Source organism: Balaenoptera borealis, assembly GCF_965194805.1.
Source record: "Balaenoptera borealis genome assembly, chromosome: 8".
NCBI lineage: Eukaryota > Metazoa > Chordata > Mammalia > Artiodactyla > Balaenopteridae > Balaenoptera > Balaenoptera borealis.
Genome location: NC_138865.1, coordinates 32326572 through 32903287, shown reverse-complemented (window position 1 = coordinate 32903287; position 576716 = coordinate 32326572). Strand labels below are relative to the sequence as shown.

The following is a 576716-nucleotide window of genomic DNA, read 5'->3' as shown; positions in this document are numbered from 1 at the left end:
AGCCCACATGTCTGCCCCTCCACTGGCTAGCTCTGTGGTCCTGACCAAATCACTAAGACCTCAAACCTCCATGTCCCCCTGTGGAAATGGGGATTGAATGGCTCTCTTGAATCGGGGCCATTCCTCTCTCCATGACAGGTCCCACCAGCAAGGAGACAGGTGGCAAGGCAGGAGGTGGCCAGAGTCCAGGATGGCTATCATGTTTCAGTCCTACTGGGCTGCTGGACGCCTGGGGATTCCTTTAGCGATTCTTTCACAACCCCGGGAACTGGGTGCCACCACCACCTGGTGACTGAGGAAACTGGAGTTCAGAGAACTTAATTAATGAGTTGAAGGTCATGGCCAACGGGTGGTGCCAGGATTTGAATCGGATCCATGCCTCTAGACCCTTGCTGGATCAGCGTGCCCCTCTTTCCCAAAGACACGGGCCAGACATTAGGTGGAGTTGCCTCTTGTCCAAAGTGCAGAAAAATGCACAAAAGCAGAAGCATCCACTGTTAACATTTTGGTGTGTTCCCTTCCAGTTTTTCTCCTGTGCACTGTCACTTCAGATTGTCTCCTGTCTCATTATAAAACTACACGAAGAGCATTTAAATGGTTTCATCATATTTGACTACGTAGGAATAACACAGTTTACTGAGCCATATTCCAATTGCTGAAAATTTACGTTATTCCTAATGCTTATTATAAACAACCCTTCAGTGAACATCTTTATGCACCACTATCTGCATAGCTGGTCACTTCACTTGTATAAATTCCCCAAAAGGGAATTACTGACTTAAAGGGTATAAACATTTTTTAGGTTCTTGCTCCAACTGCGAACTGCTTTCCAGGAAGCCTGTGCCAATCTGCTCAGTGATTCCACTTGGGCAGCAGGATGACACAGAGGCAGTGGATCCGCGGTGAGCAAGGGCTGGCGTGTGCCATCAGGACCAAGAGGAGAACATGGCCCAGAATTTGGGGCCTCACCGGTATGTGGCTGCTCTGGAGGGCAGTGGATAGATGTGGTTGGGCCTGAGGTCAAGCTAGAATTGGGGGAGTGTCCTGACTCCTCGGCCTGCCCATTAAGACGGACCCCCTAAGAGGAAGGAGTTTAGAGTTGAGGAGAGAGCTGAGGCTGGGACTGGGTGGAACATCCATTCAATACCAGGGGTTCGATGCCAGGTGCTGGCAGGGCTGAGTGAGCACAATGGGGGCTCTGCTCCCATTGAAACCCAGACTGCAGCGCACACTCTGTGTATGGACAGAAGGAAGCTGTGGAGCTTGGAGGGGCAGCCACCCCAGGGGATGCTCAGCCCCGGGGATTGGGAGCGTAGAGGAGGAAGCTGCTGTGCTCTGGCTGCTTCCTTGAAGGGGAGCAGAGCTGTGTGACTGGCTCTGGGGACCAAAAGAAGCCTGATGGAGAGCTCTTTCTACCCCCTGCCCAGTGGATGTGGATGGGAGCCCCTTCCAATCTGCTGCCACCAGCACCTCCTCTGGCAATGCTTCCCTGAAGCTGCTGGGGGCTGGGAGAGGTGGAGCACAGATCCCCATCCCCAGTGCTATATGGGGTGGAGCTGGAGGTGGGCTGGGTCACGGGCATGTGACAGCAGAGCCAGCAGAGCTAGAGCTCCAGGGGCCATGTGGACAGAGGTGCTAAGAGAGGATGAGAGAGAGCTGGCACGATGGAGAATGTGCCAGCTTGCCGAAGACCGGCCCCTGTAGCTAGCGAAAGTCGATGGGCAAGGACTGGCCACAAAGTCCTGAAAAGGCTGGATGGCAGCAGTTGCAGGCTGAGAGGCAGCTCCCTGTGGGGTGTGGGTAAGTTGGCCTGGTTCACCTCCGGGCCTACTGCCTGCAGTCGACTAACTCAGGCAAGTCTCTTTGCCTCTCTGCTGCTTCCCATCTGATAACAGGGCCCTCGAGGACAGTGTGGGGCAAGACAAGAGAATTCCTGCAAAGACTCAGCTCAGCACTGGGGATCATCATCATTATCATTATGTCAGCAGCATGACTTACTTGAGGCCCCACCACCCACTGGGCTCAGCGACCCACCCCCATTTTGGATGGCTATCAGTTACTCAAGATCCCTGGGTCAAATTCCTGGGGCTTTAGGAGAGACGAAAACGTGGAAAATGACCTGTGTTTTCTTCTGCCTGTCTCCATATTTCGTGATCCATGCAGGTCTCTAGGACCACTTGGCCCTTCTCTTTGCAGATCAACTTCAATTCTGCTCTGAGACACTAAAAGAGGGCTCACTCAGTGGGTCTCAGGTGGTGGACACTGGCATCATCTCTTGTGAGCAACCAGAGGAAGTCACACCCTGTCTACTTCTACCGAGTGCTGAAGAGGCTGAGAATGAAGGGCAGGCTGTGACCAAGGATGACAGTCAGGGTGAACGCAGTGCTCCAGCTCCCGAATTTACCGCAACTCCTGCAGAGGTCGAAGGCTGGTCTGAAGGTGTGCAGGTGCCCTCTGTGCCCACCTAGCAGTTCCCCACTGAGACTGATCTGCACCCCCATGGCTCAGGCCACTGAATGGGTAGGAATGAGCACTGAGTGGTCTTAGCTGTTCTTCTTCAGACTTTCAACCAGAAAAGTTTAAAAGTTGTTTCTAAAAGTTGTGCCCATTAAAACAAAATTCCTGGGGCCAGGAACTGAGTGGTGCAGTCTGGGAGTGGTCCCTGAGGGGACCCTGAGTGTTGATAGCATCCCCCACACCTGGCAGCAGGCTCACTTCAACAGGGTGATGGGTAGAGGATTTCAAACATCTGCACATTCCAGGACATCTGAGGGCTAAAGCTGCATTCTCTGGACTGAACCAGCTAGGATATGAACCTAGCATCTGGTGCGAGCCTAACTGTGTAAAATTAAAAGGTAACTTGTTGCATAGGAAAGAAAAGGTTTGAATCATTATTTGGTATTATTATTATTTTTTATAAATTTATTTATTTAATTAATTTATTTTTTGGCTGCGTTGTGTCTTCGTTGCTGCTCACGGGCTTTCTCTAGTTGCGGCGAGTGGGGGCTACTCTTCGTTGCGGTACGCAGGCTTCTCATTGCGGTGGCTTCTCTTGTTGCAGAGCATGGGCTCTAGGCATGTGGGCTTCAGTAGTTATGTCACATGGGCTCCGTAGTTGTGTCTCATGGGCTCTAGAGCGCAGTCTCAGTAGTTGTGGCGCATGGGCTTTGTTACTCCACGGCATGTGGGATCTTCCTGGACCAGGGCTCGAAACCATGTCCCCTGCATTGGCAGGAGGATTCTTAACCACTGCGCCACCAGGCGAGTCCCCATTATTTGGTTATTTGATGCAAGCCTGCTGAGCTTCTCCTGAGTGGACAGCTGCACATGGAAAGACATGTGCCTGCCACGGGAGGTGCCATGGGATCACACTTGGGTAACAACTTAAAAAAGTTTTTATTTCTACTTTTTCTATCTTAAATTTCTTTAATGAGTACTTGCTCCTAAAAAATCAATATGGCCACAAAAAGAAGTGAAGTACTGATATATGCTATAATGTGGACTAAGTGAAACATTATGCTGAATGAAAGAAGCCAGTCACAAAGGACTGTTGTATGATTCCATTTATATGTGATGTTAGGAATAAGCAAATCTATAGAGTTGGAAAGTAGATTACTGCTAGCCTGGGGCTGAGAGAGGGGTAATGTGGAGTGACTGATAATGGGCATGGGTTTTTTTGGGGGGTGATAAAAATGTTCTGGAATTAGACAGTGGTGTTGGTCACACAACTCTGTGAATATACTAAAAACCACTGAATTGTACACTCTGAAAGACTGAATTTTATGGTATCTAAATTATATCCCAATGAAGCTGTTATTTAAAAAATCAACACGTTTTCAAATTTTTACAGAGAACAGAGTAAAAGAAATCATCTTTTTATACATCATCTTATTATAAGAGAGGAAAAAAACTGTGTTATAGAACTTCTTGGCCCCCACTGGATGGGGAGACTTCCTCAAGGGGCCAGAGCCCCAGGGGCCCCATTATTTGCCCAGCCAGTTGCAGGAGCTTCCAGGGCCTAGGAACCCAAGCTTGCGAGGTCCATATACCCCCACTCCATCTGTCTGCCCCAGCACCCTTCCTTCTGTTCCCTGAGAAGCCTACCCTGCCCCCATCACCCCAGGACACTCCTGCTGCCCCCATCACCCCCGGATACCCCTGTTGCCCCCAACTCTGCTCTCCTGGCACAGTCCCCCCATTTGCCCCTGTCCCCTTATGGGACCTGGGTTCTCCACTGTTTCACCTGCCCTGGGGTGGGCCACATAGTCGTCAAGTGAGGAGCCACCTCCCCATGTAGTAGCCTGTGGAGGGCACTCAGGGAGGTGGCCCGGCTGCACTGGGTCTGACCACTAGACTGACCCCTGAGCCCACTCAAAGGCAGACCCATCCTCAAAAGTACCTCTTGACTGGGGCTCCCTGGGGGCAAGGCCAGACCCTGATCTTCCTACCAGTGGGCTTTGCTGGGGACTGACTGGAGCAGAGGCAGAGGGTAGGCCCTGTCTCCTTTCCTCCCTGCCTCTGTAAGCATTTGTTGAACACCAGCTGTGCACTGACCATTATGTCCATCTCATGGATGAGCAAACTGTGACCTAACTGCTTAGCTGTGTTCTCATGGGTCATGGGTCAGCATAGAGAGTGAGCTCCCTGTCATGAGAGGTATGCAAACAGGGCTGCCCAAAACTACCTCTAAGGGCTCAGAGAGCACATAGCGCTGAGTCAAGTACAGGTCCTCTCCAGTCCCCCAGCACCTAGGTTGCTGCTGCAATGTGTGGGGATACTGCTGCCGTATTATGTACATCTGCCAGCTGTGGGTGGGCAGCAGTCTGCCGGCAATGACGTGAATTGCCAGACATCTCCATTACCAGGCAGGCATGATACCCACATGTCACCAGCATGTCCCAGGGAGCACGGAAGAAGCCAGACTGGCTTGCATGCGTCTGTCTGGAACATGCTTAGCTCCATCCCTTCTCAGTTTTCCCTTTGATAGGCCTAGGCACGTCATCATGGACAGGCTTGAAACGGATAGGCTTGCAACTCAGGGTGTCTTCCTGGACTGACCGAGTCTTGGAACTGGCAGCCTTTCCAGGTGGACAAACTAGGATGGCCAAGCCAGGTTTGCAGGGGGGATAACAGACCATCCGCGGCCAGCAGCCGCGTGGGGCATTCCAAAGATCCTCAGGCGCCAGCAGTAACATCCGGAGGGGGAGCATGAGGGCCGCAGTGGGCCTGCGCGGCCCCGGGGGCTGGCCCGCAGGTGGCCTCGCGCGCGCCCGAGGACAGGTGGGCGTGCCAGGCCCCGCCCCGCCGCGCCGGCCGGGGGCGGGCAGCCGAATGCCCCGCCCTCCTCGCGCGCAGGGTCTGAGCCGGTGCGGGAGCGCAGCCGCGCGGAGCTGAAGCAGCACTCGGGAGCGCTGCCCCGCCGCGGGCCGGCTGGAGGAAGTAGCGCCGCGACCCGGCGCCAAGGGTGACCCGGGTCTGGAGCGCAGACCCCGGCCCTGAGAGCGACCCCGGACCGAGCGCAGACCCCAGCCCCGAGCGCAGATCCCGGCCCTGAGCGCGGCCTCGCCCGCCCGGGCCGCCGGGCCGCGGGCATGGACGGCGCCCGTTCGCCCTGTGAGTGCCGAGCCCGCCGCCTTTGTGTGCGCGCCGCGCCGCCGCATCCCCCTCCCCGCGCGCCCCTCCTGCGCCCCAGGCAGCGTCCTTTGTGGAGCCGCCGCCGGGCCAGTACCTCCTTCTTCCCCAACCTCCTTCACCCCTCCGCTGCCCAGGGCACGGCATCCCCACTTCCCCAGCCCCAGGCCTCCCGGCCCCGTCTTAACCACCCCCACCTCCCAGGGGCATCCCAGTAGGCCCCCTTCCCCGGGGCTGGGCAGGGCACAGGTGCCCCTCTCCCCGGCCTTCCGGCCCCCTCTGCAGCCTCCCTCGTGTCCCCCGGGACAGCCCAGCAGGGCTCCTCTCTGGCCCAGGCCTGAGCAGGGAACGGCTCCCTCCCACCCAGCCCGGCCTCCTGATCCGGTCTGCAGAACCCCCCACCCCCACCCCCCCCGCCCCAGGCACAGCCCAGTAGGCCCCTCCGCGGCCGGGGCGGGCAGGCCGCGGGCCCTGGGGCGGCACTGTCTCATCCCACGTCCCGGGCAGGTGCGGCGAGGCCCGCGCTCACACGGGCCTGTGTGTCCTTGCTCGCAGAGATGGACGACGATGGCGGCCGCCGAGACGCCCCCGGCGCACTGATGGAGGCCGGGCGCGGTGCGGGGCCCGCGGGCATGGCGGAGCCGGCGGCGGTGCTGCGGGCGCGGGCGGCGCGGCCCGGGCCCCAGCGCTTCCTGCGACGCAGCGTGGTGGATTCTGACCAGGAGGAGCCGCCGGGCCTGGAGGGGGCCGAGTCGCCGGGCGCGCAGCCCCCGCAGCCGCTGCAGCGAAGGGTGCTGCTACTCTGCAAGACGCGCCGCCTCATCGCCGAGCGCGCCCGCGGTCGCCCGGCCGTCCCCGCGCCTGCCGCGCCTGCCGCGCCGCTGGGCGACATTGCCGACCCCGGTCTTGAGCCCGCGGGCGCTCAGGAGCCTGGCCCGGACCCCGCGCCCTCGCCCGCGCCTGCCCCCGAGGGCGGCCCCCGCGAGGAGGAGGCGGCGGCGGCCGCGAGGAAGGAGGACGTGGGGGCTCTCGAGGCGAGGCCAGAGTTCGGGCGCGCACGCCGGGAGGAGCCCGAGGAGGAGGACGACGACGAGGACGACCTCAAGGCTGTGGCCACCTCCCTGGACGGCCGCTTCCTCAAGTTCGACATTGAGCTTGGCCGCGGTTCCTTCAAGACGGTCTACAAGGGTCTGGACACGGAGACCTGGGTGGAGGTAGCCTGGTGCGAGCTGCAGGTGAGGGGCGAGATGGCCGTAGGTGGGTGGTGGGCGAGTGCGTTCTGGCATCGGGCCATGCCTGGCCTTAGCCACCCCTGGCAGCGGCCATCTGTGTGTCACCCTCTGGGTGGGTGGTTGGTTGTGCTGGCGGTCTGTGTGGTGACGGTTGGGTGATGGAGGTCGGACCTCACAGTGTGTGGTGTCTAAGTGTGGCACGATGTGGGCCCATGATGGAGACTGGGCACTTGGAGGGCGTGTCTTTCAGTGCTGATCAGTGCTGCTCCTTCTTCTGGGCTGTACTGACCCAGGCTGTCTGGATCGTCCGTGTCTGTGCAGAAGCAGTGTGGGGGCTGTAGGGCCCTGTGTCCAGGTGGTCACAGGGTGGTTTGGGGGACTCTCAGCTGCTCTTAAATGAGCACCTTACTGCGTCTTGCAGAGTGTAGATGCCCCAGTTGGGGATGTCTGAGGGGCTTTTCACCTGGGGTCTGTTTATAGTGAGGGATGGTGGGCCCTGGGGCCTCTGGGGCAAAGCCTGTAAGTGTTGTCACTGTGTCCTGTTAGTTCACAAAATGGATATGTGAGAAGTCTTAAAACCCAGTCATGTAAAATACGGGTGGCGTTTGGTTTTGTCTTGTTTTGGTTTTTGTGGATGCAAAGGCTCTGAACTTGCATTTTTCATAACCTTGCCCTCATGTTGGCTATATCAGCCCCAGCCCTGGAAGATTATATAAACGGTAACTCAGGCTGTCCTGGGCCGGCCGTGGAAGCTGGGGCAGCGCCTGTCACAGTGGGTGTTTATTGACCCTCCCTTGTTTGGGGGAACAGCTGTCAGGCATGGGGCTGGACTCTGCGAGAGCTGGCCATGCAGATGTAAGCCTACCCCAGCGCCCTGGAAAGTTAGCTGGGCCTACCAGTCCTGACGCAGGCCGCCTGCCACACTGCAGGCAGCCTGCCTTTTTGGCTCAGAAGTGGGATTTGGTTGCTTTGTCCTCTGGGCCCCTGCAGGGTGGCCTGTGTGTGTGTGTATATGTGAGCTGGCTAATTTGTCCAGTGTCCACCTGTCCTCAGCCTTTCTTCTGAGACAAAGAGCTTTAGAGACCACCCCTCCTCACAGCTCCTTGGTTCTCTTGTGGAAATAGGGACTTTTCACGGTGGAGCCAGGGGTGGCCTATTGAGTCCCTCACGAGGGACTGAGAACTCCCCTCCCTCACGGTTGCAGGTTCTGGGACCTGCTGAGGGGTGGCCTCAGTGGTCTGTGGTCTGGGGCCCTATGGATGGTTTGCTGGGATGGCATAGGAGTGAGCTGGGCATCACTGCTGTGTGTGAACGCACAGGGGAGAGAGGACCCGGAGAGGGAGAAGAGGATTCCTGATTCTAGAGTGTGGCTGTGTGCCTTCCCTCCCCACCTTCTCGCTCTTGCCAAGTGACCTGGTGTGGAACTCCAAGCACCCACTGGTGCTCTGCTGCGGAATGCCTCTGCGGGTGGAGGACAGGAGTGGGGGTGCTGCAGCAGGCAGGAGCTGAGTTAGACCTCAGCAGCAGAGCCCAGCTGATCTGGTTGAGGCATTGCAGGCACATGTGACCCTCGGAGGAGGTTGTTAATTCCCATTCCCTTTAAGGCAAGGCAAGCTGTTTTGCCTCTGGGTCCCTAAGCAGAGCGGCACCAGCGTGGACCCTGGCTGCTGTCCAGGGGGCTTTTACTCCTGTACTCTGGGTGGGAGTAGGAAAGTGGGAGATGGCTTCTAATCTGTCTGGTTTTGCTTCTCATACAGTAGTTACTGGGGGCCCCATGCCAGCCGGGAAGCTGTTCCTGTATCTCCCCCAACAAGAGGGCTGATATGCAGCATTTAGGGTCAGCTGCCTTCTGCTGGGTGGGTCTGAGAGGGTTTTACACCAGAGGGGGCTGGGAACCAGCTTAGGACAGCAGCTGAGAGCCTGCTGTGTGTGCACTCTCCTTTTCACCAAACAGGAGGCTGTTGTTTCCCCCATTTTATTGTTGAGAGCCCACCAAGGTCGCCTGTGAGGATACAGATGGTAGAGGGGGATTGCAGCATCATGGGAAGAGGCCACCTGGCATGGCCGTCCTTAGGAGAGGAGATAAGCGTGGAGGGCAGGGCACCAGGTTAGTCCTCTCAGACCACCAAGCACCAGGGAGGGCGACAGGTGGCATGCTGGCTTTGCGCCTGGGGAGGGGGTTTCCGAGTGCACAGGGTGGAGACGTTCATCCTCCACCCAGCCCCCAGAATTCCCAAGCATCAGGGCTCCCACTGGAGGGTGGGTTGCCAGGAGCATTGCCTTCAGTACGGGGAGCTCTGCAGTATTCCTCCTGCCCTCCAACCCTCCCTTCCCCAACCCCCATAAGCTCCTCAGCTGGCATCTTTGGAATGCCCTGGAAATCAACCCTCAAAAGTCTGTTTCCTCCTCTCAACCTTGGGACCATAGGGGATGTTGGGCACCTGCCTGCCTCCCCCAGAACTGAGACAGTGTCACCCGCTTGCTTTTTCCAGGGTTCCCTGCCAAGGGGAGGAAAGGCCGCATTTTTGGACCTAATAAGTCTGGCTTGGAGGATGTAAGATCCCCATGACTTCCAGTTTCCTTCTATAATTTAGTGTCGAAAGAGCTTTGCAGAAAGCGCAATATGCGTTCATATCACAGTGAAGGGCAGCGAGGTGTTTTCACCTCCTGAATTCTCCAGACGTTTGAAGCTGACATTGATTTTTTGGGGGAAGCCATTTTAAAATATTACCTCCCCTTCTGTTTTCTTTTGAATGAATGTTCATTTCTGGCACCAGGACACATTATAATAGCAACAGGGAAAGTACAAAATGCACCCAGAACCACTGCCTTTACTCTGGCTCACATTTCCCACGTCCCTGTGGCCAGCTGTGGCCCCTCACAGACCCCATCCTGTCAGACAGTGCACGGGATAGCTGGAGGCTTCTGGTTGACTCTGGGTTGCCTGGGGTGGGGGTAGGTGTGGACCACTGACATGGTCTCAGGTGACTCAGGCACCCTCTCTCACCCGCTGATGCCTCTGAGCCATGGGTGGGGCCTCTGAGCAGAGAAAATGCGGCCAACCCAGATCCCAGCCAGTGTCCAGAAGCCTCGTTGGAGGCGGCCTGTTGGCCTTTCCTGGACCACCTGCTTAAATGTCTTCTTCGAGAACTTGAAGAGAACCTTGGTTTTCAGCCCCCTTGGTAAGTGCCACCCCCTCCCGTCAGCAGGCCCCTGTCTCCAAGTGTCCTCTGTGCTGCCTCCTCCTCACAGAAGGCTGCTGTGAGCTGCGGTTACAGGGTTGGGCACGGCCTCTTGGGGGATTCCACCATCAACTCATGTTTCCCTCGCTTGTGTCCTGGCCTGTGCCCAGTGTGGGAGTCATTTAGCCTCATGGAGGTATCAGTCCTTGACCCTCTGCCTGGAGTACTTGCAGGGGCTTTGAGGGCCATGAGAGTCCTGAAGAGGTACCATGGGGCCTGAGCCCCCATCAGCCAGGGACAGGTGTCTGGACCCCTCAGGTGTCATCATGAAGCTGTCCTCTTGCTGCTCTGCACTGCCCAGAGGTCGCTGGGCTCCCGTGGGGTGGTGATGGCCTGGACTCCAGGCCGGGGAGAGGCTGTGGATGTGGGCACCACAGGATCTGCTGATGTCTCCTTCGTGTGGCCATGGAGGACTCGTTTGTTCCCAACTCACCCACCCCAGCCAGACCTCCGTGTCACCTTCCTGCGCCCTGGCAGCGGATAATGCCTGTAGGGGCCTGTCGTGTGCAGCCGTGCTGAGCGTGCCGGTCCCCTTGCTGTCCTCAGAGGGTGGCCAGGTCTGCCTGCTATCGGTGTGGTCTGGCACCTCTCCCATGTCTGTGGGTGCCCCACCTGTACTGGGCGCTGAGCTCACACGCCTGACCACGCAGGTGCACCATCGCCTTTCATAGACCAGGCACGTGCCTGTGGTGCTGGGCAGCCGCAGGCCCGGGGTTGAGAGGTCTCCCCTGTGGCCTCATGTGGGAGGGTCAGGTGTTGCTTTCAGAGGAGCCACAAGCAGCCCAATCTGGCTGACATGCGGAGATGAGGGGATGTGCGGAGGAGATGGTGCTCACTTGCTGGAGCAGGATGCTTAGAGAGGGCTCAACTCAATTTGGCTGGCGGTCACCCTGCTTTTATATTTTTATTTAAAAAAAATCTTCTTAGGGCGCAATTTTGTTGGAAGAGGTGTAATTTGAAAGCAGTTGGGTGTCAACACTGAACTTGCTTTCCCAAATGATGTTTCATGTGTCATCTTGACCACAGTTATGGTTTGGTTGGTGAGAAAGGTTGGTGCCAACTTCCTGAGAGGCCTGTGAAATGCACTGGGGAGGGGCCCATCAGTGCAGAAGGGTGGGCATCCGGAACCCAGAGGCCCCTCCCCTATCCCCAAGCTTTGTTGGGGAGGTGAGTGTGGTCAGCAATGATGAACAAGCAGCCCGAGCTGTGGGTCACCACCGTGGGCACATTGGGCATTGCAGCTCATTCCCTGTTGGAAGCAGGTGCTCCTGTGGCCGAGTGTGTGCCTTTCAGGGTATCCTCAGGGCCCTGGCGTGTGAGGGTACCAGGCTGAGCGTTTCAGGCCTGAATTGCCCAGTGACTTGGACCCCAGAGGGAGGCTCCCCAGACTGTCTAACTTGGGTGGAGGGCTAGTGGGCATCTCCCCACCTCTCGTGCCATTTCCAGGTGGTGACTGGGTAACTCTGAGGTGGGTGAAGCTTTGCTGGTGGACTGTTAGCTGGAACATTATAGTGGCAAGGGAAAGAATTGATAAGAGGAGGGTAGAGAGTGGACGTTCCCTAGGCTTCCCAATGCTGGGTCTCGTGTCCGGGCTCAGCAGCGCAGGCTGGTGTGGTTTATTGGCTCAGCAGGCATTTTTTTGAGCATGTGTCCTGGTTCCAGCCCTGGTGTACCACAGTCAGCAGGAGAGTCATGGTGGGAGAGGCAGGTTCTCACAGAGGAGGGGTGTTTGCAAGAAGCCTGCAGGAAGCAAGGGAGTCAGTCTGTGGAGAGACTGTCCTGCGGTCCTGGGCTGGCTGGACTTGTTGAGTGCCTGCCACTCACCTTCCAGAATGGCTGACTCTAGCAGCCCTCTGCCTGGCTGTAGGCATCTCCTGGGGCCAGTAGCTTGGGCTGGCGTCAGGCCGGAGCTGGATGGTGCCGAAGGTGAGAACACACAGCTGTAGGTCACCACTTCGTTGGAGAGGAACTTGACTCCGTCCTGCAGGGGTTCAGGCCACAGGCTCGGGTCTCCTGTGTGGTCTGCCTTGGCTGAACGGTGCCAGCATCTGCCTGAGGCGGGGGGAGGGGTGCTTGGGAGCCTCGCCGCCAGGCAGGGCACACTGTGCAGTGCGTACAGACACTCGGGGTGTCCTGCTGCATTTGGGCCCCAGCCCCACAGCTTCCCAGCGGGGAGGCCGTAGAGAGGGCACCTGCCTTTCTGAACCCCGGTTTACCCATTTGTGCGATGGGGATGGTGCTAGCCAACCCTCACAGGGCCATGGGGACTGTGGAGAAGCACATTCAGCACCGAGTATGCAGCACTGCTGAGAGCGGGCGCTCAGAATTAAGCCTCTTCTCACCCTGCAGATAAACAGTTTAAGAAGCTGAGATTGAGGTGGAGAGCACGCTGAACCTGGAGGAGCAGGGAGGCCTGCCTGAGGCTGGAGGTGGGCCCCTGGGGTGGCCCAGGGGCCTCCAGGTGCAGGCAGGCTGAGGGCCTGTGCCCCCGAGCACCTGGCTGCTGAGCTGCAGATAAGGAAAGGGTGTGAATGAAGCAGGTGGAATCTCTAAGAAGCAGATTAGGATCTGCTTCTGGCCAGGAGCTGTGTTTTGGGTGGAGAGGCCCCCTGGTGAGGATGCAGAAGCCCAGCCTGTCTGAGGTTGGCAACCTGAGTCAGCTGTAGGTTTCCCCGCTTCAAGTATTTTTCATATCCGGTTCTGTTCCTGAGAGACTTGAATTCTAAGATTTCCTGGAATACTTGATCATTACCTCCAATTTATGTCAGTGTTCTTTAAATAAATGTTAAAGTTTTGGAAAAGAATAAAAGAAGAATGATCAAGGCAGTGTGGTATAGAGAAATAGATCAATGAAACAGAATAGAGAGCCCAGAAACAGATATACATAAATATATGACCTGACCTTTGACAAAGGAGCAAAGGCAACACAATGGAGAAAGGTGGTCATTTCAACAGATGGTACTGGAACAACTGTACATCCACATGCAAAAAAATGAATCTGGACACAGACCTTATACCTTTCACAAAAGTTAACTCAAAATGGATCATAGGCCTAAATGTAAAATGCAAGACTGTAAATTTCCTGGAAGATAACATAGGAGAAAATGTAGGTGACCTTGGGTTTGGCAGTTACTTTTTAGATACAACACCACAGATATGATCTATGAAAGAAAAACTTTCTAAGTTCAGCTTCATTAAAATGAAAAACTTCTGTTCTGCAAAGGCCTATAAGCAAATGAGAAGACAAGATGCAGACTGGGAGGAAATCTTTGTCAAACGCATATCTCATAAAGGGCTGTTACCCAGAATATACCAAGAACTCTTAAAACTTAACAATAAGAAACCAGACAACCAGATTAAAAAATAGGCCAAGACCTTTTCTGTGGGTCACGGAAGGGGAACACAGAACCATGGTCCCCTCCTTGCCTCTGACCTTGGCTTCTTGAACAGAGGAAAGCTCGGGGAGCGGGCGGGGGGCGGGTGGGGGGAAGTGGGCTAAAGACCTTAACAAACATCTCATCAAAGAAGATATACAGATGGCAATTAAGCATATGAACAGACACTCCACATCGTGTTTCACTGGGGAAATGCAAATTAAAACAATGAGATATCACTACACACCTATTAGAATGGCCAAAATTCAGAACACTGGCATCACCAAATGCTGACAAGTATGTGGAGCAACAGGAACTCTCATTCATTACTTGTGGGAACGCAAAATGGTACAGCCACTTTGGAAGACAGTATGACGACATCTTACAAAACTTTACATACTCTTACCATATCATTCAGCAATCATGCTCCTTGGTATTTACTCAAATAAGTTGAAGATTTATGTCCGCACAAAAACCTGCACACAGATGTTTATGGCAGCTTTATTCATAATTGCCAAAACTTGGAAGCAACCAAGATATCCTTCAGTAGTTGAACAGATAAACTGTAGTACATCCAGACAGTGGAATATTATTCAGTGCTAAAAAGAAATGAACTTTCAAACAATGTAAAGATATGGAAGAACCTTAAATGCACATTAGTAAGTGAAAGACGCCAATTTGAAAAGACTGCATACTGTATGATTCCAACTATATGACATTCTGGAAAAGGCAAAACTGTGGAGACAGTTAAAAGATCAGTGGTTGCCAGGGGTTAGTGGGGAGGGAGTGATGAATAGAGCACAGAGGATTTTTAGGGCAGTGAAACTATTCTGTGTGATACTATAATGATGGATACCTGTCATTATAAATTTGTCCAAACCCATAGAGTGTGCAACAGCAAGAGAGAACCATAATATAAACAATGGACTTTAGTTAATATCAATATTGGCATGCCAGTTATAACAAAGTACCACACCAATGCAAGATATTAATAATAGGGAAAACTGTGTGCAGGTGTGAGGGAGTACAAGGGAACTCTGTACTTTCTGCTCAATCTTTCTATAAGCAGAGAACTTCTTTTATAAAAATAGTTCATTAATTAAAAAGCAAAACAAAGCAGTATAACAGCTACATTAAAGAAGTATGCAGAAATGAAAAAACTACTCATAAATCAAGTGAATATAACTACTTACTATTTTTGCACATTACCTTCAAGTTCTTGTTTCCCCATGTATATCTTTTATAAATACAGCTATAGTCACTAAGTGTCACAGCTTTTATTTTTAATCTATTTATATATTTAAAAAATAAAGTTATTTATGTATATATGTACGTATGTTTGGCTGTGTTGGGTCTTCCTTGCTGCGTGCAGGCTTTCTCTAGTTGCGGCGAGCAGGGGCTACTCTTCGTTGCAGTGCGTGGGCTTCTCATTGTGGTGGCTTCTCTTGTCGCAGAGCACGGGCTCTAGGCACGTGGGCTTCAGTAGTTGTGTCACATGGGCTCAGTAGTTGTGGCTCATGGGCTCTAGAGAGCAGGCTCAGTAGTTGTGGCGCACGGGCTTAGTTGCTCTGCGGCATGTGGGATCTTCCCGGACCAGGGATTGAAGCCATGTCCCCTGCATTGGCAGGTAGATTCTTAACCACTGCGTCACTAGGGAAGTCCCATCACTGCTTTTAAAATTTATCTTTTTATTTGTTTCTAGAGTGTCTCTTAATGCAATTTATTGGTTTGCAAGGAGAGGCTGTGGTTTGGGGTCCATTCCTGTCTTTGTGCTTTGTGTTCCGGTCCTCTTGGACGGGTTTTCCAGAAAGCCCTGCCCAGCCGTGCTCTGGGGGGAGGCTGCAGGCTGGGCAGAGCGTCCTTGGCCATAGAGAGGTGGCCCTGGATTGTGGGCTCCCTGAGCATCTGCTTCCAGGGGCTTCTGTGCCAAGCGGTCCTCATGCCTTCATGGCACAAGTCAGGAGGACTGGCCAGTGGTCCCCCTCATGCACCACCTCCCTGAGGTCAGCCCTTGAGCTGGGCATATTTCCCAGGTGTTCAGGAGTGGGGTCTCTCTGCGGTGGCTCCAGAAATTAAAGATGGCATGGCATGAACCCTGCCCAGGCACATGCGCAGAGGAGCCAGTGGAGTAGAGAGTGGTGCTGGGCGAGGCTTGGTGCCCCCGAGTCCTGGTGGTTTGCACAGGGCTGTCCTGACTTGGCTTCAGGGGCCTCCTTGGCCCGGAGGTTCAGGCCTGGCTGTCAGCTGGCCATGGGCAGGAGGGCAGGAGAGAAGCTGTGGTATGGTGAGGACTTTCTTGGATGTCTGGACCCATGTGTGAGTTTTATCAGGTCCTCAGAACCACTTTGAGAAGTTTTGGGACTCTGTTTTCATAGATGAGAAGGAGACTCAGGGAAGGTGGCTCACATCCAAGCTCACACTGAGAGACAGCAGCTGGTGGCACGCTTCCTGCCTCTCCCTGGATTGTCATTTTCCATGTGTGATCAGAGGGTTGCTTTGAAAAGGGGTGTTACTAAATAGGCTTGAAGAGTGCTGGGTCAAGCATGAATTGGTGTTGTGGGACTTCTCAGAGCCTTTAAAATACTCACTGTGTTGTGAAGCTCTTGACAGGGTGTGGGAGGCCTTGCACCCCTTCCACCTTTTCTTTAGTTTTGCGAACATCTCATGGGACCAGGATGGGCTCCGAGGAGTGTCCTGTTGGCTGACTGTTGGTAGAGTTCCAACAGTGCCAACATTGGAACATAGAGTTCCAGTGTTCCCATGGCATGTCTTGGCTGTGTTGCAGACGTTGCGGACATGGGGGTTCCCATCTCACTTATTGGTGGTGCTGTTGGCAGCACTTGGATCTAGACATGGAAAGCTGGCCTTGCCCTTGAGAAGACTCTCTACCTGTCTCAGGCCAGAAGCTGCCCTGGAAGGACCTGTCCTCCTGATGTCCACTTTTTCCCCCAGGCCTCCTGCTTTCCTGGCTGTCTGTGTGCTTTCTCAGGAGTGGATAAGCTGGGAAAATTCTTAGCTGCAAGCCAAGTATGGCTAAGCAGTGCAGACTTTTGATCATCCCCAGAATCTGAAATCTGGGGATGGCCTGTCCAGGGCCCTAGTGACTCAGCAATGTTGGCAGGGAGAAAGGTGCTGTCCCTCTTTCTCTTCTACCTTCCTCAGCCTTGTTGGATTTGTCCCCAGTCTCGTCACCTCATGGTGGCAGAAAGGCTGCCATAGTTCCAGGCATCACAACCATATTTGAAGACAGGAAGCAAGCAGGTGGTTAGGTGGAGGTTAAGTAAGGTGTCCATATTTTAATCCATAAAGGAAAACGTTTACCAGTAAGCCTCTTTGGTTTTTCTGGTTACAGTGAGATTGTGTGGTCTCCCTTAGCTGCAAGGGCATCTGGGAAAGGCTTGATGGCATAGATGGGTTATGATCTATTCCCTGGGGCTGGGCACAGTGGGTTTTGTTGGTAGACAGGGGTGGCAGACAGTGGGCGAGTGCGAGGGGTGCCTGCCCGTGTCTGTCTTGGTTACTTTATCCCCCCAAGGTCTTATTGGTGCTCATTACCTCATCCCTCCAAGATCTGATTGGTGCCCATGTTTGATGAGGCCCTCTTCCACCTGGGCCCGTCTTCCGAACAGAACAACCCACATACCCTACTGCTTCTAGGTGCCTCCAGGGGCTGCCGTGCCCTGCTCCTTTCACCTCTCACCTCCGGGAGTCTGTGGCTGGGACCCTGTGACATGGCCTCCCAGCTGTCTACCCGCTGGCCCTACCCTCTCCTCTTTCCTCTTCCTCTGAGCTTTCTCCTTTCTGCCAGCAATCTAGTTTACACTTCCCCACAAACTTTTTATTTTGAAAAACATGGATGGGAAAGTTGGAGTTACCAGTTGTAAACATTTTGCCACATTTACTTTATCTCTGTACCTCTGCATATGTTTTATTCTGGCCCATTTCCACCTTGCCCTGAAAACTTCAGCACACATCTTGTATAGGAGTGCGGACGTTTTCCTACAAAACCATAGCTCAGTGTCACACTCAAATCTAACTTGGGTGCCGTCAGCCACACGTCTGGCGTGGACTGTGCCTTCCTGATAGTTTTCCTGTTTGGATCCAGGATCCAGTCAAGAGTCAGGCATTGCATTTGGTTGTCATGTCAGTTTTAATCTAGAACAATCCCTCCGCCCAACGTGCTAGCCCTGGACCCCCTCCAATGAGTGGGGGTTGTGAGGATGGAGGGGGTGGTGGATGATGGATGGGGAGGCCACTGTGGGGTTTTGGGGGGGTACGTTTCAAGCTACCTAAGTTAGGGTTAGGGTGACGGACATGACAGATGCTGAAACCTGAAAAAGAAAAAACTGCCCCAAATCTCTTTCCTCTGACATAGCTGTTTTCACTTTGGTACATGCCCTTCTTGTCTCTTTTTTATGTTCTGGGTATTTTGCAAAGTCATAATTGTAGCATTTGTGCTAACGTGTGCAGTGATGATGAATCACCACGTGGCCTGCAGCTCCCGCCTCCTTGAGCTTTAGCGAGAGCCCACCACTGGGACGAGTGGATCCACGAGCCTCCCCTTTCCCCTGGGGGGTGAGTTCAGGGTGGGCTCACCCCCAGCCCTGCCCACAGCTGGGCCCAGGTTTTCTCATGTTCCTCTCATCTCCAGACTGGGGCCAGACATGTCAGGGTGCTTCCCCCTGCACCCTGTGGGATGCAGCTTCTCAGCCTGTGTGCTGCTGTGGTCCCCCCAGAAGGAGCTGGCTGTTGTGCTGTGTCTTCAAGCCAGGAAGTCCTTTTGCTGCATTGACCAGCAGCAATCCACTGACACCTGCCTTGACAGGTTTTGAGGCATTTCTTCTCTTTAATTAAGAGTTTCAAGCAGGAGAGTAAATTTGGCTTTTTTGGAAGAACGTTGAAAGCTTGAAGGATGGAGGAGACTGACTGGATGAGGAGCAGGGCAGGGATGCGGTCACCAGGTACCTTCCTGGGTGTGGTGGGGGCCCATGTGTGCTTGGATTTTGGAAATACTCCATCCTCAGGTGTTTTTGTGCAACAGCAGTAATTGACATAAGGGGACTGCAGGGTCGTTGGTTATCAGCATTGCGAGGGTCCCCTGCCACTGTTGAAAGACCCCCTGCCTCCTCTCAGGTCTCTGGGGCCATCCTGTGTTCCCAGTTGGAAGCATGTTCGCAAAGGTCTGGGTCTGGGTGGCCACAGCCACAGGCAGAGTGGGCTGGTTCTAGGGGACCCTCTGGAACAGTCTCGATGTCTGCACATTCTCGGGCCCTGGGGACCCAAGCAGCACCCCGCCTCTCCCTGGCTATGCACTAGACCTATGACATATGTGAATGATCTGCTCTAGCTTTTGCTTGGGATGGTTGCCCCCACCCTGCATGATGTAGGTCTTGGCCTGGTCACCTGGACTGTTGGGCTCCTAGGGGGACAAAAGCTGCCCTCAGTGGTGGCTGTCTGTGCTTTGACAAGCTTCCAGACATTTCCCTAGGGACATCTGATTGGGGTGGTTCTGCCCCATGATAGCTGCCTCTGAGCGTTCTGGGTGAGGACTCTGGGTTGAGGGCATGGGGCCTGGACTGTGGGCCTTGTGTGTGTGCTGAGTGGTTCTGAACCTGGGGCCACCATGTGGGGAGAAGGTTATCAGGTGGGGAGGAGCCATTTTGTGGAGAGGGGTGGGGGCTGTGTTGTGTGGGGAGCGTGGCTGGCTCTTGGTGTCTTGGGTGGCCAGGCTGGGCAGCTGGGGGTTCTGGTTTTACCAGGGGGTGATGGGGAACACTGAGGCTTCTCTGTTAGCACAGGTGTGGTGCTGTGAGTGATTTGGAGTCACACAGAGGGGGCTGGTTCCTGGGGGTGGTCGAGAGCCTGAGGCAAGGGTGTTCCCACGCATTGGTGGCCCTGACTGTGAGTGGGATTCTGGGCCTTTAGATGCCAGTGGACCCACCTTCCCCACCTATACTGTCTCCTGGGGTTTGGGGCCCAGCCTCAGAAGGGCTTGCCTGCCCCCTCCCATCTTGCTTAGTTGCTTTTGCAAGTTGGAGGTTAACATCCCCTGGACAGCACCCCTGGGGTACATACAGGACTGGTGTGGGTTTTGGGGCCCTCAGGTGGTCTGCCCGGGCTGGGGTCTGGTTGCTGTGGCCGCAGACCCGGCTCAGCCTGAGAGGAGGTATGCACAGATGACTGCGTTTGCTGTTTGTGAAAAGAAGGTTAAAAAGGAGACTGGAAGTGCATAAACTCAGCTAGGCGTACTTCAGAGGAAGAGGACAGGATGAGCTTAGGGAAAGTGGCAAAATACATTAAAAGCTATCAGTTAGAAATAAAATGAAACAAAAGCAGATGAAAATAAACAGTGAAAGAGTTTTTAAGAAGAAAGGGATAGATGGTATTCTTTGAAAGTAAAGGAAAATAAAATGCTGAACAGTAGAGGGGCGTTGCTTTATTATTGTGGAAGTCAAACTGCTGGAGCCTACAGAGCAGGTCAGTGCGTTGTGAGCCCTACCTGGCAGAGGTAGACATTTCCCTGTAACCCTGGCCCCAGGTCCCGTTGCCCGCCTACTGTCCTGTAGATCACCTGCCTGCCCTAGAATTTCCTGCACGTAGATCACACAGTGTGTGTTCAGCCTTTTGTGTCTGCTGCCCACACGTGTCAGTATGCCCTTTGGGACTCAGCCCTGGCTGCACCGATCAGCGGTCGGTCCCTTTTCTACTGTGTAGGTGTTCACAGTCTGCCTGTCGATCCATGGACAGACTTGGGTGGTTTCCAGTCTGGACTGTAACAGATTGGAGGGAGGAGGCTGAGGTGCACGTGGGGGTCCGGGGCTGCTCTCACCCTGTCCTTGGCAGCTCTAGGCCTCTGCTTGCCTGGGCTGGAGTGGGTGCCCGCTCACTCCCTTGCTGTTGACTTCCTGGGAGTCCTGAGTGTGGGGAGCCCTTCAACCTGTGCCTGTGTACTTCTTGCAGTGGGGACAGCATAGAGGCAGCCTGCTCTGGGTTCTACGTGCAGACAACAAGGACCCAGACCCACGGTGGGCGTGTTTGCTCCGGTCGGAGAGAGCAGCGGCTGCCCTGCAGGAAACCTCACCCCTCTGGCCGCCCTGCCTACTCGCCTGCACCTCCGCCTGTCCTGGGAAGTGTGGTGTTTGGCTCACGGCTGGCCTGCCTGAGATGTCTGTCAGCCTCTGTAAATATTTGATGACGGTGATGATAAAAGACAAAGCCCTGCCTGCTCTGTTCCTGGAGGGGAGCAAGATGGTGACTCTGGAACGTTCTGGCCCTGCTGGCTGCTTCCTGGAGAGCTTTATAGATGCACTTTTGAGGCAGGCCCTTTGTGTCCTTGATCTGGCAAGGCAGAGCGGAGGCAGCGTAGCCAGCTTTCCACCTGGAGCCAGGCTGGGCCTCTGTGAGTGGGGCCGGCCAGGCCAGAGGTCACAGTGGGATCTTGCCCTTCAGATGTGACTTGGGATAAACCCCTGGCCACAGGTCCTGGGGAGGAGCGCAGAGGAGCCGGGAGACTAGGGTTTGGCACAGGCGCCAGACTGTATAGCAGAGGGGTCCATGGCTGGCCAGTACCGTCAGGTCCTGGTGGGCTTAGCTGGGCTCTCATGGCTGTTATTGCATGCCTGCCCCCATGGCCCTGCCCCCATGACCCTGCCCCCGTGGCCCTGCTCTTGTGGTCCTGCTTCCATAGTCCTTCCCTTGTGGCCTGCATGTGGCAGCAGTGGCACCTGACTCTGGCTTCCCCACCACTGGCTGTTGCTTATGCAGGTTGCGTGTGCGGTGAAGAAGCCCCATCAGGCCTTGCTGGCCTTGGTGTGCATTCCTCTCTGTCGTCTTGGGTTGGTGTGCCCGAGAAGAGGCCTGCCTGCCCCGTGGGTGCCTCTGTGGGAAAGACAAGCCCTTTGAGGCAGCCTTGCCCCCGGGAGCAGGCCTCCAGGGTTCTGGAGTCAGGGCCACCGCCCTACCAGGCAGTGAAGCCTTTCTTCTTGGGTGGGGCAGGAACTGCCAGTGGGCCTCTGTGCTCCTGGGGAGGGGGGTGGGTGTTCCAGGCGGGTGTTCTGGCTGATGGCCTTTCAACAAAGGGTTTCTGCTGGGTTTTCTCTTTGGAGGAAGGAAACTACTGTGGGTGGAGCGGAGGGTAGGTGTAGTTTGGTGGAGGTTGGATTATGAGGGTTTCAAAGGACCTTGCCTCTGAGTATAATTATTAATGGTCGTGATAACAGCTACAGCAACTTCCTGAAAGCTCACTGAGGCCCTGTGCTAACGTGTGTGCTTACGTTTCTCACTGAGTCCTGGGTTGCTGCCCCAGGAGGCTGGCTCATCTCTGAGGCCCACGAAGGCTGTGCGTGCTGGAGATGTCCTCCACTGCCCTGGGCTGCCTTTGCTTGGGATTCCTGTTGGCCACTCAGAGTACCCACAGTCTTGCTGGGGCGGGGCGAGGCTGGAGCCCCCACTGCAGGGCCTGGAAGGGCCTTTCCTGGGGGTTGTGGGAAGGGCGCCAGCCAGTCCGACTCAGGCGGGGGGCCCTGTCGGGGGCCTTGAGCATGCGTTGCTGAACCTGGCTTGTGACATGAAGCTGGAATGAGGGCACTGGGCCTGGTGGGTGAGATGTGGCCCAGAGAAAGGTGGGGTGGCCAGGAAGGGACACAGGCGTGGCAACGTGGACAGATGGCGCCTGTGTGGGCAGTGATAGTCGGGATGTAGATGAAAGAGGGCCCACGTGGGGCTTCCTTCTTCATTTTGAGAGGGAAAAGATGAATTAAAAAAGATGGCATTGCCGCCTCAACATCAGGCGTGAAGCTGGGTGACAGCCGGCCCCAAGGAAGGTTGGAAGGGAGCCTGAAGTAGGCGGCTGCTGGGTCCAGGCCCAGGGTCAGGTGGGCCAGGAAGGGGTGTGGGAAGCTAGATGATGGAGGCGTCCACGGCCTTATACCCTAACCTCTGAATATGCCACCTGTGTGGCTAGAGGGACTTTGCAGATGCAGTTGGATTGAGGACCCTGAGGTGGGAGCCGATCCTGGATTATCCAGGTGGGTCCAGGGTCATCACTTGGGTCCTTTATAAGAGGGGCCAGGAGGGTCCCACGGAGACGTGACTACAGAAGACGGAGGATGGAGCCATGAGCTGAGGAACATGGTGGCCTCTAGAGGCTGGACAAGGGGATGGATTCTCCATGGAACCCCAGAAGGAAGCAGGGCGATGTGTGACACCTTGACTCTGCCCATGAGTCTGCCTTTTTGCTTCTGGCCCCCCAGAACTTTGAGAGAATGTGTGCTGTTTGGGCTGTAGTGGTGGCAGCTTGTACAGCAGTGACAGGAAGCCAGCCAGCCTGCCTCCTGGTGGACAGAGCACAGCTCGGGGCTGGACACCCAGCAGGCCAGGAGAGGCCACCTGTGGGAGGAATGTCCGGGGGTTTATGGGCTGTGGGTGGAGCCACTGGTGGTGCCTCCGGACCGTGCTCCCCCAGGTGGGTGTCGGGGAACAGCTGGCTTGGGGAGAGATGTGTCTGGCATGAGTGCTGGAGCGGAGGGGCTCAGGTCAAGGAAACACACTGGCAGTGTCAAAACCTGGTCAATGTGTATGAGGGGCTGTTGCAGGCTCTTGGGGGCTGATATGAAAACAGGGTTCAGGGACACGGGCCTGACAGCTTCATGTGAGGTGGTGGGAGCAGTAGAGACAGAGAGTGGCCGTGGCGCCTTCCTGGGGACCTGTCCATGCAGGCAGCCTCCTGGCTCACATCACTGCTGGGGGAGGCAGAAAGCAATGAAGCCTCCAACTGTGACATGTGATGAACAGCCTGTGGCCCCACGGAGGGGTAGGGAGGCCTCTGGGGAGAGTTGGGAACAGAAGCCTGTGCGCAGTGGGGAACCTCTGGGCAGGGGTGGCTGAGCAGCCAGCCCATGGGCCCTTAGGGTTCTATTCTAAAAGCTCCTGCCCAGGACCTGCCTGGCTCTGGGGCTGGTGGCACATGTGCCCCCATCTGCCCATCACAGAGCTGAGGGGACCTTACCTGCCAGGTGGGATCTCCCAGGGCTGGGGTCTCCATGGCAGGGAGAGAGGGAGTGCAGGAGAGGACACGGCCAGCTGTCCTGTGGCCATTCCCTCGGGCTCCCTCCTGGAGGGCTGTCCTGCTGCTCGCCACAGGCCGAGAGTAAACTCAGCCCATAGGAGGTAACAGTTTTAGGTGAGAGAAGTCAGTGAATAGTAGGAATCAAGGCTCTCTGGAGGAATATGTTGGACTTGTTGCGCTCAAATCAGAAAAGCGTTCACGTTTGTGGGAGATCCTGTTTTCCTCCTTCCATTCTGGTACAAATATTACTGTTTAGCGACCTCCCTCCCCAAAGTCTGTATTTGCAGATCAGCTTTACCAGTGATGGGGGGCATGAGGGCCAGGGTTGGCCAGGTCCCTCCCTCCAGCTGACCAGCCCGTCTCTCCTGCCCCCTGCTGGTACCTCTCTGTTCGTCCCCCCCATCTCTGTCCCCCCATATCCCATTGCTGTATTCCCCTCCCCCACTAGTCCCCCTCCCCCATCTCTGTCCCCACCCCTTTCTGGCAGGAGCCCTGTATCCATAGCAACAGTTGCTGCTGTGGAAACCGGTGCCTGCCTCCTCATCCCGTGGGGAGGTATTTTTGGCACTGCAGAGAGATTTTTATTTTATCTTTGGTTTTGACTTTTACTCTGAGTGAGCACTACGCAGACAGAGCTGGGGCCAGCATTCAAGGAGGCCTTTGCACTGGGGGGCACTGGGCCTGAGAGCCACCCTGTGGTTGTGTAGATGCAGGCCCTTCCCCATGGGATCCTGTAGACTCGGTCAGAGATGCTGGCTCCTTTGAGCAGCCTCTGGGGCCATAGATCATGGGGTCCACAGATTGCACTGGGGGCTTTAGGCAGTGACTCTGGACAACAGGAGAAACCCAGGGGGTGAGCCTGTACATGTGAAGTGGTTTGACTGAAGCCCTTCAGCCTTGGGCCTGAGCCAGTGGTCATAATAATAGCTCACTGGGAGTACCCGGGGCATTTGCTTTTTGGGCACCAACCCAGCTCTGGCCCTGTGTGGAGCCTAACGCTGCAAGTTCCTGTGATGCTGCCCAGGGCCCATTTTACAGATGAGGATACTGATCCCACCAGGGTGGTTTTGGGCACCTCTGCTAGACATCTCCTTCTGAGACGTCTTCCTGTCCCCCCAAGGCCCATGGATGGCATGATATCTGGGGTCAGCTTCTTCCATCATCTCTCTGGGGGCTTGGACTGTACCCCTCCCTCACCCTGGTCTTGGCAGCTGCGATTATAGGTGACCCCAACGTGTGGCACCTGCCCTGACACAAATTCGCCCCTTGCCGGGGTTGCTACTGGGATGCCCAGGAGACCCCAGGGGCATGGGATCTGCCCTGTCTGGCCCTGGCACACCCTGGCATTGTGGCTGGGGGCTGTGGGTTCCCAGGTGTCCTTGATTGGGACGCCAGGGAGGCTGGCAGCCACGTGGCTGATGGGGTGGACAGGTCTTCCCGTGAGCCAGTGCTGGGGTTGACTTGACGTGTGCCGGGCCTGCCCTTGAGGAACAGTCACTGAGGATGGTCCACAGTGCATCTGCTGCCATTGGTGGGGAGCTGTGGCCCCTTGGGGAGGGAGTCCAGCCCCCTCTCCTGGTTTCCTTGTTGGGGAGGTGGCTTGGGCGTGCTGCACCCCAGGGTGACTAAGAGCTGCTCCCTGACCCATCATCTCTTCATCTTCCAAGTGGGGGTGATGGCAGCTTGCAGGGGGCCGTGGCATTGCCCATGATGCCCATGCCTGGCCAGGTCTCCCTGGAAAGGTCATGCCCAGGGCGTCTAAATCAGAGGCAAGGCCACTGGTACTGACTGAGGGCCAGAACATCCCAACTGTTATTGCTGACTTATCATCATGGAAATTCCAAATAGAACAGAAAAGTAGACTAACAAACCTCATCCCACCCTGAATTATTATCAGGAGTCTCTTGTACTTTATCTTCTCAAATAAACTCCCAAATGCAGACCTAGGGGGTTAGACCTGCCCAGATCTCTGGGGGGACCTCAGTTGCCATCCCTGACAGGCAGGACCCTAGTTCCCCCCAGCTCCCGCAGAGGGTCTCATCTCCCGTTAAGCAACACACAGTAAGTGCTCAGTGCACACTCAGGGGGATTGGACTGATCCCTCTTCTTTGCCCCCTGGAGGAGATGGAGCTCAACAGGAAGAAGCATTCAGGGTTTGTGGGTTTTACAGAATCAGGAATTCTGTCTCCAGTGAGTGCGTCCGGTGCAAACCCAAAGCCATTTATAGAACAGATGCCAAAGGGAGCATTTGAAATAAACGCCATGGTAACCTCACTCTAGGGAGGAAAATAGCCTTGCAGTAAGCATTGCTGCTGCCCAGAACATGGTCCCGGGGTGTAGCCGGTGAGTGCTTTTTGTTTTTAGTTTCATGAAGTTCAGCAGATTGCAGAGAATGGGGGAAACAGAGGGAAGGAAGAAAAAAAGTCCCTGTGCCCTCCTCCCTGAACGCAGCCCCCATTCTGGTTGGCTGTTTTGTTCTCACTGTGTGAATTTTATTAAATCCCAGCCTGGTGCTTTTCACCCTTGCCTGTCTCACCACTTTCCTCAGTAATCGGGGTTTGTAACTGCCCCGTGGACCACATGACCCACATCACCGCTGCCAGGCCTGTCCTGGGATGTCTGGTTATTTCTCGAAATTATAAATAACCATCCAGTGAAGAATTCCAGACACACACACACAGGCATCATGGTCTTGGATGACTTCCCTGGGGGGGAGCACCAGAGTGAGAGTCCCAGGTGGGAACTGCAGGGCTCAAGACAGGCTGTGGGTGCGCTTCCTGGGTTGTGGTGCCTGCTGGCATGAGCAACTGAAAATGGAGTTTTTGTGTTAACGTTATCTGCTACTCTCTTATGCTGTATCCTCTGAGAAATATTTTAAATACAGTAGAGGAAATAGCTTTTTACAGGGGAGAAACACCCGACTCCTGTCACTGGTCCAAGTGTGAGCATTTGCTCCTGCACGTGTCCCTGCAGCTCCTACCCGTGTCCTTTTGCGTGTGCGCCTTCACACACGTGCAGTCGGGCTGTGCTCAGCACTTGCCTGGCTGCTCAGACGTAGGGTTTGGGGTGCGTTTCTGAGGAGGAGCAGCTCAGAGGAGACAGCTGTGCCCGGCAGAGGCAACAAATCCTGCGTCGCAGGGAGCTGAGCGTCCGGCTGTGTGGCCTCGGGCAAGCACCTGCCTCTGGTAGTCTAGTGAGGGTGGTATGAGCATTGGGGGTCACCACTGCCCAGTGGCCTTGCAGGGTACCCTCCGCCAGGCTTCTTCCTGGGTCAGGGGTCAGAGGGAGGATGGTTGCAAAGAGTTACGAGATGATGGTGACCCTGGCAGAGAGGGCCGTGAGCGAATGAGTTGGCTGTGTCCTGTGGTTTACATTGACTGAGTATCTACACCTGTCTTAGGCATTTCCTGTGCTGCCAAACCACACAAGGAGGTTCCCCATGTCAGTGGCAAGGAAGCTGATGGGGCTGGTTCACGTGGGTCACGTGATGCCTAAGCCCTGGCCCTGACCTAGGGAGTTGTGGGTGCCTTGCGGCACAGCAAGGGAGGAGCCCACGTGTGGTCTGAGGAGTGAAGGGTGCTGGAGGCCACTGAAGAGCACTGTCACCTTCTCAAGGCTCTGGGCTCTGGTGGGGAGGGGAGTTGTGCTGTGAGGATGGTGGAGTTGGGTAGAGTCAGGGCTTTGACCCACGTACCTGGGTGGGCAGGCCCCGTGGCCAGGTGGCTGACGTGCTGACTGCTCTGGGCACTGTCCCTCATGGGGAGTGGCATCCCCACCTCTCCCTGCCATCTCTCCACACTGTGATGTTCCTGCCTGTGTATTTGGGGAGAACCAGGGGTCTGGGGGAGGGGGAGCTGTTTGTGCTCCTGGGGCCAGGTAAAGAGACTCTGGAGTGAGTGCAGCTGGGATGGGTGTGGGGGAGGCCAGGTGCCACATGATTCTGTGCTGGTGGCTGTGGTACCTGCCACAGCCTGGGTGCTGACTGGGGCAGGCTGTCTGGGAAGGGGTATGAGCAGGACTTGGTGATCTGCAGAGCAGCCCTGGGAAGGGTGAGCTGGAGGGTGAACTTCGGGAACTCACCCTGCTCTCTGCTTGTACGTGCGTCCTGGGTTCTTTCAGGCCTCCCCACCTGGAGCGATGTGTGCACCGCACTCTGAGATCTGCCCGTCTTCTGCAGCCGTGCTTCACCCATGTCAACCATGTTCCCAGCAGCCCGCACACACCTGGAGGCAATGGGAGCCAGGTTGGCTGGGTGTCATGTTCTGACCTGCTGCTTGTGGAGGTGTTAAGCTTCTCTGAGCCTCAGCTTCCTCTTCTGTAAAATGGGGGCAGCACCGACTTGCATGGCTCATAGGGTTGAGCACCAAAGGCAGGGGTCTTGTTTTAAGGTCACCTTAGTGAGGCCAGCGTGTGGCTGTCCAGCAGGTCATGGCTGTTGGTAAATGTTTGCCTGAGGGAGAGATAGATGCAGGTGTGGAGGAGGTGGAGGCATTTCTTCACCCATTAGGGTGTAAGTGACAAGGAGAGAGACTCACTGACACCAGCTTTCCCGACCCTGAGTTCACAGGGTGTCAGACCTCAGAGTTTCGCTCCTGGGCCTCAGGAGCCTTTCCAGCTGTTGGAGGTGAGACATAACAAGTGGAGGCAGAGAAGTCCATGTGGGATGCCAGACATGGCATCTGTAGGTCTCGGTCGTGAAATGGGGAGGTGGCTTTACCATCCCCCAGGGAGCAAACCCTCCTACAGAAAGGAGCTAGTGCCCCATTGAGCACTAGCTCTCTACTGGATTTGGGATTCTGTTCTGCTCTTGGGAAGACCATACGATCGTCCCATAGGTTACTGGGGCCACAAAGATGGTTGTCTTTTGCAGGTATGCCCTGGGGAGACCTGGGCTATAGGCCTGGATAACCCAGGAGGGCAGGATGGAGGGTGACAGAGAGCAGGATAATTGGGATGGTGTGCTTATTTCACCTGTCATTTCATTTTACTTCATTTCACTGTGTATTTGTAATTTTTGGTCATTATTTCATTGCATACTTGTGTATACACATAGTGGTAATTTTAACAACTGAGGTGTGGTTTCAGGTGTGTCTGCCTTGTTATTGGACGAACCAATCGTAGAGCTCTGGACTTTGGGCAGTTTAGAGTTTGTACTTAGAAAGTTTGTTATGCATTCTCTTCTAAGTTTTTTAGTAGTCCAACTAGAGATTACAACAATGTATCCTTGGTTATTAAAGCCTGGTATGAAGTAGAACTTCTACCACATCCTGGGCAAGGCAGGGGTCTTGCAATGTCGAATTTCATCTACCCACCCCTGCCTGCCTTTTGTGATATTGTGTCTAAGATTTTCCTGTGTGTCTGAATTTGCAGGAGTTTTGTTTTGCTGCAATGTGCCCTGGTGTGATTTTCCTTGTATTTAACCTGGTTAGGGTTTATAGTACTTACTGAATCAATGTCTGGATGTCTTGTTTCAGTTTTGGAAAACTTTGGGCTGCTATTTTATACATATTCCTTTTGTTCCATTCTTTATGCCCTCTTGTTCCAGAACCCCATTTATGCATAGGTTGGACCTTTTCACTGTGTTCTATGAGTTTTTAAAAATCCTCTTTCCTGTATTGCCCATCCATTTGCCTCCATGTTTCACTCTGTATATCTTGTACTCACCTATTTTCCAGTTTGCTGATCCTGTCTTTAGCTCTGTCTAACCTGCTGTTAAACCCATATATTGAGTTCCCAGTTTCATTTCTTTCTTTTTTTTTTTTTAAATATCTATTTATTTATTTATTTATTTTTGGCTGTGTTGGGTCTTCGTTTCTGTGCGAGGGCTTTCTCTAGTTGTGACAAGCGGGGGCCACTCTTCATCGTGGTGCGCGGGCCTCTCACTATCGCAGCCTCTCTTGTTGCGGAGCACAGGCTCCAGATGCGCAGGCTCAGCAATTGTGGCTCACGGGCCTAGTCGCTCCGCGGCATGTGGGATCCTCCCAGACCAGGGCTCAAACCCGTGTCCCCTGCATTGGCAGGCAGATTCTCAACCACTGCGCCACCAGGGAAGCCCCCAGTTTCATTTCTTGGTTTTAGTTTCCATTTGATTCCTATTCCATAGATTTTAGTTCTGGTGAAATTATCTGTCTCACTATCTATTTTCTAGACCACACTAATCAGGATTTTACAGTCTGTGTCTAATAACTGTAATATTTGATTCCTCTTGTAGTTCATTGCCATTGTCTTTTTTTCTCTCTCAGTTTTCTGTCATTTGGCTTTGTCTCCTAGTCTGCCTGGCCATTTCAGATTTATGTGTTTAAAACTTATGGAGGTATTTGAGGGAGGTTGTGGGTGATTTTGTCTTTCTCTAGAGAAGATTTACTTTTGTTCCCAGAGGTAGTTAGAATTAGAGGAGATCATGTTAATCCAGTCTGAAATTGAGCTAATTCAAAGCTGAGCTTCAGCCTTTGTGAGGGCTGCTCTGTTCCATTTTATCCATTTGCCTAGCTCTTTGTCCTCCTGGGGGGACTAGACTAAAGCCTGGGTGTTTGCTGAGGCCTCTCTTCCTCAGCAGTCCCTGTCAGACTGCTGAAGCTCTGCCCAGCCTTTCAGCGTCTAGTCTACTGCATAGTGCCGGTGCTCTAAGGCAGAGCAGCACTGGTCCTACAGAAATGTATTGTGAGCCATATGTGCAATACATAGTTTAACAGCCACATTAAAAGTGTAAAAAGAGCATGTAGATATTTTCCTTACCTCAATATACCAAAAATATCTTTTTAACATGTACAGTTGACCTTTGAACAACACGGGTTTGAACTGCGTGGGTCCACTTAATACATGGATTTTTCCCCCAGTAAATGCATGCCACAGTATTACACGATCCCGTGGTTGGTTGAATCCATGGATGTGGAACCATGAATATGGAGGGCCAACTGTAAATTTGTATGTAGATTTTCAACTGTGTGGAGGGTCAGTGCCCGTAGCCCCCGTATTGTTCAAGGGGCAGCCCTAATTAATGTAAGATTATTAACGAGACTCAAAAAAAATTCCTTTTAAAAATGCTATGTCTTAGAAATCTAGTGTATATCTTACACTTAGATTACATCTCAGTTTGGACCAGCCTCATGTCAAGTGCTTCATAGCCACATGTGGCTTGTAGCTATTGTCTTAGGCCACAGGACTCTAGGGGAGAATGTGCTGAATGTGGGGCTCCCTTCTCTTCAGAGGAGTCAGACCCAGACCTTACTGCTCATTTCACATGCATGTGCCCCATGTGCCTGCTGTCTTGTTTTGATTGTGGCCCCAGGGCTTTTGCTGCCATCTTGGGGAGGAACCAAGGAGTTGGTTCACAGGATTGGGGCAGATGGGAGCCACTGGGCTTTCCTTCGTTCCAGACGACGCTGAGCCTCTGTGGTCCTCTGTGGCCTTGATCGCATGTATTGTCCATCTGTCAGGGCCTCCCCCAGCCTTGCGTTCTGGTGCAGCACCTGGCCCAGAGGGACAGCCCCAGCTTCTTGTCCTGCAGCCCTGGTACAGCGTCTGGCCCAGAGGGACATCCCCCTGCCCTGTACCCTGGCGCAGTGTCTGGCCCCGAGGGACACCATGGATGTTTCAGTCTTGGGAGCATGTTCACTCAGCAGACACTAGCCTGAGGCCATCGGTCTGCAGCCTGGCCAGTGCGGTCATCTTATCTCTGTTGGTTGGATTACTTGGGCTGCCCAGGGCCTCTAGACAGGAGGGGAGTGAGTCTGGGCCACTTTTTTCTGGGGTGGGGCTTAGAGGACTTGGCTGGATGGGGCCTTCTGCAGTAGGAGGCATTGGGTTCTCCCTCCTCTCTGCTCCTGAGCAGCCAGCGCTGCAGGTCTGCATGTTCCCAGGCTTGGAGGTGTGTGGGGGAGGGTAAATACTTTTTACTTTCTGGTGGAGTGTCCATAGCATTCAGCAGATTGTTACAAGGACCCTGCACCCCACTGCTACCCTAGGGTGCCCCAGCCACAGGGGGACCCTGTACAGGAAGTGGGGCCAACGAGGAGGCCCCAGAGGAGTGACTGGTCAACAGCCCAGCCCTGGTGTTGGGCAGTGTTTGCTGTCCTGCCCGCTCCTCCCCACAGGCTCTGTCCTTGGTTGAGGTGTTCATCTCAGCTGACCCACGTCCATGGTGCGTCCATATCTATCTATCTTTAGGTGTCCCTGTGGGGAAGTGGCCTGGGGTGGGGCCAGCCCTTCCTAGAAACCAGACTTGTGGTGTGGTCAGGTGTAGGGGTGGCTGCCGCCCAGCCTCTGCTTGCTGGGCCTTGGGGCCACCTCAGGCTACTGCTCCTGGTTGGGGGGTTGTAGGGGAGCCAGGGCTGGCGCAGGGAGTGGCCAGTGGGATTTCTCTTGCTAGCTCCCATGCTCACCAGCCTCCTGTTTGCATTTCACACCATGATGACCCACTGCTCTGGCCCAGGGTGCCAGGGTTAGAGCAGATGTTCCCCTGAGAAGAGCAAAGCCTTCCCTCCTCTCCCTTGGCTGCCATCGTCCTGCATGGGTCTGCTCCCCTGGCCTCCTGGTTTCCCTTGCCCCACTGCCCTGTTCTCCCTTGTCCGCCTGCTTCTAGGAGAGAACGGACCTGAGTTTGGTACCACCCCCATTAGATCTCCATCCTTTCCCATTGTATGGAGGGGGAATAAGTGCGGTGAGACCACAGCTGTAGAGTCAAGACCCCATGGCCAGGCCAGGAGTGACTATAGATGGACCGTGGAGGGCTGACTCCCCAGGCCTTGCCAGGGAGGCCTGCTCAAGGCCGCTGTGACGGGAGGAAGTGTGTCTCGGCCGTGGCCATCTGTCATTACCTGGGACTCTCCGTGGGCTGATTCAGGTCTGACTGGCCCGTGTGAGGCCTGAGGTCCCATAAAAGGTTTTGTGGGGTGGAGGGTTTGGGGGTGGGTACTGCAGGAAGGCTCGGGCCTGCCCAGCGAGTTCCTGCCCTTGGGGATGCTGGTGGGCTGTGGCTGTGTCCCTGATCAGGTGCTGCCTCCCCCCCCCCGCCCCCCCCAGCCTGTCTGCTCTCTCAGAGATATCCCCCACCCCCCATCCAGTCCTCTTCCTCTGTTCGGCTCCTTTCCTCCACCTGTCCCTACCAAGTGTGGCAGCTCCTGCTGGCTTCTCACCATGGCCTGGTCTGTGTCCTGCGATGAGGAGGGTGGGCGGGCCTGGGGTGGGTGGGGTCCTGTAGCTTGCCCATGACCCAGAGCCTGGGATGGGGCATGGGGCAGAGGCCTCCACCCCAGGGGTGCCCAGCACAAAGGGCCTGTCCCAAAACTGACCCACTGTGTTCATGCCAGGGATAGGGGCTTCCTAAAGGGTAGGCAGGGGTCACCCCCCACCCACCCTGGACCTCACCTCTGACCCTGCCCAGAGTAAAAAGCAATGCTAGACCCTAGTGAGGGTCTGGAGATGGGGCTCCCACAGACGGGGTGGCACACTCTATGTCCATAGAAATGGAGGAGGCCCTGATGGGGCTGCCAGCTGGTCCTGAAGAACTGCTCTGTGCTGGAACCATAACTGCTGCCTCGCCCCATCTGCTGGCTGATGTGAACCAGAGATGAACAGAACTGATGCTGGCTCAGCCTCAGTCGAGTGATAACTAAGGTTCACCAATGGAGAATGTGTGAAGTGATAGGGAAAAGGCTCCACCTGGCTCACTAAGATCTGCGTGTTCAGTCACGTTTGTTAACTGTTTGATCAACTACGCACTACTCTTTTGTAATAATAACTCAGTGCAGAAGAAAAACGTTTGGCCCTCAAAGCTGTATGACCATAGGAAATACAAACCCTAAATTCCAACATGCATCATTTTATGACAGACAAATGTGGCCAGGTGATCAATAAAGACTTTCAGGAAACACTGTATTATATTAGGTTTTTGGAGTGGAAATAAGAATTTGCACTTGTGTATTTTTATAATATAGCTGGAAGACCATGAAGTTCCATGGAACCATTTCATAGAGCATTAAAATAATAACGGTATTTATGCTGGAGATGACGGTATTTATGCGGCTGGTCCAAACTGAGATGTAATCTAAGTGTAAGATATACACTACATTTCTAAGACATAGCATTTTTAAAAGGAATTTTTAAAGTCTTGTTAATAATCTTACATTAATTAAGGCTGCCCCTTGAACAATACGGGGGCTACGGGCACTGACCCTCCACACAGTTGAAAATCTACATACAAATTTACAGTTGGCCCTCCATATTCATGGTTCCACATCCATGGATTCAACCAACCACGGGATCGTGTAATACTGTGGCATGCATTTACTGGGGGAAAAATCCATGTATTAAGTGGACCCACGCAGTTCAAACCCGTGTTGTTCAAAGGTCAACTGTACATGTTAAAAAGATATTTTTGGTATATTGAGGTAAGGAAAATATCTACATGCTCTTTTTACACTTTTAATGTGGCTGTTAAACTATGTATTGCACATATGGCTCACAATACATTTCTGTAGGACCAGTGCTGCTCTGCCTTAGAGCACCGGCACTATGCAGTAGACTAGACGCTGAAAGGCTGGGCAGAGCTTCAGCAGTCTGACAGGGACTGCTGAGGAAGAGAGGCCTCAGCAAACACCCAGGCTTTAGTCTAGTCCCCCCTAGGAGGACAAAGAGCTAGGAAAATGGATAAAATGGAACAGAGCAGCCCTCATGGAGATGCTGGAGTTGACGTCTTTTACAGCTACTTAAACTTATGACATAGTTGGATCCCAGCTCACACGTGGTGAAGGCACCTAGTTTTACATAGTCCTTCTGTAGGTGGCAGAAGGGGCAGGGCCCAGTGGGACCCTTGCTGCTGCTGGTGGCTCTGCCTTTTGTGGGAAGGGCAGTGGCCCTGGTGGCCTTAGAAGAACAAAGGCCCTTAAGGACACTAATTTTGAGCCATTTGTGCACCTAAATCTACCACACCACACCAAAGAAGATAGTATTATTTATGAAAGCAGTGAGGGGCTGGATAGTGATGATCATGTTTCCTCCTCAGGGAATTACAAGCTTGTTGGCACCCATGAGAAAGAATGTGTAAGTGTTGGAGTGCCCGACCCTCCCTGACCTGTGTGTCCTCTGAGATTTTACTGTCAGCCCGTGCCCAGTGGGATCTTCCTTTTTCTGTGACTCCATAGACCCTTCATGTTGCGTCTACGCTTCCTCAGAAGTGGGATACCATCTTAAGGCAGTGGTAGGAGGACTTTACACTTTAATAATGATGCCTTTATTTTAGTTTAGTTTAGTTTAGTTTATCTTTTACTTTTTTATTTTTTATTTTTTCAGAAGCAAAGGAAAGCTGTATTCTTTGATCAAAGAATGGAGAGGTGTGAGCTCTTGCTCTAGAGTACATGCTCTCTGATGCCTTTGTTTTAAAATGAATTAGAAAAAGCATACTTCCCTCTTCTGTGAGTTCACATATTTTATTGCTTAGATGTGGCTAAGGAGAGCACTTGAGTTTAAAAGAAGTGAATGTATTTTTAAAACTACAGTAAGGGGGGGGCCTTCAAGATGACGGAGGAGTAAGATGGGGAGATCACCTTCCTCCCAACAAATACATCAAAAATACATATACATGTGGAACAACTCCTACAGAGCACCTACTGAATGCTGACACAAGACCTGAGACTTCCTGAAAGGCAAGAAACTCCCCACATACCTGGGCAGGGCAAAAGAAAAAAGAAAAAACGGAGACAAAAGAATAGGGACGGGATCTGCACCTCTGGGAGGGAGCTGTGAAGGAGGAAAAGTTTCCACACACTAGGAAGCCCCTTCACTGGTGGGGGCGGGGGTGGGTGGGGAAGCTTTGGAGCCAGGGAGGAGAGCACAGCAGTAGGGGTGTAGAGGGCAAAGCGGAGAGATTCCCACACAGAGGATCAGTGCTGACTAGCACTCACCAGCCTGAGAGGCTTGTCTGCTCACCTGCCATGGTGGGAGGGGGCTGGGAGCTGAGGCTCAGGCTTTGGAGGTCAGATCCCAGGGAGAGGACTGGGGTTGGCTGAGTGACCACAGCCTGAAGGGGGCTAGTGCACAACAGCTAGCCAGGAGGGAGTCCGGGAAAAAGTCTGCAGCTGCCAAAGAGGCAAGACACCATTGTTTCAGGGGGCGCCAGGAGAGGGGATTCAGAGCACCGCCTAAATGAGCTCCAGAGATGGGCGCGAGCTGTGGCTATCAGCTCGGACCCCAGAGACGGGCACAAAACGCTAACGCTGCTGCTGCAGCCACTAAAAATCCTGTGTGCAAGTACAGGTCACTGTCCACACCCCCCTGGGAGCCTGTGCAGCATGCCACTGCCAGGCTCCCGTGATCCAGAGACAACTTCCCTGGGAGAACTCATGGCACGCCTCAGGCTGTTGCAACGTCATGCTGGCCTCTGCTGCCGCAGGGTTGCCCACATTCCGATTATAACTACTGTACCCCTCCCTCTCACCGGCATGAGTGAGCAAGAGCCCCGTAATCAGCCGCTGCTTTAACCCCTTCCTGTCTGGGTGGGGAACAGATGCCTGAGGGCGACCTACATGCAGAGGTGGGGCCAAAACCAAAGCTGAACCCCAGGAGCTGTGCGAACAAAGAAGAGAAATGGAAATTTCTCCGCGCAGCCTCAGGAGCAGTGGATTAAATCCCCACAGTCAACTTGATGTGCCCTGCATCTGTGGACTATCTGAATTTTTTTTTATTTTAATAATTTTTAAAAGTTTTATAATCTTATTTTTATTTTTTTAATTTATTATTTCTTTTTCTTTCCTTTTTTCTCCCTTTGCTTCTGAGCCGTGTGGCTGACAGGGTCTTGGTGCTCTGGCCTGGTGTCAGGCCTGAGCCTCTGAGGTGGGAGAGCCGAGTTCAGGATATTGGACCACCAGAGACCTCCCGGCCCCACATAATATTAATTGGCGAGAGCTCTCTCAGAGACCTCCGTCTCAACGCTAAGACCCAGCTCTACCTAACAGCCAGCAAGCTCCAGTGCTGGACGCCCCATGCCAAACAACTAGCAAGACAGGAACACAGCCCCACCCATTAGCAGAGAGGCTGCCTAAAATCATACTAAGTTCACAGACACCCTAAAACACACCACTGGGCGTGGCCCTGCCCACCAGAAAGACAAGATCCAGCAGCACCCACCAGAACACAGGCACCAGTCCCCTCCACTGGAAAGCCTACACAAGCCACTGAACCAACCTTACCCACTGGGGGCAGACACCAAAAACAATGGGAACTATGAATCTGCAGCCTGCGAAAAGGAGACCCCCAAACACTGTATGTTAAGCAAAATGAGAAGACAGAGAAATACGCAGCATATGAAGGAGCAAGGTAAAAACCCACCAGACCAAACAAATGAAGAGGAAATAGGCAGTCTACCTGAAAAAGAATCCAGAGTAATGATAGTAAAGATGATCCAAAATCTTGGATGTAGAATGCAGAAAATACAAGAAACGTTTAACAAGGACCTAGAAGAACTAAAGAGCAATGATGAACAACACAATAAATGAAATTAAAAATTCTCTAGAAGGAATCAATAGCAGAATAACTGAGGCAGAAGAACGGATAAGTGACCTGGAAGATAAAATAGTGGAAATAACTACTGCAGAGCAGAATAAAGAAAAAAGAATGAAAAGAATTGAGGACAGTCTCGGAGACCTCTAGGACAACATTAAACACACCAACATTCAAATTATGGGGGTCCCAGAAGACAAAGAGAAAAAGAAAGGGTCTGAGAAAATATTTGAAGAGATTATAGTCAAAAACTTCCCGACCATGGGAAAGGAAATAGTCAAGTCCAGGAAGCACAGAGAGTCCCATACAAGATAAATCCAAGGAGAAACATGCCAAGACACATATTAATCGAACTATCAAAAATTAAATACAAAGAAAAGATATTAAAAGCAGCAAGGGAAAAGCAACAAATAACATACAAGGGAATCTCCATAAGGTTAACAGCCGATCTTTCAGCAGAAACTTTGCAAGCCAGAAGGGAGTGGCAGGACATATTTAAAGTGATGAAAGGGAAAAACCTACAACCAAGATTACTCTACCCAGCAAGGATATCATTCCAGTTTGTCGGAGAAATTAAAACCTTTAGAGACAAGCAAAAGCTAAGAGAATTCAGCACCACCAAATCAGCTTTACAACAAATGCTAAAGGAACTTCTCTAGGCAGGAAACACAAGAGAAGGAAAAGACCTACAAAAACAAACCCAAAACAATTAAGAAAGTGATAATAGGAGCATGCATATCGATAATTACCTTAAATGTAAATGGATTAAATGCTCCAACCAAAAGACATAGACTGGCTGAATGGATACAAAAACAAGACCCGTATATAGGCTGTCTACAGGAGACCCACTTCGGACCTAGGGACACATACAGACTGAAAGTGAGGGGATGGAAAAAGATATTCCTTGCAAATGGAAATCAAACAAAAGCTGGAGTAGCAATTCTCGTATCAGACAAAATAAACTTTAAAATAAAGACTATTACAAGAGACAAAGAAGGACACTACATAATGATCAAGGGATCAATCCAAGAAGAATATATAACAATTGTAAATATTTACGCACCCAACATAGGAGCACCTCAATACATAAGGGAAATGCTAGTAGCCATAAAAGGGCAAGTCGACAGTAACACAATCATAGTAGGGGACGTTAACACCCCACATTCACCAATGGACAGAGCATCCAAAATGAAAATAAATAAGGAAACACAAGCTTAAAATGACACATTAAACAAGATTGACTTAATTGATATTTATAGGCCTTTCCATCCAAAAACAACAGAATACACTTTCTTCTCAAGTGCTCATGGAACATTCTCCAGGATAGATCATATCTTGGGTCACAAATCAAACCTTGGTAAATTTAAGAAAATTGAAATCATATCAAGTATCTTTTCCGACCACAACGCTGTGAGACTAGATATCAATTACAGGAAAAAAAAACTGTAAAAACAAACGCATGGAGGCTAAACACTATGCTACTAAATAACCAAGCGATCACTGAAGAAATCAAAGAGGAAATAAAAAAATACCTAGAAACAAATGACAATGAAAACACTACGACCCAAAACCTGTGGGATGCAGCAAAAGCAGTTCTAAGGGGAAGTTTAGAATCCTACTTCAAGAAACAAGAAACATCTCAAATAAATAAACTAACCTTACATCTAAAGCAATTAGAGAAAGAAGAACAAAAAAAACCCCCAAAGTTAGCAGAAGGAAAGAAATCATAAAGATCAGAACAGGAATAAATGAAAAAGAAATGAAGGAAACAATAGCAAAGATCAGTAAAATTAAAAGCTGGTTCTTTGAGAAGATAAACAAAACTTGTAAACCTTTAGCCAGACTCATCAGGAAAAAAAGGGAGAAGACTCAAATCAACAGAAGTCGAAATGAAAAAGAAGTAACAACTGACACTGCAGAAATACAAAGAATTGTGAGAGATTACTGCAAGCAACCATATGCCAATAAAATGGATAACCTGGAAGAAATGGACAAATTCTTAGAAAAGCACAACCTTCTGAGACTGAACCAGGAAGAAATAGAAAACATAAACAGATGAATCACAAGCACTGAAATTGAAACTGTAATTAGAAATCTTCCAACAAACAAAAGCCCAGGACCAGATGGCTTCACAGGTGAATTCTATCAAACATTTAGAGAAGAGCTAACACCTATCCTTCTCAAACTCTTCCAAAATATAGCAGAGGGAGGAACACTCCCAAACTCATTCTACAAGGCCACCATCACCCTGATACCAAAACCAGACAAAGATGTCACAAAGAAAGAAAACTACAGGCCAATATCACTGATGAACATAGGTACAAAAATCGTCAACAAAATACTAGCAAACAGAATCCAACAGCACATTAAAAGGATCATACACCTGGCTTCCCTGGTGGCGCAGTGGTTAAGAATCTGCCTGCCTTTGCAAGGGACACAGGTTCAAGCCCTGACCCTGGAAGATCCCCCATGACACAGAGCAACTAAGCCCGTGTGCCACAACAACTGAAGTCTGCGTGCGTAGAGCCCGTGCTCTGCAACAAGAGAAGCCACGACAATGAGAAGCCCTCACACTGCAATGAAGAGTAGCCCCCGCTCACTGCAACTAGAGAAAGCCCACGCACAGCAATGAAGACCCAACACAGCCAAAAATAAATAAATTAATTAATTAAAAAAAGAAAAAGGATCATACACCATGATCAAGTGGGTTTTATCCCAGGAATGCAAGGATTCTTCAATATATGCAAATCTATCAGTGTGATACACCATATTAACAAATTGAAGGATAAAAACCATATGATAATCTCAATAGATGCAGAAAAAGCTTTCGACAAAATTCAACACCCATTTATGTTAAAAACTCTCCAGAAAGTAGGCATAGAGGGAATTTACCTCAACATAATAAAGGCCATATATGACAAACCCACAGCCAACATCTTTCTCAGTGGTGAAAAACTGAAACCATTTCCTCTTAAGATCAGGAGAAAGACAAGGTTGTCCATTCTCACCACTATTATTCAACATAATTTTGGAAGTTTTAGCCACAGCAATCAGAGAAGAAAAAGAAATAAAAGGAATCCAAATTTGAAAAGAAGAAGTAAAGCTGTCACTGTTTGCAGATGACATGATACCAAACATAGAGAACCCTAAAGGTGCTTCCAGGAAACTACTAGAACTAATCAGTGAATTTGGTAAAGTAGCAGGATACAAAATTAATGCACAGAAATCTCTTGCATTCCTATACACTAATGATGAAAAATGTGAAAGAGAAATTCAGGGAACACTCCCATTTACCATTGCAACAAAAAGAGTAAAATACCTAGGAATAAACCTGCTTAAGGAGGCAAAAGACCTGTATGCAGAAAACTATAAGACACTGATGAAAGAAATTAAAGATGATACAAACAGATGGAGAGATATACCATGTTCTTGGATTGGAAGAATCAACATTGTGAAAATGACTCTACTACCCAAAGCAATCTACAGATTCAATGCAATCCCTATCAAACTACCACTGGCATTTTTCACAGAACTAGAACAAAAAATTTCACTATTTGTATGGAAACACAAAAGACCCCGAATAGCCAAAGCAGTCTTGAGAAAGAAAAACGGAGCTGGAGGAATCAGGCTCCCTGACTTCAGACTACATACAAAGCTCCGGTAATCAAGACAGTATGGTACTGGCACAAAAACAGGAATATATATCAGTGAAACAGGATAGAAAGCCCAGAGATAAACCCACTCATATATGGTCACCTTATTTTTGATAAAGGAGGCAAGAATATACAATGGAGAAAAGGCAGCCTCTTCAATAAGTGGTGCTGGGAAAACTGGACAGCTACATGTAAAAGAATGAAATTAGAACACTCCCTAACACTGTACACAAAAATAAACTCAAAATGGATTAAAGACCTAAATGTAAGGTCAGACAGTATAAAACTCCTAGAGGAAATCATAGGAAGAACCCTCTTTGACATAAATTGCAGCAAGATCCTTTTTGACCTACCTCCTAGAGAAATGGAAATAAAAACAAAAATAAACAAATTGGACGGAATAAAACTTAAACGCTTTTGCACAACAAAGGAAACCATAAACAAGACGAAAAGACAACCCTCAGAGTGGGAGAAAATATTTGCAAACGAAGCAACTGACAAAGGATTAATCTCCAACATATACAAACAGCTCATGCAGCTCAATAGTTCCCTTCTATTTCTAGTTTACTGAACGTTTTTGTCATGAATGAATGCTGGATTTGTCAAATGCTTTTTCTGTATCTATTAATAGGACCATATAGTTTTTCTTCTTTAACCTGTTTATATGATGAATTACACTAGTTGGTTTTCTTATGTTGAACCAGCCTTGTATACCTGGAATAAATCCCACTTGCCCATGGTGTATAATTCTGTTCATACATAGTTGGATTTGATTGACTAATATTTTGTTCGGGATTTTTGCAACTATATTCATTTGTCTGAATTTTTCCTTTTTTTGGTAATGCTTTGTATGCTTTTGGTGTTAGGATAATGCTGGTTTCATAGAATGAGTTAGAAAGTATTCATTCTAGTTCTATTTTTAGAGAATAAGCATACATTTTCCCTAAAATATTTGTTAAAATTCACCAGTGAACCAATCTGGCCCTAGTGCTTTCTTTTTGGCAGGTTATTAATTATAGTTTCAAATCCTTTAACAGATACAGGCCTATTGAGATTGTCTGTTCCTCCGTGTGTAATTTTGGTGCTGGAACAACTGGACAGCTACATGCAAAAAAAAAAAAAGATGAAGATGTGGCACATATATACAATGGAATATTACTCAGCCATAAAAAGAAATGAAATGGAGGTATTTGTAATGAGGTGGATGGAGTTAGAGTCTGTCATACAGAGTGAAGTAAGTCAGAAAGAGAAAAACAAATACAGTATGCTAACACATATATACGGAATCTAAGGAAAAAAAAAAAAAAGGCCATGAAGAACCTAGTGGCAAGACGGGAATAAAGACACAGACCTACTAGAGAATGGACTTGAGGATATGGGGAGGGGGTGGGGTGAGATGTGACAGGGTGAGAGAGTGTCATGGACATATATACACTACCAAATGTAAAATAGATAGCTAGTGGGAAGCAGCCGCATAGCACAGGGAGATCAGCTCGGTGCTTTGTGACCACCTAGAGGGGTGGGATAGGGAGGGTGGGAGGGAGGGAGATGCAACAGGGAAGAGATACGGGAACATATGTATATGTATAACTGATTCACTTTGTTATAAAGCAGAAACTAACACACCATTGTAAAGCAATTATACTTCAATAAAGATGTTTAAAAGATGTTTAAAAAAAAATGAATCTAGACAAAGACCTTACACTTTTCATATACATTAAATGGATCTCAAAATGTATCATAGAACTCAATATAAAATGCAACAGGACTTCATTAAAATAAAATAATAATAAAATAAAATGTAATGCCCCCAGTAAGCCTTTTTAGATTCTTAAATCATGGGTTTCTCCCTAATTATGCCTTAATTTCACCTGGTTTATACCTCTGCAATATTTATAAAAGAAATCTTGCATGTTATATGTACATGCCTATCAACTCCATTGGACTGTGACATCGTTGAGGGCTGGTAGGATGTGTCATTCATCTTTGGTGCCAGTTCAACATTTGTTCTGGTACAAAATAGTAAGTAGAATATATCCTTTGAATTGAACAATGCAGAGTTTTTGTTAATTTAAAATTCAGTTTCACAGGCCTACAATTACTAAATGGTATAGGGACACAAAACTCTTTATAACTAAAACATTCACGAGTCCATTTATGAAATCAGTGTCCTCTCAGCTCTCCTTTGCTCATCATAGTGGAATTGATCCCCACCCACCAGGTCAGGTGTTTGATTATTTCTTTTTGATAGGGGAATGGTGCCAATAACCACTAATCAAAACAATTGCAATGAAGTTGATTGCAAGGGAAATAGTCCCATCAAAGGAGTATGATTAGACTTGGTAAAAGAGGGGCAAAGGGAAGGGAGAAGGAAAAGCAGAAGTGTACAAGCAATCTCCCCAAGTAAGGGAGAAGACTAAAAAGAAGGAAGAGTGGGGCAGTGGTGGAGGTTCTCCCCAGGGTTCTCTCCAGGCAGACAGCGGGAACAAGCAGGGCAGGGAGGTGGTGGTGAGTAAGGACACCTCAGTGTTGTAGGTGTAAGGACACCTACAGTATGGAGCTGCAGGCTTAAACTTTCCAGAATAAATCTCAGCTTTGGATAGGAGCCTGTTATCAGACCCACCCTCAAATCACTAGGCACTAACTATCCTATGGAAAAGGGCAGAGTCCAAAATTTTGATTAAAAATAATGTATGAGCTTAAAACAAATATAAGCCTACATATTTTTAACAGAGAAACTTAACATATCTACTAGATATTGGGAAATCTGAGCTCTTATGAACCCAAATAAAAGCAGGGAAAAGATAGCAGAGATACTGTTTGAAAATGACCGGTTTTTTGGTGTGTATGTCCATGCAGGTAGCCCTTACTTTGTGTGCCCATGGTTTGTTGACTGGTGCACATTGTGCTACTCACAATTGCTCCTTGTCAAAGTATCATTTTCATAAATTAAATTCATGACTCTCATGCAAATGTAAAATGAGTATATGTCACAGATTTAATGAACCCATTAATAGGAGAACTGGCATGATGGTAGTGCTGATTCAAAAGAACTAAATGGGGTAGAAGCTTTTAGAGTAGCTGGAAGAATTCTTAAATAGGATTACTGATTTTAGAGAAAAAATAGCTAATGTTCTGTAGGGAAAATCAGCTAACATTCTGAATTTTGGAAATTGTATTTTCCATCAGAAAGGAATCATTTGCATCCCTACTGAGCAGACATTATTTGTATTGCTATCTGACAGAAATCAAGGTACATCAACCCCTTCAGAATTACACCATACCTTTATCAATAGTAAATAACAAGTTAAACAAAGATGCAAATCTCTAGATGCCTAGAGATTCAGATAATCCGAAGGCAGGCCTGATAATCAAACCCTAGCATAACTAAGAAAGAACAGGCAAAAGTCCCTTTAGTTTTTTTCAGGCTTTTGGATAATTTTCCTTAACACCATTTTACAAAGGTTTTTCTCTTCCGTATCTTACTGATGTCAAGGAGACTAGAATTACTGGGAAGGGTATTCTCAGATATAGTATCAAGTTATCCCATTGTAAAACATACCAAAAACCAAAAAACGAATCTTGAAGCTATCCACATGATTAAAGAAAAACTATACCATGTGGGGGACAATTTTGAGTGAGAGCAGAAACTGCTCTTAGAAAGCATAGTATTAGTGAGTTCTTACAGGCTCCCAGGTAGCTACATCATCAGAGAGAAGGAAGCACCAGAAGAGGTATTTTACCCATGTTTGGTCAATACGAGGGAGTGCAGAATTGCTTTTGACACAGTCTAGAGGCTGACATTGATACCGTGCCAGAGACCCGTAAGCATGTTGTGCTTTCTCAAAGGTCTTCTCTGTGAGCTGAGCTGCCTTCGAACTTAGAACATGAATTGTATGGTTTTACCTTGAACAAGATTCTGGAAATAGTTTATAAAGTAATATCTGCATATAGGCCTCACCTTGGAGAGAGCTCATGACATTCCTGGGCACTGCAGTGCTACCAGATACCATGAGAAATAGAGGCAGGACAAGAATACCAAGGGAGGGTTGCTCAGCATAGATGACTGATGTGACCATTGTGATGATCTGACCAACTCCAAAGTTCATTCCCATGTCACCACTAAAACATATTTTCCCCTTCATTGCTGATGTCTGAGAGGAAATTTCTTTCCTCTACCCTCTTAGGTTTATTCGTAGGGGCCTGCAAAGTAAACTGACAAACGACAGAATAATGGAAGAAAAAACATAAATTATTTTAATTAATATTTTCTGTGTGAAAGAGTCCAACAGGAAGGAAGTGAAACTCAAAGAAGTAGTTAGACTTGGGGGCTTATATTCCATTTTTAAGAAAGGAAAGGGGGTTTGGAGGAAAGTGAGTAGGAAATATATGGGGAAACCGATGGGAGATAAGCGCTATTTTCATAAGGTTTGTTTATGTAGACTCATCTCAGTGCCCATTCTCCACCTTTGGTGACAAAAGTCACTGTCTTCTTCCTGGTTCGGGAGAGGGGGCCCCGGTCTCAGGGAAAATTCATGCCCTGCTTTTAGGGAGAAAAGGGGAGGGAAGATTTCTTCCTGCATCTGCTGATTTTCAATTGCTTTCAGCTCAAAACCATATTTATGCCAAAGTGGCATATTTTGAGGTGGCTTTTTTTTTTTTAATTTATTTATTTTTGGCTGTGTTGGGTCTTCGTTTCTGGGCGAGGTTTTTCTCCAGTTGCGGCAAGTGTGGGCCACTCTTCGTCGCGGTGCGCGGGCCTCTTATTATCGTGGCCTCTCTTGTTGCGGAGCACAGGCTCCAGACGCGCAGGCTCAGTAGTTGTGGCTCACGGGCCCAGTTGCTTCGTGGCATGTGGGATCTTCCCAGACCAGGGCTCGAACCCATGTTCCCTGCATTGGCAGGCAGATTCTCCACCACTGCACCACCAGGGAAGCCCTCCCCAAAGATTTTTATTGTTCCGTTATAAACTTGCCCTCCCACCCCTCTTTGCTCTTCCCATCAACTGACCATTAGACATGATGCCATTAGACATGAGGTTAATTTGCATAGAGAATTTTATATAAATAGAGTCATACAGTATATATTGTTTTTTGCCTGGTTTCTTCCACTGCATAATTATCATGTAATTAATCCACATTCTTGCACTTATCTATAATGTATTTATTTTTATTATCGACTATTCTACTATATGGATTTACCACAGTTTGTTTATCCTTTCCCTTACTGATAAATATTTGTGTTGTTTCCAGGTTAGGCATTATAAATAAAACATTTGCTGTCATTAATCTTTTTAATTTTAGCCATCTAACAGGTGTGTAGAAGAATACCATTGTGACTTTTGTTTGCATTTCCCTAATGACTATCATATAGAATAGCTTTTTATGTGCTAAATTGTGTTACATATATCTTTGGTAAAGTGTCTATTCAAAATTTTTGGCCACTTTTTCAAAAGGTGGGTTTTTTAATTTGTATTATTATTTTAAAAAATTAAAGTATAATGACACACAACATTATATTAGTCTCAGGTGTACACATAATGATTCAAAATTTGTATATATTGCAAAATGATCATTGCAATAATTCTAGTTAACATCCGTCACCATACATAGTTACAAAATTGTTTTTTCTTGTATTGACAACTTTTAAGATTTACACTCTTAGCAACTTTCAAATATGCTCTACAGTATTATTAACTATAGTCTCAGTGCTGTAGTTGACATTCTAATGACTTATTTATTTTATAACTGCAAGTTTGTACCTTTTGATCCCCTTTACCTATTTCATGCATACCACCATCCCCCACCTCTGGCAACCACTAATTTGTTCTCTAAATCTATAACCTTGTTTTGTTTATTTGTTTGTTTCTGTTTTCCTTAGATTCCACATATAGGTAAGATCATATGGTATTTGTCTTTCTCTATCTGACATATTTTTCTTAGCATAATGCCCTCAAGGTCCATCCATGTTATCTCAAATGTCAAGATTTCTTTCTTTTTTTATGACTGAATAATATTTCATTGTGTATATATATATATATTTTTATACATTCATTCATCAGTGGACACTTTGTTTCCATATCTTGGCTATAGTAAATAATGCTGCAATGAACATGGGGGGTGCATATATCTTTTCGAGTTATTGTTTTTATTTTCTTTGTCTAAAAACCCAGAAGTGGAATTGCTGGATCCCATGGGAGTTCCAGTTTTAATTTTTTGAGTAACCTCATACTGCTTTTCACAATGGCTATACCAATTTACTTTCCCACCAAGAGTGCAGAGGGGTTCCCTTTATTCCACATTCTTGCCAATGCTTATCTCTTATGTTTTTGGTGATAGCCATACTAACAGGTGTAAAGTGATATCTCCTTGTGGTTTTGATTCCCATTTCCCAGTAATTAGTGATATTGAGCATCTTTTATGTGCTACCTGTTGGCCATTTGAATACCTTCTTTGGAAAAATGTCTTTTCAGATTCTTTGTTCATTTTGTAATTGGATTATTTGACTTTTCTGCTATTCAGTTGCATGAGTTCCTTACATATTTTGGATATTAACTCCTAATCAAATGTGTGGTTCGCAAATATTTTTTCCCATTCCATAGGTTGCCTTTTCATTTTGTTTATTATTTCCTTTGGTGCTCAGAAGCTTTTTAATTTGATATAGACTCACTTGTTTGTTTTTTATTTTGTTGCTTGTGCTTTAGGTGTCATATCCAAAAAAATCATTGCCAAGATCCTTGTGAAGAAGGATTTTTTTATGTTTTCATCTGGGAGTTTTATGGAAGCCTGGTTTCAGAGCTTACATTCAAGTCTTTAATCTATTTCGTGTTAATTTCTGTGTATGGCGGAAGACACTGGTCTTGTTTTATTCTTTTCCGTGTGGTTGTCCAGTTTCCCCAGCACCATTTCTTAAAAAGACTGTCCTTTCCCCATTGTATATTCTTGGCTCCTTTGTTACAAATTAATTTACCATATACATGTGGGTTTATTCCTGGTCTCTCTATTTTGTTCCATTAATCAATGTATCTTTTTTTTATACCAATGTATATCATAGTTTTGATTACTATAGCTTTGTAATATAATTTGAAATCAGGGAGCATGATGCCTCCAGCTTTGTTCTTCTATCTCAAGACTGGTTTGGCTATTTGGGGTCTTTTGTGATTCCATACAAATTTTAGAATTTTTTGTTCTATGCATGTGAAAAATACCATTGAAATTTTGATGAGGACTGCACTGAACCTGTAGATTGCTTTGAGTAGTATGGACATTTTAACAATATTAATTTTCCCAACCCATGAGCACAAAATATCTTTTTCTTTGTTTCCTCTTCAACTTCTTTCATTAATGTCATAGTTTTCAGTGTACAGGTCTTTCACCTCCTTGGTTAATAAAAGTGTGGGCATCCTTGTCTTGATCCTGACCTCAAAGGAAACTCTTTCAGCTTTCCACCATGGTGTATGATGTTAGCTGTGGACTTGTTCTATAAGCCCTTTATTATGTTGAGCTATAGTCCCTCTATACCCATTTTGTTGAGAGTTTTTCTTAAATGAATGTTGAATTTTGTCAAGTGCTTTTTTTCTGCGTCTATTGAGATGGTCATGTGATTTTTATCCTTCAATTTGTTAATGCAGTGTGTCACATTGATTGATTTGTGGATATTGAACAATCCTTGCATCCCTAGAATAAATCCCAGTTGCTCAGGTATGTGATTCTATTAATTACTGTAGAATCTTGTTTGCTAATGTCTTGTTGAGGATTTTTGCATCTATGTTTACTGTTCATCAGGGATTAAATCTTTGGGAAAGAAATGGGTGATCCAAAATGATTAGGTTATAAAACATGTTCTTATTAGATTCTTGTATTTATTTTTATTAGTCATTATATGAGCCATTTATTGATTTTATTTTTTTGGCATCCTTTTCTGGTTTTGGTATCAGGGTAATGCTGGCCGCCTAAAATGAGTTTCAAAGTGTTTCCACTTCTATTTTTTGGAAAATTTTGAAAAGGATTGGTATTAATTCTTCTTTGAATGTTTGGTAGAATTTACCAGTGAAGTCATCTGGTTCTGGACTTTTTTGTTGGGATATTTTTGATCACTAATTCAATCTCTTCTTGGTTTGTTCAAATCTTATTATTGGGTTTTAAGAGTTCTTTATATGTTCTTTATAGATACCAGTTCTTTATCAAATATGTTACTTACAAGTATTTTCTCCAGTCCATGGCTCCTATTTCGATTTTCTTCACTGTGAATGCTTTTTTCAAAGAGCAGACATTTTTATCATGATGAAGTCCAGTTGATTGATTTTTTTCTTTTATGTATTGTGATTTTAGTGTCATATCAAAGAAATATTTGCCTAACCCAAGGTCACAAAGATTTTCTCCTATGTTTTCTTGTAAAAGTTGTATAATTTTAGGTTTTACAATTAGGTCTACAATCCATTTTGAGCTAACTTTGGTATAAAGTGTGAGATATGAATGAAAATTTATTTTTTGTTTACACAAGGATCAAATTGCTCCAGGACTATTTGTTGAACAGACGATCTTTTCTCTACTGAGTTGCCTTTGTAGCACAAAATCAAAACTATTATGTCATATGAGTTTTGCCCAAACCCAGTCAGATTCCCATCTTGAAAATCCACCTTAAACCATTGGAGTTCAGACCCCTAATCTTGTAAATATGTTCCCACAACTCCTGCTTCTGATAACTGCTAAGATTCTGCCAAGGTGGTGTTCTCACTCGCTGATGGAGGTTTAAAAAACTTAGCGGTGCCTCATGGAGAGATAACCAACTGACAAATTCCAACCCAATTTGATAATTTCTTTATTTTAAATTGAAATAATTATTTAAGAATGTGTTTAGATAGGAGATATTATACTTTATTAGGGTTCATTTTGTCAGGTGTGATTTCACAAGGAATTTTTTTATCATAACTTAAGACTTACTGTTGTGAAAAATATTTGACAGTAGCTTTTGAAAAGCACAATTAGTCAAATTTGCACTTAAAATTATAATTCTTTTATTTTTAAATTAGAACTGTTTATCCTTTAATATTTAATAAGGACTTCATAGGAGTGCTTCTCACTTTTATTTGTTTATTCATACAAAAATTACTTTTGGGAAACATTAGTTTGTAACACTGCAACAAGAAACTACAGGAACTATAGGACTAAAAACAGTAACATTTGGTCACAGCAACTCGTGGCAAACATAATATAAACTACAGCTTAGAGACCACGATGGTATAGATTAAATCTTTGGGATAGAAATGAGTGATCCAAAATGCATTAGGTTATAAAACATATTCTTATTAGATTCTTGTATTTATTTCTGTTAGTAATTATAAATATAAGCCATTTACTGAAGTCTCATGATATTTCTAGCCGTGACCATTTTCCAGGAAGTGTTTTTATAAAATACACGTGATTTTATTCTCATATTAAAACTGTGGATACTGAGGGCTTCCCTGGTGGCGCAGTGGTTAAGAATCCGCTTGCCAATGCAGGGGACACGGGTTCGAGCCCTGGTCTGGGAAGCTCTCACATGCTGCGGAGCAGCTAAGCCTGCAAGCTACAACTACTGAAGCCCGCGCCTAGATCCCGTGCTCTGCAACAAGAGAAGCCACCGCAATGAGAAGCCTGCGCACCGCAAGAAAGGGTAGCTCCCGCTTGCCGCAGCTAGAGAAAGCCCACGAGCCCAAGGCAACCAAAAATAAAATAAATAAACATAAATAAATTTTTTTTAAAATGTGGATACTGAGATTTAGAGAGCTCTGGTGAGGAGCAGAGCTCCAACGCCTTCCTTGTCTCCTATCCTGTTGGGCTCTGTACCCTCTCCTTCCCTAGGTCCACAGAGCCTCAAGTCTATTGAAACTGATTTGGTCCTCTCTGCTCAATGTCAACCTGCCTGTTTTCTTTGTTACTTCTTTGCTCTAATACACTACCCAGATCGTGGCTTGGAGGATTTGTATGCAGGGTTATTTACCATCCACAATTAGGAAACCCCTCCCCGTGTGTTCTTCGGTCTCTGGCCATGGCGTTGGCAGTAGCCTGGGCTCACTCTCACTTATCACTGAGCCTCTGATTGGAGTCCTGGCGGCCGAGGCACTGTCACTCATGACAGCACAGCCTTTCTCCTTCGATACTTTCATAATCTGAAAATGAAATGCACATCTTTCACTGGTAGATTAGAAATAGAATTTTCTTCTCTACTTTTCGTTTGCAGACTAGGTTTTAAAGCCTCAAGTGACTGTGTGAACTTTATCTTGTCTCTGCCAGCTGTCTGCATCAGCAGCATGGGGTGACTTTGGTTGCCAGACCTTTCTCATGCTATCCACCCATCAAATGGCTTCAACCCAGGGTCCCAGGAGTGTGTTGGTTTCCTGAGGAACAAAATCCTATCTTCCAATAGAACTCTTAACTTCCAGCTACTCACTGGCACATACAGAGTCATACAGAGTTTGTAAACCTAGCTTTTCTTCTTACTACTTGGAGATTAATCCTATAATGCCCTCATTCTTCCAGAACAATAGTTCTCCACATGAGAATTAAACAATTGCTTCTTTAAGCCACATTGAGCCACATCTGGCAGGAAATGTTGTACTGAAAATTGGAAGATCTAACTGGTGGCTGGATTTGACATCGCTGAGTCTTTTGTAATATCCTCTGCTTCATTTTGCTGAGAAATGAAAGTTTGCATTAGGTGGTCTGGAGTTGTGAAACACAAATGTGGACATATGGAAAAAATTCTCAAAGCTCTTTTTATTTTTCTTGAAGTGACAATATTGCCTTATGTTTAAATCCATTGAGTAGAATAATATTACTTATTTAAAAGCCTACATATTTTCAGCTTTATAATATCAGGCATGCCTATGGAAAGAAGCCTTTCATCAGAGAGGGGAAATAGTGAGTATTTAGAATGACGATTGTAATTTTAGCAGTTTAACTGGGATTTTTTATTTTTTATTATTTGGTTAAAGGGCCAGATAGTAAATATTTAGGCTCTGTGGGCCTGCAACTACTGAACGCTGCCACTGTAGAGTGAAAGCAGCCTTGGACTGTACTTAATGAATGGGTGTGGCAGTGTTTCAATGAAACATTGTTTAGACAGGAACAAAGCAGATTTGGACCTCATGCCAGTTTGTTGACCCTTACCGTAGAAAAAACTCTGAGTTTCACATTCTTTTTTTATATCCCCATGACCCTCTTTTTTAAAATCATCTGCCATCTATACGGTGCAGTGCAATGTTAGGTTGCCAGATTTATGTTTGTTGATTGTAAGTATGTCTCCCAAACTATATATTTATATGAAATTCAAATTTATCTGGGCATGGTGTATTTTACCTGGCAACCCTATCCCAGTGACCTTTTTCCCACATATTCCACCTTAATTTGGAGCTTGATGTCCTTCCCTAGATCAAAATCTTCTTTGGAAAATGTCTGAAGTTCTTAAAGATCAGCTGAGGGGGAATTTAGGGCCACACTGCCTTTCCTACAATTGCCTTTGTTGCATGTTAGGAACAATAATGAAGGAAAAGGAACAAAGTTTTTGTCTCAGGCTAAATACAAACACATCTGTACTTGTGCAAGAGAGGTTTGGTGGAGCCGTAATTTCCTTTCCATTCCCTGAACATCCGCCCTGGTCACAGGTTACCTATTGTTTCTAGGTAAGTGAATCCTGATGGAGTCAACATGGAGGACGATATTCAGAGAAGAGGGGTCTTAAAGGGACACCTATAAATAGTTTTAAATTTTAATGTTTGGTGGCATTATGATATGATACAGAAGAGAACCTACCTAGTACAGAGCAAATGCTTCAGTGCATACATGTTCATTATCATCCCCTAGTCCTTTAACATCCCAATTATTTCAATTCATTCAATATAAAATATTCAAAGAAAAATTCTGCCCATATACTTTGTACTTGCTTAATAAATAAGCATCATTAAAGTTAAAATTTAGAAGAATGAGACTATACAAGTCACAAAATCAAGGTATTATTTCAGTCATTCTAAATGATGTTGGTATTTGAGTTCAAGTTACATTGCACGCTGGCTCTGAAAGTGGCAGAATTATTTTCCAGAAAATGTTGGCAAAGATCTGCTAGGCTGTGAGAAGTTGGTTCTCATGTACTCTGGGCTGTGAGAGAACACTGTGTCTTTTCCCATAAACACGAGGGAAGGTGAACGGGCTCTGGGGACTTCTGATGGGGAAGATAATGAAAGGTGCCTTCATACCTCAGCTGTTCAGCACCATTAACCTTCCCAGTAATTGAAACACACAAAAGGGGGTGGTAAGTGAGAGGCCTCCCTCTCGTCTATGACCTGGCAGGTACAATTACTTAAGCCTTCAAATAAAGGAACGACTTTAGGTTCCTTTTCAACCATTCTTTACACAAAAATCAACCAAAGCTTTTTGTTTTTTAACTCTAATGTTATAATCATTTCTTTCTTTTGATTTGTGCCTGTGGATTAAAGCATACCCAGCTCAATAAGGTGGGCATTTGTTATTTAATTAATGTAACTAATAAAGTCCACCATGTAGAAAAGGTTACAGCAACAAAAAAAAGAGGTCTTAAAGGTTTACCATAGGAGACCAATTTACGATTCAAAGTGGTTTTAGACTGACAGGCAAAAGTAAGATTTCATTTTCCACATGGAAATGAAAAATACAAATGCAAAATTTTAATCTAGTTCAAGCTGAGGAATAACATCATATTGTAATTACAATACAAGGAAAACGAACCTAATCCTATAAATGTGTGTATGGACATGAAGGAAACTAGTTTTCATCAGTTATGTCAATGACATAACAATAGAGCAATGGAAGTGTGTGTGTGTGTGTGTGTGTGTGTGTGTGTGTGTGTGTGTAGGGAGTTGTTATTAACACTTCTCTATGCGAATTATACATGTACATATAAGAATGTATTTCTGTGGTAAGACAAGAACATCTAGAAAAGCATTTTAAAAAGTAGTTATCTTTGCAAAAGCTAAAAGTTCCTATAATTAAAAAGCAAGTCATCCAGCTCATGTCACATACTCACAGTATCATCCAGTGGCATTTATATCAAAACTTGCTATTATAAGTTAGATTCTATTTGCCTTTGAATCTACTTGAATTATGCAGCCATTATTTAAGCAAAATTACAAAAATGTTAAATGTTTCTATTATCTAAATCAAGATGAAACAGAAAGATATTTCAAAGTTTCTGATACAATTTTTTTTTCTTTTTTAAAGGGGAAGAGGAGGAAATGAGTCTTTTTTGTTTTAAATTGATTGTTGATTGATTGCTATGTTGGGTCTTCGTTTCTGTGCACGGGATTTCTCTAGTTGCGGCAAGCGGGGGCCACTCTTCATCGCGGTGCCCGGGCCTCTCACTATCGTGGCGTCTCTCGTTGCGGATCACAGGCTCCAGACGCGCAGGCTCAGTAGTTGTGGCTCACGGGCCTAGTTGCTCCGCAGCATGTGGGATCTTCCCAGACCAGGGCTCGAACCCGTGTCCCCTGCATTAGCAGGCAGATTCTCAACCACTGCGCCACCAGGGAAGCCCTCTGATACAATTTTAAGTGAAAATGGTGAGAAAGTGAAGCTGCCAGATGGCAAATATTTAATTTCTGCTCAGTTTTCTTCCATCACAAATACCCTGTGCTGGGCAGAGACTGAGGTCTAAATGGTCCTCATTCTTCACGCTCCTGGATTCACCCTCTTTGCCACATGGCTTTTCAGCTCCTTTTACTGAAGAGGCAGAATCTGTTCTCCCGACCCTTGATCCCGAGTTAGGTTATGAGATTTACTTCGGTCAATGGAATGCCAGCTGATGTGACACACGAAGATCAGAACAGACTTGTATTTTTCTGCTTCTTCTCTTAGTTCTGTGCCACCGCGGTGAGAGGTGCCTGGGTTTGTTTGCTGCGCAATGATACACAAGTCCAGTCATCTCAGATGGGGCCATTCTCTATCAGCGGACAACAGCCTCCCCAAGGCAGGTGTGCAGGAGACCAGAACACCTGCTGAGCCAAGAGTGTGGTCTTGAGACCCCTGAGCTCAGTAAAGTGGTGTCTGCCACTGAGGTTTCTGGTTGATTCACAGCATGATTATGGCAGTAAATAACGGATATTGCTGCTTATGTTTTTTAACTCCCATTTTTCAGTTACATTTCTATTTGGAATAGTGTGGTAAAGTAGATGTCAATGGATTCAATGTTTTTCTAGAGTTTCTGTATTCCTTTTTAAAAACAGCTTTGAGATATAATTCACCTACTGTACAATTCACCTACTTAAAGTGTCCAATTCAATTGTTTTTTTGTATATTCACAGAGTTGTGCATTCATCTCCACAATCTATTTTATCAATTTTATTGATAAAAAAAATTTTGGAAATTTTATCAATTTCCAAAAAAAGAAATCTTTCTTTTTCTAGCCTACAAGTCTCCCATCTCCCACAGCCCCAAGCAAACACTCATCTACTTTCTGTCTCTATAGGTTTGTCCTTTTTGACATTTCATATCAATGGGCTCATATAATATATGGTTCCTTATGACTAACTAATTTCACTCAGAGTATTTTCAAGATTCCTCTACATTGGAGTACTTCATTCATCAGTACTTCAGCCTAAAAAAATATCACTGGAATTATGGAATAAACTTAATCCTTAAGGGTGTATTTTTTTAATTAACCAGCACTATTACGAGTTCTCAGTCTTGTTTTCAATTTAAAAAGACTTTTAATGATAATCATGAAAATGCTTATGGTTGAATTTAGATTCAATTCTGTGCAATAAACTCAAATTGGTTATAACACAATAAAGGCCGTATATGAGAAGCCCATAGCTGATGTCATACTCTGTGCTTTTCCTCTAAGATCAAGAATAAGAGAAAGATGCCCACTCTCGCCACTTTTATTCAACGTAGTATTAGAAGTCCTAGTCAGAGTAATTAGGCAAAAAAAAAAAAGGAAATCAGCAGCACCCAGCTGGAAAGGAAGAAGTAAAATTGTCAATATTTGCAGATGACATGATATTATATATAGAAAACTCTATAGACTCCACCAAAAAAACACTGTTAGAACTAATAAACAACTTTAGTAATGTTGCAGAATACAAAATCAATATACAAAAATTGGTTGCATTTCTATATGCTAGTAATAAAACAATACCACTTACAATTGCATCAAAAGAATAAAATACCTATGAATAAATTTAACCATGGAGGTGAAAGACCTGTACATTGAAAACTATAAGACACTGATGAAAGTAACTGAAGAAGACACAAATAAATGGAAAGATACTCTGTGGCTCATAGATTAGAAGAATTAATATTGTTAAACTGTCCATACTACCAGAAGCAATCTACAGATTCAATTCAATCCCTATCAAAATTCCAATGGCATTTTACACAGAAACAGAGCAAAAAAATCCTAAAATGTGTAAGGAGCCACAAAACACCCTGAATAACCAAAGCAATCTTAAGAGAGAACAAAGCTGGAAGCATCATGCTTCCTGATTTTAAGTTATATTACAAAACTATGGTATGGTATTGGTATAAAAACAGGCACATGGATGAATGGAGCAGAATAGAGAGCTCAGAAATAAACGCACACATATATGGTCACTTAATTTATCACAAAGGAGCCAAGAATATACAATGGGGAAAGGACAGTCTGTTCAACAAATGGTGTTGGCAAAACTGGACAGCCACATGCAAAAGAATAAAACTAGACTACTACCTTATACCATACAAAAATTAACTCAAAATGGAATAAAGACTTGAATTTAAGACCTGAAATCATAAAACTCCTAGAAGAAAACATATACGGTAAGCTCCTGGACATTGGTCATGGCCATGATTTTTTGGATATGACACCAAAAGCAAAGGCAATAAAAGTAAAAATAAACAAGTGAGACTACATCAAACTAAAAAGCTTTTGTACAGTAAAGGAAACCATCAACAAAATGAAAAGGCAACCAATTGAATGGGAGAAATATTTGCAAATCATGTATCTGATAATGGGCTAATATCTAATATATATAAAGATCTCGCACAACTCAATAGCAAACAAACAATCTAATTAAAAATGGGCAAAGGATCTGAATAGACATTTTTCCAAAGAACACATACAGGGCTTCCCTGGTGGCGCAGTGGTTGAGAATCTGCCTGCCAATGCAGGAGACACGGGTTCGTGCCCTGGTCTGGGAAGATCCCACATGCCGCAGAGCAACTGGGCCCGTGAGCCGCAATTACTGAGCCTGCGCGTCTGGAGCCTGTGCTCCACAACAAGAGAGGCCGCGATAGTGAGAGGCCCGCGCACCGCGATGAAGAGTGGCCCCCGCTTGCCACAACTAGAGAAAGCCCTCGCACAGAAACGAAGACCCAACACAGCCATAAAAAAATTAAAAAAAAAAAAAAAAAAAAATTAAAAAAAAAAAAAAAAAAAAGAACACATACAGTTGACCAACAGGTATAGGAAAAGATGCTCAACGTCACTAATCATCAGGGAAATGCAAATCGAAACCACAATGAGATATCACTTCACACCTGTTTGTATGATTATCATCAAAAGATAAGAAATAACAAGTGTTGGCAAGGATGTGGAGAGAAGGAGACACTTGTGCACTCTTGGTGGGAATGTAAATTGGTACAGACAGTATGGAAAATAGCATGGAGTTTCCTCAAAAGATCGAAACTGGGACTACCATATTATCCAGCAATTTCACTTCTGTGTATTTGTACAAAGAAAATGAAAACACTAACTCCAAAAGATATATGCACACCCATGTTTATTACAGAATTATTTGCAATAGTTGAGACATGGGAACAACTTCAGTGTTCATTGATGGGTGAATGGCTAAAAAAATGTGATACACACACTGGAATACTATTGAGCCATTAAGAAAAAGGAAATTTTTCCATTTGTGACAACATGGAGGGACTTCGAGAGCATTATGCTAAGTGAAATAAGTTAGAGAAAGATAACCTATGGTCTCACTTATATGAGTAATCTTAAAAAGAAAAAAAAGGAGCTCATAAATACAGAGAAGAGATGGTTGGTTGCCAGACTGGGGGGGTGGGGATGGGGGTGGGAAGTAGGTGACATGAGTGAAGGGGGTTCCAAAGGTACAAATTTCCAGTTATAAAATAAATAAGCCACAGGGATGTAATGTATAGCATGGTGAATATAGTTATTAATACTGTATTGCATATTTACAAGTTGCTGCAAGTAAATCTTAAAAGTTCTCATCACAAGAAGAAAGAAAAAAATCTGTGACTGTGTATGGCGATTGATGGTAACCAGACTTACTGTGATGTTCATTTTGCAATACACACAAATGTCCAATCATTGAATTGTACACCTGAAACTAATATAGTGTTCTATGTCAATTATACCTCAATAGAAAAATTCTTAGGTCAAGATCAGATGTTGATTTTAATTTTAAATTAGAAAAGGACTTTTAAGGATCCACTCAACTCTGCCTCCCTCTTCCTACCCCAAAGAAGTAAAGAAAAATTGTGACCTTTTATGCCTTTCATAAAATTAGAAATTTTGTTTAAAGGGTATAATATATCTCAATTTTAAAAGTTTAAAAAAAAAAAAGAATTTTTTTTCCTGGACACTCATGTAGTTGATTCTGTGAATTTATCCTTCTTTGTGATATGATAGAAGGAAGTTCTAGAATCTCCCTTTTCTCTATATGTGTGCACCTCAGCTGCTGCCATCAGTGGACATGTGTGCAAGATGATATTGGAGACTGTGGTGCTTGAATTGGGTAGAATGCTGGACAGCTGACTCTGCACTTCATTTTAACGTTAAGCCTCTCTGATTCTACTTGTGCCAGAATGTCAGGAAAAGTGTGTTGTTTATGCGCAATCCTGTGAAATGTTTATTAAGCACTTTTGGAAATACCATGCAGTATTGCTTTTATACTTCAAGTTCTTAGTTGTGGTTTGTTCTATCTTAGATACCAGTGTTTGTTAGTCCCCAAAAGTCCTCCTGGGTTGAAATGGGCTGAATTGGAAAGAAATATTATAAGCAGAATAAGGTAGGGGGTCTATGGAGAAAGAAAACCAGGCATGGCTTTCTGGACATAAGAGAACACCTATTCATTTAGTACAAGCCATTTTGTGATCTAAGCCTGGCCAGAGTGCTTGCCCTTGAACAGGTCTCAGTAATTAAGGATCTTAAGGGAAAACAAGAATGCTGACTGTTATCAGGCAAGAGAAGTAGCACTAGTAATAATGTATCAGTTGTAAAGACTTCCAGTTCTGTTTCCATGGTAAAGATGAGCCTGAAGCGCTCAACCACCAGGTCAGAGGGAACCTAAGGGATGATGGCGTTGACCTTTTCTGATCCTCCGGATTTCAATCAACTAAAGCCTGGGCTCTGCCTACCTCCCAAGTCCTTTCATGAATATACATGTACCCTTAGCTTAAAACTTCCCCAGTTTTGCTGTTTGGGGAGACACTGCTTTGGGAAAGATCCCTGGTGTTCTACTTACTTGCTGCAAGTAACAAATCCTTCCTTCTCTCACTCTTTGTCTTGGTTGTGTCTTTTGGCTCGACACCCACCAAGAGGCGAACCTAGTTTTTCGGGTAACAATATGAGGCTGACTATTCTCTAGCTGAGATTTATGTAATTAGGTGCATAATCCTTTGGTTGTTAAAACCGGGGCTTCCAAGGGCTAGTTATAGGGAACATAGCTCATCAGAGATAACCTGCAAAGACACCGTGCAGTGTGTTTTTTATCACACATGTGACAATCCTTCTCCCTGCAGTCTGTCTCTCCATAATTGTTCTTCAGGATTTGTTGCCTGGGGGCTTATGGGAAACATGACTCCTAATAGAAATACTATTATATTTTATTCACAGTGTTCTTTCAGAGGATTTAATGATAAATCTGTTCCCATTACAGGAGTAAAGTTAAATGTATTCCCAGATTTAGATAAAACACGCAGAAATAATTTACAGGGAGAAAACTGCTGAATAAAGAAGAAAAATGAATGGAGTCATGTTTTGATCTGTGGAGAGCATTGAGAAAGGATTTCATTTGGGTGGGGTGAGTTGATCCTTCCTCTTCTCGGTAGGGAATCCTGAGTGCACAGACTGCTCCCAGGTGAGCAGGAAAACAGAAGACTTTGGTCAGGAAATGCCAAGGGTGTAGTTTCACTTAGAATATACTTTCCTAGGCAGCCTGTCTGCACTTACACATATGAGGGTCCACACACTTCTGAACATCGGCAGTTGATTTCTTGTCTTTTATTTGTGACGTGTGCTGATTTCAAGTTCTCTTTTGTGTTTGGTGTGAACTCTGCAGACACATACATATATGCGCGTGCGTGATTTGTGGGGTTTGAATCATCACTTATAGAAATGTGCAAGATTAGATCTACACATTTTCTTCACCTTTCCTTTGTTTTGATTTTTTTAAAATTTAATTTAATTTTATATTGGAGTATAGCTGATTTACAATATTGTGTTAGTTTCAGTTGTACAGCAAAGTGATTCAGTTATACATATACATGTATCCATTCTTTTACAGATTCTTTTCCCATATAGATTATGACAGAATGTTGAGTAGAGTTCCCTGTGCTATACAGTAGGTCCTTGTTGATTATCTGTCATCTTTCTTACATAAAAGAGCAAAGGGCTGTGGAAACAGGTCACAGAATGCAGCGGACTGCCCCTGGCCTGCAGGGATTTAGCTTGGAGGCCTTGGCGGTCCCGTTAGGCATCCTTTCTCCTCTGAGCCTGGAGCTCTAGCATCAGCCTACCTGATCCAGCACCCTGTGGATGAGCATGGTGTTAAGTACTTGACATTCATTTTCTCCTGTAACCCTTGGATCAGTTCTCTGCTGGTCAGACTTCTATTATCTTATGAAACAGACAACGAAGCTGAGGATCACAGATGCTGAGCAGCTGCCGGGGGTCTCACGGGTGGGTACCAACTCCCAGGGCAGCTCTGGGGCTGGTACGTGGAATGCTCAGCAGTTTCCATCCCTTTGTGGGGGTTTCAGGCCTGTAATTTCATCATGGCTCTATGACTGGCTATCATCACCATTCTACAAACAAGAAAAGTGAAGCACAAAGCCACGAAGTCTCCAGCGAAAGAAGGCAGCTGGAAAGGGGTAAAACCAGGAGTCGCCTCAGCTGTCTGCTGGCAAGTCCCTGCTTTGGGCCCTGCTTTGCCTGGTCTCTTCAAGCCTCCTCACCTGGGGCTGCCCTTGTCTTGGAAGATCATGTAATAGCCCCAGTGCTGTCCAGTGGTCAATGCTGTGCACTGCACAAGGACATCTGCCTGCAAATCTCAATCCCTCATGGGCTGTTTCATGTCTGACTTGGAAAATCCATCCTGAATGTCTGCTCAAGTAATTTACCAGCATTGTCCTTTTTGGTTTTAATTGACATCAATTATTGAGGCGCCTTCTAACCCATTTTAAATGGATTTCCCATGAACAACTGAATAGAGTTTTCCCAGGTGACAACTTTTCTGTTTCAGAGACCTGAGGGCCAGTGAGAAGGGGTTTCAGAGCTCAGCTGACCTGGTCCAAGTCTGGCTTGCTTTATGACACATCCATTAAACTCTCTGAGGTTAGTCTGTCTATCCATTAAATGGGCAGAGTAACATTTACTTCAAAGGAATGCTGTGACCATTTATTTAGATTACACACACACACACACACACACACACACACACACACACACACAGACTGTCTGTTGTATAGGCTTTAAAAAATATTAGACACTTAATGTAAATCATTAATTTATATTCGCTTTAAAAATTAGAAATACCATATTCAGGTTCTGGGACATGTATTAGGCACTAGGAAAATGTCTGACTAATAAATGAAGGTCACTCTACCGCTTGTGGCTTTTTTCAAGGTTCTAAATGCACCCTCCGAGCAAGCTTTGCTCAGTGTTTCCCAGGACTGCTGATTGATGGGGTGGGTGGGAAGAGTTCCTGATTCCCAGGGGCCCTGAGTAGGAGTGGAGAAAGCTGGAAAGTTGGGATCAGAATCTACGTATTTGGGTCAAATTCTACTTGTAAATTCTGTGGCCTTGCCAAGCTATTTACATTTTCTATTCCTGTTTTTGTTTTTTACCCAGGTTGCAGAATAGAAATAATAAAAACAGCTTTTCTGCTTTGTTCTCAGGCATATAATGCCCTACTCAAGGTTAAAGTTACTTTCATCTTCTGATCACTTTGGATGGTGCAAGAATGCCTGGACACTGTTCCTAAGTCTCAGCACATTTGTCATGAGTCTGGTCACAGTTTTAGGAGAGTATTGATCCTAGTGATGCCATGCTCATACCTCCTTCATTTACATCTGCTGGCAGCCTCTTTAGGAAGTAGAGGAGGCCATGTGACTTACCTCAAGGTCATGGATCTTGAAATCCTTCTTCCTCCATGGGCCATCAGGCCTCTATCTGTATACTCTGAAACAATTTATCTATTTATCTGCTTATCTATCTATCCATTTATTTATCTATCCATTTATTTATTTATTTAAGATGCCTTTTAGATTCCATCATTTTTCAATATGAACTTTTGGGTAATTGTATTAAAGAATTTGAATGGAAAGGAATACACATACAGTATATAGAAGTTGATTCAAAACTCTTCATTCTTCAATTAAGTGTATTCAGTTTACCCACTTAACATAACGTCACTTCCGTGATGATATTTGGAGTAAGATTCCTTCTCCCAGGATGCCAGTTTTTAGTTTTATATTCTCCCAGGATGCCAGTTTTTAGTTTTATATATCTGCTGACCACAATTCTCAAATCTCCAAGTAGGAATATACATAATAAAATGCTGACATTATAGTAGAAGTCGGGTCGGTGTTTTAATTAATTATTTTTTAATTTTAATTTTTTCCAGCTTTATTGAGATGTATTTTGACACATAACACTGTATATATAACCGTATATATTTCGAAATGATTACCATAATAAGGTTCTTTAGGTTTTTATTTTTAAATATGAATCATTAAATGAGTTGGGAAAACAAAAGCAGTCTTTTTTACAACAGTTCTCAGTACATGTAAATATTTTCTTCAAACCAGATTAGTTACTTGTCCTAACTTCTTTTCAACCAAAAAAAAAAAAAAAAACTTACATTTTTCCTAGCATCAGTGTTAATGCTCAAGCATCATCAGCGTGGTGAAGCTCGGTCTGAGACTTAAGTCCACTGAACTGCTCAGCTGTTCAGAGTGGGAAACCTGCCGGTGAAGGAGCTAGGACCGCGGATTCGGATTCAGAGCGAGCGCAGGTTGAAGACCTTCACCGATTTGACTCGCACTTCCTCCCGCCACCGCCAGGAGCGCCCGGGACGCGTGGAGCTCGCAGCGCGGCGGGAGCGTATAGGGGTGTGGCTGCAGGTTGGGGCTCCCGTCCCGCCGGCTGCGCGGGTTCGCCGAACCCGGAGGAGGGAGCGCTAGCTACCCCGAGCGGGAGGGAGCTTGCAGACTCCGGCTCAGAGCAGCTGTCTGGACACCTTGGGTTTTGGGGTGGGGAGCCCCGGCGACTGTGAACATGGACTCCGCCGCGGGAGCCTGTCTCAGGATGCTCTTTCTTTTGTCTGCCCAGCCCTGGAGTACATTAGCAGCAGGGAATACTTGTGAGTACAGCAAATCTTTTAAAACTTATACTGACAACTGAGAATTCGTGTTTTTTAAAAAAAATAATTGAATTTTACAAATGGAATCACTGGTCTGCTTCTGAAAATGAGGCATTTAAAAAACATCGCAAAGTCCCAACGCTTGGATAGGATGGTTTACAATGGTTTTTCCACTTGTCAAGTCTGTAATACACAAAGCCTGTTTTGACTTGTCTGTGAGCTGAATTTTGTCTGTGTGCTGTTGTTTTGAAGATTCATTGAGAAAGCTCAAATTCTAGTAAAACCTAAAATTAGCATGAGAATATTGAGGCGGAGAGAGACCTGAGAGAGAATAGCAGGAGATGAGGAGAGAAGAGCATGCCAATATGTCATTTATTTCTTTTTACTATGAATACATTTTGGAGGATTTATGTCAGAAAGGAAATCGTTGGCCGACCTGGCCGGGTCCTGCATTAGCGTAGATGTTTGCAGTCGGCGCCCTGCGGAATCGGGTACCAAGAAGTCGGGCGCTGCAGCGGCGGGCAGGCTCCGCAGCAGAGCCCAGGCGGCAAACCTGGTGAGTCCGCAGAATTACGAGAAGGATCGACCCCTCAGAATTAGAAGGCTTTTGCTTACAGGAAAAACATACCCTGCCATTCAGGTTCATTTGCAAGTGCACATGCTTGTATATCGTGATGTGCTGTGTTTCTCATTTTGTTGGTTCAGTGAAGATGTATTAACCTCTCAGTTCTGGACTGGCAATGTGAGTCTGATCTAAAGATGCTAGCCAAATTGATTCAGCCGACCTCAAGGCATTTTAATCTGGAAATCGGAAAAAGTTTTCGAAGTGTTATTCAGATTGAAATCTCCATCATAGGGCTTTTCTTTCCTTGAGGGATTGGAAGAAAGCCCCCTTAGTCCTACATCCACACCCCATCCCCCTCAAGAATTTTTTAAAAATCAGGTTGTAGGGAGTAAGGCAAGCTATTATGCATTTCAAGAAAGTGCTAGTAGGCACGTTAGAAACCGACCTTGCTGCTGGGGGTGGGGTGGGCTGGGGAACTCTGCCCTTACCAGGAAGTTTGTGCTACAGTGAAAAGCATTTTGTACAAATAGTTACCCTTCCAGCATTCATCCATATATGCCCCGAGGCTGTGATAAGTTTGTGTTGTCATCATTTAGTTTCAGCTCATTTAATGCCATATTATATGAGTCACTCCTGAAAATGAGCCTTAGTCTCCTTTAAGAAAATACTGCCCCGTGTTTCAGACAGAATTTTAATTTAGCTTTGGGCACAGTTTCCATGAATTAATTACAATGGAGGCATTTACATGAAAGCCTTAGGTCCTGCAGTAAAGCATTTATCACTTTGCTAAGAAATTAAAAATGTAGTACTAAATGATTTGCTAGTATAAAAGAATTGTAGAATAACTTAACCTAGTACACTGAGGTGCAATTAAAAAGTCACTAGAGGTCACTCTTACTTAAAGGAAACATGGCTTCAAAAATCCTTCCCTTATAAGAGAAGCAGAGTGCTGTGCTGCCTTTCTTGTCTCCTTAGTTGTGATTACAGGATATTGCAAGATCGGTTATTTTGATATTTCTTTATTTTCTGTTTGTATTTTATTCCCTGAAATCCACAGAGGTATCATGTTCTTCATACTGAGCATCTTTTTTAAGAGTCACATGCTCTGAGGTGCTCCATGTCTGAATCTCCAGGCAGATATCCTTTTCTGAATTGAATATATCTCTAAGCTCAGTTCGTCTGGGTCTCTGGCTGACTCTTCAAATGTCAATGCTAGTTTTCACTTTTCAGCCTCTGTTTTATTTAGATGTGTTTAGTACTCTGATGAAAAGTTCAGTAAGTTAAAAGTACCTATGTAAATTTGCATGGCTAAGAACATTTTAGATACTATAGAGTCCTTGATCACCGCAAAGCTGGCTACTATAGTTGTTCAAGTGTCAAGTATATATTTAAATGTCTTTGCAGACTTAAAGATTCATAGAGGGTACACAAACTGTGTTTGATAATTGCTTGCTAATCTCATTTGACAGTATCCTTTGTGGCAGTAGAGGTAATTATAGTCTAGATTATAGACTATTATATTCTATATATTATAGTATTATAATATAGATTATTATATTATAATAATCTATATTACAGTATAATATTACATATATTACTATCGTATTATAGTCTAGATTACATATTATAGTAATATGTAATAGTCTAGATAGTCTATATAGTCTAGATTACATATATAATTACTATTATATATATAATATATATATTATATATATTACATATATATAGTAGTCTAGATAGATAGTCTATATAGTCTAGATTACATATATAATTACTATTATATATATAATATATATATTATATATATTACATATATTATTATTATTATAATATTACATATAATACTATCGTATTATAGTCTAGATTAGCTAATTTGACCAATTGGATTTTTCCTTAACTCTCGAATATTTGGGAGGTGTTTGTTTGTATGTGTAGATGTATATACAAGCAAGGTATTTCAAACCCATATTTGAAATTTGTTACTACATAAATCAAGGTAGAGGGTTCTTTTAGTCCTGTCCCATCATTTGAGAAATTCTAAAGAGGAGTTTGCCAGCCGGATGGGATTTAGGCTACCAACAAGAAATCACGAACACCAGCATTTGCTCAAGCCTTTTGATCGCTAACCTTTTATTCCTAAGAAGTGTTTTAAGAACTCAAGTAATCTTTTCAGACAAGACTTTAAAACTAACAAAAATGAAATATTCTTAAGCCCTGATAAAATAATGAGAACTGTATGTAAATTTTTAAAAAGGTAAAGATCTTCTCCCCAAAAGGATACAGTGACATTTTTCCTCTATTTACAACTGGTTCTCAGTAGTAAATTAGTCAGACGGGGGGGCGGGTGGGGGTCAACCTGGGTGAGGTTCTGGCATAAGACATACTCTCATACAGGACTTGGCTGAAACATTTGACATCTCAGAAATTATCCATGTTTTGACATGAATCTTTATAATTAATGGGAAATTTTAAGTCCGGAGGAGTCTACACAGGGCGAGAGTAATGTTTCTAAATAGCCAAAAACATGGGCTTTATTTTTTTTTCTCTTATTCTCTGTCTTTTTGAAGATAAAACAAGTTGAATGGACAGCATCCTCTAGGACCTGATATTTAAAAATTGTGCATCTCTACTTGGTCTGCCTTCTAGAACTCTTTGTACTTAGTCAAGATGAAAGTGTTATTCTAATGGAGTTATCCTCTTAAATGGAATGCAAGAGGAAAGTTAGAATATAGATTCCAAGTTAGAGCCCTGTTTTCCAGAAGTTGTTGTGCAGACAGTGGTTGGTTTGCTCACTTCCTACCATGAGCCACAAGTGGAAGAGGGCAGTAGCTCTCTGTTTTAGGATTATCCCTGTGAATCTACTATTTGTTTATGAACTTTCAGATCTTTTTGGGGGGGGGGGAGGAAGAAGAGATATAATCTGAATAAGAAAATGTCAGTATTTTGATTGCATATTTAGTATTGTAAATCTGTCTCCTGGATCGCATGTCACTTTAAGGAGTAATGTTCACTCTTTCCCGATTAAGGAACAACACAATTGGAAGTTAATTTACAGCTGAATTATTTTCCCCATATAAGTAAAGTACCAGCTATAGCTAGTAGCTGCTGTCCTCCCTAACTCTACTCCCCAGTGAAAAGAAAAAGGACTGAAGTCTCTGAAAAGGACTGAAGCCAGTGTTAGACATTTCAGCCGCTGTTGATGGTGATTATTTGACGTAAATGATGATATTTATAGACCCAGGGGTTCAATTTAGTGAGTGTTACACACTCATCCGCACCTTGTTAAATCTCAGTACTTGTAATTTTCTCTAGAAGTCTTCTTTTGTTTCCTTCCCCTGTCAAAAGTGCCCTTCTTGTTGTGAGAATAAAAGATGTATTTCTGGCCCACTCCAGGTGGGGCACACAACTTGAATCACTGTTCTAGGAGTGGTAATCAGGATTTGTTTTTATCCAACAATGTCTCCTCCCTGTTACGTCCTGCATATGTGTGAGAGGTCTCTGCCCTTGGTTGGGGGAGCAGATCAAGCCCATTTTGTTGGCCAGCATGGGAGACAAACATGTGCTCTTCATGTAATACCTAGTGCTTGATCTAGGCAAATATATTAGCACCTCAATTTGAAGATTTGTATCAGATTTGAATCCTTTCTTCACTGGAGCAATGGCTCCTTATGTGCTAAAGTGTTACTGTATCATCTTTAATGAAAGTTTATTAATATGATCCTCTAATAGATATTATCACACAATATTATTCTTTGAAAAGAAAAATAACATACACAGTATAATAGTGAGACACTTGTTGTATAAATGATCCTAACCCAATAACATGATTAACCTTAAGAATTTGGGATAAAAATACATGAATTGCAGAATGGAGGAACTGAACATAATGCTACAACTGCTAAGAAGTATAAAATCGTGAGAATTGATTTAAGTGAATGTCTAATAGTGTGTTTATCCAATGTCTCTTCTCAAGGGTATTGTTTGTCAGAACTCCTGTCATTTCAATGGGCACAGATTCTTTGTAATTATTTGCTAAGTGTCATCAACATATTCTATTGCTATGTGAGCACAGTCAATCTCAAGTAATGCCATGTGTGCTAAGACAATACAGTCCATAAAGAAGTTTTCACCTTGGGTAATATGGACTAAAATCCTGCTACTGTTTTAATTGGTGCAGGCTTCTTTTTGTCTCAATAGTGTGCTTAGTGGTTTTCTAGAGTGAGTCGAATCCTCCAAGTTAATCAGGATTATCCGTGTGAATCTACTGTTTCTTTATGAATTTTCAGATCTTTGGGGAGGAAGAAGAGATATAATCTGAATAAGAAAATGTCAGTATTTTGGTTGATATTTAGATTGAATTACTTATGTCTACCTATTTCTGAAAGGCATTAGACCATATGTAATAGGTTCCTTGGTTTAGGGAGGGAGCCTATCAGAAGATGTGCCCCTGGAGCAGGTGAATGGGGAATCCATTCGTGATTAGTGAAACATGTTGGGGAAAATGAGCATAGAATATGGAGAGAGGTATTTAGTAAGCACTGGAGCTTGGACTTGTTGGAAAGAGTCTTCAACAAACTGGTAAACGGACCGTTTTTTAAAAAAAATCATATTTGAATAAACTTCCCAGAAATACTGAGGTCAGAATATTTTTGAAAACTTCGGGAAAACAACAACATTTTTTTCTCCAAAAAAACTTACAAAGTCCATGTGACTATCAACACAGAGTGACAGGCAAGGCTAGAGCTGTGAGGGTCCTGAAGCTTATGCAACTGGGGGAGACTCTTCAAGCAAACAAACAAAATGACCCTAAAGACACATTATCAGTGGCCCTCCCACGCCTGAAAGCCTGTTCTGGGGAGAAGACTGGAGCTCAAGAATGTCTGCTCCTTTGAGTTGATTTGGAAAAAAAACCCCAAATCATTCAAGAGTACTAAATAAAGGACATATTCACGGGCAAAAATCTCAATTAACTGAGCAAATTTGAATTTGAATTTTTCCCTTTAAATCAAAATCAGAATTTGAATATAAAAGTATACTTATAAAAGTATAAAAGAGTTCAAACAATTTGGAATGAATAGATCCAGGGTTTGCCTGCAATTCTAATTCTAATCCTGAAAAACATATGAAATTAACCTCTGGATCTTCTTCCCACTTAACTTTTCAGAGCCTTTAAAGGCTTGGCTTCAACATACAAAGTTCTTCAGAGTAACTTCCAAAGTGTCCCCACTCAGTCTGCCTACCTGGGGCCCGTTGCGTTGCTGATTGCTATAGGCTCTGTTGCATCATATTGAATAACTTTTAAAAACTGAATTATTTATGTCTACCTATTTCTGAGAGGCAGGAAACCATATGTAATACGTTCCTTCAAAATATCATACTTGTTTTTTCCAGTTTGAGTTCTATGGCATAAGGTTAAAATCTGTGTGCTAATTAAAGTTATACACAACTTGTAAATACTGTAAAAACTAACACAACATTGTAAATCAACTAGACTCCAATGTAAAATAAAAAGTTAAAAAAAGAGAGGGTATGATAGAGTGACCTTTTGACATTATGCAGGAACATTGTTTAATAGGCCCACATGATTGTTTAATTACCTAGAAGAATACACCCATGTCTGACTTGGTCATTTACCTTTTGATTGGAGTTTAGACGCTGAAATTGATGATTTCTTTTTTTTTTTTTTTCAGGTACATATGGTAACTACAAAGGTTTTATTGCCCTGTAGGACATTGATCAGTTTTTTTGTAACCTAGCAATCTCATTCTAATGTTCTTCTATAAATGCCTGTAAATTCCTAGTTTCTCAAAATGCTCTTTTACTGGATTAGTCATTAATGAGTTTATGATTCTTTGGCATGCATTTGTTCTATATTTGTACGTGTTGTGTTTTTAACTTTTTGAAAATAATGCTTTGACATAGAGATTGCACATGTCTGGTAGGTGTACACATAACCTTGTGTGATAATACATGTGCTTAGTTTGAGTGTTGCTTTACAATAAATTTCCTTTCTGGTTCATTAGAAACTTTACTTTTCAATAATAATATAGGGAGTCTGGCTCGCCATAAAAAAATAAAAATATTCTCCTTAGTTTCCAGGTAATGGGTATTTTCAGTGTACTGATTTGAAATAGAATTGAAACATAAAGTACTTGAAATTTTGAGTAGTTTAAAGTTAGAAACTATATAATTTTTATTTCAATATATGCCCGTTTAATGGACCAGTTTAAAAAAAAAACCTCCCTCCAAGGCTGTTAATCACAAATGAAAAAATGATATATTTTATCTAGGCTATGGCTTTTATTAAGTTTTTACTCAGTAGTACATCAGGAAAAGATACTCATGGAGGATGTGCTAGTTATAGCTAACTCATGGAGAGAAACTTGAAAAAAGTTTGTTTTTTAAACTGGCAAAAATGATCCTTTCGAATGAGTCATTTTAGGGATATGGTAAATGGTGTATCAGATATTTAAATTTATGTGTTCCTAAGTTGTATCACCTGTGGTTCCATCTCTGGCCTTAGTGGCTGTCACCTGTGGAGAAGGAATTTTTATGCCACGTGTTCACTGGACCACTGTGGGAGGAAGGGGCTGGTGAACCTTGTTTGGCATCAGTGGCAGTTTCGATAACCTCAGAAGCCACTTAACGCTGTGGCGTAGACCTAGGGTCCCCACATGCTCGTTTCAGTAGCATCTCATTACTTGGGGTGTTCGAGACCCAACAGAGGGTTTCTCTGGAGCTTAGGAGCAAGCAGTGACATTGCTGCTTGGATGATGCAGGAGCGACCTGCTGCCTTGAGACATAAGACCAGGTGCCACCTGCAGTTCTCAAGGTGGTAATTAGTTTTTATTTTAACATTTCTAAATCCTCAGGCAGCCAAAGAGCTTGCTAAAGTTTAGCTAAATACACTCTTCCTCGGAGTGGTGAATTGGTGGGAGAAGTGGCAGAATGAACCATGTGTGTGTACGTAGGTTTGTGTGTCTTAAGGGAGGCTGGTTGGGTAGAGAGACCTGCTGAAGGAATTAAAAACCACTGTCAATAGTTGTAAGAGAGGCACAGATTGGATTAGGTGACGATCCAGTTACGTGGGATTGAGCTATTTCTTACTTGTTACCATGCAGAACGGATATTCTCCACTTTGGATTTCTGAGCATGTGAGCAATCAGGAAATACAAAGCCATCTGCCCTGACCCAGTTGAAGCCCAGTTGAAACTATTGGCTTCACGTGTCGGAGGGGTTTTGTGTTCTAGGGTATTGCTGTGCCGCCACCGTTAGAACCAGCAGCACTTAAGCTGCCTCTGAGGCCTTGCCAGGTCCTGGTTCCTGTTACTACAGTTCTAAGGAATGGCTGGTAGGATTTTGATTTAAAGGCGAGTAGATATAATAAAGGGAATCTGATTAGCATGCGAAAATAATTCAGTAATTTGATTCAGGTCAAAGAAAGTAATTTTCATATAAACTTCTATTATGGAAGAAAATATTTTAAGAACTGTTAACTATTTTAATGTCTCAGATTTGGCTGATGTAAGAAAAAGAATATGTTTCTATAGACATCTGTTCAAATGTTTGGAGATTATCAAAATTAAGGATTAGTCATATAGCTTTACGTTTGCTGTGTCTTTGATGATCAGAAACTTGAGAATAAGGACATTGCTATACACTAAAAGTATAATAATACAACATAAAAAGAAAAATATAGCTGTGTAAAGTCATCAAGCTGGCTACCTGCTGTGTGTCTGTGATTCTTAGGCTTCTCTGCAACGTTGTGTTAATTCATGGAAGTTTTCTATTTTTAATTAATTAATTCTTTCATTAATTTTTGGCTGTGTTGGGTCTTCATGGCGGCACTGAGGCTACGGGCTTTCTCTAGTTGCGACCAGCGTGGGTTACTCTTTGTTGTGGTGCGCGGACTTCTCATTGAGGTGCCTTCTCTTGTTTCGGAGCATGGGCTCTAGGCGCAAGGGCTTCGGTAGTTGTGGTGCGTGGGCTTAGTTGCTCCGCGGCATGTGGGATCTTCCTGGACTAGGGATCGAACCCGTGTTCCCTGTATTGGCAGGCGGACTCTTAACCACTACTCCACCAGGGAAGTCTCGATTCACGGAAGTTCTGATAAGAAAACCTGTGAGCCTTGACATTTCAGAGCACATCCTTTTCTATGGTGTGAACCATGCCGTCATTGCGAGGGGTTAAAAAAATTGGGGGACTGAAAGAGGATATGTTGACTAGAGTTTAGTTAAGGTACGTATAAGAGAGTTTAAGGGAGCAAACGCCAAATTACTCTTTGCTTTCTTAAAGTGACAAGGAACATTTCTGAAAAATATTTTTTCTGGCCTAAAACACAGTAGAATTGACAGATCTCAGAGTCAATTACCTATTAGAGGTAAGTCAAATGATCTATTTTGAACTATGGTACAAGGTTAACAAACATATTGATTTTCCAGTTTATAAGAATAAATTTTGGATCATAATTATTTACTATTCTTTTGTCATGATGAACTACTGATCTATTTTAAGAAACCTGAAAACCTGATCTTTGGGAGATTTGCATCACTATGGACTGATTTCACTTGTTCTTCTTCTAAGTGATAGGATTCATTTGTTGGAAGATAGGCTGCATGTTTGCCTAGGAAAAGTTCCTTTTCCTCATGGATATTGCTGCAAGGTGAAGCAGGAGTGGGGAGATACATCCTGCAGGCTATTGCGCATTTGAGCATGAAAAGGACATATGTTGTATCTTAATCGCCATCCCAATTCCCTAGGGATGAGACTGGCTTACCCACCCTCCCAAGGCCTCCTTGCCAACCCCCAGCATCAACATGCCCAGAGCCTTCATGAGCATCTTCTTCCATTTTCTTAGATGGAGGTGATGCCGAATGACTTCCTGGGTTGACTTGCGTGGATTTGGCCAGCCAAAGAGGTGTCCTTCCTCCTTCACTACTTCCTGTGGGATCCATCCCCCTGAGGTCTTCCACTGTTATTCCATTTCCCAGGTGTAAGAGGGACTGAAGTGGGAGGATGGCGGTGAGAATGAAAAAGTGACACTGCACACAAAGAACACTTTCAGGACTTAATGGTTGTTTGATTCTATGTGGAGTAATAAGAAATGGAAGTGTGAAGGACTGGGGTATTGGCAAGTGACTTAAACAAAACGGGGAATTGTTGGTTCACATCATTTCATTTCAGGCAAGGTTAGATCCAGATGAGGCTGTGCCATCAGGATCAGCCTCTCTTCATGTTTCCGCTCTGTCTTCCCAGTGTCAGCTTGATGCTCAGGCAGGAATCTGCTTGGTAGCTCCATGTCCAAGGTCGACCTTCCTAATCACAGTGATAGAGAGAATGCTTTCCTCTATTTGGACTTTGGTCCTTATTACCCTGAAGCACTAAGCATGTATTTATTTGTTTATTCCCTCAACTCAAGCTCCAAGAAAGCAGAGACTTCCTCTTTCTTTTTTGTTGTTATTCCTACTTCCTAATCCCCAGAGCACAGGGATGGTCCTGGAAAACAGTGGGTTCTCAATACATATTTGTTGGATAAGTAAAAAGGTGAATGATTCTCTTTCCCCAAACATCCAGCAAGATCCCCAGATCTGACTTCCACTGTTTTGTCTGTGTTGTGACTGCTCTTATCCAGCTACTGTGACAGGAAAGGTTGGCCCTCATGACCAGTGGTGGAGCCAGGAAGCGATCGCAACTTGATCCTTGACCAGGTGCTTTGACTGCATCACTTTGACAAGAAAGCAAAATGCACAATCCATTTAGGTAATTAGTTTAACATCTATTATGAAAAGCACTAGCTTTCAGGCTCTTACCGGCTTCATAGAACAGATGCTTGGTTACATGTCTCCCTCCTTAATCAGATTTTAAACTTCCTGAAAACAGAATCACGCTTCTTTGTTCCTGCAGTGCTTTGCTGATGGTACTCAGTAAGTACCAAATAAATGGAGAAATTAATATATTTTAAATATGCTACCTTGAAAGTATATAGAATATCTGCAGAATCCCCCTGTGTATTTTATAATCATTTTTTAGGTGGCCTAATAAAAATGAATTTTTATGTGACTATCCCTGAGCTCTCTACTAGCCACCTGATTTGTTCATGGAAGGATCCATTGGCTGATTTTGAGTGTTTTGTTTTCTTCCAGTAGGAAAATGCCTGACATAACTTCTGACCCAAGGCTTTGATAAAAAGCATGGTGCCTGTTGTAAAAGTTGCTGGGAAGCCCTGAGGGAGAGCTTGAAAAGGCCAGGTGTCAGGGGAACTACCAAAGACCAACAAGCAGCAAAGAGGAGGCCTTCTGGCAGGTATTATTAGGCAAGATGACTGTTATCTAGGGAGATCTTGATCAAGTCTGATCTCAGCAAGGCTCCATATTCAGGAGGAGCCTGAAACAGAGGTGCCTGGGGGCAGTGTGTAATTGGCATTCTCCACAGCCTGGTTCACAGTGTCTACCTGATACTGGAAGCAGCATCTAATCCAGGTGGGAAAGGCTCACTGCACATCAGGGCAGAGGGCCTGCAGGTGCACAGGTGGCCATTGCACTTCAGTGTAGGTGTCCAGTTGTCTCCTTGACACCCATGAGGCTAAATTCATTTGGGTCACAGCTGCCTCTGGGAGTGAGAACCATGGACTCTGTGTCCAGTAACCTGCAACATCAAGTGGAAGCTCCCGTTGTGCTTGCAGACTTGACCCCCTGGTCTAGGGTGAGGCATTTCTGAGTCTGTTTATGGCTGGCCATTATTGTCAACAAAACCTGTTACTATCTTTGAGAAGTTTTATGACTAGCTAGCTCAAAGGCATGACAAAATGCACATGCTATCACTTAAAGACTACCTCTATTTTCAAACAAAGATCGTTCGTATTTTCAGAATTACATAGAAGGGCCCAGTGGAGGTATATAAATGAAGATGCTTCCAGCAGCACTCCTTCAAACAGCATAAAACTATAAAATTCAACAAGATGTACTAACATAATGAGTCACACTTTCAGATAGGCAGTGGAGTGGAGTGGTTATGAAAGGAATGTTTGGATTAGGTTTCTGCTTCCACTGATTAATGCCAGCTGTGTGACCCTGGGTAATTTGCTTATCCTTTCTGTGTCTCAGCTTCCTTGTCTCCAAAAATATAAATAATAATTATAACCCATCTCATAGACTTGTTATGAAGATTAAATTAATTAATATATATAAATAATGCCTGGAACATAGTAAGTCCTCAGTGAATTTTAGCCATTACTATTGCTCCTGTTGATCTCAAGTGTAAAATCAGAAATGTGACTTTGGTCCATGACCTTGGGTAGAATAATCAGATAAGGAATTTTAGGGAAAGGCATTTATACTGGGTATTTCCATTATTCAAAGTATTATCACTAATACTGCAAGATTAAGACAATATCACAAAAGAAGAATATTTAAAAATAAGTTTATGTCATAGAATTAGAAACTCTAACAGTACATTGATATGTTTCAGCTTTCTGTAATATTATATCTCTCTAAGCAATAAAGCTTTTCAGATTAAGCTATTTGGATTAAATTGTCACTAGCAACTTTGACTTCTTTCGGTTTTATATATTTTTCCATTAGCTGAAAAGGACTCCCCAGATCAAGACAATATGCTCCTGAAACATATACTGCTTGTTATCTGGCTGTTTTTTATGAAGTCTTCTAAGACATATAGTATCTGACCATCAATATGGGTTGTTTGACATTTACGATAGTGAAATGAGTGTTAGTGTCCAAGTCAAACATATTTTGTATGCTTTGGAATGTCATCTCACTTAGAATGGGTATGAAAACTTTGGTGTGGATCCTTGGAAAGAGAGCATTACTGTTTGATTGTGAAAGGTTAGGTTTAGCCCCATCTCTTGAATTTTCTCATGTCCCCTTTTCTTCAGTCATCCCATCACTGACTTATTCAAACCCTGTAAATCTCTGGCATTTACTATTGTTGTCTTCATGATTTTCCTGTCTCTACCTCACCTCCTTCTGATCCATTTGCTATTCTGCTCCCAGAATAATCTTTCTAAAGACCACTTACCTGATGATCTTGCTTTTCTGGGTAAAGATTTTCGAATCTTCCCTCACATCACACACACACACACACACACACACACACACACACACACACACATTTATTCCTTGAAAGGTCCCTTCCCTTCACTTACTGTTCCTAGTCCCTCCTTTAACTGACCCTAAACTACAACCACCACCTAGCTACACTGGCATTCTTCCATCAGGACTTTCAGTTACCCCTCCCTCTACTTCTGGCACTTTCTCTCCATGTCTTGTCTTCCTGTTGAATATAGTCATCTAGGCTCTTACAGATCCATTTCCAGGAAACATATGCTCACAATAAAAATAAAAACATAAAATGCAAGAGGAAGAATCATCAGAAATAATAAACTACAGAATTAGACCAAAATAAATGTATATATTGAAATAGATTTAGGATATAAAATTTGTTTTATATGTATAAAGAAATAAAAGAGTAGAAGAATGGAAAGAATAAGAGACTATCAAAATGATCAAGTAGAATTGAAAAAGAGTAGTATTGAGAAATGAAAAATGTAATCACTGAAATAAAGAATTTAGTGAATGCTGAAACAGCAGATTAGACACAGGTGAAGAGAGACTCAACAAATTAGAAGACACATTTGAAATAAATAACCAGCATGCACCACAGAGAGATGAAGAGATGGAAAATATGAAAGCCAGGTTAGGGGACAGGGTAAAGCGATTGATTTTTGTATCTGATCTGAGTTCTAGAAGGAAGAGCATGTGGGAAAAAGAAATACTTAAGAGATAATCTATGGGAATTGCCCAGAATTGAAGAGAGTCACCACTGTTTAGATTCAGGAAACCTCTCAAATCCCTAGTGATACAAAGGAAAATAAATTCCCACCCAAAACAACACTTTATATTGGAACTGTAGAACACCAGAATCAAGAGATGTTAAAAGCAGATAAAAGATAAGTATAACAAATAAACAAACAAAATCAGAGACAAGAACTGTTCAAGTTCTGAGAGGGAATAATTACCAACCAAGAATTGTAGACTCATTGACTTTCTCTTTCTTTCTCTTTGAAGGATGAAGGTAAGATAAAGCCATTCACAGAAATATAAAATCAAAGAGCATTTAAGGCCAATTAACCTTCACTAAAGAAGTGTTAATGGATATACTTAGCAAGAAAGAAAATTATTACAGAGGTCAGTTATGAGTACTTATAATCTAGTAGCTAGAAACAAATGGCAGGTCCTCAGGTAGAATCACATATTTGAACAGTAATAAAGCTGTTTGTACAACAACATCTTTATGAAGTTGATGGAATTCAAAGGAAGAAGACAAGATAAATCTAAGTGAACAATTGAAAATATAGTTGGAAAAGGCTTACCAGACTTAAAGCATTCTAAGGTCCCTGCATTATTTTGTTTAATTTTAGGCTTTGTTAAATTGTTTAGCAGAATGCAGTGTAAAATTTTAAGGATGACCACTTAAAGAAGAGTAATAAGACATATACATTTCAAACCAGTAGGAAAAATGGAATGGGATGGGGGTAGATTTCAGTCTGTTCAACAGAAAGCAAGAAGAGAGGGGAGGAGAAAATAACTGAGAAAAATAGACAAGCATAAAATAGAATAAAGTGAAGTGATAAGGATATAGAGATTTGAATAAATTATTTCCAACTTTGATTTTAAGGATATATATATAACAGAAAATATTATGCAGGCTTTTCAATTACATGTGGAATATTGACATTTTTACTTAACCATAAAACCAGTTTCAATAAATTTAAAAGAATTAGTAACATAAAAATAAAATTTCTTAAAACTGAAAAGCAATAATGTATCTCACTTATAAAAGCTCATATTGTGCTGAGTTAGATGAATGGAAAACAATAATTTAAAAAAAAATACCTAGAAACATGGTCACATTTTAAACCACCAAAAATAATGATGATATAAACTTATTTGCTATAATGGAATGAGAGCTAGTTTAACTTCAGCAGAGCTGTAATACAAGAAGCAAAAAGAAATATAGAAACAAGTATAAGTTCTGAAGGAAAATAACTTTTTTAAGAGAAACTATTATTTAAACCATCGTAAAACATGAGTGGAGAGGATGAAGAGGGAGACTAAAATCTTGCTAATGTTCTTTGAGACATAAGTAGAATTTAACCATGGACATTGTTTAAAAATTGAGATAAAGTACTGCGTTATAAATAGAAGGATGATCAGTAGAAAATAAATTAAATGTGATATTTTGTGTGCTTTTCAAAATCATGAAACTGATTTTCCTCCTCAGAAAAAGTCCTGTTTTCTGTTTCATGTTTTAATATGATTGCATGTTTTTTCATTCGTTGTTCTTTCATCTGATAGTGAGAATATTCTTGGTTAAACAGTGAAAGTTTGTTTGTACTTTAGAATAGGTGTATGAGGCTGTTTAAGCATGTGGATTTTTTTACCCAATCTATTTTTTTTATAGACTACTGTTGGCTTGCGGAAGCAGACCTGTGAAAACTGTTAAGGATGATGAGTAGCACCACTGGGTGGATTTCGGTGACACAATATAATTCATGTTCTTAACATCTTACTATTATTATACATAGAAACTTTCACCAATTATTGTTGCTGATAAATAACTGAAACATTTTCCTGTAAGTGATTAAAATATTTGTCGATTTCTCAGATTTTTAAATAGAATGAAATTGGATCTTATCATGAATTTTCTATAAAAATCTGGAGTTCCTTTTAGGTTAACAGATTTGTATCTTTTATAAACTAATTTTAAGTTCTATAATCTTATATAATGCTTATATGTAGTCTTATGTATAATATACATATAGTCAGGTTTACGAAAGAGAAGGCCATTTCCATACCTGGTATAATTCAACAAATTCTGTGAATTTTTAATTTCCACTTGCTGTGGAATTAAAATGTTTCACCTTCTATTTGACATGAGTGCTGTACACCAGCACAGTTTGGAAGTTTTGTACAGAAAGAGAAAAAAACACCCTCTTCAGAAAAATTTTTAAAGAAATGTTTAGTTGTACCTTGTGAAAATAATACCAAATAGCTATTTTATCTTTTTTTTTTTTTTTTGAAATATGGACATTTTTTTTATCATCTTTTTTGGAGTATAATTGCTTTACAATGGTGTGTTAGCTTCTGCTTTATAACAAAGTGAATCAGCTATACGTATACATATATCCCCATATCCCCCATATCTCTTCCCTCTTGCGTCTCCCTCCTTCCCACCCTCCCTAGCCTACTCCTCTAGGTGGTCACAAAGCACTGAGCTGATCTCCCTGTGCTATGCGGCTGCTTCCCACCAGCTATCGGTTTTACATTTGGTAGTGTATATATGTCCACGCCACTCTCACATTGTCCCAGCTTACCCTTCCCCCTCCCCGTATCCTCAAGTCCATTCTCTAGTAGGTCTGCGTCTTTTTTCCTGTCTTGACCCTAGGTTCTTCATGACCATTCTTTTTTTTTTTTTTTTTTTTTTTAGATTCCATATAAATGTGTTAGCATACGGTATTTGTTTTTCTTTTTCTTACTTACTTCACTCTGTATGACAGACTCTAGGTCCATCCACCTCACTACAAATACCACAATTTCGTTTCTTTTTTAGGCGGAATAATATTCCATTGTATATATGTGCCACATCTTCTTTATCCATTCATCTGTCGATGGACACTTAGGTTGCTTCCATGTCCTGGCTATTGTAAATAGAGCTGCAGTGAACATTGTGATACATGACTCTGTTTGAATTATGGTTTTCTCAGGGTATACGTCCAGTAGTGGGATTGCTGGGTCATATGGTAGATCTGTTTTTCGTTTTTTAAGGAACCTCCATACTGTTCTCCATAGTGGCTGTATCAATTTACATTGCAAGAGTGTTCCCTTTTCTCCACACCCTCTCCAGCATTTATTGTTTGTAGATTTTTTTTATGATGGCCATTCTGACTGGTGTGAGATGATATCTCATTGTAGTTTTGATTTGCATTTCTCTAATGATTAATGATGTTGAGCATTCTTTCATGTGTTTGTTGGCCATCTGTATATCTTCTTTGGAGAAATGTCTGTTTAGGTCTTCTGCTGATTTTTGGATTGGGTTGTTTGTTTTTTTGATATTGAGCTGCATGAGCTGCTTGTAAAATGTGGAGATGAATCCTTTGTCAGTTGCTTCATTTGCAAATACTTTCTCCCATTCTGAGGGTTGTCTTTTCGTCTTGCTTATGGTTTCCTTTGCTGTGCAAAAGCTTTTATGTTTCATTAGGTCCCACTTGTTTATTTTTGTTTTACTTCCATTTCTCTAGGAGGTGGGTCAAAAAGGATCTTGCTGTGATTTATGCCATAGAGTGTTCTGCCTATGTTTTCCTCTAAGAGTTTGATAGTGTCTGGCCTTACATTTAGGTCTTTAATCCATTTTGAGTTTATTTTTGTGTATGGTGTTAGGGAGTGTTCTAATTTCATTCTTTTCTATTTAAACATCTGAGAAATCGACAAATATTTTAATCACTTACAGGAAAATGTTTCAGTTATTTATCAGTACCACTTATTGAAGAGGCTGTCTTTTCTCCATTGTATATTCTTGCCACCTTTATCAAAAATAAGGTGACCGTATGTGCTTGGGTTTATCTCTAGGCTTTCTATCCTGTTCCATTGATCTATATTTCTGTTTTTGTGCCAGTACCATACTGTCTTGATTACTGTAGCTTTGTAGTATAGTCTGAAGTCAGGGAGCCTGATTCCTCCACCTCGGTTTTTCTTTCTCGAGATTGCTTTGGCTATTTGGGGTCTTTTGTGTTTCCATACAAATTGTGAAATTTTTTGTTCTACATCTGTGAAAAATGCCAGTGGTAGTTTGATAGGGATTGCATTGAATCTGTAGACTGCTTTGGGTAGTATAGTCATTTTCACAATGTTGATGCTTCCAATCCAAGAACATAGTATATCTCTCCATCTATTTGTATCATCTTTAATTTCTTTCAACAGTGTCTTATAGTTTTCTGCATATAGGTCTTTTGTCTCCCTAGGTAGGTTTATTGCTAGGTATTTTATTCTTTTTGTTGCAATGGTAAATGGGAATGTTTCCTTAATTTCTCTTTCAGATTTTTCCTCATTAGTGTATAGGAATGCAAGAGATTTCTGTGCATTAATTTTGTATTGTGCTACTTTACCAAATTCATTGAATAGCTCTACTAGTTTTCTGGGAGCATCTTTAGGATTCTCTATGTATAGTATCATGTTACCTGCAAAGAGGGACAGCTTTACTTATTCTTTTCCAATTCAGATTCGTTTTATTTCTTTTTCTTCTCTGATTGCTGTGGCTGTAACTTCCAAAGCTATGTTGAATAATAGTGGTGAGAGTGGGCACCCTTGTCTTGTTCCTGATCTTAGAGGGAATGGTTTCAGTTTTTCATCATTGAGAAAGATGTTGGCTGTGGGTTTGTCATATATGACCTTTATTATGTTGAGGCAGGTTCCCTCTATGCCTACTTTCTGGAGGGTTTTTATCATAAATGGGTGTTGAATTTTGTTGAAAGCTTTTGCTGCATCTATTGAGATGATTATATGGTTTTTATCCTTCAATTTGTTAGTATGGTGTATCACATTGTTTGATTTGCGTATATTGAAGAATCCTTTCATTCCTGGGATTAATCCCACTTGATCGTGGTTTATGATCCTTTTAATGTGCTGTTGGATTCTGTTTGCTGGTATTTTGTTGAGGATTTTTGCATCTATGTTCATCAGTGATATTGGCCTGTAGTTTTCTTTCTTTGTGACATCTTTGTCTGGTTTTGGTATCAGGATGATGGTGGCCTCGTAGAATGAGTCTGGGAGTGTTCCTCCCTCTGCTATATTTTGGAAGAGTTTTAGAAGGATAGGTGTTAGCTCTTCTCTAAATGTTTGATGGAATTCCCCTGTGAAGCCATCTGGTCCTGGGCTTTTGTTTGTTGGAAGATTTTTAATCACAGTGTCAATTTCAATGCTTGTGTTTGGTTTGTTTATATTTTCTATTTCTTCCTGGTTCATCCTTGGAAGGTTGTGCTTTAATAAGAGTTTGTCCATTTCTTCCAGGTTGTCCATTTTATTGGCATAGAGTTGCTTGCAGTAATCTTTCATGATCCTTTGTATTTCTGCATTGTCAGTTGTTACTTCTCCTTTTTCATTTCTAATTCTGTTGGTTTGAGTCTTCTCCCTTTTTTTCTTGATGAGTCTGGCTAATGGTTTATCAATTTTGTTTATCTTCTCAAAGAGCCAGCTTTTAGTTTTATTGATCTTTGCTATTGTTTCCTTCCTTTCTTTTTCATTTATTTCTGATCTGATCTTTATGATTTCTTTCCTTCTGCTAACTTTGGGGTTTTTTTGTTTTTCTTTCTGTAATTGCTTTAGGTGTAAGGTTAGGTTTTTTATTTGAGGTGTTTCTTGTTTCTTGAGGTAGCATTGTATTGCTATAAACTTCCCTCTAGGACTGCTTTTGCTGCATCCCATAGGTTTTTGGTGATCGTGTTTTCATTGTCATTTGTTTCTAGGTATTTTTTGATTTCTTCCTTGATTTCTTCAGTGATCTCTTGGTTATTAAGTAGTGTATTGTTTAGCTTCCACGTGTTTGTATTTCTTACCGATTTTTTCCTGTAATTGATATCTAGTCTCATAGCGTTGTGGTCAGGAAAGATACTTGATATGATTTCAATTTTCTCTAAATTTACCGAGGCTTGATTTGTGACCCAAGATATGATCTATCCTGGAGAATGTTCCATGAGCACTTGAGAAGAAAGTGTATTCTGTTGTTTTTGGATGGAATGTCCTATAAATATCAATTAAGTCCATCTTGTTTAGTGTATCATTTAAAGCTTGTGTTTCCTTATTTATTTTCATTTTGGATGGTCTGTCCGTTGGTGAAAGAGGGGTTTTAAAGTCCCCTACTATGATTGTGTTACTGTTGATTTCCCCTTTTATGGCTGTTAGCATTTGCCTTATGTATTGAGGTGCTCCTATGTTGGGTGCATAAATATTTACAATTTTTATATCTTCTTCTTGGATTGATTCCTTGATCATTATGTAGTGTCCTTCTTTGTCTCTTGTAATAGTCTTTGTTTTCACCTCCAAATAGTTATTTTATCTTTATATATGTATCTAATGAGATACCTGAGAATGCACTGCTTTATTCAATAGTAATCTAATTTTTTATTTACTTGTTAAATATGTGCATGCACGCATGCGTGTGCATGTGCACACACACACACTTCCTAAAATGATTGGGTTTTCTACTCTTGTAACAGCAGTGGCCTGTATTTTTGAATAAACATGAACAATTAAACATAATGATTGTTTTATGGAAACTTTTTGGTCAGAGACCCAAGTTTTCAGTGAACTGTTGCTATTAATCATTAAATAATTTTTAGGTAAACATTACATTAAACAGCAATGCTATATTGTAATAGTGTACCTCAGTAAATTAAACCTGAAAATATTTACCAGGAATTAATTGTTTTAAAACTTTAGGTGTCATTTGGATCCAAATTCTAAAATATAAAATTTTCCTTTTTCCTCTATATATTTTGTGTATATTCTTGGAACTCTACAAAGAAGTTACTGTCTTGTTTTTTTTCCCCTCTGGCAAAATGAGAAAAGGGGTATTTTATGGAGGGATCATTAACAGGTACTTGTGCTTTGAATGGATTGATTGTACTTGCTGCCTTTAGCTATGAACATCTTTTTGACAACTGTCCCCTGTTGAATATCTTGGAGAAAAGAAGGAAGAGAGGAAAGGAGGAAGACAAGGAAGAAGGAGAGGGTGGGAGGAGGAGGGATGGATGGACAAAAGGAAAGTATTTCCAAATTGCAAGACAGCGTATGAATGGAGTTTTATCCTAGTTAGACAAGCTTTTTGAAACTCCCAGTTGATTATTTAAAGCACCAAATACACATTTGTTTGCAATGATGTGTATTCTCTTTTCTCATTCTACCACAAAGCAGTGAATCTTTAGCTTTGGAGTATGTTGGTTATTTTATTTTAAATTTTTTCCAATGAAAATGCCCAAATTACCAAACATAGTGTAAAAATTTCTTGTGTAACTTAAATCTTGTCCTAAAATTTTAACAATTGTTATAGCATTTATGGATCAAATATTATAGTATAGGTGTTATTTTTTTGTTAAATTTTGTAAGTTTTTAAAGTTACATGGACTTTTAGAAGAAGCACACCTGTAAATATAAAGGAACATCTAACCCTTTCATGTTCATCACAGGTTTTTAAAAAATTTGTGCAGCAGTTTTTAACTCTTCTACAATCATATAATACAGAAAGAAATACATAATTTTGTCTCCAATTTTTAGTGGAGAAAATTGAAGGATAAAAAAAATCTCTAAAGTTTCAAAATAAATTATTCACTCAAAAAATATTTATTAGGGGGCTTCCCTGGTGGCGCAGTGGTTGAGAATCTGCCTGCCAATGCAGGGGACACGGGTTCGAGCCCTGCTCTGGGAGGATCCCACATGCCGCGGAGCAACAAAGCCTGTGAGCCACAACTACTGAGCCTGCGCGTCTGGAGCCTGTGCTCCGCAACAAGAGAGGCTGCGATAGTGAGAGGCCTGTGCACCGCGATGAAGAGTGGCCCCCGCTTGCCGCAACTAGAGAAAGCCCTCGCACGGAAACGAAGACCCAACACAGCCAAAAATAAATTAAAAAAAAAAAAATTTATTAGGTCCTTGCTCCATGAAGCAACTTATATAGCAGCAACATTTGTAGAAGAAAATTATGTGATTTTGGCAATTACAGTAATTTGGTAATTCACGTGAACAATGTATGAACAGAAAAATATAAAATTGCACACTTTTTTATTGAGTAAATTTGACTTGTAACATTGCATATGTTTAAGGTATACAGTATGTTACTTTGATACATTTATATATTGTTAATGTGATTGCTGAAGTAATACCACATTATATAATTATAATACACATGATCACGTTATATAATTATAGTATAGTATTACTGTCTATTTATTATACTGTTCATTAGATCTTCATGGCTCATTTACCAGTTCGTACAAGTTTGTACCCTTAAAGACCATCCCTCTTGTCCCTGTCCCTGGTAACCACCGTTTTATTCTGTTTTTCACAGGTTTAACTTTTAGATTTCACATGTAAGTGACATCATACAGTACTTGTCTTTCTCTATCTGACTTACTCTCTTAGCATAATGTTGTAGCAAATGGGAGGATCTCTTCCTTTCTCATGGCTGAATAACATTTCACGGTGTATGTATACCACATATTTTTTTACCCATTCATCCACTGATGGTCTTTTGGGTTGTTTCCGTATCTTGGCTATTGTGAGTAATGCTGTGATAAACATGGGAGTGCGTATATTTTGTCAAAATCCTATTTTCATTTTCTTTGGTTGTATACCCAGAAGTGGAATACCTGGAGTATATGATAGATCTACTTTTAATTTTTTGAGGAGCTTCCATCTTGCTTTCTATAGTTGTTAGACTAATTTACATTCCCACATCCTCACCAGCATCTGTTGGTCCTTGTCTTCTTGATGATAGCCATTCTCACAGGTGTGAGGTAATGTTTCACTGTGATTTTGATTTGCAGTCCACTTAGGATTAGTGATGTTGAGCATCTTTTCATGTGTCTCTTGGCCATTTTGATGTCCTTTTCGGAGAAATGACTATTTACTTCTTCTTCCCATCTTTTAACCAGATTGTTTGTTTTCTGTTATTGAGTTGACTGAGTTCCTTATATATTTTGGATATTAATCACTTATTCGATAAATGGTTTGCAAAATTTTTCTCCCATTCTGTAGGGTGTCTTTTCATTTTGTTAATTAATTAATTCTTTTGATGTGCAGAAGCTCTTGAGTTTGATGTAGTCCCATGCTTTGATTATTTTCTTTTATTGTTTGTTCTTTTGGCATCATGCCCACCAAATGATTGCCAAGACCAATATCAATAAACTTCTCCCCTAACATTTTCTTTTAGGATTCTTATGGCATCAGGTCTTATGTTTAAGTCTTTGACCCATTTTGAGTTAATTATTGTGAGTGGTGTGAGATAGGGGTCTACTTTCAGTGTTCTGCATATGTTTCTCCAATTTTTCCAGCACCATTTGTTGAAGAGGCTATCCTTTCTCCACCGGGTATTCTTGGCTTCCTTGTTGAATACTAGTTGACCGTATATGCCAGGGTTTAATTCTGGGCTCTCTATTCTGTTCCGTTGGTCAATTTGTCTTTTTTCCCCCCAAGTACAATACTGTTTTTCTACTATGGTTTTGTGGTATAGCTTGAAATCCAGAAGTGTGGTATCTCTGGCTTTGCTCTTTTCTCTCAAGATTGCTTTGGCTGTTTGAGGTCTTTTGTGGTTCCACACACATTTTAGGATTGTTTCTTCTATTTCTGTGAAGAATGCCTTTGGTATTTTGGTGAGGACTATGTTCAATTTGTTGATGGCTTTTAGAACTATTGATATTTTAAGAATATTAACTCTTTGGATCCATGAACATTTGTTTGTGTCTTCAATTTCTTTGATTTTGTTTGTGTCTTTCCATTTGTTGGTGTCCTTGATTTCTTTCAGCAGTTTTGCAGTTCTAATTGTACAGATCTTCCACTTCCTTGGTTAAATTTATTCCTAAGTATTTTATTGTTTTTGATGCTATTGTGAAAGGGATGGTTTTCTTTATTTCTTTCTCAGATGCTTTATCATTAGTGTAGAGGAATGAAATTGAGTTCTGTACGTTGACTTTGTATCCTGCCAATTTACTGAAATTGTTGATTAATTTCAATAGTTTTTTGGCTGATTCTTTGGGATTTTCTATATATTCCATCATATCATCAGCAAATACTGACAGTTTTACTCTTTCATTTCTGATTTGGATCTATTTTCTTTCTTTGTCTTGCATAATTGCTCTAGCTAGGACTTCCAGTACTATATTGAAGAAGAATAGTGAGACTGGGCATCCTTGCCTTGTTCCTGGTCTCAGAGGAAACACTTTCCATTTCTCTCCATCAGGTATAATGTTACCCTTGTGTTTGTTATACATGGCCTTTATGTTGAAGTATGTTCCTTCTATACCCAGTCTGTTAAGGGTTTTTATTATGAAAGGCTGTTGTTTTATGTCAAATGCTTTTTCTTTCTGTATTGAAAAGATCATGTGATTTTTATTTTTTCTTTTATTGATGTGATGTGTTGGATTTATTGATTTGCATATGTTGACCCATCCTTTCATCCTAGGAGTAAATTCCGCTTGGTCATCGTATATACTTCTATTAATGTGTTCTTGAATTTGGTTTGCTAATATTTTGTTGACAATTTTTGCACCTATGTTCATCAGGGATGTTGGTCTATAGTTTGCTTTTCTTGTGGTATCCTTATCTGGCTTTGGTATCAAGGTAATGCTGGCCTCATAGAACAAGTTTGGAAGTGTTTTCTCCCCCTCAATATTTTGAAAGAGTTTGAGGAGGATTGGTAGTACTTCTTTCAATGTTTGGTAGAATTATCCAGGGGAGTTTTCTGGTCCTGGAGTTTTCTGTGTTGGGAATTTTTAAATGACTGATACAGTGTCTTTACTCATTATTGGTCTGTTCCTACTTTCTATTTCTTCCTGATTCAGTCATGGTAGGTTGTGTGTTTCTAGAAATGTATCCATTTCTTTTAGGTTGTATAATCCATTGGCATATAATTGTTCATAGTAGTCTCTTATGATTCTATGTATTTCTGTAGTATCAGTTGTAATGTCTTCTCTTTTCATTTCTAATTTTATTTATTTGACTCTTCTTTTTTTTCCTGAGTCTAACTAAAGGTTTGTCAATGTTGTTTATCTTTTTGAAGAAACATTTTGTAGTTTCCTTGATCCTTTCTATTGTTTTTCTGGTTTCTATTTCATTTATTTGCATTCTGATACTTACTATTTCCTTAGTTCTGCTAACTTTGGGCTTAATTTTTTCTTCTTTTTCTAGTTCCTTGAGGTATAAAGTTAGGTTGTTTACTTGAGATTTTTCTAACATCTTAATGTATTTATTGCTATAAACTTTCCACCCAGATCTGCTTTTGCTGCATGCCATGATATTTGATATGTTGTGTTTTCATTTTCATTTGTTTTGAGATATTTTTTATTTCCTTTTTGATTTCTTCTTTGACACAATGGTTGTTTAGACGTGTGTTTACTTTCCACATGTTTGTAGATCTTCTCATCTTCCTCTTGTTGTGGACTTCTAGTTTCATACCAATTGTGGTCACAGAAGATAGCTGATATGATTTCAGTCTTCTTAAGTTTGCTAAGATTTGTTTTGTGACCTATATCATATGATCCAGCCTGAATGTTCTATGTGCACTTGAGAAGAATGTGTGTTCTGCTACTGTTGGATGGAATATTCTATATGTGTCTATTAAATCCATTTGTTCTAAGGTGTGGTTCAAGTCCAACGTTTCTTTGTTGATTTTCTGTCAAGACAATCTATCCATTGCTGATAGTGGGGTATTGAAATTCCTGCAATTACTGCATTGTTGTCTGTTTGTTCCTTAATATCTATTATTACATACTTGTATATTTCAGTGATCAGGTTTTGGGAACGTAGATATTTATTATTGTTATATCTTCTTGATGTAGTGACCCCTTTACTGACCTTCTTTGTCTCTTCTTACCTTTTTTGGCTTGAAGTGTGTTTTGTCTGATACAAGGATGGCTATACCCACCTTCTTTTCGTTTCTATTTGCTTGGAATATCATCTTCCATCCTTTCACTTTGAGCCTATGTGCCTTTAGAGCTGAAATGAGTCTTCTGTAGAGAGCATAGAGTTGGACCTTGTTTTTTCAGCCATCCACCCACTATGTGCCTTTTGATCAGTGAGTTCAATCTGCTTACATTTAGGGGTGATTATTGATATGTAAGAATTTACTATTGCCATTTTATCTTTTGCCTTCTGCTTATTTTGTCTCTCTGTTGTTCCTTTTTTCTTCTCTTTCTGTCTGCCCTTATAAGTTGGTGGTTTTCCATGGTGATTTGCTCACTCTCCCCTTTTTTATGTTTATGTTTCTGCTCTAGATTTTTGCTTGTGGTTACCATGAAGTTTACATAAAATATCCTACAGGTAAAATAGCCCCTTTCCTGCTGATGCCAGTTTATCTTCATTCACCTATAAAGGTTTCATCTGCTTACTCTTCCCCTTTTCTATTTTTAATGTTAGAAATGATCTCTATGCTGTGATTTCATTACCAAGTTGTAGTATCTATAGCTATTTTTAATGTTCTTTTCCTTTAACCATTATATTATAGTTAAGAATTTAATATAGTGTTTTAGAAAAGATTTACAGTATTCTAATTATGAGTATTTATCATCTTAATCAGAGTTTTGTGTACTTTTGTCTTTTTGTTTCAGCTTGAAGAGCTCCTTTCAACATTTCTCATAAGGCAGGTCTAGTGGTGGTAAACTCCCTCAGCTTTAGTTTGTCTGGGAAAGGCTTTAATTCTCCTTTATATCTGAAGGATAACTGCCACATATTCTTAGATGGAAATTTTTATCTTTCAATATTTTGAATATGTCATTCCACTATCTATCTCCTGACCTTCAAAGTTTCTGCTGAGAAATCTACTGTAGCCTAATGGGGGTACCTCTGTAGGTTGCTGTCTTTTTTTTTTTTTCCCCCCCCTGGCTGCCTTTAAAATTGCTTCTTTATAATTGAATTTTGACAGGTTCATTAAAATGTGTTTTGGAGGTCTTTCTGTGATGAGATAACAAGATATTCTGTTAGCTTCGTGGATCTGTATATTCATCCCTTCCCCAGATTTGGGCATTTCTCAGCTATTATTTCTTTAAATAAACTCTGTCCCCTTCCCACTTTCTTCTCCTTCTGGGATGCCCATTATTCTTACGTTTCCCTTTCCAATAGAATCAGATATTTCTCATAGGCTTCACTTTTTAAAAATCTTAGCTCTCTCTTTTCTTCCACCTGAATTATTTCTATATTTCTATCCTTGAGCTTGCTAATTCCTCTTCTACCTGATTTGCTCTATTTCCAGTGCATTGTAATGCATTCTTTATCTCATTTATTGAGTTCTTCAGCTCCCGAAATCTGATTCTTTTTTAGAATTTTCATCTCTTTGGTAAAGTATTCCTTGTGCTTGTTATTTTCATTCCTAATATCATTGCATTGCCTTTATGAGTTTTCTATTCAATTTCTTCATAACAGCTATTTAAAACTCTTTATCAGTTAGATCACAATATTCCATACCTTTGGGTTTGGCTACTGGAAAATTGTCTTGCTTTTTTTTGCAATACCCTATTACCATGATTCCCTAAATAAAAAATGGAACACCATTTTTATTTAGGTAAGACTTTGTTTACTTTGATCCTAAGAATGCAACAGGGTGGCAGTTAGGAGCCTTCCTTTCCAGAAGGTGGCGCTATGGCACAAGTTTTTGGTTTCTCTTACCAGCGTTAACTAGCGGCTTCTAAGATTGGGAACCCACACAGTTAAAACAAAACAAAAACAACAACAACAAAAACAACGCGTGGTGGCAGAATGTGGGCGCAGGGGGGAGGTGTGTGTACTTAGCACTTGGGGCTTTGTGGGTGTCCATGGCCTGGTAGAGGTATCCTCAAGTTGGGATGGGGGCGGTGTCCCGGGGGTCCTTGGGTGGCTGGTCCCCTTGCCTCCAGGGGCAGACAGCAGGAGACATTTTACTTCAGTTCTCTTTGTCTGTCTACTTACCTTTCCTTTCCCTCTGCCCATTCACTGCAGTCTCTCCTCAGAGAGAGCAACTGGTCCCGCCAGCTGTAACACACGTGGCTGGGCAGACTTCCAGTCACTGCCTTCATCCTCCAGCTCCTCTGCTGGAAAGGTGGTGCTGGCTCGCTGCCAGAACAGCAGCCGCCTTCTGTGCTGTCACAGCCTCCTGCCACCAGCTCTGCAGCCACTTACCTCAATCCCTGCTACCTACTCCATGGTCCAATCCACCCACTTTGGATGCACAGGTGGATGGACCTCTTGGATGTCGTTGTATGCTGTGGATAGGTGCTTTTTTTTTTTTTTTTTCTGGTTATGGACGTCCTAATAGTTGTAAATCAAAGGAGAGAGAGAAAAAAGGAACGATTCACACTATCATGATACTGACGTCACCCCAAAACTGCATATTTCATTGCTCTGTGACTATTTCAACAATTTGAGTAAGTTGTGTGGAATATTAGACTTTGCCCCTTAAATGGATATTTCAGATTTATATACAAGCAAGGAAGTTTTCCAGTTAATGAGCTATGGATAGTGAAAGTCTTTTTAAACTAAATATTTAAAGTAATATCAATACTAATATGAGTCAACAGCTGAGTTTCCCAAGTGCATCTTTCTGGGCACTAGCGTGATAGGGCTTCAGATTTTTGAAAGTATGTCTTTTACACTGCCCAACTCTCCAATTCTGGTGTAATAACCACAGAACCTAATACAGATACCAGGGCTACTCATATGAAAACTGCAATTTAGTGCACACTCCTGGTGGCTACGTTGAGGGTCTCTCCTGGCACAGTTGAGGTTTTCATCCACTGCAGAGATCTCTCAGCTCCTGTCCCAAGCGTTGTACATTTCCTTCTCTGAAGAACAGAATGTGTCTGCCTTAAGTACACAAATAAATCCTCTCACTAAATCAGAATTTCAGGGGCACGGATGGGGAATTGCCCCTTGGGTATCAGTGTCTGAAAAACTGCTGTGTCTATTTCTCCCCTGAATTTCATTGCACAAAATTATACAATCTTGATAAATCTAGACGTGTTACTTCTAACACAGACATGTTCTCATCTTTCCATTTGTGAATTATTTTTGAAAAATATCTGAGTGTGTTGGATTGCTGAATTTTACTGACATGCCCTGTTTAAGCAGGAATGAGAATGCCTTCTGAAATGAATACTTCATTGGCAGTCCCTTCCTATTAGTGAGAACCCCTCTTCTCTATCTATATTTTCCTGGGTCCCACTATCACATACCTACCCCACACCCAGCCTGGAAATTAAGACCGCATGATTTTTCTGTTAGGATGTACTTGGCTGTTTCAATGTTTTAAGCTCAATATATGTCAGGGTTGAAATATAACTTAGATATGGAGATTTAAGAAAGTTGCTCTCGGACTTGTGATCAATTTAATTCAGCAAACATTTATCAAATGCTTACCATGTGCCAGCCACTGTGATGGAAGCTGAAGAAATAAAGATAAATAGTGGTTCTTTAAAAAAAAAAAAAAGTGCTGTTCCTGTATGAGAAGCAGTGTGATTCATTAAACTGGCACAAGTTATAATTTTAGAAACACTCCCACCACTTGGAATCTGTTCCTCTTGTCGAATATAATTTTTCAGCAGTCATGAGTGAATAATAATTGGGATAATTAAAATTGACGTTTAAAACAGATCTAAATCCTTGTCTGCTTAGGGTGCTGAAGCAGGACAATCCATGAAAAAGTACAGCCATTCTCCCTCCAGATATTTGATTCCTCTGAAGGCTGGTAGAGTCGCACACCCTTGCACAATTTTAAAACCATGAAGGGATAGAACTAAGTTTTATAAATGGGCTCCAGGATGTATAACTGGGGAAAAAAAACCCTGAAAGTTTCTCTTCTTTCTCAGTAAGTTATTTAAATCATAGCACTTATTTTTAAGTGAATACTCAGGGTAGTTGATAAAGAGAAAGCCCCCCTGCCCTTTTTGAAAAATAAACTTTATTTTTTGAGCAGTTTTAGGTTTATGTAAAATTGAGCAGAAAGTACAGAGATTTCCCATATACCCCCTTCCCTCACACATGCTTAGCCTCTGCCATTACCAGCATCCTTCTGCAGAGTGGTGTTGATACTTTTTTTAGTTTACAATTGGTGAACCTGTGCTGACACATGATAGTCAGCCCAAGTTCATAGTTGATGTTTCCCTCTCGGTGTTGTACATTCTGTGGGTTTGGACAAATGTATAATGACATGTATCCAGCATTATATTATTGTACAGAATAGTTTCACTGCTCTTAAAATCCCTTGTGTTCCTCTTATTCATTCCTCTCTCCCATCTAAACACTGGCAACCACTGATCATTTTACTGGCTTCACACTTCTGTTTTTTCCAGAATATCATATAGCTAGAATCGTATGGTATGTAGCCTTTAAAGACTGGCTTCTTTCACTTAGTAATATGCATTTGGGTTTCTTCTGTGTCTTTTCATGGCTTGATGGATCATTTCTTTTTATTACTAATGTTCCACTATATGGATGTACCACAGTTTGTTTATCCATTCCCTACTAAAGGTGTCTTGGTTGCTTCCAAGTGTTGGCGTTTAATGACTAAAGCTGCTATAAACATTTTTGTGCCTGTTTTTGTGTAGACATAAGTTTTCAACCCCTTTGGGTAAATACCAAGGAACAGATTTTGGATTGCATGTAGGAATATGTTTAGTTTTGTAAGAACCGGCCAAACAGTCTTCCAAAAAGGCTGCACCATTTTGCATTCCCACCACCAATGAGAGTTCCTGTTGCTCTACATCCTTGCCAGCATTTGGTGTCATTAGTGTTCCAGATTTTGACCATTTTCATAGGAGTGTAGTGGTATCTCATTGTTGTTTTAATGTGCATTTCTCTGAAGACATATGATGTGGAGCATCTTTTCATATGCTTCTTTCTCATCTGTGTATCTTCTTCGGTGAAGTGTCTGTTAAAGTCAGCTTCGGACCATTTTTTAATTGGAGTTGTTTGTTTTCTTATTGGTAAGTTTGAGTTCTTTGCATATTTTGGATCAAAGTCATTTGTTCGATGTGTATTTTGCAAATATTTTCTCCCATCCTATGGCTTGTGTTTTCATTCTCTTGACTGTCTTTTGCAGGGCAGAACTTTTTAATTTTAATAAAGTCCATCTTATCAGTTCTTTTCTTCATGGATCGTGGCTTTGTATCTACAAAGTCTTTGCAGAACACAAGTTCATCTAGATTTTCTCCTATGTTATCTTCAAGGAGTTTTATAGTTTTGTGCTTTACAGTTAGATCTGTGAACCATTTTGAATTAATTTTTGTGAGGGGTAAAATGTCTGTGTCTAGATTCATGTTTTTGCTTATGGAAGTCCATTTGTTCCATTACCACTTATTGAAAAGACTATCTTTGGTCTATTGTATTGCCTTCGCTACTTTGTCAAAGGTCAATTGATTATATTTGTGTAGGTCTACTTCAGGGCTCTCTGTTCTGTTTCACTGATCTATTTGCCAGTTCTTTTGCCAATACACTGTCTTAATTACTGTACCTTTATGGTAAGTCTTGAAATCAGGTAGTGTCATTCCTACCACTCTGTTCTTCTTCAATATTGTTTTGGCCATTCTGGGTCTTTTGCTTCACCACATAAACTTTAGAATCAGTTTGTTGATATCCACAAAATAACTTGCTTGAATTTTGATTGAGATTGCCTTGAATCTATAGATCAAATTGGGAAAAACTGAAATCTTGACAATATTGAGTATTGTCCATGAACATGGAGTATCTCTCCATTTATTTAGTTCTTCCTCGATTAATTGCTCAGAGTTTTGTAGTTTTCCTCATATAGATCTCATGCATATTTTGTTAGATTTATACCTAAGTATTTTATATTTCTTAGGTGCTAATGTAAATAGCATAGTGTTTCAGATTCCTAATTCCACTTGATCATTGCTAGTATATAGAAAAACAATTGACTTTTGTATTTTAACCTTGTATCCTGTGACCTTGCTATAACCACTTATTAGTTCCAGGAGTTTTTGCATAGATGATCTTGTCATCCATAACAAAGACATTTCTTTCCTAATCTGTATCCCTTCTATTTCCTTTTCTTGTCTAATTGCATTAACTAAGACTTCTAGTAGGATGTGGAAAAGGAGTGGTGAGAGGGAAAATCTTTGCCTAGTCTTGATCTTAGTGGGGAAAGTTTCCAGTTTCTCACCATTAAGTGTGGTGTTAGCTGTAAGTTTTCGGTAGATATTCTTTATCAATTTGTGAAAGTTCAACTCTATTCCTAGTTTACCAAGAGTTTTTACCATGGATGGGTGTTGGATTTTGTCAGATGCTTTTCTTCATCTATCGATAGCACCATGTGATTTTTCTTTGTTAGCTTGTGGATGTGATGGATTACATAAACTGATTTTTGAATGTTGAACCAGCCCTGAATACCTGGGACAAATTCCACTTGTTTCGGTATGTAATTCTTCTTCTATTTTTTAAAAATCTGTTAAAATTTTTATTTTATTTTACTTTATTATTTTGTTTTTGGCCACACCGTGTGGCTTGTGGGATCCTAGTTCCCTCACCAGGGATTGAACCCGGGCCCCCTGCAGTGGAAGCATGGAGTCCTAACCACTGGACTGCCAGGGAATTCCCTGTAATTCTTCTTATACATTGTTGGATTTGATGGCTAATATTTTGTTGAGGATTTTGCATCTGTGTTCGTGAGAAATATTGGTCTGTAGGTTTCATTTCTTGTAATATCTGTGATTGGTTTTGGTATTATGGTACTATTAGCCTCATAGAATAAGTTAAAAAGTATTCCTCTGTTTCTATCTTCTAAAAGGGATTATGGAGACATGGCATGATTTCTTCCTTAAATGTTTGGCAGAATTCACCAGGGAAGCCCTCTGGACTTTGTGCTTTCTGTTTTGGAAGGTTATTATTATATTATTAAAATAATTATTTGAATTATTGTTTTAAATTTTTTAATAGATATTTGTCTTTCTCCGTCTGACTTATTTCACTTAGTATGATAATCTCCAGGTCCATCCATGTTGCTGCAAATGGCATTATGTCATTCTTTTTAATGGCTGAGTAATATCCCATTGTATATAGGTAGCACATCTTCTTTATCCATTCATCTGTCCTCAACAAAATACTAGCAATCCAAATCCAACAATACATTAAAAGGATCATACACTATGATCAAGTGGGATTTATCCTAGGGATGCCAGGATTTTTCAGTATCTGCAAATCAATGGCTGTGATACACCACCACAAGTTAAAGAATAAAAACCATATGATCATCTCAATAGATGCAGAAAAAGCTTTTGACAAAAATTCAACACCTATTTATGATTAAAGACTCTCCAGAAAGGGTCCTAGAGGGAACATATTTCAAAATAATATAGACCATATACAACTAACCTACAGCTAACATCATACTCAACAGTGAAAATCTAAAAGCATGTCCTCTAAGATCAGGAGCAAGACAAGGATGTCCACTCTCACCACTTTTATTCAACATAGTTTTGGAAGTCCTAGCTGTGGCAAACAGAGAAGAAAAAGAAAAGGAATCTAAATTGGAAAAGAAAGAAGTAAAACTGTCACTGTTTGCAGATGATATGATATTAGACATAGAAAATCCTACAGGTGCTACCAGATAACTACTAGAGCTCATCAATGAATTCAGTAAAGTGACATTTTCTTTGCTGAGGAATTTTTAGTCTACTTTAGAACATAATGCATATTGAAAAGATGCCATTTATATACAGTTGTGTATAAACTGGATTTGAAAGTTCTGAAGAAACTAAGAGCATGCATCACCAAGGAGCTGTAGTAATCCAAAGAGGTTTGTCTGGGTCTGTTTTTTATTTATGGAGAGGGTAGATTTAAGTAGTTTTAGGAGGAGGTCAAGGGTCTGGAAAACACTCAGATAGTGTCACTTAGATTGAGGGGATTAAGGCAATTATGTTTTCCCCAGCTATGGGAAGTTCCAAATTTCTAAGATTTTACCTGGAGAAAAGACTATATATATAATTTTTAAAAACAGAAGCTGAAATATTGTTTAATAATTTCAGTATAAAGCTGTTCTGTTGGCAGGACAAACAATAGGCTATTGATTAAAATGATGTTACAATAGGTACAACTACTGAGACAATGTTTGCTCATTTAATACATAAGAACGTATTATAGAAGCATGCACACAAGGATGTGCCGAGCACTCTGATCTGAATCATACATAAATCATGAACAATTACGGTGTGTCTGTATTTTCTATAAGACACGTTACAATGGATCCTCAGTTTCCCTTTAGAGTTCCTAAGCTTTTCTGAGAACATTTGAGCTTCTGAGTACATTTGCACTTTTGAAGGAATAAGTGCATTTCAAAACTGAGATTATTTCATAGAATAATTTCTTATTAATATGAGTGTTATTATGAAGAGAAATAAACTTACTTTAGCCTATTGAACTGTAATATTATCTGTCTATTTTCATTTGTTAATTCTTACAAGATTATTACTTGTACTCACCTCATTTTCCCCCTAAGTGGTAAATAGTTGTACTTTTCAGTTGTTTTGCCATCTCGTTTGTTAAAAACAATTATTTATGAATAATTGTTGTAGCTTTGAAGCATTTCAGGATTCATCTTTTTTTTTTTGGATAGAAATAGTATGTATCAGACTATTGATAAGAATAATATTCAGTGGAAATCAAATATTTTTTAATGATTCCAGAAAAAGAAAATTAAGTTGTGTCTTAACAATTTTGGCTCCAGGAATCGTAGTATAAAATATAGACATTTCAGATGGAAAACAATGGTTAAGGAGATTTTTGGATGGCATCTGAGACTTCACCTAACTTGAATGTAATTTAGTTAAAACCACAGTGAATGTACTGAAAACACTGTCCAAACACAGAGCTGCTCTTTTCCAAGTACCTTATTGGACATGGTCACGTTTTTTGATCACGTGCATTCTCAAATTTGACTGTGTGGAAGTGAATTGGAACAACCAATTAGGGTTGTAAAGAAAATGATCACTTTTAAAATTGTTTCTCAAAGGCAAAGATGACTTCATAAGAGCGAGTACATCTTACTCTTTTTTTTTTTTTTAAAGACTAAGATTCATATGCCTTCTTTTGAGGAAAGAATAAAAAATGAGAATATGGCTTGGAACGTTGAATGCTGCCTTCTATATCTCTCTATAGGGAAAACGTCCTTATAGAATATTTTGAAGAAGCTTATGTGATGACTTGTCTTACCATACTGAAAATAATAAAAGCAAACACTATTAATCCTCATAGAAACCCTATGAATTATGTGATTCCCCTTTGTCCAGTTGTGTGATTCAGTTGTGTGACATCCTCATTGTACAGATGAGGTAACTGAGGCTTAGGGAGGGCCAGTGACTTCCCAAGAGTAGGCAGCTTGGTAAATGTCATGCCCACACCCTGTCTGGCTCCAGAATCTACACTTGGTCCTCACTGTTTCCAACCCAGAAAGGAGAGACCCCAATACGGTGAGATGAGAAAGATGTGAGCAGAGGGGACTGAGTGGGGAGCGTCTGGGGAGACTCAGAAAGGAAGGCGTGCTGGGGGGGGTGGGGGAGGCTGGGAAAGGAGCAGGCTTCCCAAGCTAAACAGTTGATGGAGATAATCTTCACTTACCCTCCACCAGCTCTGTGACTTTGAGCAGGTTACTTAGATCCCTGGGACCCCTTTACCTAAAGGGGGAATGATGCAGGCCTGGTCTGCTCAACAGGCAGAGAAATTGTCCCCTGAGAAATTGTCACGTTAACATTCGAGTTAGCACAGCTGACTGTGGATTGTGGATGATCCCAATCTTCTGGAATTTTCTGAATGGCTAATAATGCCCCAGTAATGTCTCAACAGCTTTGTACTTGCAGTGCACACACAACGGGAGCTTCTTTGCTCTTCCTTGTTCCAAGGACCCTTCGGGCACTTTGCTGAAGCCTGACCCCTTCTCACAGCAATGCTTGTAAATGCATAAAATGTATACATAGGGTTACAAAGTAAATAGTTATATTGAAATGCTGATATCAATGTACTAGAAATTGTAACAGTGGTTTCTTAGTTATTAGCGCATTAAAAAACAAGATCTAGTGGTGACTTTAATAAATACTGTTATTTTGAAGTAAAGGGGACCATAAACAATATTTCTAGATGTCTTGGACAACGATTGCTATTAAAATATCTGTAACTTATGTTGGTAACATATGCACGGGCACTGGTGAATATAGTCTGGTTTGTCTACATTTGTGACTGAAGAATATGCTAAATTTTAGCTAGAGGTTAGTGAAAATAAAGATGTAATTTTTTTCTATTCATCTCAACAGACCCCCTATATCATATTTGTACCACACGTTAAGAACCCCTGAGCTGTGTGGTTCACTGCTTCAAGTTCTGTGAAAAACCCTCCTGAGCTTTGATTGAACTTCTAATGAATCTTTAGATCAAGCTAGGGAAAACCAGTACCTTAAAAGTAGTCTTCCTATTTGCAATCATTGTAGTCTGAATTTATGTAGTTTTTCTTTAATGTCTTTCAATACAATTTTTATAATAATCTCCATAAATGTCCTGCAAATTCTGTAAGATTCATTCTTAGATACTTTATATGTTTTGTTAGTATTTGCTATCCTATTTAATTTAATTTCTAACTATGGATAAGTTTAGAAATACTATCAGCTTTTGTATAATGAATTGTTAAGCTAGCCAATGACTTTCAGAATTTCTACCTCCATAATCATATCATCTGGAAACGATAACGGTTGCTCTTTTTTATCCAATTTTGTGCTTTTAATTTTTAAATTTTCTCTTACGTACTGATAGGACTTTCAGTGCAATGTTCAATAGAAACGGTGGTGTCTGTGAAAGTGTTCTTTCTGATTTTCAAGGAAATACTTTTAATATTTTCCCATTTAGGAGTGACGTGCTGGAACCAATTTTTAGCAGCTAGCAAGAGCCAATCATTAACTTTTCATGAATTTTGCATGAAAATACAATCATTATTAAAAATTAAATTATATAAACATAATTAATTAAATCATATTAAAACAAAAGTAATACATTCTGAAAACTCACCACTTCCTACTTTATTTTATGTCATCTTGCTGTTATCAGTGCTCTTGAGGTTATTTACATACCTTGTGTCTGCGTGGTGAAAATACTATATAATGATTCTTTTTCCAACTTCCTGGTCAGTGACATCACGCTGCTAGCTTTGAATTGGCCATGGTACGAGTATTTACACCATGGAAAGTGGCAAATGCTACCAATCAGGGTTTTTAATTTTCCTTAAGAGCCTGTTGTTCAACGTTTACTAACACACCTCTGATCAAGACTGATGTTTGCCACAGGCTCTAGCATTTTCCTAGCCTGTTAACTAAAAAGAAAGGAAATTAAGGAAGAAGAGAAGGGAGGGTGGCAGGGAAATAGGAAGGAAAGGAAAGTAAAAGGGAAGGAAGAAGAGAGGAAGAGAGGACAGGAAAGCTTTAATCAGTGTATTAACCCGCACGTGGTGTTTCCCCCCAGATAGCTGTGACGCTCCTCTGGCGTCTGCCCTGGCCCGGGCTTCCTTCAGCAGCTCCTCAGAGCGGTCCAGCAGCCACGGCCCTGGCTTCGCAAGCCTTAATCGCAGAGACGGTGAGTCTGCAGCTGTCTTCTTGTCAATCCACGCTGATTCTTTCCCAGAGAGAATTATTTTCATTTTTAGTTCATATTCCTTCTTATAGGTCAAAACTTAATTATATTGAGTTTAATGAAACTGAAGAAAGCAGCAGGTTCATCATATCTGCTAGTATTCCTCTGCTAGCTTTCTTCTTGCTTATGATCCATTTTTTGGTTTGTTTTGATATCTTCCTTCCCTATTGATTGCCAGCAAATGATCATCAATAAGATTTATGAGAAGGGAATTATTGGAGTCTAGATTTTTTCCAGGGTTATCATCCCTTTTTAGTTTTAGGACCGGCGACAGAAGGGTGACTAGTCAAGTGCGCTGGTCATGAATAACTACAACAACACAAGAAGGAGCCAGTGCTGCAGCCACTGGGGAAGCCTGATGTTTGCAAGATGTGAAGCTGCCAAAGGATGTCATGGGAAAATGACTCCATTCCCAGGACTTGGCCTGGGAGGAGACCAGGTGAAGGCTGCTACTGAAAATAAAGATTCCCTTCCTATTAGTGGGAAGGGAGTTAATGACTTACTTTTTGGAAAGATCCGTTTTTGCTACTTGAATGTTGTCGAGTGAATTACCTCTTCTATTGCACAAATACTAATTCAGTGGATTAAATAAGTGAATACATACACTTCAAATTCAAATGCTTTGCTACTTTTTTTGATTAACTTTTATTGGAGTATGGTTGCTTGACAATGTTGTGTTAGCCTCCACTGCACAACAAAATGAATCAGCCGTACCCATACAGATATCCCCTCCCTTTTGGACTTCCCTCCCATTTAGGTCACCACAGTGCATTAGGTAGAGCTCCCTGTGCTATACAGTATGTTCCCATCAGTTGTCTATTTTATACATAGTATCAATAATGTATATATGTCAATCCCAGTCTCCTAATTCCTCCCACCCCACCCCTTTCCCCCTTGGTATCCATACACTTGTTCTCTACGTCTGTGTCTCTATTTCTGCTTTTGTTTTGCTACTGTTTTAAGGGATAGATTTTTTAAATGAAAGATGAATTCAGAAAGTAAAAGTTAAAATTAACTGTGTCCCATGTAAACGCACTGCTGTAAATTCTGGAGATACTACTAAGGAATTGAGTGTTTTCCTCCCTTTCTTTGACATTTCTAAGATCAGAGTTAAAGTCTAGCTTGAACTTTACTGTGTCCTTAAGGATCAAATTTGGGAACCTAGTAAGTGATCAAATAGATTGGCAGGGAAGGGTAAGAACACAGGTGAAGAAATTCAATGAGCTCAGGATGGGAAGGCATGTCCATTAATTGTCCACCTTCATGGTCTTTTCCCAGGAAAAAGCATTTTGTGGCCAGATATTTACTCCTCAAAGCATCATTCATAATCATTTTTAGCACCCCAGTAAAAATATATTCTCATTGAAACCAGATTTCAATGAGATCAGTTATCAAATTACCCATTTTCGGTCTGGTGGTTATTCTAATATCAGCTTAACATCTAAACTTTCCAGTGGTTTCCCTAAAATTGTAAAAACTAAATAAGCCATATTTAATTAGTTTAAAGTGGCCCGAGGGGCTTGTGTGTTGTGTTTCTAATTTGCATGTGTAGAGTATCTTTATGATTCAGGCCTCCAGTGCTATCAATATAGTGGCACTGGGAAGTTTATAAACATTAGAAGGGAAAATCCTGAAGCTTAAGATGAACTTATTTCCATTATATTTAATTAAAAAACTAATAACTCAGAATATTATAAGCCATCATTATAAAATGGTAAGTACAAAGCTTATCTTTTATATTTAAACTACTCTTTGCAAATTTAAATTAATTATTTTAAGAGTGGCAATCAACTGATGAGGGTTTTTTTTTCATGGTTGTTGCTACTCTGATTGCATATAGTGTACATTTCACTAAATATCCCTAGATATTACCACCTGATTTCAGACCCATTTCTAAAGCATGCTTTAGACAGCACAATTTATCAATATTCCTTCTGAAGGATTATCTATATGTGTTTTCTGTTAAAAGCCAGCATCCCAGAGTCTTTATTGACATTTCCTTTGCCTTGGTAAATGCTGGAGAACATATTAGTTCACTTTAGTTTAGATGATTATGATGTAAAATGTGGATAGTATGAAATGTGGATGAATATAATGAGGGCGATGATTCTTCATATATAGTAGTTTTAGCTTTTTGGAATATTTTGTGTATGATCTAGTGAGGAAAATCATGTTCGACTCCCTGATTGTATGGTTAAAATTTCCTTGGTCTGTGTTGTGGTATTTGGAAGTTTTAAAGAAGGTGGTCTGTCTTACACCCCTAGTTTCTTATTTTGCCCATAAGGCATTGCGCTTCTAGAATGTTCATTAAGAATTAGAAATGTCTCAAATATCACAGCTTCCACCAAGAACTTTATACATAGCAGCTGATCAATTCATCTACCTGATACATAAAGGTAGTAAGAGAATAGTCTATACATAATTTTTGATTGTATGTGTGTGCATATATATAAATTTGACCCACTGTATATAACCCCCCAAAGCCAAATAATTCAAACTTTAAGACATTTTATGATTTTAAAGTACTTCATTGATTCAACACATAACAAATGTTAATTAATTGACTAGAACTTATTGCACATTTCATGTTTTCTCTTTTACATATTTTTTACTTATGCAGTTTATGTATTTATTTTGTTTTCTATTAATTTATGAAAAGTAGTAAGATATTTCTTAGAAAAGACTTTGCAATAAATAGAAGAAAGAAGTCTATGAAGGATATTAAGAGGAATGAGCGGAGAAGTTAGGAGGGATCCAGGCGTTTCTAGGGACAGGTGGGCCAAAGCAGAGAGATGCAGACCTTGCATCTTTGAAAACCATGATTCCTGAGCATGTTACCACCTGTTTGCCAGTGTTTTCTGTGAGCTCCCTAATGGAAGTGTTGGTTATTGTAGAGATAGGAATGGGCTAGTATCATCACTCAACATTGGACTAAGTGCTCCTGGAGTTTACTTTTGAAATTTCTAGTCTGGTTCCTCTAGCATTCCCATTTTGAAGTCTGGGATTGGGTTCCAGATAATACATTTAACAAAGTATCCCCTCTGAGGTCATACACCTTACCTTTTTATACAGAGAAACACAAATTACTGGAAATGCCTGAATGTATAATTTTTCTGAACTGATGGATTTTTTTTAAGGGGTAAAACACAGACACGTACATGTATTCATATACCTATTCAAGAAAATTGATGCCATTAGATAAAAATGTAAAGTTCTTGAAGCTTTACATCTTTACAGTCAAATTGGGTTTGACTATTCATATTAGCTGAATTTGTTTCCATCAATATTAAATTGATATTTCCTAGAATTACAAGTGACCTAATATTTCTCATATAAAATCAAGATTGCTGAAATCTGTGTATTCTAAATAAGAACATGCTATAATATTGACTTCATTTTTTTCTTCTCAAAAATCTCCTAAAGGAACTTTATGCAGTTTATTCAAGTTTATTCAAAACAAAAGTTAAAAAACCAAAACCAAAAGTAAAAAAACTACCTTAGAGTAAATCATGCTGGACTTTCATTCTAGATCTTGCATGTGAAAATAACCTTTTGTTTTTACAATTATTGTTACTGGAGGTGACCCTTCATGAAACTGGCTTTAGCATTTCAGATGCTGCTTTCCAACTCCGGATAACATGTTCTTTTTAGCCATGTGACGTGTTCTCTTTAGTCACCGCAGGCATGGTGGTGAGATAAGTGGTCTGGCCAGAGCTGATTGAGATTGATTAGGAGGAAGCGTACACACATTTTGTTCTCCTTTTTTGTTCCCCCAAAGTGCTTGCATAAACAGTCATCCCCAGAAAGAGGGACAACTCCATTCATGGCCCAGATGCTGAAAATCACGCCCTCTAATGCGGCAAGCCACTCATCACTGACAGCACAAATGAGACTGCTTTAAATTTAACTTGATCAAAAATGGCATATCAGATTACTATATTGTGTATTGCAAACAGAAAGTAGATGGAGACAAGCTGAACTGACTGGATGTTTTCTTTTCTCTTTGTAATTCTTCACCTTTCCCGTACCGAGACGTTGATCATATTTCCTCACAACAGACTTATGTGTTGGTGGAGCCAGGAAAGATTTTGTCTAATGCTCCCAATACAATTGATGGCTGAGCATATTAGCAACAATTCTCAGCGTTAAGATATTTATTTCTCACTTTAGGAAGTACATTTACTAGTACAAGTTAATACTCCAGGTTTTAGCAGGAAATAAATACACATGATTAGATTAGCAGAAAATGCTTAGGCCTGGGCATCAGACACTAAATATTTTCTTATAACCTGGAACGTCTGATTATTTGGACTCTGCAATATCCCAAATAAGCTGTGATGTAAAATTCACTGTTTTTTACAAAGAAATGTTAGAAAATGGAAAGAGTGAATAATAATTTAAAATATCTAGACGTATATCAACTCCTGATATAAATCAGAATATTACTGAATACATCAAAAATGTTTGATGCAAATCTTATAATAATAAACTTGTCCCTCATATTTTTTCATAAAATCGTAGTTCTCCAGTCTTTCTATCTTTTATTCACAGGCTAGGTGCCTGGTAGAACTGGTCAGTATTCCCAAATACTAGTCTGAGCAATTCAGATGGCAATAAAAGGGCTTGCAAACCAGATTTTTATAAAGGCATATGAATGTACTGGGGAATTTTTGCCTCTGGATGTCAGATTTTTCATTCTGTTTATCTGTGCTTCCTAAAAGTTTTTAGACCTATTAGGGCCAAGACACATTCTTTATCCGAATTTTCTTAACAAATGATCCTGCAGATGCAACTGTGGGTATTGAGTGCAGTGGACAGGCCAAATGTAATAGCATCCATGTAAAATACACCCATGTACTAAAGCACAGAGCACTGTCTTGGTGACCAGGCAACTTTATTAAATCACGGCATGATGGTAGCATGTGAGAGGAGAAGCCCCCAAATCCCAGGGTTCGTGCAGACCCTGCCGTACAGTTGTCACACAGAACTCATCTGCTCAGATTTTCCCATGGTCCTTTTCAAGGTCTGGAGTCTCCAGGTTACCTCCATAGAACCTAAGATGCTAGATGAGACAAACCAGAACAAACCAAACGTGTTTTTCAGCGTTGTCAACAACCTTCAGGGAGGCAATGTTGTCATTTCTCTCTACCAAGTAGCCCAAATTATAGCACTACCCCCAGAATAAGGCAATCCTCAGTCTCTTTTGGATTCAGTGGACTCTTTTGAATGGGTGAGCATCTTCCAGGGATGCTCAGATTTCTTTGTTCCTGCTTCTTTCCAAGACAGTGTTTGGGTTTACAGAAGGGCTGGTGCCCTCATGGAGCTGGATGGTGGGGCTTCTCACGTTGGGGCTCAGCTCCTTGCTATCTGCTGAAGGCAGTTTGTCTGCTTTTAACGCTGAGGGTTACTTGGCACCTGCTCCTGAAGCCTGTGGTGGATTTACCTCTTGGTAAGACCGTGTTCCCAGGGAACAGGTCATTGTCCCCTCCGGGATCTTTGCGATGTCACTTCTTGCCTCCCTGAAGGCTGACCATGAGTCTCATTTGGTTTCCAGCCTGAGCAGCCTTGGTTACAGGTTTAATTTGCCTTTGCCAAGTTGACCTTCTGTTCAGATCCAGTCAGACTCTCATCTCACTTCTGTGCCCCCTTTTGATGGCCTGTGGGCAGTCTGGTTCACCATGCCAAGGGGAAAAAGATCGTCAAATGGTTTTGTCCTGGCAGTTTAGTCCAGAAGTAACGTATCACTTCCACTCAGAGCTTGTTGGCCAGAGCTGGTCACATAGCCCCACCCAACCACCAGGGGGCGTGGAAATCGCAATCCTCCAAGTGCCTGGAAGGTAGAAGAAGGGAAATAGTTGGCAACCATTAGTAATGACTACACAGCCCCCTACAAGGTGATCTCCCAAAATTCCAAATGGAAGCCAAGACAAAGCCTTTCCACAGCTTGCTTATTCCTCTCACTTTTCTGATCCCCCTGGGACTTCGTTCCTGAGCAAGGTGTCTGAATCACCCTCCCACCACCTTTTACCCTTCCTCCATTTCCTCTCTTTCCCAAGATCGTCTGGGTTCCCATCTCTTCTTCCTGCCAAAGAGGGAGACATCACACGTCCTGTTTCCTATTTTTCTCAGTTGGTTTTTGCCCTCCCTGGCTTCTCTAGGGCTTCATGGGATAATGATCACTGGCTAACAGGATTTACCAGAGAGGAATGAAAAACACAACAGTTTATCCTTGCAAAATTATGTCTGTGTTTATAATCTGCCCAGTAAGTATCTTATGGTGGCCACAATTTTGCCATAGTATTTTTCCAAGAGTAAGTACTGCCTATGACGTACTTGGCAACTTCCCAAAAGGTATGTGGAAGCCCTTCTAAACACTATCCAAATTCAAAAATAGTTGTCTAGCAAATTCCACTCTGTTCTTTTCCAAAGTAATCACTTTTATATCATGTATAATATACAGAAATGTTCATGAACGTTATTTATTTAACAGTATGTATCCTTGACATACACCGTGATGTCTTTGTGTACTCCACTTTTAATAAATATTATTGGCATCCCTATGGAGATATATTTTATCCCATTACGTACTGCTTTACTCATCCAATGCAATTACATTGCCTCTTGTAGGGATAGTCCCTTTTTCTTGTTTGGAGTCACTGATGAAAGACGTACCAAGTGAGGTGACCTTCAATCCTGCCAAAGGGGTGAGGTTCAATTAGCAACCTTTCATGAGGCATCTGGGATCACTAATGATCAAAGCACACAGGAGTCTTGAACTTCTGGTTTAACTTGTGGCACAGAGACTGGTCCAGGAAGGCCACAGCCAGTGACAAAGGCTAATGGAATATCTCAGTGGACCCTGTGGTCAGCTACTCCCACCTTTGCTCTGAACATTAATGAGGAGCTTCTGGACTAGGGGCTGACTGGAAGATGGTATTTCAGGGGTTCCCTGTTCTCTCTGTCCTGTGATCCTTGCAGTAGACTCTTCCCTTGTTGCCATGTTTCCTCCAAGGAAATCCAGTGGAGCAGGCTTTTCTCCGACACAAAATAATGCCATACTTTGCTGGGGATGAATGCCTACACCCCAAAAAAATGCACCTTTGTCAGTAGTATTTACATTTTGTGATGCTTAGACCTCATCCTTTTTGCATTCTCATTTTACTACTCTATTTTGTATAGCAGCTCGTCTGTACATATCTCTTTTTATCCAAGGCTTCCACAGTGTGCTTACAAATTGTAATGAATTCAGCTACATAACATCACTAAAGAAAATGGTAAGTTTTACCATCAATGGACTTTTTTTCCAAAGGCTTCTGGCTAACTGAGCAGTCAAGTATGGATGGATAATTTAGTACTCATGGTTTTATTTCTAAGCATGTCACCCTTGCATTTCCTGACATGATCCTACACTGAATTTAATTAAAAAGAAAAAGGAGCTCTTGCCTTAAGAAGAGTAACGGTGTGTCCCTGGGAAGTGGTGGGGGCCTTGGAGCAGAGCGCCTGGCCTCCTGCCCTTCTGGGCATCCTGGATTCCCCACTGCTCTCTACATATCAGAGGGAGATGCAGCTATTCTGAGTGGCCTCAACAATGATCTGGAATCATATCTGTTCTGAATAACTCAGGGGGCCTCTGAAAGATGCACAATGATGCTTTTATAGAATTAGACCAGATCTCAGAGCTGCATCTCTCATAAACATGAAGATTTCACGGGAGATGCACAAATAAACTTGGTCATACATTTTATTCAGTCATGCATGAGGTATTTAGCACATGTTCGGATGGTTTATAGGCTTGCTGGGCAATTCGTATTTTATTTCTAAGGTGAGAAATGAGCAAAATCATCTTATAGTCTTGTCAATACAGAACTTCAAACACATAAGAACTGCAAAGCCTGAGATCAGTTCAGATCTGAATGCCTCTCTACTGTGTGTTTCTTTAAAACTTGGTCAGGAGTGTCTATGAGAGAAGCAAAACAAAACACACAGTAGCAATGGATTTTTGTTTATTTTATGCAGAAAGAGCTGCAGCGATGAATGTTAATTGCCAAGGGCATTGAAAGTTGTCCCTCGGGACACTGCACACAGAACTTAAGGGAGTCACGTGTGAACAGTCACACTGTACTTTTTTTCTTTAATATCACTGGCATTTAATTTGAATCACAAATTAACAAGTATACACTTATTTTTTATTTAATTTTAAATTGTCTGTTTACAAAACCATTATAGGGTATGTCTGCATTTAGTACAGGAATCTGTTTTACAATTAGGCAGCTCTGTGTGATTTTTTCATTATGGATACACTTTTTGGAAAACTACCTGTTGTCTCCTGCTCAGGCTGCTAGCAGACTGCAGGAAGCACAGCAGAAAGGGAATCAGAGGTTACCTAGACAGGTCCAGAGGGAGGATTTCTGCAATTTTTACATCCTGATAGCCAGAAATGGTATATGTAGATAGTTGGAATTGCTCCTTAAGAAATCAGAGCTGGAGCAAATGCTTAAATTTCCCTCAGCAATGTAGGCAGGGTTGTGACAAAAACACCAATATATAAATCCCAGAGATCTCTGAGTGGGATGGTCAGGGAGCATCCCCAGGGCCTGCCGCCCTATGGCCCCTTTTTCCTGGGAACATCTGTTACTCCTGCTTATCTCACCCTCTCCCCACTCACCCAGCCCCGCCTGGAATCTGGAATGAGTTTTCTGTGAATTAAGATGCATTTAAGTGAGGAAAGAAATACACAGAGCTTGATGAGCTCCCATTTGAGACAATGTAATGGAGATCTTGGAGGGAAACTTCCCTTGGTTACAATTTCAATTTAGCCATTTACTTGCTTGACATTTAGATGCCCTGGAGATAGGTTAGTCTGTTCACTTCAGATTATCCCACTTGACTTTGCTCCCTTTGGTATCTTTCTGCTCTGGACCTTGTTCCAACTTGAAGAAGGCATGAGCTATTCTCCTTTTCAACTCTGGGTAATTTCTACCTCTGGGTAATTTCCCCCTCTGCACAAAGCTGACACTCATTATGACAGTGCATGCCCCGTGGCCACCAGGGGCAGGGGTCATTTTCATCTTGATCAGTGACCAGAATAATTAAGGCCCTAGCTGAGAGTTTCCTGTTCAGCCTTTCCTCTCCCCAAAGACACAAGTCACTGCCTGTGTCTGAGCCAACGAAAGGGGGGGGGAAACAACCACACAGGGATAACTAGAGACAGAAACCTTCCAATATATCTGCCAGTATATCAATATAAAAGACAGTCTGGTATTGATAAGCAAACAATACTGAATAACTGACAAATCGCAGGGATATGTTCTTAGAAGGGGTAGAGAATGAAAAGGGAGCTAAGCTTTAATAAAATACCCTCACCCGAACCTAAAATGATTGTTTTTTGCTTGTCTGCAAAGCAGAGACTGTAACACCCGTCCCACTTGCCGGGTGCATGGAGGAGTTGTGAGGTAGCACTTAGAGCATCAGGGAGGGTCCTGAACACATCACATGCTTGTGACAAGTTTTGGCTTTCCTCATTTTCTCTCCTTTATCTAGTATAAAGTGGCAGGTAACGGGCCATTCAGTAATGAAAAGACTGCAATGCCCCACACTCTGGATGTCACCCCTCTTTCACCATGACTGTCTCCCGTCTTGCGATCGTGTATGGGAGAGAAAGTATTGTGCTAGATGCTCTAACACAGCTTCTTGTTGAATTCTCATTGCAGCCCTAAAGCATACCTATCACACTTTGCTGGGAGGGATGTTTTGTGTTCAGTGTCCTAAGCTGTGGAACCTTGTTCTGTGCAAGTCAGACCCTCTGGACATGTTTTCCTTTGTATGAATTGTGACACTTTATTCAACTAAGGGGCTGAGGCAGGAGACAGGACGGTGACAATGGAAAAAGACAGTCTGTGGTGTGGTCAGGGGAAGAGCTGGGTGGGAGGGCAAGTGCCTTTCTTGTGGGTTCAGCGCTGGTGACTCCAAAACAGTAATTGCAAATCCCTGGGCTCTGTTTCAGGGGGTGTTGGTTCCCAGGGGGAATTTACTGAAGATTTGCAACATTGAATAATGCAGGCTGATCAGTTTCAGAACCACTGCTCTGCAGCTAAGAGCTGGTGGGGCGGCTGTGCTCAAGCGTACCCACTTTAATGTTGTTTCAGTGTATTTTGTTTTGTTTTCCATTACAGAACAGTGATCTCCCTTACCCGTCAGTAAAACTGTTCGGGGCTCCCTAACAGTCCTCAGGTTACATTTGTGCATTTCCCACTTTTTCCAGTCATTAGAAAAAAGGGCATCTACCCCGGTGGACTGCGTGCATGGGCGAATGCACAGTAATTCAGCATCATCACCCTACAGGGGTCTGGGGATTACGCCGTGGCTGTGTTACCCAGCTGAAATGAATTGCTTTGCAGCACAGGGAATTCTGCAGTTTCATTACTTTATCAGAGTACCTACTTAATCACATAGCTTAATTTGCATACCAGTAGCACCTTCTCACCACAGGTAAGGAATATGAAATGTTCAAGGTTGATTACCAGCAGATGGTGAAGAGTGGTTGACAGAGACGTGGCTGCATCATCTGTGGGAGAGGCTGGTCCCAGGGCAGATGCTGGAAGCATGCTGACGCTTTTTACTCTGTTGCATTTCTGTCCATGTGGTACCCGTGTTGATGATACTTCCCGCTTCAAGAGAGATTAAAGATGACAGAGAAAGATTGTGAAATGCAAAAAGAAGAAGTTATCTTCAGTACATTCTTTACAACCTTGATACTAAGAATACAGGACATTTAGCAGTTTCGCAGAGATTGAAACTGATTCATATAAAACTTCAAATGTAGAACCTTTAAGTTAAAATGATCAGCTAAATGCCAACACCTAATTTCTGACTTCTTTTGGCAATTATTATAAAATTACAGGCAGTTGCAGAGTAATGTTACTTGGGACTGTTAGTTAACCCTCAGCTAGAACCCAGAAGGACTTAGCATTCATCAAACATTAGATGGGACCTTTGCACAAATCAGTAGAAGTAGCAGGGAGGTGTTGGGTGGTGATCAATCTTGTTATTAAAGACAAAGAAAGACTGAAAACTATCACAGGTTGGAAGACTCTAAGGAGACAAGGTGACTAAATGCAATGTGGGGTTCTGGAACAGAAAAAGGGAGTTAGTGGAAAAACTGGAGACATCAAAAGAAAGTTTGTCATTTTGTTACCATTGTACCAGTGTTAATAGCTTAGTTTTGATCAAAATACCATGGTGATGTCAGATATTAACATTAGGACACACTGAGTAAAAAGTAGACAGGAACTCCCTATCCCATCTTTGCAACTCATTTGTAAATCTGAAATTATTTCAAAATAAAAAGTTTAATAATGCATTACAGAACAGCCAGAGTTGTGGCACGTTTAAGACGTGGATCAAAGGAAAAGACATTGTGCTTGTGGTTGAGAGGAAATTTTGGAATTTTGGAATAAAGATTGCAGGAAATGAGGAAATCTTAGAAAGAATTTGAGTTTTAAAGAATTTGTAAGCTTTCAATTTTGCTAAGGGTTATACACGTAGTGCCGTTAGCAGAGGACATAGTGAAGCAACAGATGTGCCCACTTGCTAGTTTCACCTCCACACCCTGATGTAAGCGCTCCACTTCCATTTTCCTTTGAGCTGTCTTGTAACCATGTCACACACCTCCTGACATGTACTTGGTCGTAACAGCTTTTGTAAACAGGACATGGATGTTAATAATAGCCCCTAATAAAAAAGATAATAAATGTTGTCTAAAGTGTCAGACCTTATTATGAGAGCCTCCAATTAGATGTCAGGACAATGGGGAAAATTTTTTTTAAAGCTAGTTTTTTTGTGTTAGGGACTGTTTACATGACACTGTGTTTTCTAGACATGGATAATTAGCAAAATATCAGTTCCAGAATGCATTTCAAACCTGTTTCCCAATTTTTATATTGCATAATAATTTAAATTCAGAAAATTTAATATGACATCTAAATCCAAATTCAAAACTCATGTTTCTGTTAAACTAGAAGAACAAAATATATCAATAATACATTCACAGATATCCCTAATTCTTCGGTGTCTCACAGGCACTGGAGAAAACAAAGCACAGTAATTTCCACTCTGTGCCTATTGTCTTGAATACCTGAGAAACTCCTCCCCATTCACTTCCTCTGGGTTCTCGCTCACGCTCCTTGCTGACTTTTTAGAACTCTCCCTCCCTGCACAGAAATCACTTTCACCTCCACCCCTCCCATATTGCATTTCAAATCGTTCTTTGAAATGTCTGCTTCTCCTATGAGTCTGTAAGCACCATGAGTGTAGGGCTATGCCATAGCCATCTTTGTTATCCCAACATTCAACATTGTACTTCCTCATGCTGGGAATCCACAATTAAGGTTTTCTAGCTTTATTTTCCAACAAAGGAAAGTTTGTTATTTTCCAACAAAGGAAAGTTTGCCCTTTGTTTATGTCCAACAAAGGGCAAGTCATGCATTGAAGCCAGTAACGACACTAGTTCCAAGCACTGATGTAATGGCATGGTGTTTAGTTGTCCACCTATTACATTAAGCAATTTCACTTAGCGGGACACCCCAATACCAGAGAGTCAGGGGTTATGAACTAAGAAACAAAATTAATATAGGCTTCATCCATTTACATTTAACCTGTGTTTTTATGTTGTGTTTGTGTATGTGTATGTGAGTGTGTTTGTAAAATTCTGAGGCATTATATAATGCAGAATTTGAAACTATGATTTTCATAAATCTTATTTATGACCCCATTCTTACAGGTTAATATAGATTTCAAAGATTTCTCTGTCTTTACCGGTTTTCTTCTTTTTATTCCCACAAAAAGGAGCTGGTGGCTGGTCTCCCCTGGTGTCAAATAAATACCAGTGGCTGCAGATTGACCTTGGAGAAAGAATGGAGGTCACAGCTGTGGCCACCCAGGGAGGACACGGGAGCTCCGACTGGGTGACCAGCTACCTCCTGATGTTCAGCGATGGCGGGAGGAACTGGAAGCAATATCGACGAGAGGAAAGCATCTGGGTATGTGCTTTATTGAAAAGCAGTCTGTCGGAGGATGAATTATGCCAGTTACTGCATGTTGCTGCCCATCTGTCGGATCAAGTATAGAACCAGAGCCTCCTAAGTTACTTGAAAGTGTTTCCACTGAATGTAAGCCACATGTGACGTTCCAGAATACACCGTCCATGGCTAATTTATGAAATAAGTAAAACAATTTTATAATGTAGCGAAATATTGAAAATGTCTTCCCATTCTTCCTTTAAATAGTGTGAAGTCTAAGGAATAAATAAGTCACATACGACTGATTTTATTTTTGTTTGATAACAAACACAATAGTTTATATTGCCTCAGCATTTTTAAATAAAGCGAATTCATTTTCTCTGTGCCCTCTGATAAACTGAAATTTCTGAAAGACCCTGAACATGTAAAAATAGATGTAATGGAGAGTCTCTCTGTGGAGGACTTGTTGAGGGATATGTTGAGTTCCTGCTCCAACAGGAACTTGGGCACCATGTGGCCCCTTGTAATTTATGGACAATAGATCCCTAGGATTCTTTGGAATCATAACTATTTTACATCAGTGACATAGTTTCTACTTCTGATTACATATCCATGCTTCTTTTAGAAGAATTAAATTTTGTTTGCTTAACTTTTTGAATATTAAAATTTATGTAATTTATTCTATATTTAGCATTTCATATCTTTAAATCACAGTCTGCTGTGAATGAGAAGCTCTAAAAGTAGAGTGTTGTAAAGGTCTGCAGCAGGTTTGCAATTGGCTGATGGGGTGTGGCCTGAAGAAGATTCATCAGGTGGAGAAGAAATTACTTTTTTCTTCTTCTTAAAAATATAATTTAGATGGTTGCCAAGAGCCAGGGGAAGGGAGTAATGGACTGTAAGTGTTTTAATGGAGACAAAGTTTCAGTTTGAGAAGATGAAAAAGTTCTTGAGATGGAAGGTGGTGATGTTTGCACAAGAATGTGAATGTTAATGTCCAGAACTGTACACTTAAAAGTGGCTAAAATGCTAAACTTTTTGTTATGTATATCTTACCACAATAAAAAATACACAGTGTATCTTCCATTTAATTTAGGCTAAGAATGTTGTATAACTTAAGAAATTTTTTTTCTTAATTGTCAGAGTAAGAAGAAAATTGTCAGCTAAAAAGCCGTTATGTCTTAGCACATAGCTTATCTATAAAAGTAACAGGCAACAAAATGATAATATTCGTTGTGTAACAAACGGCCCTCATTTGAATTTCCTTAGAACTCTGTAACTTATTATAACTTAATAGATTGTGGTCTACTTAATTTCTTATCCCTGGAGCTTTTATTAGTTAGTCAATAAATGTTGATGCAAATTGAATCAAGAAAAACTAGTTAGTTGTCTAATACTAGATAAAAGAACAAAGTGGGAAGGGCTATGTGAGTGTTTTTAGGGCTGGCTGACCTAAGGTTTCCAAACAAGTAATTGCCATGTGTATGATCCGAAGCAGATATTAATGTTGTGCTTATTCTAAGAACACCAAGTCCAAAGCAGGGTTAAGGTCAATATTGCTTAAGTGAGTTAAAGCTTAATGAAACATCTACTTACATAGAGAACTTTTGTTCAAAATTAAATATTATTTTTCAAAATTAGTTAACTAATAGTTAATGCCTACTTATTCTTCATTGTATTAATTAAGGTTCATATTTTCGCCCCGCTCCAATCCCATTTGATTGAGCAACTCTAACAATTCTTGTTTTTAGTTAAGCAGGTTGGAGAGGAATCATATGTAAGCATCACCCTCTGCTGATTTCTTTAAAGGTCAGGCACCCTTGGGGAAGTAGGGTCAAGAATATAGTGGCATTATTAACCCTAGATCATGCAGGTGAGGACAGAAGTGGACCCCTCAATCCTATCCATCCTATCACACAATAAACATGGGTAAAGTGGCCTGCCTTACACTCCTGCTGAGCTTGCATCCCTCCCTGTGTCCCCAGCACTTCCTGGTGCCTGGGGCCGAGCACGTTGGTAAATGTTTGCTGAATTAAAACGAATGAGTGGAAGATCCTCACATCTTCTGCGTGCACCACCGTGGGTTAAGTGAATTCATCTCCTAATCTGGGCCCGACTATACACAACTGGCATTGACAGCAGTAAATCACACTAGTGGATGATTCTGACATTATCCTCACAGTTTCTTTAAAAAGATTGGGCTGGTTTGGCTGCTTTCCAGACCTCTCACAAAATGTCAGCTGCTCTTAAAAATCAACCATACACCTTACCAGAGGTTCTACCCCTTCTTCACGTGGTTGTTTTAGATATGAATTGCTGATGTTAACTTGAGAATGAATTTAAGATTTTAAAAAATGTCCTTGAGATATTATACTCTTCATTAGTGAAAGTAATATGTTTATTCATGGTGCCATTTACTTAATTTCCTATCACTGCTTTAACACATTTTCATGGATTTAGTGACCTAATACAAGACAGAGTTATTATGTCATAGTTCTGTAGGTCTAAAGTACAGTAGACCTGGCTGGGTTCTCTGCTTAAGGCATTTTTCCTGGAGGCTCTGGGGAAGACTTGTCCTTCAAGGTGTCTGGAGATTCCCAGAACCTTCCCCAGGTTCCATGATTTGCTGGGAGGATTCACAGGACCAGTGTGTAGTCATACAGCTATGATTTAGCACAGTGAAAGGACACAGAGCAAAATGAGCAAAGGAAGAGGGTGCTTGGGGTGAAGCGCAGAGGAAATCAGGCCCAGGTTTCTACAGTCCTCTCCCAGGGAAGTCATACGGGACTAGCTTAATCCCCCAACAGTGAGTTATAGAAACCCACATGGAATATAACCAACCAGCTGAGCTCATGTACTGGGGGCTGGTCATGTAGGCACCCTCTGCCTTGCATGTAACAAAATCCCAGGCTCCCAGAAGGAAGGCAGGTATTGAGTATGAACCACAGTGTTTGAACAAACATTAGGCACAGTAAGCCACCTTTATCATTAGAGTCTTGGGAATGGGCCAGCCTTGCAAGCAGGCCTTTCAGAGGGCAGCAGTCAGGACTGCCCTCCTGATGCTTCTGCATACACACTCACTCACTTCCTTGTGGGTGTAGGACTGAGACACTGATCTCCTGTAGGTTGCCAGCTGGGGGCTGGTCTTTGCTCCTAGAGGTTTCCCACATCCCTTATGCTTTCTGTGTGGCCTGTTCTTGCAGCAGCGGGTCAAGTCCCTTTCATCTTTAAATCGCTCTTTGTTCTTGTTCTCCTTCTGCTGCACCTCTCTGATTTCCTCTTCTTCTAGCTGGAGAAAGTCCTCTACTTTAAGGGCTCCTGTGGTTAGACTGGATCGACTTGGGTAATCCAGGACAGTCTTCCTAACCATAATCCCATCTGCAGAGTCCCTTTTGCCATGCAAAGTAACATATTCACAGTTCCTTTCTTTAGGGCCTGGACATCTTTGAGGCCTTTCTGCCCACCCCACTGTATTTATACATCTCTGATTTTTTTTTTCTTTCTGCATTTGGTATCCTTTCCTAGCAAACACATTTCTCATTGGATCTGAAGATGTTTTCCAGAGTCATATGAAGTCATGTTGCAGGGGTATCTGAGCACCTGCTTGCAGTTGGTGTGTCACAGGTGTCCCCCCTGAGAGGCTGCTGCCCCGCCATCACTAGTGTAGCTGTCACCCACAGCACTGTCCCCAGCTTGTGGCCTCGCTGATGTAACCTTGACCCCCAGCAAGAAAGACTGTGTATTGGCTTTCTTCTCAGGAAGCCTCCTTCTACTTTTATAAGAAAGTCCAAATCAAGCACTCCTTCTCTGGCCTTAAAAGTTTTGTGGATGTTCTCCCTGTCATAATTATTTTAAGTGACTTTTCTTGTTCTTCTGGGTCTATCTGCTGTCTGTGCTAACTCTGTCCGCTAATACATGTTAACTCTTTCCAAATTCCGAAAACTCTCAGAAAAAGGTCAATCCTAACTCCTTACTGAAAATGGACATGAGATGGTAATAAGACAGAAGATCTTTACTTATGTTACTTTGGGCAAGTTGTCCATATGCTTTGCCACATGTTTGCCATGGAATATTAATTAATATGTGACATGCAAGGTATACCTCTCTAAATTCTCAAAATTATGAAATTGAGACATAGCTGGCCACAAAGTCTTTTACTAAGGGATTTGAGGACTGCAGGTCCAGTTACTGAAGGTTAGTTATCCAAATTGACTTTCTTAAAAAAAGAAATTATGTTCTTCACTGGTGATATGTTCCACTTTAATATTTTTTCTTAATGAGTGACTGCTTCCATGGCTGAACTGGATTTCTATGTGAAAATAACCAAAAAAATTAAACAAATACTCAGATCTGTGAAATACATTCCAAAAGGGTTTTATTTAAATGGAAATATAGGCATGTGTCTTACATGACAGAAAAGGCATCACCATCTCTCACCAAGGAATGCACTACATCTCAGGACATACAAACTCTTTTGATGTGCAGAGTAAATGTCCTCACTTGAAATGTAGTGGAAGAAGTATCACTGAACAAGTTTAGAAGGGGTGCATTTCCTATACGATGTGAACAATCATGGTTTATATCTGTCATTTAGTAAACCAGGTGGCTTGACCAAGCTTGGTGCTAAACGTCCATAGGACTTAGAAGATGAGTTTGCAGCTTCAGCCCAACTAAATCAGGAAGTGGCCAGAGTCTTAGGACGCTGAGGATCATAGACCAGCAGTGCAGTGAGCAGTGCAGCAGATCGGTGGTCACTGACAGAGCTCACTAATGTTGAGTTTCTACTGTTTCCCTGAGAATATGTCAGCCAACACTTACATCAATCTACTGTGACTCTGAGATTCATTACAAGAATTTTGTGGGGCAGCCCTTGCGAACCAGGATTCTTACCTGCAAGCTAATGTGAGCTCTGAGCTCCCTGGGGGCCTCTGGACCGGGCTGGGGAGAGGTGTGGGCGCCAACCACTGTCCTGCTCTGAGTCTGGGTCTGTGAGCATCCTTGGTGGGCAGGAGAGGTCTGTGAGTGGGCAGCCTAGAGCGCTGGCAGTATTCTAGAGGGGTGTTGGGGCAGCTCCATCACCACCCTCCTGGGCACCTATTTGGTCTTCTTGGGACCCTATAGCAAGCCTTGTCCTTCCCAGACCACCTGCCTGCCCTGACTCTGTCTCTTCTCCCTCCCCGTTCCAGTTGTTTGGGAACAATGGGCTGACTCAGTGAGAGCCAGGCCAATACCCACCTCTCCTCTCGGGAGACCGTGCCTAATGGTGTCCACTGCAATGGTGTCCTCTGTTGAGGCTTATCTGGCCCAGGGACCACTGGGTCCCTATTGGCCATGGGGACCTTTCCTCCTGCAATTCCTGGGTGTTTTTTCTTCTATTTTATCAATACTTTGTCTTCATTCTCAGCTCCTTACTATTTCTCCCTCTTCTCCTCTATCCTTCTATTCTTTCCTTATCTATTTTTTCACCTTTCATTACATACTTTTCTCCTTATTTCTCTCTTCTCTCTCCATTTTCCCCTATATCCCTCTTCTATCTGTATTGCTACAAATTCTAGAAAATCAACTTGAATCAGTCTAGGTAATTTGGGAATCCGACCACACGGAGAAGGGGAGGATTTAGCTGGGTCTCTGGAATGGCTGTAACTAAGAGGCAGCCCTGCCCTGTGCCTTCTGTGGATTAGCTTCTGGCATTCATTTTCCTATATTGGTTCAAAAATCTGAGGAAATGCTCGGACTTACTTGGCTCTGGCTGAGGGGAGTCTCAGATCTCACTACCTGTGAAGAGCTGATCTGATCAGGACGGCTCCCAGGCCACCCTACACTTAGCACCGAAGCCCTTGGATTGGGGGGTGGGGCCATGTAAAGACTTGATGTCCACCCTAATGGGGGCACTTAGAAGGGAGGGATGCTGGGAGGGCCATATTATCAAATTTCCTGTTCTTTGTCTCTCTCTCTCTCTCTCTCTTTCACTCTCTCTCCATGACCTTTTGCTTTCTTTTCTATTTCTCTGCTTTCCTCTTCTTATACATCTTATCTTTCTACTCCTCACCTTCCTTTTTTCTCTATGAATTAAAGGACCTAGATTGCTATGAGTCCTGCTACTCAACATGTAACCTACGGACGAGCAGCATCACCTGGGATCTTGATACAAATATGGAATCTCAGCCCCCACCCCAACCTATTGAATAGAATCTGCATTTTAACAAGATGAGCAGGGGATTCCAGTACAAGCTAGATTGTGAGAAGCACTGACTGGGATGAACCAAGTCCCATCTGTGGGGGAAATTGTTTTGCCCCTTAACTATCCTCCAGCTGCCTGGATCAGAGGAGACTGTGCCGCCTGCTCTAGGATGCAGCTTATCCCACGCACGTGTTAGCCTGAACAGGTGATGCTCTCTGTAACAGGGCCTCAGGAAGCTTGCTCCAGTGCCCTCTGACTGCAAGACACCCTCTTTCTCCCTGATAGTCACCAACCTAGGGGGGCGGAGCCCAGGTATTTTCTCATTGTTATCAGTGAATAACAATCAAGTGGTTAAAGTTAGTCCTATCTTTGAGAACTATAATATTTCCTGAATCGCTATACTCTGCATTCATTAGGAGTTTATTCTTCATATTAAAAACTCATCAGAACTCTAATTCAGAAGTTATATCCTTTATGAATTTAAGATGGAAATTGTTATTCAAAATGCATTGAATTCAACTTAGAATTTAAGTGCATTTTTCTTCCTATGCAGGCCCTTTGTGTGAAAAAGGCATTCTTCTAGGAAAGGACTGGCAAAATATATTTGAGAAAAATAAGAAAAGAAATTACTTGAAATAAACATAAGTTCTAGTATAAATAATTCTATTTAATAGGTAGCAGTAGGTCCTTAAATGAATATAAAATAGACATAGCAAATCGTTTGAACCTTTGTTCTTCTTTAGATCATTTCCAACCTAGAACACCAAGTAGACTAATTAATAAGGCTAATTAATATTGTATTGAAAGATTCACAACAGTCTCACAGTGCTCTAAGGGAGCAACAAAGGTGACCCCGAATTTGCAGGGCAGAAAAAAGACACGGAAATACATGGGGGTTGGGAAGGGGACTGTTTGTTATACCTGCACCACTTCATTTATTTAAGAGAAAGAGCTGATGCACATATGGCAAAATATTTACCTTGTTAAAATAAATCTAGATTATCAGTACATGCATATCTGTTTTGGGGGGGATGTTTGAAATATTGCATAATCAAATTACTAAAGAATATTGGATTCAGGTTTAAAAGAATTACGTTTACTTGGTATAAATAGAAAGATCATATGACTGTGTAGTTTCAGAATAAAGAGGGGTAAGAACAGTGTCAAATCATAATAAGAAAAACTGGACTCAGATAAGGAGGGTTTGTATGTAAGGAAGCAGACACTCTGCTAAGTGTGAAGCTCTATTGGTAGAAGGAGCAGAAATTCTCTTGACAGAGATTCCTGCTAATTCAGTCATTTAAATATATGTTGGTTTATTTCAGGTCTAGGTTAATACATTTATTGCTAATGAGTTGATGACTCAACAGAGCCAAGCCCCACATCAGGTAGGAGGTTGCAAAGAAGGGTCCATCCTACCACATCAGGTAAGAGGTTGCAAAGAAGGGTCTGCAGAGTGTGCCTTGGCTGTCTGAGGCTTGTGCCAGCTCCAGGCTTGCCGATTTCAAGTTTGGCTCTGAGACTGGGTGGTTTTGGGCAGAATAGGAGCAGCATTTCAATGATTCTGTATCGATCTCTTCCATGTACTTGGCCTTGTCAGGGACACGGCCCTCTCCTTCCTAACCATTCACCTCATTACGTCAAGCGCATTGATCCCCGAGGCAGTGACTTTGTACCATGGACAGTCTTGTTGATTGCACTTACCATTGTGGACCACAGTTGAATTTTCTGTACATGTCTCCCCCTTCTGGGCTCTGAGAGCCATTAGGTCAGGGATTAATCTCCTCAGAGGGCCAGGCCTATTACAGATTCTCGATAAGGAGTTGTTAGATTGAGTTAAGGAAAAGTTGCTGTTCTCAAACAGACCTCAACCCAGATGGTTAGTTAAGTGAAAACTTAGCCAACTGTGTGATGCTGCTTGTGTGATGGGAGGCTTTTGGTGCCAAGCCTAAGTGTAACAAGAGGCTTAACACTTCTTCCCCACAAAGTTGTACAAGGACGATGCCCTACTGAACCTGAGAGAGAGGTGGTTCCATTTGCCCTTCATTGCAGGTCTCAGTGACAATAGAGATAAAAGCTGGATTTGGTCTGTCGAAAACTCTCAGAGCAGCTGAAAAGGTTGAGGCAGAGAAGTGAATGAGACACCTGAGCTGCTACCACAAAGTAGCCGATGGGTCCCTGGAAACCCAGGATCCAGTAACAACTGCCTCTTGCCAGGGCCAGCTGCATTCGGTGGGTGTGGAGCGTCCTTCCTTCCATTTGTCGATTACAATCCTTCCCAACTTGAAAACCTTCACTCAAATCCCTTTTACTCTGTACTAAAATTGTGTAGACACGCCCTTCTTTTTCTACTCCTAGGATTGTTCATTTTTATTTCTCAAGTATTACTTTTCTTTTGCCATATTTATTCACCTCGTGCTTATTTCACATCAATTCTGGCATCAGGGACTACAGCTTGTTTATCCCGATATCCTTTGTACCTACTTTATTGCTTTGCAAAAGTAACGATTTTGCTCATTTGAATTGCCAGGTGTTATCAGGTTGGGAGGGAGGGGTGTGGTGGTGAGGAGAATTTTAAATATGCAGCAGGATAAATAGCAACTCTTGAGACATCTTACAAATTACAGTTTTACTTTTCCTGGAATGAAGTAGTTCCAGAAGTGGTGTTATTAGAGATATATGGAAATTAGGATATATTTTATGAAAAAGGTAAATCTTAAACAGTAATATGAACAGAGTATGGCAGAGTTGTGGGGGAAATAGCTTTAGAAGTAGACTTTTTTATTCATTTGGGAGATGGCAAAAGTATTGTTTTTGATCAAGAAAAGTAAATGATGGAAAAAGTGAATTTTTACCAAAAAAGGTGCTCCGGCAGCAGACTCATTGAAAGGAAGTGCTGCAGAGCCAAGTTTTGGGAAGGTGGAAGGCAGGACAGCCCAGGGAGCATCTCACCAGGCTTTCATGGAAATTCTTCCTCGTGACTGCAGTTCTGGCAGCTTAGCTTCATAGGATGTTGTACTAATAGTGGGTCTCATAGGGAACGACAGGCAAAGTCTACAAATTCTACAATTTGCACACATAATGTAAATGTACAGAAGGCACAGATATGGTATGTACTTCAGGCTATTCATGGGTGATTTCCTGGGTCTGTTGTTTTGACATAAAAGACTCAAGTGGTTTGGTACCAAGCTAATTGGGATCTTGCGAAAATGGCCCCCAGCAGAGGTGGAGTGTTTGGAGCACTGCTGTGTTCACAGCCCTTGATAACTCCTGTGGTTTCTGCACTCTGCAGTCCTATGCCACTTAACACTTAGAACAATTTTCTGCCTTTGATGCAGACCACATTTTATATATTTGTATAGACAAAAGCAATGATGAAAGTTTAAAATTTTGCAAAACAGGAAGACAGGCTTTGAGTACTTTTTTTAATATTAATATCACAGTCTCAAAACTCTGAGATGTTGAGAATTTCTGATCAGCAAACCTCAAACTTTCAGAGTGGCTAAGACTAGGGCAGCAGTTGAGAAGCTGGATGCTGTTCAAGCATGTTTAAGGGTCTCAGACAGAGAGAAATATTGGTTTAGACCAGGGGCCAGCCAACTTTCTCTATAAAGGGACAGATAATAAATAGTTTTGGTTTTGTAGACCATGCAGTCTCTGTTGTGACTGCTCAACTCTGCTGTTGTGTGAAAGTAGCCAGAAGCAATATGTAAATGAACGAGTGTGGCAGTGTTCCAATAAAACTTTATTTAAAAAGCCACCCAGCCAGCTGGTTCCGGGTTTAGGTTGCTTACCCCTGGTCTAGTCCACTTTGTATCTATTTAAGGTATGATGTACGGATTCAGTATGAAGAAATGAAAATTACAACATCAGTGTGACACAATGTAACCTCTCACACTTGAACTCCACAAAACCTTTGCTAATACTCTTGCTTAGGACAGTCCTTTTCAAACTGTGTCCTAGAAAAACTTTCTTTTCATTTTAAATGTATGCATGTAATTTGATGTCTTTCAGAATAAGATATAGATAGTATACATCTGATCTATGATATTATTACATAGCATTTAGCATAAAACTAAGGTTAAAAAGAGAATCAGGGCTTCCCTGGTGGCGCAGTGGTTGAGAGTCTGCCTGCCAATGCAGGGGACACGGGTTCGAGCCCTGGTCCGGGAAGATCCCACATGTGTGGAGCAGCTGAGCCCGTGAGACACTATTACTGAGCTTGCGCGTCTGGAGCCTGTGCTCTGCAACAAGAGAGGCTGCGATAGTGAAAGGCCTGCGCATCGCGATGAAGAGTGGCCCCCCCCTCACCGCAACTGGAGAAAGCCTTCGCACAGAAACGAAGGCCCAACACAGCCAAAAATAAATAAAATAAATAAAATTAAAAAAAAATTAAAAAAAAGAGAATCAATTTAAAGAAAACTATTAAACCAATAAGAAGTGTTATACTGAGTACTTAGTGAGTGCCTGACACTGCTTCATGCGCTTTATACATATTTATTAAACACATCCTCACAACAGCCCTCTTATGCCCAGTTTACAGAAAAGGACACTGAGGCATGAAAAGTTCAAGTTCACTATCCTCAAATCACAGAACTAGTTAGTGATGTAACAAGGATTTGAACCCTAGCTGTCTGGCTGCAGGGCCCACACTCAAACCACCTTAGCACAGTAGAGAGGATTCATGTTGGAGGTGAATAAAGTGATGATACAGGATGGGGATCCTCTTCCTCAGGGCATGGGAAGCAAGCACTCTCAGACAGTGCTGGTAGGAGCATAAAATGGCATAAGATGGGGATATGCCCAAAGCATATACCCAAAGCGGGATCTTGAAGAGATGTTTGTACACCCATGTTCATCACAGCATTATGCACGTCCTTGGAGGACAATTTCTATAAACCTAAGTGTTCAAAAGCACCCGCTATTTAGAGCGCTGAAGATGACAGCCCAAAAGGAGTAATGCTTTTAAGTCCTGTCAATATATCGTCTACACCAAGTAACAATTCCACTTCTAGGAGTTAGTCCCACAGGAACACTCAGAGGTACGCAGAAAGTGCCTGTAAGAAAACTAAGTGCATTGTTTACAGTCAAGATCCAGTTTTCTGTCAATAGGTGAACACAAAGAAATTACGATACTCCATTTTATGGAATAATATAGTATTATATGGAATTCATTCCTTTGAAAACAATGAGGTTATTTAATTAATTGATCTGTTTATTTATTTGAGGTAACGTTGGTTTAAAACATATAAGTTTCATGTGTACAAGATTATCAAATGCATTTATTCGTAATGAGATTTAAGAAACATTTTTTTTTTTACAGCTAGGAAAAGGGATGTATTTATTGTGCTTCCATTAGAAATTTCCAAGATGAACATATACGTATATGTGCATGTAAATATAATTAGACTATTTCTGGAAGCATACAAGATAAATTATTAATAGCATTTCTCATTCTGGGTAAAGATATGCCATGAGTACGTGATGAATGGTATTTTTAAACTACATGTGTATATTGCTGTTCAATTCAATACCAGGTTTTGAAAGGATTAGAGGAAAAAAAGCAAAGGAAATACAAAATAGTTTTTTAATTGTGGTAAAAAAACATAACATTAAATTTACCATCCTTACCATTTTTAAGTGTATGGTTCAGTGGTGTTAAGTATATTCACATTGTTGTGGAATAGATCTCTAGATCTTTCTCATCTTGTAAAGCAAACTTAAACCCACTAAACACAAATTTCCCTCCCCATCCCCTCAGCCCTTGGCAAGCATCTCTCTACTATCTGTTTCAATGATTTTGACTACCGTAGATACTTCATATTAGTGAAATCATACAGTATTTGTCCTTTCGTGATGGTTTATTTCAAGTAGCATAATGTCCTTGAGTATCCATATTATATAGCACATGACAGAATTTCCTTCTTTTTAGGGCTGCATAATATTCTATTGTATGTATATCCCAGATTTTGTTTATCAGTTGCTATGGTCTGAATGTTTGTATCCCACCAGAATTCATACGTTGAAATCCTAACCCCTTAAGGTGATAGTATTAGTAGGTAGGGGGTTTGGGGAAGTGACTAAGTCTTCCACTAAGAAAGGGCTTAGTGACTCATAAAGAGGCTCCAGAGAGATCCCTACCTGATTCCAACATGAGAGAATGCAACAAAAGTGTGAGACCCAGGGCTTCCCTGGTGGCGCAGTGGATGAGAGTCTGCCTGCCAATGCAGGAGACACGGGTTCGAGCCCTGGTCTGGGAAGATCCCACATGCCGCGGAGCGACTAGGCCCGTGAGCCACAATTGCTGAGCCTGCGCGTCTGGAGCCTGTGCTCCGCAACAAGAGAGGCCGCGATAGTGAGAGGCCCGTGCACCGTGATGAAGAGTGGCCCCAATTGCCGCAACTAGAGAAAGCCCTCGAACAGAAACGAAGACCCAACACAGCCATAAATAAATAAATAAATAAAATTAAATTAAAAAAAAAAAAAAGTCTGAGACCCAGAAGAGGGCCCTCACCCAAACTTACTGGCACCCTGACCTCAGACTGTCAGCCTCTAGAACTGTGAGCAATAAATTTCTATTGTTTGTAAACCACCCAGTCCGTGGTATTTTGTTATATCAACTTGAATGGACTAAGAGATCTATTCATCCATCTACGGGCAATTGGGTTGTTTGCACCTGTTGGCTATTGCGAATAATGCTGTGATAAACATGGGTATACAAATATCCCTTCAAGATCCAGATTTCAGTTGTTTTGGACATATACCCGGCAGAGGAATTGCTGGAGCTTATTATGCTAATTCTATTTTTACTTTTTTTGAGGAACCTTCATATTGTTTTTTATAGTGGCTGCACCATTTTGCATTTCCACAAGGGTTCCAATTTCTCTGCATCCTCCCCTAAATAGTGTTTTTATTTGGTTCCCTTACGCACTGAAATAGCCTCAAGATATGTGGGGAGATGCAATCCACATGGACCCTGAGTGCTTGTGTGCTCTTTCTAGATAGGCTAAGAGTGAAGGCTCTAGCTGCATTTTATCCAGGCCATTCTCAGGGTGTGCTAGAGAAACAGCAGTCCTGAGAGATGAGAGGCCAGCCTCCCCCAGGCAAGGAGCAGGTCTGCATCTTCTCATTACAAGAGCAGTGAATCCCCCGAGCGTGGTGCTCGATCCTCTAAGGCAGCCCACTGCCTGCAGCATCATCCGTCCTGGACCCTTTGCATTACCTGTAGCACATAGGGAGGTTCATGGGAAACCGAGGCAGTATTCACTAAGCCGTGCCTCTGCCACGTGAACAGCTTCCAAAATGGTGCCATTTCTCAGATGTCTTTCTGGATGACCATGAACTATACGACGCTCAGTCTCTCTGTGCTGGTGTTTGGAATGCTTTCAGTTATCGTCTTTTCTCTTTCATGGTGCTTTTGTGCTGATCTTGTTTCCCAGATTATACACTCGACCTAAATTATGTCAAATATAAGATCTGTGTACTAACTGTTAGAAGTCAAACCATTTATATGGCCTTTTTATTCAACATAAAAAATATAAAAATATGCTCATTACTTACTTGAGATTTTCAGCTCAAATTGGGATTTAGACTTAAGTTTCCTTCATGTAAGTAGATTCTAAGTCATTTCCACAGTGAATATATTCCTAATACAGGCTTTTAGATGATAGAGATAAGAGTAAGTACTATTTCAACTTAAGAAAAACCTTTTTGGGTGACTTTCTTCTTTTTTAAAAATTAATTTTATTGAAATAGAGTTGATTTACAATGTTGTGTTCATTTCTGCCATGCAGCAAAGTGATTCAGTTATGTATATATACACATTCTTTTTCATATTCTTTTCCATTATGTTTTATCACAGGATATTGAATATAGTTCCCTGTGCTATACAGTAGGACCTTGTTGTCTATCCATTCTATATATAACAGTTTGCATCTGCTAATCCCAAACTCCCAATCCATCTCTCCCCCAGCCCTCCTCACTCTTGGCAACTTCAAGTCTGTTCTCTATGTCTGTGAGTCTGTTTCTGTTTCCTAGATAAATTCATTTGTGTTGTATTTTAGATTCCACATAGAAGTGATAGCATCTGATATTTCTTTTTCTCTATCTGACTTACTTCACTTAATATGATAATCTCTAGGTCCATCTGTGTTGCTGCAAATGGCATTATTTCATGCTTTTTATGGCTGAGTAGTATTCCATTGCATATGTGTACCACGTCTTCTTTATCCATTCATCTGTCGATAGACATTTAGGTTGTTTCCATGTCTTGACTGTTGTAAATAGTGCTGTAATGAACATTGGGGTGCATGTATCTTTTCTAATTATAGTTTTCTCTTGATATATGCCCAGGAGGGGGATTGCAGGATCATATGGCAACTCTATTTTTAGTTTTTTGAGGAACCTCCATACTGTTTTCCAGAGTGGCTGCACCAGTTTACATTCCCAGCAACAGCGTAGGAGGGTTCCCTTTTCTCCATACCCTCTCCAGAATTTGTTATTTGTAGACTTTTTAATGATGGCCATTCTGACTGGTGTGAGGTGGTACCTCATTGTAGTTTTGATTTGCATTTCTCTAACAATTAGCAGTGTTGAACATCTTTTCATGTGCATGTTGGCCATTTGTTTGTCTTCTTTGGAGAAATGTCTATTTAGGTTTTCTGCCCATTTTTCAATTGGGTTTTGTTGTTGTTGTTGTTATTGAGTTGTATGAGCTGTTTGTATATTTTGGAAATCAAGCCCTTGTTGGTTGCATCATTTGCAAATATTTTCTCCCAGTCCGTATGTTGTCTTTTCATTTTGTTTATAGTTTCCTTTACTGTACAAAAGCTTGTGTGTTTGATTAGGTCCCATTTGTTTATTTTTGCTTTTATTTCTATTGCCTTGGGACACTGACCTAAGAAAACATTGGTACTATTTACGTCAGAGATTGTTTTGCCTATGTTCTCTTCTAAGAGTTTTATGGTGAGGTGGCTTTCTTCTGGCATATATCAGGGTAAGCTAGGGCTTCCCTGGTGGCGCAGTGGTTGAGAATCTGCCTGCCAATGCAGGGGACACGGGTTCGAGCCCTGGTCTGGGAGGATCCCACATGCTGCGGAGCAACTGGGCCCGTGAGCCACAACTACTGAGCCTGTGCGTCTGGAGCCTGTGCTCCGCGATGGTGAGAGGCCCACGCACCGCGATGAAGAGTGGCCCCAGCTCACCGCAACTGGAGAGAGCCCTCGCACAGAAACGAAGACCCAACACAGCCAAAAATAAATAAATAAATTTATAAAAAAAATAAAAAGATAAAATCAATCAGTTCAATTTAAAAAAAATAAAATAAAAAAAAAATAAAAGGATAAGCTGTCTCTGAGATTATATTACATTGGTTTGGATGCATGGACAGGAGTGCATCTGTCTGCCATGCACCCTAAATACCTATAGGGTGAGCTCCGGACCTGAAGCACATGACTCATCTTCCAGTCATTTTCCCAATTACCCTGTGGTATGCTTGAAAACCTCTGCTTATTTTATTGGCATACTCTACCTTTCACTTTGTCCTTGAGGAGGGATCAGTTAAGAGCTAAGGAAGAGCAGTTTTGAAGAAGAGTCGAAGGTCAGGGCATTTTTCTAGAAGGAGCTGTGCATAAGAAAGAAGAAGGGCAGGTGGTGGAAATACCAGAACTTAGCCTCACACTACAGCTATGGCCAAGGGAGAGAAGTTCAAAATAAATAATGTTTGATGTGCATTAGACAAATGAAGTTTATTTGGATTTGAACTCCTGCCTTCTCTTTTGTGTTTTTTAATGTTCTTAATCATTAAACCTGAATGGCTTATCTTCCTCTCAGAGCTTTGAACATTTTAATGATTCAGTATCCTTCTTTTTTAGAAGAGAGAGAAGAGAAAAATCCCTTGAGCAGTGGAAAGAGATCCCTGGGGAGCTCTTGTGTACGCTGCAGCAAATGCTTTATTAGCTAAAGTTCCCACTGATGGAAAATTCAGACATAGGAAAAGCTCCTACATATTGGAAGAAAATTTGAGAGTTTCCAAAAAATATCGTCAGAATGGAATGCAAAATTACTGTGGCAACACTCTTTCATCCATATGTACCCAAGTAATAATAAGTGAAATGGTCAGTGAATTACATCGCCAATAAGTTTTCTATCCTTAGATGAAATAAATAATAAATACATGAGTCACTTATTAAAGGAAGCTGACTGTGATATCTAGGGTCTTTTGAAAACCCTCCCCTGTCAAACAGTACAGGGCACCTTTAAACTGAAAGGAATTAAATCTCTCCCTGTATGAGTTTCCTAGGGCTGCTGTAACAAAGTACTGGAAACTGAGGGGCTTAAAACAACAGAAATTTATTCTCTCATAATTCTGGAGGCTGGAAGTCCAAAATCAGTGTCTTGGCAGGGCATGGGCAGGGCAAGGGTCTCGGGAGAATCTCTTCCAGGTCATTCTCTTAGTTTATGATGTTGTCAGTAATTCTTGGAGTTCTTTGGCTTGTAGATCATCACTCCAATCTCTGCCTCCACTGTCATGGGGTGTTCTCCCTCTGTGTCTTTATTTCATCTTCCCTCTGTGCATGTCTCTTCTCTTCTTGTAAGGACCCAGGTCATATTGGATTAGGGTCCACTGTCATGACCTCATCTTAACTTGATGACTTCTGCAAAGACCAGATTTCCAAATAAGTTCACATTCACGGGTTCCGGAGTAAGAACTCCAATATATCTCAACGTGAACATGACAGTGGCCTGGAAGGACAGAGGTGGCTATAGTCAAACGATGCTTATCGTAAAGGAAAAGAGGCACTTTCTCATTTTGTTTGTTGGGCCCACTTTTTGTAAGGGAAGAAGAAGATTAATCTGGAATTGATGAGAAATTGATAAGAAATGCTCTGGACACCATGGCAAATGGAATGTGAGAAAATGAGCAAACAACACCCCTGAGTACTACAAGGAGTGGCATCTAGAAAGGGAGGCTGGAGTTTGTGTCAAGGTGAAGAACCGTGGTTGGTGTCTGACATTTACTGAGTGTTTATTGTGAGCCAGGCATGGTTTTAAGCATTTCAGGTGCATCATATCATTTAATCTTTCTCCATGAGTGTCTTCATTTTACAGACGAAGAAACTGAGGCTCAGAGTTACACAATGGTCAATTTCTGTGTTACTCTGGAATATTCTAAGGTATGATTGAAGTAGCCCTTTATTTTCCTGTTTATTATTATGATTAATTACGTGCAGTGAGATAGATTCCCAGAGCACAGAGAAGAAAGAGAGGATGAGAGGGAGGAAGACTGTACAACGCAATCGTGTTCTTGGTGGGGCAGAGGCAAGTCTGGGTCACCTTAGGGCTGGGTTTAGGAGGTGAGGGTGCACCCAAGGGCAGTGGTCAGAAAAGACCTGGAGAACTGCTGACCTCAGGATCCTGAATGGACACCTATGTGCTGTGGTTTTGCTGTTGTCCCAGCCCAGGCTGTGGCTCTGTTCTTAGGGATCTGCCATCTTTGCTCAAGGTTCCACATAGAAACAAAGATGCTGGATTGTTTGGTGCCTTTGTGAATTCTGTCTCCCTACTGGGAGTGAGATGTAGAATAGACACAGATGTTCCTGCCAGGTTTGGAAGCCAGCGATGAGGAGTTCAGCGTTGGACAAAACGCATTCCCTGCTTCATAAAGGGGTGTGGACTTGCTCAGCTCAGGACCTGGGGCGTCTTGGTTCAGGGAAATGAGAGACAGAGCAGTTCCAGGCCAGGCTTTGCTTTTCTGCCCTCTTATCTGGACACAACCTCTCTGAGCATCAGTTTTTCCTGAGTCTTTGTCCTTTACTGGTCCTTTCCTCAGTCATAGGAAGCCCTCAAGATGCATCAAGATGTATATTATTCCCTAAATCAATCTGAACCCAATGCTTGGTCCTCAAGAACTACCTTAGGCCAAGAATCAACCAGGGAAGGGGAGGAAGGATGAAAGGAGGATGCAGGGGAGAGGTGCACAGGTAAGGGTCCTAGCTCAGCTGTCACCTGCAGAACAGAAGCAAGTGGCCTTGATTGTTCACACCTCACTTTACCTGCCTCCAGGTTGGAGCCTGAAGAGCTTGACTGGATTCACTTCTCTCTATTAGAAAGTTGTTAGGTCATTTTCAAATTTCATTTTAATTTATTTTCTCATTTACACTTACTTTGGTTTTGCTTTCTGCTTTTTTCTCCTGATTTTGGCTTTATTACTTTCAAGTAACACTTTTCTTTCAATCACCATTTTCTTCTTCTTAATGCCAGTTTACGTTGTTTGCTAAGGGCTGATTTTGTTACCTTCACTCCTGTTTTGTCTATTTGACAGCCCCCTGAGATGATCTGTTTACTGCACTGTGTTCCCCAAGAAACAGTGGGGAAGCTGCCTAACAGACAGTCTCCTGGGAGACTTTCCGCTACCCGTTTTCAGTGGGAAACAGTTTCAGTCAGAACTGGCTCGCTCATCATAGCTGGGTAATATAAGCATCCGAATCACAGGGGGTGGGAGCACGTGGCCTCTCGGCGTTTATCTTGATTGAATCATGGGTGTGTAACTTTCCGTCGTTCAGCTCTTGATTTGTATTAATGATTCAGAGTTCATTACCTTAAGATAAAAAAGGTGTTCCTGCTGGCAAGAGCTAGATAAGATTGTGGGCAATTTGAGACTCTCACTGTGTGAAGTTGATGATGACTCTATTCCCTGGTAAGAACTGAGAAATTCTGTCCTGTCCTGCCACCGCGTGACACCAAACAAGGTACAGTCGCAATGGGCTTTGTGTCACTGACATGAAATTGAGGGTGGGCGTGGTGGCACCCACCCAGAGTGCCCAGGAAATCTGCAGCAGTGGCTGGGACGAGTAGAGTTTCCCAGTACCACAGGGAGTTCATAGGCAGGAAACTTTCTGTTTCTCATTGTATCAGTCTGGGTCTCATTGCTAACATTTCACCTAAATGAAAATGCACTTTTACTTTGTTTAAATTTTTCTTGTGGTAAAATATACATAACATATAATTTATCCTTGTAAGTATTTTAAGTGGCATTAAGTGCACTCACATTGTTGTGTCACTATCACCCCACTATTCATCTTCAGAATTTTTTTGAGAGGTAAAACAACTAATATTTACTGTGTATATTTTTTATACAATTTTTAAAGGTTACACTCCATTTTCAGTTATTACAAACTATTGGCTATATTCTTCGTGTCGTACAATGCGTCCTTGTAGCCTCTCTTACACCCAATAGCTTGTACCTCCCACTCCCCACCCTTTTTTTGCCCCCCTCCCCCTGCTAAACACTAGTTTGTTCTCTATATCTGTGAGTCTGCTTCTTTTTTGTTATATTCACTAGTTTGTTATAGGTTTTAGATTCCACGTGTAAGTAATATCATACAGTGTTTGTCTTTCTCTGTCTGACTTCTTTCATTCAGCACAATGCCCTCCAAGTGCATCCATCAGAACTTCTTTCATCGTCCCAAACTGAAACTTGCTACCCATTAAAATCTAACTCCCCATTTCCTTTCTTTCTCCAGGCGCTGGTAATCACCATGTTACTGGCTTTATAAATTTGAATAGATACCTCATATAAGTGGAATCATATAATTTTTGTTCTTTTGTAACTAGCTTATTTCACTTAATGTTTTCAAGGGTCATCCATTCTGTGGCATGTGTCAGAATTTCCTTCATTTTAAGGCTGAATAATATTCCACTGTATGTATATCCCAGATTTTTTTAATCCATTCATCTGTTGGTAGATATTTGGATTGTTTCCACCTTTTGGCTATGGTGGATAATGTTGCTGTGAACATGAGTGTACAGATATCTCCTTGAGACCCTTCTTTCAACTTTTTTGGATATATACCCAGAAGTGAAATTGCTGGATCATATGGTAATTCTATTTTTAATTTTTTGAAGAACTGCCATAACGGTCTTGCAAGTGGCTGCACTGTTTTACATTCCTACCAGCAGTGCACGAAGTTTCCTATATATCCTTGCCGACACATCTTATTTTCCATTAAAAAAAAAAAATAGCCAATCTAAAGGGAGTGAAGTAGTATCTTAACTGTGGTTTTGATTTGTATTTCCCTAACAAACATCTTTTTCTGTGCTTATTGGGCATTTGTGTATCTTCTTTAGATAAATGTTTATTGCAGTACTTTGTGCATTTTAAAATCAGATTGATTTTTTTGTTGTTGAGATGTACAAGGTTCTTTATATATTCTGGATATGAACCCCTTATCATATATATGATTTGCAAATATTTTCTGTTGTTCCATTGGTTGCCTTTTTCACTCTGTTGATAATGTTCTTTGATGTATCCAAGTTTTAAATTCTATTGTTATGTTTTGATATTTCTTCTTTTTCAATGTAAGCATTTATAGCTATATGTTATATTGTTATCTATTTTGGCTTATGTTGTCTGTACTTTTGGTTTCATATCCAAGAAATCATTGCCAAATCCAATGTGATGAAATTTTTATACTATGTTTTCTTCTAAGTGTTTTATAGTTTTAGGTCTCATGTTTAGGACTTTGATCCATTTTGAGTTAATTTTTGTATATGGTGTAAGGTAAGGGTCCAATTTTATTCCTTTACATGTGAATATCCAATTTTCCCAGCACCAATTGTTGAAAAGACTGTCCTTTCTGAATACATGGTACCCTTGTTGAAAATGATTTGTAGATCACTTTGTGAAACATTGACATCTTAAAAATATTAAGTTTTCTAATCCATGAACACAGAATGGTTTTCCATTAATTTGTGTCTTTAATTTCTTTTAGCAATGTTTTGTAGTTTTCAGAGTACAAGTCTTTTGCCTCCTTGACTAAGCTTATTCCAAAGTATTTTATTCTTTTTGATAATGTTGTAAATGGAATTGCTTTCTTAATTTTATTTTTGGATTGTTCCTTACTAGTGTATTGAATTGCAACTGATTTTTGGGTATTGATTTTGTATCCCGAAACATTGTTCCCTGATTAGTTCTAACAATTTTGGGGGGGGGGGTGGATCTTTAGGGTTTTCTACATATAAAATCATGTTGTCTGCAGAGATAATTTTACTTCTTACTTTACAATTTGGATGTCTTTCATGCCTAATTTCTCTGGCTAGGACTTCCAGTATTATGTTGAACAGAAGTGACAAAATCTAGCATCCTTGTCTTGTTCCTGATCTTAGAGGAAAAGCTTTCAACCTTCACCAAAAATTATCATGTTCAGCGTGGGTTTTTCATATATGGCTTTTTATTATGTGGAGGTAGTTTCTTCTATTCTTAGTCTCTTGAGTGCTTTTATCATGTAAGTGTGCTGACTTTTGTCAAGTGCTCTTTCTGTATCAGTTGAGATGATCCTGTGCTTTTCCCCTTCATTTCATTAATACTGTATATGACATTGCTTGTTTTCTATATATTGAACCACCCTTGCATTCCAGAAATAAATCCCACCTGGTCATGGTGCATAATCCTTTTAATATGCTGCTAAATTTGATTTACCAGTATTTTGTTGAGGATTTTTGCATCATTGTTTATAAGGCATGTTGGTCTACAGTTGTCTTTTCTTGTAGTGTCTATGTGGCTTTGGTATCAGAGAAATGCTGGCCTCAGAATGAGTTAGAGAGTGTTCCTTCTCCTTTAAGTTTTGTAAGAGTTTGAGAGGATTGGTGTTGGTTCTTCTTAGTTCTTCTAAATATTTGGTAGAATTCATCCATGAAGTCATCTGGTCCAAGGCTTTTCTTTGCCAGGAAACTTTTGGTTACCAATTAAATCTCCTTACTAGGTCTATTCAAATTTTCTGTTTCTTTTTGATTTAGTTTTGGTAAGTTATGTGTTTCTAGGAATTCATCCATTTCACCTGGATTATCCAGTTTTTTAGTGTACAGTTCATAGTAATCTCTTATAATCCTTTTATTTCTGTTAAATATGTAGCCATGTCTTTGTCTTTATTTCTGATTTCAATTATTTGAGTCTTCTTTTTTTTTATTTTCCTTAGTCAATCTAGCTAAAGATTTGTCAATTTTGTTGATTTTCAGAGAACCGACTCTTGGTTTCATGGATTTTTTCTATTGTTTTTCTAGTCTCTCTTTGTTTATCTCTGCTCTAATCTTTATTATTTCCTTCCTTCTTTGAGCTTTCAATTTAATTTGTTCTTCTTTTTCTAGTCCCTTAAGGTGTAAGGTTAGGTGGCTGATTGTGATATGTTTCTTCTGTTTCAATGTAAGCTTTTACATTATATTTTCCTCTAAGTACTGCTTTCCCTGCATCCCATGAGTTTTGGTAAGTTGTGCTTTCATTTTCATTTTCATTTCATTGTTTTCTTGATTTCCTTTAGTTCTTTGTTGGTGTATTCCTTTAACGTTTTGAGCATACATAAGATAGTTGTTCTAAAATCTTTTTCCAGTAAGTCCAAAACCTGTTTCTTGAGGTATGGTGTCTGGATATTTATTTTGTTCCTTTGAATGAGCCTAGTTTTACTGTTTCTTTGTCTGCCTGGTGATCTTTTGTTGAAAACTGGGCATTTTACAAAACAGCCACCTCTCCCAGTCTTCTTATACTTGCTCTACACAGGGGAAGACCTTTGTAATCAGCCTAATGTGATGTCTTAGGGTCTTTTCAGACCTGTGTTGTCTCTGGACCAGTGCGTGTGTTTTTTTTCCCCAGTTCTCCTATTTATACATCTGCTTTTAAATGTCTTGCTTTTCTAAGAGTCTCACTCTTGCTTACTCTTGGGGCCTTAGCTGTCCTATTGTACTCCTCAATCAGTAATCTCTTGTCCTTGGTGTCTGTGGGTCTATAGTTACCTTTGCAACCGTTTTTACAAATCATACCCGCTGCTTCCCATGGCTCCCTTATTCTGAGATCTGAGCCATTTTTGTTTGTCTGAACTCTGAGTTAGGTGTCAAAAGACCAGTCCTTAGGCAGCCCACAGACAGGTTAGAACATTGCAGATCAGTCTGCTCTCTCTCAGGTTTGCAAAAGGGGGCTGGGGATCTGGCTGCCACTTTCCTCAAGCTGCACTAAAAAGTGACTAAAAAATGCCACAGGTTTCCTACCCTTTTAAATGTGACATTTTTTTGATGGTGCGTTCGCTTGGTTGTGGTAGATCTTTGACTCATTTCTAGAGTTTCTATAATGCCTTTTTAGTCTGTTTCTGGTTATGTACTTCAATCAAAACAGGAACATATTCTCGTCACTGCTGGAAGAAAAGAGTCTTTACTCTGCCAACCTGTCATGTGTGATGGATCAAAGGGCCCTTAGGACTGCACGTGGACACTGTCACTTTTTACAGAGAACCAATTGACCTTGTATAACTGGAGATGCTTCCCCTCAAACACAGCTCTGCTCCCTCTGCTGAGGGTGGTGTCAGTCTCTCCCGATGCTGCTGGAAATGGAACACTGCATGCCTGGACACCCCACAAAAATAAAGGGTACTGACGTGCTCCCAGGCCAATACTTGTTCAGGAAGTGAGAGAAGTACTGTAGATATAAAAACATGCCAGTTTCTAAGGCAGCCTTCACTCCACATAGGAAGTACATGGCCAGGATTTGATTTGATAAAAAATTAGTATCACAGTTAGAAACCAGACCTGACCCTGAGCTCCCTTAATGACTTCCTCTAATGTCTCCCTGTTGACCCACCCAGGCCTTATCTTATCCTGTGTCTGGCTATCATTGGCTCTGCCGGTCCCCTAAGCCCTTCCCTGCCCCAGGATCTCCTCTCTCTAGGTGCATTTCAGGTGACCTACACTTACCAATTTCTATCAGATGTTTCCTGAGGGCCATCTGGATGTGATCCTAACAACCCGGGCTGAGTGATGCCACTTTGTGGATTCACTAAATGACACATTTCTGTGGGTCACGTCCTCCCAGCCCAGCGGCCCTAACAAGCACCAGCATGGAAGCTGCTGGCAAACGCTGGGAGGAGCCCTTAGTACCGCAGGGAGCTGCCGGGGGCAGCCTCTCAGGGCCCCACACCCAGGGCTCATCCCAGGAGACACTCCTGAGGAGGGGAAGGCAGGGCTGTGCCCTTGAGGAAGGAGGGACCGCTCACCTCTCTGACCTCGGGCTGGAGAAGGACGAGGGCTCGGGACCGCGGAAGACGGCAGGGAGCTCGCCCTCCTCCCTGAGAGCTCGGTGAGCTGCATCCAGGCGAGGAGGTGAGACCCTGCTCACTGCCCCTCCCTCCGGAATGCAGTCACTGCTGCTGAGAACTCTACCCCAGCCCTGATTTCATTGTGGCTGGTTAGAAAAAAGGGAAAACAAACAAAACTAAAACCAAAACCTGACTCAGCACCAGAAGATAAAGGAACTTCCATGTGTATGTAGCACCTTTTAAGGATTTGTCTAATTCCAAATGAAATGATCTCTATTTTAACTCATTACTGATTACTAATTTTCTTCATTTCAGATACAGTCTATAACAGTAGATTCCCGTCTGTGTTCTGAAGCAAATCCCCCAGCCTCGCCTCCCACCCCTGTGGGGCCTGGGGAGGGGGGAGGCATCTTCCCCCAGAGAAGGTGGGCATATGCCCCCCTCTCCCCCGTGCCTCCCTGGGCACCCCCTTGCCTGGGGACTGCGGTCTCCCTTCCTTACTCTCACACTCAGGGCCCCTCACAGAGTGGCCCTGACCTGACTCCCCAGACTCTTCTCACCATCCTGTTCCCTAAACTTCAGCCAAGTTCCGCCCAGCATCCTGCTTGTCCGGAGAGTGTACCGCCTTCTTCCAAGTCCAGGCCTCTGCATGGAGGTTTGCTCTACCAGAAATGCCCCTCCTCTTGTGGCAACAGTTTAAATTCCTCGTTATTAAATTACAAATCTGCAGCCTCCTCCTCCTAGAGCGTTGCCTGATTTCCCAGCAAACGTATCTGCTGCAATTCCCTGCAGAATCACGTCAGGTCAGGGGCCACTTGGTGCTAGTTTCGGTTCCTGCATCCCAGCCCGTGCATCCCTGAGCGCACAGCTCCGTCTCATTTGTCTCTGCCGTGGGTGTTTCCTCATCAGTTAGTCTCCGTAAACGTTGTGAGTGAAGTATTTTCTACATTTCCAGGTATAAGCAGCTGCCATCTCATAAGATAACTTTCTTAAAAGAAGTGATTCACGGTGTATAGAGCATATTGTAGTTTAACCAGTGGTGGGGGGCAGGGTTGATACAAGTTTCTTCTCATTATTCCTAATACCAGCTCACCAGAGTGATGCTTAAAGGCAAGGACAGTTATGCTAATTTTTGCAGAATAATTTTTAATTCACAAAAACCATTAATTCTAAGACTGAAAAGTTGTATGTGAGATAAGCGTATGGTTACTACATCCACAAGCAAATTTTTACAGCCCTGGGACATTATGATGCCCTTAAATCCTCCTGGAACAGGTTGAAAGTTAAACTGCATTGAGGATTTCTGAATTGCTGATACTATGATATACTATAGTTTTGTTTTTTTTTTTAATTTTATTTATTTATTATTTATTTATTTATTTATTTATTTATGGCTGTGTTGGGTCTTCATTTCTGTGCAAGGGCTTTCTCTAGTTGCGGCAAGCGGGGGCCACTCTTCATCACGGTGCGTGGGCCTCTCACTACCACGGCCTCTCTTGTTGCGGAGCACAGGCTCCAGACGCGCAGGCTCAGTAGTTGTGGCTCACGGGCCCAGTTGCTCCGTGGCATGTGGGATCTTCCCGGACCAGGGCTCGAACCCGTGTCCCCTGCATTGGCAGGCAGATTCTCAACCACTGCGCCACCAGGGAAGCCCCCATAGTTCTATAGTTCATCTAAATTAATAAAATGAGATTTAAAAATCACATTCAAAATTGAGCAAAAGCCAAACTAACTCTTTTCGTATTAATTAAATGATAATAAAGAGAAGTATGATTGTCCCTTTCGTAAAACATACCAAAATTATATGTTAGATTACATTCACTTAGCACAAAATGTCTTTCAAAAATAAATTCTAAGCACTAAACAATCTGAGGGATACACCTGTACAGTTTTAGTTGCATATCTGCGTGTGCATGAGTGACATGCCTGACAGCTTGTAATTCATGTTTTAAAAAATGATTCAGTATTTTAAAAGAATATAGCAGAAGGATAGCTTCTTATGCCTAAATCACCTGTTGTGCAAGGTCCTCACTCTAGTGCATTTTACACAATAGGGTTTTATTAGTCATAAACCATGGCTGACAGTCATAAGCGCCAGTGTAAATGGGGAGAATGAAAATAAAGATGGGGCCTGAGAAACTGAGCTATTGTGAGCCAAGGTCCAGGAAGCAGACTCTCTAATAGCTTATTGGGTGTCTAGGAGCCAACAGAACCTTCTAGATAGTCTGTATAGGAAATCATCTAGCTTTCCCAAACTACATACATTTGGAATTAAAATTCCATTTGCTGCCAGTATCATTGTAAATGGGGGAGTAAGTCCCCCTTGTAGGGTCTTTAAGGGCCACTGCAATATTTCTGCAGAAGAAATTACAGGGTTTATTATACTCACAGGCCCTAGAGGAGAAGACAGGGCGCACCTCACCATTCAGCAGCCACCTAGCAGGTGGGGAGTCTAGAGAGAGTGAGGACCTTGGGCAAGTCTGGGTGGAGCAGAAACAAGGCTTGAGGAGATGTCATTGTTTCTTGGAATGTCTAGGTCACAGTCGGGGAGGGCAAAAAGGGAATCTTGCGGCAGGAACCAGCTTGGGCACACCCACGCACCTGGTCCCCTGGGTGTTGAGGCAGCAGGAAAATAGGAAATTAAAAAAAAAATTTACAATCCAATCATCTTCACTCTTTATTCTCATTTTCAACCTTATTTTCCAAAATATACAATCCTTAGTTCTCCGAAAGTTAGGGAGAGGAAACTGGCTTCCTATTAGTTAACGGTGATGCAACATTGAAACACTGGACATCCTGCTGAGGTTTCCATGGTGTCCGCTGGGCTCTGCAGCACCCAGCTCCTGGAACTTTTCAGACTCCTCAGTGAATTCATTATTGTTTAAAAGAAAAGAACACCCCGTCTTTCTGTTTTTGTTCCTTCTGTCACTGTTTTTATTCTACCTTGCCTCATTCTACAAACCGTCGGCCATGGAACTCCTGTATAGTTTTTCATTGTACGTAAAACACCAATACATCTTCCATCGTGGAGGTAGTCAGGGCAATCACTGTTACCTCTCTTTTGCACAGAAAAATGGAGGTTCATGGAGATTAAGAGATGTATACAAAGTTGGAATCACAACAGATCAGGAACTCTAATTTAGTTCCTTGGACTTGAAAAAATATTGTTTTCTCCACAAATTCCTCACTGCCTCACTAAGTTTATATGTGCAGCAAACATGGACAGAAGGCTCTTAGGTCTGGGCATTCATCACTACCTCCAGGGAGGGAGCCCAGGGGCAGCGGTGCTGAGAGCTCTCACTGCCCTCAATCTCCCCCTTTGCTCCCCTGAGCTCAGGTAGGACCCTGCGGGCAACTCATGTGGTCCCCCAGGGCTCTCCTAATGGGTCCAACATTGAAGCCAGGACACAGACCCCGTGGGGCCTGTAAACTGCCTGCCCATCTGCACGAGGATGACAGGCAGACTCAGTGATGGGACAGGCAGAGCCCACACAGAAACAGTAAGGAAGTCACCTGCTCCTCTGTGCTTCATTGAACCTTTGAGAGACAGGCACGGAACCGAAAATGCCATCCTTGTATCAGGACACCTACCACACTTATGTCACTTTCAAACACAAAGTCAAAGAGACTTTATGTCACTCAAAAACACAAAGTAAAAGCTTCTTCAAGACAGGAGGTGAACAGGAGAATTCTATCTTTGAATATTCCTACAATATTTGTAGTGAGTATTTAACATGAAAAAAGTAGTCAAAGTATTTTTCTTAAAATCACCTCCTATGCATCTATAAAAATCTTTAAGAAAAATAGTCCAGGATAGAAATATAATAGAGACTGCACACATTCATGAATTTATCTGCCTCCTAACAAGTCCAACTTGTGAAGTGTAGAGCATTTTATATGTTAGAGGCACAATTATAAATCGCTAAAATACCCGCTTGATCACACTGCAGTACATTGTCATTGCTTTACTTGAATGCTCACCTAAGATTTTTCTCTGAAATGTACTCAGAGCAGAGACAGTTATACAATGAAAGTGAGAAATTGTAAGAGCATAACACTGTCTTAGAAATAGTCCATGTAGAAACCACTTACCCCAGCACAATCTTGCCACATGTTTTATGTTCTGTCCACAGAGCCAGCCCATGGCAGCTCATAGTAAGGCGGTCAAAGAGAGTGTTCTGTCCTTTCCCTCTTACCTACTCAGACATCAACATTTTCTCCTGCTCTTTCTGTGTCAGCTGCTCTCAGGTGAGAATAAAGGAGGTGAAAATGTGAGCTTTCCTAGGAAAGCTCTGCCTCTGTCTCCCATCCTCTTCAGAGCCTTACACGGCGCCTGCTGGCAATTGTGGTTCAAGTAATATTGTTGGATGAATAAACGGATGAGAGACCCTGACTTAAAAGAGTCACTTTGTTGTACAACAGAAACTAACACAGTATTGTGAAGCAATTAGACTCCAATAAAGATCGATTTTAAAAAATAATTAATTTTTTTAAAAAAAGAATGCCACAAAGGGTAGTTCCATTTCAGAAAGACACTTCTTAAGATTGAAAAGTCTTTGAGATTCACAGTAAATCAATATTTCAATGCCATGGTGGCCCCTTCGACACTATGGGGAAGACTAGAAGGGATATTTTGAAAGACACTGACCATTTCTAGTATATTTCAAATCGTACCTCATGGTTTGCCCAGTGATTATAAATTTGATGCTGTTCATCATATATTCCTTCTTTATAGTGAGGCGAGCGGGGGCTACTCTTCGTTGCAGTGCGCGGGCTTCTCATTGCGGTGGCTTTCTCATGTTGCAGAGCTTGCGGGCTCTAGAGCACAGGCTCAGTAGTTGTGGCGCACGGGCTTAGTTGCTCTGCAGCACATGGGATCTTCGTGGATCAGGGCTCAAACCCGTGTCCCCTGCATTGGCAGGCGGACTCCTAACCACTGCGCCACCAGGGGAGTCCCTGTAGTTTGTCTTCTATAGACATTTATTCATCTGTAGTAGCCTGTAGTAGTCAGGTGTTAAGTTTAAAGCATTAATTCTGCTATCTTGCTTTTTTAGCATTTTTGTGAATGAGATAAATCTTTGCTTTTACTGATTTGTAAAGAGTATATTATATTACATTATATATTTGCATTTCTGAAATTTTTATAGCTAAGACATCATAAACACATGGGAAGATCTGCTAAACTAAAATGGGGAATTTTCTTCTAAAACTTCGATGTAATGTCTGTGAAATAATCCAGAAGAGAAGTAATAACAAGCAGTTTTCTTTATAAACCAGGGAACATCAGTGAACTCTTCCTTGCATTTCAACCAGTCAGACTGATTGAATTCATATTTAGATGAGAGTGATTACGCTGTCGAGACAATTAAGTGAGGTGATCTAAGCCAAGTGCTTGGCTCAGGGCGTCATTTATGGGAAGCTCTCCACAAACACACAACATCATTATCATTATTATTTCATGAATAATTTGATAATATATTTGCTCCTGGCTTGGATTCTTCTCTCTTGGATACTTTTGCTAGCACAAAATTTTTTTTCAATTATTGTAAATTTCACTAAATTTTGGAAACTGATGATCTTTTGTTGCCTAATGGTAAAATACCATCGGATTCTGATTTGAAATGGTACATAGAAAAACTCCTCTCTCATGCAGTTAAGAAGTGACTAGTTAGCAGTGTGCAAAACATTCAGGTAGAAATAGTGCCTCCAGGAGTCTCTATTTCAGAATTCCCCAGATAAGGGTCAACTCCCTACTCCCTCATGTAAACCGACATGTTCATGTTATTGTAGCATGGTTTGTCATCCCGTTGGTTTGGAAGGAAACTAGGATGGTAGAAAGAAATATGCAGAAAGATGCAGTCCAACTTAAGTAGAACCTGTTTTTAAAAAGTGACCCTGTGATACTAGCCCATTAAAAGCTCCCTTAGAAACCTCTGACATCCCCAGGGTCAAACGTGCCTCATTCAGTGGCTGTTTCATTATCTCAGTCCAGTGGGTGTCATCCTAGGCACAAGCTCCACCATCACCTTTATTTTTGTTCTTCACTCTGCCCAGATCAGAAGCTGCAAGTTGTTAGGGAACCAAAAGTGCAGCCCCACTAGAAATGGGTAAAAAAAAACCCCAAATGTTTGTTTAGGTGATATTATCTATCAGAGCTGGAGAGACACGAAGCCGATCATGAGAGAAGAGTCTCTGCTGTATATTAATGGGAACTTTTCTGGAACAACATGCTCTCTTTAGCTTTTCCACATGTCTAATCACTAAGAGCTTGTCTAGCTACATGAGAAAAACAAAACCAAAAGCCCCACAACTGCCTAGAAGCTTATCAGTATCAGAAGGGTACATCATTTTAAGTCCATTCAGTATAACACCATGCAGCTGTTAAAAAAGAATGAGCAACACTGAGATGTTCTAACATGGAAAGATCTATAAGACTTGAGTGGTTTAAATGGAAACAGGAGGTTGGAGAATAATTTGCAAAATATGATTCCATTTCTGTTAAAATGCATGAAGACAGCTCATGAGTGCACAGATTAAAAATATGTATGACTATGATGGTAAAGGACTAGAAACACATCCACTGATGGTGACCCCTGGGAAGAGGGTGGGCAGGTGGGTAAGAGATGATTTACATGTTTTACTCTGTACACTTAGGCTTGGAATATTTTATAAGAATGTGTTGATGTCTATAAAGTAAATAATAATAAGAGCAGATACTTAGCACTTACTACGTGCCTGGCACTGTTCCTCAAAGCATGCTTCTGAAGTGAATACTGTAATCATTTTACAGATGGAAAAACCGGGACACAAATGGGCTGAGAAAATTGTCCAAGACCCCCCATTTAGTGATTGACAGTGAGGTAAACAAATTTCTTCAATAGCATAAAGAGGGTTGGATCACATGAGCTCTAAGATCTCTCTTATTTTTTTTAAACGTTTGTTGTTGTTGTTCTATTTGATTTTTGGCTGTGTTGGGTCTTTGTTGCCACTCATGGGCTTTCTTTAGTTGCACCCAGCGGGGACTACTCGTTGCAATGCACGGGCTTCTCATTGCAGTGGCTTCTCTTGTTGCGGAGCACGGGCTCTAGGCATGTGGGCTTCAGTAGTTGTGGCCCACAGGCTCAGTAGCTGTGGCCCACGGGCTTAGTTGCTCTGCGGCATGTGGGATCTTCCCGGACCAGGGCTCGAACCCGTGTCCCCTGCCTTGACAGGCGGATTCTTAACCACTGCACCACCAGGGAAGCCCTCTAAGATCTCTTGAGTGATCATGTCTCAAAGGGCTAAGAGGCTGGGCTATGGATTCAGATGTCCCTTGTAATAATCCAGCTCTGAAACTGGCTAGTTGTTCACCGGGGGCAGGTAACTGAGTCCTTCTGAGCCAGTTTCCTTATGTGTACAAGGTAGAGTAGGCACTGCCTCACAGCATTACAAGTGAGGACATATAGGGAGGAATGCCTAGAGACCCAGTTGGACCCTCAGAGTTGGTATGGAGATTATTTTAAGCTCAAAACATTTGGGAATCAACAGATGCAGAAAGAGCTTTCCTTATTTGACTAAAAGCAGACATTTCTGAGAAATGAGGCTTCTATGATTCCCTCTTCAAGACAGGTCTACTCCCAGGAGAGAAATCAAGAGTAAACCTACCACAAATCCCCTCTCTGGGGAGATTCGCATAGAAGAAGGAAAGACCCCTTGAACTTGCAGACACAAAATAATCACAAAATTACTTATCGTTCATTTATTCTTCTAAAAGAATAGAAGTCCTTTCTTCCACTTTCCTTTTCTCTGCTAAGTTAGATATATAAACCTCTAACTTTAAACATTTAGTGAGATAGTTACTTCTCTTGTTAGCTCCCATATATATGAATAAACTTCTTCTCCTGTTACACTATCTTTTGTCATTTTAATTTGCAGGCCCCTAATTACTAAACCTAATAGGGCAGAAGAAAAGTCTGCTTCCTGACACTAGCAATTGGTTGGTGAATGATACCATCATTGCCTGTGACTCTGAAATCACAAGATCATAGATTAATCTGCATATCTAAAGAGTCCAACCTGTACTCTGAGGTTAAAAATAAGATCATCAAAGCATACTGAAGTATGGATATAAACATTTTGAAATGATAAAGATCTGGCTGTACACATAACATGTTTCTTCAATTCTGTAAAATTTTATGTAGGTGGAAATTTTACTGCAGAAACAAACTCAAAGACTGAAATTACATTAATAGAATATGGTGTAGCAAAATTTAGAGCTGAGCAAATGTGACATATAGTTAACGAGATGCATGCTTTTTATTATGTCACATTTTAATTAAAAATGAATGGTAATCAGTTCACAGTAGTGACTTCAGTTGATCCTGCTTCTAAATGGTTAAAGCAAAAATAAGCTCCTGATCTGCTCTTCAGAAGATTAACTATGGCCATGGTAGGTCTTTTTCTCTTTCCCTTTTGGAAGAGAAAAGGGGAGGGTGTCCCCAGGTGACAGGGACTGGAGTCTTGTGGGCCCAGCACACTTCCCTGTTGGGAAGAGGAAGGAGGAAGTATTTGCTTACATTTCCCCCAGTGCCTGGAACCTAAGCTGCAGCTTCCCTAGAACATTGTTAATGATGAGAAGGATCTCATGGCAGAGGGATGGTGGCCGCCGTGCCTAAACCAGGAACCTGATGCCTTCCCTGTCTTCGATTGTGGACTTTCCTACCAGAAAATCTGAAAAGAAAGGATTTATGGGAAGCAGTAAATGCAGAAGTAAAAGACAATTTTTTTTAAGCAGATATTCATTTTTATTTATTTATTTATTTATTTATTTATTTATTTATTTATTTATTTTTGGCTGTGTTGGGTCTTCGTTTCTGTGCGAGGGCTTTCTCCAGTTGCGGCGAGCGGGGGCCACTCTTCATCGCGGTGCGCGGGCCTGTCACTATCGCGGCCTCTCTTGTTGCAGAGCACAGGCTCCAGACACACAGGCTCAGTAGTTGTGGCTCACGGGCCTAGTTGCTCCGCGGCATGTGGGATCTTCCCAGACCAGGGCTGGAACCCGTGTCCCCTGCATCGGCAGGCAGACTGTCAACCACTGCGCCACCAGGGAAGCCCAGACAATTTTAATAAACCATAAAAATGGTTAAGTTGGTGCTGGGGGAAAGAGTGGCTTCTGTGTTCTTTAAGCTTTTCTGTACTATTTGAATTTTCTAGCCAAGTGTGCCTATATCTATTATTTATTTTTTATTTCACCAGGGATTTTCTGACTAGTGAGACCACAGACTACATTTTTTTTCATTGTTATTTTCTATCACAAAACAATGCAATACATACCATTTTTAAAAAGGAAACAAAGAAGAATTTCTAATCATGCATCAATAAAAAACAAAAGAGCACAAACATACATATATATTTTAACATATTGAGCAGATCAATCTGTTAAAATATATAAATGTTTGCATAGTGACCTGAAATAAATAGATTATTTAGTCATAGACCTTTTCATATGCATTCTATAGTAAGTCTTCTGAGAGATGAACTTTAATCTTTCCATCCAGAACTTTGGAGTATCTGAGATTTTGCCCTATTTGCAACAAGTTAAGCTGCCGTTTTCCATGGATGCAGGTAGAAGACAGAAGACTTATGGGTCAGAAACAAAGGACTCTATTACTTACTTGGTTACTCATAAACCACTGCAGCCAGCATGGGCATCCGAATATTTGCCTTGGTTCTCCTTGACCCTGAGTCACACAGGGGCTGTGTGGATAGGCCCGGATGGATGCCTGCACACACAGTGGGTTATAATACAAGAGTTCAGGGCATCAGAATCTTTTGGGAGGGAAGCATGCTTGCCCTTACCTCTGGAAGAAGACATTATCTTACAAGGCTGTTTTCTATCTAAACATCCTTGGCAAGATAGCTGAGAATAAAGGGCTGTCGGTGCTTCTGTTTGTAAGATGTGCAGAAATGTGAGAAACCCATGGAGAATTGTCTTACCTCTGCTCTGACTAACACACAGCCTTTTACTTTTCTTCTGAAATGGCAATTACATGTTGCAAAGGACTTATTTCACATTTACTTAAACTTAGTTTTCAAATATATATTTCTTTGTCCTATTCTAAGATTAACTTCTCTTGTGTGAGAGTTAATTTTGAAATTACAGTGTGAACCGTATGACCCTAATCATTTTGGTTTAACAGTATTGCTAACTCAAATTTAAAATGCTGAGAAAAAAGCATCTCTATTTTGTCACTAAAACTACCAAAACAGCTTTAAATACACAATTAGTTTCAAAACAGCTGTTTGATCTTGACATATTTTTTTTAAAGAGCTTTTTGATGTGGACCATTTTTAAAGTCTTTATTGAACTTGTTACAATATTGCTTCTGTTTTCTGTTTTGCTTTTCTGGCCCTGAGGCATGTGGGATCTTAGCTCCCTGACCAGGGATTGAACCTGCACCCCCTTCATTGGAAGGCAAAGTCTTAATCACTGGACCACCGGGGAAGTCCCGATCTTGACCTATTTTTAAACATATTTGGCTAAATCCTATTTAAGTTAACACTTCCTCTGAAATCGGAATTGTGACAAACACTGTAAGAGAGCTACTATTTTTTGCATAAAGGAGAGCAAAATCTTGTGATAGTAAGTATGTTTCCCTTACAAACATAGTATAGGATAAATCTAAATATTCTGATTTGAGAAGAAAATTTTGAATGGAGGAATTTTTCATTCCACTGTTGCAGGATTGTCTACTTTTCCCTAATATTAAAATGGACAGTTAGCCTCTTGAAAGAGGTTAAAAATCCATACGGAATGTCTCAGAAGGGTTTAGTTGTTCAGTGGCTTTCACTCTTCCTCACAAATTATTTAAAAATGGAATTTTTGTTCAAGATGTCTACCATTAGCGTGAAATATATTTTCCAGTTTTATTGAGACGTAATTGACACATGACATTGTGTAAGTTTAAAGTGTACAACATAATGATCTGATGTATGTATATATTGTGAAATGATTACCACAATAAGTTTAGTTAACAAACATCACTTCACATTGTTACACATTCTTTTTCTTGTGATGACAAGTGTGAAGTTTGATGCTTACCTGGTTCTCTTCTTTTGGACTTTGGCAAATCTAAGAATTAATCCTACCACACATAGCCTATACTAGTCTATCCAAATCTAACAGTTAGTAAAGACATTAACACATTTATCTGTTTGTATGTTTTATTGAGCACAAGATAATAATCTCATTCTCAGAAGCAATGAAATCACCGAAAGGGCCAAATCTTGAGAAAGCCTCGTAGAGTTGCCCCGTTACTAGATAAAGCGCTTGGAATATATAAGTATGTTGTGTCACGCGTCTTCCTGTGACCTGTGATTGTTACTTGAAAGTGTGGAAATGCAGAACAGATCTCCTGTTATTATGAAAGGCCCATCTGTGACAGGTGGAAAGGAGGACGCTATGTTAAGAGCTTGTTCTGTGCAGTTCTCATGGAGGTGACTTGTGTCCTATAGGGAATGTCTCCAGGCTGCATTCCACTCTGGGTTCTTTGCCTCTGGCAGTTCTCCGTGATCACTCCTGTATTGGGGTCCCCCACGCCACTCCCAGGCTCCATGATTCACTGGAAGGACTCACAGGAATCAGCCTAGCGTTATATTCACAGCTGTGATCTATTACAGCAGCAGGACACAAAGTACAGTCAACAAAGGAAAAGGCAAGTGGACCAAAGTCTGGAGGAAACCAGAGGCAAGCTCCCTCGAGTCCTCTGCCAGTGGAACCACACAGGACACGCTTAAGTCCTCCAGCCATGAGGACAACATGTGTGAAATGTTGCCAACGAGGGGAGCTTAGCCTCAGCCTAGGAGCCCAGGCTTTTATGGGGGATGGTCATGTAGGCATCCCCTCCCTGGTACATATCAAAATCCCAGATTCCAGAAGGAAAGCAAGTGTTCAGCACCAACCACATTGTTTGCATAAACATCTTAGGCAGCAGTGAGCCACTCTTATCAGTTCTGGGAGTGGTGAAAGCCCTCCCAAAATTCAGGTTCCTAGACACCAGCAAGCCTTTCTCAGGATGGTGACTCAGGCCTGCGATGTTATCACTGTTATCTCTTTTGGTTCTGATTTTTTTTCTTCCTTTCCTTCAGTCTTTCTTACCTTCAATCTTATATTCTATTATTTTAATAAGATGATCTGATTTAACACCCTTAGTTTCTTACATGAAAATACCAGCATGGTCCTGCGCTAAGGTGGACAGAACACACCAAGTCCTTCTGAAGCTCTGGAGGCTCTGCTCCCGAGGAGGGCACGACCAAGGCCCTTCATTCATTACCTAAGAAATGGTCATTCCCTAGTAAGGCGCTTAATCTGTCCCATTTCAAAAATAAGTGATGCCACATTTCAAAAATAAGGACTCAGGGTAATTTCCCTGAGTCCTTAAGAGCGATGACTCATAGAGGACACCTCTGAACTGGCCCTCTCTATAGGAGAAAACAAGGAGCCTGCGCTAGAAAGAATGGAAAGGCCTAGAAATGACCAATTGGCCCTGAAAATTGAGTCAGTGAACAAGTGTCTGTTAGGCACGGACGGTGTGGAATGTGGTTAAGGATGGTCTGAGTTAGCTAGGAGGTACCATCGTGGTCCTTCTCAGACACATACTCTTCCGGGAATTCAACTGGCAGACACAATTAAACTTGAAAACTTCCTGAATTTCAACAATGCCACCGAGTGCCTTCTGCTTGCCAGAACTAGACTGGTCAGTGATGGTCTGAGGAGAAACTTAAACTACTTTGAAAATAAGGCAGACTTAGAGAGTGGTAGCGAACATGGCACCCACCTAGCATCCAAACCTTGTGAGACCCTGAGGGTCATGAGTATAACGGATTGTGGCTGAGCCGTAAGGGACTCACCGATCCAAGTCACTCAGCAAGGCCACCACAGGCCAATCCAGAAGCTAAGAGTATTATTTTCCTCGGGCTGCAGTAACAAAATGCCACATTCAGACGGTTAAACAACAGAAATTTATTTTCTCACAGTTCTGGTAGCTAGAAGTCCCAGATCGAGGTGTTGGCAGGGTTGGTTTCTTCTGAGGCCTCTCTCCCTGGCTGACAAATGACTGTCTTCTTGCTGTGTCCTCACATGGTCTTTCCTCCGTGTGCACACTTCCCTGGTGCTTCTCTGTGTCCAGATTTCCTCTTCTAGTAAGGACACCAGTCAGATTGGATTAGGACCCACCCTAATGGCCTCCTTTTACCTTAATCACCTCTTTAAAGACCCTTTCTCCAAATACAGTCACATTCTGAGGTACTGGGGGTTAGGGCTTCAACATAACAGTAGGTTAAAGGAATTCCCTACCATTTGAAGTAGTTTAATGTTGAACTAAACACATATTGGTATCACTTTAAGTCAATGGAACTTCTTAATGAGAAATCTTCCTAAATTTTGTACAAATGACCCAATTTGCATATTACTATTTTCAACATATACAGGAGGCCACTGGGTTAGTGCTATTCTCCCAGTAGTCCTAAAACAGTCTAGACTCACAGTTAAATACTTTAATTCCTTTAATTTCATTGATTTATTTAATTCCTTGAAGCTGCTAATAGAATATGCCCACTACCCAGCACTCCTTTGAGGCATTCCTTAATAACACTAACCATACTTCATTTTCTTCTTTTGTGTTACTCTTGAAGTTTAGAAGCCAATTCATTTGTCAGAACTAAATTTGTGCCATGTATCAAATAACATACTTTTATTTGCAGTGTTCTAGTATTGTTTTCAACAGCCATATATTGATTTTGAGACAGGCTGGGACCTGGGGCCCTTTGCTGGGACCTGGGACCCTTTGCTGCAGTGTTGCAGTGCTTGCACCTCGACACACCTCTCCTCGAGCAACAAAATAACAAAGAAACTGTATGGGACTAAAAATAACGACGTGCACGCCCAGTTGGGGCAAATTCTGGACAAAAGATACAAAGAGACCAAAAAACCCAACTGCCACTTTCGAAGATCCCAGAGCAAAAGCAGGGTACTGCACATGCCCCCTGCACACAACACCACCTAAGCGGTGGGCAAACCACCTAAGCCACCCTTCTGGCCCGACCCCTGGACACACCCCTGCCCTCACGCCATATAACAGGGGTCCCCAACCCCCAGGCCGCAGCCTGGTAGGAATCAGGCTGCACAGCAGGAGGTGAGTGGCAGGGGAGCGAGTAAAGCTTCACCTCCTGCTCCCCATCGCTCACATTACTGCCTGAAACATCCCCCCACCCCACCCCCTGCCGGTCCGTGGAAAAATGGTCTTCCATGAAACCGGTCCCTGGTGCCAAAAAGGTTTGGGAACCGCTGCCATATAAGCAGCAAGCTCGCCCCCGCTTAGGGAGCACGCAAGCAAAGGAACCTGTTGTTTGTTCTCGCTGCCCACTGCTGCAGCAGGGGCCCCAATAAAGCCTTGCCTGAATTTCTTGTCTGGCCTTTGATCAATTTTTATTGTTTAAGGACGCCAAGAACCCTGGTCGGTTACAATTTCAAAATACGGTCTTGATGTCATTGGAAGTAATTTTTTTCTGACTTTTTCTCTGTTTTCAACATCTTTGCCAGCAAAAGATATGTTCCCAGATGTCTTCTAAAATGTTTTCTTCCTGATCATTTAGAAAGATTGGGAAAGAAAGAGTATTGAGAAACTTGAGCTGTACTTTTGCTGCACAGGAAGGGTGAGCTGTGTTCCATCCTAGATTAATAATATTTCAAGCAGGAGGGAAAAAAAAAGGAAAAGCCTATAACTTTAGCAATGTGTTTGAAAAAGACTTGATTTCAACAATGTTTCTATCATGCTTACGTTGCAGCTGTCTAAACAATACAGGTAACAAAAGCATGTCAATTAAAAGCAGCATTTAGGACCCAGTTTCACAGATCTGCATTGGCCCTGGGTTTCGGATGATTTCAGGGCCAGGCGCTGGGAGTTCCTGTGTGGTGTAGTTGTGCTCAGCCATGGGGCAGGTGGGTTCCCTCTTGCTGTAGGAGAAGGTGGTGGGACACACGGAGATGGTTATCTCTTTCTGCTTTTGACTCTCCTGACTTGCTTCCACCAAGAGGCCATAAACCCAAACTGGAAATACTGATTAAGTGCATACTTTTTCCAACACATTGACCACAACTTGAGATTTTCATGGCGGAATATATTACATAAATGTCTGGAAAGCAAATATTTTAAGTGCACTTTAGGTAGATGTTTGCTTACTTTAATCAAGTAGAAGGAGAGATTATTCTTTTACCTTCTGGAACGTGTTGAGGTAAACTTATCTACAGAAGGGAAAACTTTAGAGTTCACCTGGTACAAAGCACCCGCATCCGGATAAACGAAGGTTGTTCCCGAGTCCAAGCTTGCTGTGCTTGCCGCACGACAGGCCAGTGAATCAGACATGACGCATTGAGGGAAAGAATACGACGTTATTCGGAAAGCCAGCAGACCGAGAAGACGGCGGACTAAAGTCTCAAAATAACCATCTTATCGGGGTTTGGATGCCAGTTTCTTTTATAGCACAGAGATGGGGAGGAGATGAGGAGGTAAAGTAAAAGGGCCATCAGTTTTGCGAATATCCCCTGGAATGGCCAGCCTCAGGGAGGGGATGTGTTAATTTCTTTTTAATTGCAGCCATCCACAGGTGGGCAGAGTCCGTATGTTTCCCTGAACAAAGGCACTTTGGTTTAACATTCAGGCAGAGGAACAGGGTTCCCCAGGCAGGCCATTATGTACAGACAGTATCCTTTTAGTGAACAAAAGCAGCGGAAGGCAAAGGTTAAAGTCAAAGAAACAGATCCACCGTGTAGTCAGATTTGGTTCTTCCCTGTAACAAGGTCTCAAAGAGTGAGTGGCTCCCTCCAGGTCACATATAATAATAATATATATAATAATAAAAATTATTCTGGTAGAGAAAAGAATGCAGAACTCTAGCCACTCTAACTCCTTAGTTAAAAAATGAGATTTATTTGCAGGATAAGAATGATGCTGCTATTAAAAATAATAATAGCAATAGCAAGTTTGAAAAACTTTCACGTGGACCTGTTCAGGTGCTTCATTGGCATTTAAGGCCTTCTAAGTATCTGTACTAGCCTCCTTCAGGTCAGCCTGTGTTGCTGGGAAACTGCTTTTCTCACTACTCTCTGGACAAAACTCTGGGTCTAGTTTCCATTATTCCGTGGAGTGTTTTTAGATCCCACCCGTTGTTAAACACACACACTTTTGTTATTAATACAAGAACAGATTTTTCAGAGTTTTTTCTTTGTCTTTTATTGTTAAAATTTTTTTAATTGAGGTATAATTGACGTAACATTACATTGGTCGCAGGTGTACAATGTCATGATTTGATGTTTGTATATGTTGCAGAGTGATCACCACAATAAGTCCACTTAACATCCACCACCTCACATAGTTACAACACTTTTTTTCTTGTGATGAGAATTTTGAAGAGCCACTCTTCTAGCTACCTTTAAATAGGCAATACAGTATTATTAACGTACATAGTCACCATGCTGTGAAAGTTCCAACCCCATGACTTACTCATTTGATAACTGGAAGTTTGTACCTTTTAACCTCCCTCACCCAGTTGGCTCACTCATCCCCTGCCTCAGGCAGCCACCAGTCTGTTCTCTATCTGTGAGCTTGACATTTTTTTGTTTGTTTTATAAGGTCCCATATATGTGAGATGATATGGTATTTATCTTTTTCTGTCTGGCTTATTTCACTTAGCATAGTGCCCTAAAGGTCCATCCATGATGTTGCAAACAGCAAGATTTCATTCTTTTTTATGACTGAATAATCAAAAACATATTTTTTATTGGTTCTTTAGTAGATGCCAGCTTCTGATATCAGCTTTTAGGTGAAATTATTGTTAATCTTTTTATGTGTGATTTTATGAGTCAGAGTTCAGAAGACCATTTGGATTTGCTATTGTAGGCAGATGTTGAAAATTCAGTTTTTTAATAGAATCTTGTACTGTTTTGTAGATTTTACTTTTTGGATTTTGGACTTATTTCACTTAGCATAATAACCTCTAGGTCAATCCATGTTGTCACATCAAAATCACAAAAGATCTCATTCTTTTTTACGGCTGAGTAATATTCCACTGTGTATAATATACCACATCTTTATCCATTTATCTATTGATGGACACTTAGGTTGTTTCCATATCTTGCCTCTCGTAAGTAGTGCTGCAATAAACATAGGGATGCATATATTTTTTCTAATTAATGTTTTTGTTTTCTTTGGAAAAATACCCGAAGTGGAATTGCTGGATCATATAGTAGTTCTATTTTTAACTTTTTGAGGAACCTCCATATTGTTTTCCATAGTGGCTACACCAATTTGTACCACCAACAGTGCACAAGGGTTCCCTTTTCTCTACATCCTTACCAACACTTGTTATTTCTTGTCTTTTTGTAATAGCCATTCTGACAGGTGTGAGGTGATATCTCATTGTGGTTTTGATTTGCATTCCCCTGATATTTAGTAATGCTGAACATCTTTTCATGTGTCTGTTGGCCATATGTATGTCTTTGGAAAAATGTCTATTTAGGTCCTCTGCAAATTTTTCAGTTGGTATTGGGTTATATGAGTTCTTTTGGGTTATATGAGTTCTTTGTATATTTTGGGTATTAACCCCTTATTGGATATCATTTGCAAATACCTTCTCCTATTCAGCATGCTGTTTTTTTCATTTTGTTAAAAGTTTCCTTTGCTATACAAAAGCTTTTTGGTTTGATGTAGTCCCATTTGTTTATTTTTGCTTTTGTTTCCCTTGCCTGAAGACACATATCCAAAAAAATATTGCTAAGACCAATGTCAAAGAGTGTACTGACTATGTTTTTCTAGATGTTTTATGTTTTCAGGTCTTACGTTTGAGGCTTTAATCCATTTTGAGTTTTTTGGTTTTTTTTTTTTTTATGGTGTGAGAAAGTAGTCCAGTTTGATTCTTTTTCGTGGAGCTGTCCAGTTTATCCAACACCAATTAGTGAAGACACTATCTTTTCCCCATTGTATATTTTTGCCTACTTTGGCATAGAGGAATTGCCCATATAAGTGTGGGTTTAATTCTGGGCTCTCTATTCTGTTCTAACGATTTATGTATCTATTTTTGTGCCAGTACCATACTGTTTTGATGACTGTAGCTTTGTAGTATAGTTTAAGATCAGGGAGCATGATACCTCCAGCTTTGTTCTTCTTTGTCAAGATTGTTTTGATTATTCTGTGTCTTCTGTGTTTTCATACACATTTTAGAATAATTTATTGCAGTTCTGTGAAAAATGCTGTTGGTATTTTGAAAGGGATTGCACTGAATCTGCAGATTGCCTTGGGTAGTATGGTCATTTTTACCAATATTAATTCTTCCAATTCATGAACACAGTGTATCTTTCCACACAAAAGACCCAAATAGTCAAAACAACCTTGATAAGAAAACAAAGTTGGAGGTATCATGGTCCCTGATTTCAAACTATACGAAAAAGCTATCATCATCAAAATAGTATGGTAAAGATGGATCTTTTCAGTAAGTGGTGCTGGGTCAATTGAATATCCATATGAAAAAATAAGTGTGACCTGACACCTCATACCATACATAAAAATCAATTCCATATGGATTGCATACCTAAATGTGAAGAAAAAACAATTAGGCTTCTAGAAGAAAATCTATGAGAACCACTTCATGACACACATCCAAAAGCTGAAATCTAAAACATGGAAAAAGCAAGTGTTGGTATGAATGTGGACCAACAGTAAATCTCATACACTCTTACTGGGAGCATAAATTGGTCCAACCACTTTGGAATACTGCTTGGCAGAGTCTACTAAAGCCAAACACATGCATATCCTATGACCCAGCAATTCTGCTCCTAGGTATATATCTATCAGAAATATGCACATTTATTTACCAAAAGACATGTACTAGAATATTCATAGCACTAATCATAATAGTCCCAAGCTGGAAACTAAATACCTGTTAAAACTGTTGTGGATAAATGAGTTGAGACACAATAAAGTACTATGCAGCAATGAGAATCAATTACCTATAACTACATGTAGTATGGATGAATCTGACAAATAGAATACAAAGGAAAATAAAACTACAGTTGACCCTTGAACAACATGGGAGTTAAGCCATGTATAACTTATAGTCAACTCTCCATATCCCTGGTTCCTCTGCATCTGCAGATTCAACCAACCACCGACTGTGTAGTACTATACTATTTACTATTGAAAAATACCCACATATAAGTGAACCCACAGTTCAAAGCAGTGTTGTTCAAGCGTCAACTATATAATATACCACATAACATACTATATGATTTCACGCATGCAAAGTACCAAAAAAAGCAACATTAATCTATGTTCTCAGATGTCAGGATAGTGGTTACTCAGAGAAGTTTGAGACTACAAGGAAGCTGAGAGGGCTTTGGGGGTTCTGGCCTTGTTCTCTTTCTTGATTAGAATGCTGATATCATGAGTATGACCAGATAGTGATATTTCTTTGGGCTTTATGCATGCAATATTGCACTTTTCTGTATGTACACTATTTGTCAATAGAAAGTTTTAAAAATGTTTTCACATCATGGATGTGTCATAATGTATTCAAACATTTCTGTACTTATTGGTCATTCCATTTGTTTCAGATTTTTTCTTCTACAAATAATGTAAAATAAACATCTCCATACATATTTTATACATATTGGTCCCTTTTTTTAAAAACATCTTTATTGGAGTATAATTGCTTTACAGTGGTGTGTTAGTTTCTGCTTTATAACAAAGTGAATCAGTTATACATATACATATGTCCCCATATCTCTTCCCTCTTGCATCTCCCTCCCTCCTACCCTCCCTATCCCACCCCTCTAGGTGGTCACAAAGCACCGAGCTGATCTCCCTGTGCTATGCGGCTGCTTCCCACTAGCTATCTATTTTACGTTTGGTAGTGTATATATGTCCATGCCACTCTCTCACTTTGTCCCAGCTTACCCTTCCCCCTCCCCGTATCCTCAAGTCCATTCTCTAGTAGGTCTGTGTCTTTATTCCCTTTTAAAGAAATAAATTCTTCGTATATTAAGTGGTTTAAGTCTCCACACTAATATACAATATACGTGACATTTCTTCCAGAAAAGCTGTAAAAACTCAGATTTTCATTTTCACTAGCAATGTTTATATTTTTCCTCTTATATGCTCATTAGAATTTTTTCATGTCTTTTTTCAGTGTGTATATTGAGTTCTTATCCTCATTTATAATAGATTAAGTCATTTTGCTTTCCTATATGTTGCAAATACTTTTCCTAATATAGGTACTCTACATTGAATTTGTTTATAGTAGACTTCTGATAAAATTTATGGTGATTTAAAATATGTCCACAAATACTCTGATACCATTCCCTTGAAGAGATGGAGTTTAATTCCTCTATCTTCATCATGGACTGGACTTTAATGACTTCCTTTTAATGAATAGAATGTGGCAAATTGACAATGTTTGACTTCTGATACTAGGTTATGAAAGGCATTGCTCTCTTCTCTTTCTCTCTTGAATCATTCACTCTGGAGGAAGTCAGCTGTCATGTGGTAAGGAAACTCAAGCAGCCCTGTGAAGTGGCCCACATGGTAAGGAGCTGAGGCCCCCAACCAACAGACATGTGTGTGAACTTTCATGGAAGTGGATCCTCCGGCCCCAGTCAAGCCATATGACTACAGCCCTGGCCAATGGCTTGACCCCAAGGCCACCCGGCTAAGACACTCACAAAGGCCTGGCCTTCAGAAAATGTGTGAGATAATAAGTATTTGCCTACTTAAACTGTTGAATTTTGTGGTAAATCTTTTTACAACATATAAGTAATATATAATTTAAAAATTTTTATTGTTAAACACAATGTATGTGCAAAAGCAAACAAAACATAGATGTACAATTTAACAAAGTATTATAAAGCAAACACTAATGTAATTACTACTCAGCTTAAGAAATTAAAAATTGCAGGTCCCCAAAAAGAATATGAGTGTTCTTTCATGATCAAAACCCTCTTGCTCCAGTTTATGTGCAATCACAATCTTGATTGTCATAGTGATCATTTCTCTGCTTTGCTTTATGATTTTATCTCCTATGTTTACATCTCTAAACAATACAAGTTAGTTTTGCTTATTTCTGAGTTGCATATAAATGGAATCTATGGAATCACAGATTTACTTTTTTATGCCTTCTTCTGTTCAACCTTTTGTAAGATTCATCAATGTTGTTGTATGGAGCTCTAGTTTGTTTACTTGCATTTCTGTAGAATATTTCCATTGTATGACTCTACTGCAGCATATTTATCCATTTTACTATTTATGAATACTTGGGTTGTTTCTAATTTGGGACTACTATGCTTGCTTTTATGAACAATCTTGTTCATACTGTCATGGTTCATGTGCGCATGAGCTTCTCAAAGTTATATATTCCTAGGGGTGGTGATAGGAATATCACCACTTTACCATTTAATAACAACTTGTTTTCCAAAGGGACGGATTAATATGCACTGCCTCCAGTGCTGAATGAGTTCTTGTTGTGACATATCCTCAACAACACTCATAATTCTAAAGGTTTTTAATGTTTGCCAGTCTGAGGGGATAGAGTGGTATCTCACCATAGTTTAATATGCACTTCCTTGAATAATAATGATTTTAAGTAAATTTTCATATCTTTTTGGCCATTTTTATTTTCTCTATTATGAAGCACCACCTATTTTCTATACATTGCCTGCCTTCCTATTGAATCAGAGATTTAAAATTATATGTTTAAATTTAAAAAAATATATATGTATATACATTTTAATCCTTTATTGTTTATAACTTTAGAAAATATTCTCTGACACTCATTACTTTATCTTTCAATTTTTAAATAGTGTTTTAATGTACAGAACTTTTACATTTTAATGTAGTTAAATTATAAATCTATTCCTTATGGGTAGTTATTTTCTGACTGCTTTAACCAATTTTATACCACAAAGTATATATATTTTTATATATAAAAAATATATATATTATATAATATATTTATATATATATAATTATAATATAAATGTATTTATTTTATATTTATTATATAAATAACATAATTATGATATATTTTATATTTATAAATATATCTAACTCTAATATATTATATATATAATACATACATATATAATTATATTACTCGAGATATATCATGTTCTTGGACTGGAAGAATCAACATTGTGAAAATGACTCTACTACCCAAAGCAATCTACAGAGTCAATGCAATCCTTATCAAACTACCACTGGCATTTTTCACAGAACTAGAACAAAAAAATCTCACAATTTGTATGGAAACTCAAAAGACCCTGAATAGCCAAAGCAATCTTGGGAAAGAAAAACGGAGCTGGAGGAATCAGGCTCCCTGACTTCAGACTATACTACAAAGCTACAGTAATCAAGACAGTATGGTACTGGCACAAAAACAGAAATATAGATCAATGGAACAGGATAGACAGCCCAGAGATAAACCCAGGCACATATGGTCACCTTATCTTTGATAAAGGAGGCAAGCATATACAGTGGAGAAAAGACAGCCTCTTCAATAAGTGGTGCTGGGAAAACTGGACAGCTACATGTAAAAGCATGAAATTAGAATGCTCCCTAACACCATACATGAAAATAAACTGAAAATGGATTAAAGACCTAAATGGAAGGCCAGATACTATGAAACTCTTAGAGGAAAACATAGGCAGAACACTCCATGACATAAATCACAGCAAGATCCTTTTTGACCCACCTCCTAGAGAAATGGAAATAGAAACAAAAATAAACAAATGGGACCTAATGAAAGTTAAAAGCTTTTGCACAGCAAAGGAAACCATAAACAAGACCAAAAGACAACCCTCAGAATGGGAGAAAATATTTTCAAATGAAGCAACTGACAAAGGATTGATTAATCTCCAAAATTTACAAGCAGCTCATGCAGCTCAATATCAAAAAAACAAACAACCCAATCCAAGAATGGTCAGAAGACCTAAATAGACATTTCTCCAAAGAAGATACACAGATTGCCAACAAACACATGAAAGAATGCTCAACATCATTAATTATTAGAGAAATGCAAATCAAAACGACAATGAGATATCATCTCACACCGGTCACAATGGCCATCATCAAAAAATCTACAAACAATAAATGCTGGAGAGGGTGTGGAGAAAAGGGAACACTCTTGCACTGTTGGTGGGAATGTAAATTGATATAGCCACTATGGAGAACAGTATGGAGGTTCCTTAAAAAACTAAAAATAGAACTACCATATGACCCAGCAATCCCACTATTGGGCAGGTACCCTGAGAAAACCATAATTCAAAAAGAGTCATGTACCACAATGTTCATTGCAGCTTTATTTACAATAGCCAGGACATGGAAGCAACCTAAGTGTCCATCAACAGATGAATGGATAAAGAAGATGTGGCACATATATACAATGGAATATTACTCAGCCATAAAAAGAAACAAAACTGAGTTATTTGTAGTGAGGTGGATGGACCTAGAGTCTGTCATACAGAGTGAAGTAAGTCAGAAAGAGAAAAACAAATACCATATGGTAACACATATATATGGAATCTAAGAAAAAAAAAAAAAAAGGTTCTGAAGAACCTAGGGGCAGGACAGGAATAAAGACGCAGATGTAGAGAATGGACTTGAGGACATGGGGAGGGGGAAGGATAAGCTGGGACGAAGTGAGAGAGTGGCATGGACATATATACACTACCAAACGTAAAATAGATAGCTAGTGGGAAGCAGCTGGATTACACGGGGAGATCAGCTCGGTGCTTTGTGACCACCTAGAGCGGTGGGATGGGGAGGGTGAGAGGGAGATGCAAGAGAGAGGGGAAATGGGGATATATGTATACATATAGCTGATTCACTTTGTTATACAGCAGAAACTAACACCTTGTAATTATGCTCCAATAAAGATGTTTATAAAAAAAAAGAAATTAGATTTACTCTAAGTGCTCAAAACACACACACACACACACACACACACACACACACACACACACACACACACACAAAGAATTAATATGTAAATTTAGCAAGGCAGTTGAATACGGGTCAATATACAAAAATCGAATGCATTTCTATTTATATTTATACACAAATGATTTCTACGTATGCTACATATAGTATGCACAGAAATTTTTTTGTAAATACAAAACTATACATACCCCTATGTATTACTGTTGCGTTGCACCCTACAGGCCTGCAAGCCCTGCACTTGCCCAGCCTCGAGACCGAAGAAAGAGCCTGAAGTGAGCGACATAGACATCAGTGGTTTAATGGATGGAGGAGCTTACATGTCCTGGAGCAACACTCCACGGTGTGCGGCAGACAGCGGGCAGGACATGGTAGTAGTCTTTGCTCCCAGGGCTCGGGGAGGTCACCGGTTATAGGGGGAATTGACATCAGGTTGGCTCATCGGTTACCAGGGAAACAAGCAGAGGGGCACGTCCCTCACCGTCCCTTTGATAAGCTATCACCGTGGAGGTGCTCTGATCTAAAGATTAGAACAATCACTAGCTGGGGCCGGGGGCAAGTATGTATTAGGAGGGAAGGTTGGTGATGTGAGTAGTGTGTAGATGAAGGAGGACTGGTCGGGCAGGGGTTGTACAGCGAGCAAGAGAAGAGCCATCTTGGGTGGCTTGATCATACAATTATTTATGTATTTCTATATATGCTGTATACTAGCAAAGAAAATATTGGAAAATCAAATTTTAAAATAACATTTAAATCGTATAAAAATACTTATGAATAATTTTAACAAAATATGTGCAAGCCCTGTTCACTTAAACCTACAAAACTTTGTTGAGAGAAATAAATGAAGGCCTATATAAATGGGGTCATATATGCCATGTTCATGGCTTAGAAGACTAAACATTAAGATGTCAGTTATCCCCAAATCAATCTATAGATTCAAAGTAATCAAAGTCCCAGTAAGCAGTTTTGTAGAAATTTCCAAGCTGACTTGACAAATTTTATGGAAATGGATATATTTTCCAAAAAAGAAAATGCTGGAGGTCACGACTTAACTGTAATCTGCGGGAAACAAGACCCTGTGTTACTGTCATGAGGACAGACAAACAGATCAGTGGAGACTGACCCACATGTTCAACATATAACACATATAACACATACAGTCATTTGATATTTTGACAAACGAAGGTGATGATATAATTTGATGAAGAAAGGATGGTCTTCCCTACAAATTCTGGATACCCATTTGTAAATAAAAATGAACCCTGACGCTGACCATGCACACAAATATAATTTAACTTGAAATGAGCCACAGACCTATATGTAGATCATCTTCCCAATAACCCGTGAGACGAAGTCACACAAAGCTAAGCCAAGGCGTCAAGGTGCTGGGTTCTCATTGGGGCCCCATTCAGGTTGTTGGCAGTCCAGGACATTGTGGCTACAGAACTAAGGTTTCCCTGCCTGCTGGCTGGTGGCAGAGACTATTCTTGTCCTCAGGCCCACCGACAGCCTGGCAGCCAGCACGGGAGGCCCCCGCACCCGTGAGTCTCTGACTTCCTCTTCTGTGACCAGTCAGAGAAAACTCTCTGCCTTTGAAGCACTCATGGAATTAAAGTGGGCCCGCCCAGATCATCTCTCTTTAGCCAGGTAACAGAAATTTCTCGTGATGCTTGCAACTTTAACCATTTCTCCTTGAAATTCCACACATTTTTGTTCCATATATATTTTAGGCCATACTTTAAAGTGCATTCAAAATTAGCCTCGCTGTATCTTTCTGGGAGGCTGATCAAATTATTATTTTGAAATGACCCCTAAGATCTAGTAAAAACTTTCATCTTCCGGTCTTCTCGTCTAACATTACCAGCTGTGTGAGCTTGCTTCTGGTTGGCATCTCCAACGCCTATCATTTTCCCATCCTTTTAATTCCATCCTCCTTAAGTGTTCTGTTTTAGATGAGTCTTGTATTAATTTCCTAGGGCTGAAGTAACAAAACAGGGTGGCTTAAAAAAACAAAAATTTACTCCCTCACAGTTCTGGAGGCTAGAGGCCCAAAGTCAAGGTACCAGCAGGGCTCTGCTTCCTCTGAAGGTTCTAGTGCTTTCCTTGGCATGTAACAGCACACTCCAATGTCTGCGGCATCTGCACATGGCTTCTCTGTGTGTGTCTCTGTGCCCTCTCCTCTTCTTAGCAAGATACCGTTAGATTAAAGGCCCAGACTAAATCCAGGATGATTTCATCTTGAGATCCTTAACTAAATACATCGCAGAATAGGGAGGGTGGCAGGGAGATGCAAGAGGGAGGAGATATGGGGGTATATGTGTATGTATAGCTGATTCACTTTGTTATAAAGCATAAACTAACACACCATTGTAAAGCAATTATACTCCAATAAAGATGTTAAATAAATAAATAAATAAATAAATAAATAAATAAATAAATAAAATACATCGCAGCAGCACCGTTTCCAAAGAAGGTCACATTCTGAGGCTCTGGGTAGACCTGAATTTTGGGGGGATACCCTTTTCCGTACCCCACTGGTGCATGTGTAAAGTCAGCAGTCTCCAAATCTGAGCCAAATTTTGTGTAGGGGGTTGATCCTGCCCCATCCTCCGACAGGGCAACCTCAAGAAAATCAGTGCTTCTGATACAAAACCTACCGACCTCAGCCCCGCACAACGCACCATCAAAGTGAAAGCTGCAGGCTACATCTGGGCCCTAGCGGTGACAGAGGTGATCACAGGTTCAGGTTCAGATCACAGGTGACTCTCTGTTCCCAGGTACGTATTATGCCTTGGGACGTGGAGGTAGCATCCTGCAGGCTCCACACAGCCACTGAAGCCTCCTTGCTAAGACAGAAATGACATCTTCAGGATGAAGGCAGGCCTGGCCATCTGGTGCAGGAGGAAGTAGCTTCCTGTTGTCCTCAGACCCTTGCCACAGGCAATGACACTAGAGCAGGCCACCCTCTGAGTAGACAAGAAAGGGAAGTCTCTCGTGGTGTAGACAGCACTGACACTGTCCCATGCCACACAGCCCACCAGAGCACTGCTGCTGCCCGTACCTTACCAGGTGTCCCTGATAAAGGACAGACACAACAGTCCACACAAATGGTTGACCTTCAGGCTGTCATCTCAGTCACCTTAGCCCTTGATGCCCCAGCAAACAACCAGCATGTTTACACTCTTTGGCCATTGCCAGTGGCATGGCCATGTGGCCAGCCAATGCAGAAACTAAATTCTCATCCAAGCTTTCCCGTTTGGGAGGAAGACCTCAGGACCTCTTGCCCCCCAAACACCCCAAATATAAATGATAGTCACACATGTCTGCACATAGCAGGCACTCCTATCCCCTTTGGAGACCCAGACATTACCAACAGTGACCAAGACTCTCATTTCACTTTAAAAACACACAACACCAAGCTCTTGAGCAAGTCATTCAAGAGAACTTCCCTTCATCTGCCAATTTAGAACGCAGGCCTCACAGAGGACCATATGGCCTACTTATACAAGTTCAGGTTCGGGGAAATGAAACATGCACCTGTCAGTCATCAAACATCAGAAATGCATCATAATAACTTACTCCATTTTTGATGTTTGACAGCTGATAGCCTTTAAGGACCACCCCCCTCTCTTACCCCAGGGCAAGCTGATAAGAAAGGGGCACCTGCAGAGAATTCACACCAGTAAACCCTGGCCCAGGGTAAGAACCCCACCTCCCAAACCACAGGGAAAGCCAGAGTCAGTAACTCCTCCCTGCTTCCTCAGGCCATTTCCAGAGCTGCCTCCTGGGAGCCCACCCTGCTCTCCCAGCAAAGTCTCATTATGTGAAAAATGGACCTTTTCACTCCCACTCGCTGCATGTGTGGCATCATCAGTCTTGATAATGAGAACTAAAATGTTGCCTGCCATATCAGTAAACAAAGGATGTTGCAGCCATCAAGCCATCATATTACAGCCACCGGAGGGTGAGCCCTAAGGGAACCCAGGATGTAGACAAACGGGCTGCTCACTGCCAAACCCTCAGCCACTGCCACACCCCCTGGTTCTGCCAGTGTACCCTGAGGAAACTCAGGATAAGAATACACAGGATACTGGCCCCAGATATTTAAGGTGCATATCAAAGGAATGATTTCAGTGAGCCCAGGCTCTTGCATCTTCCCCAACATAGAAAAGTGCTAAATTCCATAACTTGAGAAATCTGGTTTTCTTTTATTAACAGTAATCTTTTGATGTTCTGACTACCTGGTCTTTTGCTGAGAATCTCCTATATATACTGGCTCCCCACCCTTGCCTCTTCGGAACAGTTTCTGCAATGTCATCTGAGATGCCATGTCCCGGGCCTGAAGTCCTCAGAAAGTCCACCCAATAAAACATAACTCTCAACTTTTAGGTTGTGCATTTTTTTTTTTTCAGTCAACAATAACCAAGCCACATTTTGGGTCAGGTTGATCCTGCCCCCTATGGTGCAACCACAAGACACATTCATCTTCCTCTTATGATTTAGAAGCTATATGCTGTATACTATTCTTCTAGGAGTTAGACGAGAGATTACTATTTGCAGCCTGCCTTATAAAGTATACTGCTAATTGGTACATTTAATCTTCTCCGACAATTCAAGGAGCTTAGACCTTTTAGTTCCTCATAAACCTCCCCTAGCCTAAATGCTAAAGTCATGCATTTTATTTCTACATATAGTTTAAAGTCCACAAGGCATTGTTGTTGCTGTTTTATACAGTCAATATTTAGATTTCCTCATATTTACCACTGTTGCTGCTCATCGATCTTTCCTGCTTCTCTGACATTTCGTCTGTGATCATTTTCCCTCTGCCTGAAGAAGTCTCATTAGTATTACACGAAGGTCATTTTACTTCCTCTCGCTGCTATTAAATACATTTTTCTTAGTCTTCAGTTATCTCAGTTCACTCTGATGGGTCTATATGCAGATTTATTTTTATTTACCCTGCTTGGGGTTTGCAGGGCCTTCTTGATTCCATGGAGTACTGTCCTTAGTCTATTTTGGAAAAATATCTACCATCATCTCTTCAAATGTTTCCTATGCGTCCCTGCCTCACCTACTCCTAGGATATAAAATAAAAAAATACTAAAATTTTTTCATGGATTCTTTATGGCCTCGCCATTCAAAGTGTGGTCTATGACCTGATAGCATCAATATTCTCAAGAAGCTTCTAAAAACTCAGCATCTCAGGCATCCCCAGGGATCCACTGAATCAGAATCTTCATTTAAACAAGATCCACAGGTGAGTCACATCCCATTCAAGTCTGAGAAGCACTGGTCTCCATCTCTTAGCCTCTCTTCCACATTTACCACTCCTCGTCTCCCCATTCCATTGTAGATAATTACTTTTATCTTCCAGTTCACTAATTCTTTCATACTCTTAACTTCTTAATTGATGTATATAATACACATAGAAAATTGCACAAGACATAAACATAAGAGCTCAGTACATTTTTACAAAGTAAATATTCATGTCACCACCGAAGTTAAGAACACTGCCAGTGGCCCAAAAGCTCCCCCCACCCACCCCAGACTTTTGTGGGATTCAACTGTCCACTCTGCTATTAAATTCATCCGCTGAGTCCTAACGTTTGTTATTCAGTTTTGCTACTCCAGAATTTCTTTCTACTTGGTTCTTTTCCAAATCTGTATGTCATTTTTCACGGCTTTAAGTTCTCTGTTGAAATTTATCTCCTTGAGCAGGGCAACCACAGGTGTGCTAGTGTTTGTGTCTATTAACTACAATATCCAAATCCCCTGGGGCTCTACTGACATTGTCAGCTGTTTATCCTGCAGGTTCTAGTTCATGTTATCTTTTTTTCTTTTTTATGGAGTATAGTTGACTTACAACATTGTGTTAGTTTCAGCTGTACAGCAAAGTGATTCAGTTATACATATACATATATTCGTTCTTTTTTACATTCTTTTCTCATACAGGTTATCACAGAATATTGGGTAAAGTTCCCTGTGCTATACAGTAGGCTCTTGTTATCTATCTTATATATAGTAGTGTGTGTATTCGTCCAAAGCTCCTGATTTATCCCTCCCCACCACGTTTCCCCTTAGGTAACCATAAGTTTGTTTTTGATATCTATTAAGTCTGCTTCTGTTTTGTAAATGGGTTCATTTGTATCTTTTTTTTTTAATTAGATTCCACATATGAGTGATATCATATGGTATTTGTCTTTGTCTGACTTACTTGACTTAGTATGATAATCTTTAGGTTTTAGCATCCATTTTGCTGCAAATGGCATTATTTCATTCTTTTTTTATGGCTGAGTAATATTCCATTGTATATATGTACCACATCTTCTTTATCCATCCCTCTGTTGATGGACATTTAGGTTGCTTCCATGTCCTGGCCATTGTAAATAGTGCTGCAATGAACACAGGGGCGTATGTATCCTTTCGGATTATGGTTTTCTCCAGCTATATGCCCAGGAGTGGGATTGGTGGATCATATGGTAGCTCTATTTTAAGTTTTTTAAGGAACCTCCATATTGTTCTCCATAGTGGTTGTACCAATTTACAGTCCCACCAACAGTGTAGGAGGGTTCCCTTTTCTCCACACCCTCTCTAGCACTTACTGTTTGTAGACTTTTTGATGATGGCCATTCTGACAGGTGCAAGGTGATACCTCATTGTAGTTTTGATTTGCATTTCTCTGATAATTAGTGATGCTGAGCATCTTTTCATATGCTTTTTGGCTATCTGTATATCTTCTTTGGAGAACTGTCTGTTTAGATCTTCTGCCCATTTTTTGATTGGGTTGTTTGTTTTTTTGACATAGAGCTCCATGAGCTGTTTGTATATTTTGGAGATTAACCCCTTGTCAGTTGCATTATTTGCAAATATTCTCTCCCGTTCTATGGGTATCTTTTTGTTTTGTTGATGGTTTCCTTTGCTGTCCAGAAGCTTTTAAGTTTAATTAGGTCACATTTGTTTATTTTTGTTTTTATTTTCATTACTCTAGGAGGTGGGTCAAAAACGATATTGCTTCAGTCTATGTCAAAGAATGTTCTGCCTATGTTTTTCTCTAAGAGTTTTATAGTGTCTGGCCTTACATTTAGGTCTTTGATCCATTTCCAGTTTATTTTTGTGTATGGTGTTAGAGAATGTTCTAATTTCATTCTTTTACATGTAGCTGTCCAGTTTTCCCAGCACCACACATCAAAGAGACTGCTTTTTCTCCACTGTGTATTCTTTCCTCCCTTGTCATAGATTAATTGATCATAGGAGCGTGAGTTTATTTCTGGGCTTTCTAACTTATTCCATTGATATATATTTCTGTTTTTGTGCCAGTACCATACTGTTTTGATTACTGTAGCTTTGTAGTATAGTCTGCAGTCAGGGAGTCTGATTCCTCCAGCTCCATTTTGCTTTCTCAAGATTGCTTTGGCTATTCGGGGTCTTTTGTATTTCCATGTAATTTTAAAAAAACTTTGCTCTAATTCTGTGAAAAATGCCAATGGTAGTTTGATAGGGATTGCACTGAATCTGTAGATTGCCTTGGGTAGTTCATATCATCTTACCTCATGTGCCTACTTATCTCTAAGTGAGTGCTGAACACTGTATTTGAAAAGAGAGGCCTTGGGAGTTGTTAACCTTCTCCAGAAAGGATTTTCATTTACTCCCAGCCAGTAACTGGGCAGCTGCAGCCAGTTCAGGGACTGTTTACTTTCAGACCACCCTCACTCTTAGGCTGAAACTTGATAACCCACCCAACCTAAGAGGATTCACAGGGCTCCATTCCTTGGTGGCCCTGCAGTCCAACTTTTGTCTACTTGGCTATTAAGCTCTGCTCAGCCCCTTAGCTTTGTAGTAAACATCTCCAGGGCAAAAGCAGCCCCATTGTTAGGCTCAGCACTTTGATTTCTGCCATCTTCTGAATCTTGGCCTAGAAACCGTTTGCTCTTTTTAGCTCTCTCACTTGATATATATTCTAATTTTTCTAATTGTCCTTCACTGACAAGTATGTGTGAATCATGTGCTCTACCAGTCCCAGGAGAGAAACTTAGTGGCTTCCTCTTCATCTACACAATATATTCTCAAATTGCTCTGGAGATGTTAATTACACTTATTCCAAAGTCTTCTTTAAACAACTAGAGTTGTTTATGTGAAATCTGTTTCATCAGGTTTTACTTTTTTTGTTTACGAGCTTAGTTCTTTTACAGAGTTAGTTCTGTTTACATATGAAACTGTTCCTGGATGTCTGCTCATCTTGATATTTGGGATGCCAGTTTGCCCACACTTGCAAAGACCTCCTTCCCTCCAGGAGGAGGATACTGCCCCCAGGTGAGAGCTACTTCCTCAATCTGCCAGCTAACACCCACTTTTGCCATTTCTCTCTGGCCAAATGCTCCCTCCCAATGCGCAAGAATCACCTCTAAAACAAATGTCCTGGCAGCAGAAGGCCTTCATCATCTGAGGCAAATGCTTGCATTCTGTCGAACATGCCTCAGTTTTCCTTTGAGTTGGGCCCTCGTGGAGACTTGAAAAGGGGGAAAGAAGGGTGAGAATGCAGTAGTGAGAAGGAACTGCAAGGGGAAGAAAGACTATGAGTAGGACCAGGAGACAGGAAAGCAGGGGCCCGTGGACAAGAAAACACAGGCAGCCCACAGGGCTGGACCTCACTCTGAAAGGGTGAGAGGCTGCAGAGATGGGGCCAAGGAACAGGCTGTGGCACACTAGAGCCGAAGGGGGATGAGGAGTCTGCCCTCCACATGGCAGGCAAGGAGGAGCTTGGGGGACCGAGCAGAATTATGTGGTCACTTGGTCTGCCATGTGGAGGGCCTGGCTTGAAGTGCCACCTGGCACAGTGGTCTGGTGCCAGGTCCACAGACCCTGGGAAACAGCAGAGGTTCCTGAGAGCTGGGTCACTCACCAGCAGGAGGGGGCCTTCTGGAAAGTCACAGGCCTCCAATGAAGACGAGTATGTAGGCAGGCAGGAGGCATGCTCACACCCGTTCTCTGCTTTCCATACTTTGATCAGTCCCTGCTCGTCCACGGTGACAACCAGTTGCAGCCGAGGGTAAGTCACCAAATTCACCAGAGCTGCAGGCTGTAGAGGGCTCGACAGATCTCCGTGCCCTAGGCAACAACAAAATTAATGTAACAACTCACATAGGGCCCATTTATTTCCTAAACACTTATTATTTTCATTCATTCGACCATCACCCAGTGCACACTGGGGACATGTAGGTGTAAAGGATATGATGCCCATCCTCACAGGCCGCACAGCATGGTAGGGAACACAACACAGAAGCAATGTTCCACCAGAGAGGAGACAGGTGTGTCCTGGAGGAGAGCAGTGGCTGAGCGTGGGTGTTGAGACTGCCTGGGGTTGGTGCCATTGCAGGGGGATTGAGGGTGGGGTCCTTCATGTGCACTGGGCACAGGATGTCTGAAGCACTCCCAGTGGTTACCTATGGCTCAACTGAAGAAGGCTGGGCAGGGAGGCAGGACCCAACACTACCCACCCTGCCCGGGATCTGGGCTGTGCTTGGGACCTAGGCTGTGCTGGGGACCTGGGCTGTACTCAGGACCTGGGCTTTGCAGGGCTGCATAAAGTGAACTTCCACGTGGAACGTCTCACTTGGTCCCCAAGGAACCCAGGTTTACAGATAAGCTAATTCAGCCTTGTGGTTGTAAACAGTTTCTGTTGCATATCTGCAACTGCCCTGCTCAGAACATGCCCTTCCCAGTGGTGTACCCAGCAGTGCCACCGCGGGCCAGGCCTGGCGAAGGCCCATGCCCTGTCACGGCCATTAGCACAGAGGAAAATGACTGGTCCGATATGGGCTGATTCCCAGATACATGGTCTCTCCCAGGATTCTGAAAGCTACAACAGCGAGGTAAAGAGCCTGGGTCCAGCAGGCCCACGGTACATTAGGATAGGGCGTCAGAGAACCAATCCTCTAATTGCTGTTTCTGAGTTTCTCAGAGTTGCCACATGGGGTTTCTTTCCAATTTGGAGTTATTACGGTCCTTTTTCTATCAGGTGTTATCATGTTAGCATGATCTTTTTCCAATCATGATATCCCAGTATTCTTCCATTCTTTTCTTTCTTCCCCCTCACATCAACAAATCAACAGTTGATTTCTGTTGCTTAAACAGCTAACAAGACTATTACTAGTAGGAACTTGGCACCGGTGACTGGGTCATGTCAACTAGGTCTCGGAGAATACACATTATTCACCAGTGGCTAGTAGTATGGAAGTGGGCAAAGAAGCAGTGAAACTCCCCTTCCCATTTCAGAATAGAAAGTAGCAACCAGGGGAACAGAGCGCAGAAACAGGCTACATACTGCATGACTCCAACAAAATGATTGAGCTTTCTAAAAATAAAATAAGATTGGAGATGTGTTCACAAAGAGGATTCAGGTTGGCAAGCCAGGCAGAATGGGTGCAGAGGGGTCTAGCCCTGTCTAACAGTCCCACACTGTGACCAACGGACCACACTAGAGTTCAACAAACCACAGCCTACAGCCAAACCCAGCCCACTAACCATTTTTGTATTTTCGTTAAAAAAAAAAATCAAAGAATATTTCATGACACATGAAAAAAACAAGAAACTCACATGTGAGGGTCCATAAGTACAGTTTTATTGGAACACAGCCACTCCCTTTTTGTTTACTTCTTGTCTACAGCTGCTTCTGCATTTCAGCCACATAGTTAAGTAGTTGCAACAGGACCATGTGGTCTGCAAAGCCTAAAATATTTGCTCTCTGGCCCTTTACAGAAAAGGTCTGCCACCCCAGCACCAAAGCTCTTTATGTTCAAGTCAAGACCTTTTTGTTTTGGCAACTATGGAACCTCCCAGCCTTCAGGTCTTCTTCCTGCCCAAGAGCCCCTCATCTAAGCCTGTGTGGTCTCATGTCCACAGCCTAAGGTGGGTCTCTTTCAGGGCAACACAACTGCAATGAAACAGAGACCAGCCACCTGCACCCATCAGTCACCAGAGACCTTCACTCGAAATTATAATGTCAAACATCACTGTATATGAGGAAAATAAAGCACGTGGAAAAGAAAAAAAAAAACATGATAAACAAATGAAAAACTGACCACGGAGGAAAGACATATGATGCAAATAACTGTATCCTTTAAACAACAAAAAAGAGCAATCAGAGAATATGAAAATGGATAGGAAAGCTTTTTAACAATTAGTACCAACCAAGTCCAAAATACTAATCAAGTTATCGAGGTTGTAACACTTAAGTTTGCAAGTGGGGTGAGTAAAAGCTGCATTATCTGGGCAAAACCACCCAGAGGCTGGCATTGGCTCCAATGTGGACATCACAGAACTGGGCATGGCAGCTGTCATCCCCTTGCATAAACAGCCTCCATCAGGCACTGCAAAAATGCCCATCTCCCTGAGGCAGGACAGCAGAGAGTCAAGGGCATTTGCGATCAATCAGACTCAAGTCTGAAGTGTGACCTGGCACAGCGACTGAGCCTCCTGCAGCTCAGATTTCTCATCTGTACAATGGGGCTCGCACTCCTCACCTCACAAGTTGGCTGTGATGGTTAAAGAGAATAAAGGCAAAGGGCCTCGCTAAGACTGAGGACATAGCAGCATCTGGTCACTTCTCCTCCTGGCCCCCTCCTGGACAGCTCACCTCTTGCAGATCCCAGGCACACACGGTGCCATCTGACGACACGGTGCACACCACGGACTCCTCCCGCCCATCAAACCAGTACTCTGGTTGAGATGTAGGCCAGCTCATCTATCTCTCCTGAAAGAGAACACAGACTTGCCTTAAGCACACACATGGACGCCTGGGATGTGAACATTCAACTTGGTGAAGGGGAGGCAGGCAAGTCATTCCTCTTCTCTCTCAGGAGCATGACAGGTGCTGATTCTGGGGACAGTGGTGGACAGAAAGAGCTGGGACTTCAGACTTACAGTTTGGGTATCATGCCCAGGACTGCCTACCACCCACCAGCCATGTTACTGTGAACAACAGTTACAACATCCTTATCTCTTAGTTTCTGTTTCTTTCTACTCTGAAATAGATGTAATGATCTCTGTGAGGATCAAATGATAACACAGGTATAGAACATAGCAGGGTATGTCCTCATTATGTGGCATTTTCCAACTAATTGGCTGAAAAACCAAATCCCTAGAGATCTGACCAGGGAAAGAGTGGGAATGCACAGAGTTACCACCTTCCCCACCCCGTACCTTTGTGCCCAGCAATGGCTTTGCAGATAAAGTCCTTCTCTGGCCACCCAGATTCCATTCGGAACTCCAGCTCGGATCAGCAGAGATAGTACTGTTTCCATGTCTGTGTGCCCAGGGTCGTCTGGGAGGCTTTACAGGAGGACCAGCGTCTCAGACACAGCTGCTTGAAACAAAGACCCACAGTCCCAGGCAGAAAAGGAGTCATTAGAAGGTGTTTTGGCATCAATAGGCCTAGCTTTGATTCCCAGCTTCACCATCTACTAGCTTGGACAACTCACTTTGCCTATGTAGGCCTCAGTTTCCTCCACTGTTAAATGGGGATAATGATATGACACTGAACGAGTGCTCACCACATGTCGGGAATAGGTGCTTTTCGTGTTTCCAGTCAATCTATATAACAACCCCATAAGGTAGGTCCTCATCTCCATTTTAGACATGAGAGAGAGGTTAAACAACTAACCCAGGGTCATGCAGCCTTGGTCATGCAACTGGAACTCAAGAGTCTGCATTTTTTTGAAGCCGCCAACTATTGTTGAACTATTTCTCCCTTCAATTTTGTCAGCCCTTCATGCATTTTGTTGCTTTGTTATTAGGTCCATTTACATTTATAATTTTTAGATCTTCTTGATGGATTGATCTGTTTATTATTATAAAATATCCTTCTTTGTCCCTAGTAACACTTTTTGTCTTAAAGTCTGTTTTGTCTGATATTAGCATAGTCATTCTAGCTCTCTCTTGGTTGCTGTTTGCATGGTATATGTTTCCATTCTATTATTGTCAACCTGTATCTTTGAATCTAAAGTGTGTCTATTGTAGACAGCATATACTTGGATATTTTTAATCCCTTCTGCCAATCTCTGCCTTTTCATTGGAGTGTTTAATCCATATATATTTAATACAACTACTGATAAGATAGGATTTACATGTCATTTTGCTTATTTCTATGCATTTTTCCTTCTATTCCTCTATTACTGCCTTCTTTTGTATTAAGTATTTTCTTGTGTCCTATTGCCTTGTCATTTCTTCAACTGTATATTCTTTTAGTTCTTAGTGGTTGCCTTGGGGATTACTGGATAAAAATCTCAATTTATGACAATCTAGTTTTGATTAATAGCAACTTAATAGTATCAAAAAACTTAGCTCCTGTGTAGCTCCATTTTATGCCCCTCTCATTCATGCCGTTATTGTCATACAGATTACATCTTCATACATTATGTACCCAATGGAGAGTCACAATTATTGTTTTATGCAGTTGTCCTTTAAATCACATAGGAAAAAAGGAGTTACAAACAAAAGAATTCATTTATGTTGCCTTTTATATACACCCATATGGTTACTTTACTGGTGCTACTTCTTCACGTGGATTCAAGTTCCTGTCTAATGTCCTTTCATATCAATCTGAAAGACTCTCTTTAGTATTTTTTGTAGGGCAAGTCTACTAGCAACAAATTCTCAGAGCTTTTGTTAATCTGGGAATGTCTTAATTTTCTCCTTCATTTTGCTAGATATAGAATTATTTATTTATTTATTTGTTTATCTATTTATAATCAGTCATCAATTTTATACACATCAGTGTATACATGTCAATCCCAATCGCCCAATTCAGCACACCACCATCCCCACCCCACCGCGGTTTTCCCCCCTTGGTGTCCACACGTTTGTTCTCTACATCTGTGTCTCAACTTCTGCCCTGCAAACCAGTTCATCTGTACCATTTTTCTAGGTTCCACATACATGCGTTAATATACGATATTTGTTTTTCTCTTTCTGACTTACTTCACTCTATATGACAGTCTCTAGATCCATCCACGTCTCAACAAATGACTCAATTTCGTTCCTTTTTATGGCTGAGTAATATTCCATTGTATGTATGTACCACATCTTCTTTATCCATTTGTCTGTTGATGGGCATTTAGGTTGGTTCCATGACCTGGCTATTGTAAATAGTGCTGCAATGAACATTGGGGTGCATGTGTCTTTTTGAATTACGGTTTTCTCTGGGTATATGCCCAGTAGTGGGATTGCTGGATCATATGGTAATTCTATTTTTAGTTTTTTAAGGAACCTCCATATTGTTCTCCATAGTGGCTGCATCAATTTACATTCCCACCAACAGTGCAAGAGGGTTCCCTTTTCTCCACACCCTCTCCAGCATTTGTTGTTTGTAGATTTTCTGATGATGCCCATTCTGACTGGTGTGAGGTGATACCTCATTGTCGTTTTGATTTGCATTTCTCTAATAATTAGTGATGTTGAGCAGCTTTTCATGTGCTTCTTGGCCATCTGTATGTCTTCTTTGGAGAAATGTCTATTTAGGTCTTCTGCCCATTTTTCGATTGGGTTGTTTGTTTCTTTAATATTGCGCTGAATGAGCTGTTTATATATTTTGGAGATTAATCCTTTGTCCGTTGATTCGTTTGCAAATGTTTTCTCCCATTCTGAAGGTTGTCTTTTTGTCTTGTTTATGGTTTCCTTTGTTGTGCAAAAAAAAAAAAAAAAAAAAAACGGAGCTGGAGGAATCAGACTCCCTGACTTCAGACTATACTACAAAGCTACAGTAATCAAGACAATATGGTACTGGCACAAAAACAGAAACATAGATCAATGGAACAAGAAAGCCCAAAGATAAACCCAGGCACCTATGGTCAACTAATCTATGACAAAGGAGGCAAAGATATACAATGGAGAAAAGACAGTCTCTTCAATAAGTGTTGCCAGGAAAACTGGACAGCTACATGTAAAAGAAGGAAATTAGAATACTCCCTAACACCATACACAAAAATAAACTCAAAATGGATTCGAGACCTAAATGTAAGACTGGACACTATAAAACTCTTAGAGGAAAACATAGGAAGAACACTCTTTGACATAAATCACAGCAAGATCTTTTTTGATCCACCTCCTAGAGTAATGGAAATAAAAACAAAAATAAACAAATGGGACCTAATGAAACTTCAAAGCTTTTGCACAGCAAAGGATATAGAATTCTTGATGACAATCTTTTTCTTCCCACACCTTCAACATATCAGCACACTCCTTTTTGGGCTCCATGGTTTTTTATGAGAAATCAACCATTACTCTCATTGGGGTTGTCCCATACATGATGAGTTGCTTCTCTCTTGATGCTTTCAAGATTCTGTCTTTGGCTTTCAAGTTGGATTATAATGTGTCTCGACATGGAACTCTTTTGACTTTATCCTACTTGCAGCTCACTGAGCTTCTGGATGTGTAAATTAACATTTTTCATCAAATTTGGGAAGTTTGCAGTCATATCTTTAAATACTTTCTACTTTCTTTCTCCTCTCATCTGGAACTCCCTATTATCTGTTGCTTGCATGCTTGATGGTGTCCCACAGGTCTCTTAGGCACTATTCATTTTTCTTCATCTTCAGCTTCATTGCATTCCTCAGACTGGATAATCTCAACTGACCTATATTCCAGTTTACTGATTCTTTCTTCTGCCTGCTCAAATCTGCTCTTGAATTTTTAATTTGATATTGTACTTTCCTACTCCATAATTTCTGTTTAGTTATTTTTTTTATAATTTTTCTTTATTAATATTCTCTATTAAATGAGACACTGTTCTCATACTTCCCTTCAGTTCTTTTCACGTGGTTTCCTCTAGTTCTTTGCACATACTAAAATAGTTGATTTAAAGTCTTTGTCTAGTAGGTCTGATGCCTGGGCTTCCTTGGGGACAGTCTTTATTGTTTGCTTTGTTTCCTGCATATTAGCGACACTTTATTTCTTTGCATGACTTATAACTTCTGTTGAAAACTGAACATTTTAAATAACATAATGTAGAACTCTGGAAATCTGATTCCACCCCACCCCCGGTTTGTTATTATTGCCGTTATTATTTTTGGTTTGTTTAGTGAAGTAACTCTGAAAAGTTTCTGAAGTAACTCTGAAAGTCTGTATTCTTTGTTATGTAGGGCCACTTATGTCTCTGCTCAGTTAAATTAATGTGCAGTAATGAGAGGACAGAGATTTCCTAAATTTCTGGAACCACTAAGTTTCCTAGTCATTGCCAAAGGCTCTATGTGCAGGTTGGGGCATGTGTGCAACACTCAGCCAGGCAGTTGACTTCTCTGCCTTAGTCTTCACTTCCTGCTTCCACAGAACCTCAAGGTTAACCAGAGGTAAAAGTTTAGAGCGCTTTTATATCTGCCCTGAGTTAGCACACAGCCCTGCACAAGCACTTGGCCTTCTAGATTCCTAGGAATGTGTTGGAGCTTTCCAAAACCCCTAAGGACATCACATTCCCAGCTTTTCCTTTTAAACTCTTTGGTTAGCCTATTGTTTCCTTAACTATCATTCATCAACTCTGATTAAAGACTAATTAAAAAGTTAATCAATTCTCTTTAGTTGTTTTGACAAATGCCCCAAGGTAAAGGTTTTTCACATTGGATGAACACCAAGCAAGGTAAAATAAAGACAGCTTACACGTGAGCTCTTCCAGGAAACACCAGACAGGTCGAACAATGACAATTCTCTGGGAATAAGGCTTTGAAGAATCTCTCATTCCATTCTTACCCTTCCAGTGACTGCGGCTCCTGCTTTCACTGTGATTGTGAACTGTTGGTATTCAAGGCTAACACAAAGCTGGAAGGTTGTTATGGGAACAGGGCAAGTGAACACTTGCTGCTCTTACTGAGAATAAGCCATTTTTTTCTTGAATAAACATTTCCCAGACTACTGTAAGTCTCTGGTTAATTTCCAGAGTTCTGTAAAAGTTGATTTTGACAATTTATGCCAGTTTTCTCATTGCTTTTACGGAGGAGAAAATTTTCAGAAGTCATTAATCCACCATTTTCCAAGAGTCTGCATCCTTAACTTGTATGTATCAATAACTACTGTCAATTCTATGACAGCAACTCGCTTATAAGGTTGTTGAAGATAAAACATTAGCTCATCCACACTATGGAGAATACTGAATCCCCACCTAGTCTGTGGACCCCAAAGTGAGTGAGACATGGTCCTTGCCCTATGAGTACTCGCAGCTGGTGGTTAGGAGGACAAGTAAAACTAAAATTCTGGAGAGAATTGCTAGGTTTCAGAAGGGGCAGCCTATGGTGCCATGGGAGTAAAACACAAGGAGAGTGAACATCTGGAGAGGATTAGGGAGGCCTCATGGACAAAGGCTTTCAAAATTTACAGTCACCAGAGTTGATACAGCATCAGAGGACTCCAGTCATATCTCACAGAGGAGAAAAATGAGGCTGGGTGGGAAATAAGTAGCTCACAGCCCATGGTCCCAATAAGTACAACACAAAGAGTTTCTCTCCATTCAAAGCCTGTACACTCACTGAGCACCTATGTGTCAGGCTCTGTACTAGGCACCAGTGACCTTCTAACACACTGTGAAGGATCCAGTGCTTATGTTGGATATGGGTTTTCCTGTACCCACTGAAACCCTGTTCCTTCTACCAGAAGTAGCATACTCACAGCCTGCAGGCAGAATGGGCATCCAGTTTACCTTGTCTGGCCTGCATAGGATTGGCCTATGTGAACTAGCTGCCAATACTTAAAAATCAAGAGATTTCACATACTAATTAGGTAAAAGAAGAAGATCTAACTATACTGAAATCAAATTCTCACCTGGAAAAATTTATCTGGGGCCACACAGAACAGTACTCTTCAGACAAGAATGAGCTTTCAGGGAATTCCCTGGTGGTCCAGTGGTTAGGACTCTGCGCTTTCACTGCTGAGGGCCTGGGTTCTATCCCTGGTCGGGGAGCTAGGATCCTGCAAGCCGCATGGCACAGCCGAAAAAAAAAAAAAAAAAAAAGAATGAGCTTTCAGCTCCACCGTGGCCTTCACCATCCCTTTTATCTCTTGGACTAAGAGGCTGAGTATCAGCTGCCTCACATCATCATTCTTATGTTGTTGATTTTCTTTTAGTTGAAATAATCAGAAAGGGAAATTTCTTGTACCCATATCTCAACCTAAACAGTGTGAAAATAAAAGCTAGACTAAGAAGATAATGTGGTTTAAGAAAAAGGGGGGTAACATTTCTTTGTGGAAGTGAAGTCTATTTCTACATATTTAAGGCCATTATACATCAAACCATAAGTAGGAACCATGACCAATATTCAGAAGAAATAACACCAAGTGATTTGACCAAAAAAAGGGCAGACTGTCAACAAGGCTAAAGTGTGCACATGAGTAAAGTATGAGAAATACAAGCCTCTGAAATACAAGGATGTATCAAGTGAAAAAACACCATGGCACCAAAACCTTTCAGATAGCAATTAACAGCAAAACAATCTACTGTACACAAACAAAAAAAAAATATTTGTACCTTAAACAAAAGCAAATATTTGCAATTTTCCTTTTAACCAAAAATCTAACACATAGTGTGTTAAAGAGATGGCAGAATTTAAAAGGTCATGAAGCATTTTAAAGAAGTAACTTGCAGTGTTTTAAATTAGAATTATAGAGTACATATTAAAAACATATGACCGGTTAACCATGTTCATTTACTGTGTCCGTAAGAGTTCCTATGGGCCTGGAGAGTTTTGGGGCCTAGTACTCATGACAGGTACAACATTAGAAATGACACGTGCATGTGACGATGCTCCTGGAATGCTGTTGCAGTTGTCCCAGTTCCAGAAACATAAACCCAGTGTTTTTTTTATGAACATGGGTCAAGGATACCATCCCAAAGAATGACTGTATGCCAAAAAGAGTTTAGCACCAAAAACTATAAAATAGTAATGAACCGAAAACCCATTCGTGACTTGGCTTGCAGACAGCTGAAGAATCTGCTTGAGGAACCTGGAGGTACACACAATATGGTAACACATGTATGTATGTGGGGGTTAGGTGATAAGCTGCACAAGAGATTTTTTGAACTGCTGAAAGAAATATATTGCTTATGTTACTCAAAGGGAAATTCCTACCCCAGCTTATCCTACCCCAGCTTAAAGATGAGAACAAAGACTAGGGTTTAGGGTTGGCATCCTACCCATTCCAACTGTGAGAACTGCCCTCCAAGGGCTTCCACAAATAGTTACACCAATCTATGAGTCAACTCATTTATTTCTAGTGACACAATGTCTTTGAGAATCACATTTGGCAAGACATTCTCTTGTCCACTTATCTACAGAGAAATCAATTTCCAGAATTGAATGTTCTATCTAGAGTACATCCCCCAAATTGTAGAGATAAAGACTGAAATCCAATAAAAGTTCCCTTACTTCAAAATTGACTAGAGATTAACATCATTTTTCTAATTAATATTATTAGCAATAAAAAAAATGAATAAAAAGCAACAAACAGAACAGTGCTGTATGATACTGAAAAATAAATATGGTAAGATTGGCATTCCACAATTCTCAAATATATCAATTCACAGTTATTCTAAAAATAAAAACCATCAAGCAAAGATTCCCTCCATGTTTGGAGGAAACTTCATGTGAACAGTTGTTTTCCATCAGGAAAGACTAAAACTAAATATAGCTCCTAGTTGATAGTCAAGGTTATATAGTCTGTCCTATATTCTGCAAGAGGCAGAAGATCTGACACTTACCTCTTGGGACAAAAGAAAAGATGTCAGGTTCCAAAGGAGGAATGAACAGAAAAGAAAAATTTAATAATTTAATGATTAAAATATTTTTTATTTTCTACTTTTAATTTTTTGAATTTTATTTAAGTTCTAATATCAAACATGCTTATATAACTATGTTGTTACACCAAAGTTGAAATCAAATAAAAGTGGTTTATTTGTCTATTGATTTGTCTATCAGCCAGCTGCATTCAATTTGCTGTACATTTATGCCCCTGAGTTTGGTACCCCCACCTACATCAACCTCCACTTGATTAACAAAATCGCTTATATTTCAATATACTATAAAAAAAGTCTCACACCCCCAACTAGGGAGGAGTTTCCTGCTGGTAAGGGCTGTGGATTGTCCCTTCTTGTCTACTTAACAGAAACGCAGTGAGTGCTGAAAAGTACACCCCTCTCTCCTTTGAGGGATACTCTCCTGAGCAGGCCTGGCTCTTCCTCCACTCACCTCCACAGTTCCTTGGTCCTTGAAGCCTCATTCCAGACCCAGAAGAGTAGCTGGTCAGTCAACATGCAATTAGTGCCTAGCCTGCCAGGCCCTGTGGAGGGGACAGAGAGCTAAATGAGACCCAGTGCTTGCACTCAAGAACACTCACCCTGGGGAGTTAGAGACAAATTCAGACCATCAAATAAAACACACCAAATAATGAATGACAAAGGAGAGAATGACCAACTCAGTTGGAGCCAAGGGGTTCAGAAGTAACTACTGATCAACTCCTGAAGGATGAGTAGTTATCCTCTAAGAAAACGGCTGAAGCATTTCAGGGAGAGAAAGATCCGCTTGGGCAAAGATTCAGAAGTATGAAAAAGATGATGAGTAAGTTGCCTTAATCAGAACATAGAGAAAGGAGCTGGAGACAGGCTTAGACCAACTCTTGGAAGTCAGAAGGGCAAAAACAGTGAGAAGTCACTTGAGAACTGTGAATGGAAGAGTGGCAAGTCAAACTGTGTTTTAGGCTGCTATGAGAAGGAAGGACTTGGAGACTTTCCTGGTGGTCCAATGGTTAAGAATCCGCCTTCCAATGCAGGGGGCATGGGTTGGCTACCTGGTCGAGGAACTAAGATCCCACATGCTGGGGCAACTAAGCCCATGCACGCTCTAGAGCCCATGCGCCACAACTAGAGAGCCCGTGCACTGCAACGAAAGATCCCACGTGCCACAACAAAGATCCCATGTGCCGCAACTAAGACCCGATGCAGCAAAATAAATAAATAAATATTTAAAAAAAAAAAAAAAGACTCTGAGCTTCCACTGTAGGGGGCACGGGTTGGATCCCTGGTTGGGGAACTAAGATCCTGTAAGCCACGTGGTAGGGCCAACTGAATAAAAAAGAGAGAGAGAGAAGGAAAGACTGGAAACGAGGGCAGAGCAGCAAGACCCATAAGAAGGCTGCTGCAATGGAGTAAATTAAGGCTCTGGCTAAAGGGATGTCCCAGAGATGCCAAGGTGGAGGAACAGAACTGCTACCTGGGGAGGGCACACAGGCTGCTCTCTGCAGAAGTATCTGGAAGAGGCTCAGGTGGCCCTGGGAAGGGATCACAGTACCCTGCCTCCCCCTCCCTCAGGCCCACACCTGCATCCTGGAACTTCTTGGCCTCTCCAGCTGGGCCACCCTGGGTTCTGGAGCCTATACAGCTTCAGTAGAAACCACTCTGGAGCTTTCTGTGGCCCAGACCTACTGAGGGTCCCAGCCAGATACGTGGCTTTCCAGGCCCTGGCAGAAATAACAACCACCCTGTCTGAGCCCAGGTTCCTACTTCCACAGCCCTCACTCACCCGAGATCAAAGTTTCTCAGTCCTTAAGAAATCTTTTTGGCTAGTAGGAATGTAAAGTTGATATTTTGCAATAATCAAACCAGGTAAGAAGATTTCCGCATTCTTTTTTTCTATAGTTCCCAGTTCAAAACCCAACTGAGATGTTCTTACTTCCCTAACATAAAATTATAATATGTAATATAACCTGCAAAATGGGTGTTACCCACCTTGGAGAATGCCTCTGTTAGATGCTGATCTTCATGATGACACTGTGAGGCAGGGTTTATTGACCTCATTTTACCTAACAGGGAAACCAGAACCTGGAGAAGTTGCTGCTATCAAAGGGTAAAAGGCACCTCCCTTTCAAAATCTGCTGGGAGACTACCTGGGTGACCTCAGCCAATTCACTCTCAGCACGATACTCACTTTCCCTATTGGTTGGTAAAAATGGGGATAACAACCCAGTATTTTACTTGATACATTTAAGTTATAATTACACAATTCAGGTAAGGGTCTGTTTATTAATCTTTTTGTCAAATGATATAATAATGTATTTTAAAAGTAAAGAAATTCATTTACTCAACAAACATTTACTTAGAGTACACTAAATATCAAGCCATACGCTGAGTGTATACACACAGTGATCATACAGTGGTTATACACACAGTGATGCAAGAGACAAAAGAATGAGTCTAGCGGGGGTGGGGGGGAAGCAAACATTTAACAAGCACAGTATGTGATCATTTAGTCACAGTTGTGCTGAGTAAGAGCACAGAGGAGGAAGAGCTCGGAGCACAACAGGGGCAGAAGCGCAGATCAGACTAACGCACTAAACAGGCACTTAGGGAGCACAGCCAGTACAGGAGTTCGACTGGCTGGGAAGGGACAGGCGGAGCCCGCAGGAGGAGGTGCCACTCACAGGGAGGGCACGGCTTTCCAGGCAGGCCCCAGAAGGGAAATTCCAGAATATTCCAGAAGAGGTGGGATCCCTAGGCCAATCTTAGGGGTGAACCCTGTTCACAGGTGCCCAGTGCAAGCCAACCGCGCAGGGGGCTCTGGACACACCGACAGACGGAGGAACAGAGGGATAAGAGGTTTTCAGAGCAACCCCTTCATAGGTCGCCGAGGTCGCCACCCCGGGGGCCAAGAGCGTCCTCTGCAGATCGCGGATTCAGGGCCGTCCGACGCCCCCTCCCAGATTTGGGAAACGGAGGCTCCGAGGGGACGGGCCGACCATGGACACGCCAGTGACCAGGAGCCCAGCCCTGCCTCCCGCCTGGGACAGGACGCGCTACCTTATCCACCTGGGCGACGCAGAGCATGTCTCGGGCCTCCAAGAAGGAGAAGACGTGCAGCAGCTCGGGCAAACCCATCTGCGGCTCCACGGCGCCAGCCCCCGTGGTTGCCTGGGTCGGGCTACGCCTTCGCTGCGCTTCCGCCCCCGCAGGCCGAGCCCCGCCCGCTCGCTTCATCCTCGCCCAGCCTCCGCGCTTCCGTTCGGAACACCCACTTCTACTAATCCGCTCACCAGCCCCGCTTCTACTTGGCCTTAGACTGGCTTCTAACCCTTGTCCTGACATTCGCTGAGACCCTCGCCCACCCCCTTATACTGACATTCATCCTCGTTCTGACCTTCGCCCTGACCCTCACGCGGGACCCTGTGGTGCCCCTGAACCCAGCACCTCCCGAGCCCTTGCCCTGGTGCTGGCCCTTATCCAGACCTTGACCCTCTTCCTCAACCTCGCCCTAATCATCACCCTTGATTTCATTAGCATCTGACATCTACCATACTCCTGTCCCTACCCTCACCTGACCCTGACTCACCCTAATACACACCTTCATCCTGAGCTTTGCCCTAGCCCTGACCCTGGCCTTCACAATCACCTTCAGAATGACCCTCAGCCTCCCTCTTACACTGGCACTGGCCCTTGCCCAAGCCCTGGCTCTAACCTGGTACTTCCCTCATCAGGGCCCCTGCCCGGGCTCTCACCCTACCTAGCCTTAGCCCCAACCCTGGACCTCACCCTGGTTTTGGTCGTGGCCCTGGCCAAGATCAGATCAGAGTTAGTGTAAGGGGGAAGGTCATGATCAAGCTCAATGTCAGAGCAGCCAGGGTCACAGTCAGGATGAGGGTAAGATCAGAGACAGAGTGATGAAGATCAGAATCAGCGTGAGGGTGAGTGTCCAGTTCAAGGTAAAATTCTATGTCAGGTTAAGGATCAAGATAAGACAATGGTCAGGGTCATGGTGTCAGAATCAGGTTCAAGGACAAGATCACTATGAGGGAAATTTTAGATCCAGGGTTAGGTTCAAGATCAAGTTCAAGATCAGTGTGAGAGCCAAGGTTAGGATCAAGTTGAGGCTCCATTAGAGAGGATCAGTGAGAGGATGAATGTCAGGATTAGGATGATGGTTATTGTCAGGGTGAAAGTAAGATTGAAAGTTGGATTCAAGTTGACAGTGGATGTCCAGTTCCGTGTAGGATTCAGGGTCAAGGTGAGGGTGAGGTTGATGTTCAGGATTAGAGTCAGTGTCAGGTTCAGGGTCAAGATCAATGTGAGGTAGTGTCAGGGTCAGGGTGAGCATGATGGTCATTGTGAAGGTCAAGGTCAATTAAAAGTCAAGGTGGGTCCCTTTTCTATTGCTGCTGGAAGGAATTAAGTCCTCCTCCTCCAACTCTCCCTCCCCCCAACCCCCATTACATTGGCCCAATCTGCATAATCCAGGACACTCTTTCCATCTCAAAGTCTGTACGCTTTAATCACATTTGCAAAGTCCCTTTTGTGTGTAAGGCAATGTATTCATAGGTTAGGACATGGGCATCTTTGGTGGGGGGGGGGGGACATTATTCTGCTTACCACAGAGTGTCAGAGTTTGGTTTATAGTCAAAATCAAGTTCAAGGTTAAGTTTCAAAGTGAGGATGGGTCAAGATGAAGGTGACGATCAGGCTGAGGACGAGTCATCATAATAATGAAAGTCAGTGTCCGTGTGAAATTCAATTCAGGGTCAGGGTCTAGATTAGGTTCAAGGTCATGATGGGATTAGGGTGTCAATGGTGACAGCCAAGTGTGAGTCCATGTTCTGTGTGAGGCTCAGCATTAGGATGAGGACCCAGGTCAGGATGAAGTTGAGGTCTAGGTCAAGATGAGGGTCAGGATCAGGATCATGGTCAGGCTTGGTGTGCAGACTAGTTTCAGCTTGAGTGTACAGTGTAGTTCAGCATCAAGGCGCAAGTTCAAGGGCAGGGTGTGTCAGTATGATGGTCCTTGTCAAGGTGAGGATTCAGTCTAGGGGCAGAGTGAAGTTGAGGGTCAGAATCAGATTGAAGGTGGTGAGTATCTCATTTATCACAGTATTCACAATCAGTGTGAGAGAAGCTGTCATTGTCAAAGATAAGTCAAGCTCAGGGCAAGTGTCAGGGACATGTTAATGGTCAGGATCAGGATCATAATGAGCATCAAGGTAAGAGGAATGTCAATTAGAGACTCAGGGTTAAGGTTAAGATGAGAGCCAAGTTCATGGACAAGGTTTAGTTCTAGGTCAAACGGGGTCAGAGTTTGGGTGAGGGTCAGAGTCAATGCCAAGATCAAAGCCAGGCATGGGTGGGGAAGGGGCTGGCAAAGAATTGAGTGAGGGTGAGAGTCAGTGTATATGTCAGGGTCAGGGTGACAGGGTCAGGTTAAGTGTAAGGTTTAAGGTAAAGGTGAGGGTCAATGTCAGGGTGGAGTAAGCGTTAAGAGTCTTTGTGAGTGGAACTGGCTGAGGGTCAGTGGTCAGGGTTTGGGTACAGACTTGCGTTCATAAGAAGGTGAGAGACACCAGAAATTGAGCTAGACTGAAGCTTAGAGTCTACAGATGTGGCTGGACAAACAGGCAGAGGCCAGATCCTTAAAACATCTTTAAAGACATATGGGACACTCAGACTCTTCCCTGAAAGCAACAACTAGAGTTTACTGTGCTGTGCCCTCTAGGAGCTTGGAGAGCAGTGACTGTGGCACTGTTAGTCACCTCTGTGACTGCAGTGCTTACAGAATTTTAGCCACATGAGCACAAAATGAATATTTTAAGAATACAAGATTGCTAAGAATAAGTTTCTCTGACTTATCTGTTTTTATCTATCTGTGAACCAATACCACATTGCTTATTTATTACAGCCCTATGATAGTCTTGGTATCTGATAGGGTAAGTCCTTTCATCATTTTTTGCCTTTTCTTCTGCTTCTGCCTCCTCTTAACCCTTTCATTTCCGCATATATTTTAGAATTGGCTTACCAAATTATTTAATAAGAAAAACAAGAGCCAGTTCAGATTATATTGGGATTTACTGAATTAACAAATGAGTTCCAGGAATGTCTGTCTTCTTATTGCCCAGTATCTCTGAGTAAAGAGGAGGCCCATGTGGTCCAGGCTCACCCGTATCCTGAGGGTGATGTTGGTAAACCAGCTCAAGGTGTGGAGGGTCACTTATTGGGTCCCCAACTTGAGCCATTCCTGGGTCCTGATTTCTGCCAACTCACCTCCAAAAGGGAGCTCTGTCACATGAAGCACCTAGCAATCTCCCAAGACTAAAGTCGCCATGAATGGGGCCACTTTCCCAGTGACCACAGAGAAGCAAGGGCCAGGGGATGATGCTACCTCAGCCACTTCCCTCAACTGGAAAGGAAGAGGGGCATACGTCACGTAGAACTACCGGGCGTTTTTATAATAAATCTCAAAAGTGAACTAGTGTTTAATGTCTCTGAGAACAAAATCAAACCAAACTTTCCTTCCCACTTGGATTTCCGACATGAGGACATCCTACACTCAGCGCTCCCCCAAACGGCTCCACCAGGACTGTCCCTGACCAGGAAGGCAGCAACTAGAGAACCAGCCCCATGGCAGGCACGGCAGCGGAGCTCACCGCCTCCTTCTGATGGATCTGTTACCAGCAACAGACGGGAGGCCGACAGCACAGGCCGAGGGTCCCCTCTGCTGAGGCTGGATGGCCTGGCCAGGAGCAGGACCACTGTGGTCGAATCAGGCCGGAGCAGAAGAACAAGAGGCCTGGCTTGTCCTGGGGAGGGAAGGGGGGGACACGCCTGTGGGGCCTGGCCCAACGTCTCAGCGTCCAGGATGAAGGGCCGAATCAGCTCCGGGTTCAACAGCGACTCCTCGAGAGGCCGGTCCACGTGGAGGTCATGGACGTGGGGGGGGTCCTGGGGGGGCCTTGAGGGCAGGTCCCCCTGGGCGCTGAGGAATCGGCAGCTCCGAGGGGTGGGCAGGCAGGGGAGCTGTGAAGAAGTACTGGTGCAGGAAGGCCTGAGGGTAGCAAGCAAGGGGCAGCAAAAGGAAACTGGTCACTTCCCCGTCCCAGCTTCAGCCACTTCCCTCCGAGGAGGAGATGTGAACATTGCCCTGGAGAGAATTTTTCCTTCATCTGCTCATCGTTCAGGTGACTCCAACACCTCGGAGCGCTCACTGTTTGAGCACTGCTCCAGAGACAGGAGATGCAGCGGTAAACAGAACAAAGAGCTCTGCCTTCAAGTTTTCCACATAGTGAGGGGTGGGGGTAATAAACACGATAAAGAAGTAAGACAAACAGTGCATCAAATGATTAGTGCTGTGGGAAAGAGAAAGTATGAGGGGGGGATGAGGAATACTGGAGGGGCTGCAGGCCTGAAGAATGGTGAAGGGAGGCCCCTGGGAGGTGGCGCTCAAGCAGAGACCTGAAAGGTGAATGAGTGAGGCCTAGGGACAGAAATGCACAGACCCCCAGGACATGGAGAAGCCCTGGGGCCCGAGGGGAGTGAGCAAGGGGAATGGGAGCTGGCAGAGTCACAGAGGTGATGGCCCCAAATGTGTGATGGCTGTGGGCCACTAGGACCTGGCTTCTCCTCTGAGGGAGCCCCAGGAGGGCCCTGCAGGCGAGGATGCGACAGCCTACCTGGACAAGGTCCCTCTCTCTGCCACGTGGAGGAAAGACTAAATGGGCAGGAGAAGCAGATTCTGGGAGGCAATGGGGGGGGGGCGCTTAGAATGGGGGCAGCAGCAGGGGGCTGAGAGGTGGTCAGTTGGCCTCAGTACACTCTGAAGGTGCTGCTGACATGGGAACTCGCCAGGGGCATGTGTAAACACACACTGCTAGTGCCGAGGGCAGGGAGGGGAGGCTGCCATGAGGCCAGATGGACAGATACACCTGACAGAGGCCCTCACACCATCAGCCATCAGCCCATGGTCCTCCCCTCCTCTCCTGCCTTCTAGCCACGACCCACCCCTCCTGGGTCCTCCTCTCCAGGCCTCTGCTCATCATTTCTCTTGGGAAAACAGCTCCCCATGCTTAAACCTGCCCTTCTCCAGGAAGCCTTGCATGACCCCAAAGTCAGTCCCAACATCCCTCCCCTCGGCTCCCACAGACTGACGGCCCTGCCTCACCACAGGGTGGAGACCCCACAGGCACAAGCCACGTCTGTTCACTCTGGATCAGGGTCCAGGACAATGCTCAGCACGTGCCAGATGCTAGTAAATTCTTGTTGAAGGAATGAAGGGACGAAGAAGTGAGTCACCAATAACCCAAGACTCGCTCTTCTGCGACGTGTGCATGCCCTTCTAATGGGCCACCCCTGGCCACCTGCCCTCTAGGGTCCGCTCTAGGGTCCACTCAGGAGAGGCACACCTGCCCTGCACCCTCCTAACCCTGGCTCCAGGGGTTCTGGTCCCAGCCCATCACAGGTTCTGAGAATCTCAACCTGCCTGGTCAAAAGGACACGGACGAGGAGGGTCAGGGCAACGGGTGTCACCCTACCTGGGAGGCTGCAATGCGCTGGCGTGGAGGGTAGAGGAGGAAATGCCCCAGCAGGTCCAAGGCCTGGGGAGAGGCATCGGGCAGCACCTCCTCCAGGGGCACGGGAGCCTGCTCCTTGAAGGAGATCTTGTTGTAGTCAGGCAGGTCCTTGATCTCCTGGAGGAGAAGGGGGTCCATCAGGGCCGGCACCCACCCCGCCAGCCCCCTTAAGGTGTCAGTTCTCGCTCCCTGTCACCTACCTGCTCCCATTCACTCATCACTCCCCCATCCATGCACCCCTGCTCACATGTCACTCATGACATCACGTGCTCACTCAGTCCTTCAGTGCTTCCTCTACATCTCAGGCGCCTGCTCCATGCCCAGCTCGGTTTGGATGCGTGTGTGCTGGGGACGGGTGGGAAGGGATAGAGCTTGGGCCCTGGCCCTCGCACCTCCAGCAGGGCAGGGGAGGAGGAGACCCCACGCTGGGCCAGGACCGAGGTCCGGCAAGTCAAGGAGGCATGGGGCCACGAGAGAGAAGGTGCGGGGCAGGGGAGTCACTAGCTATTGGGGTAATAGAAGCCACCCGCCCCCACCCCCTTCCCACTGTAGGCCCCTGCAAACCGGCCAGACTTGAGGACTGGGGGTGCCCAAGATTCGAAGCACACAGCAAAGCTGTTCAATGTCATTCTCCCCTGGGAAAAGGGGGGACCCGTTCAACAGCTCCCCCAGGATGCAGCCCACAGCCCTGCAGATACAGAACCCAAACAACTCAGAGCTCTCACACCATGGAAACAGATCTCCCCACACCAGCACCCACACCTCACACTGTGGTCAAGATACCCACAAAGTAGCCTTCAGGCTTCATAGCTAAGGATACAGATCCCCAAACAGTCAAAGACTTCAAGCCTAGAACACAGAGCATATCCCCCTGTCTAAACAGCTCTCAGGCCTCAACTCTGGAACACACATCAACCCCTCAACCGTTCTGAGACTTCTCAGAGCCTCACATTCTGGGACACACTGCCACCTCCTCCCATTCTGGGGCAGACTCCAAAACGGCCCCCAAATCTCAAACTCTTAGGCATATACAAACCATCCTACCCCAAATAAAGGTTCAGGGCCTTCATATCCAGGGACCCAGGCCTCTAGATAGCTCAGGAACATTGCATCCTGGGATATCACCCCCTGCATAGCAGCTTAGACGCCCCATGCCTCGGACCACCTCCCCGACCTCAGCCCAGAAGCTTCCTACTGGGACAACCACTCTGATCCCACTTGACCCCTCCCAGCTCAAAACTGTCATGGGGAGGAACACTGATCCCAAACTCCTCAGAGATACTCTAACCAGGGGAGACACCCCCATGGCAACCTAGAGCTCACAGCAGGAAAACCCGCAAATGGCTTAGAGACCTCAATGCCCAGGAGGAAAAGGTGACCCAACGACCCACACTCCCCCTTGCCCAGCCCATAGGCGTCTCACCACAGGTCGACACCCTGATCATACTGGCGGGCACCATACAGGAGCTCAGGGGCTCGGTACCACCTGTGAGAGGAGGGCAGGTGGTCACAGCCAGGTCACCGGTCTGTCAGGAAGCTGCCTCGGAAGGTCATCCTGGCCCCCACACCAGCCCCAAGAGCACTGTTTGGACAGAAGGTCCAGAAGCATCTCTTCCCAGCAGGAGGGTTGGGGCCTGTCTATTGCCAGGTCCTGCTTGGGAACTGGTCCTCCCTACCTGGTGGCCACCTGGTGCGTGTAGAGACGGCTGCCATCTGGGGAAAAGACCCGGGCCAGGCCAAAGTCCGCTATCTTGAGCTGGCCCGAGGCACTGATAAGCAGGTTGGCTGGTTTCAGGTCCTGAGAGCACCCAAAGAGGCATCAGTTCCTCCAGAGCCCCCACAGGACCTCGGGACAGGAGGACTTGGCAGGCTGGGCACCCAGGTCAGCGCAAGACCTGACCTCCTCCAGGGCCCCAGCCCTGGCCTCCTACCCATAGGCCCTGCCCCCTCTGTCCCTTTTCTAACCATGCCCTTCATCAAGGGCTGGCCTACCCACAGCCCAGCCACCCCCCCGGTCCCACCCCAGCCCATGCTGGAACTGACCCGATGTACAATGTTGTTGGCATGGCAGAAAGTGACCCCCTTGAGCAGCATCTGCAGGTAGCTCTTGACCTGCGCCTGGGTCAGCGGCCTCTGGGCGTGGTGCACCACCTCAGCCAGATCTGACAGCATGAACTCGAAGGCCAGCACGAAGCCTGCGCCATGCGGGAACACGGCCTTCAGCTATACCACCTGCAAGCGGGGCATCCCGTCAGCCTCCAGACTCACATGGCTCAGACTCTCTCTGGGACCCTCAGCCCTTGCACCAACAGAGGACCAGGCAGGCAGAGATGGTGGCATGAGATCTGAGCTCAGAATCAGGGAGCTTGGTGATCTCTTGCTTCCCTCTCCCAGGAGAAGGCGAGTCCCTACTCTAATGCTCCAGTAAACACTCAGGGAAAAGGAGGTCTAAGAAAGGCGACTTAGGGCAGTGTCTGGTCCCCCACCCAGCCCACGAACTGGAAAATCACCTGGAAACACACACACACACAGGTGATCACAACTCCCAGCACTGGGAGAGCAGGAGACATGTCACATATACTTCCTGAGGGCCCACGAGGTCACAAGGGCAGGCTGCACAGTAGTGAACAGGAGCGAGGGCTGGTGGGTCCCGAAGGACTTGAAGGAGCTCAGGGGACAAATGACTGACAAATGACCAAACAACAAACGTATAGGGTGTTTTGATGAAGATTCTGATGAAGAAAGAAGAGAAGGCGTCTGGGAAGGAGCTCTGGGCCAGGGGACAGCAAACACAAGGCCCGGAGGCAAGAACAGGAAGGAGGCTGCTCTGTTCTGCACTCCTGGAGCCTAGACAGTGCTTATCACGGGCCAGACACTTAAGAAGTTGTGAATGAAAAAAGAGGCTGGAGCGGGGTGGAAGCAGATGGTGACAGTTCTTTCGGAGTGAAGAGAAGCCTCTGGAGCTTTTCAAGCCAGGGAGTGGATGATTTCATGTACATTTTTTGACTGTGGAGTGGAGGCAGTGGCGGGGGGGCGGGGGGGCAGGGGAGCCTGCTGTAGTTGTTCTGATGAGAGGTGAGGATGGCCTGGGCCAGGGTAAGATCTGGAGTGTTTTAAAGATAGACTCTTCAGGCCTGCTGATGCACAGGACATGGGACCGTATCACCAGCTTCCTATGGGCCCTCCACCTCTCCCACACACAAGCTGTCAGCAAAGCCCTTTTACTTTCCTCAAAAAACAAGAATGGCCATATTGCTGTTTTTCTGATGTTGAGGGTAGTAGACACTCATTTTACAGATTGGGACAAACAAATACATTTAGATAATACCCAAAATTATAATGAAAAAAACAGCAAGAGAAAAATCCTATCACCTACAGTCAACCTTAGGAGTCTATTCCACCAGACTTTACAAGAGACATGGCACACACAGGCATGTATTCGTATATATATACAAAATATTTTCATACAAAACCAAGATGACACACACAGTTTTATAACATGCTTGTGTCACCCAATATATCAAGGACATCTCCAGAGAATAAGAAACAAGTCAGAGTATAACCCACCCTTAGGTGGGTGGACCTACCCTTGTCACTTCCCAGGAAGTTAAGCACATCCTCTACTCAGGACATGGACAAGAGAGAATACCACAAAGAGAATGAAACTGGGTGTGTGAGGTGTCTCTCCTCATGTGCCCACAGCCCCTCCCAGGCCTGTCACAGCACAAACCACGCCAGATGGGCGCTGTAGCCTTTGGCCATCTCCCCTACCACACTTCAGTTCTCAAGAGCAGGGTAGGGGCTGGTTTCTGTGTTGCCAGTAGCCAGTAGAGGGTAGAGTCTATGGGAGGCCCCAGTGTTAAACCGTCCTGATTCTGCGATCAGACCTGGGCCAAAGCCTCCACAGACAAGCGGAACAAGCTGAGCACCCGTAAGCTGGTGGCTGCGCCTCCTCCCCTGGCCTGAGATAGGGAGAGCCTGAGCGTGCCTTGCGGAGCAGAGGGCGAAACTCAGAAGGACAATATACATAAAGCAGTTAACCTGGCATGCAGAACATAACAGGAGCTCAATAGGTGGCAATTATCATTATCATCAGAAATCACCAAGTGTTTTGAGAAAAAAGGAATAAGTTAGTGAATGAGCGAATGAGTACGCGAAGAAATAAGTGAGTGAACGACAGGGAATGAATGAGTGAAGTAACTGAGTGAATGAGGGTGAACAACAAGTGGAGAAAAAAGGGAGTGAGTGAGGGGTGAGGAAGCAAATGAGTGAACAGAGTGACTGCAGGACCTCAGAGTGGGAGTGAGTGGAGGAGGGCGGGAATCAGCACCTCAGAACACCAGCCCCACTCACATACTGACTGTCCTCGATCTCCTGCAAGGCCTTGATCTCCCGCAGGGCCTGGTTGGGGATGCCATCCTCCAGCCGCCGCAGGGCCACCTTCTTGAGGGCAACGATCTCTCCAGTCTGTTTGGGACAGGACGCAGACACTGCAGGCCCATCCCCGGCTGGAAAAGGGGATGCGACGCCGAGGCCTGAGGCCCTCGTGGGGTTGGGACGCGCCCCCCACCCCGGGCTGGAGGGAAATCAGGGCCAGCAGGCGCAGCGCTGAGCAAGCAGCTCAGAGACATCCACGCCACCCTCCTAGGGGGCACTCGCCCGAAGAAAGCACCGCTGGTTGCTGGACGGCCTCCACTCAAGAGAGCAAAGGAGGCGGGAGCACGCCACGAAAAGCTGCGGGGAGGCAGGAGCCCAAGCGTGGGTCGGGACAACGGGTAGATCTCAATGGAACCGAAGGAGGAAGGGCTGGGTGCTCATCTCCACGTGCTCGGCCTTGAAGACGATGCCGTGCGCGCCCTCCCCAATGCGGTCCAGGATGCAGTACTGCTCCATAGCCCTCTGCCAGACACCCGGACCCTCTGCAATCACAGCCCCTCCCCGGCACCCGTACCTTTCCGCATTAGCCCGCCCTGCCTCCCGCGCCCAGATGCGGCTGCCTAGCAACGGCGCAGGAAAGAGCGCAGAGGCCGGGAGGCCGAAGGCAGCTACAGGCGGCGTCCAGGCCTGTCTGCGCCTTCCCCTAGGCCCTCGCCATCACGCCTCAGTGCGCTTCATTCGGCGGGAATCACCCGTGCACACACCGTGCCAGCGGGAGCGAGAGCCACCGCCGACCCCTCGCGGCACTGCCGGGCGTCACGTGACGAGTGACGCCAGGTTACGCAGAGGGGCGGGGGCATGCAGGCAGCGAGCAAGGCGGAACAGCCTTGGGAGCGGGCTACATAGGCGGGAGGGTGGAGCCGCTCTCCGGGGTGGAGGCGGGGCACTCAGTGAGGCGGGCGGGGCACTCAGCGGGGCGAGCTGGGGCACGGGGCGGGGCCTCACAGCCGGGGGCGGGACCGTGGCGCCGAGGGCGTGGCCGAAAGGTGACGGGGCGGGGCCGGCTGGCTACTCTGGCAGGCCAGGGTACCCTCGCCCCCATACCTAGAGGTGCAAGCTTCCACCTGTGAGAACGTACAGGTGCCATTTCCACCTATGAGCCCCAAAGCCAATGATGATTGAAGCGAGACGGGTTCGGGTCTGCATTGTGGAGGGAGCGTCAGCTGGCAACATGTAAAGACAACGTTTAAAGAGTAAAAAGTCTGACCCAGAAAGTCCATGTCTAAGGGCTTCTCATGAGGAAACATTTGGAGGAATTTGCAGCCTGAGTGATTTTTAAGAAGTTCATGCCATGAAAGGATGTTGACAAAAAAACACAATTAGCTTTTTAAACTTCTGAAAAGGTGCTCAATCTCATACACAATGAGATAAATGTAAAATAATCTACAATTTTCCATCTTTGGGATAGCTAAAGATCTCAGATCTAACAGTCCATTTAATCTTGGAGAGGCAGCAGTGAGTGGTGGCGTGAAGCAAGATCTTAATTCCGTGCCCAGGAATTGAACCTGGGTAGCCTAGATGAAAACCAGGAATCCTAACCACCACCCCTTGGCTCTTGCCCCCTGTGAAAAATGCATTTCTCATGGAGGCAAAACTGTAAAAACAGGTACAAAGTTTATTAATAGAGACACAGCACAACAACAACAAGTGGGAGAGCACACAGAGAAACAGTTTGTTTAGTTAAGATAGAAGCAAGGCAGAGATGCACACCTGGAGACAAAGGGTGTGGGTGTCCTCCCTAATGAGGAGGAGCACAGTAAAGAGGAGGTTAAGTCATTTATATAGGGCAGTTCTTCTGGGTCTTTGTGTACCTTTGGCCAATTATCTGGTTTCCTTTTCCACACCTGACCTGCCCTAGGACCCTCCCCAACGTGCATGTGCAACTTTTTTCCAAGATGGATTACAGCCCAGAGGCCTATGGGATGACCTTAGCATCACATATTATGGGGTGGTGCCCCCTCCCTTTTGACTCCCAACGAGCCTTTCTGCACATGTGCCCCAAGGGTGGGAAATGTATGACCCCTTGATCTTTTCACAGGGTTTAGTCCCACTCTGTCCCTGCCATAAAAATGTCCAGTGTCCAGTTATTTACCCTATTTCTGTTGCTGGTTTTTATACTGAGGTGCACATCTCAAAATATAGACAGGAGTCCAGTCATAAATATGTAGTCCTGGAGCCCATTTATCTCTTGCTTCAGGAAATGTAAACAGGGGGCTGGTTATGAATGTCCGGCCTGGAGCACAACTTCTTCTCACCCCAGGAAGGGCAAACAGGAGGCCAGCTGTAAATGTCTAGCCTGGAGCCCCTCTATCTCCTGCCTCACATTGGCCATGCTGTGGGAAAACAGGAGCTTTCATATATTGCTGAAGCATTGGCACTGCTAATCAAATTACATCTGCATATCCCCTTGGACCCAGCAAGGTCTCTTCTAGAAGTACCTCCAACAGATATATTGCACACAGCGAAATGACATGTTCAAAGTTATTCATTGAAGCATAGTTTGAATAGCAAAAGATTAGAAACACCATAGATGCCAATCAATAGGAGACTGTCTAAATTCTGATACACCCATCAAATGAAAAATTATGCTCACTACCTTAAAAATGAACAAGGATGCTTTTTTATTACAATAATAGGAAGATTTCTAAGATGTATTGTTAAGTTAGAAAGGCAAGATGAAGAACAGAGCATATACAGTACCGCTAGCCGTGTAAAAAGAAAAGAAGAAAAGAATATAAAGAATGAATTTTTGTGCATTACAGGATATCTGGAAAATACTCTAGATTTCATGACTGTGCTTACCTGGTGAAGGGACTGGGAGGGTTGTGGACAGGGTAGGAGGCAAATGTTTCACTGGGGCTCTTCGTATTCTTTGAGATGTGAACTGTATAATTTATTAATTCTTTAAAAAAGTAAGAATTTTCAGGCTCAGAAATTCTACTCTGTTCTAACAACTTCAGAAGAAGGCCTTGATGTCCATACAAAGATGTTCACCCTGTTTGATGATGGCAGAGACCAGACAATAACCCAAATATCCCATGGAAGAGTGGCTGAATAAGTTATGAGAGTAACTTAGAATGACATGCTTTACAGCTATTATAAATGGTGAGGGTAGACACAGTGGTGGAATTGGAAAAGATGGTCTTCAAAAAATAGTACGGGTCATTTGAAAAGTCATATGAGGAAGAAATGTCTATTGACCCAAATCTGAAATCATAAACGAAAACTGATTCCAGATGGACTGCATACCTAAATATAAAGGTAAACAATGAAGCTCTTAGAAGAAAACATGATATCTTAATGACTTTGGGTTAGGTAAGCCTTTTCTAAATAAGGTTACAGAGAATACTAAAAGGGAAATAAAAATTAGAAGTCGGACTTCGTCATTAGTAAGAACATCTGTTCATCAAAAGAAACCATTTAGAGAGTGAAAAGCAAAGCCACAAAAAGGGACATGGTATCGTAACACATGTATCTGACAAAGCACTCATATCCAGAACTTATAAAGAACTCTTACAAAATCATAAAGAAGAAGCAAACCTTCAGAAAAATTGGCAAAACCTGTGATAGACACTTCACAAAAGGTGATACCCAAATGGCCCATAAGCATTTGAAAAGGTCTGTGCTAACTCCACTAGTCATCAGGAAATTTCAAATCAAAACTGTAATACAATATTACTATAATCACCAGAATCATTCCACTCCTAGGAATTTAACGTGGCAGAAATGTGTAAATATATATATATATATATATATATATATATATATATATATACACACACACACATATATATTCACCAGAAACACACAAGAATATTCATAGCAACACTCTTTTTAATAGCCCAAACCTGGAAACAACCCCAAAGTCTATAGTAAAATAAATAAATTAATTGTGGGATTTTTACCCAATGGAGTGCTACACAGCAATGAGAATAAACAAACCATAACTACTGGCAACAACATGGATGAATCCCAAACACAATGTTCAGCAAAGAAACTTGACAGAAAATAATGTAAAATGGTGCATCTGCTATGGAAAACAATATAGCAGTTACTCACAAATTAAAAATAGAATTACTCTGTGATCCAGTAATTCCACCTCTGGGTATATATCAAAAGAATTAACAGCAGGATCTTGAAGAGATATTTGCACACCCATTTTCCTAGTAGCACTGTTCACAATAGGCAAGAGGAGGAAGCAACCCAAGTGTCCATAGACAGAGAAATGAATAAACAAAATGCAGTATATACATGCAATGGAATACTATTCATTCTGAAAAAGGAAGAAAATTCTGACACTTTCTACAATGTGAATGAATCTTGAGGACATTATGCTAAGTGAAATAAGCAGGTCACAAAAAGAAAAATACTGTATGATTCCATTTATATGAAATATGTAGAGACGTCAAATTCATATCAACAGAAATTAGATTGATGGTTACTGGGTCCTGGAGGGAGGATGAAATGAGGTGCTGTTTTTTAATGAGTATAGAGTTTCAGTTTTACAAGATGAAAACTTCTGGATATTGGTTGCACAATACTGTAAATATACTTAACACTATTGAAGTGTACACTTAGAAATAGTTCAAATGGTAAATTTTATATGTGTTCTTTTCCACAATTAAAACTATTTAAATAAAAAAAATTTTTAATAAACAGAATATGAAGGGCTGGTAGGAAAATAGCAGTAGATCTAACATCTAGGAGAGGAGGAAGAGGGCAAGGCTGAAAAATAATATTTGAATAAATAATGACTGAAAGCTTCACAAATTTGGGGAAAGGCACAACCTACAGATTCAAGAAGCTGAGTAAGAATAAGCCCCCAAACATCATAATGCCCAGAAACAACATAATCAAATTACTGAAAACTAAAGGAAAAAAAAGCAAAAAAAAACAAAACAAAAAACAATAAAAACCTTCCTGAACACATCCATAGATAGATGACACATTGCCTCCTGGGGCAGATTGTCTCTAATTCCTGTGATTTCTCATTAGAAGCCATGGAGGCCAGAAGGAAATAGCACATTTTTCAAGTGCTAAGAGAAAGGAACTGTGAACAGAATTCTATATCCAGTGAGAATATCCTTCAGAAATGAAAGTGAAATGAAGACACTCTCAGATGAAGGAAAACTGAGTGAATTTGTTGCCAGCAGACTTAATTTGAAAATTGCTAAAGGAAGTTCTTGAGACAGAAGGGGAATGATAACAGAAGGAAACAGGGAATGTCAAGAGTGAAAAAGAAGAATAGAAAGGGTTAATATTGGTGAGGATACTAGATTATTCTCCACTGAGGTTTTAAAAATTATTTGCTATTGAAAAACAACAAAATATATAGCGTTGTTTGAAGTAGTTCTCAGTGTATTCAGATAACATTTAACACAAACAATATTTAAAACAGAAAGCAAGAAACTGCTAAAAAAAAATCAGGATACAAAATTAATGCACAGAAATCTCCTGCATTCCTATACACTAATGAAGTAAACTCTAAAAGTGAAATTAAGGAAACACTCCCATTTACCATTGCAACAAAAAGAATAAAATACCTAGGAATGAACCTACCTAAGGAGACAAAATACCTGTATGCAGAAAACTATAAGACACTGATGAAAGAAATTAAAGATGATACAAAAAAGAGGGAGAGATATACCATGTCCTTGGATTGGAAGAGTTAACATAGTGAAAATGACTATACTATCCAAAACAATCTACAGAGTCAATGCAATCCATATCAAACTACCAATGGCATTTTTCACAGAACTAGAACAAAAAAATTCACAATTTGTATGGAAACACAAAAGATCCCAAATGGCCAAAGCAATCTTGAGACAGAAAAACAGAGCTGTACCAGTCCCTCCCATCAGGAAACGTGCAAAAACCTCATAGATAACCTCGTCCACCAGAGGGCAGACAGCAGAAGGAAGAAGAACTACAGTCCTGCAGCCTGTGGAACAAAAGCCACATTCACAGAAAGATAGACAACATGAAAAGTCAGAGGGCTATATATCAGATGAAGGAATAAGATAAAACCCCAGAAAAACAATTAAATGAAGTGGAAATAGGCAACCTTCCAGAAAAAGAATTCAGAATAATGACAGTGAAGATAATCAAGGACCTCGGAAAAAGAATGGAGGCAAAGATCGAGAAGATGCAAGAAATGTTTAACAAAGACCTAGGAGAATTAAAGGACAAACAAACAGAGATGAACAATGCAATAACTAAAATGAAAAGTACACTAGAAGGAATCAATAGCAGAAAAACTGAGGTAGAAAAACGGTGAGTGACCTGGAAGACAGAATGGTGGATTTCACTGCTGTGGAACAGAATAAAGAAAAAAGAATGAAAAGACATGAAGACAGCCTAAGAGACCTCTGGGACAACATTAAATGCAACAACATTTGCATTATAGGGGTCCCTGAAAAAGAAGAGAGAGAGAAAGCACCAGAGAAAATATTTGAAGAGATTATAGTTGAAAACTTCCCTAACGTGGGAAAGGAAATAGTCATCCAAGTTCAGGAAGCACAGAGAGTCCCATACAGGAAAAACCCAAGGAGAAATATGCCGAGACACATAGTAGTCAAATTGGCAAAAATTAAAGACAAAGAAAAATTATTGAAAGCAGCAAGGGAAAAATGACAAATAACATACAAGGGTACTCCCATAAGGTTAACAGCTGATTTCTCAGCAGAAACTCTACAAGTCAGAAGGGAGTGGCATGACATACTTAAAGTGATGAAAGGGAAGAAACTACAACCAGGATTACTCTACCCAGCAAGGATCTCATTCAGATTCGATGGAGAAATCAAAAGCTTTACAGACAAGCAAAAGCTAAGAGAATTCAGCACCACCAAACCAGCTCTACAAGAAATGTTAAAAGAACTCTCTAAGTGGGAAACAAAAGAGAATTATAGGACCTACAAAAACAAACCCAAAACAACTAAGAAAATAGTAATAGGAACATACATATTGATAATTACCTTAAATGTGAATGGATTAAATGCTCCACCCAAAAGACACAGGTTTGCTGAATGGATACAAAAACAAGACCCATATATCTGCTGTCTACAAAAGACCCACTTCAGACCTAGGGACGCATACAGACTGAAAGTGAGGGGATGGAAAAAGATATTCCATATAAATGGAAATCAAAAGAAAGCTGGAGTAGCAATACTCATATCAGATAAAATAGACTTTAAAATAAAGAACGTTACAAGAGACAAGGAAGGACACTACATAATGATCAAGGGATCAGTCCAAGAACAAGATATAACAATTATTAATATATATGAAACCAAAATAGGAGGACCTCAATACATAAGGCAACTGCTAACAGCTCTAAAAGAGGAAATCAACAGTAACACAATAATAGTGGGGGACTTTAACACTTCACTTACACCAATGGACAGATCATACAAACAGAAAATTAATAAGGAAACACAATAGACCAGATAGGTATAATTGATATTTATGGGACATTCCATACAAAAACAGCAAATAGCACTTTCTTCTGAAGTGCGCAAAGAACGTTCTCCAGGATAGATCACATCTTGGGTCACAAATCAAGCCTCAGTAAATTTAAGAAAATTGAAATCATATCAAGCATCTTTTCTGACCCAAATGCTATAAGATTGGAAATCAAATACATGGGAAAAAAGGTAAAAAACACAAACACATGGAGGATAAATAATACGTTACTAAATAACCAAGAGATCACTGAAGAAATCAAGGAGGAAATGAAAAATTACCTAGAGACAAATGACAATGAAAACACGACGATCCAAAACCTATGGGATGCAGCAAAAGCAGTTCTAAGAGGGAAGTGTATAGCAATAGAAGCCTACCTCAAGAAAGAAGAAAAATCTCAAATAAACAATCCAACCTTACACCTAAAGAACTATAGAAAGAAGAACAAACAAAACCCAAGGTTAGCAGAAGGAAAGCTATCATAAAGATCAGAGCAGAAATAAATGAAATAGAAACAAAGAAAACAATAGCAAAGATCAATAAAACTAAAAGCTGGTTCTTTGAGAAGATAAACAAAATTGATAAGCCATTAGCCAGACTCATCAAGAAAAAGAGGGAGAGGACTCAAATCAATACAATTAGAAATGAAAAAGGAGAGGTTACAGCAGACACCACAAAAATACAAAGCATCCTAAGAGACTACTACAGGAAATTCTATGCCAAAAAAAATAGACAACCTGGAAGAAATGGACACATTCTCAGAAAGGTATAACCTTCTGAGACTGAACCAGGAAGAAATAGAAAATATTCACAGACCAATCACAAGTAATGAATTTGAAACTCTGATTAAAAATCTTCCAAGAGACAAAAGTCCAGGACCAGATGGCTTCACAGGTTAATTCTATCAAACATTTAGAGAAGAGCTAACAACCATCCTTCTCAAACTCTTCCAAAAAATTGCAGAGGAAGGAACACTCCCAAACTCATTCTATGAGGACACCATCACCCTGATACCAAAACCAGACAAAGATACTACACAAAAAGAAAATTACAGACCAAAATCACTGATGAATATAGATGCAAAAATCCTCAACAAAATTCTAGCAAACAGAAGCCAACAACACATTGAAAGGATCATACACTATGATCACGTGGGATTTTCCCAGGGATGCAAGGGTTCCTCAATATACTCAAAGCAATCAATGTGATACACCATATTAACAAACTGAAGAATAAAATCCATATGATCATTACAATAGATGCAGAAAAATCTTTTCAAAAAATTCAACACCTATTTATGATAAAAAAGCTGCTAAAAGTGGGCATAGAGGGAACCTACCTCAACATAATAAAGGTGACAAACCCACAGCAAACATCATTCTCAATGGTGAAAAACTGAAACCATTTCCTGTAAGATCAGGAATGAGACAAGGATGTCCACTATCACCACTGTTATTCAACAGTTTTGGAAGTCCTAGCTATGGCAATCAGAGAAGTAAAAGAAGTAAAAGGAATGCAAATTGTAAAAGAAGAAGTAAAACTGTCACTGTTTGAAGATGACATGATACTATACATAGAGAATCCTAAAGATGCCACCAGAAAACTACTAGAGCTAATCAATGAATTTGGTAAAGTAGCAGGATACAAAATTAATGCACAGAACTCTCTTGCATTCCTATACAATAAGGATGAAAAATCTGAAAGAGAAATTAAGGAAACACTCCTATTTACCACTGCAACAAAAAGAATAAAATACCTAGGAATAAACCTACCTAGGGAGACAAAAGACCTGTATGCAGAAAACTATAAGACACTGATGAAAGAAATTAAAGATGATACAAACAGATGGAGAGATATACCATGTTCTTGGATTGGAAGAATCAATATTGTGAAAATGACTATACTACACAAAGCAATCTACACATTCAATACAATCCATATGAAAATACCAATGGCATTTTTTACAGAACTAAAACAATAAATCTTAAAATTTGTATGGAGACACAAAAGACCCTGAATAGCCAAAGCAGTCTTGAGGGAAAAAAACGGAGGTGGAGGAATCAGAATCCCTGACTTCAGACTACACTACTAACCTACACTAATCAAGAAAATATGGTACCGGCACAAAAATATAAATATAGATCAATGGAACAGGATAGAAAGGCCAGAGGTAAACCCACGCACCTATGGTCAACTAATCTATGACAAAGGAGGAAAGATATACAATGGAGAAAAGACAGTCTATTCAATAAGTGGTGCTGGGAAAACTGGACAGCTACATGTAAAAGAATGAAATTAGAACACTTCCTAACACCATACACAAAAATAAACTCAAAATGGATTAGAGGGCTTCCCTGGTGGCACAGTGGTTGACAATCTGCCTGCCGATGCAGGGGACATGGGTTCGAGCCCTGGTCTGGGAAGATCCCACATGCCACGGAGCAACTAGGCCCGTGAGCCACAACTACTAAGCCTGCGCATCTGGAGCCTGTGCTCCACAACAAGAGAGGCCACGATAGTGAGAGGCCCGCACACCGCGATGAAAAGTGGCCCCGCTTGCCGCAACTGGAGAAAGCCCTCGCACAGAAACGAAGACCCAACACAGCCAAAAATAAATAAATAAATAATAATTTTAAAAAAATGGATTAGAGAGCTAAATGTAAGACCAGACACTATAAAGCTCTCAGAGGAAAACATAAGAAGAACACTCTTTGACATAAATCACAGCAAGATATTTTTGATCCACCTCCTAGAGTAATGGAAATAAGAACAAAAATAAACAAATGGGGCCTAATGAAAGTTAAAACCTTTTCCAAAGCAAAGGAAACCATAAAGAAGACAAAAAGACAACCCTCAGAATGGGAGAAAATGTTTGCCAATGAATCAACTGACAAAGGATTAATCTCCAAAATATATAAACAGCTCATGCAGCGCAATATTAAAAAAACAAACAACCCAATCAAGAAATGGGCAGAAGACCTAAATAGACATTTCTCCAAAGAAGACATACAGATGGCCAAGAAGCATATGAAAAACTGCTCAACATCACAAATTATTATAGAAATGCAAATCAAAACTACAATGAGGTGTCACCTCACACCAGTTAGAATGGGCATCACCAGAAAATCTACAAACAAAAAATGCTGGAGAGGGTGTGGAGAAAAGGGAACCCTCTTGTACTGTTGGTGGGAATGTAAATTGATACAGTCACTATGGAGGACAGTATGAAGGTTCCTTAAAAAACTAAAAATAGATTTACCATATGACCCATCAATCCCACTACTGGGCATATACCCAGAGAAAACCATAATTCAAAAAGACACATGCACCCCAATGTTCATTGCAGCACTATTTACAATAGCCAGGTCATGGAAGCAACCTAAATGCCATCAACAGACGAATGGATAAAGAAGATGTGGTCCATATATACAATGGAATATTACTCTGCCATAAAAAGGAACGAAATTGGGTCATATGTAGAGACGTGGATGGATCTAGAGACTGTCATACAGAGTGAAGTAAGTCAGAAAGAGAAAAACAAATATCGTATATAAACGCATATATGTGGAACCTAGAAAAATGATACAGATGAACCAGTTTGCAGGGCAGAAATTGAGACACAGATGTACAGAACAAACGTATGGACAGCAAGGGGCAGAGCAGCAGGGGTGGTGGTGGTGGTGTCATGAATTGGGAGATTGGGATTGATATATATATACTAATATGTATAAAATGGATAACTAATAAGAACTTGCTGTATAAAAATATAAATAAAATTAAAATAACAATAACCAGGACATGGAAGCAACCTAAGGTGTCCATCGACCGATGAATGGATAAAGAAGATGTAGCAGATGTATACAATGGAATATTACTCAGCCATAAAAAGAAACGAAACTGAGTTATTTGTAGTGAGATGGATGGACCTAGAGTCTGTCATACGGAGTGAAGTAAGTCAGAAAGAGAAAAACAAATACCATATGCTAACACATATATATAGAATCTAAAAAAAAAAAAAAGGTTCTCAAAAACCTAGGGGCAAGACAGGAATAAAGACGCAGATGTATAGGATGGACCTGAGGACATGGGGAGGGGGAAGGGTAAGCTGGGATGAAGTGAGAGAGTGGCATGGACATATATATACTACCAAATGTAAAATAGTTAGCTAGTAGAAAGCAGCCACATAGCACAGGGAGATCAGCTCAGTGCTTTGTGACCACCTAGAGGGGTTGGATGGTGAGGGTAGGAGGGAGATGCAAGAGGGAGGATATATGGGGATATATGTATATGTATAGCTGATTCACTTTGTTATCAAGCAGAAACTAACATACCATTATTGGAATAAAGCAATTATACTCCAATAAAGATTTTTTTAAAAAAAGAAAAATAAATAAATAAAATAGTAAAGACAGACTTTCAAAAAAATAAAAAGACACTTCTAAATAAATAAATAAATAAATAAGGTCTACATGAGCCAACTAAAAGAGCTTCCAATGGCTAAAGCTGAAGCAATTTGACCAATAAAATAAATAATTTAGTATTGGGTTATAACCCAAAGTATAAAATTAATATCCATGAATCCTTATTAATAAATAAATGAGTAAGAAAGAAAGGAAGGAAGGAAGGAAGGAAGGAAGGATAATAGAAAGTATCCTGTACAGAAGAATTCCAAATAACTTATATAGATACTCTGCTCTCAGGAGGTGCAGTATAACTCCCCACTTTTTAACTGTGGGCTGTACATTGTGTCATACTGTCAAAGAGGACAATATGGAAAGGGAATAAACAGACTATACAGCGAAGAAATTTGACAGGAGTCCACCTCAGCCAGGAGACTAAGGTCAACAACACTAGGGATAAGTCATGTTGATAGTATGTGCCATTGATATGTGAAGAGAATGACACTTTACATCTGTGGTCTTCCTCCCCAAATCCTATAACATCCATCTAATCATGAGGAAACATCAGGCAAATCCCAAATAGGGGACATTCTACAAAATAGGTGACCAACACTCCTCAATACTGTCAAGGTCTTCAAAACCAAGGAAAGTCTGAGAAACAGTTCAGCCAAGAGGAGCCTAAGGAGACTAAATGTACCTTGGTATCTTAGATGGAATACTAGAAACAGAAAAAACACTTTAGGTAAAAACTAAGGAAATCTAGGGACTTCCCTGGTGGTGCAGTGGTTGGGAGTCCACCTGCCAGTGCGGGGGATAAGGGTTCAAGCCCTGGTCCGGGAAGATCCCACATGCCGTGGGGCAGCTGGGCCCGTGCGCCACAGCTACTGAGCCTGTGTTCTAGAGCCCGTGAGCCACAACTGCTGAGTCCATGTGCCACAACTACTGAAGCCCGTGTGCCTGGGGCCTGTGCTCCACAATAAGAGAAGCCACCGCAATGAGAAGGCCGTGCACTGCAATGAAGAGTAGCCCCCGCTTGCTGCAACTAGAGGAAGCCTGCGCACAGCAACGGGGACCCAATGCAGTCAAAAATAATAAATAAATAAATAAATTAATTAATTAATTAATTAATTAATTTTTAAAAACTAAGGAAATCTGAATAAAGTGTGGACTTTAGTCAATAATAATGTATCAATATTCATTTATTAATGGTCATAAATGTGCCATACTAATACAAAATGTTAATAGAAGAAACTAGATGTGAGGTATATGCAAGCTGTATTATTTTTGCAATTTTTCTGTAAATCTAAAACTATTCTAAATTTTAAAGTTTCCTCTAAAAATATATCATTAGAACAGTAATGTCATTATTGTGATTTCTGTGATTAATATCATTAATCACAGAAATCTGGAGTGGTTATATTAATGTGAGACAAAATGGACTTCAGAACAAAGAAAATTACCAGCGTCAAAGAGAGAGATGATAATGATGAAAGGGTCGATTCACTAAGAAAATATAATCCAAAATGTGTATGCACCAAAAAACAGAACTGATAGGACTGAAAAGAGAAGCAGACACATGGTCAATTATAGGCAGGGATTTTGACACGCATCTCACAGTCATCGATAGAACCACCAGATAAAAGCAGCACGGGTATGGAAGAACGACACTATCAACAAAATGCCTACAGTATTTTGTGTAGGTGTCGATAGACTGATTATCAGATTTTGTGGGAAGGCAAAGAAACTGGAACAGTTATTTTTAAAAGTTTTGAAAATGAAGAATAAAGTTTGAAGAGTCACCCTACCCAAATTTACGGAGTTGTGTATATCTATAGTAATCAAGACAGTGTGATACTGGCAGACAAATAGACCCATAAATCAATGGAATAGAATACAGTCCAAGAATAGACCAACTCAAGTATGGTCAAATGTTTTTGTTTTAAATTGAGATATAATTCACATACCATAAAATTTCCCCTTTTAATGTGTACATTAAGTCGTTTTTTGTATATTCACAAGATTTTTAATATGTCCACAAGACTGCAACCATCACTACTATCTAAACCAGAATATTTTCATCACCCTCCATAAGATCCCATACCAATTAGCAGTCACTTCCCATTCCCCTCTCGCCCCAGCCCCTGACACCCACTAATATACTTTCTATTACTGTGAATTTTCCTAGTCTGGACATTTCATATAAATGAAATCATACATATGTGACATTTTGTGTCTGGCTTCTTTCACTTAGCATAATGTTTTCAAGGTTCATCCATGTTGTAGCATGCATCAGTACTCATTCCATTTTATGGCTGAATAATATTCCGCTATCTGGATATACTTCATTTTGTTTATCCATTCATCAGGTGATAGACATTTGTTTCCACTTTTTGACTCTGACGAATGCTGCTATGAACACTCATGTACAAGATTTTGTGTGAAATTATGTTTTCAATTTTCTTCGGTGTATTTGTAGGAGTGGAATTGCTGGATCATATGTTAACTATGTTTAACTTTTTGAGGAGTTGACACATTGTTGTCCAAAGTAGCTGCAACTGCAACAGTTTACATTCCCACCAGAAATGTATGAGATTCCAATTTCTCCACATCCTTACCAACATGTGTTATTGACCATCTTTTTTATTCCAGCCATCCTAGTGGTATCTCACTCTGCTTTTTATTTGTATTTTCCTAATAACCAATGATGTTGAACATTTTTTCTCGTGCTTTTTGGCCATTTGTATATCTTCTCTGGAGAAATTTGTGTTTTGGAGCAATTTGTGTTTGGGATATTTGTGTTTTTATTGTAGACTTGTAAGAGTATTTTATGTATTCTGGATGCTAGACTCTTATCAAATATATGATTTGCAAATGTTTTCTTCCACTCAGGGGTTGTTTTTTTTTTGTGTTTTTTTTTTTTTCACTTTCTTGATAGCGTCCTTTGAAGCACAATTTTTTTTTATTAAGTTCAGGTTATCTATTTTTTTCTTTGGTTGCTTGTGCTTTAGGTAGCATATCTAAGGAATCATTGACTAATCCAAGATCACAAAGATTTATGCTTATATTTTCTTCTAAGGGTTCCACAGGTTTAGCTCTTACACTTAGGTCTTTCATCCATCTTTTGTAGATAGTGTGAGGTAGAGGTCCAACTTCATTATTTTGCACGTGAGGATATATAGTTGTCCCATCAGTGTTTGTGAAAAGACTATTCTTCTCTTTTTGCATTGTTTTAGAACCCTTGTCAAAAATCAGCTCCCCATAATGATTGGATTTATTTCTGGAGTCTCAATTCTACTCTGCTGATTTATATGTCTGTCCTTATGCCAGTATCACCTAGTCTGGATTACAGTAGCTTTGTAGTAAGTTTTGAAGTTGGGAAATGTGGATCCTTAAACTATATTCCTATTTTTCAAGATTGTTTTGGCTATTCTGGGTCCCTTGCATTTCCATCTGAATTTTAGGATCCGCGTGCTAATTTGTGGGGAAAAAAGTCAATTTTGTAGAGATTGTAGTGAATCTGTACATAATTTGGGGAGTATTGCCATCTTAAGAATATTAAGTCTTCTAATCCATGAAGACAGGATATCATTCTATTTAGTTAGATCTTCTTTAATATCTTTTTTTTTTTTTTGGTAGTTTTCAGTGCATAAGTCTTGTGCTACTTTTGTTAAATTTATTCCTAAGAAGCTTATTCAATTTATGCTATTGTAAATACAATTGTTTTCTTAATTTTATTTTCAGAGTGTTCATTGCTACTTTATAGAAATACAACTGATTTTTGTATATTGATCTTGTGTCCTACAACATTGTTGAACTTTATTAGCTTAATAGTTTTCTTGTGGATTCCTTAGTATTTTTTATCTACAAATAGAGATAGTTTTACTTCTTGCTTTCTAATCTGGGTAGCTTTTACTTCTTCTTCTTATCGGATTGCCCTGGCTAGAACCTCCAGTAAAATGTTGCCTGTAAGTGGAGAGAGCAGACATTATTGTCCTGATCCTGATATTCGGGAGGAAATTTTCAGTCTCTCACCATTAAGTATGATGTTAATTGTGGGGTTTCCATAGACGCCTTTATTAGGTTGAGGATGTTCTCTCCTATTTTTATTTTGTTGAATATTTTTATCCTGTAAGGGTTTCGATTTGTCAAGTGCTTTTTTCTGTGTCTATTGAAATTAGCATGTGAGATTTGTCCCTTATCAATATGATATATTACATTTATTGATTTTCTTATGTTGAGCACTTTGCATTCCTGAGACAAATCCTACTTGGTTGCTGTGTATAGTCTTTGAAACACACACACACATACACAGACACACAGATACTTTATTTTTTGAGAAGATTTAGGTTCACAGCAAAACTGAGCAGAAAGTACAGAGAGTTCCCTTATATTCCTTGTTGCTCTGCACACACAGCTTCCCCCACCATCAACATCCTGCACCAGAGTGGTACATTTACTACAATTAATGAACCAACATTGACACTTCATTATCATTTAAAGTCTATAGTTCAAATTAAGGTTCACTCTTGGTGTTGTATATTTTACAGATTTTGGCAAATGTATAATGGCATGCACCCACCACTATAGTATCATATATAATTATTTCACTGCCTAAAAGTCCCCTGTGCTCATTCTATTCATTCCCTTCACCCCAGCCCTTGGCAACCACTGAAATTTTTACTGTCTCCATAGTCTTGGTTTTTCCAGAATATCATGTAGTTGGAATCACACAGTAATTGGCTACTTTCACTTAGTAATATGCAATTAAAGTTCCTCTATGCCTTCTCATGGCTTGGTAGCTCATTTCTTTCTAGCACTGAAAAATATTCCATTGTCTAGATATACCACAGTTTATTTACCCAATCACCTACTTAAGGGCACCTTGGTTGCTTCCAAGGTTTGGTAATTATGGTACAAAGCTGCTATAAACATCCACGTGTAGGTGTTTTTGTGGAATTAAGTTTTCCACTTTTTTGGGTAAATACCAAGGAGCACAATTGCTGAACTGAATGGTAAGAGTATGTTTAGTTTTGTAAGAAACTATCAAATTGTCTTCCAAAGTGGCAGTATCATTTTGCATTATCACCAACAATGAATGAACATTCCTCTTACTCTCCATCCTCACAAGAATTTGGTGTTGTCAGTGTTTTGGATTTTCACCATTCTAATATGTGTGTAGTGGTATCCTCATTGTTGTTTTAATTTGCAGTTCCTAATGGCATTTGATGTAGAGCATCTTTTCATATGTCATTTGTATATCTTCTTTGGTGAATTGTCTGCTCAGACCTTCTGCCCATTTTAAAATCAGGTTGGATAACAGTGCTTTATCAGCTGTCTTTTGAAAATATTTTCTTCTAGTCTGTGGTTTGTCTTCTCATTATTTTGATATAATCTTTTTTATACTTTCTTGATTTGCTGTGCCAGTATTTTGTTGAAGATTTTTAAAGTCCATTTTCATTATCCATATCCACTTTATCTATAAAGGATACTAGTTTATAGTTTTCTTCTGATATCTTTGTCTGATTTTGGTATCAGGGTAATACTGGACTCATAAAATATGTTGGAAAGTGTTCCCTTCTCTTCTATGTTTTGAAATATGTGAAGGAGTGGTGTTAATTCTTTAGACATTTCAGAGAATGCACCAGTGAAACTATTCCTGGGCTTTTCTTTGTGGGAAGTTTTATGATTATTAATTACTTGCTATGTATATATTCAAAGTTTCTTTTCTTCTTGAACAACTTCAGGAGTCCATGTCTTTCTGTAAATTTGTCTATTTCATCTGGATTATCTAGCTTCTTTTGCCATGCAATTGTTCATAGTATTCCAATATAATCCTTTTTGTTTTTTACATCTGTTAGGTCAGTAGTGATGTTTTTCATTCATTTTTTTTTTTTTTACAGCTAAGATTTTTTATTTGTTTATAGATTTTGTTCTTTGTGGAATAATATTGAATGAATCTGGTTTTATTTCTGGGTGCCAAAATGATATATTCCCATACTTAGTGAAAACCTAAGTAAGGGTCATAGAAAATGGGGAAATGGAAATCTCTCCTCTCCCTTTTTTTATTTATTTACTTATTTATTTTAGTGATTTTTTTTTTTTTTTTTTTTTTTTTTTTTTTTTTTTGCCTGCGTTGGATTTTTGTTGCAGCGTGCGGGCTTTCTCTAGTTGCGGTGAGCAGGGGCTACTCTTCCTTGTGGTGTGCGGGCTTCTCATTGCAGTGGCTTCTCTTGTTGCGGAACACAGGCTCTTGATGCATAGGCTTCAGTAGTTGTGGCTTGTAGGTTCTAGAGCGCAGGCTCAGTAGTTGTGGCCCACTGGCTTAGTTGCTCTGTGGCATGTGGGAATCTTCCCAGACCAGGGCTCAAGCCCATGTCCCCTGCACTGGCAGGTGGATTCTTAACCACTGCACCACCAGGAAAGTCCCCTCCTCTCCCTTTTTTTAATTCTCTGGAACCTGACAGGAAATTCCTAACAAGCACAAGGTAACATCTGAAGTCACAGTTTGTAAATAAATCAGCTGTGTCAGAAAAAATTTCAGGAAGAATGAGTCAATAATTAATTAATTCCAACCAATGAGTAGGTTATAAACTCTTGGTATAATTTACTTGCCCATAATGGGGAATTCAGTATAGCCCTTAGGTCCGTGCTGACTTACAGGGTCTTTTCTATCCATTAGGTGGGCCATCTTCTGCACAACTTATGCTTCTGTACTGCTTAAACTCTACCCCTCGTAAGTGTAGAATTGGAAGTGTCTTAGTATACAGGAGGGGTCCAGACCCATCACGCTGTCCAAGGGCCACTTTTTAGGACTTTTAATTTATGTGGATTTATAATACTCTTCTCATTAAAAGAAACTTATACTTATTTGTACTTGCAATTTCTTAAGGAAAGTCCAGGCTGCTTTTTTCTTTTGTTACTTATATACAGTAAATTCACTCCTTTTGGTGTAGAGTTCTAAGAGTTTTAACAACTACCATCACATTCATTCTTGATTAGAGTATTTTGAATTTTCTCTCTTTTTCCTGGTCAGGCTAGCTGTACTAAATGTATGGTGGGCATGTCCCCTGCCATCTCCCCCAGCTCCAAGTAAGACCAAATTTTTATCTTCTCTCCTGGAAGGAGCTTGTCCACACCTCTAGCACACCAGTTTTCAACTGCCACCTAAGGGACTAGCCCCCAATTCACCTAGCTCTGGGAGCTGAAAGGGCTCAGCCTTCATGAGTCCCTGGGACCACTAAAAACAAAGGCTGTTTTACTTGGACAGAGAAGCATTCAGAGCAACTATTTCCCTTGGCTCAGCACAGAGTGAGGAAGAAAAAACTCTTCCAGCTCTGGATTCTTCTTCATAGGGGCTAGACTACATATGTCATATTCTGACTTTTCCAACTCCTGCCTGATAATTGGGCTTCCAATTAACCTGCATCAGGGAGTTAAAGCGGCAGGCAACTGGCAGTTGTCCAGAAGCCTAAACAGGCATATGAGCATTAACCACATCTTTGAGGACACTGATGGGTCTTGGAACACCCTCAACTACTGGAAGTCACTAAGAACAAAGACAATGGTTTCAACAACCAGGCCAGGCTGATTAAGGAGGTTCATATCCTACACAAGGCCAATCTGTCAAAACTGGGAAAAGTGGCTGTTTTATACAAAAACCAACACAGAGAGTCAAGGAAAGTAAAGAAACGGGGATGTTTCAAACAAATAAACAGACGTCTAGGAGCTGAACTTAATGAAGTGGATATAAGTGAATTACCCAACAGAGAGTTCAAAATAATGGTAATAAAGATGCTTACTGACGTCAGGAGAATAAAGCATGAACAAAGTGTGAGTTTCAACAAAGAGACAGAAAATATTAAGAAGTACGAAACAGAAATCATAGATTTCAAGAATAAATGAACCAAAAAATTCAATACAGGGCTTCACAAGCAGACTGGACCAAATGGAAGAAAGAATCAGACAAGGCAGTGGAAGTCATCTAATCAAAAGAGCAAAAAGAAAGAAGACTAGAAAAAGGTGAAGATCACATAAGGGACACCAGTAAGTGGATCAATATATGCGTTACAGGTCTTCAAGAAAGAGAAGGAAAGAAAGGGCAGAAAGCATATTCAAAGAAATAATGCCTAAAAACTTCCCTAATGTGGGGAAAGAAAGAGATATCCAGATTGAGGAAGCCCAAAAACTTCCAAAGAAGATTAATCCAAAGAGATCTACACATAGACAGACTATAATGAAATTATCAGAAGATAAAGACAGAATCGTAAAAGCAAGAACAGAAAAGCCACTTGTTTAATACATGGGAATCCTCATAAGATTAACAGATTTTTCAGCAAAAAATATTGCAGCCCATAAGGGATAGGAACGATATATTCAAAGTGTGCAAAGAAAAAAAAAACTGCCAAGAATACTCTATCCAGCAAACTTGTCCTTTAGAATTGGAGAGACAGAGTTTTCATAGACAAACAAAAGCTGAAGGAGTTTATACAAAAGTTGTTAAAAGTTCTTCAATCTGAAATGAAAGCATGTTAGTTAATTAGGAACATGAAAACACATGAAAGTATAAAACTCATGGGTCAAAAGATAGTTAAGTTCAGAATACTCTAATATTGTGATGGTGATGGGTAAACCTCTTATATCTTTAGTATAAAAGTTAAAGACAAGAACAACTATAACTGCAATAATTTTTTAATGGATTCACAATATAAAAAGATGTGAATTGTGACATCAAAGCGTAAAATAAGGAGAGTGTAAAATTGTAGCGCTTTTGTATGTATTCAAAATTAAGTTGTTATCACCTTAAAATAGTATGTCATAAGTCTAAGAGGTTGTATGAAAGGCTCACGATAACAAAGAATCAAAAACCTTTAGTAGATGCCCAAAAAACAGAGACAAGAATCAAAGCATACCACAACAAATTATCAATTCACAAAGAAAGACAGCAAGAAAAGAAGAAAGGAGTAAAAGAATGACAAAAAAGCCAGGAAACATTTAATATGATGGAATTAGTAAGTCCTTACCTGTCAATGATTCCTCTATATGCAAATGAATTAAATTCTCGCATTAAAAGACATAGAGTGGTTTTATGAATTTAAAAAGAAGACCCAACTGTCTGCTGATAACAAGAGTCTCATTTCAGCTTTAATGACACACTTACACTGAAAGTAAAGGGATGGAAAAAGATATTCTATTCAAATGGAAAACAAAAGAGAGCAGTGGTAGCTATACTTATATAAACTTGAAGTCAAATACTGTAACAAGAGACAAAGAAGGTCATTATATAAAGATACAGAATAAATTTAGTTATAACAGGACATACAATTATACATTTGTATTCCTCCAATATCAAAGCACCCTAAATATATAAAGCAAATAGTAACTGACCTGAAGGCGGAAATAGGCAGCAAATCAGTATTTCGGGACTTCAATACCCCATTTTCAACAATGCATAGATCATCATCCAAAAAGAAAATCAATAAGGAAACATTGGACTTAAGCTACACATACTACACATAATACCAGATGGACCTAACAGACATATGCAGAACAGAAGAATACACATTCTTCCCAAGCATACATGGAATACTCTCCATGATAGATCATCTGTTAGGTCATAATATAACTGAAATCACTGTATCGTTTCCGACTACAATGGTTTGACACTAAAATACATTATAGGAGGAAAATCAGAAATATCCCAAATATGTGGAGGTTAAACATCAGGCTCCTAAACAAAAGGGTTGAAGAAGAAATCAAAGGGTAATTGACAAGATATTTTGAGGCAAATGAAAATGAAACACAATGTACTACAACTTATGAGCTGCAGCAAAAACAGTTCTAACAGGGAAGTTTATAATGATAAAAGTCTACATTAAGAAAAAAGAAAGGTCTAAAATAAACAACCTAAAAAAAAAACAACTAAAAAAACCTCAAGGGGGTCTTCCCTGGTGGCGCAGTGGTTGAGAGTCTGCCTGCCAATGCAGGGGACACGGGTTCGAGCCCTGGTCTGGGAGGATCCCACATGCCGCGGAGCAACTGGGCCCGTGAGCCACAATTACTGAGCCTGCGCGTCTGGAGCCTGTGCTCCGCAGCAAGAGAGGCCGCGATGGTGAGAGGCCTGCGCACCGCGATGAGGAGTGGTCCCCGCTTGCCACAACTAGAGAAAGCCCTCGCACAGAAACGAAGACGCAACACAGTCATAAATAAATAAAAGAACGTTAATTTCTAAAAAAAAAAAAAAAACCTCAAGGAACTAAACAACATACTAAGACTAATGTTAACAGAAGGAAGGAAATAAAAATTAGGGCACATATAAATGAAACAGGGACTAGAAATACAAGAGACGACCACTGAAACTAAGAGCTGGTTTTTTAAAAGTTAGAAAAAAAAAAAAAGATGTGCAAGCCTTTAGCTAGACTAACTAGGCAAAAAAGAGAAGACTCAGTATTATCCGAAGTGAAAGGGGATATATCACCACACGTAACAGTAACAACAAAGATAAAGGATCAGAAGAAATTACTATGAGCAATTTTATGCCAACAAATTAGATAACCTAGAAGAAATGGATAAATTCCTAGAAACATACAACCGACCAAGACTGAATCATAAGAAAATAGAAAATATGAACAAATTACAAGTAAGGAGATTGAATCAGTAAATAATAAACCTCTCAACCAAAAATAGTTCCAAGACCAGATGGCTTCACTGGTAAATTCTATCAACACTTTAAAGAAATTAACCATTCTATCTCAAACACTTCCAAAGAACTGAAGAGGAGGGAAAACTCCCAAACTCATTTTACAAGGACAATATTACCCTGCTACCAAAGCCAGGCAAGCACACTACAAGAAAATAAAATTAATGCTCAACATCCTTGATGAACACAGATGCCAAAATCCTCAACAAAATATTACCAAACAAACTTCAACAGCACATTACAAGAATCATACACCATGACCAAGCAGGTTTATTCCTGGGATGCAAAGATGGTTCATCACATGTAAATCAATAAATGTGATATAGCACATTAATAAAATGAGGGATAAAATCATATGATCAGCTCAATGGATGCAGCAATAGCTTTTGACAAAAGTGAACATTATTTCATGATAAAAACTCAGCAAATTGAATGGATAAAAAAACAAGACCCATATATATGCTGTCTACAAGAGACCCACTTCAGATCTACGGACACATACAGACTGAAAGCGAGGGGATGGAGAAAGATATTCCATGCAAATGGAAATCAAAAGAAAGCTGGAGTAGCTATACTCATATCAGATAAAATAGACTTTAAAATAAAGAATGTTACAAGAGACAAGGAAGGACACTACATAATGATCAAGGGATCAATCCAAGAAGAAAATATAACAATTATAAATATATATGCACCCAACCTAGGAGCACCTCAATACATAAGGCAACTGCTAACGGCTCTAAAAGAGGAGATCGACCGTAACACAATAATAGTGGGGGACTTTAACACCTCACTTACACCAATGGACAGATAATCCAAACAGAAAAGTAAGGAAACACAACTTTTAAATGACACAATAGACCAGATAGAGTTAATTGATATTTATATGACATTCCATCCAAAAACTGCAGATTAAACTTTCTTTACAAGTACGCATGGAACATTCCCCAGGATAGATCACATCTTGGGTCTCAAATCAACCTTCAGTAAATTTAAGAAAATTGAAATCATATCAAGCATCTTTTCTGACCACAACGCTATAAGATAAGGAAAAAATCACAGGGAAAAAACAGTAAGAAGCACAAACACTTAGAGGCTAAACAATACATTACCAAATAACCAAGAGATCACTGAAGAAATCAAAGAGGAAATCAAACAATACCTAGAGACAACTGACAATGAAAACACGAGGATCCAAAACCTATGGGATGCAGCAAGAGCAGTTCTAAGAGGGAAGTTTATAGCTATACAAGCCTACCTCAAGAAACAAGAAAAATCTGAAATAAACAATCCAACATTACACCTAAAGGAACTAGAGAAAGAACAACAAACAAAACCCAAAGTTAGCAGGAGGAAAGAAATCATAAAGATCAGAGCAGAAATAAATGAAATAGAAACAAAGAAAACAGTAGCAAAGATCAATAAAACTAAAAGCAGGTTCTTTAAGAAGATAAACAAAATTGATGAACCATTAGCCAGACTCATCAAGAAAAAGAGGGAGAGGACTCAAATCAATAAAATTAGAAATGAAAAAGGAGAAGTTACAACAGACACTGCAGAAATACAGAGGATTATAAGAGATTACTACAAACACCTATATGCCAATAACATAGACAACCTGGAAGAAATGGACAAATTCTTAGAAAGGTATAACCTTCCAAGAGTGAACCAGGAAGAAATAGAAAATATGAACAGACCAATCACAAGTAATGAAATTGAAACTGTATTAAAAATCTTGCAACAAACAGAAGTCCAGGACCAGATGGCTTCACAGGTGAATTCTATCAAACATTTAGAGAAGAGCTAACACCCATCCTTCTCAAACTCTTCCAAAAAATTGCAGAGGAAGGAAAACTCCCACACTATTCTATGAGGCCACCATAACCCTGATACCAAAACCAGACAAAGATACTACAAAAGACGAAAACTACAGACCAATATCACTGATGAATATAGATGCAAAAATGCTCAACAAAATACTAGCAAACATAATCCAACAATACATTAAAGGATCATACACCATGATCAAGTGGGATTTATCCCAGCGATGCAAGGATTCTTCAATATATGCAAATCAATCAATGTGATACACCATATTAACAAACTGAAGAATAAAACCCATATGATTATCTCAATAGATGCAGAAAAAGATTTTGACAAAATTCAACACCCATTTATGATAAATGGGTTTTCTCCAGAAAGTGGGCATAGAGGGAACCTACCTCAACATAATAAAGGCCATATATGACAAACCCACAGCAAACATCGTTCTCAATGGTGGACAACTGAAAGCATTTCCTCTAAGATCAGGAACGACACAAGGATGGCCACGCTCACCACTATTATTCAACATAGTTTTGGAAGTCCTACCAAGGCAATCAGAGAAGAAAAAGAAATAAAAGGAATACAAATTGTAAAGGAATAAGTAAAACTGTCACTGTTTGCAGATGACATGATACCATACATAGAGAACCCTAAAAATGACGCCAGAAAATTACTAGAGCTAATCAATGAATTTGGTAAAGTTGCAGGATACAAAATTAATGCACAGAAATCTCTTGCATTCCTATACACTAATGATGAAAAATCTGAAAGAGAAATTAAGGAAACACTCCTATTTACCACTGCAACAAAAAGAATATAATACCTAGGAATCAACCTACCTAGGGAGACAAAAGACCTGTATGCAGAAAACTATAAGACACTGATGAAAGAAATTAAAGATGATACCAACAGATGGAGAGATATACCATGTTCTTGGATTGGAAGAATCAATATTGTGAAAATGACTATACTACCCAAAGCAATCTACAGATTCAATACAATCCCTATCAAATTACCAATGGCATTTTTTTACAGAACTAGAACAAATCATCTTAAAATTTGTATGGAGTCACAAAAGACCCCGAATAGCCAAAGCAGTCTGGAGGGAAAAAAACAGAGCTGGAGGAATCAGACTCCCTGACTTCAGAATATACTACAAAGCTACAGTAATCAAGACAATATGGTACTGGCACAAAAACAGAAACATAGATCAATGGAACAAGATAGAAAGCCCAGAGATTAACCCACGCACCTATGGTCAACTAATCTATGACAAAGGAGGCAAAGATATACAATGGAGAAAACACAGTCTCTTCAATGAGTGGTGCTGGGAAAACTGGACAGCTACATGTAAAAGAATGAAATTAGAACACTCCCTAGCACCATACACAACAATAAACTCAAAATGGATTCGAGACCTAAATGTAAGACCGGACACTATAAAACTCTTAGAAGAAAACATAGGAAGAACACTCTTGACATAAATCACAGCAAGATCTTTTTTGATCCACCTCCTAGAGTAATGGAAATAAAAACAAAAATAAACAAATGGGCCCTAATGAAACTTCAAAGCTTTTGCACAGCAAAGGAAACCATAAACAAGACGAAAAGACAACCCTCAGAATGGGAGAAAATATTCGAAAATGAATCAACGGACAAAGGATTAATCTCCAAAATATATAAACAGCTCATGCAGCTCAATACTAAAGAAACAAACAACCCAATCCCAAAATGGGCAGAACACCTAAATAGACATTTCTCCAAAGAAGACATACAGATGACCAAGAAGTACAATGAAAGCTGCTCAACATCACTAATTATTAGAGAAATGCAAATCAAAACTACAATGAGGTATCACCTCACACCAGTCAGAATGGGCATCATCAGAAATTCTACAAACAACAAATGCTGGAGAGGGTGTGGAGAAAAGGGAACCCTCTTGCACTGTTGGTGGGAATGTAAATTGATACAGCCACTATGGGGAACAGTATGGTGGTTCCTTAAAAAACTAAAAATAGAATCACCATATGATCCAGCAATCCCACTACTGGGCATATACCCAGAAAAAACCGTAATTCAAAAAGACAGATGCACCCCAATGTACATTGCAGCACTATTTACAATAGCCAGGTCATGGAAGCAACCTAAATGTCCATCGACAGACGAATGGATAAAGAAGTTGTGGTACATATATACAATGGAATATTACTCAGCCATAAAAAGGAACGAAATTGAGTCATTTGCTGAGACGTGGATGGATCTACAGACTGTCCTACAGAGTGAAGTAAGTCACAAAGAGAAAAACAAATATCATATATTAACACATGTATGTGGAACCTAGAAAAATGGTACAGATGAACCAGTTTGCAGGGCAGAAGTTGAGACACAGATGTCGAAAACAAACATATGGACATCAAGGGGGGAAAACCGCGGTGAGGTGGGGATAGTAGTATGCTGAATTGGGCGATTGGGATTGACATGTATACACTGGTGCGTATAAAACTGATAACTAATAAGAACCTGCAGTATAGAAAAAAAACAAAAAAACAACTAATACGAAACTTTCTTTGGGTTATTTGTATGGAAATATGTTAATATAAATGTTTCAGACAGTACATGAAATTTCTAAAAATCTTATATGTTCTGGTATAATGTTATAAGTCATAATTCTAGTTATTACTTTAAAATGTATATCTCAGGAATAACTAAATTTCCTTGTCAATTGCATTATTATAAACTTTCATCAAATCTTTAACCGTGGTCATTTTTAAGTCTTTTGTCATTTACAGACAGTTCTGGGTGTACTCTGATGCTTTCGCAAAAATGTTCCTATAAAAGGGTTTCATATTCAAGGCATTCATGGAAAAGACTCTGACAAGTACACGTTTCTGGTAACTAACTATACTGCTGACCTGAATGAATAAGCATATTCGGAACTCTAATGAAAAAATGATGAATTCATAAAAGTGCTAACAAAAGATCAAGATAAAAAAAATTAATTACATGGAACTGAGTGAACTGATGAGGATGATTATAATTTCTGTGACTTTCTGTTTGAATAAAGAAAAAATCCCACAAGGACTCAGAGGCAAAAAATATACAAATCAATTTTCACTGCAAAGTAAAGGAGCTGTTACAGTGGAGGATTGCTGGACTGAATGTCAATATTATGACACAGTATGAGTGTGTTTCGTGTTTGGTAATTGCAATCATTGTTGCTTTTGTTGTGGTCATCCATTTACAATGCATCGTGTCAGTTTAACTCTTGTAAAAATAAAATACAGTGTGTGTGTGTGAAAAAAAAATTCAGCAAATTATGTATAGATGTTCATTATCGTAATAACGGCCATATATGATAAGACTACAGCTAACATCACACACAACAGTGAGAAGCTGAAGCAAGGAACAAGATCGTCTAAGATCAGGAACAAGACAAGGATGCAACTCTCTGCACCTTCATTCACCATATGAATGTAAGTCCTAACCACAGCAATTAAGCAAGAAAAACGAATAAAAGGCATCCAAATTGTAAAGTTATAAGTAAAATAAGTCTGTTTGCAGATGACATGATAGTATATGTGGAAAACCCTAAACACACTGCAAAAAAAAAAAAAACCTGTTAGAATAACTGAATTCTGTAAAGTTTCAGGATCAATATACAAAAATCAGCTGCATTTGTATATGAACGAATATCAACTAACAATGAATTATCAGAAAGAAAAATTAAGAAAATAATCTCATTTACAATAGTATAAAAAAAGTAAAATACTTAGGAACAAATTTATCTAACGGGGTGAAAGATCTATACACTAAAAACCATAAAACACGGATGTAAGAAATTGAAGAAGACACAAACAAATGGATAGATATTCTGTGTTCATGGATTGGAAGGGTTAATATTGTGAAAATGCCCATACCATCCAAAGTGATCTACAGATTCAATGCAAGCTCTATCAAAATTCCAAAGCATTTTTTAGAGAAATAGAAAAAAAATCCTAAAACTCATATGAAACCACAAAAGACTCCAAAGAGCCAAAGCAATCTTGAGAAAGAAGAACAAAACTAGAGACATCACACTTCCTGATTTCAAACTATAATACAAAGCTATAGTAATCACATAAGTACTGTATTGGCAAAAAACAGAAACACAGATCAACAAAAAGGAATAGAGAGCTCAAAAATAAACCCACGCATATATAGTCAATTAGTTTTCAGCAAGGAAGTCAAGAATAAACAATGGCAAAAGGAGAGTCTCTCCAATAAACGGTTTTTGGGGAAACTGCATAGCCACATGCAAAAGTCACATTACGCCAGACATAGAAATAAGCTCAAAATTAATTAAAGACATGAACATAGGACCTGATCCTTAAAATTCTTAGTAGAAAATACAGGGGGTAATCTCCTTGACATTAATCTCATCACTGTTCTTTTGGATTTGACACCAAAAGCAAAGGCAACAAAAGCAAAAATGTACAAGTGGGACTACATCAAACGAAATAGGTTCTGAACAGCAAAGGTAACCATTCAGAAAAAGAAAAAGCAACCTATGGAGTGTGAGAAAATATTTGCAAATCACGTATCTAAAAAGAAGTTAATATCCAAAGTATACAAGGAGCTCATACAACTCAGTAGCACAAACACCATATAACACAATTTAAAAATTGGCAAAGGACCTAAAAAGACATTTTTCCAAAGATGACAAACATTTGGGGAACAGGTATATGAAAAGGTGATTCACATCACCAATCATCAGGGAAATGCAAATCAAAACCACAATGAGATATCACCTCACACCTGTTAGTATGTGTATTATGAAAAAGACAAGAGATAAATGCCAGTGAGGATGTGGAGAAAAGGGAATCTGTGTGCACTGTTTTTGGGAATGTAAATTGGTACAAGCAGTACTGAAAACAGTATGGAGATTCCTCAAGAAAATAAAATTAGAATACCATGTGATCCAGCAACTCCACTTCTGGTCATATAGCAAAAAGAAACCATATTTTTTTAGGAGTTCCCCGGCTGTCCAGTGGTTAGGACTTCATGCTCTCACTGCTGAGGGGAGGGCCCGGGTTCAATCCGTGGTTGGGGAACTAAGATCCCACAAGCCACGTGGTACGGGAAAAAAACAAAACCAAAACAAAAACAAACTTTGAAATGTTATTCACAGTAATGGTATGGAAAGAACGTGCCTGTCTCTCACAGATGAATAGATAAACAAAATCTGATACACACACACACACACATACACACAAATATACATACATAACATACACAATGAGATATTATTCAGCCTTAAAGTAAATCCTTACACTTGCAAGAACATGAATGAGCCTGGAGAACATTATGCTAAGTGAAATAAGCCTGATGGAGAAAAGACAAATGCTGCATGGTATCACTTATGTGTGGAATCTAAAAAAAAGTTGGAATCATAGAAACACAGAGCAGGAATTGTTGCCTGCAATTGGGCATGGGGGGGAATGGGAACACGCTGGTAAATGGATACAAATTTTCAGTTATAACATGAGAGATAAAATGAAGGAATAAGGTCTGAGGAGCTAATGTATAACATGGGGACTAACTGATGATGCTGTATTCTGTAACTGAAAATTTCTGAGAGAGTAGAATTTGTGTCCTCACACACAAAAAGTAAATATATGACAGGTGATGGGTATGTTAATTAACTTGATTGTGAGAATCCTTTCACAATATATACGTATATCAAATAATCATGTTATACGTTTTAGATATATTACAGTTTTGTCAGTTATGCCTCAAAATAGCTGTAAAAAGAGGAAAACGATCAACAAAATTGACAAAACTACTTGGATTGACTATTAAAAAAAGAGATAAGAACAAAATATGTAAAATCAGAAATGAAGAAAGGGACGTTACTACCAATTTTGTAGAGATAAAAAGGCTTACAATAGAGTACTATTGACAGTTGTATACCAACTAATTTGATAACTTAGATGAAATGAACACATTCCTAGAAACACACATCCTACCAAGAAATACAAACTCTGAACAGATCTAGAAGTTAAGATATGGAATCTGTTATCAAAAATCTCCCAACAACTGAACGCCCAGCACCAGGTATCTTCATGGTGAATTCTACCAACACCTTAAAGAAGAATTAACACCAATCCTTCTCAAGTTCTTCCAAACAATTTAAGAGGAGAGAATGTATCTTCACTCATTCTATGAGGTTAACCTTACATCAATTACAAACCTAAAGACACTACAAGAAAAGTACACTACAGACCAATATCCCTTATGAATACTGATGCAAAAACCCTTTAAAAAATAATAAGAGACAAAACAGCCCATTATAAGGATTATACATCATGACCAAATGGGATTTATTCTTGCAAGGCAAGGTTGGTTCAACATATGAAAATCAATCAATGTAGTATAGCATGTAAACAGATTGAAGGGACTAAACTCCATGTGATCATCTTAATTGATGCAGAAAAAACATTTGACAAAATTCCATGCCATTTTATGATTTAAAAAAAAAAACTCAACAAACCAGGAATACAAGTTGATGACTTCAACATAACAAAGGTCACAGATAGAAAACCAACAGCTATTATATTCAGTGGTGAAATCTTTCTCCCTAAGATCAGGAACAAAGGAAGGATGCCTGTTGTCACCACTTCTATTCAGCAAAGTACTGGAATTCCTAGCCAAATAAATAAGGCAAGATAAAAAATAAAAGGTATCTAAATCGGAAAGGAAGAAATGAAATTATATTTGTTCAGAGACAACACACATGCACCAAAAAAACCCTGTTAGAATTAATAAATGAATTTCAAAAATTTGCCAGATACAAAATCAACACTCAAAAATCAGTTGTTTCTCTATACACTAAGAATGAAAATTTTGAAAAGAAAAGTAAAAAAAAAAAAAATACCATTTAAAATATCATGAAATATAGTAAAAAACGAGGAATAACTTAACCAGCGGGACAAAAGACATGTACATTGGAAACTAGAAAACGTTGCTGAAGGAAATTAATGAAGATACCAATAAATGTAAAGGCATCTTGAGTTCACAGATTGGAAGACTTAATGTTGTTAATATGTCAACACGACTTAAAGGGATGTACGGATTAAAAGCAATCTCTTTAAACATCACAGTGAGGTTTTTTCAGAAGTAGTAAAATTCATCCTAAAGTTCATATGGAATTTAAAAGGCCTGAATAATCAAAATAATGTGTAAAAAGAACAAAATTTAAAGTTTCAAATTTCTTGATTTCAAAACCGACTACACAACCACAGTAATTAACATAGTATTGGCATAAACACACATACAGGACGGAGACTAGGCCAGTGGAACAAAATAGAAACCCAGAAGTAAACCCGTATATACATCACCAAATGATTTTCAACAGGAGTGCCAAGACCACCTAATGGGGAAAGGATAGCGATTTCAACAAATGGTACTGGAAAAACAATATCCACATTCAAAAGAATGACGGTAGACCCTTACCTTACACCACATACAGAAATTAACTCAGTGAATCAAAGACCTAAATGTGAGACCTAAAACTATAAAACTCTTAGAAGAATGTTCTGGGAAGAAAACCATGACATGAAATTTGGCAAAGAGTTCTTGAATATGACACCAAAAGTGGAGGTAATAAAAGAAATAGATAAACTAGGTATTCAGAATTTAAAAATACTTCTTTCATCAAAAAATAAAACGAACCTCCTGAATGGGAGAAAATATTTGCAAATCCTATAGCTGATAAGGTTAATATCCAGTATGTATACACTTGTACACTGTTGGTGGGTATGGAAAATGGTGCACACAGAAAGGAAAACAGTATTGTCATTCCTCAAAACATTAAAAATAGAATTACCATATGATCCCATAATTCGAGTTCCTATTAAATACTCAAAAAGAATTGAAATTATGAACTCAAAGAGTTATGTGTTCACCCATGTTCATAGCAGAATTATTCGCTATAGGCAAAAGGTGAAAAAACTCAAGGGTCCATTGAGGGATGAAGGGATATACAAAATGTGACCTATACAAACAATAAATCAATATTCAGTCTTAAAAAGGAAGGGAATTCTGACACATGCTACAACATGGATCAACCTTCAGGCATTACGCTAAGTAAAATAAGCCAGTCACAAGAGGACAAATACTGTATGATCCCACTTATATGAAGTACATAGAGTAATCAAATTCACAGAGATGGAAAGTACAATGGTGGTTTCCAGGGGTGAGGGGGCAAGGGAAATGGAGAGTTGTTGTTTCATGAGTACAGACTATTATAGTTTTGCAAGATGAAAAGTTCTGTGGATGGATGATGGTAATGATAGCACAGCAGTGTAAATATATTTCATGCCTCTGGCCTGCACTCTTAAATTGTTAAGATGATAAATTTTATGTTATGTATATTTTACCAGATTTTTTTTAAATAAAGGAAAATTAAGACATTCATATAAAGAAACACTGATGAAGTTCATTACTAGTAGATCTGCTCAATAAGAACTGTTAAAGGAATCCTTCAGGCTGAAATGAAACGAAACTTGAAATCATATGAAGAATTAAAGAACAATGGTAAAGGTAACTACACTAAGTTTAAAAGGCCAACACATTTGCAGTTAGGGTTTGTAACGCCTCTTTTCAAAATGTGATTTAAAAGACAAATATATAAAATAGTTATTATAAGGCTATTAATGGGCACACAATGCATAAGGATGTCATTTGTGACAAGTGCAGTGTAAACGAGGATGCGGGATGTAAATAAGCAGAATTTGTGTTATTATTAAATGAAAATGTCATTACTTCAAATTTGTTTTTTCATAAACTTAAGATGTTTACTTTAACCCCTAGGATAAGCACTAAGAAAACTACCTCACAAATATACAGAAAAGAAATAAGAAGAGAATCAAAATGGTAAACTGGGAAACACATCAACCACAAAAGAATGTAATAATGAAGGAACTGAAGAACAAAAAGGATATAAGATATCTAGAAAATAAATAGTGTAGCAGTAGAAGTAAGTTCAAAGGGCTCAATATAGGATCAACACAAAGAAGACTACACGCAATCACGTTATAATCAACTTGTTAAGTGTGAAGTACAAAGAGAGAATATTGAAAGGAACAAGAGAAAAGTGACTTGGAACATATGAGGGAACTCCCAGAAAACAATTTGTGAATTTCTCAGCAGAAACCTTAAAGGTCAGGAGAAAGTTGGATGATATATTCAAAGTACCGAAAAAAAAAAAAAAAACCTGTAAGCAAAAATGACCATACCTAGCAAAATTATGCTTTAAAAATAAAGGAGAGATAAAGTCAACAAAATCAAAGTGAGTTCATCACTACTAGACCTTCCTTATAAGAAATGCTTAAGGGAGATCACTTTGAAATGAAAACATGTTAACAGAAATGCAAAAGCAAACAAAAGCATAAACTTCAATGGTAAACTCATACACACACAGACAAATATAGCATAATAACACTGTAATGGTGCTGTATAAAGTACTTTAACCCTGAGATAAAAGTTAAAATTTGTTAACAATATACAAAGAAGGAAACTGACTATAAGGACACAAAGGTTGGGTGGGAGTAAAAGAATAGATGTTTAGAACTACAAGGTTTCTATGTAGCCTTCAGTTAACCACAAAGAAAAGGCCTACTATAAATAAACAAAAGATAAAGAGAAAAGGATCAAAGTAAATCATTCCAAAAAAAGATCAAACAACAATGAAATAAAGCTACAGAGAAAGAGGACAAAACAGCTGCAAAACACACATAAGACAATTAACAAAACAGCAATAGTAAGTCCTTACTGATTGATAATTAGTTTAATATAAATGGATTAATCTTCCCAATCAAAAGGCATAGAGTGGCTGAATGGATAAAAAAACAATATCCAACCTTATGTTGTCTACAAGAGACTCATTTTAGATTAAAAGACAAATACAGGCTCAAAGTGAAGGGATGGAAAAAGATACTCCATGCAAATGGCAACCAAAACAAAGTGAGAGTTCCTATATGCATAACAGACAAAATAGACATTAAGTCAAAAATTGTCTGTATAGACAAAGAAGGTTTCTATATGATAATAAAAGAGTCAACTCAACAGGAGGATATAACAATTATATATGCATCCAGCATCAGAGCACATAAAGCTCTAAAGGAAATATCGAAATTAAATGGAGAAATTGATTGCAGTACAGGAATAGTAAGGGACTTCAATAACCCACTTACAATAATGGATAGAACACCCAGACGGAAAATCAATCAACAAATATGACTTGAACAACACTATGGACCATATGATCCTTACAGACATATACAAAACATTTCATCCAACAGCAGCACATACACGTTCATTTCAAGTACACACACAACATTCTCCAGAATAGATAATATGTTAGGCCACAATCAAGTCTTAACAAATTTAAGAAGTCTGAAATAATTTCAAGTATCTTTTCTGATCACAATGGTATGAAACTAGAAATCCCATAATAGTAACAAAACGGGAATATCTGGACGTCCCTGGTGGCACAGTGCTTTAAGAATCTGCCTGTCAATGCAGGGGACATGGGTTCAATCCCTGGTAAGCAAAGATCTCACATGATACAGAGCAACTAAGCCCGTGCACCACAACTACTGAGCCTGCGCTCTAGGGCCCATGTGCCGCAACTACTGAACCCGAGTGCTGCAACTACTGAAGCCTGTGCACCTGAAAGCCTGTTCTCCGCAACAAGAAAAGCCACCGCAATCAGAAGCCTGTGCACCACAACAAAGAGTAGCCCCTGCTCACTGCAACTAGAGAAAGCCTGCATGCAGTGACGAAGACGCAACACAGCAAAAAATTAAATTAAAAACAAAATTCTAATAAAGAAAAGAAAACAAGAAAATTTACCAATATGTGGAAACTAAACAATATACTCTTTTCCCTCGTTCCACTTTTATTGAGATATAACTGCCATAGAGCCCTGCATAAGTTTTAGGTGTACAGCATAAAGATATGACTTATGTACATCAAGAAATGATTACCACAGTAAGTTTAGTGAACATCATCTCATATGGCCACAAAATAAAAGAAAAAGAAAAAAATGTTTTCCTTGTGATGAGAACTCTTAGGGTTTACTCTCTTAACCTTCATGCATGACACAGAGCAATGTTAATTATATTTATCATGTTGAATAATACAGTCTTGAGCAACCATTGGGTCAAAGAGAAAATCAAAAGGGAATTTTAAAAGAATCTTGACACAAACTAAAATGAAACACAACACACCAAGATTTATGGGATGCAGCAAAAGCAGTACTACAGGAGATGTTTGTAGTGATAAATGCATACATTAAAGGAGAAGTAAAACCTCAAGTAAACAATCTCACTTTATGCCTCAAGGAACTAGAAAAAGAAGAAAAAAGTAATCTCAAATTTGGCAGAAGGAAGGAAATAGTAAAGATTAGAGCAGAAATAAATCAAATAGAGAATAGAAAAACAATAGAAAATAGAAACAAAACTAAGTGGTGTTTTTTGGAAAGATAAACTTGAAAGACTCTTGACTACACGAATTAAGAAAAAAATACAAAAGACAACTCAATAAAATCAGAAATGAAAGAGGAGACAATACAAGTGATGCCTCAGAAATAAAGGAATCATAAGGGTCCATTATCAATTATGCCAACAAATGTGATAATCTAGAAGAAATGGATAAATTCCTACAAACATACAACCTACCAACACTGAATCAAGATAACACAGAAAGTCTGAACAGTCCAATAACAAATATGGAGATTGAATCAATAATTAAAAAAAAAACAAAATAGAAAATCGAGGACCAGATGGCTTCCCTGGTGAATTTTGCCAAATATCTGAAGAATTACTACCAATCCTTTTCAAACTCATCCAAAAAAATGGATAGGAGGGAACACTTCCAAACTAATTTTACAATGTTAGCATTACCCCGATACCAAAGCCAGACACAGGCACTAGAAGAAAAGAAAATTAAAGCCAATATCTTTGATAGACATAGATGCAAAAATCCTCAACAAAGTATTAGCAAACCAATTTTAACAATAAATTTAAATTATCATACCCCATGCTCAAGTCAGATTTATTTCTGGGATGCAAGGATGGTTCAACATACACAAATCAACCAATGTGATACACCACACTAACAAAATGAAGGAAAAATCATATGATCATCTCAATAGAGGCAGAAAAGGATTTGACAAAATTCAACATCCTTTCATGATAAAAACTCTAAACAAATTAGGTGTAGAAGGAATGTACCTCAACACAATAAAGGCATATGAAAAAGAAAAGATCACAGCAAACATCTTACTCAACAGTGAAAAACTAAAAGCTGTCCCTCTAATATCAGGAAGAACGCAAGAATGTCCACACTTACCACTTCTATTCAACATAGCACTGGAAGACGGAGGAATTAGGCAAGAAAAAGAAATAAAATGCATCCAAATCAGAAAGGAAGAAATAAAATTACCTCTGTTTGCAGATGACATGATCATACATGTAGAAAATCCTAAAGATTCAACAACAACAGCGATAAAAACTGTTAGAGGGGCTTCCCTGGTGGTGCAGTGGTTGACAATCTGCCTGCCAATGCAGGGGACACGGCTTCGAGCCCTGGTCTGGGAAGATCCCACATGCCACGGAGAAAATGGGCCCGTGAACCACAGCTACTGAGCCTGCACGTCTGGAGCCTGTGCTCCGCAACAAGAGGCCGCGATAGTGAGAGGCCCGCGCACCGTGATGAAGAGTGGCCCCCGCTTGCCACAACTAGAGAAAGCCCTTGCACAGAAACGAAGACCCAACACACCCAATCATAAATAAATAAATAAATAAAAACCAAAAAACTGTTAGAACTCATAGGTGAGTTTAGTAAAGTTGCAGGATATAAAATCAGCATATAGAAGTCATTATGCAAAAGGAATGACCTACCCAAAAAAGGAAATTAAGAAAACAACCCCATTCTTAATTTCATTACAAAGAATAAAATACTTAGGAATAAATTTAGCCAAAGGGGTGAAAGATCTCTACATTGAAAAGTATAAAAAATGGATGAGGAAAATTAAAGATGACACTGATAATATGGAAAGATATCCCATGTTCATGAACTGGAGGATTTACTATCATTAAAATATCCATACTACCCAAAGTGATCCACAGATTCAATGCAATCCTTATTAAAATCCCAATGGGGGACTTCCCTGGTGGTGCAGTGCTTTAGAATCCACCTGCCAATGCAGGGGACACGGGTTGGAGCCCTGGTCCAGGAAGATCCCACATGCCGTGGAGCAACTAAGTCCACACGCCACAACCACTGAGCCTGCGCTCTAGAGCCTGTGAGTCACAACTCCTGAAGCCCGCGCACCTAGAGATCGTGCTCTGCAATGAGAGAAGCAACTGCAATGAGAAGCCCGTGCACCACAACAGAGTAGCCCTCACTCGCCTCAACCAGAGAAAGCCCACGCTCAGCAACAAAGATCCAACACAGCCAAAAATAAATAAATAAATAAAATAAATTTAGTTTTAAAAATGGGCAAAGGACTTGAATAGACATTTCTCCAAAGGAGGCATATAAATGGCCAACAGATGTATGAAAAGGTGCTCAACATCACTAACTGTCAGAGAAATGCAAGTCAAACCACAATGAGATATCACCTCACACCTGTTACAATGGCAATTATCAAAAAGACAAAAGATAACAAGTGTTGATGAGGATGTGGAGAAAAGGGAACCCTCACGCATTTTTGTTGAGTACATAAGTTGATACAGCCACTAAGGAAAACAGTATTGAAGTTCCTCAAAACATTAAAAATACAACTGCCTTATGACTCAGCAATCCCACTTCTGGGTATACAGCAAAAGGAAATGAAATTGGTATCGTGAAGAGACATATGCACTTCCATGTTTACTTTTCACAGTAGCCAAGATATTGGATCAACCGAAGTGTCTGTAGATTCATGAATGGATAAATAGAGTGTGGTATATAAACAGGCATATCTCATTTTATTGTGCTTTGCCGATACTACGTTGTCTACAGATTGAAGGTTTGTGGCAATCCTGCATTAAGTCCATTGGTGCCATTTTCCCAATTGGCATTACTTTAAAATTAAGGTATGAACATTGGTTTTTTAGACATAATGCTATCGCATATTAACATACTATAATATAGTATACACATACGTTATTTATTTATTTATTTATTTATTTATTTATTTATTTTTGGTTGTGTTGGGTCTTCGTTTCTGTGCCAGGGCTTTCTCTAGTTGCGGCGAGCGGGGGCCACTCTTCATCGTGGTGCGCGGACCTCTCACTATAGCGGCCTCTCTTGTTGCGGAGCACAGCCTCCAGACGCGCAGGCTCAGTAATTGTGGCTCACGGGCCCAGTTGCTCTGTGGCATGTGGGATCTTCCCAGACCAGGGCTCGAACCCATGTCCCCTGTATTGGCAGGCGGATTCTCAACCACCGCACCACCAGAGAAGCCCTACACATAAGTTTTATATGCACGGGTAAACCAAAAAATTCATGTGGCTTGTTTTGTTGCAATATTTGCTTTATTTTGGTGGTTTGGAACCAAACCTGCAAGATATCCAAGGTATGCCTGTATACGATGGAATATTATTCAGCCTTTAAAATGAAGGAAATGCTGCTATTTGTGACAACATGGATGAACCTGAAAGAGATTATGCTAAGTGAAATAAGCCAGATACAGAAAGGCAGCTACAAACACTTCAAGATGCTGCTTTTATGTGGAATCTGAAATAGTCATAGATGTGGGGTGCAGAACAGTGGTTGACAGTAGATGAGGGGATGGGAAAATTGGCAGATATTGATCACGAGGTACAAAGTTTCAGTTATGCAAGGTGAATAATTTCTGGAAATCTAGTGTACAACAATGTGCATATAGTTAACAATGCTGTATTGTGTACTTGTAATTTGCTAAGAGGGTAGATCTGAAGTGTTCTCACCATAAAGAAAGAAAAAAGAAAGTGGTAATTATATGAGGTGATGGATATGTGAATTGGCTTGATTGTGGCAATTATTTCAAAAATGTATATGCATATCAAAACATCAAGTTGTATATCTTAAATATATATTTTTATTTCTCTATTATACCTCATTAAAGATGGGAAGAAGAAAGAAATGAGGTAATGATACATACTACAATATGGGTGAACCTTGAAAATTATGCTATGTGAAAGAAGCCAGACATAAATGGTCACATACTGTATAATTTACACTTATATGAAATATCCAAATAGATATATCTATAGAGACAGAAAGCAGATTGGTGACTGCCCAGGGGTTAGGTAGAAGAAAGCATGGGTAGGTCTTCCCTTTACAGCGATAAAAATATTTTTGAACCACGTAGAACTAAGGGTTGCACAACATGGTGAAGGTACTAAATGCTATTGAATCGTGCGAGTTAAAACGGTTAATTTTATCTCCGTAAAAAGTAAAACTTCTCCCCAAGTTACGTTTAGTTAATTTACTGTGTCCTGACAAGTTTTAATATGAATCATATCGCTAGGAAGAAACAGCCTCAATTCACAACAAATAAACATTCAGTTTAAAGAGGTATCTGTTTTCTAATGGTTTTTTTAATGCCCTAACTTTAGCATACTACCCCATCCCTATTGTTGTGGTAGAGCAAATGGCATGAACCAGAGGTGGAAACCTAAATCAGACCTTAGAACTCTAACTGAATTTTTGAGACCGTGCAACGGCGGGGTTTACGTGTTTTTGCTTCAACATGTTTGTACCTACAATTTCTTATCTTGTTCTACCTGACTTTTTAAAATCTTTAATTCATTTACCTTAAAATATGTAAATGGTTTATAAAAAGCAAGTAAATATCTATGTATTGCTAGAAAAGAGATAATTTAATGATCAGCTTTCTTTATTCGTCATATTTTATACTGTTAGAAGAATGAGGCTAGCAACTGAATTCTGTCCCCCCAAAATTCATATATTCAAGCTCTAACAAAGTGATGGTATTTGGAGATGAGGCCTTTGGCAGGTAATTAGATTAAATGATGTCATGAGGATTAGGCTCTGTTAGTGCCCCTGTAAGAGGAAACCAGAGAGTTTTTTCTGTCTCTCTCCACCATGTGAGGACACAGTGAAAAGACAGTTGTCTGCAAGCCAGGAAGAGAGCCCTCACCAGGCACTGAATTGGCCAGCACCGTGATCTTAGACTTCCAAGCCTCTAGAACTGTGAGTTGTTAAAGTCACCAAGCCTATAGTATTATGTTATGGCAGCTTGAGCTATAAGAGTACTAAATGGAAGAGACATGGAGGAACCCTAAACACATATTGCTAAATGAAAGAGGCCAAACTGAAATGGATACATACTGTATGATTTCAGCTATATGACATCCTGGAAAAGGTAGGGCACTTAAACTATTCTGTATGATACTGTAATGGTCAATGCTTGTCATACATTCGTCAAAACCCATAGGATATGCAACAAAGTAAACTGTAATGTAAACTATGGATATTAGTTAATAGGAATGTATGAACTTTGGCTCATCAATTGTAAAAAATGCCCCACACTAATGCAAGACGTTAATAATAGGGGAAACTTTGGTTTGGGGAATAGATGTGAGGGGGTGTATGGGAACTCTATACTCTGCTCAAATTCTCTTTAAACTTAAAACTACTCTAAATATAGGCTACCCATTTATTTAAACAAAATAAATCTAAGTTGCCTCATCATATTGTGAGGTTATTACCATCTTACAGTTTTTCTATTTGATCTACTTCTTTAATGTTCATTTCTATCTTCTTTTATCCTTGTAAAAAATATATCAAATGTTTTGTATTATTTCACCTCCCAGCCTATTATCTTTTTAGTTATATGTCTTTCCCAAACTTTCATTGGAAACTACATTAGATATCCTTGACTTATTACACTCTATGCCCATTACTATTTTCACCACCTCCCTAGTAATGCTTGAACCTTGGCTATGACCCATTGTCACCTCTGGACAAATAGTTTCTGCTCTATTTTCTGTCTTCTGTCCTTCTGGGCCACTTCTATCTACCATCATTACCCAAAGAACTGACTTGACAGATTCTATATGCCAGTGGGTAAGACTTGCAGTGTTTGAAGAAGTATCCCAACTTCATGATGATGATTTGGGGTCATTACCAAAGCACTCGGGATCATACATATTATTTTAAGGTAGTTTTATAGGACAACGCACATTGGTATTTTCCTCCTATTAACAGAGTAGGAAATTGTGGGTTGATCTGCAGTTATTTTGATTAAGAAAGCAGGATATGAACTCTGCTTCTTTGCTGGGGTACTTGGCACTGCTCCTTCTCTTGCTGGGACATATTTTGCGCCTTTACAGCCTGGCATCTAGGCGTACTGATCAGACTAATGTTTGGCTTTATTGGATACGTTGACCAGTCTGATTGATATTCTGGTACATACAGGGTACTTGGTCATGGTTGCTCACCTCTGAACCTCAGCTTCATCACCTGCAAAGTGCAACTAATAGCACACCTGCTTTGTGGGGTTTTTATGGATTTGGCAAGCGTCATAGTGCCTGGCACGTGCTAGAGACTCAGATGATGCAGTAATTACCCAAATTTGCATTTTCAGTGGATCCTTCCCACCTGGAGAAGGTGACTCACAGCCTTGGGGGAGGAAGAGCAGGACAAACAGCAAGGGCAGCATGGGCCAAGGGAAGGAGGTGAGAACTGACATGCAAGGGGGCCTCATGCTGCTATCACCAGAGGGCCCAGAGTGAGCCAGGATGTGGGGAGAGACTGGTCGGTCAGTAAGACCAGGCCAAGAAGGGCCGTATGAGGGGGCTTAGCTTTTACCTTGTGGTAGAGGCCATCCAAAGCAGAAAGTGGAAGATGGGTAGGTATAAACTTCTCCCTTAGGAATTGTCCTGGGGGTCTGTTTATCTCCTGGCAGGGTCCGTTCAATGAGTTGGCCCCTCCAGCACATTCTAGAGAGGACTGGCCATGTCTGACCCTCTGGAGATACAGCCCTGACCTCCTGGCCACCTCACTGAGGAGAGGGCTCATGGGGGAATGGGAATCAGCCTCACTCTGCATCTGTCCACCAGTCCTGCACCCTGGACTCCAGGACCACTCACTTGCAAGAGACACATCCAGCTGCCAGAGGAAGTGACATTTCCTGACTCATCTGGCTAAGAATGAGCAGAGTATTGCTGAACATTCCAGGGGAGTAGCTGCCACAGAAGATCAGGATGGGTCCAAGCCATAGAAGATCAGAAGGAACAAAGGTCAGTCCACGTGGGAGTTCACATGGGCGCCTCACAGTCACCAACATGCCCTCGAGTTTCCCTTCCAGCCCAACACACACTCCACCTGCCCACAGTCGCCTGTGCCACCATCACACAGCCCCACAGAGCTCGAAACATCCTCAAACACACAAACTCCCTACCTATAAGCAGATGCCTGTGTGCCCAGAACCCTCCTGCTCCAGTATACATGCACTACTAACTCCAATAAAATCACAGCCACAGTCTTGAATACAAAAACACACCCCCAACGGCCCCTGATAATCAAACACCTAAATCCTCATATCTCACAAAAATCCACCCAACCCCATATAACCCCCCAGTGCAAACACACAAACCCTTCAACAATAGCCAAATACATTCAAACCAAACTCACATACTTCTTAATATAAGACACAACCCCCAAATCCAAATATAACACATACAGTCCCCCCACAGCTGTAAACATCCACGTATGTACAATGCCTCAGAAGCTGAGACAAACACAAAATACCATCAGAGAGACACAATGTTTCCAACTTTCTCCTAAATATTCCCCCCACAACACATGATGAACTCACACCCCCAATACAAACATACACCCATCTCCCTCTTGAGATACTATAAACAGCCTCTGTCACATCCCCTGATTATACACACACAGCTAGCAACCCCAATTTACACTGACAACCCCAGTCTCTGCAAATTCCTCCACACCAAAAATACACTCCTTAAACTCTTACCCTACAGGATGAGCATATGTATAACCCCTATACTCTGAATACACACAGATCCAACACACAAAACATTAAAATGCATACCCTTACCTCTTCTCAAATGCCTGCACACAGAGCCTCAAAACACCCAGAACCAGCCCCACCACCCAGCCGCACAATGCTACACCAACCGTACACTCATAAAGGCACTCAGGCCCCCCATCTCTCCCCAGATCACACATACACAGTCTCTACACAGCTTTACTATTACCCCAAACCGTCCTATACCCCAAACATACATCCATGAGTTCCCCACACAGCCCTAACCCATGACAGAGGCAGCTCTACCAGGGGCATCATGGCACCCCGAGCGGGCAAATGCCGCTGAGGTAAGTGCCTCCTATGTTGCTGCAATTCTTGCTGCTGTTGCAAATCATCCCTTGACCCCACCGAGGCTGACTGGGACACCCTAAACGGGAAGTGGCAGCATATGAGTCAGGGAAGAGGAAAACTCCCTTCCAGGTATTCCCTGTCACCATCCACTGCACCAAAACATCGGATGACCAGCATGAACAAGAAACAGAGACGTGTAACTATACCATGATAGAAATGCAAATTTTTCTAGAAAACATTTCTCCAAGGGAAGGGGGAGAACTGTGTTCCCCCTAATTATAAAGCCATGCTGTTACAATTCAAAGAAACGTCAGATACAGTACCACAGGCATTGGACTGCATCCATGTTGTAGCTAGATATGAGAAAGATAATTTTTCTGAAGCCCCAAATCTCGCTTGCCAGTAAAGGCACATGGGCCCCGCTGCCCCATCGGCCAGGAACCCAACAGAGGACCCTTAAGGGATAGAGGGACTTCTGGGACCCTTACTGGTCTCCACCAAGGGGTGGTGCTTCACCCAGCTCCATCCTTCATGGGATGACTAACAGACCTCCCTGTATTGGCAGCTCTGGAGATCGGGGTCCCTAATGACGTAACCCTGGGACAGCCCAAGCACAAGGTAGAAATTTTTGCTCAGGCGTTACAGACTCTTCAGCAGACTGGAGTGATGGGCAGCTGTCACCTCTCCGAATCCTGTACCCTGACCTCTGCCAAGGCCTCTGCCTTAGGGACCTGGCAGATCCCTGGAGCATGGCCCTCCTCTGGGACAACTGCCCATATACTTCTCTAATTATCCTTGGGACACACATAAACAACTTTTCTTATGGCTCTCATTGACAACTGGAGCTCAAATTACAGTGCTTCCTGGGAAACCCTTCAATTATAAGCAAGGGCCACACGTTAGATTACAACGCATAATAGTCAGGGGAGTGGAAAGCATTCAGCTTCCATTGACTGTCACTACTGAAACAATCTTTATTAAACATCTTGTAGTGGTGGTAGCCCCTTTGGCCCTACCCTTTCCCGGTACAGCTACGGATGCCTTGATGTACCGCAACGCCATTTGGAACAAACCCAAATCCCTGGTCTTCCTGGTGGAAGCTGAATATTGGGAGCCCATACGACTGCCACCTAAGACAGCAAATATCCCCCAATAACATGTATGACAGGGGGCTGTGGGATTGCAGCCCAAAATTCAAAATTTAGGACAAGAAGAAGTCATTAAACACACCATTTCTCCTTTTCAATTCCCCCATTTGGCTGCTATTAAAGCCTGCTATTAATGAGTGGCGCCTTATAAGCAACTACGGAAATATCAATGCTGATCCCCACTATTAAGGCTCCCATTTCCAACACTGTCCAGGTAATTAAGGATATCCAAAGGGCTCCAGGGAATTACTTTGCTGTGACAATCTAGCTATTATGTTCTATTCAGTACCAGTTATTGAGGAGTCCCAGCTGCAGTCTACTTTTACTGCAGAAGGCACCCAGTATGTTCTAACCTGTCTGCCTACTGGCTATCTTAACAGCCCAGCTATTGCCCACAGTCTTTGCTGGCAAGACCTGGTGTCCCCTTGCACCGTCTGGCACTATACTGATGTTCTAATCCAGAGCCCCTCAGGAGATTGGTGCACGAGGCCCTAACATGGTTGGTGACCCATCTATAACATCCAGGTGGGCTACTGCCCCACAGAAAATTCAAGGGCTCTCCACAACTATTACATTTCTGGGCATTAACTGATCCTCTAAAAGCCAGGAAATTCCTCTTGCAGCTAAACCTCAGCTGTTAACTATTCAGCCCCCCAACACACTGTAGCAAGCCCAACTCGTCTTACTTAGGTCTCTTCACACTCCGGAGGCAACAAATACCACACTTGTCCATCATTCGTAGACCCATTTATGCAGCCACGTACAAACCCTCCATATTTTACTGGCGAAGAGCTAAACAATAAGCTTTATAGCAGGCACAAAGGTCAGTTAGTCAAGCCCTCCCACTGGTTCCCCCTGGCTGCTCCTTCTGGGCTGAGAATGGACTATGTGTCCCGGAGCCTTTGGACTAACACAGCTCCTCCTAGCTGCCTGTGGGCTTCTGGACCAGACGGCTGCTCTCTACACCACTACACCCCCTCAGAACCGATTTGGGAACTGGTTCGTTGGTTTTGGTCTTGGTTTGGTGTGCACTGATGCCAGAGTTTGCTTGCGTCTTTTGCGTTTTGGTGTACACAATGGGAAATACTCCATCTACCCTGAAGGAGAGCCCTTTGGGGCCTATATTAGATAAATGGGTGAAACATAGCCCTGAGCCTATGACTAAGAAACACATGATATACTATTGTAATAGGGTGCGGACCCAAAATACAGGATCAGAAGAGCGGTAGCCCCTGAATGGCTCACTCAACTTTTATAGGATCTCGCAGTTACAAGTGTTTTGCAAAACAGCAAGCTGCACCGGCAGTTGTTCCAACTGCCCACCCTCCCCCCATGCCGCCATCATATTCACCACCTCCTGTTTCCCCTACCCACGGGGATCAAATAGAAGTTTCTGTGTTAACCCCCAGAGCACAGGAGCCGGATTTAGTATCACCATCTAAGACTCCACAGGCCACCAATTTGGACCGGGAGCCACTTCCACAGCAGGGCAATTTCCCTTGTGCTGACAACCTATAAGAGGCCAGGCGACGCCCTTGGACTTGAGGCGCCCCATTCTAATTTCCCCACAGGAGCCCCAGGGAACTTTGACAGTGGGGAACGAGTTGATTGACTCTCCAACAGATACCACTCCCCAAACCCTCCCTGTTTATCTTAAGAGGCTTGTAAATATTAAACAAAGGGGAAACAAAGTCATCCTAGGAAAAACTTGCCTGTATCTTTGAGATGCAAACGTCCTTTCTGGTCTTCTCCGGAACCTTCATCTCTGCCATCTTTTTAAAATGCATCTTTTTAAAAGAGGGTAAAGTAATTTAGAAATTGACTTATCAAGGATAAATAAAAAACCTAAGTGTCTTTTCTGTAAAAATTCAGCCATCTAGACAAGTGAGTTTGATTTTTTCCATCTGTCAGAAACCTAATTTGAATCCAACCTCTTTTTGTAAACTGAGGGGTTTCACATGGCTGTATCTGACTCCCTGCTGAAATTTGGAAATTTTGGACAACTATGGAATTTGGACAACTATGACGTCTCTGTATGTTTGTGTCCTTGTATGTGTCTTTGTCTTTGGATAACATTGCTGAGGTTGATTTGTGGATGAGCTCTATTTAATTGGCTTAAAGAAAAGTGAGCACTTACAAACCAAACTATTCTAAATACAAGAGAAATTGAGCTAAATGAGCTTCAGGTTCATGTGAACTGGGAAATAGTCAGTATTAATTAAGACCTGGTACTAACGGTCGTTTGTTGATCTAATTAATATAGACATGCTGTTAGAGTCATCAACATTAAGTATAATACTTTTATTGTGCCTAGGTTTAATATAAGCTAAATAAAATCTTGTTATATCTATTGCAAATTTGTCAGCAAGGAAATAACCTGATGTGAAGAAACTTTTAAGGAAAGAAAATGCAAATGAAATAAGAGCTTTAGGTGAACTTTTTAAACTACTTATCTTTTAGGAAGGTCTATCTAAAATTAGTCTCTCCAGATATTTGACCACTTGAAAGTCAGAATTGTGCTAAAATAAGTGACAGAAGGTTTATGGAAAGTGGACCCTGAAAAAAAGAGTTCTGTACGTGGTCAGGATTGACTAAGTTTAAAATAAGTTTAATTGAGTCAATAAATTTTAAAAGTAAGCTGGTGCAAAACTTGAATTTCGCTTTTCTCTCTGTTAAGAAGACAAGGCTTTTTAAGATTTTGGACTGCCTTTGATGCCAGATTTTAAGTTTTTCTACCTTTTCAGAGATCTGTTCTGTACTTGCCTTTGAAATCTTTTATTGTTCCTTTGGCTAACTGAATAACTATTGTTTCACAGTGACATGTGATCCTGACTGTTTTAAACCCTTTCCTTATTTTTCGGACAAAACTTCCCAAATCAAATTATAATGAAGTTCCTTTGAGCTCTAGCTAACTTTGGGGTGCTTCAAAGCGCCCCTGAAACATCCCAAAGAGAGATATTAACTAATTCGGTTGACTTGGTATGTTGAATTACACGGGAAGTGTTGTCAAATAAGCAATAAATCTTCTTAGGTTACATTGTATGCCAAATGATACAGGTATTCTACAGATTATATGGAGTTCCTAAAATTTGGTATGTCCTGGTAAAATGTTACCAGTCAGAATTCTCTTTATTATCGGAAAGTGTTGCATGTCACCGCAGTAACCACGTTACTTTGTCAACTGCATCGTAATCAGATTTAAACGTGCCTTCTCTTTGTTTCTTTTCAAGTAGCCAAATGTATGTCTCAGCCCACTGATCTTTGTAAAAATAGACATAGAAGTCTTTCAAATGCTGTTTTAGCAGGAAGTTACTGATGCGTATGTGCCGTTTACAGTGATTCTGTATATACTCCCCAGCTTCAAAAACACTTAGAACTGCTGCTGTGGTTTCTGGAAGAGTCAGTTGTTGGTTCCTCAATTACACCTGTGCAGCTCGGGTCTGAGTTTTTAAAGAATAGTTAACTTTTAAAGAAGTTTCTTTATCAAAAGAGTAGTTTGAGTTATAGCCATGGTTTTTGCTGGGTTAACATTGGCTTCAGTTAAATCGTTTCAATTATAAAGTAAGTATAACTATGGTGAAGAAGCTTGTCTCATTTTAAAATGCTGAATCACATTTTATTTCTTGAATTAATGCGATAGAAACGTCAAAATTCCGGACCACTGGAATATGCCAACTTTTTTGTTTTGGGGTTGTGTGTATAGATTTTGTTGTGCTGATTTGTTTGCTTGTTTTTTAAAGAAACGGAAACTGCTATGTCTGCTAGTGGAAGAAAATGCTTTGTTTTGCTCTGAAGATTCTGAAATTATTCAGGCATATCGTGGTTCCTAGATTACAAGGAATAATGCTAGTTAAATGCCAATGAACTATTTTTACTCTTTTTACACGAAATGTACAAATTTCGGGGGGAGGATGATGGTGGCAGCGGTGCCTCTTAACTACCTTATGTAAAACACTTGAACATTTTCATCAATATTGCCATCATCTGTTTAATACTCCCAGTATATTTTCTCAACGTGTTTACCTAAAGTTGTATGGAATGACATAATAAGCAATAAAATCTGAATTACACCCCCCCCCCCCAAAAAAAAGTGCCTTCTTAAGTCTTTCGTCATTGTACACAGTTATGGTTTCACTCTGATGCCTTTGCAAAAATGCTTCCTCTTCAAGAAGATTTATAGAAGGGACCTTCGGATAAATACAAGTTTCTGGTTTTCAGACCATAAAGGTGAACTGGGTAAGATCTTGAAGAATTCTAATGGGAAACCTGATGGCTTCATAAAGCTGTTAACAAAAACGATTAGTTGCACATAACTGGGTAAACTGGTGACTATGGTTATAATTTTTATGGTTTCTATCTGAAAAATGACTGTTTTAAATCTGTGTTTTCCAGGTGTAAGCAAAAGTCTCCCCTTAAACTAATTATGACTTACAGTAATTTGTTAAATTATACCCTTGTAAGCAGAATTGAAACATTTATCTTTTTCTCTCTACCTGGTTGATCCTGCCAGTAGCGTATGCTTGTCTCAAAGATGAAGCCGTGCATGTCTAAGTATGCACTGCTGGTACACTGAAACAGCGGATGGCTCACTAACTCAGTTATGGTACCTCTGGTCGCTCGCTATTGCAATTGGATTACAAGTAGTTATACTGATCATTGTTCTTTGTTTCCAGATTGTTTGCTCTTTGTGTCTCCCTGCTGCACTGTGTCTTTGTTAACGTTACTAGCTGCATTACTTATATCCTGTCTATTTTATAAGATTGGTGTCTCTTACAGTACCCAGTATGTAACCAGGCCTCCAACAATACTTCTATGGCTAAACATCTTGAGGAAATAGATCACATTTATAACATAAAATAATTGTAATAGTGTGATTCTAGGTATGGGAGGAAGCAACAAGGGAAAATGTCTCCTGGATCATAATTAGATAGAGGATCCAGAGGATCTTTAATTATCAATAGGGCCTAGTCCAAAAACTAGCACCTGGAGTGGCATATCAAGAATTCTCCCCTGACCTGGGATAAGCCTCCCAGCACCGTGGGACAAAATTTGATCCTGAAATGTCTCCCAAATATTGGTCAAAATCCTGACCAAGAGGAGAGGATCTGAGAAATGGAATATTGCCTGACACATCAGTCATTAGCGATTGCAGCCCTCCAACGTGAGCCGGTGAGCCCTGACGAAACTCAGGATAGGAGAATATAGGATACAGGCCCCGGGTAGCTGAGGTACATATCAAATGAATGATTTCAGTGAGCCCAGACTCTTGCATCTTCCCATACATAGAAAACTGCTTAATTCCTTAACTTGAGATGCTGCTTCCCAGGCTTGGAGCTCTCAAAATTCCCGTCAAATAGATCATAACTCTCAACTTTTAGGCTGAGAATATTTTTTTAAGGCTACAGGTGTAAAGGAGACACTTTCCAGAGAGGAACAAAAAAAACAAACAACGTTTGGAACACTGGCACCGATGGTGGACACTCCCGGAAAGTTCCATCTGACGAAGCAATTAGAAGGGCCGTCACCCCTTTTTCCACAAGACTGTGGAATGGACATTGACAGTAGGGAATTGGAACAGGGAGGAGCCAAATCTGACTACACGTTGGATCTGTTTCTTTGACTTTAACCTTTGCCTTCCGCTGCTTTTGTTCACTAAAAGGATACTGTCTGTACATAATGGCCTGCCTCGGGGAACCCTGTTCCTCTGCCTGAATGTTAAACCAAAGTGCCTTTGTTCAGGGAAACATACGGACTCTGTCCACCTGTGGATGGCTGCAATTAAGAAGAAATTAACACATCCCCTCCCTGAGGCTGGCCATTCCAGGGGATATTCGCAAAACTTATGGCCCTTTTACTTTACCTCCTCATCTCCTCCCCATCTCTGTGCTATAAAAGAAACTGGCATCCAAACCCCGATAAGCTGGTTATTTTGAGACTTTAGTCCGCCATCTTCTCGGTCTGCTGGCTTTCCGAATAAAGTCATATTCCTTGCCTCAACACCTCATCTCCGACTTATTGGCCTGTCGTGCGGCAAGCACAGCAAGCTTGGGCTTGGTAACATCTTTACTCAGGACACGGTGTCACAAAATGGGACATTGTTTTCTCTTTGTTTTGTTTTTGTGTTTTGTGTTTGTTTTTGTTTTGGGCTGCGCCACGTGGCTTGTGGGATCTTAGTTCCTCGACCAGAGATCGAACCCGCGCTCCCTGCAGTGGAAGCTCAGAGTCCTAAGCAATGGCCTACCAGGGAATTCCCATGGGACACTGTTACCTTGCAGTCATGGTCCTCACCTTTGTGAGACAGAGGTAGTAGTGTAGCAGGATTGAGAATGTTGTAAAGTTTAAGATAAAGATTAGGTGGTGAAAGCAGGATTTCACAGGAAGTGAAGCTAGTGACACTTGCAGTGAAACGTTGTCAATTCAGAGTTAAGAAGACTGTGGACAATGTGTGGAATTTGCAAATAAACTTCATTTTCTAGAGTCAAATCTGCCAAGGCTTCCACTAAATTTGCAGTTGTGGCTATAACCTTAAGACAACTGAGATAGGCATAAGCAACTGACTCAAGTTGCATGCTATAATAGGCAAAAGGCCTATGTTTACTACCATGCTCACATAGTTCCGCGGGGCCTGATTATGCCATTCATGCACAAATCAAGTAAAAGGCTTTGAATAACCTAAAGTTAATCTATTAGGTAGAGATCTCTTTGCTAACTTAAAAGGGCTAATATATTTTGCCTCCAGTGGAGATCTCACCTTAAAGTTTCCGGATCAACCTGAACCTGATCATTTGGGTAACCCTAAGGCAGGCAGCTCTTGCAGTGCTTGTTTTAGCCTTATAAAAGCCTGCTTATGTTTATCTTCCCAAGCAAAGGATTCAGGAACTAAATCTTTAATAAGTTCATAGAGTGGAAGAGGTAAAAGAGAAAAATTTGGAACCCAGAGCTTGCAATAACCAGCTAAACCTAGAAATCCACAATGCTAGCACTTAGTTGTGAGTCTAGGAAATTCTTGTATCAGCCTAATTCTCTCTGGAGATAGCTGAATTCCTTCAGTGCTTAGATTATGTCCTAGGTAATGAACAGTGTCTAGAGATAATTGTAATTTTTCCTTTGTGTTCTTTCTCAGCTAACTGTTGCAGCAAATCAATGGAATCTTCTATGCATGCCTTATGGAATCTTTACAGTAGCTGAGTACAGCAGGAGGTTATCTCCATATGGTAAAAAGGTTGATTTCTCAGGGAACTAGAGGGTACTTAAATCTTGGTGAGGTACTTGGGAGAAAAAAGAAGGGGTCCCAGTGAACCCTTGAGGCATAAAAGTGCAGGTATATTGTTGATTGTTCCAAGTAAAGGCAGATAGATATTGGCTGTTGGGTCTCCGGGATGCTGAAGAAAGGTGAACAAAGGTCTCCAACAGTAAACCATTCCAAGTCAGTTGAAACTTGTGACAGAAGGGTGGCTAGGTTTGGAACAACAGGAAAACAGGGAATAACTATTTTTATTAACAGCTCCCAAGTCCTGGACAAATCGCCATCCTGCCAGGTTTCCAACCAGGCAAGATTGGCATGCTGCAGGGACGAGTACAGGAATGACTACCTCCCGGGAAATTAAGTTTTCTACAATAGGTGTGAGACCTTGTATGACCGCAGGCTTTAATAGTTGTTGAGGAAACCTAGGGAGAGGTTTAGCTACATCTATCTGAATCTTTATAGGTTTGCATTTTTTTTATTCTTCTGATGTTAACACTGTCAGAAGTAGCCCCCAAATTTGCAGGCATCTCCACCAAATTAGAGAACTTGTGCTGAACTTCCTCTTTTATGTCCAGGACAGATTGTAAGGAACATAAATAATCAGGTTCAGGTTGATCAGGAAAGTTTAAGGTGAGATCTCCACTGGAGGCAAAATGTACTGGCCCTTTTAAGTTAGAAAAGAGATCTCTACCGAATAGATTAACTGGGGCTATACTGCATGGCAAAAAGGAATCTTGGTTGAGATAAAAATTCTCTCTGAACTTTATTAGGTACTCCCACTATGGAAACATCCTCTTGACTCAGAGGGACCTGTTGTTCTTTGAGGGTGGGATTTAGACTAGAAAGCACAGCTCTGGTTAGGGCTAGGGATAGGGTGTTAAAGGGTTAGGTAATTATGTTTACAGTTAGGGTTAGGGTTTAATGTAGATTTCAAAGTAAAATATGAGAGTGGGGTTTAAAGTAGAAAGCATAGCTCCAGTATCAACTGAAATTTGGCAGTTTTTCATCAATTTTCATTCTATTTTCCTCTGGGCTGTTTAAGGTAATTGATGGTAATAGTTTACCAGAGACCCTCTGGAGTTCTGCCAACTAGGGGAGAGGGTCATGGGGGGGGCCCTCCCTTTGAGACAGATACGAGAGCATTTGTGAAGAGTTTGCATAGGACCTTTGAGGACACCTTTTTTTCTAGTGTCCTCACTGATTACAAATGAAACATCAACTTTGGGTCATCGAATTGATCATGGACCCCTAGGAGGTTGTAATGGGGGAGGCCTAGGTGTTATTTTGTGTCTCTTGCCTTAGAGCTGTTGTAACTGTAAGGCTATGAGCTTGGTGGATTTCTGTTTGTGATCTTGCTCCAAGGTCCTTTCAAAATGCTCAGCTATAGTCAGGAGTTCAGTCAGGCCTACAGCCTCCCAGCCTATTTTCTGCCCTTTTATCAATCCAGTAATCTCAGAAGATAATCCATTTACAAAGAGGGCAGTTAAAGTAGGCTGAGTGGCCTTTTTGTTGCTTGCAACCCCAAATGCTGTAAAAAGAGAGCCTACAAACTGGCTCTAAAGTCTTCCACAGATTCACCCCTCTTTTGTTTGTATGAGTGAATAACAGGCCAATCATTATTAGGCCAATTAATAATAGACCAAGTGTGAGCAGGGAAGATTTTAGGAATAGCTTATAAAAGGTTAGTTGTTATTCTGCAAGCCTTTTTAGGTTGAGGATCTTGAATATCATCCTAGGGATATGTCATTTTGCTTCCCGCGTCCATTCTGGGGCTTCCCCCAGTCCTACCAACATGTGTACAAGCGGATAAAGATCTAGCAGTTTGGGGACATAGGCCGTGACAGTGACTCTAAATTCTTCAAAAAATGTTGGGAGTTCCTCCCTAGGTTTAGAGAATTCTTTGACTATAGCTCTCAGTTCAGTCTTTGACCAAGGGGTAAAGGACACCTGAGGGGGCTCACCTACAACCTCAGCTAGTTTTACTTTAAATGGCAATTGTTAAATATTCTCTTGGGAATAGAAAAGTATTTCAGACAGAAAATGAGTAAAACAAGAGTACTCAGGTGAAAAAGGAAAGAGGGGGACAGTAGGAGTTAAATCTGCAGTCACATCCGTCCTATGGTCTTTTGTTTCAGGTACCTTTTGTCTCCTTAATTTTTCATTAGCTTTTTGTTCTAAGTCTCTAAACGAAGCTATTTTGGAATCTTGAAACCTTCTGTAAACTTTTACATACCAATTAAAGCAGGCATCTCATTCTCCCTGTGCAATTTGGGAACCCTTGCTCTCCAGTGTTTTCCTCAAATGAACAATCTTGTCTAACTGGAACATTCCCCACAATGACCATTGTAATTCTAGATCAATATTAGTATAATTTTGCCATCTTTCTAAATATCTACAGCCTCCAGGACCATAGTTCTCAAAAATAAAATAAGCAGGTGTGCCAGAAGCTGGCATTCTCAACTCTTTGGTGATAAAGGATCTCATTTCCTTAGCTAGCCTTTGTCAACCCAAAAGAACACACAAAAGAACTGCGCCTTAATATATCAGCAGTAACAAAGAGATGTTACTATGTCCTGGCCAAAAGAAGGCCTGGTATGCACCACCACCAATTCCCAGGGATCCTTGGACTGAGGAAAAAGATCCAACCAGCAAATCCCAAGGAATGGGGACTGCAAACTGATGCCTAACAAAATGGAGAACTATAGCCGCCACCAACAGTTCCAAGCATGGAAACTGAGGGCTGATGCCAAACAGATGGGGAAGTGCAGACTACACTGCCAGCAGTGCCCAATGTGGAATCCAGGGAACAAAATTAGGGGCTAGGCTTTACCACTCAAAAATATACTGGCAATAACCAAGAGATGTTACTGTGTCCTGGGAATTTCCCTCTGAAAGGCTAGGGGTTTGGCCTCAGGGAGAATCCTCTACCAGCCAAACTGACCTGCCCTGTAAAGGAAAGCCAATTAGATTGCGAGCACAAACTCAATCAAAGAGAATGGAGCTCAAACCAAGAGGAGCTTACCAACAACCTTCAGGAATGGCAAGAAAGACAGTGAACGCAAAGGAGTTGTGGGCACCACACCTGTTTCTCCTTGTCCCAAATGTTATCAGAAATTTGCTTCAGATCCCATCACTGCCACCAATATATTTATCTTTTTCTTTTTAAAAAGATAAGCATTTAATCATAAAATCATCCTGTTAGCAAGAGGAATCATAAGAGTGGATCTTAGAAAAGTGCACATACATATTTTTATACAGAACATTTCTGGAGGGATACATATTCAGCTGTTAGTGGCCACCTCTGAATGCCACCAATGTATTAAAAAACAAAATTTAACTGAGTAAATTTGAAGATTTACTTTGAGGTTTGAATAAATTGGCTTTATTAAACGATTCATGAATCAGGCAGCATCTCATCTGATAGAAAGGGAGATACTCCAACGGGTTACACAACATGTAAGGCTTTTTGTTTTTTGGCCACGCCACATGGCATGTGGAAATCTTAGTTCCCCGACCAGGGATCGAACCCATGCCCCGTGCATTGGAAGAGCAGAGTCTTAGCCCCTGGACCACCAGGGAAGTCCCAGAAGGCTTTTAAAGTAAAGAGGGTGGGACAAGGAAAGAAAGTCATCATCAAGGGAAAAAATGAAAGTTCACTGGAGGAAAGTGAAACTTCAGGTGACAATGGCTTCTCATTGGCTAAACTGCGGAATTTTCTATTAGCTCTTTCTATTTTCTTTTTCTTGTTGCTGGCCAGGAAGGAAGTCTTCCCTCCTCCAGCTGGGGTAGTAAAGTGGTTGCACTTCCTGTTTGGGGTCAGTAAATGACCTCTTCCTGTTGGGGTAATTGATGATGAGTGACACGGCATGAGAGCTCCCTCTACGGGCCTTCCAGACTCCAATTTTAGTTGAGGTTTCCTTTTGTTAACATTCACAGCATGTCTCATTGGCAGGAGGATTCACAATGAGGGAGAAAAGGCCACAAGACTCACCATAAAGAAGGCTCAGAAATTCCTGGGTGGGTCCAAGGGAGCCACAAGGTGGCTGTGGGGTCAGCTGGTGGCCACAATGATCACGTGGTTCCATCTGATGGGTTTGCAGCTCGATGTGGAATAGTGAATAAAAGGGTCAGTTCATCCTATCAGAGAAGCATGAAACTGAGATAAGCTTCCCACTGCTAGAAGCATCATGAGCCTTCAGAAAAGAACAGAGAACATGTCTAAAGGGTTTGGGAACATCAGAGCCATATCTCCTCAGAGTGGGACTCCCCAGGCTCTCCAGGTCTCAGTCCCCAACTCTCCCTCGGGGACAAAGCCTCCCCACCTCTGTCCTTGTCAGCTCACTGCTCCCTAGAGGTCCTGCCTATCCCTGAGGACTTAGGTTTCCACGGAGACAGGTTGGTTGAGACCTAGTGATACAGTTGACCAGCCTGATACGCAACAGTTCCCACCACCCTGGGGCAGTCGGGCTCAGGGACACGTGGCTCTGGACCCCATGTGGAGGGTGTCCTTGCACGTCAGCTGTGCCCCAGAAGAGCCAGTAACGCCTGTAGCTGTCCAACTGATTCTCAGGGTATTTTCCTGGGAGAGCCCTTGGTCATCTGACCTCGTATCCAGGAAGCCCCGTGACTTTCTGACTGCTGCCTGTCACGCCAACAACACACCTGTGAAGGTTCTGCTCTGCATGGCCATCTGTCCACCAGGCCCCCCCTTCTAGGGACCCAGATGCTAGGACCACCCAAATGCTGAAGGAGTGTCCACCTGCCTAAGGTACAGACACCCCTGTATCCATCTGCATGATTTCTACTGGGAATCAACAACATTTAAGGGGATTCTTTGGCCCTAAAGAACAGACAATAGAAGCAAAACTGATAGAAGCAATGCAATGATTCACAATTACCAGGGTCAATGCACATATACAGGGGCCCATAGCCCCAGATGCCCCACTCACAATTCACATGGGTGTCCCATACGTACCCACCGATGCCCAAATATTCTTGCTTCATACATACATACATCCAAACACGCACATCAGTGGTGTGCTGGTAAGTGCTAAAAAACTCTCCGAGAAAGGTGGGAAAGACTTCACCTATGCTATCTACGTGGTATAAATATTCCCAGCATGACCAATTTCAAGCTACCCACCTGACATCACTGAACACAGAGCTGGGAAGAGATATGCACCATTGACTATCCCAGGATAGTATGAACCAGTTCCAGCACATCCCATACCTTTTCCTATGAATTTGTGCACACAATCCACTTACACCCCAAGTAGAACCCTCAACTCCCATCACAGATATATAACCAAAAGGATACCACATACACATATGTGTTTGTACATATACACACATATATATATATATATATATATATATATATATATATATATATATATCCTGAACACACACGTACATTTCCACCCTCACCCTGAATAAATACACAAACAGACCACCTCTTACTACCTAAATTTTTACAGACAAAACCTTACTCACCCTGAATATTCACATTCCACTCTCACAACTATATATACACACACAACATGGGCCTGAAAACAAACACGTGCAACCAATATGCCATCCAGATGTACACACTGAGTACCTAAACACACAGGCTCACCAAGTACACAACTGTCTCATGGGCAACCCAAAAAAGACCCATATGCAGTCCCACAGCCCTAAAATACATATACTCCAGGATTCCTGCACACACACATAACCTACACCGTCTACTGGTTTCCAAACACACAAACTAAACTCTCACATCCCCCAGAATACATACCCCAGAAGCCCCAGGAACTCAAAAACACACACAGCCACAAATAACCTATTCTTATCAAATACAGCTGACCCTTGAACAGCTTGGGGGTTAGGGCGCCAACCCTCCATGCAGTGGTTCTGCATCCATGGATCGTGTAGTAGTCCTGTAGTATTTACTGGAAAAAAAATCCACTAGAAGTGGACCCGTGTGGTTCAAACGTGTGTTGTTCAAGGGTCAACTGTACATATAAGTCCACCTCACTAATACTGAGAACACACATACAAGCAACACCACTACATTCTTCAGGCATTACATTTTGAAATAGACACATAGAGGACTCTAAGCCTCCTGATATATTCACAAATCACAAATACACACACCCACAAACTACTCATGACTATACACCCCAAATGCTCAGACACACTCAAAACAGAAAAACACCGACAACCTCTGCAGTCTTACTAATATACATACACAATTCTCACACACCTATGGACACACACATGCAAATATTCCCAAGCCCTGAACATACAGATCCCCTCCCAAACACTATACGTTATGCTACCTCTCCAGAATACAAGCTCCCCACCACCACCCCAACATATAAACTGTATATGTGGGGGGGGGTGTTTATATATATATATTTCTACCCTCACCCCGAATATATAGACAGACCACCTCTTACTCCTACCAAACACATGTATAAACACCCTAGCATTCTCCAAAGAAATACACTTTGAATACTCCTAACAACTCCATACCTTATGAACAAACTTTGATAATGCATGAACCTGATGATGGACACACACACAGATTAGAATACACAAGTAAGATACATGGAAGTGGCTCCAGCAAACCATTTATGAAACAACTTCCATATATCAAATGATCCCTAGCTATTAGGAGCCAGCTCACACATATGCAAGTACTAACAAATACCCGTATCACATATTTCTAATACATAGAAATGCAATTGTCCAACTTCCCTGTAGAAACATAGAACCCCACCTCTTTATCAGATACACATATACTCACTTCCCAAAATACATAAGCTTCAGAGGCTCCTACTGAAAATTACAAATGCACAGCCTCAGCAAATATTCCTCCAAGTGGCCATGCCCCTTGAATACACACACAAACTCATTTAACACATAACTCTCCACAAGTCCCAAATGCAACCACAATTACCCAGAACACTACAAATATGCAATAATATCACCCTATATGCCCTTTGTTCCAAATACACATACAGTACCACACTACTGGCATATACATAACCCCACATTCCCAACCTCTCACACACAATTAACTCTGCCATCTTGCAGAATACAGAATCATACAAACACAACATACCTACATATACAACATCCACCAGTCCCAGTAAATAGTCACAGACTTGCCCTCTACACATCCAAATATACATAGACAGCTCCTGAAAATGCACACACAGAAACACCCCATAACCATACAACATGCCCTGAATACACAAATGATCATCCTACATTCCCCAAATATACAAAATAAACAGACTGGACACCCAAAGTAATATACACCACTACTTTTCCTGACATTGCCCTTACGCATATGCAGATAATCCTTCCAAATCCACCATTAGACACACATAAATCCCCAAATTCATGGGTGAAAAAAACACATGTAAACATATTCCCCAAACACCTAATTACAAACACCTAACCACCAACTCCTTGAGTATGCCTGCGTCACATCTCAACACCCTCCAAGTACAACACTCACTCTTACACACTCTCACAAAAACACAGGCATGACCTCCCTTCAGACACAAACATCCACAGACAAAACCAACCCACACATTTGACTACATATCAGATTCCCACCAACCAATTAAATATGTACAGACCCCATCTATGCTTGCAAATCAATCATGATTTGACATCAGACTACAAATACATGTTTATTACCACATTCAGCAAAGTTGCTCCCATCACTGACAAAAGAATGCAGTTTGGACATAAGTGGTGATTGATGTTTTTATGATAAGAAGGAAGACACTAGTGAAACCATGGGTGTGTTCCTTCGATCTTCCCTCATTTTCCAATCACCTGAGCTACACCTTTGGAACCAGATGAGGGTTTTCAACTCGCAAGAACGTCCCTCTAGCTTTTGGACTCTTCAGAACGCGCAGCCTAGATCGGCACCTGTTTAATAGCTCACACACACTACTTACCCCCCACTGTAGGCCCCGCAATCACTGAACCCTTCATGCAGCCGGCTCCCCAGTGGTGCCAATAACCCTGGGGTAAACCCCTCAAGGGAATCGAGCTCTATGGGGGCGTGAATCCACATTGTGGGGAGTCTCCTTACACGGACAAGGGCACAAACAACCCACAGGGTGAACAACAGCGCAGAGCGGTGACACCTGAGGGGTGAAAAGTCCCCGTACCCCTTACCTCAGGGTTCCTGGAATTGACTCTCGAGGCCGCCATGACAGGCCCCGCCCCCGCCGGACGGCCGTTGGGGCCCCACCCTCCACGCTCGCGCATGCGCTCCTGTCTTCCGGAGCCGAGCCAACTGCCCCAACAGACGCCAGGAGCCGTGGGAGGACGGCGGTCCGCGTGCCCGAGAGCCCCGCCCCAGTGGGCGTGCGCAGGCGTGCAGGCGCGGGGCACGCGGGCATCTGGTCCTGCAGCTCTCTGCCAGAGAGGAGAGAGGTGGAGTGTCGGGCACGCTGCGGAGCGTCTCTGGCGACGCTCCTCGCCGGGAACTTTCGTGCTGGTCTCTTCTTAAAACCAGCTCTTGTGAGATGTGCACTCGTGATTTTTCTATTGCACACGTGAAACCCATGCACTTAGCTACAAAGAGTTCTGGAGAGCTCCGCTCTAAGCACAGTAGCCTCAAATTGGGGCAAGTGCTTTCATGCCCTTTGGACTGCAGTTCCTTGGTTCTTCTTTATGCCTTTCAAAAAACAGTAGGTCCTTTTTCCTAGCAAGCCTGAAGTTTCCGTTAAAGAACGATTCTAGCAAAGAATTCAGACCTGGGAAACACTCTTAAGATACTGTCTCCTGACTCCGTTCCTAGAGTTTTTCCAAACGCATTTACTCTACTAGAATATTTTTTCTCAGTGTATTTAATACATGGAGGTTTTTCAATAAATGTTGATTCACAGGTGTTTCCTTTGTACTTTTTTTTTTTTTTTTAATAACTTTGAGAGAGAGTGGACAATCTGGGCCATTTTCAACACAGGAGGTAGTATGGGAAGAATTTTCCTTTCCCTCCCTCCTTTTTTGTAATATCTTGCAGACTTTCAGTTGGCATTAAAAACAACAACAACAACAAAAATAGTAGCGGGATCAATTTACTGACCTGACTTTGTAATACTTCCCAAAGAAACTTCAATCATCAGATCCTCTTTCTGGTCAATTGCAAGATTAGAGCATTTCTCACTCAACAGGATGCCCCTGAAGACCCCTCACATCTAACAGCACTAAGCGCCTCCAAGTGCACAGACTTGAAAACTCCACAAGACACAAACATGGTATCTCTTCGTTTCTTTAATGTTTCGTGATTGAGTGGAAGATGAACTGTCTTCTGAGGCTTGTGATGCATGTCCAGAGTTGTTTTTTCTCAGTAGTCAATGCCTGCGCGCAGCCTCTGTGCAGGAATAGTCAGAGATCATGATCCAAAGGACTTTTAGATACTCCCTTCTGTGACTGCTCTTCCCAAATTACATTTGGGCTAATTTGATTATCTCTGTCCCTGGGGTGTAGGATTTTGAAGTATTACAAAAGTGATTGCAGAATTGGGACTGGCTAATTTTTACACAGTGCAATTTTTGTATCAGTGGCCTTGAGAAGAGTCCTTCAAATACTGTATCAGAATTATGAGTGAGAATCTTGTAAATAATTGGTTGAATGACTGGACAAAGGGAGGAAGCAACAAGGAAGCCTGCCTTTCTCAAGTGCCTGGGTACAATATTTTGCCTCACCATCCCTCTAGTATGAAGTTATTGGTTGAAAATCATATGAGTTTTCCTTCATTGTAAAAGCTCCTGTACTGAGCGATATTTCCAAACTGTTTATTTTTTTCAGTCCCCGACAGGAGTTTCTTTAGATATAAAGTTCACCATGATGTTGCTTGAAATATTCTCACCTTATCTTCTCATCTTCTTCTGAGTCAGTTTTTCCTGACAAGGGGCAAGGAACTTCTTAAACACCAACAGGAGTCTTTTTCACACTGTGGAACAGTCCTTCGAAACCTCTGTTTCCTTCCCCAACACCCCACAATCAGTTGGAGTTCTACTGCAGCTACAGCAGTGAGAGAATCTCGTCTCGCAAGAGATTTGGTTGCCATCCTCTGAGGTTTTCAGCCTTCATCTCCCTTGACAAGTTTCCTAACAGTCCCCTCTTCTCACAACACAAACCACAAATACTCTTTCATATCATTTTGATAGTGGTTAACTGACTGACATGGATTCTCAATATGAAAATAATAATCAAACAAGTTTTGTAAAAGGAATGCTACCATGATTCCCATGCAGATGGGGCCATATGCAACGATGAGCCTAGATTGTAAAGAGCAAGTGTATGTAATGCAGACAGGAAATTAACAAACTTGTAAGCAGGGCTTGCAGGCTAGGATTTAGATGCAAGTGGGCTTGTCTGAATGGGGATTGGACACTGGTGGATAAACTCTTGGCATTGTGTCAAGGTGCACATCCATCTCATGGGTAGTGGACTTTTAACACCTAGAAAAACCAGGGCTCTAGGATGTTTAGTCCCTTTAACATAAGGAAAGAGAAGAAGATTTTCTGCCTTCTTGTTCCTTACTTCTGTCCTTACCCCTACTAAGCCAAGATGTTCAGTGCTATATGATGGCTCTTCCAAATCCATTTCATCCAAAGAGCCTGCAGATTTTGTGTATGTTTACAGTTGTGTTTTCTGTTGGAGCCAAGGTGCACACTTGAGTCTCATCACTCCAAGTTCTCTTTCTCATGAGGATGAGTAACTGATAATAGCTTAGTATGTTCTGATTTTTTGGTAGTGTTGCCAGATAAAATACAGATTTCGAGTTAAATGTAAATTTCAGATAAACAGGGAAAGAATTTGCGTAAAACTATGTCCAAAATGTTGCATGGGACAAAGTTGTACTAAAAATGAATTCATTGTTTATGTGAAATTCAAAAGTCAAATTCAGTTAGGCATTTGTTACTTTTCTTTACTAGATCGAGCCACCCTATTCTTTCAGTGCTTTGAAATTTAAGAGACTAGAAAGTCTTGTTCTAGGAATCTAGTGCAGAAACAGAGGAGCCACGATACCCGTACAAAGACAATCATTGGAAATATCCTCAGATATATTGGAACATATATGAATTTTCATCCATAAAAAAAATGAAGGCATTTTAAAAACTGAAAACAGATTGCCTTCGTTTTTAGTTGCATGACGTATCTCTGGGAAGATTTTAGTGAAAGAGATAACACTGGTTTCCTCCGGGAAAGAGGATTGGGTTGACAGGGGAAAGAGGTGGGAGGAGGACTCGCCACTGCATATTCCATTTTGCACAATTTAATTTTGAACCATGAGACGGTGTTGCTCGCTTAAAATATTATACTAAAATCATTTAAAAGGTAAAAAACTAAATCTTTTACAACCATGGAATACTATGAGAAAGACATTTAGTGAATGTCTTGGACATGGGGGCTGCATGACGGTTTTTTGATGGACGGGGGCTTTCCAGCACAAAGGATCATTAGTAAGGCTGGTCCTGCTGGATGTTGGTTGGAGCACAAGGACCACTCCCTTAGGAGTGATGTACATACAGCAGTCAAAGACACTGGATCTGCTGAGACAATCCTAATTTCAAATACTCAGTTCCATGTGGCCATAAATACCCAAGTGTTTATCAGACTAACAGTTCTGAATTTTGTTCAGAAAGTCTAGTCTCTGTTGAAGTAAGTCAAGAGCCAGGTAGGAAGCAGAGTGTGTTGAGGGACACAAAACTAGGTTGATGGAAAAAGAAGTGAAAGGAAGGGACCGTCAAGTCCAACCTCGGTGCCCTGAATCAAAAAAACAGTCTGTAAACTGCGTAAAGAGGCACATGCCAATTGTGTTGCCACTGTGTGAGGTGGAAGGAACTTCCGGTTCTTGCCTACCTGCCAGAGTCCTCGTGGAATGTCTCCCCACCCCCACCCTACCCAGACCCACGTGCCCTCTGCCCCTCCCCCACTGCAGAATGTTTCAGCCACATTCTACTGTTATGACTCAAACCTGCCCCTCCTTCACTTGGATCCTGAGCGTCTGCTGAAGCAGGTCACTCTCTGGGTCCTGGTCTTGACTTTTCTCATTGAGGCTACCAGGCAGCAGTAGTCCGTGCCCAAGCCTGCAGGATGGCTTCAGAAGGAGGTAAGCCTATAGGCTGGGGGTGTGTTCTCAGAGACCCTGCCATCCCTCACATCCTTCGGGTTCACACGTGACACTTCACGGTGGGCACACAGTTGGACTGAAGTAGAGGGAGAAGAGAGCCCTGGACACACGAGGACATTTCACCTGGGGAGACTGGGGAGCCTGAAGGAACCCGAGATTGCACTGGGGAGGAGGGGTCATTGGAGGTGGATCAAGAGGAATTGCCCTGGCTATGGAGAAAGGATGGCAGCAGGCAGGTTGATTCTTTCTAGAAGGGAGACAAGCCACTTTGAAACGTGAGTGTAAGGATGTGTGTGATGTCCTGGTGGTGACACAAGGAGGGTCATGAGGAAAGCCTAGACGTGTCTTGTGTTCCTGAGGCACCTGAAGCTTGCCTCACCATATCTTTCTAAGGGATTTGAACAGGAGCATACTGTATCTAAGGGGGCCGTGGGGAGAGATGGTCTTGGTGAGAAAACTATTCAGTGGGGCTGTGTGTGGCCACACCTGCAGTGAAGTGTCCTCTCCGAGAGCTAGGCAGGAGGTTACTCTAACTGCCGCAGCCCACACCTCGTCCACTCCTCCCAGCCCAGAGCTCACTTCTCAGTCCAGGCAACTGTTGCTTTGGATTCAACAGGGGATGGGCAACCGTGTAACTTCAGCCAAGAGAGGGCTCAGGTTCCTGAGTTGCTCTGAATTGTTCTTCCTTTTGTGGAATCGCAGTACTTCAGACCTACTTCATCTCGTCCAGTATCTCATGGTGGACCCTCAGGCTGCCTTGAGAGGAAGAGTTTGTTCATATTTCCTGTCACTCCTTCATGGACAGGGGACAGATGTGGAGTGGGGTTGTTTCGGGTGGAATGTCTGTGAAGGCTGCTTCCTCTTTTAAAGGGGGAAGGAGTGTAGCCCAGGGGCAGGAAGACGATCTTCTGTGTTATTATTAAACGTCCTATGACACCTGTTCTGGTTAATTAGGTGCACCGTGGTGTGTACCTTGTTCTCCTGAACAGGGATGTGATCCAGACAGCTTGATCGCCATGGCAACTGGCTTCTGCCTGCTTCTCAGATTGTCTTTCCGTTATTGGGAGCTGGAGGGGGAAGGACCACAGGCGGTCTGTAGTCCCATGACCAATGTAACATGACAATTCCCTGGCCCTTGTTTAATCCTCTGCAGCCATCACTGGCTGTGAAATGACAGAATCTAAGGGACACGCGCCTACTTCTCACACACCACTCCCCCCACCCCCGCCACCTAGGAACAGAACTCCTGAGTGATGACAGTGACTCTGGGCACTGGGGAGGGGGTGGCAGGACCTGGCCCATGTTACGTGTCTGCTGTGGGTTGTTCTGAGATGCAGGTGCATTCTGGGCCAGTGTTATGGGTTTGTATCAGGATTCCATTAGAGAGATATTTTCCAGCATTTTGTTTTGTTTTGTGAGGCTAGGAAAGAAAGAGGGGATTTCTACTGAGCATCAGGAAAAGGAGGACTGAGGAGGAGGTGGGGCCCTAATATTTTACACAATACCTGTCCACAAAGGGCTTTTGGGTGCCTAGAACTTACCTTGGAGAAGGTCCCTACCTGCTAGTACGCCGGCTGAGGGGCATTTCTCACAGAGCGGATGTCCACACAGTTCCAGAACTTGGGAGACAGCCTGTGAGGCTTAGGTGCCAGGGGGTGCCTTAGGGAGGCTCTCCAAGTCAGTGCTTGCTGAGGCGATTTCTTCTCGGCAGACAGGGGTCAGGGACCTTGGTGGATGGGCGCGGGGTCACCAGTGGAATAATTCTCCACTGGAGGTCAGGGCATGAAAATCACTTGAAGACATTTGCACGCTGCACAGTTTCCCTTGTCCAAGTGTCCCTCACCTGTGGAGATTTACACTCTGATGCCACAGAAAGCCTCAGTCCCACTTGCCCATTCTCCTCCTCCATTCACTCCTTTCCTTTGCCTCCACAGCATGGCCAGTGCTGGGAACGGATGTGACCATGAACCCCGGTGCCTCCTTGTCTACTTTCACGGCAGTGCCCTTCCCTCCACCCATTCCTGGCGCCCAGCACCGGCCACCCTGGCAGCAGCACCTGCCACGTCCCATCACCCCAGCATTCCCTCCTGGCAGCAGCCTGCTGCTGCCAGCTTTCCCCAGGACGCCTTTGGTGGCTAATGGTGGCCGTGGCCCCAGTGCCCCTGGGGCTTGCAACCTCATTGTCCAAGTCAGGTCACAAGGGAGGACAGTGGAGGCCCCCCAGACTCAGACCTTTGTCGTTACTCAGGCCCCCCTCAACTGGAGCGCTCCAGGGGCCCTCAGCAGGAGTGCTGCATGTCCTGCCCCCGTATTCATAGCAACCCCTGTGATGGGGACCGTTGTCACTGCTCCAGCTGTTGGAGTTAGTCAGGCTGGCAAGGGAGGCTGGACCCCAGGCTTTCCTCCTCAAGCTCCACCACCAGCTGCCCAGCTGGCCCCTATCATTCGCCCAGTGAACTCTGGGCCATGGCCACATGGCACTTCCAGGGAGGGCCGCCTGGCCACCAACCAGTCCAATGCCTCGCAGGATGGCTCCTCTAACACCCAGAGAGAGTACAGTAACTTCCTACGTTGGCAGCACATCAAACCCCTGGCCCGGAGACACTTTCACCTGAGTCCTGATGCAGAAGCTTTTTCCTGCTTTCTCATGTGAGTGAACGCTCAGGGGGTCCTGGGCTTATGGGAGCTTTTAGATAAAGAGGAACTGGGGATGGACTCGCACGTTAGCTTTCTAGGGATACTGGAAGGAAGGTGTGAGGGCGATGTCCATGCTATGAGAGGGCACATTGTCGGTCACATGGGTGGGCCTGCCAGTCCGTGACATCAGGACTGAAATGTGCCCTATCTCAACTGGCCCCACCACCCTGTGAGTCTGGCCAGCTTGCTCTTCCATGATTCTCATGGTAATCTGGACTGAAGACTTGCAGTCAGAGAGGGTCGTGGTGTAAGGTGAGGAGCCAAGGAGTGGATGCCGCACTCTCCTGTGGTGCCGTGTCCTTCATACAGGACTTGAGCGTACATGGCCAGGGGAGGTCACTTCAGAGGAGGGGGAGGAGCGCGGGGCCCAGGAGGGCGCTTTATGCATGCCTCCACTTCGTTGTGGAGAATTCCACGAGGAACAGGGTGATGGTAGAGCTCTCCTAAGGGCGTGGGCTCTCTCCCACTAGACTTGTGAGCCTGGCAGGCATTTCCATCCTAAACCTCCGGTCCCTCGTAAAAAGGGGACAATTACACTTCACTCAGAGGACTGTGCAGAAGACGCCTTGGGCTAATCTATGAAGTGTTAGCAGATTGCTTGGCACATGCCATGCCTCATTGATGATGGTCACTTTTATTATGAAAATGCAGCCTTGAGGAAGAAAAGAGCTCCCCAAGGCACAATGTCCCAGCTCTAGCCTGGGAGTGGATGGTCATCCTTGAGTGAGTGTGAGGCGGTGACAGCAGTGGCCGGGAAGGCTTGTCTTTGCCCTCCCAGACGCCCGCCTCTCACCCTCCTGTTGCTCAGTCATTCTGGGTTGAGTGAAGTGTGGTCCACATGGGCGGGTGGGGTCAGGCAGGTGGGGGCTGGGCCCGGAGACTGACCCCGAGGGCTTACAGCCCAGTGCTTCGATCCGTGGCCCGCCTGAATCCCTACATGCCGCTGGAGGAGGGACTGTGGAGGGCCGTGCAGGAATGGCGGCGCTTGAGCAACCTTGACCGGATGATCTACTACGAGAGGGCGGAAAAGTGAGTCAGCGTCCTGGGCCCAGGGGCTGCGTGGAGGGTGAGGCGAGTGGGTGAGGGCAGGGTCTGGCCGTGGGGGTGCTCATCAGAGAGGACAGAGGAGAAGGGCTGTCACCCAGCACAGGGTCCCCGCAGCCCAGGGGCCCTACTGTCCCCCAGAAACCCCTCCCTCACCTTGAGAGTTTGAGACTTCTGTCCTTCCTCCACCAGGAGCTCTGCCCTCCCCTGATTTTGACCTACCCTTGCCTTGACATGAAGGTCTCAGGACAGGGCAGGGTGAAGCTGTGAGTCCAGTAGGGGTCCAACTCCGGCCATATGGGCTGGGCCGGGGAAAGAGCTCCACCCGCCAGCCTGCTGCTTCCTTAGTGGTGGGTGGCTGGCGGCCACTAACATAGATTTGGGACCACCTCTCCTCATGAAAAGTGCCCTGTGTGGGTACCCTGGCATCCCTGAAGAGGCTGGGGAAGCCAGCTGTCGTCGGCCCAAGGGTCTCCGGCCCTTCCAGTGTTTGCTCCATGGTAATCCCCTTGGTTTAAGAAACAAAAGCAAACAAACGAGCGCCTCTCAGAGGAAGGGAAGGCCTCTCCTCTAAGCTCAGCATCCACATCGTCCAGCCTCTCCTGGGCCCTGTCTCCAGGTCTATGTTCCAGGAGTCTCAGTCCTAGCCCAGGGTCCTGGATTCGGGCAAGGACCCCTGTGGGGAACACATGCCTGTTGCAGCCTCTGGCTGTCAGCCCTTCATGTGGTTCTGGATGGGGACGGGGGCATGAGGAGGGTGCCCCCTGGGTCAGCCATGTGTCCCGTTGACCTGGTTCAATTCAGCGACCTGGGTCTATGCTGTTGAATGCCCTCCAGTGCTGGTGAGGCAGGAAGGGTCCCAGATCTTGTTATCACTTCCAGGAGCAGCTCTCTGCTGTGGACAGCACCTCACAGGGCCTTGACGGCCCCAAGGCACATCCTCTCCGAGTGCCTCATTCTTGGCTGCCTTTGTTGGGCTCCAGAACCCAGGCCTTTTTCTCAGGGTGGCCTGTGCCTCCGTCACCCCCCAGGTTCATGGAATTTGCGGCCGAGGAGGAGACGCACATTCAGCATTTGCAGTGGATGCAGTGCGCGCAGGACCTGCCTCCTCCAGCCCCACCGAAGCTGGATCCTCGGGGGCCCCCAGCCCCGAAAGTGGGCCTTCAGCCAGGCACCCAGCTTCCCACTGGAGCTGAAGGCACAGGTAACAGGGCCTAGGCTTGGCCACCGTCCCCATGTGGATCCTTTTCCTTCAAGACAGGGGCATTGGTCTTTCAACCAAAACAGCCACCGAGGCGGGGGGTGGGGGGGTGGGGTCTCAGCTGCCCTTTGTCACTACGGGGTATTGACTTGGTCAGTTTTGTAACTCCTCTCACACCTCCCTGTCAAAGGACCCCACACTAAGTCTGCCTAAGAAGTGGGCTTGATGGGGAGACCCCTAGAAAATTGGAGGTTCCCCACTTCCTTACTTGTGACTCTCTTAGATGACCCCCTAACCTCCCCTCTCCAACTGTGCATGAGGCTTCAGATGGTCCTGACCCCTCCCACACCCACATCAACGTCCCCCAAACAATGCCCTCACCAACGTGCGCTCGGTGGTCAGGAGGTGGACCGGGAGTCCCTCACCTTCCTTCCCTTCCTCCTGCTCTGCCGCAGCCTGTGCTCCCAGGATGTCCGGCCCCAGGGCCCAGCCCTCGCACCCGAAGCCACACAGATCCCAGTGGCCCCCGGAGCCCAAGGCGCCCAAGGAGATTCCCCCTGAGACTGTGAGGGAGTATGTGGACAGGATGGAGGCGCTGGTGGGGCCCGTCCACTCAGCCACAGGCAAGTCACCTGCAGAATGTGGAAAGGACGGAAATGAGCTGAAGCAGGAAGAGGACGACACCTACTTGGACCCGTGTCTCTTGAGCTACACTGACGAGCTGCGTTCCCGGGAACACTCTGTCACCAAGGTAGGCTGGGCCTGGAGCCTGGGGTCTACAAGATGCCAGGGCATGGAACTCTCAGCACCCAAGATCTGGGTTCTGCTCAGGCCGATGGGACTTAAGCTCAGCTCCTTGTTCCTGAGCCTGGTGTTAGGGGAGGTTTACGGAGATGTATGTGTGTATATGTTTGTGTCTGTGTGTATGCCTTTGTGTGTCTGTGTATGTGCATCTGTATATGTGCTCTTTTGTGTGTGACTGTGTATGTGCATGTTTGTGTGTGTGTGTGTGTGTGTGTGTGTGTGTGTGCTGACCATCCCCGCCTTGTGGAGGAGAGTGGGGGTGGGTCTCTGCTTTTCACTTTCCCTCCTGGTCTTCTTGTGTCACAGGCCACTCCTGGCCAAGGATGCTCACAGCCTCTTCTTTCTGTCCGAGGTGGAGGCAGCCATTCATCCTCGATTCCCGGCAGAATTGTTTTCCCCGGACCCACAGCTGGATGTCTTGGCCCTTGCTGAGGAGCTGAAGCAGGAGGAAGGACTCACCCCTGAAGAAGTGAGCCAGGGGAGGGAGAGGGACACTTAGGGAGCCAGGGGACCCCAGGGGAGGGGGGACCCCAGGTGATCCAGGGGACAGGGGAAACCAGGTGGCCCAGGGGAGCCAGAGGAGGGAGGGATCGCAGGTAGAACAGGGGAGACAAGGGACACCCAGGAAGACCAGGGCACGGAGGGACCCCAGTGAGCAGGGGAGAGGTAGGGCCCCAGAACAGGAGGCCCACATGGCTCTGTCCGTCCCTTCCCTGCCTCGGAGGCCTGGCATGGGGAAGGGCCCTCTCTGGGGTGGGTGCAGCGCAGGGTGATAGGAAGGAGAGGATGGGGAGCCGGGAGCGGAGGGAAGGACACACAGCTGGGAATAAGGTGCAGGAGGATGGCAGGAATGCCACCGTGTCTGTATTTGGAGTCTAGTCCTGGGGTCACCCGTCCCCTCCTCCCCCCCAGGGCCATTGTCCCACTGCCCAGTGCTCCTCCTCTCACACGTGCGCGTGGAGCCATCACTGTCCTCCTCCCTCCTACCAGCTGGTGCAGAAACAACTCCTGGACTTGAAAGAGGAGGAAGGTGGGCCGGCAGCCCCGAGCCACAGTGCACCCGGAATGGGCTCAAGTCCATCTGAGTCCCACACCGGCCAAGGTGCCCAGAGGCACGACCAAGACCGCCATCGAGGGGTCAGTGATGAAGCCTGCCCACCAGAGAGTGATTTTGAGGCTCTTCATAGGCCCATCCGAACAGACACTGGCCCGTTCGTGCTCAGAGTCTTTGTTCCCTCTCGAGGACGTCAGGCTGGCAAGGGAGGCTGGACCCCAGGCTTTCATCCTCAAGCTCCACCACCAGCTGCCCAGCTGGCCCCTATCATTCGCCCAGTGAACTCTGGGCCATGGCCACATGGCACTTCCAGGGAGGGCCGCCTGGCCACCAACCAGTCCAACGCCTCGCAGGATGGCTCCTCTAATCCCCAGAGAGAGTACAGTAACTTCCGACGTTGGCAGCACATCAAGCCCCTGGCCCGGAGACACTTTCACCTGAGTCCTGATGCAGAAGCTTTTTCCTGCTTTCTCATGTGAGTGAACGCTCAGGGGGTCCTGAGCTTATGGGAGCTTTTAGATAAAGAGGAACTGGGGATGGACTCGCACGTTAGCTTTCTAGGGATACTGGAAGGAAGGTGTGAGGGCGATGTCCATGCTATGAGAAGGCACATTGTCGGTCACAAGGGTGGGCCTGCCAGTCCGTGACATCAGGACTGAAATGTGCCCTATCTCAACTGGCCCCACCACCCTGTGAGTCTGGCCAGCTTGCTCTTCCATGATTCTCATGGTAATCTGGACTGAAGACTTGCAGTCAGAGAGGGTCGTGGTGTAAGGTGAGGAGCCAAGGAGTGGATGCCGCACTCTCCTGTGGTGCCGTGTCCTTCATACAGGACTTGAGCGTACATGGCCAGGGGAGGTCACTTCAGAGGAGGGGGAGGAGCGCGGGGCCCAGGAGGGCGCTTTATGCATGCCTCCACTTCGTTGTGGAGAATTCCACGAGGAACAGGGTGATGGTAGAGCTCTCCTAAGGGCGTGGGCTCTCTCCCACTAGACTTGTGAGCCTGGCAGGCATTTCCATCCTAAACCTCCGGTCCCTCGTAAAAAGGGGACAATTACACTTCACTCAGAGGACTGTGCAGAAGACGCCTTGGGCTAATCTATGAAGTGTTAGCAGATTGCTTGGCACATGCCATGCCTCATTGATGATAGTGATTTTTATTATGAAAATGTAGCCTTGAGGAGGAAAAGAGCTCCCCAAGGCACAATGTCCCAGCTCTAGCCTGGGAGTGGATGGTCATCCTTGAGTGAGTGTGAGGCGGTGACAGCAGTGGCCGGGAAGGCTTGTCTTTGCCCTCCCAGACACCCGCCTCTCACCCTCCTGTTGCTCAGTCATTCTGGGTTGAGTGAAGTGTGGTCCACATGGGCGGGTGGGGTCAGGCAGGTGCGGGCTGGGCTGGGCCCGGAGACTGACCCCGAGGGCTTACAGCCCAGTGCTTCGATCCGTGGCCCGCCTGAATCCCTACATGCCGCTGGAGGAGGGACTGTGGAGGGCCGTGCAGGAATGGCGGCGCTTGAGCAACCTTGACCGGATGATCTACTACGAGAGGGCGGAAAAGTGAGTCAGCGTCCTGGGCCCAGGGGCTGCGTGGAGGGTGAGGCGAGTGGGTGAGGGCAGGGTCTGGCCGTGGGGGTGCTCATCAGAGAGGACAGAGGAGAAGGGCTGTCACCCAGCACAGGGTCCCCGCAGCCCAGGAGCCCTACTGTCCCCCAGAAACCCATCCCTCACCTTGAGAGTTTGAGACTTCTGTCCTTCCTCCACCAGGAGCTCTGCCCTCCCCTGATTTTGACCTACCCTTGCCTTGACATGAAGGTCTCAGGACGGGGCAGGGTGAAGCTGTGTGTCCAGTAGGGGTCCAACTCCGGCCATATGGGCTGGGCCGGGGAAAGAGCTCCACCCGCCAGCCTGCTGCTTCCTTAGTGGTGGGTGGCTGGCGGCCACTAACATAGATTTGGGACCACCTCTCCTCATGAAAAGTGCCCTGTGTGGGTACCCTGGCATCCCTGAAGAGGCTGGGGAAGCCAGCTGTCGTCGGCCCAAGGGTCTCCGGCCCTTCCAGTGTTTGCTCCATGGTAATCCCCTTGGTTTAAGAAAAAAAGCAAACAAACGAGCGCCTCTCAGAGGAAGGGAAGGCCTCTCCTCTAAGCTCAGCATCCACATCGTCCAGCCTCTCCTGCGCCCTGTCTCCAGGTCTATGTTCCAGGAGTCTCAGTCCTAGCCCAGGGTCCTGGATTCGGGCAAGGACCCCTGTGGGGAACACATGCCTGTTGCAGCCTCTGGCTGTCAGCCCTTCATGTGGTTCTGGATGGGGACGGGGGCATGAGGAGGGTGCCCCCTGGGTCAGCCATGTGTCCCGTTGACCTGGTTCAATTCAGCGACCTGGGTCTATGCTGTTGAATGCCCTCCAGTGCTGGTGAGGCAGGAAGGGTCCCAGATCTTGTTATCACTTCCAGGAGCAGCTCTCTGCTGTGGACAGCACCTCACAGGGCCTTGACGGCGCCAAGGCACATCCTCTCCCAGTGCCTCATTCTTGGCTGCCTTTGTTGGGCTCCAGAACCCAGGCCTTTTTCTCAGGGTGGCCTGTGCCTCCGTCACCCCCCAGGTTCATGGAATTTGCGGCCGAGGAGGAGACGCACATTCAGCATTTGCAGTGGATGCAGTGCGCGCAGGACCTGCCTCCTCCAGCCCCACCGAAGCTGGATCCTCGGGGGCCCCCAGCCCCGAAAGTGCGCCTTCAGCCAGGCACCCAGCTTCCCACTGGAGCTGAAGGCACAGGTAACAGGGCCTAGGCTTGGCCACCGTCCCCATGTGGATCCTTTTCCTTCAAGACAGGGGCATTGGTCTTTCAACCAAAACAGCCACCGAGGCGGGGGGTGGGGGGGTGGGGTCTCAGCTGCCCTTTGTCACTACGGGGTATTGACTTGGTCAGTTTTGTAACTCCTCTCACACCTCCCTGTCAAAGGACCCCACACTAAGTCTGCCTAAGAAGTGGGCTTGATGGGGAGACCCCTAGAAAATTGGAGGTTCCCCACTTCCTTACTTGTGACTCTCTTAGATGACCCCCTAACCTCCCCTCTCCAACTGTGCATGAGGCTTCAGATGGTCCTGACCCCTCCCACACCCACATCAACGTCCCCCAAACAATGCCCTCACCAACGTGCGCTCGGTGGTCAGGAGGTGGACCGGGAGTCCCTCACCTTCCTTCCCTTCCTCCTGCTCTGCCGCAGCCTGTGCTCCCAGGATGTCCGGCCCCAGGGCCCAGCCCTCGCACCCGAAGCCACACAGATCCCAGTGGCCCCCGGAGCCCAAGGCGCCCAAGGAGATTCCCCCTGAGACTGTGAGGGAGTATGTGGACAGGATGGAGGCGCTGGTGGGGCCCGTCCACTCAGCCACAGGCAAGTCACCTGCAGAATGTGGAAAGGACGGAAATGAGCTGAAGCAGGAAGAGGACGACACCTACTTGGACCCGTGTCTCTTGAGCTACACTGACGAGCTGCGTTCCCGGGAACACTCTGTCACCAAGGTAGGCTGGGCCTGGAGCCTGGGGTCTACAAGATGCCAGGGCATGGAACTCTCAGCACCCAAGATCTGGGTTCTGCTCAGGCCGATGGGACTTAAGCTCAGCTCCTTGTTCCTGAGCCTGGTGTTAGGGGAGGTTTACGGAGATGTATGTGTGTATATGTTTGTGTCTGTGTGTATGCCTTTGTGTGTCTGTGTATGTGCATCTGTATATGTGCTCTTTTGTGTGTGACTGTGTATGTGCATGTTTGTGTGTGTGTGTGTGTGTGTGTGTGTGTGTGTGCTGACCATCCCCGCCTTGTGGAGGAGAGTGGGGGTGGGTCTCTGCTTTTCACTTTCCCTCCTGGTCTTCTTGTGTCACAGGCCACTCCTGGCCAAGGATGCTCACAGCCTCTTCTTTCTGTCCGAGGTGGAGGCAGCCATTCATCCTCGATTCCCGGCAGAATTGTTTTCCCCGGACCCACAGCTGGATGTCTTGGCCCTTGCTGAGGAGCTGAAGCAGGAGGAAGGACTCACCCCTGAAGAAGTGAGCCAGGGGAGGGAGAGGGACACTTAGGGAGCCAGGGGACCCCAGGGGAGGGGGGACCCCAGGTGATCCAGGGGACAGGGGAAACCAGGTGGCCCAGGGGAGCCAGAGGAGGGAGGGATCGCAGGTAGAACAGGGGAGACAAGGGACACCCAGGAAGACCAGGGCACGGAGGGACCCCAGTGAGCAGGGGAGAGGTAGGGCCCCAGAACAGGAGGCCCACATGGCTCTGTCCGTCCCTTCCCTGCCTCGGAGGCCTGGCATGGGGAAGGGCCCTCTCTGGGGTGGGTGCAGCGCAGGGTGATAGGAAGGAGAGGATGGGGAGCCGGGAGCGGAGGGAAGGACACACAGCTGGGAATAAGGTGCAGGAGGATGGCAGGAATGCCACCGTGTCTGTATTTGGAGTCTAGTCCTGGGGTCACCCGTCCCCTCCTCCCCCCCAGGGCCATTGTCCCACTGCCCAGTGCTCCTCCTCTCACACGTGCGCGTGGAGCCGTCACTGTCCTCCTCCCTCCTACCAGCTGGTGCAGAAACAACTCCTGGCCTTGAAAGAGGAGGAAGGTGGGCCGGCAGCCCCGAGCCACAGTGCACCCGGAATGGGCTCAAGTCCATCTGAGTCCCACGCCGGCCAAGGTGCCCAGAGGCACGACCAAGACCGCCATCGAGGGGTCAGTGATGAAGCCTGCCCACCAGAGATTGATTTTGAGGCTCTTCATAGGCCCATCCGAGCAGACACTGGCCCGTTCGGGCCCAAAGTCTTTGTTCCCTCTCGAGGACGTCAGGAGGTCTCTCCATTCCGGGCCGGAAGGCCCTCCCCTCCCCAGGGTCAAAGGCGCACTGGCCCTCTACTGGGACCCAGGGATGCGTCTGTTCTCAGAGAGGCTTCTCCTGTTCCGGAGGCCCGAGGCCCCAGGGACGCGTCCAGTGAGAACGAGGAGGCGCTCCCCAGCCTGGCCTCCCTCTTGGCCTCTCCGCAGAGCCTGCCGCCTTGCGGGCTGTCCCAGAGTCCTGCCCCTGCCTCAGGCCTGGCCTCCCCTGGAGGTTGGGGGGCCCAGAGTGCTCCCCAGGACCCCTCCCCTCAGAGAAGAGGCTCCAGCCCAGCTCCACCAGCTGCTCCCAAGTCGAGGAAGCGGGCTCTGTGTGGGCGCCCAGCCGCTGCTGAGAAGCTGTCCATCCCCGGGGCTGGCCACGGGGTCTCTGCGAGGCCAGCCTTGGCTCTGGGGCTGGCTCGCCCCTCACAGCCGAGAAAGAGAAAGCGTGACCCGTTTGTCACAGGGAAGAGGAGGAAGAAGAGGAAGCACTGCAGCCAGTAGGGAACAGCCGGGCCGGCCCTCCAGGGCGAGCCCCCCAGGGCGGCCCCCAGGGGAGCCTAGGGGCTCCTCCTCACCCCAGAGCTGATCCTGGGATTGTGGGGGGTTAGGGAGGTGTGGGAGGTGGGTGTGGGCAGGACCTTTGGAGTGATGTATGAAAATTGTGAATAAAGATAGTTTTGGTGGGAAATGCTCTCAGGCCACTGTCATCTTCTTCGTGTGGAGCTGCTCCACAGAGAGCGATCCTGAGAGGAAGGAAGGGTGAGGGAGGTCACAGGAGCTATGGATCTACAGGTGGCCAAACCTTTCCTCCACATAGACAAGGACTCCTCAGGCTGCCCCTGGGAACACATAGCTCTCACTTTCCCCAGGGACCCCCTCACCATCCGCTTCTCTAAAGCCTGCTTGGCTAGGGGCCTTCTGGGGCATCTGTAGCATCTTCTGCATCCCTGAACCGTCTGGGGAGGGAGAGCTGCTTTTGTGCCTCTCAGCCCTCTGGACACTAACCAGTTTCTAGGACGGAGCCTGGAGACGGCCCTTGTCTTTATGGAGCTGCTCTCTGCTTCCCTGAAGTGGCCAGGCGATGGCGCTGGGGTGACCCTCCGCTCATCCAGGGTTTCCTGTGTGGGTGGCCTGACCAGACAGGAAAAGTCTTGGCCATGGGGACAGGACTGTCTGCCTCGTCATAGCGGGAGCGTTCTCTAGTCCCACTGGGATTATTGCAATGTGGAGAGTGGTTGAGGCAGCTACCTCTTAATCCCAGTGAGGATGCAACGAGGGGAATGGGCGCGGGGAAATTCATGGGGCACCTGTTACAGGTGTGTCTAAGGGAAACGACAGTTGGGCCCCTTTGTGGAACTTGTGGGATTTCTGTGCAGCAGCATCTCTTTCAACTGAGGGAGGAGGACCCATCTGGCTGTGGCTGTGGGGACTGGCCTTAGGGGCCTAGGGGTGTGCAAAGACACCCCAGAACTACTGTCCCTTCCCTTTCCACCCATGGCTGGACATGTGTGTGTATTGGTATCAACACTGATTTGTATTCCCATAGAAAACAGTTCCTCCTGACAAACTATGACTGTGTTTCACAAGAACAGCTTGCTCACAGGGGCAGCAGGGGTGGGGGAGAGGTGTCTGCGGCCCCAGATCTGGGTGGGAGCTGGGATCCATGCTGAGGAGTGTGGAGGCCTCAGTCACCGTCCTGCGGTTGCCGGCAGAGACTTCGAATCATCAGAGCAGGGGAAATGACCCGCTCATAAGGGTGAGACGAGCAAACAATGAGGGGCAGGGAGCAGACCCCTGCTGTCTCCCTGAACTGCCCCCCCTCGCAGCCTGCTTAGCCCCCGTCATGGCCTGTGCTGGCCCACCTCTGAAGCCCCTTCCTCCTAATGCACTCAGATGCTCTGATCCTTTGTGGACCCGCCCTGGGCCTCACCCCCCCCTTCCCTGATGGCCAAAGCCTCTTCTCCCGGTTCTGAGTTCTGACTCCTTCCCCAGGACCCAGGCGGGGGTTGGGACAGCAGAGACTCCCTAATTCTCCCTCCTCCTCCCTGAGATCTTGACAATCACCTTTGTATGTTTCTATGATTTTAACTACTGTAGATACTTCATGTGAGTGGCTATGATATGTCCTTTGATGAGTGGCTTATTTCACTTAGCATAATGTCTTAGAGGTTTATCCATGTTGTAGCATGAGACATGGTTTCCTTTTATTTCAAGGAAGGAAATATTTCCTTGTGTTTTTAGACCCGCATTATCCCTTCATCTGTTGATGGACACTTGGGTTTCTTCACGTCTTGGGTATTTTGGATAATGCTACGAAGAATGTGGGTGTGCAAATATCTCTTTGAGATCCTGCTTTGAATTCTTTCGGATACATACCCAGAAGTGGGACTGCTGGATCACATGGTAGTTATAGTTTTAATTTTTTGAGGAAACTTCATATTGTTTTCCGTAAGGGTTGTCCCATTTTACACCTCTCACCAACAATGAGAAAGATAGCCACCATCAAGAAGTTGGTATATATCCATCTTATAAAAATGTTTATGCTTTTAGCAGAGCTGTAGATAATCAAAATTATGTATAATAACAATATTTTTGGTTATATATGGTGTCATGTAAATCATATTGCCTTTGGCTTCTTCTTTCAACATTCTTACTTTAAGAAAAATGGATATATTAGATGTTCTTTAATTTTTTAATTATTTATAATTTTGCATTGTATGCATACATTAAAAATAATTTATCAGTTCCCTTGTTGGTGAACTTTTATAAATTATAATGTGACAGGGTAATCAGTTCCAGAGGAAAAGTTTTTCCTTTCAGAACTTTGAGTATTTATTCCATCGAATATGGCTTTTGTTACTGTTTTTTTCAAATTATGCCATCAATACACCCTTTCATGGTGGGTGATCAGTTTCCTTGCTAATTGTTTTTTGGAAGACTGTCTGTTGTCTTTTGTGTTCTCCAGTTTCTTGACGTGTGATTAGTTTCAGGTTAAAAAAATGTATCCTCCATGTGATCTATTTTGCTTCATTCACTGATAATACACATTCTTCATCTCATCTAGAACATAATATTATCTTTTTCATATGTTACTTCTACTCATTCTCTCCTGTCTCTACTTCTAGAACCCTGGATATATGTATATTAGACCATCTTATATATTCTCTGTGTCTTCATCAGCTTGGACGGCTATAACAAAATGCCATAGACCTGGTGGCTTGAAAAACAGATGGTAATTTCTTAACAGTTCTGAAGGTTGGAAGTCCAAGATCAAGGTGCCATATTCAGGTCCTGGTGAGAGCTCTCTTCCTCCTTTTCAGATGGTTGTCTTCTTACCGCGTCCTCACGTGGCAGAAAGAGGGATCTCTCTTGTGTCTTTTCTTTTAAGGGCACTAAACCCATTATGAAAGCTCCATTCCCATGCCCTAATTACCTCCCAAAGGCCCTATCCCCAAATACATTGAAGGGTAGGGCTTCAACATAAGAATTGGTGGGGGGGCTATACGTCCATAGCATTCTGCCCCTGGTACCCAAAATTCGTGTCCTTATTGTATGCAAAATACATTCATTCTATCCCAACAGCCTCAAAAGCCTTAACTCATTCCAACATCAACTGTAAAATTTAAAGTCCAAAGTCTGATCTAAACACCATCTAAATCACATATGGGTGAGACTGGAGGTACTATTCATCCTGAGGCAAAGTTCCTCTGTAGCTGTAAATCTGTGACCCAAACAAGTTAAGTGTTTCCAAATACGATGCTGGGACTGGCATAGAATAGACAGCCCTACTCCAAAAGGCAGAAATAGGAAAGAAGGAAGGGGTGACAGTTTCCAAGCTAGTCCAAAGCCTAGCAAGGCCAATCCCATTAGATCTTAAGGAACGAGAATAACCCTCTTTAGTTTGATGCTTTGCCCTCCAGGCCCGCTGGGGTGGCAACATCATCCCCACAGCTCGGTGGGGCAGCCCCACTCCTTCAGCTTGGTGGGGTGCCACCCACACTGCAGCTCTCTGTAGGGCCTCCACCTACACCATGACTCTCTGTGAGGGCGACAATCTCACACTTTGAAACTGAGGCCCCCTGGGCCTGTGGTGGGATTGACAGACCCGATGACCTCGGAATCACCTTTGGGGTCCTTCTTCCCTTTTCGTCAAGAGGAGTACACATTCACAGCCAAATGGCTCTAGTCTCCCATTCTGTAGAATCCAAGAATTCTGACAGCCTTCCTCATTCTGCCTGGCTTTCTCTGTCCCCTTTAGTTCAAACTGGCAGTGTCCCTTCTCTACTCCTGGCCTCTGCTGAGATGACTAATTAAATTAATATCACACCTATGATCTCTTCTTCAAAGGGTTGCTCAGCTGCACCCTTAGAGTTTCTTCAGAACAAGCTTTCTCACTTTCAAATATGGATAGGCTGAGAAGTTTCCAAATCTCTAAGTTCTGATTTCTTTTTGCTTAACAATTTGGTCTTCAATTTATCTTTCTCCTGATGTGTTTTACTAGGAGCGGTGATGAGGAACCAAGCTACGTCTTCCAAACTTTGTTCAGAGATCTCCTCAGATGAATATTCAATTTCATCACTTACAAGGTCTACCTTCCCCAAAACGCCAGAACACAGTTCAGTCAAGTTCTTTGCCACTTTATAATAAGAATTGCCTCTCCTCCAATTTCTAATAATGTGTTCCTCATTTCTGTTGGAGACCTCACCAGAATAGCATCTAACGTCCATATTTCTATCTGTTCATGATTATTTCTGTATTCTCTACAAAGATGGAGACTTTCTCTCCAGTGTGCCTCTTTGCTTTCTGAGCCATCACCAGAATCACTTTTAATAGGTATAGGCTGAAAGGACTTTATGGCGATTTCAGCTCTTTTTTAGCATGCACTTCAAATCTCTTTCAGCCTTTACCTACTATCCAATTCCATGGCCACTTCCACATATTTAGGTATTTGCTACTTCTTGGTACTAAAATATGTCTTAGCTCAAAGGGCTATAACAAACTACCACAGATTGGGTGGCTTAAACAAAAGACGTATATTTCTCACAGTTCTGGAGGCTGCAAAGTCCAAAATCAAGCCACCAGCAGACTCTAGGTCCATAGATTTCTCATTCATAATTTCTGACCGTTTCTTTTCTGTGCTACATTTTAGCTAATTTTTCACATCTATCATCCGTGTCATCCACTTCCTCTTTATCAGTATCTGATCTAACTTTTTCCCACTCCCTTTGATATACAGATGTGTGATGTTTGTATGTTGAATTTCATCATCCGCTATAAAATATTCAATTTCAATGGTCAAGATTTACTAACATCAATCATTTTTACTGTTGAAGACAGAACATTCTTAACTGGAACTGGCACTGTTAATACAAGTGTATGATAGTGAATACAAGCCCAACTAGTACAGTTTGCTGCTACTCCTTGATTTGGGTTAAGGTGCCAGCACTTCTGCCACCTTTGCTTTTGCACCATCAGTACCTATGTCAACACAATTGTTCCAGAGTAAATCATGAGATTAAAAAAGTTTCACCAACAGTTTGAATATTACAGCATCATGTTGTTTGTGATCAAGCGTGAAGATCGTCAATATTATCTAGTGCTAGTACTAGACAAATTCAAGGAAAACGGCAAACCCAGTCACTGTTTGTTTCCTTTTCCATGTGAAAAGCTGTAAGCAACATGTTTTCGCCCTTTAAAGGGCTCCTATGTCTCTGTTTAAAATATTCCATTCCTCTCTCTCTGTTTTCAAATTCATTAATTGACTTATTTGTTTTTAGCTGCGTTGGGTCTTCGTTGCTGTGCGCAGGCTTTCTCTAGTCGCGGTGAGCAGGCTTCTCATTGCGGTGGCTTCTCTTGTTGCGGAGCACGGGCTCTAGGCGCGCGGGCGTCAGTAGTCGTGGCACACGGGCTCAGTAGTCGTAGTTCGTGGGCTCTAGAGCGCAGGCTCAGTAATTGTGGAGCACGGGCTTAGTTGCTCGGCGGCATGTGGGATCTTCCCAGACCAGGGATCAAACCCATGTCCCCTGCATTGGCAGGCGAATTCCCAACCACTGCGCCACCAGGCAAGTCCCAATTCCTCTCTCTTTAAACATAAAGTGATTGGACTTAAAGCAGTGCTTAAAGTTTACCGGTACTATAATCCTTGTTCAAAATTGCTCTGTGGCATAAGCCACAATGCAGTGAATTGTTGACACCTCCAAATCCCAGGGAGGCCCCTGAGTGCTCTCTCAGGAGGAAATTGAGGTCAGGTGTATCTGATGGCCTGTGTGCTCTCTGTGCTCCTGGTGATATGTGGGGGCTTTCAAGTGAGTGCAGTGGGTAGACTCATGGACTCTTAGTCTTGGCTGGGGGAGACAGCACTGTCGGGTTTATGTTTCCACATTTGCCTCCTTTTGTGTTGCCTTTCTCCCAGTTGCATTTAGCCTGATGAGAGGGAAGGAGGAGATGTCGGTAGCTGGGCAGGTGGTTCTCCAGGAGCAAATGTCAGGGACGGTTGTGTGGGCAAGATCCCTAGGCCCCGTCCTGGCAATCTTGCTGTGCACTGAGCAGTCCAGATGAATCGGGTCCTGGACCAGAAATCCATGAATCTTTTGGCAATCTGGGCAAAATTTGGGATCTGAGGATGGGCTCAGAAATTTCAGCAAGGATTTGGCGGTATCTCACCCTCGGGCTGTTTAAGAGCCCCTGGATTTGAATGGCATGAAGCACCAGAGAGCCTTTGATCACATTCTACACAGCTGTCCTGTGTGTGGCCCTCCAGCAGCAAACCTTCTCTGCTGTGACCTCAGGGCAGGCCCCATTCCCCCCCACCCCCACCCCGAGACTCCTGCCCTGTGAAACATGAGGGTGTAACGCAGGCTGCTTGTCAGTGCTGGGCTCCTGGCTTGCCTGACGCAAAGGATGGAGCATCTGTTCACCTTGTGCTGGTGCCCTTCCCAGAATCAATGGGCTCACAGCCCAGACATTTATGCTGATTCTGGGGGCAGCTGTGCCCTGAGAAGCCATGTCTTGTCACTTGGCCCAGGGAGCACCTCCGCAACAGACCCCACTTATCATATGGGCCTCCTGCTCTTGTGCCCTCTTGTTTTGTTCTGAGGCAGGTGGTTGTGATGGCCAGTACTGTGGGGTCTTGTGATCTCAGAGCAGACACTGGAGGTTGACTGACCCCACAGAGGTGGACAAGGATGTGGGCTCAGGCGATGGGTCCTTTCTTGGGTTTCTGCCTCTCCTCCCTGCCTCCTGACCCTTGCTCTCAAAAGCTCACCTTTCTGTTGTAGTTGCCTCACCAGGGGGCAGTGACGGGCTTTGCCCCGCTGAACTATACCCTCGGGGTAGGTGGCCACAGCCTGGCTTGTCACACACTGGGGAAATCCTACACTGGGGAAGTCAGGATTGTGCCTTGCTGGGCTTGGAACCCAGGTAGAAAGGTAGATGGTGTGGGTCTGAGGGACTGATGCCCCAGCCCCAGGGCAGGTGACTTCTCCTGGGAGAGGTTGCCCATGGCCCCCTTTGGCCCCTCGACCCTGCAGAGGTGCTGATACACGCCCCCTGCAGGCCACAGCCTCTGTGCATAGGATCTGCCCCAGTATCACATGAGAAGCCGGGGCCAGGAGCCTCGCTCTCTCGGAGAGCAGCTGGTCATCCCACACTGAGGGGCGTCTTCTCGGACACAGGGCACATAGCTGACCTGCAACTGACATATGGACTCTTCCCTGGGCTTTACCCCTGAATTTACCTCCATTCTTGTCTCCTGTCTCACGGCCCCTGCCTTTTCCCCCAGACACCGGAGATCTCCAGGCTTGGGTGGAGTATGGCATGTTGTCAAGCTCAGTGGTGTCCACCTCACCAGCCCACTGGAATCAAGCCCCAGGGAGCCTTTGAGAGAGCAAGACCAAGGACTTTAAGAAGACTACGGTTAATGTTAAGGAGCAGAGATTGTAAGATGAGGAATTTCACTAGTGTTTTTCAATCCGTAAGAAGAAGGAAATAGAAATTGCAGAATTGAAACTTGCACAGACATCAAGAAATAATAGTTTACAGGCCTCAAGAAATAGTAGTTTAACAAATGCCCCATTCACAGAATCAAGGAAATGAGCACCATCCACAGGGTGTGCAAAGGAGGTGCCTAATCCCAGGAGCAGCATGGCCACGGCTCGGCTGAGAGCAAGTCATGTGCTGGGCAAGCTTTTGTATGTAATGTTCACCAAAGGGAACCTTGGCCAGTGATACCAGGGAAAGGCTATCATGGTGAAGGCCCACTCATCTCCACCACCCTCAACTTGAATCAAAGTATTGGCTGAAGAAACAGACTTGACAGAGACTTTGGCCACCTGGCCTGGGTTCTCCCTACAAAATGTCATGTTCCTCCAAGAACAGGGCAAGGAGTCACAGTTGTCCGAATCACAGACGGCATATCTTAACGGTGCAGCTATTACAAATTTGCACCTTTGTTTGAAGGGAATTGTTAAGTGGTGGGTAGGGAGTGATGTGTTCCAGGGAGGATTTGGGCCCTCTGGCTTGCAGGTGACCCTCTTATCAGACAGGGCAATTCTGCCAATAACTCATCACTGCCTTCATTCCTCAGGTGGTAGGGATACAAAGGGATTAAAAGGGGTGCGGGCAGAGGACAGCCCTCACTGACAGCACAGAGCCATCACCTACTGTCTCCTCAACTCCTCTGCCCATATAGCCACCGAGGGTGCCAGCTGCTTGCGTTCACAGCAGCTGTTGATAGCACACCATCATCCAAGGAGTTCTTGACCACCAACTTTGCACTACTCAGCAGCATAATGGAGAAATCAAGGATGGTCCATGGAAATAGCTAAGGGTCTTGTTTTAGGGCCAACGAGCTTATTCTGCAATATGTGCTTCTTAGTTAATTGGGGTTCGAATGTCCTTTCTTGTATGAAATGATGTTGATAATGTTTGAAAAATAAAAGGTTGGCCACCCCATGAGAAACTATGCTTTTATCTGAGTGGGGTTGGGGAGCAAGAGGGAGTAATGAAAATTTTGGTTGTTGAAGTAGTGACAGGGCAGGGCTAACTTGTTCAAGACTGCCTCCCTGCAGGAGGAAGGCCGGCCTTCCTCAAGACTTCATGGACACTACCCATAGCCAGGGCTTACGGCTGTCACAGCTGGTGACTCAGCCATGGGTCTACTGAGCAATACAGCTGCAACCGCAGCTTGGCTCAGCCCTGACCAGCAGGAGAGAGGCTGGGCCTCCCTCAGCCTGACTGCTCGTTCCATGGAGAGGGACTGGACCTAGGTCCTGTGTGTCCCAGTGCTGGTCCTAGTTCCTGCCCACACGGGACCTGGGCTTCCCTGATTCTGCAATATAAACACCAGAGCCCAAAGTTTGGGTCCCTCTCCTGGACCCTGGATCCCTACTGGATCCCTGTGTGCTGGCCCAGAACAAAGTGTGCAGTGGGGACCCACAAACTCCCCACTATTCCTGTGACTGTGAACTGCCCCTGATAAACATGGCTCCAGCAGCCAGGGTTACATATTTTTAGGGAACTCTCTTATGGTTACAAGTGCAAAAGACTGAGAACTACTATGTAAAACTAATATTTGAAAACTTCACTCCAGTGATATTTGAAGAACCTCTATAAAATAACTAAACAAACATAATTGCATTTTATTCCACTGTGTCCAAAGTCTAAGCTTTAAATTGTATAAAAATGAGAACGAGAAGTAGAATGCCTCCAAACATTTGGAAATTAAGATGCACACTTCTAAATAATCCATGGTTAAAGAGGAATTTCAAGGAAAAATTTTAAGATAAATAGAACTGAGTGAAAATGAAAATACAACACATAAAATGTGGAAGGATCCAGAGAAAACATTATTAAGAGGGAAACGAATGGCACTAAATGCTTATAATAGAAAAGAGGGAAGGTCTCAGATCAATAATCTAAGCTTTCACACACGGAAACGGGAAAAAAATTGCACAATAAAATCAACACATGAAGAAGGCAGCAAATAACAATACACTCTGATCAACTGGAGTCTATTCTCGGAACACAAGCTTGGTTTACTATTCAAAAATCATCAGCGTAATTTGCCATATTAATAGATTGAAGAAGAAACTCTACCTGGCCACATCAATTAATGAAGAAAAAGCATTTGATGAACTTCAACACACATTCATGTCAGAAACTCTCAGGAATAGAAGGGCTCTACTTCAACCCAGTAAAGAATATCTACAAAAAACCGACAGTGAACATCATACTTAATGGTGAGAGAATGAATGTTTTCCTCCTAAATTCAAAAGAAGGCCAGAATGTCCTCTTTCATCTCTCCTTTTCAACTTAGTACTGTAGGTACTAGCCAGTGCAGCATGGCAAGAAAAAGAAAGAAAGACACACAGATTAGAAAGGAAGAAATATTACTGTCCATACTCATGGATAGCATGACTGTCTGCATAGAAAATCCCAAGAAATCTCTAAGAAGCAATTAATAAGTGGCAATTACTTTAACAAAGTCTCAGGATACAAGATCAACACAAAAACATTAGTCATATTTCCAAATATTAACAATGAACAACTGGAAACCAAAACTAAAAACACAATGCCGGGGCTTCCCTGGTGGCGCAGTGGTTGAGAATCTGCCTGCCAATGCAGGGGACACGGGTTTGAGCCCTGGTCTGGGAAGATCCCACATGCCGTGGAGCGACTAGGCCCGTTAGCCACAACTACTGAGCCTGTGCGTCTGGAGCCTGTGCTCCGCAACAAGAGAGGCTGTGACAGTGAGAGGCCCGTGCACCACGATGAAGAGTGGCCCCCACTCGCCACAACTAGAGAAAGCCCTCGCACAGAAACGAAGACCCAACACAGACAAAAGTAAAAAAAGAAAAATTAAAAAAAAACAAAACAACACAATGCCATACACAATGCTTCCAAAACATGAAATATTTGATTATAAATATTTTAATAGAGGATCTGTATGATACAACCAAACAAGACCTAAATCAATGGAGAGACATATCACATTCATGGATTGGAAGACTCAACATAATAAAAGGTCAACTTCCAACAGAATTTTTTTGTCAACATGGACAAGTTTATTCTAAAATGTATGAACAAAAGGTAAAGGCAAAGGAACCAGAATAAGTAAAACAATTTTGAGAAAGTAGAATATAGTTAGAGGATATTAAGACCTACTGTAAAGCTATAAGTAAGACAGTGTGGTATTGGTGGAAGGATAGATACATGGTTCAATGAATAGGATAGAGTATACAGAAATAGACACATGCCAATACAACAAACTGGTTTTTTTTTACATAAGTTAAAAAGCGATATAAAAAGCAAAATCTCTAGTCCTTATAATAACCCTAAAAGGAACACAAATCTGTTAAATGACTAAGCAAGACCATACAGTTAGTGGCAGCACCAGAATCAGAACACAGGTCTACCTACTCTTGCTATGACTGAGCCTCTTCCTCTACATCTCCTAAATGTCACTCTGAGTTGAAGAGGGGAAAGAAATGGGAGACCACCGTGATGCCACATCCCTGTGCTTTAACAAGTATGTTTCCTTTATATCCTGGACCATCTAGTTCAGATTTTATTTGAAGCAAGTTTTGGCTTGCTTCAGTATGTATTTCATTTTCTATTTATTACCCTCTTCCATTCATGGCAGACAGGCTCTAGAGGTCCTGAGAATGTCTGAAACAAAGAATGCTATAAAACACCTTAGTAACTCTCGAAAATGCTAAGTGGACCCTGAATCAAAACTTCAAGTTTCAGAGAACTTACAGCCACTAACGATCTGCAAAACAAACAAATAAACAAACAAACAACCCCACACCCTAGCAACTCTCAACCTTGGATCAAACTACAATATGTTGGAAGAGGTATTACTGAAAAGAGCTTGAAAGGGCAGCCTAAAAGGCAGAGGGTACAGAACATGGGCCATGTCCCTGTAAAGGGGACATGGTTCATAATATTGTGAATCAAGGGGCTGGTTCACAATACTGGTTATGATGTTCAAAACTGTCAATCAAAGAGAGGTGCATTATTATATATTTGCTTGTTGCTATTGCTTTTCTGATTAGAAGATACAGAGTCACGTTAGGTAACTTCCATTTAATTTAATATTCATTTTCATTTTATATCCAGGTCACATTTTCTACATTAAAATATAATCATGCTGACTCCCCCCACCCCCTACACCCTCAGAGAAAAAAAGTGAAGAACTTTACACAACTTGAAAGAAAGATGGAATGCACAGAGAAGTTGCTACTGCACCCAAGTAACAAAGAACACAGAGAGACCAAACAGTAGACATGTCAGAAGTGCACAGAAGACAGCTCAGGGCTCGCAGCAGGAAGGAGGAGGAATTAAAAGACTAAAGCTTTTAAATGCTATCACTTGTGCCACAAGATTACCCTGAAAAGGCAGATAGGTCAGAAAGCAGGACCAAATAGGGGATTTTCCAAAGGCTGCTATCTAACAGAGTTTAAAATATCCATAGATTATATATATATATAAAAGATTCCATACACAGAAGAGCTTTCTCTTCCCCACCTTGCCTTTAGCATCCGGTCAACACTTTAGAAACTTAAAACCACTGTTAGCATGTCCGAATGTAGAACCGATATAGGTTTTTTCTTTCTTAAAAAATTGTATCCCAACTCTTTCCAACCAAGAATTCTATTAATTATTTTCATTATGATTCCTCTGCATGGAAACCCAGTAAGGGATCATCAAGACAGGGCATCTCACTACTATCAGATCAATGCCAGTTGGGCAAAAGCTGCATGATTCTGTGTTACTCAGAGGGAGGGAGAACAGTAAGACACAGGAGTTGAAACTTATCCGCACCAAAGAGGAAAAGGAAACTCCTTTTCTAACCTATTCATTAAATAGGAAACAGCAGGTGGACAGGAAAAGCCGTCTGCTTAGAGCAGACCCAGAGGCACACCAAAGTCTAAAAACAAGCGCTCAGGAAAGCGTCTCGGCTAGGAGAGGAAGCGTCTTTCAGACCCTATCTTGTCCCTAGTTTGGAGATCAAAGCATTGTAACTTCAGATAGTGATACTCTGGAGGGGGTGGACAGGGAATGTCTGAGAGACCCAAATAATGAGGACACTAGGCAGCTAACTACACCACTACGTACAAATACACACATCAGTAAGAAAACTTCACCTCCAACCCTCAGCTACTTTAAACAAAGCGCTGCAGTTCCAGGTTTTCGGAACAGGGGATATTTTAAAGTCTGTTAGCAGTTTAAAACATTGCAACACTGGCACAATATGTTACCTATTCTTTGTTTTTAATTACAGGGTAACACAGTAAACTCCAACACAAAGGTGGGGATGGGGGAGTGCAAAAGGAATAAAGAAAACAGAACCAGTATTTCACAAGAGCATCGAGCCAGCGATGAAGTAGCAGCTAATGCTTGGCAGAGTCTCGAGGGTAGAATTCGCTCAAGGTGCTCTGAGGGATTCTCTTCAGCATTTCTTTGGGGAAGATTCGGAGCAGTTGCCAGCCAATGTCCAAAGTCTCATAGACAGTGCGGTTTTCCTAAGGACCTTACAAAATATTGAGATTAGATGAATAAAGGCCAAGTACTTCCAACTTATCAGCGTTATTCAAAATTTATTGTTATGGGTCTAGCACTGTGAGCATGAAATATAAAAAAGAAACACAAAGCAGTCAGGTCTCCCAGGACTGGATGTGACCAAATGTGGAAACGAGGGTCTAGACAGTAAGTACCCCTGGGAATCAGAGAAAAGGGAGAAAGCCCGCAGGCGAGACGTTGGGCGCGTGCGTGCGTGCGTGTGTGTGTGTGTGTGTGTGTTTAACAACGGGTGGGATCTAAAAACACTCCATGGAATAATGGCAACTAGACCCAGAGTTTTGTCCAGAGAGTAGTGAGAAAAGCAGTTTCCCAGCAACACAGGCTGACCTGAAGGAGGCTAGTACAGATACTTAGAAGGCCTTAAATGCCAATTAAGCACCTGAATAGGTCCACGTAAAAGTTTTCAAACTTGCTATTGCTATTATTATTTTTAATAGCAGCATCATTCTTATCCTGCAAATAAATCTCATTTTTTAACTAAGGAGTTAGAGTGGCTAGAGTTCTGCATTCTTTTCTCTACCAGAATAATTTTTATCTTTTTAAGATATTAAGGTTCTGCATAAATTTTTTTTTTTTTTTTTTTTTTTTAGAAAACCCAACAATCATATGTTGTGGGGATTTTAATGGTACTTAAAAAATGTATCACACACGGGGTTCCCTGGTGGCGCAGTGGTTGAGAATCTGCCTGCCAATGCAGGGGACACGGGTTCGAGCCCTGGTCTGGGAAGATCCCACATGCCGCGGAGCAACCGGGCCCGTGAGCCACAATTACTGAGCCTGCGCGTCTGGAGCCTGTGCTCCGCAACAAGAGGTAGCAATAGTGAGAGGCCCGTGCACTGCGATGAAGAGTGGCCCCCGCTTGCCACAACTAGAGAAAGCCCTCGCAGAGAAACAAAGACCCAACACAGCCATAAATAAAAATAAATAAATAAATTAAAAAAAAAAATGTATCACACAAATAGAAAAGCGCACAAATCCTAAGTGTGCAGCTGATGCATTATTCCAAAATAAACACATCGTTTGTAAGTATCAGTGAGGTCAAAAGTAGAGTTTACCAGCATTAGCAGGGGTGGTAGGGAAGAGACCAAACAAAACAGCTTGAAAGCCCTACACATGCTATGTAATAAAAACCATTATAGACTTAACAGAAGGACAATCAATAAAATTAATACTAAATTTACCCCGGCAATGGCACATAGCGAGTCAGGGAGACTGGTGAAGATGCTGGCACTAACGGCCAAGGATGATGGGACAAAGGTCTGGACTAGGTCTTGGGACACAAAGAGTGGTCAGAGATCAGCAGCTTCAACATCGCCCAGGAACTTGTCAAAATACAGGCTCTCTGGCCCCACCCACACCTACCGAATCAGAATCTGCACTTCAACAAGATCCCTGGTAGATTCAAAAGCATATTCAACTTTGAGAAACACTGGCCTAAGTTTTTTTAATAGGAATGAAAAGAGAACAGGATAAGATGTTTCAAAGGAGAACAATGCAAATTAGCAAATATTTGATGACTGGAGAATAAATGAAGAGGCTTAAGAATGCCCAATTCCTGAGCTTGGGCTAACTAGGGTAATGGTCATGCCAGAGGTAGACAGAAATTGAAAAGGGAATTGCTAGGCAGGTGGTCAGTTGGGAAAAGACTTTGGTTCTCACCACGCTGAGCCAGAGAGGATGGTGGCATAAACACAGGCTTCCTAGCTGGAGATGTGGGATTAGAGCTTCAGAAAGAGGGTAAAGGCTCATACATAGCAAGTTAGTCATCAGCATAGGGGGAAAAAAGCACAGAAAGAACAGGTAATTAAGCCTTTGGGAACATTAACAATTAAGAAGCAGGAAGATAAGAAATCAGGAGGATGAAAACAGAGGGACTGGGAAAGTCCAAAACCCCCAAAGCCAGAGGAGAGCATTGCAGAGAGGTTAAGAGCGAGGAGAAGTGGCAATGGAGGTAGGAGAGCAGAAGGCCGGTTGTAAGGAAGATATAAAATAAGACAGGAGCTAAATAAATGGATAAAGAAATTGAAGGTAGAGGGGAAGGAACCAGAGGGCTAAGAACAAAGACATGGCAGGCGGCTGGAAGAACCTCTTCTCTAATCAGAAGGAAACTTGTATGGCGACCAATGTAAATTCTCTCAGACTAGGAAAGAAGTCCTCAAAACTACATATGATGCTGTTTCTATTCATAGGAAAATAGTAATCTTACCCTGAGCAATGAAGTTCCTCTCAAACTTCTGCAGAAATTCCAAGTAAAGCACATCATCTGAGGTAAGGGCTTCTTCTCCAACTACGGCTTTCATGGCCTGCACATCCTTACCAATAGCATAGCATGCATACTAAAGAGAAAACGAGGTTTACATGAACCTTTATAAATGGTAACGGTACTCTGGGCATTATAAGTGTATTGCTGTAGCTATCTTCACAGTATTTCACATTATTTCCAAACATAATTCACATATGCAAGTATTGGAAAGACTTTATTATACAGCAGTCTCACTAAGGAAGGAGTCTTCAGGCATGCAATACATAGACATTACTAACACTCTACAAAAAATACACTCCCTCAATATATCAATGAGCTTCCATTTTGTAGAGCATTTAAAAATCACAACTTACGCAATAGGAGAAATCCATCTCTAAATTCTATTCAAAAAAAAAATCTGGGTTATCAGTAGGTTTATTTATCATTTCTACTTTAAGGTCAAATGTATTTTTCTTTAATTATGCTTGGTATACAATCTCAGAACTATAGAAACCAAGGATTTCATAGAATATACACAGCTGTATCCCTTAGCGTTCTGGTGATTGCCTAATATGTTAAACAAAAAATTAGTTGGAATAGTCTTTCAGAAATACTCTCTAATAAAGGTTACTAATAAAAACTTAATCGTCTTATGCCTTTTTTATTTAAAAACTACCTCATACAGCATTAGAGGTGGGTTTCAAGCATGTGATCTTTAATCTTTGTCATGAGCAGTTATCCTTATGAAAAAGACTGTTTGGCTCTAATGAATGTTTCTGTATTCCAGTATTCTATATTATATATTCTATATTAAAATTCTACTTTGATGGGGGGAGAAGAAAAGTGATATGGAAGAAAGACAAGAGGTATAAGACAGCAGCATGAACTGAGAAAGTATTCATTTCTTTAAACACAATCCTGGAGAAAACATACGTACCAGCTGGTTAGATACATCGGCGTGATCCTTTCTGGTCATACCTTCTCCAGTAGCAGACTTCATTCACCGAGACAACGAGGGCAGCACATTAATAGGCGGGTAAATCTTGGGTAAAAGGGGAAGGGGGAAAATATTATATTTAAGTACAAAATTCAAGCTTTACTGGTAGTAAAGGAGGATTTTGAAACTCATTTTTATTGCTTAAATTGCATAAAACTGCTACATTTGTTTCCTAGATGATTCCTAATATCTCTTCCTGGTAAGAAAAGGAAGTAAGAAACATTTTACAGGTTAAGATTTCTTTTTGAGAATCAAATCCAAAAAGTAAAATCTACAAAACAGTACAAGATTCTATTAAAAAACTGAATTTTCAACATCTGCCTACAATAGCAAATCCAAATGGTCTTCTGAACTCTGACTCATAAAATCACACATAAAAAGATTCACAATAATTTCACCTAAAAGCTGATATCAGAAGCTGGCATCTACTAAAGAAACAATAAAAAATCTGTTTTTGATTATTCAGTCATAAAAAAGAATGAAATCTTGCTGTTTGCAACATCATGGATGGACCTTTAGGGCACTATGCTAAGTGAAATAAGCCAGACAGAAAAAGATAAATACCATATCATCTCACATATATGGGACCTTAAAAAACAAACAAAAAAATGTCAAGCTCACAGATAGAGAACAGACTGGTGGCTGCCTGAGGCAGGGGATGAGTGAGCCAAATGGGTGAGGGAGGTTAAAAGGTACAAACTTCCAGTTATCAAATGAGTAAGTCATGGGGATGGAACTTTCACAGCATGGTGACTATGTACGTTAATAATACTGTATTGCATATTTAAAGGTGGCTAGAAGAGTGGCTCTTCAAAATTCTCATCACAAGAAAAAAAGTGTTGTAACTATGTGAGGTGGTGGATGTTAAGTGGACTTATTGTGGTGATCACTCTGCAACATATACAAACATCAAATCATGACATTGTACACCTGCGACCAATGTAATGTTACGTCAATTATACCTCAATTAAAAAAATTTTAACAATAAAAGACAAAGAAAAAACTCTGAAAAATCTGTTCTTGTATTAATAACAAAAGTGGGTGTGTTTAACAACGGGTGGGATCTAAAAACACTCCACGGAATAATGGCAACTAGACCCAGAGTTTTGTCCAGAGAGCAGTGAGAAAAGCAGTTTCCCAGCAACACAGGCTGACCTGAAGGAGGCTAGTACAGATACTTAGAAGGCCTTAAATGCCAATGAAGCACCTGAATAGGTCCACGTGAAAGTTTTCAAACTTGCTATTGCTATTATTATTTTTAATAGCAGCATCATTCTTATCCTGCAAATAAATCTCATTTTTTAACTAAGGAGTTAGAGTGGCTAGAGTTCTGCATTCTTTTCTCTACCAGAATAATTTTTATTATTATATATATTATTATTATATGTGACCTGGAGGGAGGCACTCACTCTTTGAGACCTTGTTACAGGGAAGAACCAAATCTGACTACAGGGTGGATCTGTTTCTTTGACTTTAACCTTTGCCTTCCGCTGCTTTTGTTCACTAAAAGGATACTGTCTGTACATAATGGCCTGCCTCCTGGAACCCTGCCCCTCTGCCTGAATGTTAAACCAAAGTGCCTTTGTTCAGGGAAACATACGGACTCTGCCCACCTGTGGATGGCTGCAATTAAAAAGAAATTAACACATCCCCTCCCTGAGGCTGGCCATTCCAGGGGATATTCGCAAAACTTATGGCCCTTTTACTTTACCTCCTCATCTCCTCCCCATCTCTGTGCTATAAAAGAAACTGGCATCCAAACCCCGATAAGCTGGTTATTTTGAGACTTTAGTCCGCCGTCTTCTCGGTCTGCTGGCTTTCCGAATAAAGTCGTATTCTTTCCCTCAATGCGTCATGTCTGATTCACTGGCCTGTCGTGCGGCAAGCACAGCAAGCTTGGCCTCGGGAACAACCTTCGTTTATCCGGATGCGGGTGCTTTGTACCAGGTGAACTCTAAAGTTTTCCCTTCTGTAGATAAGGTTACCTCAACACGTTCCAGAAGGTAAAAGAATAATCTCTCCTTCTGCTTGATTAAAGTAAGCAAACATCTACCTAAAGTGCACTTAAAATATTTGCTTTCCAGACATTTATGTAATATATTCCGCCATGAAAATCTCAAGTTGTGGTCAATGTGTTGGAAAAAGTATGCACTTAATCAGTATTTCCAGTTTGGGTTTATGGCCTCTTGGTGGAAGCAAGTCAGGAGAGTCAAAAGCAGAAAGAGATAACCATCTCCGTGTGTCCCACCACCTTCTCCTACAGCAAGAGGGAACCCACCTGCCCCATGGCTGAGCACAACTACACCACACAGGAACTCCCAGCGCCTGGCCCTGAAATCATCCGAAACCCAGGGCCAATGCAGATCTGTGAAACTGGCTCCTAAATGCTGCTTTTAATTGACATGCTTTTGTTACCTGTATTGTTTAGACAGCTGCAACGTAAGCATGATAGAAACATTGTTGAAATCAAGTCTTTTTCAAACACATTGCTAAAGTTATAGGCTTTTCCTTTTTTTTTTCCCTCCTGCTTGAAATATTATTAATCTAGGATGGAACACAGCTCACCCTTCCTGTGCAGCAAAAGTACAGCTCAAGTTTCTCAATACTCTTTCTTTCCCAATCTTTCTAAATGATCAGGAAGAAAACATTTTAGAAGACATCTGGGAACATATCTTTTGCTGGCAAAGATGTTGAAAACAGAGAAAAAGTCAGAAAAAAATTACTTCCAATGACATCAAGACCGTATTTTGAAATTGTTACCGACCAGGGTTCTTGGCGTCCTTAAACAATAAAAATTGATCAAAGGCCAGACAAGAAATTCAGGCAAGGCTTTATTGGGGCCCCTGCTGCAGCACGGGGGCGCGAGAACAAACAACAGGATCCTTTGCTTGCGTGCTCCCTAAGCGGGGGCGAGCTTGCTGCTTATATGGCAGTGGTTCCCAAACCTTTTTGGCACCAGGGACCGGTTTCATGGAAGACCATTTTTCCACGGACCGGCAGGGGGTGGGGTGGGGGGGGATGTTTCAGGCAGTAATGTGAGCGATGGGGAGCAGGAGGTGAAGCTTTACTCGCTCCCCTGCCACTCACCTCCTGCTGTGCAGCCTGATTCCTACCAGGCTGCGGCCTGGGGGTTGGGGACCCCTGTTATAGGGCGTGAGGGCAGGGGTGTGTCCAGGGTTCGGGCCAGAAGGGTGGCTTAGGTGGTTTGCCCACCGCTTAGGTGGTGTTGTGTGCAGGGGGCACGTGCAGTACCCTGCTTTTGCTCTGGGATCTTCAAAAGTGGCAGTTGGGTTTTTTGGTCTCTTTGTATCTTTTGTCCAGAATTTGCCCCAACTGGGCATGCACGTCGTTATTTTTAGTCCCATACAGTTTCTTTGTTATTTTGTTGCTCGAGGAGAGGTGTGTCGAGGTGCAAGCACTGCAACACTGCAGCAAAGGGCCCCAGGTCCCAGCAAAGGGTCCCAGGTCCCAGCCTGTCTCAAAATCAATATATGGCTGTTGAAAACAATACTAGAACACTGCAAATAAAAGTATGTTATTTGATACATGGCACAAATTTAGTTCTGACAAATGAATTGGCTTCTAAACTTCAAGAGTAACACAAAAGAAGAAAATGAAGTATGGTTAGTGTTATTAAGGAATGCCTCAAAGGAGTGCTGGGTAGTGGGCATATTCTATTAGCAGCTTCAAGGAATTAAATAAATCAATGAAATTAAAGGAATTAAAGTATTTAACTGTGAGTCTAGACTGTTTCAGGACTACTGGGAGAATAGCACTAACCCAGTGGCCTCCTGTATATGTTGAAAATAGTAATATGCAAATTGGGTCATTTGTACAAAATTTAGGAAGATTTCTCATTAAGAAGTTCCATTGACTTAAAGTGATACCAATATGTGTTTAGTTCAACATTAAACTACTTCAAATGGTAGGGAATTCCTTTAACCTACTGTTATGTTGAAGCCCTAACCCCCAGTACCTCAGAATGTGAGTGTATTTGGAGAAAGGGTCTTTAAAGAGGTGATTAAGGTAAAAGGAGGCCATTAGGGTGGGTCCTAATCCAATCTGACTGGTGTCCTTACTAGAAGAGGAAATCTGGACACAGAGAAGCACCAGGGAAGTGTGCACACGGAGAAAGACCATGTGAGGACACAGCAAGAAGACAATCATTTGTCAGCCAGGGAGAGAGGCCTCAGAAGAAACCAACCCTGCCAACACCTCGATCTGGGACTTCTAGCTACCAGAACTGTGAGAAAATAAATTTCTGTTGTTTAACCGTCTGAATGTGGCATTTTGTTACTGCAGCCCGAGGAAAATAATACTCTTAGCTTCTGGATTGGCCTGTGGTGGCCTTGCTGAGTGACTTAGATCGGTGAGTCCCTTACGGCTCAGCCACAATCCATTATACTCATGACCCTCAGGGTCTCACAAGGTTTGGATGCTAGGTGGGTGCCATGTTCGCCACCACTCTCTAAGTCTGCCTTATTTCCAAAGTAGTTTAAGTTTCTCCTCAGACCATCACTGACCAGTCTAGTTCTGGCAAGCAGAAGGCACTCGGTGGCACTGTTGAAATTCAGGAAGTTTTCAAGTTTAATTGTGTCTGCCAGTTGAATTCCCGGAAGAGTATGTGTCTGAGAAGGACCACGATGGTACCTCCTAGCTAATTCAGACCATCCTTAACCACATTCCACACCGTCCGTGCCTAACAGACACTTTTTCACTGACTCAATTTTCAGGGCCAATTGGTCATTTCTAGGCCTTTCCATTCTTTCTAGCGCAGGCTCCTTGTTCTCTCCTATAGAGAGGGCCAGTTCAGAGGTGTCCTCTATGAGTCTTCACTCTTAAGGACTCAGGGAAATTACCCTGAGTCCTTATTTTTGAAATGTGGCATCACTTATTTTTGAAATGGGACAGATTAAGCGCCTTACTAGGGAATGACCATTTGTTAGGTAATGAATGAAGGGCCTTGGTCGTGCCCTCCTCGGGAGCAGAGCCTCCAGAGCTTCAGAAGGACTTGGTGTGTTCTGTCCACCTTAGCGCAGGACCATGCTGGTATTTTCATGTAAGAAACTAAGGGTGTTAAATCAGATCATCTTATTAAAATAATAGAATATAAGATTGAAGGTAAGAAAGACTGAAGGAAAGGAAGAAAAAAAATCAGAACCAAAAGAGATAACAGTGATAACATCGCAGGCCTGAGTCACCATCCTGAGAAAGGCTTGCTGGTGTCTAGGAACCTGAATTTTGGGAGGGCTTTCACCACTCCCAGAATTGATAAGAGTGGCTCACTGCTGCCTAAGATGTTTATGCAAACAATGTGGTTGGTGCTGAACACTTGCTTTCCTTCTGGAATCTGGGATTTTGATATGTACCAGGGAGAGGGTGCCTACATGACCATCCCCCATAAAAGCCTGGGCTCCTAGGCTGAGGCTAAGCTCCCCTGGTTGGCAACATTTCACACATGTTGTCCTCATGGCTGGAGGACTTAAGCGTGTCCTGTGTGGTTCCACTGGCAGAGGACTCGAGGGAGCTTGCCTCTGGTTTCCTCCAGACTTTGGTCCACTTGCCTTTTCCTTTGTTGACTGTACTTTGTGTCCTGCTGCTGTAATAAATCACAGCTGTGAATATAACGCTAGGCTGATTCCTATGAGTCCTTCCAGTGAATCATGGAGCCTGGGAGTGGCGTGGCGGACCCCAGTATAGGAGTGATCACAGAGAACTGCCAGAGGCAAAGAACCCAGAGTGGAATGCAGCCTGGAGACATTCCCTATAGGACACAAGTCACCTCCATGAGAACTGCACAGAACAAGCTCTTAAGATAGCGTCCTCCTTTCCACCTGTCACAGATGGGCCTTTCATAATAACAGGAGATCTGTTCTGCATTTCCACACTTTCAAGTAACAATCACAGGTCACAGGAAGACGCGTGACACAACATACTTATATATTCCAAGCGCTTTATCTAGTAACAGGGCAACTCTACGAGGCTTTCTCAAGATTTGGCTCTTTCGGTGATTTCATTGCTTCTGAGAATGAGATTATTATCTTGCGCTCAATAAAACATACAAACAAATAAATGTGTTAATGTCTGTAGTAACTGTTAGATTTGGGTAGACTAGTATAGGCTATGTGTGGTAGGATTAATTCTTAGATTTGCCAAAGTCCAAAAGAAGAGAACCAGGTAAGCATCAAACTTCACACTTGTCATCACAAGAAAAAGAATGTGTAACAATGTGAAGTGATGTTTGTTAACGAAACTTATTGTGGTAATCATTTCACAATATATACATACATCAGATCATTATGTTGTACACTTTAAACTTACACAGTGTCATGTGTCAATTACGTCTCAATAAAACTGGAAAATAAATTTCACGCTAATGGTAGACATCTTGAACAAAAATTCCATTTTTAAATAATTTGTGAGGAAGAGTGAAAGCCACTGAACAACTAAACCCTTCTGAGACATTCCGTATGGATTTTTAACCTCTTTCAAGAGGCTAACTGTCCATTTTAATATTAGGGAAAAGTAGACAATCCTGCAACAGTGGAATGAAAAATTCCTCCATTCAAAAGTTTCTTCTCAAATCAGAATATTTAGATTTATCCTACACTATGTTTGTAAGGGAAACATACTTACTACCACAAGATTTTGCTCTCATTTATGCAAAAAATAGTAGCTCTCTTACAGTGTTTGTCACAATTCCGATTTCAGAGGAAGTGTTAACTTAAATAGGATTTAGCCAAATATGTTTAAAAATAGGTCAAGATCGGGACTTCCCCGGTGGTCCAGTGATTAAGACTTTGCCTTCCAATGAAGGGGGTGCAGGTTCAATCCCTGGTCAGGGAGCTAAGATCCCACATGCCTCAGGGCCAGAAAAGCAAAACAGAAAACAGAAGCAATATTGTAACAAGTTCAATAAAGACTTTAAAAATGGTCCACATCAAAAAGCTCTTTAAAAAAAATATGTCAAGATCACACAGCTGTTTTTAAACTAATTGTGTATTTAAAGCTGTTTCGGTAGTTTTAGTGACAAAATAGAGATGCTTTTTTCTCAGCATTTTAAATTTGAGTTAGCAATACTGTTAAACCAAAATGATTAGGGTCATATGGTTCACACTGTAATTTCAAAATTAACTCTTACACAAGAGAAGTTAATCTTAGAATAGGACAAAGAAATATATATTTGAAAACTAAGTTTAAGTAAATGTGAAATAAGTCCTTTGCAACATAAAATTACCATTTCAGAAGAAAAGTAAAAGGCTGTGTGTTAGTCAGAGCAGAGGTAAGACAATTCTCCATGGGTTTCTCACATTTCTGCACATCTTACAAACAGAAGCACCGACAGCCCTTTATTCTCAGTTATCTTTCCAAGGATGTTTAGATAGAAAACAGCCTTGCAAGATAATGTCTTCTTCCAGAGGTAAGGGCAAGCATGCTTACCTCCCAAAAGATTCTGATGCCCTGAACTCTTGTCTTATAACCCACTGTGTGTGCAGGCATCCATCTGGGCCTATCCACACAGCCCCTGTGTGACTCAGGGTCAAGGAGAACCAAGGCAAATATTCGGATGCCCATGCTGGCTGCAGTGGTTTATGAGTAACCAAGTAAGTAATAGAGTCCTTTGTTTCTGACCCATAAGTCTTCTGTCTTCTACCTGCATCCATGGAAAACGGCAGCTTAACTTGTTGCAAATAGGGCAAAATCTCAGATACTCCAAAGTTCTGGATGGAAAGATTAAAGTTCATCTCTCAGAAGACTTACTATAGAATGCATATGAAAAGGTCTATGACTATGATCTATTTATTTCAGGTCACTATGCAAACATTTATATATTTTAACATATTGATCTGCTCAATATGTTAAAATATATATGTATGTTTGTGCTCTTTTGTTTTTTATTGATGCATGATTAGAAATTCTTCTTTGTTTCCTTTTTAAAAATGGCATGTATTACATTGTTTTTTGATAGAAAATAACAATGAAAAAAAATGTAGTCTGTGGTCTCACTAGTCAGAAAATCCCTGGTGACATAAAAAATAAATAATAGACATAGGCACACTTGGCTAGAAAATTCAAATAGTACAGAAAAGCTTAAAGAACACAGAAGCCACTCTTTCCCCCAGCACCAACTTAACCATTTTTATGGTTTATTAAAATTGTCTGGGCTTCCCTGGTGGCGCAGTGGTTGAGACTCTGCCTGCCGATGCACGGGACACAGGTTCCAGCCCTGGTCTGGGAAGATCCCACATGCCACAGAGCAACTAGGCCCGTGAGCCACAACTACTGAGCCTGCGCGTCTGGAGCCTGTGCTCCGCAACAAGAGAGGCTGCGATAGTGAGAGGCCCGCGCACCGCGATGAAGAGTGGCCCCCGCTCGCCGCAACTGGAGAAAGCCCTCGCACAGAAACGAAGACCCAACACAGCCAAAAATAAATAAATAAATAAATAATTAATTAATTAAAAATGAATATCTGCTTAAAAAAAAATTGTCTTTTACTTCTGCATTTACTGCTTCCCATAAATCCTTTCTTTTCAGATTTTCTGGTAGGAAACTCCACAATCTAAGACAGGGAAGGCATCAGGTTCCTGGTTTAGGCACGGCGGCCACCATCCCTCTGCCATGAGATCCTTCTCATCATTAACAATGTTCTAGGGAAGCTGCAGCTTAGGTTCCAGGCACTGGGGGAAACGTAAGCAAATACTTCCTCCTTCCTCTTCCCAACAGGGAAGTGTGCTGGGCCCACAAGACTCCAGTCCCTGTCACCTGGGGACACCCTCCCCTTTTCTCTTCCAAAAGGGAAAGAGAAAAAGATCTACCATGGCCATAGTTAATCTTCTGAAGAGCAGATCAGGAGCTTATTTTTGCTTTAACCATTTAGAAGCAGGATCAACTGAAGTCACTATTGTGAACTGATTACCATTCATTTTTAATTAAAATGTGACATAATAAAAAGCATGCATCTCGTTAACTATATGTCACATTTGCTCAGCTCTAAATTTTGCTACACCATATTCTATTCATGTAATTTCAGTCTTTGAGTTTGTTTCTGCAGTAAAATTTCCACCTACATAAAATTTTACAGAATTGAAGAAACATGTTATGTGTACAGCCAGATCTTTATCATTTCAAAATGTTTATATCCATACTTCAGTATGCTTTGATGATCTTATTTTTAACCTCAGAGTACAGGTTGGACTCTTTAGATATGCAGATTAATCTATGATCTTGTGATTTCAGAGTCACAGGCAATGATGGTATCATTCACCAACCAATTGCTAGTGTCAGGAAGCAGACTTTTCTTCTGCCCTATTAGGTTTAGTAATTAGGGGCCTGCAAATTAAAATGACAAAAGATAGTTTAACAGGAGAAGAAGTTTATTCATATATATGGGAGCTAACGAGAAGTAACTATCTCACTAAATGTTTAAAGTTAGAGGTTTATATATCTAACTTAGCAGAGAAAAGGAAAGTGGAAGAAAGGACTTCTATTCTTTTAGAAGAATAAATGAACGATAAGTAATTTTGTGATTATTTTGTGTCTGCACGTTCAAGGGGTCTTTCCTTCTTCTATGCGAATCTCCCCAGAGAGGGGATTTGTGGTAGGTTTACTCTTGAGTTCTCTCCTGGGAGTAGACCTGTCTTGAAGAGGGAATCATAGAAGCCTCATTTCTCAGAAATGTCTGCTTTTAGTCAAATAAGGAAAGCTCTTTCTGCATCTGTTGATTCCCAAATGTTTTGAGATTAAAATAATCTCCATACCAACTCTGAGGGTCCAACTGGGTCTCTAGGCATTCCTCCCTATATGTCCTCACTTGTAATGCTGTGAGGCAGTGCCTACTCTACCTTGTACAGATAAGGAAACTGGCTCAGAAGGACTCAGTTACCTGCCCCCGGTGAACAACTAGCCAGTTTCAGAGCTGGATTATTACAAGGGACATCTGAATCCATAGCCCAGCCTCTTAGCCCTTTGAGACATGATCACTCAAGAGATCTTAGAGGGCTTCCCTGGTGGTGCAGTGGTTAAGAATCCACCTGTCAAGGCAGGGGACACGGGTTCGAGCACTGGTCCGGGAAGATCCCACATGCCGCAGAGCAACTAAGCCCGTGGGCCACAGCTACTGAGCCTGTGGGCCACAACTACTGAAGCCCACATGCTTAGAGCCCGTGCTCCGCAACAAGAGAAGCCACTGCAATGAGAAGCCCGTGCATTGCAACGAGGAGTAGTCCCAGCTGGGTGCATCTAAAGAAACCCCATGGGTGGCAACAAAGACCCAACACAGCCAAAAATAAAATAGAACAACAACGAACGTTTAAAAAAAATAAGAGAGATCTTAGAGCTCATGTGATCCAACCCTCTTTATGCTATTGAATAAATTTGTTTACCTCACTGTCAATCACTAAATGGGGGGTCTTGGACAATTTTCTCAGCCCATTTGTGTCCCGGTTTTTCCATCTGTAAAATGATTACAGTACTCACTTCAGAAGCATGCTTTGAGGAACAGTGCCAGGCACATAGTAAGTGCTAAACATCTGCTCTTATTATTATTTACTTTATAGACATCAACGCATTCTTATAAAATATTCCAAGACTAAGTGTACAGAGTAAAACATGTAAATCATCTCTTACCCACCTGCCCACCCTCTTCCCAGGGGTCACCATCAGTGGATGTGTTTCTAGTCCTTTACCATCATCGTCATACATATTTTTAATCTGTGCAAACACTCATGAGCTGTCTTCATGCATTTTAACAGAAATGGAATCATATTTTGCAAATTATTCTCCAACCTCCTGTTTCCATTTAAACCACTCAAGTCTTATAGATCTTTCCATGTCAGAACATCTCAGTGTTGCTCATTCTTTTTTAACAGCTGCATGGTGTTATACTGAATGGACTTAAAATGATGTACCCTTCTGATACTGATAAGCTTCTAGGCAGTTGTGGGGCTTTTGGTTTTGTTTTTTTCATGTAGCTAGACAAGCCCTTAGTGATTATAGACATGTGGAAAAGCTAAAGAGAGCATGTTGTTCCAGAAAAGTTCACATTAATATACAGCAGAGACTTCTTCTCTCATGATTGGCTTCTTGTCTCTCCAGCTCTGATAGATAATATCATCTAAACAAACATTTGGGGTTTTTTTTTACCCATTTCTAGTGGGGCTGCACTTTTGGTTCCCTAACAACTTGCAGCTTCTGATCTGGACAGAGTGAAGAACAAAAATAAAGGTGATGGTGGAGCTTGTGCCTAGGATGACACCCACTGGACTGAGATAATGAAACAGCCACTGAATGAGGCACGTTTGACCCTGGGGATGTCAGAGGTTTCTAAGGGAGCTTTTAATGGGCTAGTATCACAGGGTCACTTTTTAAAAACAGGTTCTACTTAAGTTGGACTGCATCTTTCTTTCTACCATCCTAGTTTCCTTCCAAACCAACGGGATGACAAACCATGCTACAATAACATGAACATGTCGGTTGACATGAGGGAGTAGGGAGTTGACCCTTATCTGGGGAATTCTGAAATAGAGACTCCTGGAGGCACTATTTCTACCTGAATGTTTTGCACACTGCTAACTAATCACTTCTTAAACTGCATGAGAGAGGAGTTTTTCTATGTACCATTTCAAATCAGAATCCGATGGTATTTTACCATTAGGCAACAAAAGATCATCAGTTTCCAAAATTTAGTGAAATTTACAATAATTGAAAAAAAATTTTGTGCTAGCAAAAGTATCCAAGAGAGAAGAATCCAAGCCAGGAGCAAATATATTATCAAATTATTCATGAAATAATAATGATAATGATGTTGTGTGTTTGTGGAGAGCTTCCCATAAATGACGCCCTGAGCCAAGCACTTGGCTTAGATCACCTCACTTAATTGTCTCGACAGCGTAATCACTCTCACCTAAATATGAATTCAATCAGTCTGACTGGTTGAAATGCAAGGAAGAGTTCACTGATGTTCCCTGGTGTATAAAGAAAACTGCTTGTTATTACTTCTCTTCTGGATTATTTCACAGACATTAGATCGAAGTTTTAGAAGAAAATTCCCCATTTTAGTTTAGCAGATCTTCCCCTGTTTTTATCATGTCTTAGCTATAAAAATTTCAGAAATGCAAATATATAATGTAATATAATATACTCTTTACAAATAAGTAAAAGCAAAGATTTATCTCATTCACAAAAATGCTAAAAAGCAAGATAGCAGAATTAATGCTTTAAACTTAACACCTGACTACTACAGGCTACTACAGATGAATAAACGTCTATAGAAGACAAACTACAGGGACTCCCCTGGTGGCGCAGTGCTTAGGAGTCTGCCTGCCAATGCAGGGGACACGGGTTTGAGCCCTGATTCACGAAGATCCCATGTGCTGCAGAGCAACTAAGCCCGTGCGCCACAACTACTGAGCCTGTGCTCTAGAGCCCGCAAGCTCTGCAACATGAGAAAGCCACCGCAATGAGAAGCCCGCGCACTGCAACGAAGAGTAGCCCCCGCTCGCCTCACTATAAAGAAGGACTATATGATGAACAGCATCAAATTTATAATCACTGGGCAAACCATGAGGTACGATTTGAAATATACTAGAAATGGTCAGTGTCTTTCAAAATATCCCTTCTAGTCTTCCCCATAGTGTCTAAGGGGCCACCATGGCATCGAAATATTGATTTACTGTGAATCTCAAAGACTTTTCAATCTTAAGAAGTGTCTTTCTGAAATGGAACTACCCTTTGTGGCATTCTTTTTAAAAAAAAAATAATTAATTATTTATTTTTTAAAATCGATCTTTATTGGAGTATAATTGCTTCACAATACTGTGTTAGTTTCTGTTGTACAACAAAGTGACTCTTTGAAGTCAGGGTCTCTCATCCGTTTATTCATCCAACAATATTACTTGAACCACAATTGCCAGCAGGCGCCGTGTAAGGCTCTGAAGAGGATGGGAGACAGAGGCAGTGCTTTCCTAGGAAAGCTCACATTTTCACCTCCTTTATTCTCACCTGAGAGCAGCTGACACAGAAAGAGCAGGAGAAAATGTTGATGTCTGAGTAGGTAAGAGAGAAAGGACAGCACACTCTCTTTGACCGCCTTACTATGAGCTGCCATGGGCTGCCTCTGTGGACAGAACATAAAACATGTGGCAAGACTGTGCTGGGGTAAGTGGTTTCTACATGGACTATTTCTAAGACAGTGTTATGCTCTTACAATTTCTCACTTTCATTGTATAACTGTCTCTGCTCTGAGTACATTTCAGAGAAAAATCTTAGGTGAGCATTCAAGTAAAGCAATGACAATGTACTGCAGTGTGATCAAGCGGGTATTTTAGCGATTTATAATTGTGCCTCTAACATATAAAATGCTCTACACTTCACAAGCTGGACTTGTTAGGAGGCAGATAAATTCATGAATGTGTGCAGTCTCTATTATATTTCTATCCTGGACTACTTTTCTTAAAGATTTTTATAGCTGCATAGGAGGTGATTTTAAGAAAAATACTTTGACTACTTTTTTCATGTTAAATACTCACTACAAATATTGTAGGAATATTCAAAGATAGAATTCTCCTGTTCACCTCCTGTCTTGAAGAAGCTTTTACTTTGTGTTTTTGAGTGACATAAAGTCTCTTTGACTTTGTGTTTGAAAGTGACATAAGTGTGGTAGGTGTCCTGATACAAGGATGGCATTTTCGGTTCCGTGCCTGTCTCTCAAAGGTTCAATGAAGCACAGAGGAGCAGGTGACTTCCTTACTGTTTCTGTGTGGGCTCTGCCTGTCCCATCACTGAGTCTGCCTGTCATCCTCGTGCAGATGGGCAGGCAGTTTACAGGCCCCACGGGGTCTGTGTCCTGGCTTCAATGTTTGACCCATTAGGAGAGCCCTGGGGGACCACATGAGTTGCCCGCAGGGTCCTACCTGAGCTCAGGGGAGCAAAGGGGGAGATTGAGGGCAGTGAGAGCTCTCAGCACCGCTGCCCCTGGGCTCCCTCCCTGGAGGTAGTGATGAATGCCCAGACCTAAGAGCCTTCTGTCCATGTTTGCTGCACATATAAACTTAGTGAGGCAGTGATGAATTTGTGGAGAAAACAATATTTTTTTAAGTCCAAAGAACTAAATTAGAGTTCCTGACCTGTTGTGATTCCAACTTTGTATACATCTCTTAATCTCCATGAACCTCCATTTTTCTGTGCAAAAGAGAGGTAACAGTGATTGCCCTGACTACCTCCACGATGGAAGATGTATTGGTGTTTTACGTACAATGAAAAACTATACAGGAGTTCCATGGCCGATGGTTTGTAGAATGAGGCAAGGTAGAATAAAAACAGTGACAGAAGGAACAAAAACAGAAAGACGGGGTGTTCTTTTCTTTTAAACAATAATGAATTCACTGAGGAGTCTGAAAAGCTCCAGGAGCTGGGTGCTGCAGAGCCCAGCGGACACCATGGAAACCTCAGCAGGATGTCCAGTGTTTCAATGTTGCATCACCGTTAACTAATAGGAAGCCAGTTTCCTCTCCCTAACTTTCGGAGAACTAAGGATTGTATATTTTGGAAAATAAGGTTGAAAATGAGAATAAAGAGTTAAGATGATTGGATTGTAAATTTTTTTTTAAATTTCCTATTTTCCTGCTGCCTCAACACCCAGGGGACCAGGTGCGTGGGTGTGCCCAGGCTGGTTCCTGCCGCAAGATTCCCTTTTTGCCCTCCCCAACTGTGACCTAGACATTCCAAGAAACAATGAAATCTCCTCAAGCCTTGTTTCTGCTCCACCCAGACTTGCCCAAGGTCCTCACTCTCTCTCGACTCCCCACCTGCTAGGTGGCTGCTGAATGGTGAGGTGCGCCCTGTCTTCTCCTCTAGGACCTGTGAGTATAATAAACCCTGTAATTTCTTCTGCAGAAATATTGCAGTGGCCCTTAAAGACCCTACAAGGGGGACTTACTCCCCCATTTACAATGATACTGGCAGCAAATGGAATTTTAATTCCAAATGTATGTAGTTTGGGAAAGCTAGATGATTTCCTATACAGACTATCTAGAAGGTTCTGTTGGCTCCTAGACACCCAATAAGCTATTAGAGAGTCTGCTTCCTGGACCTTGGCTCACAATAGCTCAGTTTCTCAGGCCCAATCTTTATTTTCATTCTCCCCATTTACACCGGCGCTTATGACTGTCAGCCATGGTTTATGACTAATAAAACCCTATTGTGTAAAATGCACCAGAGTGAGGACCTTGCACAACAGGTGATTTAGGCATAAGAAGCTATCCTTCTGCTATATTCTTTTAAAATACTGAATCATTTTTTAAAACATGAATTACAAGCTGTCAGGCATGTCAGTCAGATACACGCAGATATGCAACTAAAACTATACAGGCGTATCCTTCAGATTGTTTAGTGCTTACAATTTATTTTTGAAAGACATTTTGTGCTAAGTGAATGTAATCTAACATACAATTTTGGTATGTTTTACAAAAGGGACAATCATACTTCTCATTATTATCATTTAATTAATACGAAAAGAGTTAGTTTGGCTTTTGCTCAATTTTGAATGTGATTTTTAAATCTCATTTTATTAATTTAGATGAACTATAGAACTATGGGGGCTTCCCTGGTGGCGCAGTGGTTGAGAATCTGCCTGCCAATGCAGGGGACACGGGTTCGAGCCCTGGTCCGGGAAGATCCCACATGCCGCGGAGCAACTGGGCCCGTGAGCCAAAACTACTGAGACTGCGCGTCTGGAGCCTGTGCTCCGCAACAAGAGAGGCCGTGATAGTGACAGGCCCACGCACCGTGATGAAGAGTGGCCCCCGCTTGCCGCAACTAGAGAAAGCCCTTGCACAGAAATGAAGACCCAACACAGCCATAAATAAATAAATAAATAAATAAATAATAAATAAATAAAATTAAAAAAAAAAAAACTATAGTATATCATAGTATCAGCAATTCAGAAATCCTCAATGCAGTTTAACTTTCAACCTGTTCCAGGAGGATTTAAGGGCATCATAATGTCCCAGGGCTGTAAAAATTTGCTTGTGGATGTAGTAACCATACGCTTATCTCACATACAACTTTTCAGTCTTAGAATTAATGGTTTTTGTGAATTAAAAATTATTCTGCAAAAATTAGCATAACTGTCCTTGCCTTTAAGCATCACTCTGGTGAGCTGGTATTAGGAATAATGAGAAGAAACTTGTATCAACCCTGCCCCCCACCACTGGTTAAACTACAATATGCTCTATACACCGTGAATCACTTCTTTTAAGAAAGTTATCTTATGAGATGGCAGCTGCTTATACCCGGAAATGTAGAAAATACTTCACTCACAACGTTTACGGAGACTAACTGATGAGGAAACACCCACGGCAGAGACAAATGAGACGGAGCTGTGCGCTCAGGGATGCACGGGCTGGGATGCAGGAACCGAAACTAGCACCAAGTGGCCCCTGACCTGACGTGATTCTGCAGGGAATTGCAGCAGATACGTTTGCTGGGAAATCAGGCAACGCTCTAGGAGGAGGAGGCTGCAGATTTGTAATTTAATAACGAGGAATTTAAACTGTTGCCACAAGAGGAGGGGCATTTCTGGTAGAGCAAACCTCCATGCAGAGGCCTGGACTTGGAAGAAGGCGGTACACTCTCCGGACAAGCAGGATGCTGGGCGGAACTTGGCTGAAGTTTAGGAAACAGGATGGTGAGAAGAGTCTGGGGAGTCAGGTCAGGGCCACTCTGTGAGGGGCCCTGAGTGTGAGAGTAAGGAAGGGAGACCGCAGTCCCCAGGCAAGGGGGTGACCAGGGAGGCACGGGGGAGAGGGGGGCATATGCCCACCTTCTCTGGGGGAAGATGCCTCCCCTCTCCCCAGGCCCCACAGGGGTGGGAGGCGAGGCTGGGGGATTTGCTTCAGAACACAGACGGGAATCTATTGTTATAGACTGTATCTGAAATGAAGAAAATTAGTAATCAGTAATGAGTTAAAATAGAGATCATTTCATTTGGAATTAGACAAATCCTTAAAAGGTGCTACATACACATGGAAGTTCATTTATCTTCTGGTGCAGAGTCAGGTTTTGGTTTTAGTTTTGTTTGTTTTCCCTTTTTTCTAACCAGCCACAATGAAATCAGGGCTGGGGTAGAGTTCTCAGTAGCAGTGACTGCATTCCGGAGGGAGGGGCAGTGAGCAGGGTCTCACCTCCTCGCCTGGCACCGAGCTCTCAGGGAGGGCGAGCTCCCTGCCGTCTTCCGCGGTCCTGAGCCCTCGTCCTTCTCCAGCCCGAGGTCAGAGAGGTGAGCGGTCCCTCCTTCCTCAAGGGCACAGCCCTGCCTTCCCCTCCTCAGGAGTGTCTCCTGGGATGAGCCCTGGGTGTGGGGCCCTGAGAGGCTGCCCCCGGCAGCTCCCTGCAGTACTAAGGGCTCCTCCCAGCGTTTGCCAGCAGCTTCCGTGCTGGTGCTTGTTAGGGCCGCTGGGCTGGGAGGACGTGACCCACAGAAATGTGTCATTTAGTGAATCCACAAAGTGGCATCACTCAGCCCGGGTTGTTAGGATCACATCCAGATGGCCCTCAGGAAACATCTGATAGAAATTGGTAAGTGTAGGTCACCTGAAATGCACCTAGAGAGAGGAGATCCTGGGGCAGGGAAGGGCTTAGGGGACCGGCAGAGCCAATGATAGCCAGACACAGGATAAGATAAGGCCTGGGTGGGTCAACAGGGAGACATTAGAGGAAGTCATTAAGGGAGCTCAGGGTCAGGTCTGGTTTCTAACTGTGATACTAATTTTTTATCAAATCAAATCCTGGCCATGTACTTCCTATGTGGAGTGAAGGCTGCCTTAGAAACTGGCATGTTTTTATATCTACAGTACTTCTCTCACTTCCTGAACAAGTATTGGCCTGGGAGCACGTCAGTACCCTTTATTTTTGTGGGGTGTCCAGGCATGCAGTGTTCCATTTCCAGCAGCATCGGGAGAGACTGACACCACCCTCAGCAGAGGGAGCAGAGCTGTGTTTGAGGGGAAGCATCTCCAGTTATACAAGGTCAATTGGTTCTCTGTAAAAAGTGACAGTGTCCACGTGCAGTCCTAAGGGCCCTTTGATCCATCACACGTGACAGGTTGGCAGAGTAAAGACTCTTTTCTTCCAGCAGTGACGAGAATATGTTCCTGTTTTGATTGAAGTACATAACCAGAAACAGACTAAAAAGGCATTATAGAAACTCTAGAAATGAGTCAAAGATCTACCACAACCAAGCGAACGCACCATCAAAAAAATGTCACATTTAAAAGGGTAGGAAACCTGTGGCATTTTTTAGTCACTTTTTAGTGCAGCTTGAGGAAAGTGGCAGCCAGATCCCCAGCCCCCTTTTGCAAACCTGAGAGAGAGCAGACTGATCTGCAATGTTCTAACCTGTCTGTGGGCTGCCTAAGGACTGGTCTTTTGACACCTAACTCAGAGTTCAGACAAACAAAAATGGCTCAGATCTCAGAATAAGGGAGCCATGGGAAGCAGCGGGTATGATTTGTAAAAACGGTTGCAAAGGTAACTATAGACCCACAGACACCAAGGACAAGAGATTACTGATTGAGGAGTACAATAGGACAGCTAAGGCCCCAAGAGTAAGCAAGAGTGAGACTCTTAGAAAAGCAAGACATTTAAAAGCAGATGTATAAATAGGTGAACTGGGGAAAAAAAACACACGCACTGGTCCAGAGACAACACAGGTCTGAAAAGACCCTAAGACATCACATTAGGCTGATTACAAAGGTCTTCCCCTGTGTAGAGCAAGTATAAGAAGACTGGGAGAGGTGGCTGTTTTGTAAAATGCCCAGTTTTCAACAAAAGATCACCAGGCAGACAAAGAAACAGTAAGACTAGGCTCATTCAAAGGAACAAAATAAATATCCAGACACCATACCTCAAGAAACAGGTTTTGGACTTACTGGAAAAAGATTTTAGAACAACTATCTTATGTATGCTCAAAACGTTAAAGGAATACACCAACAAAGAACTAAAGGAAATCAAGAAAACAATGAAATGAAAATGAAAATGAAAGCACAACTTACCAAAACTCATGGGATGCAGGGAAAGCAGTACTTAGAGGAAAATATAATGTAAAAGCTTACATTGAAACAGAAGAAACATATCACAATCAGCCACCTAACCTTACACCTTAAGGGACTAGAAAAAGAAGAACAAATTAAATTGAAAGCTCAAAGAAGGAAGGAAATAATAAAGATTAGAGCAGAGATAAACAAAGAGACTAGAAAAACAATAGAAAAAATCCATGAAACCAAGAGTCGGTTCTCTGAAAATCAACAAAATTGACAAATCTTTAGCTAGATTGACTAAGGAAAATAAAAAAAAAGAAGACTCAAATAATTGAAATCAGAAATAAAGACAAAGACATGGCTACATATTTAACAGAAATAAAAGGATTATAAGAGATTACTATGAACTGTACACTAAAAAACTGGATAATCCAGGTGAAATGGATGAATTCCTAGAAACACATAACTTACCAAAACTAAATCAAAAAGAAACAGAAAATTTGAATAGACCGAGTAAGGAGATTTAATTGGTAACCAAAAGTTTCCTGGCAAAGAAAAGCCTTGGACCAGATGACTTCATGGACGAATTCTACCAAATATTTAGAAGAACTAAGAAGAACCAACACCAATCCTCTCAAACTCTTACAAAACTTAAAGGAGAAGGAACACTCTCTAACTCATTCTGAGGCCAGCATTTCTCTGATACCAAAGCCACATAGACACTACAAGAAAAGACAACTGTAGACCAACATGCCTTATAAACAATGATGCAAAAATCCTCAACAAAATACTGGTAAATCAAATTTAGCAGCATGTTAAAAGGATTATGCACCATGACCAGGTGGGATTTATTTCTGGAATGCAAGGGTGGTTCAATATATAGAAAACAAGCAATGTCATATACAGTATTAATGAAATGAAGGGGAAAAGCACAGGATCATCTCAACTGATACAGAAAGAGCACTTGACAAAAGTCAGCACACTTACATGATAAAAGCACTCAAGAGACTAAGAATAGAAGAAACTACCTCCACATAATAAAAAGCCATATATGAAAAACCCACGCTGAACATGATAATTTTTGGTGAAGGTTGAAAGCTTTTCCTCTAAGATCAGGAACAAGACAAGGATGCTAGATTTTGTCACTTCTGTTCAACATAATACTGCAAGTCCTAGCCAGAGAAATTAGGCATGAAAGACATCCAAATTGTAAAGTAAGAAGTAAAATTATCTCTGCAGACAACATGATTTTATATGTAGAAAACCCTAAAGATCCACCACCCCCCCCCCAAAATTGTTAGAACTAATCAGGGAACAATGTTTCGGGATACAAAATCAATACACAAAAATCAGTTGCAATTCAATACACTAGTAAGGAACAATCCAAAAATAAAATGAAGAAAGCAATTCCATTTACAACATTATCAAAAAGAATAAAATACTTTGGAATAAGCTTAGTCAAGGAGGCAAAAGACTTGTACTCTGAAAACTACAAAACATTGCTAAAAGAAATTAAAGACACAAATAAATGGAAAACCATTCTGTGTTCATGGATTAAAAAACTTAATATTTTTAAGATGTCAATGTTTCACAAAGTGATCTACAAATCATTTTCAACAAGGGTACCATGTATTCAGAAAGGACAGTCTTTTCAACAATTGGTGCTGGGAAAATTGGATATTCACATGTAAAGGAATAAAATTGGACCCTTACCTTACACCATATACAAAAATTAACTCAAAATGGATCAAAGTCCTAAACATAAGACCTAAAACTATAAAACACTTAGAAGAAAACATAGTATAAAAATTTCATCACATTGGATTTGGCAATGATTTCTTGGATATGAAACCAAAAGTACAGACAACATAAGCCAAAATAGATAACAATATAACATATAGCTATAAATGCTTACATTGAAAAAGAAGAAATATCAAAACAACAACAGAATTTAAAACTTGGATACATCAAAGAACATTATCAACAGAGTGAAAAAGGCAACCAATGGAACAACAGAAAATATTTGCAAATCATATATATGATAAGGGGTTCATATCCAGAATATATAAAGAACCTTGTACATCTCAACAACAAAAAAATCAATCTGATTTTAAAATGCACAAAGTACTGCAATAAACATTTATCTAAAGAAGATACACAAATGCCCAATAAGCACAGAAATAGATGTTTGTTAGGGAAATACAAATCAAAACCACAGTTAAGATACTACTTCACTCCCTTTAGATTGGCTATTTTTTTTTTTAATGGAAAATAAGATGTGTCGGCAAGGATATATAGGAAACTTCGTGCACTGCTGGTAGGAATGTAAAACAGTGCAGCCACTTGCAAGACTGTTATGGCAGTTCTTCAAAAAATTAAAAATAGAATTATCATATGATCCAGCAATTTCACTTCTGGGTATATATCCAAAAAAGTTGAAAGAAGGGTCTCAAGGAGATATCTGTACACTCATGTTCACAGCAAAATTATCCACCATAGCCAAAAGGTGGAAACAATCCAAATATCTACCAACAGATGAATGGATTAAAAAAATCTGGGATATACATACAGTGGAATATTATTCAGCCTTAAAATGAAGGAAATTCTGACACATGCCACAGAATGGATGACCCTTGAAAACGTTAAGTGAAATAAGCTAGTTACAAAAGAACAAAAATTATATGATTCCACTTATATGAGGTATCTATTCAAATTTATAAAGCCAGTAACATGGTGATTACCAGCGCCTGGAGAAAGAAAGGAAATGGGGAGTTAGATTTTAATGGGTAGCAAGTTTCAGTTTGGGACGATGAAAGAAGTTCTGATGGATGCACTTGGAGGGCAGTGTGCTGAATGAAAGAAGTCAGACAGAGAAAGACAAACACTGTATGATATTACTTACACGTGGAATCTAAAACCTATAACAAACTAGTGAATATAACAAAAAAGAAGCAGACTCACAGATATAGAGAACAAACTAGTGTTTAGCGGGGGGAGGGGGGCAAAAAAAGGGTGGGGAGTGGGAGGTACAAGCTATTGGGTGTAAGAGAGGCTACAAGGACGCATTGTACGACACGAAGAATATAGCCAATAGTTTGTAATAACTGAAAATGGAGTGTAACCTTTAAAAATTGTATAAAAAATATACACAGTAAATATTAGTTGTTTTACCTCTCAAAAAAATTCTGAAGATGAATAGTGGGGTGATAGTGACACAACAATGTGAGTGCACTTAATGCCACTTAAAATACTTACAAGGGTAAATTATATGTTATGTATATTTTACCACAAGAAAAATTTAAACAAAGTAAAAGTGCATTTTCATTTAGGTGAAATGTTAGCAATGAGACCCAGACTGATACAATGAGAAACAGAAAGTTTCCTGCCTATGAACTCCCGGTGGTAATGGGAAACTCTACTCGTCCCAGCCACTGCTGCAGATTTCCTGGGCACTCTGGGTGGGTGCCACCACGCCCACCCTCAATTTCATGTCAGTGACACAAAGCCCATTGCGACTGTACCTTGTTTGGTGTCACGCGGTGGCAGGACAGGACAGAATTTCTCAGTTCTTACCAGGGAATAGAGTCATCATCAACTTCACACAGTGAGAGTCTCAAATTGCCCACAATCTTATCTAGCTCTTGCCAGCAGGAACACCTTTTTTATTTAAGGTAATGAACTCTGAATCATTAATACAAATCAAGAGCTGAACGACGGAAAGTTACACACCCATGATTCAATCAAGATAAACGCCGAGAGGCCACGTGCTCCCACCCCCTGTGATTTGGATGCTTATATTACCCAGCTATGATGAGCGAGCCAGTTCTGACTGAAACTGTTTCCCACTGAAAACGGGTAGCGGAAAGTCTCCCAGGAGACTGTCTGTTAGGCAGCTTCCCCACTGTTTCTTGGGGAACACAGTGCAGTAAACAGATCATCTCAGGGGGCTGTCAAATAGACAAAACAGGAGTGAAGGTAACAAAATCAGCCCTTAGCAAACAACGTAAACTGGCATTAAGAAGAAAATGGTGATTGAAAGAAAAGTGTTACTTGAAAGTAATAAAGCCAAAATCAGGAGAAAAAAGCAGAAAGCAAAACCAAAGTAAGTGTAAATGAGAAAATAAATTAAAATGAAATTTGAAAATGACCTAACAACTTTCTAATAGAGAGAAGTGAATCCAGTCAAGCTCTTCAGGCTCCAACCTGGAGGCAGGTAAAGTGAGGTGTGAACAATCAAGGCCACTTGCTTCTGTTCTGCAGGTGACAGCTGAGCTAGGACCCTTACCTGTGCACCTCTCCCCTGCATCCTCCTTTCATCCTTCCTCCCCTTCCCTGGTTGATTCTTGGCCTAAGGTAGTTCTTGAGGACCAAGCATTGGGTTCAGATTGATTTAGGGAATAATATACATCTTGATGCATCTTGAGGGCTTCCTATGACTGAGGAAAGGACCAGTAAAGGACAAAGACTCAGGAAAAACTGATGCTCAGAGAGGTTGTGTCCAGATAAGAGGGCAGAAAAGCAAAGCCTGGCCTGGAACTGCTCTGTCTCTCATTTCCCTGAACCAAGACGCCCCAGGTCCTGAGCTGAGCAAGTCCACACCCCTTTATGAAGCAGGGAATGCGTTTTGTCCAACGCTGAACTCCTCATCGCTGGCTTCCAAACCTGGCAGGAACATCTGTGTCTATTCTACATCTCACTCCCAGTAGGGAGACAGAATTCACAAAGGCACCAAACAATCCAGCATCTTTGTTTCTATGTGGAACCTTGAGCAAAGATGGCAGATCCCTAAGAACAGAGCCACAGCCTGGGCTGGGACAACAGCAAAACCACAGCACATAGGTGTCCATTCAGGATCCTGAGGTCAGCAGTTCTCCAGGTCTTTTCTGACCACTGCCCTTGGGTGCACCCTCACCTCCTAAACCCAGCCCTAAGGTGACCCAGACTTGCCTCTGCCCCACCAAGAACACGATTGCGTTGTACAGTCTTCCTCCCTCTCATCCTCTCTTTCTTCTCTGTGCTCTGGGAATCTATCTCACTGCACGTAATTAATCATAATAATAAACAGGAAAATAAAGGGCTACTTCAATCATACCTTAGAATATTCCAGAGTAACACAGAAATTGACCATTGTGTAACTCTGAGCCTCAGTTTCTTCGTCTGTAAAATGAAGACACTCATGGAGAAAGATTAAATGATATGATGCACCTGAAATGCTTAAAACCATGCCTGGCTCACAATAAACACTCAGTAAATGTCAGACACCAACCACGGTTCTTCACCTTGACACAAACTCCAGCCTCCCTTTCTAGACGCCACTCCTTGTAGTACTCAGGGGTGTTGTTTGCTCATTTTCTCACATTCCATTTGCCATGGTGTCCAGAGCATTTCTTATCAATTTCTCATCAATTCCAGATTAATCTTCTTCTTCCCTTACAAAAAGTGGGCACAACAAACAAAATGAGAAAGTGCCTCTTTTCCTTTACGATAAGCATCGTTTGACTATAGCCACCTCTGTCCTTCCAGGCCACTGTCATGTTCACGTTGAGATATATTGGAGTTCTTACTCCGGAACCTGTGAATGTGAACTTATTTGGAAATCTGGTCTTTGCAGAAGTCATCAAGTTAAGATGAGGTCATGACAGTGGACCCTAATCCAATATGACCTGGGTCCTTACAAGAAGAGAAGAGACATGCACAGAGGGAAGATGAAATAAAGACACAGAGGGAGAACACCCCATGACAGTGGAGGCAGAGATTGGAGTGATGATCTACAAGCCAAAGAACTCCAAGAATTACTGACAACATCATAAACTAAGAGAATGACCTGGAAGAGATTCTCCCGAGACCCTTGCCCTGCCCATGCCCTGCCAAGACACTGATTTTGGACTTCCAGCCTCCAGAATTATGAGAGAATAAATTTCTGTTGTTTTAAGCCCCTCAGTTTCCAGTACTTTGTTACAGCAGCCCTAGGAAACTCATACAGGGAGAGATTTAATTCCTTTCAGTTTAAAGGTGCCCTGTACTGTTTGACAGGGGAGGGTTTTCAAAAGACCCTAGATATCACAGTCAGCTTCCTTTAATAAGTGACTCATGTATTTATTATTTATTTCATCTAAGGATAGAAAACTTATTGGCGATGTAATTCACTGACCATTTCACTTATTATTACTTGGGTACATATGGATGAAAGAGTGTTGCCACAGTAATTTTGCATTCCATTCTGACGATATTTTTTGGAAACTCTCAAATTTTCTTCCAATATGTAGGAGCTTTTCCTATGTCTGAATTTTCCATCAGTGGGAACTTTAGCTAATAAAGCATTTGCTGCAGCATACACAAGAGCTCCCCAGGGATCTCTTTCCACTGCTCAAGGGATTTTTCTCTTCTCTCTCTTCTAAAAAAGAAGGATACTGAATCATTAAAATGTTCAAAGCTCTGAGAGGAAGGTAAGCCATTCAGGTTGAATGATTAAGAACATTAAAAAACACAAAAGAGAAGGCAGGAGTTCAAATCCAAATAAACTTCATTTGTCTAATGCACATCAAACATTATTTATTTTGAACTTCTCTCCCTTGGCCATAGCTGTAGTGTGAGGCTAAGTTCTGGTATTTCCACCACCTGCCCTTCTTCTTTCTTATGCACAGCTCCTTCTAGAAAAATGCCCTGACCTTCGACTCTTCTTCAAAACTGCTCTTCCTTAGCTCTTAACTGATCCCTCCTCAAGGACAAAGTGAAAGGTAGAGTATGCCAATAAAATAAGCAGAGGTTTTCAAGCATACCACAGGGTAATTGGGAAAATGACTGGAAGATGAGTCATGTGCTTCAGGTCCGGAGCTCACCCTATAGGTATTTAGGGTGCATGGCAGACAGATGCACTCCTGTCCATGCACCCAAACCAATGTAATATAATCTCAGAGACAGCTTATCCTTTTATTTTATTTTATTTTATTTTTTTTAAATTGAACTGATTGATTTTATCTTTTTTTTTTTTATAAATTTATTTATTTATTTTTGGCTGTGTTGGGTCTTCGTTTCTGTGCGAGGGCTCTCTCCAGTTGCGGTGAGCTGGGGCCACTCTTCATCACGGTGCGTGGGCCTCTCACCATCGCGGAGCACAGGCTCCAGACGCACAGGCTCAGTAGTTGTGGCTCACGGGCTCAGTTGCTCCGCAGCATGTGGGATCCTCCCAGACCAGGGCTCGAACCCGTGTCCCCTGCATTGGCAGGCAGATTCTCAACCACTGCGCCACCAGGGAAGCCCTAGCTTACCCTGATATATGCCAGAAGAAAGCCACCTCACCATAAAACTCTTAGAAGAGAACACAGGCAAAACAATCTCTGACGTAAATAGTACCAATGTTTTCTTAGGTCAGTGTCCCAAGGCAATAGAAATAAAAGCAAAAATAAACAAATGGGACCTAATCAAACATACAAGCTTTTGTACAGTAAAGGAAACTATAAACAAAATGAAAGGACAACATACGGACTGGGAGAAAATATTTGCAAATGATGCAACCAACAAGGGCTTGATTTCCAAAATATACAAACAGCTCATACAACTCAATAACAACAACAACAACAAAACCCAATTGAAAAATGGGCAGAAAACCTAAATAGACATTTCTCCAAAGAAGACAAACAAATGGCCAACATGCACATGAAAAGATGTTCAACACTGCTAATTGTTAGAGAAATGCAAATCAAAACTACAATGAGGTACCACCTCACACCAGTCAGAATGGGCATCATTAAAAAGTCTACAAATAACAAATTCTGGAGAGGGTATGGAGAAAAGGGAACCCTCCTACGCTGTTGCTGGGAATGTAAACTGGTGCAGCCACTCTGGAAAACAGTATGGAGGTTCCTCAAAAAACTAAAAATAGAGTTGCCATATGATCCTGCAATCCCCCTCCTGGGCATATATCAAGAGAAAACTATAATTAGAAAAGATACATGCACCCCAATGTTCATTACAGCACTATTTACAATAGTCAAGACATGGAAACAACCTAAATGTCTATTGACAGATGAATGGATAAAGAAGACGTGGTACACATATGCAATGGAATACTACTCAGCCATAAAAAGCATGAAATAATGTCATTTGCAGCAACACAGATGGACCTAGAGATTATCATATTAAGTGAAGTAACTCAGATAGAGAAAAAGAAATATCAGATGCTATCACTTCTATGTGGAATCTAAAATACAACACAAATGAATTTATCTAGGAAACAGAAACAGACTCACAGACATAGAGAACAGACTTGAAGTTGCCAAGAGTGAGGAGGGCTGGGGGAGAGATGGATTGGGAGTTTGGGATTAGCAGATGCAAACTGTTATATATAGAATGGATAGACAACAAGGTCCTACTGTATAGCACAGGGAACTATATTCAATATCCTGTGATAAAACATAATGGAAAAGAATATGAAAAAGAATGTGTATATATACATAACTGAATCACTTTGCTGCATGGCAGAAATGAACACAACATTGTAAATCAACTCTATTTCAATAAAATTAATTTTTAAAAAAGAAGAAAGTCACCCAAAAAGGTTTTTCTTAAGTTGAAATAGTACTTACTCTTATCTCTATCATCTAAAAGCCTGTATTAGGAATATATTCACTGTGGAAATGACTTAGAATCTACTTACATGAAGGAAACTTAAGTCTAAATCCCAATTTGAGCTGAAAATCTCAAGTAAATAATGAGCATATTTTTATATTTTTTATGTTGAATAAAAAGGCCATATAAATGGTTTGACTTCTAACAGTTAGTACACAGATCTTATATTTGACATAATTTAGGTCGAGTGTATAATCTGGGAAACAAGATCAGCACAAAAGCACCATGAAAGAGAAAAGACGATAACTGAAAGCATTCCAAACACCAGCACAGAGAGACTGAGCGTCGTATAGTTCATGGTCATCCAGAAAGACATCTGAGAAATGGCACCATTTTGGAAGCTGTTCACGTGGCAGAGACACGGCTTAGTGAATACTGCCTCGGTTTCCCATGAACCTCCCTATGTGCTACAGGTAATGCAAAGGGTCCAGGACGGATGATGCTGCAGGCAGTGGGCTGCCTTAGAGGATCGAGCACCACGCTCGGGGGATTCACTGCTCTTGTAATGAGAAGATGCAGACCTGCTCCTTGCCTGGGGGAGGCTGGCCTCTCATCTCTCAGGACTGCTGTTTCTCTAGCACACCCTGAGAATGGCCTGGATAAAATGCAGCTAGAGCCTTCACTCTTAGCCTATCTAGAAAGAGCACACAAGCACTCAGGGTCCATGTGGATTGCATCTCCCCACATATCTTGAGGCTATTTCAGTGCGTAAGGGAACCAAATAAAAACACTATTTAGGGGAGGATGCAGAGAAATTGGAACCCTTGTGGAAATGCAAAATGGTGCAGCCACTATAAAAAACAATATGAAGGTTCCTCAAAAAAAGTAAAAATAGAATTAGCATAATAAGCTCCAGCAATTCCTCTGCCGGGTATATGTCCAAAACAACTGAAATCTGGATCTTGAAGGGATATTTGTATACCCATGTTTATCACAGCATTATTCGCAATAGCCAACAGGTGCAAACAACCCAATTGCCCGTAGATGGATGAATAGATCTCTTAGTCCATTCAAGTTGATATAACAAAATACCACAGACTGGGTGGTTTACAAACAATAGAAATTTATTGCTCACAGTTCTAGAGGCTGACAGTCTGAGGTCAGGGTGCCAGTAAGTTTGGGTGAGGGCCCTCTTCTGGGTCTCAGACTTTTTTTTTTTTTAAATTTAATTTTATTTATTTATTTATTTATGGCTGTGTTGGGTCTTCGTTTCTGTGCGAGGGCTTTCTCTAGTTGCGGCAATTGGGGCCACTCTTCATCACGGTGCACGGGCCTCTCACTATCGCGGCCTCTCTTGTTGCGGAGCACAGGCTCCAGACGCGCAGGCTCAGCAATTGTGGCTCACGGGCCTAGTCGCTCCGCGGCATGTGGGATCTTCCCAGACCAGGGCTCGAACCCGTGTCTCCTGCATTGGCAGGCAGACTCTCATCCACTGCGCCACCAGGGAAGCCCTGGGTCTCACACTTTTGTTGCATTCTCTCATGTTGGAATCAGGTAGGGATCTCTCTGGAGCCTCTTTATGAGTCACTAAGCCCTTTCTTAGTGGAAGACTTAGTCACTTCCCCAAACCCCCTACCTACTAATACTATCACCTTAAGGGGTTAGGATTTCAACGTATGAATTCTGGTGGGATACAAACATTCAGACCATAGCAACTGATAAACAAAATCTGGGATATACATACAATAGAATATTATGCAGCCCTAAAAAGAAGGAAATTCTGTCATGTGCTATATAATACGGATACTCAAGGACATTATGCTACTTGAAATAAACCATCACGAAAGGACAAATACTGTATGATTTCACTAATATGAAGTATCTACGGTAGTCAAAATCATTGAAACAGATAGTAGAGAGATGCTTGCCAAGGGCTGAGGGGATGGGGAGGGAAATTTGTGTTTAGTGGGTTTAAGTTTGCTTTACAAGATGAGAAAGATCTAGAGATCTATTCCACAACAATGTGAATATACTTAACACCACTGAACCATACACTTAAAAATGGTAAGGATGGTAAATTTAATGTTATGTTTTTTTACCACAATTAAAAAACTATTTTGTATTTCCTTTGCTTTTTTTTCCTCTAATCCTTTCAAAACCTGGTATTGAATTGAACAGCAATATACGCATGTAGTTTAAAAATACCATTCATCACGTACTCATGGCATATCTTTACCCAGAATGAGAAATGCTATTAATAATTTATCTTGTATGCTTCCAGAAATAGTCTAATTATATTTACATGCACATATACGTATATGTTCATCTTGGAAATTTCTAATGGAAGCACAATAAATACATCCCTTTTCCTAGCTGTAAAAAAAAAAAATGTTTCTTAAATCTCATTACGAATAAATGCATTTGATAATCTTGTACACATGAAACTTATATGTTTTAAACCAACGTTACCTCAAATAAATAAACAGATCAATTAATTAAATAACCTCATTGTTTTCAAAGGAATGAATTCCATATAATACTATATTATTCCATAAAATGGAGTATCGTAATTTCTTTGTGTTCACCTATTGACAGAAAACTGGATCTTGACTGTAAACAATGCACTTAGTTTTCTTACAGGCACTTTCTGCGTACCTCTGAGTGTTCCTGTGGGACTAACTCCTAGAAGTGGAATTGTTACTTGGTGTAGACGATATATTGACAGGACTTAAAAGCATTACTCCTTTTGGGCTGTCATCTTCAGCGCTCTAAATAGCGGGTGGTGCTTTTGAGCACTTAAGTTTATAGAAATTGTCCTCCAAGGACGTGCATAATGCTGTGATGAACATGGGTGTACAAACATCTCTTCAAGATCCCGCTTTGGGTATATGCTTTGGGCATATCCCCATCTTATGCCATTTTATGCTCCTACCAGCACTGTCTGAGAGTGCTTGCTTCCCATGCCCTGAGGAAGAGGATCCCCATCCTGTATCATCACTTTATTCACCTCCAACATGAATCCTCTCTACTGTGCTAAGGTGGTTTGAGTGTGGGCCCTGCAGCCAGACAGCTAGGGTTCAAATCCTTGTTACATCACTAACTAGTTCTGTGATTTGAGGATAGTGAACTTGAACTTTTCATGCCTCAGTGTCCTTTTCTGTAAACTGGGCATAAGAGGGCTGTTGTGAGGATGTGTTTAATAAATATGTATAAAGCGCATGAAGCAGTGTCAGGCACTCACTAAGTACTCAGTATAACACTTCTTATTGGTTTAATAGTTTTCTTTAAATTGATTCTCTTTTTAACCTTAGTTTTATGCTAAATGCTATGTAATAATATCATAGATCAGATGTATACTATCTATATCTTATTCTGAAAGACATCAAATTACAAGCATACATTTAAAATGAAAAGAAAGTTTTTCTAGGACACAGTTTGAAAAGGACTGTCCTAAGCAAGAGTATTAGCAAAGGTTTTGTGGAGTTCAAGTGTGAGAGGTTACATTGTGTCACACTGATGTTGTAATTTTCATTTCTTCATACTGAATCCGTACATCATACCTTAAATAGATACAAAGTGGACTAGACCAGGGGTAAGCAACCTAAAGCCAGAACCAGCTGGCTGTGTGGCTTTTTAAATAAAGTTTTATTGGAACACTGCCACACTCGTTCATTTACATATTGCTTCTGGCTACTTTCACACAACAGCAGAGTTGAGCAGTCACAACAGAGACTGCATGGTCTACAAAACCAAAAATATTTATTATCTGTCCCTTTATAGAGAAAGTTGGCTGGCCCCTGGTCTAAACCAATATTTCTCTCTGTCTGAGACCCTTAAACATGCTTGAACAGCATCCAGCTTCTCAACTGCTGCCCTAGTCTTAGCCACTCTGAAAGTTTGAGGTTTGCTGATCAGAAATTCTCAACATCTCAGAGTTTTGAGACTGTGATATTAATATTTAAAAAAGTACTCAAAGCCTGTCTTCCTGTTTTGCAAAATTTTAAAATTTCATCATCATCATTGCTTTTGTCTATACAAATATATAAAATGTGGTCTGCATCAAAGGCAGAAAATTGTTCTAAGTGTTAAGTGGCATAGGACTGCAGAGTGCAGAAACCACAGGAGTTATCAAGGGCTGTGAACACAGCAGTGCTCCAAACACTCCACCTCTGCTGGGGGCCATTTTCGCAAGATCCCAATTAGTTTGGTACCAAACCACTTGAGTCTTTTATGTCAAAACAACAGACCCAGGAAATCACCCATGAATAGCCTGAAGTACATACCATATCTGTGCCTTCTGTACATTTACATTATGTGTGCAAATTGTAGAATTTGTAGACTTTGCCTGTCGTTCCCTATGAGACCCACTATTAGTACAACATCCTATGAGGCTAAGCTGCCAGAACTGCAGTCACGAGGAAGAATTTCCATGAAAGCCTGGTGAGATGCTCCCTGGGCTGTCCTGCCTTCCACCTTCCCAAAACTTGGCTCTGCAGCACTTCCTTTCAATGAGTCTGCTGCCGGAGCACCTTTTTTGGTAAAAATTCACTTTTTCCATCATTTACTTTTCTTGATCAAAAACAATACTTTTGCCATCTCCCAAATGAATAAAAAAGTCTACTTCTAAAGCTATTTCCCCCACAACTCTGCCATACTCTGTTCATATTACTGTTTAAGATTTACCTTTTTCATAAAATATATCCTAATTTCCATATATCTCTAATAACACCACTTCTGGAACGACTTCATTCCAGGAAAAGTAAAACTGTAATTTGTAAGATGTCTCAAGAGTTGCTATTTATCCTGCTGCATATTTAAAATTCTCCTCACCACCACACCCCTCCCTCCCAACCTGATAACACCTGGCAATTCAAATGAGCAAAATCGTTACTTTTGCAAAGCAATAAAGTAGGTACAAAGGATATCGGGATAAACAAGCTGTAGTCCCTGATGCCAGAATTGATGTGAAATAAGCACGAGGTGAATAAATATGGCAAAAGAAAAGTAATACTTGAGAAATAAAAATGAAAAATCCTAGGAGTAGAAAAAGAAGGGCGTGTCTACACAATTTTAGTACAGAGTAAAAGGGATTTGAGTGAAGGTTTTCAAGTTGGGAAGGATTGTAATCAACAAATGGAAGGAAGGACGCTCCACACCCACCGAATGCAGCTGGCCCTGGCAAGAGGCAGTTGTTACTGGATCCTGGGTTTCCAGGGACCCATCGGCTACTTTGTGGTAGCAGCTCAGGTGTCTCATTCACTTCTCTGCCTCAACCTTTTCAGCTGCTCTGAGAGTTTTCGATAGACCAAATCCAGCTTTTATCTCTACTGTCACTGAGACCTGCAATGAAGGGCAAATGGAACCACCTCTCTCTCAGGTTCAGTAGGGCATCGTCCTTGTACAACTTTGTGGGGAAAAAGTGTTAAGCCTCTTGTTACACTTAGGCTTGGCACCGAAAGCCTCCCATCACACAAGCAGCATCACACAGTTGGCTAAGTTTTAACTTAACTAACCATCTGGGTTGAGGTCTGTTTGAGAACAGCAACTTTTCCTTAACTCAATCTAACAACTCCTTATTGAGAATCTGTAATAGGCCTGGCCCTCTGAGGAGATTAATCCCTGACCTAATGGCTCTCAGAGCCCAGAAGGGGGAGACATGTACAGAAAATTCAACTGTGGTCCACAATGGTAAGTGCAATCAACAAGACTGTCCATGGTACAAAGTCACTGCCTCGGGGATCAATGCGCTTGACGTAATGAGGTGAATGGTTAGGAAGGAGAGGGCCGTGTCCCTGACAAGGCCAAGTACATGGAAGAGATCGATACAGAATCATTGAAATGCTGCTCCTATTCTGCCCAAAACCACCCAGTCTCAGAGCCAAACTTGAAATCGGCAAGCCTGGAGCTGGCACAAGCCTCAGACAGCCAAGGCACACTCTGCAGACCCTTCTTTGCAACCTCTTACCTGATGTGGTAGGATGGACCCTTCTTTGCAACCTCCTACCTGATGTGGGGCTTGGCTCTGTTGAGTCATCAACTCATTAGCAATAAATGTATTAACCTAGACCTGAAATAAACCAACATATATTTAAATGACTGAATTAGCAGGAATCTCTGTCAAGAGAATTTCTGCTCCTTCTACCAATAGAGCTTCACACTTAGCAGAGTGTCTGCTTCCTTACATACAAACCCTCCTTATCTGAGTCCAGTTTTTCTTATTATGATTTGACACTGTTCTTACCCCTCTTTATTCTGAAACTACACAGTCATATGATCTTTCTATTTATACCAAGTAAACGTAATTCTTTTAAACCTGAATCCAATATTCTTTATTAATTTGATTATGCAATATTTCAAACATCCCCCCAAAACAGATATGCATGTACTGATAATCTAGATTTATTTTAACAAGGTAAATATTTTGCCATATGTGCATCAGCTCTTTCTCTTAAATAAATGAAGTGGTGCAGGTGTAACAAACAGTCCCCTTCCCAACCCCCATGTATTTCCGTGTCTTTTTTCTGCCCTGCAAATTCGGGGTCACCTTTGTTGCTCCCTTAGAGCACTGTGAGACTGTTGTGAATCTTTCAATACAATATTAATTAGCCTTATTAATTAGTCTACTTGCTGTTCTAGGTTGGAAGTGATCTAAAGAAGAACAAAGGTTCAAACGATTTGCTATGTCTATTTTATATTCATTTAAGGACCTACTGCTACCTATTAAATAGAATTATTTATACTAGAACTTATGTTTATTTCAAGTAATTTCTTTTCTTATTTTTCTCAAATATATTTTGCCAGTCCTTTCCTAGAAGAATGCCTTTTTCACACAAAGGGCCTGCATAGGAAGAAAAATGCACTTAAATTCTAAGTTGAATTCAATGCATTTTGAATAACAATTTCCATCTTAAACTCATAAAGGATATAACTTCTGAATTAGAGTTCTGATGAGTTTTTAATATGAAGAATAAACTAATGAATGCAGAGTATAGCGATTCAGGAAATATTATAGTTCTCAAAGATAGGACTAACTTTAACCACTTGATTGTTATTCACTGATAACAATGAGAAAATACCTGGGCTCCGCCCCCCTAGGTTGGTGACTATCAGGGAGAAAGAGGGTGTCTTGCAGTCAGAGGGCACTGGAGCAAGCTTCCTGAGGCCCTGTTACAGAGAGCATCACCTGTTCAGGCTAACACGTGCGTGGGATAAGCTGCATCCTAGAGCAGGCGGCACAGTCTCCTCTGATCCAGGCAGCTGGAGGATAGTTAAGGGGCAAAACAATTTCCCCCACAGATGGGGCTTGGTTCATCCCAGTCAGTGCTTCTCACAATCTAGCTTGTACTGGAATCCCCTGCTCATCTTGTTAAAATGCAGATTCTATTCAATAGGTTGGGGTGGGGGCTGAGATTCCATATTTGTATCAAGATCCCAGGTGATGCTGCTGGTCCGTAGGTTACATGTTGAGTAGCAGGACTCATAGCAATCTAGGTCCTTTAATTCATAGAGAAAAAAGGAAGGCGAGGAGTAGAAAGATAAGATGTATAAGAAGAGGAAAGCAGAGAAATAGAAAAGAAAGCAAAAGGTCATGGAGAGAGAGTGAAAGAGAGAGAGAGACAAAGAACAGGAAATTTGATAATATGGCCCTCCCAGCATCCCTCCCTTCTAAGTGCCCCCATTAGGGTGGACATCAAGTCTTTACATGGCCCCACCCCCCAATCCAGGGGCTTCGGTGCTAAGTGTAGGGTGGCCTGGGAGCCGTCCTGATCAGATCAGCTCTTCACAGGTGGTGAGATCTGAGACTCCCCTCAGCCAGAGCCAAGTAAGTCCGAGCATTTCCTCAGATTTTTGAACCAATATAGGAAAATGAATGCCAGAAGCTAATCCACAGAAGGCACAGGGCAGGGCTGCCTCTTAGTTACAGCCATTCCAGAGACCCAGCTAAATCCTCCCCTTCTCCGTGTGCTCGGATTCCCAAATTACCTAGACCGATTCAAGTTGATTTTCTAGAATTTGTAGCAATACAGATAGAAGAGGGATATAGGGGAAAATGGAGAGAGAAGAGAGAAATAAGGAGAAAAGTATGTAATGAAAGGTGAAAAAATAGATAAGGAAAGAATAGAAGGATAGAGGAGAAGAGGGAGAAATAGTAAGGAGCTGAGAATGAAGACAAAGTATTGATAAAATAGAAGAAAAAACACCCAGGAATTGCAGGAGGAAAGGTCCCCATGGCCAATAGGGACCCAGTGGTCCCTGGGCCAGATAAGCCTCAACAGAGGACACCATTGCAGTGGACACCATTAGGCACGGTCTCCCGAGAGGAGAGGTGGGTATTGGCCTGGCTCTCATTGAGTCAGCCCATTGTTCCCAAACAACTGGAACGGCGAGGGAGAAGAGACAGAGTCAGGGCAGGCAGGTGGTCTGGGAAGGACAAGGCTTGCTAGAGGGTCCCAAGAAGACCAAATAGGTGCCCAGGAGGGTGGTGATGGAGCTGCCCCAACACCCCTCTAGAATACTGCCAGCGCTCTAGGCTGCCCACTCACAGACCTCTCCTGCCCACCAGGGATGCTCACAGACCCAGACTCAGAGCAGGACAGTGGTTGGTGCCCACACCTCTCCCCAGCCTGGTCCAGAGGCCCCCAGGGAGCTCAGAGCTCACATTAGCTTGCAGGTAAGAATCCTGGTTCGCAAGGGCTGCCCCACAAAATTCTTGTAATGAATCTCAGAGTCACAGTAGATTGATGTAAGTGTTGGCTGACATATTCTCAGGGAAACAGTAGAAACTCAACATTAGTGAGCTCTGTCAGTGACCACCGATCTGCTGCACTGCTCACTGCACTGCTGGTCTATGATCCTCAGCGTCCTAAGACTCTGGCCACTTCCTGATTTAGTTGGGCTGAAGCTGCAAGCTCATCTTCTAAGTCCTATGGACGTTTAGCACCAAGCTTGGTCAAGCCACCTGGTTTACTAAATGACCGATATAAACCATGATTGTTCACATCGTATAGGAAATGCACCCCTTCTAAACTTGTTCAAACAGTGATACTTCTTCCACTACATTTCAAGTGAGGACATTTACTCTGCACATCAAAAGAGTTTGTATGTCCTGAGATGTAGTGCATCCCTTGGGGAGAGATGGTGATGCCTTTTCTGTCATGTAAGACACATGCCTATATTTCCATTTAAATAAAACCCTTTTGGAATGTATTTCACAGATCTGAGTATTTGTTTAATTTTTTTGGTTATTTTCACATAGAAATCCAGTTCAGCCATGGAAGCAGTCACTCATTAAGAAAAAATATTAAAGTGGAACATATCACCAGTGAAGAACATAATTTCTTTTTTTAAGAAAGTCAATTTGGATAACTAACCTTCAATAACTGGACCTGCAGTCCTCAAATCCCTTAGTCAAAGACTTTGTGGCCAGCCATGTCTCAATTTCATAATTTTGAGAATTTAGAGAGGTGTACATTGCATGTCACATATTAATTAATATTCCATGGCAGACATGTGGCAAAGCATATGGACAACTTGCCCAAAGTAACATAAGTAAAGATCTTCTGTCTTATTATCATCTCATGTCCATTTTCAGTAAGGAGTTAGGATAGACCTTTTTCTCAGAGTTTTCAGAATTTGGAAAGAGTTAACATGTATTAGCGGACAGAGTTAGCACAGACAGCAGATAGACCCAGAAGAACAAGAAAAGTCACTTAAAAAAATTATGACAGGGAGAACATCCACAAAACTTTTAAGGCCAGAGAAGGAGTGCTTGATTTGGACTTTCTTATAAAAGTAGAAGGAGGCTTCCTGAGAAGAAGGCCAATACACAGTCTTTCTTGCTGGGGGTCAAGGTTACATCAGCGAGGCCACAACCTGGGGACACTGCTGTGGGTGAGAGCTACACTAGTGATGGCGGGGCAGCAGCCTCTCAGGGGGGACACCTGTGACACACCAACTGCGAGCAGGTGCTCAGATACCCCTGCAACATGACTTCATATAACTCTGGAAAACATCTTCAGATCCAATGAGAAATGTGTTTGCTAGGAAAGGATACCAAATGCAGAAAGAAAAAAAAAATCAGAGATGTATAAATACAGTGGGGTGGGCAGAAAGGCCTCAAAGATGTCCAGGCCCTAAAGAAAGGAACTGTGAATATGTTACTTTGCATGGCAAAAGGGACTCTGCAGATGGGATTATGGTTAGGAAGACTGTCCTGGATTACCCAAGTCGATCCAGTCTAACCACATGAGCCCTTAAAGTAGAGGACTTTCTCCAGCTAGAAGAAGAGGAAATCAGAGAGGTGCAGCAGAAGGAGAACAAGAACAAAGAGCGATTTAAAGATGAAAGGGACTTGACCCCCTGTTGCAAGAACAGGCCACACAGAAAGCATAAGGGATGTGGGAAACCTCTAGGAGCAAAGACCAGCCCCCAGCTGGCAACCTACAGGAGATCAGTGTCTCGGTCCTACACCCACAAGGAAGTGAGTGTGTATGCAGAAGCATCAGGAGGGCAGTCCTGACTGCTGCCCTCTGAAAGGCCTGCTTGCAAGGCTGGCCCATTCCCAAGACTCTAATGATAAAGGTGGCTTACTGTGCCTAATGTTTGTTCAAACACTGTGGTTCATACTCAGTACCTGCCTTCCTTCTGGGAGCCTGGGATTTTGTTACATGCAAGGCAGAGGGTGCCTACATGACCAGCCCCCAGTACATGAGCTCAGCTGGTTGGTAATATTCCATGTGGGTTTCTATAACTCACTGCTGGGCGATTAAGCTAGTCCCATATGACTTCCCTGGGAGAGGACTGTAGAAACCTGGGCCTGATTTCCTCTGGGCTTCACCCCAAGCACCCTCTTCCTTTGCTCATTTTGCTCTGTGTCCTTTCACTCTGCTAAATCATAGCTGTATGACTACACACTGGTCCTGTGAATCCTCCCAGCAAATCATGGAACCTGGGGAAGGTTCTGGGAATCTCCAGACACCTTGAAGGACAAGTCTTCCCCAGAGCCTCCAGGAAAAATGCCTTAAGCAGAGAACCCAGCCAGGTCTACTGTACTTTAGACCTACAGAACTATGACATAATAACTCTGTCTTGTATTAAGTCACTAAATCCATGAAAATTTGTTAAAGCAGTGATAGGAAATTAAGTAAATGGCACCATGAATAAACATATTACTTTCACTAATGAAGAGTATATATCTCAAGGACATTTTTTAAAATCTTAAATTCATTCTCAAGTTAACATCAGCAATTCATATCTAAAACAACCACGTGAAGGGGTAGAACCTCTGGTAAGGTGTATGGTTGATTTTTAAGAGAAGCTGACATTTTGTGAGAGGTCTGGAAAGCAGCCAAACCAGCCCAATCTTTTTAAAGAAACTGTGAGTATAATGTCAGAATCATCAACTAGTGTGATTTACTGCTGTCAATGCCAGTTGTGTACAGTCGGGCCCAGATTAGGAGATGAATTCACTTAACCCACGGTGGTGCACGCAGAAGATGTGAGGATGAGCCCTTTTCCTAAAGGAGCTCAAAATGTAAGAGAGGAGAAACACCTCCACTGGAGCTTCAAGGATCACTAAGTTGAGACCAAGGGCTACAGAGAAGCACAGAGCAGGGAGCTAAGGAAGGCATCCTGCCAGAACGTAGATTCCACTCATTCGTTTTAATTCAGCAAACATTTACCAACGTGCTCGGCCCCAGGCACCAGGAAGTGCTGGGGACACAGGGAGGGATGCAAGCTCAGCAGGAGTGTAAGGCAGGCCACTTTACCCATGTTTATTGTGTGATAGGATGGATAGGATTGAGGGGTCCACTTCTGTCCTCACCTGCATGATCTAGGATTAATAATGCCACTATATTCTTGACCCTACTTCCCCAAGGGTGCCTGACCTTTAAAGAAATCAGCAGAGGGTGATGCTTACATATGATTCCTCTCCAACCTGCTTAACTAAAAACAAGAATTGTTAGAGTTGCTCAATCAAATGGGATTGGAGCGGGGCGAAAATATGAACCTTAATTAATACAATGAAGAATAAGTAGGCATTAACTATTAGTTAACTAATTTTGAAAAATAATATTTAATTTTGAACAAAAGTTCTCTATGTAAGTAGATGTTTCATTAAGCTTTAACTCACTTAAGCAATATTGACCTTAACCCTGCTTTGGACTTGGTGGTCTTAGAATAAGCACAACATTAATATCTGCTTCGGATCATACACATGGCAATTACTTGTTTGGAAACCTTAGGTCAGCCAGCCCTAAAAACACTCACATAGCCCTTCCCACTTTGTTCTTTTATCTAGTATTAGACAACTAACTAGTTTTTCTTGATTCAATTTGCATCAACATTTATTGACTAACTAATAAAAGCTCCAGGGATAAGAAATTAAGTAAAAAAAAAAAAAAAAAAAAAGTAAAAAAAAAAAAAAAGAAAAAAGAAATTAAGTAGACCACAATCTATTAAGTTATAATAAGTTACAGAGTTCTAAGGAAATTCAAATGAGGGCAGTTTGTTACACAACGAATATTATCATTTTGTTGCCTGTTACTTTTATAGATAAGCTATGTGCTAAGACATAACGGCTTTTTAGCTGACAATTTTCTTCTTACTCTGACAATTAAGAAAAATATTTCTTAAGTTATACAACATTCTTAGCCTAAATTAAATGGAAGATACACTGTGTATTTTTTTTTTTTTAGCTTTAAAAGACCATTTATTTATTGATCTTAAATATTTACAACTCAGGGGTAAAATATCTATCCATTTATTACCAATGGGCTATTTTTGGGGATTTTTTGTTAGGAAGGGGTTTCACCTGTTATCTTTACCACTTTTATTTCTGAGGGAAGAGAATTCCAGGTTATCTTTCTAACTCTATATTCTGCTTTCTAGTTGTTTTAAACCAGTCACCTGGCTATTTTAGTAAATCTCAAGGACAGCCTCATTAACAGGCTAGAAATAGTTTCCCATCTCTGAAAAGAAGGTCCCACTGACTTAGCCACTGCCACATATCAGCTCCTAAACAACCTATTGTGCAAAGCATATTCAATACATATAATGACACTTTTGAGTGACCGCAAATGTACACCGATAGCATTCCGATGGAAAACCAGAAATGGAATTTCTTCAAGAAACATAATAATGGGGGACACGGAGGCACAGCAAGGATTTGTGAAGAATGTATCAAGGAGAACTGATATTTCCACTTAAATAGCAAACAAAAACCCCTCCAGCCTAAACAGTTCCTCTGTACACTACTATTTTATTAGACCCCAAGTAAGAACATCTTTAGCGCTTTAAGATGACTATAAATTACTCTATAACTTATGTTTTGCATGGTTTTTAAATGTTCATAATGCTATAATTTATTTACTTAATTTTACACAAAGATATAAAAAAAATAAATATTGCCATGCATAACTTGTTGATATTTTTAAAAAACCACAAATAAATAACTTGAAATGTTGTCTAGAGAAATTGTTCCTGCATACTTGTTAATTACAGGGGACTCGAGCAAGTCTATTTTAATACAGGATCCTCAAACTAAAAAAGCTTCCAAACAAAGCCAAGTATAATGCCCTTAAATGATCAAAATGTAATTATTAATGCTAAGGGAAAGAAAACAATACAAACCGAAACTGGAGTGCAAACACCTTTTTCGCTGTAGGTTTTAATGGAAAAGGTTTGTGAGCAAATGGGGTTCCTTCCCCAAGGGCATGCTGGAAACATGGAAGGTGAAGTGAGAGGAACTGGGGAGCCTTCCTCAGTCAACCTCTTATCTTATTTCAGCTTCCTGAAACGTCCCTGGTTAAGACTTGTGACTAAAGAGACACAGACAAGCATTTATATAAATGTCCATCAAGGTTCCTCGTTAAAGCTAAAGTCACACACTAGGGACAGGTGGTCTGAAGGGTAATTGAAGGACGGTAGTCGGTTGGGTCCAATCTGTTCCTCGGTGAGCAGAGCCAGGGCTGACCTCACGCTGAGCGCATGCTTGGAATACCAGATATAATCCAGAGTGTGCCGGCTCTCGCCCGAGGTCCGGATCTTCCAGGTCGTGTACGGAGGTTCCGACTGCCCGTCCGCGCTCAGCAGCTTGTAGGCGCTGTTCAGGTTGAGGCTGGAGGACGCGAAGTGTCTGTAGACCTCCTCTGTCGGCTCTGCGTTGAAGTCCCCACAAACGATAAGGGGAATCTTGGCTCCCTGGGTGATGTTCTGCAGGTTCTGGAGAAGGTCACAGCCTTGAGCTGATCGAAATCGCTCCCAGCCCGTGCGAGCCTTCAGGTGGGTGACGGCGATGCAGAACTGCCGGCTGGACTCCTTGCACTCTAGGGTCTGGGCAATGGCCACCTGGTTGGTTTTCAACGTCATGGCCGTCAGCCTGATGTTGGCACTGTTGACGAGCTTGAATCGGTTTTGGAGAAAAAACAAGGCACAGCCATCTGGTCCGTTGTTGTGTTCCATGTCCAGACAAGGTGACCAGGGCTTGGGGAAAAACGTGCCCTGATAGCCCAGTCTACCGAGGAGGGGGCGGAAGGTGTCAAAGTAGTGGTCCACCTCTTGCAGGCATAGTATGTCGGGCTGGTAGGCTAGGATTTCTTCCAGGATGAGACATTTCCTCTCTTCCCACTTGAGTGCTTCAAGAGGGCACTGTACAAAGCTCTCTTTGCCTTCTCCAAGAGCTTGGGCGAGGCTGTTCCACTGCATGACCCGGATAGGCGCGTGGCTACTACTGGGGCCGTCGGCCCTCAGATCCACGAAACCCCTCTGGAAGCGGGGAGGCCGGGTGTGCAGGACGGCCCTGCACTCCTCAAGGAGCTCTTTAGGGTCAATGGGCTCCAGCTGTTCCGGGTCGGGCGCCACCAGATACTCCGGGTGCCGGGCGGCGGGGCTGCCGTCGAGGGTCTTGGTGAGAGCGCTGTAGAGCCTGCTCGTGCCGTTGCCCATGGGACACGCCGTTCGGGAGCACAACCTCGCGACGCCGCGGGCCGCCGAGGCCGCCGCCAGGAGCCGGGGGGAAGCAAGGCGCGGGGCGGTGGCGGGCGCGGGCGAGCGGCGGCGCGGCGGCGGGCCGGGCGGGCGGCGCAGGCCGGGCGCGTCCCTCTGCAGCAGGGCGGAGCAGAGCCGCCGCGGGCTCTGATACATGCCGGGCGCCGCCGCCGCCGCCGCCGCCGCCGCGGCCCCTGGCGCGCCCAACCCACCCGCGAGCCTCACCGACGCGGGCGAGTCGAGCAGACTGTCTGGAGCGTCCGAGCGGAGGCTCCCGGGCTCCTTCTCTTCCCGCCGCGGCCCGGGAGAAGGTGCTGGGCAGGCGAGCCCGAGACTGAGCGGCTGATGCTGCGGCTGCTGCGACGCGAAGACTACTGTGTATTTTTTATTGTGGTAAGATATACATAACAAAAAGTTTAGCATTTTAGCCACTTTTAAGTGTACAGTTCTGGACATTAACATTCACATTGTTGTGCAAACATCACCACCTTCCATCTCAAGAACTTTTTCATCTTCTCAAACTGAAACTTTGTCTCCATTAAAACACTTACAGTCCATTACTCCCTTTCCCTGGCTCTTGGCAACCATCTAAATTATATTTTTAAGAAGAAGAAAAAAGTAATTTCTTCTCCACCTGATGAATCTTCTTCAGGCCACACCCCATCAGCCAATTGCAAACCTGCTGCAGACCTTTACAACACTCTACTTTTAGAGCTTCTCATTCACAGCAGACTGTGATTTAAAGATATGAAATGCTAAATATAGAATAAATTACATAAATTTTAATATTCAAAAAGTTAAGCAAACAAAATTTAATTCTTCTAAAAGAAGCATGGATATGTAATCAGAAGTAGAAACTATGTCACTGATGTAAAATAGTTATGATTCCAAAGAATCCTAGGGATCTATTGTCCATAAATTACAAGGGGCCACATGGTGCCCAAGTTCCTGTTGGAGCAGGAACTCAACATATCCCTCAACAAGTCCTCCACAGAGAGACTCTCCATTACATCTATTTTTACATGTTCAGGGTCTTTCAGAAATTTCAGTTTATCAGAGGGCACAGAGAAAATGAATTCGCTTTATTTAAAAATGCTGAGGCAATATAAACTATTGTGTTTGTTTATCAAACAAAAATAAAATCAGTCGTATGTGACTTATTTATTCCTTAGACTTCACACTATTTAAAGGAAGAATGGGAAGACATTTTCAATATTTCGCTACATTATAAAATTGTTTTACTTATTTCATAAATTAGCCATGGACGGTGTCTTCTGGAACGTCACATGTGGCTTACATTCAGTGGAAACACTTTCAAGTAACTTAGGAGGCTCTGGTTCTATACTTGATCTGACAGATGGGCAGCAACATGCAGTAACTGGCATAATTCATCCTCCGACAGACTGCTTTTCAATAAAGCACATACCCAGATGCTTTCCTCTCGTCGATATTGCTTCCAGTTCCTCCCGCCATCGCTGAACATCAGGAGGTAGCTGGTCACCCAGTCGGAGCTCCCGTGTCCTCCCTGGGTGGCCACAGCTGTGACCTCCATTCTTTCTCCAAGGTCAATCTGCAGCCACTGGTATTTATTTGACACCAGGGGAGACCAGCCACCAGCTCCTTTTTGTGGGAATAAAAAGAAGAAAACCGGTAAAGACAGAGAAATCTTTGAAATCTATATTAACCTGTAAGAATGGGGTCATAAATAAGATTTATGAAAATCATAGTTTCAAATTCTGCGTTATATAATGCCCCAGAATTATACAAACACACTCACATACACACACACAAACACAAAATAAAAACACAGGTTAAATGTAAATGGATGAAGCCTATATTAATTGTTTTGTTTCTTAGTTCATAACCCCTGACTCTCTGGTATTGGGGTGTCCCGCTAAGTGAAACTGCTTAATGTAATAGGTGGACAACTAAACACCATGCCATTACATCAGTGCTTGGAACTAGTGTCGTTACTGGCTTCAATGCATGACTTGCCCTTTGTTGGACATAAACAAAGGGCAAACTTTCCTTTGTTGGAAAATAACAAACTTTCCTTTGTTGGAAAATAAAGCTAGAAAACCTTAATTGTGGATTCCCAGCATGAGGAAGTACAATGTGGAATGTTGGGATAACAAAGAGGGCTATGGCATAGCCCTACACTCATGGTGCTTACAGACTCATAAGAGAAGCAGACATTTCAAAGAACAATTTGAAATGCAATATGGGAGGGGTGGAGGTGAAAGTGATTTCTGTGCAGGGAGGGAGAGTTCTAAAAAGTCAGCAGGGAGGGTGAGCGAGAACCCAGAGGAAGTGAATGGGGAGGAGTTTCTCAGGTATTCAAGACAATAGGCGCAGAGTGGAAATTACTGTGCTTTGTTTTCTCCAGTGCCTGTGAGACACCGAAGAATTAGGGATACCTGTGAATGTATGATTGATATATTTTGTTCTTCTAGTTTAACAGAAACATGAGTTTTGAATTTGGATTTAGATGTCATATTAAATTTTCTGAATTTAAATTATTATGCAATATAAAAATTGGGAAACAGGTTTGAAATGCATTCTGGAACTGATATTTTGCTAATTATCCATGTCTAGAAAACACAGTGTCATGTAAACAGTCCCTAACACAAAAAAACTAGCTTTAAAAACAATTTTCCCCATTGTCCTGACATCTAATTTGAGGCTCTCATAATAAGGTCTGACACTTTAGACAACATTTATTATCTTTTTTATTAGGGGCTATTATTAACATCCATGTCCTGTTTACAAAAGCTGTTACGACCAAGTACATGTCAGGAGGTGTGTGACATGGTTACAAGACAGCTCAAAGGAAAATGGAAGTGGAGCGCTTACATCAGGGTGTGGAGGTGAAACTAGCAAGTGGGCACATCTGTTGCTTCACTATGTCCTCTGCTAATGGCACTACGTGTATAACCCTTAGCAAAATTGAAAGCTTACAAATTCTTTAAAACTCAAATTCTTTCTAAGATTTCCTCATTTCCTGCAATCTTTATTCCAAAATTCCAAAATTTCCTCTCAACCACAAGCACAATGTCTTTTCCTTTGATCCACATCTTAAACATGCCACAACTCTGGCTGTTCTGTAATGCATTATGAAACTTTTTATTTTGAAATAATTTCAGATTTACAAACGAGTTGCAAAGATGGGATAGGGAGTTCCTGTCTACTTTTTACTCAGTGTGTCCTAATGTTAATATCTGACATCACCATGGTATTTTGATCAAAACTAAGCTATTAACACTGGTACAATGGTAACAAAACGACAAACTTTCTTTTGATGTCTCCAGTTTTTCCACTAACTCCCTTTTTCTGTTCCAGAACCCCACATTGCATTTAGTCACCTTGTCTCCTTAGTGTCTTCCAACCTGTGATAGTTTTCAGTCTTTCTTTGTCTTTAATAACAAGATTGATCACCACCCAACACCTTCTTGCTACTTCTACTGATTTGTGCAAAGGTCCCTTCTAATGTTTGATGAATGATAAGTCCTTCTGGGTTCTAGCTGAGGGTTAACTAACAGTCCCAAGTAACATTACTCTGCAACTGCCTGTAATTTTATAATAATTGCCAAAAGAAGGCAGAAATTAGGTGTTGGCTTTTAGCTGATCATTTTAACTTAAAGGTTCTACATTTGAAGTTTTATATGAATCAGTTTCAATCTCTGCGAAACTGGTAAATGTCCTGTATTCTTAGTATCAAGGTTGTAAAGAATGTACTGAAGATACTTCTTCTTTTTGCATTTCACAATCTTTCTCTGTCATCTTTAATCTCTCTTGAAGCAGGAAGTATCATCAACACGGGTACCACATGTACAGAAATGCAACAGAGTAAAAAGCATCGGCATGCTTCCAGCATCTGCCCTGGGACCAGCCTCTCCCACAGATGCAGCCACGTCTCTGTCAACCACTCTTCACCATCTGCAGGTAATCAACCTTGAACATTTCACATTCCTTACCTGTGGTGAGAAGGTGCTACTGGTATGCAAATTAAGCTATCTGATTAAGTAGGTACTCTGATAAAGTAATGAAACTGCAGAATTCCCTGTGCTGCAAAGCAATTCATTTCAGCTGGGTAACACAGCCACGGCGTAATCCCCAGACCCCTGTAGGGTGATGATGTTGAATTACTGTGCATTCGCCCATGCACGCAGTCCACCGGGGTAGATGCCCTTTTTTCTAATGACTGGAAAAAGTGGGAAATGCACAAATGTAACCTGAGGACTGTTAGGGAGCCCCGAACAGTTTTACTGATGGGTAAGGGAGACACTGTTCTGTAATGGAAAACAAAACAAAATACACTGAAACAACATTAAAGTGGGTACGCCTGAGCACAGCCGCCCCACCAGCTCTTAGCTGCAGAGCAGTGGTTCTGAAACTGATCAGCCTGCATTATTCAATGTTGCAAATCTTCAGTAAATTCCCCCTGGGAACCAACACCCCCTGAAACAGAGCCCAGGGATTTGCAATTACTGTTTTGGAGTCACCAGTGCTGAACCCACAAGAAAGGCACTTGCCCTCCCACCCAGCTCTTCCCCTGACCACACCACAGACTGTCTTTTTCCATTGTCACCGTCCTGTCTCCTGCCTCAGCCCCTTAGTTGAATAAAGTGTCACAATTCATACAAAGGAAAACATGTCCAGAGGGTCTGACTTGCACAGAACAAGGTTCCACAGCTTAGGACACTGAACACAAAACATCCCTCCCAGCAAAGTGTGATAGGTATGCTTTAGGGCTGCAATGAGAATTCAACAAGAAGCTGTGTTAGAGCATCTAGCACAATACTTTCTCTCCCATACACGATCGCAAGACGGGAGACAGTCATGGTGAAAGAGGGGTGACATCCAGAGTGTGGGGCATTGCAGTCTTTTCATTACTGAATGGCCCATTACCTGCCACTTTATACTAGATAAAGGAGAGAAAATGAGGAAAGCCAAAACTTGTCACAAGCATGTGATGTGTTCAGGACCCTCCCTGATGCTCTAAGTGCTACCTCACAACTCCTCCATGCACCCGGCAAGTGGGACGGGTGTTACAGTCTCTGCTTTGCAGACAAGCAAAAAACAATCATTTTAGGTTCGGGTGAGGGTATTTTATTAAAGCTTAGCTCCCTTTTCATTCTCTACCCCTTCTAAGAACATATCCCTGCGATTTGTCAGTTATTCAGTATTGTTTGCTTATCAATACCAGACTGTCTTTTATAGTGATATACTGGCAGATATATTGGAAGGTTTCTGTCTCTAGTTATCCCTGTGTGATTGTTCCCCCCCCCCCCTTTCGTTGGCTCAGACACAGGCAGTGACTTGTGTCTTTGGGGAGAGGAAAGGCTGAACAGGAAACTCTCAGCGAGGGCCTTAATTATTCTGGTCACTGATCAAGATGAAAATGACCCCTGCCCCTGGTGGCCACGGGGCATGCACTGTCATAATGAGTGTCAGCTTTGTGCAGAGGGGGAAATTACCCAGAGGTGGAAATTACCCAGAGGTGAAAAGGAGAATAGCTCATGCCTTCTTCAAGTTGGAACAAGGTCCAGAGCAGAAAGATACTGAAGGGAGCAAAGTCAAGTGGGATAATCTGAAGTGAACAGACTAACCTATCTCCAGGGCATCTAAATGTCAAGCAAGTAAATGGCTAAATCGAAATTGTAACCAAGGGAACTTTCCCTCCAAGATCTTCATTACATTGTCTCAAATAGGAGTTCATCAAGCTCTGTGTATTTCTTTCCTCACTTAAATGCATCGTAATTCACAGAAAACTCATTCCAGATTCCAGGCGGGGCTGGGTGAGTGGGGAAAGGGTGAGATAAGCAGGAGTAACAGATGTTCCCAGGAAAAAGGGGCCATAGGGCAGCAGGCCCTGGGGATGCTCCCTGACCATCCCACTCAGAGATCTCTGGGATTTATATATTGGTGTTTTTGTCACAACCCTGCCTACATTGCTGAGGGAAATTTAAGCATTTGCTCCAGCTCTGATTTCTTAAGGAGCAATTCCAACTATCTACATATACCTTTTCTAGCTATCAGGATGTAAAAAATGCAGAAATCCTCCCTCTGGACCTGTCTAGGTAACCTCTGATTCCCTTTCTGCTGTGCTTCCTGCAGTCTGCTAGCAGCCTGAGCAGGAGACAACAGGTAGCTTTCCAAAAAGTGCATCCATAATGAAAAAAATCACACAGAGCTGCCTAATTGTAAAACAGATTCCTGTACTAAATGCAGACATACCCTATAATGGTTTTGTAAACAGACAATTTAAAATTAAATAAAAAATAAGTGTATACTTGTTAATTTGTGATTCAAATTAAATGCCAGTGATATTAAAGAAAAAAAGTACAGTGTGACTGTTCACACGTGACTCCCTTAAGTTCTGTGTGCAGTGTCCCGAGGGACAACTTTCAATGCCCTTGGCAATTAACATTCATTGCTGCAGCTCTTTCTGCATAAAATAAACAAAAATCCATTGCTACTGTGTGTTTTGTTTTGCTTCTCTCATAGACACTCCTGACCAAGTTTTAAAGAAACACACAGTAGCGAGGCATTCAGATCTGAGTTGATCTCAGGCTTTGCAGTTCTTATGTGTTTGAAGTTCTGTATTGACAAGACTATAAGATGATTTTGCTAATTTCTCACCTTAGAAATAAAATACGAATTGCCCAGCAAGCCTATAAACCATCCGAACATGTACTAAATACCTCATGCATGACTGAATAAAATGTATGACCAAGTTTATTTGTGCATCTCCCGTGAAATCTTCATGTTTATGAGAGATGCAGCTCTGAGATCTGGTCTAATTCTATAAAAGCATCATTGTGCATCTTTCAGAGGCCCCCTGAGTTATTCAGAACAGATATGATTCCAGATCATTGTTGAGGCCACTCAGAATAGCTGCATCTCCCTCTGACATGTAGAGAGCAGTGGGGAATCCAGGATGCCCAGAAGGGCAGGAGGCCAGGCGCTCTGCTCCAAGGCCCCCACCACTTCCCAGGGACACACCGTTACTCTTCTTAAGGCAAGAGCTCCTTTTTCTTTTTAATTAAATTCAGTGTAGGATCATGTCAGGAAATGCAAGGGTGACATGCTTAGAAATAAAACCATGAGTACTAAATTATCCATCCATACTTGACTGCTCAGTTAGCCAGAAGCCTTTGGAAAAAAAGTCCATTGATGGTAAAACTTACATTTTCTTTAGTGATGTTATGTAGCTGAATTCATTACAATTTGTAAGCACACTGTGGAAGCCTTGGATAAAAAGAGATATGTACAGACGAGCTGCTATACAAAATAGAGTAGTAAAATGAGAATGCAAAAAGGATGAGGTCTGAGCCTCACAAAATGTAAATACTACTGACAAAGGTGCATTTTTCTGGGGTGTAGGCATTCATCCCCAGCAAAGTATGGCATTATTTTGTGTCGGAGAAAAGCCTGCTCCACTGGATTTCCTTGGAGGAAACATGGCAACAAGGGAAGAGTCTACTGCAAGGATCACAGGACAGAGAGAACAGGGAACCCCTGAAATACCATCTTCCAGTCAGCCCCTAGTCCAGAAGCTCCTCATTAATGTTCAGAGCAAAGGTGGGAGTAGCTGACCACAGGGTCCACTGAGATATTCCATTAGCCTTTGTCACTGGCTGTGGCCTTCCTGGACCAGTCTCTGTGCCACAAGTTAAACCAGAAGTTCAAGACTCCTGTGTGCTTTGATCATTAGTGATCCCAGATGCCTCATGAAAGGTTGCTAATTGAACCTCACCCCTTTGGCAGGATTGAAGGTCACCTCACTTGGTACGTCTTTCATCAGTGACTCCAAACAAGAAAAAGGGAATATCCCTACAAGAGGCAATGTAATTGCATTGGATGAGTAAAGCAGTATGTAATGGGATAAAATATATCTCCATAGGGATGCCAATAATATTTATTAAAAGTGGAGTACACAAAGACATCACGGTGTATGTCAAGGATACATTCTGTTAAATAAATAACTTTCATGAACATTTCTGTATATTATACATGATGTAAAAGTGATTACTTTGGAAAAGAACAGAGTGGAATTTGCTAGACAACTATTTTTGAATTTGGATAGTGCTTAGAAGGGCTTCCACATACCTTTTGGGAAGTTGCCAAGTACGTCATAGGCAGTACTGACTCTTGGAAAAATACTATGGCAAAATTGTGGCCACCATAAGATACTTACTGGGCAGATTATAAACACAGACATAATTTTGCAAGGATAAACTGTTGTGTTTTTCATTCCTCTCCGGTAAATCCTGTTAGCCAGTGATCATTATCCCATGAAGCCCTAGAGAAGCCAGGGAGGGCAAAGACCAACTAAGAAAATAGGAAACAGGACGTGTGATGTCTCCCTCTTTGGCAGGAAGAAGAGATGGGAACCCAGACGATCGTGGGAAAGAGAGGAAATGGAGGAAGGGTAAAAGGTGGTGGGAGGGTGATTCAGACACCTTGCTCAGGAGCGAAGTCCCAGGGGGATCAGAAAAGTGAGAGGAATAAGCAAGCTGTGGAAAGGCTTTGTCTTGGCTTCCATTTGGAATTTTGGGAGATCACCTTGTAGGGGGCTGTGTAGTCATTACTAATGGTTGCCAACTATTTCCCTTCTTCTACCTTCCAGGCACTTGGAGGATTGCGATTTCCACGCCCCCTGGTGGTTGGGTGGGGCTATGTGACCAGCTCTGGCCAACAAGCTCTGAGTGGAAGTGATAGGTTTCTTCTGGACTAAACTGCCAGGACAAAACCATTTGACGATCTTTTTCCCCTTGGCATGGTGAACCAGACTGCCCACAGGCCATCAAAAGGGGGCACAGAAGTGAGATGAGAGTCTGACTGGATCTGAACAGGTCAACTTGGCAAAGGCAAATTAAACCTGTAACCAAGGCTGCTCAGGCTGGACACCAAATGAGACTCATGGTCAGCCTTCAGGGAGGCAAGAAGTGACATCGCAAAGATCCCGGAAGGGACAATGACCTGTTCCCTGGGAACACGGTCTTACCAAGAGGTAAATCCGCCACAGGCTTCAGGAGCAGGTGCCAAGTAACCCTCAGCGTTAAAAGCAGACAAACTCCCTTCAGCAGATAGCAAGGAGCTGAGCCCCAACGTGAGAAGCCCCACCATCCAGCTCCATGAGGGCACCAGCCCTTCTGTAAACCCAAACACTGTCTTGGAAAGAAGCAGGAACAAAGAAATCTGAGCATCCCTGGAAGATGCTCACCCATTCAAAAGAGTCCACTGAATTCAAAAGAGACTGAGGATTGCCTTATTCTGGGGGTAGTGCTATAATTTGGGCTACTTGGTAGAGAGAAATGACAACATTGCCTCCCTGAAGGTTGTTGACAACGCTGAAAAACACGTTTGGTTTGTTCTGGTTTGTCTCATCTAGCATCTTAGGTTCTATGGAGGTAACCTGGAGACTCCAGACCTTGAAAAGGACCATGGGAAAATCTGAGCAGATGAGTTCTGTGTGACAACTGTACGGCAGGGTCTGCACGAACCCTGGGATTTGGGGGCTTCTCCTCTCACATGCTACCATCATGCCGTGATTTAATAAAGTTGCCTGGTCACCAAGACAGTGCTCTGTGCTTTAGTACATGGGTGTATTTTACATGGATGCTATTACATTTGGCCTGTCCACTGCACTCAATACCCACAGTTGCATCTGCAGGATCATTTGTTAAGAAAAATCGGAAAAAGAATGTGTCTTGGCCCTAATAGGTCTAAAAACTTTTAGGAAGCACAGATAAACAGAATGAAAAATCTGACATCCAGAGGCAAAAAGTCCCCAATACATTCATATGCCTTTATAAAAATCTGGTTTGCAAGCCCTTTTATTGCCATCTGAATTGCTCAGACTAGTATTTGGGAATACTGACCAGTTCTACCAGGCACGTAGCCTGTGAATAAAAGATAGAAATACTGGAGAACTACGATTTTATGAAAAAATATGAGGGACAAGTTTATTATTATAAGATTTGCATCAAACATTTTTGATGTATTCAGTAATATTCTGATTTATATCAGGAGTTGATATACGTCTAGATATTTTAAATTATTATTCACTCTTTCCATTTTCTAACATTTCTTTGTAAAAAACAGTGAATTTTACATCATAGCTTATTTGGGATATTGCAGAGTCCAAATAATCAGACGTTCCAGGTTATAAGAAAATATTTAGTGTCTGATGCCCAGGCCTAAGCATTGTCTCCTAATCGAATCATGTGTATTTATTTCCTGCTAAAACCTGGAGTATTAACTTGTACTAGTAAATGTACTTCCTAAAGTGAGAAATAAATATCTTAACGCTGAGAATTGTTGCTAATATGCTCAGCCATCAATTGTATTGGGAGCATTAGACAAAATCTTTCCTGGCTCCACCAACACATAAGTCTGTTGTGAGGAAATATGATCAATGTCTCGGTACGGGAAAGGTGAAGAATTACAAAGAGAAAAGAAAACATCCAGTCAGTTCAGCTTGTCTCCATCTACTTTCTGTTTGCAATACACAATATAGTAATCTGATATGCCATTTTTGATCAAGTTAAATTTAAAGCAGTCTCATTTGCACTGTCAGTGATGAGTGGCTTGCCGCATTAGAGGGCGTGATTTTCAGCATCTGGGCCATGAACGGAGTTGTCCCTCTTTCTGGGGATGATTGTTTATGCAAGCACTTTGGGGGAACAAAAAAGGAGAACAAAATGTGTGTACACTTCCTCCTAATCAATCTCAATCAGCTCTGGCCAGACCACTCATCTCACCACCATACCTGGGGTGACTAAAGAGGACACGTCACGTGGCTAAAAAGAACATGTTCTCCGGAGTTGGAAAGCAGCATCTGAAATGCTAAAGCCAGTTTCATGAAGGGTCACCTCCAGTAACAATAATTGTAAAAACAAAAGGTTATTTTCACATGCAAGATCTAGAATGAAAGTCCAGCGTGGTTTACTCTAAGGTAGTTTGTTTACTTTTGGTTTTGGTTTTTTAACTTTTGTTTTGAATAAACTTGGATAAACTGCATAAAGTTCCTTTAGGAGATTTTTGAGAAGAAAAAAATGAAGTCAATATTATAGCATGTTCTTATTTAGAATACACAGATTTCAGCAATCTTGATTTTATATGAGAAATATTAGGTCACTTGTAATTCTAGGAAATATCAATTTAATATTGATGGAAACAAATTCAGCTAATATGAATAGTCAAACCCAATTTGACTGTAAAGATGTAAAGCTTCAAGAACTTTACATTTTTATCTAATGGCATCTATTTTCTTGAATAGGTATATGAATACATGTACGTGTCTGTGTTTTACCTCTTAAAAAAAAATCCATCAGTTCTGAAAAATTATACATTCAGGCATTTCCAGTAATTTGTGTTTCTCTGTATAAAAAGGTAAGGTGTATGACCTCAGAGGGGATACTTTGTTAAATGTATTATCTGGAACCCAATCCCAGACTTCAAAATGGGAATGCTAGAGGAACCAGACTAGAAATTTCAAAAGTAAACTCCAGGAGCACTTAGTCCAATGTTGAGTGATGATACTAGCCCATTACTATCTCTACAATAACCAACACTTCCATTAGGGAGCTCACAGAAAACACTGGCAAACAGGTGGTAACATGCTCAGGAATCATGGTTTTCAAAGATGCAAGGTCTGCATCTCTCTGCTTTGGCCCACCTGTCCCTAGAAACGCCTGGATCCCTCCTAACTTCTCTGCTCATTCCTCTTAATATCCTTCATAGACTTCTTTCTTCTATTTATTGCAAAGTCTTTTCTAAGAAATATTTTACTACTTTTCATAAATTAATAGAAAACAAAATAAATACATAAACTGCATAAGTAAAAAATATGTAAAAGAGAAAACATGAAATGTGCAATAAGTTCTAGTCAATTAATTAACATTTGTTATGTGTTGAATCAGTGAAGTACTTTAAAATCATAAAATGCCTTAAAGTTTGAATTATTTGGCTTTGGGGGGTTAGACAGTGGGTCAAATTTATATATATGCACACACATACAATCAAAAATTATGTATAGACTATTCTCTTACTACCTTTATGTATCAGGTAGATGAATTGATCAGCTGCTATGTATAAAGTTCTTGGTGGAAGCTGTGATATTTGAGACATTTCTAATTCTTCATGAACATTCTAGAAGCGCAATGACTTATGGGCAAAATAAGAAACTAGGGGTGTAAGACAGACCACCTTCTTTAAAACTTCCAAATACTACAACACAGACCAAGGAAATTTTAACCATACAATCAGGGAGTCTAACATGATTTTCCTCACTAGATCATACACAAAATATTCCAAAAAGCTAAAACTACTATATATGAAGAATCATCGCCCTCATTATATTCATCCACATTTCATACTATCCACATTTTACATCATAATCATCTAAACTAAAGTGAACTAATATGTTCTCCAGCATTTACCAAGGCAAAGGAAATGTCAATAAAGACTCTGGGATGCTGGCTTTTAACAGAAAACACATATAGATAATCCTTCAGAAGGAATATTGATAAATTGTGCTGTCTAAAGCATGCTTTAGAAATGGGTCTGAAATCAGGTGGTAATATCTAGGGATATTTAGTGAAATGTACACTATATGCAATCAGAGTAGCAACAACCATGAAAAAAAAACCCTCATCAGTTGATTGCCACTCTTAAAATAATTAATTTAAATTTGCAAAGAGAGTAGTTTAAATATAAAAGATAAGCTTTGTACTTACCATTTTATAATGATGGCTTATAATATTCTGAGTTATTAGTTTTTTAATTAAATATAATGGAAATAAGTTCATCTTAAGCTTCAGGATTTTCCCTTCTAATGTTTATAAACTTCCCAGTGCCACCATATTGATAGCACTGGAGGCCTGAATCATAAAGATACTCTACACATGCAAATTAGAAACACAACACACAAGCCCCTCGGGCCTCTTTAAACTAATTAAATATGGCTTATTTAGTTGTTACAATTTTAGGGAAACCACTGGAAAGTTTAGATGTTAAGCTGATATTAGAATAACCACCAGACCGAAAATGGGTAATTTGATAACTGATCTCATTGAAATCTGGTTTCAATGAGAATATATTTTTACTGGGGTGCTAAAAATGATTATGAATGATGCTTTGAGGAGTAAATATCTGGCCACAAAATGCTTTTTCCTGGGAAAAGACCATGAAGGTGGACAATTAATGGACATGCCTTCCCATCCTGAGCTCATTGAATTTCTTCACCTGTGTTCTTACTCTTCCCTGCCAATCTATTTGATCACTTACTAGGTTCCCAAATTTGATCCTTAAGGACACAGTAAAGTTCAAGCTAGACTTTAACTCTGATCTTAGAAATGTCAAAGAAAGGGAGGAAAACACTCAATTCCTTAGTAGTATCTCCAGAATTTACAGCAGTGCGTTTACATGGGACACAGTTAATTTTAACTTTTACTTTCTGAATTCATCTTTCATTTAAAAAATCTATCCCTTAAAACAGTAGCAAAACAAAAGCAGAAATAGAGACACAGACGTAGAGAACAAATGTATGGATACCAAGGGGGAAAGGGGTGGGGTGGGAGGAATTAGGAGACTGGGATTGACATATATACATTATTGATACTATGTATAAAATAGACAACTGATGGGAACATACTGTATAGCACAGGGAGCTCTACCTAATGCACTGTGGTGACCTAAGTGGGAGGGAAGTCCAAAAGGGAGGGGATATCTGTATGGGTACAGCTGATTCATTTTGTTGTGCAGTGGAGGCTAACACAACATTGTCAAGCAACCACACTCCAATAAAAGTTAATCAAAAAAAGTAGCAAAGCATTTGAATTTGAAGTGTATGTATTCACTTATTTAATCCACTGAATTAGTATTTGTGCAATAGAAGAGGTAATTCACTCGACAACATTCAAGTAGCAAAAATGGACCTTTCCAAAAAGTAAGTCATTAACTCCCTTCCCACTAATAGGAAGGGAATCTTTATTTTCAGTAGCAGCCTTCACCTGGTCTCCTCCCAGGCCAAGTCCTGGGAATGGAGTCATTTTCCCATGACATCCTTTGGCAGCTTCACATCTTGCAAACATCAGGCTTCCCCAGTGGCTGCAGCACTGGCTCCTTCTTGTGTTGTTGTCGTTATTCATGACCAGCGCACTTGACTAGTCACCCTTCTGTCGCCGGTCCTAAAACTAAAAAGGGATGATAACCCTGGAAAAAATCTAGACTCCAATAATTCCCTTCTCATAAATCTTATTGATGATCATTTGCTGGCAATCAATAGGGAAGGAAGATATCAAAACAAACCAAACAATGGATCATAAGCAAGAAGAAAGCTAGCAGAGGAATACTAGCAGATATGATGAACCTGCTGCTTTCTTCAGTTTCATTAAACTCAATATAATTAAGTTTTGACCTATAAGAAGGAATATGAACTAAAAATGAAAATAATTCTCTCTGGGAAAGAATCAGCGTGGATTGACAAGAAGACAGCTGCAGACTCACCGTCTCTGCGATTAAGGCTTGCGAAGCCAGGGCCGTGGCTGCTGGACCGCTCTGAGGAGCTGCTGAAGGAAGCCCGGGCCAGGGCAGACGCCAGAGGAGCGTCACAGCTATCTGGGGGGAAACACCACGTGCGGGTTAATACACTGATTAAAGCTTTCCTGTCCTCTCTTCCTCTCTTCTTCCTTCCCTTTTACTTTCCTTTCCTTCCTATTTCCCTGCCACCCTCCCTTCTCTTCTTCCTTAATTTCCTTTCTTTTTAGTTAACAGGCTAGGAAAATGCTAGAGCCTGTGGCAAACATCAGTCTTGATCAGAGGTGTGTTAGTAAACGTTGAACAACAGGCTCTTAAGGAAAATTAAAAACCCTGATTGGTAGCATTTGCCACTTTCCATGGTGTAAATACTCGTACCATGGCCAATTCAAAGCTAGCAGCGTGATGTCACTGACCAGGAAGTTGGAAAAAGAATCATTATATAGTATTTTCACCACGCAGACACAAGGTATGTAAATAACCTCAAGAGCACTGATAACAGCAAGATGACATAAAGTAGGAAGTGGTGAGTTTTCAGAATGTATTACTTTTGTTTTAATATGATTTAATTAATTATGTTTATGTAATTTAATTTTTAATAATGATTGTATTTTCATGCAAAATTCATGAAAAGTTAATGATTGGCTCTTGCTAGCTGCTAAAAATTGGTTCTAGCATGTCACTCCTAAGTGGGAAAATATTCAAAGTATTTCCTTGAAAATCAGAAAGAACACTTTCACAGACACCACTGTTTCTATTGAACATTGCACTGAAAGTCCTATCAGTACGTAAGAGAAAATTTAAAAATTAAAAGCACAAAATTGGATAAAAAAGAGCAACCGTTATCGTTTCCAGATGATATGATTATGGAGGTAGAAATTCTGAAAGTCATTGGCTAGCTTAACAATTCATTATACAAAAGCTGATAGTATTTCTAAACTTATCCATAGTTAGAAATTAAATAGAATAGCAAATACTAACAAAACATATAAAGTATCTAAGAATGAATCTTACAGAATTTGCAGGACATTTATGGAGATTATTATAAAAATTGTATTGAAAGACATTAAAGAAAAACTACATAAATTCAGACTACAATGATTGCAAATAGGAAGACTACTTTTAAGGTACCGGTTTTCCCTAGCTTGATCTAAAGATTCATTAGAAGTTCAATCAAAGCTCAGGAGGGTTTTTCACGGAACTTGAAGCAGTGAATCACACAGCTCAGGGGTTCTTAACATGTGGTACAAATATGATATAGGGGGTCTGTTGAGATGAATAGAAAAAAATTACATCTTTATTTTCACTAACCTCTAGCTAAAATTTAGCATATTCTTCAGTCACAAATGTAGACAAACCAGACTATATTCACCAGTGCCCGTGCATATGTTACCAACATAAGTTACAGATATTTTAATAGCAATCGTTGTCACAGACATCTAGAAATATTGTTTATGGTCCCCTTTACTTCAAAATAACAGTATTTATTAAAGTCACCACTAGATCTTGTTTTTGAATGCGCTAATAACTAAGAAACCACTGTTACAATTTCTAGTACATTGATATCAGCATTTCAATATAACTATTTACTTTGTAACCCTATGTATACATTTTATGCATTTACAAGCATTGCTGTGAGAAGGGGTCAGGCTTCAGCAAAGTGCCCGAAGGGTCCTTGGAACAAGGAAGAGCAAAGAAGCTCCCGTTGTGAGTGTGTGCACTGCAAGTACAAAGCTGTTGAGACATTACTGGGGCATTATTAGCCATTCAGAAAATTCCAGAAGATTGGGATCATCCACAATCCACAGTCAGCTGTGCTAACTCGAATGTTAACGTGACAATTTCTCAGGGGACAATTTCTCTGCCTGTTGAGCAGACCAGGCCTGCATCATTCCCCCTTTAGGTAAAGGGGTCCCAGGGATCTAAGTAACCTGCTCAAAGTCACAGAGCTGGTGGAGGGTAAGTGAAGATTATCTCCATCAACTGTTTAGCTTGGGAAGCCTGCTCCTTTCCCAGCCTCCCCCACCCCCCCCCCAGCACGGCTTCCTTTCTGAGTCTCCCCAGACGCTCCCCACTCAGTCCCCTCTGCTCACATCTTTCTCATCTCACCGTATTGGGGTCTCTCCTTTCTGGGTTGGAAACAGTGAGGACCAAGTGTAGATTCTGGAGCCAGACAGGGTGTGGGCATGACATTTACCAAGCTGCCTACTCTTGGGAAGTCACTGGCCCTCCCTAAGCCTCAGTTACCTCATCTGTACAATGAGGATGTCACACAACTGAATCACACAACTGGACAAAGGGGAATCACACAATTCATAGGGTTTCTATGAGGATTAATAGTGTTTGCTTTTATTATTTTCAGTATGGTAAGACAAGTCATCACATAAGCTTCTTCAAAATATTCTATAAGGACGTTTTCCCTATAGAGAGTTATAGAAGGCAGCATGCAACGTTCCAAGCCATATTCTCATTTTTTATTCTTTCCTCAAAGAAGGCATATGAATCTTAGTTTTTAAAAAAAAAAAAAAAGAGTAAGATGTACTGGCACTTATGAAGTCATCTTTGTCTTTGAGAAACAATTTTAAAAGTGATCATTTTCTTTACAACCCTAATTGGTTGTTCCAATTCACTTCCACACAGTCAAATTTGAGAATGCACGTGATCAAAAAACGTGACCATGTCCAATAAGGTACTTGGAAAAGAGCAGCTCTGTGTTTGGACAGTGTTTTCTGTACATTCACTGTGTTTTTAACTAGATTACATTCAAGTAAGGTGAAGTCTCAGATGCCACCCAAAAATCTCCTTAACCATTGTTTTCAATCTGAAATGTCTATATTTTATACTACGATTCCTGGAGCCAAAATTGTTAAGACACAATTTAATTTTCTTTTTCTGGAATCATTAAAAAATATTTGATTTCCACTGAATATTATTCTTATCAATAGTCTGATACATACTATTTCTATCCAAAAAAAAAAGATGAATCCTGAAATGCTTCAAAGCTACAACAATTATTCATAAATAATTGTTTTTAACAAACGAGATGGCAAAACAACTGAAAAGTACAACTATTTACCACTTAGGGGGAAAATGAGGTGAGTACAAGTAATAATCTTGTAAGAATTAACAAATGAAAATAGACAGATAATATTACCGTTCAATAGGCTAAAGCAAGTTTATTTCTCTTCATAATAACACTCATATTAATAAGAAATTATTCTATGAAATAATCTCAGTTTTGAAATGCACTTATTCCTTCAAAAGTGCAAATGTACTCAGAAGCTCAAATGTTCTCAGAAAAGCTTAGGAACTCTAAAGGGAAACTGAGGATCCATTGTAACGTGTCTTATAGAAAATACAGACACACCGTAATTGTTCATGATTTATGTATGATTCAGATCAGAGTGCTCGGCACATCCCTGTGTGCATGCTTCTATAATACGTTCTTATGTATTAAATGAGCAAACATTGTCTCAGTAGTTGTACCTATTGTAACATCATTTTAATCAATGGCCTATTGTTTGTCCTGCCAACAGAACAGCTTTATACAGAAATTATTAAACAATATTTCAGCTTCTGTTTTTAAAAATTATATATATATTCTTTTCTCCAGGTAAAATCTTAGAAATTTGGAACTTCCCATAGCTGGGGAAAACATAATTGCCTTAATCCCCTCAATCTAAGTGACACTATCTGAGTGTTTTCCAGACCCTTGACCTCCTCCTAAAACTACTTAAATCTACCCTCTCCATAAATAAAAAACAGACCCAGACAAACCTCTTTGGATTACTACAGCTCCTTGGTGATGCATGCTCTTAGTTTCTTCAGAACTTTCAAATCCAGTTTATACACAACTGTATATAAATGGCATCTTTTCAATATGCATTATGTTCTAAAGTAGACTAAAAATTCCTCAGCAAAGAAAATGTCACTTTACTGAATTCATTGATGAGCTCTAGTAGTTATCTGGTAGCACCTGTAGGATTTTCTATGTCTAATATCATATCATCTGCAAACAGTGACAGTTTTACTTCTTTCTTTTCCAATTTAGATTCCTTTTCTTTTTCTTCTCTGTTTGCCACAGCTAGGACTTCCAAAACTATGTTGAATAAAAGTGGTGAGAGTGGACATCCTTGTCTTGCTCCTGATCTTAGAGGACATGCTTTTAGATTTTCACTGTTGAGTATGATGTTAGCTGTAGGTTAGTTGTATATGGTCTATATTATTTTGAAATATGTTCCCTCTAGGACCCTTTCTGGAGAGTCTTTAATCATAAATAGGTGTTGAATTTTTGTCAAAAGCTTTTTCTGCATCTATTGAGATGATCATATGGTTTTTATTCTTTAACTTGTGGTGGTGTATCACAGCCATTGATTTGCAGATACTGAAAAATCCTGGCATCCCTAGGATAAATCCCACTTGATCATAGTGTATGATCCTTTTAATGTATTGTTGGATTTGGATTGCTAGTATTTTGTTGAGGACAGATGAATGGATAAAGAAGATGTGCTACCTATATACAATGGGATATTACTCAGCCATTAAAAAGAATGACATAATGCCATTTGCAGCAACATGGATGGACCTGGAGATTATCATACTAAGTGAAATAAGTCAGACGGAGAAAGACAAATATCTATTAAAAAATTTAAAACAATAATTCAAATAATTATTTTAATAATATAATAATAACCTTCCAAAACAGAAAGCACAAAGTCCAGAGGGCTTCCCTGGTGAATTCTGCCAAACATTTAAGGAAGAAATCATGCCATGTCTCCATAATCCCTTTTAGAAGATAGAAACAGAGGAATACTTTTTAACTTATTCTATGAGGCTAATAGTACCATAATACCAAAACCAATCACAGATATTACAAGAAATGAAACCTACAGACCAATATTTCTCATGAACACAGATGCAAAATCCTCAACAAAATATTAGCCATCAAATCCAACAATGTATAAGAAGAATTACAGGGAATTCCCGGGCAGTCCAGTGGTTAGGACTCCATGCTTCCACTGCAGGGGGCCCGGGTTCAATCCCCGGTGAGGGAACTAGGATCCCACAAGCCACACGGTGTGGCCAAAAACAAAATAATAAAGTAAAATAAAATAAAAATTTTAACAGATTTTTAAAAAATAGAAGAAGAATTACATACTGAAACAAGTGGAATTTGTCCCAGGTATTCAGGGCTGGTTCAACATTCAAAAATCAGTTTATGTAATCCATCACATCCACAAGCTAACAAAGAAAAATCACATGGTGCTATCGATAGATGAAGAAAAGCATCTGACAAAATCCAACACCCATCCATGGTAAAAACTCTTGGTAAACTAGGAATAGAGTTGAACTTTCACAAATTGATAAAGAATATCTACCGAAAACTTACAGCTAACACCACACTTAATGGTGAGAAACTGGAAACTTTCCCCACTAAGATCAAGACTAGGCAAAGATTTTCCCTCTCACCACTCCTTTTCCACATCCTACTAGAAGTCTTAGTTAATGCAATTAGACAAGAAAAGGAAATAGAAGGGATACAGATTAGGAAAGAAATGTCTTTGTTATGGATGACAAGATCATCTATGCAAAAACTCCTGGAACTAATAAGTGGTTATAGCAAGGTCACAGGATACAAGGTTAAAATACAAAAGTCAATTGTTTTTCTATATACTAGCAATGATCAAGTGGAATTAGGAATCTGAAACACTATGCTATTTACATTAGCACCTAAAAAATATAAAATACTTAGGTATAAATCTAACAAAATATGCATGAGATCTATATGAGGAAAACTACAAAACTCTGAGCAATTAATCGAGGAAGAACTAAATAAATGGAGAGATACTCCATGTTCATGGACAATACTCAATATTGATTGTCAAGATTTCAGTTTTTCCCAATTTGATCTATAGATTCAAGGCAATCTCAATCAAAATTCAAGCAAGTTATTTTGTGGATATCAACAAACTGATTCTAAAGTTTATGTGGTGAAGCAAAAGACCAAGAACGGCCAAAACAATATTGAAGAACAGAGTGGTAGGAATGACACTACCTGATTTCAAGACTTACCATAAAGGTACAGTAATTAAGACAGTGTATTGGCAAAAGAACTGGCAAATAGATCAGTGAAACAGAACAGAGAGCCCTGAAGTAGACCTACACAAATATAATCAATTGACCTTTGACAAAGTAGCGAAGGCAATACAATAGAGCAAAGATAGTCTTTTCAATAAGTGGTAATGGAACAAATGGACTTCCATAAGCAAAAACATGAATCTAGACACAGACTTTTTACCTTTCCCAAAAATTAATTCAAAATGGTTCACAGATCTAACTGTAAAGCACAAAACTATAAAACTCCTTGAAGAGAACATAGGAGAAAATCTAGATGAACTTGTGTTCTGCAAAGACTTTGTAGATACAAAGCCACGATCCGTGAAGAAAAGAACTGATAAGATGGACTTTATTAAAATTAAAAATTTCTGCCCTGCAAAAGACAGTCAAGAGAATGAAAACACAAGCCATAGAATGGGAGAAAATATTTGCAAAATACACATCGAACAAATGACTTTTATCCAAAATATACAAAGAACTCAAACTTACCAATAGGAAAACAAACAACTCCAATTAAAAAATGGTCCTAAGTTGACTTTAACAGACACTTCACCGAAGAAGATACACAGATGAGAAAGAAGCATATGAAAAGATGCTCCACATCATATGTCTTCAGAGAAATGCACATTAAAACAACAATGAGATACCACTACACTCCTATGAAAATGGTCAAAATCTGGAACACTAATGACACCAAATGCTGGCAAGGATGTAGAGCAACAGGAACTCTCATTGGTGGTGGGAATGCAAAATGGTGCAGCCTTTTTGGAAGACTGTTTGGCCGGTTCTTACAAAACTAAACATATTCCTACATGCAATCCAAAATCTGTTCCTTGGTATTTACCCAAAGGGGTTGAAAATTTATGTCTACACAAAAACAGGCACAAAAATGTTTATAGCAGCTTTAGTCATTAAACGCCAACACTTGGAAGCAACCAAGACACCTTTAGTAGGGAATGGATAAACAAACTGTGGTACATCCATATAGTGGAACATTAGTAATAAAAAGAAATGATCCATCAAGCCATGAAAAGACACAGAAGAAACCCAAATGCATATTACTAAGTGAAAGAAGCCAGTCTTTAAAGGCTACATACCATACAATTCTAGCTATATGATATTCTGGAAAAAACAGAAGTGTGAAGCCAGTAAAATGATCAGTGGTTGCCAGTGTTTAGATGGGAGAGAGGAATGAATAAGAGGAACACAAGGGATTTTAAGAGCAGTGAAACTATTCTGTACAATAATATAATGCTGGATACATGTCATTATACATTTGTCCAAACCCACAGAATGTACAACACCGAGAGGGAAACATCAACTATGGACTTGGGCTGACTATCATGTGTCAGCACAGGTTCACCAATTGTAAACTAAAAAAAGTATCAACACCACTCTGCAGAAGGATGCTGGTAATGGCAGAGGCTAAGCATGTGTGAGGGAAGGGGGTATATGGGAAATCTCTGTACTTTCTGCTCAATTTTACATAAACCTAAAACTGCTCAAAAAATAAAGTTTATTTTTAAAAAAGGGCAGGGGGGCTTTCTCTTTATCAACTACCCTGAGTATTCACTTAAAAATAAGTGCTATGATTTAAATAACTTACTGAGAAAGAAGAGAAACTTTCAGGGTTTTTTTTCCCCAGTTATACATCCTGGAGCCCATTTACAAAACTTAGTTCTATCCCTTCATGGTTTTAAAATCGTGCAAGGGTGTGTGACTCTACCAGCCTTCAGAGGAATCAAATATCTGGAGGGAGAATGGCTGTAGTTTTTCATGGATTGTCCTGCTTCAGCACCCTAAGCAGAAAACGATTTAGATCTGTTTTAAAGGTCAATTTTAATTATCCCAATTATTATTCACTCATGACTGCTGAAAAATTATATTCGACAAAAGGAACAGATTCCCAGTGGTGGGAGTGTTTCTAAAGTTATAACTTGTGCCAGTTTAATGAATCATACTGCTTCTCATACAGGAACAGCACTTTTTTTTTTTTTTTAAAGAACCACTATTTATCTTTATTTCTTCAGCTTCCATCACAGTGCCTGGCACATGGTAAGCATTTGATAAATGTTTGCTGAATTAAATTGATCACAAGTCTGAGAGCAACTTTCTTAAATCTCCATATCTAAGTTATATTTCAACCCTGACATATATTGAGCTTAAAACATTGAAACAGCCAAGTTCATCCTAACAGAAAAATCATGCGGTCTTAATTTCCAGGCTGGGCGTGGGGTAGGTATGTGATAGTGGGACCCAGGAAAATATAGATAGAGAAGAGGGGTTCTCACTAATAGGAAGGGACTGCCAATGAAGTATTCATTTCAGAAGGCATTCTCATTCCTGCTTAAACAGGGCATGTCAGTAAAATTCAGCAATCCAACAAACACACTCAGATATTTTTCAAAAATAATTCACAAATGGAAAGATGAGAACATGTCTGTGTTAGAAGTACCATGTCTAGATTTATCAAGATTGTATAATTTTGTGCAATGAAATTCAGGGGAGAAATAGACACAGCAGTTTTTCAGACACTGATACCCAAGGGGCAATTCCCCATCCCTGCCCCTGAAATTCTGATTTAGTGAGAGGATTTATTTGTGTACTTAAGGCAGACACATTCTGTTCTTCAGAGAAGGAAATGTACAACACTCGGGACAGGAGCTGAGAGATCTCTGCAGTGGATGAAAACCTCAACTGTGCCAGGAGAGACCCTCAACGTGGCCACCAGGAGTGTGCACTAAATTGCAGTTTTCATATGAGTAGCCCTGGTATCTGTATTAGGTTCTGTGGTTATTACACCAGAATTGGAGAGTTGGGCAGTGTAAAAGACATACTTTCAAAAATCTGAAGCCCTATCACGCTAGTGCCCAGAAAGATGCACTTGGGAAACTCAGCTGTTGACTCATATTAGTATTGATATTACTTTAAATATTTAGTTTAAAAAGACTTTCACTATCCATAGCTCATTAACTGGAAAACTTCCTTGCTTGTATATAAATCTGAAATATCCATTTAAGGGGCAAAGTCTAATATTCCACACAACTTACTCAAATTGTTGAAATAGTCACAGAGCAATGAAATATGCAGTTTTGGGGTGATGTCAGTATCATGATAGTGTGAATCGTTCCTTTTTTCTCTCTCTCCTTTGATTTACAACTATTAGGACGTCCATAACCAGAAAAAAAAAAAAAAAGCACCTATCCACAGCATACAACGACATCCAAGAGATCCATCCACCTGTGCATCCAAAGTGGGTGGATTGGACCATGGAGTAGGTAGCAGGGATTGAGGTAAGTGGCTGCAGAGCTGGTGGCAGGAGGCTGTGACAGCACAGAAGGCGGCTGCTGTTCTGGCAGCGAGCCAGCACCACCTTTCCAGCAGAGGAGCTGGAGGATGAAGGCAGTGACTGGAAGTCTGCCCAGCCACGTGTGTTACAGCTGGCGGGACCAGTTGCTCTCTCTGAGGAGAGACTGCAGTGAATGGGCAGAGGGAAAGGAAAGGTAAGTAGACAGACAAAGAGAACTGAAGTAAAATGTCTCCTGCTGTCTGCCCCTGGAGGCAAGGGGACCAGCCACCCAAGGACCCCTGGGACACCGCCCCCATCCCAACTTGAGGATACCTCTACCAGGCCATGGACACCCACAAAGCCCCAAGTGCTAAGTACACACACCTCCCCCCTGCGCCCACATTCTGCCACCACGCGTTGTTTTTGTTGTTGTTGTTTTTGTTTTGTTTTGTTTTGTTTTAACTGTGTGGGTTCCCAATCTTAGAAGCCGCTAGTTAACGCTGGTAAGAGAAACCAAAAACTTGTGCCATAGCGCCACCTTCTGGAAAGGAAGGCTCCTAACTGCCACCCTGTTGCATTCTTAGGATCAAAGTAAACAAAGTCTTACCTAAATAAAAATGGTGTTCCATTTTTTATTTAGGGAATCATGGTAATAGGGTATCGCAAAAAAAAGCAAGACAATTTTCCAGTAGCCAAACCCAAAGGTATGGAATATTGTGATCTAACTGATAAAGAGTTTTAAATAGCTGTTATGAAGAAATTCAATAGAAAACTCATAAAGGCAATGCAATGATATTAGGAATGAAAATAACAAGCAGAAGGAATACTTTACCAAAGAGATTAAAATTCTAAAAAAGAATCAGACAGATTTCGGGAGCTGAAGAACTCAATAAATGAGATAAAGAATGCATTACAATGCACTGGAAATAGAGCAAATCAGGTAGAAGAGGAATTAGCAAGCTCAAGGATAGAAATATAGAAATAATTCAGGTGGAAGAAAAGAGAGAGCTAAGATTTTTAAAAAGTGAAGCCTATGAGAAATATCTGATTCTATTGGAAAGGGAAACGTAAGAATAATGGGCATCCCAGAAGGAGAAGAGAGTGGGAAGGGGACAGAGTTTATTTAAAGAAATAATAGCTGAGAAATTCCCAAATCTGGGGAAGGGATGAATATACAGATCCACGAAGCTAACAGAATATCTTGTTATCTCATCACAGAAAGACCTCCAAAACACATTTTAATGAAGCTGTCAAAATTCAATTATAAAGAAGCAATTTTAAAGGCAGCCAGGGGGGAAAAAAAAAAAAAAAGACAGCAACCTACAGAGGTACCCCCATTAGGCTACAGTAGATTTCTCAGCAGAAACTTTGAAGGTCAGGAGATAGATAGTGGAATGACATATTCAAAATATTGAAAGAGAAAAATTTCCATCTAAGAATATGTGGCAGTTATCCTTCAGATATAAAGGAGAATTAAAGCCTTTCCCAGACAAACTAAAGCTGAGGGAGTTTACCACCACTAGACCTGCCTTATGAGAAATGTTGAAAGGAGCTCTTCAAGCTGAAACAAAAAGACAAAAGTACACAAAACTCTGATTAAGATGATAAATACTCATAATTAGAATACTGTATATCTTTTCTAGAACAGTATATTAAATTCTTAACTATAATATAATGGTTAAAGGAAAAGAACATTAAAAATAGCTATAGATACTACAACTTGGTAATGAAATCACAGCATAGAGATCATTTCTAACATTAAAAATAGAAAAGGGGAAGAGTAAGCAGATGAAACCTTTATAGGTGAATGAAGATAAACTGGCATCAGCAGGAAAGGGGCTATTTTACCTGTAGGATGTTTTATGTAAACTTCATGGTAACCACAAGCAAAAATCTAGAGCAGAAACATAAACATAAAAAAGGGGAGGGGAGAGTGAGCAAATCACCATGGAAAACCACCAACTTATAAGGGCAGACAGAAAGAGAAGAAAAAAGGAACAACAGAGAGACAAAATAAGCAGAAGGCAAAAGATAAAATGGCAATAGTAAATTCTTACATATCAATAATCACCCCTAAATGTAAGCAGATTGAACTCACTGATCAAAAGGCACATAGTGGGTGGATGGCTGAAAAAACAAGGTCCAACTCTATGCTCTCTACAGAAGACTCATTTCAGCTCTAAAGGCACATAGGCTCAAAGTGAAAGGATGGAAGATGATATTCCAAGCAAATAGAAATGAAAAGAAGGTGGGTATAGCCATCCTTGTATCAGACAAAACACACTTCAAGCCAAAAAAGGTAAGAAGAGACAAGGAAGGTCAGTAAAGGGGTCACTACATCAAGAAGATATAACAATAATAAATATCTACGTTCCCAAAACCTGATTGCTGAAATATACAAGTATGTAATAATAGATATTAAGGAACAAATAGACAACAATGCAGTAATTGCAGGAATTTCAATACCCCACTATCAGCAATGGATAGATTGTCTTGACAGAAAATCAACAAAGAAACGTTGGACTTGAACCACACCTTAGAACAAATGGATTTAATAGACACATATAGAATATTCCATCCAACAGTAGCAGAACACACATTCTTCTCAAGTGCACATAGAACATTCAGGCTGGATCATATGATATAGGTCACAAAACAAATCTTAGCAAACTTAAGAAGACTGAAATCATATCAGCTATCTTCTGTGACCACAATTGGTATGAAACTAGAAGTCCACAACAAGAGGAAGATGAGAAGATCTACAAACATGTGGAAAGTAAACACACGTCTAAACAACCATTGTGTCAAAGAAGAAATCAAAAAGGAAATAAAAAATATCTCAAAACAAATGAAAATGAAAACACAACATATCAAATATCATGGCATGCAGCAAAAGCAGATCTGGGTGGAAAGTTTATAGCAATAAATACATTAAGATGTTAGAAAAATCTCAAGTAAACAACCTAACTTTATACCTCAAGGAACTAGAAAAAGAAGAAAAAATTAAGCCCAAAGTTAGCAGAACTAAGGAAATAGTAAGTATCAGAATGCAAATAAATGAAATAGAAACCAGAAAAACAATAGAAAGGATCAAGGAAACTACAAAATGTTTCTTCAAAAAGATAAACAACATTGACAAACCTTTAGTTAGACTCAGGAAAAAAAAGAAGAGTCAAATAAATAAAATTAGAAATGAAAAGAGAAGACATTACAACTGATACTACAGAAATACATAGAATCATAAGAGACTACTATGAACAATTATATGCCAATGGATTATACAACCTAAAAGAAATGGATACATTTCTAGAAACACACAACCTACCATGACTGAATCAGGAAGAAATAGAAAGTAGGAACAGACCAATAATGAGTAAAGACACTGTATCAGTCATTTAAAAATTCCCAACACAGAAAACTCCAGGACCAGAAAACTCCCCTGGATAATTCTACCAAACATTGAAAGAAGTACTACCAATCCTCCTCAAACTCTTTCAAAATATTGAGGGGGAGAAAACACTTCCAAACTTGTTCTATGAGGCCAGCATTACCTTGATACCAAAGCCAGATAAAGATACCACAAGAAAAGCAAACTATAGACCAATATCCCTGATGAACATAGGTGCAAAAATTCTCAACAAAATATTAGCAAACCAAATTCAAGAACACATTAATAGAAGTATATACGATGACCAAGCGGAATTTACTCCTAGGATGAAAGGATGGGTCAACATATGCAAATCAATAAATCCAACACATCACATCAATAAAAGAAAAAATAAAAATCACATGATCTTTTCAATAGAGAAAGAAAAAGCATTTGACATAAAACAACAGCCTTTCATAATAAAAACCCTTAACAGACTGGGTATAGAAGGAACATACTTCAACATAAAGGCCATGTATAACAAACACAAGGGTAACATTATACCTGATGGAGAGAAATGGAAAGTGTTTCCTCTGAGACCAGGAACAAGGCAAGGATGCCCAGTCTCACTATTCTTCTTCAATATAGTACTGGAAGTCCTAGCTAGAGCAATTATGCAAGACAAAGAAAGAAAATAGATCCAAATCAGAAATGAAAAAGTAAAACTGTCAGTATTTGCTGATGATATGATGGAATATATAGAAAATCCCAAAGAATCAGCCAAAAAACTATTGAAATTAATCAACAATTTCAGTAAATTGGCAGGATACAAAGTCAACGTACAGAACTCAATTTCATTCCTCTACACTAATGATAAAGCATCTGAGAAAGAAATAAAGAAAACCATCCCTTTCACAATAGCATCAAAAACAATAAAATACTTAGGAATAAATTTAACCAAGGAAGTGGAAGATCTGTACAATTAGAACTGCAAAACTGCTGAAAGAAATCAAGGACACCAACAAATGGAAAGACACAAACAAAATCAAAGAAATTGAAGACACAAACAAATGTTCATGGATCCAAAGAGTTAATATTGTTAAAATATCAATAGTTCTAAAGCCATCAACAAATTGAACATAGTCCTCACCAAAATACCAAAGGCATTCTTCACAGAAATAGAAGAAACAATCCTAAAATGTGTGTGGAACCACAAAAGACCTCAAACAGCCAAAGCAATCTGGAGAGAAAAGAGCAAAGCCAGAGATACCACACTTCTGGATTTCAAGCTATACCACAAAACCACAGTAGAAAAACAGTATTGTACTTGGGGGGAAAAAAGACAAATTGACCAATGGAACAGAATAGAGAGCCCAGAATTAAACCCTGGCATATACGGTCAACTAGTATTCAACAAGGAAGCCAAGAATACCCGGTGGAGAAAGGATAGCCTCTTCAACAAATGGTGCTGGAAAAATTGGAGAAACATATGCAGAACACTGAAAGTAGACCCCTATCTCACACCACTCACAATAATTAACTCAAACTGGGTCAAAGACTTAAACATAAGACCTGATGCCATAAGAATCCTAAAAGAAAATGTTAGGGGAGAAGTTTATTGATATTGGTCTTGGCAATCATTTGGTGGGCATGATGCCAAAAGAACAAACAATAAAAGAAAATAATCAAAACATGGGACTACATCAAACTCAAGAGCTTCTGCACATCAAAAGAATAAATTAATTAACAAAATGAAAAGACACCCTACAGAATGGGAGAAAACTTTTGCAAACCATTTATCGAATAAGTGATTAATATCCAAAATATATAAGGAACTCAGTCAACTCAATAACAAACAACAAACAATCTGGTTAAAAGATGGGAAGAAGAAGTAAATCGTCATTTCTCCAAAAAGGACATCAAAATGGCCAAGAGACACATGAAAAGATGCTCAACATCACTAATCCTAAGTGGACTGCAAATCAAAATCACAGTGAAACATTACCTCACACCTGTGAGAATGGCTATCATCTAGAAGACAAGGACCAACAGATGCTGGTGAAGATGTGGGAATGTAAATTAGTCTAACAACTATAGAAAGCAAGATGGAAGCTCCTCAAAAAATTAAAAGTAGATCTATCATATACTCCAGGTATTCCACTTCTGGGTATACAACCAAAGAAAATGAAAATAGGATTTTGACAAAATATACGCACTCCCATGTTTATCACAGCATTACTCACAATAGCCAAGATACGGAAACAACCCAAAAGACCATCAGTGGATGAATGGGTAAAAAAATATGTGGTATACATACACCGTGGAATGTTATTCAGCCATGAGAAAGGAAGAGATCCTCCCATTTGCTACAACATTATGCTAAGAGAGTAAGTCAGATAGAGAAAGACAAGTACTGTATGATGTCACTTACATGTGAAATCTAAAAGTTAAACCTGTGAAAAACAGACTAAAACGGTGGTTACCAGGGACAGGGACAAGAGGGATGGTCTTTAAGGGTACAAACTTGTAAGAACTGGTAAATGAGCCATGAAGATCTAATGAACAGTATAATAAATAGACAGTAATACTGTACTATAATTATATAACGTGATCATGTGTATTATAATTATATAATGTGATATTACTTCAGCAATCACATTAACAATATATAAATGTATCAAAGTAACATACTGTATACCTTAAACATATGCAATGTTACAAGTCAAATTTACTCAATAAAAAAGTGTGCAATTTTATATTTTTCTGTTCATACATGGTTCACGTGAATTACCAAATTACTGTAATTGCCAAAATCACATAATTTTCTTCTACAAATGTTGCTGCTATATAAGTTGCTTCATGGAGCAAGGACCTAATAAATTTTTTTTTTTAATTTATTTTTGGCTGTGTTGGGTCTTCATTTCCGTGCGAGGGCTTTCTCTAGTTGCGGCAAGCGGGGGCCACTCTTCATCGCGGTGCACAGGCCTCTCAGTATCGCGGCCTCTCTTGTTGCGGAGCACAGGCTCCAGACGCGCAGGCTCAGTAGTTGTGGCTCACAGGCTTTGTTGCTCCGCGGCATGTGGGATCCTCCCAGACCAGGGCTCGAACCCGTGTCCCCTGCATTGGCAGGCAGATTCTCAACCACTGCGCCACCAGGGAAGCCCCCTAATAAATATTTTTTGAGTGAATAATTTATTTTGAAACTTTAGAGATTTTTTTTATCCTTCAATTTTCTCCACTAAAAATTGGAGACAAAATTATGTATTTCTTTCTGTATTATATGATTGTAGAAGAGTTAAAAACTGCTGCACAAATTTTTTAAAAACCTGTGATGAACGTGAAAGGGTTAGATGTTCCTTTATATTTACAGGTGTGCTTCTTCTAAAAGTCCATGTAACTTTAAAAACTTACAAAATTTAACAAAAAAATAACACCTATAGTATAATATTTGATCCATAAATACTATAACAATTGTTAAAATTTTAGGACAAGATTTAAGTTACACAAGAAATTTTTACACTATGTTTGGTAATTTGGGCATTTTCATTGGAAAAAATTTAAAATAAAATAACCAACATACCCCAAAGCTAAAGATTCACTGCTTTGTGGTAGAATGAGAAAAGAGAATACACATCATTGCAAAGAAATGTGTATTTGGTGCTTTAAATAATCAACTGGGAGTTTCAAAAAGCTTGTCTAACTAGGATAAAACTCCATTCATACGCTGTCTTGCAATTTGGAAATACTTTCCTTTTGTCCATCCATCCCTCCTCCTCCCACCCTCTCCTTCTTCCTTGTCTTCCTCCTTTCCTCTCTTCCTTCTTTTCTCCAAGATATTCAACAGGGGACAGTTGTCAAAAAGATGTTCATAGCTAAAGGCAGCAAGTACAATCAATCCATTCAAAGCACAAGTACCTGTTAATGATCCCTCCATAAAATACCCCTTTTCTCATTTTGCCAGAGGGGAAAAAAAACAAGACAGTAACTTCTTTGTAGAGTTCCAAGAATATACACAAAATATATAGGGGAAAAAGGAAAATTTTATATTTTAGAATTTGGATCCAAATGACACCTAAAGTTTTAAAACAATTAATTCCTGGTAAATATTTTCAGGTTTAATCTACTGAGGTACACTATTACAATATAGCATTGCTGTTTAATGTAATGTTTACCTAAAAAATTATTTAATTATTAATAGCAACAGTTCACTGAAAACTTGGGTCTCTGACCAAAAAGTTTCCATAAAACAATCATTATGTTTAATTGTTCATGTTTATTCAAAAATACAGGCCACTGCTGTTACAAGAGTAGAAAACCCAATCATTTTAGGAAGTGTGTGTGTGTGTGTGCACATGCACACGCATGCGTGCACGCACATATTGAACAAGTAAATAAAAAATTAGATTACTCTTGAATAAAGCAGGGCATTCTCAGGTATCTCATTAGATACATATATAAAGATAAAATAACTATTTGGACGTGAAAACAAAGACTATTACAAGAGACAAAGAAGGACACTACATAATGATCAAGGAATCAATCCAAGAAGAAGATATAAAAATTGTAAATATTTATGCACCCAACATAGGAGCACCTCAATACATAAGGCAAATGCTAACAGCCATAAAAGGGGAAATCAACAGTAACACAATCATAGTAGGGGACTTTAACACCCCTCTTTCACCAACGGACAGACCATCCAAAATGAAAATAAATAAGGAAACACAAGCTTTAAATGATACACTAAACAAGATGGACTTAATTGATATTTATAGGACATCCCATCCAAAAACAACAGAATACACTTTCTTCTCAAGTGCTCATGGAACATTCTCCAGGATAGATCATATCTTGGGTCACAAATCAAGCCTTGGTAAATTTAGAGAAAATTGAAATCATATCAAGTATCTTTTCCGACCACAACGCTATGAGACTAGATATCAATTACAGGAAAAAATCTGTAAGAAATACAAACACATGGAAGCTAAACAATACACTACTTAATAACCAAGAGATCACTGAAGAAATCAAGGAAGAAATAAAAAAATACCTAGAAACAAATGACAATGAAAACACGATCACCAAAAACCTATGGGATGCAGCAAAAGCAGTCCTAGAGGGAAGTTTATAGCAATACAATGCTACCTCAAGAAACAAGAAACACCTCAAATAAAAAACCTAACCTTACACCTAAAGCAATTACAGAAAGAAAAACAAAAAAACCCCCAAAGTTAGCAGAAGGAAAGAAATCATAAAGATCAGATCAGAAATAAATGAAAAAGAAAGGAAGGAAACAATAGCAAAGATCAATAAAACTAAAAGCTGGCTCTTTGAGAAGATAAACAAAATTGATAAACCATTAGCCAGACTGATCAAGAAAAAAGGGGAGAAGACTCAAACCAACAGAATTAGAAATGAAAAAGGAGAAGTAACAACTGACAATGCAGAAATACAAAGGATCATGAGAGATTACTGCAAGCAACTCTATGCCAATAAAATGGACAACCTGGAAGAAATGGACAAACTCTTATTAAAGCACAACCTTCCAAGGATGAACCAGGAAGAAATAGAAAATATAAACAAACCAAACACAAGCATTGAAATTGACACTGTGATTAAAAATCTTCCAACAAACAAAAGCCCAGGACCAGATAGCTTCACAGGGGAATTCCATCAAACATTTAGAGAAGAGCTAACACCTATCCTTCTAAAACTCTTCCAAAATATAGCAGAGGGAGGAACACTCCCAAACTCATTCTACGAGGCCACCATCATCCTGATACCAAAACCACACAAAGATGTCACAAAGAAAGAAAACTACAGGCCAATATCACTGATGAGCATAGATGCAAAAATCCTCTACAAAATATCAGCAAACAGAATCCAACAGCACATTAAAAGGATCATAAACCACGATCAAGTGGGGTTAATCCCAGGAATGAAAGGATTCTTCAATATACGCAAATCAAACAATGTGATACACCATACTAACAAATTGAAGGATAAAAACCATATAATCATCTCAATAGATGCAGAAAAAGCTTTCAACAAAATTCAACACCCATTTATGATAAAAAAGCTGCTGAAAGTGGGCATATAGGGAACCTACCTCAACATAATAAAGGTCATATATGACAAACCCACAGCCAACATCTTTCTCAATGATGAAAAACTGAAACCATTCCCTCTAAGATCAGGAACAAGACAAGGGTGCCCACTCTCACCACTATTATTCAACATAGCTTTGGAAGTTATAGCCACAGCAATCAGAGAAGAAAAAGAAATAAAACGAATCTGAATCGGAAAAGAAGCAGTAAAGCTGTCCCTGTTTGCAGGTAACATGATACTATACATAGAGAATCCTAAAGATGCTCCCAGAAAACTACTAGAGCTATTCAATGAATTTGGTCAAGTAGCACAATACAAAATTAATGCACAGAAATCTCTTGCATTCCTATACACTAATGAGGAAAAATCTGAAAGAGAAATTAAGGAAACACTCCCATTTACCACTGCAACAAAAAGAATAAAATACCTAGCAATAAACCTACCTAGGGAGACAAAAGACCTATATGCAGAAAACTATAAGACACTGTTGAAATAAATTAAAGATGATACAAATAGATGGAGAGATATACTATGTTCTTGGATTGGAAGAATCAACATTGTGAAAATGATTATACTACCCAAAGCAGTCTACAGATTCAATGCAATCCCTATCAAACTACTACTGGCATTTTTCACAGATGTAGAACAAAAAATTTCACAATTTGTATGGAAACACAAAAGACCCCAAATAGCCAAAGCAATCTCGAGAAAGAAAAACGGAGGTGGAGGAATCAAGCTCCCTGACTTCAGACTATACTACAAAGCTACAGTAATCAAGACAGTATGGTACTGGCACAAAAACAGAAATATAGATCAATGGAACAGGATAGAAAGCCTAGAGATAAACCCAAGCACATACGGTCACCTTATTTTTGATAAAGTTGGCAAGAATATACAATGGAGAAAAGACAGCCTCTTCAATAAGTGGTGCCGGGAAAACTGGACAGTTACGTGGAAAAGAATGAAATTAGAACACTCCCTAACACCATACACAAAAATAAACTCAAAATGGATTAAAGACCTAAATGTAAGGCCAGACACTATCAAACTCTTAGAGGAAAACATAGGCAGAACACTCTATGGCATAAATCACAGCAAGATCCTTTTTGACCCACCTCCTAGAGAAATGGAAATAAAACAAAAATAAACAAGTGGGACCTAATGAAACATCAAAGCTTTTGCACAGCAAAGGAAACCATAAGCAAGATGAAAAGACAACCCTCAGAATGGGAGAAAGTATTTGCAAATGAAGCAACTGACAAAGGATTAATCTCCACAATTTACAAGCAGCTCATGCAGCTCAATATCAAAAAAACAAACAACCCAATCCCAAAATCGGCAGAAGACCTAAACAGACATTTCTCCAAAGAAGATATACAGATGGCCAACAAACACATGAAAGAATGCTTAACATCATTAATCATTAGAGAAATGCAAATCAAAACTACAATGAGATATCATCTCACACCAGTCAGAATGGCCATCATAAAAAAATCTACAAACAATAAATGCTGGAGAGGGTGTGGAGAAAAGGGAACACTCTTGCAATGTAAATTGATACAGCCACTATGGAGAACAGTATGGAGGTTCCTTAAAAAACGAAAAACAGATCTACCATATGACCCAGCAATCCCACTACTGGACATATACCCTGAGAAAACCATAATTCAAAAAGAGTCATGTACCACAATGTTCATTGCAGCTCTATTTACAATAGCCAGGACATGGAAGCAACCTAAGTGTCCATCGACAGATGAATGGATAAAGAAGATGTGGCACATATATACAATGGAATATTATTCAGCCTAAAAAAGAAACGAAATTGAGGTATTTGTAGTGAGGTGGATGGACCTAGAGTCTGTCATACAGAGTGAAGTAAGTCAGAAAAAGAAAAACAAATACTGTATGCTAACACATTTATATGGAACCTAAAAAAAAAAAAAAAAAAAAAGAATGGTCATGAAGAACCTAGGGGCAAGATGGGAAAAAAGACGCAGACCTACTAGAGAATGGACTTGAGGATACGGGGAGGGGGAAGGGCAAGCTGGGACAATGTGAGAGAGTGGCGTGGACATATATACACTACCAAATGTAAAACCGATAGCTGGTGGGAAGCAGCCGCATAGCACAGGGAGATCAGCTCAGTGCTTTGTGACCACCTAGAGGAGTAGGCTAGGGAGGGTGGGAGGGAGGGAGACGCAAGAGGGAAGAGATATGGGGGATATGGGGATATATGTATACGTATAGCTGATTCACTTTGTTATAAAGCAGAAGCTAACACACCATTGTAAAGCAATTATACTCTAAAAAAGATGATAAAAAAAATGTCCATATTTGCAAAAAAAAAGATAAAATAGCTATTTGGTATTATTTTCACAAGGTACAACTAAACATTTCTTTAAAAATTTTTCTGAAGAGGGTGTTTTTTTCTCTTTCTGTACAAAACTTCCAAACTGTGCTGGTGTACAGCACTCATGTCAAACAGAAGGTGAAACATTTTAATTCCGCAGCAAGTGGAAATTAAAAATTCACAGAATTTGTTGAATTATACCAGGTATGGAAATGGCCTCCTCTTTTGTAAACCTGACTATATGTATATTATACATAAGACTACATATAAGCATTATATAAGATTCTAGAACTTAAAATTAGTTTATAAAAGATACAAATCTGTTAACCTAAAAGGAACTCCAGATTTTTATAGAAAATGCATCATAAGAGCCAATTTCATTCTATTTAAAAATCTGAGAAATCGACAAATATTTTAATCACTTACAGGAAAATGTTTCAGTTATTTATCAGCAACAATAATTGGTGAAAGTTTCTATGTATAATAATAGTAAGATGTTAAGGACATGAATTATATTGTGTCACCCAAATCCACCCAGTGGTGCTACTCATCATCCTTAACAGTTTTCACAGGTCTGCTTCTGCAAGCCAACAGTAGTCTATAAAAAAAATAGATTGGGTAAAAAAATCCCCATGCTTAAACAGCCTCATACACCTATTCTAAAGTACAAACAAACTTTCACTGTTTAACCAAGAATATTCTCACTATCAGATGAAAGAACAATGAATGAAAAAACATGCAATCATATTAAAACATGAAACAGAAAACAGGACTTTTTCTGAGGAGGAAAATCAGTTTCATGATTTTGAAAAGCACACAAAATATCACATTTAATTTATTTTCTACTGATCATCCTTCTATTTATAACGCAGTACTTTATCTCAATTTTTAAACAATGTCCATGGTTAAATTCTACTTATGTCCCAAAGAACATTAGCAAGATTTTAGTCTCCCTCTTCATCCTCTCCACTCATGTTTTACGATGGTTTAAATAATAGTTTCTCTTAAAAAAGTTATTTTCCTTCAGAACTTATACTTGTTTCTATATTTCTTTTTGCTTCTTGTATTACAGCTCTGCTGAAGTTAAACTAGCTCTCATTCCATTATAGCAAATAAGTTTATATCATCATTATTTTTGGTGGTTTAAAATGTGACCATGTTTCTAGGTATTTTTTTTTAAATTATTGTTTTCCATTCATCTAACTCAGCACAATATGAGCTTTTATAAGTGAGATACATTATTGCTTTTCAGTTTTAAGAAATTTTATTTTTATGTTACTAATTCTTTTAAATTTATTGAAACTGGTTTTATGGTTAAGTAAAAATGTCAATATTCCACATGTAATTGAAAAGCCTGCATAATATTTTCTAACTGTTATATATATATCCTTAAAATCAAAGTTGGAAATAATTTATTCAAATCTCTATATCCTTATCACTTCATTTTATTTTATTTTATGCTTATTTGTCTCTTTTTCTCAGTTATTTTCTCCTCCCCTCTCTTCTTGCTTTCTGTTGAACAGACTGAAATCTACCCCCATCCCATTCCATTTTTCCTACTGGTTTCAAATGTATATGTCTTATTACTCTTAAGTGGTCATCCTTAAAATTTTACACTGCATTCTGCTGAACAATTTAACAAAGCCTAAAATTAAACAAAATAATGCAGGGACCTTAGAATGCTTTAAGTCTGGTAAGCCTTTTCCAACTATATTTTCAATTGTTCACTTAGATTTATCTTGTCTTCTTCCTTTGAATTCCATCAACTTCATAAAGATGTTGTTGTACAAACAGCTTTATTACCGTTCAAATATGTGATTCTACCTGAGGACCTGCCATTTGTTTCTAGCTACTAGATTATAAGTACTCATAACTGCCCTCTGTAATAATTTTCTTTCTTGCTAAGTATATCCATTAACACTTCTTTAGTGAAGGTTAATTGGCCTTAAATGCTCTTTGATTTTATATTTCTGTGAATGGCTTTATCGTACCTTCATTCTTCAAAGAGAAAGAAAGAGAAAGTCAATGAGTCTACAATTCTTGGTTGGTAATTATTCCCTCTCAGAACTTGAACAGTTCTTGTCTCTGATTTTGTTTGTTTATTTGTTATACTTATCTTTTATCTGCTTTTAACATCTCTTGATTCTGGTGTTCTACAGTTCCAATATAAAGTGTTGTTTTGGGTGGGAATTTATTTTCCTTTGTATCACTAGGGATTTGAGAGGTTTCCTGAATCTAAACAGTGGTGACTCTCTTCAATTCTGGGCAATTCCCATAGATTATCTCTTAAGTATTTCTTTTTCCCACATGCTCTTCCTTCTAGAACTCAGATCAGATACAAAAATCAATCGCTTTACCCTGTCCCCTAACCTGGCTTTCATATTTTCCATCTCTTCATCTCTCTGTGGTGCATGCTGGTTATTTATTTCAAATGTGTCTTCTAATTTGTTGAGTCTCTCTTCACCTGTGTCTAATCTGCTGTTTCAGCATTCACTAAATTCTTTATTTCAGTGATTACATTTTTCATTTCTCAATACTACTCTTTTTCAATTCTACTTGATCATTTTGATAGTCTCTTATTCTTTCCATTCTTCTACTCTTTTATTTCTTTATACATATAAAACAAATTTTATATCCTAAATCTATTTCAATATATACATTTATTTTGGTCTAATTCTGTAGTTTATTATTTCTGATGATTCTTCCTCTTGCATTTTATGTTTTTATTTTTATTGTGAGCATATGTTTCCTGGAAATGGATCTGTAAGAGCCTAGATGACTATATTCAACAGGAAGACAAGACATGGAGAGAAAGTGCCAGAAGTAGAGGGAGGGGTAACTGAAAGTCCTGATGGAAGAATGCCAGTGTAGCTAGGTGGTGGTTGTAGTTTAGGGTCAGTTAAAGGAGGGACTAGGAACAGTAAGTGAAGGGAAGGGACCTTTCAAGGAATAAATGTGTGTGTGTGTGTGTGTGTGTGTGTGTGTGTGTGTGTGTGTGTGTGATGTGAGGGAAGATTCGAAAATCTTTACCCAGAAAAGCAAGATCATCAGGTAAGTGGTCTTTAGAAAGATTATTCTGGCAGCAGGATAGCAAATGGATCAGAAGGAGGTGAGGTAGAGACAGGAAAATCATGAAGACAACAATAGTAAATGCCAGAGATTTAGAGGGTTTGAATAAGTCAGTGATGGGATGACTGAAGAAAAGGGGACATGAGAAAATTCAAGAGATGGGGCTAAACCTAACCTTTCACAATCAAACAGTAATGCTCTCTTTCCAAGGATCCACACCAAAGTTTTCATACCCATTCTAAGTGAGATGACATTGCAAAGCATACAAAATATGTTTGACTTGGACACTAACACTCATTTCACTATCATAAATGTCAAACAACCCATAGTGATGGTCAGATACTATATGTCTTAGAAGACTTCATAAAAAACAGCCAGATAACAAGCAGTATATGTTTCAGGAGCATATTGTCTTGATCTGGGGAGTCCTTTTCAGCTAATGGAAAAATATATAAAACCGAAAGAAGTCAAAGTTGCTAGTGACAATTTAATCCAAATAGCTTAATCTGAAAAGCTTTATTGCTTAGAGAGATATAATATTACAGAAAGCTGAAACATATCAATGTACTGTTAGAGTTTCTAATTCTATGACATAAACTTATTTTTAAATATTCTTCTTTTGTGATATTGTCTTAATCTTGCAGTATTAGTGATAATACTTTGAATAATGGAAATACCCAGTATAAATGCCTTTCCCTAAAATTCCTTATCTGATTATTCTACCCAAGGTCATGGACCAAAGTCACATTTCTGATTTTACACTTGAGATCAACAGGAGCAATAGTAATGGCTAAAATTCACTGAGGACTTACTATGTTCCAGGCATTATTTATATATATTAATTAATTTAATCTTCATAACAAGTCTATGAGATGGGTTATAATTATTATTTATATTTTTGGAGACAAGGAAGCTGAGACACAGAAAGGATAAGCAAATTACCCAGGGTCACACAGCTGGCATTAATCAGTGGAAGCAGAAACCTAATCCAAACATTCCTTTCATAACCACTCCACTCCACTGCCTATCTGAAAGTGTGACTCATTATGTTAGTACATCTTGTTGAATTTTATAGTTTTATGCTGTTTGAAGGAGTGCTGCTGGAAGCATCTTCATTTATATACCTCCACTGGGCCCTTCTATGTAATTCTGAAAATACGAACGATCTTTGTTTGAAAATAGAGGTAGTCTTTAAGTGATAGCATGTGCATTTTGTCATGCCTTTGAGCTAGCTAGTCATAAAACTTCTCAAAGATAGTAACAGGTTTTGTTGACAATAATGGCCAGCCATAAACAGACTCAGAAATGCCTCACCCTAGACCAGGGGGTCAAGTCTGCAAGCACAATGGGAGCTTCCACTTGATGTTGCAGGTTACTGGACACAGAGTCCATGGTTCTCACTCCCAGAGGCAGCTGTGACCCAAATGAATTTAGCCTCATGGGTGTCAAGGAGACAACTGGACACCTACACTGAAGTGCAATGGCCACCTGTGCACCTGCAGGCCCTCTGCCCTGATGTGCAGTGAGCCTTTCCCACCTGGATTAGATGCTGCTTCCAGTATCAGGTAGACACTGTGAACCAGGCTTGTGGAGAATGCCAATTACACACTGCCCCCAGGCACCTCTGTTTCAGGCTCCTCCTGAATATGGAGCCTTGCTGAGATCAGACTTGATCAAGAGCTCCCTAGATAACAGTCATCTTGCCTAATAATACCTGCCAGAAGGCCTCCTCTTTGCTGCTTGTTGGTCTTTGGTAGTTCCCCTGACACCTGGCCTTTTCAAGCTCTCCCTCAGGGCTTCCCAGCAACTTTTACAACAGGCACCATGCTTTTTATCAAAGCCTTGGGTCAGAAGTTATGTCAGGCATTTTCCTACTGGAAGAAAACAAAACACTCAAAATCAGCCAATGGATCCTTCCATGAACAAATCAGTTGGCTAGTAGAGAGCTCAGGGGTAGTCACATAAAAATTCATTTTTATTAGGCCACCTAAAAAATGATTATAAAATACACAGGGGGATTCTGCAGATATTCTATATACTTTCAAGGTAGCATATTTAAAATATATTAATTTCTCCATTTATTTGGTACTTACTGAGTACCATCAGCAAAGCACTGCAGGAACAAAGAAGCGCGATTCTGTTTTCAGGAAGTTTAAAATCTGATTAAGGAGGGAGACATGTAACCAAGCATCTGTTCTATGAAGCCGGTAAGAGCCTGAAAGCTAGTGCTTTTCATAATAGATGTTAAACTCATTACCTAAATGGATTGTGCATTTTGCTTTCTTGTCAAAGTGATGCAGTCAAAGCACCTGGTCAAGGATCAAGTTGCGATCACTTCCTGGCTCCACCACTGGTCATGAGGGCCAACCTTTCCTGTCACAGTAGCTGGATAAGAGCAGTCACAACACAGACAAAACAGTGGAAGTCAGATCTGGGGATCTTGCTGGATGTTTGGGGAAAGAGAATCAGTCACCCTTTTACTTATCCAACAAATATGTATTGAGAACCCACTGTCTTCCAGGACCAGCCCTGTGCTCTGGGGATTAGGAAGTAGGAATAACAACAAAAAAGAAAGAGGAAGTTTCTGCTTTCTTGGAGCTTGAGTTGAGGGAATAAACAAATAAATACATGCTTAGTGCTTCAGGGTAATAAGGACCAAAGTCCAAATAGAGGAAAGCATTCTCTCTATCACTGTGATTAGGAAGGTCGACCTTGGACATGGAGCTACCAAGCAGATTCCTGCCTGAGCATCAAGCTGACACTGGGAAGACAGAGCGGAAACATGAAGAGAGGCTGATCCTGATGGCACAGCCTCATCTGGATCTAACCTTGCCTGAAATGAAATGATGTGAACCAACAATTCCCCGTTTTGTTGAAGTCACTTGCCAATACCCCAGTCCTTCACACTTCCATTTCTTATTACTCCACATAGAATCAAACAACCATTAAGTCCTGAAAGTGTTCTTTGTGTGCAGTGTCACTTTTTCATTCTCACCGCCATCCTCCCACTTCAGTCCCTCTTACACCTGGGAAATGGAATAACAGTGGAAGACCTCAGGGGGATGGATCCCACAGGAAGTAGTGAAGGAGGAAGGACACCTCTTTGGCTGGCCAAATCCACGCAAGTCAACCCAGGAAGTCATTCGGCATCACCTCCATCTAAGAAAATGGAAGAAGATGCTCATGAAGGCTCTGGGCATGTTGATGCTGGGGGTTGGCAAGGAGGCCTTGGGAGGGTGGGTAAGCCAGTCTCATCCCTAGGGAATTGGGATGGCGATTAAGATACAACATATGTCCTTTTCATGCTCAAATGCGCAATAGCCTGCAGGATGTATCTCCCCACTCCTGCTTCACCTTGCAGCAATATCCATGAGGAAAAGGAACTTTTCCTAGGCAAACATGCAGCCTATCTTCCAACAAATGAATCCTATCACTTAGAAGAAGAACAAGTGAAATCAGTCCATAGTGATGCAAATCTCCCAAAGATCAGGTTTTCAGGTTTCTTAAAATAGATCAGTAGTTCATCATGACAAAAGAATAGTAAATAATTATGATCCAAAATTTATTCTTATAAACTGGAAAATCAATATGTTTGTTAACCTTGTACCATAGTTCAAAATAGATCATTTGACTTACCTCTAATAGGTAATTGACTCTGAGATCTGTCAATTCTACTGTGTTTTAGGCCAGAAAAAATATTTTTCAGAAATGTTCCTTGTCACTTTAAGAAAGCAAAGAGTAATTTGGCGTTTGCTCCCTTAAACTCTCTTATACGTACCTTAACTAAACTCTAGTCAACATATCCTCTTTCAGTCCCCCAATTTTTTTAACCCCTCGCAATGACGGCATGGTTCACACCATAGAAAAGGATGTGCTCTGAAATGTCAAGGCTCACAGGTTTTCTTATCAGAACTTCCGTGAATCGAGACTTCCCTGGTGGAGTAGTGGTTAAGAGTCCGCCTGCCAATACAGGGAACACGGGTTCGATCCCTAGTCCAGGAAGATCCCACATGCCGCGGAGCAACTAAGCCCACGCACCACAACTACTGAAGCCCTTGCGCCTAGAGCCCATGCTCCGAAACAAGAGAAGGCACCTCAATGAGAAGTCCGCGCACCACAACAAAGAGTAACCCACGCTGGTCGCAACTAGAGAAAGCCCGTAGCCTCAGTGCCGCCATGAAGACCCAACACAGCCAAAAATTAATGAATTAATTAATTAATTAATTAAAAATAGAAAACTTCCATGAATTAACACAACGTTGCAGAGAAGCCTAAGAATCACAGACACACAGCAGCTAGCCAGCTTGATGACTTTACACAGCTATATTTTTCTTTTTATGTTGTATTATTATACTTTTAGTGTATAGCAATGTCCTTATTCTCAAGTTTCTGATCATCAAAGACACAGCAAACGTAAAGCTATATGACTAATCCTTAATTTTGATAATCTCCAAACATTTGAACAGATGTCTATAGAAACATATTCTTTTTCTTACATCAGCCAAATCTGAGACATTAAAATAGTTAACAGTTCTTAAAATATTTTCTTCCATAATAGAAGTTTATATGAAAATTACTTTCTTTGACCTGAATCAAATTACTGAATTATTTTCGCATGCTAATCAGATTCCCTTTATTATATCTACTCGCCTTTAAATCAAAAGCCTACCAGCCATTCCTTAGAACTGTAGTAACAGGAACCAGGACCTGGCAAGGCCTCAGAGGCAGGTTAAGTGCTGCTGGTTCTAACGGTGGCGGCACAGCAATACCCTAGAACACAAAACCCCTCCGACACGTGAAGCCAATAGTTTCAACTGGGCTTCAACTGGGTCAGGGCAGATGGCTTTGTATTTCCTGATTGCTCACATGCTCAGAAATCCAAAGTGGAGAATATCCGTTCTGCATGGTAACAAGTAAGAAATAGCTCAATCCCACGTAACTGGATCGTCACCTAATCCAATCTGTGCCTCTCTTACAACTATTGACAGTGGTTTTTAATTCCTTCAGCAAGTCTCTCTACCCAACCAGCCTCCCTTAAGACACACAAACATACGTACACACATGGTTCATTCTGCCACTTCTCCCACCAATTCACCACTCCGAGGAAGAGTGTATTTAGCTAAACTTTAGCAAGCTCTTTGGCTGCCTGAGGATTTATAAATGTTAAAATAAAAACTAATTACCACCTTGAGAACTGCAGGTGGCACCTGGTCTTATGTCTCAAGGCAGCAGGTCGCTCCTGCATCATCCAAGCAGCAATGTCACTGCTTGCTCCTAAGCTCCAGAGAAACCCTCTGTTGGGTCTCGAACACCCCAAGTAATGAGATGCTACTGAAACGAGCATGTGGGGACCCTAGGTCTACGCCACAGCGTTAAGTGGCTTCTGAGGTTATCGAAACTGCCACTGATGCCAAACAAGGTTCACCAGCCCCTTCCTCCCACAGTGGTCCAGTGAACACGTGGCATAAAAATTCCTTCTCCACAGGTGACAGCCACTAAGGCCAGAGATGGAACCACAGGTGATACAACTTAGGAACACATAAATTTAAATATCTGATACACCATTTACCATATCCCTAAAATGACTCATCCGAAAGGATCATATTTGCCAGTTTAAAAAACAAACTTTTTTCAAGTTTCTCTCCATGAGTTAGCTATAACTAGCACATCCTCCATGAGTATCTTTTCCTGATGTACTACCGAGTAAAAACTTAATAAAAGCCATAGCCTAGATAAAATATATCATTTTTTCATTTGTGATTAACAGCCTTGGAGGGAGGTTTCTTTTTTAAACTGGTCCATTAAACGGGCATATATTGAAATAAAAATTATATAGTTTCTAACTTTAAACTACTCAAAATTTCAAGTACTTTATGTTTCAATTCTATTTCAAATCAGTACACTGAAAATACCCATTACCTAGAAACTAAGGAGAATATTTTTATTTTTTATGGCGAGCCAGACTCCCTATATTATTATTGAAAAGTCAAGTTTCTAATGAACCAGAAAGGAAATTTATTGTAAAGCAACGCTCAAACTAAGCACATGTATTATCACACAAGGTTATGTGTACACCTACCAGACATGTGCAATCTCTATGTCAAAGCATTATTTTCAAAAAGTTAAAAACACAACACGTACAAATATAGAACAAATGCATGCCAAAGAATCATAAACTCATTAATGACTAATCCAGTAAAAGAGCATTTTGAGAAACTAGGAATTTACAGGCATTTATAGAAGAACATTAGAATGAGATTGCTAGGTTACAAAAACACTGATCAATGTCCTATAGGGCAATAAAACCTTTGTAGTTACCATATGTACCTGAAAAAAAAAAAAAAAGAAATCATCAATTTCAGCGTCTAAACTCCAATCAAATGGTAAATGACCAAGTCAGACATGGGTGCATTCTTCTAGGTAATTAAACAATCATGTGGGCCTATTAAACAATGTTCCTGCATAATGTCAAAAGGTCACTCTATCATACCCTCTCTTTTTTTAACTTTTTATTTTACATTGGAGTCTAGTTGATTTACAATGTTGTGTTAGTTTTTACAGTATTTACAAGTTGTGTATAACTTTAATTAGCACACAGATTTTAACCTTATGCCATAGAACTCAAACTGGAAAAAACAAGTATGATATTTTGAAGGAACGTATCACATATGGTTTCCTGCCTCTCAGAAATAGGTAGACATAAATAATTCAGTTTTTAAAAGTTATTCAATATGATGCAACACAGCCTATAGCAATCAGCACCGCAACGGGCCCCAGGTAGGCAGACTGAGTGGGGACACTTTGGAAGTTACTCTGAAGAACTTTGTATGTTGAAGCCAAGCCTTTAAAGGCTCTGAAAAGTTAAGTGGGAAGAAGATCCAGAGGTTAATTTCATATTTGTTTTTCAGGATTAGAATTAGAATTGCAGGCAAACCCTGGATCTATTCATTCCAAATTGTTTGAACTCTTTTATACTTTTATAAGTATACTTCTGTATTCAAATTCTGATTTTGATTTAAAGGGAAAAATTCAAATTCAAATTTGCTCAGTTAATTGAGATTTTTGTCAGTGAATATGTCCTTTATTTAGTACTCTTGAATGATTTGGGGTTTTTTTTCCAAATCAACTCAAAGGAGCAGACATTCTTGAGCTCCAGTCTTCTCCCCAGAACAGGCTTTCAGGCGTGGGAGGGCCACTGATAATGTGGCTTTAGGGTCATTTTGTTTGTTTGCTTAAAGAGTCTCCCCCAGTTGCATAAGCTTCAGGACCCTCACAGCTCTAGCCTTGCCTGTCACTCTGTGTTGATAGTCACATGGACTTTGTAAGTTTTTTTGGAGAAAAAAATGTTGTTGTTTTCCCGAAGTTTTCAAACATATTCTGACCTCAGTATTTCTGGGAAGTTTATTCAAATATGATTTAAAAAAAAAAACGGTCCGTTTACCCGTTTGTTGAAGACTCTTTCCAACAAGTCCAAGCTCCAGTGCTTACTAAATACCTCTCTCCATATTCTATGCTCATTTTCCCCAACAGGTTTCACTGAATCACGAATGGATTCCCCATTCACCTGCTCTAGGGGCACATCTTCTGATAGGCTCCCTCCCTAAACCAAGGAACCTATTACATATGGTCTAATGCCTTTCAGAAATAGGTAGACATAAGTAATTCAATCTAAATATCAACCAAAATACTGACATTTTCTTATTCAGATTATATCTCTTCTTCCTCCCCAAAGATCTGAAAATTCGTAAAGAAACAGTAGATTCACAAGGATAATCCTGATTAACTTGGAGGATTCGACTCACTCTAGAAAACCACTAAGCACACTATTGAGACAAAAAGAAGCCTGCACCAATTAAAACAGTAGCAGGATTTTAGTCCATATTACCCAAGGTGAAAACTTCTTTATGGACTGTATTGTCTTAGCACACATGGCATTACTTGAGATTGACTGTGCTCACATAGCAATAGAATATGTTGATGACACTTAGCAAATAATTACAAAGAATCTGTGCCCATTGAAATGATAGGAGTTCTGACAAACAATACCCTTGAGAAGAGACATTGGATAAACACACTATTAGACATTCACTTAAATCAATTCTCACGATTTTATACTTCTTAGCAGTTGTAGCATTATGTTCAGTTCCTCCATTCTGCAATTCATGTATTTTTATACCAAATTCTTAAGGTTAATCATGTTATTGGGTTAGGATAATTTATACAACAAGTGTCTCACTATTATACTGTGTATGTTATTTTTCTTTTCAAAGAATAATATTGTGTGATAATATCTATTAGAGGATCATATTAATAAACTTTCATTAAAGATGATACAGTAACACTTTAGCACATAAGGAGCCACTGCTCCAGTGAAGAAAGGATTCAAATCTGATACAAATCTTCAAATTGAGGTGCTAATATATTTGCCTAGATCAAGCACTAGGTATTACATGAACAGCACATGTTTGTCTCCCATGCTGGCCAACAAAATGGGCTTGATCTGCTCCCCCAACCAAGGGCAGAGACCTCTCATACATATGCAGGACGTAACAGGGAGGAGACATTGTTGGATAAAAACAAATCCTGATTACCACTCCTAGAACAGTGATTCAAGTTGTGTGCCCCACCTGGAGTGGGCCAGAAATACATCTTTTATTCTCACAACAAGAAGGGCACTTTTGACAGGGGAAGGAAACAAAAGAAGACTTCTAGAGAAAATTACAAGTACTGAGATTTAACAAGGTGCGGATGAGTGTGTAACACTCACTAAATTGAACCCCTGGGTCTACAAATATCATCATTTACGTCAAATAATCACCATCAACAGCGGCTGAAATGTCTAACACTGGCTTCAGTCCTTTTCAGAGACTTCAGTCCTTTTTCTTTTCACTGGGGAGTAGAGTTAGGGAGGACAGCAGCTACTAGCTATAGCTGGCACTTTACTTATATGGGGGAAATAATTCAGCTGTAAATTAACTTCCAATTGTGTTGTTCCTTAATCGGGAAAGAGTGAACATTACTCCTCAAAGTGACATGCGATCCAGGAGACAGATTTACAATACTAAATATGCAATCAAAATACTGACATTTTCTTATTCAGATTATATCTCTTCTTCCTCCCCCCCCCCAAAAGATCTGAAAGTTCATAAACAAATAGTAGATTCACAGGGATAATCCTAAAACAGAGAGCTACTGCCCTCTTCCACTTGTGGCTCATGGTAGGAAGTGAGCAAACCAACCACTGGCTGCACAACAACTTCTGGAAAACAGGGCTCTAACTTGGAATCTATATTCTAACTTTCCTCTTGCATTCCATTTAAGAGGATAACTCCATTAGATTAACACTTTCATCTTGACTAAATACCAAGAGTTCTAGAAGGCAGACCAAGTAGAGATGCACAATTTTTAAATATCAGGTCCTAGAGGATGCTGTCCATTCAACTTGTTTTATCTTCAAAAAGACAGAGAATAAGAGTAAAAAAAAAAAAGCCCATGTTTTTGGCTATTTAGAAACATTACTCTCGCCCTGTGTAGACTCCTCCGGACTTAAAATTTCCCATTAATTATAAAGATTCATGTCAAAACATGGATAATTTCTGAGATGTCAAATGTTTCAACCAAGTCCTGTATGAGAGTATGTCTTATGCCAGAACCTCACCCAGGTTGACACCCCCACCCCCCCGCCCCCCGTCTGACTAATTTACTACTGAGAACCAGTTGTAAATAGAGGAAAAATGTCACTGTATCCTTTTGGGGAGAAGATCTTTACCTTTTTAAAAATTTACATACAGTTCTCATTATTTTATCAGGGCTTAAGAATATTTCATTTTTGTTAGTTTTAAAGTCTTGTCTGCAAAGATTACTTGAGTTCTTAAAACACTTCTTAGGAATAAAAGGTTAGCGATCAAAAGACTTGAGCAAATGCTGGTGTTCGTGATTTCTTGTTGGTAGCCTAAATCCCATCCTGCTGGCAAACTCCTCTTTAGAATTTCTCAAATGATGGGACAGGACTAAAAGAACCCTCTACCTTGATTTATGTAGTAACAAATTTCAAATATGGGTTTGAAATACCTTGCTTGTATATACATCTACACATACAAACAAACACCTCCCAAATATTCGAGAGTTAAGGAAAAATCCAATTGGTCAAATTAGCTAATCTAGACTATAATAAGATTCATTCACCATTACTTCTACTGCTACAAAGGATACTGTCAAATGAGATTAGCAAGCAATTATCAAGCAGTTTGTGTACCCTCTATGAATCTTTAAGTCTGCAAAGACATTTAAATATATACTTGACACTTGAACAACTATAGTAGCCATCTTTGCAGTGATCAAGGACTCTATAGTATCTAAAATGTTCTTAGCCATGCAAATTTACATAGGTACTTTTAACTTACTGAACTTTTCATCAGAGTACTAAACACATCTAAATAAAACAGAGGCTGAAAAGTGAAAACTAGCATTGACATTTGAAGAGTCAGCCAGAGACCCAGACGAACTGAGCCTAGAGATATATTCAATTCAGAAAAGGATATCTGCCTGGAGATTCAGACATGGAGCACCTCAGAGCATGTGACTCTTAAAAAAGATGCTCAGTATGAAGCACATGATACCTCTGTGGATTTCAGGGAATAAAATACAAACAGAAAATAAAGAAATATCAAAATAACTGATCTTGCAATATCCTGTAATCACAACTAAGGAGACAAGAAAGGCAGCACAGCACTCTGCTTCTCTGATAAGGGAAGGATTTTTGAAGCCATGTTTCCTTTAAGTAAGAGTGACCTCTGGTGACTTTTTAATTGCACCTCAGTGTACTAGGTTAAATTATTCTACAATTCTTTTATACTAGCAAATCATTTAGTACTACATTTTTAATTTCTTAGCAAAGTGATAAATGCTTTACTGCAGGACCTAAGGATTTCATGTAAATGCCCCCATTGTAATTAATTCATGGCAATTGTGCCCAAAGCTAAATTAAAATTCTGTCTGAAACACGGGGCAGTATTTTCTTAAAGGAGACTAAGGCTCATTTTCAGGAGTGACTCATATAATATGGCATTAAATGAGCTGATACTAAATGATGACAACACAAACTTATCACAGCCTCGGGGCATATATGGATGAATGCTGGAAGGGTAACTATTTGTATAAAATGCTTTTCACTTTAGCACAAACTTCCTGGTAAGGGCAGAGTTCCCCAGCCCACCCCACCCCCAGCAGCAAGGTCGGTTTCTAACATGCCTACTAGCACTTTCTTGAAATGCATAATAGCTTGCCTTACTCCCTACAACCTGATTTAAAAAAAATTCTTGAGGGGGATGGGGTGTGGATGTAGGACTAAGGGGGCTTTCTTCCAATCCCTCAAGGAAAGAAAAGCCCTATGATGGAGATTTCAATCTGAATAACACTTCGAAAACTTTTTCCGATTTCCAGATTAAAATGCCTTGAGGTCGGCTGAATCAATTTGGCTAGCATCTTTAGATCAGACTCACATTGCCAGTCCAGAACTGAGAGGTTAACACATCTTCACTGAACCAACAAAACGAGAAACACAGCACATCACGATATACAAGCATGTGCACTTGCAAATGAACCTGAATGGCAGGGTATGTTTTTCCTGTAAGCAAAAGCCTTCTAATTCTGAGGGGTCGATCCTTCTCGTAATTCTGCGGACTCACCAGGTTTGCCGCCTGGGCTCTGCTGCGGAGCCTGCCCGCCGCTGCAGCGCCCGACTTCTTGCTACCCGATTCCGCAGGGCGCCGACTGCAAACATCTACGCTAATGCAGGACCCGGCCAGGTCGGCCAACGATTTCCTTTCTGACATAAATCCTCCAAAATGTATTCATAGTAAAAAGAAATAAATGACATATTGGCATGCTCTTCTCTCCTCATCTCCTGCTATTCTCTCTCTCAGGTCTCTCTCCGCCTCAATATTCTCATGCTAATTTTAGCTTTACTAGAACTTGAGCTTTCTCAATGAATATTCAAAACAACAGCACACAGACAAAATTCAGCTCACAGACAAGTCAAAACAGGCTTTGTGTATTACAGACTTGACAAGTGGAAAAACCATTGTAAACCATCCTATCCAAGCGTTGGGACTTTGCGATGTTTTTTAAATGCCTCATTTTCAGAAGCAGACCCGTGATTCCATTTGTAAAATTCAATTATTTTTTAAAAAAAACACGAATTCTCAGTTGTCAGTATAAGTTTTAAAAGATTTGCTGTACTCACAAGTATTCCCTGCTGCTAATGTACTCCAGGGCTGGGCAGACAAAAGAAAGAGCATCCTGAGACAGGCTCCCGCGGCGGAGTCCATGTTCACAGTCGCCGGGGCTCCCCACCCCAAAACCCAAGGTGTCCAGACAGCTGCTCTGAGCCGGAGTCTGCAAGCTCCCTCCCGCTCGGGGTAGCTAGCGCTCCCTCCTCCGGGCTCGGCGAACCCGCTCAGCCGGAGGGGCGGGAGCCCCAACCTGCAGCCACACCCCCACCCCACCCCCACCCCCACCCGCTCCCACCGCGCTGCGAGCTCCACGCGTCCCGGGCGAGCCTGGCGGTGGCGGGAGGAAGTGCGAGTCAAGTCGGTGAAGGTCTTCAACCTGCGCTCGCTCCGAATCCGAATCCGAATCCGAATCCGCGGTCCTAGGTCCTTCACCGGCAGGTTTCCCACTCTGAACAGCTGAGCAGTTCAGTGGACTTCAGTCTGAGACCGAGCTTCACCAGGCTGATGATGCTTGAGCATTAACACTGATGCTAGGAAAAATGTGAGTTTCTTTTTTTTTGGTTGAAAAGAAGTTAGGACAAGTAACTAACCCGGTTTGAAGAAAATATTTACATGTACTGAGAACTGTTGTAAAAAAGACTGCTTTTGTTTTCTCAACTCATTTAATGATTCATATTTAAAAATAAAAACCTAAAGAACCTTATTATGGTAATCATTTCGAAATATATACGGTTATATATACAGTGTTATGTGTCAAAATACATCTCAGTAAAGCTGGAAAAAATTAAAATTAAAAAATAATTAATTAAAACACCGACCCGACTTCTACTATAATGACAGCATTTTATTATGTATATTCCTACTTGGAGATTTGAGAATTGTGGTCAGCAGATATATAAAACTAAAAACTGCCATCCTGGGAGAAGGAATCTTACTCCAAATATCATCAGGGAAGTGACCTTATGTTAAGTAGGTAAATTGAATACACTTAATTGAAGAATGAAGAGTTTTGAATCAACTTCTATATACTGTATGTGTATTCCTTTCCATTCAAATTCTTTAATACAATTACCCAAAAGTTCATATTGAAAAATGATGGAATCTAAAAGGCATCTTAAATAAATAAATAAATGGATAGATAAATAAATGGATAGATAGATAGGCAGATAAATAGATAAATCGTTTCAGAGTATACAGATAGAGGCCTGATGGCCCATGGAGGAAGAAGGATTTCAAGATCCATGACCTTGAGGTAAGTCACATGGCCTCCTCTACTTCCTAAAGAGGCTGCCAACAGATGTAAATGAAGCAGGTATGAGCATGGCATCACTAGGATCAATACTCTCCTAAAACTGTGACCAGACTCATGACAAATGTGCTGAGACTTAGGAACAGTGTCCAGGCATTCTTGCACCATCCAAAGTGATCAGAATATGAAAGTAACTTTAACCTTGAGTAGGGCATTATATGCCTGAGAACAAAGCAGAAAAGCTGTTTTTATTATTTCTATTCTGCAACCTGGGTAAAAAACAAAAACAGGAATAGAAAATGTAAATAGCTTGGCAAGGCCACAGAATTTACAAGTAGAATTTGACCCAAATATGTAGATTCTGATCCCAACTTTCCAGCTTTCTCCACTCCTACTCAGGGCCCCTGGGAATCAGGAACTCTTCCCACCCACCCCATCAATCAGCAGTCCCAGGAAACACTGAGCAAAGCTTGCTCGGAGGGTGCATTTAGAACCTTGAAAAAAGCCACAAGCGGTAGAGTGACCTTCATTTATTAGTCAGACATTTTCCTAGTGCCTAATACATGTCCCAGAACCTGAATATGGTATTTCTAATTTTTAAAGCAAATATAAATTAATGATTTACATTAAGTGTCTAATATTTTTTAAAGCCTATACAACAGACAGTCTGTGTGTGTGTGTCTGTGTGTGTGTGTGTAATCTAAGTAAATGGTCACAGCATTCCTTTGAAGTAAATGTTACTCTGCCCATTTAATGGATAGACAGACTAACCTCAGAGAGTTTAATGGATGTGTCACAAAGCAAGCCAGACTTGGACCAGGTCAGCTGAGCTCTGAAACCCCTTCTCACTGGCCCTCAGGTCTCTGAAACAGAAAAGTTGTCACCTGGGAAAACTCTATTCAGTTGTTCATGGGAAATCCATTTAAAATGGGTTAGAAGGCGCCTCAATAATTGATGTCAATTAAAACCAAAAAGAGCAATGCTGGTAAATTACTTGAGCAGACATTCAGGATGGATTTTCCAAGTCAGAGATGAAACAGCACACAAGGGATTGAGATTTGCAGGCAGATGTCCTTGTGCAGTGCACAGCATTGACCACTGGACAGCACTGGGGCTGTTACATGATCTTCCAAGACAAGGGCAGCCCCAGGTGAGGAGGCTTGAAGAGACCAGGCAAAGCAGGGCCCAAAGCAGGGACTTGCCAGCAGACAGCTGAGGCGACTCCTGGTTTTACCCCTTTCCAGCTGCCTTCTTTCGCTGGAGACTTCGTGGCTTTGTGCTTCACTTTTCTTGTTTGTAGAATGGTGATGATAGCCAGTCATAGAGCCATGATGAAATTACAGGCCTGAAACCCCCACAAAGGGATGGAAACTGCTGAGCATTCCACGTACCAGCCCCAGAGCTGCCCTGGGAGTTGGTACCCACCCGTGAGACCCCCGGCAGCTGCTCAGCATTTGTGATCCTCAGCTTCGTTGTCTGTTTCATAAGATAATAGAAGTCTTACCAGCAGAGAACCGATCCAAGGGTTACAGGAGAAAATGAATGTCAAGTACTTAACACCATGCTCATCCACAGGGCGCTGGATCAGGTAGGCTGATGCTAGAGCTCCAGGCTCAGAGGAGAAAGGATGCCTAACGGGACCGCCAAGGCCTCCAAGCTAAATCCCTGCAGGCCAGGGGCAGTCCGCTGCATTCTGTGACCTGTTTCCACAGCCCTTTGCTCTTTTATGTAAGAAAGATGACAGATAATCAACAAGGACCTACTGTATAGCACAGGGAACTCTACTCAACATTCTGTCATAATCTATATGGGAAAAGAATCTGTAAAAGAATGGACACATGTATATGTATAACTGAATCACTTTGCTGTACAACTGAAACTAACACAATATTGTAAATCAGCTATACTCCAATATAAAATTAAATTAAATTTTAAAAAATCAAAACAAAGGAAAGGTGAAGAAAATGTGTAGATCTAATCTTGCACATTTCTATAAGTGATGATTCAAACCCCACAAATCACGCACGCGCATATATGTATGTGTCTGCAGAGTTCACACCAAACACAAAAGAGAACTTGAAATCAGCACAAGACAAGAAATTAACTTCCGATGTTCAAAAGTGTGTGGACCCTCATATGTGTAAGTGCAGACAGGCTGCCTAGGAAAGTATATTCTAAGTGAAACTACACCCTTGGCATTTCCTGACCAAAGTCATCTGTTTTCCTTCTCACCTGGGAGCAGTCTGTGCACTCAGGATTCCCTCCCGAGAAGAGGAAGGATCAACTCACCCCACCCGAATGAAATCCTTTCTCAATGCTCTCCATAGATCAAAACATGACTCCATTCATTTTTCTTCTTTATTCAGCAGTTTTCTCCCTGTAAATTATTTCTGCGTGTTTTATCTAAATCTGGGAATACATTTAACTTTACTCCTGTAATGGGAACAGATTTATCATTAAATCCTCTGAAAGAATACTGTGAATAAAATATAATAGTATTTCTATTAGGAGTCATGTTTCCCATAAGCCCCCAGGCAACAAATCCTGAAGAACAATTATGGAGAGACAGACTGCAGGGAGAAGGATTGTCACATGTGTGATAAAAAACACACTGCACGGTGTCTTTGCAGGTTATCTCTGATGAGCTATGTTCCCTATAACTAGCCCTTGGAAGCCCTGGTTTTAACAACCAAAGGATTATGCACCTAATTACATAAATCTCAGCTAGAGAATAGTCAGCCTCATATTGTTACCCGAAAAACTAGGTTCGCCTCTTGGTGGGTGTCGAGCCAAAAGACACAACCAAGACAAAGAGTGAGAGAAGGAAGGATTTGTTACTTGCAGCAAGTAAGTAGAACACCAGGGATCTTTCCCAAAGCAGTGTCTCCCCAAACAGCAAAACTGGGGAAGTTTTAAGCTAAGGGTACATGTATATTCATGAAAGGGCTTGGGAGGTAGGCAGAGCCCAGGCTTTAGTTGATTGAAATCCGGAGGGTCAGAAAAGGTCAACGCCATCATCCCTTAGGTTCCGTTTCACCTGGTGGTTGAGTGCTTCAGGCTCATCTTTACCATGGAAACAGAACTGGAAGTCTTTACAACTGATACATTATTACTAGTGCTACTTCTCTTGCCTGATAACAGTCAGCATTCTTGTTTTCCCTTAAGATCCTTAATTACTGAGACCTGTTCAAGGGCAAGCACTCTGGCCAGGCTTAGATCACAAAATGGCTTGTACTAAATGAATAGGTGTTCTCTTATGTCCAGAAAGCCATGCCTGGTTTCCTTTCTCCATAGACCCCCCTACCTTATCTGCTTATGATATTTCTTTCCAATTCAGCCCATTTCAACCCAGGAGGACTTTTGGGGACTAACAAACACTGGTATCTAAGATAGAACAAACCACAACTAAGAACTTGAAGTATAAAAGCAATACTGCATGGTATTTCCAAAAGTGCTTAATAAACATTTCACAGGATTGCGCATAAACAACACACTTTTCCTGACATTCTGGCACAAGTAGAATCAGAGAGGCTTAACGTTAAAATGAAGTGCAGAGTCAGCTGTCCAGCATTCTACCCAATTCAAGCACCACAGTCTCCAATATCATCTTGCACACATGTCCACTGATGGCAGCAGCTGAGGTGCATACATATAGAGAAAAGGGAGATTCTAGAACTTCCTTCTATCATATCACAAAGAACGATAAGTTCACAGAATCAACTACATGAGTGTCCAGGAAAAAAAATTCTTTTTTTTTTTTAAACTTTTAAAATTGAGATATATTATACCCTTTAAACAAAATTTCTAATTTTATGAAAGGCATAAAAGGTCACAATTTTTCTTTACTTCTTTGGGGTAGGAAGAGGGAGGCAGAGTTGAGTGGATCCTTAAAAGTCCTTTTCTAATTTAAAATTAAAATCAACATCTGATCTTGACCTAAGAATTTTTCTATTGAGGTATAATTGACATAGAACACTATATTAGTTTCAGGTGTACAATTCAATGATTGGACATTTGTGTGTATTGCAAAATGAACATCACAGTAAGTCTGGTTACCATCAATCACCATACACAGTCACAGATTTTTTTCTTTCTTCTTGTGATGAGAACTTTTAAGATTTACTTGCAGCAACTTGTAAATATGCAATACAGTATTAATAACTATATTCACCATGCTATACATTACATCCCTGTGGCTTATTTATTTTATAACTGGAAATTTGTACCTTTTGAACCCCCTTCACTCATGTCACCTACTTCCCACCCCCATCCCCACCCCCCCAGTCTGGCAACCAACTATCTGGTCTCTGTATTTATGAGCTCCTTTTTTTTCTTTTTAAGATTACTCATATAAGTGAGACCATAGGTTATCTTTCTCTAACTTATTTCACTTAGCATAATGCTCTCGAAGTCCCTCCATGTTGTCACAAATGGCAAAATTTCCTTTTTCTTAATGGCTCACTAGTATTCCAGTGTGTGTATCACATTTTTTTAGCCATTCACCCATCAATGAACACTGAAGTTGTTCCCATGTCTCAACTATTGTAAATAATTCTGTAATAAACATGGGTGTGCATATATCTTTTGGAGTTAGTGTTTTCATTTTCTTTGTACAAATACACAGAAGTGAAATTGCTGGATCATATGGTAGTCCCAGTTTTGATCTTTTGAGGAAACTCCATGCTATTTTCCATACTGTCTGTACCAATTTACATTCCCACCAAGAGTGCACAAGTGTCTCCTTCTCTCCACATCCTTGCCAACACTTGTTATTTCTTATCTTTTGATGATAATCATACAAACAGGTGTGAAGTGATATCTCATTGTGGTTTCGATTTGCATTTCCCTGATGATTAGTGACGTTGAGCATCTTTTCCTATACCTGTTGGTCAACTTTGGAATGTGTTCTTTGGAAAAATGTCTATTCAGATCCTTTGCCCATTTTTAATTAGATTGTTTGTTTGCTATTGAGTTGTGCGAGATCTTTATATATATTAGATATTATTAGCCCATTATCAGATACATGATTTGCAAATATTTCTCCCATTCAATTGGTTGCTTTTCATTTTGTTGATGGTTTCCTTTACTGTACAAAAGCTTTTTAGTTTGATGTAGTCTCACTTGTTTATTTTTACTTTTATTGCCTTTGCTTTTGGTGTCATATCCAAAAAATCATGGCCATGACCAATGTCCAGGAGCTTACCGTATATGTTTTCTTCTAGGAGTTTTATGATTTCAGGTCTTAAATTCAAGTCTTTATTCCATTTTGAGTTAATTTTTGTATGGTGTAAGGTAGTAGTCTAGTTTTATTCTTTTGCATGTGGCTTTCCAGTTTTGCCAACACCATTTGTTGAACAGACTGTCCTTTCCCCATTGTATATTCTTGGCTCCTTTGTGATAAATTAAGTGACCATATATGTGTGCGTTTATTTCTGAGCTCTCTATTCCGCTCCATTCATCAATGTGCCTATTTTTATACCAATACCATACCATAGTTTTGTAATATAACTTAAAATCAGGAAGCATGATGCTTCCAGCTTTGTTCTCTCTTAAGATTGCTTTGCTTATTCAGGGTGTTTTGTGGTTCCTTACACATTTTAGGATTTTTTTGCTCTGTTTCTGTGTAAAATGCCATTGGAATTTTGATAGGGATTGAATTGAATCTGTAGATTGCTTCTGGTAGTATGGACAGTTTAACAATATTAATTCTTCTAATCTTTGAGCCACAGAATATCTTTCCATTTATTTGTGTCTTCTTCAGTTACTTTCATCAGTGTCTTATAGTTTTCAATGTACAGGTCTTTCACCTCCATGGTTAAATTTATTCATAGGTATTTTATTCTTTTGATGCAATTGTAAGTGGTATTGTTTTATTACTAGCATATAGAAATGCAACCAATTTTTGTATATTGATTTTGTATTCTGCAACATTACTAAAGTTGTTTCTTAGTTCTAACAGTGTGTTTTTTTGGTGGCGTCTTTAGGGTTTTCTATATATAATATCATGTCATCTGCAAATATTGACAATTTTACTTCTTCCTTTCCAGCTGGGTGCTGCTGATTTCCTTTTTTTTTTTTGCCTAATTACTCTGACTAGGACTTCTAATACTATGTTGAATAAAAGTGGCGAGAGTGGGCATCTTTCTCTTATTCTTGATCTTAGAGGAAAAGCACAGAGTATGACATCAGCTATGGGCTTCTCATATACGGCCTTTATTGTGTTATAACCAATTTGATTTTATTGCACAGAATTGAATCTAAATTCAACCATAAGCATTTTCATGATTATCATTAAAAGTCTTTTTAAATTGAAAACAAGACTGAGAACTCGTAATAGTGCTGGTTAATTAAAAAAATACACCCTTAAGGATTAAGTTTATTCCATAATTCCAGTGATATTTTTTTAGGCTGAAGTACTGATGAATGAAGTACTCCAATGTAGAGGAATCTTGAAAATACTCTGAGTGAAATTAGTTAGTCATAAGGAACCATATATTATATGAGCCCATTGATATGAAATGTCAAAAAGGACAAACCTATAGAGACAGAAAGTAGATGAGTGTTTGCTTGGGGCTGTGGGAGATGGGACACTTGTAGGCTAGAAAAAGAAAGATTTCTTTTTTTGGAAATTGATAAAATTTCCAAAATTTTTTTTATCAATAAAATTGATAAAATAGATTGTGGAGATGAATGTACAACTCTGTGAATATACAAAAAAACAATTGAATTGGACACTTTAAGTAGGTGAATTGTACAGTAGGTGAATTATATCTCAAAGCTGTTTTTAAAAAGGAATACAGAAACTCTAGAAAAACACTGAATCCATTGACATCTACTTTACCACACTATTCCAAATAGAAATGTAACTGAAAAATGGGAGTTAAAAAACATAAGCAGCAATATCCGTTATTTACTGCCATAATCATGCTGTGAATCAACCAGAAACCTCAGTGGCAAACACCACTTTACTGAGCTCAGGGGTCTCAAGACCACACTCTTGGCTCAGCAGGTGTTCTGGTCTCCTGCGCACCTGCCTTGGGGAGGCTGTTGTCCGCTGGGAGAATGGCCCCATCTGAGATGACTGGACTTGTGTATCATTGCGCAGCAAACAAAGCCAGGCACCTCTCACCGCGGTGGCACAGAACTAAGAGAAGAAGCAGAAAAATACAAGTCTGTTCTGATCTTCGTGTGTCACATCAGCTGGCATTCCATTGACCGAAGTAAATCTCATAACCTAACTCGGGATCAAGGGGTCGGGAGAACAGATTCTGCCTCTTCAGTAAAAGGAGCTGAAAAGCCATGTGGAAAAGAGGGTGAATCCAGGAGCGTGAAGAATGAGGACCATTTAGACCTCAGTCTCTGCCCAGCACAGGGTATTCGGGATGGAAGAAAACTGAGCAGAAATTAAATATTTGCCATCTGGCAGCTTCACTTTCTCGCCATTTTCACTTAAAATTGTATCAGAGGGCTTCCCTGGTGGCGCAGTGGTTGAGAATCTGCCTGCTAATGCAGGGGATACGGGTTCGAGCCCTGGTCTGGGAGGATCCCGCGTGCCGCGGAGCGGCTGGGCCCGTGAGCCACAATTGCTGGGCCTGCGCGTCTGGAGCATGTGCTCCGAGGCGGGAGAGGCCGCGGTGGTGGGAGGCCCGCGCGCCACGATGAAGGGTGGCCCCCGCTTGCCGCGGCTGGGGGGGGCCCTCGCACAGAACCGAGGACCCAGCACAGCCATAAATAAACAAATAAATAAATAAATAAAATTAAAAAAAAAAAAAAAAAAAAAAAACAAGGCAAAGGGGCTTCCCTGGTGGCGCAGTGGTTGAGAATCTGCCTGCCGATGCAGGGGACACGGGCTCGAGCCCTGGTCTGGGAAGATCCCACATGCCGCGGAGCAGCCAGGCCCGTGAGCCACAACTACTGAGCCTGCGCACCTGGAGCCTGTGCTCCGCAACAAGAGAGGCTACGATAGCGAGGGGCCCACGCACCGCGATGAAGAGTGGCCCCCGCTGGCCGCAACTGGAGAAAGCCCTCGCACAGAAACGAAGACCCAACACAGCCAAAAATAAATAAATAAATAAATAAATAAATAAATAAAAAAGAACAAGGCAAGGATATCGCCTCTTAACACATTTTTTCAACATTGTCCTAGAATTCACAGCTAATCTAATTAGACAAAAAAAGGAAATTAAAAGTATATAAATTGGAAAGGAAGAAATAAAACTCTTTTTGTAGATGACATGATCATCTATGTAGGAAATCTCACAGAATCAACAAAAAACTTTGAGAACTAATAAGCAATTATAGCAAGGTTGCAGGATACATTTTTCACATATACAAATTAATTGCTTCCCTGTACACCAGCAATGTACAACTGGGTTTTGAAATTAAAAACACAATATCATTTACATTAACACCCAAAAATGAAATACTTAGGTATAAGTCGCAGAAAATATGTGTAATATCTATATGAGGAAAAACTACAAACCTGTGATGACAGAAATCAAATAATTTAAATAAATGGAGAGATACTACATGTTCATGTATAGGATGATCAAAATTGTTAAGATGTCAGTTCTTCCCAACTTGATCTACAGATTTAATTAATCCCAATCAAAATCCCAAGTGATCTTGTGGATATTGACAAACGGATTCTAAAGTTTGTCAAAACCCAGAATGGCTGACACAGCATTGAAGGGAGAGAACAAAGTTGGAGGATTAACATTACCCAAAATCAAGACTTACTATAAAGTTAACAGTAATCAAGACAGTGTGGTATGGGCAAAAGAATAGACAAATAGATCAATGGAACTGAATAGAAAGCCCAGAAACAGACCAAGACCAATACAGTCAACTGATTTTGACAAAGGAACAGAGGCAATATGATGAACAAAGATAGTCTTTTCAACAAACAATGTTGGAATAACTAGACATCCACATGCAAAAAAAAAAAACAAACAAGTGAATTTAGAAACAAACCTTACACCTTTCACGAACATTAAGTGAAAATAGAGCACAGACCTAAATATAAAACACAAAGCTATAAAACTTCTGGAAGATAACATGGAAGAAGATCTTCCAACACTACAACACTCTGGAAAAGGCAAAACTATGGAGACACTAAAAAGATTAGGGGTTGCCAGGAATTAGGGACAAGAGAGGAATGATGAACAGGTAGATTACAAGAATTTTTAGGGCAGTGAAACTATTATGTATGAGATTGTAATGGTCAATACATGTCATCATACATTTATCCAAACCTATAGAACGTACAACACAAATAGTGAACTCTAATGTAAAACTTAATTAACAACAATATATCAGTATTGGTTCATCAATTGTAAAAATGTACCACTAATGCAAGATGTTAATAATTGGGGAAAAGGGAATGGGGCGTTGGCAGGAGAATAGAATAAATGGAATCTCTATATCTGCTTAATATTTCTGTAAACCTAACACTGCTCCAAAAAAAGTTTCTAATTAAAGAAATAGTGGCAGAGAGAGCTGTAGATTTGTAGCAAAGTGCTGATTCATGAAGGCTTTAGAGAGTTAACAAAAATGCAGTAAGTGATTGCTTAGGGCTAGGAGGCTTGTGGGGACAGTAGGGTGATAGGTATGGGATTTCTTCTTGAGGTGACAAAAATGTTTTAAAATTAACCGTCGTGATCATTGCACATATCTGTGAATATACTAAAAACGACTGAATTTTACACTCTAAATGGATGAGTTATAATCATATGTGAATTATATCTTAATAAGTCTGGCTAAAAAATTCAATGGCCTAGATCTGTGTTATTAAATTAAATAAACAGCACTTAATAGTTTTTCTATAGCTGAAGTGTATGCTGTAAGGTTCTAACATATGACTTCTTCCCAGGAAGTCAATAATGTTTAAAAGTATAAAATTTCAGAGTTAATATCAATTTTTTACAGATTTCAATGACAAGAGAATCACAGATGCAAGGGCCAAGAGCCATTAAAAGAGTTTCCTTCCAGATCACGGACTAATGAATAAGATTTCCAAATGTCAATATTGATGACATGGAAAAGTATACACTATTCATTTGGAGTGAAGCTGTCAGCATTTCTTTTTGAATGAAAACGATGACAAAACCCTCTTCCCCAAACACACACGTACAAATGCCGAAGAGTGCATCCTCCTTCGTGAAGCTACCAACTCAGCAGCCTTCAATGAAGGGCACACAAAAGATGGAGCGCACTACAAATATCCATTGTTGCCGCCACCTCAGTAACACAGGAGTGGCTTTATCATCGGAAGTAATCGAAAGAAAGAAAGAACAGATGGACGTCTGGTTTATGGGGACTCACACAGTTAGCGTCACCCGAGGTGGAGGGCTTGCCACGGATAGAAATTAGGTGTTAGAAAGAGGGAACATGAGAGCAACAGAGAGGAAGACGGTTTGGAGAAGGGATGCTCAATTCTTTTATTCGGTTGTTTTATTTTGTGATATATGTCTGACAAACCGATTGCATAGAATTGCATTCTCTTACTGAGTGAAACTAATGAGTGTAATTATTTTAAATTGAGGCTATCTTATAAAAAAGCTGAAGAACTCGGGGGCTTCCCTGGTGGCACAGTGGTTGACACTCTGCCTGCTAATGCAGGGGACACGGGTTCGAGCCCTGGTCTGGGAAGATCCCACATGCCGCGGAGCAACTAGGCCCGTGAGCCACAATTACTGAGCCTGCGCGTCTGGAGCCTGTGCTCCGCAACAAGAGAGGCCACGATAATAAGAGGCCCGCGCACCGCGATGAAGAGTGGCCCCCGCTCACCGCAGCTAGAGAAAGCCCTCGCACAGAAACGAAGACCCAACACAGCCACAAATCAATAAATTTAAAAAAAAAATGCCACCTCAAAATATGCCACTTTGGCATAAATATGGTTTTGAGCTGAAAGCAATTGAAAATCAGCAGATGCAGGAAGAAATCTTCCCTCCCCTTTTCTCCCTAAAAGCAGGGCATGAATTTTCCCTGAGACCGGGGCCCCCTCTCACGAACCAGGAAGAAGAGAGTGACTCTTGTCCCCAAAGGTGGAGAATGGGCACTGAGGTGAGTCTACAGAAACAAACCTTATGAAAATAGCGCTTATCTCCCATCAGGTTCCCCATATATTTCCTACTCACTTTCCTCCAAACCCCCTTTCCTTTCTTAAAAATGGAATCTAAGCCCCCAAGTCTAACTACTTCTTTGAGTTTCACTTCCTTCCTGTTGGACTCTTTCACACAGAAAATATTAATTAAAGTAATTTATGTTTTTTCTTCCATTATTCTGTCGTTTGTCAGTTTACTTTGCAGGCCCCTACGAATAAACCTAAGAGGGTAGAGGAAAGAAATTTCCTCTCAGACATCAGCAATGAAGGGGAAAAAATGTTTTCGTGGTGACATGGGAATGAACTCTGGAGTTGGTCAGATCATCACAATGGTCACATCAGTCATCTATGCTGAGCAACCCTCCCTTGGTATTCTTGTCCTGCCTCTATTTCTCATGGTATCTGGTAGCACTGCAGTGCCCAGGAATGTCATGAGCTCTCTCCAAGGTGAGGCCTATATGCAGATATTATTTTATAAACTATTTCCAGAATCTTGTTCAAGGTAAAACCATACAATTCATGTTCTAAGTTCGAAGGCAGCTCAGCTCACAGAGAAGACCTTTGAGAAAGCACAACATGCTTACGGGTCTCTGGCATGGTATCAATGTCAGCCTCTAGACTGTGTCAAAAGCAATTCTGCACTCCCTCGTATGGACCAAACATGGGTAAAATACCTCTTCTGGCGCTTCCTTCTCTCTGATGATGTAGCTACCTGGGAGCCTGTAAGAACTCACTAACACTATGCTTTCTAAGAGCAGTTTCTGCTCTCGCTCAAAATCGTATAGTTTTTCTTTAATCATGTGGATAGCTTCAAGATTAGTTTTTTGGTTTTTGGTATTTTTTACAATGGGATAACTTGATACTATATCTGAGAATACCCTTCCCAGTAATTCTAGTCTCCTTGACATCAGTAAGATACGGAAGAGAAAAACCTTTGTAAAATGGTGTTAAGGAAAATTATCCAAAAGCCTGAAAAAAACTAAAGGGACTTTTGCCTGTTCTTTCTTAGTTATGCTAGGGTTGGATTATCAGGCCTGCCTGCGGATTATCTGAATCTCTAGGCATGTACCTTTGCATCTTTGTGTAACTTGTTATTTACTATTGATAAAGGTATGCTGTAATTCTGAAGGGGTTGATGTTAATTTGTACCTTGATTTCTGTCAGATAGCAATACAAATAATGTCTGTTCAGTAGGGATGCAAATGATTCCTTTCTGATGGAAAATACAATTTCCAAAATTCAGAATGTTAGCTGATTTTCCCTACAGAACATTAGCTATTTTTTCTCTAAAATCAGTAATCCTATTTAAGAATTCTTCCAGCTACTAGAAAAGCTTCTACCCCATTTAGTTCTTTTGAATCAGCACTACCATCATGCCAGTTCTCTTATTAATGGGTTCATTAAATCTGTGCCATATACTGATTTTACATTTGCATGAGAGTCATGAGTTTAATTTATGAAAATGATACTTTGACAAGGAGCAATTGTGAGTAGCACAATGTGCACCAGTCAACAAACCATGGGCACACAAAGTAAGGGCTACCTGCATGGACATACACACCAAAAAGCCGGTCACTTTCAAACAGTATCTCTGCTATCTTTTCCCTGCTTTTATTTGGGTTCATAAGAGCTCAGATTTCCCAATATCTAGTAGATATGTTAAGTTTCTCTGTTAAAAATATATAGGCTTATATTTCTTTTAAGCTCATATATTATTTTTAATCAAAAGTTTGGACTCTGCCCTTTTCCACAGGATAGTTAGTGCCTAGTGATTTGAGGGTGGGTCTGATAACAGGCTCCTATCCAAAGCTGAGATTTATTCTGGAAAGTTTAAGCCTGCAGCTCCATACTGTAGGTGTCCTTACACCTACAACACTGAGGTGTCCTTACTCACCACCACCTCCCTGCCCTGCTTGTTCCCGCTGTCTGCCTGCAGAGAACCCTGGGGAGAACCTCCACCACTGCCCCGCTCTTCCTTCTTTTTGGTCTTCCCCCTTACTTGGGGAGATTGCTTGTACACTTCTGCTTTTCCTTCTCCCTTCCCTTTGCCCCTCTTTTACCAAGTCTAATCATACTCCTTTGATGGGACTATTTCCCTTGCAATCAACTTCATTGCAATTGTTTTGATTAGTGGTTATTGGCACCATTCCCCTATCAAAAAGAACTAATCAAACACCTGACCTGGTGGGTGGGGATCAATTCCACTACGATGAGCAAAGGAGAGCTGAGAGGACACTGATTTCATAAATGGACTCGTGAATGTTTTAGTTATAAAGAGTTTTGTGTCCCTATACCATTTAGTAATTGTAGGCCTGTGAAACTGAATTTTCAATTAACAAAAACTCTGCATTGTTCAATTCAAAGGATATGTTCTACTTACTATTTTGTACCAGAACAAATGTTGAACTGGCACCAAAGATGAATGACACATCCTACCAGCCCTCAACGAGGTCACAGTCCAATGGAGTTGATAGGCATGTACATATAACATGCAAGATTTCTTTTATAAATATTGCAGAGGTATAAACCAGGTGAAATTAAGGCATAATTAGGGAGAAACACATGATTTAAGAATCTCAAAAGGCTTACCGGGGGCATTACATTTTACTTTATTATTATTTTATTTTTATGAAGTCCTGTTGCATTTTATATTGAGTTCTATGATCCATTTAATGTATATGAAAAGTCGAAGGTCTTTGTCTAGATTCATTTTTTTTTTTTTGCATGTAGCTGTCCAGTTGTTCCAGCACCAAAATTACACACGGAGAAACAGACAATCTCAATAGGCCTGTATCTATTAAAGGATTTGAAACTATAATTAATAACCTGCCAAAAAGAAAGCACTAGGGCCAGATTGGTTCACTGGTGAATTTTAACAAATATTTTAGGGAAAATGTATGCTTATTCTCTAAAAATAGAACTAGAATGAATACTTTCTAACTCATTCTATGAAACCAGCATTATCCTAACACCAAAAGCATACAAAGCATTACCAAAAAAAGGAAAAATTCAGACAAATGAATATAGTTGCAAAAATCCTGAACAAAATATTAGTCAATCAAATCCAACTATGTATGAACAGAATTATACACCATGGGCAAGTGGGATTTATTCCAGGTACACAAGGCTGGTTCAACATAAGAAAACCAACTAGTGTAATTCATCATATAAACAGGTTAAAGAAGAAAAACTATATGGTCCTATTAATAGATACAGAAAAAGCATTTGACAAATCCAGCATTCATTCATGACAAAAACGTTCAGTAAACTAGAAATAGAAGGGAACTATTGCAACTTAATAATGAGAATTTACAAAACACCTACAGCTAATATAATATTTATTAGTGAGAAACTAGATGCTTTCTCAGTAAGATTAAGAACAAGGCAAGGGGGCTTACCTGGTGGCGCAGTGGTTGAGAATCTGCCTGCTAATGCAGGGGATAGGGGTTCGAGCCCTGGTCTGGGAGGATCCCGTGTGCCGCGGAGCGGCTGGGCCCGTGAGCCACAATTGCTGGGCCTGCGCGTCTGGAGCCTGTGCTCCGCGGCGGGAGAGGCCGCGGTGGTGGGAGGCCCGCGCGCCGCCATGAAGGGTGGCCCCCGCTTGCCGCGGCTGGGGGGGGGCCCTCGCACAGAAGCGAGGACCCAGCGCAGCCATAAATAAATAAATAAATAAAATTTAAAAAAAAAAAAAAAAAAAAACAAGGCAAGGGGGCTTCCCTGGTGGCGCAGTGGTTGACAATCTGCCTGCCGATGCAGGGGACACGGGCTCGAGCCCTGGTCTGGGAAGATCCCACATGCCGCGGAGCAGCCAGGCCCGTGAGCCACAACTACTGAGCCTGCGCACCTGGAGCCTGTGCTCCGCAACAAGAGAGGCAACGATAGCGAGGGGCCCACGCACCGCGATGAAGAGTGGCCCCTGCTGGCCGCAACTGGAGAAAGCCCTCGCACAGAAACGAAGACCCAACACAGCCAAAAATAAATAAATAAATAAAAAAGAACAAGGCAAGGATATCGCCTCTTAACACATTTTTTCAACATTGTCCTAGAATTCACAGCTAATATAATTAGACAAAAAAAGGAAATTAAAAGTATATAAATTGGAAAGGAAGAAATAAAACTCTTTTTGTAGATGACATGATCATCTATGTAGGAAATCTCACAGAATCAACAAAAAACTTTGAGAACTAATAAGCAATTATAGCAAGGTTGCAGGATACATTTTTCACATATACAAATTAATTGCTTCCCTGTACACCAGCAATGTACAACTGGGTTTTGAAATTAAAAACACAATATCATTTACATTAACACCCAAAAATGAAATACTTAGGTATAAGTCGAAGAAAATATGTGTAATATCTATATGAGGAAAAACTACAAACCTGTGAGGAAAGAAATCAAATAATTTAAATAAATGGAGAGATACTACATGGTCATGTATAGGATGATCAAAATTGTTAAGATGTCAGTTCTTCCCAACTTGATCTACAGATTTAATTAATCCCAATCACAATCCCAAGTGATCTTGTGGATATTGACAAACGGATTCTAAGGTTTGTCAAAACCCAGAATGGCTGACACAGTGTTGAAGGGAGAGAACAAAGTTGGAGGATTAACATTACCCAAAATCAAGACTTACTATGAAGTTAACAGTAATCAAGACAGTGTGGTATGGGCAAAAGAATAGACAAATAGATCAATGGAACTGAATAGAAAGCCCAGAAACAGACCAAGACCAATACAGTCAACTGATTTTGATAAAGGAACAGAGGCAATATGATGAACAAAGATAGTCTTTTCAACAAACAATGTTGGAATAACTAGACATCCACATGCAAAAAAAAAAAACAAACAAGTGAATTTAGAAACAAACCTTACACCTTTCACGAACATTAAGTGAAAATAGAGCACAGACCTAAATATAAAACACAAAGCTATAAAACTTCTGGAAGATAACATGGAAGAAGATCTTCCAACTCTACAACACTCTGGAAAAGGCAAAACTATGGAGACACTAAAAAGATTAGGGGTTGCCAGGAATTAGGGACAAGAGAGGAATGATGAACAGGTAGATTACAAGAATTTTTAGGGCAGTGAAACTATTATGTATGAGATTGTAATGGTCAATACATGTCATCATACATTTATCCAAACCTATAGAACGTACAACACAAATAGTGAACTCTAATGTAAAACTTAATTAACAACAATATATCAGTATTGGTTCATCAATTGTAAAAATGTACCACTAATGCAAGATGTTAATAATTGGGGAAAAGGGAATGGGGCGTTGGCAGGAGAATAGAATAAATGGAATCTCTATATCTGCTTAATATTTCTGTAAACCTAACACTGCTCCAAAAAAAGTTTCTAATTAAAGAAATAGTGGCAGAGAGAGCTGTAGATTTGTAGCAAAGTGCTGATTCATGAAGGCTTTAGAGATTTAAGAAAAATGCAGTAAGTGATTGCTTAGGGCTAGGAGGCTTGTGGGGACAGTAGGGTGATAGGTATGGGATTTCTTCTTGAGGTGACAAAAATGTTTTAAAATTAACCGTCGTGATCATTGCACATATCTGTGAATATACTAAAAACGACTGAATTTTACACTCTAAATGGATGAGTTATAATCATATGTGAATTATATCTTAATAAGTCTGGCTAAAAAATTCAATGGCCTAGATCTGTGTTATTAAATTAAATAAACAGCACTTAATAGTTTTTCTATAGCTGAAGTGTATGCTGTAAGGTTCTAACATATGACTTCTTCCCAGGAAGTCAATAATGTTTAAAAGTATAAAATTTCAGAGTTAATATCAATTTTTTACAGATTTCAATGACAAGAGAATCACAGATGCAAGGGCCAAGAGCCATTAAAAGAGTTTCCTTCCAGATCACGGACTAATGAATAAGATTTCCAAATGTCAATATTGATGACATGGAAAAGTATACACTATTCATTTGGAGTGAAGCTGTCAGCATTTGTTTTTGAATGAAAACAATGACAAAACCCTCTTCCCCAAACACACACGTACAAATGCCGAAGAGTGCATCCTCCTTCGTGAAGCTACCAACTCAGCAGCCTTCAATGAAGGGCATACAAAAGATGGAGCGCACTACAAATATCCATTGTTGCCGCCACCTCAGTAACACAGGAGTGGCTTTATCATCGGAAGTAATCGAAAGAAAGAAAGAACAGATGGACGTCTGGTTTATGGGGACTCACACAGTTAGCGTCACCCGAGGTGGAGGGCTTGCCACGGATAGAAATTAGGTGTTAGAAAGAGGGAACATGAGAGCAACAGAGAGGAAGACGGTTTGGAGAAGGGATGCTCAATTCTTTTATTCGGTTGTTTTATTTTGTGATATATGTCTGACAAACCGATTGCATAGAATTGCATTCTCTTACTGAGTGAAACTAATGAGTGTAATTATTTTAAATTGAGGCTATCTTATAAAAAAGCTGAAGAACTCGGGGGCTTCCCTGGTGGCACAGTGGTTGACACTCTGCCTGCTAATGCAGGGGACACGGGTTCGAGCCCTGGTCTGGGAAGATCCCACATGCCGCGGAGCAACTAGGCCCGTGAGCCACAATTACTGAGCCTGCGCGTCTGGAGCCTGTGCTCCGCAACAAGAGAGGCCACGATAATAAGAGGCCCGCGCACCGCGATGAAGAGTGGCCCCCGCCCACCGCAGCTAGAGAAAGCCCTCGCACAGAAACGAAGACCCAACACAGCCACAAATCAATAAATTAAAAAAAAAAATGCCACCTCAAAATATGCCACTTTGGCATAAATATGGTTTTGAGCTGAAAGCAATTGAAAATCAGCAGATGCAGGAAGAAATCTTCCCTCCCCTTTTCTCCCTAAAAGCAGGGCATGAATTTTCCCTGAGACCGGGGCCCCCTCTCACGAACCAGGAAGAAGAGAGTGACTCTTGTCCCCAAAGGTGGAGAATGGGCACTGAGGTGAGTCTACAGAAACAAACCTTATGAAAATAGCGCTTATCTCCCATCAGGTTCCCCATATATTTCCTACTCACTTTCCTCCAAACCCCCTTTCCTTTCTTAAAAATGGAATCTAAGCCCCCAAGTCTAACTACTTCTTTGAGTTTCACTTCCTTCCTGTTGGACTCTTTCACACAGAAAATATTAATTAAAGTAATTTATGTTTTTTCTTCCATTATTCTGTCGTTTGTCAGTTTACTTTGCAGGCCCCTACGAATAAACCTAAGAGGGTAGAGGAAAGAAATTTCCTCTCAGACATCAGCAATGAAGGGGAAAAAATGTTTTCGTGGTGACATGGGAATGAACTCTGGAGTTGGTCAGATCATCACAATGGTCACATCAGTCATCTATGCTGAGCAACCCTCCCTTGGTATTCTTGTCCTGCCTCTATTTCTCATGGTATCTGGTAGCACTGCAGTGCCCAGGAATGTCATGAGCTCTCTCCAAGGTGAGGCCTATATGCAGATATTATTTTATAAACTATTTCCAGAATCTTGTTCAAGGTAAAACCATACAATTCATGTTCTAAGTTCGAAGGCAGCTCAGCTCACAGAGAAGACCTTTGAGAAAGCACAACATGCTTACGGGTCTCTGGCATGGTATCAATGTCAGCCTCTAGACTGTGTCAAAAGCAATTCTGCACTCCCTCGTATGGACCAAACATGGGTAAAATACCTCTTCTGGCGCTTCCTTCTCTCTGATGATGTAGCTACCTGGGAGCCTGTAAGAACTCACTAACACTATGCTTTCTAAGAGCAGTTTCTGCTCTCGCTCAAAATCGTATAGTTTTTCTTTAATCATGTGGATAGCTTCAAGATTAGTTTTTTGGTTTTTGGTATTTTTTACAATGGGATAACTTGATACTATATCTGAGAATACCCTTCCCAGTAATTCTAGTCTCCTTGACATCAGTAAGATACGGAAGAGAAAAACCTTTGTAAAATGGTGTTAAGGAAAATTATCCAAAAGCCTGAAAAAAACTAAAGGGACTTTTGCCTGTTCTTTCTTAGTTATGCTAGGGTTGGATTATCAGGCCTGCCTGCGGATTATCTGAATCTCTAGGCATGTACCTTTGCATCTTTGTGTAACTTGTTATTTACTATTGATAAAGGTATGCTGTAATTCTGAAGGGGTTGATGTTAATTTGTACCTTGATTTCTGTCAGATAGCAATACAAATAATGTCTGTTCAGTAGGGATGCAAATGATTCCTTTCTGATGGAAAATACAATTTCCAAAATTCAGAATGTTAGCTGATTTTCCCTACAGAACATTAGCTATTTTTTCTCTAAAATCAGTAATCCTATTTAAGAATTCTTCCAGCTACTAGAAAAGCTTCTACCCCATTTAGTTCTTTTGAATCAGCACTACCATCATGCCAGTTCTCTTATTAATGGGTTCATTAAATCTGTGCCATATACTGATTTTACATTTGCATGAGAGTCATGAGTTTAATTTATGAAAATGATACTTTGACAAGGAGCAATTGTGAGTAGCACAATGTGCACCAGTCAACAAACCATGGGCACACAAAGTAAGGGCTACCTGCATGGACATACACACCAAAAAGCCGGTCACTTTCAAACAGTATCTCTGCTATCTTTTCCCTGCTTTTATTTGGGTTCATAAGAGCTCAGATTTCCCAATATCTAGTAGATATGTTAAGTTTCTCTGTTAAAAATATATAGGCTTATATTTCTTTTAAGCTCATATATTATTTTTAATCAAAAGTTTGGACTCTGCCCTTTTCCACAGGATAGTTAGTGCCTAGTGATTTGAGGGTGGGTCTGATAACAGGCTCCTATCCAAAGCTGAGATTTATTCTGGAAAGTTTAAGCCTGCAGCTCCATACTGTAGGTGTCCTTACACCTACAACACTGAGGTGTCCTTACTCACCACCACCTCCCTGCCCTGCTTGTTCCCGCTGTCTGCCTGCAGAGAACCCTGGGGAGAACCTCCACCACTGCCCCGCTCTTCCTTCTTTTTGGTCTTCCCCCTTACTTGGGGAGATTGCTTGTACACTTCTGCTTTTCCTTCTCCCTTCCCTTTGCCCCTCTTTTACCAAGTCTAATCATACTCCTTTGATGGGACTATTTCCCTTGCAATCAACTTCATTGCAATTGTTTTGATTAGTGGTTATTGGCACCATTCCCCTATCAAAAAGAACTAATCAAACACCTGACCTGGTGGGTGGGGATCAATTCCACTACGATGAGCAAAGGAGAGCTGAGAGGACACTGATTTCATAAATGGACTCGTGAATGTTTTAGTTATAAAGAGTTTTGTGTCCCTATACCATTTAGTAATTGTAGGCCTGTGAAACTGAATTTTCAATTAACAAAAACTCTGCATTGTTCAATTCAAAGGATATGTTCTACTTACTATTTTGTACCAGAACAAATGTTGAACTGGCACCAAAGATGAATGACACATCCTACCAGCCCTCAACGAGGTCACAGTCCAATGGAGTTGATAGGCATGTACATATAACATGCAAGATTTCTTTTATAAATATTGCAGAGGTATAAACCAGGTGAAATTAAGGCATAATTAGGGAGAAACACATGATTTAAGAATCTCAAAAGGCTTACCGGGGGCATTACATTTTACTTTATTATTATTTTATTTTTATGAAGTCCTGTTGCATTTTATATTGAGTTCTATGATCCATTTAATGTATATGAAAAGTCGAAGGTCTTTGTCTAGATTCATTTTTTTTTTTTTGCATGTAGCTGTCCAGTTGTTCCAGCACCAAAATTACACACGGAGAAACAGACAATCTCAATAGGCCTGTATCTATTAAAGGATTTGAAACTATAATTAATAACCTGCCAAAAAGAAAGCACTAGGGCCAGATTGGTTCACTGGTGAATTTTAACAAATATTTTAGGGAAAATGTATGCTTATTCTCTAAAAATAGAACTAGAATGAATACTTTCTAACTCATTCTATGAAACCAGCATTATCCTAACACCAAAAGCATACAAAGCATTACCAAAAAAAGGAAAAATTCAGACAAATGAATATAGTTGCAAAAATCCTGAACAAAATATTAGTCAATCAAATCCAACTATGTATGAACAGAATTATACACCATGGGCAAGTGGGATTTATTCCAGGTACACAAGGCTGGTTCAACATAAGAAAACCAACTAGTGTAATTCATCATATAAACAGGTTAAAGAAGAAAAACTATATGGTCCTATTAATAGATACAGAAAAAGCATTTGACAAATCCAGCATTCATTCATGACAAAAACGTTCAGTAAACTAGAAATAGAAGGGAACTATTGCAACTTAATAATGAGAATTTACAAAACACCTACAGCTAATATAATATTTATTAGTGAGAAACTAGATGCTTTCTCAGTAAGATTAAGAACAAGGCAAGGGGGCTTACCTGGTGGCGCAGTGGTTGAGAATCTGCCTGCTAATGCAGGGGATAGGGGTTCGAGCCCTGGTCTGGGAGGATCCCGTGTGCCGCGGAGCGGCTGGGCCCGTGAGCCACAATTGCTGGGCCTGCGCGTCTGGAGCCTGTGCTCCGCGGCGGGAGAGGCCGCGGTGGTGGGAGGCCCGCGCGCCGCCATGAAGGGTGGCCCCCGCTTGCCGCGGCTGGGGGGGGGCCCTCGCACAGAAGCGAGGACCCAGCGCAGCCATAAATAAATAAATAAATAAAATTTAAAAAAAAAAAAAAAAAAAAACAAGGCAAGGGGGCTTCCCTGGTGGCGCAGTGGTTGACAATCTGCCTGCCGATGCAGGGGACACGGGCTCGAGCCCTGGTCTGGGAAGATCCCACATGCCGCGGAGCAGCCAGGCCCGTGAGCCACAACTACTGAGCCTGCGCACCTGGAGCCTGTGCTCCGCAACAAGAGAGGCAACGATAGCGAGGGGCCCACGCACCGCGATGAAGAGTGGCCCCTGCTGGCCGCAACTGGAGAAAGCCCTCGCACAGAAACGAAGACCCAACACAGCCAAAAATAAATAAATAAATAAAAAAGAACAAGGCAAGGATATCGCCTCTTAACACATTTTTTCAACATTGTCCTAGAATTCACAGCTAATATAATTAGACAAAAAAAGGAAATTAAAAGTATATAAATTGGAAAGGAAGAAATAAAACTCTTTTTGTAGATGACATGATCATCTATGTAGGAAATCTCACAGAATCAACAAAAAACTTTGAGAACTAATAAGCAATTATAGCAAGGTTGCAGGATACATTTTTCACATATACAAATTAATTGCTTCCCTGTACACCAGCAATGTACAACTGGGTTTTGAAATTAAAAACACAATATCATTTACATTAACACCCAAAAATGAAATACTTAGGTATAAGTCGAAGAAAATATGTGTAATATCTATATGAGGAAAAACTACAAACCTGTGAGGAAAGAAATCAAATAATTTAAATAAATGGAGAGATACTACATGGTCATGTATAGGATGATCAAAATTGTTAAGATGTCAGTTCTTCCCAACTTGATCTACAGATTTAATTAATCCCAATCACAATCCCAAGTGATCTTGTGGATATTGACAAACGGATTCTAAGGTTTGTCAAAACCCAGAATGGCTGACACAGTGTTGAAGGGAGAGAACAAAGTTGGAGGATTAACATTACCCAAAATCAAGACTTACTATGAAGTTAACAGTAATCAAGACAGTGTGGTATGGGCAAAAGAATAGACAAATAGATCAATGGAACTGAATAGAAAGCCCAGAAACAGACCAAGACCAATACAGTCAACTGATTTTGATAAAGGAACAGAGGCAATATGATGAACAAAGATAGTCTTTTCAACAAACAATGTTGGAATAACTAGACATCCACATGCAAAAAAAAAAAACAAACAAGTGAATTTAGAAACAAACCTTACACCTTTCACGAACATTAAGTGAAAATAGAGCACAGACCTAAATATAAAACACAAAGCTATAAAACTTCTGGAAGATAACATGGAAGAAGATCTTCCAACTCTACAACACTCTGGAAAAGGCAAAACTATGGAGACACTAAAAAGATTAGGGGTTGCCAGGAATTAGGGACAAGAGAGGAATGATGAACAGGTAGATTACAAGAATTTTTAGGGCAGTGAAACTATTATGTATGAGATTGTAATGGTCAATACATGTCATCATACATTTATCCAAACCTATAGAACGTACAACACAAATAGTGAACTCTAATGTAAAACTTAATTAACAACAATATATCAGTATTGGTTCATCAATTGTAAAAATGTACCACTAATGCAAGATGTTAATAATTGGGGAAAAGGGAATGGGGCGTTGGCAGGAGAATAGAATAAATGGAATCTCTATATCTGCTTAATATTTCTGTAAACCTAACACTGCTCCAAAAAAAGTTTCTAATTAAAGAAATAGTGGCAGAGAGAGCTGTAGATTTGTAGCAAAGTGCTGATTCATGAAGGCTTTAGAGATTTAAGAAAAATGCAGTAAGTGATTGCTTAGGGCTAGGAGGCTTGTGGGGACAGTAGGGTGATAGGTATGGGATTTCTTCTTGAGGTGACAAAAATGTTTTAAAATTAACCGTCGTGATCATTGCACATATCTGTGAATATACTAAAAACGACTGAATTTTACACTCTAAATGGATGAGTTATAATCATATGTGAATTATATCTTAATAAGTCTGGCTAAAAAATTCAATGGCCTAGATCTGTGTTATTAAATTAAATAAACAGCACTTAATAGTTTTTCTATAGCTGAAGTGTATGCTGTAAGGTTCTAACATATGACTTCTTCCCAGGAAGTCAATAATGTTTAAAAGTATAAAATTTCAGAGTTAATATCAATTTTTTACAGATTTCAATGACAAGAGAATCACAGATGCAAGGGCCAAGAGCCATTAAAAGAGTTTCCTTCCAGATCACGGACTAATGAATAAGATTTCCAAATGTCAATATTGATGACATGGAAAAGTATACACTATTCATTTGGAGTGAAGCTGTCAGCATTTCTTTTTGAATGAAAACGATGACAAAACCCTCTTCCCCAAACACACACGTACAAATGCCGAAGAGTGCATCCTCCTTCGTGAAGCTACCAACTCAGCAGCCTTCAATGAAGGGCACACAAAAGATGGAGCGCACTACAAATATCCATTGTTGCCGCCACCTCAGTAACACAGGAGTGGCTTTATCATCGGAAGTAATCGAAAGAAAGAAAGAACAGATGGACGTCTGGTTTATGGGGACTCACACAGTTAGCGTCACCCGAGGTGGAGGGCTTGCCACGGATAGAAATTAGGTGTTAGAAAGAGGGAACATGAGAGCAACAGAGAGGAAGACGGTTTGGAGAAGGGATGCTCAATTCTTTTATTCGGTTGTTTTATTTTGTGATATATGTCTGACAAACCGATTGCATAGAATTGCATTCTCTTACTGAGTGAAACTAATGAGTGTAATTATTTTAAATTGAGGCTATCTTATAAAAAAGCTGAAGAACTCGGGGGCTTCCCTGGTGGCACAGTGGTTGACACTCTGCCTGCTAATGCAGGGGACACGGGTTCGAGCCCTGGTCTGGGAAGATCCCACATGCCGCGGAGCAACTAGGCCCGTGAGCCACAATTACTGAGCCTGCGCGTCTGGAGCCTGTGCTCCGCGACAAGAGAGGCCACGATAATAAGAGGCCCGCGCACCGCGATGAAGAGTGGCCCCCGCTCACCGCAGCTAGAGAAAGCCCTCGCACAGAAACGAAGACCCAACACAGCCACAAATCAATAAATTTAAAAAAAAAATGCCACCTCAAAATATGCCACTTTGGCATAAATATGGTTTTGAGCTGAAAGCAATTGAAAATCAGCAGATGCAGGAAGAAATCTTCCCTCCCCTTTTCTCCCTAAAAGCAGGGCATGAATTTTCCCTGAGACCGGGGCCCCCTCTCACGAACCAGGAAGAAGAGAGTGACTCTTGTCCCCAAAGGTGGAGAATGGGCACTGAGGTGAGTCTACAGAAACAAACCTTATGAAAATAGCGCTTATCTCCCATCAGGTTCCCCATATATTTCCTACTCACTTTCCTCCAAACCCCCTTTCCTTTCTTAAAAATGGAATCTAAGCCCCCAAGTCTAACTACTTCTTTGAGTTTCACTTCCTTCCTGTTGGACTCTTTCACACAGAAAATATTAATTAAAGTAATTTATGTTTTTTCTTCCATTATTCTGTCGTTTGTCAGTTTACTTTGCAGGCCCCTACGAATAAACCTAAGAGGGTAGAGGAAAGAAATTTCCTCTCAGACATCAGCAATGAAGGGGAAAAAATGTTTTCGTGGTGACATGGGAATGAACTCTGGAGTTGGTCAGATCATCACAATGGTCACATCAGTCATCTATGCTGAGCAACCCTCCCTTGGTATTCTTGTCCTGCCTCTATTTCTCATGGTATCTGGTAGCACTGCAGTGCCCAGGAATGTCATGAGCTCTCTCCAAGGTGAGGCCTATATGCAGATATTATTTTATAAACTATTTCCAGAATCTTGTTCAAGGTAAAACCATACAATTCATGTTCTAAGTTCGAAGGCAGCTCAGCTCACAGAGAAGACCTTTGAGAAAGCACAACATGCTTACGGGTCTCTGGCATGGTATCAATGTCAGCCTCTAGACTGTGTCAAAAGCAATTCTGCACTCCCTCGTATGGACCAAACATGGGTAAAATACCTCTTCTGGCGCTTCCTTCTCTCTGATGATGTAGCTACCTGGGAGCCTGTAAGAACTCACTAACACTATGCTTTCTAAGAGCAGTTTCTGCTCTCGCTCAAAATCGTATAGTTTTTCTTTAATCATGTGGATAGCTTCAAGATTAGTTTTTTGGTTTTTGGTATTTTTTACAATGGGATAACTTGATACTATATCTGAGAATACCCTTCCCAGTAATTCTAGTCTCCTTGACATCAGTAAGATACGGAAGAGAAAAACCTTTGTAAAATGGTGTTAAGGAAAATTATCCAAAAGCCTGAAAAAAACTAAAGGGACTTTTGCCTGTTCTTTCTTAGTTATGCTAGGGTTGGATTATCAGGCCTGCCTGCGGATTATCTGAATCTCTAGGCATGTACCTTTGCATCTTTGTGTAACTTGTTATTTACTATTGATAAAGGTATGCTGTAATTCTGAAGGGGTTGATGTTAATTTGTACCTTGATTTCTGTCAGATAGCAATACAAATAATGTCTGTTCAGTAGGGATGCAAATGATTCCTTTCTGATGGAAAATACAATTTCCAAAATTCAGAATGTTAGCTGATTTTCCCTACAGAACATTAGCTATTTTTTCTCTAAAATCAGTAATCCTATTTAAGAATTCTTCCAGCTACTAGAAAAGCTTCTACCCCATTTAGTTCTTTTGAATCAGCACTACCATCATGCCAGTTCTCTTATTAATGGGTTCATTAAATCTGTGCCATATACTGATTTTACATTTGCATGAGAGTCATGAGTTTAATTTATGAAAATGATACTTTGACAAGGAGCAATTGTGAGTAGCACAATGTGCACCAGTCAACAAACCATGGGCACACAAAGTAAGGGCTACCTGCATGGACATACACACCAAAAAGCCGGTCACTTTCAAACAGTATCTCTGCTATCTTTTCCCTGCTTTTATTTGGGTTCATAAGAGCTCAGATTTCCCAATATCTAGTAGATATGTTAAGTTTCTCTGTTAAAAATATATAGGCTTATATTTCTTTTAAGCTCATATATTATTTTTAATCAAAAGTTTGGACTCTGCCCTTTTCCACAGGATAGTTAGTGCCTAGTGATTTGAGGGTGGGTCTGATAACAGGCTCCTATCCAAAGCTGAGATTTATTCTGGAAAGTTTAAGCCTGCAGCTCCATACTGTAGGTGTCCTTACACCTACAACACTGAGGTGTCCTTACTCACCACCACCTCCCTGCCCTGCTTGTTCCCGCTGTCTGCCTGCAGAGAACCCTGGGGAGAACCTCCACCACTGCCCCGCTCTTCCTTCTTTTTGGTCTTCCCCCTTACTTGGGGAGATTGCTTGTACACTTCTGCTTTTCCTTCTCCCTTCCCTTTGCCCCTCTTTTACCAAGTCTAATCATACTCCTTTGATGGGACTATTTCCCTTGCAATCAACTTCATTGCAATTGTTTTGATTAGTGGTTATTGGCACCATTCCCCTATCAAAAAGAACTAATCAAACACCTGACCTGGTGGGTGGGGATCAATTCCACTACGATGAGCAAAGGAGAGCTGAGAGGACACTGATTTCATAAATGGACTCGTGAATGTTTTAGTTATAAAGAGTTTTGTGTCCCTATACCATTTAGTAATTGTAGGCCTGTGAAACTGAATTTTCAATTAACAAAAACTCTGCATTGTTCAATTCAAAGGATATGTTCTACTTACTATTTTGTACCAGAACAAATGTTGAACTGGCACCAAAGATGAATGACACATCCTACCAGCCCTCAACGAGGTCACAGTCCAATGGAGTTGATAGGCATGTACATATAACATGCAAGATTTCTTTTATAAATATTGCAGAGGTATAAACCAGGTGAAATTAAGGCATAATTAGGGAGAAACACATGATTTAAGAATCTCAAAAGGCTTACCGGGGGCATTACATTTTACTTTATTATTATTTTATTTTTATGAAGTCCTGTTGCATTTTATATTGAGTTCTATGATCCATTTAATGTATATGAAAAGTCGAAGGTCTTTGTCTAGATTCATTTTTTTTTTTTTGCATGTAGCTGTCCAGTTGTTCCAGCACCAAAATTACACACGGAGAAACAGACAATCTCAATAGGCCTGTATCTATTAAAGGATTTGAAACTATAATTAATAACCTGCCAAAAAGAAAGCACTAGGGCCAGATTGGTTCACTGGTGAATTTTAACAAATATTTTAGGGAAAATGTATGCTTATTCTCTAAAAATAGAACTAGAATGAATACTTTCTAACTCATTCTATGAAACCAGCATTATCCTAACACCAAAAGCATACAAAGCATTACCAAAAAAAGGAAAAATTCAGACAAATGAATATAGTTGCAAAAATCCTGAACAAAATATTAGTCAATCAAATCCAACTATGTATGAACAGAATTATACACCATGGGCAAGTGGGATTTATTCCAGGTACACAAGGCTGGTTCAACATAAGAAAACCAACTAGTGTAATTCATCATATAAACAGGTTAAAGAAGAAAAACTATATGGTCCTATTAATAGATACAGAAAAAGCATTTGACAAATCCAGCATTCATTCATGACAAAAACGTTCAGTAAACTAGAAATAGAAGGGAACTATTGCAACTTAATAATGAGAATTTACAAAACACCTACAGCTAATATAATATTTATTAGTGAGAAACTAGATGCTTTCTCAGTAAGATTAAGAACAAGGCAAGGGGGCTTACCTGGTGGCGCAGTGGTTGAGAATCTGCCTGCTAATGCAGGGGATAGGGGTTCGAGCCCTGGTCTGGGAGGATCCCGTGTGCCGCGGAGCGGCTGGGCCCGTGAGCCACAATTGCTGGGCCTGCGCGTCTGGAGCCTGTGCTCCGCGGCGGGAGAGGCCGCGGTGGTGGGAGGCCCGCGCGCCGCCATGAAGGGTGGCCCCCGCTTGCCGCGGCTGGGGGGGGGCCCTCGCACAGAAGCGAGGACCCAGCGCAGCCATAAATAAATAAATAAATAAAATTTAAAAAAAAAAAAAAAAAAAAACAAGGCAAGGGGGCTTCCCTGGTGGCGCAGTGGTTGACAATCTGCCTGCCGATGCAGGGGACACGGGCTCGAGCCCTGGTCTGGGAAGATCCCACATGCCGCGGAGCAGCCAGGCCCGTGAGCCACAACTACTGAGCCTGCGCACCTGGAGCCTGTGCTCCGCAACAACAGAGGCAACGATAGCGAGGGGCCCACGCACCGCGATGAAGAGTGGCCCCTGCTGGCCGCAACTGGAGAAAGCCCTCGCACAGAAACGAAGACCCAACACAGCCAAAAATAAATAAATAAATAAAAAAGAACAAGGCAAGGATATCGCCTCTTAACACATTTTTTCAACATTGTCCTAGAATTCACAGCTAATCTAATTAGACAAAAAAAGGAAATTAAAAGTATATAAATTGGAAAGGAAGAAATAAAACTCTTTTTGTAGATGACATGATCATCTATGTAGGAAATCTCACAGAATCAACAAAAAACTTTGAGAACTAATAAGCAATTATAGCAAGGTTGCAGGATACATTTTTCACATATACAAATTAATTGCTTCCCTGTACACCAGCAATGTACAACTGGGTTTTGAAATTAAAAACACAATATCATTTACATTAACACCCAAAAATGAAATACTTAGGTATAAGTCGAAGAAAATATGTGTAATATCTATATGAGGAAAAACTACAAACCTGTGAGGAAAGAAATCAAATAATTTAAATAAATGGAGAGATACTACATGGTCATGTATAGGATGATCAAAATTGTTAAGATGTCAGTTCTTCCCAACTTGATCTACAGATTTAATTAATCCCAATCACAATCCCAAGTGATCTTGTGGATATTGACAAACGGATTCTAAGGTTTGTCAAAACCCAGAATGGCTGACACAGTGTTGAAGGGAGAGAACAAAGTTGGAGGATTAACATTACCCAAAATCAAGACTTACTATGAAGTTAACAGTAATCAAGACAGTGTGGTATGGGCAAAAGAATAGACAAATAGATCAATGGAACTGAATAGAAAGCCCAGAAACAGACCAAGACCAATACAGTCAACTGATTTTGATAAAGGAACAGAGGCAATATGATGAACAAAGATAGTCTTTTCAACAAACAATGTTGGAATAACTAGACATCCACATGCAAAAAAAAAAAACAAACAAGTGAATTTAGAAACAAACCTTACACCTTTCACGAACATTAAGTGAAAATAGAGCACAGACCTAAATATAAAACACAAAGCTATAAAACTTCTGGAAGATAACATGGAAGAAGATCTTCCAACTCTACAACACTCTGGAAAAGGCAAAACTATGGAGACACTAAAAAGATTAGGGGTTGCCAGGAATTAGGGACAAGAGAGGAATGATGAACAGGTAGATTACAAGAATTTTTAGGGCAGTGAAACTATTATGTATGAGATTGTAATGGTCAATACATGTCATCATACATTTATCCAAACCTATAGAACGTACAACACAAATAGTGAACTCTAATGTAAAACTTAATTAACAACAATATATCAGTATTGGTTCATCAATTGTAAAAATGTACCACTAATGCAAGATGTTAATAATTGGGGAAAAGGGAATGGGGCGTTGGCAGGAGAATAGAATAAATGGAATCTCTATATCTGCTTAATATTTCTGTAAACCTAACACTGCTCCAAAAAAAGTTTCTAATTAAAGAAATAGTGGCAGAGAGAGCTGTAGATTTGTAGCAAAGTGCTGATTCATGAAGGCTTTAGAGATTTAAGAAAAATGCAGTAAGTGATTGCTTAGGGCTAGGAGGCTTGTGGGGACAGTAGGGTGATAGGTATGGGATTTCTTCTTGAGGTGACAAAAATGTTTTAAAATTAACCGTCGTGATCATTGCACATATCTGTGAATATACTAAAAACGACTGAATTTTACACTCTAAATGGATGAGTTATAATCATATGTGAATTATATCTTAATAAGTCTGGCTAAAAAATTCAATGGCCTAGATCTGTGTTATTAAATTAAATAAACAGCACTTAATAGTTTTTCTATAGCTGAAGTGTATGCTGTAAGGTTCTAACATATGACTTCTTCCCAGGAAGTCAATAATGTTTAAAAGTATAAAATTTCAGAGTTAATATCAATTTTTTACAGATTTCAATGACAAGAGAATCACAGATGCAAGGGCCAAGAGCCATTAAAAGAGTTTCCTTCCAGATCACGGACTAATGAATAAGATTTCCAAATGTCAATATTGATGACATGGAAAAGTATACACTATTCATTTGGAGTGAAGCTGTCAGCATTTGTTTTTGAATGAAAACAATGACAAAACCCTCTTCCCCAAACACACACGTACAAATGCCGAAGAGTGCATCCTCCTTCGTGAAGCTACCAACTCAGCAGCCTTCAATGAAGGGCATACAAAAGATGGAGCGCACTACAAATATCCATTGTTGCCGCCACCTCAGTAACACAGGAGTGGCTTTATCATCGGAAGTAATCGAAAGAAAGAAAGAACAGATGGACGTCTGGTTTATGGGGACTCACACAGTTAGCGTCACCCGAGGTGGAGGGCTTGCCACGGATAGAAATTAGGTGTTAGAAAGAGGGAACATGAGAGCAACAGAGAGGAAGACGGTTTGGAGAAGGGATGCTCAATTCTTTTATTCGGTTGTTTTATTTTGTGATATATGTCTGACAAACCGATTGCATAGAATTGCATTCTCTTACTGAGTGAAACTAATGAGTGTAATTATTTTAAATTGAGGCTATCTTATAAAAAAGCTGAAGAACTCGGGGGCTTCCCTGGTGGCACAGTGGTTGACACTGCCTGCTAATGCAGGGGACACGGGTTCGAGCCCTGGTCTGGGAAGATCCCACATGCCGCGGAGCAACTAGGCCCGTGAGCCACAATTACTGAGCCTGCGCGTCTGGAGCCTGTGCTCCGCAACAAGAGAGGCCACGATAATAAGAGGCCCGCGCACCGCGATGAAGAGTGGCCCCCGCCCACCGCAGCTAGAGAAAGCCCTCGCACAGAAACGAAGACCCAACACAGCCACAAATCAATAAATTAAAAAAAAAAATGCCACCTCAAAATATGCCACTTTGGCATAAATATGGTTTTGAGCTGAAAGCAATTGAAAATCAGCAGATGCAGGAAGAAATCTTCCCTCCCCTTTTCTCCCTAAAAGCAGGGCATGAATTTTCCCTGAGACCGGGGCCCCCTCTCACGAACCAGGAAGAAGAGAGTGACTCTTGTCCCCAAAGGTGGAGAATGGGCACTGAGGTGAGTCTACAGAAACAAACCTTATGAAAATAGCGCTTATCTCCCATCAGGTTCCCCATATATTTCCTACTCACTTTCCTCCAAACCCCCTTTCCTTTCTTAAAAATGGAATCTAAGCCCCCAAGTCTAACTACTTCTTTGAGTTTCACTTCCTTCCTGTTGGACTCTTTCACACAGAAAATATTAATTAAAGTAATTTATGTTTTTTCTTCCATTATTCTGTCGTTTGTCAGTTTACTTTGCAGGCCCCTACGAATAAACCTAAGAGGGTAGAGGAAAGAAATTTCCTCTCAGACATCAGCAATGAAGGGGAAAAAATGTTTTCGTGGTGACATGGGAATGAACTCTGGAGTTGGTCAGATCATCACAATGGTCACATCAGTCATCTATGCTGAGCAACCCTCCCTTGGTATTCTTGTCCTGCCTCTATTTCTCATGGTATCTGGTAGCACTGCAGTGCCCAGGAATGTCATGAGCTCTCTCCAAGGTGAGGCCTATATGCAGATATTATTTTATAAACTATTTCCAGAATCTTGTTCAAGGTAAAACCATACAATTCATGTTCTAAGTTCGAAGGCAGCTCAGCTCACAGAGAAGACCTTTGAGAAAGCACAACATGCTTACGGGTCTCTGGCATGGTATCAATGTCAGCCTCTAGACTGTGTCAAAAGCAATTCTGCACTCCCTCGTATGGACCAAACATGGGTAAAATACCTCTTCTGGCGCTTCCTTCTCTCTGATGATGTAGCTACCTGGGAGCCTGTAAGAACTCACTAACACTATGCTTTCTAAGAGCAGTTTCTGCTCTCGCTCAAAATCGTATAGTTTTTCTTTAATCATGTGGATAGCTTCAAGATTAGTTTTTTGGTTTTTGGTATTTTTTACAATGGGATAACTTGATACTATATCTGAGAATACCCTTCCCAGTAATTCTAGTCTCCTTGACATCAGTAAGATACGGAAGAGAAAAACCTTTGTAAAATGGTGTTAAGGAAAATTATCCAAAAGCCTGAAAAAAACTAAAGGGACTTTTGCCTGTTCTTTCTTAGTTATGCTAGGGTTGGATTATCAGGCCTGCCTGCGGATTATCTGAATCTCTAGGCATGTACCTTTGCATCTTTGTGTAACTTGTTATTTACTATTGATAAAGGTATGCTGTAATTCTGAAGGGGTTGATGTTAATTTGTACCTTGATTTCTGTCAGATAGCAATACAAATAATGTCTGTTCAGTAGGGATGCAAATGATTCCTTTCTGATGGAAAATACAATTTCCAAAATTCAGAATGTTAGCTGATTTTCCCTACAGAACATTAGCTATTTTTTCTCTAAAATCAGTAATCCTATTTAAGAATTCTTCCAGCTACTAGAAAAGCTTCTACCCCATTTAGTTCTTTTGAATCAGCACTACCATCATGCCAGTTCTCTTATTAATGGGTTCATTAAATCTGTGCCATATACTGATTTTACATTTGCATGAGAGTCATGAGTTTAATTTATGAAAATGATACTTTGACAAGGAGCAATTGTGAGTAGCACAATGTGCACCAGTCAACAAACCATGGGCACACAAAGTAAGGGCTACCTGCATGGACATACACACCAAAAAACCGGTCACTTTCAAACAGTATCTCTGCTATCTTTTCCCTGCTTTTATTTGGGTTCATAAGAGCTCAGATTTCCCAATATCTAGTAGATATGTTAAGTTTCTCTGTTAAAAATATATAGGCTTATATTTCTTTTAAGCTCATATATTATTTTTAATCAAAAGTTTGGACTCTGCCCTTTTCCACAGGATAGTTAGTGCCTAGTGATTTGAGGGTGGGTCTGATAACAGGCTCCTATCCAAAGCTGAGATTTATTCTGGAAAGTTTAAGCCTGCAGCTCCATACTGTAGGTGTCCTTACACCTACAACACTGAGGTGTCCTTACTCACCACCACCTCCCTGCCCTGCTTGTTCCCGCTGTCTGCCTGCAGAGAACCCTGGGGAGAACCTCCACCACTGCCCCGCTCTTCCTTCTTTTTGGTCTTCCCCCTTACTTGGGGAGATTGCTTGTACACTTCTGCTTTTCCTTCTCCCTTCCCTTTGCCCCTCTTTTACCAAGTCTAATCATACTCCTTTGATGGGACTATTTCCCTTGCAATCAACTTCATTGCAATTGTTTTGATTAGTGGTTATTGGCACCATTCCCCTATCAAAAAGAACTAATCAAACACCTGACCTGGTGGGTGGGGATCAATTCCACTACGATGAGCAAAGGAGAGCTGAGAGGACACTGATTTCTTAAATGGACTCGTGAATGTTTTAGTTATAAAGAGTTTTGTGTCCCTATACCATTTAGTAATTGTAGGCCTGTGAAACTGAATTTTCAATTAACAAAAACTCTTCATTGTTCAATTCAAAGGATATGTTCTACTTACTATTTTGTACCAGAACAAATGTTGAACTGGCACCAAAGATGAATGACACATCCTACCAGCCCTCAACGAGGTCACAGTCCAATGGAGTTGATAGGCATGTACATATAACATGCAAGATTTCTTTTATAAATATTGCAGAGGTATAAACCAGGTGAAATTAAGGCATAATTAGGGAGAAACACATGATTTAAGAATCTCAAAAGGCTTACCGGGGGCATTACATTTTACTTTATTATTATTTTATTTTTATGAAGTCCTGTTGCATTTTATATTGAGTTCTATGATCCATTTAATGTATATGAAAAGTCGAAGGTCTTTGTCTAGATTCATTTTTTTTTTTTTTGCATGTAGCTGTCCAGTTGTTCCAGCACCAAAATTACACACGGAGAAACAGACAATCTCAATAGGCCTGTATCTATTAAAGGATTTGAAACTATAATTAATAACCTGCCAAAAAGAAAGCACTAGGGCCAGATTGGTTCACTGGTGAATTTTAACAAATATTTTAGGGAAAATGTATGCTTATTCTCTAAAAATAGAACTAGAATGAATACTTTCTAACTCATTCTATGAAACCAGCATTATCCTAACACCAAAAGCATACAAAGCATTACCAAAAAAAGGAAAAATTCAGACAAATGAATATAGTTGCAAAAATCCCGAACAAAATATTAGTCAATCAAATCCAACTATGTATGAACAGAATTATACACCATGGGCAAGTGGGATTTATTCCAGGTACACAAGGCTGGTTCAACATAAGAAAACCAACTAGTGTAATTCATCATATAAACAGGTTAAAGAAGAAAAACTATATGGTCCTATTAATAGATACAGAAAAAGCATTTGACAAATCCAGCATTCATTCATGACAAAAACGTTCAGTAAACTAGAAATAGAAGGGAACTATTGCAACTTAATAATGAGAATTTACAAAACACCTACAGCGAATATAATATTTATTAGTGAGAAACTAGATGCTTTCTCAGTAAGATTAAGAACAAGGCAAGAGGGCTTACCTGGTGGCGCAGTGGTTGAGAATCTGCCTGCTAATGCAGGGGATAGGGGTTCGAGCCCTGGTCTGGGAGGATCCCGCGTGCCGCGGAGCGGCTGGGCCCGTGAGCCACAATTGCTGGGCCTGCGCGTCTGGAGCCTGTGCTCCGCGGCGGGAGAGGCCGCGGTGGTGGGAGGCCCGCGCGCCGCCATGAAGGGTGGCCCCCGCTTGCCGCGGCTGGGGGGGGCCCTCGCACAGAAGCGAGGACCCAGCGCAGCCATAAATAAATAAATAAATAAAATTTAAAAAAAAAAAAAAAAAAAAACAAGGCAAGGGGGCTTCCCTGGTGGCGCAGTGGTTGAGATTCTGCCTGCCGATGCAGGGGACACGGGCTCGAGCCCTGGTCTGGGAAGATCCCACATGCCGCGGAGCAGCCAGGCCCGTGAGCCACAACTACTGAGCCTGCGCACCTGGAGCCTGTGCTCCGCAACAACAGAGGCAACGATAGCGAGGGGCCCACGCACCGCGATGAAGAGTGGCCCCTGCTGGCCGCAACTGGAGAAAGCCCTCGCACAGAAACGAAGACCCAACACAGCCAAAAATAAATAAATAAATAAAAAAGAACAAGGCAAGGATATCGCCTCTTAACACATTTTTTCAACATTGTCCTAGAATTCACAGCTAATATAATTAGACAAAAAAAGGAAATTAAAAGTATATAAATTGGAAAGGAAGAAATAAAACTCTTTTTGTAGATGACATGATCATCTATGTAGGAAATCTCACAGAATCAACAAAAAACTTTGAGAACTAATAAGCAATTATAGCAAGGTTGCAGGATACATTTTTCACATATACAAATTAATTGCTTCCCTGTACACCAGCAATGTACAACTGGGTTTTGAAATTAAAAACACAATATCATTTACATTAACACCCAAAAATGAAATACTTAGGTATAAGTCGAAGAAAATATGTGTAATATCTATATGAGGAAAAACTACAAACCTGTGAGGAAAGAAATCAAATAATTTAAATAAATGGAGAGATACTACATGGTCATGTATAGGATGATCAAAATTGTTAAGATGTCAGTTCTTCCCAACTTGATCTACAGATTTAATTAATCCCAATCACAATCCCAAGTGATCTTGTGGATATTGACAAACGGATTCTAAGGTTTGTCAAAACCCAGAATGGCTGACACAGTGTTGAAGGGAGAGAACAAAGTTGGAGGATTAACATTACCCAAAATCAAGACTTACTATGAAGTTAACAGTAATCAAGACAGTGTGGTATGGGCAAAAGAATAGACAAATAGATCAATGGAACTGAATAGAAAGCCCAGAAACAGACCAAGACCAATACAGTCAACTGATTTTGATAAAGGAACAGAGGCAATATGATGAACAAAGATAGTCTTTTCAACAAACAATGTTGGAATAACTAGACATCCACATGCAAAAAAAAAAAACAAACAAGTGAATTTAGAAACAAACCTTACACCTTTCACGAACATTAAGTGAAAATAGAGCACAGACCTAAATATAAAACACAAAGCTATAAAACTTCTGGAAGATAACATGGAAGAAGATCTTCCAACTCTACAACACTCTGGAAAAGGCAAAACTATGGAGACACTAAAAAGATTAGGGGTTGCCAGGAATTAGGGACAAGAGAGGAATGATGAACAGGTAGATTACAAGAATTTTTAGGGCAGTGAAACTATTATGTATGAGATTGTAATGGTCAATACATGTCATCATACATTTATCCAAACCTATAGAACGTACAACACAAATAGTGAACTCTAATGTAAAACTTAATTAACAACAATATATCAGTATTGGTTCATCAATTGTAAAAATGTACCACTAATGCAAGATGTTAATAATTGGGGAAAAGGGAATGGGGCGTTGGCAGGAGAATAGAATAAATGGAATCTCTATATCTGCTTAATATTTCTGTAAACCTAACACTGCTCCAAAAAAAGTTTCTAATTAAAGAAATAGTGGCAGAGAGAGCTGTAGATTTGTAGCAAAGTGCTGATTCATGAAGGCTTTAGAGATTTAAGAAAAATGCAGTAAGTGATTGCTTAGGGCTAGGAGGCTTGTGGGGACAGTAGGGTGATAGGTATGGGATTTCTTCTTGAGGTGACAAAAATGTTTTAAAATTAACCGTCGTGATCATTGCACATATCTGTGAATATACTAAAAACGACTGAATTTTACACTCTAAATGGATGAGTTATAATCATATGTGAATTATATCTTAATAAGTCTGGCTAAAAAATTCAATGGCCTAGATCTGTGTTATTAAATTAAATAAACAGCACTTAATAGTTTTTCTATAGCTGAAGTGTATGCTGTAAGGTTCTAACATATGACTTCTTCCCAGGAAGTCAATAATGTTTAAAAGTATAAAATTTCAGAGTTAATATCAATTTTTTACAGATTTCAATGACAAGAGAATCACAGATGCAAGGGCCAAGAGCCATTAAAAGAGTTTCCTTCCAGATCACGGACTAATGAATAAGATTTCCAAATGTCAATATTGATGACATGGAAAAGTATACACTATTCATTTGGAGTGAAGCTGTCAGCATTTCTTTTTGAATGAAAACAATGACAAAACCCTCTTCCCCAAACACACACGTACAAATGCCGAAGAGTGCATCCTCCTTCGTGAAGCTACCAACTCAGCAGCCTTCAATGAAGGGCATACAAAAGATGGAGCGCACTACAAATATCCATTGTTGCCGCCACCTCAGTAACACAGGAGTGGCTTTATCATCGGAAGTAATCGAAAGAAAGAAAGAACAGATGGACGTCTGGTTTATGGGGACTCACACAGTTAGCGTCACCCGAGGTGGAGGGCTTGCCACGGATAGAAATTAGGTGTTAGAAAGAGGGAACATGAGAGCAACAGAGAGGAAGACGGTTTGGAGAAGGGATGCTCAATTCTTTTATTCGGTTGTTTTATTTTGTGATATATGTCTGACAAACCGATTGCATAGAATTGCATTCTCTTACTGAGTGAAACTAATGAGTGTAATTATTTTAAATTGAGGCTATCTTATAAAAAAGCTGAAGAACTCGGGGGCTTCCCTGGTGGCACAGTGGTTGACACTCTGCCTGCTAATGCAGGGGACACGGGTTCGAGCCCTGGTCTGGGAAGATCCCACATGCCGCGGAGCAACTAGGCCCGTGAGCCACAATTACTGAGCCTGCGCGTCTGGAGCCTGTGCTCCGCGACAAGAGAGGCCACGATAATAAGAGGCCCGCGCACCGCGATGAAGAGTGGCCCCCGCTCACCGCAGCTAGAGAAAGCCCTCGCACAGAAACGAAGACCCAACACAGCCACAAATCAATAAATTAAAAAAAAAAATGCCACCTCAAAATATGCCACTTTGGCATAAATATGGTTTTGAGCTGAAAGCAATTGAAAATCAGCAGATGCAGGAAGAAATCTTCCCTCCCCTTTTCTCCCTAAAAGCAGGGCATGAATTTTCCCTGAGACCGGGGCCCCCTCTCACGAACCAGGAAGAAGAGAGTGACTCTTGTCCCCAAAGGTGGAGAATGGGCACTGAGGTGAGTCTACAGAAACAAACCTTATGAAAATAGCGCTTATCTCCCATCAGGTTCCCCATATATTTCCTACTCACTTTCCTCCAAACCCCCTTTCCTTTCTTAAAAATGGAATCTAAGCCCCCAAGTCTAACTACTTCTTTGAGTTTCACTTCCTTCCTGTTGGACTCTTTCACACAGAAAATATTAATTAAAGTAATTTATGTTTTTTCTTCCATTATTCTGTCGTTTGTCAGTTTACTTTGCAGGCCCCTACGAATAAACCTAAGAGGGTAGAGGAAAGAAATTTCCTCTCAGACATCAGCAATGAAGGGGAAAAAATGTTTTCGTGGTGACATGGGAATGAACTCTGGAGTTGGTCAGATCATCACAATGGTCACATCAGTCATCTATGCTGAGCAACCCTCCCTTGGTATTCTTGTCCTGCCTCTATTTCTCATGGTATCTGGTAGCACTGCAGTGCCCAGGAATGTCATGAGCTCTCTCCAAGGTGAGGCCTATATGCAGATATTATTTTATAAACTATTTCCAGAATCTTGTTCAAGGTAAAACCATACAATTCATGTTCTAAGTTCGAAGGCAGCTCAGCTCACAGAGAAGACCTTTGAGAAAGCACAACATGCTTACGGGTCTCTGGCATGGTATCAATGTCAGCCTCTAGACTGTGTCAAAAGCAATTCTGCACTCCCTCGTATGGACCAAACATGGGTAAAATACCTCTTCTGGCGCTTCCTTCTCTCTGATGATGTAGCTACCTGGGAGCCTGTAAGAACTCACTAACACTATGCTTTCTAAGAGCAGTTTCTGCTCTCGCTCAAAATCGTATAGTTTTTCTTTAATCATGTGGATAGCTTCAAGATTAGTTTTTTGGTTTTTGGTATTTTTTACAATGGGATAACTTGATACTATATCTGAGAATACCCTTCCCAGTAATTCTAGTCTCCTTGACATCAGTAAGATACGGAAGAGAAAAACCTTTGTAAAATGGTGTTAAGGAAAATTATCCAAAAGCCTGAAAAAAACTAAAGGGACTTTTGCCTGTTCTTTCTTAGTTATGCTAGGGTTGGATTATCAGGCCTGCCTGCGGATTATCTGAATCTCTAGGCATGTACCTTTGCATCTTTGTGTAACTTGTTATTTACTATTGATAAAGGTATGCTGTAATTCTGAAGGGGTTGATGTTAATTTGTACCTTGATTTCTGTCAGATAGCAATACAAATAATGTCTGTTCAGTAGGGATGCAAATGATTCCTTTCTGATGGAAAATACAATTTCCAAAATTCAGAATGTTAGCTGATTTTCCCTACAGAACATTAGCTATTTTTTCTCTAAAATCAGTAATCCTATTTAAGAATTCTTCCAGCTACTAGAAAAGCTTCTACCCCATTTAGTTCTTTTGAATCAGCACTACCATCATGCCAGTTCTCTTATTAATGGGTTCATTAAATCTGTGCCATATACTGATTTTACATTTGCATGAGAGTCATGAGTTTAATTTATGAAAATGATACTTTGACAAGGAGCAATTGTGAGTAGCACAATGTGCACCAGTCAACAAACCATGGGCACACAAAGTAAGGGCTACCTGCATGGACATACACACCAAAAAACCGGTCACTTTCAAACAGTATCTCTGCTATCTTTTCCCTGCTTTTATTTGGGTTCATAAGAGCTCAGATTTCCCAATATCTAGTAGATATGTTAAGTTTCTCTGTTAAAAATATATAGGCTTATATTTCTTTTAAGCTCATATATTATTTTTAATCAAAAGTTTGGACTCTGCCCTTTTCCACAGGATAGTTAGTGCCTAGTGATTTGAGGGTGGGTCTGATAACAGGCTCCTATCCAAAGCTGAGATTTATTCTGGAAAGTTTAAGCCTGCAGCTCCATACTGTAGGTGTCCTTACACCTACAACACTGAGGTGTCCTTACTCACCACCACCTCCCTGCCCTGCTTGTTCCCGCTGTCTGCCTGCAGAGAACCCTGGGGAGAACCTCCACCACTGCCCCGCTCTTCCTTCTTTTTGGTCTTCCCCCTTACTTGGGGAGATTGCTTGTACACTTCTGCTTTTCCTTCTCCCTTCCCTTTGCCCCTCTTTTACCAAGTCTAATCATACTCCTTTGATGGGACTATTTCCCTTGCAATCAACTTCATTGCAATTGTTTTGATTAGTGGTTATTGGCACCATTCCCCTATCAAAAAGAACTAATCAAACACCTGACCTGGTGGGTGGGGATCAATTCCACTACGATGAGCAAAGGAGAGCTGAGAGGACACTGATTTCTTAAATGGACTCGTGAATGTTTTAGTTATAAAGAGTTTTGTGTCCCTATACCATTTAGTAATTGTAGGCCTGTGAAACTGAATTTTCAATTAACAAAAACTCTTCATTGTTCAATTCAAAGGATATGTTCTACTTACTATTTTGTACCAGAACAAATGTTGAACTGGCACCAAAGATGAATGACACATCCTACCAGCCCTCAACGAGGTCACAGTCCAATGGAGTTGATAGGCATGTACATATAACATGCAAGATTTCTTTTATAAATATTGCAGAGGTATAAACCAGGTGAAATTAAGGCATAATTAGGGAGAAACACATGATTTAAGAATCTCAAAAGGCTTACCGGGGGCATTACATTTTACTTTATTATTATTTTATTTTTATGAAGTCCTGTTGCATTTTATATTGAGTTCTATGATCCATTTAATGTATATGAAAAGTCGAAGGTCTTTGTCTAGATTCATTTTTTTTTTTTTTGCATGTAGCTGTCCAGTTGTTCCAGCACCAAAATTACACACGGAGAAACAGACAATCTCAATAGGCCTGTATCTATTAAAGGATTTGAAACTATAATTAATAACCTGCCAAAAAGAAAGCACTAGGGCCAGATTGGTTCACTGGTGAATTTTAACAAATATTTTAGGGAAAATGTATGCTTATTCTCTAAAAATAGAACTAGAATGAATACTTTCTAACTCATTCTATGAAACCAGCATTATCCTAACACCAAAAGCATACAAAGCATTACCAAAAAAAGGAAAAATTCAGACAAATGAATATAGTTGCAAAAATCCCGAACAAAATATTAGTCAATCAAATCCAACTATGTATGAACAGAATTATACACCATGGGCAAGTGGGATTTATTCCAGGTACACAAGGCTGGTTCAACATAAGAAAACCAACTAGTGTAATTCATCATATAAACAGGTTAAAGAAGAAAAACTATATGGTCCTATTAATAGATACAGAAAAAGCATTTGACAAATCCAGCATTCATTCATGACAAAAACGTTCAGTAAACTAGAAATAGAAGGGAACTATTGCAACTTAATAATGAGAATTTACAAAACACCTACAGCGAATATAATATTTATTAGTGAGAAACTAGATGCTTTCTCAGTAAGATTAAGAACAAGGCAAGGGGGCTTACCTGGTGGCGCAGTGGTTGAGAATCTGCCTGCTAATGTAGGGGATAGGGGTTCGAGCCCTGGTCTGGGAGGATCCCGCGTGCCGCGGAGCGGCTGGGCCCGTGAGCCACAATTGCTGGGCCTGCGCGTCTGGAGCCTGTGCTCCGCGGCGGGAGAGGCCGCGGTGGTGGGAGGCCCGCGCGCCGCCATGAAGGGTGGCCCCCGCTTGCCGCGGCTGGGGGGGGGCCCTCGCACAGAAGCGAGGACCCAGCGCAGCCATAAATAAATAAATAAATAAAATTTAAAAAAAAAAAAAAAAAAAAAACAAGGCAAGGGGGCTTCCCTGGTGGCGCAGTGGTTGAGAATCTGCCTGCCGATGCAGGGGACACGGGCTCGAGCCCTGGTCTGGGAAGATCCCACATGCCGCGGAGCAGCCAGGCCCGTGAGCCACAACTACTGAGCCTGCGCACCTGGAGCCTGTGCTCCGCAACAACAGAGGCAACGATAGCGAGGGGCCCACGCACCGCGATGAAGAGTGGCCCCTGCTGGCCGCAACTGGAGAAAGCCCTCGCACAGAAACGAAGACCCAACACAGCCAAAAATAAATAAATAAATAAAAAAGAACAAGGCAAGGATATCGCCTCTTAACACATTTTTTCAACATTGTCCTAGAATTCACAGCTAATATAATTAGACAAAAAAAGGAAATTAAAAGTATATAAATTGGAAAGGAAGAAATAAAACTCTTTTTGTAGATGACATGATCATCTATGTAGGAAATCTCACAGAATCAACAAAAAACTTTGAGAACTAATAAGCAATTATAGCAAGGTTGCAGGATACATTTTTCACATATACAAATTAATTGCTTCCCTGTACACCAGCAATGTACAACTGGGTTTTGAAATTAAAAACACAATATCATTTACATTAACACCCAAAAATGAAATACTTAGGTATAAGTCGAAGAAAATATGTGTAATATCTATATGAGGAAAAACTACAAACCTGTGAGGAAAGAAATCAAATAATTTAAATAAATGGAGAGATACTACATGGTCATGTATAGGATGATCAAAATTGTTAAGATGTCAGTTCTTCCCAACTTGATCTACAGATTTAATTAATCCCAATCACAATCCCAAGTGATCTTGTGGATATTGACAAACGGATTCTAAGGTTTGTCAAAACCCAGAATGGCTGACACAGTGTTGAAGGGAGAGAACAAAGTTGGAGGATTAACATTACCCAAAATCAAGACTTACTATGAAGTTAACAGTAATCAAGACAGTGTGGTATGGGCAAAAGAATAGACAAATAGATCAATGGAACTGAATAGAAAGCCCAGAAACAGACCAAGACCAATACAGTCAACTGATTTTGATAAAGGAACAGAGGCAATATGATGAACAAAGATAGTCTTTTCAACAAACAATGTTGGAATAACTAGACATCCACATGCAAAAAAAAAAAAACAAACAAGTGAATTTAGAAACAAACCTTACACCTTTCACGAACATTAAGTGAAAATAGAGCACAGACCTAAATATAAAACACAAAGCTATAAAACTTCTGGAAGATAACATGGAAGAAGATCTTCCAACTCTACAACACTCTGGAAAAGGCAAAACTATGGAGACACTAAAAAGATTAGGGGTTGCCAGGAATTAGGGACAAGAGAGGAATGATGAACAGGTAGATTACAAGAATTTTTAGGGCAGTGAAACTATTATGTATGAGATTGTAATGGTCAATACATGTCATCATACATTTATCCAAACCTATAGAACGTACAACACAAATAGTGAACTCTAATGTAAAACTTAATTAACAACAATATATCAGTATTGGTTCATCAATTGTAAAAATGTACCACTAATGCAAGATGTTAATAATTGGGGAAAAGGGAATGGGGCGTTGGCAGGAGAATAGAATAAATGGAATCTCTATATCTGCTTAATATTTCTGTAAACCTAACACTGCTCCAAAAAAAGTTTCTAATTAAAGAAATAGTGGCAGAGAGAGCTGTAGATTTGTAGCAAAGTGCTGATTCATGAAGGCTTTAGAGATTTAAGAAAAATGCAGTAAGTGATTGCTTAGGGCTAGGAGGCTTGTGGGGACAGTAGGGTGATAGGTATGGGATTTCTTCTTGAGGTGACAAAAATGTTTTAAAATTAACCGTCGTGATCATTGCACATATCTGTGAATATACTAAAAACGACTGAATTTTACACTCTAAATGGATGAGTTATAATCATATGTGAATTATATCTTAATAAGTCTGGCTAAAAAATTCAATGGCCTAGATCTGTGTTATTAAATTAAATAAACAGCACTTAATAGTTTTTCTATAGCTGAAGTGTATGCTGTAAGGTTCTAACATATGACTTCTTCCCAGGAAGTCAATAATGTTTAAAAGTATAAAATTTCAGAGTTAATATCAATTTTTTACAGATTTCAATGACAAGAGAATCACAGATGCAAGGGCCAAGAGCCATTAAAAGAGTTTCCTTCCAGATCACGGACTAATGAATAAGATTTCCAAATGTCAATATTGATGACATGGAAAAGTATACACTATTCATTTGGAGTGAAGCTGTCAGCATTTGTTTTTGAATGAAAACAATGACAAAACCCTCTTCCCCAAACACACACGTACAAATGCCGAAGAGTGCATCCTCCTTCGTGAAGCTACCAACTCAGCAGCCTTCAATGAAGGGCATACAAAAGATGGAGCGCACTACAAATATCCATTGTTGCCGCCACCTCAGTAACACAGGAGTGGCTTTATCATCGGAAGTAATCGAAAGAAAGAAAGAACAGATGGACGTCTGGTTTATGGGGACTCACACAGTTAGCGTCACCCGAGGTGGAGGGCTTGCCACGGATAGAAATTAGGTGTTAGAAAGAGGGAACATGAGAGCAACAGAGAGGAAGACGGTTTGGAGAAGGGATGCTCAATTCTTTTATTCGGTTGTTTTATTTTGTGATATATGTCTGACAAACCGATTGCATAGAATTGCATTCTCTTACTGAGTGAAACTAATGAGTGTAATTATTTTAAATTGAGGCTATCTTATAAAAAAGCTGAAGAACTCGGGGGCTTCCCTGGTGGCACAGTGGTTGACACTCTGCCTGCTAATGCAGGGGACACGGGTTCGAGCCCTGGTCTGGGAAGATCCCACATGCCGCGGAGCAACTAGGCCCGTGAGCCACAATTACTGAGCCTGCGCGTCTGGAGCCTGTGCTCCGCAACAAGAGAGGCCACGATAATAAGAGGCCCGCGCACCGCGATGAAGAGTGGCCCCCGCCCACCGCAGCTAGAGAAAGCCCTCGCACAGAAACGAAGACCCAACACAGCCACAAATCAATAAATTAAAAAAAAAAATGCCACCTCAAAATATGCCACTTTGGCATAAATATGGTTTTGAGCTGAAAGCAATTGAAAATCAGCAGATGCAGGAAGAAATCTTCCCTCCCCTTTTCTCCCTAAAAGCAGGGCATGAATTTTCCCTGAGACCGGGGCCCCCTCTCACGAACCAGGAAGAAGAGAGTGACTCTTGTCCCCAAAGGTGGAGAATGGGCACTGAGGTGAGTCTACAGAAACAAACCTTATGAAAATAGCGCTTATCTCCCATCAGGTTCCCCATATATTTCCTACTCACTTTCCTCCAAACCCCCTTTCCTTTCTTAAAAATGGAATCTAAGCCCCCAAGTCTAACTACTTCTTTGAGTTTCACTTCCTTCCTGTTGGACTCTTTCACACAGAAAATATTAATTAAAGTAATTTATGTTTTTTCTTCCATTATTCTGTCGTTTGTCAGTTTACTTTGCAGGCCCCTACGAATAAACCTAAGAGGGTAGAGGAAAGAAATTTCCTCTCAGACATCAGCAATGAAGGGGAAAAAATGTTTTCGTGGTGACATGGGAATGAACTCTGGAGTTGGTCAGATCATCACAATGGTCACATCAGTCATCTATGCTGAGCAACCCTCCCTTGGTATTCTTGTCCTGCCTCTATTTCTCATGGTATCTGGTAGCACTGCAGTGCCCAGGAATGTCATGAGCTCTCTCCAAGGTGAGGCCTATATGCAGATATTATTTTATAAACTATTTCCAGAATCTTGTTCAAGGTAAAACCATACAATTCATGTTCTAAGTTCGAAGGCAGCTCAGCTCACAGAGAAGACCTTTGAGAAAGCACAACATGCTTACGGGTCTCTGGCATGGTATCAATGTCAGCCTCTAGACTGTGTCAAAAGCAATTCTGCACTCCCTCGTATGGACCAAACATGGGTAAAATACCTCTTCTGGCGCTTCCTTCTCTCTGATGATGTAGCTACCTGGGAGCCTGTAAGAACTCACTAACACTATGCTTTCTAAGAGCAGTTTCTGCTCTCGCTCAAAATCGTATAGTTTTTCTTTAATCATGTGGATAGCTTCAAGATTAGTTTTTTGGTTTTTGGTATTTTTTACAATGGGATAACTTGATACTATATCTGAGAATACCCTTCCCAGTAATTCTAGTCTCCTTGACATCAGTAAGATACGGAAGAGAAAAACCTTTGTAAAATGGTGTTAAGGAAAATTATCCAAAAGCCTGAAAAAAACTAAAGGGACTTTTGCCTGTTCTTTCTTAGTTATGCTAGGGTTGGATTATCAGGCCTGCCTGCGGATTATCTGAATCTCTAGGCATGTACCTTTGCATCTTTGTGTAACTTGTTATTTACTATTGATAAAGGTATGCTGTAATTCTGAAGGGGTTGATGTTAATTTGTACCTTGATTTCTGTCAGATAGCAATACAAATAATGTCTGTTCAGTAGGGATGCAAATGATTCCTTTCTGATGGAAAATACAATTTCCAAAATTCAGAATGTTAGCTGATTTTCCCTACAGAACATTAGCTATTTTTTCTCTAAAATCAGTAATCCTATTTAAGAATTCTTCCAGCTACTAGAAAAGCTTCTACCCCATTTAGTTCTTTTGAATCAGCACTACCATCATGCCAGTTCTCTTATTAATGGGTTCATTAAATCTGTGCCATATACTGATTTTACATTTGCATGAGAGTCATGAGTTTAATTTATGAAAATGATACTTTGACAAGGAGCAATTGTGAGTAGCACAATGTGCACCAGTCAACAAACCATGGGCACACAAAGTAAGGGCTACCTGCATGGACATACACACCAAAAAGCCGGTCACTTTCAAACAGTATCTCTGCTATCTTTTCCCTGCTTTTATTTGGGTTCATAAGAGCTCAGATTTCCCAATATCTAGTAGATATGTTAAGTTTCTCTGTTAAAAATATATAGGCTTATATTTCTTTTAAGCTCATATATTATTTTTAATCAAAAGTTTGGACTCTGCCCTTTTCCACAGGATAGTTAGTGCCTAGTGATTTGAGGGTGGGTCTGATAACAGGCTCCTATCCAAAGCTGAGATTTATTCTGGAAAGTTTAAGCCTGCAGCTCCATACTGTAGGTGTCCTTACACCTACAACACTGAGGTGTCCTTACTCACCACCACCTCCCTGCCCTGCTTGTTCCCGCTGTCTGCCTGCAGAGAACCCTGGGGAGAACCTCCACCACTGCCCCGCTCTTCCTTCTTTTTGGTCTTCCCCCTTACTTGGGGAGATTGCTTGTACACTTCTGCTTTTCCTTCTCCCTTCCCTTTGCCCCTCTTTTACCAAGTCTAATCATACTCCTTTGATGGGACTATTTCCCTTGCAATCAACTTCATTGCAATTGTTTTGATTAGTGGTTATTGGCACCATTCCCCTATCAAAAAGAACTAATCAAACACCTGACCTGGTGGGTGGGGATCAATTCCACTACGATGAGCAAAGGAGAGCTGAGAGGACACTGATTTCTTAAATGGACTCGTGAATGTTTTAGTTATAAAGAGTTTTGTGTCCCTATACCATTTAGTAATTGTAGGCCTGTGAAACTGAATTTTCAATTAACAAAAACTCTTCATTGTTCAATTCAAAGGATATGTTCTACTTACTATTTTGTACCAGAACAAATGTTGAACTGGCACCAAAGATGAATGACACATCCTACCAGCCCTCAACGAGGTCACAGTCCAATGGAGTTGATAGGCATGTACATATAACATGCAAGATTTCTTTTATAAATATTGCAGAGGTATAAACCAGGTGAAATTAAGGCATAATTAGGGAGAAACACATGATTTAAGAATCTCAAAAGGCTTACCGGGGGCATTACATTTTACTTTATTATTATTTTATTTTTATGAAGTCCTGTTGCATTTTATATTGAGTTCTATGATCCATTTAATGTATATGAAAAGTCGAAGGTCTTTGTCTAGATTCATTTTTTTTTTTTTTGCATGTAGCTGTCCAGTTGTTCCAGCACCAAAATTACACACGGAGAAACAGACAATCTCAATAGGCCTGTATCTATTAAAGGATTTGAAACTATAATTAATAACCTGCCAAAAAGAAAGCACTAGGGCCAGATTGGTTCACTGGTGAATTTTAACAAATATTTTAGGGAAAATGTATGCTTATTCTCTAAAAATAGAACTAGAATGAATACTTTCTAACTCATTCTATGAAACCAGCATTATCCTAACACCAAAAGCATACAAAGCATTACCAAAAAAAGGAAAAATTCAGACAAATGAATATAGTTGCAAAAATCCCGAACAAAATATTAGTCAATCAAATCCAACTATGTATGAACAGAATTATACACCATGGGCAAGTGGGATTTATTCCAGGTACACAAGGCTGGTTCAACATAAGAAAACCAACTAGTGTAATTCATCATATAAACAGGTTAAAGAAGAAAAACTATATGGTCCTATTAATAGATACAGAAAAAGCATTTGACAAATCCAGCATTCATTCATGACAAAAACGTTCAGTAAACTAGAAATAGAAGGGAACTATTGCAACTTAATAATGAGAATTTACAAAACACCTACAGCGAATATAATATTTATTAGTGAGAAACTAGATGCTTTCTCAGTAAGATTAAGAACAAGGCAAGGGGGCTTACCTGGTGGCGCAGTGGTTGAGAATCTGCCTGCTAATGTAGGGGATAGGGGTTCGAGCCCTGGTCTGGGAGGATCCCGCGTGCCGCGGAGCGGCTGGGCCCGTGAGCCACAATTGCTGGGCCTGCGCGTCTGGAGCCTGTGCTCCGCGGCGGGAGAGGCCGCGGTGGTGGGAGGCCCGCGCGCCGCCATGAAGGGTGGCCCCCGCTTGCCGCGGCTGGGGGGGGGCCCTCGCACAGAAGCGAGGACCCAGCGCAGCCATAAATAAATAAATAAATAAAATTTAAAAAAAAAAAAAAAAAAAAAACAAGGCAAGGGGGCTTCCCTGGTGGCGCAGTGGTTGAGAATCTGCCTGCCGATGCAGGGGACACGGGCTCGAGCCCTGGTCTGGGAAGATCCCACATGCCGCGGAGCAGCCAGGCCCGTGAGCCACAACTACTGAGCCTGCGCACCTGGAGCCTGTGCTCCGCAACAACAGAGGCAACGATAGCGAGGGGCCCACGCACCGCGATGAAGAGTGGCCCCTGCTGGCCGCAACTGGAGAAAGCCCTCGCACAGAAACGAAGACCCAACACAGCCAAAAATAAATAAATAAATAAAAAAGAACAAGGCAAGGATATCGCCTCTTAACACATTTTTTCAACATTGTCCTAGAATTCACAGCTAATATAATTAGACAAAAAAAGGAAATTAAAAGTATATAAATTGGAAAGGAAGAAATAAAACTCTTTTTGTAGATGACATGATCATCTATGTAGGAAATCTCACAGAATCAACAAAAAACTTTGAGAACTAATAAGCAATTATAGCAAGGTTGCAGGATACATTTTTCACATATACAAATTAATTGCTTCCCTGTACACCAGCAATGTACAACTGGGTTTTGAAATTAAAAACACAATATCATTTACATTAACACCCAAAAATGAAATACTTAGGTATAAGTCGAAGAAAATATGTGTAATATCTATATGAGGAAAAACTACAAACCTGTGAGGAAAGAAATCAAATAATTTAAATAAATGGAGAGATACTACATGGTCATGTATAGGATGATCAAAATTGTTAAGATGTCAGTTCTTCCCAACTTGATCTACAGATTTAATTAATCCCAATCACAATCCCAAGTGATCTTGTGGATATTGACAAACGGATTCTAAGGTTTGTCAAAACCCAGAATGGCTGACACAGTGTTGAAGGGAGAGAACAAAGTTGGAGGATTAACATTACCCAAAATCAAGACTTACTATGAAGTTAACAGTAATCAAGACAGTGTGGTATGGGCAAAAGAATAGACAAATAGATCAATGGAACTGAATAGAAAGCCCAGAAACAGACCAAGACCAATACAGTCAACTGATTTTGATAAAGGAACAGAGGCAATATGATGAACAAAGATAGTCTTTTCAACAAACAATGTTGGAATAACTAGACATCCACATGCAAAAAAAAAAAACAAACAAGTGAATTTAGAAACAAACCTTACACCTTTCACGAACATTAAGTGAAAATAGAGCACAGACCTAAATATAAAACACAAAGCTATAAAACTTCTGGAAGATAACATGGAAGAAGATCTTCCAACTCTACAACACTCTGGAAAAGGCAAAACTATGGAGACACTAAAAAGATTAGGGGTTGCCAGGAATTAGGGACAAGAGAGGAATGATGAACAGGTAGATTACAAGAATTTTTAGGGCAGTGAAACTATTATGTATGAGATTGTAATGGTCAATACATGTCATCATACATTTATCCAAACCTATAGAACGTACAACACAAATAGTGAACTCTAATGTAAAACTTAATTAACAACAATATATCAGTATTGGTTCATCAATTGTAAAAATGTACCACTAATGCAAGATGTTAATAATTGGGGAAAAGGGAATGGGGCGTTGGCAGGAGAATAGAATAAATGGAATCTCTATATCTGCTTAATATTTCTGTAAACCTAACACTGCTCCAAAAAAAGTTTCTAATTAAAGAAATAGTGGCAGAGAGAGCTGTAGATTTGTAGCAAAGTGCTGATTCATGAAGGCTTTAGAGATTTAAGAAAAATGCAGTAAGTGATTGCTTAGGGCTAGGAGGCTTGTGGGGACAGTAGGGTGATAGGTATGGGATTTCTTCTTGAGGTGACAAAAATGTTTTAAAATTAACCGTCGTGATCATTGCACATATCTGTGAATATACTAAAAACGACTGAATTTTACACTCTAAATGGATGAGTTATAATCATATGTGAATTATATCTTAATAAGTCTGGCTAAAAAATTCAATGGCCTAGATCTGTGTTATTAAATTAAATAAACAGCACTTAATAGTTTTTCTATAGCTGAAGTGTATGCTGTAAGGTTCTAACATATGACTTCTTCCCAGGAAGTCAATAATGTTTAAAAGTATAAAATTTCAGAGTTAATATCAATTTTTTACAGATTTCAATGACAAGAGAATCACAGATGCAAGGGCCAAGAGCCATTAAAAGAGTTTCCTTCCAGATCACGGACTAATGAATAAGATTTCCAAATGTCAATATTGATGACATGGAAAAGTATACACTATTCATTTGGAGTGAAGCTGTCAGCATTTGTTTTTGAATGAAAACAATGACAAAACCCTCTTCCCCAAACACACACGTACAAATGCCGAAGAGTGCATCCTCCTTCGTGAAGCTACCAACTCAGCAGCCTTCAATGAAGGGCATACAAAAGATGGAGCGCACTACAAATATCCATTGTTGCCGCCACCTCAGTAACACAGGAGTGGCTTTATCATCGGAAGTAATCGAAAGAAAGAAAGAACAGATGGACGTCTGGTTTATGGGGACTCACACAGTTAGCGTCACCCGAGGTGGAGGGCTTGCCACGGATAGAAATTAGGTGTTAGAAAGAGGGAACATGAGAGCAACAGAGAGGAAGACGGTTTGGAGAAGGGATGCTCAATTCTTTTATTCGGTTGTTTTATTTTGTGATATATGTCTGACAAACCGATTGCATAGAATTGCATTCTCTTACTGAGTGAAACTAATGAGTGTAATTATTTTAAATTGAGGCTATCTTATAAAAAAGCTGAAGAACTCGGGGGCTTCCCTGGTGGCACAGTGGTTGACACTCTGCCTGCTAATGCAGGGGACACGGGTTCGAGCCCTGGTCTGGGAAGATCCCACATGCCGCGGAGCAACTAGGCCCGTGAGCCACAATTACTGAGCCTGCGCGTCTGGAGCCTGTGCTCCGCGACAAGAGAGGCCACGATAATAAGAGGCCCGCGCACCGCGATGAAGAGTGGCCCCCGCCCACCGCAGCTAGAGAAAGCCCTCGCACAGAAACGAAGACCCAACACAGCCACAAATCAATAAATTAAAAAAAAAAATGCCACCTCAAAATATGCCACTTTGGCATAAATATGGTTTTGAGCTGAAAGCAATTGAAAATCAGCAGATGCAGGAAGAAATCTTCCCTCCCCTTTTCTCCCTAAAAGCAGGGCATGAATTTTCCCTGAGACCGGGGCCCCCTCTCATGAACCAGGAAGAAGAGAGTGACTCTTGTCCCCAAAGGTGGAGAATGGGCACTGAGGTGAGTCTACAGAAACAAACCTTATGAAAATAGCGCTTATCTCCCATCAGGTTCCCCATATATTTCCTACTCACTTTCCTCCAAACCCCCTTTCCTTTCTTAAAAATGGAATCTAAGCCCCCAAGTCTAACTACTTCTTTGAGTTTCACTTCCTTCCTGTTGGACTCTTTCACACAGAAAATATTAATTAAAGTAATTTATGTTTTTTCTTCCATTATTCTGTCGTTTGTCAGTTTACTTTGCAGGCCCCTACGAATAAACCTAAGAGGGTAGAGGAAAGAAATTTCCTCTCAGACATCAGCAATGAAGGGGAAAAAATGTTTTCGTGGTGACATGGGAATGAACTCTGGAGTTGGTCAGATCATCACAATGGTCACATCAGTCATCTATGCTGAGCAACCCTCCCTTGGTATTCTTGTCCTGCCTCTATTTCTCATGGTATCTGGTAGCACTGCAGTGCCCAGGAATGTCATGAGCTCTCTCCAAGGTGAGGCCTATATGCAGATATTATTTTATAAACTATTTCCAGAATCTTGTTCAAGGTAAAACCATACAATTCATGTTCTAAGTTCGAAGGCAGCTCAGCTCACAGAGAAGACCTTTGAGAAAGCACAACATGCTTACGGGTCTCTGGCATGGTATCAATGTCAGCCTCTAGACTGTGTCAAAAGCAATTCTGCACTCCCTCGTATGGACCAAACATGGGTAAAATACCTCTTCTGGCGCTTCCTTCTCTCTGATGATGTAGCTACCTGGGAGCCTGTAAGAACTCACTAACACTATGCTTTCTAAGAGCAGTTTCTGCTCTCGCTCAAAATCGTATAGTTTTTCTTTAATCATGTGGATAGCTTCAAGATTAGTTTTTTGGTTTTTGGTATTTTTTACAATGGGATAACTTGATACTATATCTGAGAATACCCTTCCCAGTAATTCTAGTCTCCTTGACATCAGTAAGATACGGAAGAGAAAAACCTTTGTAAAATGGTGTTAAGGAAAATTATCCAAAAGCCTGAAAAAAACTAAAGGGACTTTTGCCTGTTCTTTCTTAGTTATGCTAGGGTTGGATTATCAGGCCTGCCTGCGGATTATCTGAATCTCTAGGCATGTACCTTTGCATCTTTGTGTAACTTGTTATTTACTATTGATAAAGGTATGCTGTAATTCTGAAGGGGTTGATGTTAATTTGTACCTTGATTTCTGTCAGATAGCAATACAAATAATGTCTGTTCAGTAGGGATGCAAATGATTCCTTTCTGATGGAAAATACAATTTCCAAAATTCAGAATGTTAGCTGATTTTCCCTACAGAACATTAGCTATTTTTTCTCTAAAATCAGTAATCCTATTTAAGAATTCTTCCAGCTACTAGAAAAGCTTCTACCCCATTTAGTTCTTTTGAATCAGCACTACCATCATGCCAGTTCTCTTATTAATGGGTTCATTAAATCTGTGCCATATACTGATTTTACATTTGCATGAGAGTCATGAGTTTAATTTATGAAAATGATACTTTGACAAGGAGCAATTGTGAGTAGCACAATGTGCACCAGTCAACAAACCATGGGCACACAAAGTAAGGGCTACCTGCATGGACATACACACCAAAAAACCGGTCACTTTCAAACAGTATCTCTGCTATCTTTTCCCTGCTTTTATTTGGGTTCATAAGAGCTCAGATTTCCCAATATCTAGTAGATATGTTAAGTTTCTCTGTTAAAAATATATAGGCTTATATTTCTTTTAAGCTCATATATTATTTTTAATCAAAAGTTTGGACTCTGCCCTTTTCCACAGGATAGTTAGTGCCTAGTGATTTGAGGGTGGGTCTGATAACAGGCTCCTATCCAAAGCTGAGATTTATTCTGGAAAGTTTAAGCCTGCAGCTCCATACTGTAGGTGTCCTTACACCTACAACACTGAGGTGTCCTTACTCACCACCACCTCCCTGCCCTGCTTGTTCCCGCTGTCTGCCTGCAGAGAACCCTGGGGAGAACCTCCACCACTGCCCCGCTCTTCCTTCTTTTTGGTCTTCCCCCTTACTTGGGGAGATTGCTTGTACACTTCTGCTTTTCCTTCTCCCTTCCCTTTGCCCCTCTTTTACCAAGTCTAATCATACTCCTTTGATGGGACTATTTCCCTTGCAATCAACTTCATTGCAATTGTTTTGATTAGTGGTTATTGGCACCATTCCCCTATCAAAAAGAACTAATCAAACACCTGACCTGGTGGGTGGGGATCAATTCCACTACGATGAGCAAAGGAGAGCTGAGAGGACACTGATTTCTTAAATGGACTCGTGAATGTTTTAGTTATAAAGAGTTTTGTGTCCCTATACCATTTAGTAATTGTAGGCCTGTGAAACTGAATTTTCAATTAACAAAAACTCTTCATTGTTCAATTCAAAGGATATGTTCTACTTACTATTTTGTACCAGAACAAATGTTGAACTGGCACCAAAGATGAATGACACATCCTACCAGCCCTCAACGAGGTCACAGTCCAATGGAGTTGATAGGCATGTACATATAACATGCAAGATTTCTTTTATAAATATTGCAGAGGTATAAACCAGGTGAAATTAAGGCATAATTAGGGAGAAACACATGATTTAAGAATCTCAAAAGGCTTACCGGGGGCATTACATTTTACTTTATTATTATTTTATTTTTATGAAGTCCTGTTGCATTTTATATTGAGTTCTATGATCCATTTAATGTATATGAAAAGTCGAAGGTCTTTGTCTAGATTCATTTTTTTTTTTTTTGCATGTAGCTGTCCAGTTGTTCCAGCACCAAAATTACACACGGAGAAACAGACAATCTCAATAGGCCTGTATCTATTAAAGGATTTGAAACTATAATTAATAACCTGCCAAAAAGAAAGCACTAGGGCCAGATTGGTTCACTGGTGAATTTTAACAAATATTTTAGGGAAAATGTATGCTTATTCTCTAAAAATAGAACTAGAATGAATACTTTCTAACTCATTCTATGAAACCAGCATTATCCTAACACCAAAAGCATACAAAGCATTACCAAAAAAAGGAAAAATTCAGACAAATGAATATAGTTGCAAAAATCCCGAACAAAATATTAGTCAATCAAATCCAACTATGTATGAACAGAATTATACACCATGGGCAAGTGGGATTTATTCCAGGTACACAAGGCTGGTTCAACATAAGAAAACCAACTAGTGTAATTCATCATATAAACAGGTTAAAGAAGAAAAACTATATGGTCCTATTAATAGATACAGAAAAAGCATTTGACAAATCCAGCATTCATTCATGACAAAAACGTTCAGTAAACTAGAAATAGAAGGGAACTATTGCAACTTAATAATGAGAATTTACAAAACACCTACAGCGAATATAATATTTATTAGTGAGAAACTAGATGCTTTCTCAGTAAGATTAAGAACAAGGCAAGGGGGCTTACCTGGTGGCGCAGTGGTTGAGAATCTGCCTGCTAATGTAGGGGATAGGGGTTCGAGCCCTGGTCTGGGAGGATCCCGCGTGCCGCGGAGCGGCTGGGCCCGTGAGCCACAATTGCTGGGCCTGCGCGTCTGGAGCCTGTGCTCCGCGGCGGGAGAGGCCGCGGTGGTGGGAGGCCCGCGCGCCGCCATGAAGGGTGGCCCCCGCTTGCCGCGGCTGGGGGGGGGCCCTCGCACAGAAGCGAGGACCCAGCGCAGCCATAAATAAATAAATAAATAAAATTTAAAAAAAAAAAAAAAAAAAAACAAGGCAAGGGGGCTTCCCTGGTGGCGCAGTGGTTGAGAATCTGCCTGCCGATGCAGGGGACACGGGCTCGAGCCCTGGTCTGGGAAGATCCCACATGCCGCGGAGCAGCCAGGCCCGTGAGCCACAACTACTGAGCCTGCGCACCTGGAGCCTGTGCTCCGCAACAACAGAGGCAACGATAGCGAGGGGCCCACGCACCGCGATGAAGAGTGGCCCCTGCTGGCCGCAACTGGAGAAAGCCCTCGCACAGAAACGAAGACCCAACACAGCCAAAAATAAATAAATAAATAAAAAAGAACAAGGCAAGGATATCGCCTCTTAACACATTTTTTCAACATTGTCCTAGAATTCACAGCTAATATAATTAGACAAAAAAAGGAAATTAAAAGTATATAAATTGGAAAGGAAGAAATAAAACTCTTTTTGTAGATGACATGATCATCTATGTAGGAAATCTCACAGAATCAACAAAAAACTTTGAGAACTAATAAGCAATTATAGCAAGGTTGCAGGATACATTTTTCACATATACAAATTAATTGCTTCCCTGTACACCAGCAATGTACAACTGGGTTTTGAAATTAAAAACACAATATCATTTACATTAACACCCAAAAATGAAATACTTAGGTATAAGTCGAAGAAAATATGTGTAATATCTATATGAGGAAAAACTACAAACCTGTGAGGAAAGAAATCAAATAATTTAAATAAATGGAGAGATACTACATGGTCATGTATAGGATGATCAAAATTGTTAAGATGTCAGTTCTTCCCAACTTGATCTACAGATTTAATTAATCCCAATCACAATCCCAAGTGATCTTGTGGATATTGACAAACGGATTCTAAGGTTTGTCAAAACCCAGAATGGCTGACACAGTGTTGAAGGGAGAGAACAAAGTTGGAGGATTAACATTACCCAAAATCAAGACTTACTATGAAGTTAACAGTAATCAAGACAGTGTGGTATGGGCAAAAGAATAGACAAATAGATCAATGGAACTGAATAGAAAGCCCAGAAACAGACCAAGACCAATACAGTCAACTGATTTTGATAAAGGAACAGAGGCAATATGATGAACAAAGATAGTCTTTTCAACAAACAATGTTGGAATAACTAGACATCCACATGCAAAAAAAAAAAAAAAACAAGTGAATTTAGAAACAAACCTTACACCTTTCACGAACATTAAGTGAAAATAGAGCACAGACCTAAATATAAAACACAAAGCTATAAAACTTCTGGAAGATAACATGGAAGAAGATCTTCCAACTCTACAACACTCTGGAAAAGGCAAAACTATGGAGACACTAAAAAGATTAGGGGTTGCCAGGAATTAGGGACAAGAGAGGAATGATGAACAGGTAGATTACAAGAATTTTTAGGGCAGTGAAACTATTATGTATGAGATTGTAATGGTCAATACATGTCATCATACATTTATCCAAACCTATAGAACGTACAACACAAATAGTGAACTCTAATGTAAAACTTAATTAACAACAATATATCAGTATTGGTTCATCAATTGTAAAAATGTACCACTAATGCAAGATGTTAATAATTGGGGAAAAGGGAATGGGGCGTTGGCAGGAGAATAGAATAAATGGAATCTCTATATCTGCTTAATATTTCTGTAAACCTAACACTGCTCCAAAAAAAGTTTCTAATTAAAGAAATAGTGGCAGAGAGAGCTGTAGATTTGTAGCAAAGTGCTGATTCATGAAGGCTTTAGAGATTTAAGAAAAATGCAGTAAGTGATTGCTTAGGGCTAGGAGGCTTGTGGGGACAGTAGGGTGATAGGTATGGGATTTCTTCTTGAGGTGACAAAAATGTTTTAAAATTAACCGTCGTGATCATTGCACATATCTGTGAATATACTAAAAACGACTGAATTTTACACTCTAAATGGATGAGTTATAATCATATGTGAATTATATCTTAATAAGTCTGGCTAAAAAATTCAATGGCCTAGATCTGTGTTATTAAATTAAATAAACAGCACTTAATAGTTTTTCTATAGCTGAAGTGTATGCTGTAAGGTTCTAACATATGACTTCTTCCCAGGAAGTCAATAATGTTTAAAAGTATAAAATTTCAGAGTTAATATCAATTTTTTACAGATTTCAATGACAAGAGAATCACAGATGCAAGGGCCAAGAGCCATTAAAAGAGTTTCCTTCCAGATCACGGACTAATGAATAAGATTTCCAAATGTCAATATTGATGACATGGAAAAGTATACACTATTCATTTGGAGTGAAGCTGTCAGCATTTGTTTTTGAATGAAAACAATGACAAAACCCTCTTCCCCAAACACACACGTACAAATGCCGAAGAGTGCATCCTCCTTCGTGAAGCTACCAACTCAGCAGCCTTCAATGAAGGGCATACAAAAGATGGAGCGCACTACAAATATCCATTGTTGCCGCCACCTCAGTAACACAGGAGTGGCTTTATCATCGGAAGTAATCGAAAGAAAGAAAGAACAGATGGACGTCTGGTTTATGGGGACTCACACAGTTAGCGTCACCCGAGGTGGAGGGCTTGCCACGGATAGAAATTAGGTGTTAGAAAGAGGGAACATGAGAGCAACAGAGAGGAAGACGGTTTGGAGAAGGGATGCTCAATTCTTTTATTCGGTTGTTTTATTTTGTGATATATGTCTGACAAACCGATTGCATAGAATTGCATTCTCTTACTGAGTGAAACTAATGAGTGTAATTATTTTAAATTGAGGCTATCTTATAAAAAAGCTGAAGAACTCGGGGGCTTCCCTGGTGGCACAGTGGTTGACACTCTGCCTGCTAATGCAGGGGACACGGGTTCGAGCCCTGGTCTGGGAAGATCCCACATGCCGCGGAGCAACTAGGCCCGTGAGCCACAATTACTGAGCCTGCGCGTCTGGAGCCTGTGCTCCGCAACAAGAGAGGCCACGATAATAAGAGGCCCGCGCACCGCGATGAAGAGTGGCCCCCGCCCACCGCAGCTAGAGAAAGCCCTCGCACAGAAACGAAGACCCAACACAGCCACAAATCAATAAATTAAAAAAAAAAATGCCACCTCAAAATATGCCACTTTGGCATAAATATGGTTTTGAGCTGAAAGCAATTGAAAATCAGCAGATGCAGGAAGAAATCTTCCCTCCCCTTTTCTCCCTAAAAGCAGGGCATGAATTTTCCCTGAGACCGGGGCCCCCTCTCACGAACCAGGAAGAAGAGAGTGACTCTTGTCCCCAAAGGTGGAGAATGGGCACTGAGGTGAGTCTACAGAAACAAACCTTATGAAAATAGCGCTTATCTCCCATCAGGTTCCCCATATATTTCCTACTCACTTTCCTCCAAACCCCCTTTCCTTTCTTAAAAATGGAATCTAAGCCCCCAAGTCTAACTACTTCTTTGAGTTTCACTTCCTTCCTGTTGGACTCTTTCACACAGAAAATATTAATTAAAGTAATTTATGTTTTTTCTTCCATTATTCTGTCGTTTGTCAGTTTACTTTGCAGGCCCCTACGAATAAACCTAAGAGGGTAGAGGAAAGAAATTTCCTCTCAGACATCAGCAATGAAGGGGAAAAAATGTTTTCGTGGTGACATGGGAATGAACTCTGGAGTTGGTCAGATCATCACAATGGTCACATCAGTCATCTATGCTGAGCAACCCTCCCTTGGTATTCTTGTCCTGCCTCTATTTCTCATGGTATCTGGTAGCACTGCAGTGCCCAGGAATGTCATGAGCTCTCTCCAAGGTGAGGCCTATATGCAGATATTATTTTATAAACTATTTCCAGAATCTTGTTCAAGGTAAAACCATACAATTCATGTTCTAAGTTCGAAGGCAGCTCAGCTCACAGAGAAGACCTTTGAGAAAGCACAACATGCTTACGGGTCTCTGGCATGGTATCAATGTCAGCCTCTAGACTGTGTCAAAAGCAATTCTGCACTCCCTCGTATGGACCAAACATGGGTAAAATACCTCTTCTGGCGCTTCCTTCTCTCTGATGATGTAGCTACCTGGGAGCCTGTAAGAACTCACTAACACTATGCTTTCTAAGAGCAGTTTCTGCTCTCGCTCAAAATCGTATAGTTTTTCTTTAATCATGTGGATAGCTTCAAGATTAGTTTTTTGGTTTTTGGTATTTTTTACAATGGGATAACTTGATACTATATCTGAGAATACCCTTCCCAGTAATTCTAGTCTCCTTGACATCAGTAAGATACGGAAGAGAAAAACCTTTGTAAAATGGTGTTAAGGAAAATTATCCAAAAGCCTGAAAAAAACTAAAGGGACTTTTGCCTGTTCTTTCTTAGTTATGCTAGGGTTGGATTATCAGGCCTGCCTGCGGATTATCTGAATCTCTAGGCATGTACCTTTGCATCTTTGTGTAACTTGTTATTTACTATTGATAAAGGTATGCTGTAATTCTGAAGGGGTTGATGTTAATTTGTACCTTGATTTCTGTCAGATAGCAATACAAATAATGTCTGTTCAGTAGGGATGCAAATGATTCCTTTCTGATGGAAAATACAATTTCCAAAATTCAGAATGTTAGCTGATTTTCCCTACAGAACATTAGCTATTTTTTCTCTAAAATCAGTAATCCTATTTAAGAATTCTTCCAGCTACTAGAAAAGCTTCTACCCCATTTAGTTCTTTTGAATCAGCACTACCATCATGCCAGTTCTCTTATTAATGGGTTCATTAAATCTGTGCCATATACTGATTTTACATTTGCATGAGAGTCATGAGTTTAATTTATGAAAATGATACTTTGACAAGGAGCAATTGTGAGTAGCACAATGTGCACCAGTCAACAAACCATGGGCACACAAAGTAAGGGCTACCTGCATGGACATACACACCAAAAAACCGGTCACTTTCAAACAGTATCTCTGCTATCTTTTCCCTGCTTTTATTTGGGTTCATAAGAGCTCAGATTTCCCAATATCTAGTAGATATGTTAAGTTTCTCTGTTAAAAATATATAGGCTTATATTTCTTTTAAGCTCATATATTATTTTTAATCAAAAGTTTGGACTCTGCCCTTTTCCACAGGATAGTTAGTGCCTAGTGATTTGAGGGTGGGTCTGATAACAGGCTCCTATCCAAAGCTGAGATTTATTCTGGAAAGTTTAAGCCTGCAGCTCCATACTGTAGGTGTCCTTACACCTACAACACTGAGGTGTCCTTACTCACCACCACCTCCCTGCCCTGCTTGTTCCCGCTGTCTGCCTGCAGAGAACCCTGGGGAGAACCTCCACCACTGCCCCGCTCTTCCTTCTTTTTGGTCTTCCCCCTTACTTGGGGAGATTGCTTGTACACTTCTGCTTTTCCTTCTCCCTTCCCTTTGCCCCTCTTTTACCAAGTCTAATCATACTCCTTTGATGGGACTATTTCCCTTGCAATCAACTTCATTGCAATTGTTTTGATTAGTGGTTATTGGCACCATTCCCCTATCAAAAAGAACTAATCAAACACCTGACCTGGTGGGTGGGGATCAATTCCACTACGATGAGCAAAGGAGAGCTGAGAGGACACTGATTTCTTAAATGGACTCGTGAATGTTTTAGTTATAAAGAGTTTTGTGTCCCTATACCATTTAGTAATTGTAGGCCTGTGAAACTGAATTTTCAATTAACAAAAACTCTTCATTGTTCAATTCAAAGGATATGTTCTACTTACTATTTTGTACCAGAACAAATGTTGAACTGGCACCAAAGATGAATGACACATCCTACCAGCCCTCAACGAGGTCACAGTCCAATGGAGTTGATAGGCATGTACATATAACATGCAAGATTTCTTTTATAAATATTGCAGAGGTATAAACCAGGTGAAATTAAGGCATAATTAGGGAGAAACACATGATTTAAGAATCTCAAAAGGCTTACCGGGGGCATTACATTTTACTTTATTATTATTTTATTTTTATGAAGTCCTGTTGCATTTTATATTGAGTTCTATGATCCATTTAATGTATATGAAAAGTCGAAGGTCTTTGTCTAGATTCATTTTTTTTTTTTTTGCATGTAGCTGTCCAGTTGTTCCAGCACCAAAATTACACACGGAGAAACAGACAATCTCAATAGGCCTGTATCTATTAAAGGATTTGAAACTATAATTAATAACCTGCCAAAAAGAAAGCACTAGGGCCAGATTGGTTCACTGGTGAATTTTAACAAATATTTTAGGGAAAATGTATGCTTATTCTCTAAAAATAGAACTAGAATGAATACTTTCTAACTCATTCTATGAAACCAGCATTATCCTAACACCAAAAGCATACAAAGCATTACCAAAAAAAGGAAAAATTCAGACAAATGAATATAGTTGCAAAAATCCCGAACAAAATATTAGTCAATCAAATCCAACTATGTATGAACAGAATTATACACCATGGGCAAGTGGGATTTATTCCAGGTACACAAGGCTGGTTCAACATAAGAAAACCAACTAGTGTAATTCATCATATAAACAGGTTAAAGAAGAAAAACTATATGGTCCTATTAATAGATACAGAAAAAGCATTTGACAAATCCAGCATTCATTCATGACAAAAACGTTCAGTAAACTAGAAATAGAAGGGAACTATTGCAACTTAATAATGAGAATTTACAAAACACCTACAGCGAATATAATATTTATTAGTGAGAAACTAGATGCTTTCTCAGTAAGATTAAGAACAAGGCAAGGGGGCTTACCTGGTGGCGCAGTGGTTGAGAATCTGCCTGCTAATGTAGGGGATAGGGGTTCGAGCCCTGGTCTGGGAGGATCCCGCGTGCCGCGGAGCGGCTGGGCCCGTGAGCCACAATTGCTGGGCCTGCGCGTCTGGAGCCTGTGCTCCGCGGCGGGAGAGGCCGCGGTGGTGGGAGGCCCGCGCGCCGCCATGAAGGGTGGCCCCCGCTTGCCGCGGCTGGGGGGGGGCCCTCGCACAGAAGCGAGGACCCAGCGCAGCCATAAATAAATAAATAAATAAAATTTAAAAAAAAAAAAAAAAAAAAAACAAGGCAAGGGGGCTTCCCTGGTGGCGCAGTGGTTGAGAATCTGCCTGCCGATGCAGGGGACACGGGCTCGAGCCCTGGTCTGGGAAGATCCCACATGCCGCGGAGCAGCCAGGCCCGTGAGCCACAACTACTGAGCCTGCGCACCTGGAGCCTGTGCTCCGCAACAACAGAGGCAACGATAGCGAGGGGCCCACGCACCGCGATGAAGAGTGGCCCCTGCTGGCCGCAACTGGAGAAAGCCCTCGCACAGAAACGAAGACCCAACACAGCCAAAAATAAATAAATAAATAAAAAAGAACAAGGCAAGGATATCGCCTCTTAACACATTTTTTCAACATTGTCCTAGAATTCACAGCTAATATAATTAGACAAAAAAAGGAAATTAAAAGTATATAAATTGGAAAGGAAGAAATAAAACTCTTTTTGTAGATGACATGATCATCTATGTAGGAAATCTCACAGAATCAACAAAAAACTTTGAGAACTAATAAGCAATTATAGCAAGGTTGCAGGATACATTTTTCACATATACAAATTAATTGCTTCCCTGTACACCAGCAATGTACAACTGGGTTTTGAAATTAAAAACACAATATCATTTACATTAACACCCAAAAATGAAATACTTAGGTATAAGTCGAAGAAAATATGTGTAATATCTATATGAGGAAAAACTACAAACCTGTGAGGAAAGAAATCAAATAATTTAAATAAATGGAGAGATACTACATGGTCATGTATAGGATGATCAAAATTGTTAAGATGTCAGTTCTTCCCAACTTGATCTACAGATTTAATTAATCCCAATCACAATCCCAAGTGATCTTGTGGATATTGACAAACGGATTCTAAGGTTTGTCAAAACCCAGAATGGCTGACACAGTGTTGAAGGGAGAGAACAAAGTTGGAGGATTAACATTACCCAAAATCAAGACTTACTATGAAGTTAACAGTAATCAAGACAGTGTGGTATGGGCAAAAGAATAGACAAATAGATCAATGGAACTGAATAGAAAGCCCAGAAACAGACCAAGACCAATACAGTCAACTGATTTTGATAAAGGAACAGAGGCAATATGATGAACAAAGATAGTCTTTTCAACAAACAATGTTGGAATAACTAGACATCCACATGCAAAAAAAAAAAACAAACAAGTGAATTTAGAAACAAACCTTACACCTTTCACGAACATTAAGTGAAAATAGAGCACAGACCTAAATATAAAACACAAAGCTATAAAACTTCTGGAAGATAACATGGAAGAAGATCTTCCAACTCTACAACACTCTGGAAAAGGCAAAACTATGGAGACACTAAAAAGATTAGGGGTTGCCAGGAATTAGGGACAAGAGAGGAATGATGAACAGGTAGATTACAAGAATTTTTAGGGCAGTGAAACTATTATGTATGAGATTGTAATGGTCAATACATGTCATCATACATTTATCCAAACCTATAGAACGTACAACACAAATAGTGAACTCTAATGTAAAACTTAATTAACAACAATATATCAGTATTGGTTCATCAATTGTAAAAATGTACCACTAATGCAAGATGTTAATAATTGGGGAAAAGGGAATGGGGCGTTGGCAGGAGAATAGAATAAATGGAATCTCTATATCTGCTTAATATTTCTGTAAACCTAACACTGCTCCAAAAAAAGTTTCTAATTAAAGAAATAGTGGCAGAGAGAGCTGTAGATTTGTAGCAAAGTGCTGATTCATGAAGGCTTTAGAGATTTAAGAAAAATGCAGTAAGTGATTGCTTAGGGCTAGGAGGCTTGTGGGGACAGTAGGGTGATAGGTATGGGATTTCTTCTTGAGGTGACAAAAATGTTTTAAAATTAACCGTCGTGATCATTGCACATATCTGTGAATATACTAAAAACGACTGAATTTTACACTCTAAATGGATGAGTTATAATCATATGTGAATTATATCTTAATAAGTCTGGCTAAAAAATTCAATGGCCTAGATCTGTGTTATTAAATTAAATAAACAGCACTTAATAGTTTTTCTATAGCTGAAGTGTATGCTGTAAGGTTCTAACATATGACTTCTTCCCAGGAAGTCAATAATGTTTAAAAGTATAAAATTTCAGAGTTAATATCAATTTTTTACAGATTTCAATGACAAGAGAATCACAGATGCAAGGGCCAAGAGCCATTAAAAGAGTTTCCTTCCAGATCACGGACTAATGAATAAGATTTCCAAATGTCAATATTGATGACATGGAAAAGTATACACTATTCATTTGGAGTGAAGCTGTCAGCATTTGTTTTTGAATGAAAACAATGACAAAACCCTCTTCCCCAAACACACACGTACAAATGCCGAAGAGTGCATCCTCCTTCGTGAAGCTACCAACTCAGCAGCCTTCAATGAAGGGCATACAAAAGATGGAGCGCACTACAAATATCCATTGTTGCCGCCACCTCAGTAACACAGGAGTGGCTTTATCATCGGAAGTAATCGAAAGAAAGAAAGAACAGATGGACGTCTGGTTTATGGGGACTCACACAGTTAGCGTCACCCGAGGTGGAGGGCTTGCCACGGATAGAAATTAGGTGTTAGAAAGAGGGAACATGAGAGCAACAGAGAGGAAGACGGTTTGGAGAAGGGATGCTCAATTCTTTTATTCGGTTGTTTTATTTTGTGATATATGTCTGACAAACCGATTGCATAGAATTGCATTCTCTTACTGAGTGAAACTAATGAGTGTAATTATTTTAAATTGAGGCTATCTTATAAAAAAGCTGAAGAACTCGGGGGCTTCCCTGGTGGCACAGTGGTTGACACTCTGCCTGCTAATGCAGGGGACACGGGTTCGAGCCCTGGTCTGGGAAGATCCCACATGCCGCGGAGCAACTAGGCCCGTGAGCCACAATTACTGAGCCTGCGCGTCTGGAGCCTGTGCTCCGCAACAAGAGAGGCCACGATAATAAGAGGCCCGCGCACCGCGATGAAGAGTGGCCCCCGCCCACCGCAGCTAGAGAAAGCCCTCGCACAGAAACGAAGACCCAACACAGCCACAAATCAATAAATTAAAAAAAAAAATGCCACCTCAAAATATGCCACTTTGGCATAAATATGGTTTTGAGCTGAAAGCAATTGAAAATCAGCAGATGCAGGAAGAAATCTTCCCTCCCCTTTTCTCCCTAAAAGCAGGGCATGAATTTTCCCTGAGACCGGGGCCCCCTCTCACGAACCAGGAAGAAGAGAGTGACTCTTGTCCCCAAAGGTGGAGAATGGGCACTGAGGTGAGTCTACAGAAACAAACCTTATGAAAATAGCGCTTATCTCCCATCAGGTTCCCCATATATTTCCTACTCACTTTCCTCCAAACCCCCTTTCCTTTCTTAAAAATGGAATCTAAGCCCCCAAGTCTAACTACTTCTTTGAGTTTCACTTCCTTCCTGTTGGACTCTTTCACACAGAAAATATTAATTAAAGTAATTTATGTTTTTTCTTCCATTATTCTGTCGTTTGTCAGTTTACTTTGCAGGCCCCTACGAATAAACCTAAGAGGGTAGAGGAAAGAAATTTCCTCTCAGACATCAGCAATGAAGGGGAAAAAATGTTTTCGTGGTGACATGGGAATGAACTCTGGAGTTGGTCAGATCATCACAATGGTCACATCAGTCATCTATGCTGAGCAACCCTCCCTTGGTATTCTTGTCCTGCCTCTATTTCTCATGGTATCTGGTAGCACTGCAGTGCCCAGGAATGTCATGAGCTCTCTCCAAGGTGAGGCCTATATGCAGATATTATTTTATAAACTATTTCCAGAATCTTGTTCAAGGTAAAACCATACAATTCATGTTCTAAGTTCGAAGGCAGCTCAGCTCACAGAGAAGACCTTTGAGAAAGCACAACATGCTTACGGGTCTCTGGCATGGTATCAATGTCAGCCTCTAGACTGTGTCAAAAGCAATTCTGCACTCCCTCGTATGGACCAAACATGGGTAAAATACCTCTTCTGGCGCTTCCTTCTCTCTGATGATGTAGCTACCTGGGAGCCTGTAAGAACTCACTAACACTATGCTTTCTAAGAGCAGTTTCTGCTCTCGCTCAAAATCGTATAGTTTTTCTTTAATCATGTGGATAGCTTCAAGATTAGTTTTTTGGTTTTTGGTATTTTTTACAATGGGATAACTTGATACTATATCTGAGAATACCCTTCCCAGTAATTCTAGTCTCCTTGACATCAGTAAGATACGGAAGAGAAAAACCTTTGTAAAATGGTGTTAAGGAAAATTATCCAAAAGCCTGAAAAAAACTAAAGGGACTTTTGCCTGTTCTTTCTTAGTTATGCTAGGGTTGGATTATCAGGCCTGCCTGCGGATTATCTGAATCTCTAGGCATGTACCTTTGCATCTTTGTGTAACTTGTTATTTACTATTGATAAAGGTATGCTGTAATTCTGAAGGGGTTGATGTTAATTTGTACCTTGATTTCTGTCAGATAGCAATACAAATAATGTCTGTTCAGTAGGGATGCAAATGATTCCTTTCTGATGGAAAATACAATTTCCAAAATTCAGAATGTTAGCTGATTTTCCCTACAGAACATTAGCTATTTTTTCTCTAAAATCAGTAATCCTATTTAAGAATTCTTCCAGCTACTAGAAAAGCTTCTACCCCATTTAGTTCTTTTGAATCAGCACTACCATCATGCCAGTTCTCTTATTAATGGGTTCATTAAATCTGTGCCATATACTGATTTTACATTTGCATGAGAGTCATGAGTTTAATTTATGAAAATGATACTTTGACAAGGAGCAATTGTGAGTAGCACAATGTGCACCAGTCAACAAACCATGGGCACACAAAGTAAGGGCTACCTGCATGGACATACACACCAAAAAACCGGTCACTTTCAAACAGTATCTCTGCTATCTTTTCCCTGCTTTTATTTGGGTTCATAAGAGCTCAGATTTCCCAATATCTAGTAGATATGTTAAGTTTCTCTGTTAAAAATATATAGGCTTATATTTCTTTTAAGCTCATATATTATTTTTAATCAAAAGTTTGGACTCTGCCCTTTTCCACAGGATAGTTAGTGCCTAGTGATTTGAGGGTGGGTCTGATAACAGGCTCCTATCCAAAGCTGAGATTTATTCTGGAAAGTTTAAGCCTGCAGCTCCATACTGTAGGTGTCCTTACACCTACAACACTGAGGTGTCCTTACTCACCACCACCTCCCTGCCCTGCTTGTTCCCGCTGTCTGCCTGCAGAGAACCCTGGGGAGAACCTCCACCACTGCCCCGCTCTTCCTTCTTTTTGGTCTTCCCCCTTACTTGGGGAGATTGCTTGTACACTTCTGCTTTTCCTTCTCCCTTCCCTTTGCCCCTCTTTTACCAAGTCTAATCATACTCCTTTGATGGGACTATTTCCCTTGCAATCAACTTCATTGCAATTGTTTTGATTAGTGGTTATTGGCACCATTCCCCTATCAAAAAGAACTAATCAAACACCTGACCTGGTGGGTGGGGATCAATTCCACTACGATGAGCAAAGGAGAGCTGAGAGGACACTGATTTCTTAAATGGACTCGTGAATGTTTTAGTTATAAAGAGTTTTGTGTCCCTATACCATTTAGTAATTGTAGGCCTGTGAAACTGAATTTTCAATTAACAAAAACTCTTCATTGTTCAATTCAAAGGATATGTTCTACTTACTATTTTGTACCAGAACAAATGTTGAACTGGCACCAAAGATGAATGACACATCCTACCAGCCCTCAACGAGGTCACAGTCCAATGGAGTTGATAGGCATGTACATATAACATGCAAGATTTCTTTTATAAATATTGCAGAGGTATAAACCAGGTGAAATTAAGGCATAATTAGGGAGAAACACATGATTTAAGAATCTCAAAAGGCTTACCGGGGGCATTACATTTTACTTTATTATTATTTTATTTTTATGAAGTCCTGTTGCATTTTATATTGAGTTCTATGATCCATTTAATGTATATGAAAAGTCGAAGGTCTTTGTCTAGATTCATTTTTTTTTTTTTTGCATGTAGCTGTCCAGTTGTTCCAGCACCAAAATTACACACGGAGAAACAGACAATCTCAATAGGCCTGTATCTATTAAAGGATTTGAAACTATAATTAATAACCTGCCAAAAAGAAAGCACTAGGGCCAGATTGGTTCACTGGTGAATTTTAACAAATATTTTAGGGAAAATGTATGCTTATTCTCTAAAAATAGAACTAGAATGAATACTTTCTAACTCATTCTATGAAACCAGCATTATCCTAACACCAAAAGCATACAAAGCATTACCAAAAAAAGGAAAAATTCAGACAAATGAATATAGTTGCAAAAATCCCGAACAAAATATTAGTCAATCAAATCCAACTATGTATGAACAGAATTATACACCATGGGCAAGTGGGATTTATTCCAGGTACACAAGGCTGGTTCAACATAAGAAAACCAACTAGTGTAATTCATCATATAAACAGGTTAAAGAAGAAAAACTATATGGTCCTATTAATAGATACAGAAAAAGCATTTGACAAATCCAGCATTCATTCATGACAAAAACGTTCAGTAAACTAGAAATAGAAGGGAACTATTGCAACTTAATAATGAGAATTTACAAAACACCTACAGCGAATATAATATTTATTAGTGAGAAACTAGATGCTTTCTCAGTAAGATTAAGAACAAGGCAAGGGGGCTTACCTGGTGGCGCAGTGGTTGAGAATCTGCCTGCTAATGTAGGGGATAGGGGTTCGAGCCCTGGTCTGGGAGGATCCCGCGTGCCGCGGAGCGGCTGGGCCCGTGAGCCACAATTGCTGGGCCTGCGCGTCTGGAGCCTGTGCTCCGCGGCGGGAGAGGCCGCGGTGGTGGGAGGCCCGCGCGCCGCCATGAAGGGTGGCCCCCGCTTGCCGCGGCTGGGGGGGGGCCCTCGCACAGAAGCGAGGACCCAGCGCAGCCATAAATAAATAAATAAATAAAATTTAAAAAAAAAAAAAAAAAAAAAACAAGGCAAGGGGGCTTCCCTGGTGGCGCAGTGGTTGAGAATCTGCCTGCCGATGCAGGGGACACGGGCTCGAGCCCTGGTCTGGGAAGATCCCACATGCCGCGGAGCAGCCAGGCCCGTGAGCCACAACTACTGAGCCTGCGCACCTGGAGCCTGTGCTCCGCAACAACAGAGGCAACGATAGCGAGGGGCCCACGCACCGCGATGAAGAGTGGCCCCTGCTGGCCGCAACTGGAGAAAGCCCTCGCACAGAAACGAAGACCCAACACAGCCAAAAATAAATAAATAAATAAAAAAGAACAAGGCAAGGATATCGCCTCTTAACACATTTTTTCAACATTGTCCTAGAATTCACAGCTAATATAATTAGACAAAAAAAGGAAATTAAAAGTATATAAATTGGAAAGGAAGAAATAAAACTCTTTTTGTAGATGACATGATCATCTATGTAGGAAATCTCACAGAATCAACAAAAAACTTTGAGAACTAATAAGCAATTATAGCAAGGTTGCAGGATACATTTTTCACATATACAAATTAATTGCTTCCCTGTACACCAGCAATGTACAACTGGGTTTTGAAATTAAAAACACAATATCATTTACATTAACACCCAAAAATGAAATACTTAGGTATAAGTCGAAGAAAATATGTGTAATATCTATATGAGGAAAAACTACAAACCTGTGAGGAAAGAAATCAAATAATTTAAATAAATGGAGAGATACTACATGGTCATGTATAGGATGATCAAAATTGTTAAGATGTCAGTTCTTCCCAACTTGATCTACAGATTTAATTAATCCCAATCACAATCCCAAGTGATCTTGTGGATATTGACAAACGGATTCTAAGGTTTGTCAAAACCCAGAATGGCTGACACAGTGTTGAAGGGAGAGAACAAAGTTGGAGGATTAACATTACCCAAAATCAAGACTTACTATGAAGTTAACAGTAATCAAGACAGTGTGGTATGGGCAAAAGAATAGACAAATAGATCAATGGAACTGAATAGAAAGCCCAGAAACAGACCAAGACCAATACAGTCAACTGATTTTGATAAAGGAACAGAGGCAATATGATGAACAAAGATAGTCTTTTCAACAAACAATGTTGGAATAACTAGACATCCACATGCAAAAAAAAAAAAAAAACAAGTGAATTTAGAAACAAACCTTACACCTTTCACGAACATTAAGTGAAAATAGAGCACAGACCTAAATATAAAACACAAAGCTATAAAACTTCTGGAAGATAACATGGAAGAAGATCTTCCAACTCTACAACACTCTGGAAAAGGCAAAACTATGGAGACACTAAAAAGATTAGGGGTTGCCAGGAATTAGGGACAAGAGAGGAATGATGAACAGGTAGATTACAAGAATTTTTAGGGCAGTGAAACTATTATGTATGAGATTGTAATGGTCAATACATGTCATCATACATTTATCCAAACCTATAGAACGTACAACACAAATAGTGAACTCTAATGTAAAACTTAATTAACAACAATATATCAGTATTGGTTCATCAATTGTAAAAATGTACCACTAATGCAAGATGTTAATAATTGGGGAAAAGGGAATGGGGCGTTGGCAGGAGAATAGAATAAATGGAATCTCTATATCTGCTTAATATTTCTGTAAACCTAACACTGCTCCAAAAAAAGTTTCTAATTAAAGAAATAGTGGCAGAGAGAGCTGTAGATTTGTAGCAAAGTGCTGATTCATGAAGGCTTTAGAGATTTAAGAAAAATGCAGTAAGTGATTGCTTAGGGCTAGGAGGCTTGTGGGGACAGTAGGGTGATAGGTATGGGATTTCTTCTTGAGGTGACAAAAATGTTTTAAAATTAACCGTCGTGATCATTGCACATATCTGTGAATATACTAAAAACGACTGAATTTTACACTCTAAATGGATGAGTTATAATCATATGTGAATTATATCTTAATAAGTCTGGCTAAAAAATTCAATGGCCTAGATCTGTGTTATTAAATTAAATAAACAGCACTTAATAGTTTTTCTATAGCTGAAGTGTATGCTGTAAGGTTCTAACATATGACTTCTTCCCAGGAAGTCAATAATGTTTAAAAGTATAAAATTTCAGAGTTAATATCAATTTTTTACAGATTTCAATGACAAGAGAATCACAGATGCAAGGGCCAAGAGCCATTAAAAGAGTTTCCTTCCAGATCACGGACTAATGAATAAGATTTCCAAATGTCAATATTGATGACATGGAAAAGTATACACTATTCATTTGGAGTGAAGCTGTCAGCATTTGTTTTTGAATGAAAACAATGACAAAACCCTCTTCCCCAAACACACACGTACAAATGCCGAAGAGTGCATCCTCCTTCGTGAAGCTACCAACTCAGCAGCCTTCAATGAAGGGCATACAAAAGATGGAGCGCACTACAAATATCCATTGTTGCCGCCACCTCAGTAACACAGGAGTGGCTTTATCATCGGAAGTAATCGAAAGAAAGAAAGAACAGATGGACGTCTGGTTTATGGGGACTCACACAGTTAGCGTCACCCGAGGTGGAGGGCTTGCCACGGATAGAAATTAGGTGTTAGAAAGAGGGAACATGAGAGCAACAGAGAGGAAGACGGTTTGGAGAAGGGATGCTCAATTCTTTTATTCGGTTGTTTTATTTTGTGATATATGTCTGACAAACCGATTGCATAGAATTGCATTCTCTTACTGAGTGAAACTAATGAGTGTAATTATTTTAAATTGAGGCTATCTTATAAAAAAGCTGAAGAACTCGGGGGCTTCCCTGGTGGCACAGTGGTTGACACTCTGCCTGCTAATGCAGGGGACACGGGTTCGAGCCCTGGTCTGGGAAGATCCCACATGCCGCGGAGCAACTAGGCCCGTGAGCCACAATTACTGAGCCTGCGCGTCTGGAGCCTGTGCTCCGCGACAAGAGAGGCCACGATAATAAGAGGCCCGCGCACCGCGATGAAGAGTGGCCCCCGCCCACCGCAGCTAGAGAAAGCCCTCGCACAGAAACGAAGACCCAACACAGCCACAAATCAATAAATTAAAAAAAAAAATGCCACCTCAAAATATGCCACTTTGGCATAAATATGGTTTTGAGCTGAAAGCAATTGAAAATCAGCAGATGCAGGAAGAAATCTTCCCTCCCCTTTTCTCCCTAAAAGCAGGGCATGAATTTTCCCTGAGACCGGGGCCCCCTCTCACGAACCAGGAAGAAGAGAGTGACTCTTGTCCCCAAAGGTGGAGAATGGGCACTGAGGTGAGTCTACAGAAACAAACCTTATGAAAATAGCGCTTATCTCCCATCAGGTTCCCCATATATTTCCTACTCACTTTCCTCCAAACCCCCTTTCCTTTCTTAAAAATGGAATCTAAGCCCCCAAGTCTAACTACTTCTTTGAGTTTCACTTCCTTCCTGTTGGACTCTTTCACACAGAAAATATTAATTAAAGTAATTTATGTTTTTTCTTCCATTATTCTGTCGTTTGTCAGTTTACTTTGCAGGCCCCTACGAATAAACCTAAGAGGGTAGAGGAAAGAAATTTCCTCTCAGACATCAGCAATGAAGGGGAAAAAATGTTTTCGTGGTGACATGGGAATGAACTCTGGAGTTGGTCAGATCATCACAATGGTCACATCAGTCATCTATGCTGAGCAACCCTCCCTTGGTATTCTTGTCCTGCCTCTATTTCTCATGGTATCTGGTAGCACTGCAGTGCCCAGGAATGTCATGAGCTCTCTCCAAGGTGAGGCCTATATGCAGATATTATTTTATAAACTATTTCCAGAATCTTGTTCAAGGTAAAACCATACAATTCATGTTCTAAGTTCGAAGGCAGCTCAGCTCACAGAGAAGACCTTTGAGAAAGCACAACATGCTTACGGGTCTCTGGCATGGTATCAATGTCAGCCTCTAGACTGTGTCAAAAGCAATTCTGCACTCCCTCGTATGGACCAAACATGGGTAAAATACCTCTTCTGGCGCTTCCTTCTCTCTGATGATGTAGCTACCTGGGAGCCTGTAAGAACTCACTAACACTATGCTTTCTAAGAGCAGTTTCTGCTCTCGCTCAAAATCGTATAGTTTTTCTTTAATCATGTGGATAGCTTCAAGATTAGTTTTTTGGTTTTTGGTATTTTTTACAATGGGATAACTTGATACTATATCTGAGAATACCCTTCCCAGTAATTCTAGTCTCCTTGACATCAGTAAGATACGGAAGAGAAAAACCTTTGTAAAATGGTGTTAAGGAAAATTATCCAAAAGCCTGAAAAAAACTAAAGGGACTTTTGCCTGTTCTTTCTTAGTTATGCTAGGGTTGGATTATCAGGCCTGCCTGCGGATTATCTGAATCTCTAGGCATGTACCTTTGCATCTTTGTGTAACTTGTTATTTACTATTGATAAAGGTATGCTGTAATTCTGAAGGGGTTGATGTTAATTTGTACCTTGATTTCTGTCAGATAGCAATACAAATAATGTCTGTTCAGTAGGGATGCAAATGATTCCTTTCTGATGGAAAATACAATTTCCAAAATTCAGAATGTTAGCTGATTTTCCCTACAGAACATTAGCTATTTTTTCTCTAAAATCAGTAATCCTATTTAAGAATTCTTCCAGCTACTAGAAAAGCTTCTACCCCATTTAGTTCTTTTGAATCAGCACTACCATCATGCCAGTTCTCTTATTAATGGGTTCATTAAATCTGTGCCATATACTGATTTTACATTTGCATGAGAGTCATGAGTTTAATTTATGAAAATGATACTTTGACAAGGAGCAATTGTGAGTAGCACAATGTGCACCAGTCAACAAACCATGGGCACACAAAGTAAGGGCTACCTGCATGGACATACACACCAAAAAACCGGTCACTTTCAAACAGTATCTCTGCTATCTTTTCCCTGCTTTTATTTGGGTTCATAAGAGCTCAGATTTCCCAATATCTAGTAGATATGTTAAGTTTCTCTGTTAAAAATATATAGGCTTATATTTCTTTTAAGCTCATATATTATTTTTAATCAAAAGTTTGGACTCTGCCCTTTTCCACAGGATAGTTAGTGCCTAGTGATTTGAGGGTGGGTCTGATAACAGGCTCCTATCCAAAGCTGAGATTTATTCTGGAAAGTTTAAGCCTGCAGCTCCATACTGTAGGTGTCCTTACACCTACAACACTGAGGTGTCCTTACTCACCACCACCTCCCTGCCCTGCTTGTTCCCGCTGTCTGCCTGCAGAGAACCCTGGGGAGAACCTCCACCACTGCCCCGCTCTTCCTTCTTTTTGGTCTTCCCCCTTACTTGGGGAGATTGCTTGTACACTTCTGCTTTTCCTTCTCCCTTCCCTTTGCCCCTCTTTTACCAAGTCTAATCATACTCCTTTGATGGGACTATTTCCCTTGCAATCAACTTCATTGCAATTGTTTTGATTAGTGGTTATTGGCACCATTCCCCTATCAAAAAGAACTAATCAAACACCTGACCTGGTGGGTGGGGATCAATTCCACTACGATGAGCAAAGGAGAGCTGAGAGGACACTGATTTCTTAAATGGACTCGTGAATGTTTTAGTTATAAAGAGTTTTGTGTCCCTATACCATTTAGTAATTGTAGGCCTGTGAAACTGAATTTTCAATTAACAAAAACTCTTCATTGTTCAATTCAAAGGATATGTTCTACTTACTATTTTGTACCAGAACAAATGTTGAACTGGCACCAAAGATGAATGACACATCCTACCAGCCCTCAACGAGGTCACAGTCCAATGGAGTTGATAGGCATGTACATATAACATGCAAGATTTCTTTTATAAATATTGCAGAGGTATAAACCAGGTGAAATTAAGGCATAATTAGGGAGAAACACATGATTTAAGAATCTCAAAAGGCTTACCGGGGGCATTACATTTTACTTTATTATTATTTTATTTTTATGAAGTCCTGTTGCATTTTATATTGAGTTCTATGATCCATTTAATGTATATGAAAAGTCGAAGGTCTTTGTCTAGATTCATTTTTTTTTTTTTTGCATGTAGCTGTCCAGTTGTTCCAGCACCAAAATTACACACGGAGAAACAGACAATCTCAATAGGCCTGTATCTATTAAAGGATTTGAAACTATAATTAATAACCTGCCAAAAAGAAAGCACTAGGGCCAGATTGGTTCACTGGTGAATTTTAACAAATATTTTAGGGAAAATGTATGCTTATTCTCTAAAAATAGAACTAGAATGAATACTTTCTAACTCATTCTATGAAACCAGCATTATCCTAACACCAAAAGCATACAAAGCATTACCAAAAAAAGGAAAAATTCAGACAAATGAATATAGTTGCAAAAATCCTGAACAAAATATTAGTCAATCAAATCCAACTATGTATGAACAGAATTATACACCATGGGCAAGTGGGATTTATTCCAGGTACACAAGGCTGGTTCAACATAAGAAAACCAACTAGTGTAATTCATCATATAAACAGGTTAAAGAAGAAAAACTATATGGTCCTATTAATAGATACAGAAAAAGCATTTGACAAATCCAGCATTCATTCATGACAAAAACGTTCAGTAAACTAGAAATAGAAGGGAACTATTGCAACTTAATAATGAGAATTTACAAAACACCTACAGCGAATATAATATTTATTAGTGAGAAACTAGATGCTTTCTCAGTAAGATTAAGAACAAGGCAAGAGGGCTTACCTGGTGGCGCAGTGGTTGAGAATCTGCCTGCTAATGCAGGGGATAGGGGTTCGAGCCCTGGTCTGGGAGGATCCCGCGTGCCGCGGAGCGGCTGGGCCCGTGAGCCACAATTGCTGGGCCTGCGCGTCTGGAGCCTGTGCTCCGCGGCGGGAGAGGCCGCGGTGGTGGGAGGCCCGCGCGCCGCCATGAAGGGTGGCCCCCGCTTGCCGCGGCTGGGGGGGGCCCTCGCACAGAAGCGAGGACCCAGCGCAGCCATAAATAAATAAATAAATAAAATTTAAAAAAAAAAAAAAAAAAAAACAAGGCAAGGGGGCTTCCCTGGTGGCGCAGTGGTTGAGATTCTGCCTGCCGATGCAGGGGACACGGGCTCGAGCCCTGGTCTGGGAAGATCCCACATGCCGCGGAGCAGCCAGGCCCGTGAGCCACAACTACTGAGCCTGCGCACCTGGAGCCTGTGCTCCGCAACAACAGAGGCAACGATAGCGAGGGGCCCACGCACCGCGATGAAGAGTGGCCCCTGCTGGCCGCAACTGGAGAAAGCCCTCGCACAGAAACGAAGACCCAACACAGCCAAAAATAAATAAATAAATAAAAAAGAACAAGGCAAGGATATCGCCTCTTAACACATTTTTTCAACATTGTCCTAGAATTCACAGCTAATATAATTAGACAAAAAAAGGAAATTAAAAGTATATAAATTGGAAAGGAAGAAATAAAACTCTTTTTGTAGATGACATGATCATCTATGTAGGAAATCTCACAGAATCAACAAAAAACTTTGAGAACTAATAAGCAATTATAGCAAGGTTGCAGGATACATTTTTCACATATACAAATTAATTGCTTCCCTGTACACCAGCAATGTACAACTGGGTTTTGAAATTAAAAACACAATATCATTTACATTAACACCCAAAAATGAAATACTTAGGTATAAGTCGAAGAAAATATGTGTAATATCTATATGAGGAAAAACTACAAACCTGTGAGGAAAGAAATCAAATAATTTAAATAAATGGAGAGATACTACATGGTCATGTATAGGATGATCAAAATTGTTAAGATGTCAGTTCTTCCCAACTTGATCTACAGATTTAATTAATCCCAATCACAATCCCAAGTGATCTTGTGGATATTGACAAACGGATTCTAAGGTTTGTCAAAACCCAGAATGGCTGACACAGTGTTGAAGGGAGAGAACAAAGTTGGAGGATTAACATTACCCAAAATCAAGACTTACTATGAAGTTAACAGTAATCAAGACAGTGTGGTATGGGCAAAAGAATAGACAAATAGATCAATGGAACTGAATAGAAAGCCCAGAAACAGACCAAGACCAATACAGTCAACTGATTTTGATAAAGGAACAGAGGCAATATGATGAACAAAGATAGTCTTTTCAACAAACAATGTTGGAATAACTAGACATCCACATGCAAAAAAAAAAAACAAACAAGTGAATTTAGAAACAAACCTTACACCTTTCACGAACATTAAGTGAAAATAGAGCACAGACCTAAATATAAAACACAAAGCTATAAAACTTCTGGAAGATAACATGGAAGAAGATCTTCCAACTCTACAACACTCTGGAAAAGGCAAAACTATGGAGACACTAAAAAGATTAGGGGTTGCCAGGAATTAGGGACAAGAGAGGAATGATGAACAGGTAGATTACAAGAATTTTTAGGGCAGTGAAACTATTATGTATGAGATTGTAATGGTCAATACATGTCATCATACATTTATCCAAACCTATAGAACGTGCAACACAAATAGTGAACTCTAATGTAAAACTTAATTAACAACAATATATCAGTATTGGTTCATCAATTGTAAAAATGTACCACTAATGCAAGATGTTAATAATTGGGGAAAAGGGAATGGGGCGTTGGCAGGAGAATAGAATAAATGGAATCTCTATATCTGCTTAATATTTCTGTAAACCTAACACTGCTCCAAAAAAAGTTTCTAATTAAAGAAATAGTGGCAGAGAGAGCTGTAGATTTGTAGCAAAGTGCTGATTCATGAAGGCTTTAGAGATTTAAGAAAAATGCAGTAAGTGATTGCTTAGGGCTAGGAGGCTTGTGGGGACAGTAGGGTGATAGGTATGGGATTTCTTCTTGAGGTGACAAAAATGTTTTAAAATTAACCGTCGTGATCATTGCACATATCTGTGAATATACTAAAAACGACTGAATTTTACACTCTAAATGGATGAGTTATAATCATATGTGAATTATATCTTAATAAGTCTGGCTAAAAAATTCAATGGCCTAGATCTGTGTTATTAAATTAAATAAACAGCACTTAATAGTTTTTCTATAGCTGAAGTGTATGCTGTAAGGTTCTAACATATGACTTCTTCCCAGGAAGTCAATAATGTTTAAAAGTGTAAAATTTCAGAGTTAATATCAATTTTTTTACAGATTTCAATGACAAGAGAATCACAGATGCAAGGGCCAAGAGCCATTAAAAGAGTTTCCTTCCAGATCACGGACTAATGAATAAGATTTCCAAATGTCAATATTGATGACATGGAAAAGTATACACTATTCATTTGGAGTGAAGCTGTCAGCATTTCTTTTTGAATGAAAACAATGACAAAACCCTCTTCCCCAAACACACACGTACAAATGCCGAAGAGTGCATCCTCCTTCGTGAAGCTACCAACTCAGCAGCCTTCAATGAAGGGCATACAAAAGATGGAGCGCACTACAAATATCCATTGTTGCCGCCACCTCAGTAACACAGGAGTGGCTTTATCATCGGAAGTAATCGAAAGAAAGAAAGAACAGATGGACGTCTGGTTTATGGGGACTCACACAGTTAGCGTCACCCGAGGTGGAGGGCTTGCCACGGATAGAAATTAGGTGTTAGAAAGAGGGAACATGAGAGCAACAGAGAGGAAGACGGTTTGGAGAAGGGATGCTCAATTCTTTTATTCGGTTGTTTTATTTTGTGATATATGTCTGACAAACCGATTGCATAGAATTGCATTCTCTTACTGAGTGAAACTAATGAGTGTAATTATTTTAAATTGAGGCTATCTTATAAAAAAGCTGAAGAACTCGGGGGCTTCCCTGGTGGCACAGTGGTTGACACTCTGCCTGCTAATGCAGGGGACACGGGTTCGAGCCCTGGTCTGGGAAGATCCCACATGCCGCGGAGCAACTAGGCCCGTGAGCCACAATTACTGAGCCTGCGCGTCTGGAGCCTGTGCTCCGCGACAAGAGAGGCCACGATAATAAGAGGCCCGCGCACCGCGATGAAGAGTGGCCCCCGCTCACCGCAGCTAGAGAAAGCCCTCGCACAGAAACGAAGACCCAACACAGCCACAAATCAATAAATTAAAAAAAAAAATGCCACCTCAAAATATGCCACTTTGGCATAAATATGGTTTTGAGCTGAAAGCAATTGAAAATCAGCAGATGCAGGAAGAAATCTTCCCTCCCCTTTTCTCCCTAAAAGCAGGGCATGAATTTTCCCTGAGACCGGGGCCCCCTCTCACGAACCAGGAAGAAGAGAGTGACTCTTGTCCCCAAAGGTGGAGAATGGGCACTGAGGTGAGTCTACAGAAACAAACCTTATGAAAATAGCGCTTATCTCCCATCAGGTTCCCCATATATTTCCTACTCACTTTCCTCCAAACCCCCTTTCCTTTCTTAAAAATGGAATCTAAGCCCCCAAGTCTAACTACTTCTTTGAGTTTCACTTCCTTCCTGTTGGACTCTTTCACACAGAAAATATTAATTAAAGTAATTTATGTTTTTTCTTCCATTATTCTGTCGTTTGTCAGTTTACTTTGCAGGCCCCTACGAATAAACCTAAGAGGGTAGAGGAAAGAAATTTCCTCTCAGACATCAGCAATGAAGGGGAAAAAATGTTTTCGTGGTGACATGGGAATGAACTCTGGAGTTGGTCAGATCATCACAATGGTCACATCAGTCATCTATGCTGAGCAACCCTCCCTTGGTATTCTTGTCCTGCCTCTATTTCTCATGGTATCTGGTAGCACTGCAGTGCCCAGGAATGTCATGAGCTCTCTCCAAGGTGAGGCCTATATGCAGATATTATTTTATAAACTATTTCCAGAATCTTGTTCAAGGTAAAACCATACAATTCATGTTCTAAGTTCGAAGGCAGCTCAGCTCACAGAGAAGACCTTTGAGAAAGCACAACATGCTTACGGGTCTCTGGCATGGTATCAATGTCAGCCTCTAGACTGTGTCAAAAGCAATTCTGCACTCCCTCGTATGGACCAAACATGGGTAAAATACCTCTTCTGGCGCTTCCTTCTCTCTGATGATGTAGCTACCTGGGAGCCTGTAAGAACTCACTAACACTATGCTTTCTAAGAGCAGTTTCTGCTCTCGCTCAAAATCGTATAGTTTTTCTTTAATCATGTGGATAGCTTCAAGATTAGTTTTTTGGTTTTTGGTATTTTTTACAATGGGATAACTTGATACTATATCTGAGAATACCCTTCCCAGTAATTCTAGTCTCCTTGACATCAGTAAGATACGGAAGAGAAAAACCTTTGTAAAATGGTGTTAAGGAAAATTATCCAAAAGCCTGAAAAAAACTAAAGGGACTTTTGCCTGTTCTTTCTTAGTTATGCTAGGGTTGGATTATCAGGCCTGCCTGCGGATTATCTGAATCTCTAGGCATGTACCTTTGCATCTTTGTGTAACTTGTTATTTACTATTGATAAAGGTATGCTGTAATTCTGAAGGGGTTGATGTTAATTTGTACCTTGATTTCTGTCAGATAGCAATACAAATAATGTCTGTTCAGTAGGGATGCAAATGATTCCTTTCTGATGGAAAATACAATTTCCAAAATTCAGAATGTTAGCTGATTTTCCCTACAGAACATTAGCTATTTTTTCTCTAAAATCAGTAATCCTATTTAAGAATTCTTCCAGCTACTAGAAAAGCTTCTACCCCATTTAGTTCTTTTGAATCAGCACTACCATCATGCCAGTTCTCTTATTAATGGGTTCATTAAATCTGTGCCATATACTGATTTTACATTTGCATGAGAGTCATGAGTTTAATTTATGAAAATGATACTTTGACAAGGAGCAATTGTGAGTAGCACAATGTGCACCAGTCAACAAACCATGGGCACACAAAGTAAGGGCTACCTGCATGGACATACACACCAAAAAACCGGTCACTTTCAAACAGTATCTCTGCTATCTTTTCCCTGCTTTTATTTGGGTTCATAAGAGCTCAGATTTCCCAATATCTAGTAGATATGTTAAGTTTCTCTGTTAAAAATATATAGGCTTATATTTCTTTTAAGCTCATATATTATTTTTAATCAAAAGTTTGGACTCTGCCCTTTTCCACAGGATAGTTAGTGCCTAGTGATTTGAGGGTGGGTCTGATAACAGGCTCCTATCCAAAGCTGAGATTTATTCTGGAAAGTTTAAGCCTGCAGCTCCATACTGTAGGTGTCCTTACACCTACAACACTGAGGTGTCCTTACTCACCACCACCTCCCTGCCCTGCTTGTTCCCGCTGTCTGCCTGCAGAGAACCCTGGGGAGAACCTCCACCACTGCCCCGCTCTTCCTTCTTTTTGGTCTTCCCCCTTACTTGGGGAGATTGCTTGTACACTTCTGCTTTTCCTTCTCCCTTCCCTTTGCCCCTCTTTTACCAAGTCTAATCATACTCCTTTGATGGGACTATTTCCCTTGCAATCAACTTCATTGCAATTGTTTTGATTAGTGGTTATTGGCACCATTCCCCTATCAAAAAGAACTAATCAAACACCTGACCTGGTGGGTGGGGATCAATTCCACTACGATGAGCAAAGGAGAGCTGAGAGGACACTGATTTCTTAAATGGACTCGTGAATGTTTTAGTTATAAAGAGTTTTGTGTCCCTATACCATTTAGTAATTGTAGGCCTGTGAAACTGAATTTTCAATTAACAAAAACTCTTCATTGTTCAATTCAAAGGATATGTTCTACTTACTATTTTGTACCAGAACAAATGTTGAACTGGCACCAAAGATGAATGACACATCCTACCAGCCCTCAACGAGGTCACAGTCCAATGGAGTTGATAGGCATGTACATATAACATGCAAGATTTCTTTTATAAATATTGCAGAGGTATAAACCAGGTGAAATTAAGGCATAATTAGGGAGAAACACATGATTTAAGAATCTCAAAAGGCTTACCGGGGGCATTACATTTTACTTTATTATTATTTTATTTTTATGAAGTCCTGTTGCATTTTATATTGAGTTCTATGATCCATTTAATGTATATGAAAAGTCGAAGGTCTTTGTCTAGATTCATTTTTTTTTTTTTTGCATGTAGCTGTCCAGTTGTTCCAGCACCAAAATTACACACGGAGAAACAGACAATCTCAATAGGCCTGTATCTATTAAAGGATTTGAAACTATAATTAATAACCTGCCAAAAAGAAAGCACTAGGGCCAGATTGGTTCACTGGTGAATTTTAACAAATATTTTAGGGAAAATGTATGCTTATTCTCTAAAAATAGAACTAGAATGAATACTTTCTAACTCATTCTATGAAACCAGCATTATCCTAACACCAAAAGCATACAAAGCATTACCAAAAAAAGGAAAAATTCAGACAAATGAATATAGTTGCAAAAATCCTGAACAAAATATTAGTCAATCAAATCCAACTATGTATGAACAGAATTATACACCATGGGCAAGTGGGATTTATTCCAGGTACACAAGGCTGGTTCAACATAAGAAAACCAACTAGTGTAATTCATCATATAAACAGGTTAAAGAAGAAAAACTATATGGTCCTATTAATAGATACAGAAAAAGCATTTGACAAATCCAGCATTCATTCATGACAAAAACGTTCAGTAAACTAGAAATAGAAGGGAACTATTGCAACTTAATAATGAGAATTTACAAAACACCTACAGCTAATATAATATTTATTAGTGAGAAACTAGATGCTTTCTCAGTAAGATTAAGAACAAGGCAAGAGGGCTTACCTGGTGGCGCAGTGGTTGAGAATCTGCCTGCTAATGCAGGGGATAGGGGTTCGAGCCCTGGTCTGGGAGGATCCCGCGTGCCGCGGAGCGGCTGGGCCCGTGAGCCACAATTGCTGGGCCTGCGCGTCTGGAGCCTGTGCTCCGCGGCGGGAGAGGCCGCGGTGGTGGGAGGCCCGCGCGCCGCCATGAAGGGTGGCCCCCGCTTGCCGCGGCTGGGGGGGGCCCTCGCACAGAAGCGAGGACCCAGCGCAGCCATAAATAAATAAATAAATAAAATTTAAAAAAAAAAAAAAAAAAAAACAAGGCAAGGGGGCTTCCCTGGTGGCGCAGTGGTTGAGATTCTGCCTGCCGATGCAGGGGACACGGGCTCGAGCCCTGGTCTGGGAAGATCCCACATGCCGCGGAGCAGCCAGGCCCGTGAGCCACAACTACTGAGCCTGCGCACCTGGAGCCTGTGCTCCGCAACAACAGAGGCAACGATAGCGAGGGGCCCACGCACCGCGATGAAGAGTGGCCCCTGCTGGCCGCAACTGGAGAAAGCCCTCGCACAGAAACGAAGACCCAACACAGCCAAAAATAAATAAATAAATAAAAAAGAACAAGGCAAGGATATCGCCTCTTAACACATTTTTTCAACATTGTCCTAGAATTCACAGCTAATATAATTAGACAAAAAAAGGAAATTAAAAGTATATAAATTGGAAAGGAAGAAATAAAACTCTTTTTGTAGATGACATGATCATCTATGTAGGAAATCTCACAGAATCAACAAAAAACTTTGAGAACTAATAAGCAATTATAGCAAGGTTGCAGGATACATTTTTCACATATACAAATTAATTGCTTCCCTGTACACCAGCAATGTACAACTGGGTTTTGAAATTAAAAACACAATATCATTTACATTAACACCCAAAAATGAAATACTTAGGTATAAGTCGAAGAAAATATGTGTAATATCTATATGAGGAAAAACTACAAACCTGTGAGGAAAGAAATCAAATAATTTAAATAAATGGAGAGATACTACATGGTCATGTATAGGATGATCAAAATTGTTAAGATGTCAGTTCTTCCCAACTTGATCTACAGATTTAATTAATCCCAATCACAATCCCAAGTGATCTTGTGGATATTGACAAACGGATTCTAAGGTTTGTCAAAACCCAGAATGGCTGACACAGTGTTGAAGGGAGAGAACAAAGTTGGAGGATTAACATTACCCAAAATCAAGACTTACTATGAAGTTAACAGTAATCAAGACAGTGTGGTATGGGCAAAAGAATAGACAAATAGATCAATGGAACTGAATAGAAAGCCCAGAAACAGACCAAGACCAATACAGTCAACTGATTTTGATAAAGGAACAGAGGCAATATGATGAACAAAGATAGTCTTTTCAACAAACAATGTTGGAATAACTAGACATCCACATGCAAAAAAAAAAAAAAAACAAGTGAATTTAGAAACAAACCTTACACCTTTCACGAACATTAAGTGAAAATAGAGCACAGACCTAAATATAAAACACAAAGCTATAAAACTTCTGGAAGATAACATGGAAGAAGATCTTCCAACTCTACAACACTCTGGAAAAGGCAAAACTATGGAGACACTAAAAAGATTAGGGGTTGCCAGGAATTAGGGACAAGAGAGGAATGATGAACAGGTAGATTACAAGAATTTTTAGGGCAGTGAAACTATTATGTATGAGATTGTAATGGTCAATACATGTCATCATACATTTATCCAAACCTATAGAACGTGCAACACAAATAGTGAACTCTAATGTAAAACTTAATTAACAACAATATATCAGTATTGGTGCATCAATTGTAAAAATGTACCACTAATGCAAGATGTTAATAATTGGGGAAAAGGGAATGGGGCGTTGGCAGGAGAATAGAATAAATGGAATCTCTATATCTGCTTAATATTTCTGTAAACCTAACACTGCTCCAAAAAAAGTTTCTAATTAAAGAAATAGTGGCAGAGAGAGCTGTAGATTTGTAGCAAAGTGCTGATTCATGAAGGCTTTAGAGATTTAAGAAAAATGCAGTAAGTGATTGCTTAGGGCTAGGAGGCTTGTGGGGACAGTAGGGTGATAGGTATGGGATTTCTTCTTGAGGTGACAAAAATGTTTTAAAATTAACCGTCGTGATCATTGCACATATCTGTGAATATACTAAAAACGACTGAATTTTACACTCTAAATGGATGAGTTATAATCATATGTGAATTATATCTTAATAAGTCTGGCTAAAAAATTCAATGGCCTAGATCTGTGTTATTAAATTAAATAAACAGCACTTAATAGTTTTTCTATAGCTGAAGTGTATGCTGTAAGGTTCTAACATATGACTTCTTCCCAGGAAGTCAATAATGTTTAAAAGTGTAAAATTTCAGAGTTAATATCAATTTTTTTACAGATTTCAATGACAAGAGAATCACAGATGCAAGGGCCAAGAGCCATTAAAAGAGTTTCCTTCCAGATCACGGACTAATGAATAAGATTTCCAAATGTCAATATTGATGACATGGAAAAGTATACACTATTCATTTGGAGTGAAGCTGTCAGCATTTCTTTTTGAATGAAAACAATGACAAAACCCTCTTCCCCAAACACACACGTACAAATGCCGAAGAGTGCATCCTCCTTCGTGAAGCTACCAACTCAGCAGCCTTCAATGAAGGGCATACAAAAGATGGAGCGCACTACAAATATCCATTGTTGCCGCCACCTCAGTAACACAGGAGTGGCTTTATCATCGGAAGTAATCGAAAGAAAGAAAGAACAGATGGACGTCTGGTTTATGGGGACTCACACAGTTAGCGTCACCCGAGGTGGAGGGCTTGCCACGGATAGAAATTAGGTGTTAGAAAGAGGGAACATGAGAGCAACAGAGAGGAAGACGGTTTGGAGAAGGGATGCTCAATTCTTTTATTCGGTTGTTTTATTTTGTGATATATGTCTGACAAACCGATTGCATAGAATTGCATTCTCTTACTGAGTGAAACTAATGAGTGTAATTATTTTAAATTGAGGCTATCTTATAAAAAAGCTGAAGAACTCGGGGGCTTCCCTGGTGGCACAGTGGTTGACACTCTGCCTGCTAATGCAGGGGACACGGGTTCGAGCCCTGGTCTGGGAAGATCCCACATGCCGCGGAGCAACTAGGCCCGTGAGCCACAATTACTGAGCCTGCGCGTCTGGAGCCTGTGCTCCGCGACAAGAGAGGCCACGATAATAAGAGGCCCGCGCACCGCGATGAAGAGTGGCCCCCGCTCACCGCAGCTAGAGAAAGCCCTCGCACAGAAACGAAGACCCAACACAGCCACAAATCAATAAATTAAAAAAAAAAATGCCACCTCAAAATATGCCACTTTGGCATAAATATGGTTTTGAGCTGAAAGCAATTGAAAATCAGCAGATGCAGGAAGAAATCTTCCCTCCCCTTTTCTCCCTAAAAGCAGGGCATGAATTTTCCCTGAGACCGGGGCCCCCTCTCACGAACCAGGAAGAAGAGAGTGACTCTTGTCCCCAAAGGTGGAGAATGGGCACTGAGGTGAGTCTACAGAAACAAACCTTATGAAAATAGCGCTTATCTCCCATCAGGTTCCCCATATATTTCCTACTCACTTTCCTCCAAACCCCCTTTCCTTTCTTAAAAATGGAATCTAAGCCCCCAAGTCTAACTAATTCTTTGAGTTTCACTTCCTTCCTGTTGGACTCTTTCACACAGAAAATATTAATTAAAGTAATTTATGTTTTTTCTTCCATTATTCTGTCGTTTGTCAGTTTACTTTGCAGGCCCCTACGAATAAACCTAAGAGGGTAGAGGAAAGAAATTTCCTCTCAGACATCAGCAATGAAGGGGAAAAAATGTTTTCGTGGTGACATGGGAATGAACTCTGGAGTTGGTCAGATCATCACAATGGTCACATCAGTCATCTATGCTGAGCAACCCTCCCTTGGTATTCTTGTCCTGCCTCTATTTCTCATGGTATCTGGTAGCACTGCAGTGCCCAGGAATGTCATGAGCTCTCTCCAAGGTGAGGCCTATATGCAGATATTATTTTATAAACTATTTCCAGAATCTTGTTCAAGGTAAAACCATACAATTCATGTTCTAAGTTCGAAGGCAGCTCAGCTCACAGAGAAGACCTTTGAGAAAGCACAACATGCTTACGGGTCTCTGGCATGGTATCAATGTCAGCCTCTAGACTGTGTCAAAAGCAATTCTGCACTCCCTCGTATGGACCAAACATGGGTAAAATACCTCTTCTGGCGCTTCCTTCTCTCTGATGATGTAGCTACCTGGGAGCCTGTAAGAACTCACTAACACTATGCTTTCTAAGAGCAGTTTCTGCTCTCGCTCAAAATCGTATAGTTTTTCTTTAATCATGTGGATAGCTTCAAGATTAGTTTTTTGGTTTTTGGTATTTTTTACAATGGGATAACTTGATACTATATCTGAGAATACCCTTCCCAGTAATTCTAGTCTCCTTGACATCAGTAAGATACGGAAGAGAAAAACCTTTGTAAAATGGTGTTAAGGAAAATTATCCAAAAGCCTGAAAAAAACTAAAGGGACTTTTGCCTGTTCTTTCTTAGTTATGCTAGGGTTGGATTATCAGGCCTGCCTGCGGATTATCTGAATCTCTAGGCATGTACCTTTGCATCTTTGTGTAACTTGTTATTTACTATTGATAAAGGTATGCTGTAATTCTGAAGGGGTTGATGTTAATTTGTACCTTGATTTCTGTCAGATAGCAATACAAATAATGTCTGTTCAGTAGGGATGCAAATGATTCCTTTCTGATGGAAAATACAATTTCCAAAATTCAGAATGTTAGCTGATTTTCCCTACAGAACATTAGCTATTTTTTCTCTAAAATCAGTAATCCTATTTAAGAATTCTTCCAGCTACTAGAAAAGCTTCTACCCCATTTAGTTCTTTTGAATCAGCACTACCATCATGCCAGTTCTCTTATTAATGGGTTCATTAAATCTGTGCCATATACTGATTTTACATTTGCATGAGAGTCATGAGTTTAATTTATGAAAATGATACTTTGACAAGGAGCAATTGTGAGTAGCACAATGTGCACCAGTCAACAAACCATGGGCACACGAAGTAAGGGCTACCTGCATGGACATACACACCAAAAAACCGGTCACTTTCAAACAGTATCTCTGCTATCTTTTCCCTGCTTTTATTTGGGTTCATAAGAGCTCAGATTTCCCAATATCTAGTAGATATGTTAAGTTTCTCTGTTAAAAATATATAGGCTTATATTTCTTTTAAGCTCATATATTATTTTTAATCAAAAGTTTGGACTCTGCCCTTTTCCACAGGATAGTTAGTGCCTAGTGATTTGAGGGTGGGTCTGATAACAGGCTCCTATCCAAAGCTGAGATTTATTCTGGAAAGTTTAAGCCTGCAGCTCCATACTGTAGGTGTCCTTACACCTACAACACTGAGGTGTCCTTACTCACCACCACCTCCCTGCCCTGCTTGTTCCCGCTGTCTGCCTGCAGAGAACCCTGGGGAGAACCTCCACCACTGCCCCGCTCTTCCTTCTTTTTGGTCTTCCCCCTTACTTGGGGAGATTGCTTGTACACTTCTGCTTTTCCTTCTCCCTTCCCTTTGCCCCTCTTTTACCAAGTCTAATCATACTCCTTTGATGGGACTATTTCCCTTGCAATCAACTTCATTGCAATTGTTTTGATTAGTGGTTATTGGCACCATTCCCCTATCAAAAAGAACTAATCAAACACCTGACCTGGTGGGTGGGGATCAATTCCACTACGATGAGCAAAGGAGAGCTGAGAGGACACTGATTTCTTAAATGGACTCGTGAATGTTTTAGTTATAAAGAGTTTTGTGTCCCTATACCATTTAGTAATTGTAGGCCTGTGAAACTGAATTTTCAATTAACAAAAACTCTGCATTGTTCAATTCAAAGGATATGTTCTACTTACTATTTTGTACCAGAACAAATGTTGAACTGGCACCAAAGATGAATGACACATCCTACCAGCCCTCAACGAGGTCACAGTCCAATGGAGTTGATAGGCATGTACATATAACATGCAAGATTTCTTTTATAAATATTGCAGAGGTATAAACCAGGTGAAATTAAGGCATAATTAGGGAGAAACACATGATTTAAGAATCTCAAAAGGCTTACCGGGGGCATTACATTTTACTTTATTATTATTTTATTTTTATGAAGTCCTGTTGCATTTTATATTGAGTTCTATGATCCATTTAATGTATATGAAAAGTCGAAGGTCTTTGTCTAGATTCATTTTTTTTTTTTTTGCATGTAGCTGTCCAGTTGTTCCAGCACCAAAATTACACACGGAGAAACAGACAATCTCAATAGGCCTGTATCTATTAAAGGATTTGAAACTATAATTAATAACCTGCCAAAAAGAAAGCACTAGGGCCAGATTGGTTCACTGGTGAATTTTAACAAATATTTTAGGGAAAATGTATGCTTATTCTCTAAAAATAGAACTAGAATGAATACTTTCTAACTCATTCTATGAAACCAGCATTATCCTAACACCAAAAGCATACAAAGCATTACCAAAAAAAGGAAAAATTCAGACAAATGAATATAGTTGCAAAAATCCTGAACAAAATATTAGTCAATCAAATCCAACTATGTATGAACAGAATTATACACCATGGGCAAGTGGGATTTATTCCAGGTACACAAGGCTGGTTCAACATAAGAAAACCAACTAGTGTAATTCATCATATAAACAGGTTAAAGAAGAAAAACTATATGGTCCTATTAATAGATACAGAAAAAGCATTTGACAAATCCAGCATTCATTCATGACAAAAACGTTCAGTAAACTAGAAATAGAAGGGAACTATTGCAACTTAATAATGAGAATTTACAAAACACCTACAGCGAATATAATATTTATTAGTGAGAAACTAGATGCTTTCTCAGTAAGATTAAGAACAAGGCAAGGGGGCTTACCTGGTGGCGCAGTGGTTGAGAATCTGCCTGCTAATGTAGGGGATAGGGGTTCGAGCCCTGGTCTGGGAGGATCCCGCGTGCCGCGGAGCGGCTGGGCCCGTGAGCCACAATTGCTGGGCCTGCGCGTCTGGAGCCTGTGCTCCGCGGCGGGAGAGGCCGCGGTGGTGGGAGGCCCGCGCGCCGCCATGAAGGGTGGCCCCCGCTTGCCGCGGCTGGGGGGGGCCCTCGCACAGAAGCGAGGACCCAGCGCAGCCATAAATAAATAAATAAATAAAATTAAAAAAAAAAACAAGGCAAGGGGGCTTCCCTGGTGGCGCAGTGGTTGAGAATCTGCCTGCCGATGCAGGGGACACGGGCTCGAGCCCTGGTCTGGGAAGATCCCACATGCCGCGGAGCAGCCAGGCCCGTGAGCCACAACTACTGAGCCTGCGCACCTGGAGCCTGTGCTCCGCAACAACAGAGGCAACGATAGCGAGGGGCCCACGCACCGCGATGAAGAGTGGCCCCTGCTGGCCGCAACTGGAGAAAGCCCTCGCACAGAAACGAAGACCCAACACAGCCAAAAATAAATAAATAAATAAAAAAGAACAAGGCAAGGATATCGCCTCTTAACACATTTTTTCAACATTGTCCTAGAATTCACAGCTAATATAATTAGACAAAAAAAGGAAATTAAAAGTATATAAATTGGAAAGGAAGAAATAAAACTCTTTTTGTAGATGACATGATCATCTATGTAGGAAATCTCACAGAATCAACAAAAAACTTTGAGAACTAATAAGCAATTATAGCAAGGTTGCAGGATACATTTTTCACATATACAAATTAATTGCTTCCCTGTACACCAGCAATGTACAACTGGGTTTTGAAATTAAAAACACAATATCATTTACATTAACACCCAAAAATGAAATACTTAGGTATAAGTCGAAGAAAATATGTGTAATATCTATATGAGGAAAAACTACAAACCTGTGAGGAAAGAAATCAAATAATTTAAATAAATGGAGAGATACTACATGGTCATGTATAGGATGATCAAAATTGTTAAGATGTCAGTTCTTCCCAACTTGATCTACAGATTTAATTAATCCCAATCACAATCCCAAGTGATCTTGTGGATATTGACAAACGGATTCTAAGGTTTGTCAAAACCCAGAATGGCTGACACAGTGTTGAAGGGAGAGAACAAAGTTGGAGGATTAACATTACCCAAAATCAAGACTTACTATGAAGTTAACAGTAATCAAGACAGTGTGGTATGGGCAAAAGAATAGACAAATAGATCAATGGAACTGAATAGAAAGCCCAGAAACAGACCAAGACCAATACAGTCAACTGATTTTGATAAAGGAACAGAGGCAATATGATGAACAAAGATAGTCTTTTCAACAAACAATGTTGGAATAACTAGACATCCACATGCAAAAAAAAAAAACAAACAAGTGAATTTAGAAACAAACCTTACACCTTTCACGAACATTAAGTGAAAATAGAGCACAGACCTAAATATAAAACACAAAGCTATAAAACTTCTGGAAGATAACATGGAAGAAGATCTTCCAACTCTACAACACTCTGGAAAAGGCAAAACTATGGAGACACTAAAAAGATTAGGGGTTGCCAGGAATTAGGGACAAGAGAGGAATGATGAACAGGTAGATTACAAGAATTTTTAGGGCAGTGAAACTATTATGTATGAGATTGTAATGGTCAATACATGTCATCATACATTTATCCAAACCTATAGAACGTACAACACAAATAGTGAACTCTAATGTAAAACTTAATTAACAACAATATATCAGTATTGGTTCATCAATTGTAAAAATGTACCACTAATGCAAGATGTTAATAATTGGGGAAAAGGGAATGGGGCGTTGGCAGGAGAATAGAATAAATGGAATCTCTATATCTGCTTAATATTTCTGTAAACCTAACACTGCTCCAAAAAAAGTTTCTAATTAAAGAAATAGTGGCAGAGAGAGCTGTAGATTTGTAGCAAAGTGCTGATTCATGAAGGCTTTAGAGATTTAAGAAAAATGCAGTAAGTGATTGCTTAGGGCTAGGAGGCTTGTGGGGACAGTAGGGTGATAGGTATGGGATTTCTTCTTGAGGTGACAAAAATGTTTTAAAATTAACCGTCGTGATCATTGCACATATCTGTGAATATACTAAAAACGACTGAATTTTACACTCTAAATGGATGAGTTATAATCATATGTGAATTATATCTTAATAAGTCTGGCTAAAAAATTCAATGGCCTAGATCTGTGTTATTAAATTAAATAAACAGCACTTAATAGTTTTTCTATAGCTGAAGTGTATGCTGTAAGGTTCTAACATATGACTTCTTCCCAGGAAGTCAATAATGTTTAAAAGTGTAAAATTTCAGAGTTAATATCAATTTTTTTACAGATTTCAATGACAAGAGAATCACAGATGCAAGGGCCAAGAGCCATTAAAAGAGTTTCCTTCCAGATCACGGACTAATGAATAAGATTTCCAAATGTCAATATTGATGACATGGAAAAGTATACACTATTCATTTGGAGTGAAGCTGTCAGCATTTCTTTTTGAATGAAAACAATGACAAAACCCTCTTCCCCAAACACACACGTACAAATGCCGAAGAGTGCATCCTCCTTCGTGAAGCTACCAACTCAGCAGCCTTCAATGAAGGGCATACAAAAGATGGAGCGCACTACAAATATCCATTGTTGCCGCCACCTCAGTAACACAGGAGTGGCTTTATCATCGGAAGTAATCGAAAGAAAGAAAGAACAGATGGACGTCTGGTTTATGGGGACTCACACAGTTAGCGTCACCCGAGGTGGAGGGCTTGCCACGGATAGAAATTAGGTGTTAGAAAGAGGGAACATGAGAGCAACAGAGAGGAAGACGGTTTGGAGAAGGGATGCTCAATTCTTTTATTCGGTTGTTTTATTTTGTGATATATGTCTGACAAACCGATTGCATAGAATTGCATTCTCTTACTGAGTGAAACTAATGAGTGTAATTATTTTAAATTGAGGCTATCTTATAAAAAAGCTGAAGAACTCGGGGGCTTCCCTGGTGGCACAGTGGTTGACACTCTGCCTGCTAATGCAGGGGACACGGGTTCGAGCCCTGGTCTGGGAAGATCCCACATGCCGCGGAGCAACTAGGCCCGTGAGCCACAATTACTGAGCCTGCGCGTCTGGAGCCTGTGCTCCGCGACAAGAGAGGCCACGATAATAAGAGGCCCGCGCACCGCGATGAAGAGTGGCCCCCGCTCACCGCAGCTAGAGAAAGCCCTCGCACAGAAACGAAGACCCAACACAGCCACAAATCAATAAATTTAAAAAAAAAATGCCACCTCAAAATATGCCACTTTGGCATAAATATGGTTTTGAGCTGAAAGCAATTGAAAATCAGCAGATGCAGGAAGAAATCTTCCCTCCCCTTTTCTCCCTAAAAGCAGGGCATGAATTTTCCCTGAGACCGGGGCCCCCTCTCACGAACCAGGAAGAAGAGAGTGACTCTTGTCCCCAAAGGTGGAGAATGGGCACTGAGGTGAGTCTACAGAAACAAACCTTATGAAAATAGCGCTTATCTCCCATCAGGTTCCCCATATATTTCCTACTCACTTTCCTCCAAACCCCCTTTCCTTTCTTAAAAATGGAATCTAAGCCCCCAAGTCTAACTACTTCTTTGAGTTTCACTTCCTTCCTGTTGGACTCTTTCACACAGAAAATATTAATTAAAGTAATTTATGTTTTTTCTTCCATTATTCTGTCGTTTGTCAGTTTACTTTGCAGGCCCCTACGAATAAACCTAAGAGGGTAGAGGAAAGAAATTTCCTCTCAGACATCAGCAATGAAGGGGAAAAAATGTTTTCGTGGTGACATGGGAATGAACTCTGGAGTTGGTCAGATCATCACAATGGTCACATCAGTCATCTATGCTGAGCAACCCTCCCTTGGTATTCTTGTCCTGCCTCTATTTCTCATGGTATCTGGTAGCACTGCAGTGCCCAGGAATGTCATGAGCTCTCTCCAAGGTGAGGCCTATATGCAGATATTATTTTATAAACTATTTCCAGAATCTTGTTCAAGGTAAAACCATACAATTCATGTTCTAAGTTCGAAGGCAGCTCAGCTCACAGAGAAGACCTTTGAGAAAGCACAACATGCTTACGGGTCTCTGGCATGGTATCAATGTCAGCCTCTAGACTGTGTCAAAAGCAATTCTGCACTCCCTCGTATGGACCAAACATGGGTAAAATACCTCTTCTGGCGCTTCCTTCTCTCTGATGATGTAGCTACCTGGGAGCCTGTAAGAACTCACTAACACTATGCTTTCTAAGAGCAGTTTCTGCTCTCGCTCAAAATCGTATAGTTTTTCTTTAATCATGTGGATAGCTTCAAGATTAGTTTTTTGGTTTTTGGTATTTTTTACAATGGGATAACTTGATACTATATCTGAGAATACCCTTCCCAGTAATTCTAGTCTCCTTGACATCAGTAAGATACGGAAGAGAAAAACCTTTGTAAAATGGTGTTAAGGAAAATTATCCAAAAGCCTGAAAAAAACTAAAGGGACTTTTGCCTGTTCTTTCTTAGTTATGCTAGGGTTGGATTATCAGGCCTGCCTGCGGATTATCTGAATCTCTAGGCATGTACCTTTGCATCTTTGTGTAACTTGTTATTTACTATTGATAAAGGTATGCTGTAATTCTGAAGGGGTTGATGTTAATTTGTACCTTGATTTCTGTCAGATAGCAATACAAATAATGTCTGTTCAGTAGGGATGCAAATGATTCCTTTCTGATGGAAAATACAATTTCCAAAATTCAGAATGTTAGCTGATTTTCCCTACAGAACATTAGCTATTTTTTCTCTAAAATCAGTAATCCTATTTAAGAATTCTTCCAGCTACTAGAAAAGCTTCTACCCCATTTAGTTCTTTTGAATCAGCACTACCATCATGCCAGTTCTCTTATTAATGGGTTCATTAAATCTGTGCCATATACTGATTTTACATTTGCATGAGAGTCATGAGTTTAATTTATGAAAATGATACTTTGACAAGGAGCAATTGTGAGTAGCACAATGTGCACCAGTCAACAAACCATGGGCACACAAAGTAAGGGCTACCTGCATGGACATACACACCAAAAAGCCGGTCACTTTCAAACAGTATCTCTGCTATCTTTTCCCTGCTTTTATTTGGGTTCATAAGAGCTCAGATTTCCCAATATCTAGTAGATATGTTAAGTTTCTCTGTTAAAAATATATAGGCTTATATTTCTTTTAAGCTCATATATTATTTTTAATCAAAAGTTTGGACTCTGCCCTTTTCCACAGGATAGTTAGTGCCTAGTGATTTGAGGGTGGGTCTGATAACAGGCTCCTATCCAAAGCTGAGATTTATTCTGGAAAGTTTAAGCCTGCAGCTCCATACTGTAGGTGTCCTTACACCTACAACACTGAGGTGTCCTTACTCACCACCACCTCCCTGCCCTGCTTGTTCCCGCTGTCTGCCTGCAGAGAACCCTGGGGAGAACCTCCACCACTGCCCCGCTCTTCCTTCTTTTTGGTCTTCCCCCTTACTTGGGGAGATTGCTTGTACACTTCTGCTTTTCCTTCTCCCTTCCCTTTGCCCCTCTTTTACCAAGTCTAATCATACTCCTTTGATGGGACTATTTCCCTTGCAATCAACTTCATTGCAATTGTTTTGATTAGTGGTTATTGGCACCATTCCCCTATCAAAAAGAACTAATCAAACACCTGACCTGGTGGGTGGGGATCAATTCCACTACGATGAGCAAAGGAGAGCTGAGAGGACACTGATTTCTTAAATGGACTCGTGAATGTTTTAGTTATAAAGAGTTTTGTGTCCCTATACCATTTAGTAATTGTAGGCCTGTGAAACTGAATTTTCAATTAACAAAAACTCTGCATTGTTCAATTCAAAGGATATGTTCTACTTACTATTTTGTACCAGAACAAATGTTGAACTGGCACCAAAGATGAATGACACATCCTACCAGCCCTCAACGAGGTCACAGTCCAATGGAGTTGATAGGCATGTACATATAACATGCAAGATTTCTTTTATAAATATTGCAGAGGTATAAACCAGGTGAAATTAAGGCATAATTAGGGAGAAACACATGATTTAAGAATCTCAAAAGGCTTACCGGGGGCATTACATTTTACTTTATTATTATTTTATTTTTATGAAGTCCTGTTGCATTTTATATTGAGTTCTATGATCCATTTAATGTATATGAAAAGTCGAAGGTCTTTGTCTAGATTCATTTTTTTTTTTTTTGCATGTAGCTGTCCAGTTGTTCCAGCACCAAAATTACACACGGAGAAACAGACAATCTCAATAGGCCTGTATCTATTAAAGGATTTGAAACTATAATTAATAACCTGCCAAAAAGAAAGCACTAGGGCCAGATTGGTTCACTGGTGAATTTTAACAAATATTTTAGGGAAAATGTATGCTTATTCTCTAAAAATAGAACTAGAATGAATACTTTCTAACTCATTCTATGAAACCAGCATTATCCTAACACCAAAAGCATACAAAGCATTACCAAAAAAAGGAAAAATTCAGACAAATGAATATAGTTGCAAAAATCCTGAACAAAATATTAGTCAATCAAATCCAACTATGTATGAACAGAATTATACACCATGGGCAAGTGGGATTTATTCCAGGTACACAAGGCTGGTTCAACATAAGAAAACCAACTAGTGTAATTCATCATATAAACAGGTTAAAGAAGAAAAACTATATGGTCCTATTAATAGATACAGAAAAAGCATTTGACAAATCCAGCATTCATTCATGACAAAAACGTTCAGTAAACTAGAAATAGAAGGGAACTATTGCAACTTAATAATGAGAATTTACAAAACACCTACAGCGAATATAATATTTATTAGTGAGAAACTAGATGCTTTCTCAGTAAGATTAAGAACAAGGCAAGGGGGCTTACCTGGTGGCGCAGTGGTTGAGAATCTGCCTGCTAATGTAGGGGATAGGGGTTCGAGCCCTGGTCTGGGAGGATCCCGCGTGCCGCGGAGCGGCTGGGCCCGTGAGCCACAATTGCTGGGCCTGCGCGTCTGGAGCCTGTGCTCCGCGGCGGGAGAGGCCGCGGTGGTGGGAGGCCCGCGCGCCGCCATGAAGGGTGGCCCCCGCTTGCCGCGGCTGGGGGGGGCCCTCGCACAGAAGCGAGGACCCAGCGCAGCCATAAATAAATAAATAAATAAAATTAAAAAAAAAAACAAGGCAAGGGGGCTTCCCTGGTGGCGCAGTGGTTGAGAATCTGCCTGCCGATGCAGGGGACACGGGCTCGAGCCCTGGTCTGGGAAGATCCCACATGCCGCGGAGCAGCCAGGCCCGTGAGCCACAACTACTGAGCCTGCGCACCTGGAGCCTGTGCTCCGCAACAACAGAGGCAACGATAGCGAGGGGCCCACGCACCGCGATGAAGAGTGGCCCCTGCTGGCCGCAACTGGAGAAAGCCCTCGCACAGAAACGAAGACCCAACACAGCCAAAAATAAATAAATAAATAAAAAAGAACAAGGCAAGGATATCGCCTCTTAACACATTTTTTCAACATTGTCCTAGAATTCACAGCTAATATAATTAGACAAAAAAAGGAAATTAAAAGTATATAAATTGGAAAGGAAGAAATAAAACTCTTTTTGTAGATGACATGATCATCTATGTAGGAAATCTCACAGAATCAACAAAAAACTTTGAGAACTAATAAGCAATTATAGCAAGGTTGCAGGATACATTTTTCACATATACAAATTAATTGCTTCCCTGTACACCAGCAATGTACAACTGGGTTTTGAAATTAAAAACACAATATCATTTACATTAACACCCAAAAATGAAATACTTAGGTATAAGTCGAAGAAAATATGTGTAATATCTATATGAGGAAAAACTACAAACCTGTGAGGAAAGAAATCAAATAATTTAAATAAATGGAGAGATACTACATGGTCATGTATAGGATGATCAAAATTGTTAAGATGTCAGTTCTTCCCAACTTGATCTACAGATTTAATTAATCCCAATCACAATCCCAAGTGATCTTGTGGATATTGACAAACGGATTCTAAGGTTTGTCAAAACCCAGAATGGCTGACACAGTGTTGAAGGGAGAGAACAAAGTTGGAGGATTAACATTACCCAAAATCAAGACTTACTATGAAGTTAACAGTAATCAAGACAGTGTGGTATGGGCAAAAGAATAGACAAATAGATCAATGGAACTGAATAGAAAGCCCAGAAACAGACCAAGACCAATACAGTCAACTGATTTTGATAAAGGAACAGAGGCAATATGATGAACAAAGATAGTCTTTTCAACAAACAATGTTGGAATAACTAGACATCCACATGCAAAAAAAAAAAAAAACAAGTGAATTTAGAAACAAACCTTACACCTTTCACGAACATTAAGTGAAAATAGAGCACAGACCTAAATATAAAACACAAAGCTATAAAACTTCTGGAAGATAACATGGAAGAAGATCTTCCAACTCTACAACACTCTGGAAAAGGCAAAACTATGGAGACACTAAAAAGATTAGGGGTTGCCAGGAATTAGGGACAAGAGAGGAATGATGAACAGGTAGATTACAAGAATTTTTAGGGCAGTGAAACTATTATGTATGAGATTGTAATGGTCAATACATGTCATCATACATTTATCCAAACCTATAGAACGTACAACACAAATAGTGAACTCTAATGTAAAACTTAATTAACAACAATATATCAGTATTGGTTCATCAATTGTAAAAATGTACCACTAATGCAAGATGTTAATAATTGGGGAAAAGGGAATGGGGCGTTGGCAGGAGAATAGAATAAATGGAATCTCTATATCTGCTTAATATTTCTGTAAACCTAACACTGCTCCAAAAAAAGTTTCTAATTAAAGAAATAGTGGCAGAGAGAGCTGTAGATTTGTAGCAAAGTGCTGATTCATGAAGGCTTTAGAGATTTAAGAAAAATGCAGTAAGTGATTGCTTAGGGCTAGGAGGCTTGTGGGGACAGTAGGGTGATAGGTATGGGATTTCTTCTTGAGGTGACAAAAATGTTTTAAAATTAACCGTCGTGATCATTGCACATATCTGTGAATATACTAAAAACGACTGAATTTTACACTCTAAATGGATGAGTTATAATCATATGTGAATTATATCTTAATAAGTCTGGCTAAAAAATTCAATGGCCTAGATCTGTGTTATTAAATTAAATAAACAGCACTTAATAGTTTTTCTATAGCTGAAGTGTATGCTGTAAGGTTCTAACATATGACTTCTTCCCAGGAAGTCAATAATGTTTAAAAGTGTAAAATTTCAGAGTTAATATCAATTTTTTTACAGATTTCAATGACAAGAGAATCACAGATGCAAGGGCCAAGAGCCATTAAAAGAGTTTCCTTCCAGATCACGGACTAATGAATAAGATTTCCAAATGTCAATATTGATGACATGGAAAAGTATACACTATTCATTTGGAGTGAAGCTGTCAGCATTTCTTTTTGAATGAAAACAATGACAAAACCCTCTTCCCCAAACACACACGTACAAATGCCGAAGAGTGCATCCTCCTTCGTGAAGCTACCAACTCAGCAGCCTTCAATGAAGGGCATACAAAAGATGGAGCGCACTACAAATATCCATTGTTGCCGCCACCTCAGTAACACAGGAGTGGCTTTATCATCGGAAGTAATCGAAAGAAAGAAAGAACAGATGGACGTCTGGTTTATGGGGACTCACACAGTTAGCGTCACCCGAGGTGGAGGGCTTGCCACGGATAGAAATTAGGTGTTAGAAAGAGGGAACATGAGAGCAACAGAGAGGAAGACGGTTTGGAGAAGGGATGCTCAATTCTTTTATTCGGTTGTTTTATTTTGTGATATATGTCTGACAAACCGATTGCATAGAATTGCATTCTCTTACTGAGTGAAACTAATGAGTGTAATTATTTTAAATTGAGGCTATCTTATAAAAAAGCTGAAGAACTCGGGGGCTTCCCTGGTGGCACAGTGGTTGACACTCTGCCTGCTAATGCAGGGGACACGGGTTCGAGCCCTGGTCTGGGAAGATCCCACATGCCGCGGAGCAACTAGGCCCGTGAGCCACAATTACTGAGCCTGCGCGTCTGGAGCCTGTGCTCCGCGACAAGAGAGGCCACGATAATAAGAGGCCCGCGCACCGCGATGAAGAGTGGCCCCCGCTCACCGCAGCTAGAGAAAGCCCTCGCACAGAAACGAAGACCCAACACAGCCACAAATCAATAAATTAAAAAAAAAAATGCCACCTCAAAATATGCCACTTTGGCATAAATATGGTTTTGAGCTGAAAGCAATTGAAAATCAGCAGATGCAGGAAGAAATCTTCCCTCCCCTTTTCTCCCTAAAAGCAGGGCATGAATTTTCCCTGAGACCGGGGCCCCCTCTCACGAACCAGGAAGAAGAGAGTGACTCTTGTCCCCAAAGGTGGAGAATGGGCACTGAGGTGAGTCTACAGAAACAAACCTTATGAAAATAGCGCTTATCTCCCATCAGGTTCCCCATATATTTCCTACTCACTTTCCTCCAAACCCCCTTTCCTTTCTTAAAAATGGAATCTAAGCCCCCAAGTCTAACTACTTCTTTGAGTTTCACTTCCTTCCTGTTGGACTCTTTCACACAGAAAATATTAATTAAAGTAATTTATGTTTTTTCTTCCATTATTCTGTCGTTTGTCAGTTTACTTTGCAGGCCCCTACGAATAAACCTAAGAGGGTAGAGGAAAGAAATTTCCTCTCAGACATCAGCAATGAAGGGGAAAAAATGTTTTCGTGGTGACATGGGAATGAACTCTGGAGTTGGTCAGATCATCACAATGGTCACATCAGTCATCTATGCTGAGCAACCCTCCCTTGGTATTCTTGTCCTGCCTCTATTTCTCATGGTATCTGGTAGCACTGCAGTGCCCAGGAATGTCATGAGCTCTCTCCAAGGTGAGGCCTATATGCAGATATTATTTTATAAACTATTTCCAGAATCTTGTTCAAGGTAAAACCATACAATTCATGTTCTAAGTTCGAAGGCAGCTCAGCTCACAGAGAAGACCTTTGAGAAAGCACAACATGCTTACGGGTCTCTGGCATGGTATCAATGTCAGCCTCTAGACTGTGTCAAAAGCAATTCTGCACTCCCTCGTATGGACCAAACATGGGTAAAATACCTCTTCTGGCGCTTCCTTCTCTCTGATGATGTAGCTACCTGGGAGCCTGTAAGAACTCACTAACACTATGCTTTCTAAGAGCAGTTTCTGCTCTCGCTCAAAATCGTATAGTTTTTCTTTAATCATGTGGATAGCTTCAAGATTAGTTTTTTGGTTTTTGGTATTTTTTACAATGGGATAACTTGATACTATATCTGAGAATACCCTTCCCAGTAATTCTAGTCTCCTTGACATCAGTAAGATACGGAAGAGAAAAACCTTTGTAAAATGGTGTTAAGGAAAATTATCCAAAAGCCTGAAAAAAACTAAAGGGACTTTTGCCTGTTCTTTCTTAGTTATGCTAGGGTTGGATTATCAGGCCTGCCTGCGGATTATCTGAATCTCTAGGCATGTACCTTTGCATCTTTGTGTAACTTGTTATTTACTATTGATAAAGGTATGCTGTAATTCTGAAGGGGTTGATGTTAATTTGTACCTTGATTTCTGTCAGATAGCAATACAAATAATGTCTGTTCAGTAGGGATGCAAATGATTCCTTTCTGATGGAAAATACAATTTCCAAAATTCAGAATGTTAGCTGATTTTCCCTACAGAACATTAGCTATTTTTTCTCTAAAATCAGTAATCCTATTTAAGAATTCTTCCAGCTACTAGAAAAGCTTCTACCCCATTTAGTTCTTTTGAATCAGCACTACCATCATGCCAGTTCTCTTATTAATGGGTTCATTAAATCTGTGCCATATACTGATTTTACATTTGCATGAGAGTCATGAGTTTAATTTATGAAAATGATACTTTGACAAGGAGCAATTGTGAGTAGCACAATGTGCACCAGTCAACAAACCATGGGCACACAAAGTAAGGGCTACCTGCATGGACATACACACCAAAAAGCCGGTCACTTTCAAACAGTATCTCTGCTATCTTTTCCCTGCTTTTATTTGGGTTCATAAGAGCTCAGATTTCCCAATATCTAGTAGATATGTTAAGTTTCTCTGTTAAAAATATATAGGCTTATATTTCTTTTAAGCTCATATATTATTTTTAATCAAAAGTTTGGACTCTGCCCTTTTCCACAGGATAGTTAGTGCCTAGTGATTTGAGGGTGGGTCTGATAACAGGCTCCTATCCAAAGCTGAGATTTATTCTGGAAAGTTTAAGCCTGCAGCTCCATACTGTAGGTGTCCTTACACCTACAACACTGAGGTGTCCTTACTCACCACCACCTCCCTGCCCTGCTTGTTCCCGCTGTCTGCCTGCAGAGAACCCTGGGGAGAACCTCCACCACTGCCCCGCTCTTCCTTCTTTTTGGTCTTCCCCCTTACTTGGGGAGATTGCTTGTACACTTCTGCTTTTCCTTCTCCCTTCCCTTTGCCCCTCTTTTACCAAGTCTAATCATACTCCTTTGATGGGACTATTTCCCTTGCAATCAACTTCATTGCAATTGTTTTGATTAGTGGTTATTGGCACCATTCCCCTATCAAAAAGAACTAATCAAACACCTGACCTGGTGGGTGGGGATCAATTCCACTACGATGAGCAAAGGAGAGCTGAGAGGACACTGATTTCATAAATGGACTCGTGAATGTTTTAGTTATAAAGAGTTTTGTGTCCCTATACCATTTAGTAATTGTAGGCCTGTGAAACTGAATTTTCAATTAACAAAAACTCTGCATTGTTCAATTCAAAGGATATGTTCTACTTACTATTTTGTACCAGAACAAATGTTGAACTGGCACCAAAGATGAATGACACATCCTACCAGCCCTCAACGAGGTCACAGTCCAATGGAGTTGATAGGCATGTACATATAACATGCAAGATTTCTTTTATAAATATTGCAGAGGTATAAACCAGGTGAAATTAAGGCATAATTAGGGAGAAACACATGATTTAAGAATCTCAAAAGGCTTACCGGGGGCATTACATTTTACTTTATTATTATTTTATTTTTATGAAGTCCTGTTGCATTTTATATTGAGTTCTATGATCCATTTAATGTATATGAAAAGTCGAAGGTCTTTGTCTAGATTCATTTTTTTTTTTTTGCATGTAGCTGTCCAGTTGTTCCAGCACCAAAATTACACACGGAGAAACAGACAATCTCAATAGGCCTGTATCTATTAAAGGATTTGAAACTATAATTAATAACCTGCCAAAAAGAAAGCACTAGGGCCAGATTGGTTCACTGGTGAATTTTAACAAATATTTTAGGGAAAATGTATGCTTATTCTCTAAAAATAGAACTAGAATGAATACTTTCTAACTCATTCTATGAAACCAGCATTATCCTAACACCAAAAGCATACAAAGCATTACCAAAAAAAGGAAAAATTCAGACAAATGAATATAGTTGCAAAAATCCTGAACAAAATATTAGTCAATCAAATCCAACTATGTATGAACAGAATTATACACCATGGGCAAGTGGGATTTATTCCAGGTACACAAGGCTGGTTCAACATAAGAAAACCAACTAGTGTAATTCATCATATAAACAGGTTAAAGAAGAAAAACTATATGGTCCTATTAATAGATACAGAAAAAGCATTTGACAAATCCAGCATTCATTCATGACAAAAACGTTCAGTAAACTAGAAATAGAAGGGAACTATTGCAACTTAATAATGAGAATTTACAAAACACCTACAGCTAATATAATATTTATTAGTGAGAAACTAGATGCTTTCTCAGTAAGATTAAGAACAAGGCAAGGGGGCTTACCTGGTGGCGCAGTGGTTGAGAATCTGCCTGCTAATGCAGGGGATACGGGTTCGAGCCCTGGTCTGGGAGGATCCCGCGTGCCGCGGAGCGGCTGGGCCCGTGAGCCACAATTGCTGGGCCTGCGCGTCTGGAGCCTGTGCTCCGCGGCGGGAGAGGCCGCGGTGGTGGGAGGCCCGCGCGCCGCCATGAAGGGTGGCCCCCGCTTGCCGCGGCTGGGGGGGGCCCTCGCACAGAAGCGAGGACCCAGCGCAGCCATAAATAAATAAATAAATAAATAAATAAAATTTAAAAAAAAAAAAAAAAAAAAAAAAAGGCAAGGGGGCTTCCCTGGTGGCGCAGTGGTTGAGAATCTGCCTGCCGATGCAGGGGACACAGGCTCGAGCCCTGGTCTGGGAAGATCCCACATGCCGCGGAGCAGCCAGGCCCGTGAGCCACAACTACTGAGCCTGCGCACCTGGAGCCTGTGCTCCGCAACAAGAGAGGCAACGATAGCGAGGGGCCCACGCACCGCGATGAAGAGTGGCCCCTGCTGGCCGCAACTGGAGAAAGCCCTCGCACAGAAACGAAGACCCAACACAGCCAAAAATAAATAAATAAATAAAAAAGAACAAGGCAAGGATATCGCCTCTTAACACATTTTTTCAACATTGTCCTAGAATTCACAGCTAATATAATTAGACAAAAAAAGGAAATTAAAAGTATATAAATTGGAAAGGAAGAAATAAAACTCTTTTTGTAGATGACATGATCATCTATGTAGGAAATCTCACAGAATCAACAAAAAACTTTGAGAACTAATAAGCAATTATAGCAAGGTTGCAGGATACATTTTTCACATATACAAATTAATTGCTTCCCTGTACACCAGCAATGTACAACTGGGTTTTGAAATTAAAAACACAATATCATTTACATTAACACCCAAAAATGAAATACTTAGGTATAAGTCGAAGAAAATATGTGTAATATCTATATGAGGAAAAACTACAAACCTGTGAGGAAAGAAATCAAATAATTTAAATAAATGGAGAGATACTACATGGTCATGTATAGGATGATCAAAATTGTTAAGATGTCAGTTCTTCCCAACTTGATCTACAGATTTAATTAATCCCAATCACAATCCCAAGTGATCTTGTGGATATTGACAAACGGATTCTAAGGTTTGTCAAAACCCAGAATGGCTGACACAGTGTTGAAGGGAGAGAACAAAGTTGGAGGATTAACATTACCCAAAATCAAGACTTACTATGAAGTTAACAGTAATCAAGACAGTGTGGTATGGGCAAAAGAATAGACAAATAGATCAATGGAACTGAATAGAAAGCCCAGAAACAGACCAAGACCAATACAGTCAACTGATTTTGATAAAGGAACAGAGGCAATATGATGAACAAAGATAGTCTTTTCAACAAACAATGTTGGAATAACTAGACATCCACATGCAAAAAAAAAAAACAAACAAGTGAATTTAGAAACAAACCTTACACCTTTCACGAACATTAAGTGAAAATAGAGCACAGACCTAAATATAAAACACAAAGCTATAAAACTTCTGGAAGATAACATGGAAGAAGATCTTCCAACTCTACAACACTCTGGAAAAGGCAAAACTATGGAGACACTAAAAAGATTAGGGGTTGCCAGGAATTAGGGACAAGAGAGGAATGATGAACAGGTAGATTACAAGAATTTTTAGGGCAGTGAAACTATTATGTATGAGATTGTAATGGTCAATACATGTCATCATACATTTATCCAAACCTATAGAACGTACAACACAAATAGTGAACTCTAATGTAAAACTTAATTAACAACAATATATCAGTATTGGTTCATCAATTGTAAAAATGTACCACTAATGCAAGATGTTAATAATTGGGGAAAAGGGAATGGGGCGTTGGCAGGAGAATAGAATAAATGGAATCTCTATATCTGCTTAATATTTCTGTAAACCTAACACTGCTCCAAAAAAAGTTTCTAATTAAAGAAATAGTGGCAGAGAGAGCTGTAGATTTGTAGCAAAGTGCTGATTCATGAAGGCTTTAGAGATTTAAGAAAAATGCAGTAAGTGATTGCTTAGGGCTAGGAGGCTTGTGGGGACAGTAGGGTGATAGGTATGGGATTTCTTCTTGAGGTGACAAAAATGTTTTAAAATTAACCGTCGTGATCATTGCACATATCTGTGAATATACTAAAAACGACTGAATTTTACACTCTAAATGGATGAGTTATAATCATATGTGAATTATATCTTAATAAGTCTGGCTAAAAAATTCAATGGCCTAGATCTGTGTTATTAAATTAAATAAACAGCACTTAATAGTTTTTCTATAGCTGAAGTGTATGCTGTAAGGTTCTAACATATGACTTCTTCCCAGGAAGTCAATAATGTTTAAAAGTATAAAATTTCAGAGTTAATATCAATTTTTTACAGATTTCAATGACAAGAGAATCACAGATGCAAGGGCCAAGAGCCATTAAAAGAGTTTCCTTCCAGATCACGGACTAATGAATAAGATTTCCAAATGTCAATATTGATGACATGGAAAAGTATACACTATTCATTTGGAGTGAAGCTGTCAGCATTTCTTTTTGAATGAAAACAATGACAAAACCCTCTTCCCCAAACACACACGTACAAATGCCGAAGAGTGCATCCTCCTTCGTGAAGCTACCAACTCAGCAGCCTTCAATGAAGGGCATACAAAAGATGGAGCGCACTACAAATATCCATTGTTGCCGCCACCTCAGTAACACAGGAGTGGCTTTATCATCGGAAGTAATCGAAAGAAAGAAAGAACAGATGGACGTCTGGTTTATGGGGACTCACACAGTTAGCGTCACCCGAGGTGGAGGGCTTGCCACGGATAGAAATTAGGTGTTAGAAAGAGGGAACATGAGAGCAACAGAGAGGAAGACGGTTTGGAGAAGGGATGCTCAATTCTTTTATTCGGTTGTTTTATTTTGTGATATATGTCTGACAAACCGATTGCATAGAATTGCATTCTCTTACTGAGTGAAACTAATGAGTGTAATTATTTTAAATTGAGGCTATCTTATAAAAAAGCTGAAGAACTCGGGGGCTTCCCTGGTGGCACAGTGGTTGACACTCTGCCTGCTAATGCAGGGGACACGGGTTCGAGCCCTGGTCTGGGAAGATCCCACATGCCGCGGAGCAACTAGGCCCGTGAGCCACAATTACTGAGCCTGCGCGTCTGGAGCCTGTGCTCCGCAACAAGAGAGGCCACGATAATAAGAGGCCCGCGCACCGCGATGAAGAGTGGCCCCCGCCCACCGCAGCTAGAGAAAGCCCTCGCACAGAAACGAAGACCCAACACAGCCACAAATCAATAAATTAAAAAAAAAAATGCCACCTCAAAATATGCCACTTTGGCATAAATATGGTTTTGAGCTGAAAGCAATTGAAAATCAGCAGATGCAGGAAGAAATCTTCCCTCCCCTTTTCTCCCTAAAAGCAGGGCATGAATTTTCCCTGAGACCGGGGCCCCCTCTCACGAACCAGGAAGAAGAGAGTGACTCTTGTCCCCAAAGGTGGAGAATGGGCACTGAGGTGAGTCTACAGAAACAAACCTTATGAAAATAGCGCTTATCTCCCATCAGGTTCCCCATATATTTCCTACTCACTTTCCTCCAAACCCCCTTTCCTTTCTTAAAAATGGAATCTAAGCCCCCAAGTCTAACTACTTCTTTGAGTTTCACTTCCTTCCTGTTGGACTCTTTCACACAGAAAATATTAATTAAAGTAATTTATGTTTTTTCTTCCATTATTCTGTCGTTTGTCAGTTTACTTTGCAGGCCCCTACGAATAAACCTAAGAGGGTAGAGGAAAGAAATTTCCTCTCAGACATCAGCAATGAAGGGGAAAAAATGTTTTCGTGGTGACATGGGAATGAACTCTGGAGTTGGTCAGATCATCACAATGGTCACATCAGTCATCTATGCTGAGCAACCCTCCCTTGGTATTCTTGTCCTGCCTCTATTTCTCATGGTATCTGGTAGCACTGCAGTGCCCAGGAATGTCATGAGCTCTCTCCAAGGTGAGGCCTATATGCAGATATTATTTTATAAACTATTTCCAGAATCTTGTTCAAGGTAAAACCATACAATTCATGTTCTAAGTTCGAAGGCAGCTCAGCTCACAGAGAAGACCTTTGAGAAAGCACAACATGCTTACGGGTCTCTGGCATGGTATCAATGTCAGCCTCTAGACTGTGTCAAAAGCAATTCTGCACTCCCTCGTATGGACCAAACATGGGTAAAATACCTCTTCTGGCGCTTCCTTCTCTCTGATGATGTAGCTACCTGGGAGCCTGTAAGAACTCACTAACACTATGCTTTCTAAGAGCAGTTTCTGCTCTCGCTCAAAATCGTATAGTTTTTCTTTAATCATGTGGATAGCTTCAAGATTAGTTTTTTGGTTTTTGGTATTTTTTACAATGGGATAACTTGATACTATATCTGAGAATACCCTTCCCAGTAATTCTAGTCTCCTTGACATCAGTAAGATACGGAAGAGAAAAACCTTTGTAAAATGGTGTTAAGGAAAATTATCCAAAAGCCTGAAAAAAACTAAAGGGACTTTTGCCTGTTCTTTCTTAGTTATGCTAGGGTTGGATTATCAGGCCTGCCTGCGGATTATCTGAATCTCTAGGCATGTACCTTTGCATCTTTGTGTAACTTGTTATTTACTATTGATAAAGGTATGCTGTAATTCTGAAGGGGTTGATGTTAATTTGTACCTTGATTTCTGTCAGATAGCAATACAAATAATGTCTGTTCAGTAGGGATGCAAATGATTCCTTTCTGATGGAAAATACAATTTCCAAAATTCAGAATGTTAGCTGATTTTCCCTACAGAACATTAGCTATTTTTTCTCTAAAATCAGTAATCCTATTTAAGAATTCTTCCAGCTACTAGAAAAGCTTCTACCCCATTTAGTTCTTTTGAATCAGCACTACCATCATGCCAGTTCTCTTATTAATGGGTTCATTAAATCTGTGCCATATACTGATTTTACATTTGCATGAGAGTCATGAGTTTAATTTATGAAAATGATACTTTGACAAGGAGCAATTGTGAGTAGCACAATGTGCACCAGTCAACAAACCATGGGCACACAAAGTAAGGGCTACCTGCATGGACATACACACCAAAAAACCGGTCACTTTCAAACAGTATCTCTGCTATCTTTTCCCTGCTTTTATTTGGGTTCATAAGAGCTCAGATTTCCCAATATCTAGTAGATATGTTAAGTTTCTCTGTTAAAAATATATAGGCTTATATTTCTTTTAAGCTCATATATTATTTTTAATCAAAAGTTTGGACTCTGCCCTTTTCCACAGGATAGTTAGTGCCTAGTGATTTGAGGGTGGGTCTGATAACAGGCTCCTATCCAAAGCTGAGATTTATTCTGGAAAGTTTAAGCCTGCAGCTCCATACTGTAGGTGTCCTTACACCTACAACACTGAGGTGTCCTTACTCACCACCACCTCCCTGCCCTGCTTGTTCCCGCTGTCTGCCTGCAGAGAACCCTGGGGAGAACCTCCACCACTGCCCCGCTCTTCCTTCTTTTTGGTCTTCCCCCTTACTTGGGGAGATTGCTTGTACACTTCTGCTTTTCCTTCTCCCTTCCCTTTGCCCCTCTTTTACCAAGTCTAATCATACTCCTTTGATGGGACTATTTCCCTTGCAATCAACTTCATTGCAATTGTTTTGATTAGTGGTTATTGGCACCATTCCCCTATCAAAAAGAACTAATCAAACACCTGACCTGGTGGGTGGGGATCAATTCCACTACGATGAGCAAAGGAGAGCTGAGAGGACACTGATTTCTTAAATGGACTCGTGAATGTTTTAGTTATAAAGAGTTTTGTGTCCCTATACCATTTAGTAATTGTAGGCCTGTGAAACTGAATTTTCAATTAACAAAAACTCTTCATTGTTCAATTCAAAGGATATGTTCTACTTACTATTTTGTACCAGAACAAATGTTGAACTGGCACCAAAGATGAATGACACATCCTACCAGCCCTCAACGAGGTCACAGTCCAATGGAGTTGATAGGCATGTACATATAACATGCAAGATTTCTTTTATAAATATTGCAGAGGTATAAACCAGGTGAAATTAAGGCATAATTAGGGAGAAACACATGATTTAAGAATCTCAAAAGGCTTACCGGGGGCATTACATTTTACTTTATTATTATTTTATTTTTATGAAGTCCTGTTGCATTTTATATTGAGTTCTATGATCCATTTAATGTATATGAAAAGTCGAAGGTCTTTGTCTAGATTCATTTTTTTTTTTTTTGCATGTAGCTGTCCAGTTGTTCCAGCACCAAAATTACACACGGAGAAACAGACAATCTCAATAGGCCTGTATCTATTAAAGGATTTGAAACTATAATTAATAACCTGCCAAAAAGAAAGCACTAGGGCCAGATTGGTTCACTGGTGAATTTTAACAAATATTTTAGGGAAAATGTATGCTTATTCTCTAAAAATAGAACTAGAATGAATACTTTCTAACTCATTCTATGAAACCAGCATTATCCTAACACCAAAAGCATACAAAGCATTACCAAAAAAAGGAAAAATTCAGACAAATGAATATAGTTGCAAAAATCCTGAACAAAATATTAGTCAATCAAATCCAACTATGTATGAACAGAATTATACACCATGGGCAAGTGGGATTTATTCCAGGTACACAAGGCTGGTTCAACATAAGAAAACCAACTAGTGTAATTCATCATATAAACAGGTTAAAGAAGAAAAACTATATGGTCCTATTAATAGATACAGAAAAAGCATTTGACAAATCCAGCATTCATTCATGACAAAAACGTTCAGTAAACTAGAAATAGAAGGGAACTATTGCAACTTAATAATGAGAATTTACAAAACACCTACAGCTAATATAATATTTATTAGTGAGAAACTAGATGCTTTCTCAGTAAGATTAAGAACAAGGCAAGAGGGCTTACCTGGTGGCGCAGTGGTTGAGAATCTGCCTGCTAATGCAGGGGATAGGGGTTCGAGCCCTGGTCTGGGAGGATCCCGCGTGCCGCGGAGCGGCTGGGCCCGTGAGCCACAATTGCTGGGCCTGCGCGTCTGGAGCCTGTGCTCCGCGGCGGGAGAGGCCGCGGTGGTGGGAGGCCCGCGCGCCGCCATGAAGGGTGGCCCCCGCTTGCCGCGGCTGGGGGGGGCCCTCGCACAGAAGCGAGGACCCAGCGCAGCCATAAATAAATAAATAAATAAAATTTAAAAAAAAAAAAAAAAAAAAACAAGGCAAGGGGGCTTCCCTGGTGGCGCAGTGGTTGAGATTCTGCCTGCCGATGCAGGGGACACGGGCTCGAGCCCTGGTCTGGGAAGATCCCACATGCCGCGGAGCAGCCAGGCCCGTGAGCCACAACTACTGAGCCTGCGCACCTGGAGCCTGTGCTCCGCAACAACAGAGGCAACGATAGCGAGGGGCCCACGCACCGCGATGAAGAGTGGCCCCTGCTGGCCGCAACTGGAGAAAGCCCTCGCACAGAAACGAAGACCCAACACAGCCAAAAATAAATAAATAAATAAAAAAGAACAAGGCAAGGATATCGCCTCTTAACACATTTTTTCAACATTGTCCTAGAATTCACAGCTAATATAATTAGACAAAAAAAGGAAATTAAAAGTATATAAATTGGAAAGGAAGAAATAAAACTCTTTTTGTAGATGACATGATCATCTATGTAGGAAATCTCACAGAATCAACAAAAAACTTTGAGAACTAATAAGCAATTATAGCAAGGTTGCAGGATACATTTTTCACATATACAAATTAATTGCTTCCCTGTACACCAGCAATGTACAACTGGGTTTTGAAATTAAAAACACAATATCATTTACATTAACACCCAAAAATGAAATACTTAGGTATAAGTCGAAGAAAATATGTGTAATATCTATATGAGGAAAAACTACAAACCTGTGAGGAAAGAAATCAAATAATTTAAATAAATGGAGAGATACTACATGGTCATGTATAGGATGATCAAAATTGTTAAGATGTCAGTTCTTCCCAACTTGATCTACAGATTTAATTAATCCCAATCACAATCCCAAGTGATCTTGTGGATATTGACAAACGGATTCTAAGGTTTGTCAAAACCCAGAATGGCTGACACAGTGTTGAAGGGAGAGAACAAAGTTGGAGGATTAACATTACCCAAAATCAAGACTTACTATGAAGTTAACAGTAATCAAGACAGTGTGGTATGGGCAAAAGAATAGACAAATAGATCAATGGAACTGAATAGAAAGCCCAGAAACAGACCAAGACCAATACAGTCAACTGATTTTGATAAAGGAACAGAGGCAATATGATGAACAAAGATAGTCTTTTCAACAAACAATGTTGGAATAACTAGACATCCACATGCAAAAAAAAAAAAAAAACAAGTGAATTTAGAAACAAACCTTACACCTTTCACGAACATTAAGTGAAAATAGAGCACAGACCTAAATATAAAACACAAAGCTATAAAACTTCTGGAAGATAACATGGAAGAAGATCTTCCAACTCTACAACACTCTGGAAAAGGCAAAACTATGGAGACACTAAAAAGATTAGGGGTTGCCAGGAATTAGGGACAAGAGAGGAATGATGAACAGGTAGATTACAAGAATTTTTAGGGCAGTGAAACTATTATGTATGAGATTGTAATGGTCAATACATGTCATCATACATTTATCCAAACCTATAGAACGTACAACACAAATAGTGAACTCTAATGTAAAACTTAATTAACAACAATATATCAGTATTGGTTCATCAATTGTAAAAATGTACCACTAATGCAAGATGTTAATAATTGGGGAAAAGGGAATGGGGCGTTGGCAGGAGAATAGAATAAATGGAATCTCTATATCTGCTTAATATTTCTGTAAACCTAACACTGCTCCAAAAAAAGTTTCTAATTAAAGAAATAGTGGCAGAGAGAGCTGTAGATTTGTAGCAAAGTGCTGATTCATGAAGGCTTTAGAGATTTAAGAAAAATGCAGTAAGTGATTGCTTAGGGCTAGGAGGCTTGTGGGGACAGTAGGGTGATAGGTATGGGATTTCTTCTTGAGGTGACAAAAATGTTTTAAAATTAACCGTCGTGATCATTGCACATATCTGTGAATATACTAAAAACGACTGAATTTTACACTCTAAATGGATGAGTTATAATCATATGTGAATTATATCTTAATAAGTCTGGCTAAAAAATTCAATGGCCTAGATCTGTGTTATTAAATTAAATAAACAGCACTTAATAGTTTTTCTATAGCTGAAGTGTATGCTGTAAGGTTCTAACATATGACTTCTTCCCAGGAAGTCAATAATGTTTAAAAGTATAAAATTTCAGAGTTAATATCAATTTTTTTACAGATTTCAATGACAAGAGAATCACAGATGCAAGGGCCAAGAGCCATTAAAAGAGTTTCCTTCCAGATCACCGACTAATGAATAAGATTTCCAAATGTCAATATTGATGACATGGAAAAGTATACACTATTCATTTGGAGTGAAGCTGTCAGCATTTCTTTTTGAATGAAAACAATGACAAAACCCTCTTCCCCAAACACACACGTACAAATGCCGAAGAGTGCATCCTCCTTCGTGAAGCTACCAACTCAGCAGCCTTCAATGAAGGGCATACAAAAGATGGAGCGCACTACAAATATCCATTGTTGCCGCCACCTCAGTAACACAGGAGTGGCTTTATCATCGGAAGTAATCGAAAGAAAGAAAGAACAGATGGACGTCTGGTTTATGGGGACTCACACAGTTAGCGTCACCCGAGGTGGAGGGCTTGCCACGGATAGAAATTAGGTGTTAGAAAGAGGGAACATGAGAGCAACAGAGAGGAAGACGGTTTGGAGAAGGGATGCTCAATTCTTTTATTCGGTTGTTTTATTTTGTGATATATGTCTGACAAACCGATTGCATAGAATTGCATTCTCTTACTGAGTGAAACTAATGAGTGTAATTATTTTAAATTGAGGCTATCTTATAAAAAAGCTGAAGAACTCGGGGGCTTCCCTGGTGGCACAGTGGTTGACACTCTGCCTGCTAATGCAGGGGACACGGGTTCGAGCCCTGGTCTGGGAAGATCCCACATGCCGCGGAGCAACTAGGCCCGTGAGCCACAATTACTGAGCCTGCGCGTCTGGAGCCTGTGCTCCGCGACAAGAGAGGCCACGATAATAAGAGGCCCGCGCACCGCGATGAAGAGTGGCCCCCGCTCACCGCAGCTAGAGAAAGCCCTCGCACAGAAACGAAGACCCAACACAGCCACAAATCAATAAATTTAAAAAAAAAATGCCACCTCAAAATATGCCACTTTGGCATAAATATGGTTTTGAGCTGAAAGCAATTGAAAATCAGCAGATGCAGGAAGAAATCTTCCCTCCCCTTTTCTCCCTAAAAGCAGGGCATGAATTTTCCCTGAGACCGGGGCCCCCTCTCACGAACCAGGAAGAAGAGAGTGACTCTTGTCCCCAAAGGTGGAGAATGGGCACTGAGGTGAGTCTACAGAAACAAACCTTATGAAAATAGCGCTTATCTCCCATCAGGTTCCCCATATATTTCCTACTCACTTTCCTCCAAACCCCCTTTCCTTTCTTAAAAATGGAATCTAAGCCCCCAAGTCTAACTACTTCTTTGAGTTTCACTTCCTTCCTGTTGGACTCTTTCACACAGAAAATATTAATTAAAGTAATTTATGTTTTTTCTTCCATTATTCTGTCGTTTGTCAGTTTACTTTGCAGGCCCCTACGAATAAACCTAAGAGGGTAGAGGAAAGAAATTTCCTCTCAGACATCAGCAATGAAGGGGAAAAAATGTTTTCGTGGTGACATGGGAATGAACTCTGGAGTTGGTCAGATCATCACAATGGTCACATCAGTCATCTATGCTGAGCAACCCTCCCTTGGTATTCTTGTCCTGCCTCTATTTCTCATGGTATCTGGTAGCACTGCAGTGCCCAGGAATGTCATGAGCTCTCTCCAAGGTGAGGCCTATATGCAGATATTATTTTATAAACTATTTCCAGAATCTTGTTCAAGGTAAAACCATACAATTCATGTTCTAAGTTCGAAGGCAGCTCAGCTCACAGAGAAGACCTTTGAGAAAGCACAACATGCTTACGGGTCTCTGGCATGGTATCAATGTCAGCCTCTAGACTGTGTCAAAAGCAATTCTGCACTCCCTCGTATGGACCAAACATGGGTAAAATACCTCTTCTGGCGCTTCCTTCTCTCTGATGATGTAGCTACCTGGGAGCCTGTAAGAACTCACTAACACTATGCTTTCTAAGAGCAGTTTCTGCTCTCGCTCAAAATCGTATAGTTTTTCTTTAATCATGTGGATAGCTTCAAGATTAGTTTTTTGGTTTTTGGTATTTTTTACAATGGGATAACTTGATACTATATCTGAGAATACCCTTCCCAGTAATTCTAGTCTCCTTGACATCAGTAAGATACGGAAGAGAAAAACCTTTGTAAAATGGTGTTAAGGAAAATTATCCAAAAGCCTGAAAAAAACTAAAGGGACTTTTGCCTGTTCTTTCTTAGTTATGCTAGGGTTGGATTATCAGGCCTGCCTGCGGATTATCTGAATCTCTAGGTATGTACCTTTGCATCTTTGTGTAACTTGTTATTTACTATTGATAAAGGTATGCTGTAATTCTGAAGGGGTTGATGTTAATTTGTACCTTGATTTCTGTCAGATAGCAATACAAATAATGTCTGTTCAGTAGGGATGCAAATGATTCCTTTCTGATGGAAAATACAATTTCCAAAATTCAGAATGTTAGCTGATTTTCCCTACAGAACATTAGCTATTTTTTCTCTAAAATCAGTAATCCTATTTAAGAATTCTTCCAGCTACTAGAAAAGCTTCTACCCCATTTAGTTCTTTTGAATCAGCACTACCATCATGCCAGTTCTCTTATTAATGGGTTCATTAAATCTGTGCCATATACTGATTTTACATTTGCATGAGAGTCATGAGTTTAATTTATGAAAATGATACTTTGACAAGGAGCAATTGTGAGTAGCACAATGTGCACCAGTCAACAAACCATGGGCACACAAAGTAAGGGCTACCTGCATGGACATACACACCAAAAAGCCGGTCACTTTCAAACAGTATCTCTGCTATCTTTTCCCTGCTTTTATTTGGGTTCATAAGAGCTCAGATTTCCCAATATCTAGTAGATATGTTAAGTTTCTCTGTTAAAAATATATAGGCTTATATTTCTTTTAAGCTCATATATTATTTTTAATCAAAAGTTTGGACTCTGCCCTTTTCCACAGGATAGTTAGTGCCTAGTGATTTGAGAGTGGGTCTGATAACAGGCTCCTATCCAAAGCTGAGATTTATTCTGGAAAGTTTAAGCATGCAGCTCCATACTGTAGGTGTCCTTACACCTACAACACTGAGGTGTCCTTACTCACCACCACCTCCCTGCCCTGCTTGTTCCCGCTGTCTGCCTGCAGAGAACCCTGGGGAGAACCTCCACCACTGCCCCGCTCTTCCTTCTTTTTGGTCTTCCCCCTTACTTGGGGAGATTGCTTGTACACTTCTGCTTTTCCTTCTCCCTTCCCTTTGCCCCTCTTTTACCAAGTCTAATCATACTCCTTTGATGGGACTATTTCCCTTGCAATCAACTTCATTGCAATTGTTTTGATTAGTGGTTATTGGCACCATTCCCCTATCAAAAAGAACTAATCAAACAGCTGACCTGGTGGGTGGGGATCAATTCCACTACGATGAGCAAAGGAGAGCTGAGAGGACACTGATTTCATAAATGGACTCGTGAATGTTTTAGTTATAAAGAGTTTTGTGTCCCTATACCATTTAGTAATTGTAGGCCTGTGAAACTGAATTTTCAATTAACAAAAACTCTGCATTGTTCAATTCAAAGGATATGTTCTACTTACTATTTTGTACCAGAACAAATGTTGAACTGGCACCAAAGATGAATGACACATCCTACCAGCCCTCAACGAGGTCACAGTCCAATGGAGTTGATAGGCATGTACATATAACATGCAAGATTTCTTTTATAAATATTGCAGAGGTATAAACCAGGTGAAATTAAGGCATAATTAGGGAGAAACACATGATTTAAGAATCTCAAAAGGCTTACCGGGGGCATTACATTTTACTTTATTATTATTTTATTTTTATGAAGTCCTGTTGCATTTTATATTGAGTTCTATGATCCATTTAATGTATATGAAAAGTCGAAGGTCTTTGTCTAGATTCATTTTTTTTTTTTTGCATGTAGCTGTCCAGTTGTTCCAGCACCAAAATTACACACGGAGAAACAGACAATCTCAATAGGCCTGTATCTATTAAAGGATTTGAAACTATAATTAATAACCTGCCAAAAAGAAAGCACTAGGGCCAGATTGGTTCACTGGTGAATTTTAACAAATATTTTAGGGAAAATGTATGCTTATTCTCTAAAAATAGAACTAGAATGAATACTTTCTAACTCATTCTATGAAACCAGCATTATCCTAACACCAAAAGCATACAAAGCATTACCAAAAAAAGGAAAAATTCAGACAAATGAATATAGTTGCAAAAATCCTGAACAAAATATTAGTCAATCAAATCCAACTATGTATGAACAGAATTATACACCATGGGCAAGTGGGATTTATTCCAGGTACACAAGGCTGGTTCAACATAAGAAAACCAACTAGTGTAATTCATCATATAAACAGGTTAAAGAAGAAAAACTATATGGTCCTATTAATAGATACAGAAAAAGCATTTGACAAATCCAGCATTCATTCATGACAAAAACGTTCAGTAAACTAGAAATAGAAGGGAACTATTGCAACTTAATAATGAGAATTTACAAAACACCTACAGCTAATATAATATTTATTAGTGAGAAACTAGATGCTTTCTCAGTAAGATTAAGAACAAGGCAAGGGGGCTTACCTGGTGGCGCAGTGGTTGAGAATCTGCCTGCTAATGCAGGGGATACGGGTTCGAGCCCTGGTCTGGGAGGATCCCGCGTGCCGCGGAGCGGCTGGGCCCGTGAGCCACAATTGCTGGGCCTGCGCGTCTGGAGCCTGTGCTCCGCGGCGGGAGAGGCCGCGGTGGTGGGAGGCCCGCGCGCCGCCATGAAGGGTGGCCCCCGCTTGCCGCGGCTGGGGGGGGCCCTCGCACAGAAGCGAGGACCCAGCGCAGCCATAAATAAATAAATAAATAAATAAATAAAATTTAAAAAAAAAAAAAAAAAAAAAAAAGGCAAGGGGGCTTCCCTGGTGGCGCAGTGGTTGAGAATCTGCCTGCCGATGCAGGGGACACGGGCTCGAGCCCTGGTCTGGGAAGATCCCACATGCCGCGGAGCAGCCAGGCCCGTGAGCCACAACTACTGAGCCTGCGCACCTGGAGCCTGTGCTCCGCAACAAGAGAGGCAACGATAGCGAGGGGCCCACGCACCGCGATGAAGAGTGGCCCCTGCTGGCCGCAACTGGAGAAAGCCCTCGCACAGAAACGAAGACCCAACACAGCCAAAAATAAATAAATAAATAAAAAAGAACAAGGCAAGGATATCGCCTCTTAACACATTTTTTCAACATTGTCCTAGAATTCACAGCTAATCTAATTAGACAAAAAAAGGAAATTAAAAGTATATAAATTGGAAAGGAAGAAATAAAACTCTTTTTGTAGATGACATGATCATCTATGTAGGAAATCTCACAGAATCAACAAAAAACTTTGAGAACTAATAAGCAATTATAGCAAGGTTGCAGGATACATTTTTCACATATACAAATTAATTGCTTCCCTGTACACCAGCAATGTACAACTGGGTTTTGAAATTAAAAACACAATATCATTTACATTAACACCCAAAAATGAAATACTTAGGTATAAGTCGAAGAAAATATGTGTAATATCTATATGAGGAAAAACTACAAACCTGTGAGGAAAGAAATCAAATAATTTAAATAAATGGAGAGATACTACATGGTCATGTATAGGATGATCAAAATTGTTAAGATGTCAGTTCTTCCCAACTTGATCTACAGATTTAATTAATCCCAATCACAATCCCAAGTGATCTTGTGGATATTGACAAACGGATTCTAAGGTTTGTCAAAACCCAGAATGGCTGACACAGTGTTGAAGGGAGAGAACAAAGTTGGAGGATTAACATTACCCAAAATCAAGACTTACTATGAAGTTAACAGTAATCAAGACAGTGTGGTATGGGCAAAAGAATAGACAAATAGATCAATGGAACTGAATAGAAAGCCCAGAAACAGACCAAGACCAATACAGTCAACTGATTTTGATAAAGGAACAGAGGCAATATGATGAACAAAGATAGTCTTTTCAACAAACAATGTTGGAATAACTAGACATCCACATGCAAAAAAAAAAAAAAAACAAGTGAATTTAGAAACAAACCTTACACCTTTCACGAACATTAAGTGAAAATAGAGCACAGACCTAAATATAAAACACAAAGCTATAAAACTTCTGGAAGATAACATGGAAGAAGATCTTCCAACTCTACAACACTCTGGAAAAGGCAAAACTATGGAGACACTAAAAAGATTAGGGGTTGCCAGGAATTAGGGACAAGAGAGGAATGATGAACAGGTAGATTACAAGAATTTTTAGGGCAGTGAAACTATTATGTATGAGATTGTAATGGTCAATACATGTCATCATACATTTATCCAAACCTATAGAACGTACAACACAAATAGTGAACTCTAATGTAAAACTTAATTAACAACAATATATCAGTATTGGTTCATCAATTGTAAAAATGTACCACTAATGCAAGATGTTAATAATTGGGGAAAAGGGAATGGGGCGTTGGCAGGAGAATAGAATAAATGGAATCTCTATATCTGCTTAATGTTTCTGTAAACCTAACACTGCTCCAAAAAAAGTTTCTAATTAAAGAAATAGTGGCAGAGAGAGCTGTAGATTTGTAGCAAAGTGCTGATTCATGAAGGCTTTAGAGATTTAAGAAAAATGCAGTAAGTGATTGCTTAGGGCTAGGAGGCTTGTGGGGACAGTAGGGTGATAGGTATGGGATTTCTTCTTGAGGTGACAAAAATGTTTTAAAATTAACCGTCGTGATCATTGCACATATCTGTGAATATACTAAAAACGACTGAATTTTACACTCTAAATGGATGAGTTATAATCATATGTGAATTATATCTTAATAAGTCTGGCTAAAAAATTCAATGGCCTAGATCTGTGTTATTAAATTAAATAAACAGCACTTAATAGTTTTTCTATAGCTGAAGTGTATGCTGTAAGGTTCTAACATATGACTTCTTCCCAGGAAGTCAATAATGTTTAAAAGTATAAAATTTCAGAGTTAATATCAATTTTTTACAGATTTCAATGACAAGAGAATCACAGATGCAAGGGCCAAGAGCCATTAAAAGAGTTTCCTTCCAGATCACGGACTAATGAATAAGATTTCCAAATGTCAATATTGATGACATGGAAAAGTATACACTATTCATTTGGAGTGAAGCTGTCAGCATTTCTTTTTGAATGAAAACAATGACAAAACCCTCTTCCCCAAACACACACGTACAAATGCCGAAGAGTGCATCCTCCTTCGTGAAGCTACCAACTCAGCAGCCTTCAATGAAGGGCATACAAAAGATGGAGCGCACTACAAATATCCATTGTTGCCGCCACCTCAGTAACACAGGAGTGGCTTTATCATCGGAAGTAATCGAAAGAAAGAAAGAACAGATGGACGTCTGGTTTATGGGGACTCACACAGTTAGCGTCACCCGAGGTGGAGGGCTTGCCACGGATAGAAATTAGGTGTTAGAAAGAGGGAACATGAGAGCAACAGAGAGGAAGACGGTTTGGAGAAGGGATGCTCAATTCTTTTATTCGGTTGTTTTATTTTGTGATATATGTCTGACAAACCGATTGCATAGAATTGCATTCTCTTACTGAGTGAAACTAATGAGTGTAATTATTTTAAATTGAGGCTATCTTATAAAAAAGCTGAAGAACTCGGGGGCTTCCCTGGTGGCACAGTGGTTGACACTCTGCCTGCTAATGCAGGGGACACGGGTTCGAGCCCTGGTCTGGGAAGATCCCACATGCCGCGGAGCAACTAGGCCCGTGAGCCACAATTACTGAGCCTGCGCGTCTGGAGCCTGTGCTCCGCGACAAGAGAGGCCACGATAATAAGAGGCCCGCGCACCGCGATGAAGAGTGGCCCCCGCTCACCGCAGCTAGAGAAAGCCCTCGCACAGAAACGAAGACCCAACACAGCCACAAATCAATAAATTTAAAAAAAAAATGCCACCTCAAAATATGCCACTTTGGCATAAATATGGTTTTGAGCTGAAAGCAATTGAAAATCAGCAGATGCAGGAAGAAATCTTCCCTCCCCTTTTCTCCCTAAAAGCAGGGCATGAATTTTCCCTGAGACCGGGGCCCCCTCTCACGAACCAGGAAGAAGAGAGTGACTCTTGTCCCCAAAGGTGGAGAATGGGCACTGAGGTGAGTCTACAGAAACAAACCTTATGAAAATAGCGCTTATCTCCCATCAGGTTCCCCATATATTTCCTACTCACTTTCCTCCAAACCCCCTTTCCTTTCTTAAAAATGGAATCTAAGCCCCCAAGTCTAACTACTTCTTTGAGTTTCACTTCCTTCCTGTTGGACTCTTTCACACAGAAAATATTAATTAAAGTAATTTATGTTTTTTCTTCCATTATTCTGTCGTTTGTCAGTTTACTTTGCAGGCCCCTACGAATAAACCTAAGAGGGTAGAGGAAAGAAATTTCCTCTCAGACATCAGCAATGAAGGGGAAAAAATGTTTTCGTGGTGACATGGGAATGAACTCTGGAGTTGGTCAGATCATCACAATGGTCACATCAGTCATCTATGCTGAGCAACCCTCCCTTGGTATTCTTGTCCTGCCTCTATTTCTCATGGTATCTGGTAGCACTGCAGTGCCCAGGAATGTCATGAGCTCTCTCCAAGGTGAGGCCTATATGCAGATATTATTTTATAAACTATTTCCAGAATCTTGTTCAAGGTAAAACCATACAATTCATGTTCTAAGTTCGAAGGCAGCTCAGCTCACAGAGAAGACCTTTGAGAAAGCACAACATGCTTACGGGTCTCTGGCATGGTATCAATGTCAGCCTCTAGACTGTGTCAAAAGCAATTCTGCACTCCCTCGTATGGACCAAACATGGGTAAAATACCTCTTCTGGCGCTTCCTTCTCTCTGATGATGTAGCTACCTGGGAGCCTGTAAGAACTCACTAACACTATGCTTTCTAAGAGCAGTTTCTGCTCTCGCTCAAAATCGTATAGTTTTTCTTTAATCATGTGGATAGCTTCAAGATTAGTTTTTTGGTTTTTGGTATTTTTTACAATGGGATAACTTGATACTATATCTGAGAATACCCTTCCCAGTAATTCTAGTCTCCTTGACATCAGTAAGATACGGAAGAGAAAAACCTTTGTAAAATGGTGTTAAGGAAAATTATCCAAAAGCCTGAAAAAAACTAAAGGGACTTTTGCCTGTTCTTTCTTAGTTATGCTAGGGTTGGATTATCAGGCCTGCCTGCGGATTATCTGAATCTCTAGGCATGTACCTTTGCATCTTTGTGTAACTTGTTATTTACTATTGATAAAGGTATGCTGTAATTCTGAAGGGGTTGATGTTAATTTGTACCTTGATTTCTGTCAGATAGCAATACAAATAATGTCTGTTCAGTAGGGATGCAAATGATTCCTTTCTGATGGAAAATACAATTTCCAAAATTCAGAATGTTAGCTGATTTTCCCTACAGAACATTAGCTATTTTTTCTCTAAAATCAGTAATCCTATTTAAGAATTCTTCCAGCTACTAGAAAAGCTTCTACCCCATTTAGTTCTTTTGAATCAGCACTACCATCATGCCAGTTCTCTTATTAATGGGTTCATTAAATCTGTGCCATATACTGATTTTACATTTGCATGAGAGTCATGAGTTTAATTTATGAAAATGATACTTTGACAAGGAGCAATTGTGAGTAGCACAATGTGCACCAGTCAACAAACCATGGGCACACAAAGTAAGGGCTACCTGCATGGACATACACACCAAAAAGCCGGTCACTTTCAAACAGTATCTCTGCTATCTTTTCCCTGCTTTTATTTGGGTTCATAAGAGCTCAGATTTCCCAATATCTAGTAGATATGTTAAGTTTCTCTGTTAAAAATATATAGGCTTATATTTCTTTTAAGCTCATATATTATTTTTAATCAAAAGTTTGGACTCTGCCCTTTTCCACAGGATAGTTAGTGCCTAGTGATTTGAGGGTGGGTCTGATAACAGGCTCCTATCCAAAGCTGAGATTTATTCTGGAAAGTTTAAGCATGCAGCTCCATACTGTAGGTGTCCTTACACCTACAACACTGAGGTGTCCTTACTCACCACCACCTCCCTGCCCTGCTTGTTCCCGCTGTCTGCCTGCAGAGAACCCTGGGGAGAACCTCCACCACTGCCCCGCTCTTCCTTCTTTTTGGTCTTCCCCCTTACTTGGGGAGATTGCTTGTACACTTCTGCTTTTCCTTCTCCCTTCCCTTTGCCCCTCTTTTACCAAGTCTAATCATACTCCTTTGATGGGACTATTTCCCTTGCAATCAACTTCATTGCAATTGTTTTGATTAGTGGTTATTGGCACCATTCCCCTATCAAAAAGAACTAATCAAACACCTGACCTGGTGGGTGGGGATCAATTCCACTACGATGAGCAAAGGAGAGCTGAGAGGACACTGATTTCATAAATGGACTCGTGAATGTTTTAGTTATAAAGAGTTTTGTGTCCCTATACCATTTAGTAATTGTAGGCCTGTGAAACTGAATTTTCAATTAACAAAAACTCTGCATTGTTCAATTCAAAGGATATGTTCTACTTACTATTTTGTACCAGAACAAATGTTGAACTGGCACCAAAGATGAATGACACATCCTACCAGCCCTCAACGAGGTCACAGTCCAATGGAGTTGATAGGCATGTACATATAACATGCAAGATTTCTTTTATAAATATTGCAGAGGTATAAACCAGGTGAAATTAAGGCATAATTAGGGAGAAACACATGATTTAAGAATCTCAAAAGGCTTACCGGGGGCATTACATTTTACTTTATTATTATTTTATTTTTATGAAGTCCTGTTGCATTTTATATTGAGTTCTATGATCCATTTAATGTATATGAAAAGTCGAAGGTCTTTGTCTAGATTCATTTTTTTTTTTTTTTTGCATGTAGCTGTCCAGTTGTTCCAGCACCAAAATTACACACGGAGAAACAGACAATCTCAATAGGCCTGTATCTATTAAAGGATTTGAAACTATAATTAATAACCTGCCAAAAAGAAAGCACTAGGGCCAGATTGGTTCACTGGTGAATTTTAACAAATATTTTAGGGAAAATGTATGCTTATTCTCTAAAAATAGAACTAGAATGAATACTTTCTAACTCATTCTATGAAACCAGCATTATCCTAACACCAAAAGTATACAAAGCATTACCAAAAAAAGGAAAAATTCAGACAAATGAATATGGTTGCAAAAATCCTGAACAAAATATTAGTCAATCAAATCCAACTATGTATGAACAGAATTATACACCATGGGCAAGTGGGATTTATTCCAGGTATACAAGGCTGGTTCAACATAAGAAAACCAACTAGTGTAATTCATCATATAAACAGGTTAAAGAAGAAAAACTATATGGTCCTATTAATAGATACAGAAAACGCATTTGACAAATCCAGCATTCATTCATGACAAAAACGTTCAGTAAACTAGAAATAGAAGGGAACTATTGCAACTTAATAATGAGAATTTACAAAACACCTACAGCGAATATAATATTTATTAGTGAGAAACTAGATGCTTTCTCAGTAAGATTAAGAACAAGGCAAGGGGGCTTACCTGGTGGCGCAGTGGTTGAGAATCTGCCTGCTAATGCAGGGGATAGGGGTTCGAGCCCTGGTCTGGGAGGATCCCGCGTGCCGCGGAGCGGCTGGGCCCGTGAGCCACAATTGCTGGGCCTGCGCGTCTGGAGCCTGTGCTCCGCGGCGGGAGAGGCCGCGGTGGTGGGAGGCCCGCGCGCCACGATGAAGGGTGGCCCCCGCTTGCCGCGGCTGGGGGGGGCCCTCGCACAGAAGCGAGGACCCAGCGCAGCCATAAATAAATAAATAAATAAATAAATAAAATTTAAAAAAAAAAAAACAAGGCAAGGGGGCTTCCCTGGTGGCGCAGTGGTTGAGAATCTGCCTGCCGATGCAGGGGACACGGGCTCGAGCCCTGGTCTGGGAAGATCCCACATGCCGCGGAGCAGCCAGGCCCGTGAGCCACAACTACTGAGCCTGCGCACCTGGAGCCTGTGCTCCGCAACAACAGAGGCAACGATAGCGAGGGGCCCACGCACCGCGATGAAGAGTGGCCCCTGCTGGCCGCAACTGGAGAAAGCCCTCGCACAGAAACGAAGACCCAACACAGCCAAAAATAAATAAATAAATAAAAAAGAACAAGGCAAGGATATCGCCTCTTAACACATTTTTTCAACATTGTCCTAGAATTCACAGCTAATCTAATTAGACAAAAAAAGGAAATTAAAAGTATATAAATTGGAAAGGAAGAAATAAAACTCTTTTTGTAGATGACATGATCATCTATGTAGGAAATCTCACAGAATCAACAAAAAACTTTGAGAACTAATAAGCAATTATAGCAAGGTTGCAGGATACATTTTTCACATATACAAATTAATTGCTTCCCTGTACACCAGCAATGTACAACTGGGTTTTGAAATTAAAAACACAATATCATTTACATTAACACCCAAAAATGAAATACTTAGGTATAAGTCGAAGAAAATATGTGTAATATCTATATGAGGAAAAACTACAAACCTGTGAGGAAAGAAATCAAATAATTTAAATAAATGGAGAGATACTACATGGTCATGTATAGGATGATCAAAATTGTTAAGATGTCAGTTCTTCCCAACTTGATCTACAGATTTAATTAATCCCAATCACAATCCCAAGTGATCTTGTGGATATTGACAAACGGATTCTAAGGTTTGTCAAAACCCAGAATGGCTGACACAGTGTTGAAGGGAGAGAACAAAGTTGGAGGATTAACATTACCCAAAATCAAGACTTACTATGAAGTTAACAGTAATCAAGACAGTGTGGTATGGGCAAAAGAATAGACAAATAGATCAATGGAACTGAATAGAAAGCCCAGAAACAGACCAAGACCAATACAGTCAACTGATTTTGATAAAGGAACAGAGGCAATATGATGAACAAAGATAGTCTTTTCAACAAACAATGTTGGAATAACTAGACATCCACATGCAAAAAAAAAAAAAAAACAAGTGAATTTAGAAACAAATCTTACACCTTTCACGAACATTAAGTGAAAATAGAGCACAGACCTAAATATAAAACACAAAGCTATAAAACTTCTGGAAGATAACATGGAAGAAGATCTTCCAACTCTACAACACTCTGGAAAAGGCAAAACTATGGAGACACTAAAAAGATTAGGGGTTGCCAGGAATTAGGGACAAGAGAGGAATGATGAACAGGTAGATTACAAGAATTTTTAGGGCAGTGAAACTATTATGTATGAGATTGTAATGGTCAATACATGTCATCATACATTTATCCAAACCTATAGAACGTACAACACAAATAGTGAACTCTAATGTAAAACTTAATTAACAACAATATATCAGTATTGGTTCATCAATTGTAAAAATGTACCACTAATGCAAGATGTTAATAATTGGGGAAAAGGGAATGGGGCGTTGGCAGGAGAATAGAATAAATGGAATCTCTATATCTGCTTAATGTTTCTGTAAACCTAACACTGCTCCAAAAAAAGTTTCTAATTAAAGAAATAGTGGCAGAGAGAGCTGTAGATTTGTAGCAAAGTGCTGATTCATGAAGGCTTTAGAGATTTAAGAAAAATGCAGTAAGTGATTGCTTAGGGCTAGGAGGCTTGTGGGGACAGTAGGGTGATAGGTATGGGATTTCTTCTTGAGGTGACAAAAATGTTTTAAAATTAACCGTCGTGATCATTGCACATATCTGTGAATATACTAAAAACGACTGAATTTTACACTCTAAATGGATGAGTTATAATCATATGTGAATTATATCTTAATAAGTCTGGCTAAAAAATTCAATGGCCTAGATCTGTGTTATTAAATTAAATAAACAGCACTTAATAGTTTTTCTATAGCTGAAGTGTATGCTGTAAGGTTCTAACATATGACTTCTTCCCAGGAAGTCAATAATGTTTAAAAGTATAAAATTTCAGAGTTAATATCAATTTTTTACAGATTTCAATGACAAGAGAATCACAGATGCAAGGGCCAAGAGCCATTAAAAGAGTTTCCTTCCAGATCACGGACTAATGAATAAGATTTCCAAATGTCAATATTGATGACATGGAAAAGTATACACTATTCATTTGGAGTGAAGCTGTCAGCATTTCTTTTTGAATGAAAACAATGACAAAACCCTCTTCCCCAAACACACACGTACAAATGCCGAAGAGTGCATCCTCCTTCGTGAAGCTACCAACTCAGCAGCCTTCAATGAAGGGCATACAAAAGATGGAGCGCACTACAAATATCCATTGTTGCCGCCACCTCAGTAACACAGGAGTGGCTTTATCATCGGAAGTAATCGAAAGAAAGAAAGAACAGATGGACGTCTGGTTTATGGGGACTCACACAGTTAGCGTCACCCGAGGTGGAGGGCTTGCCACGGATAGAAATTAGGTGTTAGAAAGAGGGAACATGAGAGCAACAGAGAGGAAGACGGTTTGGAGAAGGGATGCTCAATTCTTTTATTCGGTTGTTTTATTTTGTGATATATGTCTGACAAACCGATTGCATAGAATTGCATTCTCTTACTGAGTGAAACTAATGAGTGTAATTATTTTAAATTGAGGCTATCTTATAAAAAAGCTGAAGAACTCGGGGGCTTCCCTGGTGGCACAGTGGTTGACACTCTGCCTGCTAATGCAGGGGACACGGGTTCGAGCCCTGGTCTGGGAAGATCCCACATGCCGCGGAGCAACTAGGCCCGTGAGCCACAATTACTGAGCCTGCGCGTCTGGAGCCTGTGCTCCGCGACAAGAGAGGCCACGATAATAAGAGGCCCGCGCACCGCGATGAAGAGTGGCCCCCGCTCACCGCAGCTAGAGAAAGCCCTCGCACAGAAACGAAGACCCAACACAGCCACAAATCAATAAATTTAAAAAAAAAATGCCACCTCAAAATATGCCACTTTGGCATAAATATGGTTTTGAGCTGAAAGCAATTGAAAATCAGCAGATGCAGGAAGAAATCTTCCCTCCCCTTTTCTCCCTAAAAGCAGGGCATGAATTTTCCCTGAGACCGGGGCCCCCTCTCACGAACCAGGAAGAAGAGAGTGACTCTTGTCCCCAAAGGTGGAGAATGGGCACTGAGGTGAGTCTACAGAAACAAACCTTATGAAAATAGCGCTTATCTCCCATCAGGTTCCCCATATATTTCCTACTCACTTTCCTCCAAACCCCCTTTCCTTTCTTAAAAATGGAATCTAAGCCCCCAAGTCTAACTACTTCTTTGAGTTTCACTTCCTTCCTGTTGGACTCTTTCACACAGAAAATATTAATTAAAGTAATTTATGTTTTTTCTTCCATTATTCTGTCGTTTGTCAGTTTACTTTGCAGGCCCCTACGAATAAACCTAAGAGGGTAGAGGAAAGAAATTTCCTCTCAGACATCAGCAATGAAGGGGAAAAAATGTTTTCGTGGTGACATGGGAATGAACTCTGGAGTTGGTCAGATCATCACAATGGTCACATCAGTCATCTATGCTGAGCAACCCTCCCTTGGTATTCTTGTCCTGCCTCTATTTCTCATGGTATCTGGTAGCACTGCAGTGCCCAGGAATGTCATGAGCTCTCTCCAAGGTGAGGCCTATATGCAGATATTATTTTATAAACTATTTCCAGAATCTTGTTCAAGGTAAAACCATACAATTCATGTTCTAAGTTCGAAGGCAGCTCAGCTCACAGAGAAGACCTTTGAGAAAGCACAACATGCTTACGGGTCTCTGGCATGGTATCAATGTCAGCCTCTAGACTGTGTCAAAAGCAATTCTGCACTCCCTCGTATGGACCAAACATGGGTAAAATACCTCTTCTGGCGCTTCCTTCTCTCTGATGATGTAGCTACCTGGGAGCCTGTAAGAACTCACTAACACTATGCTTTCTAAGAGCAGTTTCTGCTCTCGCTCAAAATCGTATAGTTTTTCTTTAATCATGTGGATAGCTTCAAGATTAGTTTTTTGGTTTTTGGTATTTTTTACAATGGGATAACTTGATACTATATCTGAGAATACCCTTCCCAGTAATTCTAGTCTCCTTGACATCAGTAAGATACGGAAGAGAAAAACCTTTGTAAAATGGTGTTAAGGAAAATTATCCAAAAGCCTGAAAAAAACTAAAGGGACTTTTGCCTGTTCTTTCTTAGTTATGCTAGGGTTGGATTATCAGGCCTGCCTGCGGATTATCTGAATCTCTAGGCATGTACCTTTGCATCTTTGTGTAACTTGTTATTTACTATTGATAAAGGTATGCTGTAATTCTGAAGGGGTTGATGTTAATTTGTACCTTGATTTCTGTCAGATAGCAATACAAATAATGTCTGTTCAGTAGGGATGCAAATGATTCCTTTCTGATGGAAAATACAATTTCCAAAATTCAGAATGTTAGCTGATTTTCCCTACAGAACATTAGCTATTTTTTCTCTAAAATCAGTAATCCTATTTAAGAATTCTTCCAGCTACTAGAAAAGCTTCTACCCCATTTAGTTCTTTTGAATCAGCACTACCATCATGCCAGTTCTCTTATTAATGGGTTCATTAAATCTGTGCCATATACTGATTTTACATTTGCATGAGAGTCATGAGTTTAATTTATGAAAATGATACTTTGACAAGGAGCAATTGTGAGTAGCACAATGTGCACCAGTCAACAAACCATGGGCACACAAAGTAAGGGCTACCTGCATGGACATACACACCAAAAAGCCGGTCACTTTCAAACAGTATCTCTGCTATCTTTTCCCTGCTTTTATTTGGGTTCATAAGAGCTCAGATTTCCCAATATCTAGTAGATATGTTAAGTTTCTCTGTTAAAAATATATAGGCTTATATTTCTTTTAAGCTCATATATTATTTTTAATCAAAAGTTTGGACTCTGCCCTTTTCCACAGGATAGTTAGTGCCTAGTGATTTGAGGGTGGGTCTGATAACAGGCTCCTATCCAAAGCTGAGATTTATTCTGGAAAGTTTAAGCATGCAGCTCCATACTGTAGGTGTCCTTACACCTACAACACTGAGGTGTCCTTACTCACCACCACCTCCCTGCCCTGCTTGTTCCCGCTGTCTGCCTGCAGAGAACCCTGGGGAGAACCTCCACCACTGCCCCGCTCTTCCTTCTTTTTGGTCTTCCCCCTTACTTGGGGAGATTGCTTGTACACTTCTGCTTTTCCTTCTCCCTTCCCTTTGCCCCTCTTTTACCAAGTCTAATCATACTCCTTTGATGGGACTATTTCCCTTGCAATCAACTTCATTGCAATTGTTTTGATTAGTGGTTATTGGCACCATTCCCCTATCAAAAAGAACTAATCAAACACCTGACCTGGTGGGTGGGGATCAATTCCACTACGATGAGCAAAGGAGAGCTGAGAGGACACTGATTTCATAAATGGACTCGTGAATGTTTTAGTTATAAAGAGTTTTGTGTCCCTATACCATTTAGTAATTGTAGGCCTGTGAAACTGAATTTTCAATTAACAAAAACTCTGCATTGTTCAATTCAAAGGATATGTTCTACTTACTATTTTGTACCAGAACAAATGTTGAACTGGCACCAAAGATGAATGACACATCCTACCAGCCCTCAACGAGGTCACAGTCCAATGGAGTTGATAGGCATGTACATATAACATGCAAGATTTCTTTTATAAATATTGCAGAGGTATAAACCAGGTGAAATTAAGGCATAATTAGGGAGAAACACATGATTTAAGAATCTCAAAAGGCTTACCGGGGGCATTACATTTTACTTTATTATTATTTTATTTTTATGAAGTCCTGTTGCATTTTATATTGAGTTCTATGATCCATTTAATGTATATGAAAAGTCGAAGGTCTTTGTCTAGATTCATTTTTTTTTTTTTTTTGCATGTAGCTGTCCAGTTGTTCCAGCACCAAAATTACACACGGAGAAACAGACAATCTCAATAGGCCTGTATCTATTAAAGGATTTGAAACTATAATTAATAACCTGCCAAAAAGAAAGCACTAGGGCCAGATTGGTTCACTGGTGAATTTTAACAAATATTTTAGGGAAAATGTATGCTTATTCTCTAAAAATAGAACTAGAATGAATACTTTCTAACTCATTCTATGAAACCAGCATTATCCTAACACCAAAAGTATACAAAGCATTACCAAAAAAAGGAAAAATTCAGACAAATGAATATGGTTGCAAAAATCCTGAACAAAATATTAGTCAATCAAATCCAACTATGTATGAACAGAATTATACACCATGGGCAAGTGGGATTTATTCCAGGTATACAAGGCTGGTTCAACATAAGAAAACCAACTAGTGTAATTCATCATATAAACAGGTTAAAGAAGAAAAACTATATGGTCCTATTAATAGATACAGAAAACGCATTTGACAAATCCAGCATTCATTCATGACAAAAACGTTCAGTAAACTAGAAATAGAAGGGAACTATTGCAACTTAATAATGAGAATTTACAAAACACCTACAGCGAATATAATATTTATTAGTGAGAAACTAGATGCTTTCTCAGTAAGATTAAGAACAAGGCAAGGGGGCTTACCTGGTGGCGCAGTGGTTGAGAATCTGCCTGCTAATGCAGGGGATAGGGGTTCGAGCCCTGGTCTGGGAGGATCCCGCGTGCCGCGGAGCGGCTGGGCCCGTGAGCCACAATTGCTGGGCCTGCGCGTCTGGAGCCTGTGCTCCGCGGCGGGAGAGGCCGCGGTGGTGGGAGGCCCGCGCGCCACGATGAAGGGTGGCCCCCGCTTGCCGCGGCTGGGGGGGGCCCTCGCACAGAAGCGAGGACCCAGCGCAGCCATAAATAAATAAATAAATAAATAAATAAAATTTAAAAAAAAAAAAACAAGGCAAGGGGGCTTCCCTGGTGGCGCAGTGGTTGAGAATCTGCCTGCCGATGCAGGGGACACGGGCTCGAGCCCTGGTCTGGGAAGATCCCACATGCCGCGGAGCAGCCAGGCCCGTGAGCCACAACTACTGAGCCTGCGCACCTGGAGCCTGTGCTCCGCAACAACAGAGGCAACGATAGCGAGGGGCCCACGCACCGCGATGAAGAGTGGCCCCTGCTGGCCGCAACTGGAGAAAGCCCTCGCACAGAAACGAAGACCCAACACAGCCAAAAATAAATAAATAAATAAAAAAGAACAAGGCAAGGATATCGCCTCTTAACACATTTTTTCAACATTGTCCTAGAATTCACAGCTAATCTAATTAGACAAAAAAAGGAAATTAAAAGTATATAAATTGGAAAGGAAGAAATAAAACTCTTTTTGTAGATGACATGATCATCTATGTAGGAAATCTCACAGAATCAACAAAAAACTTTGAGAACTAATAAGCAATTATAGCAAGGTTGCAGGATACATTTTTCACATATACAAATTAATTGCTTCCCTGTACACCAGCAATGTACAACTGGGTTTTGAAATTAAAAACACAATATCATTTACATTAACACCCAAAAATGAAATACTTAGGTATAAGTCGAAGAAAATATGTGTAATATCTATATGAGGAAAAACTACAAACCTGTGAGGAAAGAAATCAAATAATTTAAATAAATGGAGAGATACTACATGGTCATGTATAGGATGATCAAAATTGTTAAGATGTCAGTTCTTCCCAACTTGATCTACAGATTTAATTAATCCCAATCACAATCCCAAGTGATCTTGTGGATATTGACAAACGGATTCTAAGGTTTGTCAAAACCCAGAATGGCTGACACAGTGTTGAAGGGAGAGAACAAAGTTGGAGGATTAACATTACCCAAAATCAAGACTTACTATGAAGTTAACAGTAATCAAGACAGTGTGGTATGGGCAAAAGAATAGACAAATAGATCAATGGAACTGAATAGAAAGCCCAGAAACAGACCAAGACCAATACAGTCAACTGATTTTGATAAAGGAACAGAGGCAATATGATGAACAAAGATAGTCTTTTCAACAAACAATGTTGGAATAACTAGACATCCACATGCAAAAAAAAAAAAAAAACAAGTGAATTTAGAAACAAACCTTACACCTTTCACGAACATTAAGTGAAAATAGAGCACAGACCTAAATATAAAACACAAAGCTATAAAACTTCTGGAAGATAACATGGAAGAAGATCTTCCAACTCTACAACACTCTGGAAAAGGCAAAACTATGGAGACACTAAAAAGATTAGGGGTTGCCAGGAATTAGGGACAAGAGAGGAATGATGAACAGGTAGATTACAAGAATTTTTAGGGCAGTGAAACTATTATGTATGAGATTGTAATGGTCAATACATGTCATCATACATTTATCCAAACCTATAGAACGTACAACACAAATAGTGAACTCTAATGTAAAACTTAATTAACAACAATATATCAGTATTGGTTCATCAATTGTAAAAATGTACCACTAATGCAAGATGTTAATAATTGGGGAAAAGGGAATGGGGCGTTGGCAGGAGAATAGAATAAATGGAATCTCTATATCTGCTTAATGTTTCTGTAAACCTAACACTGCTCCAAAAAAAGTTTCTAATTAAAGAAATAGTGGCAGAGAGAGCTGTAGATTTGTAGCAAAGTGCTGATTCATGAAGGCTTTAGAGATTTAAGAAAAATGCAGTAAGTGATTGCTTAGGGCTAGGAGGCTTGTGGGGACAGTAGGGTGATAGGTATGGGATTTCTTCTTGAGGTGACAAAAATGTTTTAAAATTAACCGTCGTGATCATTGCACATACCTGTGAATATACTAAAAACGACTGAATTTTACACTCTAAATGGATGAGTTATAATCATATGTGAATTATATCTTAATAAGTCTGGCTAAAAAATTCAATGGCCTAGATCTGTGTTATTAAATTAAATAAACAGCACTTAATAGTTTTTCTATAGCTGAAGTGTATGCTGTAAGGTTCTAACATATGACTTCTTCCCAGGAAGTCAATAATGTTTAAAAGTATAAAATTTCAGAGTTAATATCAATTTTTTACAGATTTCAATGACAAGAGAATCACAGATGCAAGGGCCAAGAGCCATTAAAAGAGTTTCCTTCCAGATCACGGACTAATGAATAAGATTTCCAAATGTCAATATTGATGACATGGAAAAGTATACACTATTCATTTGGAGTGAAGCTGTCAGCATTTCTTTTTGAATGAAAACAATGACAAAACCCTCTTCCCCAAACACACACGTACAAATGCCGAAGAGTGCATCCTCCTTCGTGAAGCTACCAACTCAGCAGCCTTCAATGAAGGGCATACAAAAGATGGAGCGCACTACAAATATCCATTGTTGCCGCCACCTCAGTAACACAGGAGTGGCTTTATCATCGGAAGTAATCGAAAGAAAGAAAGAACAGATGGACGTCTGGTTTATGGGGACTCACACAGTTAGCGTCACCCGAGGTGGAGGGCTTGCCACGGATAGAAATTAGGTGTTAGAAAGAGGGAACATGAGAGCAACAGAGAGGAAGACGGTTTGGAGAAGGGATGCTCAATTCTTTTATTCGGTTGTTTTATTTTGTGATATATGTCTGACAAACCGATTGCATAGAATTGCATTCTCTTACTGAGTGAAACTAATGAGTGTAATTATTTTAAATTGAGGCTATCTTATAAAAAAGCTGAAGAACTCGGGGGCTTCCCTGGTGGCACAGTGGTTGACACTCTGCCTGCTAATGCAGGGGACACGGGTTCGAGCCCTGGTCTGGGAAGATCCCACATGCCGCGGAGCAACTAGGCCCGTGAGCCACAATTACTGAGCCTGCGCGTCTGGAGCCTGTGCTCCGCGACAAGAGAGGCCACGATAATAAGAGGCCCGCGCACCGCGATGAAGAGTGGCCCCCGCTCACCGCAGCTAGAGAAAGCCCTCGCACAGAAACGAAGACCCAACACAGCCACAAATCAATAAATTTAAAAAAAAAATGCCACCTCAAAATATGCCACTTTGGCATAAATATGGTTTTGAGCTGAAAGCAATTGAAAATCAGCAGATGCAGGAAGAAATCTTCCCTCCCCTTTTCTCCCTAAAAGCAGGGCATGAATTTTCCCTGAGACCGGGGCCCCCTCTCACGAACCAGGAAGAAGAGAGTGACTCTTGTCCCCAAAGGTGGAGAATGGGCACTGAGGTGAGTCTACAGAAACAAACCTTATGAAAATAGCGCTTATCTCCCATCAGGTTCCCCATATATTTCCTACTCACTTTCCTCCAAACCCCCTTTCCTTTCTTAAAAATGGAATCTAAGCCCCCAAGTCTAACTACTTCTTTGAGTTTCACTTCCTTCCTGTTGGACTCTTTCACACAGAAAATATTAATTAAAGTAATTTATGTTTTTTCTTCCATTATTCTGTCGTTTGTCAGTTTACTTTGCAGGCCCCTACGAATAAACCTAAGAGGGTAGAGGAAAGAAATTTCCTCTCAGACATCAGCAATGAAGGGGAAAAAATGTTTTCGTGGTGACATGGGAATGAACTCTGGAGTTGGTCAGATCATCACAATGGTCACATCAGTCATCTATGCTGAGCAACCCTCCCTTGGTATTCTTGTCCTGCCTCTATTTCTCATGGTATCTGGTAGCACTGCAGTGCCCAGGAATGTCATGAGCTCTCTCCAAGGTGAGGCCTATATGCAGATATTATTTTATAAACTATTTCCAGAATCTTGTTCAAGGTAAAACCATACAATTCATGTTCTAAGTTCGAAGGCAGCTCAGCTCACAGAGAAGACCTTTGAGAAAGCACAACATGCTTACGGGTCTCTGGCATGGTATCAATGTCAGCCTCTAGACTGTGTCAAAAGCAATTCTGCACTCCCTCGTATGGACCAAACATGGGTAAAATACCTCTTCTGGCGCTTCCTTCTCTCTGATGATGTAGCTACCTGGGAGCCTGTAAGAACTCACTAACACTATGCTTTCTAAGAGCAGTTTCTGCTCTCGCTCAAAATCGTATAGTTTTTCTTTAATCATGTGGATAGCTTCAAGATTAGTTTTTTGGTTTTTGGTATTTTTTACAATGGGATAACTTGATACTATATCTGAGAATACCCTTCCCAGTAATTCTAGTCTCCTTGACATCAGTAAGATACGGAAGAGAAAAACCTTTGTAAAATGGTGTTAAGGAAAATTATCCAAAAGCCTGAAAAAAACTAAAGGGACTTTTGCCTGTTCTTTCTTAGTTATGCTAGGGTTGGATTATCAGGCCTGCCTGCGGATTATCTGAATCTCTAGGCATGTACCTTTGCATCTTTGTGTAACTTGTTATTTACTATTGATAAAGGTATGCTGTAATTCTGAAGGGGTTGATGTTAATTTGTACCTTGATTTCTGTCAGATAGCAATACAAATAATGTCTGTTCAGTAGGGATGCAAATGATTCCTTTCTGATGGAAAATACAATTTCCAAAATTCAGAATGTTAGCTGATTTTCCCTACAGAACATTAGCTATTTTTTCTCTAAAATCAGTAATCCTATTTAAGAATTCTTCCAGCTACTAGAAAAGCTTCTACCCCATTTAGTTCTTTTGAATCAGCACTACCATCATGCCAGTTCTCTTATTAATGGGTTCATTAAATCTGTGCCATATACTGATTTTACATTTGCATGAGAGTCATGAGTTTAATTTATGAAAATGATACTTTGACAAGGAGCAATTGTGAGTAGCACAATGTGCACCAGTCAACAAACCATGGGCACACAAAGTAAGGGCTACCTGCATGGACATACACACCAAAAAGCCGGTCACTTTCAAACAGTATCTCTGCTATCTTTTCCCTGCTTTTATTTGGGTTCATAAGAGCTCAGATTTCCCAATATCTAGTAGATATGTTAAGTTTCTCTGTTAAAAATATATAGGCTTATATTTCTTTTAAGCTCATATATTATTTTTAATCAAAAGTTTGGACTCTGCCCTTTTCCACAGGATAGTTAGTGCCTAGTGATTTGAGGGTGGGTCTGATAACAGGCTCCTATCCAAAGCTGAGATTTATTCTGGAAAGTTTAAGCATGCAGCTCCATACTGTAGGTGTCCTTACACCTACAACACTGAGGTGTCCTTACTCACCACCACCTCCCTGCCCTGCTTGTTCCCGCTGTCTGCCTGCAGAGAACCCTGGGGAGAACCTCCACCACTGCCCCGCTCTTCCTTCTTTTTGGTCTTCCCCCTTACTTGGGGAGATTGCTTGTACACTTCTGCTTTTCCTTCTCCCTTCCCTTTGCCCCTCTTTTACCAAGTCTAATCATACTCCTTTGATGGGACTATTTCCCTTGCAATCAACTTCATTGCAATTGTTTTGATTAGTGGTTATTGGCACCATTCCCCTATCAAAAAGAACTAATCAAACACCTGACCTGGTGGGTGGGGATCAATTCCACTACGATGAGCAAAGGAGAGCTGAGAGGACACTGATTTCATAAATGGACTCGTGAATGTTTTAGTTATAAAGAGTTTTGTGTCCCTATACCATTTAGTAATTGTAGGCCTGTGAAACTGAATTTTCAATTAACAAAAACTCTGCATTGTTCAATTCAAAGGATATGTTCTACTTACTATTTTGTACCAGAACAAATGTTGAACTGGCACCAAAGATGAATGACACATCCTACCAGCCCTCAACGAGGTCACAGTCCAATGGAGTTGATAGGCATGTACATATAACATGCAAGATTTCTTTTATAAATATTGCAGAGGTATAAACCAGGTGAAATTAAGGCATAATTAGGGAGAAACACATGATTTAAGAATCTCAAAAGGCTTACCGGGGGCATTACATTTTACTTTATTATTATTTTATTTTTATGAAGTCCTGTTGCATTTTATATTGAGTTCTATGATCCATTTAATGTATATGAAAAGTCGAAGGTCTTTGTCTAGATTCATTTTTTTTTTTTTTTTGCATGTAGCTGTCCAGTTGTTCCAGCACCAAAATTACACACGGAGAAACAGACAATCTCAATAGGCCTGTATCTATTAAAGGATTTGAAACTATAATTAATAACCTGCCAAAAAGAAAGCACTAGGGCCAGATTGGTTCACTGGTGAATTTTAACAAATATTTTAGGGAAAATGTATGCTTATTCTCTAAAAATAGAACTAGAATGAATACTTTCTAACTCATTCTATGAAACCAGCATTATCCTAACACCAAAAGTATACAAAGCATTACCAAAAAAAGGAAAAATTCAGACAAATGAATATGGTTGCAAAAATCCTGAACAAAATATTAGTCAATCAAATCCAACTATGTATGAACAGAATTATACACCATGGGCAAGTGGGATTTATTCCAGGTATACAAGGCTGGTTCAACATAAGAAAACCAACTAGTGTAATTCATCATATAAACAGGTTAAAGAAGAAAAACTATATGGTCCTATTAATAGATACAGAAAACGCATTTGACAAATCCAGCATTCATTCATGACAAAAACGTTCAGTAAACTAGAAATAGAAGGGAACTATTGCAACTTAATAATGAGAATTTACAAAACACCTACAGCGAATATAATATTTATTAGTGAGAAACTAGATGCTTTCTCAGTAAGATTAAGAACAAGGCAAGGGGGCTTACCTGGTGGCGCAGTGGTTGAGAATCTGCCTGCTAATGCAGGGGATAGGGGTTCGAGCCCTGGTCTGGGAGGATCCCGCGTGCCGCGGAGCGGCTGGGCCCGTGAGCCACAATTGCTGGGCCTGCGCGTCTGGAGCCTGTGCTCCGCGGCGGGAGAGGCCGCGGTGGTGGGAGGCCCGCGCGCCGCCATGAAGGGTGGCCCCCGCTTGCCGCGGCTGGGGGGGGCCCTCGCACAGAAGCGAGGACCCAGCGCAGCCATAAATAAATAAATAAATAAATAAATAAAATTTAAAAAAAAAAAAAAAAAAAAAAAAAGGCAAGGGGGCTTCCCTGGTGGCGCAGTGGTTGAGAATCTGCCTGCCGATGCAGGGGACACGGGCTCGAGCCCTGGTCTGGGAAGATCCCACATGCCGCGGAGCAGCCAGGCCCGTGAGCCACAACTACTGAGCCTGCGCACCTGGAGCCTGTGCTCCGCAACAACAGAGGCAACGATAGCGAGGGGCCCACGCACCGCGATGAAGAGTGGCCCCTGCTGGCCGCAACTGGAGAAAGCCCTCGCACAGAAACGAAGACCCAACACAGCCAAAAATAAATAAATAAATAAAAAAGAACAAGGCAAGGATATCGCCTCTTAACACATTTTTTCAACATTGTCCTAGAATTCACAGCTAATATAATTAGACAAAAAAAGGAAATTAAAAGTATATAAATTGGAAAGGAAGAAATAAAACTGTTTTTGTAGATGACATGATCATCTATGTAGGAAATCTCACAGAATCAACAAAAAATTTTGAGAACTAATAAGCAATTATAGCAAGGTTGCAGGATACATTTTTCACATATACAAATTAATTGCTTCCCTGTACACCAGCAATGTACAACTGGGTTTTGAAATTAAAAACACAATATCATTTACATTAACACCCAAAAATGAAATACTTAGGTATAAGTCGAAGAAAATATGTGTAATATCTATATGAGGAAAAACTACAAACCTGTGAGGAAAGAAATCAAATAATTTAAATAAATGGAGAGATACTACATGGTCATGTATAGGATGATCAAAATTGTTAAGATGTCAGTTCTTCCCAACTTGATCTACAGATTTAATTAATCCCAATCACAATCCCAAGTGATCTTGTGGATATTGACAAACGGATTCTAAGGTTTGTCAAAACCCAGAATGGCTGACCCAGTATTGAAGGGAGAGAACACAGTTGGAGGATTAACATTACCCAAAATCAAGACTTACTATAAAGTTAACAGTAATCAAGACAGTGTGGTATGGGCAAAAGAATAGACAAATAGATCAATGGAACTGAATAGAAAGCCCAGAAACAGACCAAGACCAATACAGTCAACTGATTTTGACAAAGGAACAGAGGCAATATGATGAACAAAGATAGTCTTTTCAACAAACAATGTTGGAATAACTAGACATCCACATGCAAAAAAAAAGTGAATTTAGAAACAAACCTTACACCTTTCACGAACATTAAGTGAAAATAGAGCACAGACCTAAATATAAAACACAAAGCTATAAAACTTCTGGAAGATAACATGGAAGAAGATCTTCCAACTCTACAACACTCTGGAAAAGGCAAAACTATGGAGACACTAAAAAGATTAGGGGTTGCCAGGAATTAGGGACAAGAGAGGAATGATGAACAGGTAGATTACAAGAATTTTTAGGGCAGTGAAACTATTATGTATGAGACTGTAATGGTCAATACATGTCATCATACATTTATCCAAACCTATAGAACGTACAACACAAATAGTGAACTCTAATGTAAAACTTAATTAACAACAATATATCAGTATTGGTTCATCAATTGTAAAAATGTACCACTAATGCAAGATGTTAATAATTGGGGAAAAGGGAATGGGGCGTTGGCAGGAGAATAGAATAAATGGAATCTCTATATCTGCTTAATATTTCTGTAAACCTAACACTGCTCCAAAAAAAGTTTCTAATTAAAGAAACAGTGGCAGAGAGAGTTGTAGATTTGTAGCAAAGTGCTGATTCATGAAGGTTTTAGAGATTTAACAAAAATGCAGTAAGTGATTGCTTAGGGCTAGGAGGCTTGTGGGGATAGTAGGGTGATAGGTATGGGATTTCTTCTTGAGGTGACAAAAATGTTTTAAAATTAACCGTCGTGATCATTGCACATATCTGTGAATATGCTAAAAACGACTGAATTTTACACTCTAAATGGATGAGTTATAATCATATGTGAATTATATCTTAATAAATCTGGCTAAAAAATTCAATGGCCTAGATCTGTGTTATTAAATCAAATAAACAGCACTTAATAGTTTTTCTATAGCTGAAGTGTATGCTGTAAGGGTCTAACATATGACTTCTTCCCAGGAAGTCAATAATGTTTAAAAGTATAAAATTTCAGAGTTAATATCAATTTTTTACAGAATTCAATGACAAGAGAATCACAGATGCAAGGGCCAAGAGCCATTACAATAGTTTCCTTCCAGATCACGGACTAATGAATAAGATTTCCAAATGTCAATATTGATGACATGGAAAAGTATACACTATTCATTTGGAGTGAAGCTGTCAGCATTTCTTTTTGAATGAAAACAATGACCAAACCCTCTTCCCCAAACACACACGTACAAATGCCGAAGAGTGCATCCTCCTTCGTGAAGCTACCAACTCAGCAGCCTTCAATGAAGGGCATACAAAAGATGGAGCGCACTACAAATATCCATTGTTGCCACCACCTCAGTAACAGAGGAGTGGCTTTATCATCGGAAGTAATCGAAAGAAAGAAAGAACAGATGGATGTCTGGTTTATGGGGACTCACACAGTAAGCGTCACCCGAGGTGGAGGGCTTGCCACGAATAGAAATTAGGTGTTAGAAAGAGGGAACATGAGCGCAACAGAGAGGAAGACGGTTTGGAGAAGGGATGTTCAATTCTTTTATTCGGTTGTTTTATTTTGTGATATATGTCTGACAAACCGATTGCATAGAATTGCATTCTCTTACTGAGTGAAACTAATGAGTGTAATTATTTTAAATTGAGGCTATCTTATAAAAAACCTGAAGAACTCGGGGGCTTCCCTGGTGGCACAGTGGTTTACATCCTGCCTGCTAATGCAGGGAATATGGGTTCGAGCCCTGGTCTGGGAAGATCCCACATGCCGCGGAGCAACTAGGCCCGTGAGCCACAATTACTGAGCCTGCGCGTCTGGAGCCTGTGCTCCGCAATAAGAGAGGCCCCGATAATGAGAGGCCCGCGCACTGCGATGAAGAGGGGCCCTGGCTCGCCGCAACTACAGTAAGCCCTCGCACAGAAACGAAGAACCAACACAGCCAAAAATAAATTAATTAATTAATTAATTTAAAAAAAAAAAAAAAAACCCCAAACATGATAAATATCAATACAAAGAAAACCAAGCCTGGGCACATCATACTCAGATTACTGATGAGTAAAGATAAGGAGAAAATCTTTAAAATATCCAGAAAATAAAAGACACCACACATACAGAGGAACAAAAAAAAAAAAAAAAAAAAACTGCTGAATAACTAAAACCAAAAAAAATGATTTCTTTTGATTCTTTTAAAATATCCTATGAAAAGCTAGCTTTTAATAGGGACTTTAGATCGCTGTTATTTGGGGTATTTTGTACACTCTCTTCTATAGTTTCTAATTCACCTATGTTTCATCAAGTGAAAAATCACATTTCATTGTATTTGTGCTCCATTTATTCTCCATATAACATCTTCCCACCCTTGTTTTAGTATTATCTAAGATCTTGGGAGATTTCAATCAAAAACATGTGGATGATTTTGGACTCTAAGCTTGGAGCATCCACCAAGTATGTTTGAATTCACGAGACTGAAATAGCTATTGGCAATAGTGTAACCAAGAGAGGAGATCCCTTCTTACACCTCACACATGTACATTTCACATGAGTGCCTTTACTGTAGCTTTATGACAAAGATGTTTAACCACCTGGCAATTAAAAAACAAAACAAAACACTTTGGTGCTCTAAATTCTTGTCATATTCTTCAAACTTACTGTCCTAAAAATATTTGTATAAACAACTGAATTTCAAAAGCATATTTTTAAAAGCTTTCTTATTATATATGCATATAGATCAACTTCTTAAACACTGTAAGCTGTAAGATGGAAGAATTTCTGCATCTAAGTGCATGCTTCTTTTCTTAGACATATTTGCACAATCATTGCAGGCTAAAATTGATGGTGCTCCTGAATGCAAGTTCCCTATAAGGTAAAATTCAGTTTCCTGTACTTCATTCCTATAATCTATAAATATTGAAATGAGGTAACTAGAAGGTAAGTTCATTTAAAAATTTAACTAAATTCTTTTTGTAGCACATTGAATATTGTTTATTAGCATATATATTTTAAGGCACTGACTTACATAGGAACGATTCCCAGGGTGAAAACATGTATGTGATGTTTTAGAGAATAAAACAAAATTATTTCTATAACATATGTATATATATAAATGCATATATTAGCCAATATCCATTTGTAAACCTTTATTCTATTCAAACTTAATACTCCACTTCCAAAAAGATATGTCCATGTAAAGTTGATAAAGTTCACCTCTTAAAATATGTCTATGTTTAAAAGAAATAAAGGTGCACTATACACCAAATTCTGTTATTTAAATTTGTATTTCATATATAAATTGGACTACACTGCAATATGTAATACTCCATAGGTACTGAATAAGTAATACAAACTAAAAATAGTATTTATCTAGATGATATGATTGACCAGAAGGTATGTCCTGAATTATTATAAATATTTCAAGAGGAGGAGGATTATCTATAAAACCTTTTTCATCTGAAGTCCTGGGTCTTATGATATAGATAGAACTTTATCTAAACATGTAGAGTTTCCTGATTTCCTTTGAAGAAATTGGTAAGAAACTCTTTGAAAAGAAGAAAAAAACAAAACAAAACAACAAAAGCAAGGGGCAAGTTAAAACAGTTTATGTTGCTCTTTGTTTTACTAGATCTTATTTAATTTAAAATCAATTTGAAATCTCTAGTAATATGTAATGTTTACTTAAGTAGAAGCAATTAGACAAATAGTGTTTTCAGTACAGATGTGCCCAGCCACTCTGATAATTCATTTTAAAGACACCTTAAGATAATAGGCTGAGATTTCCAAATAGATTTAGTTACAGGAGGGCTGGCTAACAAAGTCACTTCTAAAAGTTTGTGCCCTGATATTACAAACACCAATATAAAATATTGCCTATTATCTTTAGATCTCAATTTTGCATTAAGTTTTGGATGTATAACTGTAAAAAGCAACTTTATAATTCAGTGGTATTTGGGGGCAAACTTAATAATACTTTTTCCAGAAAAAAATATAATGGAAGCAAAAAATCTCTATTCAGTTGGAATTTTTAAATTTTAGTCACAAAATTAATAGAGGCACATAGTTTAAAAAGTCAAATAGCACTAAAATGTTTACTTTGAAAATTAGCTTTTCACAGAAGCTGTGGAACTTGGGCAAGTCATTTACCTGTCTGTGCTTCAGCTCCCTCATCTGTAAAATGGGGATAATAATATGTCAGATTCACAGAGGTGCTGTGAGGATTAAATGAATTAACACATGTGAAAGACTTGGTACAATGTCTGGCCATAGCAGGATCTTTATAGATTCAACTATTATTATTACTGTTCCCACCCTCAGAAGTAATCGTCTCGATTCCCATAAACAGTCTCTGTCTCTTTCAGAACAGAATTTTTCCTCCTACTCTCAATTAAATGTAAATCTGTTTGAGGGGAAGCACAGGATATGCATTCATATTTAGTTGAAGTTAAAATTTCAAAATTTGGAACACATCTACCTGATTCCTTTTTCTCATCCTTCTTGATAGAATATGGAATGTTTGTTTTCCTGTTTATCTAATCCAAAATATTCAAAACACTTTCAAGGTCTGTAGAGAACAGACCTGTGGTTGCCATGTGGGGGGGTGGGGGGAAGTACTGGGAGTTTGGGATTAGCAGATGCAAACTAGTATATATAGGATGGATAAACAACAAAGTGCTACCATATAGCACAGGGAACTATATTCAGTATCCTGTGATAAACTGTAATGGAAAAGAATATGAGAAAGAATGCATATATATATATATATGTCTGTGTATATATATATACATATATGCATATATATATGTGTGTATATATATATATACACACATATATATGTGTATATATATATAACTGGATTACTGTGCTGTATAGCAGAAATTAACACAACATTGTAAAGTCAACTATACTTCAAGAAAATAAATTAAAACAAAAAACTCTTTCAGGGTCTGAATAATAATCATCTTTCAGAATTGAGCCTGAATTTACAGCTGGACTTACACATATATCTTTCTATCTCAAAATATATTTTATAGAGCTAAGTCATTGTCTCAGTTTTTGTCATTACTTATAAGCTTATGTTTTGATAGAGTTTATATGGAAATACCATGTGGCATAACTGCCTATTTCACACCCTAGGAGGTGGGAAGGGTATAAGGACTCATCATCGACCCAGATTCTCATCTGATTCAACTAATTGGCATTTCAGTCTCACAAGCAACATTTGAAATTTTTACTGCAAGGAACTAATGGGATGAAGAACAACACAAGTAATCAAATCAAATAAAGGCATCTGCTGGAGTGGGATCCCAGGGTCCCACCCCACAGCTTTTTATGGAGAATTTTGTTTTCATGGAAAGGCCAGAATTCCCTAGGGGTGGAGTTTCATGATCAGAAAGTAAAGAAAAACCTCTATGTATTATTAATATCAACACACAAAATAATACAACTGCATTACACATTTCTCAATTTAGAATAAGGATAGCATGTATGAACATGTTTTGGGAAGGTTATTGAAATTCTCTAAATCACTTTGATATCCTTAAGTTTCTTAAGGCATTTATCAAAACTCCACAAGAACAGAGCTCTTCTTTGTTGCTTGAGTCAATAAAAATCTGACTCAACTTCTATTTTAGGTCACAGATTTTTAATGGAGTAAACCAGGATTTCCTTCGTAATGAAACTACAAGGCCTGCACTATACTGCAATTCAGTAAACTCTGAATTATAAATGCTAAAATTCCTTTTGACAGTAAGGAGTAGCATAATTCTTTGTTGGGAGCAACATTATTGGACAATTTTTCTTAAGAAACGGAGAATTTATTAAAGCATCTTATGGGCTCACAGAATCAATAAGAGGCTGAAGGACTGGGCTTGGGAAATAAGCAGAAACCAAATACCCCTGGATCAAGGGTGGGAGTGGGTGAGGGGGCAGGACCACATTTGCCTTTTGGTTGGACCCTGCTGCCCCCTTTATTTTTGCCTGTTCAGGACCAACCAAGAGCTAACAATCCTCTTATTTTTAGTTTTTTTTGAGGAACCTCCCCTACTTCTGGGTATATAGTTAATGGAATTGAAATCAGGATCTCATTAAGATTTCTGCACTCCTACATTCACTGCAACAATATTATTCACAATAGCCAAGATGTGGAAGCAACCTAAATGTCCATCAACAGACGAATGGATAAAAGATATGTGAGATATATATAATGGACTATTATTCAGTGTTAAAAAAGAAGGAAATCCTGCCATTTGTGACAACATGAATGAATGTGGAAAAATTATGCTAAGTGAAGTAAGTCAGACACAGAAGGACAAATACTACATGATACCACTTACGTGAGGAATCTAAAATCGTCAAATCACAGAAGCACAGAGTAGAATGGTGGTTGGCAGGGGCTGAGGGGAGGGGGAAAAGAGAAGGTGTTAGTTAAAGGGAACAAAGTTCCAGTTATGCAAGATGAATAAGTCCTAGAGATCTTCTGTACAGAATAGTGCCTCTGGTTAGTAACACTGTACGTGCTCTTAAAAATTTGCTAAGGGGATAGATCTTACGTTGTGTTCTTATCCCAAAATAATAATAATAATAAGAAGAAGAAGAAGAAGAAGGAGAAGAAAAAGGGTGGAAGAAAAGAACAACAACCTGCTTAACACAGAGTGCAGGTCACAGCCCCACTCTCATCTGCAGGTGAAGTGGTTTCCACAGTAGCAGGAAACATGCTGCCTCTCAATAGGAAATCACATCTGGGTTAATTCCGCAGAGTCAGGGGCGGGTGGGTGCTGGACAGTCGAAAAATAACAAGCACAGTTTCCCAGATTTACATCTATTCATGTACATGAAACAGGCTGGGACCTGGGAGCCTTTGCTGCAGTGCTGCAGTGCTTGCACCTGGACAAATGTCTCTTAGAGCAACAAAATGCAAAGAAACTATAAGGGACTAAAAATAACTGCGTGCATGCACAGTTGGGGCAAATATTGGACAAAAGATACAGAAAGACCAAAAAAGCCCAACTGCCACTTCTGAAGAGCTAGAAGCAAAAACGGGGGTCGGGAGCAAAGGCTGGGTTCTGCGCATGCCCCCTGCACTCAGCACCACCAAAGGGGTGGGCAGACCACCTAAGCCACCCCTCCGGCCCAACCCCGGGACACACCACTACCTCCCCCCCATATAAGGAACCAGCTGCCCCCACCCCCACCCCCAGGAAGCGAGCAAGGGAACCTGTTGCTTGTTCTCGCTCCCCCTGCTGCAGCAGGGGTCCCAATAAAGCTTTGCCTGAATTTCTTGTCTGGTCTCTGATCAATTTCTATTGATTAAGGAGGCCAAGAACCCTGGTCAGTAACATACACACTTCAAATTCCAGAAATTGTAAGTCTTGCTGAACACAATTATCTTTCAGATAAGGAAGGGTACCACCCACTCACCAAAGGCAGAAGACCTCAAGTCTCTGCATCCAGCCCCAATCCTAGGGTCTCTGGATGTTGTCTAATCCTCCTCTAAGATGGTCACAGGCACATCTACATCATCAGAAACCCACAGAGTAATGGTGAATGTAACCATCACTATAGTGGTCTATATAAAATGGTCTGACAAGGGAAAGGGATGGGGGAGGAAAATGAGTTATGGAGCATGGAAGGAAACATGTGTAGGCATGTGCTTCTGCATCATTCGTGATACTGTGAGGTCCCTCAGCCATTCTCTGCTCCATGGTCACCTTGTTCTCAGCCAGCACCAGGCTCATTGGTGTCTTCACTTGGTGACATGATCCAGACCTTCATTTCTGAAGGAACTGAGACCTTCACAGCCCAGCCAATGTGGTGTTGTTGCCTCTTGAATTTTCATAAGCTATAGATGTAGGGAGGCAGGACACAAGGTCCCTTTGATCATCAGAAAGGATTTCTCCCACCCATCTCGTAACACTTTTTTCCCAGCTTGCCTAGTGATCAGCAGAGCCCAGGATGCCAGGGGCAGCATCAGCTTTAATTCAGTGGAGCCACTGTTGTGCCAGCTGGTGGACGCATCCCTCCTATGGGTCTGACCATCTCTAAGTAATCAGAGTTGCAACTTAGTGACAGGAAGAAAAGGGTTTGTAAGCAGGTCATTAAATGGTTCACAAGTGAAAGTGGAAGTGGTCACTAGTTCAGAAGTATAGTCAGGTCCTATAAAACAATGTGTCATAGAAATGGTCAAGATGTATATATACACACTACCATATATAAAATAGATAACCAATAAGAACTTACAGTATAGCACAGGGAACTCTACTCAATACTCTGTAATGACCTATATGGGAATAGAATCTAAAAAAGAGTGAATACATGTATATGTATGACTGATTCACTTTGCTGTACAGCAGAAAGTAACACAACGTTGTAAATCAATTATACTCCAATAAAAATTAATTAACAAAAATAAATGATACCAATCAAAAAAAAAAAAAAAGAAAAAAGAAAGATGTGACCCAGGGTACTGCTTCTGCCACTGAAGAGCTCTAGCTCAGCTGCCCTGGACCCATCCATATAGCTGGACAGGCCATTGCTCCTGCCTGCTGTGGTGCCCCCCTCCCCCAAGAACTCCACAACTGCAATCACAACAATAAAATCCGAGTGCTTCTTAATCTTTTCCCCACTTGTTTCACGACTCTCAGTCTTGGGTTGCAGGATCCCAGTGGCCGAGCCCAAGGTTCAGGCCCTCACACTGGCTGCCAGGGGCACCAAGAAGGGGAATCTGCTCCCTTCATTCATTGTCATTCTGAATGAGTTGATACACCTAATTGTTGTATTTTCATGTCTTCCCAGAAGAAAGCTGTCAAGGAACAGCCTATTGTAAACAAATTCTATTTAGAGTATAATTGAAGAACCAAATTAAAAAAAGAATCCTAAGCTTCAGTTAAATCAATAAATAATAAACACATACATACATATGTACATACATCAAAAGAAGAAGAGAACGTAACAGTTTATCCTCCAATTGACACATGAATACATTCCTTACTCTCAGCAGGTTCATAGAAGCAAACAGGGACCCCTGAGAGACTCAGGCCCTGTGCTCTCATTTTCCTTTTTAGTGCCGATGAAACAGCCTCCAAAGTGCTCACATGGTTAATTATTGGCAGAACTAGAGTGAAGATGCCACACTAAATATTGAGCTTCCTGGGAACACCATCCAAGCCTTACACATCCACCGCAAGTCACACGGTGCCTGTCACATAGTAAGCCCCAAATATTTTTTACTAAATGACCGAGTCCACACACTTTCCAATATATTAAGCTTTATGTACCTCCATTAATAAGCATTTCACAGTTAAGGACTGAATTTTAGACTTCCATTCCCCTCATCTCCTTAATTCCATGCTAACTGAAAGATAGCACCTTGAGAACACAGGAATTCTAGACATTCTGGTGATTCAAGTCATGTTGCAAAAGCAGAATTGTTGCAGGTTTTTTTCCTTCCTCAAATAATACTTGGCACAGAAAAAGCATACGGAGGCAGCACACTGCATTTTCCCCTGCCAGCAGCTTGCTCATGGAGCATCTACTCATGAAAACACAATTTTAAAAATTTATTTATTTATTTTATTGAAGTATAGTTGATTTACAATGTTGTGTTAGTTTTAGGTGTACAGCAAAGTGATTCAGTTATACATACATATATATATATATATATGCACATATACATATATATATTCTTTTGCAGATTTTTTCCCATATAGGTTATTACAAAATATTGAGTGTTTTCCCTGTGCTGTACAGCAGGTCCTTATGAAAACATTTTAATACCCAGATAGATAACCACTTATAGGTATTACGAGGATACCATTCAAAATAGGGAACAGTAAGTGACTCCTTCACATTAGGTCAGGCAGAGTTTTCTCATTTACTTTTTAAGTGGTTTTTATTGATTTTGTTTTGTTTTGTTCTGTTTTATTTTGCCTAAGAACTAGTGGGACAGAATCATTGAATGCGTAAGCTGAAAGGACTCTGGATCAGTCCTCTAATGGAACAGATGAAGAGAACTCACCCAGAGACCAAGGACCTGGCCAGCACTCCTATCCCAGGGCTTTATCACCACCACACATGGTCTCGGGGACCACGTTCATTGAATGCCTACCACTTGGTCTGTATCATATTTGATTTTACAGAGAAATAACAGTCACCTTTTCCTCCCTATTGCAGAAGGTATTCTTGTGACTTTGATAGTGAGAATGCATTTAAAAAACATTTTTAAAGCACACCTTTCCAAATGCGAATATGAATATGTGGATGTTTTTGGTCTTGTACATTCAATAATATGAAACTACAGTGACTGAAAGAGTATAACTAAAGTAGGAAAGAACACTCTCTTTTCTCCCTAAAAATGTGTCAGAATCATTGCACTTATAAAAGCCTGGAATCACAAAAGTAACTGATGAAAAATATGATTGGGATAGCTCCAATTAGATACTTTCTAAAATAGTTTTCTTTCCTCTTTCTCAAGTATTTTAAGCTACAGAGAAGCTCCTTAACTGTAATAGGGTTCATTGAAGACTGACTCTTCAGAGCTGAGCAGAGCCCAGGCTGCCCTCAAGCGCATGTGTGGGAGAGATGCTCTCAGTTCAAGGCAGGCTCTCTGTGCCCTGAAATCTGGCTAAAGCTGCACCGTGCAACGAAGACAACTTGTGAGGAAAGAGCGGGGAGTGTGCAGGAAAGCAACAGAGCCTGGCTCTCAGGGAAGATCACGGTACAGGGACCAAATAGTCTGGGTTAGGCCTGGTCCCCAGTCCCCAGCAAACTTGGAAACACCACGAAATCACTTCAGAGTCTCTCAAACAATATGTCACTGTGAAGTCTTTAAATTCTATACCAGCTCTGTAACTCTTTATTTTCATCGCTTAATCCAGCGGTCCCCAACCCACTGTGCGAGGCCTGTTAGGAACCAGGGGGCACAGCAGGAGGTGAACAGTGGGTGAGAGAGAGAGAGAGAAGCTTCATCTGTTGCTCCACTCTGCTTGCATTACCACCTGAATCACGCCCGCTACTGTAGCTCACATTACTGCCTAAACCATCCCCCCTGCTTCCGTGGAAAAAACTGTCTTCCACGAAACTGGTCCCTGGTGCCAAAAAAGTTGGGGACCACTGGAATCGGTTGGCCACAATTTACCATGTAACCTCTTGTAATTCTCATTAGGTTTCAGCAGCTTTGGACTTGTCACTTACCTTGACATCGGAGCTCTACAAAATTGTCTAAATTAATGAAAAAATCCATAGAGCATGATATCACGTATCTTAAGAGACTGCCTTTCTGTTAATGTTATTCATTGGTTACTAGACTTATCTACCTGTGGTTAACCTAACTCAAAAGTTAGCAAATATTATTCAGCAGAAACGAATGTTTCTAATACAGTGTGTCAAAAATTACATGAAATTTTCCCCAAGATATAGTCCCTAATACAATTTTTGCTTCTCTTATTATGTTACAAATGATAAAATGACTGCCTGAAAGTTGAAGTTGTCTTGAAGAGTTTAGCACCCTCAAAAAAACACTTCTACATAGACTTTTTCTTATTTGAACACGTTACTTTTTTTAATGATTTCTTCTGAAATAATTATAAACTGACAGGAAGTTGCAAAAATAGGACAGTAAAGCCCCAAGTAATCTTCATCCGGTTTTCCTAATTGGTTACATTTTATGTAACAATAGGATACTATCAAAGCTGGGAAATTGACATTGCTACAAGGTATATGTGTGCCATATTATCACATGTGTTGCCACCACCAAGATCAAGATACATAACTGTTCCATCACCACAAAGATCTCCCTCCTGTTACCCCGATATATAGTCACACTTACCTTCCTCCCACCCTGGCCCCCATGCACCATCCCTAAAACTTGGCAACCACTTATCTGTCTCCTTCTTTGTCATCTTGAGAATGCTATATAAATGTATTCATATAATATGTGACCTTCAAACACCAACCTCAAATGTTGGCTTTTTTCACCCAGCATGTTTTTTGAGATCCATCCAAGTACTTGCATGTATCAGCAGTTAATCCTTTTTACTGTTAAGTAGTGTTTCATAGTATTAATGTACCACGGTTTGTTTAATCATTCACTTATTCTAGAACATTTTTATTGTTTCTAGTTTGGGACTATTACAAACAAAGCTGCTAGAAACAATCATGTAGAGATATTTGCATGGACATAAAATTTAATTTCTCTGGGATGAACGTATATGATACTTTTGAACATTTTTGGAAAACCAGTGTATATAATTATGTTGTTCTGTTGCTTCTTATGTCACTGAAAGAAAAGGATGAACTTGGTGATTTGAACTCCCAGCTCAAGTGCCACATAAATGACCATGTGCCCTGAAGGAGACCACTGTCTCCTGTAGCTACAGGGCTGGAAATCAAGCACAGAACCTCATCGTGCAACTGGTTGAATTACAATGCAAGTTGAACTCCCAGTTTTGAAGGGCATCTACTGTTGAATCAATGTGAGGGCATTGATTGGGAAAGAATTGGATCTTATAAGTTGGGATGGGGACCTGTGGGAAGATCCTGATGAAGCTGGGGATATTGAGCCCCTAAACTGTGATGAATCATTTATCACCAGTGGTATTGGCCTCCCCAGCCCCAGCAGAGATGGCTTCCTCAACCCCAGTGGAAGCGGCCTCTCTACATACAGGGTATCAGCCTTTCCATCTCCTTCTGAGAGGATTAACCCTGCATTGCCTGAGGAAAGGGTCATAGCCTCCCCTGACGCAATTGTCATGTAACATAATTATTAGTCTCCTCAGGACCCACCCCTACCACCCCACCTTACTTCTGGACCTTTAACTAGACTCAAGCTCAGCAGGTCCCTAAAGGTGGGATACAATCTGTGACTCATGAGGAAGTGCATTACATTCCAAAATAATGACTTCCATTTTCTAAGTTACACAGACAAAATCTTGGGAAATGTGTGGGAATAAGTACTAAAGGTGTGGGAAAATGGAAGAAGGAATTCCTTATAAGGTTGAAGGAGGCTGAATGTATGGGCTCACTAAATAGGGCTTCTGCATTTACTGTTGCAGCTTGAGGAATTAGAAAGGGCTCTAGCAGTTTTGTTGGTTGGTTGGCTGAAACATAGGCCAAAAGGTGGCCCCCCATGAGTACCCTGGAAATGCTGGACTTGCCTCCGTTTAAGCTAGAGAAGAACTTCAGAGGCTTAGGGATAGAGGAATGTTAGAGTAGATTTGTCACTTAAAACCTGCTCACCTGACTGGGGGGTTCCAGAAGTTTTACCTTCCATCAATAGTGTGAGGAATAAATCTATGAGAGGATCCCCAATATCCTTTGTGGACAAAGAATGTCACCTGCCATACCAGTAAACAAAGGATCTTGCAGCCACCAAGCCACCAGCCACTGCAGCCACCCCTGATAGTGCACCCTGAGGGGATTTAAGATGTAGAAAAACAGGATACTGGCCCTAGATAGTTTAGGTGCATATCAAAGGAATAATTGTATTAAGCCCAGATTCTTACATCTTCCCATACATAGAAAAGTGTTAAAATCGTTAACTTGAGATGTCTGGTTTTCCTTTAATTAGCAGGAAAGTCTTGATGTTTGATTACTTGGGTTTTTTTGGCAAAACTCCTATATATTCTGTTTCTCTTTGGAACTGTCCCCAGAGCTATCTGAGAGGCTGTATCCCAGGCTTAAGTCCTCAGTTAGGTTCCAAATGCAACATAATTTTCAACTTTTAAGTTGCGCATTTTTTTTCAGTTGACACCTTGAATACTCTATGGTTGCTTTCTCTGTAGATCAGACCTCACAGTGGGAAATGCAGTCACTGCATTGGAAAACCTAAATGCAAAGAGGGTAATTGAATCCTGAGGTGGTAGGGGCCAAGTGACAATATTCAACCACTGAAGGCAAAGTGGACATGGTTGCCTTAATGTACAGCAGAGTCAAAGCAGCAATCAGAATAGTCTGACTCATGCTGACTTACGGTGTTGATTAATTGATCATGGTGTTCCTAGAAGTGAAATAGATAGGAAGCCTACTAAATTTGTACTTCTCTGTATAAGCAGAAAAGTTCTAGGTCAAGTGAATAAAAGTCGAACCTAAATCATAAAAACAGAGAGTCACATCCCTTCAATACATTCCTAGACATGAGCCAGTTTATGGATCCCGAACCCCTGGAATGAAGGAGAGGCTGGGCCCCATTGAGGAAGGACCCCAGGGCACTCTGAAAGTTGATACTGTCAATTCTTGCCCCAGTCTTCCCCAGAATGATGTTTGGCATTTTACCAGAGTAACTGTGCATTGGGGAAAAGGAAATTATTAGACCTTTTGGGGAACAACGGACTCTGGCTTTGAAATGATACAAATTCCAAGAGATCTAAAACATTGCAGGGGCCCAAAAGTCAGAGTAGAGGTTATGGAAGTCAAGCGACTAATGGAGTTTTAGCTCAGTTCTGTCTCACCATGGGCCCAATGGTTCTCCAAACCAATCATGTGGTTATTTCTCCAGTTCTGGAATGTATACTTGGTATAGACATATTTAGCAGCTGGCAGATTCTCCACATTTGTTCCCTGACCTGTGGAGGGAGGGTTATTATGATGGGAAAGACGAAGTAAAAGCCAGGAGAACTGCCTCTACCTAGGAAAACAATACATAAAATTTAATACCACATTCATGGAGGGACTGCAGAGTTTACGGCCAGCATCAAGGACTTGAAGGAGGCAGGGGTGGTGATTCCTACAACATCCTATCTGGCCTGTGCAGAAGAGAGATGGATCTTGAGAATGACAGTAGATTATCATAATCTTAACCAGGTGGTGACTCCAATTGTAGCTGTTGTTGCAGATGTGGTTTCATTGCTTGAGAAAGTTAACACTCACCCTGGTAAATGGTATGTAAGTTTATGGATTTGGTCTGGAAAATGCCTTTTTATCCATCCCTGTCCATTAGGCCCACCAGAAGCAGATTGCTTTCAGCTGGCAAGGCCAGTAATACACCTTCACTGTCCTACCTCATGAGTATATCAACTTTCCAGCCTGATGCCATTATTTAGTTTGCTAGAAAATACACCTGACTCTCCCTTCCATAAGATATCACACTGGTCTATTACACTGCTGACACTATGCTGGTTGGATCTAGTGAACGAGCAGTAGCAACTACTCTAGATTTGTTGGTAAGGTATTTATGTGTCAGAGGACAGAAAATAGATAAGACAAAATGCCATGGCCTCCTACATCAGTGAGATTTCTAGGGGCCCAGTGGTATGAGCCATGTCAAGATATCCCTTCTAAGGTGAAGGATAAGTTGTCGTCTCTGACACCTCCTACAACCAAAGCACAGGCACAGCTCTTAGTGATTTCTTTGGGTTTTGGAGGCAACATATTCCTCATCTGGATGTGCTACTCCAGACTTTTTAATGAAGTGACTCCAAAAGCTGCTAGTTTAGGCTGGAACCCAGAACAAGAGAAGGCTGTGTAACAGGTCCAGGCTGCAGTGCAAGCTGCTTTGCCACTTGGGCCATAAGATCCAGAAGACACAATGGTGTTGACGTGTCTGTGGCAAATAAGGATGCTGTCTGGAGCCTCTTGAAGGCCCGCATAGGTGAATCAAAGCACAGGCCTTAAGAACTGTGGAGCAAGGCCCTTCCATCATTTTGGTAACTAGTCTCCTTTTGAGAAACAAGAGGTCTGCTACTGAACTTTGTAGAGACTGAACACTTAACCTTGGGCCATCAAGTCACCATGTGACCTGAGCTGCCCAGCATGAACTAAGTGGAATCTTAACCACCAAGCCATAACAGAGGCCATGCACAGCAGCACTCCATCGTCAAATGGATGTGGCATATATGTGATCAGGCCAGAGCAGGTCTTGAAGGCACAAGTAAGTTCCATGAAGAAGGAGCTCAAAGGCCCACAGTCCTCACTTCTGCTACACTACCTTTTCTCTCCCAGCCTGCACCTATGACGTCAAGGGGACTTCCCTACTATTAATTGACGGAGGGAGACTCAGGCAGGCCTGGTTTACAAATGGTTCTGCACAATATGCAGGCACTACCCAAAAGTGGATAGCTACTGCCCTCAGCCCCTCTCTGAGACATCTCTGAAGGACAGTGGTGAAGAGAAATCCTCCCAGTGGGCAGAACTTGAGGCCATGCACCTGGCTGAGGGAGAAACACTTGGAAGGAGAAATGGTCAGACACGCTGGGTGGTCAGGAATTGAAAAAAGCATGACTGGAAAGTTGGTCATAAAGAGATTTGGGGAAGAGGTATGTGAACAGATTTCTCTGAATAGTTGAAAATCATGAAGATATTTGTGTCTCATGTGAATGCTCATCATCAAAGGGTGATCTCAGCAGAGGAGGATTTTAATTCTCAAGTAGATAGGATGACCTGTTCTGTGGAGACCAGTCAGCCTCTTTCCCCAGCCACCCCTGTCATTGCCCAATGGGCTCATCAACAAAGTGGCCATGGTGACAGGGACGCAGGTTACGCATGGGCTCAGCAATATCGACTTCCACTCATCAAGGCTGACCTGGCTACAGCCACTACTGAATTCCCAATCAAAAAGAATCAACCAGCAGCAGAGACCAACAGTGGGCCCTCAATATGTTGTTATTCCCCGGGTGATCAGCCAGCTAGTCAGTGGCAGACTGATGACACTGGACAGCTTTCATTGTGCAAGGGGCAGTATTTTGTTCTTATTGGAATAGACATTTGCTCTGGGTACAGATTTGCCTTTCCTGCATACGTCACTTCTGCGTAACTACCATCCATGATCTTACAGAATGACTTATCATTGTCATGGGATTCTGCAAGCATTGCTCAAGATCAAGGAATACATTTCACAGCAGATGAAGTGAGGCAATGGGCCCTTGGAATTCACTAGTCTTACCTGAAGCAGCAGGCTGGATAGAATGGTGGAATGGCCTTCTGAAGACTCAGTTACAGGGCTGCCTATGTGACAATACCTCTGCTTGTCCCAGGGCAAGGTTCTCCAGAGGGTTGTATATGCTCTGAATTGGAGTCCAATATATGGTCCTCTTTCTTCCATAGCCAGGATTCTCGGGTCCAGGAATTTTAAGGGACAAAAATGAGAAGAGTTATTTTCAACTCTTCAGTATTATCCCTAGTGACCCACTATCAAATTTTTGCTTTTTGTTCCTGTGACCTTATGCTCTGCTGGTCTGAGTTCCAAAGGGGAAAATGCTTCTACCAGGAGACACAGCAAAGATTCCAAAGAACTGGGAGTTAAGACTAACACCCAGCTACCTTGGGCTCCTCATGCCTCTGAATCAACAGACAAAGAAGGAAAGTAAAGTGTTTGTTGATACAAGGATACTACTTGTGGACTACTCTTCCACACGGAAGTAAGGAAAAGTGTATCTGGATATAGTAGATCGCTTAAGGCATCCCTTAGTATTACCATGTTCTTTGATTAAGCAGTGGAAAACTACAACAACCCAGTCTAGGCAGGGCTACTAATGACCCAGACTATTCAAGAAGGAAGGATTTGGTCACCCACCAGGGAAGAACCACGATCTGCTGAGGTGCTTGCTGAAGATAGAAAGAATACAGAATGGGTAGAAGAAAGTAGTTACAAAGACCAGCTATAACTGACCACTTACAGAAACCAGGACTGTAATTGTCATGAGTACACCATTTTTTTTTTGCTATGAATATATTTGTGTTAAGTGTGTATTTGTTTTTTCTCTCTCATATTCCCTTATTATGTAACATGAGTTGTATTGATTTTATATCATAATATGTAAGTACTCTTAATTTTACATTATAGTACTTTAAGTTATATCACAAGGATTTACCTCCTCTTCTGGGGATAGGGTTAGTGTATTTTGATTGGACTCAGAATTGTTGTATTATATTAAGTGGAATTAAGACCTTGTTATTGTCTTATTTGGGGATTAAGTAAGATTTGAGGAGATGCATATGGGTGTCATGTTGACACAGGGTCGACTTGTGATGATTAGTTTCATGTGTCAACTTAACTGGCTATGGGGGACCCAGATTAAAAATTATTTCTGGGTATATTTTGTGAGGGAATTTCCAGGTGAAATTAGCATTGAAATTGGTGGACTCAGTAAGTTGATTGCCCCCCCCCCCAATGTGGGTGGACATCATCCAGTCTGTTGAGGGCTTGAATAGAACAAGAGCTGGGGGAAGGAAGAATTTGCCCCTTTTTCCTGCCTCATGGTGTGAGGTGAGATAGTTCATCTTCTCCTGACCTCAGACTGGAATTTATATCACCACCTCCCCTGGTTCTCAGGCCATTGGACTAGGATTGAATTATATCACTAGCTTTCTGGGGTCTCCAGCTTACAGATGGCAGACTGTGGGATTTCTCAGCTTCCATTATCATAAGAGCTAATTCCCTGTTACAAACACATGCATGTATTCTATAGGTTCTGCTTCTTTGGAGAATTCTGACTAATACAACATGTATCCACCACTGTAATATCACACAGAATACTTTTACTGACCTAAGAATCCCCTGTGTTCCACCTATTCAACCTACTCTTCCCTTCCTCCTCCCAAACCCCCAACAACCACTGATCTTTTTACGGTCTCCATAGCTTTGCCTTCTAAAATATCATATAGTTAAGAATTATACAGTACGTAGCCCTTTCAGATTGGTTTATTTCACCTAGTAATATGCATTTCAGTTCCTCCATGTCTTTTCATGGGTAGTTTATTTCCTTTTATTGCTGAATAATATTCCGTTGTATGAATGTGGAACAGGTTTTTGTTTGTTTGTTTGTTTGTTTTTAATCCATCCATCTATGGAAGGGCACCTTGGTTGCCTCTAATTTTTGGCAATTATGAACAAAGCTGCCACAATCATTCATGTGCAAGCTTTTGTATGGACGTAAATTTTCAGCTCTTTGGGGTATATACCAAAGAGCTTGATTGCTGCATTTTACGGTAAATGTATATTTACTCTTTTATTAAACTGCCAAACTGTCTTCCAAAGAGTCTGTACCATTTTGCATTCCCTACAGCAATCATGAGAGTTCCTATTGCTCTGCTTCCTCACCAGCATTTGGTGTTGTCAGTGTTCTGAATTTTTGTCCTCTTCATAGCTGCATAGTGGTTTCTCATTGTTGTTTTAATTTGCAGTTCTCCAAACACATAAGGTGTTGAGCATCTTTTCATATGCCTATTTGATATTTTATATCTTCTTTACTGAGGTGTCAGTTTAGATTTTTTGTCCACTTTTAATTAGGTTGTCCTCTTTTTTTAGTGGTAAGCAGTAAGTGTTCTTTGTATATCTTCATACCAATCCTTTATCTGATTTGTCTTTTACAAATTTTTTCTCCCCATCTATGACTTGACTTCCCATTCTCTTGATATTCATATCTTTTTAAAGTTTTTTTTCTTTTCTTTGTGTGTTTATTTTGAATAATGTATATTGCTTTTTGTTCAGTTAACTAATTCTTTTCTGCAATGTCTAATCTACTGTCAATTCTACCCAATGTACTTTTAATCTCAGCTATTTTAGTTTTAATCTCTAAAATTTTGATTTGCTTTTTTAAAAATACCTTCCTTTACATGTCTAATACCTCCTGTAGCTTCTTGAAAATATGAAATATAATTATAATATCTACTTTAGTTTTGTTGTCTACTAATGCTTTAATTTTTCTATTTCTGGGTCAGTTTTAATTAGGTTGTTTTTTCCCTTCATTGTGGTTCTATATTCCTGCTTCTTGATATACCTGGTAATTTTTTTATTGGATGACAGTCACTGTAGATTTTCCTTTTCTGGTGCTAAATATTTTAGTGTTTCTGTACATATTCTTGAACTTTGTTTTGGGATGCAGTTAAATTACTTAAAAATAATTTTATCCTTCTGAGTCTTGCTTTTAAGCTTTTTAGGTGGAACCCAAGTAATGTTTAGACCATGTTAAGTTTTTCCCCACATTTCAGGATTGAAAACTATTCTGAATACTCATGTATTAAACAGTTTTCCATTCTAGCTGGGAAGACCAGGCTTTCTTTTTTTTTTTTCCCTTTGTGAGTGTTAAGAACTTGTTCCTTCTGATACATCCAGGTGGTTCTTTCCCTGCCATGAGTAGTGTTCTTACATGCATATGCCCATCTGTACTCATAGGCCTCTGTAACCTAGTTTCCATTCACCTATCCTGCTTCTCATCCCTTCATTCACTCTTCCACATTCACAGTGGGGCTTGTTTAATTTCTAGAACAAGCCTGGCTCTTTGCACACAATTTTATTGCTTCTGCTTAGAATGTGCTTCCTCAGCCTGGCTTGACTGGCTCCAAAATGGCATTCAACTCCGAACAGGAATATCACCTTTTCTTATGCAAGTAAGGTTCCCCAATTTTCTCTCAAACACTGTTTCTTGCCTTCAAATCATTTTGAGATTCAAAAAAACTTGTTCATGTGTTTTTTAAAATTTTGCTTTCCTAGGCTATCTTACCCAGGAGTTGATAACTACATGGGGACAGAAACTCTAGAAAAGAGATAATTTAATGATGAGCTTTCTTTATTCGTCATATTTTATACTGTTAGAAGAATGAGGCTATCAACTGAATTCTGTCCCCCCAAAATTCATATATTCAAGCTCTAACAAAGTGATGGTATTTGGAGATGAGGCCTTTGGCAGGTAATTAGATTAAATGATGTCATGAGGATTAGGCTCTATTAGTGCCCCTATAAGAGGAGACCAGAGAGTTTTTTCTGTCTCTCTCCACCACGTGAGGACACAGTGAAAAGACAGTTGTCTGCAAGCCAGGAAGAGAGCCCTCACCAGGCACTGAATTGGCCAGCACCGTGATCTTAGACTTCCAAGCCTCTAGAACTGTGAGTTGTTAAAGTCACTAAGCCTATAGTATTATGTTATGGCAGCTTGAGCTATAAGAGTACTAAATGGAAGAGACATGGAGGAACCCTAAACACATATTGCTAAATGAAAGAGGCCAAACTGAAATGGATACATACTGTATGATTTCAGCTATATGACATCCTGGAAAAGGTAGGGCACTTAAACTATTCTGTATGATACTGTAATGGTCAATGCTTGTCATACATTCATCAAAACCCATAGGATATGCAACAGAGTAAACTGTAATGTAAACTATGGATATTAGTTAATAGGAATGTATGAACTTTGGCTCATCACTTGTAAAAAATGCCCCACACTAATGCAAGACGTTAATAATAGGGGAAACTGGTTTGGGGAATAGATGTGAGGGGGTGTATGGGAACTCTATACTCTGCTCAAATTCTCTTTAAACTTAAAACTACTCTAAATATAGGCTACCAATTTATTTAAACAAAATAAATCTAAGTTGCCTCATCATATTGTGAGGTTATTACCATCTTACAGTTTTTCTATTTGACCTACTTCTTTAATGTTCATTTCTATCTTCTTTTATCCTTGTAAAAAATATATCAAATGTTTTGTACTATTTCACCTCCCAGCCTATTATCTTTTTAGTTATATGTCTTTCACAAACTTTCATTGGAAACTACATTAGATATCCTTGACTTATTACACTCTATGCCCATTACTATTTTCACCACCTCCCTAGTAATGCTTGAACCTTGGCTATGACCCATTGTCACCTCTGGACAAATAGTTTCTGCTCTATTTTCTGTCTTCTGTCCTTCTGGGCCACTTCTATCTACCATCATTACCCAAAGAACTGACTTGACAGATTCTATATGCCAGTGTGTAAGACTTGCAGTGTTTGAAGAAGTAGCCCAACTTCATGATGATGATTTGGGGTCATTACCAAAGCACTCGGGATCATACATATTATTTTAAGGTAGTTTTATAGGACAACGCACATTGGTATTTTCCTCCTATTAACAGAGTAGGAAACTGTGGGTTGATCTGCAGCTATTTTGATTAAGAAAGCAGGATATGAACTCTGCTTCTTTGCTGGGGTACTTGGCACTGCTCCTTCTCTTGCTGGGACATATTTTGCGCCTTTACAGCCTGGCATCTAGGCGTCCTGATCAGACTAATGTTTGGCTTTATTGGATACGTTGACCAGTCTGATTGATATTCTGGTACATACAGGGTACTTGGTCACGGTTGCTCACCTCTGAACCTCAGCTTCATCACCTGCAAAGTGCAACTAATAGCACATCCGCTTTGTGGGGTTTTTATGGATTTGGCAAGCGTCATAGTGCCTGGCACGTGCTAGAGACTCAGGTGATGCAGTAATTACCCAAATTTGCATTTTCAGTGGATCCTTCCCACCTGGAGAAGGTGACTCATGGCCTTGGGGGAGGAAGAGCAGGACAAACAGCAAGGGCAGCATGGGCCAAGGCAAGGAGGTGAGAACTGACATGCAGGGGGTCTCATGCTGGTATCACCAGAGGGGCCAGAGTGAGCCAGGATGTGGGGAGAGACTGGCCGGTCAGTAAGACCAGGCCAAGAAGGGCCGTGTGAGGGGGCTTAGCTTTTACCTTGTGGTAGAGGCCATCCAAAGGAGAAAGTGGAAGATGGGTAGGTATAGATTTCTCCCTTAGGAATTGTCCTCGGGGTCTGTTTATCTCTTGGCCGGGTCCATTCAATGAGTTGGCCCCTCCAGCACATTCTAGAGAGGACTGGTCATGTCTGACCCTCTGGAGATACAGCCCTGACCTCCTGGCCACCTCACTGAGGAGAGGGCTCATGGGGGAATGGGAATCAGCCTCACTCTGCATCTGTCCACCAGTCCTGCACCCTGGACTCCAGGACCACTCACTTGCAAGACACACATCCAGCTGCCAGAGGAAGTGACATTTCCTGACTCATCTGGCTAAGAATGAGCAGAGTATTGCTGACCATTCCAGGGGAGTAGCTGCCACAGAAGATCAGGATGGGTACAAGCCATAGAAGATCAGAAGGAACAAAGGTCAGTCCACGTGGGAGTTCACATGGACGCCTCACAGTCACCAACATGCCCTCGAGTTTCCCTTCCAGCCCAACACACACTCCACCTGCCCACAGTCACCTGTACCACCATCACACAGCCCCACAGAGCTCCAAACATCCTCAAACACACAAACTCCCTACCTATAAGCAGATGCCTGTGTGCCCAGAACCCTCCTGCTCCAGTATACATGCACTACAAACCCCAATAAAATCACAGCCACAGTCTTGAATACAAAAACACACCCCCAACGGCCCCCGATAATCAAACACCTAAATCCTCATATCTCACAAAAATCCACCCAACCCCATATAACCCCCCAATGCAAACACACAAACCCTTCAACAATAGCCAAATACATTCAAACCAAACTCACATACTTCTTAATATAAGACACAACACCCAAAATCCAAATATAACACATACAGTCCCCCCACAGCTGTGAACATCCACGTATGTACCATGCCTCAGAAGCTGAGACAAACACAAAATACCATCAGAGAGACACAATGTTTCCAACCTTCTCCTAAATACTCCCCCCAGAACACATGATGAACTCACACCCCCAATACAAACATACACCCATCTCCCTCTTGAGATACTATAAACAGCCTCTGTCACATCCCCTGATTATACACACACAGCTAGCAACCCCAATTTACACTGACAACCCCAATCTCTGCAAATTCCTCCACACCAAAAATACACTCCCTAAACTCTTACCCTACAGGATGAGCATATGTATAACCCCTATACTCTGAATACACACAGATCCAACACACAAAACATTAAAATGCATACCCTTACCTCTTCTCAAATGCCTGCACACACAGCCTCAAAACACCCAGAACCAGCCCCACCACCCAGCCGCACCATGCTACACCAACCGTACACTCATAAAGGCACTCAGGCCCCTCATCTCTCCCCAGATCACACATACACAGTCTCTACACAGCTTTACTATTACCCCAAACCGTCCTATACCCCAAACATACATCCATGAGTTCCCCACACAGCCCTAACCCATGACAGAGGCAGCTCTACCAGAGGCATCATGGCACCCCGAGCGGGCAAATGCCGCTGAGGTAAGTGCCTCCTATGTTGCTGCAATTCTTGCTGCTGTTGCAAATCATCCCTTGACCCCACCGAGGCTGACTGGGACACCCTAAACGGGAAGTGGCAGCATATGAGTCAGGGAAGAGGAAAACTCCCTTCCAGGTATTCCCTGTCACCATCCACTGCACCAAAACATCGGATGACCAGCATGAACAAGAAACAGAGACATGTAACTACACCATGATAGAAATGCAAATTTTTCTAGAAAAACTTTCTCCAAGGGAAGGGGGAGAACTGTGTTCCCCCTAATTATAAAGCCATGCTGTTACAATTCAAAGAAACGTCAGATACAGTACAACAGGCATTGGACTGCATCCATGTTGTAGCTAGATATGAGAAAGATAATTTTTCTGAAGCCCCAAATCTCACTTGCCAGTAAAGGCACATGGGCCCCGCTGCCCCATCGGCCAGGAACCCAACAGAGGACCCTTAAGGGATAGAGGGACTTCTGGGACCCTTACTGGTCTCCACCAAGGGGTGGTGCTTCACACAGCTCCATCCTTCATGGGATGACTAACAGACCTCCCTGTATTGGCAGCTCTGGAGATCGGGGTCCCTAATGACGTAACCCTGGGACAGCCCAAGCACAAGGTAGAAATTTTTGCTCAGGCGTTACAGACTCTTCAGCAGACTGGAGTGATGGGCAGCTGTCACCTCTCCGAATCCTGTACCCTGACCTCTGCCAAGGCCTCTGCCTTAGGGACCTGGCAGATCCCTGGAGCATGGCCCTCCTCTGGGACAACTGCCCATATACTTCTCTAATTATCCTTGGGACACACATAAACAACTTTTCTTATGGCTCTCATTGACAACTGGAGCTCAAATTACAGTGCTTCCTGGGAAACCCTTCAATTATAAGCAAGGGCCACACGTTAGATTACAACGCATAATAGTCAGGGGAGTGGAAAGCATTCAGCTTCCATTGACTGTCACTACTGAAACAATCTTTATTAAACATCTTGTAGTGGTGGTAGCCCCTTTGGCCCTACCCTTTCCCGGTACAGCTACGGATGCCTTGATGTACCGCAACGCCATTTGGAACAAACCCAAATCCCTGGTCTTCCTGGTGGAAGCTGAATATTGGGAGCCCATACGACTGCCACCTAAGACAGCAAATATCCCCCAATAACATGTATGACAGGGGGCTGTGGGATTGCAGCCCAAAATTCAAAATTTAGGACAAGAAGAAGTCATTAAACACACCATTTCTCCTTTTCAATTCCCCCATTTGGCTGCTATTAAAGCCTGCTATTAATGAGTGGCGCCTTATAAGCAACTACGGAAATATCAATGCTGATCCCCACTATTAAGGCTCCCATTTCCAACACTGTCCAGGTAATTAAGGATATCCAAAGGGCTCCAGGGAATTACTTTGCTGTGACAATCTAGCTATTATGTTCTATTCAGTACCAGTTATTGAGGAGTCCCAGCTGCAGTCTACTTTTACTGCAGAAGGCACCCAGTATGTTCTAACCTGTCTGCCTACTGGCTATCTTAACAGCCCAGCTATTGCCCACAGTCTTTGCTGGCAAGACCTGGTGTCCCCTTGCACCGTCTGGCACTATACTGATGTTCTAATCCAGAGCCCCTCAGGAGATTGGTGCACGAGGCCCTAACATGGTTGGTGACCCATCTATAACATCCAGGTGGGCTACTGCCCCACAGAAAATTCAAGGGCTCTCCACAACTATTACATTTCTGGGCATTAACTGATCCTCTAAAAGCCAGGAAATTCCTCTTGCAGCTAAACCTCAGCTGTTAACTATTCAGCCCCCCAACACACTGTAGCAAGCCCAACTCGTCTTACTTAGGTCTCTTCACACTCCGGAGGCAACAAATACCACACTTGTCCATCATTCGTAGACCCATTTATGCAGCCACGTACAAACCCTCCATATTTTACTGGCGAAGAGCTAAACAATAAGCTTTATAGCAGGCACAAAGGTCAGTTAGTCAAGCCCTCCCACTGGTTCCCCCTGGCTGCTCCTTCTGGGCTGAGAATGGACTATGTGTCCCGGAGCCTTTGGACTAACACAGCTCCTCCTAGCTGCCTGTGGGCTTCTGGACCAGACGGCTGCTCTCTACACCACTACACCCCCTCAGAACCGATTTGGGAACTGGTTCGTTGGTTTTGGTCTTGGTTTGGTGTGCACTGATGCCAGAGTTTGCTTGCGTCTTTTGCGTTTTGGTGTACACAATGGGAAATACTCCATCTACCCTGAAGGAGAGCCCTTTGGGGCCTATATTAGATAAATGGGTGAAACATAGCCCTGAGCCTATGACTAAGAAACACATGATATACTATTGTAATAGGGTGCGGACCCAAAATACAGGATCAGAAGAGCGGTAGCCCCTGAATGGCTCACTCAACTTTTATAGGATCTCGCAGTTACAAGTGTTTTGCAAAACAGCAAGCTGCACCGGCAGTTGTTCCAACTGCCCACCCTCCCCCCATGCCGCCATCATATTCACCACCTCCTGTTTCCCCTACCCACGGGGATCAAATAGAAGTTTCTGTGTTAACCCCCAGAGCACAGGAGCCGGATTTAGTATCACCATCTAAGACTCCACAGGCCACCCAATTTGGACCGGGAGCCACTTCCACAGCAGGGCAATTTCCCTTGTGCTGACAACCTATAAGAGGCCAGGCGACGCCCTTGGACTTGAGGCGCCCCATTCTAATTTCCCCACAGGAGCCCCAGGGAACTTTGACAGTGGGGAACGAGTTGATTGACTCTCCAACAGATACCACTCCCCAAACCCTCCCTGTTTATCTTAAGAGGCTTGTAAATATTAAACAAAGGGGAAACAAAGTCATCCTAGGAAAAACTTGCCTGTATCTTTGAGATGCAAACGTCCTTTCTGGTCTTCTCCGGAACCTTCATCTCTGCCATCTTTTTAAAATGCATCTTTTTAAAAGAGGGTAAAGTAATTTAGAAATTGACTTATCAAGGATAAATAAAAAACCTAAGTGTCTTTTCTGTAAAAATTCAGCCATCTAGACAAGTGAGTTTGATTTTTTCCATCTGTCAGAAACCTAATTTGAATCCAACCTCTTTTTGTAAACTGAGGGGTTTCACATGGCTGTATCTGACTCCCTGCTGAAATTTGGAAATTTTGGACAACTATGGAATTTGGACAACTATGACGTCTCTGTATGTTTGTGTCCTTGTATGTGTCTTTGTCTTTGGATAACATTGCTGAGGTTGATTTGTGGATGAGCTCTATTTAATTGGCTTAAAGAAAAGTGAGCACTTACAAACCAAACTATTCTAAATACAAGAGAAATTGAGCTAAATGAGCTTCAGGTTCATGTGAACTGGGAAATAGTCAGTATTAATTAAGACCTGGTACTAACGGTCGTTTGTTGATCTAATTAATATAGACATGCTGTTAGAGTCATCAACATTAAGTATAATACTTTTATTGTGCCTAGGTTTAATATAAGCTAAATAAAATCTTGTTATATCTATTGCAAATTTGTCAGCAAGGAAATAACCTGATGTGAAGAAACTTTTAAGGAAAGAAAATGCAAATGAAATAAGAGCTTTAGGTGAACTTTTTCAACTACTTATCTTTTAGGAAGGTCTATCTAAAATTAGTCTCTCCAGATATTTGACCACTTGAAAGTCAGAATTGTGCTAAAATAAGTGACAGAAGGTTTATGGAAAGTGGACCCTGAAAAAAAGAGTTCTGTACGTGGTCAGGATTGACTAAGTTTAAAATAAGTTTAATTGAGTCAATAAATTTTAAAAGTAAGCTGGTGCAAAACTTGAATTTCGCTTTTCTCTCTGTTAAGAAGACAAGGTTTTTTAAGATTTTGGACTGCCTTTGATGCCAGATTTTAAGTTTTTCTACCTTTTCAGAGATCTGTTCTGTACTTGCCTTTGAAATCTTTTATTGTTCCTTTGGCTAACTGAATAACTATTGTTTCACAGTGACATGTGATCCTGACTGTTTGAAACCCTTTTCTTATTTTTCGGACAAAACTTCCCAAATCAAATTATAATGAAGTTCCTTTGAGCTCTAGCTAACTTTGGGGTGCTTCAAAGCGCCCCTGAAACATCCCAAAGAGAGATATTAACTAATTCGGTTGACTTGGTATGTTGAATTACACGGGAAGTGTTGTCAAATAAGCAATAAATCTTCTTAGGTTACATTGTATGCCAAATGATACAGGTATTCTACAGATTATATGGAGTTCCTAAAATTTGGTATGTCCTGGTAAAATGTTACCAGTCAGAATTCTCTTTATTATCGGAAAGTGTTGCATGTCACCGCAGTAACCACGTTACTTTGTCAACTGCATCGTAATCAGATTTAAACGTGCCTTCTCTTTGTTTCTTTTCAAGTAGCCAAATGTATGTCTCAGCCCACTGATCTTTGTAAAAATAGACATAGAAGTCTTTCAAATGCTGTTTTAGCAGGAAGTTACTGATGCGTATGTGCCGTTTACAGTGATTCTGTATATACTCCCCAGCTTCAAAAACACTTAGAACTGCTGCTGTGGTTTCTGGAAGAGTCAGTTGTTGGTTCCTCAATTACACCTGTGCAGCTCGGGTCTGAGTTTTTAAAGAATAGTTAACTTTTAAAGAAGTTTCTTTATCAAAAGAGTAGTTTGAGTTATAGCCATGGTTTTTGCTGGGTTAACATTGGCTTCAGTTAAATCGTTTCAATTATAAAGTAAGTATAACTATGGTGAAGAAGCTTGTCTCATTTTAAAATGCTGAATCACATTTTATTTCTTGAATTAATGCGATAGAAACGTCAAAATTCCGGACCACTGGAATATGCCAACTTTTTTGTTTTGGGGTTGTGTGTATAGATTTTGTTGTGCTGATTTGTTTGCTTGTTTTTTAAAGAAACGGAAACTGCTATGTCTGCTAGTGGAAGAAAATGCTTTGTTTTGCTCTGAAGATTCTGAAATTATTCAGGCATATCGTGGTTCATAGATTACAAGGAATAATGCTAGTTAAATGCCAATGAACTATTTTTACTCTTTTTACACGAAATGTACAAATTTCGGGGGGAGGATGATGGTGGCAGCGGTGCCTCTTAACTACCTTATGTAAAACACTTGAACATTTTCATCAATATTGCCATCATCTGTTTAATACTCCCAGTATATTTTCTCAACGTGTTTACCTAAAGTTGTATGGAATGACATAATAAGCAATAAAATCTGAATTACACCCCCCCCCAAAAAAAAAGTGTCTTCTTAAGTCTTTCGTCATTGTACACAGTTATGGTTTCACTCTGATGCCTTTGCAAAAATGCTTCCTCTTCAAGAAGATTTATAGAAGGGACCTTCGGATAAATACAAGTTTCTGGTTTTCAGACCATAAAGGTGAACTGGGTAAGATCTTGAAGAATTCTAATGGGAAACCTGATGGCTTCATAAAGCTGTTAACAAAAACGATTAGTTGCACATAACTGGGTAAACTGGTGACTATGGTTATAATTTTTATGGTTTCTATCTGAAAAATGACTGTTTTAAATCTGTGTTTTCCAGGTGTAAGCAAAAGTCTCCCCTTAAACTAATTATGACTTACAGTAATTTGTTAAATTATACCCTTGTAAGCAGAATTGAAACATTTATCTTTTTCTCTCTACCTGGTTGATCCTGCCAGTAGCGTATGCTTGTCTCAAAGATGAAGCCGTGCATGTCTAAGTATGCACTGCTGGTACACTGAAACAGCGGATGGCTCACTAACTCAGTTATGGTACCTCTGGTCGCTCGCTATTGCAACTGGATTACAAGTAGTTATACTGATCATTGTTCTTTGTTTCCAGATTGTTTGCTCTTTGTGTCTCCCTGCTGCACTGTGTCTTTGTTAACGTTACTAGCTGCATTACTTATATCCTGTCTATTTTATAAGATTGGTGTCTCTTACAGTACCCAGTATGTAACCAGGCCTCCAACAATACTTCTATGGCTAAACATCTTGAGGAAATAGATCACATTTATAACATAAAATAATTGTAATAGTGTGATTCTAGGTATGGGAGGAAGCAACAAGGGAAAATGTCTCCTGGATCATAATTAGATAGAGGATCCAGAGGATCTTTAATTATCAATAGGGCCTAGTCCAAAAACTAGCACCTGGAGTGGCATATCAAGAATTCTCCCCTGACCTGGGATAAGCCTCCCAGCACCGTGGGACAAAATTTGATCCTGAAATGTCTCCCAAATATTGGTCAAAATCCTGACCAAGAGGAGAGGATCTGAGAAATGGAATATTGCCTGACACATCAGTCATTAGCGATTGCAGCCCTCCAACGTGAGCCGGTGAGCCCTGACGAAACTCAGGATAGGAGAATATAGGATACAGGCCCCGGGTAGCTGAGGTACATATCAAATGAAGGATTTCAGTGAGCCCAGACTCTTGCATCTTCCCATACATAGAAAACTGCTTAATTCCTTAACTTGAGATGCTGCTTCCCAGGCTTGGAGCTCTCAAAATTCCCGTCAAATAGATCATAACTCTCAACTTTTAGGCTGAGAATATTTTTTTAAGGCTACAGGTGTAAAGGAGACACTTTCCAGAGAGGAACAAAAAAAACAAACAACGTTTGGAACACTGGCACCGATGGTGGACACTCCCGGAAAGTTCCATCTGACGAAGCAATTAGAAGGGCCGTCACCCCTTTTTCCACAAGACTGTGGAATGGACATTGACAGTAGGGAATTGGAACAGGGAGGAGCCAAATCTGACTACACGTTGGATCTGTTTCTTTGACTTTAACCTTTGCCTTCCACTGCTTTTGTTCACTAAAAGGATACTGTCTGTACATAATGGCCTGCCTCGGGGAACCCTGTTCCTCTGCCTGAATGTTAAACCAAAGTGCCTTTGTTCAGGGAAACATACGGACTCTGTCCACCTGTGGATGGCTGCAATTAAGAAGAAATTAACACATCCCCTCCCTGAGGCTGGCCATTCCAGGGGATATTCGCAAAACTTATGGCCCTTTTACTTTACCTCCTCATCTCCTCCCCATCTCTGTGCTATAAAACAAACTGGCATCCAAACCCGGATAAGATGGTTATTTTGAGACTTTAGTCCGCCATCTTCTCGGTCTGCTGGCTTTCCGAATAAAGTCATATTCCTTGCCTCAACACCTCATCTCCGACTTATTGGCCTGTCGTGCGGCAAGCACAGCAAGCTTGGGCTTGGTAACATCTTTACTCAGGACACGGTGTCACAAAATGGGACATTGTTTTCTCTTTGTTTTGTTTTTGTGTTTTGTGTTTGTTTTTGTTTTGGGCTGCGCCACGTGGCTTGTGGGATCTTAGTTCCTCGACCAGAGATCGAACCCGCGCTCCCTGCAGTGGAAGCTCAGAGTCCTAAGCAATGGCCTACCAGGGAATTCCCATGGGACACTGTTACCTTGCAGTCATGGTCCTCACCTTTGTGAGACAGAGGTAGTAGTGTAGCAGGATTGAGAATGTTGTAAAGTTTAAGATAAAGATTAGGTGGTGAAAGCAGGATTTCACAGGAAGTGAAGCTAGTGACACTTGCAGTGAAACGTTGTCAATTCAGAGTTAAGAAGACTGTGGACAATGTGTGGAATTTGCAAATAAACTTCATTTTCTAGAGTCAAATCTGCCAAGGCTTCCACTAAATTTGCAGTTGTGGCTATAACCTTAAGACAACTGAGATAGGCATAAGCAACTGACTCAAGTTGCATGCTATAATAGGCAAAAGGCCTATGTTTACTACCATGCTCACATAGTTCCGCGGGGCCTGATTATGCCACTCATGCACAAATCAAGTAAAAGGCTTTGAATAACCTAAAGTTAATCTATTAGGTAGAGATCTCTTTGCTAACTTAAAAGGGCTAATATATTTTGCCTCCAGTGGAGATCTCACCTTAAAGTTTCCGGATCAACCTGAACCTGATCATTTGGGTAACCCTAAGGCAGGCAGCTCTTGCAATGCTTGGTTTAGCCTTATAAAAGCCTGCTTATGTTTATCTTCCCAAGCAAAGGATTCAGGAACTAAATCTTTAATAAGTTCATAGAGTGGAAGAGGTAAAAGAGAAAAATTTGGAACCCAGAGCTTGCAATAACCAGCTAAACCTAGAAATCCACAATGCTAGCACTTAGTTGTGAGTCTAGGAAATTCTTGTATCAGCCTAATTCTCTCTGGAGATAGCTGAATTCCTTCAGTGCTTAGATTATGTCCTAGGTAATGAACAGTGTCTAGAGATAATTGTAATTTTTCCTTTGTGTTCTTTCTCAGCTAACTGTTGCAGCAAATCAATGGAATCTTCTATGCATGCCTTATGGAATCTTTACAGTAGCTGAGTACAGCAGGAGGTTATCTCCATATGGTAAAAAGGTTGATTTCTCAGGGAACTAGAGGGTACTTAAATCTTGGTGAGGTACTTGGGAGAAAAAAGAAGGGGTCCCAGTGAACCCTTGAGGCATAAAAGTGCAGGTATATTGTTGATTGTTCCAAGTAAAGGCAGATAGATATTGGCTGTTGGGTCTCCGGGATGCTGAAGAAAGGTGAACAAAGGTCTCCAACAGTAAACCATTCCAAGTCAGTTGAAACTTGTGACAGAAGGGTGGCTAGGTTTGGAACAACAGGAAAACAGGGAATAACTATTTTTATTAACAGCTCCCAAGTCCTGGACAAATCGCCATCCTGCCAGGTTTCCAACCAGGCAAGATTGGCATGCTGCAGGGACGAGTACAGGAATGACTACCTCCCGGGAAATTAAGTTTTCTACAACAGGTGTGAGACCTTGTATGACCGCAGGCTTTAATAGTTGTTGAGGAAACCTAGGGAGAGGTTTAGCTACATCTATCTGAATCTTTATAGGTTTGCATTTTTTTTATTCTTCTGATGTTAACACTGTCAGAAGTAGCCCCCAAATTTGCAGGCATCTCCACCAAATTAGAGAACTTTTGCTGAACTTCCTCTTTTATGTCCAGGACAGATTGTAGGGAACATAAATAATCAGGTTCAGGTTGATCAGGAAAGTTTAAGGTGAGATCTCCACTGGAGGCAAAATGTACTGGCCCTTTTAAGTTAGAAAAGAGATCTCTACCGAATAGATTAACTGGGGCTATACTGCATGGCAAAAAGGAATCTTGGTTGAGATAAAAATTCTCTCTGAACTTTATTAGGTACTCCCACTATGGAAACATCCTCTTGACTCAGAGGGACCTGTTGTTCTTTGAGGGTGGGATTTAGACTAGAAAGCACAGCTCTGGTTAGGGCTAGGGATAGGGTGTTAAAGGGTTAGGTAATTATGTTTACAGTTAGGGTTAGGGTTTAATGTAGATTTCAAAGTAAAATATGAGAGTGGGGTTTAAAGTAGAAAGCATAGCTCCAGTATCAACTGAAATTTGGCAGTTTTTCATCAATTTTCATTCTATTTTCCTCTGGGCTGTTTAAGGTAATTGATGGTAATAGTTTACCAGAGACCCTCTGGAGTTCTGCCAACTAGGGGAGAGGGTCATGGGGGGGGCCCTCCCTTTGAGACAGATACGAGAGCATTTGTGAAGAGTTTGCATAGGACCTTTGAGGACACCTTTTTTTCTAGTGTCCTCACTGATTACAAATGAAACATCAACTTTGGGTCATCGAATTGATCATGGACCCCTAGGAGGTTGTAATGGGGGAGGCCTAGGTGTTATTTTGTGTCTCTTGCCTTAGAGCTGTTGTAACTGTAAGGCTATGAGCTTGGTGGATTTCTGTTTGTGATCTTGCTCCAAGGTCCTTTCAAAATGCTCAGCTATAGTCAGGAGTTCAGTCAGGCCTACAGCCTCCCAGCCTATTTTCTGCCCTTTTATCAATCCAGTAATCTCAGAAGATAATCCATTTACAAAGAGGGCAGTTAAAGTAGGCTGAGTGGCCTTTTTGTTGCTTGCAACCCCAAATGCTGTAAAAAGAGAGCCTACAAACTGGCTCTAAAGTCTTCCACAGATTCACCCCTCTTTTGTTTGTATGAGTGAATAACAGGCCAATCATTATTAGGCCAATTAATAATAGACCAAGTGTGAGCAGGGAAGATTTTAGGAATAGCTTATAAAAGGTTAGTTGTTATTCTGCAAGCCTTTTTAGGTTGAGGATCTTGAATATCATCCTAGGGATATGTCATTTTGCTTCCCGCGTCCATTCTGGGGCTTCCCCCAGTCCTACCAACATGTGTACAAGCGGATAAAGATCTAGCAGTTTGGGGACATAGGCCGTGACAGTGACTCTAAATTCTTCAAAAAATGTTGGGAGTTCCTCCCTAGGTTTAGAGAATTCTTTGACTATAGCTCTCAGTTCAGTCTTTGACCAAGGGGTAAAGGACACCTGAGGGGGCTCACCTACAACCTCAGCTAGTTTTACTTTAAATGGCAATTGTTAAATATTCTCTTGGGAATAGAAAAGTATTTCAGACAGAAAATGAGTAAAACAAGAGTACTCAGGTGAAAAAGGAAAGGGGGGGACAGTAGGAGTTAAATCTGCAGTCACATCCGTCCTATGGTCTTTTGTTTCAGGTACCTTTTGTCTCCTTAATTTTTCATTAGCTTTTTGTTCTAAGTCTCTAAACGAAGCTATTTTGGAATCTTGAAACCTTCTGTAAACTTTTACATACCAATTAAAGCAGGCATCTCATTCTCCCTGTGCAATTTGGGAACCCTTGCTCTCCAGTGTTTTCCTCAAATGAACAATCTTGTCTAACTGGAACATTCCCCACAATGACCATTGTAATTCTAGATCAATATTAGTATAATTTTGCCATCTTTCTAAATATCTACAGCCTCCAGGACCATAGTTCTCAAAAATAAAATAAGCAGGTGTGCCAGAAGCTGGCATTCTCAACTCTTTGGTGATAAAGGATCTCATTTCCTTAGCTAGCCTTTGTCAACCCAAAAGAACACACAAAAGAACTGCGCCTTAATATATCAGCAGTAACAAAGAGATGTTACTATGTCCTGGCCAAAAGAAGGCCTGGTATGCACCACCACCAATTCCCAGGGATCCTTGGACTGAGGAAAAAGATCCAACCAGCAAATCCCAAGGAATGGGGACTGCAAACTGATGCCTAACAAAATGGAGAACTATAGCCGCCACCAACAGTTCCAAGCATGGAAACTGAGGGCTGATGCCAAACAGATGGGGAAGTGCAGACTACACTGCCAGCAGTGCCCAATGTGGAATCCAGGGAACAAAATTAGGGGCTAGGCTTTACCACTCAAAAATATACTGGCAATAACCAAGAGATGTTACTGTGTCCTGGGAATTTCCCTCTGAAAGGCTAGGGGTTTGGCCTCAGGGAGAATCCTCTACCAGCCAAACTGACCTGCCCTGTAAAGGAAAGCCAATTAGATTGCGAGCACAAACTCAATCAAAGAGAATGGAGCTCAAACCAAGAGGAGCTTACCAACAACCTTCAGGAATGGCAAGAAAGACAGTGAACGCAAAGGAGTTGTGGGCACCACACCTGTTTCTCCTTGTCCCAAATGTTATCAGAAATTTGCTTCAGATCCCATCACTGCCACCAATATATTTATCTTTTTCTTTTTAAAAAGATAAGCATTTAATCATAAAATCATCCTGTTAGCAAGAGGAATCATAAGAGTGGATCTTAGAAAAGTGCACATACATATTTTTATACAGAACATTTCTGGAGGGATACATATTCAGCTGTTAGTGGCCACCTCTGAATGCCACCAATGTATTAAAAAACAAAATTTAACTGAGTAAATTTGAAGATTTACTTTGAGGTTTGAATAAATTGGCTTTATTAAACGATTCATGAATCAGGCAGCATCTCATCTGATAGAAAGGGAGATACTCCAACGGGTTACACAACATGTAAGGCTTTTTGTTTTTTGGCCACGCCACATGGCATGTGGAAATCTTAGTTCCCCGACCAGGGATCGAACCCATGCCCCGTGCATTGGAAGAGCAGAGTCTTAGCCCCTGGACCACCAGGGAAGTCCCAGAAGGCTTTTAAAGTAAAGAGGGAAAGAAAGTCATCATCAAGGGAAAAAATGAAAGTTCACTGGAGGAAAGTGAAACTTCAGGTGACAATGGCTTCTCATTGGCTAAACTGCGGAATTTTCTATTAGCTCTTTCTATTTTCTTTTTCTTGTTGCTGGCCAGGAAGGAAGTCTTCCCTCCTCCAGCTGGGGTAGTAAAGTGGTTGCACTTCCTGTTTGGGGTCAGTAAATGACCTCTTCCTGTTGGGGTAATTGATGATGAGTGACACGGCATGAGAGCTCCCTCTACGGGCCTTCCAGACTCCAATTTTAGTTGAGGTTTCCTTTTGTTAACATTCACAGCATGTCTCATTGGCAGGAGGATTCACAATGAGGGAGAAAAGGCCACAAGACTCACCATAAAGAAGGCTCAGAAATTCCTGGGTGGGTCCAAGGGAGCCACAAGGTGGCTGTGGGGTCAGCTGGTGGCCACAATGATCACGTGGTTCCATCTGATGGGTTTGCAGCTCGATGTGGAATAGTGAATAAAAGGGTCAGTTCATCCTATCAGAGAAGCATGAAACTGAGATAAGCTTCCCACTGCTAGAAGCATCATGAGCCTTCAGAAAAGAACAGAGAACATGTCTAAAGGGTTTGGGAACATCAGAGCCATATCTCCTCAGAGTGGGACTCCCCAGGCTCTCCAGGTCTCAGTCCCCAACTCTCCCTCGGGGACAAAGCCTCCCCACCTCTGTCCTTGTCAGCTCACTGCTCCCTAGAGGTCCTGCCTATCCCTGAGGACTTAGGTTTCCACGGAGACAGGTTGGTTGAGACCTAGTGATACAGTTGACCAGCCTGATACGCAACAGTTCCCACCACCCTGGGGCAGTCGGGCTCAGGGACACGTGGCTCTGGACCCCATGTGGAGGGTGTCCTTGCACGTCAGCTGTGCCCCAGAAGAGCCAGTAACGCCTGTAGCTGTCCAACTGATTCTCAGGGTATTTTCCTGGGAGAGCCCTTGGTCATCTGACCTCGTATCCAGGAAGCCCCGTGACTTTCTGACTGCTGCCTGTCACGCCAACAACACACCTGTGAAGGTTCTGCTCTGCATGGCCATCTGTCCACCAGGCCCCCCCTTCTAGGGACCCAGATGCTAGGACCACCCAAATGCTGAAGGAGTGTCCACCTGCCTAAGGTACAGACACCCCTGTATCCATCTGCATGATTTCTACTGGGAATCAACAACATTTATGGGGATTCTTTGGCCCTAAAGAACAGACCAACCTGATAGAAGCAATGCAATGATTCACAATTACCAGGGTCAATGCACATATACAGGGGCCCATAGCCCCAGATGCCCCACTCACAATTCACATGGGTGTCCCATACGTACCCACCGATGCCCAAATATTCTTGCTTCATACATACATACATCCAAACACGCACATCAGTGGTGTGCTGGTAAGTGCTAAAAAACTCTCCGAGAAAGGTGGGAAAGACTTCACCTATGCTATCTACGTGGTATAAATATTCCCAGCATGACCAATTTCAAGCTACCCACCTGACATCACTGAACACAGAGCTGGGAAAAGATATGCACCATTGACTATCCCAGGATAGTATGAACCAGTTCCAGCACATCCCATACCTTTTCCTATGAATTTGTGCACACAATCCACTTACACCCCAAGTAGAACCCTCAACTCCCATCACAGATATATAACCAAAAGGATACCACATACACATATGTGTTTGTACATATACATATATATATATATATATATATATATATATATATATATATATATATATCCTGAACACACACGTACATTTCCACCCTCACCCTGAATAAATACACAAACAGACCACCTCTTACTACCTAAATTTTTACAGACAAAACCTTACTCACCCTGAATATTCACATTCCACTCTCACAACTATATATACACACACAACATGGGCCTGAAAACAAACACGTGCAACCAATATGCCATCCAGATGTACACACTGAGTACCTAAACACACAGGCTCACCAAGTACACAACTGTCTCATGGGCAACCCAAAAAAGACCCATATGCAGTCCCACAGCCCTAAAATACATATACTCCAGGATTCCTGCACACACACATAACCTACACCGTCTACTGGTTTCCAAACACACAAACTAAACTCTCACATCCCCCAGAATACATACCCCAGAAGCCCCAGGAACTCAAAAACACACACAGCCACAAATAACCTATTCTTATCAAATACAGCTGACCCTTGAACAACTTGGGGGTTAGGGCGCCAACCCTCCATGCAGTGGTTCTGCATCCATGGATCGTGTAGTAGTCCTGTAGTATTTACTGGAAAAAAAATCCACTAGAAGTGGACCCGTGTGGTTCAAACGTGTGTTGTTCAAGGGTCAACTGTACATATAAGTCCACCTCACTAATACTGAGAACACACATACAAGCAACACCAGTACATTCTTCAGGCATTACATTTTGAAATAGACACATAGAGGACTCTAAGCCTCCTGATATATTCACAAATCACAAATACACACACCCACAAACTACTCATGACTATACACCCCAAATGCTCAGACACACTCAAAACAGAAAAACACCGACAACCTCTGCAGTCTTACTAATATACATACACAATTCTCACACACCTATGGACACACACATGCAAATATTCCCAAGCCCTGAACATACAGATCCCCTCCCAAACACTATACGTTATGCTACCTCTCCAGAATACAAGCTCCCCACCACCACCCCAACATATAAACTGTATATGTGGGGGGGGGTGTTTATATATATATATTTCTACCCTCACCCCGAATATATAGACAGACCACCTCTTACTCCTACCAAACACATGTATAAACACCCTAGCATTCTCCAAAGAAATACACTTTGAATACTCCTAACAACTCCATACCTTATGAACAAACTTTGATAATGCATGAACCTGATGATGGACACACACACAGATTAGAATACACAAGTAAGATACATGGAAGTGGCTCCAGCAAACCATTTATGAAACAACTTCCATATATCAAATGATCCCTAGCTATTAGGAGCCAGCTCACACATATGCAAGTACTAACAAATACCCGTATCACATATTTCTAATACATAGAAATGCAATTGTCCAACTTCCCTGTAGAAACATAGAACCCCACCTCTTTATCAGATACACATATACTCACTTCCCAAAATACATAAGCTTCAGAGGCTCCTACTGAAAATTACAAATGCACAGCCTCAGCAAATATTCCTCCAAGTGGCCATGCCCCTTGAATACACACACAAACTCATTTAACACATAACTCTCCACAAGTCCCAAATAGAACCACAGTTACCCAGAACACTACAAATATGCAATAATATCACCCTATATGCCCTTTGTTCCAAATACACATACAGTACCACACTACTGGCATATACATAACCCCACATTCCCAACCTCTCACACACAATTAACTCTGCCATCTTGCAGAATACAAAATCATACAAACACAACATACCTACATATACAACATCCACCAGTCCCAGAAAATAGTCACAGACTTGCCCTCTACACATCCAAATATACATAGACAGCTCCTGAAAATGCACCCACACAAACATCCCATAACCATACAACGTGCCCTGAATACACAAATGATCATCCTACATTCCCCAAATATACAAAATAAACAGACTGGACACCCAAAGTAATATACACCACTACTTTTCCTGACATTACCCTTATGCATATGCAGATAATCCTTCCAAATCCACCATTAGACACACATAAATCCCCAAATTCATGGGTGATAAAAACACATGTAAACATATTCCCCAAACACCTAATTACAAACACCTAACCACCAACTCCTTGAGTATGCCTGTGTCACATCTCAACACCCTCCAAGTACAACACTCACTCTTACACACTCTCACAAAAACACAGGCATGACCTCCCTTCAGACACAAACATCCACAGACAAAACCAACCCACACCTTTGACTACATATCAGATTCCCACCAACCAATTAAATATGTACAGACCCCATCTATGCTTGCAAATCAATCATGATTTGACATCAGACTACAAATACATGTTTACTACCACATTCAGCAAAGTTGCTCCCATCACTGACAAAAGAATGCAGTTTGGACATAAGTGTTGATTGATGTTTTTATGATAAGAAGGAAGACACTAGTGAAACCATGAGTGTGTTCCTTCGATCTTCACTCATTTTCCAATCACCTGAGCTACACCTTTGGAACCAGATGAGGGTTTTCAACTTGCAAGAACGTCCCTCTAGCTTTTGTACTCTTCAGAACGCGCAGCCTAGAACGGCACCTGTTTAATAGCTCACACACACTACTTACCCCCCACTGTAGGCCCCGCAATCACTGAACCCTTCATGCAGCCAGCTCCCCAGTGGTGCCAATAACCCTGGGGTAAACCCCTCAAGGGAATCGAGCTCTATGGGGGCGTGAATCCACATTGTGGGGAGTCTCCTTACATGGACATGGGCACAAACAACCCACAGGGTGAACACCAGCGCAGAGCGGTGACACCTGAGGGGTGAAAAGTCCCCATACCCCTTACCTCAGGGTTCCTAGAATTGACTCCAGGGGCGGCCATGACAGGCCCCGCCCCCGCTGGACAGCCGTTGGGGCCCCAACCTCCGCGCTCGCGCATGCGCTCCTGTCTTCCGGAGCTGAGCCAACTGCCCCAACAGACGCCAGGAGCTGTTGGAGGACGGCGGTCCGCGTGCCTGAGAGCCCCGCCCCAGTGGGCGTGCGCGGGCGTGCGCGGGCGTGCGCAGGCGTGCAGGCGCGGGGCGCGCGGGGATCTGTTCCAGGAGGTCTCTGCAGGAGAGGAGAGAAATGCAGGGTCGGGCACGCTACGCAGCATCTCTGGCGACGCTCCTCGCCGGGAACCTTCGTGACGGTGTCTTCTTAAAACCAGCTCTTGTGAGATGTGCACTCGTGATTTTTCTATTGCACACCTGAAACCCATGCACTTAGCTACAAAGACTTCTGGAGAGCTCCGCTCTAAGCACAGTAGCCTCAAATTGGGGCAAGTGCTTTCATGCCCTTTGGACTGCAGTTCCTTGGTTCTTCTTTATGCCTTTCAAAAAACAGTAGGTCCTTTTTCCTAGCAAGCCTGAAGTTTCCGCTAAAGAACAATTCTAGCAAAGAATTCAGACCTGGGAAACACTCTTAAGATACTGTCTCCTGACTCCGTTCCTAGAGTTTTTCCAAACGCATTTACTCTACTAGAATATTTTTTCTCAGTGTATTTAATACATGGAGGTTTTTCAATAAATGTTGATTCACAGGTGTTTCCTTTGTACGGTTTTTTTTTTTTTTTTTTAATAACTTTGAGAGAGAGTGGACAATCTGGGCCAATTTCAACACAGCAGGTAGTATGGGAACAATTTTCCTTTCCCTCCCTCCTTTTTTGTAATATCTTGCAGACTTTCAGTTGGCATTAAAAACAACAACAACAACAAAAATAGTAGCAGGATCAACTTACTGACCTGACTTTGTAATACTTCCCAAAGAAACTTCAATCATCAGATCCTCTTTCTGGTCAATTGCAAGATTAGAGCATTTCTCACTCAACAGGATGCCTCTGAAGACCCCTCACGTCTAACAGCACTAAGCGCCTCCAAGTGCACAGACTTGAAAACTCCACAAGACACAAACATGGTATCTCTTCGTTTCTTTAATGTTTCGTGATTGAGTGGAAGATGAACTGTCTTCTGAGGCTTGGGATGCATGTCCAGAGTTGTTTTTTCTCAGTAGTCAATGCCTGCCCACAGCCTCTGTGCAGGAATAGTCAGAGATCATGATCCAAAGGACTTTTAGATACTCCCTTCTGTGACTACTCGTCCCAAATTACATTTGGGCTAATTTGATTATCTCTGTCCCTGGGGTGTAGGATTTTGAAGTATTACAAAAGTGATTGCAGAATTGGGACTGGCTAATTTTTGCACAGTGCAATTTTTGTATCAGTGGCCTTGAGAAGAGTCCTTCAAATACTGTATCAGAATTATGAGTGAGAATCTTGTAAATAATTGGTTGAATGACTGAACAAAGGGAGGAAGCAACAAGGAAGCCTGCCTTTCTCGAGTGCCTGGGTACAATATTTTGCCTCACCATCCCTCTAGTATGAAGTTATTGGTTGAAAATCATATGAGTTTTCCTTCATTGTAAAAGCTCCAGTACTGAGCGATATTCCCAAACTGTTTATTTTTTTTCAGTCCCCGACAGGAGTGTCTTTAGATATAAAGTTCACCATGCTGTTGCTTGAAATAGTCTCACCTTATCTTCTCATCTTCTTCTGAGTCAATTTTTCCTGACAAGGGGCAAGGAACTTCTTAAGCACCAACAGGAGTCTTTTTCACACTGTGGAACAGTCCTTCTAAACCTCTGTTTCCTTCCCCAACACCCCACAATCAGTTGGAGTTCTACTGCAGCTACAGCAGTGAGAGAATCTCGTCTCGCAAGAGATTTGGTTGCCATCCTCTGAGGTTTTCAGCCTTCATCTCCCTTGACAAGTTTCCTAACAGTCCTCTCTTCTCACAACACAAACCACGAATACTCTTTCATATCATTTTGATAGTGGTAAACTGACTGACATGGATTCTCAATATGAAAATAATAATCAGACAAGTTTTGTAAAAGGAATGCTACCATCATTCCCATGCAGATGGGGCCATATGCAACGATGAGCCTAGATTCTAAAGAGCAAGTGTATGTAATGCAGACAGGAAATTAACAAACTTGTAAGCAGGGCTTGCAGGCTAGGATTTAGATGCAAGTGGGCTTGTCTGAATGGGGATTGGACACTGGTGGATAAACTCTTGGCATTGTGTCAAGGTGCACATCCATCTCATGGGTAGTGGACTTTTAACACCTAGAAAAACCAGGGCTCTAGGATGTTTAGTCCCTTTAACATAAGGAAAGAGAAGAAGATTTTCTGCCTTCTTGTTCCTTACTTCTGTCCTTACCCCTACTAAGCCAAGATGTTCAGTGCTATATGATGGCTCTTCCAAATCCATTTCATCCAAAGAGCCTGCAGATTTTGTGTATGTTTACAATTGTGTTTTCTGTTGGAGCCAAGATGCACACTTGAGTCTCGTCACTCCAAGTTCTCTTTCTCATAAGGATGAGTAACTGATAATAGCTTAGTATGTTCTAATTTTTTGGTAGTGTTGCCAGATAAAATACAGATTTCGAGTTAAACATAAATTTCAGATAAACAGGGAAAGAATTTGCAGTAAAACTATGTCCAAAATGTTGCATGGGACAAAGTTGTACTAGAAATGAATTCATTGTTTATGTGAAATTCAAAAGTCAAATTCAGTTAGGCATTTGTTACTTTTCTTTACTAGATCAAGCCACCCTATTCTTTCAGGTCTTTGAAATGTAAGAGACTAGAAATTGTTGTTCTAGGAATCTAGTGCAGAAACAGAGGAGCCACGATACCTGTACAAAGACAATCATTGGAAATATCCTCAGATATATAGGAACATATATGAATTTTCAACTAGAAAAAAAAAAATGAAGGCATTTTAAAAAATGAAAACAGATTGCCTTCGTTTTTAGTTGCATGACGTATCTCTGGGAAGATTTTAATGAAAGAGATAACACTGGTTTCCTCCGGGAAAGAGGATTGGGTTGACAGGGGAAAGAGGTGGGAGGAGGACTCGCCACTGCATATTCCATTTTGCACAATTTAATTTTGAACCATGAGAAGGTGTTACTCGCTTAAAATATTACACTAAAATCATTTAAAAGGTAAAAAACTAAATCTTTTACAACCATGGAATACTATGAGAAAGACATTTAGTGAATTCTGGTCTTGGACATGGGGGCTGCATGACGGTTTTTTGATGGACGGGGGCTTTCCAGCACAAAGGGTCATTAGTAAGGCTGGTCCTGCTGGATGTTGGTTGGAGCACAAGGACCACTCCCTTAGGAGTGATGTATATACAGCAGTCAAAGACACTGGATCTGCTGAGACAATCCTAATTTCAAATACTCAGTTCCATGTGGCCATAAATACCCTAGTGTTTATCAGACTAACAGTTCTGAATTTTGTTCAGAAAGTCTAGTCTCTGTTGAAGTAAGTCAAGAGCCAGGTAGGAAGCAGAGTGTGTTGAGGGACACAAAACTAGGTTGATGGAAAAAGAAGTGAAAGGAAGGGAACATCAAGTCCAACCTCGGTGCCTTGAATCAAAAAAACAGTTTATAAACTGCATAAAGAGGCACACGCCAATTGTGTTGCCACTGTGTGAGGTGGAAGGAACTTCCGGTTCTTGCCTACCTGCCAGAGCCCTCGTGGAATGTCTCCCCACCCCCACCCTACCCAGACCCACGTGCCCTCTGCCCCTCCCTCACTGCAGAATGTTTAGATTCAAACCTGCCCCTCCTTCACTTGGATCCTGAGCGTCTGCTGAAGCAGGTCACTCTCTGGGTCCTGGTCTTGACTTTTCTCATTGAGGCTACCAGGCAGCAGTAGTCCGTGCCCAAGCCTGCAGGATGGCTTCAGAAGGAGGTAAGCCTATAGGCTGGGGGTGTGTTCTCAGAGACCCTGCCATCCCTCACATCCTTCGGGTTCACACGTGACACTTCACGGTGGGCACACAGTTGGACTGAAGTAGAGGGAGAAGAGAGCCCTGGACACACGAGGACATTTCACCTGGGGAGACTGGGGAGCCTGAAGAAACCTGAGACTGCACTGGGGAGGAGGGGTCATTGGAGGTGGATCAAGAGGAATTGCCCTGGCTATGGAGAAAGGATGGCAGCAGGCAGGTTGATTCTTTCTAGAAGGGAGACAAGCCACTTTGAAACGTGTGTGTAAGGATGTGTGTGATGTCCTGGTGGTGACACAGGGAGGGTCATGAGGAAAGCCTAGACCTGTCTTGTGTTCCTGAGACACCTGAAGCTTGCCTCACCATATCTTTCTAAGGCATTTGAACAGGAGCATACTGTATCTAAGGGGGCCGTGGGGAGAGATGGTCTTGGTGAGAAAACTATTCAGTGGGGCTGTGTGTGGCCACACCTGCAGTGAAGTGTCCTCTCCGAGAGCTAGGCAGGAGGTTACTCTAACTGCCGCAGCCCACACCTCGTCCACTCCTCCCAGCCCAGAGCTCACTTCTCAGTTCAGGCAACTGTTGCTTTGGATTCAACAGGGGATGGGCAACCGTGTAACTTCAGCCAAGAGAGGGCTCAGATTCCTGAGTTGCTCTGAATTGTTCTTGCTTTTGTGGAATCGCAGTACTTCAGACCTACTTCATCTCGTCCCATATCTCATGGTGGACTCTCAGGCTGCCTTGAGAGGAAGAGTTTGTTCATATTTCATGTCACTCCTTCATGGACAGGGGACAGATGTGGAGTGGGGTTGTTATGGGTGGATTGTCTGTGAAGCCTGCTTCCTCTTTTAAAGGGGGAAGGAGTGTAGCCCAGGGGCAGGAAGACGATCTTCTGTGTTATTATTAAACGTCCTATGACACCTGTTCTAATTAATTAGGTGCACCGTGGTGTGTACCTTGTTCTCCTGAACAAGGATGTGTTCCAGACAACTTGATCGCCATGGCACCTGGCTTATGCCTGCTTCTTAGATTGTCTTTCCATTATTGGGAGCTGGAAGGGGAAGGACCACAGGCGGTCTGTACTCCCACGACCAATGTAACATGACAATTCTTTGGCCCTTGTTTAATCCTCTGCAGCCATCACTGGCTGTGAAATGACAGAATCTAAGGGACACGCACCTACTTCTCAGACCCCCCCCCCCAACCCGCACCGCCTCCTAGGAACAGAACTCCTGAGTGATGACAGTGACTCTGGGCACTGGGGAGGGGGTGGCAGGACCTGGCCCATGTTACATGTCTGCTGTGCGTTGTTCTGAGATGCAGGTGCATTCTGGGCCAGTGTTAAGGGTTTGTATCAAGATTCCATTAGAGAGATATTTTCCAGCATTTTGTTTTGTTTTGTGAGGCTAGGAAAGAAAGAGGGGATTTATACTGAGCATCAGGAAAAGGAGGACTGAGGAGGAGGTGGGGCCCCAATATTTTACACAGTGCCTGTCCACAAAGGGCCTTTGGGGGCCTAGAACTTACCTTGGAGAAGGTCCCTACCTGCTAGTACGCCGGCTGAGGGGCATTTCTCACAGAGCGGATGTCCACCCAGTTCCAGGTCTTGGGAGACAGCCTGTGAGGCTTAGGTGCCAGGGGGTGCCTTAGGGAGGCTCTCCAAGTCAGTGCTTGCTGAGGCGATTTCTTCTCGGCAGACAGGGTTCAGGGACCTTGGTGGATGGGCACGGGGTCACCAGTGGAATAATTCTCAACTGGAGGTCAGGGCATGAAAATCACTTGAAGACATTTGCACGCTGCACAGTTTCCCTTGTCCAAGTGTCCCTCACCTGTGGAGATGTACACTCTGATGCCACAGAAAGCCTCGGTCCCACTTGCCCATTCTCCTCCTCCATTCACTCCTTTCCTTTGCCTCAACAGCATGTCCAGTGCTGGGAACGGATGTGACCATGAACCCCGGTGCCTCCTTGTCTACTTTCACGGCAGTGCCCTTCCCTCCACCCATTCCTGGCGCCCAGCACCGGCCACCCTGGCAGCAGCACCTGCCACGTCCCATCACCCCAGTATTCCCTCCTGGCAGCAGCCTGCTGCTGCCAGCTTTCCCCAGGACGCCTTTGGTGGCTAATGGTGGCCATGGCCCCAGTGTCCCTGGGGCTTGCAACCTCACTGTCCAAGTCAGGTCACAAGGGAGGCCAGTGGAGGCCCCCCAGACTCAGACCTTTGTCGTTACTCAGGCCCCCCTGAACTGGAGCGCTCCAGGGGCCCTCAGCAGGAGTGCTGCATGTCCTGCACCCGTATTCATAGCAACCCCTGTGATGGGGACCGTTGTGACTGCTCCAGCTGTTGGAGTTAGTCAGGCTGGCAAGGGAGGCTGGACCCCAGGCTTTCCTCCTCAAGCTCCACCACCAGCTGCCCAGCTGGCCCCTATCATTCGCCCAGTGAACTCTGGGCCATGGCCACATGGCACTTCCAGGGAGGGCCGCCTGACCACCAACCAGCCCAACGCCTCGCAGGATGGCTCCTCTAACACCCAAAGCGTGTACAGTAACTTCCGACGTTGGCAACACCTCAAGCCCCTGGCCCGGAGACACTTTCACCGGAGTCCTGATGCAGAAGCTTTTTCCTGCTTTCTCATGTGAGTGAACGCTCAGGGGGTCCTGAGCTTATGGGAGCTTTTAGATAAAGAGGAACTGGGGATGGACTCGCACGTTAGCTTTCTAGGGATACTGGAAGGAAGGTGTGAGGGCGATGTCCATGCTCTGAGAAGGCACATTGTCGGTCACATGGGTGGGCCTACCAGTCCGTGACATCAGGACTGAAATGTGCCCTATCTCAACTGGCCCCACCACCCTGTGAGTCTGGCCAGCTTGCTCTTCCATGATTCTCATGGTAATATGGACTGAAGACTTGCAGTCAGAGAGGGTCGTGGTGTAAGGTGAGGAGCCAAGGAGTGGATGCCGCACTGTCCTGTGGTGCCGTGTCCTTCATACAGGACTTGAGCGTACATGGCCAGGGGAGGTCACTTCAGAGGAGGGGGAGGAGCGCGGGGCCCAGGAGGGCGCTTTATGCATGCCTCCACTTCGTTGTGGAGAATTCCACTAGGAACTGGGTGATGGTAGAGCTCTCCTAAGGGCGTGGGCTCTCTCCCACTAGACTTGTGAGCCTGGCAGGCATTTCCATCCTAAACCTCCGGTCCCTCGTAAAAAGGGGACAATTACACTTCACTCAGAGGACTGTGCAGAAGACTCCTTGGGCTAATCTATGAAGTGTTAGCAGATTGCTTGGCACATGCCACGCCTCATTGATGATAGTGATTTTTATGATGAAAATGCAGGCTTGAAGAGGAAAAGAGCTCCCCAAGGCAAAATGTCCCAGCTCTAGCCTGGGAGTGGATGGTCATCCTTGAGTGAGTGTGAGGCGGTGACAGCAGTGACCGGGAAGGCTTGTCTTTGCCCTCCCAGACACCCGCCTCTCACCCTCCTGTCGCTCAGTCATGCTGTGTTGAGTGATGTGTGGTCCACATTGTCGGGTGGGGTCAGGCAGGTGGGGGCTGGGCTGTGCCCAGAGACTGACCCCGAGGGCTTACAGCCCAGTGCTTCGATCCCTGGCCCGCCTGAAGCCCAGCATGACGCAGGAGGAGGGACTGTGGAGGGCCGTGCAGGAATGGCGGCGCATAAGCAACCTTGACCGGATGATCTACTACAAGATGGCGGAAAAGTGAGTCAGCGTCCTGGGCCCAGGGGCTGCGTGGAGGGTGAGGCGAGTGGGTGAGGGCAGGGTCTGGCCGTGAGGGTGCTCATCAGAGAGGACAGAGGAGAAGGGCTGTCACCCAGCACAGGATCCCCGCAGCCCAGGGGCCCTACTGTCCTCCAGAAACCCCTCCCTCACCTTGAGAGTTTGAGACTTCTGTCCTTCCTCCACCAGGAGCTCTGCCTTCCCCTGATTTTGACCTACCCTTGCCTTGATATGAAGGTCTTAGGACGGGGCAGGGTGAAGCTGTGAGTCCAGTAGGGGTCCAACTCCGGCCATATGGGCTGGGCCGGGGAAAGAGCTCCACCCGCCAGCCTGCTGCTTCCTTAGTGGTGGGTGGCTGGCGGCCACTGACATAGATTTGGGACCCCCTCTCCTTATGAAAAGTGGCCTAAGTGGGTACCCTGGAATCCCTGAAGAAGCTGGGGAAGCCAGCTGTCGTCAGCCCAAGGGTCTCCGGCCCTTCCAGTGTTTGCTCCATGGTAATCCCCTTGGTTAAAGAAACAAAACCAAACAAACGAGTGCCTCTCAGAGGAAAGGAAGGCCTCTCCTCTAAGCTCAGCATCCACATCGTCCAGCCTCTCCTGGGCCCTGTCTCCAGGTTTATCTTCCAGGACTCTCATTCCCAGCCCAGGGTCCTGGATTCGGGCAAGGACCCCTGTGGGGAACACATGCCTGTTCCAGCCTCTGGCTGTCAGCCCTTCATGTGGTTCTGGATGGGGATGGGGGGCATGAGGAGGGTGCCCCCTGGGTCAGCCATGTGTCCCGTTGACCTGGTTCAATTCAGCGACCTGGGTCTATGCTGTTGAATGCCCTCCAGTGCTGGTGAGGCAGGAAGGGTCCCAGATCTTGTTATCACTTCCAGGAGCAGCTCTCTGCTGTGGACAGCACCTCACAGGGCCTTGACGGCCCCAAGGCACATCCTCTCCCAGTGCCTCATTCTTGGCTGCCTTTGTTGGGCTCCAGAACCCAGGCCTTTTTCTCAGGGTGGCCTGTGTCTCCGTCACCCCCCAGGTTCATGGAATTTGCGGCCGAGGAGGAGACGCACATTCAGCATTTGCAGTGGATGCAGTGCGCGCAGGACCTGCCTCCTCCAGCCCCACCGAAGCTGGATCCTCGGGGGCCCCCAGCCCCGAAAGTGGGCCTTCAGCCAGGCACCCAGCTTCCCACTGGAGCTGAAGGCACAGGTAACAGGGGCCTAGGCTTGGCCACCGTCCCCATGTGGATCCTTTTCTTTCAAGACAGGGGCATTGGTCTTTCAACCAAAACAGCCACCGAGGCGGGGGGTGGGGGGGTGGGGTCTCAGCTGCCCTTTGTCACTACGGGGTATTGCCTTGGTCAGTTTTGTAACTCCTCTCACACCTCCCTGTCAAAGGACCCCACACGAAGTCTGCCTAAGTAGTGGGCTTGAAGGGGAGACCCCTAGAAAATTGGAGGTTCCCCACTTCCTTACTTGTGACTCTCTTAGATGACCCCCTAACCTCCCCTCTCCAACTGTGCATGAGGCTTCAGATGGTCCTGGCCCCTCCCACACCCACATCAATGTCCCCCAAACAATGCCCTCACCAACGTGCGGTCGGTGGTCAGGAGGTGGACCGGGAGTCCCTCACCTTCCTTCCCTTCCTCCTGCTCTGCCTCAGCCTGTGCTCCCAGGATGTGCGGCCCCAGGGCCCAGCCCTCGCACCCGAAGCCACACAGATCCCAGCGGACCCCGGAGCCCAAGGCGCCCAAGGAGATTCCCCCTGAGGCTGTGAGGGAGTATGTGGACATCATGGAGGCGCTGGTGGGGCCCGTCCACTCAGCCACTGGCGAATCAGATGCAGAATGTGGAGAGGATGGAAATGAGCTGAAGCAGGAAGAGGACAGCACCTACTTGGACCCGGGTCTCTTGAGCTACATTGACAAGCTGTGTTCCCAGGAAGACTTTGTCACCATGGTAGGCGGGGCTTGGAACCTGGGGTCTAAAAGATGCCAGGGCATGGAACTATCATCACCCAAGATCTGGGTTCTGCTCAGGCCGATGGGACTTAAGCTCAGCTCCTTGTTCCTGAGCCTGGTGTTAGGGGAGGTTTACGCAGGTGTATGTGTGTATATGTTTGTGTCTGTGTGTATGCCTTTGTGTCTGTTTATGTGCATCTGTATATGTGCTCTTTTGTGTGTGACTGTGTATGTGCATGTGTGTATGTGTGTGTGTGTGTGTTTGTGTGTGTGCTGACCATCCCCGCCTTGTGGAGGAGAGTGGGGGTGGGTCTCTGCTTTTCACTTTCCCTCCTGGTCTTCTTGTGTCACAGGCCACTCCTGGCCAAGGATGCTCACAGCCTCTTCTTTCTGTCCAAGGTGGAGGCAGTCATTCACCCTCGATTCCTGGCAGAATTGCTTTCCCCAGACCCACAGCTGGATCTCTTGGCCCTTGCTGAGGAGCTGGAGCAGGAGGAAGGACTCACCCCTGAAGAAGTGAGCCAGGGGAGGGAGAGGGACACTTAGGGAGCCAGGGGACTCCAGGGGAGGGGGGACCCCAGGTGATCCAGGGGACAGGGGAAACCAGGTGGCCCAGGGGAGCCAGAGGAGGGAGGGATCGCAGGTAGAACAGGGGAGACAAGGGACACCCAGGAAGACCAGGGCACGGAGGGACCCCAGTGAGCAGGGGAGAGCTAGGGCCCCAGAACAGGAGGCCCACATGGCTCTGTCCATCCCTTCCCTACCTCGGAGACCTGGCATGGGGAAGGGCCCTCTCTGGGGTGGGTACAGTGCAGGGTGATAGGAAGGAGAGGATGGGGAGCCGGGAGCGGAGGGAAGGACACACAGCTGGGAATAAGGTGCAGGAGGATGGCAGGAATGCCACCGTGTCTGTATTTGGAGTCTAGTCCTGGGGTCACCCGTCCCCTCCTCCCCCCCAGGGCCATTGTCCCACTGCCCAGTGCTCCTCCTCTCACACGTGCGTGTGGAGCCGTCACTGTCCTCCTCCCTCCTACCAGCTGGTGCAGAAACGACTCCTGGCCTTGAAAGAGGACGAGGGTGGGCCGGCAGCCCCGAGCCACAGTGCACCCGGAATGGGCTCAAGTCCATCTGAGTCCCACGCCGGCCAAGGTGCCCAGAGGCACGACCAAGACCGCCATCGAGGGGTCAGTGATGAAGCCTGCCCACCAGAGAGTGATTTTGAGGCTCTTCATAGGCCCATCCGAGCAGACACTGGCCCGTTCGGGCCCAAAGTCTTTGTTCCCTGTCGAGGACGTCAGGAGGTCTCTCCATTCCTTGCCGGACGGCCCTCCCCTCCCCAGGGTCAAAGGCACACTGGCCCTCTACTGGGACCCAGGGATGCGTCTGTTCTCAGAGAGGCGTCTCCTGTTCGGGAGGCCCGAGGGCCCAGGGACGCGTCCAGTGAGGACGAGGAGGAGCTCCCCAGCCTGGCCTTCCTCTTTGCCTCCCCGCAGAGCCTGCTGCCTTGCTGGCTGTCCCAGAGTCCTGCCCCTGCCTCAGGCCTGGCCTCCCCTGGAGGTTGGGGGGCCCAGAGAGCTCCCCAGGACCCCTCCCCTCAGAGAAGAGGCCCCAGCCCAGCTCCACCAGCCGCTCCCAAGTCGAGGAAGCGGGCTCTGTGTGGGCGCCCAGCCGCTGCTGAGAAGCTGTCCATCCCCGGGGCTGACCACGGGGTCTCTGCGAGGCCAGCCTTGGCTCTGGGCCTGGCTCGCCCCTCACAGCCGAGAAAGAGAAAGCGTGACACTTTTGTCACAGGGAAGAGGAGGAAGAAGAACAGGAAGCACTGCAGCCAGTAGGGAACAGCCGGGCCGGCCCTCCAGGGCGAGCCCCCCAAGGCGGCCCCCAGGGGAGCCTAGGGGCTCCTCCTCACCCCAGTGCTGATCCTGGAGGATGTGGGGGGAAGGGAGGGAGGGCAGGACCAGCAGGGCGGGGAGGGGAAGTGCGATTGTGGGGGGTTAGGGAGGTGGGGGAGGTGGGTGTGGGCAGGACCTTTGGAGTGATGTATGTAAATTGTGAATAAAGATAGTTTTGGTGGGAAATGCTCTCAGGCCACTGTCATCTTCTTCGTGTGGAGCTGCTCCACAGAGAGCGAACCTGAGAGGAAGGAAGGGTGAGGGAGGTCACAGGAGCTATGGATCTACAGGTGGCCAAACCTTTCCTCCACATAGACAAGGACTCCTCAGGCTGCCCCTGGGAACGCATAGCTCTCCCTTTCCCCAGGGACCCCCTCACCATCCCCTTCTCTAAAGCCTGCTTGGCTAGGGGCCTTCTGGGGCATCTGTAGCATCTTCTGCATCCCTGAACCGTCTGGGGAGGGAGAGCTGCTTTTGTGCCTCTCAGCCCTCTGGACACTAACCAGTTTCTAGGACGGAGCCTGCAGATGGCCCTTGTCTTTATGGAGCTGCTCTCTGCTTCCCTGAAGT

At 41.5% G+C, this 576716-nt stretch overlaps 3 protein-coding genes, 2 long non-coding RNA genes and 2 pseudogenes across 18 annotated transcripts; 3 read left to right on the top strand and 4 right to left on the bottom strand.

The window, feature by feature from the left end:
- Positions 1–4141: 4141 nt before the first annotated feature.
- Positions 4142–260741, top strand: LOC309633337 (serine/threonine-protein kinase WNK2-like). Of its 4 annotated transcripts, XM_082402038.1 has the most exons (4): positions 4144–5613; positions 6187–6866; positions 100118–100228; positions 100542–100787. In XM_082402038.1, exons 2-4 carry the CDS (start codon positions 6189–6191, stop codon positions 100545–100547), a joined length of 795 nt encoding a protein of 264 aa, XP_082258164.1. In that variant the 5' UTR covers positions 4144–5613; positions 6187–6188; the 3' UTR covers positions 100548–100787. The 4 variants fall into 4 exon arrangements, with proteins under 4 accessions (XP_082258166.1, XP_082258165.1, XP_082258164.1 ...); XM_082402040.1 differs by lacking the exons at positions 100118–100228; positions 100542–100787 and adding an exon at positions 260605–260741 and having other exon boundaries at positions 4142–5613; XM_082402039.1 differs by lacking the exons at positions 100118–100228; positions 100542–100787 and adding an exon at positions 50195–51101 and having other exon boundaries at positions 4142–5613.
- LOC309633341 lies at positions 63103–69877 on the top strand. Its single transcript, XR_014247446.1, has 2 exons — positions 63103–63295; positions 69551–69877. It is a non-coding gene; the product is annotated as an uncharacterized lncRNA (long non-coding RNA).
- On the bottom strand, positions 158517–173942 carry LOC309633340. 3 transcript variants are annotated; one of them, XR_014247443.1, is made up of 4 exons: positions 173769–173942; positions 173203–173319; positions 170470–170675; positions 158517–161840 (listed from the first exon to the last, which is right to left on the bottom strand). It is a non-coding gene; the product is annotated as an uncharacterized lncRNA (long non-coding RNA). The 3 variants fall into 3 exon arrangements; XR_014247445.1 differs by lacking the exon at positions 158517–161840 and adding an exon at positions 169970–170076; XR_014247444.1 differs by lacking the exon at positions 158517–161840 and having other exon boundaries at positions 169970–170675.
- LOC309633781 (cyclin-dependent kinase 20-like) lies at positions 178907–195150 on the bottom strand (annotated as a pseudogene). Its single transcript, XR_014249580.1, has 10 exons — positions 194736–195150; positions 194271–194384; positions 191961–192140; positions 191594–191715; positions 191341–191403; positions 190482–190605; positions 189879–190034; positions 187998–188395; positions 181790–181880; positions 178907–179516 (listed from the first exon to the last, which is right to left on the bottom strand). The product of XR_014249580.1 is annotated as a cyclin-dependent kinase 20-like (transcript).
- An 18753-nt stretch (positions 260742–279494) lies between the features above and the next one.
- LOC309633338 (contactin-associated protein-like 3) lies at positions 279495–560689 on the bottom strand. 7 transcript variants are annotated; one of them, XM_082402042.1, is made up of 7 exons: positions 560385–560689; positions 344258–344368; positions 331167–331360; positions 297533–297602; positions 287091–287195; positions 286118–286247; positions 282947–283861 (listed from the first exon to the last, which is right to left on the bottom strand). In XM_082402042.1, exons 1-4 carry the CDS (start codon positions 560476–560478, stop codon positions 297540–297542), a joined length of 462 nt encoding a protein of 153 aa, XP_082258168.1. In that variant the 5' UTR covers positions 560479–560689; the 3' UTR covers positions 282947–283861; positions 286118–286247; positions 287091–287195; positions 297533–297539. The 7 variants fall into 7 exon arrangements, 4 of the variants coding, with proteins under 4 accessions (XP_082258168.1, XP_082258167.1, XP_082258169.1 ...); XM_082402041.1 differs by lacking the exon at positions 297533–297602 and adding an exon at positions 294783–294871 and having other exon boundaries at positions 560385–560680; XM_082402043.1 differs by lacking the exon at positions 297533–297602 and having other exon boundaries at positions 560385–560651.
- Positions 328219–329911, bottom strand: LOC309633335 (nocturnin pseudogene; annotated as a pseudogene). The gene has a single exon. The product of its transcript is annotated as a nocturnin pseudogene (transcript).
- Positions 560690–568516: 7827 nt separating the features above from the next.
- On the top strand, positions 568517–576089 carry LOC309633825 (NUT family member 2F-like; the record flags this gene model as incomplete). Its single annotated transcript, XM_082403069.1, has 7 exons — positions 568517–568532; positions 570490–571204; positions 572158–572286; positions 573334–573559; positions 573875–574255; positions 574657–574773; positions 575295–576089. The coding sequence occupies 7 exons, from the start codon at positions 568517–568519 to the stop codon at positions 576087–576089; spliced, it is 2379 nt and encodes a 792-aa protein (XP_082259195.1).
- Between the last annotated feature and the right edge of the window lie 627 nt (positions 576090–576716).

Bases quoted from the DNA above. Each gene is read 5' to 3' on its own strand.
- LOC309633338 (XM_082402041.1), bottom strand. From the start codon at position 560,478: ATGGAACCACGTGATCATTGTGGCCACCAGCTGACCCCACAGCCACCT. The intron at 344,369-560,384 runs GTGAGTCTTGTG...GTTTCCCCCCAG, and splicing joins ATTTCTGAGCCTTCTTTATG to ATAGCTGTGACGCTCCTCTG. The intron at 331,361-344,257 runs GTGAGTCTGCAG...TCCCACAAAAAG, and splicing joins AAGCCTTAATCGCAGAGACG to GAGCTGGTGGCTGGTCTCCC.
- LOC309633337 (XM_082402037.1), top strand. From the start codon at position 6,189: ATGGACGACGATGGCGGCCGCCGAGACGCCCCCGGCGCACTGATGGAG. The intron at 6,867-100,117 runs GTGAGGGGCGAG...GTTTCCCCCCAG, and splicing joins TAGCCTGGTGCGAGCTGCAG to ATAGCTGTGACGCTCCTCTG.